Genomic DNA, 576,716 nt, shown 5'->3' on the forward strand with positions numbered 1-576,716 from the left:
CACCCCCCAACCCGTGGTCATACTATTATAATTACCAGGGGGTATAATAGTATTGTGATGTTGGCAGTGGTGTCAGCGACATACGACTTCCTGTATGTGGACATGGGGAAAAATGGCCAGATGTCAGATAGTAGAGTGATCGCACAGACGGAGTTCTACTGGCATCTCCAAAGTGGCAGTTTGGGCTTGTCACCTCCAAAGGAGAATGTGGAAGGACTCCCCTTTGTCTTCATCGCGGATGAAGCATTTGCGCTGGGGGACAATCTTATGCGCCTACTCCCGATGAGGACCCTCGCCCTGGACCACCCCGGACTAGAGTAGTAGTGGAGAACACTTTCGGTATAATGGCGGAATATAAACTGAACCATATAGTGTTTTCCTGCTGCATTCTGCACAATTTAAAAAAAAAGTACTCTCCGAACTATGTGGCCTCAGTTGGGCCTGACGCAGACTTATTACCAGAACATACCAACCTGACGGGCCTTGAAGCTGGCCGTCCTGGCTTGTCCCCCCAAAGCGTCTGCGAGGTCAGAAACAGATACACGGAGTACTTTGCGGTAGGTGGTCCATTGATATACCAGACAATGTCTGAGAGGCCTTTTTTTAATAAATTTCCCTTTCAAACTGCAATAATATTTGTTTTCATTTACTGCTTGGGTTTGTTTTAGATGTCTCCTAGCTTTTATTTTGTTTATTTTTTGGGCCTTTTTCTTCAACAGTGCAAACCAAATTTTTGTTGAGGTGACAGTCTCTTCTTGAGATAATATTATTATTATGTTGTGGGTCTGATACACACACACCTTGTTTTTGTTGTTAATGTACGTAGTGCATTACTGACAAAAATATTGATCATTTTCAGCACTATGGCAGAAATGTGCGGAGTCATGAAAATGGCGTGATTAGGGAAAATTATAAAGCACCGTGGGTGTTATTTACTGAAGGCAAATCCACTATGCTCTACAAGTGCACTGCAAAAGTGCACCTGAAACTGAACTTGGAATGCAAATTGGATTTGCCTTTAGTAAATAACACTCATTGCCACAGAAAACAACAACTTTACTACAAATACTGCTTTTGCGCATTGAAAAAGGAAGCCACACATTGTTGATAATTCAACTTTTTACTCAAAGCACATTCACATGTGCGTTTATAAAAGGGTTTTACAACAAACCAACATATTTGGTGTATATAACATTATTTTTGGTAACAATAATATAACTTGCCGTTTTTGAGGAAACAGGCATGTTTCAAAGCATAACATACAGAACAGAGGAACTTACAAAGTTCAACTTTGAAAAGTATAGACAATATCAGACATGAGTATGTCCAAACTGTGTTGATATTGCCTTTATCACATGGGCTGTCACCCCTGTAAAAGCCAAATTTGGAAGATGCACACAAATTGGGATTCAAGCTGAGCATTTTCCTTCTGATCCCATGCCTAATGTCAACATGTGCTATCTCCCATTATGGGGGATCAATGTACGTGTTTTGGGGTCCAACCTCTTCGTCTCAGCCACTTTAGTAGCAAAGATGGGAGATAGCACATGTTGACGCACTGTGTGCATCTACCAAATTTGGCTTTTGTCAAAATATAAAACTGTTTTTTAAAAGATAAAATGGATGCTAGCTAGTTTTGGGTGTTTCAGATTCTCCCTAAAACATCAATGATGTTCTTCATTTTTTGTTGAGCATCATTGATGTTTTTCTTAAGATTATCTAAATTGCGATTGCACCCCATTATCTCCCCGATGGTGATCTGGGCACTTTCACTGGTAGAATGCGATTCTTCTTCTACAACATCCACATCACCTAAAAATAAACAAAAAAAACCATGGCGTATTAAAAATATGCAGGCATACATCGATTACTTTACCTGAAGCTGTGGTCTCAGACATTCATCTGTTGTGGTGCCAATTTTCCCAATTCCAACAACCTCTCCTTTCTCCTCCTCTACTTCTGGTTTTTGGATTTCCCCTTCTTTGGGAGGTGTGGGGTCCCTGGTGTCCTCAGACGTCCCGAGTCTTCTCTCCCCTATGAGAATGTAAACAAGTAATACTTTTAGCACACAGATATTTGATGGCAGAAATAGGAATATGAAACATTGCTTGGAAGTGTCTAGGGCTAAAACAACTAATCGATTAATCGACAACCAATCGATTATGAAATTAATCGATTACTATTTTCATAATCGATTAATCAGCCAGTAACATAATGGGGTTGAAAAAAAAAACTAAAATTAGTCTTTTATAGTACAAAAAGAGCAAATAATCGCAACTGTACATATTACTTTCACTGTTCTACAGTAAAAAAATTAACCCCTTACAGTAGTGATTATATGCTTTTTTTTCTAAAGGGCTCATTTTAGTTTTTTTTTTAACCCCATTATGTTACTAAACGTCTTAGGCCTGGTTCACATCTATGAGTTTATTGGTGCTTTTTGCAGAAATGCTAGTTCATTTACATGGTTTCCTATGGGACACGTTCACATCTGAAAGGGTCTGAAAGGGTCAGGGACTTTTAACGCTAATATTATATACTTCAATATACTTCAATGGAGAAGCTGCAGAAAAGCATGTAAAAAATGCAAATTGCAGTCAAATCACGTGCGCAAAAATCAAAACTCACAGCAAAAAGCACTGCAAAAACAGATCTGAACGAAAACCACATAAACTGTCTGAAAATTCCTTTGACTAAGAAGTTTTCCATTATTTCCAAATTTTCCTGTCACTGTGGTTGAAAATGAAAGTCAATTTGACCAACCTTTTTTTTTTTTTAAGGTTATTAACCAATTAATTGATTAATCGAAACAATAATCGGCCAACTAATCGATTATGAAAATAATCATTAGTTGCAGCCCTAGAAGTGTCGTACAATTGTCTTTTTTGGCAGAGTTCAAAGCTGAAAACATTAATTTTGAGACTTTCTAAATAATGTGGAATACTTACCTATTTTGTGCAAGTTTGACAGATGGAGACACCCCTATAGTATCCACGTGTGGGACACCCTAATAAAAAGGGTGTTCTGGTGTCCCACACTAGTACTCCTGAGTCCAGATTTGTCCTCTCCTTTACACTGAATCAAGTTTGCATTTCATTCTATTACAAACTTCTCTAGACAACAAATTCCTTTTGACTAGAAATAGGCATGAACAAATGTAGTTAACTGCAATTTTCAAAAACATTGTATTTGAAGTGGCCGAACAATGTTTACTACAAACGATTGAACCCATGAACATGAAAGTGGCCATTTTAAACTGTACAACATTAAATAAAAGCACATGGAGCAGTATGCAAGCAATAATAATAATATGAACACACGACGACTACTTACTTTTTTGAAGAACTCGCTTGATCCTTCTGTACTGATCGTGCTCCCTCAGTTTCAGGTCTGACCAGCATTTCCTCAGTTGATCCTTGGATCGTCGTACCCCAAAATTCTTCTGAAGACTCTTCACAACTTTAGTCATGATCTTGGCCTTTCTGATATTTGGGTTTGGGTAAGGTCCATACTTCCCATCATAGTCTTTCCTCTTCAATATGTCCACCATCTCCAACATCTCCACAAAATACATATTTAAGGCTTTCTCCTCTGGGGACGTGATGTTTCTGGCTCCGGGCTTTCCTCGTCCTCCTCCTCATTAGTGGAATAATTAGTTCACACCTGCTGTGTTTCTGCCATGTGCTCTCCCCACTGCGCTGAAAGAGAAGGAGCGGGGAATAGACTAGAAAGAACGTCAGGGGTAGGCGGAGTTTCACGCATGCGCACTGTATATAAAACGTAATACGCATGCGTCGTACGTACGATCTGTGAGCAGAGGAAGGAGGAAGTGAAGCGCCGATCGTTTGAACGAAGGTAGAATTTTAACTTGGTACATCACTAGCCTATACTGCTTCTAGATTGAGGCTTATATTGGGACAAGATTAGGAGAGTTTAGCCTGACATTAGAGTTTGTCTTATGTTGTGTCTTGCAGAGAATATGGATGGCTTCGACGAGCATAGTTTCCTCCCCTTATTCATAGACAAGTACAGGGAGCTGCCCTTTCTACGGCAAACAAAACACCCACATTACAGCAACAAATTAAAGAGGCAGGCAGCAATGGAGAAACTGCTGGAGTTGGTAAAGCCGGTGGTCCCCAGGGCAGACATCACCTATTTCAAAGCGAAAATTGGTGGCCTGAGGAGTACATATCTGAGAGAGGTCAAGGAGTCCATGAAATCTGGAGCTGCAGCAGATGACGTTTATGTCCCCAGGCTGTGGTACTATGAGAGACTGCATTTTCTGTCAGACCAGACTTAGGTCAGGGAATCCCTCTCCACTCTTCCTTCCATGCTTCTTTCTATGCTTCGTTCCACCCCTGCTGAGGCTTCCGATGCCCGACCTGGGCCTTCCAGACAGGATGAAGTGGAGGAGCCCAGCTTGAGCCAGGTATAGTATTGTTCTACGTATTTTTGGAGTAAAAATGAATGATGTTAACTTGATTTTTGCTCACTAATTGCTGATTTTATAAAGTGTTTCACATATCAATAGACAGTAGTGGCCAAAATATTTGGGACAAGAATGAAAAATGCTGGGCTCAGAATGATAGTCTTTTCTATTTGTTAACATTCAATTTGCAACAGTCAAGAGCTGAAAATTGTGTGTGTTTGATGAACCAAAAACTAAAAGTATGTCCCTTTTCCATACACAGGAAGACCTCAGCTAGGAGGAAAGCGTGGAATGTGGCAGCCAGGAGGTGGCTGTGGAATGTGGCAACCAGGAGGAGGCAGGGGTTAGTGGCAGCCAAGATGTGGTCAGGCCTAGGAGCCTGACTGAATCGCAGGTCCTTCCCCTCCGCCTTCTAACCAAAAGGGCCAGAAAGGGGGGGAATGTGGAGGAGTCAGTACTCAGGCTGATTCGGGAGGCTTCTGTGGCACTCAAAGCCACCCCTACTCATCATTTGCTGCCTTGGCTGTCTGTAAACTGCACAAAATGGAGGAGGGACAACGCCACATGTGGGAGGAAATCATTTTCCAAACACTAAATAAGGGGGTAAGGGGCCAAATGACACCAAAAACACACATTTGTGATTTTGACCATATTCCTCCTCCTCCTTCTGCCACACCTCCAACACCACAGCCACAGCCTGGAAGCAAGCGTGGAAGGAAGACCAGAGAGTGATGACCTGTGTTCAGTCTGGTCTGACAGAAGATGCAGGCTCTTGTATGACCACAGCCTGGGGATATAGATGTCATCTGCTGTTGTTCCTGATCTCTTGGACTTCTGGACCAGACTGTACTCCCTTAGATTTGGACTCCTCAGGCCACCAATTTTTGCCTTTTTTTTAATTCAAAAAAACGTTTATTGAGCATAATAAAAAGGAAAATATACTAAAGTGCAAGGTGCAACATGCACCAAATACAATGATATAACAGCTGACAACATTGGGTTGTGGATAGTGCATAGACAATACTTCACTGTGCTTGATGAAACAAGGAGCCCAGGAAATGGGAACCACAGGTGATCAGTGAATATACTCTGTATAGGACTGCCTCGAGGGTGCAAGCAGAGACCTGCCCGTCGTGGCCGGCGACCCCCAAGTCGCCTGCGAGAGCTAGGGGATGGTGCCACTCAGGCTCTAATGAGATGGTGACAGGGTAGTCCCGGGTCATTCCTAGTCCGTGCAGGTGTTAGAATCCTCCACCCACCTGTCCCAGATTTTGTTAAACTTATTCGGGCAGCCTCTGTGTTTGTAAAACACCTTTTTGTAGGGAAGGGTAGTGTTGACCGCCGCCCTCCATTGCTGAATGGTGGGGGGTGTCGAGCTGATCCATGTGTGGGCGATTTGCATCCTGGCGAGGAACAATGATTTCTGTAGGAAGATGGTTAGTTTCCTCGCCTCTTCTGATGTAGGGAGGATGCCAAGTAAACATTGGCGGGGACACAGTGACAGGGGGGAGCCCATTTGGTCATGGAGGAATTTGGCAACCTGTAGCCAATAGTCTTGGAGTTTGGGGCATGACCATAGCAGATGGTAAAACGTGGCCTGGGGGTCACCGCACTTGGAGCATGACGGGTTATAGTTAGGTCTGAATCTGGACAGGCGAGTGGGGGAAGGTAGGATCTGTGGAGCATATAAAGGTGAGTGAGCCTATCCGACAATTTAGGGCAAGCCGTCCTGGATGCAGCCAATGCGATTTCCCAATCCCCGTCCTCCACCGCCCCAACATCCGCCTCCCATCTGGACTTGAGCCGGTATGCCCGCGAGGTGACCGCTGGCGTTAGCAAGAGGTTGTAGAAGAAGGAGATCATCTCCAATTTTTGCCTTTAAATAATTGATGTGTGCCCTGGGGGCCAAAGGCTTCACAAATTTCACCAGTTTCTCCAGCGTTGCCTTCCTCTTTATTTGCTTATGACACCTAATAAAGGTTTTTTTTGTTTAAAGAAATACTTGCCTATGTGTTTTACTTCAAAAAGGGCAGTTTATTGGTGAGTAGGCAGGTACATTTAAAAAATACAAAGTCAAATTAACAAGGGGCACCAACACCAATCAACCTCCTTGAGATTAAAAAATAAAACAAAAAAAAATTTCAAAGATCATAATGGTGTTCTGGTAAGCTGACACACAAAACACACCAAAATAATTATGAAGATTACCAAAATAAAAAAAAAGGAGATCTTGATTAAAAAAGCAACCACAAAATAAAAATTAAAATTAAAAGATAAAAATCCAAAATGATTCGGGAGATCTGACAAATAAAAATATTCTATTCATGAAATCAGGAAAAAGAATAAAGAAATAAGTTTTGGAGAAGTCTGTGTGAATATGAGCAGCAAAACAACTTCATTCTTCTAGCATTATAAAGAAAAAGAGAATGTGCTGCATTAAACAATTTTTAACATTGCAGCGTGAGGAATGTGCTATATCCATTACAAACGCTAGTTTTACTTGTCTGAGCGCTTCTATCTCATAATTTATTCTGAGCACGCATGGCACTTTGTCCATCGGACTAGGCTACGTACAATTGGAATTGACGTGATCGGATCATGTTGTCGGAAAATTTGAGAGCCAGCTCTCAAACTTTGTGTTTCGGAAATTCTGACGGAAAAAGTCCGATGGAGCCCACACACGGTCAGATTTGCCGACAACATGATCTGATTGCACATTTTCAATCAGAAATTCCATCCATCTTCACTTTGCAAAGAGGACCCAATAATGACCAAGAAAAAAAAATGCATTTTTGCTTGCACATGATTGGATGATGGCAGTCAGCAGAGTTTCTGCTCATTTTACTAAGCTATGGAGCAACTGCACTTTCCCTTTAGTAAGTCAACCACATAGTATCATTAAAAGACTGATCTATAGGGAGGCGCATGCACGGCGCGATGCTGGGAGGAAGTGTGTGATCACCGCTCCGTGAGACCCGGAGAAAGCAGGCCAGATCCCCAGGGCTACACTGCACCATCATCGGCAAAAATACTCAACACCCCTGTGGGAAACATTTGTGCATGCCAGAGGGGAAAAACCAGTGCTCTAGCCGTCCGCAACATAACCTGACAAACTTTCTCCTGAATAGCAGTGACAGACAGCGCAGAATGTCTCAAAATGGCGCCGGCCTCGGATCTCATGCGGAACCAGGGAAAGCCACAATGAACCTCAGCTCCTCTCATGATAACAGTGAGTACTTGTCTCCCTTGTCTAAAGCGGACTTGGATGTCAGCCTGACAAATTTATTTGATAAGTTGGTTGAGAATATAGAGAGTGAGGTTCGCAAATCTACCATTGCCCTTTCTCAGGAGATAGCATGCATTCGCAATCGCACTGATGTGCTGGAAACTAAGCATGACGAACTCTCATTAGCACATAATGATCTGCGGAAAGATTATGAGACTTTAGCTGACAGTTTTGCATTTATGCAGGCTCAAGTTGAAGATCTTGACAACAGAAACCGCCGTCATAATATCAGAGTACGCGGCGTTCCTGAGACGGTTATAGATCTTATGTCCGCCATTACAAAAATCTTTCACAACCTCTTGCTAGACAAACCCCTGTCAGCATTTACTTACGATAGAATTCATAGTGCACTACGCCCTAAGCCAACACCGGATAAACCTCCCAGAGACATTATTATGTGTATGAAAGTGTATGAAAGACTTTATTATTATGTGTATGAGCCGATCCCAAGGCTGCAGCTAATAGGAGGAATAAATCCAATGCGATGTCCACACTGTCCTAGAAATCCACAAGAGGAAGGAGTGCTGACAGGAGCGCTGTGTCCATACAGGTCCCCTGGGCTGGTGACACAGGTGAGGTGACAGTGGTGGAGCGGTGAGGAGCTCGAGCTCATACACTGGACTGAGTTGCACTATGGTGGCTCTTCTATCTTTTACATGGGGGATGAGCGTTGCCTAGACCATCTTGCTACTACCTGAAATGCTATAGCGGGGACACCTTTTTCAACCTCATATAGAATCCTGGACTGGGAAAGGAGTTATGAGCTTTTGCAGATCTCCCTAAAAAGAGATCTCTTTATCTGGTAAGCGGCAGTGTGAATAGAGGTGGAGGACTCTTTTCTATCAGAAATTGGCGCTGCTTCTTGGGTGTTTTTGTGTGGTGTCACCATTAAACAGACTATTAAGGATCCAATTATACCCAGTGGAACTTTGATTCCAAACGGTCTTTTCAGGACTATACTATTTACTTATTGGTTTAATTTTTTTTCAGGTTATGTCATTTCACTGATTGGTCTGAATGTTTTTTATCTATGCTTAATGTTTCACTAGTCTCATTGGCATTTTTTGAGGCAACTTGTACCTGTAGTTTTTCAGCGCAGCTAATAATTATTTGTATTGTTGATCTGGTGTGGGTATCTCACATAATATAGTTGCAGCTGCTATTTTTGTTTTTGGCTTGTTCACGTTAATTGAAGTTTTGGTCAGAGCAGTATTACACTTCTTTACAATTATATAATTGCACACCCTTATAATTAATTCTATAACCTTCAATTGCCTGCAAGGTCCGTCGTCGCTGGTTTGTCCCCCTTTCTGTGTGTGTGGCTAACAGCGATCCCCACAACTTTGCGGGTGCTGCACCTGGCCGTGTATACAGGACTAGGACACGTTAGTCCTAATGCTAAACATATATTTTCAAATGACAGGCCTATTCTTGTCTTGTCTTGACAATGCTGTACATTTTTTGTTGGTATTTTTTTTTTAGGCCCTTTTGGCTAATAATGCACCTATCCCGAAATATGGAAGCCAATATTATTCTATACAGCTATGCAAGTTTCTCAGTGGTTATGTATCTTTATATTTCTACATAATGTTCATATTTTATGATATTCTATTCTTTTTGTCATTACATGTGATGCCATATGTCATACCCCAGGTGTTGGACGAGGAAAAAACAGAATCCCTTATTGTAGGGGTATGGCTTTGTTGTAATTTTTTCCTCCACGGACCTCTGTCGTATGGATATTGTAGCCCTCAACGTAATGTTATGTTTCAATGGGTCTTAAAATAATTTCACACAATGTGCAGGGCTTCAATTCCCCACACAAAAGGAAAAAAATCTTTCAGCATTACAATAGAATTGGTGCCGACATCATATTATTGCAAGAAACACACTTTTCCTCCTCCAACCACCCAAATTACTTTAATAGGACCTACAACCAATTCTACTACACCACTTTTGACAACAAATCCCATGGTGTCGCAGTCTTTATTCGTAACTCTATTGTTATAGACATTCAGAATATTTACAAAGACACAGATAGTTGCTTTATTATCATTAAATGCACTATCAACAAACGTGATGTCACTATGGCTTCGGTCTATGCTCCTAATGAGTCACAGTCAACTTTTTTTTTAAATTTTTTTAAACCCTAGACCGATACAGCTCTCCAACATAATCTTGGGAGGTGTTTTCAACTTAGCCGCACACCTATATTTTCTGCACCCCCATCCCTGTGGCTAACTCTTCTAAGGCCACAATAGACCCTTGCCCCTGGTCCAATCACGTGATCACTACTTTTGAAATCTCACATATAGGCCTTACTCCCTCCCCGTTCAACTGGCGTTTAAATGACTCATTACTTACAGAGCCCTCTATTTTTCAATCTATATCTACATACATTGAAAATTACTTTATAGAAAATACAAGGGAGGATACCCCCCCAACGACACTTTGGGTTGCTCATAAAGCGGTTCTCAGAGGCCAATTAATTAAGTTTGACTGCAAAGAAAAATAAAAAAAAGACTTGTGGACATCAGAAGTCTCACTAGGGACCTAAATTACCTTTACAATAAAATTCAACATAACCCTTCCCAAACAAATTCAAGATAAGCGCCAAGCCTTAGACCATATTCTATCTGCAAACACAGAAAAATCCCTTCGATTTTCAAAAGCTAAATTTCTACTTCACTGCAACTCCCCCTCAACTATGTTTGCCAAGAAACTTAATCAAGAACACAAACCTCCCCACACTTACAAAATTAGAAATCACGCCGGTAATCTGGTCACCCACCCACAAGAAGTTTTGAATATTTTTTCTACCTTCTATAAAGACCTCCTCTCTGGACCTCAAAAACTTGGCTAGACGAAACACAACTACCCTCTTTTAATTCTCAACAAACTGAGGCCCTTAATGATCCCTGCACAGATTTTGAAATACTCAATATTATTAAATCTCTCAAGACTTCTACTGCCCCGGGACCAGATGGTTTCTTCTCAGCATACTATAAAAAATATGCCTCCCTTCTAGCCCTCTACTTAACAAAACTTTTTTAATTTCATCATTAAAGGCAACCAATTCCCTGAGGAAATGCTTTTAGCCAATTTATCTTTTCATCCCAAAGCCAGGTAAAGATCACTCCCTACCGCAGAGCTTACACCCAATTTCAGTCCTTAACAATGACCTAAAAAATTTTGGGAGACTACTCGCTGACAGACTGGCATCAGTCATTATGAATCTAATACATATTGACCAAACAGGTATTAATCCTGGCCGTCAGATAGTAGACAACATTAGATTAGTCACCAACATTTTCCAGGATGCTAACCTTCACTCTCGTAAATTATGCCTCCTGAGTTTAGATATTCACAAGGCATTCGATAGTGTTAATTGGTCCTACCTCAACCACCTTCAATCAAAATAAGGCATCACAGGTAATTTTCTGCATGGCTTTAATGCTTTATATCACTTACCTCAGACCAGAATCATGATCCCTGGACATAATTCTGAATTCTTTCCTCTTTGCAGAGGCACAAGACAGGGCTGCCCCTTATTCCCCCCTACTATTTGCACTAGCAATTGAACCTTTGGCCCAGAGGATTAGGAACAATATAGATATTAAGGGTTATACCAAGGGGGAAGGGGAGTTCAAAATTAGCTTATACGCTGATGATGCACTCATATTCCTCACTGAACCTCACACCTCCATCCCCTCTCTTCTCAAAGAAATGAACTTCCTCCACGACATATCTGGCCTAAAAAATAATCGAAACAAATGTTCTGCCTTACCGATCAACTACTCCCAACATACATGTGAGCATCTCTCTAAAAATTTCCCATTTATTTGGTGTCCTCAATCGTTCAAATACCTAGGTATTATGGTGACATTGAAAAAAAGAATAGGTTGGGACTTTATATGAGACCACGACATCAGTACATTGGTCTCCATCCCTGATAATATAAAACAAAATGGGAAATAAGGACATGAGGGGCAATTGGGACTTTATATGAAACAAAACACTACGGCATTACGGTTTTCTTGTCTATGCACTTGGGTTCACTATCTCTTTTCTTTTTACCTTTCACTGGGTCTGTTGGTTGTCACACTTATGGCTATTCATTGTTTACCCCTGACTATTTTGGTGGAGTATCCTTTTTATTTTTATTTTTTCCTAATTCCTGCTTAGTCTTAGCAGGTCCCTAAAGCTTTGGTTTTTTATATTTTTTTATTTTCTCTATTCCTTTCTTCATGGTTTCACCTCTTTTTCTTTATACTTTGGGAGTGTTTTTTACACTTCCATCTTACTCACCATTCGCTCACTATTACAATTACTATCACCCTAGCTACCCTTCCGGACTCCGTGTCTACACTAATTTCTACAGAGCTATTCTTCAATCACCAATCCTATACGTGGTTCCTGTTCTGCTCCGCCGTGTTGCCGTTTGGTCACCTCCTCAGCTCCTGGGGTGACGTTTATCCTCCCCATGGTTGTTTCCCAACCAATGAACAGAAATTGTTTATGCCTCAATACCATCATATTACCTATCTAAGGGTAAGAGTGCTTGGACAAAGGTTTATGTTCCTCCTCTTCCCGGTGTAATAATTATCATTAATTACTAACCTATATTATGTTACATTTTAGGCACTTCCAATAAACAGCTCCTGATGAGTGGACCACCTTCCACGAAACGCGTCGAGCCTATACGCAAGCCTATTTACTTGCTGCCATGCCACAGCACTATTATATTTATCATGGCGTCTATTATTGGAGTCATTAACCCCATTTTGGTTTTATTTATCTATTTAATTGTTGGGGCAGTGTGTATTAATATTAATGATTAGGTGCTACATTATTTATTATGCTACTATTAATGTGATATAACTATATTATGTCCTACTGTATTATATATGTATGAATTATAATGTTTGTATCATCAAATGCACTATGCTCCCATGGGGTACTGAAAAATAAATGTTTATCCTTCTTTTACCCTATGTCAATGACTCATTATGCCGTAGTGTGTTGTTTCATATAAAGTCCCAATTGCCCCTCATGTCCTTTTTTCCCATTTTGTTTTCATATTATGGTGACATTGTCCCATAATCTTCTATACAAAACCAATTATCTCCCTCTTTTTACCCATATCTCTTCCCTTCTTAAAACTTAGCCAAATTTTCATATATCTTTCCTTGGTAGGATATGCGCCATTAAAATGACGATTCTTCCTAAACTTTTATGCTACTTCCGTGCTCTCCCTGTGAATGTCTAAAAATCTAGGCTTGCTTCTCTTCAGAGAGAAATTAATACATTTATTTGGGCTGAGAGGAAACCCAGATGTAGTTATGCCCATATGCACAGACCTCAACCCTTAGGTGGGCTGGGCTTTCCTAGCATCTGGCTCTATTTCCTCTCTGCAAGATTGACGCAACTTTTTCAATGGTTCTCACTGACACAGTCTACTCCTTGGAAAAAATTTGAACCCTATTTACTTGCTCCATTACATTTACAGGGTATACTTTGGACCAAATCGGCCTTCTTATAATAAACTTATTAAGCTTAATATTATGGTTGCCCATTTTTATCAACTATGGCTCAAGATTAATAGTCCATACAAATTATCCTCGGAATCCTCTCCTCTTGCTTCTTTTCTGGGAGACCCCAGATTCACACTGGCATATAATTTTCACTGGATCCGTAGGGGTCTAACCACCCTTGGTTCATTGCTTACTGATGGTGATTTTACCCCATTCCTGAATTTGCAGGCGAGATGGGATATTCCCTCCTCGGAGTTACAACACTATCAACAAATAATAGCCTTCTTCGCAAAACATTTTTCACTCCCTACACATCCTCAAAGTTTTAACCATCTTGAATACATATGGCAAAGGGCAATCGAAAGAATAGAAAGCTCTTCTAAACAAAAGATTGTACGCACCCCCCAGATTTGCCTTCTATATGCAAATATACCTAATATTCCCTCACCCTGTGTGAAACTCTTTCATTCATTATGCAGCTCTATCCAATGGATGATTGCTTATAACTGGAAGTCTAACAACCTACCATGGCCTCAGGTATTAGCCAGAATGGAGACAATTAGACTTTCAGAGAGGATCTTTCACACTTTACATGACTCAGTTCATATTTATGAAAAAAATGGTCTTATTGGAACCTACCTTAATATGTACCCTGCTTCTGCAGACTACTCTTTATTTATCTCTTTGGTCTAGCACTTACTATCATGAATGTCTACTTGTACTCATTATTGGAACATAATGCACATGAGAAACTTAATCCACCATACTGCTTTAATCACTTTACAGTGGTGTGAAAAAGTGTTTGCCCCCTTCCTCATTTCCTGTTCCTTTGCATGTTTGTCACACTTAAGTGTTTCGGAACATCAAACCAATTTAAACAATAGTCAAGGACAACACAAGTAAACACAAAATGCAATTGGTAAATGAAGGTGTTTATTATTAAAGGTGAAAAAAAATCCAAACCATCATGGCCCTGTGTGAAAAAGTGATTGCCCCCTAAACCTAATAACTGGTTGGGCCACCCTTAGCAGCAACAACTGCAACCAAGCGTTTGCGATAACGTGCAATGAGGCTTTTACAGCGTCCTGGAGGAATTTTGGCCCACTCATCTTTGCAGAATTGTCCTAATTTAGTTACATTAGAGGGTTTTCGAGCATGAACGGCCTTTTTAAGGTCATACCACAACATCTCAATAGGATTCAGGTCAGGACTTTGGCTAGGCCACTCCAAAGTCTTCATTTTGTTTTTCTTCAGCCATTCGGTGGCGGACTTGCTGGTGTGTTTAGGATCATTGTCCTGCTGCAGAACCCAAGTTCGTTTCAGCTTGAGTACACGAACAGATGGTCGGACATTCTCCTTCAGGATCTCTTGGTAGACAGCAGAATTCATAGTTCCTTTTATCACGGCAAGTCTTCCAGGTCCTGAAGCAGCAAAACAGCCCCAGACCATCACACTACCACCACCATATTTTACTGTTGGTATAATGTTCTTTTTATGAAATGCAGTGTTCCTTCTACGCCAGATATACTTGGACACACACCTTCCAAAGAGTTCCACTTTTGTCTCATCGGTCCACAGAATGTTGTCCCAAAAGTCTTGGGGATCATCAAGATGTGTTGTGGAGAAATTGAGACAAGCTTTGATGTTCTTTTTGCTCAGCAGTGGTTTTCTCCTTGGAACTCTGCCATGCAGGCCATTTTTGCCCAGTCTTTTCCTGATGGTGGAGGCATGAACGCTGACCTTAACTGAGGCAAGTGAGGCCTGCAGTTCCTTGGACGTTGTTGTGGGGTCTTTTGTGACCTCTTGGATGAGTCGTCGCTGCGCTCTTGGGGTAATTTTGGGCGGCCGGCCACTCCTGGGAAGGTTCACCACTGTTCCATGTCTTCGCCATTTGTGGATAATGGCTCTCACTGTGGTTCGCTGGATTCCCAAAGCTTTGGAAATGGCTTTATAACCCTTTCCAGACTGATAGATCTCAATTACTTTCTTTCTCAATTGTTCCTGAATTTCTTTGGGTCTCGGCATGATGTGTAGCTTTTAAGGATCTTCTGGTGGACCTTACTGTGTCAAGCAGCTCCTATTTAATTGATGCCTTGATTGTGAACAGGTGTGGCAATAATCAGGCCTGGGTGTGGCTAGAGAAATTGAACTCAGGTGTGGACAACCACAGTTATAGTATGTTTTAACAAGGGGGGCAATCACTTTTTCACACAGGGCCATGATGGTTTGGATTTTTTTTCACCTTTAATAATAAACACCTTCATTTACAAATTGCATTTTGTGTTTACTTGTGTTGTCCTTGACTATTGTTTAAATTGGTTTGATGTTCCGAAACACTTAAGTGTGACAAACATGCAAAGGAACAGGAAATGAGGAAGGGGGCAAACACTTTTTCACACCACTGTATTTGTTTTGTAATATCACATTTCACTCAGATACTAATGTTTTGATACTAATTTTATTTTTTCTTTGGCTGTACTTGTCTGTATACAATTGAGCTTCCAAATAAAACTTTTGTGAACAAAAAAAGACTGATCTATAAAAACATGGTGCCCTCTAGTGTCCATTTAGTAAATGTCATGAATCGGAGAGTTCAGATAAACTAAGGATTTGTAGCTTTTTACATAACAGACACAAACCTACCAAACAGTAATGTCAAATCCATGGTATAGCAACAAAATAAGCAGACATGTCGGCTAATGTGGAAGCAAAATTTAAATATACACCAGAGCAATTCTCATGAGCATTGTGAATGCTCTACAAAGACACTGCCTTCAGTCATTTGTGTTTTGTGTGTGTGTGTTAGGCCCCTTTTACATGGGGCAGAATCCATTTTGCTCAGTAGGGGATCTGTTGATCTGTCCACTAATCCCCTGCTGAGCGGAGTGGCTGGGTGACGGGTCCGTGTCCACTCTGCTTATGAGACATTGCCCTCTCTACTCTATGGGCAGTAGGATGGAAATGGATCGGCTGACGGTTTACACCTAACTGCCCACTGATCTGATCAGACGGAGAGGAACTAATCCCTTTCTGTTTGTTTTTGTCGGATCGGATTGGTAGCTGGGTATAAATGGACACAAGCCCCTTTACATCCAACTGCCCATAGAGGAGAATGGAGGGTTCGATCGCGTCCGCTTGAAATTCAGAAAAGGAGACCTAATTGGGCCGATCGTGTGAAAGGGGCCCTATCCTATGGAACTTTTAATAAATGTCATGCTGGATTACAATGCAACTTATATGTTAGAGAAAACCTACAAAGCTATTAGTGACTACCCACACCAGTGCATTGCAGTAACACTGGTAACACATGCAGTGGCGGCTTGTGCTCAGCATTATGGGGGGGCTGCACCTCAAAATCCAGCGAATCAGACGGGAAGGCTGCAATCTGTGGCCTTACCTTTCGGTGCTGAGGTGGATCTGGAGGTAGGGCTCCTCAAAGCGGCTGTTGCTGCTTCTCCGCCCACTGTTCCTTGCTCCAGCTTGCCGAGGAAAGAGCTGGGCCATTGCTTCTCCTCCTGGCCAAACAGGAAGTGGGCCCGGAGACCTGTTTGGCTGGGAGTCCTAAGACCCCCTGGGCAATCAGGTCTTTCTAAGAAATTAGCGAACATTAATTTGCTAATGTCCCACAACTGAGTGGGCTCAGGTGCAGTGCTCAGTGATCAGTGCCTCAGGCTCTAATCATGTGCTTCCAAAAAACAAACAAAAAAAAACAAACATTGAAATCCATGCTTCGGGCGCCCGACATAGAGTTTAGGGGCCGGGCGCATGGACTGGGGGGGCGGCCCCTGCACCCCTAATGGGGTGGCCGCCATTGAACACATGGTAATGCACTACTGTGTGTTGCAGTGGTTACACTGACCAGATTTGCTGAAGATCTAATTTTCAGTCCACTGGGATGTACTGGCAGACCATTCACATGAATACGCCTTTCCCTGGCTGACAGCTGAAAGAGCAGGGCAGGGAAGCTGGTTGTTAGGACGCTGGCGAGTGTTGGCTGCCTAACAACCAACATCCCTGAGCTGAAACTGTTACATTAACAGTGGAAGGAATACCACTATTAAATGTTTCACTTCCCACTGCAGCCGGAGGTCCAGTCTGCAGTAAAATAAGGTGTAAAAATTAAATACCGAAAAAAAAACGTACACATGCAGTATTATTATGTTTTTTAGTAAATTTCCATACTTCAGGAGTTATTTTAATGCAAAAAAACATGTTGTATTTATCTCCTAGGCCTCATGCACACAAGTATATGAATTTAGGATGCATTCACACTGATGCAATGCGGGTTTCCCACACTGCAGGTGCAGCTCATTGTACTCACCAGTTACCTGCACTTTGCCATTGACTTTTATAGCATTGGGTGGGTTTGTGTGTGTTTCCTGAAAGTGCGCCAAAATTTCTGCTATGAAAGCACACTTATGCGCCAGAACTTGGCGGAAATAATGTCTTTAATGTTGCCTATATACAGTGGGGATCGAAAGTTTGGGCACCCCAGGTAAAAATGTGTATTAATGTGCATAACGAAGCCAAGGAAAGATGGAAAAATCTCCAAATGGCATCAAATTACAGATTAGACCTTCTTATAATATGTCAAAAAAAGTTAGATTTTATTTCCATCATTTACACTTTCAAAATTACAGAAAACAAAAAAATGGCATCTGCAAAAGTTTGGGCACCTTGCAGAATTTATAGCATGCACTGCCCCCTTTTCAAAGCTGAGACCTGCCAGTGTCATGGATTGTTCTCAATCATCATCTGGGAAGATCAGGTGATGTCAATCTCAAAGGTTTTAAATGGCCAGACTCATCTGACCTTGCCCCAACAATCAGCACCATGGGTTCTTCTAAGCAGTTGTCTAGAAAACTGAAACTGAAAATAGCTGACGCTCACAAAGCTGGAGAAGGCTATAAGAAGATAGCAAAGTGTTTTCAGATGTCAATATACTTTGTTCGGAATGTAATTAAGAAATGGCAGTCATCAGGAACAGTGGAAGGTAAAGCAAGATCTGGAAGACCAAGAAAAATATCAGACAGAACAGCTCGCAGGATTGTGAGAAAAGCAATTCAAACCCCACGTTTGACTGCACGATCCCTCCAGAAAGATCTGGCAGACACTGAAGTTGTGGTACACTATTCCACTATAAAGAGATACTTGTACAAATATGGTCTTCATGGAAGAGTCATCAGAAGAAAACCTCTTCTATGTCCTCACCACAAAAATCAGTGTTTGAACTTTGCAAATGAACATATAGACAAGCCTGAGGCATTTTGGAAACAAGTTCTTTGGACCGATGAGGTTAAAATAGAACTTTTTGGCCAGAATGAGCAAAGGTACGTTTGGAGTAGAAAGGGCACAGAATTTAATGAAAAGAACCTCTGTCCAACTGTTAAGTATGGGGGTGGATCAATCATGCTTTGGGGTTGTATTGCAGCCAGTGGCACAGGGAACATTTCACGAGTAGAAGGAAAAATGTATTTCAATAAAATTTCAGAAAATTTTGGATGGTAACATGATGCCATCTGTGAAAAAGCTGAAGTTAAAGAGAGGATGGCTTCTACAAATGGATAATGATCCTAAACACACCTCAAAATCCACGGGGATTACATCAAGAGGCGTAAACTGAAGGTTTTGCCATGGCCTTCACAATCTCCTGACCTCAACATTATTGAAAATCTATGGATAGACCTTAAAAGAGCAGTGCGTGACAGACAGCCCAGAAATCTCAAAGAACTGGAACACTTTTGTAAGGAAGCATGGGCAAAGATACCTCAAACAAGAATTGAAAGACTCTTGGCTGGCAACAAAAAGCATTTACAAGCTGTGATACTTGCCAAAGGGGGCAGTACAAGATATTAACTCTGCAGGGTGCCCAAACTTTTAAAAAACAGCATTTCTGCTTGTACATAATTGGATGATAAAATCAGCAGGGCTTCCCCTCATGTAAGATCTTCCCCTCAGATCTACAGCGACTGCACTTCCAAGTGCACTTGTAGTGCAAAGTGGATTTGCCTTATGCACATTAGATAACCTAGAGCTGCTTTCAGAGTAGGGTTGCCACCTGTTCAGGATTCACCCGGACAGTTCGGGTTTGGAATCATGCATTCGGGTTTCAGACCTCCTGAAACCCGGACACATTATTCAGACCAGACTATGGGGTTGTAGACGGACTAGGTCCGATGGTCTTTCCGATGGACTTTCGCCACACACAATCACACCAAAGTCTGACGTATTCTAACGTGATGACGTACGACCAGACTAGAACAAGGAAGTTCATAGCCAGTAGCCAATAGCTGTCCTAGCGTCGGTTTTTGTCTGTCGGGCTAGCATACACATGAGTGGATTTCTCAATAGGAACTGGGTCCGGCGGAGTTCCAGCGAAAAAATTTGAAACATGTTCTATTTCTGAAATGTCCATCAGATTTTTGGACAGAAAAAGGTCCGATGAAGCCCACACATGATCCAATTGTCTGCCAGATTCGTTCCGCCGGACCTTTGCTGACGAAAAGTCCAGTCGTGTGTACGCGGCATAACACTCTCTTTCACACTGCCCAAAGCCAGCACTAACAATTACCCCTCCCCCCACACAAATAGTGATCTGCTCCTCTTCCTCCTGCCCCTACCGCTCTGTGTCTACCCACACTCCAGCAGCCTCAGCTACATTTGGATGCTGACTGCCAAGGGGTGAGTGAGCTCACCATCCTTCCCTGTCTGTGACTGAAGTCTCCCCCCATCTCTCTGCTGCCTCTGAGTGAGTACACTAAGGTAAATCAGGGTTCACAGAGTTCCCCTTTACATCAGAGTCCTCTCCGTGCATCAGAGTTCCCAATGTTCCCCCTTAGATCAGGGGTCCCAGAGCATCCCTTATGTTAGAGTCCCCAGAATTCTCCCTTACATCAGAGTCCGCAGAGTCCCCCCTTACAGTATAAGGGAACTCTGCAAGTTCAGAAGTAAAAGGGGAACTCTGTGGACTCTGATGTAAAGGGGGACTCTTGTGATTAACTTCATTTGATTAGAAATGTTATTTAAAGCAGAGTTCCACTCTAAAGTGGAACTTCCACTCATTGGATTCCTCCCCCCTCTGGTGCCACAATTGGCACCTTTCAAGGGGGTGCAGATACCTGTATACTATTGCACCTCTAAAGTGTTGGGGTGTGACTTGAAGAAAAGGTGGCAACCCTATTTCAGAGGCTTAAAAATGGCAGGAGCCTGTAACAGCGGCATTTTTTCTGCTGGTCTGCATGAGGCCTTAGTGTATTGAGAACACGCACATCCCCCCCAGGCTGAAAGTGTAGCTCTCTGTCTTGCACCATGTTTCCAATTAGCTTATGCCTCCAAGTTAAGGATAGAAGTGCACTGGTTACTTTACTCCCTGCTCCAGACTGTGCCTTTATCTTCTGAAAAACAGGATATTTATTCTGGGCTCTATCTAGTGGTCAAATTTTATTATAACAGAGAGAACGCCACAAAGAATTTCTTGCTGGAGGCAGAACATCTATAAAGCCAGATTTACCAAAACAATATATGAGGTCAAACCTTAGGCATTTCAATTTGTATGCAATCAGGCATACCCTTGCACTACATGGTTTTGGTAAATCTAAAGGCAAAAATCTGCAGAAAATCTGATAGTGTGTATGGGGCAAGACTGGAAGCACCTGTTTATTTTATTTTCTATCTTCAACCTGTTTTTTCTTTTCCGTTTTTTTTTCTTCTTTCTTTATCTTCCTCATTTCTTCTATGACAAAAGTCCTCATTTTTACAGTTTTTTTTAATTCTCTCGTTTATTCCATCTTTCTTGTTTCGAATACCATTTTTTTAATTCTCTCTTTTTTCTCTACCTTTCTTTTTTTCTATCAGTTTTTGTACATTTTAAACTTACATTTTCTTGAAATGTGCTTTTTTTGGTCAAACCGCACTTTTAAACTTTTTTCCAAACTGCTTTTTTAACTACATCTTCCACACTTAAAATGGTGTTTTTCTGAACAATTTTTTTTTAGTTTTTTCCCATATTTCTTCTTTTTCATACTTTTTTTTCATTCTTTTTCTTCTCTAAAGTTTTTGTTTTTCTAGGTTTTTTTATTTATTTATTTTTTTTGCATTTACAGTCTTTTTCTATTTATCACCTTTTTAGCAGTATTTTTGTAAAATAATTTTTTTAACGGTATTTCTTCCAAATGATGCTTTTTTGAAGCTGTATTTTTTCCGGACTCTGCTTTTTTTGTATAGCGAGATTTACAAACCATGCTTTTTTTTTATTTATTTATATTTTTTTATTGTTTCTTTGAACTGGGCTCAGTTTTTTTTCCCAAATGTTATTTCTGAACTGTTTTTTTTTAATCAGTTCAATACAGGGAACTTTTACCCCCTTCCCGCCCAGGTCAATTTTGAGTTTTCAGCGCTGTCAAACTTTGAATGACAATTGCGCGGTCATGCAACATTGTACCCAAACTCATTTTTTATCATTTTGTTTACACAAATAGGTGTGTTTTGGTAGTATTTAATCACCGTTGGGTTTTAAAATTTTTGCTAAATAAGCGAAAAAAGACTGAAAATTTTGAACAAAAAATGCGTTTTTCTTTGCTTCTGTTATAAAATTTTGCAAATAAATAATTGTTCTTCATAAATTTAGGTCAAAGTGTATTCTGTCACATTTCTTTGATAAAAAATAACCCAAATCAGTGTATATTATTTAGTCTGTGTGAAAGTTATATTATGGTATATATCTGAAAATTTATCAATCCTGATGTATTGACGGCCTATCTAATTTCTTGAGGCCTAAAAATGCCAGGACAGTACAAATATCCTCCAAATTACCCCTTTTTGAAAAGTAGGCAGTCAAAGGTATTTAGTAAGAGGCATGGCGAGTTTTTTGAAGTTGTAATTTTTGTCAGAATTTTTAGGAAAATTAAGAAAAAAAAAATAAAAAAATATATATATATATATATATATATATATATATATAATTTTTTTTTTAAAACTGACAGTTTTATTGATTTTCAACAATTTCCGAAAAGAAAATACAAGAAGGCATGTGTTATTATAGAAAAACATAGTTCCGGCATGGTGTCTTCTACTTACAATATAACCAGCGGTAAGACTTGGTTAAGACATGTAGGCCAAATAGCCAAAGACAGCATATTTCAAAATCAAATAAACTGAGTATGGCTCAGAACTTCTGTGTAACAGCCAAGTCTAAACTGCAAAAATATGTGTAAGCCAGTATCAAGAAATCAAGAAAGTAAGAGAGAGGAAAGAAAAAGAAATAGAAAAGAGTAGAGAAAAAAAGTAGTAAAGGATGACCACCTGCCACAGGACCTCTCCAAAGCCTGGAGTTGCCAACAACAAGCAGCCTCCCCAAGACAAAGATTCATCAGGATATAATAGGGGCCTCCAACAAATCCCACTGCTCCCAGACCCGGTTATGTGTATCAAGGGTGTTTTTTAAAGGGGCTGTCAAAAAATCCATCCGTTTCACATCTCTGATCCTGGAGCAGGGCTCGAGTCCTGCAGGAATGCTTGGGAACAACGTTCCTGCACTTATTACACAGCACTAATGCCGTTCCCATTAGCAACCACTGGTGCATCAGCCATCGTTCGATCCTGTATTCGGTCGACAGCCAGCGGAGCCTGGGGCTGAGGGCGGGTCTGGCAGAGACTGTGCGAGTGTGGCGCACCTATTGGTCGGGAGGCGAGTGATGACTCGATGATCTCATTGGCATTGCACATTCCTGCCATGGTGTCACACCGTGCCAGGAGCTGAGTGGGCGTTACAGAGGAGCTGAAGCAGTATGTGTGTGAGTAGGAGCACTGGGAGAGGGTTCTGTCTGAACAACCTGTAAGTGCTGCTTATCAGTCCCACCTGGCAGTGCCATCTCAGTGCTGCCTATCAGTGCCACCTCAGTGCTGTCTATCAGTGCCCATTAGTGCCACATTTCAGTGCCACCTATCAGTGCCACATCAATGTTGCCTATCAATGCCACCTGTCAGTGTCCATCAATGCCACCTGTCAATGTCCATCAGTGCCATCTCAGTGTTTCCTATCAGTGCTGCCTGTCAGTGCCCATCATTGACACCTCAGGGCCACCTGTCAGTGCCCATAATTGCCACATCAGTGCTGCCTGCCAGTGCCCATCAGTGGCAACTCAGTGCTACCCATCAGTGCCACCTGTCAGTGCCACATCATGCAGGCAAGTGTAGACAAGCCTATTGTGGCTTGCTTGGTCTGCGGCTTTTATTTATATGCCTCTCAATGTAAACTTAATTGTTTGATTAAATAATTTAACAAAACATAGCACTGTGAACCATCACTCGATACTCTCTCACCACTTGGGAAGATGTGTTCGTCTGCGTGATTCCCGGGAGGAGATCGAATCAGTAGACTAGTGCAGCAAGCCGTGTAGTCAAATAACTTATTTGCAAAATAAGTATATAAAATATGTGCTCCTTTTTTTAACAAATAAAGTGAGACATTATAAAGTGCTAGTTTACGAGGACACCTCCAAAATTCACATGTATATGTATACACATACACACGCTTTTTTTTTTTTTTTTTTGAGGTGGGGGGTTATTGGGTGAGTTCCCACACTTTTTTTTTTCAGGACTTGACCCCTGTCCTGGTGTGCAGGTCAAACGAGGAGGGGGGTTCCATCGTTTTCCATTTCAGGGCGACCAAGCATCTTGCAGCAGTTAACACCTGAGCCAGGAGTTTTTTTGACAATTTGGAGAAAGAGGGAGGTGGGAGGCACAAGAGGAAAGTTTTAAGTTTGAATGGCACCCAGAAACCAAGGATGGAATGGAGTAAAGAATGTACCACCCGCCAGTAGCGGACATTTATAGGGCAGGGCCAAAAATATGGTATAGCATCCCCGCATCTCTACTACAGCGCCATCATCGACGGTCAGCAGGGGGGTATATGGAGTGGAGCAGGTTAGGGGTTTGGTACCAGTAGAAAAGTATCTTGTATTGTTTTTTTTTGTACAATGTACAAATAGAGGTCTTAGATGCCTGAGACCAAATACGCTGCCAGAGGGTCTTCAGGGGTATGTCTTCACCTAAGGCCTGCTCCCACTTACGCATATAGGCTTACTGAGGTCCATGATCAGAAGCTGATAGGTGTGTAAAATAACACGTTTAGGGGATAAGTCCTCTAAGCAGATTTTCTCAAACTCGGTTAAAGGGGAAAATTGGAGGTTCATAGCCAAAGATTGCCGAAAAGTGTAGATTTAGTAGATTTGTAATAAGCGTCCCTCAGATCCCTCAGATCCTGGAAGGACCGCAAGGTTCTGGTTCTGGTATCCTTCAAATGACTGTAGTGAAATAAGTTACTTTCCACCCAATAGTGGGACATCTGTGAGGTAAAACGGTATGGGACATTAGGTGTAAACAGAAATGAGGTAGCCAGGGAGGCAGTAGAGGTAAGCAGATATAACGATTTAGCGAGCCGCAAGAACGACATAGTAGTTGCAACGCATCAAGCGGTGCTTCCGTACTCCAAAGCATGGAATTTGGGAGGGTGGGGGTCAGCTTCTCAATTTATGTAAATCGATTGTATGCATGGAGGGTACACCAAGAATCTAAAGAGCGCAGCTGCACGGCTAAATAATACTTGGATACATTAGGGAACGCAAGACCGCCTTGGCTGAGGGGAGTAAAGAGGATTGATCTAGTGATACAATGTCTCTTATAGTTCCAAAATAATTTAATCAAATCGCTCTGAAGGGACCTAAAGTGTGAAGCTGGGATGGGGATGGGCAATGTATCAAAGAGATAAAGAAGTTTAGGTAGAATCGCCATCCAAATGGTCGCCAAGCGACCAAAGAGAAATAGCTTTTCAGATTTCCATTTGGCCAGGGAGGCCCTAATGGAAGTATACAGTGGGGGGAAGTTAGCCTTAGAGAGAGTTTTAAAGCTGGGTGTTAGAGGAACACCTAGGTATTTTAGTGTGGAAGTCTTCCATGAGTAGTTAAATGATTGGGAGAGGGAAGATAATGTCTGATAGGGTATATTGAGTGGGGGGGCTTCCATCTTGGAGTTATTAATTTTGTAACCCGAGAGCATGCTATAGCGATCTAACTCCAAGTGTAGGTTTAGGAGGGAGACACATGGTTGCGTAAGTGTAAGCAGAACATCATCTGCAAAAAGGGAAACTTTAAAGTTCCTAGTTCGGACTAGAATGCCATGGATATTTGAGTTCTGTCTAACATGGGCTGCTAGAAGCTCAATGCATATGACATATGGGGGGGGGGGGGGGCAGTGGGCACCCCTGTCGAGTCCCATTGGTAATGGGAAAAGTGGGAGAGGAGGCAAACGGAGTCCTGACTAGAGCTGAGGGGGATGAATATATTTGAGTAATGGCTGACAAGAAGGGTCCTTTTATACCGACATGGTGAAGAGTTGCAAACAGAAAAGGCCAACCTAGCCTATCAAAGGCCTTTTCCGTGTCCACACTAAGAAGTAGTGCCTTAGACCGATTCCTGTTTGCTATGAGATCCACAACTCTCCCAGTGTTGTCCCCCACCTGACGTAGGGGGATAAATCATACTTGATCTTTATGGCTCAGTGATGGCATTAGGTTGTTTAGTCTAAAAGATTTTTAGTTCTCTATTAAGGAACGCAATCGGCCTGTAGTTAGAGCACAGTGTATAGTCCTTTCCCAGTTTGGGGATCAACATAAGAAAGGAGGTCTGCATGTCTCTGGGGATAGGGGCGTCGGCAAAAAAGGAATTAAACAGAGGGGTGATGCGAGGGAGAAGGAGTGGAAAAAAAGTTTTGTAGTAGAGGTATGGTAGGCCATCGGGACCAAGAGCCTTGTTAGTCGTAAGAGATTTAATCGTGGCTGCTACTTCCTCCTCAGAGATAGAGGAATTAAGGCTAATCAGGGCAGAAGGGGAAACAATAGGGAGATCACAGTCTGCTAAGTAAGATTGAATGGCCTGGAACAGATCAGGGGATGGAGGGTTATGTGGCACGCTCAGGTCATTATATAAAGTCGAATAATGGGAAGAGTTGTGTGATTTTAGAGGGATGAAAGTGAAAGTACCAGTCGTGTCTTTGAAGGAGGTGGGCGAAGCAGCAGCCACCCGCTTACAGAGTTGTTTTACAAGGAGCATGTGGTTTGTTGCCCTTGTCATAATAAGTTTGTCGCTGGCATAGAAGGGCTTTCTCTGTCTTGCCTAGTTCAATGTCCCGCTGCCCTGCCCCAGCGCTTACCAGTTCCCTAAGAATGGTCAAGGAAGGGGAGGATAGCATCAGCATCTCCAGCTCTGTCGAAGTTTGTCCAGCAGTAGCTGACGGGCCATGTTGGCATTTCATTTTAGGGCAGTGGAAAGTGATATGCACTGGCCACGGAAGACCGCTTTATGGCCTTCCCATAGGTGAGCAGATGAAACAACAGAAGAACCGTTTTCTACAAAGTACAGCTTCAGAGTTTGTTCCAACCCCGTTTTGGAGAGATCATGCTTAAGCAAGAACTCATTTAAACACCAATGACAGGCTCTAAAGGATCCCAGCGAGAGTGCTAGAGAAAGTTTGATCGGGTCGCGGACAGACCATGATATTGCCTGGCTATCCAAGCCAGTGCAAGCTAACAGGGTAGGGGCATTAACGAAAAATAGTCTAGATGCGAGCGGGACTTGTGGGGGTGGGAGTAAAAAGATAATTGTTTAGCCAACGGTATGTGGTGCACCAGGTGTCAAATAGGGTGTATCTGCTAGTTAGCTGGCGGAAGTGAATGGATTGTCTATCTACAGCTAAGGAGGGCTTCCCACGTCCTATGGAGTGCTTATCTAGGCAAGGGGAAAAGGTTAAATTAAAGTCTCCTCCAATGACCATATATTGGTGGGGAGCTGCAAACAAGCACTTATACACCTTGGATAGAAAAGAGGTTTGGTGTACATTCGGGGCATAAATGTTTCATAGAGTTAAGTTATATCTTTTCCAGGAACCCCACAGAATAAGGTAGTGCCCTAGAGGGTCTGCGTGTAGGGATTGCAAATGAAAAGGGGTTAGAGGCAAGGTATATTTTAGGGGAGTTTTTAAGAGCAAACGCCATAGTGGCAGACTTGGCAAGGTGTGTCTCCCGGACCGTTTGAACTTGCGTAAAGTCAAGCTACGTTTAACATTAGAGTTAAGGCCTTTCACATTGAGCGAGAATATGTCAATCATGGTGGATACAGAAAGAACAGGAATAACAGCTTACCCAGCAAATTAGGCAATGGACAGATGATCGGGGGGCTTGTAGGATTATTCCCCAGGAAGGTCCAGCATTGGTGGGTCAAGACCAGGCAGATGGAACCCGAACTCCAGAGGTGGGGGGCATCCAATAGATTAGCGAGTAGAGAAGAGAGAGAGTAGAAAAGTGACAAAAGGGAAAAGAAGAGAAAGTAGGAAAGAAACAAAACATATAGCACAAAAGCAAATACGTATGTAATAGAGGAAGTTTGGGACTTTAAAATGAAGCACTTGGATCATGGAGGTAGGTTTTAACCATATTAAAAAAAAAAAAAAAAATTTTTATTGATTGTTCAGTAACAGATCATAAAAAATAATAAAGATCAACTTCATAAAGTATATAGGCGTAAGTACAGTAGAAGCATGATATATAGTATTCGCATATAGCAGCACATAGTAGTAATAAATAAAATAATTGGGTAGTATGGCATGGTAGTGCCTATGACAGCAAAACCGACATCAGCAAGTACATCCACATAATAGATATGCATCCACTAGATGTAAAACAAAAATAAATTTAGTATATAGTTAAAAAAGTAAATTCATAATAAAATAAATATAGTTCCGTATAAAGTATAGCTGGGACATCATTTCAAAAGCTTGACGCGTTTCGTGGGTGTCTCCCCACTCGTCAGGAGCTGGTGCGACCAAAAAATTCCTATGGAATAGAATAAAAAATAATATAATATACTAACCATATAAATAAAAATAAATTAATGGGGATTTAATGCGTGTAAATGGTTAGCCAGGGCAGACTCACCAATCCGGATGGAAAGTGCAGTGTGCGGCAGTGGGCGTAGGGTGGGCCATGGGCAAGATCCCTCCCCGGGAACTGAGGCGGCATAGACATGGATGCGATATCAGGCAAAACCAAAAAGATACAGCAGTGTTGAAGAGTATCAGATATGGAGTGTGTGGCAATTGTTGAAAACAACATATCTAAAAACAAAATGTTAATAGTATGTATGATTAATGAAAATAATGTGATGCGAAAGTAATTTAAAATTGATAGTGACCCTCAAAGGGTACAGAGAGAGTGCTGGCCATAAGGCAAGTATATACTATGTAGTAAGTATATGCAGATGAATGTAAACAGTGAATGGTGTGCAAAATTAAAAATAATGTAATAGTGTGAAAGAAAGTATGAGTGTGCAGGTTAACAAAAAGTGAAGAAAATTGATGAAGGGGTGTACATAGACCATGATAGACAAGGAGAGTGACAGAATTACCAGTCAGCAAAAAAAAAAAAAAAAAAAAGGTGTGAGTAGTAGGAGAAAAAAGATTTTTCACCTAAACATCGCTCCTAAAACACCAGCAGACAAGATATTAGGATGAGAGATCCGTCCAGCTGGCGTCCTGCCAATAAGGTCTGCAGACACCGGTCAGGGCGGCTCTGATAATAAAGGCCCCTTTAACTATCAACAGCTGATGCTGATTGCACAACCAGCATGGAGAAAAAAAAAAATATATATATATATAAGGTAAACTTTAATAATAGTAATGGTAATATTTATAAAAGCTAGTATAGTAGCTTAAGACAAAAAGTAGTAACCATGAGCATAGGCAGGGTCAAGTACAATCAGAACAGAGATGAAGTGTGAGTAGAAGGAGAAAAGAGATTTTTCACCTAAACATCGCTCCTAAAAAACAACACCAGCAGACAAGACGGCCAGTGTGTGCAGACTCCATGCAGAGACCCGCCGCACACATAGCTATCTCCGAGTGGGGTTTAAATATGCCGCCAACGCCACATGCGTGAAACATAGGGGGAGGAACCACACCCAACCTGGATAAAAAAAACAGCGACAGGCGCGCCAGATCCCCCCAATAGAGACACGGAGACGGAAATCACTAAACGTCGGCGTGATGACGTCAAAGGTGACGCCACCTGCACGACGTAGGACGTGTGGCGCCGATGCGCAAAGTAGAGTCCACCCGAACCTCCCAATCAGATGTGAAGGGGGAGGAGGGGAGGACCAACTGGCGCATCGCAGTTCCCGCAAGGAAGAAAAGACCCCAGCAACACCCAAATACCCAACCGCCCCACACATAACAATAACCGCAATCGGCCAGCGAGTGTGCACTGGACCCTATTAATTAAATATCCAAGTGGGACGTTTATACGGTGTCGGTAATGCTGTCAATGTACAACATAAACATGAATAGAATAAATGTATGTAGGTACATAAAAAATCTAAAGACATCAGCAATATATAAATGGACCTCACGCCGGGAAGATAGGGGGACACTATCAATCCCGTATATCCAGGTACTTCCATCCCGATATATATGCAAAAAAGGAGGGGAATTTTGGGACTTTAACCACTTCAGATCCGCGCTATTGCCAAATGACGGCATTAGCGCGGACCTACATTTCCAGGACTACGTCTATTGACGTCGTCCTGGTTACGAGCGGCCTGCGCGCCCCCTGAGGGGCGCGCGCGGCGCGCTCTGTGATCGGCGAGTCCGTGAGACTCGCCTGATCACCGATCCGTGTAAGGGGTCGATCCCGACCCCTTATCACGTGATCAGCTGTCAGCCAATGACAGCTGATCATGTGATAGAACGGAGCCGGTAATCGGCTATTATTCCTCCTCGCGCTGACAGCGCGAGGAGAGAAAAAAAAAGCCGATCACCGGCGGCCGTGATCGGGACATCAGTCCCGATCACGGCCATCAATACAAGGGACCACCTGCCACCTGCCTGTGCCCACCTGCCTCCCGCAGTGCCATCCTGAAGTAAAATAAAAGAAAAAGTAAGTGCCCCCCGTCAGTGCCCCCTGTCAGTGCCCATAGTGCCCACAGTGCCACCCACAGTGCCACCCACAGTGCCACCCACAGTGCCACCCCACAGTGCCACCCACAGTGCCACCCAATCTGCCTCAAAGGTGCTGCACCCCAGTGCCGCCCATCAGTGCCCAGCAGTGCCGCCCATCAGTGCCCAGCAGTGCCGCCCATCAGTGCCCAGCAGTGCCACCTATCAGAGCCACCTATCAGTGCCACCTATCAGTGCCCATCAGTCCCATCTATCTGTGGTACCTATCAGTGCCCATCCGTGCCACCCATCCGTGCCACTTATCCGTGCCACCCATCCGTGCCATCTTATCTGTGCCCATCTTTGCCCATCAGTGCCGCCTTATCTGTGCCCATCGGTGCCGCCTTATCTGTGCCTATTAGTGCCGCCTTAACTATGCCTATCAGTGCCCACCAGTGCAGCCCATCAGTGCCCACCAATGCAGCCCATCAGTGCCCACCAATGCAGCCCATCAGTGCCCACCAATGCAGCCTATCAGTGCCGCCTAATCAGCGCACTTCAATGAAGGAGAAAAATGACCCGTTTGCAAAATTTTATAACAAACTATTAAAACATGATTTTTTTTTTTTTTTTTTTTGCATCTTTTTTTGTTTGTTTAGCAAAAAATAAAACTCCGAGCTGTAACTAAATACCACCAAAAGAAAGCTCTATTTGTGGGAAAAAAATGATAAAAATTTCATTTGGGTACAGTGTTGTATGCCCGCGCAATTGTCACTCAAAGTGCATCAGCGCTGAAAGCTGAAAATTGGTCTGGGACTGAGGGGGGTTTAAGTGCCCAGTAAGCAAGTGGTTAAATGAAGCACAAGTATGTGCCTCCATCCCGGTAATCGGTACGTAATAGAGGAAGTTTGGGACTTTAAAATGAAGCACTTGGATCATGGAGGTAGGTTTTAACCATATTAAAAAAAAAAAAAAAATTTTATTGATTGTTCAGTAACAGATCATAAAAAATAATAAAGATCAAATAACAAAAAGTGAAGAAAATTGATGAAGGGGTGTACATAGACCATGATAGACAAGGAGAGTGACAGAATTACCAGTCAGCAAAAAAAAAAAAAAAGAGGTGTGAGTAGTAGGAGGAAAAAAAAATGGTTATATGGTTATTTATATGGTTAGTATATTATATTATTTTTTATTATATTCCATAGGAATTTTTTGGTCGCACCAGCTCCTGATGAGTGGGGAGACACCCACGAAACGCGTCGAGCTTTTGAAATGATGTCCCAGCTATACTTTATACGGAACTATATTTATTTTATTATGAATTTACTTTTTTAACTATATACTAAATTTATTTTTGTTTTACATCTAGTGGATGCATATCTATTATGTGGATGTACTTGCTGATGTCGGTTTTGCTGTCATAGGCACTACCATGCCATACTACCCAATTATTTTATTTATTACTACTATGTGCTGCTATATGCGAATACTATATATCATGCTTCTACTGTACTTACGCCTATATACTTTATGAATTTGATCTTTATTATTTTTTATGATCTGTTACTGAACAATCAATAAAAAATTATTATTTTTTTTAATATGGTTAAAACCTACCTCCATGATCCAAGTGCTTCATTTTAAAGTCCCAAACTTCCTCTATTACGTACCGATTACCGGGATGGAGGCACATACTTGTGCTTCATTTAAAGTCCCAAAATTCCCCTCCTTTTTTACAAAAGCAAATACAATCAACATCTTACAGTATAACCCACCTAAAGAGGGTGACGAGTTGGCAATCTCCGAAAGATCCCTTCTGACAGGATTGAAAAATAAACTCCAGTCAGAAAAAGGCAAAAAAAATAAAAATAAATTAGATAAGGAACTATTAGGAAAACCCCTTGGGGAAGGAAGCAGCAAGACCAAGGTGGAATAATCCGCTCCTAGGCCTGCCTGTAATTGTAGCTAGAAATGAACCTGCAATTTTCAAGTAACTATAACTGTAACTTGATGCACTCACATCTCAGGGGTAAATGGGGGGAGAAATCCAGAATCTACAATATTTGACGTGAATGTATCCCGTGCCCAGCACCCCACAAAAGGGTACCGGGGGGAGGGGGGACCCCAACAAGAATAAGGTAACATCCCGGTTAACAATGGGAAGGGGGGGGAAGTGGGGGATGGATGTCATCAGTGACAGAGTCCCAGAGGGTAAAAGTAGTCAGTCTTACTATAAAAGCATATCTGAGAGTAGGGACTTCCATTAAAGGAAATCGAGCACTCTGGATAGAGTATAACCAGACCCTGTCTAGGAAGGCTAAAGGAGGTGGGGAGGGGAACCAGTCTCCGAGCTATCAAACAGGAATGACCACAGGAAGGGAGAAATTCAGCCTTCGTGAGATGGCGTCAATGAGACAGAAGAACGTGGCCAAGAGCTCTTCCTCCCGGTGACCTGGATCCAAGGCTCTGGACGTGGTGGAGGGGTCGGATGGGGGTCCCAGCCAGAGTAGGTGGTACAGGAATGTCCAAGTCTCTGCAGAAGGACTGAAAATCTTCCGAGTTTCGTAGTGCGGTGGATCTACCATCTTTCTTTGCTGTCAGGCTGAAAGGGAAACCCCAGTGATAATGGTAATCATGATCCCTCAGCAACGTAAGGAGTGGTTGCAGGGAACATCGTTGCTGAATAGTGACCCTTGATAAAACTGAGAAGAGCTGTATGGGAGCTCCATCAAAATCAATAGTGCGCATGTGATGCGCCTTTCTCATTATTTTCTCTTTGCGGGTGTAGTTGTGAACCCTGCATATCACATCCCAGGGTCTAGGCACCGGCCCCTGGGGGCAGAGGGCACGATGAGTCACAGGTTGACTTTCTGGTCTTCTGGGTGGCCTAGTATATTGTTGAAGATAGCTTGTAGGGTAGATAGTTATTCTTCGTCCTGGGTCACCTCTGGGAGACCTCGGACCCTGATGTTACGCCTGCCCCTATTGTCCAGGTCTTTGAGGTGACGTTGAAAATCACGAAGAGTAGAGACTTGTGAGGCAAGTCGGATGTGAATTGCGAGAGTTCGTGCTTGGTATCATAGATGTCTTCCTCCAAGGATGTAACTTTAGTAGAAAGTTGGTGAAGGTCAGTTCGCAGCATGTTAATCTCAGACCTGCAGTTCTCACGCACCTCTTGAATGAGCATATTGAAATCCTGTTTTGTAGGAATGCAGCGAACGTAGTCACACCAAGAGGTATAGGCCTCAGGGTCAGTAACAGAGTTTGTTGCAGTATGCGCATATTTCTTTTTTTTAACATACTGTCACCAATGCAGTACAGCGTTATTATATAACAGGTGTGGTGTTAATCAGGGACACTGACTGGTGACAGTACAAAAAAAAAAAGAATATTTTTTTTCCATTTTTTTTTTTATTTCAAATTTTTTCATTTGAATTTATTACATTTTTTTCCTTTTTTTTTTGATTTTTTTTTTAAATAATCTGGGACCATAGCCATGTAATGTTACTATAGTAACATTGTACTACTCTTTTACACATTTTGTTTGCTGATTAGCTGTGATTGGCCAGAGCTAATCACATGGTACAGATGGGCTGTGGTGTGCCCTGTCTGTGCCATGTGATCACACTGACCAATCACAGCTAGCAACACAGTTGTATCCAATTGATGGCATGAGAGGAAGCCATCATTTGTATACAACTGTTACGTGACCTACTGTGATTAGTCATGGCAGTCACAAGGTACCAGCAGTAAGCTGGTATTCTGATCGGTCATCGGCTGTGTCCCATGGAAATGGCCGATGAGAGATCGCACCGGTGGGCAGCCTCGCGGTAGCGCGATTGGTGCATCCTGATAAGATGTCATATGACTTTCAGTCAGGATAACAAAACCACCGCCCCGCGTCAATCTGCTATTGGCTGGGTGGGAACTGGTTAACCACATTTTTTCGAAATTGTGCTTATTTTGAACCACATTTTTTCCGAAAGTGTGCTTTTCTTTAAATATCGTGATTTTTGCAACCATGCTTTTCTTTGAACTGCATTTTTTCATCATAAGTTTTTTTCTGAACTGTGCTTTTTTTAAGCATGTTTTTTCTGTACTACACTTTTTTTATTTTTATTTTTTTAAGTTAGGGAACAAGTAAAGGATCATCAGTCCCTGCCTAGTGCTGCCATCTTGGTAGAGGTGGTTAGGGTTAGGGAGAGAAAAAAGTCTCGAAGGCCACAGATCCTCTGCTAAACATCAGGGCAGGCCCCAATAACCTGCACCCTGAATCTCTCTGAGGGGAAAAAAAACAAGTCACACATGCAGTGCAAGCAGTGGTGTAGCGTGGGGGGTGCGGGGGGTGCCGTGGCCCCGGGCGTGACATTTAGGGGGGCGAAATTTCGTGGCAGTAGTGTCACAGTGCTGCGTCCTCCTAATTTTAATTTCCTGTGTCCCCCGCATTCCGACCTCCATGTTCAGTGTCCGGGACCCTGTGATTGGGCGTATGGGGGTCATGTGCGGTGTGGTGTGGGGCTGGCCTGTCCGTGATCGTAGTTGCTCCTGAAGTCTCGCCTCCGCACATGACCCCCATGCGCCCAATCACAGTGTGCTGGGATACACTGAACATGGCGGCCAGAGCGTGGGGGACACAGGAAACAAGCACTGGAAAGTGTAAGCCACCTGGGCCACTGTCTTCTCCTCCTCCGACTATAGGCAGGACAGTATAGTGGTCAGTATTGTGCTCAGTATATTGTAGTGGTCAGTGTAGTATAGTGGACAGTATAGTGTAGTGTTCAGTATAGTGTAGTGGACAGTATAGTCAGGGCCGTCTTTAATATTGATTGGACCCTGGGCAAACATTTTCTTGGGCCCCCCCCCCCAATATAATTTTGCTCTTCACCTGCTCTGAGACATACGATAAATAGCAGCTAGACTTAAAATTAGTTTACTGTATCAGATCAGGCAGCAAGTTTGATTGGTTGCCAGAGGTTACAGCGTATCATTTCTAAATTCCTAAAGGGCTATCCAGAAATAACCTTTAGGAAATCTCGGTCAATTAAATATACTTTGGTCAAGAGCCAGTATATTCCTCCAATTTTTACAACTTGTAAATCACAACGCGGATCTAGGCCATGTCATAAATGCAATTTTTGTAGGTATATCCTTGCGTCGGATTCAATTCTACTGCCAAACGACTTTACAAACCAAAATTTTTAGTTACTTGTACATCTGTGGGAATTGTATACATTATGACCTGTGAATGTGGCGCCTACTATGTGGGTAAAACCAAGAGGCCTTTCTTTCACCGCATCAGGGACCATGTTTCCCTGGTGCGAGGAAAGAAAATGGAAACTCCAATCAGTCGCCACATGGGATTATTTCATAACTTTGACGATAGCAAAATGCATTTTTTTGCGCTAGAATACGTTACGCCTGGAGATAGAGGAGGCAATTATAATCAAATTCTACTGCAGCGTGAGGCTCGCTGGATCTTTGACCTTAAAGCGGAGGTCCACCCTAAAGTGGACCTTCCGCTCATCGGAACCCTCCCCCCCTCCGGTGCCACAATCGGCACCTTTCAGGGGGGAGGGGGGTGCAGTTACCTGGATAATCCAGGTAACTGCACCCACTTCCGGGATAGCTCTCTGCGGAAAGGGGCGTAACGTACGCCCCTTTCCGCAAGTGCCCGCCCCTTCCCGCAAGTGCCCCGCTGCCTGCTGGGAAACACACAGATCCCAGAGGCAGCGGGGAGCGTCCTTATTGCGCAGCACGATTCGCGCATGCGCAGTAGGGAATCGGGAAATGAAGCCGAAAAGGTTCCATTTCCTGATTCCCATACCCAAGATGGCGGCGGCAGGACCCGACAGGCGACCTAGAGATCGGCTTCGGGTGCCGACATCGCGGGCGCGCTGGACAGGTAAATGTCACTATTTTAAAAGTCAGCAGCTGCAGTATTTGTAGCTGCTGGCTTTTAAAAAAAAAAAAAAAACGCGGAGTCCCGGTGGACTTCCGCTTTAAGGCCACTGATACACCTGGCCTAAATGAGGCTTTTAGCTTCAAACCTTTTCTTTGAGATTTAATCCCCTTTTTTTTTTTGTTGTTGCTGCCCTTTGTAAATCTTTCCTAACTCGCCAGAATTCCAGTAACTATATTCAATACTTGCATTCAATATTGAAATTTTGTAACCCTTTTTTTTCAACCTTTCAATTTTAAAAAAAACTTTTATATTGAGTAGTTATGTCGCCTTTAATTTAAATGGGATCTGTGCGGGCGCCCTGGGGACACCAGTGTTTTGTTGGCTCTGCTAATCAATCAGAGCCTTTACCCGTGTGTCCCCTAATTTTTGGGCATCTGGCTCCCATTGGTACCTCGGTTTTTGGGTTCCCTTCTCACGATGGCTTTATCTTGTTGACCTCAACGAACCTTTTTTGGTTTTCTTTTGCTTGAATGTATCTGATTTAACAGGCCAACCTTTTTCCACATTAATCCATAACATGCACAGCAACATCATGATTTATATATTTGCGGACACTTTTTTGCATGGCTTGTTTGCCGTTTTGCAGAATGTATTCACTTACTGTCAGACGAATTGGTTAGACATGAACCTAATGTTAGAGATTCTTTAATATGGCCGCGACGGTATTTCTGCGTGACTCATGTTTTGTGCATTACCCTTACTCATTGACAATTATGTCCTGCCAGTTATAGATTACTGCTTGGGACTTTCCAAAATGGCCGTTATGGCTTCCTTACACAATTCGCGTCATGCGCAGTATGGCCGCGACTGTGTTTTTGCTTGGCTCGCGTCTTGCGTATTATCTTTACCCACTGTCAAACGAGCCCTATAGATTACGGCTTGGGACTTTCCAAAATGGCCGCTATGGTGCCCTTACGCAATCCGCATCATGCGCAACGCGATGATGCGGTCTGCGCATGCGCACAGACCGACCTGACTCAGAGGGAAGACTGGGTAGCCCTTCCCCTTTCTCCGCCCGCAGCTCTGACGTCACCGCCGAGCTGGAGAGGTTTAAAGTCTCCCATCCCAATCAGTTGCCTCTTGGCAATTGATGGGATTACGGCTTACTGACTGGTTGCTAGAGGTTCCAACACACATTACGGCTCACTGAATAGTTGCTAGATGTTACAGCACATGATTTCTGCTTGTTGATTGGTTGCTAGAGATTACTGTACAGTAATAATGCTCACTGATTGGTTGCTATAGTGTAGTGGTCAGTGTAGTATAGTGGACAGTATAGTGTAGTGTTCAGTATAGTGTAGTGGACAGTATAGTCAGGGCCGTCTTTAATATTGATTGGACCCTGGGCAAACATTTTCTTGGGCCCCCCCCCCCCCAATATAATTTTGCTCTTCACCTGCTCTGAGACATACGATAAATAGCAGCTAGACTTAAAATGAGTTTACTGTATCAGATCAGGCAGCAAGTTTGATTGGTTGCCAGAAATTACAGCGTATCATTACGGCTTACTGACTGGTTGCTAGAGGTTCCAACACACATTACGGCTCACTGAATAGTTGCTAGATGTTACAGCACATGATTTCTGCTTGTTGATTGGTTGCTAGAGATTACTGTACAGTAATAATGCTCATTGATTGGTTGCTATAGTGTAGTGGTCAGTGTAGTATAGTGGATAGTATAGTGTAGTGTTCAGTATGGTGTAGTGGACAGTATAGTCAGGGCCGTCTTTAATATTGATTGGACCCTGGGCAAACATTTTCATGTTTCAAACATTAGATGTTACAGCACATGATTTCTGTTTGTTGATTGGTTGCTAGAGATTACTGTACAGTAATAATGCTCACTGATTGGTTGCTAGAGGTTACAGCACATCATCTCACCACTGCAGGGGGCATGCTATACATATCACCTTGCGGCTTCACTGCCCATTTCCTACTGTGCATGAGCGAGTCGCGCAGCGCTTTGTGAATGGGGCGCGCTGTGTTCTGGGACACACAGTTCCCAGAACACAGCCTGACCCATTACTCAGAAGACGCCGCACGGAAGAGAGAAGACAGAAGATCTCCGCGGAGGAGGAAGAGGCAGATTAGGATGATGTGCCTAGCAACAGGTATTTCTGGTAAGTTAAAAAAAAAAAAAAATTCATTTTGTTTTAATGATTTTTTTTTAACGTATTTTTTTTTCAGGATGGCCCTCCACTTTAACCAATCTTGTTTTTTTTTTGTACAATTCTCCTTTAAGGAGGCGTGGCAAGGGGTGTGTCCTATGCCTGTATACTTTTCTGATATGTGTCTCTCATTCCCATCTCAAAAAGTTGGGAGGTATGCAAAAGGTGGACTATGACTTTAAGAAATAAAGCCTGACCTGAGCACATGGAAGGAAAACGCGGCTATATAATATCAGCATATCATACAAGGCTTGTATGTTCTGTCTAAATTCGTAAATAGTAATCCACCATGGAGTAGTAGTAGTCTCCATGGAAACTACTCCACGATACTGACTCAGCTCTGAGTCTCCTATATCAGATAGCGGCGCGCCCTCTGGTGCCCCGTCCCCGTGCTGCACAGCGATATTTCATGTCCTCGCGACTTCCGGTCACGGGAAGCCTACTTGCTGGGCGCAAGTGAACCTTGACATCTCGTTTCCTATCAGGAAGTTCACAGAAACACTGTTGTAGTTCACTATAGGTATTCAGCCACTGGCATTCACGAAGTATAAGACTACGTTTCCCAGAAGCCCTGTCGGTGTTTCGCGCATGGGCAGTGTGGAAGTCGGCGCTGTCAGCGAGAGAAAACTGCTTGGAAAGGGTTTCCTCAGCCGTGTGTGAAAGATAAGTCGTGTTTCTACTGACTGTGGCGTCGGCTAGAGTCGGAAGCCATGTCTCGGCAAGCTAACAGAGGAACGGAGAGCAAGAAGATGGTGAGCGGGCTGGGTATGCTGTTCTTATACTGACTGGGCCCATACAGTTCCTAACACTGCCTGTTCTTACATTGACTGGGCCCATATATAGAGTTCCCAGCACTGCCTGTTCCTATACTGACTGGGCCCATACGTAGAGTTCCCAGCACTGCCCGTTCTTACACTGACTGGGCCCATATGTAGAGTTCCCAGCACTGCCTGGTCTTACACTGACTGGGCCCATACGTAGAGTTCCCAGCACTGCCTGGTCTTACACTGACTGGGCCCATACGTAGAGTTCCCAGCACTGCCTGGTCTTACACTGACTGGGCCCATACGTAGAGTTCCCAGCACTGCCTGGTCTTACACTGACTGGGCCCATACGTAGAGTTCCCAGCACTTCCTGGTCTTACACTGACTGGGCCCATACGTAGAGTTCCCAGCACTGCCCGTTCTTACACTGACTGGGCCCATACGTAGAGTTCCCAGCACTGCCCGTTCTTACACTGACTGGGCCCATACGTAGAGTTCCCAGCACTGCCCGTTCTTACACTGACTGGGCCCATACGTAGAGTTCCCAGCACTGCCCGTTCTTACACTGACTGGGCCCATACGTAGAGTTCCCAGCACTGCCCGTTCTTACACTGACTGGGCCCATACGTAGAGTTCCCAGCACTGCCCGTTCTTACACTGACTGGGCCCATACGTAGAGTTCCCAGCACTGCCCGTTCTTACACTGACTGGGCCCATACGTAGAGTTCCCAGCACTGCCCGTTCTTACACTGACTGGGCCCATACGTAGAGTTCCCAGCACTGCCTGGTCTTACACTGACTGGGCCCATACGTAGAGTTCCCAGCACTTCCTGGTCTTACACTGACTGGGCCCATACGTAGAGTTCCCAGCACTGCCTGGTCTTACACTGACTGGGCCCATACGTAGAGTTCCCAGCACTGCCCGTTCTTACACTGACTGGGCCCATACGTAGAGTTCCCAGCACTGCCCGTTCTTACACTGACTGGGCCCATACGTAGAGTTCCCAGCACTGCCCGTTCTTACACTGACTGGGCCCATACGTAGAGTTCCCAGCACTGCCCGTTCTTACACTGACTGGGCCCATACGTAGAGTTCCCAGCACTGCCCGTTCTTACACTGACTGGGCCCATACGTAGAGTTCCCAGCACTGCCCGTTCTTACACTGACTGGGCCCATACGTAGAGTTCCCAGCACTGCCCGTTCTTACACTGACTGGGCCCATACGTAGAGTTCCCAGCACTGCCCGTTCTTACACTGACTGGGCCCATACGTAGAGTTCCCAGCACTGCCCGTTCTTACACTGACTGGGCCCATACGTAGAGTTCCCAGCACTGCCCGTTCTTACACTGACTGGGCCCATACGTAGAGTTCCCAGCACTGCCCGTTCTTACACTGACTGGGCCCATACGTAGAGTTCCCAGCACTTCCTGGTCTTACACTGACTGGGCCCATACGTAGAGTTCCCAGCACTGCCCGTTCTTACACTGACTGGGCCCATACGTAGAGTTCCCAGCACTGCCTGGTCTTACACTGACTGGGCCCATACGTAGAGTTCCCAGCGCTTCCTCTTTTTTCACTGACTGGGTCCATACGTAGAGTTCCCAGTGCTTCCTCTTCTTACACTGATTGGGCCCGTACGTAGAGTTCCCAGCGCTTCCTGTTCTTACACTGACTGGGCCCATACGTAGAGTTCCCAGTGCTTCCTGTTCTTACACTGACTGGGCCCATACGTAGAGTTCCCAGTGCTTCCTGTTCTTACACTGACTGGGCCCATACGTAGAGTTCCCAGCGCTTCCTGTTCTTACACTGACTGGGCCCATACGTAGAGTTCCCAGTGCTTCCTGTTCTTACACTGACTGGGCCCATACGTAGGACTCATAATATAGCACAGTCTGTTCCTGGGGCTCTTAGCAAACTGGCTATTCAGGAATAGGACTGTCATTACCTTTCAGTTCTCTTTGGGTTGTCAGTAGATTTGGTACATCTGTTCTTTCCTTTTAATTATAAGAATGTGTTTGAAAATGCTTGTGTGTATTAGAGAGAGGGGCAGAGACATTAAGGGTCCCCACTCAGGCTGACCAGGTCTGATGAGTTGGATGTCGCTGACTAGTGAGAGTGCAGGCTGTGGAAAGGTCCGTTCAGACCTAAAGCAAACTGCAGAAATAGGAAGAGATATCCCGACCGCCACACACCTCACCTGATCTGAGTGGATAGCGGGTAAAAGCAGCCGCAGCTTGATTCATCCAGACCACAACTCCAGCATGTTTTGCCCTACCCCTGGGGCTTAATCATGGAAAACTATCCATGCGGTGGCCAGGCTATCGCTTCCTGTTTCTGCAGAAACACTAGGGGGATGGACATTTAGAAGGGACATAGGGCTTGGTGGGGTCCAAGTCATCTGGGCATCAGATGTATGACTGGCTTTGTAACAACGTATACAGATCAGCATCAAGGGCTAATTTATGTTCTCAAGAGTTATCTGTGGTGGATCACTTTTCAGAAGGTACGTGACAGGAGCTGTGGAGGGGTTTTGTCACCCACACCACCATGCCACAACCTCATGTATTGGAACCACTTTGCATTTAAAGTGATATTAAAGTGTTCATTTTTTTTTTATTTTTTTTTATTATTTCTGTTTAAAAATAACAAACATGTTATACTTGCTCTGTGCAGTGGGTTTGCACAAGCCAGCCCAGATCCTCCACTTCTCTGGTACCCCGCTGGCGATCCTTCCTGCTGAGTGCCCCCACAGAAAGCAGCTTGCTATGGGGGGCATTGGAGCCAAGCTGCTGCTCTGTGTCTATTCAGACACAGAGCTGTCCCCTCTCTCATTGACTTTGACAGCAGTGGGAGCCAATGGGGACACCTGCTGTGTCTCAGCTAATCATGATGGAGAGCCCCAGGCAGCCGAGGCTCTCGTGCAACATCGCTTTATCGAGCCGGGGCTCAGGTAAGTATTGAGGGGGGCTGATGCACATAGAAGGCTTTTTATCTTAATGCATAGAATGTATTAAGAGAAAACTCTGTCTTTAACCACTTCCATACAGGGCATTTTCAGCTTTCAGCGCTGTTGGACTTTGAATGACAATTGCACGGTCATGCCACGTTGTACCCAAATTAAATTTTGATCATTTTTTCCCCCCACAATTAGAGCTTTCTTTTGGTGGTATTTGATCACCTCTGCATTTTTTATTTTTTTGTGCTATGAACAAAAAAAAAAGCGCCAATTTTGAAAAAAAAAAACCACTATATTATTTTTTGCTATACTAAATATCCAATTTAAAAAAAAATCTTTTTTTTTTTTACCCCCAGTTTAGGCCGATATGTATTATTCTACATATTTTTGGTAAAATAAATGCCAGTAAGCGTATATTGATTGGTTTGCAAAAGTTATAGCCTCTACAAAATGGGGATAGATTTGTCACTTTTATTATTTATTTATTTTTTTACTACTAATGGCAGTGATCTGCAATTTTAATCATGACTGTGACATTGTGGCAGACAGATCTGACACTTGACACTATTTTGTGACCATTCACATTTATAAAGCGATCGGTGCTAAAAAAAAATGCACCGATTACTGTACAAATGTGAAGGGCAGGGAAGGGGTTAACACTAGGTGCCGCTGCAGGGGTTAAATGTGTGTCCTAGGGAGTGAATCTAACTATGGGATGAGGGGAGGAGACTGATTGGTGTTCCTCTGTACAAGGAACATCCGATCGGTTCTCCTCTCCCCTGACAATACGCGGATCTGTGTTTTTACACACGTAGAACCACGCCCCAGCTCTGTTACCGGGCAATCGTGGGTGCCCGGCGGACATCGTGACCGCCAGGCATGCGCATCGGGTCCCCAGCGATGCGGCGCGCGCTCTCCACAATGCCGGGAAGCAGATATTGTCATATGACACCCACCCGGAGGGAGGAACAGTTCCTGCCGCCGTCATTTTACAATATGGCGGTAAGGAACTGGTGAAGAACCACTTTAAATGGGTTACATTCGCTAAAGTAATATCTGCTGAACACCACAGGTTTTAAAGTGGCTCTCCATTCCAAAGTGGAAGCTCTGCTCCACCCTGCTGCCACAATTGACACATTTGGGGAGGGGGCTAGCTGATACCTTGTCTTGACAGGTACCTGCTCCCGCTTCCAGCTCAGTGTAGCCCCCCCCCATCCGCATTTCCTCGCTTCCCCCACAGCGGGCCCATTCACTTTTTTACTTTTACTTTTTTTTTTTTTCCGGTGGAGCTTGGAGCTTTTATTTAGTTGTTCTACAGCCAAAAAGGTTATTTACCTTAATGTATTCGATGCATTAAAGTGGTTGTGTACTTGTCTCACTAAGTGTAATTTCTCTCTATTGGCATGAGTCTCTTCTGACAAGTTTTCCTGACACTAATGCTGGCCATACACTATATGAAAAATCGGCCAAAATTCGTTCATTTAGACAGTTCGTTCGCTTTTCGGGCAATTAATGGGCACAAGATGAATAAATGTTTTTGAGCCAAAAAAACAAAGGACAAGTTTGGAAATTTTCTGGTGAACAAATGATAAATTGAAAAGTTAATGTGTTTTCCCGTGCTGTTTGCACTAGGTATATGTAAAAAAAAAAAAAAAAAATTGAATAATTTATCGGTCATTTCATGATAGCACTATCCTTTGCTCTCATGGCCGAATGTTAATTTTTTCAAAAATGTGTTTGGCCACCATAAGAGAAAACTGGTGACGGGGAGGGACCACCTGCTGATTAACAGCCCCAGCTCTGTTCTTGTGTGAAAGGGGGGGGGGGGGGTTATTCCTTCCCTCCAGTCAGCTCTCAGAGCTCCTCTCACTGAGCTCTATATAGCATAATTTCAGCTATCTGCACCTTTTTTTCCTGACAGCTCAGACAAGAGATATATAGATATCTCCAACTTGGCCAATTGGAGGAAGCTTTCTATTCATTCATACCTAATAATAATTCTGCCCTGAGGGACCTTATTCCTAATTTTCCCAAGTAATCTTCCAGGACAATTTGAGAGAGAAAGATGCTCCTACAGCCAGAACAGGAATATATTCCACAATACACCTTGACACAAGTGGTATATATTGCAACGCTGGATTTGAGGGACACGTAACTCCATATTCCAAACAGAGAATCTTTCAGGAAGTGCCTCAGATACGCAGTAAATGGTCCAAAGGGGACTGTCCATTTCCAGTTCATTGTGTTTGCCTTCGATTTGGCATCTGCACACCACATCATCACAAAGGTTTTAGCAGAGGCACTAGTTTCTAAAAGCAAAATGGATTGAGATGATCCCTTAGCCCTTGAACACATGGTCGGAGAATCTGTCGGAATGAGTCTTATCGGACCGTGTCGTCAGATAATCTGACTGTGTGTGGTATGCATCAGACTGATTCTGTCCGAATCTCCGTCGGACCCAATTTTTCAACATCTTTGAAATATTTCCCGACCAACTGGGCCGGACGGACCTAATCCGATCATGTGTAGAGCATTTTCATCGGACCAAGTGTCACGCATGCTCAGATCAAATTCCTACATCAAAGCTATTGGCTACTAGCCTGAATGTAGTCCCATCGTAACGAAATTACGTCATCACGTTCTGAAAGATCGGATTTTTCGCCAACTTGGCCCGACCGTGTGTATGCAACAGTTTCGGACACAATCCGTCGGACTAAATCCGACGGGCAAAATCCGACGGATTTGGTTGGCAAAATCTCCGACCGTGTGTACGTGGGCTTAGAAGATCTGCTACTCTTCGTATGCTCATGCTAAGACTGGACCTAAAAGTAACAATTGCATATCTAGAAAGCCTAGGATGGCTAATCTGTTTGAAAAAATTGCAGGCTTGTCCCGCACAAGGGTTGATCTTTTTAGGCTATGTTATCGATTCAGTGGAGACCAAAATTTTCCTTGCAAAAGACAAAGTGCGCACAACCTGATAAGTGGCCACCTTGTCCATCTAGGATGTCATGAGATTCTTGGGTCTAATGATGGCTGCCTATTCCAGTAGTACAGTGGGCACAGCTGCATAAAGGAGCACTCCAGAATTGCGTCCTTTCAATTTGGGATGGTCCTAAAGGTGCTGTTATTTAATGCAACTAAGGGCTTATTCACAAGTGCAGCAGGCACTGCTGCTCCACTGAAAAATGATCCGACTGTGTTTAACAGGTGATGAGGAGGCAATATGTTGCCTCCTCGCAACCTGATTTAAACCCAAAATTGCTGTGCTATGTACGTGATTGCGACATGGCAATACAGCAATAAAAAGTTTTAAATCAGGTGTGATGAGGCTACACTGACTGGTGATCTTTGGTTTCTCCTATGTTCTTGAGGTAGATCTCCACCTCTTTAAGGTTGCCTACCCCTGTTCTAGAAGAACCCTTTGGACATTTAGAAGTTTGTTATTTAACCACTTCGTGCCCAGGCCAATTCTGACATTTCTCTCCTACATGTAAAATTCCTAATTCTTTTGCTAGAAAATTACATAGAACCCCCAAACATATATGTTTTTTTAGCAAAGACCCTAGAGAATACAATGGCGCTCATTGCAACTTATTATCTCGCATGGTATTTGCGCAGCAATTTTTCGAACACTTTTTTTTTTCAGAAAAAAAACTGTTTCATGCTTAAAAAAAAAACAAAGAAAAACAGTAAAGTTAGCCCAATTATTTTGCATAATGTGAAAGAGAATATGCCGAGTAAATAGATACCTAACATGTCACGCTTCAAAATTGCACGCGCTCGTGGAATGGCGCCAAACTTTGGTCCCCATAGGCGACGCTTTACATTTTTTTTACTGATTACATGTTTTGGGTTACAGAGGAGGTCTAGAGCTAGAATTTATTGCTCTCGCTCTAACGTCAGCGGCGATACCTCACAGGTGTGGTTTGAACACCGTCTTCATATGTGGGCGGGACTTGCGTATGCGTACGCTTCTGTGTACGAGCTCACGGGGACAGGGGCGCGTTACATTTTTTTTTTTTGTTTGACACTTAAAAAATAAAAATAAATTGACTTTTATTCCTATTACAAGGAATGTAAACATAGGAATATGGCACGATCAGACATATTTACAGTGAGATATGGGGTCAATAAGACCCCATATCTCACCTCCTAGGCTGAGAAGAACTAAAAAAATAAACGATCCTGGCTTCCTAGCCAGATTGGCGCCGTTAATTTGAATACAGAGGCCGGGCGTGACGTCATAACATCGCGCCCGGCCTCCGAACGATCATAGAGACTCCGGGGACGATCTGGTCTGCTGGAAATCTCTATGGTAACTTGCTGGGGCCGGCGGATCCTGTGACCGACTCACCGATGGAAACGGTGAGTCGGTAGAAGCACCAGAGGGCGGCGGGAGGGGGGGACATCCCCTCCCACCGCCCGTAAGAACGATCAAGCGGCGGAACAGCCGCTATGATCATTCTTATGGTGCAGAGAATCGCCGGCTGAAAACGGCAATATCTGAATTATGTCTGTGGCCTCAGGCATCATTTAGATATAACCACTGAAAGCCCATGACGTCAATAGATGTAGTATAGGCGCCAAGTGGTTAAGAATGTTGACAGTAAAAACAGTGCTTCTGGTTTCTCTGGCCTTGGCTAGGAGGATCAGTGAAATACAAGCTTTTTTGATTTCAGAGCCTTATGCCCTGTACACACGGTCGGAAATTCCGACGGAAAAGTTCCAATCGCATTATGTTGTCGGAAAATCCGATCATGTGTGGGCTCTATCGGACTTTTTCCATCGTAAGTTCCAACAGAAAAAGTTTGAGAGCTGGATCTAAAATTTTCCGGCAACAAAATCCGATCAGACTTTTTCCAATCCTGTGTAGAGAATTCTGGCGGACAAAGTGCCACGCATGCTCAGAATAAATTATGAGACGAAAGCTATTGGCTACGTAACAAACGTCAACTCGTTCCGAACGATTGGATTTTCTGACAACTTTGTCTGACCGTGTGTATGCAACATAAGTTTTGGAAAAAATCCAATGGATTTTGTGGTCGGAGTGTCCGACCATGTGTACAAGGCATAACTGTACTATCCTGCCAGAGAAAGTAGTCTTGTCATTGGATCCTGGTTTTCTTACAGAAGTTTCCTGAGATTTTTACAGATGGCAAAAAGTCAAAATTCCCTCCTTTTGAGTGGACCTCCTTTGGGTGGAATAAAAACAGAATTCAAAAATATAGATGTTACAAAATACGTACCAAGGATTGGAGAACAACTCCCAGCATGTTTCTTCTGGATCAAAAAAGGGGAAGCAAGCCTCTTAAAAATACCATTGCAAGATTGCGTAATAGAAGAAGCACATCAAACTTGTTCTCTAAGGCCGCGTACACACGCGCGGACTGTTCGCCCAACCTTGTTCGGCAAACAGTTTGTCAAACAGTCCGCTCAAAATTTGCATGAGCGGACTTGCCCACACACGAGCGGACTGTTTGACGAACAAGGTTGGGCAAACAGTTCGCTCAACTTTTGAAATGAACGGACTCGCCCACGTAAGGAGGAGGCAAATCCGCCCATTTCGAGCGCGTGTACAGGTAGGCGGGGCCCGCGAAGGAGACGTCGCGGGCTCCGCCGCCTGGAATGGGCTTAAAGGGGAACCCCAACGCCGAAAAAAATCGGCGGGGGGGTTCCCCCCAAGTCCACACCAGACCCTTGTCCGAGCACGCTACCCGGCCGGCCAGGAAAGGGGGGCGAGCGAGCGCGCCCCCCCCTCCTGAGCCGTACCAGGCCGCGTGCCCTCAACATGGGGGGTGCCTTGGGGAAGGGGGGGGCCGCGCGGCCCCCCCACCCCAAAGCACCTTGTCCCCATGTTGATGAGGACAAGGGCCTCTTCCCGACAACCCTGGCCGTTGGTTGTCGGGGTCTGCGGGCGGGGGGCTTATCGGAATCCGGGAGCCCCCTTTAAGAAGGGGGCCCCCGGATACCGGCCCCCCACCCTATGTGAATGAGTATGGGGTACAATGTACCCCTACCCATTCACCTGTGAAATAAAGTACAAATAAAAACACAACACAGGGGGAAAAAATATTTTATTGCACAGCCGGGGGTCTTCCGTCTTCGGGGGTCTTCTCGCCGGACTCCTCCGCTATGTGTGTGTAGCTCTTTTGCTAGCGGAGGAGTCCGGCTTTCTTCCTCCCCGCCGCCGGCCTCTTCTCCCGACTTCGGGGGTCTTGTCCCCCTCTTCGGTTCTTCTGCCGGGCCACCGCGCCTGGTCCGGTGGCCCGGTCTTCTGTCGCCGTCTTCCGTTCTTCTGTCGCCGCCTTCGGTTCTTCTGCCGGGCCACCGCGCCTTCTTGTAGCTCTTTTACAGGCGGTGGCCCGGTCTTCTGTCGCCGTCGCCGCCTTCCGTTCGTGTTCTTCTTCTTGTTCTTCTTGTTCTTCTCCAGGCGATGTTGACACGTCGCTCCCTCCGGCCGGAATGCCAGAGCCGCCCTGCGCTGTGACTTATATAGTGACAATGGGGCGGGGTCACATGGTATATGTCACATGGGTTGATGTCACATGGTGACCCCGCCCCCTTACGATGTCATAGTCCCCATGTGACATCAACCCATGTGACCAACCCATGTGACATATACCATGTGACCCCGCCCCATTGTCACTATATAAGTGACCGCACAGCGCGTCCCCGGCATTCCGGCCGGAGAGCTCGTCGAGTCAACATCTCCAGGAGAAGAAGAAGAACAAGAAGAAGAACAAGAACGGAAGGCGGCGACGGCGACAGAAGACCGGGCCACCGCCTGTAAAAGAGCTACAAGAAGGCGCGGTGGCCCGGCAGAAGAACCGAAGGCGGCGACAGAAGAACGGAAGACGGCGACAGAAGACCGGGCCACCGGACCAGGCGCGGTGGCCCGGCAGAAGAACCGAAGAGGGGGACAAGACCCCCGAAGTCGGGAGAAGAGGCCGGCGGCGGGGAGGAAGAAAGCCGGACTCCTCCGCTGGCAAAAGAGCTACACACACATAGCGGAGGAGTCCGGCGAGAAGACCCCCGAAGACGGAAGACCCCCGGCTGTGCAATAAAATATTTTTTCCCCCTGTGTTGTGTTTTTATTTGTACTTTATTTCACAGGTGAATGGGTAGGGGTACATTGTACCCCATACTCATTCACATAGGGTGGGGGGCCGGTATCCGGGGGCCCCCTTCTTAAAGGGGGCTCCCGGATTCCGATAAGCCCCCCGCCCGCAGACCCCGACAACCAACGGCCAGGGTTGTCGGGAAGAGGCCCTTGTCCTCATCAACATGGGGACAAGGTGCTTTGGGGTGGGGGGGCCGCGCGGCCCCCCCCTTCCCCAAGGCACCCCCCATGTTGAGGGCACGCGGCCTGGTACGGCTCAGGAGGGGGGGCGCGCTCGCTCGCCCCCCTTTCCTGGCCGGCCGGGTAGTGTGCTCGGACAAGGGTCTGGTGTGGACTTGGGGGGAACCCCCACGCCGATTTTTTTCGGCGTTGGGGTTCCCCTTTAAGCCCATTCCAGGCGGCGGAGCCCGCGACGTCTCCTTCGCGGGCCCCGCCTACCTGTACACGCGCTCGAAATGGGCGGACTTTCCGAGCGGGAACAGTCCGCTCATTTCGAAAGTACAGCGGACAGGCCCACACACGGGCGGACTGTTCGCTCAAACACAGTTTCAGCGGACAGTTTTTCGGAATTTCCGAAAGACTTTGTCCGTCCAACTGTCCGCTGAAACTGTCCGCTGAAAGCCCACACACGAGCGGACTGTCCGCCCAAACACTGTTCAGCGGACAAGGTTGGGCGAACAGTCCGCCCGTGTGTACGCGGCCTAACCCCAACAAGTATCTGAGCACATTCCACAAGGTTGATGGCCATATCTTGGGCGGAATAGTCAGGCGCATCTCTGAGCCAGGTCTGCAAAGCTTCTACTTGAGGTTTTCAAACATTCATTCATTACTACCGCCTGGACCTCCTCTCCAACAACAACAACCAAGTTCCAGGTATTTCTAGCATCTCGTAAGCAGTCCTGGAAAATGGCTTGGGAAAGTTGAGGTGTTTGGTGTTGTGTTTTTTATTTTATATTTTTATTTTTATTTATTTTTTGTTTTGTTTTACCTGTTACCTTTTATCTCCACAAATCTTCCAGAATAGCACCTATACCTTCCTTTTGGTCCTGATTTATATTATTTTTGCAGGTATATTTGCTACCCTCTCTGAGTAGTGGAAAGGGTTTTTGCCCTGCAGTAATTATCTATAAACGGGGATTCTGTCCAGGTCTTTTATAATTATGTGAATCATTTCTGTGTAGGTGGAATGAGCCTCTCTTATAAGCTCTCCTGGAAATAATTAACTGGTAAATAACTCTATTTTTAAGGACTGCTTACTGACTGGAATAGTATTAGCTAATTTGTGAAAGGCAAACATGGCACCAATATTAAGAAAGGGGTTGAGACCTATCTCTTGAAATTGGACTGGTCAGCCTGACATCAGTAGTATGTAAACTATTGGAGGGAATGATAAGAGACCATATCCATTAATTTGCTCATGAGAATAATATCATTAGTAGTAACATAAATTTATGAAGAAACAGTCTTGCCAAAGCAAACCCCTTTTAGATGGTGAGCTGTGGTTTGGATAGAGGAAGGCCTTTGGATGTAGTGTATCTAGATTTTGCCAAGGCCTTTGATGCATCACCCCAAGAATCCTTAATTTACAAAATTTGGCATTGGTGAGGTCATACAGTATGTACCTGTTTATAACACTGGTTGCAGGAGCATGTCTAGAGGGTGATGATGATTGGTATATTTTCTGAATGGTCTAGAGTTGTGTGCAGTGGTCCTCAGGGCTCTGTTCTACTACCAGTTTTGCTCAACTTTTGTATAAACTAGACCTGGGCAAAATTGTTGTCCCAGAGCCAAATCTGGTCTTTAGCTGTCCCTATCAGGCCCTCAAAGTCTCCACTGTTAGCATGCTGCTTTCCTCAATGGGCGAGTTTGATCAGCTGTGCCACTTGGACTCTGCAGCCCAGGTTTAAAATGCCACAACATGTGAACAGCCCCATCCATCTTTTATACAATTTGGGTGGGCAGCCGCAGGAGAGTAAAACCACAGCTCAGCCACTGGTTTTTACCACGCCCGATTAGCCATCTGAAAGATCTCCTGAGCAGTTGTAGCTATTGTTCTTAGCGCCAGGTGTTTTTCTGTATGTTTGCGTATTAACAGACCTTCCCAGATCCAAAATTAATAGTGAGAAGAATTGAAGTGGCGATCCAAAAAAAAATTTAAGTCAGCAGCTACAAATACTGCAGCTGCTGACTTTTAATAATCGGACACTTGCATGTCCCAGGGCCAGCGATGCGGTGAACGAAGCCCCGCTCGTCTCCCCCCTCCTCTCTGTGACAATGCGCCAGCATTGTCACTGTGGGAACGCACGCACTGCGCATGCGTGAGCCGCGCTGTGACTAACCGGGCAATCATCTGGGACCTGTGATGTATCCCAAGTGATTGCAGCGAGGGAGGGTGGAGAGGTGAACTTGCTTGCAGTGCCCTGGAGAAAGTGGGAGCTGAAACCCTCTAAAAAGAGGGTTTCTGCGTGCCCCCCTCCCCCCCACAAAAAAAATAAAATAAAACAGACATGCCAATTGTGGCATGTGAGGGGGGTCACCTTCCCTTAAAGTGGAAGTTCTATTTTTGGGTGGAACTCCGCTTTTAAGCTTGATCCTCCACAACAGTCCCAGTTTCTCTTGTGGCCCCTTAGGTAAATTAATTGCCCACCCCTGTTATAAATGATACAGAGTTTGAAATAGATAAATCTGTTTGCTGACGAGAGATAAGTACTGTCAATCATAGTTTATTCAATATTGGTCCCCTTGCTAGATGCATGGTTGGAAAGTGGTGGGGGACTCACGGTTGACCCCACTATCCAAGCAACGAGACTAGCTAGAAATCTGGGACAAAGTGTTACGTGTCCTTTTGTTGCACTTTGTGTAGTGAGACAAATACTTTTTATTTCTTGGAAGTTTCTCTTTAGGAGTCTTGTTTATGAGAGTTGGGCTGCTTTTGCGCTTGGTATGTTTAGGCAATAATGCATTCTGTTGTGCTTTTTAACCTCGCATTGCTGTTTACAAGTGCTGCACATTCTTCTGGCAGTTGGTCTCTGATACTAGACCTGTATCTCCTAACAATTTTTCTTTTCCCTTCTCTCCATCTCCCTACTGCATTCACTCTGTAGTATTGGTATTTGCCATTCATTTCACCTGCTGCATCTCTGCATCTCATGGTATGTTTCTAAAAACACTTTCATTTAGTATTTTAGCATATTTGTGATTGTGATGCAGCTCCTTACCATTAAAATACATTTTCAAGCTTCCTGCAGCCATTCTAATGGCCTAAGTGTTTTAGGATATTGATGATGGTACTGTAAATTGTAAAGATTCTCTGAGAAACGCTGTGGAAAGCATGGCCAATACAACCTACAGCACTGGAATGTGTCATTGTTCCACCTGTCGTTTTTGCTTTTTACAATAAACCTGCGCTTTTGCAAAGGTATATTAAACTGTTTATAGAAGTGTAGTTGTGGCTAAGGATTGGCGTGCTTTAGGCAAATTTCGCCATAGTCATAAATTACACTTCTCTACGTTTTTAATGGAATACAGCCTATTAGAATGGTCAGGATTTAAACAATTTCACCTTTCCTTTCAAGAAGTGTTAAGGCCAGAATTTGGCCTATAGTTCAACCCCAGATATACATTTTTGTTTTCGAGTGGAGAGGGTCAGAACCTCAATCAGCTTCTAAATATTGTCTGTGCCCTGTTGATGAGATTTCCACTTAACGTACCGTATATACTCGAGTATAAGCCGAGATTTTCAGCCTCTTTTTTGAGGCTGAAAGTGCCCCCCTCGGCTTATACTCGAGTCACCGCTGTCTGACTGCCCGAACAGCGTGTCGAGCAGACAGACAGCGGCCATTCTACCTTTCAAAAGCCGCGCCTCCGCCTCCGCCTGTGATAGGCGGAACACTCAATTTCCCAGCAGTCAGTGTTCCGCCTATCACGGACATCGGCTCATCCTCGGATGAGCCGATGTCCGTGATAGGCGGAACACTGACTGCTGGGAAATTGAGTGTTCCGCCTATCACAGGCGGAGGCGGACGCGCGGCTTTTGAACAGGGGAATGGCCGCCAGGGCGCCGACGAAGAGCAGCGATCCTGGCATGGGACGACACGGAGGCTCGGGACGGGACGACACGGAGGCTCGGGACGGGACGACACGGAGGCTCGGGACGGGACGACACGGAGGCTCGGGACGGGACGACACGGAGGCTCGGGACGGGACGACACGGAGGCTCGGGACGGGACGACACGGAGGCTCGGGACGGGACGACACGGAGGCTCGGGACGGGACGACACGGAGGCTCGGGACGGGACGACACGGAGGCTCGGGACGGGACGACACGGAGGCTCGGGACGGGACGACACGGAGGCTCGGGACGGGACGACACGGAGGCTCGGGACGGGACGACACGGAGGCTCGGGACGGGACGACACGGAGGCTCGGGACGGGACGACACGGAGGCTCGGGACGGGACCGGACGGAGGCTCGGGGCACAGGTAGGCTGGACACACAAGGCTGCACGGACACACACACACACACACACACACACACACACACACACACACACACACACAGGGATGGATGGATGGATGGATGGACACACACACACACACACACACACACAGGGATGGATGGATGGATGGATGGACACACACACACACACACACAGGGATGGATGGATGGATGGACACACACACACACACACACACACACAGGGATGGATGGATGGATGGACACACACACACACACACACACACACAGGGATGGATGGATGGATGGACACACACACACACACACACACACACAGGGATGGATGGATGGATGGACACACACACACACACACACACACAGGGATGGATGGATGGATGGACACACACACACACACACAGGGATGGATGGATGGACACACACACACACACACACAGGGATGGATGGATGGATGGATGGACACACACACACAGGGATGGATGGATGGATGGATGGACGCACACACACACAGGGATGGATGGATGGATGGACACACACACAGGGATGGATGGATGGACACACACACAGGGATGGATGGATGGACACACACACAGGGATGGATGGATGGACACACACAGGGATGGACGGACACAGAGGGATGGACGGACACACACAGGGATGGACAGGCATATCTCACCCTCGGCTTATACACGAGTCAATAGGTTTCCCAGTTTTTTGGGGGTAAATTGGGGGCCTCGGCTTATACTCGGGTCGGCCTATACTCGAGTATATACGGTACTTCCTTTTTTGTTGACGTCCATCACCTGTGCAGGAAGTGAGGGCAGATCTCCCCAGTGGAGACACCAGCAGTAATAAAAAACCTGACAGGTTCTAACCCTTTCCCACCCTACCGTAAACATTGTTTTCGTTGCTCTCTGTAACTCCTAAATGTTTACCCACTCCCTGTACTGTCTGAAATACTTATGAGAATTTTTTTCAAATCTGACAGAAAATTAGACTGGAGTAAAAAAATGTCAGCAGCTCCAACCATTTTTTTTTACTGGCGTTAAATGAATGGGTGAATTTTGCTTTGTGAACTTTTTTTTTTTTTGTCCTCAACAATTAATACAATTTTTCAGGTTAAACTTTCTTGCGCTGCTGTTTATAGTGATTTCCTCTCCTCTTTTACATGCATGTAAATTTTTCTTTTTTTTTTTTCTTTTTCTTTCCCCTGTTTGTTGCAACTATTACATGCTTATATTGTGCACGTTGGGTATTTTATTGTTTAAAACCAAGTGGTAATGAAGAGCAAAGTTTCTGGCTATTGTACACACATTAGCTTAAATTTTTGGGACTTTATTAGAGAGATGTGAACAGGGTTATTTTGGTGTGATTGCTATGGAGAAGGTAGGTTTTGTGCATCTGAATGGCTGCATAGAATTAATTTCTTGGTGCTAATTATCAGTCTTGTTCCTTCTAGAACTCCGAGCTCTTCAATCTAACTTATGGATCCCTTGTTGCACAGCTGTGTAAGGACTACGAAAATGATGAAGATGTCAATAAGCAACTGGAGAAAATGTAAGTGTTGCAGTATGATTTCTTGTGATGTTTTGTACTTTCAATTTCAAGTGAAGCTCCAAACAAATTGCTAAATACATTGTTAAAAAAAAGTGATGCCTACTTTGTTTTTGTGGAAGCTGAAAATCACTGCAATAGGAAGAGTTATTACAATGATGGCTATAGTATGACTATCTTCTGCATATTAACCACTGTGTGTTTGCTTTGCAGGGTGGCCATTCAGGGAAGGTATTGCATTCTTCGCAAAGGATGCAAAGCATTCTCTGGTTGGATGGAGTGGAGATTGTGATGTCACAGCCTCCTCTCTCCACACTGCCCAATTAAAAATGCATTGCATTGAGAACATTGCAAGGTGTTCTCAGATTTACACTTGTTCGGCATGGCTGTCAGCCTGTAGTTACTATGTAATAGGGCAAGTACATGGGGGCACATGGGACACCTTAGGATAGCAGTGTGGTGTGTCTCTGTGCCTTTAAGAAGAAAAGCCTTATCTGCTCTTACTTTATTCATTGAAGTAAAAGCGGAGGTCCACCCTAAAGTGGAGCTTCTGCTCATTGGAACCCTCAACCCCCCCCCCCCCCCCCTTCGGCACCACAATTGGCACCTTTCAGGGGGGAGGGGGGTGCAGGTACCTGTACAGTACAGGTATCTGCACCCACTTCCGGCGTAGATTCTGCAAAAGGTACGCCCCTTTCCGCAGAATCTACGCCCCTTTCCGAAGGTCCCCCATGCCTGCTGGGAAACGCACGGATCCCAGAGACAGCGGGGACCATCCTTATTGCGCAGCGCGACTTGCGCATGTGCAGTAGGGAACCGGGAAATGAAGCCGCAAGGCTCCACTTCCTGATTGCCATACCCAAGATGGCGGCGGCAGCACCCGAGAGACGATCGAGAGACGGCTTCAGGTGCCGACATCGCGGGCGCGCTGGGCGGGTAAGTGTCATTATTTTAAAAGTCAGCAGCTGCAGTATTTGTAGCTGCTGGCTTTAAAAAAAAAAAAAAAAAAACGGTGGACTCCCGCTTAAAGTTTTTTCATTCAACATGGAGGCCCTTATAGACTCAAGTTAGTACCACACTTTACAGAGGGGCCTTGGCAAGGCTGTGCAGCTTCCACATGTATTTGCAAATGCTGCACCTTGCTCTAAAAGCCAGTTATACATTGTTGTCATGTGTTTTTTTTTTTTTTTGTTTTTTTTTTTAGCTGTGTAAACTTTAGTCCCATCTCCAGCCAGAGCCTACAGGAAAATTACTAGTGTCCCCTCCCTCAATTGACAACATCTAGATTTTAGCTCAAGTTTTAGGTTTTTCAGTTCAATTGCACTTTAACCACTTCCCGACCAGCGCACGACGATGTACGTCGACAGCATGGCACGGGCAGGCATATTGGCGTACATGTACGTCCAATATTCGTTGCCGCCGTGCCATCGGGAGCGCGCCGCCGGCGGCGCGCTCCCGCGCTGGTCGGGACCCCCGTGAGTCCGGTCGCGGGACCCGCGGACTCGATCGCCGCGGGCATCCCCACGATCGTCTCACGGAGCGGCCGAATGGAGGAAATGCTGTATAAACAACATTTTCCCATTCTGCCTAGCAACTAGTGACGCTGATCTCTGCTCCATTTGATTGGAGCAGAGATCAGTGTACACTAAATGAAAGCCCAACCCCCCCACAGTTAGTAACACACCCCTAGGAACACTTAACCCCTACACTGCCACCCACAGGTTAACCCATTCACTGCCAGTGTCATTTACACAGGAATCACTGCATTTATATAGCAGTGATTACTGTATAAATGACAATGGTCCCAAAAATGTGTCAAAAATGTCCGATGGGTCCCCGACAATGTCGCAGTCACAATAAAAATCGCAGATCGCCGCCATTACTAGTAAAAAAAAAATAATAAAAAATTATTAATAAAAATGCTATAAAACTATCCCTATTTTGTAAACGCTATAACTTTTGCGCAAACCAATCAATAATCGCTTATTGCGATTTTTTTTTTTTTTTTTTTTTTTTTACCAAAAATATGTAGAAGAATACGTATCGGCCTAAATTGAGGGAAAAAAATGTTTTTTTATATATTTTTGGGGGATATTTATTATAACAAAAAGTAAAAAATAATGCGTTTTTTTCAAAATTGTCGCTCTATTTTTGTTTATAGCGCAAAAAATAAAAACCGCAGGGGTGATCAAATACCACCAAAAGAAAGCTCTATTTGTGGGAAAAAAAGGACGTCAATTTTGTTTGGGAGCCACGTCGCACGACCGCGCAATTGTCAGTTAAAGCGACGCAGTGCCGAATCGCAAAAAGTGGTCTGGTCTTTGACCAGCAAATTGGTCCGGTCTGAAAGTGGTTAAAGTATCTGACAAGTGTATGTTTGTATATGTATGTGTATTGCACAGTGCGGCCCTAATCCTCTTATGGGGCTATGCATTGGCACTCCTCTTGGTGTGCAGCCATAGGAAACTGTTTTGTGGCACACCTACAATGCGTTGAAAAAGTATTCAGCATCTCTGGGAAGACTTGCAGTGAGCCGGTACAGGAGCCGAAGCGATAATCCACTGCCCTCTCTTATCTTATCTTCTTCTATCTTTCCTTCCCAACCCCCCCCCCTTTCCTTGATTCATAGACTGCACGGTTATGTGATATCAGTTCTAAAAGATACTGTTTATTAGGGGTGCAACGGATCAAAAAACTCTTGGATCGTTCCTCGGATCAGAGTCACGGATCGGATCATTTTCGGATCAGCAAATAATAATTGAATTTGAAAAAACCTGTGAAAATTAACACCACCATATAGTCCCCACTGTAATATCCACAATCTCCCCCCACTGTAGTATTGGCTGAGCATGGCTGGGTATGGCAGAGTATTGGCTGGGTATGGAGGGGTGGCTGCTTCCATCCGATCTCTCCCCTCCACTGTACAGATTGGTACAGAGAGGGGAGAGAGGAACCGGCATCATGACGCCGGTTTGTTTACAAGTGATCGCTCCATTGTGACATTGTAAATGGCCTGGGTGTAGAAAGATGGCTGCCGCATCGGGAGCTAGGCTGAAGCCGCTGCCTTTCCTAAGGCCGAGACCGTGGAGCACTCTGCGGATCGCGGCATGTTCCGATCCAAGCGGGATGACCTGTTCGGATCACGGATCGGTGACGATCCGTTATACCCCTACTGTTTATTATGTTGTGCTCTATTGGCATTGTTGCTAAAGGAGTTGGATTATATTTCGTATTGCTTACGCAAAAAATGGTTTACCCCTTAACCCCCCCCCCAATTCTGCTGCGTACAGACTGCACATTGCTTGGTTCTTGCATTTGCTTTTATTGACTCCTTTACATCTGTTTAACTTTTTTGAAACAACCAATAAAAACTGTTAATTGGGGATATTCATACTCCTTGAAATTTTCCACATTTTGTCATGTTCCAACCAAAAATAGAAATGTATTTTATTGGGATTTTATGTTGTAGATCAACACAAAGTGGCACATAATTGTGATGTGGAAGGAAAACAATAAATGGTTTTCAATTATTATTATATTTTTTTTTTTTAACACATATCTGAAAAGTGTGGTATGTATTTGTATTCAGCCCCCTTTATTCTGATGCCCCTAATTAAAATCTAATGGAAACTATTGCCTTCAGAAGTCACCTAATTAATAGTCCGCCTGTGTGTAATTTAATCCCAGTATAAATGCAGCTGTTCTGTGAAGCCCTCAGAGGTTTGTTATGGAAACTTGGGGAACTAACGGCATCATGAAAACCAAGGAACACACCAGACAGGTCAGGGATAACGTTGTGGAGAAGGTCAAAGCAGGTTTAGGTTATGAAAAAACATCCCAAACTTTGAACATCTCGCCTAGTACTGTTCAATTCATCATTTGAAAATGGAGAGTATGGCACAACTGCAAACCTTCCAGGACATGGCTGTCCACGTAAACTGCCAGGCAAGGAGATCATTAATCGAAGAAGCAGCCAAGAGGCCCATGGGAACTCTGGAGGAACTGCAGAGATCCACAGCTCGGATGAGACAATCTGTCCACAGGACAACTATTAGTTGTGCACTCCACAAATCTGGCCTTTATTGAAGAGTCATAAGTATTCTCGTTTGCAGTTTGTGAGAAGCCATGTGGGGGACACAGCAAATATGTGGAAAAAGATGGTCAGATGAGACCAAAATTTAACTTTTTGGCCTAAATGCAAAATGCTGTTTGTGGTGGTAAACTAACACTGCACATCACCGTGAACACGCCATCATGACCGTGAAACATAGTGGTGGCAGCATAATGTTTTGGGGTTTCTTTTCTTCAGCAGGGACAGGGAAGCTTGTCAGAGTTGATGGGAAGATGGATGGAGCCAAATACAGGGCAATCTTAGAAGAAAACTTGTTAGTGTCTGCAAAAGACTTGAGACTGGGGGGGAGGGTCACCTTCCAGCAGGACAACCACCATAAATCTACAGCTAGAGCTAAAAGGGAATGGTTTTGATCAAAGCATAGTCATGTGTTAAAATGGCCCAGTCAAAGTCCAGACCTAAATCCAATTGAGAATCTGTGGCAAGACTTAAATTGCTGTTCAGAAGCACTCCATCCAATCTGACAAAGCTTGAGCTATTTAGCAAAGAAAAATGGACAAAAATGTCACTCTCTAGATGTGCAAAGCTGACATTCCCAAAAGGACTTGCAAAAAAAAATTTATAATTTTTCTTGCACTTCACAATTATGTGCCACTTTGTGTTGGTATATCACATAAAATCCCAATAAAATATGTTTGTTTTTAATTGTAACATGACAAAATGTGGAAGATTTTCAAGGGGTATGAATACTTTTTCAAAGCACTGTATAGGCTCATTCCCAAGCCACTCTGCTTCTATAGACACCGATATCGAGGCTTGGCCCTGTTGCCCACTTCCTCCTCTCAGGAATTGACTGAATATCCCCACCAAAAAAAAATTTCTTCATCAGTTTAGACTGATACAGTGCCTTGCGAAAGTATTTGGCCCCCTTGAACTTTTCAACCTTTTGCCACATTTCAGGCTTCAAACATAAAGATATAAAATTTGTATTTTTTGTGAAGAATCACCAACAAGTGGGACACAATTGTGAAGTGGAACGAAATCTATTGGATTTTTGAAACTTTTTTAACTAATAAAAAAATGAAAAGTGGGGTGTGCAAAATTATTCGGCCCCCTTGCGTTTAATACTTTGTAGAGCCACCTTTTGCTACGATTACAGCTGAAAGTCGCTTGGGGTATGTCTCTATCAGTTTTGCACATCGAGAGACTGAAATTCTTGCCCATTCTTCCTTGCAAAACAGCTCGAGCTCAGTGAGGTTGGATGGAGAGCGTTTGTGAACAGCAGTTTTCAGCTCTTTCCACAGATTCTCGATTGGATTCAGGTCTAGACTTTGACTTGGCCATTCTAACACCTGGATACGTTTATTTGTGAACCATTCCTTTGTAGATTTTGCTGTATGTTTGGGATCATTGTCTTGTTGGAAGATAAATCTCCGTCCCAGTTTCAGGTCTTTTGCAGACTCCAACAGGTTTTCATCCAGAATGGTCCTGTATTTGGCTGCATCCATCTTCCCCTCAATTTTAACCATCTTCCCTGTCCCTGCTGAAGAAAAGCAGGCCCAAACCATGATGCTGCCACCACCATGTTTGACAGTGGGGATGGTGTGTTGAGGGTGATGAGCTGTGTTGCTTTTACGCCAAACATATCGTTTTGCATTGTGGGCAAAAAGTTTGATTTTGGTTTCATGTGACCAGAGCACCTTCTTCCACATGTTTGGTGTGTCTCCCAGGTGGCTTGTGGCAAACTTTAGACAAGACTTTTTATGGATATCTTTGAGAAATGGCTTTCTTCTTGCCACTCTTCCATAAAGGCCAGATTTGTGCAGTGTACGACTGATTGTTGTCCTATGGACAGACTCTCCCACCTCAGTTGTAGTTCTCTGCAGTTCATCCAGAGTGATCATGGGCCTCTTGGCTGCATCTCTAATCAGTCTTCTCCTTGTCTGAGCTGAAAGTTTAGAGGGACAGCCAGGTCTTGGTATATTTGCAGTGGTCTGATACTCCTTCCATTTCAAAATGATCGCTTGCACAGTGCTCCTTGGGATGTTTAAAGTTTGGGAAATCTTTTTGTATCCAAATCCGACTTTAAACTTCTCCACAACAGTATTATAGACCTGCCTGGTGTGTTCCTTGGTCTTCATGATGCTCTCTGCACTTTCAACAGAACCCTGAGACTATCGCAGAGCAGGTGCATTTATACAGAGACTTGATTACACACAGGTGGATTCTATTTATCACCATCAGTCATTTAGGACAACATTGGATCATTCAGAGATCCTCGCTGAACTTCTGGAGTGAGTTTCCTGCACTGAAAGTAAAGGGGCCGAATAATTTTGCACGCACCACTTTTCAGTTTTTTATTTGCTAAAAAAGTTTAAAATCTCCAATAGATTTCGTTCCACTTCACAATTGTGTCCCACTTGTTGGTGATTCTTCACAAAAAAATTTAAATTTTATATCTTTGTTTGAAGCCTGAAATGTGGCAAAAGGTTGAAAAGTTCAAGGGGGCCGAATAGTTTCGCAAGGCACTGTGTGTGTATATATGTGTGTATACCGTATATACTCGAGTATAGGCCGACCCGAATATAAGCCGAGGCCCCCAATTTACCCCCAAAAAAACTGGCAAACTTATTGACTCGTGTATAAGCCGAGGGTGAGACATGCCTGTCCATCCCTGTGTGTGTGTCCGTCCATCCCTGTGTGTCCGTCCATCCCTGTGTGTCCGTCCATCCCTGTGTGTCCGTCCATCCCTGTGTGTCCGTCCATCCCTGTGTGTCCGTCCATCCCTGTGTGTCCGTCCATCCCTGTGTGTCCGTCCATCCATCCCTGTGTGTCCGTCCATCCATCCCTGTGTGTCCGTCCATCCATCCCTGTGTGTGTGTGTGTCTCCATCCATCCATCCATCCATCCCTGTGTGTGTGTGTCTCCATCCATCCATCCATCCATCCCTGTGTGTGTGTGTATCCATCCCTGTGTGTGTGTGTGTCTCCATCCATCCATCCATCCATCCGTGTGTGTGTGTGTGTGTGTGTGTGTGTGTGTGTGTGTGTGTGTGTGTGTCCAGCCTACCTGTGTCCCGAGCCTTTGTCCCGTGTCGTGCCTTGCCTTCGTCCCGTCCCGTCCTGTCCTGTCCCGTGCCGTGCCGTGCCTTGCCTTGCCTCCGTCCCGTGCCCTCTTCGTCGGCGGCCATTGTAAAATTCAAAAGCCGCGCCTCCTCCTTCGCCTGTGATAGGCGGAACACTGAATTTCCCAGCAGCCTGTGTTCCGCCTATCACGGACGTCGTATCATCCTCGTCCGTAGTACGAGGATGAGAAGATGCCCGTGATAGGCGGAACACAGGCTGCTGGGAAATTCAGTGTTCCGCCTATCACAGGCGAAGGCGGAGCCGGAGGCGCGGCTTTTGAATCAGAATGGCCGCTGTCTGTCTGCTCGACACGCTGATCGAGCGGGCAGACAGCGATGACTCGAGTATAAGCCGAGGGGGGCACTTTCAGCCTCAAAAAAGAGGCTGAAAATCTCGGCTTATACTCGAGTATATACGGTATATGGAGAAAAAAAAAATATATATATATATATATATATATATATTACTAGTAATGGCGGTGGTCTATGATTATTTATTTTTTTAGGACCATTGACATTTATACAGCGATCAGAGCTAAAAAAAATAGCCACTGATTTACTGTATAAATGTCACTAGCAGGGAAGGGGTTAACACTGGGGGTCGATCAAGGGGTTAAATGTGTTCCCTCACTGTGTGTTCTAACTGTGGGGGGGGGGGGGGGGGGTGGGAACGAAAAGAGGAGAAGAAAGACAGACATGCTTGCATCCTGGCTTTAATCTCTTTACGCCTATTGTTTTGAGAATACGATTCTGCCTCCTTCCATGCTGGAGGCCTATGTAGTTCTCCTTCCTGAGCCTGGTAAGGACCCCACTCATTACTCCTCCTAAAGACCCATATCGCCCCTCAACACTTATATCAAAATCCTTACAAAGGTTTTGGCCTCTCAGTTGTCCACAATTATCACCGCCCTTGTTGATAATGACCAAACTGGCTTCATGCCAGGGAAATATACTGACCCCAATCTCTGCCACTTATTTACAGACCTGCAATTTTCGCATGAAGCAGTTAGGACTATGGCAGTGGTATCATTGGATATGGCCAAGGTGTTCAATTTGGTGGATTGGGGCTACATGAGTGGTGTTGCCACAAATGGTTCTCACTATTGTACAGAAAACCTAGGATGGCTCCTAAAGAGGGTCCTCTATTTCCCCCTTCACTATTGGCAGGGGAACTAGGCAAGGGTGCCCCATTTTGTTCTCTGTTTTATGGGTAATTTGGGGAAAATTGATCATTCTACCACTGGACCCTGATACTAGTGCTGCGGCAGAAAGTACTTTACAGCTACAGTGGGTCTCCCAATTTACATATTTCAGGGTCCGCATTTCCGCTAGGGTTGTAGATTAATTTGCTTTAAATTTGCAGCCACTGTTAGACTTCTTTTGAATTGGAAGGTCGAGGTGTGGAGTGATCTCCCCTTGTTGATTGTTGAGGGGGGGGCATCGATCTCCTTTTTTTAAAATGAGGTCCTTACAGTTTTTTTTTTCTATTTTCTCTGCAATTCAAAAGTTTGGGTTCTGTGCTTTTCTTTGTCGGGTTCACAGCCTTTTTGGTTCCTTCATCTGGAAACCATTTCCCCACCAATTGGCCTTAGCACCAAAGCTGGTAAAATTTGCTCACACAATAAAGAACCATTAGGGAGGCTTGGCAATCAGGACCGGTGATGGCTTTTACATATAAGTTTGGCTGCTTGTAGATCTACTGATAATTTTGGAGATGTATTTTAACCACTTCAGCCCTGGAAGGATTTACCCCCTTCCAGCCCCTTTTTTTGCAATACGGCTCGGCGTCACTTTAAGTGACAATTGCGCGTTCGTGCGACGTTGTACCCTTACAAAATTGAGGTCCTTTTTTGCACCACAAAGAGCTTTCTTTTAGTGGTATTTGATATTTTTTGCGCTATAAACAAAGTTTTTTTTGGGGGGGGGAAAAAAAGCATTATTTTTTTTTTTTTTTTTATTTATTTTTTTTGCTTGACTAAATATCCCCCCAAAAAATATTTCTTCTTCAGTATAGGCTGATATGTATTCTTCTACATTTTATTTATTTTTTGGTAAAAAAAAGTCAAAGCGTGATTGGTCTGCGCAAAAGTTATTGCGTCTACAAAATAGGGGATAGATTTATGGCTTTATTTTAGTAATGGCGGGGATCTGCCCTACCCCCCCCCCCCCCAACCCCTCCTCATCCTGACTGCAACATTTCGGCAGACAGATCGGACACTTTTGGGACCATTGGCATTTATACAGCGATCAGTGCTATAAGAATGAAAGTGCATTTATGCAAAAAATTTAAATGTCACTGGCAGGGAATGGGTTAAACACGAGGGCGATCAAGGGGTTACCTGTGTTCCCTCTGCGTGTTCTAACTGTAGGGGGGAGGGGTGGGCTCACTAGAACATGACAGAGATCCACTGCTGATCACTGTGAGCAGTAGATGCCTGTCATGTTGCTAGGCAGAACAGGGAAATGCCTTGTTTACATGGGCATCTCCCCATTCTGCCTCTCTGTCACGATCACGGGCCACCGGCGGACATGGAGTCCGTGGGACCAGCAGGCACGATCCTGCAGAGCGCCTGCTAGCCACCGTTGATATAGCGACATACGGGTTGTTTTGCGCACCCATGCCACTTTGCCGACGTATATCACGTGAGTCGGGAGGCAAGTGGTTAACTGAAAGTGACCTCCTACTTGTGTATTTCATCATCGTCATCTGCTACGTTTTTTACTTGCACAGATTTTTTGGCAGGTTTACTTTATATTGTGGTTTTTCTGAGTACTCTATTATTTTACTTGTTCGAGTATAGCTCTTTTTATAGAGTTTTTTTTTACTAGACTGCTCACTTATTTAGTGTGCTGTTTTTTTTTATTTTATTTTTTTATATCTTTTCCTCCAAAGTGTTTTGTTGGAAATGATCTGACATCTTACTCGACCAGTGAGACCAGTGCTATAATTGGTTATGCTGGATATTGTGCATTTGAGAACATATATTTGTCCCTGTATTGTCTGTGAAAAGAGTTCATCATGTACAAATTCTTAAATGAACAGGCTCTGTTGTGTTTAAGAAGACTGGTCCAGTCTGGCATTTTCTTTGTGGAATTACATCAGGTGCAGGACCATGTGAAACTTTGTTACTCTTATGCTGAAGTAGATGTCTTAAAATATCCAGGAAAGCGAAAAAAAAAGAAATGCAAAAAAAGCAAACCTAATCACAGAAGCCTAAAAGGAAGGACTTGAAATTCCCCCAGAAGCAATTACAACAGGTCAAGACATTCTAAATGATGCCTCTCTGTGCAGTCTTGCCAAACTGCGATTATGTGCACATGCTAAAACAACTTTCAAACAAATAGCTGCTGTCAAGTTTTCCAATGGGAAATGTGAAGATAGACAAGTATTTGGTATAAGTATTTTTCTGGACAGTTACTAGATCCCAGACATTCCCAGTTCTTGGTAGACAAAGGCATCGCTGATTTTAAAGCATCGCGTTGTACTCTTAATGTCATTTAAAAAAAATAAAAAATAAAATGACAACTTTGAGAAATTGTGAAAATCCATTTGTTTGTTTGAGTGTGCAGCTAGTCTACTCAACCATCCTTCCTTTTCCCTTTTTTTTAATTTTTTTTTCAGCACCCCAGAGGAGCCTGCATCTAGCAATTTTACCAAAGCAGCAAAGGTTATTCTGTTGGAGGTTTCAGCAGCGGTGTGGGAGGAGGCTTAATGCCGCGTACACAGGAGCGGAATGTCCGACAGAAAAAGTCAGACTGGAGCTTTTCATCGTATATTCTGATTGTGTGTATGCCCCATCGGACTTTTTACGTTGAAACTTCTAACGGACCTAGAAATAGAACATGTTCTAAATATTTCCGACGGAACCAATTCCTATCGGGAAAACCGCTCGTCTGCATGCTGTTCTGACGGACCAAAGAAACGACGCATGCTCTGAAGCAAGTACGTGTCGGAAGCTACTGGCTATTGAACTTCCTTTTTCTAGTCCCGTCATACATGTTGTACGTCGCCGCCTTCTTGACGGTGGGACTTTGGTGTGTACGCAAGACAGTTTCCACGGAATTCCGTCGGGAAAACCTTCAGCGCTTATTCCGACGGTAAAACTGGTCGTGTGTACATGGCATTAGAGGAGCAATCCCTGGGTGGGGCTTACAGGGGTTTGAGTGTGGAGTGGAGAGTGTCACAAGCTTTGGACATCACCTGTTATGGTTCATGTGGGTTGTGTATTGTGATTTGCACTTCTTTACTGACATTTATATCCAGCAGTGCATTGCTTGTTGTCTCTTCCTACTATTCTGTGTTTTTTCTTTCAGGGGATACAACATAGGTGTACGGCTGATTGAAGATTTTCTAGCCCGTTCAAATGTTGGAAGATGCCATGACTTTCGAGAAACAGCAGATGTCATAGCCAAGGTAGTTTTATTTTCTGACGAAAATTAGAAAAACATAAAAGCTCCTGATATTTTAGTTTCTTAAAGGGACGCTAAACCCACATCATAAAAAACGATCAAATGCTGTATTTCATGCTGTTCATACTCAGTTACTATGAGATTTTATTTTTATTTTATTTTTGGTATTCTTTTTTTTTTTTTTTTTTGCAGGTGTCTGCTATTGCTCTTTATCTCCATTCTGTTCATGTCCCCAATTGAGATAGGGATTTTGCAGCTGTGGTGGCAACACAGTGGTAAATGACAGCCCACTAACCAGATAAACACAATATGGGTGGGATATTACATGTAGATTGATGGAGGATTCTGCTCCCTGTTATTTTAAGACACAGGCTGGAGGGGTGTGACCCAGCCTGTGATGAGCAGAAATCTGCCCACACCATGTTATTGCCAAAAAATAAAAAGATTTGATCGCAAATATACATTTGTATACCTGTTTTTAAAAGTTTATTGATATTAATTACCAGCAACAGAGGACTAGAAGCTCCTCCTGCTTATGTTTCCCTGCAGACTGGCTGGGAAAGATCTGGGTAATGTGACAGCTGAATATCGATTTGGGGAAAAAATGTACTTAGATATTCTTTCGGGTTTTTGGCAGCTAGCTGCTTCCATAACTATGTTCCTCCTCAAACTTAGGACGTATGTCGGTGTGCGGCTGTCTGTAAGTGGTTAAACAGTGTGTATACAGCAAACGGGCTATTCGTCACACCCATTTAATGTTAAAAGAAAGCAGATCGTTTAGATTACTGGTCAACTCTTTCTGGTTTAGTTTTACGCATGTAAAATGCATACATAGTTTCAAAAATATTTTAAAAAGACAAAGTAAACAGACAATACTGTGAGATGTACAGTATTTAAAGTGGTTGTAAACGCTTACAAACCACTTTGACCTACAGGTAAGCCTAGATTAAGGTTTACCTGTAGGTCCAAGAAATATCTCCTAAATCTACATGGTTTAGGACAGATTTACAAAAAGACAGGCATCGCTGTCTACGGCGCATGCGCCATAGACAGTGGCGCACTGGGCATGCCGCTGCTAATGGTGATATGCCATTAGTGGCGGCTCCCATGCGCATGTGCGGGAGTGACATCGCTGCTCCGGTGCTGTGAGTGGCCGGAGCAGCGATACCCAGAAGAAGGTTGACAGCGGTGACTTCGCTGGCTCTTTTGGCAGGTAAGTGACACATAATGGGCTACTATGCGATGCATAGTAGCCCATTATGCTTTACCTTTGCAGGGAGACCAAAGAGGAAGTAAACCCATAAGGGTTTACTTCTTTAACCACTTCAGGACCGCCGTATTGCCAATGTACGTCAGCACAATGGCACAGGCAGGCAGAATCACGTACATCTACGTGATTGCCTTCCAGCGGGTGGGGGGTCCGATCGGACCCCCTCCCGCTGGTTACGGCGGTCCGATTCGGTCCAGGAGCGCTCCGTGATGAGGGGATGGCCGTTGGTTTTCGGCCACCCCCTCTGGATCGCTCCTGGCCAATGAGAAGCTTCCTCCCCTGTGTATTGTTTACACAGGAAGGAGGAAGTGATGTCATTCTCCTCGGGGCGGTCTTTTTGACCGGACTACGAGGAGAAGAGTAAAAGTAAGTGTGCACCAACACTACACTGACATGTAGGTACACACAGGCACACAAACCCTCCCTCCCCCCCCAGTCACAGTGTCACTGATTGCATTGATCATTTCTTTACTGATCAATGCATTCAGTGTCAGTTGTGACAGTAAAAACTGTCAGGACAGTTAGTGTTAGGTCCAGGGTAGCCCCCTATCACCCCCCAATAAAGATTTCACCCCCTTTTGCCAGTGTCACTAAGCGATCATTTTTCTGATCGCTGCATGTGTCGCTAGGTAGCTAGTTATTTTTTTAGGTTCACCGCCAGGTTTTTATATCGCAAGGTACCCCGATATACTACCCAATAATGGGTTTAACCCCCTGATTGCCGCTAGTTAACCCTTTCACCCCCTTTTGCCAGTGTCACTAAGCGATCGTTTTTCTGATCGCTGCATTAGTGTCGCTACAGTCGCTAGGTAGCTAGTTATTTTTTTAGGTTCACCGCCAGGTTTTTATAGCGCTAGGTACCCCGATATACTACCCAATAATGGTTTTAACCCCCTGATTTCCGCTAGTTAACCCTTTCACCCCCTTTTGCCAGTGTCACTAAGCGATAATTTTTCTGAACGCTGCATCAGTGTCGCTAGTGTCGCTAGGTAGCTAGTTATTTTTTTAGGTTCACCGCCAGGTTTTTATAGCGCTAGGTACCCCGATATACTACCCAATAATGGTTTTAACCCCCTGATTTCCGCTAGTTAACCCTTTCACCCCCTTTTGCCAGTGTCACTAAGCGATAATTTTTCTGAACGCTGCATCAGTGTCGCTAGTGTCGCTAGGTAGCTAGTTATTTTTTTAGGTTCACCACCAGGTTTTTATAGCGCTAGGTACCCCGATATACTACCCAATAATGGTTTTAACCCCCTGATTGCTGCTAGTTAACCCTTTCACCCCCTTTCACCAGCGATCACAGTATAAGTGTCACTGGTGACGCTGGTTAGCCAGTTAGTTATTTAGGTTCCCCGTCAGGTTTTTATATAGCGCCAGGGACCCCCATATACTACCTAATAAAAATGTGAACCCCCTGATTGCTCCTAGTTAACCCTTTCACCACTGATCACCGTATAAGTGTTACGGGTGACTCTGGTTAGTTTGTTTTTTATAGCATCAGGGCACCCACCATTTATTACCCAATAAAGGTTTAACCCCCTGATCACCCGGCGGGTGATATCAATTAGGTTTTAGGGTCAGGGTCTGCGTCGCCCCAGGCAGCGCTAGGTTAGTGCCAGTACCGCTAACACCCACACGCAAAGCATACACCTCCCGTAGTGGTATAGAATCTGAACAGATCAATATCTGATCTGATCAGATCTATACTAGCGTCCCCAGCAGTTTAGGGTTCCAAAAAAACGCATTGTTAGCGGGATCAGCCCAAATACCTGCTGGCACCTGCGTTTTGCCCCTCTGCCCAGCCCACCCAAGTGCAGTATCGATCGATCACTGTCACTTACAAAACACTAAACACATAACTGCAGCGATCGCAGAGTCAGGCCTGATCCCTGCCATCGCTAACAGGTTTTTTGGTAGCATTTTATATTCAAATCCGGAAGGCAGTGCTTGGTTTTCGGGGTCCCGTACGTGGCTAGGCTCCCAAAAAGTCCCCCACATGTGGTATCCCCGTACTCGGGAGAAGCAGCAGAATTTATTTTGGGGTGTAATTTGACTTCTGCCCATAGCATGTGTGAGCAATATATCATTTAGTGACAACTTTGTGCAAAAAAAAAAAAAGTTTGTAATATTCCCGCAACTTTTGGCAAAATATAAAATATTCCATGGACTCAACATGCCTCTCAGTAAATAGCTTGGGGTGTCTACTTTCCAAAATGGGGTCATTTGGGGGGGTTTTGTGCTATTTTGGCATTTTATGGACTTCGAAACTGTGATAGGTAGTGAGGAGTTAAATCAAAAATTTGCACCCTTAGAAATCCTGACGGTGGTGATTGGTTTTCGGGGTGCCGTGCGCGACTAGACTCCCAAAAAGTCCCACACATGTGGTATCCCCGTACTCAGGAGAAGCGGCAGAATGTATTTTGGGGTGTCATTTCACATATGCCCATAGCATGTGTGAGCAATATATCATTTAGTGACAACTTGGTGCAAAAAAAAAAAGTTTGTAATATTCCCGCAACTTGTGGCAAAATATAAAATATTCCATGGACTCAACATTCCTCTCAGTAAATAGCTTGGGGTGTCTACTTTCCAAAATGGGGTCATTTGGGGGGGTTTTGTGCTATTTTGGCATTTTATGGACTTCGAAACTGTGATAGGTAGTGAGGAGTTAAATCAAAAATTTGCACCCTTAGAAATCCTGACGGTGGTGATTGGTTTTCGGGGTGCCGTGCGCGACTAGACTCCCAAAAAGTCCCACACATGTGGTATCCCCGTACTCAGGAGAAGCGGCAGAATGTATTTTGGGGTGTCATTTCACATATGCCCATAGCATGTGTGAGCAATATATCATTTAGTGACAACTTGGTGCAAAAAAAAAAAGTTTGTAATATTCCCGCAACTTGTGGCAAAATATAAAATATTCCATGGACTCAACATTCCTCTCAGTAAATAGCTTGGGGTGTCTACTTTCCAAAATGGGGTCATTTTGGGGGGTTTTGTGCTATTTTGGCATTTTATGGCCTTCGAAACTGTGATAGGTAGTGAGGAGTTAAATCAAAAATTTGCACCCTTAGAAATCTTGAAGGTGGTGATTGGTTTTCGGGGTGCCGTGCGTGACTAGACTCCCAAAAAGTCCCACACATGTGGTATCCCCATACTCGGGAGAAGTAGCGGAATATATTTTGGGGTGCAATTCCACATATAACCATGGCATGTGTGAGCAATATATCATTTAGTGACAACTTTTTGTAAAAAAAAAATTTTTTTTTTTTTTTTTTTGTCATTATTCAATCCCTTAGGACAAAAAAAATAAATATTCAATGGGCTCAACATACCCATCAGCAATTTCCTTGGGGTGTCTACTTTCCAAAATGGGGTCATTTGGGGGGGATTTGTACTGCCCTGCCATTTTAGCACCTCAAGAAATGAGATCGGCAGTCATAAATTAAAAGCTGTGTAAATTCCAGAAAATGTACTCTAGTTTGTAGACGCTATAACTTTTGCGCAAACCAAAAAATATACGCTTATTGACATTTTTTTTACTAAAGACATGTGGCTGAATAAATTTTGCCCTCAATGTATGACTAAAATTTAGTTTATTCGATTTTTCTTATAACAAAAAGAAGAAAATATCTTTTTTTTTCGAAATTTTCGCTCTTTTTCCATTTATATCGCAAAAAAAAAAAATCGCAGAGGCAATCAAATACCATCAAAAGAAAGCTCTATTTGTGGGAAGAAAAGGACGCAAATTTCGTTTGGGTGCAATATTGCATGACCGCGCAATTACCAGTTAAAGCAGCGCAGTGCGAAATTGCAAAAAGACCTCTGGTCCTTAAGGTATTTATTGGTCCGGAGCTGAAGTGGTTAACCAGTTGCCGACCGCCGCACGCCGATGTACGTCGGTACAATGGCACGGGCAGGCATAAGGACATACATGTACGTCCCTTGCCTCCCGCGGGTGGTGGGCCCGATCGGGCCCCCGCCCGGTGCCTGCGGCGGTCGGTATTCGTTCGGGAGCGATCCCGGACGAGGGGACGGCCATTCATTCATGGCCACCCCCTCGCGATCGCTCCCGACGAATAGAAATCCCCGGTGACATCACTTCCTCTCCTGTAATGTAAACACAGGAGAGGAAGTGATGTATTCTCTCCTCCGTGTCGGTATTTTTCGTTCCGACACGGAGGAGAGCGGATCAGTAAGTTGCACCAACACTCTACACACACAGAACATGCCAGGCACACTCACACCCCCTCTTTACCCCCCGATCACCCCCCCAATTACCCCTGCCCCCCCAGTCACAGTGACACCAATGTCATTTTTTTTTTTTTTTTTTTTTTTTTTTGCATTGGTGTCATTTGTGACTGTAATAACTGTTAGGGCAGTTAGAGTTAGCCCCCTTTAGTTCTAATGTACCCCCCTAACCCCCCCAATAAAGGTTTAACCCCGTGATCACCCCCCGTCGCCAGTGTCACTAAGGCTGGGTTCACATTGCAGCGGTTTATGAGAACGAATGTGATTCGCACCGCACTGCAGTGCAAATCACATCCGATCTCTGTGCGATTCGAGTTCAGCCATTCGCCGCACCCGCCGCAAATTCGCACGGGACCCTTTTTTTGGCCCGCAGCAGAATCGGATCGCATGGGTGTTCACACCATGCGATCCGAGTTTGCAGATCGCACTGCGATATGCGAACTGATCTGGGGGTGTCAGTAACATTTCACTGACACTCCCAGCAGTTCGCATAGGGCAGTGTGAACTGCCGCCGGGAGGCATGCGATGCGGGAACCCGCCGCGGATTCGCGCCGTTTCCGCATCGCTCCAGTGTGAACCCAGCCTAATAAGCGATCATTTTTCTGATCGCCGTATTAGTGTCACAGGTGACGCTAGTTAGGCAGGTAGGTATTTAGGTTCGCCGCAGCTTTTTATAGCGCCAGGGACCCCCATATACTACCGCATAAAGCCCCCTGATTGCCCCCTAGTTAACCCTTTCACCTGTGATCACCATATAACTGTTACAGGTGACGCTGGTTGGTTAGTTATTTTTTTATAGTTTCAGGGCACCCGCCATTTATTACCTAATAAAGGTTTAACCCCCTGATCACCCGGCGGGTGTCATTTGTGACTAATAACTGTTAGGGCACTTAGGGTTAGCCCCCTTTAGTTCTAAGGTACCCCCCTAACCCCCCCAATAAAGGTTTAACCCCGTGATCACCCCCCGTCGCCAGTGTCACTAAGGCTGGGTTCACATTGCAGCGGTTTATGAGAACGGATGTGATTCGCACCGCACTGCAGTGCAAATCACATCCGATCTCTGTGCGATTCGAGTTCAGCCATTCGCCGCACCCGCCGCAAATTCGCACGGGACCCTTTTTTTGGCCCGCAGCAGAATCGGATCGCATGGGTGTTCACACCATGCGATCCGAGTTTGCAGATCGCACTGCGATATGCGAACTGATCTGGGGGTGTCAGTAACATTTCACTGACACTCCCAGCAGTTCGCATAGGGCAGTGTGAACTGCCGCCGGGAGGCATGCGATGCGGGAACCCGCCGCGCATTCGTGGCGTTCCCGCATCGCTCCAGTGTGAACCCAGCCTAATAAGCGATCGTTTTTCTGATCGCTGTATTAGTGTCACAGGTGACGCTAGTTAGGCAGGTAGGTATTTAGGTTCGCTGCAGCTTTTTATAGCGCCAGGGACCCCCATATACTACCGCATAAAGCCCCCTAATTGCCCCCTAGTTAACCCTTTCACCAGTGATCACCATATAACTGTTACAGGTGACGCTGGTTGGTTAGTTATTTTTTTATAGTTTCAGGGCACCCGCCATTTATTACCTAGTCTCACTAGTGTACCCCTAAATTTAGGGGTGTCTACTTTCCAAAATGGGGTCATTTGGGGGGGGTTTGTGCCATCTTGGCATTTTATGGCCTTCAAAACTGTAACGCCCTTAGAAAGCCTGAAGGCGGTGCTTGGTTTTCGGGGCCCCGTACGCGGCTAGGCTCCCAAAAAGTCCCACATATGTGGTATCCCCGTACTCAGGAGAAGCAGCAGAATTTATTTTGGGGTGTCATTTCACATATGCCCATGGCATGTGTGAGCAATATATCATTTAGTGACAACTTTGTGAAAAAAAAAAAAAAAAAAAAAAAAAAAAGTTTGTAATTTTCCCGCAACTTGTGGCAAAATATAAAATATTCCATGAACTCAACATGCCTCTCAGCAAATAGCTTGGGGTGTCTACTTTCTAAAATGGGGTCATTTGTGGGGGTTTTGTGCCATCTTGGCATTTTATGGCCTTCAAAACTGTAATAGGTAGTGAGAAGTGAACTCAAAAATTTACGCCCTTAGAAAGCCTGAAGGCGGTGCTTGGTTTTCGGGGCCCCGTACGCGGCTAGGCTCCCAAAAAGTCCCACATATGTGGTATCCCCGTACTCAGGAGAAGCAGCAGAATTTATTTTGGGGTGTCATTTCACATACGCCCATAGCATGTGTGAGCAATATATCATTTAGTGACAACTTTGTGTAAAAAAAAAAAAAAAAAAATTTTTTTTTGTCATTATTCAATCGCTTGAGGCAAAAAAATAAAATATTCAATGGGCTCAACATGCCTCTTATCAATTTCCTTAGGGGGTCTACTTTCCAAAATGGGGTCATTTGGGGGGGTTTTGTACTGCCCTGCCATTTTAGCACCTCAAGAAATGAGATAGGCAGTCGTAAACTAAAAGCTGCGTAAATTCCAGAAAACGTACCTTAGTTTGTAGATGTGACAACTTTTGCGCAAACCAATAAATATACAATTATTGACTTTTTTTTTTACCAAAGACATGTGGCTGAATACATTTTGGCCTAAATGTATGACTAAAATTGAGTTTATTGGATTTTTCTAATAACAAAAAGTAGAAAATATCATTTTTTTTCAAAATTTGCGGTCTTTTTACGTTTATATCGCAAAAAATAAAAATCGCAGAGGCAATCAAATACCATCAAAAGAAAGCTCTATTTGTGGGAAGAAAAGGACGCAAATTTTGTTTGGGTACAACATTGCATGACCGCGCAATTACCAGTTAAAGCAGCGCAGTGCCAAATTGTAAAAAGACCTCTGGTCATTTACCAGCAAAATGGTCCGGTCTGAAAGTGGTTAAACAAGTGCACGGCTTTAATTGGGTAAAAACATGCAAATTCTGTTGTACACAGTGTTCATTTTGGCAGCAAATTTCGATTTAGTTTTAGTCTTAGTCTTGGGTCTCAAATGGCATTTTAGTTTTAGTCCCATTTTAGTCTTCTGCAATTGTTTTTTAGATTTAGTCGACTAAAATCTCCAGTACATTTTAGTCGAGTAATAGGTGTAATTAAATTGTAATGCATTAGTTAACATTTCTCTAAAATTTCCATACTCGTATACTGCTGGAGTGAAAAATCTAATGTTATTTATTATGGTATTGATGTATGAACATGCACTACAGATCAATGTTAATTTGAAGTCAAATTTCAATTTAGTTTTTGTCTTTTGACAAAAATGCCATTTTAGTTTGTAATTTTAGTCATCTCAGTTTTTTTTTTTAATTTTAGCTGTATTTTAGTCGACTAAAATGTTTTTGACTTTTTAGTCAACAAAATTAACACTGGTTGTCTTCTTTGATAACACATACTGCATGTGCCAACCAGCATATTATAGCATACATGCTTGCATTACAAGAAAAACAGAAATGGAAGGTGTGCACACCTAGTGCATTACCAGAGATAATTTAATAAGACATTTTTGTATAAAAATGGGTACTCACAAAATGAACCTGACAAAAGGCCATAAACACAGTGCAGTCCCCCTTCCTCAGAGCTAGATCAAATACCACCAAAAGAAAGCTCTATTTGTGGGGAAAAAAAGGACGTCAATTTTGTTTGAGTACAGCATCGCATGACCACGCAATTATCAGTTAAAGTGACGCAATGCCGTATCACAAAAAATGGCCTTGTCATTGAGCAGCCAAATCTTCCAGGGCTGAAGTGGTTAAACATAAGTTGACAGATTCTGTTGTACATATGTCTGCAGAGCTCTCTGAAAATGTATAAACTTTGAAGCGGTAGAAAACCGCAAAAATAAAAAAAAATCTTCTCTCTGCAAGTAAATGTCCATAATGTGCTAATATTCATCTTCACCCGGTCTTCCTTTTGGGTTCACAGGTAGCCGCCGTTTGGCGGAGCTGTGATGAAAAACCACTCCCACGCATGCGTGTGGGAGTCACGGCCACGGCATGGCTCTCTATGGACAGTGCGCATACGCCATTGACATCAGTGCTGCTAAAGTAAATATCTTCTAAACGGTGCACATTTAGGAGCTATTTACTGTACCTACAGGTAAGCCTTATTATAGGTTTACCTGTAGGTACAACTTCAAAGCCTTTACTACCACTTTAAAAAAAAATAAAAAATCTAAATTGGTGTTTTTGTTAAATATGTGGTCGGATAATTGAAGAATCAAAAATCTATAATATACCAACCTTCAACTAGGCATTTTGGGTGTAGGTAGGGGTCTCTGTACCCCAGTGTGTGTGTGTGTGTGTGTGTGTATGTATGTTATTGTTCTAAATGTCTCACAACAAACTTGTCCTGCAGCATCCCAGGTCCACATTTTCTACAGAAAAAAAGTAAAACTGAGAAATCGGGTTCCCTGTGTAGCAATATGGTTGGCTCTAATGTATCAATAGTGCCTGGTCTTTTTTTTTATTTCACTTCAGAGAATGAACACTATGAATGTAGTTTCCCACAAAAGATCATATATGTCCAAGGCTGTTTTGCAGCAGCCATGTTTGTGACTGTGGAGCAAGATCATCAAGACTTCCTAAGTGCCATGCTGGTGAACTTCCCTGTCCCTCTTGCTTTGCTGGCATAGTGCAACCAGTGTTGGCATTTTATTCCAGCTGCACTATTTGCTATAATTTCTGCAAGCCTTGGGCACTATTTTTTACTGAATTCAATCTATATTGAGCAAGGGATGTGCATAGTTTACCTAGAATGGCATGCATGATTTTTCCTGTAAAAGTTGAGCTAGGATTCACTCCAACCCATCTCCTAATGTGACCTAAACAAGTGTTTGTCAACCTTTTTATGGTTAAGTACCCCTGTCTCAAGAAAGTAATTTCTTTTGTTTGGGTATCATGGTTTCTGTATGTGTGTAATGTCAGTATGTGATTTGTTTGTGTGGCTGTGATGGTTTTTGTTCATCTGCGATATCGTTGTATGTGTGCATCACGCACGCGTGCCACTGATATGGAGGTATTGATGGACTGCACTGATATGCAGTACTGATAGGGGGCTATCTTCATACATGGCAGGCAGGACATTCTAGGTGCACTGGAGAGGGGCGGAACATGGCGCCGCCTATTGACGCTGGTCAGTCCCCCTGGCCAGGGAAACATCTTCCGGGCAGCTCGCCGATATCGTGGACTCCAGTATGTTGACAGGCAGCTGCCGCCGGCCTGTCACCCCACTACACACATGGGGTGGACCGTTTCCCCTGTTGGTAAAGTACCGTGCAACACGGCCACCGGGGACAGTATATGTGTGGGAGGTGGGACTCGGGGAAACAGAGCAGTGAGAGCACTTCGCGTACCTCCTGCCTGTGGTGCATGTACCCCCAGTGGTACGCGTACCACGGGTTGAGATACCCTGACCTAGAGCTACACGATGCTGGCCAAAATGAGAATCACTTATATGTATATATGTGTGTGTATATATATATATATATAATGTGTATGTATGTTTGGGGGTTCCAAGTAATTTTCTAGCAAAAAAAAGATTTTAACTTGAAACCAACAAATGTCAGAAAAGGGTTTAGTGTTTTAAGTGGTTAAACTTCCCTCATTTACACACCAAAGTGTATTCCTTTTGATCTAAAGGACAAATTGTTACAATGTTTATGCTTAAGTTCCACTGCTAAAGAATGTTGTGATTTTTGGCAGACTGATTTGATTGCTGATTGGTTTCATTGCAGGGTTGCTCCAGATTTTACTCTCTAGTTTTAGTAAATCAACCCCAAAGTGACTATTAAAACAGGCGAAAGTGTAAGGAACTGAAATACCTGTGTAGCAGTATGAATTAACATAAGTAAGATTAGTTTCTAACCAGAACATTTTTAATCTTGCCAAAGTTCTTCCAAACTTTATTTTTTCAGTGTGTATTGCAGTAATTGGTTTGCTTAGCAAAGCAGCATGGTTGTTAACATTGTTCATTCTGTTATAATCTTTGTTTTTAGGTTTGAAATGCACACATTTTTAGAAACCTAGGTAGGGCTTCTCTATTTATTTATCTATTATTTCTCTGTGTTGGTACAGGTGGCATTTAAAATGTACCTGGGTATCACACCCACAATTACAAACTGGAGCCCAGCGGGTGATGAGTTCTCCCTCATTTTGGAAAACAATCCTCTAGTAGACTTTGTTGAACTGCCAGATAACCATTCTACACTTATATACTCCAACATGCTGTGTGGAGTCCTACGAGGAGCTCTAGAAATGGTAAGTTAAATTATTGATTCTATATGTATGTCAAGAATCCAGTTATAGATATTGACAATCCCTTCAACCACTTTTAATCCTGAATGTTTTCACAGTAGGCCTGGTTTCAGAGGAGCCACATAAGCCTTCAAAATAAAAGGCACAGGGCTGGGGGGGTTCCCATTCACTGTACGTAGAAGTAAAAGGCTGAAAATCTGCAGCTGCTGCCGCAGCCATTAGTTTGGTTTCCTCCCATTGCTGCTGTGCCATACCAGCTACCATTCAGACTGGTTAACAGTCATATTTTCCAGGTCACCCCACACAGTCTACAGCCACCTTCTAAGGATCAGCCTGCTGTCCAGAAAATTGCACAACTGTAAACACCTAGGACTTCACATAAAACTATCCTGGCACAGGAGAGTGAAACGAATTATACACTATGTCTTGTTCGCTATTGTCGCCTTTATGTATTGCATTGATTTTTATTGTGTATTTTTGTAAGTGTTTTTTTTTTTTTTTTTTTTTTTTTTTTACAAATATGTAAAAAGCGTGGCATACATTTTGTATTTAGCCCCCTTCCCTCTGATACCCCTAACTAAAATCTAGTGGAACCAATTGCCTTCAGAAGTCAAATAATTAGTAAGTAGTCTACCTGTGTGTAATTTAGTCTTACTATAAATACAGCTGTTCTTTGAAGCTATCATAGGTTTGTTAGAGAACCTTCGTGAACAAACAGTGCCATGAAGGCCAATGAACGCATCAGACAATTCAGGGATAAAGTTGTGGAGAAGTTTAAAGCAGGGTTGGGTTATTTATATAAAAAAAATATATACTCAGCTTTGAACATCTCACAGAGCACTATTCAATCCATCATCCAAAAATGGAAAAAGTGTGGCCCAGCTGCAAAACTAAGACATGGCTGTCCACCTAAACTGACGAGCCGGACATGCATAGCATTATTTAGAGCAGGGATATGCAATTAGCGGACCTCCAGCTGTTGCAGAACTACAATTCCCATGAGGCATAGCAAGACTCTGAGAGCCACAAGCATGACACGCAGAGGCATGATGGGACTTGTAGTTTTGCAACAGCTGGTGGTCCGCTAATTGCATATTCCTGATTTAGAGCATTATTCAAGCAGCCAAGAGGCCCGTGGTAACTCTGGAGGAGTGCAGAGATCCACAGCTCAGGTGGGAGAATCTGTCCACAGAACAACTATTAGTCATGCACTTCACAAATCTTGCCTTTTATGCAAGAGTGGCAAGAAGAAAGCCATTGTTGAAAGACAGCCATAAGAAGTCCCGTTTTCAGTTTGTGAGAAGCAATGTGGGTGACGCAGCAAACATGTGCAAGAAGGGGCTCTGGTCAGATGAGACCAAAATTTTACCTTTTGGCCTAAATGCAAAACGTTATGGTGAAAAACTAACTACACATCCTGAAAACACTATCCACACTGTGAACTATGGTGGTGGCAGCATCATGTTCTGGGGATGCTTTTTTTCAGCAGGGGCAGGGAAGCTGGTCAGAGTTGATGGGGAGATGGATGGAGCCAAATACATGGCAATCTTAAGAGAACCTGTTGGTCTGCAAAAGACTTGAGACTGGGGTGGTCACATTCCAGCAGGACAACGACCCTAAACATACAGCCAGAGCGATTGCACAAAACTGGCTATAGCGTCATGCCATCAGCATTCACACGTTTTGTGGCTGAGGCTTCCCTGGCTATTGCCAGGTTGTTCACTGACACCGCAGAGGGAGAAAACCAAGTCTCTGAAATACAGAGCCTCTGAGGTTTTGGTGTCTGAGGAACTTTAAAGTAAAAAATAAAAATTGATAACAGCCTGTAAGCACATTTACTCAGTATGCTTATCCGGTTGGGTCCCTTTAACATAGTAGCCGGGCAACTAACAATTTAGAAATTAGGTCAGCAATTGTGGACCCATATTTCTTTCAGTACCGATTTTCTAAAATATGTTGTGCACACATGAGGGTTGTGTGTGTGTTTTTTTTTTTTTTTTTTGCTGACTGTGTGTGGTTGGGACAATATCTCAGCATTTATTATATATTCAACATTTTATTTTCCTCTTCACCCCCCCCCCCCCCACCCCACCTTAACTTTATCTTTCTCACTTTTACCTTCTGTCTGCTTTTCTCACAAAACTTTCAGTTTCCAGTGAAAATATATGTACAAATTCGCTTTCAGGTACAGATGGCAGTTGATGTAAAATTCGTGCAAGACACACTAAAGGGTGACAGTGTTACAGAAATCCGAATGAAGTTTATCCGAAGGATTGAAGACAACTTACCTGCGGGAGAGGAATGACAGCAGGAACTATCTCTCAGTTGGCGTTGTTGCTCTCTGAGGGAAAGCATCATTTATAGCCAACTTTCTGATGTTTCCTCCTTTTAGTTTGAGTTTGACACACAAGTCTTAGATCAACGTACAGGATTCAGGACAAATTGGGGGGGGGGGCCTTTTTCTCCTCCTCCTTTTTTTTTTTTTTTTATTATTATATCTCCTTGTGACATTTTGTCTCTTTCTTTATTCATGAAAACATAAGAAACACCTAGAAGTATGTGTGATTCTGCAGCATGCTCTGTGTAGCATATCTATTGTCTATGGCTAAGACCCCATACACACTATTAGATATTCTGCAGATTTCTGTCTTCAGATTTACCAAAACCATGTGCAAAGGCCTGTCTGATTGCATACAAATGGAAACTCTAAGGCCAGGTTCACACTATAACCCCCTGCACAGAAGCACTATGCGGCCCTGTTCCCTATTTCAGGGAGGAATCAGGGCCGATTCTATGCCTGAATTTGGCCCTGAAACAGAGCCAAAGACGTGCAGTGCGCTCTGCAGCCACATCAGAGATATGTGAACTGGCTCCATAGGGAGCCAGTCACATTCTCCTGCTATGCGAATTGGATGCAGGGAAACCCCCTGCATCTAATTTGCATAGGTATGAACGGGGCCTTAAGGTTTGACCTCCATATTATATGGTTTTGGTAAATCGGAAGACAAAACTCTGCAGAAAATCTAATAGTGTGTATGGGGTCTAAGAGTGACCATGCACTGCCTAATTCTGCACAGCCTTACTGGCCATGTGGATGGGGTGAGGATGGCCTCGAATTCCCATGCAAGTAAAAGCAGTGTTTTTTTTTTTTTTGTTTTTTTTTTTAACCTGTTTTCCAGTTGTGGCACTATTTAAAAATATAAGCCTAAGATTTGAAAATTTGATTTAAAAAAGTTACTCCTCACTGGGAAACCTTAGCCTGGGATGCCTTGCTGAACTTAACCCACCCCATCGGAGGCTACCCTATAAATGAGACCCAACTTCCCTATTACAGACTTGCCCCTGTTCATTAAAGGCCCCTATCGCTTTAGAGCCCTCCCCATCCTCAGAACCCCCCAATCTTACAGTCCCCTCTTCACATCAGAGCCCTACCTTTCAGCAGTGGGCTGGGAGGTGGAGGAAGCAAAATTCTGCCTGCCAGTAATTGCTGGGGCTGACCCTGCATCCCACCTGCATCTGTCATGCTTTGCCTAGGTGCCAATGAGCTGGATACCATCCCCAAAGCAATAAATTATGCCATGCATCCTGGCCCTAGAGCGTTATTTGTTATGGTTCTGACCGTCTGTACAATTGCAAATTGGATTCCCTGGTTGAGAAACACTGTAATTCCACCAGTTCCAGATCTCAGTTATACAGTGCAATTCTACATTTTTCTCATTGAGAAAAGAAAGGAAGTATTTAATTGCATGTGTGCTGCTTCTGCTCATCACATCACCGGGGGTCCAGGAAGAGGGAGATGTTTCAGCTTTAACCTGTGTGTTTTTTTTTTTTTTTTTTGTAAGATGTCTAACTTTTCAGACAGGGGAAAACATTCTAAATGAGATTACTTCATTTGAGGAGCCATTTTTATTTTTGTGAACTACAGTGAACTAGCTTGACTCCCACACACCTCAGTTTGTCACAGTGAAAAATCAAAAGCGTAAAGCAGGATCAGCAGTGTCACAATGTTTCTATTCAGCTATTATAAACCTCCAATGCAAGAATGAGCCAGTGGTCTCTGTCAAGTCAATTTTAACAAAATGGCATTCCATTATTGTAGTGACAACATGACAAATGCTTTAGTTGCCTTTTTTTTTTTTTCATTTTTAAATATTTAGTGATTATAAAGCAATTTATTATTAACCTAAAAGCCCCAGCTAGTGTCAGGTTGGGATATGATGTGGTTTTACAAAATGGGAGCAGATGAGAAAGATATTGATCTAGTTCTGTTACTGATTTATATACTGAAAGCATTGTTCCGGTGTTAATCTTCTATTGTTTCCTTGGTTTGTGTTTTACATAATTATTTGTCTAGTATATTTGGAATAAATACATTTTAAAACTGTTTGTTCTCATTGTATCTCCAACTGTTTTGTGTGTGGGGGTTGTTGTTGTTGTTGTTATTATTATTATTATTTTTTTTACAGTGCCATTGTTGCTTAACATGTATATTTTTACAGCTTTACATTTATAATCAAAGTTTGGGATCTGAAAATGTTGTATCCACTTTGTGACTACTACAGAAAAATACAATAATATAATCCAAATTAAACTTGTGGCAAAATATAACATATTCCATGGACTCAACATGCCTCTCGGCAAATAGCTTGGGGTGTCTACTTTCCAAAATGGGGTAATTTTGGGGGTTTTGTGCTATCTTGAAAAATCCCAGAGATGATAAAATACCACCAAAAGAAAGCGCTATTTGTGGGGAAAAAAAGAGGACGCAAATTTTCATTTGGGTACAGCATTGCAGGACTGCACAATTACCAGTGCTCTGGTCATTAAGGGGGCAAATCCTTTCAGTCCTTATGTGGTTAAACTAGAACTATAGGCAGAATGTGTGTGTGTGTGTGTGTGTGTGTGTGTGTGTGTGTGTGTGTGTGTGTGTGTGTGTGTTTTTATTTTTTCCTCATTTTAGATAGAGTAGGGAGGATATAACCCCTGTCAGAATTTATTTCACCATCCATAACCCATTGTGAAGATATACCTTTTTACAGTACTTCCTATCCCATAGCCAAACAGTGAGAGGAAATCCCTGCAAAATAAGAGAATCCATTGGGGCCCCCTAAGGACACCAGAACTAGTGTCCCTATTGGAATATTTCCCCTCTATTACTTTCTGGGAAGAACCCAAAACTTGACTTTTTTTTACTTTCAATAATAATGGTAAACAGGACAAATGGAGCGGCTGAACATTCCTAATGGGTGCTCTAATCGCTCTCCACTCAATTCAAAACTGAAAAAAAATTTTTTGCCTTCAGTTATAATTTAACTTTTATTTTTTTTTATTTTTTGTGTCTCTGTGGCAGCAGAATTTGTCCTGCCACTTTCTGCTTTTCTTTTATCTCCTCTTAATCTGTTCTCTTGGCACAGTCTGTATGAGTGTGCAGGACGCCATATAGAAATACGGCATCGTTCATTTTTTATTTTTTTTTGCTTTCTGTGAGATTAACTGAAAGTGCAAATGAGATTTAATGTAGAAAATTTTTAAATAATGCATTTGGGTGGCAAAAATATGAATGCAATCTATACACTAGGGGGAGAAACTGTGGGGGAGTCTAGGATGGAAAAGGACCTGGGGGTCCTAGTAGATGATAGGCTCAGCAATGAAATGCAATGCCAAGCTGCTGCAAACAGAATATTGGCATGCATTAAAAAGGGGATTAACTCTAGGGATGAAGCGATAATTCTGTCACTCTACAAGACTCTGGTCCAGCCGCACCTAGAGTATACTGTCCAGTTCTGGGCACCAGTCCTCAGGAAGGATGTACTGGAAATGGAGCAAGTACAAAGAAGGGCAACAAAGCTAATAAAGGGTCTGGATGATATTGGTTATGAAGAAAGCAAGTACACTCTAGGTTTGCTTGCGAGCACTGAACTTATTCTCTCTCTGTAGAAGAGATGCTTGAGAGGGGATATGATTTCAATTTACAAATACCATACTGATGACCCCACAATGGGGATAAAACTTTTTTGCGGAAGGGAGTTTAACAAGACTCGTGGCCACTCATAAACTATGTAGAGGGTTCTTTACTGTAAGGGCGGCCAAAATTTGGAAGAATTCCCTTCCACAGGTGGTGGTCTCAGTGGTGGGGTGGGCATCGATAGTTTCAAAAAATTATTAGATAAGCACAAAGAGGCTAAAAATTCAATCAATATAGCGCCAAATGAATAGTCCATAATGTCAAAACTATATCAATAAATTTAATATATAATAACGTAATCACAAGATTTACATAATATGTAAAATATATATTCTACATATTATAAATAAATATATTGTCAGATGCATATATTAAATATATACTGGAAATAATTTGAATACATTTGTTAGTCTATGAGGTCCTCTACATGGGTAGAAGGTAAGTATAAGAAAACATATAGCTTCAATAATGCTTAGTAAAAGTATGCAGGCAGAGGACATCCCCCAAATAGGTAAACCCCGGACCAGGGGAAACCAGCAGCCATGATTACCGGAACACCACAATGCATCATCTCTTGGGAATGTGCAAACACACTTGTGGACATCCATATTGATAGGAAAATATGTAATGATTAGGGGAAATATGAAGAAAAATGTATATAATATGTGTAACTGGTGAAAGAAAGTATGACTATCATAGATTCCCCCCCCCCCCCCCCCCAGAAAGGATAGGTGTGAATAGTGACTATATAATTTTTGTAAAGTCAATTGGAATTCCGAGGTATGTATGTGCAATGAGAATGTATATTAATGTAGAACCAAAACGGTGTAATTAACAATAGGATATGTGAGAGGGGTGTAATTACCTGAAATTTACGGTGTGTTGCGCAAATTGAACATTCTCAGCCAGCGGATTGCATGGACTGAACCGGCAAAGAACCGCCACTGAAATACCCCACGTCCAAGGTGTGTTCACGCCTACATCATGTGGGAATGCTAAAGCAGCGTGCGAAGATGGGGGGACTTCCCCTCTGCAATACACCAATCAAGGCAGGTGCCCGCCCGACGCTGCAGCATAGGATGGCACAAACGCTGTCTCCCACAACACTGTGTCAAATGTCGCTGCTTGAGTGGTGTGTTACCATATCGCCAAGGTCACAACCCGCCCCCATCATTTACAGGGATGGGCGGGGGGAAGTGAGCTAGGCACATCACAAAAGGAGACCAAGGTAGCCAGTCCCACCACCACATGTTGGAATAACTAAGAGGTTGGTAGAGGGATATTCCAAAAAATGCAATAAATCTGTGAGCTAAAAAATTTTTTTAATAAAAATAAAGAAGAATTATTAAAATTGAATTGGTTATTATAAAATAATGTTGGCCAGTGATGAACTGACTAATTTAGGGGTAAAGAATATTATTGTACATAAGGATTTTTGGGATTGGTCAGGTCACTAAAGTAGGTGTCTTCCACCCATATAGTCAAAATTTAAGGGAATTGTGACCTGTCCCAATGTAAAAAATAAAAAATAGAAATTGGAATGGGACTTTGAGTGAAGCATGTCAGAGGGTAATTAACTAGTTCTTTAGCCTAAATGATAAATTAATTTAATATAACCCCAAATGAATGGTCCATAATATCAAAACTATATCAATAAATTAATATAATAGCGTAATCACAAGATTTACATAATATTCATATAAAATATTTAATAAAGTTAATCACTGGACATGATGGTACAATCGGTAAAGAAATCAAACAGTAAACATAATTGTTACAATTAATACAGGAAAGTGTACATAAGAAAATACAACAGCCAATTGATGGTTTGTTGAGAGGTTAGGGCATCCATTAGATGTTAACTCAAGGCGTTTCATGGTTTTAAACCAATCATCGGAGTCAGAATGCATATATAAATATATACTGGAAAGAATTAGAATAAATTTGTTAGTCTATGAGGTCCTCTACATGGGTAGAAGGTAAGTATAAGGAAACGTATAGCTTCAATAATACTAAAAACTCACTATTAGATAAGCAGCTGAACAACCAAAACATACAGGGATATACAAAGTAATACTGACATAATTGTGCACATAGGTTGGACTTTTTTCCAACCTCACCTACTATGGAACTATATGTAATGTTACCTTTTTTTCTATAAAATACTAATCCTAATTATGTATTTTTTTTCCTGTTTTTTTTTTTCCTGTTTCCCCTAAAATAAGACCTAGTGTGATTGTCGGTGATAGCTGCAATAAAAGCCCTACCCCCCAAATAAGCCCTAGTTAAAGTCCTTGTAGGTCTTCTTTTCAGGGTAGGGCTTATTTGGGTGGTAGGGCATATATTGCAGCCAACACCGACAATCACGCTAGGTCTTATTTTAGGGGAAACAGGGTAATTTGAATTGCCTGTGTTCTCTACATGTGTGCACTAATGAGTCGCCTTATGAGATGAAACTGGCTGCCGGTAATTTTATCTAAAGTTCTTTGCAGGCTGGTTCACATCTATGCAATACATTTTTGGTGCTTTGTTTTAGGTGAGTTTTACATGCATTTTAGCGGCATTACCATTGAACTCTTTAGAATGTGCATTTTTTTTAATCAGAAACGCAGCATGCAGGTGTAACGCACTGCACGTAAAACACATAGGTGTGAATCGGACCTTATTGGAAAGACAGTGGGCCGCTAAAATGAGCAATGGGATGAGGATTTGGGGAAATCATGACTGATGACAATGCAGGCTGGGCACACCAAAAACTGTTAGGCAACACATGGCAGCCATGTTGTTCAGTATTCCAAAGTCAGCCATTTTGTTACACTAGAAGACTCATAACAGCAGTGATTCCCTTTACATAACTTGAGCAACAAGAAGTTTAACAGACATCCCTCTGCTAATAGTTGCTCACCTGATAGAACAGCCAAATACACAGTTCTGGCTAGCTGCTCTTATCAAAGCATCCAAACTTCAGTGTATTTCATAACACCTGAGCTTGTAATGGATGTGATCATGAGTGTTATAAGTGAAATGCCTATTTCTGGTACTCTTATAGGTATAAGTGCTTATCTTTCATTATCAGTTATCAACCTTAAACATACACATTTAATCACAATTAAGATGTCTGCCAGCTTCTCCCTATATGTGAAACTGCAAGAGTTAAAAGAAAGAGAGCAACGTCAAAGAGAAGAATTGCGCCTGTTCTCGGCCACCCTCGTCAGTACACCCAAGGAGAAACTGGGGCTGGGAACAAGACTCTACTTTAGCTACCGAAGCTTGCTTTTCCCTTTTTTTAGACATAACCCAGCTAAAAAGCTTATACTCTGTCACAATAATGAATATGTATAATTTGTGGTTTGTACACGCTGTCTTTTATCTAGTTTTTGATTTGATAGTGAGATATCTGGCTCACATGTATATTAGCCGGGGTCCAGGAAATAAAAAAGCAGAAGTATCTGAATACTGATCTACGTGTGTGCCAGTGTTTGACTTCAAGTGTGCACACTTTATATTAAGGATTAATTTGGCCAGGGGGACAGAAACAAGATACCGGGCTTTTCTAGTCCGGGTCCAAAACAAGCTGATAATAGTACAATCAGAATAAGAACATATTTACCTGTTAGCAGAACTTTAAACCCCCAAAACTTACTTTCCTAGGAGGTATCATAAGAGGATTAGACCCATCACCTCTCCTAGGTGAAATAGCCATCCGCTACCCATCATATTTTTGTATTCATTCAAAAGGTAGTTTCATGCAGGACAATAATTTACATGTTGCCAGACTGTAAACCAGTAGGTATTTCAAGATATTAATATCTATATACAACTGTATCTGTGGAAGGGCAGCTGCATGGTCCATTGGCCACCTCTCAGATCCCTTGATTGGTCAAATAATTTCTGTCACCAGCCTCCTTGACCAGAAAAGAGGGGCTGCATCTGCATTCTGGAGCTCTCCTTTTACCAACAAAACAAGAAACATCAGCCACTGATCCATCTTATGCTCATTGATTGGACTGGGCTGAATGTACAGAACCAGGACAATGCTAAGTATTTTCACCCTTAATTCCCTTTTTTCAAAAGTATTGCTTTTTTTTTAATCTGAATTATATGTGAGGGATCAAAACACAATAGGCTAAGTAGGTGAAGTAAAATTAGAAAAAATAGGATTTTTATAACAGCTTACCTGTAAAATCCTTTTCTTTTGAAGTACATGACGGGACACAGAGCCATAGTAATTACTATGTGGGTTATAGTCCACCTTCAGGTGATGGACACTGGCACACCCTAAACAGGAAGTTTCCTCCCTATATAGCCCCTCCCATACCAGGAGCATCTCTGTTTTGTAGCAGAGCAATACACTACACGTGTATGCTAGAAAGGGACGGGCCCTTTGTGTCCCGTGATGTACTTCAAAAAGAAAGGATTTTTACTGGTAAGCTGTTATAAAAATCCTATTTTCTTTAATCGTACATCACGGGACACAGAGCCATAGTAATTACTATGTGGGATGTCCCAGAGCAATGGCAACTGAAGGGAGGGAGACACAAGAAAAGTAGGGCACCATGAGATCAGAGGATGTATACTATGCCCAAAGGCTAAATCCACCTGATAGAATCTGGTAAATGTATGTATTGAAGACCAAATTGCAGCCTTGCAGATTTGAGCCATGGAGGATTGGTGATGAACTGCCCAAGAAGCACTAACAGCCCTAGAGAAGAGACTTTTGATTTGAGAGGGTACAAACTACCTCTTTAAATCATAAGCTAGAATGATTACTTGTTGAATCCATTTACAATAGTAGATTTCCATGCTGCCTGTCCTCTTTTAGGACCTTCAGGCAATACGAACAAAACATCAGTTTTCCGAATCTGAGTAGTCGTCTTTAAGTAGACTGTTTTCACCACATCAAGAGAATGTAGTGATTTTTCTTCCATAGAACAGGGTTCTGGAAAAAATTAAGATAGAATATCCTGGTTTAGATAAACACCTGATACTACCTTTGGTAAAAAGTTAGGATGAGGACGCAATACTACCTTATTGTGAACAATAATAATGTGGCTCTTTACAAGTAAAATCAGCCAATTCTGATGCCCTTCTTGCAGCAGATATGGTTACCAGAAAAAATAGTTTCCTTGTCAAAAAAAGGACCAAGGGAATATGTTGTATCGGTCCAAAAAAAAAGGCTGTTTTGTAATGCCGCCAAAAACTAAATTCAAGTCCCAAGGGTTCAGGGGTGGCCTAACCCGGGATTAAGCCATGTTACCCCCTGAATTAAGTTACGAACCAAAGAAAGAGAAGCAAGTGGTTGTTGAAATAATACCGATAAGGTCGAAACCTGTCCTTAGAAAGCACTCAAGGCCAGCTTTATTTCTCACCCCTATCTGCATGAAGTCAAGGATTCTACCTTTGACCTATTTCCTGGGTTGCAACCCCTGGTTTCACCCCAGGAGACATATGCTTCCCAGACTCCATAATATATAATTATGGAGACCGGCTCCCTTGCATTAATCAAGATAGGTTCAGTGGTTTCTAACAGCCAATGTTTCTGTGGGTCTCAATAGCCAAACCGTTAAATTTAGCATTTGTAAAGTAGGATGGAATACTGGACCTTGCAAAAGAAGGTCTGGCCGTGGTGGTAGGGTCTATGGGTCCCCTACTGTCATCTTTACGCTCCCTGCATACCAACATTTCCTGGGCCCTGCTGGAGGCCACAGGAATAACCGATTTCCCTTCCTGCTTGATCCTGCGAAGAAGTCATGGACACAGGCAGAATAGGAGGGAATGCATAAATCAGTGAGAACCGATTCTACGGGAATAGCAAGGCATCTGTTCCGCATGCTAGCGGATCCTTTGTTTTTGACACAAAGTTGTTGATTTCTTTGTTGAACCTGGACATAAACAGATCTATATCTGAGATCCCCATCTTTGACATATTGATGAAGGAACCCTTTTCCCTGGGATCTGGGATCCCCCATCTTTGCCGACTCAAGTAGTCCGCCTGCCAATTTTCTATTCCTAGAATGAAGACCGCCACTAGGCAAAGTACATTGTTTTCTGCCCAAGATAGGATATGATTCACCCTTCTCTGGCCTGCACAACTTCTTGTGCCCCCTTGGTGATTAATATAGGGCATTTCTGTGGCATAGTCGGACCGTATCGTACCGTAAACTGAACGTTCAGGCCCTCAGAACCAAGTGCTCTGCCTGAATTTCTAGAATGATAATGGGCAAGGTAATTTCTGATCTGGGCCACTTCCGTGGTAACTGAAGGAAGGATTTTCCCCTTTGCAGATTTTTGGATATTAACCATAAACTGAGGCTCCGGCATACCCAGCCTAATGTACCTGCTATTTCCAGGTGGTCTATCCGGGTGCTAACCAGGCCCGACCCCGCTTAGCCTCCAAGATCAGATGAGATCGGGCGCTTTCAGGGTGATGTGGCCATAGGCTTTGGAGTCAGACACATTAAGCAATTACTGTCAGCGTGGGCTGAGACACTCAATCTGCCAGAGATCAAAGTGTTTTTTTTTAATAGGAATTCCAACTTTTTATCCGTTGGATCCCTAAGCATTTGAGCATTGTCTGCCAGACAAGTCAAACTTATATTCACAGAGGATATAACAGCGTTTTTTTGTTTTTTTTTAAAAACCTGGCTGAAGAAAAAAGATCTTTTTAGTAAAATAAACAGTTGCAAACATTTCATGGCCCCGATGCTCACTCTGACAAGCCCCACTATTAGGTTGTTTTTATGTGTCAATAATTTTTTCGTTTTGTGTTTTTGCACATCAGTTTTTTTTTTTTCACTGAGTTATATTTTTATACATCTCTATTTTTTCACGTATTAATTATCATTTGTAGTTTATAGGGTAGTGGGGCAGCACCGCATATTTCTTTTAACATTTCCTTACTAGTGTAGAGATCACTTTTTATGCTGGCAGCTTCCCTTATTTGATTATTCTATTAGGGCCATTAGTTAGGTGGAGCGCATTAGTACCTTTGTTTTATTCTATTACACTCTGACCAGCCACCCTCTGGCTGGCCAGAGCGAGACTCTTTTAGCACTTTTTGGGGGTGTTTCAACCCCCTCTTCTGACCTTAGCCTGATGCACAAAGCAGAGGTACTACCAGAAGAAATTGCATCCACTGCTTGAGCAATAGTCCAGCCACTGCCACTGCTATTTATGCTCAGCCTGATGCAAATAGTAAATGTGTCAAATAGGAAATGCCTGTGTCACAAAAACCTCTTTCATGCTCCTCTTTGCTCTTATGTCTATCTGACAATTTTGCAACCATTACAAATGGAGTTTTTTTTAAAAAAACACACTCCCGCATTGGAGGACACCAACGCCGTTCTAAGCCACGCCCCCACCTCACATCGCGCCCCCTTCTCTCTCTTTCAAAAAAAGAGTTTTCCCACGCAAACATGGGACTCCTATCTGACGGGATTGGCTTGTGAGTGAGGGAGGGATGGTGTGGAGGAGACCTGGAAGCTGAGTAGGGCCAGTGAAAGAAAATGGCATTGCCGATCATTTCAGTTCTCCCTTATACTCAACCTCATGAAGAGGGGAAGAGTTCAGCCCAGGTGAGGGTGTCTGGAGAAAGCAAAACCCCCCAAACTTACCGGAGGTCTGCCTGCTAGCCGGAGGAAAAAAGTATGCTGCTTCTGTGACACAGTGTGATCTCTGAGGGAAACATGAGAAAGTACATGCTCCATACAGCCCCCAGTGGTTATACTTAGGCATGACAACATTTACTTTAAAGGAGACATTTCATAAGAAAATTTAAAAATTCCTTAAAAAACTCCACTTACCTTTCCCGCCGCAGCATTTTCTGTGGTAAAACCAACAGACCCAATCTTCACCCTTCAGGGTGGGTTCCGTTAACAAACCTTCAGGAACTGGGGACCCTTGGGGAACCCACAATCCTGGACCTGTGTGCCCAGCACAGCACATCTTCACTCGTGACAAACACCTTAGACACTGGCGAAAAAATTTAGATGCTCCCAGTATGAGAGGGGTTATATAGGGAGTCAACTTCCTGTTTAGGGTGTGCAAGTGTCCAGCACCTGAAGGTGGACTATAACCCACATAGTAATTACTATGGCTCCGTGTCCCATGATGTATGATTAAAGAAATATATACATAAAACTATTTTTCAGAAATAAAAAAATTATAATTGGCATGTGCTTATGTATTTATGAACCCCATAAAAAGCTCTGGTGCAACCAATTACCTTCACAAGCCACATAATTAGTGAAATGATGTCTACCTGTGTGCAATGTAAGTTTCACATGATCTGTCATTACATATACACACCTTTTTGAAAGGCCCCAGTGGCTGCAACACCTAAGCAAGGGGAACCATTAACCAAACATTGCCATTAAGACCAAGGAACTCTCCAAACAAGTAAGGGACAATGTTGTTGAGAAGTACAAGTCAGGGTTAGGTTATAAAAAATATCCAAATCTTTGATGATCCCTAGGAGCACCATCACATCTATCATAACCAAATGGAAAGAACATGGCACAACAGCAAACCTGCCAAGAGACGGCTGCACACCAAAACTTACGGACCAGGCAAGGAGAACATTAATCAGAGAGGCAGTACAGAGACCTAAGATAACCCTGGAGGAGTGGCAGAGTTCCACAGCAGAGACTGGAGTATCTGTACATAGGACGGCAATAAGCCATACACTCTATAGAGTTGGGCTTTATGGCAGAGTGGCCAGAAGAAACCATTACTTTCAGCAAAAAATAAAATGGCACGTTTTAAGTTTGCGAAAAGACGACGTGGGAGACTCCCAAAATGTATGGAGGAAGGTGTTCTGGTCTGATGAGATTAAAATTGAACTTTTTGGCTATGTCTGGCGCAAACCCAACACATCACACCACCCTGCTTTATTAATCGTGACTAATTATGTCATATGCCTTTGCTGCGGGAGCTCCAGGAGAAAAATCCAGGTGATTTCCAAAATTATCTCTGGATGACGAACCCCTGCTTTCACCAACTCTTGTCATTGCTGACCCCCTATATTAAGAAGGAAGACACACGCATGAGACTTTTATTTTTTTTATTTTTTTTTATTATTTTTTTTTACATGAAAATTTTCTTTTTATTAAAGATAATGGTAAACAAAACAGATATAATACCTTACAGTAATGCAATAATCAAGCAAATAGTGTTTTCATTACAGAAAAGTAAATGTTACATCATCTTCGGTCTGAGTACAAGCAGAGTGTTTAAATGATTTTTACAAATCTACATTTGGCCCTATGTGTATGCCCATCATCTATACAACGAAAATCTATAACATGTAGGGTAAACTTGGTAAGGCAAAGATCAGTAGTGTGGGCTCTTAGAGTGACCCCACCCTCACTTGTACAATCCTTGTTCGGGGGGATGCCAACCGCAGGTCCATCTCACAATAGGCCCCGCTATCTGCACCCCTCCCTTGGTCAGTGCCCTACGTAGATGGTTAGGGGATGGGGAGTTCGGAAAGTAAAGTTGGGAGAGGGGGAAAGGAAAGGTGGGAAAGGTACAATCAGGAACGTTTGGGGGAGGTTTGAAGGGAATCAGCCCCCACCCTCCCCGTCTACTGTGTACTAAGCTCCTATCACCTTGTCAGTGACAATTCAGTGTGTAATTAGTGAAGCTGTTAGGCTTTAGTGTCTTCTATCATCGCCTGTTACGAGCCAGTAGCTGCTGGAACTCTTGAGATTTACGGAATTTGTGCCAATTTTCCCAAATTGCCGTGTATATGGTGATTTTATCCTGAGAGGAGAATATCAGCTCCTCTATCCCTGCAATATGGTCAATACGCGAAGTCCATTCAGTCAATGTAGGGATCGTCGTGGACCTCCAATGTACAGGCAGGCAAAGCCTGGCCGCATTAATCATATGCATTGCAATTGATTTGAAGTATTTCTTTTTGGTTATTTTGGAATGATGAAGGAGATATTGTGCTGGAGTAAATTCCAAGGGGAGCAACGAGACTGAAGACGTTACTTCATGAACTTTTTGCCAGTATGATTGAATCTGAGGGCAGCTCCACCAGATGTGTAGGAAAGTGCCTTGTTCTTGGCCACATCTCCAACATCGGTCAGTAACTGAGGGTATGAATTTATGGAGAACCTCTGGCGTTTTGTACCACCGCGTCTTAATTTTGTACCCATTTTCTTGAGTGTGGACATTCAGCGAGCCTTTGTGAATATATAATTGGATTTGTTCCCAGTTTGTGTGTGAGATTTCAGTATTTAATTGCTTCCCCCAAAAGTCATGTTTAGCTTTTAGGATGCTCTGTGCTTCATGGAACATGGAAGCATAAAGCACCGAAATAACTTGTCTCTGGGGGGATGACTCCAGACAAAGTGATTCAAATGTCGTAGGGTTTTTTGTGAATTTTCCCTTGGCTCCTGAGCTGGCCAAATAATGTTTAAGTTGTAGATAGGGCCATAGGGGGAAAGACTTAGTTGGTGATTGGGCTGCCAGTTCTCTTTGGCTAAGGAGTCTACCTCTCGAGAAGAAGTGCCTGGCTTGCATCTCTTCGTGTGGCCATTCCCGAGATAGAAAGCCCTTAGCTAGCCCTGGGGTAAAGGCTGGGTTTCCTCTGATAGGGGTGAGAGCACAATCTATGTCTGAGACTGCATGTATTTTGCATACTCGACCAACCGCCTCTAAGGTCGCATTAACTAGTGGGTGAGTACGTGCACCTATCGTTCTATGTCTTTTGGCTACCTATGGAGTCGTTCTGAGGTCAGAGTCCACCATTAGGTTCTCCAAGCGCACCCAGCCCTTACATTTGATGTGTACTCTCCAGTCTACAATTCGGGCTAACTGCGTAGCCCAGTGATATCTCTGCAAGTCTGGCAGCCCGATACCACCCTTGGATTTCGGTAGCACCAATTTCGCCCACTTGATTCTAGCCCCTTTAGTTCCCCATAGAAAGGTTCTACAGAGCTTTTAATATGTTGCAAAAAAGGAGGGTGGTAAGCCGATTGGTATGGTCTGCATTTTGTATAAAATACACGGGAGCACTGTCATCTTTAAGATCGCCGCCCGCCCAAACCAGGAGATGCTGGGCACATCCCATTTATTCAAGTCTAGGCTCAACTTTCTCAACTCTGTCTGGAAGTTTATGTTGTATAGATCCGCCAACTTACTTGGCAGTTGAATGCCCAAATAAGTAATAGCGTCTGTTTTCCAAGTAAAGGGGAAATTCCTCTGGCAGTGCGTAACTACGTCAGAGGGTAAGGTAACATTTAGAGCGAAAGATTTAGAAAAGTTGATTTTCAAATTCGAAATAAGTCGGAATTGTGTCAGTATGTTCATCAGGTTCGGTAGGGTCGTTAGGGGAGAAGAGAGGAAGAGAAGGACGTCGTCTGCGAACGCTGCAGCTTTAAATTCTCGGTTATGAACCTCAATACCTTTTATATCAGGGTTTGCGCGAATGCATCTCAAAAGGGGTTCTAGTGTAAGTATGTAAAGTATGGGGGATAGGGGGCAGCCCTGTCTGGTGCCATTCTGGATGGGGAAGGCCTCCGACAGGTGGCCAATGACGCGGACCCTGGCGCTTGGATTAGTGTACAGGGACATAATATATGCCCGCATACGCGAACCCAAGCCCAATCTCGCCAGGACCGCGTCCATATAATCCCAGGCCACTCGGTCAAAGGCCTTCTCCGCATCCATAGAAAGGAAAAATCCTGAGCTGCGTGTAGAAGTCAACCAGTGGTGTAGGTTTAGAGCCTTAATGGTATTGTCCCTGGCCTCTCTGCCAGGGACAAAGCCCACCTGGTCCAATCCCACCCACGCCGCACGTGATAAGAAAGCCTATTCGCTAACATTTTGGAGAAGATTTTTACATCCACATTTAAAAGCGAGATCGGTCGGTAATTAGCTATGTTGGTCAGGTCTGCAGCTAATAGGCTATGTGGGGGGTTCACAGTGTTTGTCAGGGCATTAAAGGCCTTCAGAAAATGCGGTCCAAGAAGGTCCGGGAAGCATTTATAATATTGTGAGGAGTAGCCGTCTGGCCCCGGACTCTTGCCCGGTTTTGTGGACTTTAGAGCTGCCAACCATTCCTCTGAAGACAAAGGGGCCTCCAGGGCTTGCTGGTCTTCAGGTGATAAGGCTGTAGGGCTGTGCTGTTGGAGAAAATCTCCAATCAGACTCGCCCTCTCCCCCACCGGGCCTAAAGTTGGTTCCGTCTTCTGTATGTCATAGAGACCCTTGTAATACTCGTGAAACTGACGTGCTACCTCTTCGTTTTTCGTATGAATCTCCCCTTTCTTGTCTACAATATGATGAACAGTATGGGAAAGGGTGCGTTTCTGTATGCATCTTGCTAGGAGCCTACCTGGTTTGTTGCTATTTTCATAAAAGAACTTCTGCGATCTCAACAGCTGTTTCCGCGCCCTTTTGTACAGTTCCTCTCGCAGGAGCACCCGAGTTGCGGCCAGTTCAGTCGCCACTCTAGCTGCCCCTGAACGTTTATGTTGCGCTTCCAATTTAGAGATTTTGGCAGTCAACTCCAAAATCAGGGATTGATGTTCCCTTTTTTTTTTTTGCAGCGAGGGCCAACAAGTGCCCGCGTACCACACATTTGTGTGCTTCCCATTGTACCATAGGGGAAACGTCTGGTGTGTCATTATGTTGAAAAAAGTCGCTAATGGCTTGTTTAATTGTGGTCACGTCCCCTACGTCCGTAAGGAGTGATGAGTCCAATCTCCAAATTTTTGAGAACGTATCCCTCTGGGGGAACCGGAGGGTCATGGTGACCGGATGGTGATCTGGGATCACCATGGGTTCTATCGTTGCTTTGTGTAGGTAACTCAAGTCTCTCTGGGCCACGAACAGTTAATCTAACCGCGAGTATTGGTTATGAGGGGACGAGTAGAATGTGAAATATTTCCCCGTTGGATTCAGGGTACGCCAAGAGTCATGGAGCGCTAGAGAAGCTAGCTGTAACTTTGCTTGTTGCAAAGTTGAGAATGGTATAGACGAAGTGCCCGTGGAAGTGTCTAAAAGTGGATTTAGAGCCATGTTAAAGTCACCTCCCAAAATCACAAGGCCTGACATGAACGAGGTCAGTTTCAGTAGGGTTTCCTTTAGAAAGTGTATTTGTTTTGAGTTCGGACAATAGATGTTTGCCAAGGTCAGCGGTTTACCTTTCCAGGTACCTTTCAAAAAGAGGAATCTGCCCTCCGAGTCCACCATTTGATCAGTGATAATAAATGTAAACGTCTTTGCCAGTAAAATAGCTACCCCTTTAGTCTTTGAATCAGCACAAGTTGCATGGTACACCGTTGGAAAACGATGATTGGAAAGCCGGGGAATGGACCCCGTTTTGAAGTGTGATTCTTGAATAAATACAATGTGGGCTTTCTGTCTCTGACTTCGGTTAGCAAACTGCTACGCTTTTCTGGAACATTAAGTCCTTTTGTATTTAGAGAGTAGACCTTGAGGGACAGAGGAGCTGAGGACTGCATCTTAAAGGGTGTTCTAATTCCCCACTACAAGGTAGAAGTCGCTCCAACTAGTGGTAGACGGAGAGGGCCTGCGGCAGTAAGGGGGAGGGTGGGAATGGGAGAGAAAGGGACAAGGGTAGGAAGAGGGAAAAGGGGAGGGAGGAACAGGTGGGTAGGGAAGGAAATGCGGGCTTGAGCAGAGATTCGGGCCAGGGCCCGTGGACCCCAATCCGAAACCCTCGGTGACCACGTACTCCAATAGGTTTAGAGACGGCACACTCTTCTCGCCCCAAAAGCACACCTACTCAAAATAGAGAGGTGATAACCGGAGACAGCCTCAGCCTGCTAGGCTATCTAGGCAGGGTAGCCATGTGGGACAATGTTGTTGTAAGTCCCAACCGGGTCTTTCCAGAGGGGGAACCAGCCTACTCTGGCGTGGGGAAGAAACCTAACACCAAAACCAACACAATCGTCTGTCCTCCAATCCCTCCATATACCATGGTGAGCTTGTGAGGGGAAATCCTCCGCGGCGGCCCGCAAAGAGCATTTGGAGCCAGCCATCACGGCCCACCCCTGATTAGGGGTGTGGGTCCCAACAGCGTGCCCCCACATAATACCAGTGCCGCTGAGGGAGAGCCAAGAGCACAAGGTTCCTGACTGCCCATCACACATCTTGTGGAGGATCCCTCTGTGGCCGGTGTCCCAGAGTTCCGGTGTCCTGAGGCCCCATCCAGGGGGGGAGCCCCAGGAGACCGGAACACGCAAACCTAGTCCACCCGTAGCCGGGTGTTCGGCAGAGGCATATATATAAGGCATAGGCAGAAACATTGTCGTAAGCAATACAAATGATAACTAAACCTGAACATATAATCCAGTAACTTGTTCAACCTGTATCCAGAACTTCAGAGCTCCTCAGTGATGACTTTTATCTTCAATCTTAGCTTCATCGGCACCCTAATCCTCAACTTGGGATCAATCTATTAACCGGGGTTGATGCTGTAGACCCCCTCTCCTGGGAACCTAGGGCCTACTCTGAGCAAGGGATGAGGTACCACTCCCTGATGTAACCTAGCGTCTAACTCGACCCCCATACCGTTCAGGATATTAGGGCGCTACTGATGCTGAGAACTATAACACAAAAGAAAATTCTACAACTATCTCGCCTCTTTACCTGTCAAATTACCTCCATATCTACCCCTCACCTAGTCGACATGGACCTCTGTTCCCCGGTGCCTCAGCTAGTTGTCTGAGGGGCACCTACCCCCCTTAGCCAGCGCCCCTTAGTGATGGTTTCGTCTCCGGTACCCTCAAGAGACGGAGATAGTGGGGGACAAAACAGCAAAAAAAAAAGGGAGATAGCAACTTCCACAGTGGAGTTCGATGTCAGTCAATTCTTGTCCCAAAAAAAAAAAAAAAAAAAAGGGGTCGGTGGCTATATAGTCCGGGAACAACTACTTTATGAGTTCCAAGCCCAACACACCAGGGGGGGGGGGGGGCAACTCCATGTCAAGTAGTCCGGGCTATGAAAGATTCAAGCACAAACAGCAGCCGGGTTAACTCCTTAAGGGGGATTGCATTCCCCCTACTCTTCAGATACGGCTCTGCATCGGACCAAATGATGGATGACCGCTCCTAAGGCAGAGGAATGATGAAAACGCCTGGGAGCCTGTGAAGTGGACGCACGCTCCATAACCGTAGCGATGCAGCACCAGAACATAGAAGTCTCCTTCCTCGCAGCTGGCTAATCCCGGCTGCATCAGGTAGTCCAGCAAAGCGTCCTCCCCCCTCTCCCACCCAAAGCGGAGTGAAGGCTTGGCCATATAGTGTAACCCCGGGGTGCTTTCATAAGCCTTAAGTAGTTTAAGGTCGTGTTCAAAAGCTAGGTGTCCTTCAGTTAGGGTCGCAAGGCTAGGTATACTCCCGGGACTCAGGGGTAGCAGGGGGCAAAGGGGTAGGATTGTAACATTAGAGAACAAGGGCCCAGTCAAATCAGTCAGGGAGACAGCTTACCAAGCCAGGTATGGTGTTATAGCTGACCAGTTCTGCGGCGTACTGAAGACGGTGAGGCACGTGGGCTCTCTTCTGTCTCCATGTCTCCACGTCTTCTTGGCGGGGTAATTGAAGAGGATCTTCTTTGTCGTTGTCTGCTTCTTTGGGTCCGAGGTGTGACTTCCTGCCGCGAAGAGATCCAGGGTTCCGGTTGCAGAAAAGCGCCATACCAGTCTGGCACCTCTACATACGGTATGTTAAGAATATCACAGAATTGGCGAAGGTCCCCTGGTGTCCTCAGCATTGCCGTGCGATTCCCAACTGTAGCTTGCAGGCAAAATGGAAATTTCCAACGGTAGGGGATGCGATGTTCTCTGAGAACTTGGAGAAGCGGCCGAAGGTCTCTTCTGTATTGGAGGGTAATGGTGGACAAATCTTGATATATCTGGATACGTGCTCCCTCATGTTCCAGGTTAGTGTGGGTACGTGCAAGTCGCAAAATTTCTTCCTTCTGTGCAAAATTAACCAAGCAACATACAGCATCTCTTGGTGGGTCAGTGTCCCTGCCTCTTGGTCTAAGCGCTCTGTGGCACCTCTCCATCTCCACCGGGGCGTCTGGTGGTCTGCCCAAAAATGTATTGAAGATCGCCCATACTGCAGCTTGTAGGTGGGGGCTATCCATTGTTTCTGGGATCCATCTGATGCGGAGGTTGCGCCTGCGGCCCCTGTTGTCAAGGTCCTCCATATGTCTATGCATATCAATAAGGTGCTGTGCCTGTACAGTAGATACCTGCTGCAATTGCTGAATGGCCGCCCCATGTGTTACTGTGGATGTCTCTACTTGGTCTAGCCTGCCAGCAACTGCTCTAATCTCTGATTTTAGGTCAGAGACCGCTGCACTCAATGAGCATTTAATGTCAGCTGCCACTTGTTGTAAGTCAGCCAGGCATAAGATGGGTGAGGTATGTGGAGCGCCCCTACCTGACTGGTGGCTGTCTGTGCGATCCATGTCCGCCGGGAGGTGTCCACTCTGGGCCGCGGCTCGCGGCGCGGCCTGGGATGCGGCCTGTGATTCGGCTTGCTGTGATCGAAACATCGCCGGTATATTCATGCCGAGCGGCGTAGCCGGATCCTGCTGTGACCGGGAGGTAGAGCGGCTTCTCCCAGCCATCCGTGGCGCTTTTGCGGAGGATTCCCAGCTTATGAAAGGGCTGATAGGAAGAACGGAGGACGGAGCTCTTCTCCTAAGCGGCCATCTCGCTCCGGTGCCAGCGAGACTTTTATTTTATTTTTTGGTTGAATAATAATGATTTGATTTGTTATATTTTCTAGATTTTTGGATGCATAGAATGTACTTTTTGGTTAAGTTCTATTGGCAGATGTCTAATTTTTCTTTTTTTTCTATAACGCACAATAAAAAAATTGTGTAGAATAGTACTTGGCTATGTGTTTTACTACAAATGACAGTTTGGGAGTAGGCAGTTTCATTTAAAAAAATACAATGTAAAATTGACAAGGGACACCAACATAGTTGTATCTTTCATCTTAAAAAATGGTGTTGTGGTAAGCCCAAAAAACAAAAAGAAGCATAATAAAATTATTCCTGATATTATTCCTGAAAAAAAAAGCCTTATAAAATGAGTTTGCCATAACTCCATCAGTATCACCAGCAAAGCAGCTTCATTATTATCCCATTAAAGAAGAAGAGAATGTGTGCTGCATTTTGAGTTTCATAATTTGCCACGTCACAAATAGGGATGAGCCGAACACCCCCCTGTTCGGTTCGCACCAGAACCTGCGAACAGACCTAAACTTCGTGTGAACTTTAGAACCCTATTAAAGTCTATGGTACTCGAACGTTCACAATCTAAAGTGCTCATTTTAAAGGGTAATATGCAGGTTACTGTGCTAAAAAGTGTTTGGGGACCCGGGTCCTGCCCCAGGGGACATGGATCAATGCAAAAAAAAGTTTTAAAAACGGCCGTTTTTTCAGGAGCAGTGATTTTAATAATGATTCAAGTGAAACAATAAAAGTGTAATATTCCTTTAAATTTCGTAGCTGGGAGGTATCTATAGTATGCCTGTGAAGGGGCGCATGTTTCTGGTGCTTAGAACTGTCCCTGCACAAAGTGTCATTTGTGCAGGAAAAAAAGTCTTTTAAAATCACTTGCGGCTATTGTCGGGTCCCGTAATACAGAGAACACTCAATGAGTGTTCTCTGCATTAGCCGACAATTCATTCATTCATTGATAAAAAAAAAAAAAAATAAAAATAAAAAGCGTGGGGGTTCCCCTAAATTCAATTACCAGGCCCTGCAGGTCTGACATGGATATTAAGGGGAACCCCGTGTCAAATTTTTAAAAAAAATTGACGTGGGGGTCCCCCTAAATATCCATAACCAGACCCTTCAGGTCTGATATGGATATTAAGGGGAACCCCGCATCAAATTTAAAAAAAATTGACGTGGGGGTCCCCCTAAAAATCCATATCAGACCCTTTATCCGAGCACGCAACCTGGCAGGCCGCAGGAAAAGAGGGGGGGACGAGAGAGCGGCCCCCCCTCCCTCCTGAACCGTACCAGGCCACATACCCTCAACATTGGGAGGATGCTTTGGGGGTCTGTGACCCCTCAAAGCACCTTGCCCCCATGTTGATGAGGACAAGGGCCTCATCCTCACAACCCTGGCCGTTGGTTGTGAGGGTCTGCGGGCGGGGGGCTTATCAGAATCTGGAAGCCCCCTTTAACAAGGGGACCCCCAGATCCCGGCCCCCCCCTGTTTGAAATGGTAAGGGGGTACAAAAGTACCCCTACCATTTCACAAAGAAAGTGTCAAAATGGTTAAATAAGACAAACACACTTTTGAAAAATTCCTTTATTAAAAATAAAAAAAATAAAAAAAAGATTCCAGCGGTGCTAATCCACTCTTGCTATCCAGCGACGGGTCTCCGGGGTCCAGCGATGGATGATCATATCCAGCGACGGGGGATCTCTCAGTCCAGCACTGTCCATACATCCTTCTTCTGTCTCCACTCCGGAGACACTGCAGAGATCCCAGCGCTGACGTTTCTTATATTAGGAGGGCGGGGCCACCCGTCACCTAACCCCGCCCCTCTGACGCTGGAGAGGGAAGCCAGGGGTTCCCCAGTGACGTGTGGGTGACCCCGCCCCCTCTGATGTAACGCAGGTTTCCTTTACATCAGAGGGGGCAGGGTCACCCACACGTCACTGGGGAACCCCTGGCTTCCCTCTCCAGCGTCAGAGGGGCGGGGTCAGGTGACGGGTGGCCCCGCCCTCCTAATATAAGAAACGTCAACGTGGGATCTCTGCAGTGTCTCCGGAGTGGAGACAGAAGAAGGATGTATGGACAGCGCTGGACTGAGAGATCCCCCGTCGCTGGATATGATCATCCATCGCTGGACCCCGGAGACCCGTCGCTGGATAGCAAGAGTGGATTAGCACCGCTGGAATCTTTTTTTTATTTTTTTATTTTTAATAAAGGAATTTTTCAAAAGTGTGTTTGTCTTATTTAACCATTTTGACACTTTCTTTGTGAAATGGTAGGGGTACCCCCTTACCATTTCAAACAGGGGGGGGGCGGGATCTGGGGGTCCCCTTGTTAAAGGGGGCTTCCAGATTCTGATAAGCCCCCCGCCCGCAGACCCTCACAACCAACGGCCAGGGTTGTGAGGATGAGGCCCTTGTCCTCATCAACATGGGGACAAGGTGCTTTGAGGGGTCACAGACCCCCAAAGCATCCTCCCAATGTTGAGGGTATGTGGCCTGGTACGGTTCAGGAGGGAGGGGGGCCGCTCTCTCGTCCCCCCTCTTTTCCTGCGGCCTGCCAGGTTGCGTGCTCGGATAAAGGGTCTGATATGGATTTTTAGGGGGACCCCCACGTCAATTTTTTTTTAAATTTGATGCGGAGTTCCCCTTAATATCCATATCAGACCTGAAGGGTCTGGTTATGGATATTTAGGGGGACCCCCACGTCAATTTTTTTTTTAATTTGACACGGGGTTCCCCTTAATATCCATGTCAGACCTGAAGGGCCTGGTAATTGAATTTAGGGGAACCCCCACGCTTTTTTTTTTTTTTTTTTTATCAATGAATGAATGAATTGTCGGCTAATGCAGAGAACACTCATTGAGTGTTCTCTGTATTACGGGACCCGACAATAGCCGCAAGTGATTTTAAAAGACTTTTTTTCCTGCACAAATGACACTTCGTGCAGGGACAGTTCTAAGCACCAGAAACATGCGCCCCTTCACAGGCATACTATAGATACCCCCCAGCTATGAAATTTAAAGGAATATTACACTTTTATTGTTTTACTTTAATCATTATTAAAATCACTGCTCCTGAAAAAACTGCAGTTTTTAAAACTTTTTTTTGCATTGATCCATGTCCCCTGGGGCAGGACCCGGGTCCCCAAACACTTTTTAGGACAGTAACCTGCATATTACCCATTAAAATTAGCACTTTAGATTTCTCCCATAGACTTGTATAGGGTGTTCCGGCTTTTCGAATTTGCTGCGAACAGCCCAAATTGTTCACTGTTCGCTGAACAGACGAACAGGCAATGTTCGAATAGAACATGAGTTCGACTCGAACTCGAAGCTCATCCCTAGTCACAAATATTAATTCTCCATTACGAGCGCTAGTTTACAAGACCAACCGCTTCTTGCTCGTCCTTGCTTCCAAGCATGCGTGTTTGTACTTTGGACTTTTGTCTGATGAACTTGTGTACACATGCTCGGAAAATCCGACAACAGACATTTGTCCGCAGAAAATTTTAAAGCCTGCCATCCATTTGTCCACGGAAAATCCGACAATTGTCTGATGGAACTAAAAAAATATACTAAAGCGCAAATATGGACCACTAGTGGGAAGTGCCTAAATAAGTCAGTCAATCAGTGACTTTGTTTTTGTGAAATACAGCATTGCGCAATGATATATGTTTACCAATACACAAAGCCGCGCTTAGGGTACTGATCGCGGTGGCTGCCTCCCCAAAAAAGAAGCTCCCCTAGAGGAGCTCCAAATGTAACTAAAAAACGTGAAAAGTGGGTTCGGCGGCGCTACCTATGACGTGAGCATATAAATTAGTTTTCACCCAGCATACCATATATGTATACCCTAGGGGTTAAAGTGCAAAAAAACACCTATATATTCTCTCAGATGGGAGTGACAAAGGTATAAGGTGGCCCCACTAAACAACTCTGTGCCATCCAACTCTCCCCTGTTAGAAGTAGCAGTAGTGATAATTTATAAATATAAATCTTATATTAATTCTCCATGGCTGTGTGAACCTTTATAAGAAAATTAAACACCAAATGTCCAATACCCTGAAAATCAAAAAAGAGTGTACAGGAATATATGTGATATAATACGTATCAATCCATAAAAAAACAAAATGATTTTCTGTGCTTACTAAACAACGGCAGTGGGCCAAAGCTTATGGTCATTGTGACAGATGCGGTGTCAGACTCCGGCCACCTTTACCACTCTGTGACAAACAGCTGGTCAAACTCACATCGACTGCACTGTCACTGATACACGATGACACTTTCAGCCTCACCCTGCACGAAGATTTTCTAGCTTGCAGGACCATAATCTAAGTGCCAGCTGACTAAAGCCTTGTACACACAATCGTGTTTTCCACAGACAAAACCTCAGACTTTTGTCTGAAGGCATGTTCCTGGATTTTGTCTTGCATACAAACGGCAAGGAATTGTCAGCCAACAAACACAAACGTAGTGACAAACTATGTGATTTTCAGCTCTTTAGCACCACCATTTGAGCTCCTTCTGCTAATTTCGTGTTAGTAGAAGTTTTGTGTGTGTTGATTCGCGCTATTCATTTCATGCTTTTCATTTCATGCTTTTCAATTCATTTCTGAATGGTTCGTCAACCAGACATGTTGCAGAAGTGGAGGAGATAACTTGTTATTTATTATTGGCATTGGAGTTATTGCTTTGACCCAAGTCCAGTCCAGGAACAGGAGGAGGTGTGTTTGTGCCTATAATTGCACTGCATGTTCAATTGCACATGTTTTTGCACATTTTTTTCCACCTGAAAACCTCCTTTCCTCACCTAGAACTGCTCTCCTTCCTTTGCCCAGCCCATCCTAGCAAGAAAATGGCCTGAGCTTGATAAACATGCAAAAATACTTGCACAAAGCTTGTAAAATGCCTACGAAATACTTCAAAATCACTAGGAATATGCCCTGGTTACAGTTTGATCAGGTGTGAATACACGCTTATAAATTTTAATACAGATACATTTTTCCACAATGCTCACAGCCACATATGTGAACGAGGGCTTGTTTTAAAGTGATATTACTGCTATTTTAGAATATTAAATACTTAGTGGTTCTAAAGACATAAGGTCTCTTTATCTTAAAGTGGTTGTTAACCCACTTCTTTGAAATCATCTTATCTGCTCTGTACCTTAATTAGATGTGTCCCTGTGCCTGTGTTCTGTAAAAAAAAACTGTAATGTCTCTGATCAAACAATCAGGAACAAACTTCATGAGAGTGGCCTGAGGGCCCGACGTTCTTTAGTGGGCCCTGTGCTCACTGCCTGGCACCGTTGAGCTTGATTGGCATTTGACATTGAACACCAGAATTGACAGGTCCGCCACTGGTGCCCTGCGCTTTTCACAGAGCAGGTTCACCCGGAGCACATGCGACAGACGTGAAAGGGTCTGGAGAAGCCCTGGAGAATGTTATGCTGCCTGTAATATCGTTCAGCATGACCAGTTTGGTGGTGGGTCAGTGATGGTCTGGGGAGGCATATCAATGGAGGGACACATGGACTTCTACAGGCTGGAAATGGCACCCTGACTGCCATTAAGCATTGGGATGAAATCCTTGGACCCATTGTCAGACCCTATGCTGATGCAATGGGCAGGGCCGGTGCTACCACCAGGCAGTGTACTGCTGCCTAGTGTGCCTTGCCACTGGTGTTTCTACTCTCTTCTCTCTGCAGCAAGCGAATAAGTCTCAGCATCAGCAGGCAGCCACCAGTCCATTTGCACATTATGTCAGAGGCGCAGCCGCAGCAGAGAACTGTGTCCCGACCCCAAAGGAATGGAAGCAAGCAAACATTCACTGATGGGCACTGGCAGGCTGCATTGGTGGCTGCTGTAGGCTGCATTTGATGGGCGCTGGTATGCTGCATTTGATGGGCGCTGATGACACTGCATTTGATGGGCTGCATTTGATGGGTGATTCATTAAAAAGATGGGGTATATAGGGGCATGGCAAAGGGAGTGGAGTCAGAGGTGGAGCCAGGGGAGGACAGAAAAATTTGGTTTTGCCTAGGGTGTCAAAAATCCTTGTACCAGCCCTGGCATTGGGTCCTGGGTTCCTTGCCAGCCTCATGTGGCGAGAGAATGCAGCCAGTTCCTGGTGGATGAAGGAATTGATACCATTGAATGGCCCCCATGCTCTCCTGGCCTAAATCCAATAGAAAACCTCTGGGACATTATGTTTCAGTCCATCCGCCGGCGCCAGGTTGCACCTCAGTCTGTTCAGGAGCTCAGTGATGCCCTGGTCCAGATCTGGGAGGAAATACCCCAGGACACCATCCCTTGTCTCATTAGGAGCATGCCCCGACATTGAGTATAATTTTGAGTTGCTGCAATGAAATTTCAGCAAAATGGACTAGCCTGCTGCATCATTTTCTTCACTTTGATTTTTAGGGTATCTTTGAATTCAGCCCTCTGTAGGTTGATCATTTTAATTTCCATCAAATGACATGGCATACTTTCATTCCCAACACATTACCCAGTCCAAATCTGTATAGATAACCAGCATAATATTTTTCCCCATTGAGATCTGATTTGTTTTCACAGTGTTCTTTTTTTTTTGAGCAGTGTATATAAAAATCCGAATTAATTTATATAAAATGTAAAAGAAAAAAGGATAAAAAGCTAAAAATTATTCAACTTATTAGGAAAATTGGAATCGGCTTTAAAAGACAGAGGGGAAAATGTCCTGCATCTAGTGAAGTAAAATCAAATCAGAGTGCTTGGCAAACATACTCATTGACATCCTATTCACAGCCCCACCATAGAGGATGACAAAGAATAAACTAAAGTAGGTTAAAAAAAAAGAAAGACAAAAACAGGGTAAGAAAAGGAGTGTTCATCCAAATCAAAAAGTTTAACTATTCTCAGAAGGGAGGAAATGGAAGGAGGGAAGGTAAGGGAAAGGGGGTGAAGGAAAAGGCGGGGGGGGGTGGGTTGGGGAAGGTTGAGGTTGATAGATAATGGAAAATGAAGATGAAATGGGGAGATAGGAACAAGAAGGAGGAAAAATGGGGGGGGGGGGAGTGTTGGAAAAAAAATATATTTTATATCGCTATATAGATTAAAACAAAATTGCTCCACTCCACAATCATGGATTTTGATAAAGAACATAAAGATATGGAACTGAGATTTTTGAATTGGGGCTACAACACACATCTGCTGAAATAAGCACGGTTGTAAGCTAAGGATTTTATTTACTATTTACTATTTATTAAGGCAAAATCCACTTTGCACTAAAAGTGCATTGCAAGTACACTTGGAAGTGCAGTTGTTGTAGATCTGAGGGGGACATACAAGGAAAATAGAAAACAGCATTTTTGCTTGTACATGATTGGATGATAAAATCAGCAGAGCTTCCCCTCATTTGAGATCTTCCTCTCAGATCTAAAGTGACTGCACTTCCAAGTGCGCTTGTAGTGGCAAAGTGGATTTGCCTTTAGTAAATCATCCCCCTTACGTGAAATTGTCCTAGACCATAAGATGGGAGAGTTTATCATAGTCAACCCTGAAATTGTGTCTTTTCCACGCGTTATGGTCAACAATTTTACAGAATTAAGTGTATCTTATCTAGATACCGTATTTATCAGTGTATAACGTGCACAGGTGTATAACACTCACCTTCATTTTAAGAGGGAAGTTTCAGGAAAAAATACGTACATTTTAAATAAAGAACGTTGAAGCAAATAAGGGTCAGTGCCCATCAATGCAGCCTTATCAGTGCCCATCTGCAGCCGCACCAGTGCCCATCAATGCAGTCTGATCAGTGTCCATCTGCAGCCTCACCATTGCCCACCAATGTAGCCTGATCAGTGCCCATTTGCAGCGTCACCATTGCCCATCTGCAGCTTGATCAGTGCCCATCTGCAGCCTGATCAGTGCCCATCTGCAGCCTCACCATTGCCCATCTGCAGCCTCACCATTACCCATCTGCAGCCTGATCAGTGCCCATCTGCAGCCTCACCATTGCCCATCAATGCAGCTTGATCAGTGCCCATCTGCAGCCTCACCATTGCCCATCAATGCAGCTTGATCAGTGCCCATCTGCAGCCTAATCAGTGTCCATTTGCAGCCTCACAATTGCCCATCTGCAGCCTGATCAGTGCCCATTTGCAGCCTCACCATTGCCCATCAATGCAGCTTGATTAATGATCACCTGCAGCCTCACTATTGCCCATCTGCAGCCTGATCAGTGACCATCTGCAGCCTTACCATTGCCCATCTGCAGCCTAATCAGTTCCCATCTACAGCCTCACCATTGTCCATCTACAGCCTCATGTCAGATTACTGCTGCATCAGAGTCAGAAACCATGAATCAGACTGAGACAGAAGTACTGTTAAATTACACTTGTTTAATAATAATAAAAAAAAGGTAAACAGAGTAAATGTAGTCAAAACATAGCCAGAGTTCAGGAACCCAAACAGATAGTCAGACAAGCCAAAACGTCAGGTAGCCAGAGATGAGCATAGTAGAACAGCAAGCAGGATCTGGAGCCAGAAGAGAAGAGAAACACAGGTACCCCTAGGTTAGAACTGTGAACATTTTAATGAGATACAGGTGCATTTTCCACTTACATGGAGGTTAAGGAAGTAAGGCACCAGTCCATCCACACTGCCATGGCCTTCACTGCAGAGCGGCTTTCCGAACAGCTGATTTTTCTGCCTGTGGGGGAGAAATCCTAGCCAGCAGGATCTCTGGGACCACAGCAATGAAACCGAGGCTTGGATCAGGCCAATGGTGAGGGCTGGAACGTGGTGCCGGAAGTCATAACGTCACTGGTGGGTTGCAACAGCATTTCGGAGCATTCCCACTGGTAGATAGGACTCAGGGCACACTCCTTTGTCAAGCTCGTGAGACTTTGGCTGGTAACAGCCTTATATATGCCTTGTAACACTGCCATCTAGTGGAAAGGATGTGACATGAATTATTAACAGCAAATTAGGTAAATTTGGAAGATATCTGAAAGACTATACTAACGACAAGGTCTTCACGTGGATGATCAAGCCATTGTACCTCAAAATACCCCCCCCCCCCCACCATCACTATTCAAACTATACATATCAAAAACCTCCAGTACCTCTCACCATCCATCCACTTCTCCCTCCTCAGATCTCTCACACACCCACTAATCACAACCAGACCCTTAGTTCCAACCCCTCTAGAGATTCTAATCAGATTAACAAAAAACAACCTAATTCCAACAATAACAAAAAAGCTCATCATGACAAAAGGATATCATCAGACACCAATGTTCCTCAGAGCAAATTGTTTAAAGATTTACAAAAATTCTACAATCGGTATCATCCGGTTAATACTCCACACACATCTACTCATCAATCTCTGCAACCCATGGGCCACTCCTCTTCTGCCATGGAGATAACACCGACCCCTGGTCCCGTGGATGTATCCATCATAGAGCCCAAGGACATATTCACCACAGAGCCCGGTAACCTCACCATACCCCCCATCTCAACTATCAGCCATTTATCATTTAGTTCACAGCCACCTTCAGATATCGGTCCAAATGCCCTGATATTTGGTTCTTCTTTTTTAGTCATGAACCCCTCTCCAGTCGCCCCCCAAAAAAGAGAATTTGACATAGAGGCTGCAGAGGGGGACGAGGTAAACATAGATGCCAATCAACCAAAGAACCGCAAACTGTAAAGATCTTTAATCTACCCAGTCATGTTCTCTCCCAGGAAGAGATATCATTGTTGAACCAGGGACTGAACTTTGCATCGACCAACAAGCCTGACCCATATCCACTGTTCAAAGATTTAAACAAATACATTAGAAACCTTACTCTCAAAAGGTTCTTTCAGATTAAAAGCACCAAACGAACTGAGACTGATTATATTTCCCAGGACGATATGGACTCAATTGAATTGAATTCAATTTTGAGGCTGATATCTTAGAAACACTTGAAGACGTATATCAAGATGATTCCCACACCAACCTAGGCATATATACTCAACATCTCCATACTTCGCCCCAAGTTGCACATTCCACACTAAAGCCAAAATCTGTTTTTTATCCACATCAATCAAAAGGGCCACACTTCACTACCTTTTATAAAATGGCCTTCTCAGATATGAAAAACTATGTTCACAACCAACTCTCTGTCCTTCTGACTTAGGCCTCCTTACCCCTTTGGAGAATAAAGCATTAAAATCCTTTGCCAATAATGACAACCTAATCATAAAAACTGCAGACAAAGGTGGAGGGATTGTCATTCAAGATAGGGCTGACGATATTAAAGAGGCCCATCACTTACTTGCGGATGGATCCACATACCAAATACTTAGCAAAGATCCACTACCCAAGTACAAATTGGATATCAATCTTCTAATTGTGGGGCGTGGCTACCGCGAAACTGAATGGACATGTGACCTCTCAGCTCCGCACCAGCTAAAGGAACCAACCGCTTTAAGGACGGCACCGCTTCCCAAAAACACTCCTGAGGCAAGCCTAAAGGTACCGCCGAACCCACAAGATGACCCGCAAAAGGAAAGACATGGCACACTTGAAGAAACTACAAGATTTTTTCCCACCGAAAGACCGCAATCCTTTCCAAGATGGCGCCAGCACTGGGAAGAGCACTCCTTCCTCCACAGGCAGCTTATGGTCTGCAGTATCAAGCCCAGGCTCACAAGCAGGCCCCGCTCATAACACCCCGGATGCATCTACTCCTCTCTCCTGCAGCCCTGCAAAATCAAAGCCCCAGATGGCAGATGACACCCAGCAGACAAGCACAAGCCAGGAATGCATGGAGGACACGAGGGAACTAGTGGACCAGTTCACCGCATTCCCTACAACGGGTAAGCCTGTATCAGACTCTACCCTCAAGAACATGCTTGTCTCCCTCTGTAGCTCCATGCACACAGACATGCTACAGTGTGTCACGAACTTTAAATCAGAAGTGGGTGCACTAGGAGGGAGGGTGAACCACATAGGGGATAAAATGGTGGACTTTGCATCATCCCACAACACCTTAATAGATGCCCATAATGTCCACTCTGAGGAGCTTGCATGGCTCAGGTCAAAGGTCGCTCACCTTGAAGATACCGTAGGTCAAGGAGAAATAACGTAAAGATCGGGGGTCCCAGAAACTGTTCTCCCCACACAACTTCAGCAGTATGCTCATGACCTTATTAAGACCCTCCTGCCCTCCATTTCTGATTCTGAAATACAAGTTGATCCACAGATTGCCAAAGCCATCACATATCCCTGATAATATCCCACGTGACGTCCTGATGCGGGTGCATTTCTACCAAATTAAGGAGCAACTTATGTCCGCATTTTGCAAAAACCAGCAACCCCCAGAAACATTTGCACATATTTAACTGTTTGCGGATCTTTCTCAATTTACAATGTAGAAACGTAAATCCCTGCTGCCGGTGACAGCCCTGCACAAACATACTATCCCATACCAGTGGGGATACCCTGTTAAACTAATGGTCGCACATGAAGGCAACACTACTGTAGTCTCAAAAGTGGAAGAAGGGCTTGAATTGCTTCGGTCCTTAGATATACTGCCTGATCAACCGCCTGTAGGCCTCTCCCTCCCTGTAAAGCTAAACACTCAATATGAATGGCAAGCGGTGTCGAGAAAGAAAAGCAACAAGCAGCATAACCCAAAAGCACCCAAGTATAAAAATTTAATTTACCACCATACATTATGGTTCCTGACAAATTCTGGAGTACTCAGTTGTGCATTCTCCCCCTCCAAGTTATGGGCAGCTGCTCTACCCTCAGGTTCAAGTTTAAATACACTTTTTTACTGAAATATCAGTTTTTTTACGCTTTGAATTTATTTCTCTTCCCCACTTCAACCTTATCCACCCTCTATCGGTCTGACCTCCATGTGAACTACCTTGCCTCCACTGTACTGGAAATAAACTACCTTAGTCGAATTACCTACCATTGAAACTACACAGCAAAACGGCTCTCAACACCAAAGCTAAGGTACTGTCAGCGCTTACACCCACCCTACACACATGGCTCTTAAAATAGTCCCCCTTAATGTGAATGGCCTCAACCATCCGGTCAAAAGGACATCGGTCTGGAGAGAAGAGCTTAAACTCCAGGCCCTTGAAACAGAAGGGAGTCCTCATTGCTATCAAAGACCCACATTTACCCAGCAGGTAGATACCTCATACTTGTGGGAAAACTCAACAACAAGCCTTTCACCATTGCTAATCTATATGCACCAAATTCCCATCAAATCCGCTTTCTGAAAAAACTTTATTGCAAAATCACCACTATCAAAAAAGGCTCACTGGGGATCTTTGGGATTCATAATATCACAGCAGACTACACAATGGATACCACATCCAAAGCCAAATGACCTCCCCTTTCACTCCAACCTTTGCTGCACTCAGAAGACATCTATACCCTTGTACACATGGTAGGACATTCCGACGGAAAATGTCAGATCGGACCGTGTTGTCGGATAATCCGACTGTGTGTGGGCTCCATCGGACTGTTTCCGTCGGAATATCAGATGGACAAAGTTTTAGAGCTGGGCTATAAAACTTTCCGACAACATGATCCGATCAGACTTTGTCCGATTGTGTGCAGAGAATTCCGATCGGACTAAGTGCCACGCATGCTCAGATCAAATTCCTAGACCAAAGCTATTGGCTACTAGCCTGAATGTAGTCCCGTCGTAACGAAATAACGTCATCACGTTCTGAACTATTGGATTTTCCGACAACTTTGTCAAATGGTGTGTATGCAACACAAGTTTCGGACAAAATCCATCGGACAAAATCCGACGGATTTTGTTGTCGGAATGTCTGACCATGTGTACAAGGGCTAAGATACATGGAAATGCCAGCATGCAAACGAAAAAGACTACACCTATCATTCTGCTAGACATAATTCTTACTCCAGTATAGATGTGATACTGGTGGACAAAGTACTTTTACAGGTAGTGTCCTCCTCCATCATACATGAATCTTCTAACTGAATATGCCACTCAAACCAAAATCATAGATAAAGGGATTTTTACTGCACATCGTATTTTTATCATATCACAAAGATCCACAAAAGTCTCATTGATCCCCCAGGTAGACCCATCATAGCTGCCATGGACAGCCTAACATCGGGTTTGTCAAAATACATAGATCACTATCTTCAGCCCCTGGCCCAGGGCCTGCAGTCCTATATAAGAGATGGTACCCACTTATTAGAGCAATTAAAGTCATATAAATGGGATAATGGCTACAGCTGGATGTCTCTGGATGTAAGTTCCCTATATACATCCATCCCCCATGTATCTGTGGCCAGTGGGAATAAAAAAAAATCTGGTGTCAGTGGAGGTAAACGGTGCCCAATCTTTTGTATTAGGGGAGGAATTTCACCCCGTTGTTGGTGTCAGTGGAAGAAATGGTGTCTCGTTGTTGTCAGTGGCAGGAATTATGTCCCATTTTTGGAGTCAGAGGGCAGAATAGTGTCTCATATTAGTGGAATGAATAGTGCCTCAAGGGCCGGATAAAGGCAAGCAAAGGGCCGCATCTGGCCCCAGGGCCACAGTTTGGAGACCCCTGATGTAGTGTATTGCCTCAGCTGCCTCTGTCATCAACTTTATGTAGGTCGTACTATCCGCCCTCTCGGACAGAGATTTGGCGAGCACCAGAGAAAGGTTGAGAAAGGCAAAGATAAACACAGTGTTCCTCGCAACTTCTCCCAATATCATAAGAAAACTACTGAAGGCCTAAAAGTATGGATCGTGGAACAGATGCCTAAGAACCTCTCAGAGGCTGAGTGCTTCCATAGGCTCTGTGAATGTGAAACATGTTGGATTTATTCTCTCGTTACTCTTTCTCCTGGGGCACTAAACAAGGAACTAGAGGCATCTACTATATTATAACATTTTCCCATTATAATTACCCTTTTTTCCCTCTTTTTTCCTAGGTATCTTTTCCTTATCATGATGGTTTTCATATAAAATACTTTTCTGTTCTGGGGTGGTGGGACATTCGTCCCAATAGTAAGTAAGCATAGTGTTACTGTTAATGTCTAAACATCTAATTCCCCCCCCACCCCTTTTTTCTTCCCTACCCAAAAAACTTCCCCCCTCATTTTTTTCCCTTCCCATTTAACCCCCCAACAAAAAACCTCCCCCTCCCTCCTTTTACTCCCAATAGCCACTTTAAGGTGCAACTACCTCAACACGTTACCCCATCACAAAAACCATTACGTTAGATACCACTATTAGTGCATATAAATTCTATTATCGCATACATTTATAATAAAAATCATTGCTTTGCAAAAGGTATCTAGGTACTACTGTCCTTTGTGTGATATACACACAGAGTGTAAACACTTTGTTTTAATTCATTTACAATTTATTTACATGCCTATATAGTAGTCATAATTTTTTATGTATCTTTCCATATACATTCTCCCCCCCCCACCGATGCATACTATTAATTTCCTAATAATTAATCCATTTAATCCAAATAAATAAATGCAATAGTGTTTTTTAGATTGATTTTATGCTCAAATCAAATGTTATTGGGGGCGTAGCCTGACCATGGAGGAGTGAAGACGTGTGTCTCCTCAGCTCTGTCTCACCGCCGCATGATAGCAGCATAAGGAGGGTGAATCCGTCCCCATCCTCGCACAGCGATGTCCCACAAGAGCCGGGCGTCGTCCCAGCACCCGCGGGTGGACAGCTCGAGGCAAGCACAGCTGGATAACTTCTTCCCGGGGCAGGAGGAGAAGGGCCGGGAGGCCTCCAAAATGGCGCCGGCCGGCAAGGCCCTGGAGGCTGGCAAAGCCGCGCCAGCCGCGGCCGCGAAGTCGCACCGGCGGGACGCATCGCCAATACCTTCCTGCAGTCGGTGAGTGATTCGGCCCCCCCGACCTCCCAGGGTCCCCCAGGTTGCTGGCAGAAGCCCCTGACAAACTGGACCCCCTGGCTGACGCAGATATCAGGCGCCATATTCTGTCCCACCCTACCAAGGCTGACCTGGAGCGCTTTGCTGATAGAGTGGAGAAGGCGTTTAAAGAGGACATTGCACAGCTTAAGGCAGACACAGTACACCTGGGGGGCAGGATGGAGTCCCTGGAGCAGAGGTTTGAAGAGACCCTCCCTGTTATAAACCTGCTACAGGATAAATATGATGCGCAAGGCCATCAGATTGAGGCCCTGCTTTGTCAGTTGGACGACACCGAGAACCGGGGCCTCCCCGAGGCCACAGGAGCTAAGAACATTATTCCCACCCTGGAAGGCATCTTTAAGGAGATCCTAGGCCTACCTGCCACAGCCACTGTAGAAATTGGCCGTGCACATAGGGCCTTGAAACCCCCCTCTCAAGATGTGAATAATCCAAGAGACATTATCTGTAAGCTACATAAATATACGCTTAAGGAATCGCATAATGCAGAAAATGAGAGGGAAACCCTATTTTGACTTTGATGGTGCACATCTGGCTTTTTACCAGGACATTTCAAGGCGCACTCTTATGCAACGCAGGGCCTTGCGCCCCCTCCTGCTGGCTATTCAGGAGGCTGGACTGTCATACCAGTGGGGGTTTCCCTTTGCCCTCCAGGTTACCAGGGAGGGTAAGACCGTGACTCTCCGCACTAAAGATGATCTCCCACACTTTTTAGCTTCCTTGGAGCTGGAACAGGTTGATTTTTCGGACTGGAGGAACCCCTCGGACTTTGCGGCTTTTAGATTGCTGACACCGCAACCGTGGCTGCCCGCTAGAAGTCAAAATCGCAGACGGCGCCATAGGAGACAATCCATGGATCCTTCCACGGACTCTGTTGACCTGGGTCCCTGAGGGTGCTGACTCTTTCTCCCAAGGACACGCTCCTGAGATCTGCAGAACTCTGGGTTGACTTGACTTACCTGGAATTCTCCACGGCAGCTTGTGCTGGTTCGAGTTTTTGGTTCACATTTGTAGCTATTTTTATTTTTTTTCTCTTTTTTGGCATTGTTTTTTTTGCCATGGGGAACCTGCTACACGTTAGTCATTGCCACCTCACTTATTTTCCCCCTCCTTTATCGCACCAGGTTAGATGCGGTAGACGGAGATGGGGGCCCCTTTCCTTCTTCACTATGGGATTCCACGTACCCCCAGTAGGATGCCCGTTTTTCTTTTTTTTCTTTTTACGGGCTTAGACCCTTGTTGGGATATAGAGTTGTGGCCTGGGCCCCACCCCCCTCCTGAGTGGGGTGGGGACCTTGACATAACTTTTAGTTTTTTTCTACCTCTAGCCAGCCCCGGCCGCTATGTTTTACCAGATGTGCCTTATTTATGTCTCACGCATATGTTTTTTCTCCCCCTTTTTCTTTCTCTCTTTTCCCTGGTCTGCTTTCTTTTTTCTGACTCTTCTTTCTTTAGTTCAACTCTGCCACTTTGTCGTCTGCACCGGGCGCACCACCAGTTTTCGAGCATGAATTTTTTGGATGGCTGCATTGCAGGTAAGCACTTACAATGTTAGGGGCCTATGCTCCCCTCATAAGCGTAGTAAGCTCTGGGGGGAATTGAAGCGGTTGAAGACGCAGGTGATTTTCCTTCAGGAGACTCACTTTACGCATCAGTCGTCCCCTAGACTACCTACCCATCTTTTTAACCAGTGGTTCCTGAGCAACTCCCCCCTAGCTAAATCGAGAGGTACAGCCATTGGCATACACAAGTCCTGCCCCTTCCAACCCTCTGATCACAGGGTAGACCCCCAGGGCAGGTATGTTTTTTTGAAGGGCACTATAGCTGGACAACTATACACATTCGCGACGCTTTATGCCCCTAACGCCGACCAACTCACTTTTATTGACCGTACATTAAACCGTCTAGCAGATTTTAGGGAAGGCTTTTTAATTGTAGGAGGCGACTTTAACGTAAGCCACGACCCCCAGCTGGGCACATCCCATGCGAGACCCTCACATTCCTACAAATTCCTTAAACACTACCGCAAGACTATGCAGTCTCATCTCCTGTTGGACGGTTGGCGGACGCTACACCCCCCTGATAGGGACTACAGTTATTATTCTAAGGTGCATGATGTATACACACGCATTGATCACATCTACGTTGACCGCAATATTCTGGAACTGCTTCAGTCCGCGTCTATCGACGTCATTTCGATTTCAGATCATGCCCCAGTGACGGTTGCCTTTGCCCTGCCCATGGGCCTGCAGAGGACCTGGACATGGCGGCTCAATGATAATTTACTAGATGATGGGGTCGCGGTGAAGGAGGTCACAGACACACTAACTAACTACTTCCGGGAAAATCCGTCAGCTGAATTGGGTGAAGGAGTTATATGGGAAGCACATAAGGCGGTGGTTAGAGGGGCCTTAATTTCTCAGGGGTCTAGGCTGAAAAAAGAACGACGGGCCGATTTTACGCGAGTATATACTGCCCTTCAGAAAGCTGAACTCGATCATAAAACTAGTGGGAGTCCAGAGGCCTTGTCGGCTTTGACTTTTTGAATTATTTCTGCGGATATTAGACCGCCAAGCCCGCAAACAATTTTGCTTTTTGGCCCATAAATATTATGAACACGGGAATAAATGCGGAAGGATGCTGGCCCGCGCCCTCCGTAAACGCCACGCTCAGACCTATATTCACAAATTGCACAATTCTGCGGGGGTTCCGGTAGTCCAATCCTCTAAAATAGCGGCCGGGTTCCGAGAGTATTACACAACACTATATAATCTAGACTCTAGACTCTACAATCTCCCCCGCAACCCGAGCGGATAGACTCAAGGCGACCCGAGACTACTTGGCGGCGGCTGACCTACCGAAACTTACTGAAGAACAATCCGCAGCCTTGGAGCTCCCAATTACTGCGGAGGAGCTTAGGGCCACGGTGGAGTCCTTGCCTAATGGAAAAAGTCCTGGTCCGGATGGATTCACTGAGGCTTACTATAAAGCTTTCCTGCCCCAGCTTCAGGCTCCCATGTGCGCCTATTTTAATGCAATAGCTAGGGGTGGTGCCATCCCCCCAGAAGCCCTTCTAGCTCACATTACAGTGATACCGAAGGAAGGCAAGGACCCCACCGTCCCCCAGAGCTACCGCCCTATTTCCCTTCTTAATTTGGACATAAAGATTCTGCCGAAAATTTTAGCAAATAGAATGAAGCACCTTATTTCTAACCTTGTCCACCCTGACCAGACGGGCTTTGTAGCCGGGAGAAAAGCCAGGGATAACTCCCTTCGGGTGGTCCATCTTATTCACTGGGCCCGCTCCCGCCCAGTCCCGCAACCGTATATTGTTTTGTCCACAGACGCCGAAAAGGCCTTTGACCGCATAGACTGGTCCTACCTGACAGAGGTGCTTCACTCCATACAACTAGGCCCGCGGATGTTGACTACGATCGCGGCCCTATATTCCACGCCTTGTGCTCAGGTCAAGGTGAATGGGACTTTGTCGGCCCGGTTCCCCATTAGAAACGGCACGAGGCAGGGGTGTCCTCTTTCACCCCTCTTGTTTGCCCTGGTGCTGGAGCCTTTTCTCCGCACGGTGAAGGCTAGTCCTGATATTAAGGACCTCCAAGTTGGTAATACGGAACACAAACTCTCGGCCTATGCTGATGATGTGCTGTTTCACCTTACGGACCCCCTGCTCTTTCTGCCAAACCTGACGTGGCTCTGCTGGAGTTGGCAGACCCTACCCTTAAAGCTCTCAGATTGGCTGGAGCCCGTGGGGGGACTGGATCTCCCCTTGGGGGCTCTTAGCAGGGAAATACTGCCTATGAAACTTAACACTCAGGAATGGTGTGCCCGGTGTGGACAAAGCAGACATTTGGAACTTATACTCAGGTAATTTGACCTACTCTACCTGTCCTCTACCTGTCCTTTTCTTCCTACCTCCCTTCCCTTCTTCCTACCTCTCCTAATATACCCCCCCTATCCCGCTGCATACGCAGTTGTTCTTTCTTTCTACCCTATGCTGTCCTTCTTTTCTCTCCTCCTCTCCCTCTTTTCTTACGTCTCAACCTCTCCCTGGCCTGAATGTCGTGGAGCCTGATATACCGGAGCTGGTAAATGGTGGGCTGTGATCCCTTCTTTAACCCCGGGGCTTCCGGGCGAGAATTTCCGAGGTTGGCACGTGGAGACGTTCCGGCCGACCCTCTGTGGTGACGCTGGATTCCCGGGATACGCTGTTGGGCCCCCCCCTCTACCCTAGTGACGGGATGGCGTCCACACTTCAGATAATTTTTATACCAGAGTAGTCCCAACGCCTACTAGGCTGTTTTCACCCTTGCAACTCTAAAGCCGCGTACACACGGGCGGACTGTATGGCCAACTTAGTCCATCAGACAATCCGACGGACAGTCCATCCTACTTTCGAATGAACGGACTTGACCACACACGATGAACAAACAGTCCGTTGAAAGCTTGCGCGATGACGTGTACAGCACGTACGACGGGACTAGAAATAGGACGTCCAATACACAGCAATGCAACCTTCCGCCGTGTAAATCCTTTCTGAGCATGCGCCATACTTAGTCCGTCCAACTAGCCTACTTACGAGCGGATTGTCCGCTGAAACCAAAGTCTGACGGACAATATTACGGAAATTCCGAAATACTTAGTCCGCCAGACTGCACGCTGAAAAAGTCTGCTGAAGCCCACACACGAGCGGACTGTCCGCTGAAATGTGTTTCGGCGGACTAAGTTGGACAGACAGTCCGCCCGTGTGTACGTGGCTTAAGGTTTCACCAGCCTACCCACTATATGTATGCCCACGACATTCTTCCATTCTCTACGACTTAGTGACCTCTCTCTTTATGTATGTCTATTTGTTCAACTTACATGCTGTTAAACTGACCCTAGAGCGGCTTTTCTGAGGCCGATAGGTATTGCACTTAAATGTGATGTTGAGCTTGTCTTGTATTTCATGTTTCTGTTTCTGTTATATTGCAATAAATACTGATTATACAAATCTAATATTTTTTATTGCCTATTCTTATTTGGAATTACCTCAGGAACTGAAGTTGATATGTAATGTCATGTTAGTTCTGTTGAACCATAGGCAGTTAAAAGTCTGTTGATATCTATATTATTTTTAGCTCTGGGTATTTCATGTTTGAAAATATGTCACATCCTTTCCACTAGATGGCAGTGTTCCAAGGCATATATAAGTAGGGATGGCCAAACTGTTCCCCCGGCGGTCGGTTTGCGGCGAATTTTGCGTGTTCGCGATTCGCCAAACCGGCGGACTATTGCCACTGTTTGCCCAGCAGACTGTTCCCATCAATTGCCACCACTGTGCCCATCAATTGCTCCTACTGTGCCCCATCAAACGCATCCACTGTGCCATATGAAATGCTGCCAGTGTGCCCCCCGGCCTGCTGTCTGCTCTTTTCTGTCTCGGTAGGATAGCTCTTCGATCTCTTCTTTCATTCTCTCTTCTCATCCTCTACTATGATTGGACGCTTGTCATCCAATCATAGCACCTGCCGTTTCGGCCAATCAGGTGACGGGTAACAGATCCAAACACCTGATTGGCGGAGAGGTGGTTTAGTGTTAGGAAAGCGAATATTCATTCGCTTTTCTAATACAGCTGAGTGACATGCAAGCGCCCAGCATGGCACTAGCAGGTCACCTTTTTTGACGCCTATTAAAGCCTATGGCTGTAATCAGATGCTTTAAAACCACCCCGCTGTAATTCAGGTGCCCAAAAAGGGGCTGGGTGCCTGAATAGGGGATGGCAGCAGTGGCCATAGATAGATTCATGCAATGCATGAATCTATCTATTGGTGCTAGAGGGGGTGGCAGGAGAGAGGGGGCGGCGCCCATGCCCCCTTAATGCACGGGCTGCCACTGATATATATACATGCACACAGGTATATACACACACATAGATATATCAAGAAAACCTCAAGTTCTTTAAAGGAAGGACCTGAACGAGTTGACCTCATTTAGGCCAGGTGGAATGGTGGCATCTTGATCCAGAGGGTCTCGCATTGCAAGAGCACCTTGTCATGGTCACCCCCCCTGGGGTCAGGGAGCACCACCTCCAGGGCCAAGAAATGACAGCTAGGGGATTGAGCCTGTGGTAAAGGCCTATATGTCGGCCGCCGGTGGTGAATTTACCATTCAGCGCGTAATAGATCTCCAATTCTTTGTCTTAATTTTCGTACTGTATGCACCCACGGAACATACATGAGTCAACAATGGACTGTACTTAATACTCCTCATGGTTCTCAACCTGTACAGGGTGAGAAAAATAGCTATAGCCACTATAACAGTAATAGTGGTAGAGGGTATGTAGAAAATTGTACCATCATCCAGAAAATTTGTGATATAGGGAGCTTGGTCCCCAACCAAGCTCCCTTAAAGAACAGGGGCCGTTGGACTATTTATGCAAAAATTATATACAACAAATAATGTAAAATAAAGATTTGTGTGTAGAGCAATAAAATATAACAAAGCAAACAATTTTTGGACAGGTATTGAAACAAATACCATTTTATGCCAAGGCAACCTTTAGTGACCCAAATTGGAGGTTTATGGGTGTATGGGACCTCAGGCTAAGAGATGAAGTAAGACAAAGGCATAAACATATATACAAGGAAATTGAAAACCTGACAAAAAAAAGCAGAAACAAAAACAAAAAACAAAAAACAGGACCAGGCATAGGCAGGGCTAACCAAATCAGACATATTCCCATGAGGAAATTGTATATATATCACTGGCGGCTGGTGCTCAAAATTTTTGGAGGGGCGCAAACAAATGGAAAAATTCTGAAAAAAAAAACATGAATTTCAGCCTCACCTTACCATCAATCGCAGCCAATGTGCCATCAATCGCAGCCACTGTGCCCATCTAATGCCGCTACTTTGCCATCAAAAGCAGCCACTGTGCCCATCAAATGCAGCCATTGTGCCATCAAACTCAGCCACTGTGCCCATCAGTTGCTGCCACTGCGCCATCAAACGCAACCACTGTGCCATCAAATGCAGCCACTGTGCCCTTCAAGTGCCGCCACTGTGCCTATCAAATGCAGCCACTGTGCGCATCAATTACCGCCACTGTGCCATCAAACGCAGCCACTGTGCCCCATAAAATGCAGTCACTGTGCCCCATAAAATGCAGCCACTGTGTCCATTAATTGCCAATACTGTGCCATCAAATGCAGCCACTGTGCCCATCAATTACCACCACTGTGCCCATCAATCGCTCCCACTGTGCCCATCAATTACCGCCACTATGCCCATCAAATGCAGCCACTGTGCCCCATAAAATGCAGCCACTGTTCCCATCAATTGCCGCCACTGTGCCCATCAATTTCTCCTATTGTGCCCCATCAAATGCAGCCACTGTGCCATATCAAATGCTGCCAGTGTGCCCCCCCACCAGCCTGCCATCTGCACTTATCTGTCTCGGTGGGACAGCTCCTCGATCTCTTCTTCCATCCTCTCTTCCCGTCCTCTGCTATGATTGGATGCCTGGCATCCAATCACAGCACCTGCCGTTTCAGCCAAGCAGGTGATGAGTAACAGATCCGAGCACCTGATTGGCGGAAAGGCGGTTTAGTATTAGGAAATCGAATATTCATTCACTTTTCTAATACAGCTGAGTCACCTGCGAGCGCCCAGCATGGCACTAGCAGGTCACCTTTTTTGATGCCTATTAGAGCCTATGGCTCTAATCAGGTGCTTTAAAACCACCCCGCCACTGTAATTCAGGTGCCCTGTGCCCAAAAAGGGCCTGGACGAGTTGACCTCATTTAGGCCGGGTGGAATGGTGGCATTAAGCCTCTTGATCCAGAGGGTCTCGCATTGCAAGAGCACCTTGTCACGGTAACCCCCCTGGGGTCAGGGGGCACCACCTCCAGGGCCAAGAAATGACAGCTAGGGGATTGAGCCTGTGGTAAAGGCCTATATGTTGGCCAACGGTGGTAAATTTACCATTCAGTGCATAATAGAGATGATCATCAATTCTTTGTCTTAATTTCCTAATGGCCTTCCCTACTTAGAAGGCTTTGCAATCGCAGAGCATTAGATAAACAATTCTAGTTATGCCACAATGAGCTGAGGCCTGGGGAGTAAAAAGTTCCCCATTGGGAAGTCTATAGGTAGTACCAGTGAGGATCCAAGGGAAACAAGGACATTGCCCATATTGGGAGGTGCCCCTTAACCAAGAAGGGCAGCCAGTATCGGATCGATAATGACTACTGGCTAGGCGATCTTTTAAAGAATTGACTCTTCAAAACACTAGTTCCGGAGTGCTGCGTAGGTGTTTAGAATGTAGTGGTCTGTTAAGAGATTCCAGTGTTTGGAAAGGATGTTATGAAGCTGACCATGATGTGCTGAAAATTTGGTAATGATCTTAACAGTGTTGGTACATCTAGTGCATGGAGAGGCATATAGCAAGGGTGTTCTAGTAAGTACAAGTGCTTTGTTAAAGGCCTTCCTCAGATTGGTCCAGGAATAGCCTCTAAGGAGCAACCATTCACATAGGGAAGCAGCCTGAGTGTAGAAGTCCTCATCTCGTGTACAATTCCTGCACAGTAGCAAGTACTGCGCATAGTGGATACTACGTACGAGAGGCTTCGGGTGAGCACTGGAAGCATGAAGCAGGGTATTCCCTGCTGTGGCCTTCCGATAAGGATCTGTACCCAAAGTTCCATTAGAATTATTGATGATCAACAGATCCAAAAAAGGATCTGTGTATCATCAAGATTGAATGTAAAATGTAGGTTCATAGAGTTGACATTGAGTGTCCGATAGAACTCATTTAACTGGGCTGTAGAGCCAGTCCACACTACAAATAGATCATATATGAACCTATAGCACGGTCTGCAAGAAGGAAGCAAATCGATCATTGGAAAAAACACTTCTTTCCCAGGTTCCAAGATATAAATTGGTGCAAGACGGGGCACAGGACGTGCCCATGGCCACTCCTTGGGCGTGTAAGAAGTGTTGATCCTCGAAGATAAAGAAATTCCATGTAAGACTGAAGAATAGTAAATGTAAGATACATTCGTTCAAGGGCCAAGACGTACGTCCCCTGCTGGGGTCCTCAGTGGCACTCACATTATAAAAAAGCATCAGGTCACGTAGTGTACAGAATTCCTCCATGGTAAAGTGCCTTGTGCGGTCAGTGAGTTTGCGTTCAAGATTGACGTTTTGACGGTCTTTATCAAAGATGAACTTAAATGTTAAGTTACATGCAAAAAGATATAAATCTTTAATAGTTTCAGTAATGTGTAAAGAATCGAGGGTGCAAAAGCCCAACCCCAATTGCTCATCGGTTGATAAGGACCTGAAAGTGAGGTTAATTATGTTTAATTGGGGTGTGTCATGGAGGTGCTGGGTAGTGGCGTAGGGGGAGGTTTGCGATCAAATGTGTCTATCTTGCTTTGTTTAGGTCAAAAAATCTAAAAAATCATTGTCTATTAGTGCCTTTTTTGGATTAACCAAAACTGACCCTAAAACTTTAGGGATTAAATTGTGAAGTGTAGAGGGGGTTGTCCCACCAGCAGTCTGATTAGCTGGTGGTGAGGGGTCTCCTGGTGTATGTGCTGATTGGTGTTTACAAGAAGTCTTTTTAAGCTTCTTAGGTGCTGCTGGAGAAGTACCGCCACTATAGCGAGATTGTTTCCGTGTCCAACTGCCCATGTTCTTTTAGGTAGCTTGGTTGGGGACCAAGCCCCAATCCCTATATCTGTACAGGGTGAGGACGAGGCACCAAGGTGGTAAAGCGGTTGTAGACCAAAGGTTTTAATAAGGAGAAATGAAATACATTTGATATATGCATATTAGAAGGAAGGTCTAATGCGTGAGCCACTGAGTTAATCCTGCGAAGAATACGGAAAGGCCCAATAAACCAAGGTGCGAACTTCAGAGAGAGAACACGAAGTCGAAGGTTGCGAGATAACAGCCAGACCCTGTCCCCAATCTGGTAGGAAGGTGCCGGTGTCTGCGGTCAGCATGGAGCCTGTACCTATCATTAGCATGTCGCAAAGCCTCCTGGACTTGTGCCCACGTGGAACGAAGACCGTGGAGATGCGGTCTTAAAACGAGTCAGGCAACATGGAAGGTTGGAAACCATAGTTTGCCATAAATGGGGACAATCGGGAAGCAGAATTCAAGGCACTATTGTGAGCAAACTCTGCCCACGGTAAGAGGTCTGACAGTTTTTATGGTGGTCAGAAATATAGCAAGTTAGGAATTACTCCAAGGACTGATTGGCTCGTTCTGTGGCCCCAGTAGACTGCAGGTGATAAGCAGAGGAGAAAGCAAGCTGAATTCCCAACTAAAGTGACAAAAAATTAATAATGAAAGTGCTAAATTAAGTGCTACTGTGTTACACCCTCTGCCTGTTGTGATTCAAATGAAGTAAATGAAATTCAGATGAAGTAAAGTGTAAAGATGTAACCAAAGTAAATTACGTGCTAAAAGTGTGTTACACCCTCTGTATTATTCAAAGTGTCAGAGGTGTAACAAAGTAGCACTTAAATTAGCACTTTCATTATTTTTTTTTTAGCACTTTAATCAGGATCCTGATACATGATTCTGCTGCAGGTGCAGGTCCCCACCACCTGGTCTCTATTAATTTAATACAAATTTTACCACATGGTCGTCATTCATTCAATATATTAAATCAGAGGATTAGCGCCACATCTACACCCTCCAGTTTAATTTCTTTGCTCCATCTGGTAGTAATGTGTAAAGGCAGCAATTTCTCTTTTGATCATCAAATATTTTCTATTTTATACATTTTCTGCATCATATACTCCGTGGCCCAGTATCACACTATTTTTCTCTGAATTCCCAACTGTGCACAAAAGGCTTGCCAGAACCTGGGACACAAACTGACTACCCCTGTCCGAGACAATCAATTTGGGTAGCCCATGTAAGCGAAAGATCTACCGAGCAAAAATGGAAGGCAGTTCCTTAGAAGTGGGCAACTTCTTAAGTGGAATACAATGGGTCATTTTCAAGAACCGGTTAACCACCATAAGTATAACTATGTTTCCCCGGGAGTTGGGTAACTCCACAATGAAATCCATAGACAGGTGGGTCCAGGGCTTCTCTCCATTGGGTATGGGTTGTAGGAGGCCCACTGGAAGGTGTCGTGGAGTCTTACTCTGAGCACACATGGAACAGGCAGCTACGAAGGTGGTCACATCAGCACCATACACTAGGCCACCAGAATTGTTGAGAAATGGCACAAAAGAGTTGATTCTTCCCAGGGTGGCCAGCAGCCTTGGGAGAATGGTAAGTCTGGAGCATGGCAGTATGGAGACTGGGACAAAACAGCGGTCACAAGGTTTCTCAGGAGGAGCATGGACCTGAGCAGCAAGAATTTTGTCACCCAAAGGAGAAGTGAGACTGGTGCGAACCGTAGTCAGAATACGATCAGGAGGAACCACAGTAATCGGAACCAACTCCAACTTGGAAGTGGAGGAAAATTGTCGTGACAAGGCGTCAGCCCTTACATTCTTAACCACATCAATACTGGGCACATTCAACCCCTTCCTTCCCAGACCAATTTTAAGCTTTCAGCACTCTCGCACTTTTAATAAGAATTGCGCATTCATGCTAGACTGAACCCAAATTAATTTATCATCATTTTGTTCACAGAAATACAGCTTTCTTTTGGTGGTATTTATTCACAACTCCGTTTTTTCTTTTTTGTGATATAAGCGAAAAAATAGCAGAAATTTGGGAAAGAAAACAATATTTTCTTTATTCGATTTTAAAAGAAATCCAATAAAACAAAATGTTGTTATAAATTTAAGCCAAAATCTATTCTGCTACATGTTTTTGGTAAAAAAAATCCCGGTAAGTGTATAATAATTGTACACAAATGGTCATGTACAGATGTGCGCAGGTGATCACGGACATATGTGTGCAACTTTGAGAAAGTGCATCTGCAACATACTCCTCCATGGCCTTATCCTCCAAGACTGACAATGGTAAACCTGGTGTATGGCACCAGGTTGAAGGTCAATTGCGCAATCATATGACCAGTGTGGAGGCAAACTAGCGACTTGACCTTTGTCAAAGACATCGCAAAAATCACGGTACTCCGGCAGGGAGGAGAGCGAAGAGGTGCACAAGACCTTGGCTACCTTCTGGAACATGTCTTACAGTATTGTGGTGACAAGTAGAGAACCTCAGCACGGACCCATTCAAAAGAGGGGTTGTGCCTATGTAAACAATGATAACCAATAACCAGCGAAAACTTAGGTGAGAAAATAACTTAGAATTAGATTATCTCATGGTGAAAAGCCCCTACGGCCATGCACAATGGAACAGTCTCATGAGTCACATGGGCAGGCTGTAGAAGTCTCCCGTCAAGAGCCTCAATGGTAAGTGAAGTGTCACGAAGCTGCAGTGGAATCGAGTGTTTCGATACATCAATGAACAGGCCTGCAGCCCCAGAGTCGATTACAGCCTGTATCTCGACAGACGACTCAGCCCAAGAAAGGGTAACCAAAACCTGGGGCTTATCCTTCTGGATAACAGGAGATGAAACAACGCCACCTAAGGTCTGTCCATGACAGGACCTCAAGCTTCGGGCGTTCCCTGGACGGGTAGGACAAAACTTCAAAAAGTGACCTGCCTGGCCACAATAAAGGCACAATCTCTCATCCACAGAGAGAGAAGCCCAAGTGCATGGGTTCATCTTTACAGACCGACTCGGTACCAGGAGGCATGGGAGGTGAGGGAGGCAAGGGTGGGACTGCAAAGTTCGGAGACAAATGTACTAATGAACAATGTAAAAATTAGTCTGTAGTCAATGAGGATGGCAAATGTGATCAACTTCTGTAGCTCAGTGGGTATATTTCTGGATGCTATCTCATCCTTGATGGTATCCTAGAGACCATGAGAAAAAGCAGCCACTGGGGCCTCATTTTTCCAGACAACCTTTACTGCCAGAGTACATAATTCAATGGCATAATCGGCAACAGTTCTCGAACTCTGATGGACATGAGGCATTTGGCAGCAGAAGCAGAGCATGAGGGAACGTCAACTACCCTTTTAAAAGAAGCCACAAACTCAAGGTAACTCAAGACAACAACAATGCGTCTCCCATAGAGGGTTTGCCCAGGACAAAACTCTCTCAGAAAGCAAAGATATCGTGAAATCTACTTTGCTTCTGTCCGTTGGGAAATGCCTGGGGCAGTATCTCAAATTATATCTCAACCTGGTTGAGAAACCCTCTGCATTGGACTGGATTGCCCCCAAATGGCTGGGGAAGCTAAGAGAAACCAGACATACCTCTTCTAGAGGTAATACTCAAGGTGGGTGCCTGCACAAAGACTGGAGCAGCAGCAGGGATGGCCTGCAACACAGATTGTACCGGAGCAGTCACAGTGGGAGATTCCAAGTGAGTTGTGAGACTCAGGAGCATTTGTAATGCCATGGCAAACTAATTCATGCAGTGATCCTGCTCATCCAATCTGGAAAAAATATTACAAACAAGTGAATTGACTGTATCTTCTGAATTCATGGCCTTCATCTACTGTCAGAAACCATGAATCAGAATGAGACAGAAGTACAGTTAAATCACACTTGCTTAATAATAATAATAATAATAATAAAAAAAGGTAAACAGAGAAAACATAGTCAAATTATAGCCAGAGTTCAGGAACTGGAACAGATAATCAGACTTGCCAAAACGTCAGGGAGCCAGAGATGAGCATAGTAGAACAGCAAGCAGGATCTGGAGCCAGAAGGAATGTTAGCCAAGCAAGTCTTTAACAGGAACACAGCAGAGCGTCTCTAAAGATGTGATCAAGGCGAAGGCAGAGATGCTCTGGGCTGGATGGCTTAAGTAGGCAGGACTGACGAGAAGGATATCATCAACAGGTGAGTCACTGTGGAGAGATAGGAGCTGGCAATTAGCCAACAGCTGAGTGGCCAGCTTTGAGAAGAAAGGTCAGAGCCCAGCCCTGACATTCGGAGGCGACGGGATGAGCGCCTTCAGATTACATAGAGCGACGATCTCCTGCTTACTTGGCGGCCTCTTTAATATAAAGTTCGGTCTCCTGGACTGGCTCTTATGATAGACAGAACACTGGTCCAATGCTGGTCCAGGAGAAGGGACTATGTATTACAGCTGACACAGAGTAAACAGGAGGTTCCTGCTCTATGTAATCTGATGGCACTCGTCCCGCCCCCCTTCCCATCTGAGGCAACCCAAATGCAAGTATCGGCATATACACACACTATTTGCACCCGATTTTCAGCTAGAAAAATTGTGTGTTATACGCAGATAAAGTACTTATCTGTGTTGTATGGAGACCTTGATTATAAGGTAGTTCTAGCACGAGTAGTAAAATACAAAGCAAAATACAATATGTGGCCAGGAATGCACAGACACTAGGTAACATCATCTCCCTCAGTCTATTAACTTCAAACAAACCTGGCCTAATATGGCTACATACAACTAGTTTATTTAAATGCAATGCCATCTTTCTGTTCTAGTTGTCAACACACAGGTGATCCACACATAGGTCATCCTCTAATTGAAATTCTTATGAAATAAGACAACTCATGAACTGCCACACAAAATATATAGTGTATGTGATTGCTTGTACTGAGTCTCACATTCAATATGTGGGCAGAACCATGAGGAGGATGTATGACAGGTTGCTTGACCATATTTCCAATGTAAGGACCAATAAAGGCACTACCATAGCTAGACATTTTAGGTCACAACACATCTTGGACCTGTACACATTCAGAATTCAAATTATAGAAAGGATAGATTGACCTATTAGAGGAGGAAACCAAACCAAACCAAGAAACTCCCAAATCCCAACGGTCCCTCAAACCCCAGTCTCATTAAATACCATTCATTTTAGAACTATAAGAATTTTGGAAAAAAGGCTAACTTTTTGTCCCACGTCCCAAATGAATACATTTGAAACAATTATGGATATCCACCTTTTTATATGCAATCTGTTGGTAAAAAGTTTGTTTATCAAAAAACGGACAGGTAGTGATCAAACCTAGACACAACAAGAACTTGAGGCAATCGATCAACTCACAGCCCTTTTAGAAGAAAATGACTCTGATGACTCAGCAGAACCTATCAATCTTGAAACAATTCTTGCTGAGGTTGATGGTGCGATTTCCTCTTCTTTCCCTTAGTCAAATTGTTATCCAGCCCCTAGCTCCAACTATAGTGCTGCAACGTTTCTCAAAGCTGTCTCCAAAGACATTAAAGAGATTAAGGTTGCAGCCCACTCGGCTGACAACCTGACTAAAGTTGAATCACAGGTCCTTAAAAACCTAATGTCGAACTCAGAGATCACAATTAAACCGGCTGACAAAGGCAGCAATATTGTCATCCAAGACAATATGGATTATATCCAAATGTGCACAGACATCCTGGCTAACCGGGATTGGTATTTACCAATCTCTAGGTCTCTAATTACGAGCTTCACAGACCAACTATACAATTTGAAAGACGGGGCCTACTACTCTGGCATTTTAGATAAAAACACATGGGAATATGTCAGGACTAAACATCCTAAAGTGGCTACTTCCTACACCCGCCCTAAAGTACACAAAAATCCAACCAAACCCCCGGGAACACTGATAGTCTCTGGAAGCCTTACTGACAATCTCAGTAAGTTTGTCAACAACCAGCTTAAGCCTCTAGTAGATGAGCTCCCTTCATACATTAAGGATACGATTCACTTTCTCCAAATACTGGACGGCCTCCGCGTCGATGACCATACCATTTTGGTCGCCATCGACGTTGGGGCCCTCTATAGTTCAATACCCCATGCAAAGGGTCTCCTCGCTTTGAGGGATATAATTTAACAACAGAGTCACTTTGAGCCCTCAAGGATTCAGTTCTTCTTGTTGGCTTTGGATTTTATTCTTAGTCATAATTTTTTTCCTTTCTCGATTCCCACTACCTCCAGGTACAGGGCGTAGCTATGGGCACGTCGTGTGCCCCATCCTACACCAATCTGTACCTGGGAGAGTGGGAATGCTATATATTTATGGATGACACTGCTTCGATGTATACTGACCATGATAAAGGTACATCGATTACATCTTCGTCATCTGGGACGACTCAGAGACTCTTTTGGACCAATTTTTGACCTATATCAATTCTAATAATGAATTTAATCTTAAGTTCACTATTAATCAAAGTAGAGAATCCATCACCTTTTTAGACCTTAGTATAAGTAAACATCCAAATGGGCACCTACTCAGCAACCTATACCAAAAACCAGCCACAGGCAATACCATTTTGGAAGCTTACAGATAACCTCTGCTTAATTCCATTCCAAATGGCCAGTACATACACGCAAGACGTAATTGTTCAACTGTCACTCTTATTGAAATAGAAGCAGCAAGTCTTAGAACCAGACTACGAGACCGAGGTTACTCAAACTCGGTGCTGAAAAGGGCCTATGATAAGGCTAAAAACAAAAATCGATCGGGTTTACTCTCTCAACATAAAAAAGTTGAGATTGACAATCCAATTCGAGTCATCACTCGATTCACTTACCAACACCAGCAAATCAGGCAGATCTTACAAAAGCATTGGCATCTGATTCATACCTATACTCATAATAGGGGCGCTAGACCAAATACCAAACAATAAAAAATGTGAGACTAGTGATCATACAATATCTAAAATGATACATAACATATCACAAAAAACTGCAATATACCAAAAAAATTTGCAAACAAAATAAGGTGAAAAACAATAATAAGTGAAGTCCCAATTAGGTGCTAACACCAAAAAAAGGAAATACAGATAAATAAATAAGTATAAATCCAAAAGTCCAAAGCAGTGGTTTTTTTTCAGTGAAAACCTTCTTCTGAATCCATAAACAGAACAACTGCTGGGATCTTCTATAACGTAATAAAACAATGTCCCTTCACCAAGAATTTATGGACATAAAAAAGACACCCCACTTGTGAAGAAATAGATGTCTTCTTACCAGATGCTGTTGACTACTTTCATTAAAAAGATAGTCAAATAGGCTTATGCAGGGTAAAATCCCTGCTCACATGGAATCAGGTGGACCTCCTATGGACAGAAGCTTCTCCTCATAGACTCAGATGGGTCATAAAAAAAGCCAAACAAAAATCCATAGCGTAATACCGTTTAATAAAACATAAATTGTAAAACATAAGGCCAAATGGCTGCTTACATACGTTGGTGCCCAACCTGGCACTGGGGCTGCTTGCTTAAAACAAAAGTTTTCGTAATGGATACGTAGTTCCTCGTGGTATAAGGCGTGCGTTCCACCGAAGGGCAGCCGATGACCAAGGACGACCGGAACTAGACGTAAACGAACGTGACTGGATACCACCTCGACGTACGTTTAGTTTGACACGTCATCAGGAAGCGTACCCAGTCACAAAAATCAACGTTCTTTATAGTGTCTCGATCAATCCAACAGACCAATCGAGAAACACTTAATTTAATGCGCAGCCTCAGTCCCACTTAAGGCTAACAGCAATAGTAATTCAAATAAAAACGAAAACAACAAATAAACATTTGTAACATATCATCCCGAACAAACGAAGGGATGAATTAGAATAAAAGAAAATTAAAAAAGGTGTAATTTTAAAAAAGGGAACACTACTACTAATCCAATCGGTTTCATCATTGAAAAAACAGAGGGGATATGTTGCTTGTGATTTACAAACCAACCACTAGATGTCAGTCTGTAATATAGAAATAAATACCCTTTCATCAATGAAAAATAAAAAGAGGGATAGTTTTTATCTGATTACTAATTGTAGGTTTCTTCAAAAAACCATATGTGAAATTCTTAAATATATCACTGCCATTATCCAAAAAGGAAAACTGGCAATCTCTCTGGTTAACAGATGTGGGGAAAAAAAACAACCAAAACCCCCATCACAGGCCAGAGAAAACGCCAAATAAATTCCAAAGTGGAAAAATGGCAGAAAAATAGCTGAATCATGAAATACGGGAAACTTTTTAGTCATTAGACAAAAAACAATTCAGATCAAGCTCTATGTTCATTCCTAGAGGTTGCATAGTTTTTAAATTGTATATCCACTTCGTTTCGTTCTTTGATATTTCCCTTTTCATATGGGTTCCTCTCCAATGTTTAGAGATCTTATCGATCCCATAAAATTTACAGAGTGCAGGGTCGCTATCGTGATGTGTTTTGAAATGTCTTGACACGCTATGGTTGGGAAATCCTTTCTTAATATTTGTAAGATGTTCATTAATCCGAATTCTTAGCTGTCTAGTAGTTCGACCTACATACTGCATGGAACAGGGGCATTCCAGCACATAGGTAACATGGTCTGAATTACATGTGATTAATGGTTTAATTTTATACTCCAGCTTGGTGACTTGGGATTGAAACTGAATAATCTTCCTTGATGAACCGGGTCCTCTAGTAGTCTTACAAGCTTTGCATCTCATGCAATAGTGGAAGCCAGATCCATCAAGGAAGGTTACAAGTTTTTTTGGGGGGTCGGGGACATTACGGGCTAGTTGGTTTCTCAAACTCGGTGCCCTTCTATAGATAAATTTGGGATTCCGCGGAATAATGGAAGCCAAATCATTATCTTGTTGCAAAATGGGCCAATATTTTTTAAAGATAGTTTCTACTTGTTTGTACTGCCTATTAAACCCTGTCACAAAGGCTATAGTTCCTTGATGTTCTGGTTTAGCCTTTGATACCAATAAAGTTTGTCTGTCCATCTGTGACACCTGTGTTACAACTTTCTCTAAAGTTTTTTGTGAGTAGCCCTTTTCCAAGAACCTACTAGTTAAAACCTTAGCTTGTGACTGGAATTCAGACTCTTCCTCGCAGTTACGTTTTAATCGCATATATTGTCCTTTTGGAACGGCTCCTATCCACTGTGGATGATGGCAACTATGTGTGGGCACATACCCATTTCTGTCTGTAACCTTAAAGTAGGTTTTAGTAACAAACTTGTTATGCTTTTTCATAATAGTAAGGTCCAGGAAATTCACTTCCACCTTACTGAATTCAGCTGCAAATTTCAAGCAATATTGGTTAGCATTCATATTGCTCAAAAAGTCTTTGAAACTCTCTAGCGTACCTTTCCAAAAAAGAATTACATCATCTATATATCTTTTATAGAAAGTAAGAGACTTGTGCATGTTTTTATAAATGGTTTCTGATTCCCATTTGTTAAGAACAATATTGGCTACGCTGGGAGCATAACGTGCTCCCATGGCCACTCCTGATAGTTGGTTGTAATACTCATTATTGGCCCAAAAGAAGTTATTGCTCATAGCGAGATCCAGGCCTCTAATTAAATAGTTTATCTGAACCTTTTTTAATTTAGATTCTTTTGTTAGTGCCCACTTTATTGCCGTGAGTGCATCTTTATGTTGGATATTGGTGTAAAGTGATTCAATATCTACCGTGATCATGATAGTGTCTTCTGATGCAATCAAATCTTGTAAAAGTATTAACAGATCTCTACTGTCTTTCAAATATGAAGGACTTTTTGTCACTAGTGGCTTGAAAAAACCATCCAGATATTCTCCCAACCTCGCAAGCAAAGATTCCATCCCGCTTATTATAGGTCGGCCTGGTGGTCTTTCACTATTTTTGTGTATTTTTGGCAAAATATACATAACTGGAATTTTAGGAGCATGTGGTACAAGATAATCGGCTTCCTTTTGATTTAAAATATCTTTATGTAGGCCGTCTGTTACCCACTCTATAAGTAATGTTTTTATTTAGGCCTTATGTTTTACAATTTATGTTTTATTAAACGGTATTACGCTATGGATTTTTGTTTGGCTTTTTTATGACCCATCTGAGTCTATGAGGAGAAGCTTCTGTCCATAGGAGGTCCACCTGATTCCATGTGAGCAGGGATTTTACCCTGCATAAGCCTATTTGACTATCTTTTTAATGAAAGTAGTCAACAGCATCTGGTAAGAGGACATCTATTTCTTCACAAGTGGGGTGTCTTTTTTATGTCCATAAATTCTTGGTGAAGGGACATTGTTTTATTACGTTATAGAAGATCCCAGCAGTTGTTCTGTTTATGGATTCAGAAGAAGGTTTTCACTGAAAAAAAAACACTGCTTTGGACTTTTGGATTTATACTTATTTATTTATCTGTATTTCCTTTTTTTGGTGTTAGCACCTAATTGGGACTTCACTTATTATTGTTTTTCACCTTATTTTGTTTGCAAATTTTTTTGGTATATTGCAGTTTTTTGTGATATGTTATGTATCATTTTAGATATTGTATGATCACTAGTCTCACATTTTTTATTGTTTGGTATTTGGTCTAGCGCCCCTATTATGAGTATATTTATAGCACTACAAGTTTTTTTCTTGTTTTTCTAGGGAGCAGCTATTAGTGTTTCATTTAGCACATATTTGATTCACTGATTATTTGATTGTTTTAATTTTTCATACATTTTTTTATTATTAATTTTAGTGGCGCGGGGTTTAATAGTTGCTGTGTTGTCAGCCACTCCTTTTCACATCTGATTCATACCGATGCAGCTTTGGCACCCCTCATAAGGGAGAGTCCCCTGATTACATTCAGACAGCCTTCCTCACTTCTCACCAATCCATTTACAGCAGACCACAAATGCATGGCCACATGCTATATGTCATGTCTGCATAACATAGTGTTTCATAAATGTATTTCAATACTGTCTAATTACTACAATTATCTTATTAATTTAGTGCTTCTAGTCCATTATTAGATGGAACCATGATGTTCCACTAGTTAGAGTCCTCGTAGCCAAGCAGATCTCATGCCCCTTCTTTAACCGGGTGTGCTAATGTGTCTTGGAGAGAGATGTCCTTGCCTCTCATATGTGATTTGATCAGTTCATTCCTTTCAGACATGCTCTGTCTGAAATGTTTACAATGTAAGTTATCTATGTTCTAACTGACAATACCTGTCATGCTAACTGTTTGCAGAGTAATAATGAAATTGTAATAATACTGATGTTTGTTACTTTATACTAATTTTGTATACTCTCTTTGTAGAGACTCTATACCCATGTGAATTTATAACAAAACCTCTGAAGAAGGACTTTCAGTCTGTAACGTGTAAGGTGTTATATGCTGTATTGACCGCCACTAGTCCACTCTGCTATAGGACAGTGACTAGTTCATACAACTGCATTATTCTGGGTAAAGGTATATTACTTGCACCCCATATTGCTTTGTTCTTATATTAATTCTTTGTGATCACTTTTTATTTTTTGTACAACCCATATTTTTTTTAATAAACCCAAACGATTTGTTTGATCTACACTATCCGGAGCTTCCCTTTTTTCTTTTCCATGTTATCCTTATGAGCCTTTTTCTGATACTTGAATGCATCTGGCCCTCTGGATATTACCACTTTCAAAGTGAGTACAATATCGTTTGGTACACTTTGGCCTACTTACCTCCAACCGGGACAGAGTACATCCAAAGGAGGATCCCACATCACAGCCCAGCCCATTGGAGACCAGGACACATCCTTCCAGGATTACAAGCTCAGCTGACCCTCTGCCGTAGGGTATGAGGGTCCTACAGCTCTGGTAAGAGTATCCACCTTATATCTTTAAAGTCTTGCTGAGAGTGCGACAGACAAATAGATTGTTGCTGTTGGTGTCCAGGCTGCCCTTGCTGATGTGGGAAGACTTATCTTGGAAGGAGATTTATGTCTAAATTGATGAACTGTATATGCTGATGAACTGACAATAGTTTGCTTCCAGAGGATTTATGTTATGTGATCCCATTGCTATTTTATCATTTAGGCATTGTTTCTGTCGCATTGCATCAACCACTGCACTTTGTTTTTGATGCTGTTTATATTTTTCTCCTTTTTCTCTTCATGAGTTGGGAGTTTTGTTGTTTGTTACCTGATACGCAGGTTGTCTTTATTTACTAGGAAACCTTCTCTAATGTTCCCCAGTATTATCACTTTTATAGCGCTACATTGTTTGTTTCCAAAGGTATATTGTTCTTATGATCAATGTACATGTTTTACATGCATACTTTTATCAATGTTTAATAAACAAAACAATTTTTCTCTTTATACTCCTTGCTTTGGCCTATCTATTAAAGACCGTAAGGGGTTCCTTCCACTGTGCCGTTGGCACCAGGTGCTTTTTTGCTATTAGAAGAGGTGATTGCTTCTCTCTTCTGTGTAAAAGAAACGTTTATTGGCTCTTCAAACTGGATACACGCAATCCCGAAGGATTGAATTATGAATGGCATATCACTTATTATTATGAATAACTTTGCCAGGTTTCCTTATTATTATTCTTTCCTTTCCATCCTTTTCTCTCCCTTTCCCCCACCTTTTTTCTTCCATTTGTTCCTATCTCACCATTTCACCTTCACTATCTCCTTCCCCTCCACTCCTTTTTCCCTCCCCCTTCCCAGTAATGTGTGCAAGAGCAGCTCCCTCCCTCCTCATTGATTCAGAAACAGCAGCAGGTACTATTGGCTCCTGCTGCTGTCAATCACAGCCAGCGAGGGGGGAGTGGGGGGCAGGGGTGAGCCCCATTCTGAGTGTCAATGGAAACATGAGTGTTCCCATAGCAAGCAGCTTACTATGGGGTATTCAACAGGGGAGAGGAGCCAGGAGCACTGGTGGGGGGCACGAGAAGAGAGGAGGGTGTGCTGTGCAAAGGAGCAAAGAATTATACATTTTGTTACAGATAGAGAATATTTCAATCATGTATATGTGGATGGGAGAAAATTCCCACCAAATATGAAGGCAGGTTACCACCATCTTTGTACCTCCAGCATGGGTCCAGTATATTAGGAAAGAATTGGTGCAAGGAAAATAGTCTTTCCTGACAGACTCCATGGCAGCCTATGTGTGGGTTAATCCCGCCCCCTCATACCTCATAGGACCCTTCTCCCATAAATCTTTGCTTTGAGCCAGAGGCCGTGTTCCTTTTTTGTCCTCCTCCTAGGACCAAGATGAAGTCTTACCTTTTCATTAAGTTTTCTATAATCCAGGCCTGGCGGTGTGCACAGCGATATGTTGGTGGTTAGCAGTGATCCTCGCTATTAGCAGGTGGACATGGGCAATATGATGCGATACCATGAAGAGCTTACTAACCTGGCCACTGGCAGGCAAGCGGTAATATGGCCAAACATCCCAGCTACTAGTGGGAGGCCTTGTAAACGGGTCAAGCGAGTAGCTCCCCAGTCCCAGGTTCTGGTCCAGATCATGCCGTGGTGGTGGTAATGTACAAAGATATTCGTTTTATATGGCAGCCGTATCTGTGTGTTTTGTGTGTCTCCTTATTTTCTATCAAGCTCCAGTGAGTGGCCATGGCGACTGGAGCGCAGCTGCGTTCCAGCTCGCCATTTCAGGAATTCGCAGGACCTGTCCGCATCCGCAAGCCGCAAACGAAGATTCTGTGCTTGGTTTGTGCAGGCATAGTTTCACCAAAATGGCAACGGCGGTAGTGTAAGCGATTGGTCGGCACCAGGTGGCAACGTTTTTCTGGCGCAGGCGCGCTGTGGGGAGGTGACATCGTTAATGGCGGCAGATTTAAATAGTTGTCAAAGCAGCTATTCCTTGGGATGACTTGCAGGCTTATATGGCGGTTTCCCCAGGCACTGGTCTCTGGTTTACAAGGTAAATTGCTTGCCGCATGCTCCCTAGGTACTGGCTGCTGGCTACGTTTGTTATGTGCTCTCTCATGTCTGTTGTCACTCCTGTTTCTCATAAAGCTTTAATGGTTCATTTTAGTTTCAAACTGCCTTGCCATGGCTCTGTCACTGCCCTCCTGTGGCCAACCCTTGCACTGCAGGTAGAATTTAGTTATTTTCTGCCTGTTATGCTTGGGCTCACTCATTTAGGAGCTCTTAACCCTTTCTTTTTCACTCAGCCCTTCTAGGTCTGCACACCAAAGCATGGCAAAGACCGTTCTAGGTCTCAAAGTCGTCACTCCTCTTCAAGCTCCAGACGTCATAGATCTCCCTTTAGATCTAGGCACCACAGAGAGGAATCTAAAACCACCTCTGGGTGACACTCTCACCATCACTTCAGCCGCTCTATGAGGAAAGCCTGCTGGGTATGAGGGACCCAGGTTCCTGAAGGCAAATCGCCCTGTGAGCGATGCTTTTCTAAAGCCACAAGAGAAAAAGAGAGAGGGTGGAGACCATCAAGTGGAAGCACTGGTCAGAAAGGTTGTCTGTGAGCCCCTGAGTAAAGCGGATTCTGGTCATACCCATAATCTTTCTGGCGACACTATGTCAGCCCCTATTAGGGATGATTTAGAGGTTCCAGGCCCTTCACAGCCAAGCCATCCCTCAGTTGAAGCCTCAGACCGTGAGGTGGAGGTAGATGACCTTGGTGCAGGTTTGGAATTTGCCCTAGTACCACAGCTGGTCAAAGCTGCCAAAGAAGCTTTGAGATGGGAAGAGCCAGTGGAGGCACCCTCCAAACAGATGAAATATTTTAAACACCTCAAAAAAGACGCCCCAATTTCCCCTTTTTGTGTGTACTCGGCACAATAATTACTGATGAATGGGGTGGTGTTGAAAGGAAGAATTGCCTGTTAACGAAGGTATCAAAAATGCATCCATTTAAAAGCAAAGATTTAAAACACCTGGAGTCGGCTCCTCTCATTGATGCAGCCCTATTGAGCTTGGTGAAGCACGTCACACTTCCATTGGAGGATACTGTTTCCTTTAGCGATAGCCTGGAGAGGAAAATTGATACCGACCTCAAGCAGATCTACATTACAGCGGGTATGACCTGCAAACCAGCTCTAGCTCTCGCAGCTCTTTCTAAAGCGTTGGAAGTCTGGACGGATGACGTAGATGCTTCTCTGAAGAGCATCTTGGAAGAAGTGGCCAGGAGCTCACCTATTCATGAGCTAAGGTTGGCGGCAGCTTTTCTGGGTGAGGCTTCCCTAGACATAATTCGTCTGGTGGCTTGGATCATGCTGTCATCTATCATGGCTAGGTGTGCATTGTGGCCAGAAGAGAACACAGCTCAGGCAAGGTTCAGATAGAGCAAGGGACGCTTGCTGCTATAGGCCTGGCCGTGAGTTCAGGAAGACCTGAAAAAAAAAAATAACAGCCTTCTGGCCAGACATTTTCAAAGGGGCATCTTCCGGTGGACAAGTAGCCCCTAAGTCTTTATGATATTGGGCCTGCCCAGACAGAGCGAGTCGGCATGTTTGCCTCTCTCGGAAGAGATAAAGCTCATTCTCCTGTCCTATGCAGACTCCCTTGTGGCTCAAGGCGCTGCAATTCCAGTTCCAGCCGAGTAAAGGTTTTAAGGGGTCTACTCGCCCATCTTCATGGTGTAGAAAAAAAAAAAAAACAGCTCCTGGAGGCCAGTTATAGATGTAACCCACTTGAATTCTTTTATCAAGAAGGAGATGTTCAAGATGGAGACACTACTCACCATCAGTCAAGCAATCCAACCAGGAAATTAGCTTGTGTCTATAGACCTGAAGGATGCCTACTTCCATATTCCGATAGCATCAGAATTCCAGAAATACTTTTGCTTTACTATCAATAAAATGCATCTGCAATTCACCTGTGTCCCCTTCGGGCTTACGACATCGCCTTGGGTGTTTTCAAAAATTGGCTGTCGTGGCTCTGATCAGGACCAGAGGTATCCGTCAGTATCACTATCTAGACGGCCTGCTGTTATCTTGGGACAGGGAGCAGTTGCTGATCCCATGTCATCTCCACTCTACTCAAGTTCAGTTGGCTTCTGAATTTGGAAAAGGGCCCTCTGGATTCTACGCAGTCCCTGGTATTCCTCGGGGCACACTTCAACACTATCAAGAGCCCCATCTCGTTACCCCTGGAAAAATTCCAGTAACCTGGGACAGAGTTTGGCTTGCAATGCCATCCTCTCATCTCTGAGCCTTTCCATGCCTAAAGATTGTCGGCACCATGGTGGCAACAACACCCATGGTAAAGTGGGCTCAGTGGAAAATGTGGCCCTTTCAGAAGGGCTTCCTCCAGCAGTGGAACCCAGGGCTTCGGGATCACGCTATCTGAATAACATCTTCCGTGCGGGAGAGCCTTCCTTGGTGGCTACAACAGAGGAACCTTCCTCAATTGTCACCCCATCGCACCTTTGTCTTGGGTTACCATCACTATAGATGCCAGCAACAGGGGCTGGGGAACTCTCTGCCTGACAGAAGTAGCCCAAGGCTTATGGAATTTTCCCTCTCACAGCATAGTCTCCAATATTCTGTAACTCCGGGCAACGTTCTGTGCTCTGCAGGCCTTTTAACTTAACAGCAGGAGCCTCAGTCCTCCTAAGACTAGACAACACGACAGCAGTTGCATACATCAAGAGACGGGGTACTCACAGTCTTTCCCCGTCAAAGGGAATAGAGCCCATCATGATTTGGGCCCAGAAAAACCTGGCCGACCTGAGAGCTATCTATCTCCCTGGAGTCCAGAATGTTTAGGCAGATTTTCTGTCAAGAGTTTCTCTGGACAACGAGTGGATTTTCCCCTCCGAAGTCTTCAGGTGGGTCCGGGATTCCTGTTGCTGGGAGTCAATCCGGAAGTAGACTTGTTTGTCTCCCTGAGAATTTCAGACTAGAGAGATACTACACGAGGTCTCGGTGTCCCCAGGCTTTCAGATAGATGCTCTGACAGACCATTGGCGGTTCCACAGGGCCTATGCCTTTCCCCCAGTTCCTGTCATTCTCTGGTTTCTGTTGAGGCTCAGGATGGAAGAAGTGGACATAGTCCCATACTTTGCAGACAGGTCATGGTTTACACTGTTGATGCAACTCCGACCCAGTTCCTCTACCCTCCAGACCAGATCTCCTATCACAAGGGGAAATTCTACATCTATGCCCGGACCATCTACATCTGATCTGGTTCTTCAGAGTGGAATGTTGGAGGCCCTAGGCTGTCCAAGTAGGGCCATCTCCACATTATTAAATGCCAGAAGAGCAGGCACCAACAGGGTCTACCAGAGGATTTGGAAAAAGTATACAGACTACATCTCTTCTACTGCAGGTTCTTGCAATAACCCAAAGATACATGATATCCTGGGCTTCCTACAATCAGGCTTGGATCTCTCATTGTCAGTCAGCTTGCTACAAGTCCAAGTCTCTGCAATTTCTGCCTTTTATAGGTGTTTCCTGGGTTAGACACCCTCTTACTCAGTAGTTTTTAAGAGGAGCAATAAGACTCTAACCTCAGAAAAAGCCAAGATTCTCTAATTGGGATCTTGTCCTGTTTTTTTTTCTCAGGTAGAGAGTTGGAACATGAAGATCAATCCTCTATCAAATGAATCTCTCTAAAAGTTGCTTTCTTGGTGGCTAACATCGGCCAAGAGGATCTCTGAAATCAGCTCTCTGGGATTTATTTTCTTTCCTTTTCCTGATCGGGTAGTTTTAATTCCTATGTTGGGTTCAAACCCAAAAGTGGCATCTGTGTTTCATGACAATTAGGAGATTGCTCTTCCAACATTCAGATATACCAAGGATTCCAGTGTTCATCCCTTAGATGCTGGAAGAGCTCTGAGTCAGTATCTTGAGACTACAGCTTCTTTCCATCAGACTGACCACCTGTTTGTTCTTTTCATGGGAAGAATAAGGGAATACGTGCCTCTTCCAGAGCTATTGCAGCATGGATTGTTCAGGCCATTCAGTGGGCTTACAACGCCAAGGGCTTGGTGCCTTCAGAAGCAGTGACTGCTCACTTAACTAGAAGTGTGTCTTCTTCATGGGCGGCATCACGTCACGTGGCTCCAGAATTTATTTGCAAGGCGGCCTTGTGGTCTTCAATTAATACTTTCATGGCACACTACTGCAAAGAGCCAGCCTTGTTATCTTCTCTTAAGTTTGGTTTACGTATCTTATCTGTTGAAAGTGCCAATTAAACCTTTTTCTTTTGTCCAGCACTCTGCCCACCCGGGGGTGTATGGCTAGTTATTTCCCACACGTAGGCTGCCATGGAGTCTGTCAGGAAAACTGAAAATTTATATCAAATACTTACCGTAATTTTCCTTTCCTGATGGACTCCATGGCAGCAGGAGTTCCCTCCCAGTGGCTGGAGTAGGCTAAATTATGGAACACGGCCTCTGGCCCACAGCAAAGATTTATGGGAGAAGAGTCCTATGAGGTATGAGGGGGCGGGATTAACCCACACATAGGCTGCCATGGAGTCCATCAGGAAAGGAAAATTATGGTAAGTATTTGATATAAATTTTCAGTTTTTTTAAATGGCCAACATACATCATTGGTTTAAATTGCATACTGTATGTTACATCAATTTGTAAGTGAGGTGTATATTTCCCTTCACAGTGAAACCTATAACCTCTGTGTAGGATAACACAGTTTGGTGTATTTATTAGAGACCATGAAACTACTCCATTGTTTTAAGCGCTTTAAGCAAAATAAGTTAATCAGGTGCTTCTAAAATGTAACTCAATCACCACATAACAATGTCTATATGTCTATTGTTTGACATGTTCTACAAAAAGATACACTGCAGTAACATAGTTGAAGAAAAATCAAGTTTGAGAAATGAAAGTATTGGAAGCTTGGAATGGGTTATTGTACAGGCAACCAGAAATATAACATAGACCAGTTTGTACAGACAGCTATAATTTGTGATTAAATACTTCTTGCCATCAGGGAGCATTGAGTGAGGAAGTTAGACTATGCTAAACATTTGTGAGAATAATTTTCTTTTTGTCTCCAAAATTCTTGGAACTGTTCTAGTACTTTATGAGACTTTACCCCACAATATAATCACACTTTCCTGGCAGCCTTCCCCATATTAATTTACACGTGCTGTAATTAGGTCAGGCCTCGTATTCTCATTGTGGAAGCAGCCAAACCTCTTCCTGAAATATACTGGATACATGGCCAAATTATTAGTATTCCTACAGGATATATTAAAAGATCATTTGTCCTCTGGAGAAATGGGCAACCAACAATGTGCATATGTGAGCCTTGTACCAAAAGGTTCTTTATAGAAAGTGTAATTAGATAACAGTGTTTTCCTTAACACTGTTTTAAAAGTACTCCATATGGAACAAAGCCAACATGAAAACATAGAACGCACAGTATTCAAATTAATTCAATCAGTTTCTGAGCGGGAGCATGCAGCTAAAGTAACAGGGAGCTTTGGCAGTTACATAAACAACTTGTACAGAGCTGCTCCTATTGTAACTGTTTGCATTAGGATCAGTCAGTATGGTACTAAAAATGTGACCCTAAGTCTCAATATTAAAGTTTTCTTGGACTCCCAAGTCTCATAAAGTCTCATAAAGTAATAGTGTGGTTCCAATACTTTTGGAAACAAAATGAAAATTATGCACATCCCTGGCCTTATCAGAAACTGAAGGCCCTCTTTAAAATAAGAGGGGGTCCAGATTTCTGTTCCTCACCCCTAAAAGAGAGAACATAGGATTACTCACAAAAAAAAACTGATTTTAATAAATAAAACTCACGACACATGAAAAAAATTTTTGTTTGAAAAAAAAAGTCCCATGATGTAAATCCAATGTACATAACATCTTTCTGCGATGTAGATACATAGTCAAACAATGAACAAAGCCTAGCAACATAAACACGATGACTCGTGTACAACAGTCCTCTCCAGCTACACTTACGTAGGGAGTGTCAGTTTCTCTGGTGCTGCTGGTCAATCATATTTGGTCAATGATGTCCCCCGAGATTCCCTGGCCATGTTTACAAAAATAAGTGTATTGCTAACCCCGAAGGAGCTGCTGGAAATTGCCCAGGTTTTTTTCCCAGCAGATTGCCCTGCAGCCAGGCACACAATCACAGTTACTCTTTGCTTCAAAAAACAGTCAAGGGGTGTTGCATTTGTTGTTTTTATTTTTGGAGTAATTGGAATAGATTTGAGGGAATTGAGTGAGTTACTCCAAAAATTAGAACTATGTACAGGTTGAAGACAGTAAACTCCTTTCTGAAAAGCTGAAGCAGAAGTCCTTGGAAAACTGTAGACTTGGCTTGTAGTAGAAGCCATTAAAAGCAGGCTTCTTTCTTTAGAGCAACCAGAGCAGAGTCCCCTCACAAAGAACTAGGTACACTAAGCTCTTTAGGACAGCAGCTGATGTCCCCTTTAAACAAACACACAGCTGACTATCTAGCACAAGAGGGGTGGCAGCAGCCCAAAAGTCTCTAAGACATCTCACAGCAGTCTGTACTCACAAAATTTCCAGGGACAGTTGGTTGCCTCCATCCAACATCCATGTTACACCTTTCTCCTGAGATACCAGACTAGATCTTCAGAATTTAGCCCCACAGTCAGCTCTCTGTAGCTTCAGCATCCAGGTCCTTTCAGTTTCTTTTTCAACTGAGTTGTACAGTTTATAGGTCTATTGAACAGGAATTTCATCTTTCAGCATGAAAAATACCCAAAGCATACATCCAAATGAACAAAGGAATGGCTTCACCAGAAAATTAAAGTTTTGGAATGTCCCAGCCAGAGCCTAGACCTGAATCCAATTGAAAATCTGTGGGGTAAGCTGAAGAGGGCTGTGCACAGGAGATGCTCTCGCAATCTGACAGATTTTGAATGTTTTTGAAAAGAAGAGTGGGCAAATATTGCCAAGTCGAGATGTGCCATGCTGATAGACTTATACCCAAAAAAACTGAGTGCTGTAATAAAATCAAAAGGTGCTTCAACAAAGTATTAATTTAAGGGTGTGCACACTTATGCAACCATATTATTTTAGTTTTTTAGCTTTACTTCCCTCCACCTAACAGATTTCAGTTTGTTGTTCAACTGAGTTGTACAGTATATAGGTCACATTAAAGGTGGAAAAAGTTCTGAAATTATTTATCTTTGTCTCATTTTTTACATCACATAAACCTGAGCTGTATAAATGTCAATGGGCCCAAAAATGTGTCAAAACTGTCTGATCTGTCCGTCGCAATGTTTAGTACTGCTAAAAATCACTGATCACCCCATTACTAGTAAAAAAAAAAAAAAAAAAAGACATAAATCTTTCTCATATTTTGTAGATGCTATAACTTTTGCACAAACCAATCAATATACGCTTATTGTGATTTTTTTTAACCAAAAATATGCAGAAGAATACATATCAGCCTAAACTGATGAAGAAATTTATTTTTCTTTTTTTTTAAATTGGGGGTATTTATTTATTTATTAATTATGGAGAGAAGGCGACACCAAGAAGATGTTTGCCTAGTCCATATATCCAACAAAAAAAAGGGAGACTCCGACCAACCTTTTTAGGTGTATTGTTGCGGAGATGGGAGGGAGGGGGAGTTTGGAGGGGGAGTCCCCCCCTCTTTTTTTTTGTGTTTGTTGTTTTCCCTCACTCCCTCTCTGTCCTACAGCGAGGGGTCCTCTGGGTCAGTCCACGCTGGCCTATGAACTTCTGGAATAGTAGTAAATGGTAGCGATTAACGTGATAACGTACAATGTCAGGGGCTTGAATACAAAGGAAAAAAGGTATAAAATTAATAAAGAACTCCAATTTTTGGGAGCGAATGTAGTATGTCTTCAGGAGATGTATATCACCAACGCGTCAGGGATTAAATTGGCATCATTCCAATTTCCACTCAGGTTTTATGTGGACACGCCATCAGCGCACTCAAGAGGAGTGGCTATTGGCTTTAATAGGACACCTAGGTTTGAAGTAGAGGAGTGCTTGGCTGACCCAGAGGGAAGGTACTTGTTTATAAAAGGTAAACTGTTTGATATGAAATGTACGATAGTAAATGTATATGCACCAAATAGGAATCCGGATAAATTCTTAAAGAAAGTCTTAAAAAGACTGGAGGACTTTAGGGCTGGTAAATTGATCATTGCAGGGGACTTGAACTGGACCTTTGACTCAAAGCTTGATACTTCGGGGGGAGGAACCTGAGTGTCTGAGTAGAGACAAAGAGCAGTCAAGAAAGCACTGGCCAACTGGTAGTTACAAGACTCATGGAGGATTAGCCACCTAAAAGAGCGGGATTATACCCATTTCTCTGCTGTTCACAATTCCTTCTCCAGATTGGATTACATATTAATAAAGCACCAACTAGTGACAAATCTTAAAAAGGCAGAAATTAAATCCATCACCCTGTCAGACCATGCCTCAGTTGAAATACAGTTAGAGGTACAGGGAGACATGGGGGTAGTGAGAACCTGGAAGTTAAATGATTCACTCATTCAGGATCAGGAAGTGATTAGTAAGATCGAGCAGGAGTTGATGACTTTTTTTGAGTTAAATGATACAGTAGAAATTCTCAGAGCTACTCTCTGGGAAACACATAAAGCAGTCATAAGAGGGATCCTGATTGGGATTGGAGCAGGGAAAAAGAAGGAAAGGGAGAAACTGAAAGCCCAGCTATATAGGGAGATCCATGAACTAGAGCAAAAAACTAGACCTAAGGGGCTTCAGGAAAGACAAGAGCTAACAGTAAAAAAAAGAGAACAAGAGAGGAAGTCAGCATTTCATAATATAAACAAGGATAGATACCAGTGGGGAAACAGATCAGGTAAATGGATGGTGAGAAGAGTGAAGGAATATAAAAGCAGGACCCACATCCCAATGATTAGGGATAGAAGGGGAGAGATGTGGATCACCTCTCCAGAAATCGTGGAAAACTTCCACGTTTACTATAGTGCTCTGTACAATATAAGGCCAAGAGGAGGAGACAAGGTAAAAAGGAAAGAAGCAATAGGGGAGTATTTACAGAGCCTGGGCTTCCCAAAGGGGAAGAAGGAAGAGATGGAGGCACTGGAGGCCCCCATATCGAGGAAGTTGAGAGAGCAATTAAAAGTACAGCCCTAGGGGGAAGTCTGGGCCCCAATGGATACTCCATTTTGTATTATAAAAAATTTCAGAGGTATTTAGCCCCCAAGCTGTGTGAATATTTCAACGCAGTGGGAGTAGGGGAGAACTTCCGTGAAGAGGCTCTCCTTGCTCATATTACTTTAATATTGAAAGCGGGTAAGGATCCAGCAGCCCAGGAGAGTTACTGACCAATTTCATTATTAAACACGGATATAAAGATCTTTGCAAAAATAATAGCAGATACCTGTAGATTGATAGTATTTCTCCCAAAATGGTTACACACAGATCAGGTAGGGTTTGTTCAGGGACGGGAGGGGAGAGATCCGGGAGGCTACCAGGAGGGGGACCCCTACAGTACTTATGTTGGTAGATGCCGAAAAGGCTTTCGACAGAGTCAATTGTGAGTTTATATATGAGACGTTGAAATATCTGGGATTGGGTGAGAGGATGATGGGATGGATCAAGTCTCTTTATACCCACCCGACGGCCTGAATTAGAGTGAATGGCTCCCTGTCTCGCCCCTTGAATTGTTCAACTGGACGAGGCAGGGATGTCCACTCTCACCACTCTTGTTTGTATTCACTCTGGAGCCCCTCCTGGTGGCAACCCGGAGGAACCAAGATATTCAAGGTATTTGGGTTGGAGAGAGAGAATATAAGGTATCCGCATTAGCGGATGACTTATTAATATATATATATATATATATATATATATATATATATATATATATATATATATACAATCCTAGAACAAGATTTATTTTTATGATTAGGTAAGTAAAACCTTGGACAGAAGGGTGGCGGTGGACGTGGTATACTTGGATTTTGCAAAAGCGTTCGATACAGTTCCGCACACACGGCTCATGTGTAAGGTAAAGTCTACATGTTTGGAAATATCAGTTTGTAAATGGATAGAAAATTGGCTAAAAGACAGAATTCAGAGAGTAGTGGTTAATGATTGTTACTCTGAATGGTCTAAGGTTATCAGTGGTGTACCCCAAGGTTCAGTGCTGGGACCCTTACTTTTTAACATCTTTATAAATGATATTGGGTCTGGGATCAAAAGTAACATTTCTGTCTTTGCAGATGACACCAAGATATGCAGTGGAATAACGTCCTTACAGGATGTTTCCAATTTACAAGCCGACCTCAATACACTGTCTACTTGGGCGACTATGTGGCAGATGAGGTTTAATGTTGATAAATGTAAAGTTATGCACTTGGGGGCTAAGAATATGCATGCATCATACATGCTAGGGGGAGTACAACTGGGAGAATCCATAGTGTAGAAGGATCTGGGGGTTTTGGTAGACCATAAGCTCAATAACAACATGCAATGCCAAGCTGCTGTTTCCAAAGCGAGCAAAGTCCTTTCTTGTATTAAGAGAGGTATGGACTCCAGAGAGAGAGAGATATCATTTTGCCCCTGTTCAAATCATTAGTAAGACCTCACCTGGAATATGCAGTTCAGTTTTGGGCACCAGTTCTCAAAAAGGATATCCGGGAACTGGAGAAAGTGCAGAGAAGGGCAACCAAACTGATAAGAGGCATGGAGGAGCTCAGCTATGAGGAGAGATTAGAGGAACTCAATTTATTCACTCTTGAGAAGAGGAGAATAAGGGGGGATATGATCAACATGTTCAAATATATTAGGGGTCCATATAGTGAACTTGGTGCTGAGTTGTTCTCTGTACGGTCAACCCAGAGGACACGGGGGCACTCGTTATGTCTAGAGGAAAAGAGATTTCATCTTCAAGTATGGAAAGGTTTCTTCACAGTTAGAGCTGTGAAAATGTGGAATAGACTCCCGCCAGAGGTGGTTCTGGCCAGCTCAGTAGATTGCTTTAAGAAAGGCCTGGATACTTTCCTGATGGTACATAATATAACTAGGTACTAACATAGGTAAAGTTGATCCAGGGAAAATCCGATCGCCTCTTGGGGGATCAGGAAGGAATTTTTTCCCCTGCTGTAGCAAATTGGAGCATGCTCTGCTGGGGTTTTTTTTTCGCCTTCCTCTGGATCAATTGTGGGCATAAAATTGGGTATTTGGATTGTACGATTATTTTTTTATTTTATTTATTTGTTTTTAAGGTTGACCTGGATGGACTTGTGTCTTTTTTCAACTTGACTAACTATGTAACTATGTAACAACTATCCCGCCATACCTTAAAGAATTAGAGCAGTATGAACGACTATCTAATTTTAAAATAATTATGTCTAAGTCAGAGATTTTGAACCTGAATTTGCCGGAAGCATAACAGAGAGCAATCTCTGCCCACCTCCCCTTCAAGTGGTGTAAAGGAGAATTGAGCTATTTGGGCATAAAATTCACAGCAAAAATGTCCAATTTATATGAAGCCAATTATATCCCACTTCTTAATAAGATTAAAGATCATATGAATAACATGCAGTATAAAGCACTTACATGGATGGGCAAGATAAATGCAATCAAAATGTTCATATTGTCAATGGCAATTTATACATTCCAAATGGTACCAGTCCCCCTACCCCAGAGCTATTTTAGGAAGTTAAAATCTATGGTAGTGAAGTTTATTTGGGCACGTAAAAGCCCCTGCATTGCTTATAGCATTCTGGTGAAGGATAAAGATAGAGGAGGAGTGGCATTGCCAGAATTAAAAAAATATTATGAAGCAATAGTGATCTCTAGATTAACTGATTGGCTCCATAATAAGAAAGAAAAGATTTGGGTAGAGTTAGAAATTATGCTAAGTAGGACATTTATAGAGAAGAATAATATGGATACCACCCCAGTTTCAAGAGTTAGGAGTAAGCACGAGCACTTTAACAATGAACACATTAAAAATTTGCGATAAAATTAATAAGAGACATAAATGGAATTATAATTCCCCACTAATGTCACTTTTAGATACAAATTATTTTCCACCAGGGAAGGAGGAGCGTTTATATTTTAGTAAATGGGCAAATAGGGAGCAAATAACACTACAGGAAGTGATGAAATGGAATAGTATATGCACTTATAGGGAAATCATACAAGAATGGGGGCACAAACCACTAGATAGTTGGAGACATATTCAAATTGTACACTATGCACAAGGGTTGCCACAGCCCCTACGAGGAACGACACATCTCAGACCATTAGAGAAACTGCTGAAGTCATCGCAATGTCTAGAGAGAAGGATATCAAAAATATATAAAATATTAAGGCGGGAGGCAGATTATGAGTATCCTGCCTACCTTGAAAAATGGGAACGGGAGATAGACCCATTAAGAAATGACGAGCACAGGAATAAAATTATTAGAATGGCCCACTCACTGTCAAAAGATGTCCAAACGATCTAAATGTCCTATAAGCTACTAGCAAGGTGGTACATGACCCCTCAAAGGGTGCAGAGGATCAGAAAAGAGGTCTTGTCTACCTGCTGGAGGGGCTGCATGACACCGGGGTATTTTAAACATCTGTGGTGGGAATGCCCTAAAATAATACCCTATTGGGAAAAAATAATAGAAATTATATTTTTGATAACAGAGAAAGGATTGAAAAACATCTATGGGTATGCTCGTTTCACGATACAGAGAAGGGGGTCATGCAATACAAATGTACAATAATCCCATACTTGTTAAACGCAGCTAAAGCTTTGATTTCACACCATTGGAAAACCCAGCAGGTCCCCGACAATAATAGAGTGGGTTAGGAGGGTTGAACGGATAAGAGTCATAGAAGAGTCGATACATACGATGGAAGAAACAAGGGGAAAATATCAAAAGATATGGCAACAATGGCTTGCATTTTTGAAAAGGGAGGACTATTTTTCAATGCTAGAGGGTAACGCGGACAGAGAGGGAGGGGAGTGAGATATGGGGTGGGGTAGACTTGTTTTTTTGGGGGGGATAAGGGGGGGGAGGGGGAGGAGGATAGGAAAGGTATGTCTAATGTAATGTTAAACATAACTGTTTAAGATGTATGTTTTAAAAGAAAGACATTTATACAATTGTATTTAAATATTAAAATAAAGAATATATATAAAAAAAAACTTCCCTGCCAGTGACATTTATACAGTAATCAGTGCATATTTATAGCACTGATCACTGTATAAATGTCAATGGGCCCAAAAATGTGTCAAAACTGTCTGATCTGTCCGTCACAATGTCGCAGTACTGCTAAAAATCACTGATCACCACCATTACTAGTAAAAAAAAAAATTACATAAATCTTTCCCATAGTTTGTAGATGCTACTTTTGCACAAACCAATCAATATACGCTTATTGTGATTTTTTTACCAAAAATATGCAGAAGAATACATAACGGCCTAAACTGATGAAGAAATGTATTTATTTATTTTTAAATTTGGGGGTATTTATTTATTTATAGCAAAAAGTAAAAAAAAAACTTTTTTCAAAATTATCACTCTTTTTTTGTTTATAGCACAAAAAATAAAATTGTCAGTTAAATCGACGGAGTGCCAAATTGTAAAAAGTGCTCTTCCTGGGCTGAAGTGGTTAATGCCGCTTTAACTGCGTTGTCAATGAAGTAATCTGGGAAGATCAGGAGTTTGAAAGCATATTTCACCCTCCACTTGTGCCGCCCAAAGTAACTCATCTCAGAAGTTTAGAAGGCACAGAATTCAGGGCTGCATTGCAGTGGCGTAGCATGGGTTGTCAGTGCCCGGGGCAAGGCAAGTAATTTGCGCCCCCTAACTTGCGGACTTTTAGCACTCCCCGAGTCCTGTCCCTTCCCTTCCTACAATAGTACTAAACAACCTTATTCCTATACTGACCACTACACTACACGGACCACTATACTGTCCACTGCACTATACTGTCCACTTTACTGACCACTATACTGTCCACTACATGACACTGACCACTGTACTGTCCACTACATTACACTGACCACTATACTGTCCACTACACTATACTGTCCACTACACTATACTGTCCACTACACTACATTGACCACTACACTGACCACCACACTATACTGTCCACTATACTGACCACTACACTACACTGACCACTATACTGTCCACTATACTGTCCACTACACTACACTGACCACTATAATGTCCACTACACTACACTGACCACTATACTGTCCACTACACTATCCTACCTACAGTATTCCTATACTGACCACTACACTGCATGACTAGCTGCTGTTCTACTCTCTCTCTCTGGCTGCTCCCTTTCCCCAGACTGTGTCCAATGCCCCCCCCCCCCCCTACACTACATTGACCACTACACTGACCACCACACTATACTGTCCACTATACTGACCACTACACTACACTGACCACTATACTGTCCACTATACTGTCCACTACACTATACTGTCCACTATACTGACCACTACACTACACTGACCACTATAATGTCCACTACACTACACTGACCACTATACTGTCCACTACACTATCCTACCTACAGTATTCCTATACTGACCACTACACTGCATGACTAGCTGCTGTTCTACTCTCTCTCTCTGGCTGCTCCCTTTCCCCAGACTGTGTCCAATGCCCCCCCCCCCCCCCGGGCCAGCATTATTTATTTATTTTCTTTCAAAATATTTTATTGCAGTTTTGAAATATAACAAACAAGGCATACATATGTAGAAAGATAATACAGCAATATAGAATCTCAGAGACATACAATTCAGATGCATAGTCAATGTAATACCGAGGTGTATAGATTCGGTTATTGAGCAGACCTTGAACAGATAATATTCCGAAAAAGGAAAAGAAACAGTAACTGAGCAATATAAGCGGGGTAATGTATTACATGGGGCCCACTACTTTCTGTCTTGTTGCTTGGATGACGAGGGTATAAAAGTAGTGGGTGTAAGAGTTGTGGATAGGAGTACCCCAAGCAACATTAACGACTGAAACCCATTACGGGCCAGGGTGTGAAAAATGCAAACCTATAAACATGCACCAAGTCTCTGGTAATGGCATTCACCCCATGCGGGAGCTAACTGTGGATGGGAGAAACACACTCGGTGGAACAACCGAGGAGTTTGTGAGGAGACTTGATGGGAAATAGTATAACTGAACAAGCTATTTTTGTTGTGAAAGATAGATTTAAAGGACAACAAAAGTTAGAGCCTAACCTATTATAGAACGTGGAGGGGGGGGGGGGGGTAAGGAGGAATGAGTGGGGAGGAAGGTGGAGGATTTTTAACCAAGGCTAAAGTACCAAGATTATGTAAGTATCCCATTGTCTAGTTAGAGTGACGAAGAGGGTGGTAAGTGAGCGTCGGTATAAGTAGGGGAGAGCTTGAAATGTATCCAACATGCCCAGGTGTGAGTGAATCGGGAGTGTGTGTCATGGGCCTGATGTATAAGTCTTTCCATTTCTTCAGTATGGTTGATTTGTCGATACCAGTCAATCAAGGTAGGAACTTTGGCGGTTTTCCAATGTCTGGGGATGCATAGCGTGGCGGCATTTATCATATGTAGGGCAAGAGACTTCTTATAGCTGCGCTGTGGGATCTGCGTGTGGTGAAGGAGATATTGGGCTGGAGAGTAGTTTGGAGTATATGTTGTGATCTTCACTATATTGTCGTGGACTGCTTTCCAGAACGGCTGAAGTACTGGACAGTCCCACCAAACATGTAAAAAGGAGCCAACAGCAGAGTCGCATCTCCAACAAGTCGGAGGAACGTCTGGAAATAGTCTGTGTATTTTTTCAGGAGTACGATACCATCTAGAGTAGATCTTATGTCGGTTCTCTTGTGCCGATACGTTTAAAGTACCCTTATGCGTGTGTTCATACGTTCGCAGACAGTCTTCAGTGGTCATGGAAGTTAACAGTTCAGTACTCCATAGCAGTTTGATACTATCCTGTGCCTTGGTGTCTGAGTGAAGCATAGTAGTGATGGTTGAGATCAAATGCTGTTGGGGTTCGGAGCTGTTACATAAGTTTTCAAAGGGGGTTAGCTCCCTATTCCAGAGTGCTAATGGTTGTGAAGTAAGGAAGTGCCTGATTTGGAGATATTTAAAAAATGGTAAATGGAGTTCTGGGAATTTAGAAACCATATGGGGAAATGATAAAAACGCCCCATGTTCAATGAACTGGTGTGTTCTATAAGTCGATGTCCGGTGATGTGGTCTCCGTTCTGAGATACCGGGGGGAAAATCCGGGTTAGAGGATAAAGGTGTCATAGGCCCTATTAGCCCGTCAATGCAGAGAGTGGAACTTGTACGGTGTAGAGCTTGTATAGTTGGGCCTATAAAGGGGTGAGTCCGGATTGTCGTGGGGATTGTTGATTTAGCTATCCATGGGAGATTTATCAGAGGAATTGGAATCATGTCTTGTTCTAGTTGTATCCATGCTTTATTGCGATGATGTACATGCCAGTCAACTATTCTAGTAAGCATACTGGCGTGATAATAGTTGTGTATATCAGGTAAGCCCAAGCCACCAACATTTTTGGGAAGAATCAGTTTGGCCCAGCTTAGCCTCGGGGCACGATATCCCCAGATAAATTGTCTGCACATATGCTTGTAAGTACGGAAAAATAGTTTGGGAAGAAGTATAGGGACCGTTTGTAGGAGGTAGAGTAGCCGAGGAAGGATATTCATTTTGAGGATTGCTATCCTTCCAAACCATGAGAAAGGGCCTTTGTGCCAGGTAAGAAGGTCTTCCTGAATTTTAAGCAGCGTTGGACCAAAATTCATTTCATATAATTTGGATAAATCAGAGGGGATGTTTATACCTAAACATGTTAAAGCACGACGTTCCCAACTGAAGGGAAAGTTACGTTTGCAGTGGGCCAAATCAGGATCCGATAAAGTGATATTTAACACTTTCGATTTTTCGAAATTTATTTTTAAGTTAGAGATGGCTTGGAAGGATTTCAGGTCTTTCAGTAAATTTGGAATCGTGATTATCGGGTCCGCAAGAAAAAGCAGTATATCGTCCGCATACGCAGCAATTTTATACGATTTACCTTTGATGTCTATCCCCCTTATGTCAGGGTTGTCTCTCAACATACGGAGAAGGGGTTCAAGGGTCAGTACATAAATGAGTGGGGAGAGAGGGCACCCCTGACGGGTACCATTGGTGACGGAGAAGGCATTCGACAGACGTCCATTAACTCTTATTCTAGCCGTGGGAGTAGAGTATAGGAACCCAATCATGGACAGCAGTCGTGGAGGGAGTCCAAGATTCTGGAGCACAAGAAGCATATAGTCCCAGGCTACTCTGTCGAATGCCTTCTCCGCATCCAACGAAAGAAAAAAGCCTTTAGTTTTTGTGGTGGTCAACCAGTGGTGTATGTTCAGAGCTTTTGTAGTGTTATCCCTGGCTTCTCCAACAGGGATAAAACCCACTTGGTCAGTGGAAATGATATCAGAAAGCAGGGGTGAAATCCTATTAGCTAAAATCTTAGCATACAATTTGATGTCTACATTAAGCAATGAGATCGGGCGGTAATTGGGGATCAGTGTTGCATCCTTGCCTGGTTTGGGGATAAGCGTGATGTGTGCTTCGAGTAAATCTGTGTTTGGTCTTGTGGACGGTGAGAGGCCATTGAACGATGCAAGAAAGTGGGGAAGCAGAACCTCGGATAAAGATTTATAATAAGCTGCAGACAGGCCATCTGGGCCTGGGCTTTTGCCCGCTTTCAATTGTTTGAGGGCAAGGGTGGCTTCAGGCAAGGAAAGGGGGGCTGTTGTACTAATGGGGTCCAGAGAGGGAGGCGCGTACTTAGAGAGAAAGTCAGTGACAAGGTCTGTTCTAGATTGTGTTATATCTGTATGTTGTTGGTGCGGTAGATTATATAGTGAGTGAAAGTAGGTCACAAAATTCTGTGCTATAATGTCAGAATCGACAATTGAGTCTCCAGTTGGGGTAACGATCTTATGAATAGTATAGAACGCTTTCCGTCTCTGAAGGGCTCTGGCTAACAACTTACCGGCTTTATTGCCAGATTCGTAAAACAATTTGTGGGTCAGAGCAAATTTACGCTTTAAGGTTTTTTGCAGTTCTTCTAATAGCTCTTCTCTAACGGACGTGAGTTCGGCTAGATGTGATTCAGCCAGGGTGCGTTTGTGAGCCCTTTCCAGCGAGTGAATGCGTCTGTATAGTTTATCTATATGTGCTTTCTTCAGTTTGCGTCTCTGCGCTGCCATAGATATAAATAAACCCCGGACAACACATTTATGCGCCGCCCAAATTGTTGCACGGGACATATCGTCCGTCACATTTTCTGTAAAATAGTTAGAAAGACATTCCGTGAGTGAGGTAATATTGGCTGTGTCCAGTAGTAAAGAGTCGTCAAGTCTCCATATGGCAGACCGTGGGGGACCTTGTGACAGTAAAAGGGAGATTGTTATTGGGTTGTGGTCAGAGAGGAGTAAGGGTTCAATCGTGGCCTTTTCCAAACTTGCAATGTCTGCTTGCGAAAGAAAAAAATGATCTATCCGGGAATATTTGTTATGAGGGGGCGAGTAGAAAGTGAAGTCTTTAACCGTCGGGTGAAGCGTGCGCCAGGTATCATGCAGGGACAGCAATTGGAGTTGTGATTTTATATCTCTTAATGCCCGGAAAGTGATACAAGATGAACCATTGGAAGTGTCAAGGGAGGGATTTAGGGGAACATTAAAATCTCCGCCTACAATAAGGAGTCCCACCTGAAAAGTCGTAAGCAGGGAGAGAATTTCTCTGAAAAAGGATACTTGGTGAGAGTTCGGGGCATATATGTTGGCTATAGTCACCTGTCTGTTGTAGATGCTGCCTTTGAGGAAAAGATAACGTCCTTTTTTATCTCGGAGCACGTCAGACACGATTAAAGGGCAGGATTTCGAAATAAGTATAGACACCCCTTTTGATTTTGCTTCATCATTGGTCGTGTGGTATACCGAGGGGTAATAGGTGATTTGGAGTTTGGGGATCGCGTCAGTACGAAAGTGGGTCTCTTGGATAAGGGCAATATGTGCTTTTGCCTTGTGCAGTGTATATAACAATTGGGATCGTTTTTCGGGGGTGTTTAGGCCTTTAATGTTTAATGAGTAGCAGATAGTAGGGGAAGCATTCTGCGTTAGATCCCTAGGGGCAGTTGTAGGGGGATCTGGGACCTCCATATTGCGAGGGTATCGGGTGAGATTGGATGGTGTGAAAAGGATAGGTATGGGAGGAAAAAAAAGAGGAGTTCAACAACAAAACAAAAAAAAAAGGGGGAGGAAAAAATCAAAAGACCACTTTTTCAGGTGGTAAAATATAGATGACGGTGTAAGGAGGATCAGGGGACCCCACACCGGTGGGATGTGCGACCCCTCACCCACCCCACAGCGGGGTTAACCAGGACAAAGCCCAATGAGGGACTAGCAGAAAAATTGCGGATTATCAGTTATATAGTATATAGTATATAATATGTAACACACAGTAAGGCGGTGGTACGGCCCCCAGGACTAAGGAGACGGGCAGAGTTTTCATGAGGTATAATGGTTAACATGGAGAAGTGATATGCAAACAGCGGCTATCACACAGGCGCATCCATACAAATAGCAAAGATATAACAGGTAAGCCGGGTAATCGGAAAGGTAGACATGCAGGTTACTATCTGGATACTGGGTAATGTATAGAGGGACTGTGGGAAGGGTGGAAGTTAGCCTAATCTATCTCGGCAGAGGAAGATAAGCATAACAGATAATCATGGAGGTGTACAGCCAGGGCCTATGCAATATGCAATTCTAAAGTGTGGCAGTAGGGGCGTACAATCATAAAGAGAAGCAAGTGTTACCATAGCAGGTATGGCTTAGAGGACATTCTGATGTATAGGAGACAAAAACTGAGGTATAACAAACATAGAGGATATGAAATAAGAATTAGTCACACGGGGACACCTAAAGAGGGGAACAAAAGCAAAAAGCAATAAATGTATTAACCATTGCTAACATACTGAACCAGTATAAAGCTGCGGGCTATAGACACTAGGCAGAAACAGAGTAAGCAGGAGAGTGGCGCGCTTTCCCCCTAAGGTGTAGAAAGCTTCCGTGGTGGCCACATGTCTGTACCTGCGTACGAACATAGTTATAGCAAACTAACCTTATGAGATATTGATCTGCATTAAAGTTTAAGAAGTTAGCCATATGTCTCTATATCTGAGGATATAACACACCTGGTAGGCGTAACGTACGGTATTGCAGTCTGTATTAGCTTGTCCCGCCATGACAAAAAACCTAGCAAGGAAGTAGACTGGGTTTGCGGGTCTCTGACATTCAGCCAAACAGAATATATCCGTACCAGGATTATCTTCAGATCAACGGGATGAAAGTCAAACCAATTATCGTAGGTCAGGGGCTTCTTGCTGAACGGGGACCCGCTCAGATAAGCTGCGGAAGCCTGGCAAATCTAATGGAGAGTACAACCTCTTAAAGCCTCCGTGTATTCCAGTTGTTGTAGCGTGAAGGAACCCTTTCAGATGGGGAGTTGTCATAGAAGACAAATAGGGCAGGTACCTGAAGTCACTCGTCTTGTCAATCCACAGGTGTCCATCAAAGTTCCAGGTTTCTTGTTAGGAGAATTAATATAGGCAAGATTTTCAGCCACCAAAGAGGAGCGAGCAAGGAGGGATAGATAGTAAGCTGAAGGGATAAAGCCCGGGAAGGAAGAAAGGCGAGAATATCCAGTAGTATATGTGCTGCAGTTTATATATCCAGAAGAACAAAGATAATAGTAGGAACGACAGCCGTCTAATTCCGATTTCCGCATGTAGTTAGGGAGATATACAACTGTTATTTCAGTAGTCCCTCCGTGCTCTACGTGAGCGGGGAGAGGATACCGGGCTGTAATCCCTGGTAATGGTACCAGAGTGGCGGAGCCCCCTGGGTCTGGAGGAGGATCTTCTCCTCCGATACGGGGTAGCTTGAGTGTCCATCAGGTCATCAGGGGGATGTAGAGACTTGGGTATCAGTGGGCGAAAGTTAGCATACCAGTTCGGGACCGCGGTCGGAGGCAGGTCCAATATATCACAAAAGTTGGGCAGGTCTTCTGGTACCTTGAGATGCGCCGTGCGTCCTTGATGAGAGGCGGTAAGACAGAACGGAAATTTCCATTTGTATAAGATACCTCTAGTCTTCAACACATCCAGGAGTGGCTTCAAATCTCTGCGGTGTTGCAAGGTGATACCAGAGAGGTCTTGGAATATCTGTATATGGGTGGATTCATAGGAGATGTGCTGTTTAAGTCTAGCAGCCTTCAGTATGTCTTCCTTAAGTCGGTAGTCGGTTAAGCAACATACTACATCCCTTGGGGGATCAGTGTCCCTGCCTTTGGGTCGGAGCGCACGATGAATCTGATCCATGCCAATGGCAGTGTGGGAGGGCCTGTCCAACACGGAGTTGAAGATGGCTGAGATCGCGGGAGCTATATGCTCACCTTCAATGGCTTCAGGGAGGCCTCTGACTCGGAGGTTATGGCGCCTCCCCCTGTTGTCCAAGTCTTCTATGTGCCTTTGCATGTCCCTGAGCTGCAAGGTATGGCTGTCGATCTTCCTAGTGGAACGACGAATGCTCAGTTCATGCGATTCTGTCACCTTCTCTACAGTATGCATTCGGTCGGATAGCATTTTAAGATCAAGGCGTAGTTCAGCAATGGCCGCTGATAAGGTATCCTTAATGTCTGAGGCAATCGTGTGGAGATCATTCATACTAATAGCTGAGGAAGAGGTTCCCGAGTGTAGGCCGTCCGGAGAACTGGCATTAGCCGGTGTCACGTCTGGGGAAGTCTCCGAGAGCACGATGTCAGTGCAGGAGTGAGAGCGCGTGTTTGAGGCCTGTGAGGGACCATGGCGGGACGGCGCCATGTTTCCCCTCTGTGACCGAAACATCTCCGGGATATTATGCCCCTGTCCGGTTGCGTTTTCTCTCGGGGAGCGGGACCGGGAAGTCGAAGATGTTCGAGAGGCCGTTCCCATGATAAATGCTTATGTAGCAGCTGGTATACCTCAATTCGGCAGTAGTTTTCGTCCTGAGGTGCCGGAGCTCACCTATTACACGTCCGCCATCGAGCTCAGCCAAGCCACGCCCCCGGGGCCAGCATTATGACTCACTTTCTCTTCTTTGTTCTCCATTGGTCCGGAGAGGAGGAGGAGGAGGAGGAGACAGCGGCGGCTCACACTCACAATTTCTTGTATCCCTCGTGCTCCGCCATGTTCAGACTCCGGCACCCTGTGATTGGGCGTATGGGGTCATGTGCGGTGGTTGGGCTGGCCTGTTAACGTTGCTCCTGGAGTCCCGCCTCTGCACATGACCCCGTTCGCCCAATCACAGGGTGCCAGAGACTGAACATGTGTAGAAGCGGGACTCCAGGATCTACCGCGATTGTGGATAGGTCAGCCCCACCGCCGCACATGACTCCATACGCTCAGAGCGTGGGGACACAGGAAAGTAAATTTAGGAGGCAGCAGCCAGAATTTCGCCCCCTAAATGTTGTGCCCGGGGCCACGGCCCCCTCCGCACCCCCCACACTACACCACTGCTGCATTGGAGCCCCTGGGGGCAGCGCTCCGTTTAGGCATAATGTGGTGAGCCCTTTGCACTATGAAATATGGTGATTATTGGGCCTTCGGAAAAAGTTTGGGCAGTAGGTTTTCCATGAACACAGTGAGTATTTTTACTTTACATTCACTCCTGTGGTCTAAGCATTTTGCAGGTTGTTCTTGTGGCTAATATTCTTGGAATCCTCAGCTCAGAACTCCAGTGCTCTAATTTTGGTTTGTAAGGTGAGAATAGATATGCTCTGTAGCTAAGGTCTCTGTTTATTAAACAAAGAAGTTTTCTCTCAGTTCAATTCTCGATAGTTGTCAGAGGAAAATTATCTCCGCTGCACCTGTTTATAAAGCCGAGAACCTCTGTTCTCAGAGGGAAAACAAAGGAGAGAAGTTACTCCTCTGAAAATGGATGAGATCTGTGTAGAAAAGGGTGGGCTGCCTATAATCTTATACGATATTGTGAGATTACAGTGCAGCCCAGTTTAACCACTTCAATACAGGACACTTTTACCCCCTTCCTACCCAGGCCAATTTTCAGGTTTCAGGGCTGTCACACTTTGAATAACAATAGCGCAGACATGCAACAGTGTACCGGACTAAATTTTTCAAATTTTGTTAACACAAATAGAGCTTTCTTTTGGTGGTATTTAATCCCCACTTGTTTTTTTGTTTTTTATTGTTAAATAAATAAAAAAACTAAGCAAAAAAAAAAACATTAAAAAAATAAAAGTGCTTCTTCTTTGCTTCTGTAATAAAAATTTGCAAATAAATAATTGTTCTTCATAATTTAGGCCAGAATGTATTCTGCCACATTTCTTTGATGAAAATAACCCAAATCAGTGTATATTATTATTATTATTGTACAGGTTTTATATAGCGCCAACAGTGTGTGCAGCACTTAACAAAATAAAGGCAGACATTACAGTTACATTACAATTTGGTATAAGAGGAATCAGAGGGCCTTGCTCATTAGAGCTTACAATCTAAAAAGAAAGGGTCAATTGATACAAAAGGTAATAGCTGTGGGGGATGAGCTGATGGAGGAAGTAAAACAGTGTTAGAAGCAGGATAGGCTTCTTTAAAGAGAAGTGTTTTCAGGGATCGTCTAAAGATGGATAGATTAGGGACAGTTGGACAGATTGTGGTAAGGAATTCCAATGGTATTTTTGGAGGGCAGATTTATATTGGCTGAAATCTTGCTGTGGCTTAGTCTTACGCCACAGACGCTCAAGATGTTTTTGGGGCTTCTGGTATTGTCTGTCTGCCAGGGTTGTAGCGGTCGGGGCCTGATTCTGTGTGTAGTGAGGGGGGCGAAGGTATCCAGGGTGGATGACAGTGAACTGTTGTAGACAGAAGTGGCCAAGTTGGGGCAGGACACGGATGAGATTTTGTCGTAGAGACAATCTGTAGCAGAAAAAAGAAGAGAAGGGTTAAGATGGAGAAGGTTTCTACAGGTAATAGTTTGGTAGTTTGAAGGCAAGGCAGAGGTAGACAAGGTGAGAGTGAAACTAATAAGGTGTTAATCAGAGAGAGGAAAAAGAATATTGGATAGGTTGTGCGGAGTGCATAGGTAGGAGAATTTGAGGTCAAGGCAGTTGCCAACAGAGTGAGTAGAAGCGTGTGTCCATTGTTTTAGATCAAAAGAGGAGGTAAGGCTCAGCAGCTTAGAGGTAGCGGGAGTGTTAAGATTAACAAGGATGTTGAAGTCACCAGTCATGATTATTGGAATTTCCAGAGAGAATAAGTAGGATAACCAGCAGAGAAGTCGTCAAGAAAGTTTGATACCGGTCCAGGGGGCCGATAGATCACAGAAATTCTCAATGAAACTGGAGAAAATAGACGAATACAGTGAGCTTCAAATGAGGAGAGGGACAGAAAGGGGGGTGGATGAAGAACCTGGATTTCAACACCACCTCCTTTCCATCCACTAGGCGGGAGAGTGAGTCCACAGGAGGCCACTATAGGAGAGAGCAGCAGGAGAAGGATAGTCAGATTCTTGAATCCAGGTCTCAGTAATTGCAAGTAGGTTCAGGGAGTTTGTGATAAATAGGTCATGGACGGTGGTGAGTTTGTTACAAACAGAGCGGGCATTCCAAAGGGCACAGGAGAAGGGAAGTCTGGTTCTAGGCTGAAGAGGAATATAAATGAGATTGTGTGGATTGCAGATGCTATCAGAGGATGGGGGGTGCTGGGTGTGTTGGCTGAAGGTAAATGATGGCGTCCAGGATTTGGGGAAATATCTCCAGAAGTTAGGAGACGCAGAAGGATGAGAGGTGATAGGGGAGTGGGACTTATGTGGGGGGACATGTCTCAGTGTCCTGCAGGTTATATTGGTATATGGTTTCAGAATTAGCAGGAGCTGATATGTGCAGTAATAAGGTGAAGGTGATATATAAGCTGTGGGGTGGAGAAGATGGATGAAGTAGACAGAATTTAAGGAGAAAGGATGCAACTGTGAGAAGGAAAAGTATGGCGTGCATGCTACAGAGTGGTGAGATTAAGAGGAAGCCTGGATGAGAGATGAAAAAGTTTGATGGAGAATCAGATCACCTGTAGTCTGTTTAGTGTTCTGCAGAAGTCTGCTGTGGATTTTCGCTTTATGCATTCGCTGAGCTGAAGTGTAATGCCGCATACACACGTAATTCTGGCCAGAAAAAGACCGATGAGAGCTTTGCATCGGAAAATGCGACCGTGTGTACGCTCGGAATTTAGCTGTCCGAATTCCCTCCAGCCAAAAATTTATAGCATGTTCTCAATTTTCCAGACGGAAAAACTTTCTATCGGTAATTCGGATCGTGTGTATGCAATTCCGACACACCAAAAATCACGAATGCTCAGAATCCAGTACGAGACGGAACCGCTCGGTCTGCTAAAACTAGCACTTGTAATAGAGATAGCAGATTCTTCACACTGCAAATTTTTAAATTGTTCAATGCCATGCATTCTCTTCTTTAGATAATGCTAGAAGAATGAAGTTGTTTTGCTGCTCATATTCACACAGAGTTATCATTAACTTATTTTTTTATTATTTCTAGGTATCTCCTGAATAAGCTTTATTTTCATTTAAGCCAGATCTACACAATATATATGTTTTTTTTTTTGCAAAGTCCTTTTTTTTCATTAATATCATTTTTTGGATTATTGTATTATTTTCTCGTGCTCTCCTTTTTATTGTTTTATGTCACGTTTCCACAACACCATTATTATGTTGTATTTGTAAACCTGTTTGTTGTTGGTATCCCTTGTTAATTTTGACATTGTATTTTTGAAATGTACCTGCCTACTCACCCAAAAAATGTTATATTTGCTATTTTAAGAAAAACACATAGGCAAGTATTTTCTGAAAAAAGGCAACGCTGGAGAAAGTGCTTGAATTTGTGAAGCCTTTGGCCCCCAAGGCACACATGAACTTTGTGGCTCAAAAACTTGGTAGCTTGAGAAGTCCATATAGAAAGGAGGTCAATCTGGTCCAGGAATCACAGAGAACAGGAAAAGGAACAGCAGCAGATAACATATGTACTCAGGCTGTGGTACTACAACAGGCTGCGTGTTCTGTCAGACCAGACTGAAGGCAGCCAATCACAGTCACTTTGTCTTCCGTACAGCCTTCCCTGCAGCATTTCCTGGAGGCTGTGGCTCTGGAGGTGTACTTGTGGCAGGAGGATGAGGATGGGGGAGCGCACACAGGTGGTCGTCGTCAGTTAGTTCACCACTCAACCCCTTGTGGATGGTTGTAAAAATAATTTTTTTACATTTGCGCCATTGGCCCTCCTCCATTTGCTGTAAATTGGAGGCTATGTAGATGCCATAGGCCTCTACAGCATTGAGGGGGGATTTCAGGGCGTCATTAGCCTCCTTGATGAGGGCCAGTGCTGCCTCCTCTGTTTTAGGCCCCTTCCTGGGCCTTTTGTATGGAAGGCAGAGGGGAGGCACCTGAGATTGGGTGTTACTGGGCCCTGCCACCTCCTTGCTGACACCTTCCCCCTCCTCCTCCTGTGTGCCACTTGCCGGAGCCTCGTCCTGACTGAGGTCTTCCTATGTATGAAAAAGGGACATATTTTTAGTTTTTTGTTCATCAAACACACACAATTTTCAGCTCATGACTGTTGCAAATTTAATGTTACTAAATAGAAAAGACTATCATTCTGAGCCCATCATTTTTCATTCTTGCCCCAATCATTTTTGGCCACTACTGTCTATTGATATGTGAGACACTTTTTCTTAAATCATGAATTTCTTATCAATAATAACATCTGGTTAACAACCATCATTTTCACATCAAAAATATGTATAACAATCCTATACCTGGCTCCAACTGGGCTCCTCAATCTCTTCCTGGATGGAAGGCCCAGGTTGGTCCACGGAAGCCTCAGCCCGGGTTGAGGGAAGGCTGGATGGAAGGCTGGAGGGAAGGGGTGCCGGAAGAGTTGAAAGCGATTTCCTGCCCTCAATCTGGTCATCAAGAAAATGCATCCTGTTATAGTACCACGGACTGGATACATACACCTGATCTGCTGCTGCTCCTGACCTCAGGGATTGCTGGACCTTCTGATACTCCTTCCTATAGGTGCTTCTCAAGCTACCAATTTTCCTTTCCAGAGACCTCATGTCTGCATTGGGGGCCTGGGTCTTTACAAATTCAAGCAGCTTCTCCAGCGTTGACTTCCTAGCTGCTTTATTGTGATATAACGGGTTTTTCACCTCCCATAAATTGCGCTTATCACAATATTTATCTAGGAATTCGCCCAGGAATTCTTGGTCTTTAAATGGATACATTTTCTCTGCAAGACCAAACAAAAGACAAAAACACTCATCTTAATCTTAAAAGCCAATATAGGCATCAGTCTAGATTCAGTATAGTCTGCTCATGTCACCAAAGTTAAAATCTTACCTTCGTTATAACATTTGTCACTTCCATTCCTCCTTCCTCTGCACACAGAACATAGTTACGACACACACGTGTTTAAGCTTTATATACACTGCGCATGCGTGAAACTCCGCCCGCACCGCCCGCCCCTAACGTTCTTTCTAGAATATTCCCCACCCCGTCTCTTTCGTCGCAGTGGGAGAGGAACATTGCAGAGACACACCAGGTGCATAATAATAGCAGTAAGGGGGAGGAGGAAAGCCCGGAGCCAGGAACGTCCTTGTCCCGGAGGAGATTTAAGGCCACAAATATGTCCTTTGCAGAGATGTTGGAGATGGTCCACATCTTGAGGAGAAACGACTATGATGGGAATTATGGTCCATACCCAAACCCAAATCTGAGAAAGGACAAGATCATGACTAAAGTTGTGAAGAGTCTGTACAGGAATTTTGGGGTACGACGATCCAAGGATCAATTGAGGAAACGCTGTTAGGACCTCAAATTAAGGGAGCAGGATCAGTATAGAAAGATCAAGAAAGTTCTTGGAAAAAGTAAGTATTTGTCGTGTGTTCCTATTATTATTAATATTGCATGCTGTGCCATGTGTGTGTTTTTTTTTTATGGTGTTATACATTTAAAAATGGCTACTTTGATGTTCATACACAAAGTACTCGGTCGTAGTAAACATCGCTCGTTTCCCAAATAAATACAATGTTTTTCCAGATACCTGATTAAATACATTTGTTCATGCTAATTTTGAATTTAATAAAAGAGATTTAGGACATTGTTGTCCAGATGTGTTTGAACCTAGAAGGAATAGCAAATTAGATTCAGTGTAATGTATGGAGAGGACACTCAGCAGCTGTTTACACATCTGGACTTAGTGTGGGAGACAAGAACAAACTTTTTAGGGTTTCAAACACAGGTACTCCATTGGATACTTGGGGGTCCAAAAAAGGTACGTATTCCAGCTTTAGTAAGGGAATAAATCATGCCTTCAGCTTGGAATTCTGCCCAAACAGACAATTACCCCACTTCCAAGCAATGTTTATCATTCATATTTGTTGCCTCAAATATCTGTGTGCTAAGTATACCTTTTGTTTCATTCTCATAGGGGAGCAAAGAATCTGGAAATATGAGGTCACCAGGGACCCCTCACCTCCTGAACAAGGGGAACAGAGGTCACAACCAGAGGATGTAGAGGAAGGAGAGGTGGTCGAGATTGAGACCACAACAGGTGAGTGTCTGACACCCCAGCTTCAAGTAATAAGAGATGTATGCTTGTATATTTATAATACATGGTGTGTTTTTTTGATTTTTAGGTGATGTACAGGTTGTGGAAGAACAATCAGATCATTTCACCAGTGCCAGTGCCCAAAGGCTAATCCAGGACATCATGTGGTATAGTCAGGATTTAGAGATTATCAAACAAAAAACTATGGATATTGAAATAAAACTTAAGAACATGATTGAAAAAAAATTGGCACCATTTTGTGTTTTTTGCAAACATTTTGACATTTTAAAAAAGCCTAATTTTGAAGATGAACACAGTATGTCAACATGTGCTATCTGCCATCAGGGGATATCAATGTACGCGTTTTGTGCCTGCAACCCCTTCCTCAAAACTTAAGTAGGTGAGAGGAAGGGGTTGCACCCCCAAAACACATCCATTTATCCCCCATGATGGGAGATATCACATGTTGACATTAGGCATGGGATCAGAATGCAAATCCCCAGTTTGACTCCCAATTTGTGTGCATCTTCAAAATTAGGCTTTTACAGGGGTGACTTCACCCCATCTGTTGAAGGCAAGATCCACACATTTTGGACAATATAATCTTGCCTTTTGTGATCTTGATCTTGTGTGATCTTGCATTTTAAGTTTTTCAATTTTGAACTTTGTAAGTTTTGAAACATGGCTGTTTATGTAGCCCTAAAAAAAAAATGTAGATAACTCAAAATTATATACTTTTTTACAAAAAAATGCTTTACAATGCACATGTGAATGTGTACGGAGTAAAAGGATTTTTACTCAACAATGTGTGGATTCTTCCTTCAATGATCAATACCATTTTTTGTGTTTAAATTGGTGTTTACAGTGTCACTTGGCACTACAAGTGCACTAGGAGACAGAAAAAAGAAATACAAGCAGGAAATCAAAATCCAGATTTTTGCAGATTAAATGCAAAATTTATTCAACATGTGCTGGCAAAGCAATGGCCCCCTTCCCCGATAAATATTGCAAATAATTTTGTCCCACTTCACAGGCGCTTTGGGGGGCAAGCCAGGACGGGCCGCTTCCAGGGATGTCATTGTTTGCTGAAGTCCGGCGTCAGGCCCAACTGTGACCACATAATTTGGGTTGTTTCTTTTTAAAAAGTTATGCAGGATGCAACAAGATAAGACAATGGTATTAAGTTTGTATTCCGCCATATTAATGGCCTTTTGAAACAGGCGGAAGCGGCTGGCCAGAATCCCAAACGCGTTCTCCACAACTCTTCTGGCTCTGGCCAGCCGATAATTAATAACCCTCTTCTCAGGGGTGAGGATCCTCTGGGGGAATGGCCTCATGACATGGTTTCCTAGACCGAAAGCCTCATCTGCTATGAAGACAAATGGCAGTCCTTCGACATTCTCCTCCGAGGGTGGCAATCCCAAGTCATCACTCTCGAGACGTCGGTAAAACTCAATCCGGGTAAATACTCCTCCATCCGGCCATTCCTCCCCATGTCCACATACAGAAACTCATATGTCGCCAACAGCACCACCATCAACGCGATACTATGAAACCCCTTATAATTAAAATAGTATGACCCCGAATGGGGTGGTGGGACGATGTGGATGTGCTTCCCATCGATTGTCCCTCCGCAGTTAAGAAAATCCCACCGCTGGGCAAACTGGGAGGCCACAGTCTGCCACTCCTGTGGTGTTGAAGGAAACTGTGGAGTCAGAAAAGAAAAATCAAATTAGTAATTTTGCACAAACATTACAAGCAGATTATACACAAACATTGTTGGCCAACATGAGTATAACATTTCTTGTAAAGAGTATTTAAAGGCTAAAATATAAGGTCCACTTATCAGATTCATCACCCCCTCGGATGGCCCCTTATAAATATTTTAGGAGGGGGGGTATGTTTTGGACAGGTAACCACCCTCTCCACTATGTAATGGAGTAATAAAGTAATGTGTGTTACTTTGGCCAGCCCCTCCTTAATTACACTATTGGCAGCCCACCGGACAGGTAATAAGAAGTGGCATCAAAACAAATTAATACATGGAAGCACATTTGTAGATTCTGCAATTACCTATCAAGATAATAATATGAGAAGAAAAATTTAAACAGTAGCATTTGAAAGTATTGAGGCAGGCCCTTGCACTACATGCTTTGAGAAATTCATCCATAAATCTGACCATAAAAGTGGTAGGTATAGTGTGTATTGGGTTTGGCAAAGTCAGCAGAGGATTGGTATCAGCTGACTTAGCGGTTGTAGGGAGGGGGGTTCCAAATGATTTTGGGCCGCCCAAAATGCCTCTGGCACTCTGCATGTATTTAAGGACAATGATAACATTTGTACACATTTTAGGGGGTCTTTAGGGTAAAGCGTTGCAATGGAGCTGACAAAATACATTGTTAAGTGACTAGACTAGCAGTATATGGGCCCCGGATAGCATGCTGGGGGGGGGGGGGGGGCAGTGAAGGCAAATATGTATGAAGGGCAAAAAAGGAGCATACAAAAATCCAACATGCATGAGGACAAAGAGGAAATTCCCAGCTTATTACAATTATGTTAATTATAGAATGATGAAAGAAATACAATACATTAGCAAACAGTAAATAAATATAATGTGATGTTAAAGGAGAAAATTTGCCCTCATATATTCCTTCTGCAGGACCTGGATGATGGCAGAACAGGTCTCTGGGATAATGATACCCAGAGCTTGGGGGGAGATGCCTGTCGAGAACTTGAGGTCCTGAAGGCTTATCCCAGTCGCCAAGTACCGCAACGTGGTGATGAGCCTCTGCTCCGGAGTGATGGCTTGCCGCATGCAGGTATCCTGCCTGCTGATATAAGGGGTCAGCAAAGCCAACAAATGGTGAAAAACGGGGTCCGTCATCCTGAGATAATTCCTGAAATCATCAGGATTATTCTCACGGATCTCACGCAGCAAAGGCATATGAGAGAATTGGTCACGCTGGACCATGAACTCCTCCTTGCCCTGTTCATGGACTGGGCTTGTGTCAAAGTAAGAACCCCAACACCAAGCCCCCGCACAGCACGAATTCTACGACGTATGTACACGCAACATGGCTTCAAAACGGTCGGCTGGTCAGAATGGACAACAGAAAGCACTGATAAACAGCAAGGCCTGAAAGAACGAAATGCAAATCAGCAACGAGCTGATTGAAAATCAAAGGTACTATACCAAAATATAGGCCGCAATGACAAACAAATGCGAACTGGCTACACGCACTGATAGGCAGATACGCACCGACAAGCACAAACTGTAGAGCAGGAACGATCTGAAGTACAAATCTGAAAAGCACAAATCGTCTCTAACCAAACTTCCACACAATAAACACGAGATCATTAGAAGGAGCCCAAAGGGTGCCGCACGTGGTGCTGAACTTCCCTTTCCCAGTTCGTACGTGGTGGACGTCACCGCGTTCTTGGCGGTCGGAATTTGGTGTGACCATGTGTAGGCTAGACAGCTTGAGCAGAATTCCGTCGGAATTCCGTCGGGAAAACCATCAGAGCTTCTTCGGACGAGAATTCCAATCGTGTGTACGTGGCATCATACTTATTTAGTCTGTAAAAAAGTTATAGAGTTCACAAACTATGGTATATATCTTAAAATTCTTTGGAAAACAGCGCTGTCCAGAAAATAATCAATTAATCAAAACAAGGCCTAAGCCAGTGAGGCAGGCTCTAAACGTGATAATATGAATAATAACAATATAAATATAAATTCTTGCTGCAGCTCAATGTGAGATACCCACACTAAACACAAACCAAAAAATATAAAGCTGCGCTAAAACGTATAAACTACAATAATAATATTGTGACATATTAAATTCTAGTATCAAATACTAGACCGTGTATACTATCAAAAATTGTGCAAAAAATCATCAAACTTAAAACACATAAAAAGTCCAAGGGGAAGAGAAGCACAAAGGCTTGAATTCAGTCCATTGAAGTGACTCTTTACAAACACCCTTCAGATGTATAGCAGGTGCGCCCAGAAAGAAAGTTTTATCCACCACCTAATTCAGTGAGGCTTACCAGCTGCCAAGATCTCTTTTTAGGGAGATCATACAAGCATGAAACAAAGCGATCGTTCCTGGTCTCTCCAATGGGTTCTGCTGGCGTCTCCAACTCCTATGACTCCTTCTTAAAGCGTCTCACATTCCACCGTAATTGTTAGGTAAAAGAAGAAAGAAAGGCTCCCATAATATATAATTCCGTATAAAATTTTAATCCGAACGTAATAAAAAACAAAACAAACTCACAGATTTCCAGTTGAGTACAAGCGTAAGTAAAATCACGAGCCGGCCGGCTCTCTCCTATTAACACTGCCTTCCTGGTCAACGGGGAATGGCGGTGACGTCAGCACGCCGCTCACCCTACGTCGTTTCGTCAAAAATGACTTCTTCCTGGGGTACGGGCGGCGCGCTGATCCACCACATTAAATACTCACTGGCAAAGAACGTAACCGCCCACTTCCGAGCTCCTGGCTACAGCTCCTAATCAGCCATTTCAAAAAAGGGCAAAAATGATCGTTCGCCCTAATCTTTAAATAATAAAAAATATAAAACCACTCTAGGGAATCAGAAACGAACAGTTTCCCAAATGAGTTCATATCAACTAGTTCAACTATGTCCCCTAGTTACCCGCCAGGAGAGCACGATCGGACCGAGGCATCCCCCATATCCGATCGCACAATTCCGATATATGCAACCAAAAATTGGGAGGACCCATACTCACTCCCTGACCCTGCTCTTCCCTGTGGGCAAGAGACACGTGACTAACAAATCATCAGACCGTTTCATGAATGTAAAAGTTCGTAAAAATATATAGAAATCAGGAGAAAAGGAACATTCTCATATACAAAGCATTATTCCAATTTAGCCTTATATGCAAAGGGCTATTGGAAAAATGATATGCTAAAATATGCCAAATATATCAAAACACCCCCAAGGGAGCTTAGTTGACCCAGTCACACAAAGGGGATCACTATCCCATGCATTAACATGGGTCACCAACCAGCTAGGGTAAATTTAAAAAAGGATAGTAAAATGTTGATACTATCTCATACCAGCTCATATCATACCCTTGATCTATACTTAACCCTTAAAGAATATCGGGGGTTCAATGCAGTCCCCATATACCAATAGAAGAGATTATTCAGGCACTCCCCATCACCCACCCCAAAAGGTAAAACACCTTCCCTGGGTGGCCTAAAAAACTGTTAAGAGTGGCCAAAAACACTACCAGGCCCTACTGGTCAATACTAAAACGGGATATGCCCATCACATCTCCTCACGGGGGATGATGTCGGTTAGATGGATATCATCCCGCGGGGCCAAAAATTAATTAATATAATTCAAAATAAGCGCCCATAGTGATTTATCAAAAAGAACCTAAAGAATCGAAAAAATCGAAAAATCCTCTTCTCTAATCATATCAAGACCAGAAATAAGGACCCAACCCAGGAATTCGGAAATGGTTCACATTAGAGGGATCTAGCCATTGTCTATAAAGGCATTCACGTCAACATCCACATTAAGACCATGGGGTGTATAACACCGTGTTTTATGTATCCACGTCATTTCTAGTCTAGACAAATCGCGCACCAGGGAACTACCCCTCCAGTGCGCACTAAACTTGTCGATGCCTAGAAACAAGGTGTTTGCTGGATTACGGCCATGATATAAGTCATAGTGTTTGGATACTGAGTGGAATTTATACCCATTTTTGATGTTTGTGACGTGCTCTCCTAAGCGAACTTGCATAGCTTGCTTGGTTCTCCCTATGTATTGAAGCCCGCAAGGGCATTGCAAAAGGTATAGGACACCCTTAGAGCTACACGTTATAAAAGGTTTGATTTTATGCTCCCTCTGAGTACTAGTAGAGACAAAAGTTTCAGTTTTTCTCTTTTTGCTTTTGTTCAATGTACAGATCTGACACCGTCGACATTGATGGTATCCTGTTATATGTTGAAAAAAGGAAACATTCTTAATAGGAGGATCTATTACATTAGGAGCTATCCTATGTCTCAGGGAGGGGACCCCTCTAAAGATAATCTCTGGTTTGGCTGGAAGAAAGGTACGGATGAGTCTATCATTAGACAACAGATGCCAATGTTTACGCAACATCTTTTTGACTAGATAATGTTGGGTAGAAAAAGTTGTAACAAAAGGGACAACAAGCTTCTCCCTTTCTTTACCCGAACTAGCCCTCAGCAGAGCGGCTCTATCGCCCTTAGCAATCTGTTCAATAATTGTATTCATGGATTCAACGTCATACCCCTTTTCCTCCAGTCTCCCTTTTAAAATATTAGCCTGCGACCTAAAGTCGCCAACATCAGAGCAATTCCTCCTCATTCTTATAAACTGACCTTTAGGGATTGATCTTAACCATGAACTATGGTGGCAACTCTCTGTGGGTATAAAAGAGTTCCTATCAGTTTTCTTAAAATAGGATATCGTTTTAAAGCCCCCTTCAGACTTACTAATGGTCAGATCCAAAAAGTGGACGCTCTCTAGACTAGCCTCCACTGAAAATCTGATACCCCTATCGTTGTTATTGATATTGAGAAAAAAGTCATCCAATTGGGGTCTAGTCCCCTCCCACAGGAGGAGGACGTCATCTATATACCTCGCCCAAAACGTCAAGTGCGGGCTTCGGTCCTTATAGATGACGTCCTCCTCCCACTTAGCCATAAAAAGATTCGCTAAGCTAGGGGCGTACTTTGCCCCCATTGCTACTCCCCGAATCTGTTTGAAGTACTTTTGCTCGAACCAAAAATAGTTATGGCTTGCCGCAAACTCAAGTAAATCAATAATGTACTGTTGTTGCTGTGCTGACAAGGTGGACATAGTGTTCAGATAGTATGTCGCAGCCGCGACTCCTAATTCATGTGGAATGATCGTATAAAGCGAGGTGACATCAGCTGTCACCAATAAAGTGTGTTCACTAGATCTCAACCCAGAAAGTAAATTAATCACATGTCTCGTATCCTTCAAATAAGAAGGCATTTTCTGGACTAAGGGCTGAAGAAAGAAATCAATGTATTTCCCCACCCGGGACGTGACAGAATCTATGCCACTCACTATGGGGAAATAAGATTCTTATGGATTTTCGGCAAGTAATATAACACCGGAGTCCGTGGTGCCTTAGGAACAAGGAATACTCTCTCCTTCTCATTCAATATCTTAAGTTGGAATCCCTTATCAACCAGAGACTGCAAGGTCTTTTTATATTGAATAACGGGATTACCTGGCAATATGATATACGTATCGCCGTCATCAACTATATTATGCATTTCTTTAATGTAATCTAGCCGGTCCAAGACTACTATGCCACCCCCCTTATCCGCAGGGCGGATGACCAGATTTTTATTATTACAAAGGGAGTCTAGACCTTCTTCCGTACTTCTATCCATCTTATGGTTGACGATCTTAACCTGTTCTAAATCCTTTAATAATACATCCTTAAAAACTTTTAATGAGGGTGCCATCGCGAACGATCATTTTTGCCCTTTTTTGAAATGGCTGATTAGGAGCTGTAGCCAGGAGCTCGGAAGTGGGCGGTTACGTTCTTTGCCAGTGAGTATTTAAGGTGGTGGATCAGCGCGCCGCCCGTACCCCAGGAAGAAGTCATTTTGACGAAACAACGTAGGGTGAGCGGCGTGCTGACGTCACCGCCATTCCCCGTTGACCAGGAAGGGCGGGCAGTGTTAATAGGAGAGAGCCGGCCGGCTCGTGATTTTACTTACGCTTGTACTCAACTGGAAATCTGTGAGTTTGTTTTGTTTTTTATTACGTTCGGATTAAAATTTTATACGGAATTATGCTATGGGAGCCTTTCTTTCTTCTTTTACCTAACAATTACGGTGGAATGTGAGACGCTTTAAGAAGGAGTCATAGGAGTTGGAGACGCCAGCAGAACCCATTGGAGAGACCAGGAACGATCGCTTTGTTTCATGCTTGTATGATCTCCCTAAAAAGAGATCTTGGCAGCTGGTAAGCCTCACTGAATTAGGTGGTGGATAAAACTTTCTTTCTGGGCGCACCTGCTATACATCTGAAGGGTGTTTGTAAAGAGTCACTTCAATGGACTGAATTCAAGCCTTTGTGCTTCTCTTCCCCTTGGACTTTTTATGTGTTTTAAGTTTGATGATTTTTTGCACAATTTTTGATAGTATACACGGTCTAGTATTTGATACTAGAATTTAATATGTCACAATATTATTATTGTAGTTTATAAGTTTTAGCGCAGCTTTATATTTTTTGATATATCTTAAAATTGCTTAATCCTGATGTACTGAGGGCCTATCTCTTTTCTTGGGGCCCAAAAATGTCAGAACAGTACAGATAGCCCCCAAATTACCCCTTTTTGGAAAGTAGACAGCCCAAGGTATTTAGTAAGAAGCATGGCAGTTTTTCTGAAGTTGTAATTTTTTTTGTCAGACATTTTTGAAAAATGAAGACATTAAAATGTTTTTAATTTATTTATTTATTTTTCCATACTGTCACCAGTGCAGTACAGCATCATCATATAACGGGTGTGGCGGTGATCAGGAACACTGACTGATGACAGTACAAAAATGTTTTTTCCACATTTTTTACATTATATTTTTTCTTTTTTTTTTACGATTTTTTTTAACACACTTTGGCCAGAGCAATATGATGTTACCATAGTAACATTGTACTACTCTGGCAAAGTGATTTCTTTTTTTTTACACATTATTTTTGCATATAGCAGTGCATTATATTGCTATATGCAAGGGAGATTATGGTGTGGGGTTGTTTTTCCAGGAATTGGGCTTGGCCCCTTGTTTCCAGTGAAGGGAACTCTTAAGGCATCAACATACCAAGACATTTTGGACAATTCTTGCTCCCAACTTTGCGGGAACAGTTTGGGGATGGCCCCTTCCTGTTCCAACATGACTGCACACCAGTGCACAAAGCAAGGTCCATAAAGACATGGATGAGTGAGTTTGGGGTGGAGGTACTTGACTGGCATGCACAGAGTCCTAACCTCAACCCGATAGAACACCTTTGGGATAAATTAGAGCAGAGATTGAGAGCCAGGCCTTCTCGTCCAACATCAGTGCCTGACCTAACAAATGCGCGTCTGGAGGAATGGTCAAACATTCCCATAGACACACTCCTAAACCATGTGGACAGCCTTCCCAGAAGAGTTGAAGCTGTTATAGCTGCAAAGGGTGGGCCAACTCAATATTGAACCCTATGGACTAAGCCATTAAAGTTCATGTGCGTATAAAGGCAGGTCTATATATACACTTTTGACAATATAGTGTATATACAAATGCGTGTCTAGAGGAATGGTCAAACATTCCCATAGACACCCTCCTAAACCTTGTGGACAGCCTTCCCAGGAGAGTTGAAGCTGTTATAGCTGCAAAGGGTGGGCCAACTCAATATTGAATCCTATGGACTAAGGCTGGATTCACACCTATGCATTTTTAGTGCTTTCTGCATTTTGCTGATTTGCACTACAGAACGTGTTCTATAGGAAACCATGATAAATGGACTGTAGTGCAAATCTGCAAAATGCAAAAAGCACTATAAATGCATAGGTGTGAATCCAGCCTAAGCCAATAAAGCTCATGTGCGTATAAAGGCAGGTGTATATGTACACTTTTGACAATATAGTGTGTGTGTATATATATATATATATTTATGGTTCAGAGCCCTCTGACCGATACAGATAAGGATGACAAACAAGGTTAACATAAACTCGCTTACTTGAAATGGACCTGAAAGTGTGCCCTGGTCTAACGTACGGTATACCAAAATAAGGGGGCAAAAACATTCAGGTAGGGGTTGTGCTTTATTATTTCAAGTTTGTTACTGGGTGAGCTTGACAAAGGCCTGGGCCATCTCCACTTGTGGATTGGGTATGTAACGGGCAAAACAGGTGGACTTCCATCTGCCCAACTTCTTGATGACATGGTCCGGGACCCCTTGGCGGGAGGCTGTTGAGGCTGTTCCGATACGGAATGAATGTCCGGAGTAGTGAGTAGGATTGAGCTGAAGGATACTCAGGAGTATCCTGACATGTTCCATAAACCGGGCAGCGTTCAGAGGTTTAGTATGAAATGGCAGAAGCGGGCTAGTTTCTGGTTGATCGGCCAGAAGGGTCAACAAGCGGGTGAGAGTGGCGACCGGGCACCAGCGGTTGTTGGTCTTATAGAAATGTATGTCCGTACCCGAGCCAAGCTGCTGCGTTTTGGAGACTGCTAAGTGTAAGATGAAATGGTCTTCGTAACGGACCAGGTGGCGTTTGCACAGCATGCGTGCTGTGGGGCTGTTACAAGTAAACTCGCTTGGCCGTAAGAAGCCGTAGAAGGCCAGATGTATGGCTGCTTGTAAGATGACACTAGGGCGGAGACCGAAAGGTGATGTGGCCAGGATATCCGACATGTTTCTAAAAATATCTCCTGTGATAGGCAGCCGTCTGGTGCTGGCCACTGGCTGGCGCTTCTGGACGCCGCGCATGATAGCCCGAACGGTAAGAAAATAAGGAAGGTTCGGTAGGGTCCTGGAGGAACGTGAAATGTTGTACACCGGCCAGGTATAGCCGGATCGTATTATAGGATAATGCCATCTCCGAGTGGCAGTAGGAAATGAAGGCCAGGACTTGCTTGACACGGGACGTCTCTGTGCTGTGACGTGTCATAAAGTGGTTAAAGGCCCTCCAGGCCGTTTGGTAGGCCTTGAGGGTATTATGTGAGAGGGAGAGATCGATGAGCTGGGTTGCCGCTAGGAGGTGTGGGGCTAGTCCAGGGTCAGCTGAGACCAGTCCGGGATAGCTGCTGATGTTGGTCCAGCTCCGGGCACCTGATCGAAAAATGAGACAAAGTTAAAGCGGGAGAGGGCATCCGCTGCCTGATTGAATTTACCGGGGATAAAGGAACAGTGGATGTTGAACTGAAATAATAACGAGAGCTGAACCAGCCGACGTAGGAAGGACATCATCGCTAGAGACCTGGACCTGCCTTTATTAATGACCTCTGCAGTGGCTAAATTATCTGTTGAAAAGGTCACAGTTTGACCCGACCAACTGCGGCCCCATGTGTGTGCTGCAGCTACAATGGGGTATAATTCAAACAGGGAGGATGTTTCGGCGAAGCCAGGTATCGCCAGTATCTGGGGAGGCCAGGGAGCTGCGAGCCAGAGGTGGCCAAAAATTGCCGCAAAGCCTGTGGAGGCCGACGCTTCGGTCACCACCTGGGGTGAAAGGGAAGACACGGAGGGAATGAACAGGGACACGCCATTCCAAGACGATAGGAATTCCTCCCACATAGCGAGGTCCGCTATCGCCACGGGATCAAGGCTGAGGACTTGCTCCGGGTCCTGTGTGAGGGACAGTAAGACCAATAGGCGTGACACAAAGGCGCGACCCTGAGGGATGATGCGCATGGCGAAATTCAACATGCCGAGTAGGGACTGTAGCTGTTTCTTGGTGCAAGTTCTGGCGCGGGTGAAGTCCCTCAGGATCGTCCTGATGTGGGCCAGTTTATCCGGGGGGTGGCTGGCCTGCATGGTGTTGGTGTCTAGGTTAACCCCGAGAAAGGTGATGGACTGCGTTGGACCATCCACCTTGTGCTCGGCAATGGGGACGTTGAGGTTTCTGAAGACCACCCTTAACTTATCCAGATCTCCTGGCGGTGAGCCGGGTGGCTCGATCAGCAGGAAGTCATCCAGATAGTGTATGACACCCCGACACCGGGCTACATGCAGCAAGATCCACGTGAGTGACTGCGCGAAAGTGTCAAAGAGCCAGGGGCTGCTTTTGGACCCGAATGTCAGTTTGGTGGCAAAATAGTACAGCTCCCTACACTTGATACCATGCCAGCACCAGAGAGATGGATGGATGGGAAGGAGCTTGAAAGCATCCGAGATGTCAGCCTTGGAGAGCCAGGTGCCCGTGCCTGTTTCGAGAATGGCCTGGATGGCCGTGTCTACGGATGTATACTTAAGAGAGAACTCCTCGGAGGGGATAAGGGAATTAAGACTGGGGACAGAAGAGGAATGAGGCGCTGACAAATCGTACACCAATCTGAGTTTATTTGAGAACTTGCCCTTGACAAGCCCAATAGGGCTGACTCTCCAGGTGTTGAATGGGGGCTGTGTGAAAGGGCCTATGATAAAGTTCTGGTCTAACTCTGTCTGTAGGAATTGGTCAATGGCTCGTTCATCCATGGCTGCTGACCGCAGGTTCCGGCATTCGTGCGTGAGGTGAGGGAGAGAGATAAGTCCAGTGTGAAAGCCTTGAGTGAAGCCCTGAACAAGGTAGACGGATAGTGAGGGAGTGGGATGAGCTGCAAGGTAGATGCTGAGCCATGAGACGTTGACCCGGCTCAGTCAAGATTTCTTAATCTGTTTGACCTCGCACATAAGCCTGGGATGAGCCCTATGACACTGCGTGCATATGTGGAGCAGCCTGCATTGACTAAAATTGCATGACCCGCTATTGTAGTTGTTGCAGATTGCTGCACCTCCCATGGTCTTGACTGGGCGCCCAAATTTATCTGTCTGCGGCAGGCGTGCCGGCGCCTGTGGGCCCTGAGCAGTACCTGAGGCAGAAGGATTCTCTGAGGGCCGGGCTGTCACTGAGTTAGCGCACCAGGTCGCGGTATGGGTAGCCGACCGGCAAATCGCACAGAGGGGAGACCGTAGACCCGCGAAGTGGCGGCAAAATAGCTCGGTATCCATGACGCTCCAGTCAGTAGGCGTCTGGAATTGGCAGAGCCAGGCGGCCGCTTTAGCGGAGAAGGAGCGGTGGTAGTCATAAAACGAAAAACCGCCGTATTTGTAACCTAGATCTACTATTGCATGGAGGTAGCGATCCAGCTCCTCCCTCCTGTTGGGGGAGGCTGAGCAGATGGTATCCCTCAACATGCCGAAGGCCAACGTAAACTCGGTGACTGAAAGCTTTCTGTCCAGCCTGGGGTCTTTGGCCTTGAGGACCACTGACACGTCCCCCCACGTATAAGCCTTGTTCTCCGCAAGCTCGTGGATGGAGATGAGTAGAGAAGCCAGATTGACATCCTTGCCCTCTAGGATGTCCTTCCTGATGCTAGCCGATACCAGATGAGAAGGGTACACAACTGACGTACACCCGGTGATACCTGCGAGTGGGCTAGTCACTGCCTGGGCTGCTGGTACTGGAGGAGAAACGGGCGGGCGGGTCTCGAGGAGGGCCACCCGATTCTGGACCTCTGACATTGAGGTCGCCAGGGAAGATACCAGGGTATGTAGCTGCGACATTGAGGAGGCGATAGAGCCCAGGGAGGCCTGCTGGGTACTAGCTTCTGCCACAGCTGGGGGAGGAAAGAGGAGCCTGAAAAGCTCGGCCTTTCTGGCTGTTGCCGGAAAGGGTACACCTCTGCGCCTCAGCTCAGCTGTCAGTCTGGGAATGGTCCATGCTCTGGGGGACCGCTGGCTGCCACTCTCTGAGACTAGAGATGGAGATAATGGGGCTGTGAGATCCTCACTGCCGGCCCGGGACATGGTGACGTAATCCAGGCCTAGGCGAGTCTACTTGTCCTCGGGTTTGGGTTTTCTTCTAAGCGGAACCTACACAAGGGTGACATGGATTACAAGACTCGTTGGTGACTCCTGAAGAAATACATACTTGATGAGAAGGACGCTTCTGCTCATGTGCGTTTCCTTCACATATGTTTTTATTTTTTATTTTTATTTTTTCTTACCTAAGGAGGCACCGTCCGACCAGATGCAGGGTGGACCTACTGAAAACTCGACTGACCTGAGAACATGAAGGTGAAGTTTGTTTGAGAGTTCAATACCTAAACAGAGATGGCTAGCTAAATAGTGACTTCATGGAGGTGAGATTTAGAAATGAAAAATGAAATGAAATAAATGAAATGAGACAAACAATCAAATGAAATGTTGCCTTTTGAATGAAACGCCTACCATGACAGAGATGTGATTTGGTCGCTTCGCAGATGCAACTGACAGCGAACCGAACTCTGGAGCATGTATTGAAATTTGAGGCAACCTTAGTGAAATGAGGCCGATGAGCAAGGCCCCCCGGCCGGAATCAAAACATTGAAAAACAACTGGATTCAAACCGGGAAGCGGTACGTGACAGTGAAATGAGTGAATCTGCCATGCCACAGGTCCGGATCATCATGCCGCAATCTTGCAACCGAGCACGAAACGGGTTCTGGAGCATGTACTGAAATGAGGCCTGTCCTAGGGCACGCCGGGATGAATTTGGTACACAGGTGTGACTATTCGTACCGGAGCGTGATAGGTGAGATGAAATGATACCCATGACAAAGACAAAAATCAGAGGGTGAGCCCATGAAATGGAAAATGAATCCTGTCTTTGGAGCATGTACTGAAATGAGGCGTAAACAGCTGGGCACACCGGAACAAATCGGTGCATTAAATAAATGCAACAGGATTCGAATCGGAGCGTGATAAGTGACAGAAATGACCTGCCATGACAGAGACAAGAATCAACGACTGGACTGATGGTTGTAACAAAGAATCCGTCTCTGGAGCATGTACTGAAATGAAGCGTAAACAGCTGGGCACACCGGAACAAATCGGTGCATCAATGAATGCGACAGGATTCGAATCGGAGCGTAATAAGTGACAGAAATGATATGCCATGACAAAGACTGGAATCAGGGACTGTGCCTGAACCTGCGAGTGACTCCGTCTCTGGAGCATGTATCAAAATGAGGCTGAAACCTGGGGCACTTCGGAGCGAATCGGTGCATCGGGGATGCGACAGGATTCGAACCGGAGCGCGGTAAGTGACAGAAATTAACGAATGATTCGAAATGATATGAAATGATTTGAAATGATTCGGAAATGACGTGAAATTATATGAAATGATTCGAAATGACATGAAACTGATTGAACTGATTCGAAATGATATGAAATGATCGAAATGATTCAAACGAAAAGATTGAAATGATTCAAATTATATGAAACAATACGAAATGATTTGAAATGACCCGACAAGGTTTGAGACGTCTCGTAACGATATGAGACGATTCGAAATAAATTTGATCCGGACTGCTTGATTTTGACATGATGAGCAGTCGGTTGTGTTTTCGAAATGATTCGAACTATTTAAACACTTTGAAATGATTGGGGAGTCGTTTCGACTAGAAATGTAAGCCTACGATATGAAGTGCCTGATGTGGCATGACCGACATGTCACGAATAGGTGATAACGACTTCTCTTCGAAAGGAGAAGGAGTAGTGACATGAGGTAACAAGTAAGGGTGACATGATTTAAAACATTCGTGAAATGTAAAGTGAGAGGTTCGTGAGTTCAGGATATCGTGTTTAAGTGACATAGAAAACATGAAATGAAAAATGGGTGCCGAAGCCCTACCTGCGACAGCCTGCCCAGATGTGTTGTATGACAACGGCAATTCCTTTGAGTATGCGACACTCAGGCGGGAAAACACACAAACGCTTTAGAAAGACGAGACAATTGACAACACGGACACGATCGGGACTAACAAACACGGGAACTCACGAACACAACTCACTGCGAATGGTCTCGAACAGTCGGCCCTTGATCTCTGACGTATCAGATATCGCGCACCGGAACCGAAAAGGAAGACAGGCGAACGGGCTGGTTATATACCCCACCGGGCTCCTCCCATAATTCCAGGCCACCATACTGGCCTTTTTATATATATATATATATATATATATATATATATATATATATATATATATATATATTATATATATATATATATATATAAATTTTTAACCCACTGGTTCTGATATATAGGAAGAAAGAAGTCTTCTTCCTTTGCTTTTCTCCCAGATTCTCCATCTCTGAGCTGGAGAATCGGGGATGAGTAATGGCCAGTGACATCTTCAGATCTCACTTTTATAAACTGGCCATTTGTGGCAGAACGGTTGTGATGAGAAGCAGAGAACATGTTCTCTGCTCCTCATCTTAGCTGCATAAACCTATGCACACCTGAGGACCATGGATCTTCTCTCTTTTAAAAACGGACACCTAAATCTTCTACATGGTCAAGTCTCTGCTCCACTGTAACACTGGGGAACCTAATTTTATCTAAGTTATAGTGGACTAGTCCAATATGCAGCTGGAATGATACAATCTTGGTGGTTAGAGCTGCTTGGCATGTGGCAATTGCTGCCACCACGTCTGCAAGCCCCAGAGAGGGGTTTGCCTTTGCATCCGTATGCTTCCTCTGAGAGGTCATGTTGCAAATTTGTCTGTTCATTGCTCCTGCCTGCATTTCCACTTCTTCCAGGTCTTCCTAACAGGATGAGGCTTCCACATATATCTGCGGAAGCTTGGATGCACCCAAACCCTTGGTGGCATTATTAAAGTTAAAGCCCAACTCCAGGCTCTGCCCCCTGGTCCTAGTTGCCCTCCCCCAGTAGGTCCCCCACAGTGCATACGTTAAGCTTTTCTGTTTCAATACATACCTTTCCCATGCGTCTTTAGGTTGTTCACATGACTTATAGGTCCTCTTTCCTTTGGCCTCTTCTCTGGTAGTGGGCAGTCTTCTATGATTCAAGGTGCTAAACTGATGTAGTGGGTTGCCACAATTGTGAAGCTGTATGTATCATTACATTGTAAGTGCAGGGCGCCATAGTAATATCCACTTAGCGCCAGGTCCTTTGGCTGCCCTGCAGTCAAAGCATGTTCTTGGTTTTGTTCTTGGCAAAGTTTCAAACTTGTAGGGAAACATAAATAATTGGAAAAAAGGAGGCAGTGCCTGGAAGGAAAAAGGGTTAAAGTAACAACCAAAGAAAATATTTGTTTTAATCGCATGCCGACCAACACACAATGATGTACGTCGGCACAATGGCTCTGCTGGGCAAATGGGCATACAGGTATGTCCCCTTTAAATCGAGGCATTGTGGGCATGTGTATGCCCGCAGATCCCGCAAACTTGATGTCCACCAGGGGCCCGTGATCGTGTCATGGAGCTGCTGAAAGGGGAGATTTCCCTGTTCTGCCTAGTGACATGACAGAGATCTACTGCTCCCTGTCATCGCGAGCAGTGATCGCTGTCATGTCAGTGGTAGCCCATCCCCCCACAGTTAGAATAACTCCCTAGGACACACTTAACCCCTTGATTGCCCCCTAGTGTTTAACCCCTTCCCTGCCAGTGTCATTTACACGGTAATCAGTGCATTTTTATAGCACTGATCGCTGTATAGAGGACAATGGTCCCAAAATAGATGTGTCCGCTATAATGTCGCAGTCACAATACAAATTGCAGATTGCCACCATTACTAATGAAAAAAAAAGAATAATAAAAAGGGCATAAATCTATCCCTTATTTTGTAGACGCTATAACTTTTGCGCAAACCAATCAATATATGCTTATTGCGATTTTTGTTACCAAAAATATGTAGAAGAATACATATCAGCCTAAACTGAGGGAAAAAAATGTGTTTTTTATATATTTTTTGGGGATATTTATAATAGCAAAAAGTAAAAAATATTTTCCTGACAGACTCCATGGCAGCCTACGTGTGGGTTTAGTCCCGCCTCCATTACCCTATAGGACGGCACTCCCATAAATCTTTGCTCCCTGCCACAGGCCGTGTTCTTTTTTTGTCCTCCTCCATAGGACTTAACATGTGTCTTTTTACCCTGAAGACTTACTTTTTTCTGCGTTACGGACCGGCCGTGCGACTTGGAAGTCGCAAATTTCCAATAAGCTCTAGCTACTAGCGGAGTATGGAAAAGGGGCATATGGAAGAGGCGCTGAAGAGGTATATGCCTAGTCACTGACAGGTGAAACCGCGTTTAAAGTCGTGAGCCTTGCTACTAGCAGGTGACTGTTCGCCCCCAACGTCCCCCCCCTCCTCCTCTCAGAAGTCCGGCGTATGTGGGGACCTACCTCGGCTGGTGTCCGCCTTCTGGAGTGGTGAGCCGTTTTCTTTCCATGGCAGCCTGTATTTGTTTGTTGTTTGCTTCTTTTTTTGTGCAGTGTCCCTTCGTTTTTCATTCCCCCATACAGCGCTGTGCGATGTATCTGGCTTGTCTGGGCGGCTGGTTTCCATGCGTTCCAGCCGCCCAGTTACTTCCTCGTTTTGCCGCTCGGTCGTTCTGCGCATGCGCGAGACCGGAGCGAGGACGAGGCTTGGTTCGCGCATGCGCGATGCGGGCTTCGCGCATGCGCACTAGCGTTTTAGTGACGAAAATCGTGACGTCACTATGGCAGCGAATTTAAAAACGGAAAACAGCTGGTAGTATTCCTGGGATGTTTGTGAAGCCTGCAGCATCATTCCTGAGCTCTGATTCTTCAGTTTTAAGGTATGTGTCTTTATGGGGTCAGTTTCTTTTCTGCCTCCTTAGCTGTTTTCTGTGTTTAAATTAGGCTATTTTTTTCTCCAGCCCTGATGGATCCTGGGGATGCCTCACCGCCTGCTAGTGGCCAGCCCTCTCGGAGAAGGTACTTCTTTTGGGGTTACCTGCCGGGGGGGGGGGGAAGCAGTGGAACATTAGGGAATGTTCCACTAACACTGCTGGTTTGTTCTACAGCCCTTCTAGGTCTACTCAACGACGAAGTTCTCACAGAGGAAGTGACTCGTCTAAGTCCCACCGCCGGCATTCCTCTTCCAGGTCCAGACGACATGATTCTCCTGCGAGAACCAGTCTCCGTAGCCGGGAATCTTCCCGCCCTTCATCAGCTCACCCAAGTCACGTAGCTGAAGGTGTATGCTGGGGGTGCAAGACGCAGGTTCCTGCTGACAAGTCCCTTTGTGATGCCTGTTATATCAAAGCGACGGGTGAAAGGAGTGACTCTGACCAACAGCTAAGGTCTATGGTGGAAAGATTGGTTAAGGACAGTCTTAAGAAATTTGAAGCCCCCCAGTTGTCTCCCATAGAGTCTCCAAGGTCTCCGGGGAGGGATGCTCAGGCCCAGGACACTTGGGATTCCTCGTTGCCTAGCCATCCATCTGCTGTCCTTTCAGAGAGTGAATCTGATGAGGAAGAGTCTGGTTCAGGTTTTGACTTTGCCCTGCTCCCTCCCTTGGTCAAAGCCATTAAGGAAACGCTGAACTGGGAAGAGCTGGTAGTGGCTCCGGCAAAACAAAGAAAATTTTTCAAACAATTGAAGAAAGAGCGTATTAGCTTCCCCTTCCTCTCAGAACGGGAGAAGTGATTTCAGATGAGTGGAGTAAAGTAGAGAAGAAGAATTCTCTTCTATCTAAGATTCAGAGACTTTATCCTTTCAAGGAAGAAGAAGTTAAGAACTTGGAGTCTCCTCCTCTAGTGGACGCAGCAGTAATGCGATTGGGCAGACATGTGACCCTTCCCCTGGAAGACACAGTCTCTTTTAAGGACGCTTTGGATAGGAGAATTGATTCTGACCTAAAGCGGATCTACCTTACGGCTGGGATGGCCTGCAAGCCGGCTTTGGCCATAGCGGCTCTGTCTAGAGCAATGGAGGTTTGGTCCAATAATGTTGATGATTCACTCAGGAATGTTTCTGAAGATCTGGCCAGGAGTTCTCCCATTCAGGAATTGAGACTGGCTTCAGCTTTCCTGGGAGAGGCCTCGATCGACATTATCCGTCTGGTGGCTCGAGTTATGCTCTCCTCTGTAACTGCCAAGCGTGCTCTTTGGCTCCGTCCTTGGTTAGCCGATCCCGCTTCTAAGCAGGTTTGGTGCCGTATTCCTTTTGATGGTTCTTCCCTTTTCGGCAATAAGCTGGATAGTGCCATAACTCGAGCCACTGGAGGTAAGTCGGGGTTTCTTCCCCAGGATAGACGCCTGCAGGGTCAAAGAAGATCATTCCCTAGGAAGCAGGTTCAAGATCGTGCTAGGGAGGCGCGCACTTACAGGCCTGGACAAGAATTTTCTAGATCTTGGAGGTCCAGACAGACATCTCTCAAGAAGTCTGCGAAAGGCAGTTCAATAGGGGAGAAGGAGCCGACTAAGTCCTTTTGAGATCAAGCCCGTCCAGGCGGTCCGGGTAGGAGCACGTTTGTTCCACTTTCGACACGTTTGGGCGGCCTTGATCCAGGATTTTTGGACCGTCAAGACGGTTTCCTCCGGACACACGTGGACGTTCAGCAGTGTACCCAAACTCAAGTGTGTCCCCACATCCATTCCAAAGTCGGAAGAAAAAAGACAAATTCTTCTAGCTTACATAAAATCTTTGTTGGATCAAGGCGCCGCTATTCCTGTTCCAGATGTCCAGCGCGGCAGGGGAATGTATTCACCTCTTTTTCTGGTCCAGAAGAAGAATGGTTCTTGGAGACCTGTAATAGACCTGACGCATCTAAATCGCTACATAAAAAAGGAAAAGTTCAAAATGGAAACGCTGTCCACGATTCAACAATCAGTTCAGCCAGGGGACTGGCTTGTCTCAATAGACCTCAAGGACGCCTATTTTCACGTCCCAGTGGCCACAGAGTTCCAACAGTTTCTCCGTTTTTCCATTGGCCAGTTCCATTTACAGTTTACTTGCCTTCCTTTCGGTCTGTCAACCTCCCCTCGCACTTTCTCGAAAGTCCTTCTGGCAGTCGTAGCCTTGTTGAGTCAGAAAGATCCGGATTCATCATTATCTAGACGACCTGCTTCTTCTCGCTCAGGACAAGGATTGTCTCTTGAGCCACAGGGATCAAGTCATTGCAACCCTCAAAGAATTCGGTTGGCTCCTGAATTTAGAGAAGAGCCAGTTGGTTCCTACACAGTCTCTCGTGTTCCTCGGCGCCCTGTTCGACACAGCAAGAGGTACCATCTCTCTGCCCGAGGAGAAAATTGCAGTAATACGAGACAGGATCCATCTAGCTCTCTCCTCATCTTGTCTCAGTGCTCTTCATTGCCTAAAGATCATAGGCACCATGGTGTCTACTATACCCATGGTGAAGTGGGCACAATGGAGGATGCGCCCCTTTCAGGTGGGGTTTCTCCGTCAATGGTCGGGAAAAAAGGCCCAGTCTATCGAAGTTACTCAGACCATGAGAGGTTCCCTCCTTTGGTGGCTTCGTCGGGAGAATCTACTGGATTGTCACTCTCTTCTGCCAATCAAATGGATCTCAGTAACATCAGATGCCAGCAACAAAGGCTGGGGGGCACATTGTCTTTCGGAAGTGGCCCAGGGCGTTTGGGACTTTCCCTCTCGGGGAATAGTGTCGAATGTGTTGGAACTACGAGCAGCCTTCCTAGCGCTGTTGGCGTTTCCACATCTGATAGTGGGTGCATCCGTAGTCCTCAGGCTGGACAATACGACTGCGGTCGCATACGTGAGGAAGCAAGGGGGCACCAGAAGTCGGTCTTTGCTGAAGGAAGTGGATCCAATAATGCGTTGGGCTCAGAGGAACCTGTCCAACCTAACAGCAGCCTATGTACCCGGAGTCCTCAATGTCCAGGCGGACTTTCTATCACGAGTCCACTTGGACAACAACGAATGGACCCTTCACGAAGAGGTGTTTCAGTGGGTTCTATCCCTGGGGATGTCTCCAGAAGTGGACCTTTTCGCCTCTCGTTTCAACAAGAAGCTAACAAGGTTCTATTCATGGTTCAAGGATCCGCAGGCCTACGGGATAGATGCCCTAACAGAGCAGTGGCGATTCCACAAGGCATATGCCTTTCCCCCAACGCCAATCATTTTCCAATTCCTGAAGAGACTCAGATGGGAAGGAGTAGAAGTATTGGCAATAATCCCGTACTGGCCCAACAGGCCCTGGTTTCCTCTCCTATCCCTCCTCAGCTTTCGGGACCCGGTTCCTCTTCCGTCCAGACGGGACCTTCTCTCCCAAGGATCGGTTCTCCATCCATGTCCGGCTCAACTCCGGTTGAAGGTCTGGTTCTTGAGAGGGGAAGGCTGGAAGCTCTAGGGTGTCCTAAGGAAGCCATTCCCACTCTCCTAAGTGCTAGGAGAAGAAGCACTAATAAGGTGTATGAACGAATCTGGGCCAAGTTTGTTTGTTATGTGTCCTCCAGAACCAGTTCCTATGTTTCACCCACAGTTCAAGATGTGTTGGGGTTCCTGCAATCAGGCTTGGACTTATCTTTATCAGTTAGCTCCCTTCGGGTTCAAGTTTCAGCCATTTCTGCTTTTACAGGGGTTCAGTGGGCCAGCCACGCCCTCATCCAGCAGTTTTTCAAGGGTGCAGTAAGATTGAGACCCCAAAGGAAACCCAGATTCCCCAAATGGGATCTTCCTCTAGTCCTGGACTTCTTTTCTCTGCTCAGTATGGATCTCTCCATCCGAGAACTTACCTTGAAAACCGCCTTCCTGGTGGCGGTCACCTCAGCGAAACGAGTTTCGGAGATTCAAGCTCTGGGAGCTAAGGAGCCTTTTCTAACCTTTTTTCCGGATAGAGTGGTCCTAGTTCCAATGTTAGGGTCAAACCCTAAGGTCACTTCAGTCTTTCACAATAATCAGGAAATCTCTCTACCCTTATTCAAATCCTCGGATTCCTCAAAAATTCTTCCTCTTGACGTTGGACGCTCTTTAAAGCTCTACTTGGAAGCTACAGCTCCGTTCCGGCAGTCGGATTTCCTGTTCGTTCTGTTCTGTGGAAAGAACAAGGGCACTAGAGCATCAGTCAGGGCAATTGCAGCATGGATAGTTCAAGCAATCCAGTGGGCATACAGAGAAAAGGGCTTGGCTCCTCCTCAGGCGGTGACGGCACATTCAACCAGAAGTCTTTCTACCTTGTGGGCGGCTTCTCGCCATGTGGCTCCTGACGTGATATGCAGGGCAGCCTCGTGGTCTTCCATTCACACCTTTATGTCTCATTACTGTGTTGAGCTGGCGGCTTTATCCTCAGTTGATTTTGGTGTTAAAGTTTTGTCAGTTGACGGTGTCAAATAAATCTTTGTTAAGCAGCATTTTTGCCCACCCGGGTGTGTCTTGGCGAGTTATTTCCCACACGTAGGCTGCCATGGAGTCTGTCAGGAAAACGGAAAATTTATGTCAAATACTTACCGTAATTTTCCTTTCCTGATGGACTCCATGGCAGCAGGAGTTCCCTCCCAAATGGCTGGAGTAGGATAGTTACCGAACACGGCCTGTGGCAGGGAGCAAAGATTTATGGGAGTGTCGTCCTATAGGGTAATGGAGGCGGGACTAAACCCACACGTAGGCTGCCATGGAGTCCATCAGGAAAGGAAAATTACGGTAAGTATTTGACATAAATTTTCCGTTGTCTGGTCAAAAAAGCCAGGTGGTTCGAGACAACTGTGGTCACTCAGCCTGTACATAGCAATGAGAGACTGGCAGGATTTGTAGCTGTTTGCTGCTCTTTGCATGTCTCCACACAACTAGCAGCTGCCTGTGGCCAGAGATAGATGACCAGCCCTGGATGCAGATAAATTGCGTCTAAGTTCGGATCCTCAGGAATCTGCTGTCCGGACAAAAAAAACGGTGTGAATAAGGACCTTAGAGGTGATTTCCCTCTCTCTAGGGAGTTTTCTTTTCGCTTCCAGCTGTGTCTCTAAAACAGGAAGTGAATGGAAACCTCCCAGTGTGGACAGAATGAAACAACTGGAAGAGGTTCTAATTCTTCCCCACTCAGTTTAAGTATAAAAAAGAGTTTTACCTTGTGTTATACTTTAACCACTTAAGGTCCAAGCCTATTTTTTACACTTGGTGTTTACACGTAAATTTATTTTATTTTTTTTGCTAGAAAATTACTTAGAACCCTACAAACATTATATATATTGTGGCAGCACGCAGGTAAAATCACCTGGTTGTATTCAGGATGGGAAATATGTGTGTCCTAGATTCAGGCTTTATGCAGACTTTTACAATTAGAGGGGAAGAGTTAATGAGCCCAGCTGTAGTAAGTGGGCTCATTAAGACCTCTACAAAAAACCCCAGCATGCATAGGGAGATGCTCCATCCTGGAACCAGTTTTGTGTGTATAGACTGGGGAGTCTGAGATCTGTTCTGTGCGGTGAGTTAACGCCTGTGTGGCAAACCCCTACAATAGAGACAGGGACTGGGGCAGCACAAGGCTGCACCCAGTTGTTAGACAGGGAGTCTACGTGTGTAGTTAGAGGTCAAGCTGACCAGGATTTATTTTCTTGTTTTATTTTGTTTGGCTGTTATATGTATCACTGCATGTAGCCTAAATAAACCGGACCTTTTGTTTTTTGCACCTACACCGCTGTCTGCTGTGCCTGACTTTGTGTTGTGAACCCATCCAGGGGGTCACACACACCCGCTACCGAGCGAACCCCCTCACAGTTGGTGGAGAATTTTGGCAGTTTTTTTTTTTTTGTTAAGGCCAGCATGGAGGAGATACTGAGACAGCTGGCTCTAGCAAATGCAAACCAGCAGCAAGCAAATGCAAATCAGCAGCAAGCAAATGCAAATCAGCAGCAAACAAATGCAGCTTTACAAAAGAGCCTTGCAGCTCAACAACAAGCCCAGCAGCAGGCAAATGCAAATCAGCAGCAGACAAATGCAACTTTGCAGCAGAGTTTGGAAGCTCAGCAACAAGCCCAGCAGCGATCTGAAGCCCGCTTCATAGACCTGTTGCAGAAGCAAGAGCAGAATTTTCAACAGCAAATAGAGACATTGATACAGCAACGTCCGCAGACCAATGAAGCAAGTGGGTACAATAATACCGCAACCTTTGGTGTGAGCCGTTTACTGACAAAAATGACTGGAGAGGATGATCCGGAGGTGTTTTTGACCACATTTGAAAGGACTGCTGAAAGGGAAAAGTGGCCTAAGGAGCAATGGGCTGGACTGGTGGCCCCTCTGTTAACTGGGGAATCGCAGAAAGCTTATTATGACCTAGAGCCTGACCAAGCAAAAGACTATGTGGTGCTAAAAGCAGAAATATTGGCACGGCTGGGTGTCACCCTGGCAGTCCGGGCTCAGCGTGTGCATAACTGGACTTTTCAGGTTGGAAAACCTCCCAGGTCTCAAATGTATGATCTCATTCACCTGAGCAGGAAGTGGCTGCAGCCAGAGATTTTGACCGCACCAAACATTGTGGAACGTGTGGTTATGGATCGTTTCCTGAGAGCTCTTCCTACTGCCATCCAAAAATGGGTAAGCCATGGAGACCCAGAAAATGCAGATAAACTTGTGGATCTGGTTGAGAGGTACTTGGCTACAGAGAACTTGACCACCTCTTCCAGGGACTCACGGACTTTCCCCCCTAAGACCAGATCATCCCCAGTGGCGGGTAAGATGACTCCAAGGGGTGAGGGTGGAGAGAGTGAGAGGGTGGGAGTTCTACCTAAGGTCTGGCGGGAGCAGCCCAGGAAGCCCATACTGCAAGAGGCAGCGAAAAAGATTATTTGCTACCGCTGCCGGCAAGAGGGACATATTGCAGCCAATTGCCCAGTTGTGGATGAGCCTATGCAATGTGACTTTATAAGGGAGAGACGTCAGTCGCTGTTTGTGACAGTTGCATGCACTGCCATTCGGGGACCTGAGAAACATTTATGTAAAATGTGTATTAATGGTAGACATGTTGATGTGTTGCTAGATTCAGGTAGCCTGGTAACATTGATAAAATCTGAATTAGTTACTACAGAGGTCTCTGGGAAGAACAGGGTGGCTGTTATTTGTGTGCATGGGGACACCCGAGAGTATCCTGTAACTTCAGTGTTTTTTGAGACCCCCAAAGGTAACCTCTCTCATCAGGTGGGGTTAGTGTCTCAGTTACCACATGATGCTATTGTGGGAAGGGATTTTCCAAAATTCTGGGAACTCTGGGATTGTCCTGAGGCCCCCATTGGTGCCCCTATAAACCAGGAAGATGACCAGAATTCCTCTGGGAGTGGTGAGGACTCGAGAAACTGGGGAGGAGCCAACATCCTCAGATGAAAACATGCCGTCTGTGGAGTTTTCAGATCTTGAGGTTCACAGGGAAAATTTTGCCACAGAACAGTTAAAAGACCCCACCCTAATAAAGGCACGGGAAAATGTGGTGAAAATAGATGGCGAGTTAGTGAACCCAGATAAGACTTGCCCTTATCCTTACTTCACTATGGAAAGGGACCTGCTATATCGAGTGGCTCAAAGGGCAGAAGAAACCATTGAGCAACTTGTAGTGCCCAAACCTTACAGGAAGTTGGTGTTAGAATTGGCTCATGGACACATTCTGGGAGGTCATCTGGGGACAGAGAAAACCAGAGAGAGGGTATTGCAGAGATTCTATTGGCCTGGGGTCATGAAGGAAATAGAAAATTATTGTTCCTCCTGCCCTGTGTGTCAGAAGTCGGCACCTATGCCACATTTCCGTAACCCACTGGTACCTCTTCCTATCATTGAGGTCCCCTTTGAGAGGATCGCAATGGATTTGGTAGGTCCGATAATGAAGTCTGCTAGGGGGCATCAGTACATTTTGGTTATATTGGACTATGCCACCCGTTATCCGGAAGCAATTCCTCTCCGAAATACCTCGGCCAAAACCATAGCCAAAGAGCTATCCCTTGTTTTTAGCCGCGTGGGTATTTGTAAGGAACTGCTTACGGACCAAGGTACACCCTTTATGTCCCGGGTTATGAAAGAATTATGCAAGTTGTACAAAGTGAAGCAATTGCGTACATCTGTGTATCACCCCCAAACAGATGGGTTGGTTGAAAGATTCAACAAAACCCTAAAACAAATGTTAAAGAAGGTGGTGGATAGAGATGGAAAGAATTGGGATTGTCTAATACCCTATCTGATGTTTGCCATTAGGGAGGTACCCCAATCCTCTACGGGTTTCTCACCCTTCGAGTTGCTCTATGGGAGACACCCAAGAGGGCTGCTGGATATCGCCAAGGAAACTTGGGAAAATGAGAGTTCTCCTCACAGGAGTGTGATTGAGCATGTCGCCCTGATGCAAGATAGAATTGCACAGGTAATGCCAATTGTAAAGGAACATTTAACCCAAGCGCAGTTAGCACAGCAGAGAGTGTACAACCGTGGGGCCAAGACACGTACTTTTTCCCCGGGGGATAGGGTCTTGGTGCTAGTCCCTACAGTTGAAAGCAAATTTCTGGCCAAATGGCAAGGTCCATATGAAGTAATTGAAAAAATTAGTGAGGTGAACTACAGGGTTAGACAGCCAGGAAGGCGAAAGCCGGAACAGATCTTTCACGTCAATCTGCTGAAAGCCTGGAGGGATAGGGAATCCCTAGTCGCAGAGACTTTGTCACAAGTACAGCCTGATTGCTTAGTTCCTGAGGTTGGAATAGCAGACACCTTATCGAAACCCCAACAACAGGAGGTTAAAGAGTTTGTACTTCGTAACAAAGAGATTTTCTCTGAGCTTCCGGGACAAACATCTGGCGTAGAGCATGACATTATCACCCCGCCAGGAGAAAGGGTAAAACTAAAACCTTATAGAATACCAGAGGCCCAACGGGAGGCAATACGTGGGGAGGTTCAAAGGATGCTGGAATTGGGTGTGATAGAGGAGTCCCAGAGTGACTGGTCCAGTCCTATTGTACTAGTGCCCAAACCTGATGGGAGCTGGCGGTTTTGTAACGATTTTAGACAATTAAATAAAGTTACAAAATTTGACACCTACCCCATGCCACGTATAGATGAGTTGGTTGACCGGCTGGGAACAGCCCGATATATGACAACTCTTGATCTCACCAAAGGGTATTGGCAAATTCCCCTGGCCGAGTCGGCCAAGGAGAAAACTGCGTTTGTAACCCCAGATGGGGCATTCCAATATAAGAGAATGCCGTTTGGGTTACAGAATGCACCGGCAACATTCCAGCGGAAAATGGATAAGATTCTGAGGCCCCATCATAAATATGCTGCAGCTTACCTGGATGATGTGATTATCCATAGCACAGACTGGGTCTCACATTTGCCAAAAGTACAAGCAGTCCTAGACTCTATCCGGGAAGCTGGGTTTACGGCCAATCCAAAGAAGTGTACCATTGGACAGGAGGAGGCCAAATATCTTGGGTACACTATTGGGAGGGGGGTGATAAAACCCCAAGTCAATAAAGTCGAGGCCATACAGAGTTGGCCACGTCCCAATAGCAAGAAACAGGTACGAGCCTTTCTGGGAATCGCTGGCTATTATCGACGATTCATTCCCCATTTTGCTTCTCAGGCTGTGCCCCTCACCAACCTGACAAAAGGGAAAGAGTCGGTTATGGTTAAATGGTCCCCAGAGGCTGAGGAAGCATTTCAGTCCTTAAAAACAGCCTTATGTAGCCAGCCAGTGTTGTACTCACCAGACTTCTCTAAGGACTTCGTGGTACAAACTGATGCATCAGACGTTGGGTTAGGAGCAGTGTTATCCCAGGTCTGGAACGGGGAAGAGCACCCAGTCATTTACCTCAGCAGGAAGTTAAAGTCCGATGAGGTAAATTACTCCACGATTGAGAAGGAATGTTTAGCAGTGAAGTGGGCTCTAGATTCCCTTCGGTACTATCTTCTAGGTAGGCACTTTGACCTGGTGACTGATCACGCTCCTTTAAAGTGGATGGCTCAAAACAAGGAGACCAATAGAAGGGTAAATAGGTGGTTCCTGGCCCTACAGGAATTTAACTTTACAGTTAAGCATCGCCCTGGTGTTAAAATGGGGAATGTGGATGCTTTGTCTCGGATACATGCGTGTCTGGCTGCTTGTGTTACAACCCCAAGGTTGAAACAAGAGGGGGGGGGTATGTGGCAGCACGCAGGTAAAATCACCTGGTTGTATTCAGGATGGGAAATATGTGTGTCCTAGATTCAGGCTTTATGCAGACTTTTACAATTAGAGGGGAAGAGTTAATGAGCCCAGCTGTAGTAAGTGGGCTCATTAAGACCTCTACAAAAAACCCCAGCATGCATAGGGAGATGCTCCATCCTGGAACCAGTTTTGTGTGCATAGACTGGGGAGTCTGAGATCTGTTCTGTGCGGTGAGTTAACGCCTGTGTGGCAAACCCCTACAATAGAGACAGGGACTGGGGCAGCACAAGGCTGCACCCAGTTGTTAGACAGGGAGTCTACGTGTGTAGTTAGAGGTCAAGCTGACCAGGATTTATTTTCTTGTTTTATTTTGTTTGGCTGTTATATGTATCACTGCATGTAGCCTAAATAAACCGGACCTTTTGTTTTTTGCACCTACACCGCTGTCTGCTGTGCCTGACTTTGTGTTGTGAACCCATCCAGGGGGTCACACACACCCGCTACCGAGCGAACCCCCTCACAATATTTTTTTCCAGACACCCTAGACAATAAAATGGTGGTTGTTGCAATACTTTATGTCACACTGTATTTGCGCAGTGGTCTTACAAACGCAATTTTGGGGGAAAAAATACACTTTTTTAAATAAAAAAATAAGAAATCAGTAAAGTTGGCCCAATTTTTTTCTATGTTGTGAAAGATAATGTTACACCAAGCAAATTGATACCCAAGATGTCCTGCTTCAAAATTGCACCCGCTCATGGAATGGCGACAAATTTTGACCATTCAAAATCTCCATAGGCGATACTTAAAAATTTCTACAGATTACCAGTTTTCAGTTACAGAGGAGGTAACAATTGCGGTGATATCGCACATGTGTGGTGTATGGAACACCGTTTACATATTTACTTACCAATACGTTTACTTCTGCACTTGAGCACGGAGGGACAGGCCGCTTTTTATTTTTTTTCTTATTTATTTTACTTATTTTTTTATTGTTTATTTATAACATTTTTCAAAAATTATACATTGCAATACAAGGATATAGCATTTCAACATTTTATAATACAGAGTATTGTATATATAAACTTGTGGAAGTGAACGTGGATACAGGTATGTTCACATCCAAGTGTCTTCTAACAATGGGTCATTCAAACATAGTTATCATACCGTATCATATGGTAAACAAAAAAGAAAGGAATGTATAGTTCTAAATCATAACAATACAAAGAAGAAAGGGAAGCAAAGTACAACATAATCAGGATATGGCACCAGGCAGTTCAGGGGGCTTGAAGGTTATCAGATTCAAGGGGGTAAACAGAGTCGTCCCATGTTTTCCATATTTTATAAAAGAAGGGTAGTGTGTCCTTGATTTTAACAGTCAAGTGTTCCATCCTACGTATATCCGCCATTATAGAAAGAAAGTGATGGAATGTGGGGGGAGAGCCAATGTCTAGGAATAGATCGCTTCGTGGCCAAAAGGATAAAGGACATCAGGTTCCTTGACGCTTTAGATATTCCCATTAGAGGGAGACCTAGAAGGAGATGTATGGGGTTCAAAGGTATGGGTATAGATAACAACGTTTGTAGAAGATCCCTGAATCTTAGTCCAAAAAGGGTCAATGAGAGGGCATTCCCAAAATATATGAAAATGAGAACCTATGGACTCGTTGCATCTCCAGCAAACATTAGAGGTGGCTGAGTTGCGGGCATGCAACAAGTCTGGGGTCCTGTACCAGAAGATCAAGATCTTAAAGAGAAAGTAAACCCTCCTGCAAAAAATAAAATAAAAACACACCCTGCAAGATAAAGGCATAATGAGCTAGTATGCATAGCATACTAGCTCATTATGAATTACTTACCCGAGAACGAATCCCCCGCAGCCATCCTCATCTCCCCCTCAGGTCACTGACATGTCACCCGAGGCTTGCTTCCGGGTATGACGTTAGAGGGAGACCTAGAAGGAGATGTATGGGGTTCAAACCGTGCAGGTTTAGGAGCTTTCCAGTGCAGCTACAGGCAAGCCTAATTATAGGCTTGTCTGTGGTTTAAAGTGGTTGTAAAGGGTTTACAACCACTTTAATGGCAGTTTCCCTCTGTACTACACAACATGAAATTTGTTACATACAGTAGATTCCCAAATTTTCCCCCAATCTAATATAGAGATTGGTCGTTGCAGTATGTGAGACCATTTTATCATGTAATTATGTGTGAGTTCCATTAAAGGTGGGGTTTCATGCAAAATATTGTATATAGAAGAGATCTGTTTGGTTTCATAGGGACCGTTGGCATACAATCGGTAGGTTTCTCTAATGAGAGTGAGGTGGAGTTAGAGTGGAAAAAATGTATGTAGAAGTGCAGAAGGGAAGCAGGGAGTTTATATTTTGCTTTCAAGTCTGAAAAGGACATAAGTTTACGTGTGACTGGTCGCAATTGAAAAATTCCTGCCTATGTCCAAGGGAGCATCCTCATATAGGACAGTCCATCAGGTATGTCCGGGGGGGAAAAGTACATTAAAAAATGGAGAGCATTTGGAGGATAGGGAGAACTGCTCCACACATCTCTTCCAAATAGTTAGGGTAAATAGCATCGATGCCAAGCAGAGGGATCTCAGTTGAGGCATAGATTTTGTTGAGGAAGGCCATAGCATATAGCATGGATGTATCGCAACCGTAATCCCCATTTCAATCTTGGCCCACCTATGTGGAGCTTTCCTAGAAGTCCAGGAAGATAATACCCAAAGGTGAGAAGCATAATAATATTTGATAATATCTGGTGCCGCCAGTCCTCTTCTGTTTTTTTAAAGCGTAAACTACTGATTGTGAAATCCCATGAGATGTGTTTTTCCACAGTTTCAATTGCGACATTGGACCTGGGATTTGAAGTGTTTCAAATAGGTACAGTAATTTAGGAAGTATCGACATCTTAAGAACGTTAATTCTGCCGAAGAGAGAAATAGGAAGATGAGTCCAGAGATTTAAGAGATGGGTTATTTCTGTAAACATAGGAGCAAAGTTGGCCTGATAGAGGGAAGAATACGAGGAAGTGAGATGAACGCCCAAGTACTTCAATGAAGAAGGGCACCAACGGTATTTGAAGTTATGTTGGAGATAGTTAAGCAGAGCTGATGGAATGTTAATGGGTAGGGCCTCCATTTTTGACTGATTAATTGTAAACCCCGCTAGAGATCCAAAGGTGGATAGAGTATCATGTAAAGAAGGTAGAGATGTGAGGGAGTGGATGAGCGTCAACAAAATATCACAGCGAAAAGTGATAGCTTATAGTCTTGTTGTTGCAGCAAGATCCCCCGGATATCTGGATGGGACCTAATGGCCGATGCCAGAGGTTCGAGACTCAGAATGAACTGCAGGGGGGACAAATGTCACCCCGCCTGGTGCCATTGCTTAGGGGGAATCGCTGCAACAAGTTTGAGGACAACTGAACCTGAGATGAGGGTTTAGAATATAGACCCTGTAAGGCTTGTATAAAAGGGCCAGAGAATCCATATCTGGAAAGAACCGTGAACATGAATGGCCAACTTTGGCGGTCAAAAGCTTTCTGTGTGTCCAAGCTTAGGATGATGGCAGGTTGTTTGCTTTTAGTCAAAAAGTCTATCAGGTCTATAGTCCTTCTTGTATTGTCACCCGCATGTCTTGTTGGGATGAAACCTACTTGGTCTTTGAGAATTAACGTCGTTAGTAATGGAGAAAGTCTGTTGGCCAGTATTTTAGTAAAGATCTTATAATCCAAATTTAATAATGCGATAGGGCAGTAATTCTCTGGTAGTGACGGGTCTTTTCCCCGGTTTAGGATCAACAGTGATATGGGCATGTAAAAAACTGAGAATGTGGGATAGAACCCTTGAGCAACGAGAAATATAAAGTCTGCAGATAGGGGATTAGAATTGGAAAGATTTTGTAATAAACATAAGGGAGCCCATCCGGGCCTGGGGATTTGTGAGCCGCTATCTCCTCTACAGTGACAGGGGCGTTGAGAATTGAATTTTGTGCAGTGGACAGTGTGGGTAGATCTAAGGAAGGCATAAAATCGTCAAATTTCGTCTGTGAAAATTGGGGTATCCAATCTGAGTTTAAGCAATTATAAAGTTTCCTGTGAAAATCACCAAATACCTGGGACATAACCTTAGGACAGTGTGTAGGAGTACCATCTGGTTTCATCAAATGGTCAGGTATTGAAAGGAAGGGATGTGGTTTCAATCTATTAACAAGCATTCTATGTGGTTTGTAGAACTTCTTAGAACTTTTGCCTGGCCCATAACATTGATTTGGCTATTCTATTCATGTCCAATGATTTGATGCGGTTCCAAATTGAGGTAACTATTCTCAGTCGTTACATCATGGGGGATTCAAGTAGGTGCCATGACCGGACACGACTGGACTTTTTGACGGACTAGGCCTGACAGAATGAATCCGTCGGATGTTACGATCGTGTATGGGCTCCAGCGGACTTTTTTCCCCAAAAAACATGTTTTAAATCTTTCCAACTGACTTGAGTCCGGTAGAAAAATCAGTTAGTCTGTATGCTAGTCCAACGGACAAAAACCAACGCTAGGGCAGCTATTGGTTACTGGCTATGAACTTCCTTATTCTAGTCCGGTCATACGTCATTACATTCTAATCCAACAGACTTTGGTGTGCTTGTGTGTGGCCAAGTCCGTTCGTTCGGAAAGTCCATCGGAACACTCCAATCGTGTGTACGTGGCATAAGACTTTCATGATAAGACCAATCTGTCCTATGTTTGGGGCATAAATATTAGCCAGAATGAGTTCAGCTCAGGAGCACAAAATGAACAGGGGTCCCGATAGGAAGAGAGGACACGTATAGGGCAAGAACATTTAATGAGAATTGCCACACCGGCCTTCCCAGAGGGATCAGAAGCTATATAGGCTGTGGGAAAGTGTTTAGAAGCAAATTTAAAGGATCCACCCGGTCTGAAGTGGGTCTCCTGAACCATAATCACCTCCGCATTGGAGGACCTGAATGCCTTCAAAGCTTGCCATGTTTTCCTGATGGAATTCAGGCCCTTTACATTACAGGAGTTTATTTTAAGAGCCATACTGAATCAAATGTGTATATAACCAAAATAGGGTAAAAAAATAGACCCAGAAAATGAGAATGAGATACCAAAAAACAACAAAAAGAAAACATAATTGAAAAAAAAAATTGAAAATATTTTTGCGAACCCTGAAGATAAAAAAAACTTCAGGGAACCCAGGCAATAGCCTGGGGTTTTTGTGACGGGCATGGCAGACTGCAAGATCTGAAGGTGGGTTCCTGTATCTTCAAAGAAAGTAGTCAACACCGTTTAGTGAAGGGCAGTCAATATAGCAGAAAGGAAGTAATCAACTGTAAGATTAGCAAGGTTGATAATTGTTTCAAAACAGGATTTAAAAGAGTAACACTGTTGAAAAAAGAGTGACCCAGTTCCATAGAGCCACTTGCACAACCAGATGAAACATCATGAGACATCATCCGGCCATGGCAAAGGAGAGGGAGAACATTGAAGAGGGGGCCATTTAAGGTAGGAAATCTGGTGGGGTTAGCTCATTAAGGCATAGAGAGAGAGAGTTTTCTGCGATCTCCGTTGAACGGGGTTCAGATCTTGGCTGGTTTCGTGAGAGGCTTGGGGTTTTGGGCAGGAAGCTGAAGATCCTCCTCAGAGATGGGTGGAAGACCTAGGTTGCGGATAAAGCCTTCACTTTCAGAAAGGTTTCTTAGCGAAAGTTGGACGCTATCCTTAGAAACAGACAGACGAAAGGGGAACCTCCATAATAAGGCACTTGATGGTTCTGTAATTGGGTGGTAACAGGGCGGAAGCTGCGTCTTTTCGCCAAAGTGATAGGGGAGACATCACTGAAAATTTTAATGTTGGCTTGTTTAAAATCAATGCAAGATTTATTGTGAGTTGCTACGGGGGGCTTCTTTACTTTCATAATAATGAAAACGGACAATAATGTCTCTGGGGTTAGAGCCAGGAGGAGGTTTATGAGCCAGAGATCTGTGAGCCCGGTCAAGGCTCCAATCAATGTCTGAAATGTGGGGGGCTAGAGTGACAAATAGGCCCAGGAGATATGGGCGCAGCTCCTTGTCACTGACAGATTTGGGTACCCCTCGGATTCTTAGGTTCTGGTGTCTTTCCCAGTTCTCTAAATCTTCCTGTTGTAACTGGAGTTGGCAGACTGTGTGCCTCATAGCAGCATTATCTTCGTCCAGGACATGTAGATATTGGGTCAACTTATCAAATTTGTTATTCAAACTCTGCTCTCACATTTCCTTCATCTTACATGCCATGCATGTGTTCCCCAATTCTAGAGTCTTTGCAGGGGGGATCCAGGCCCAGGGGGATTAGGAAGACTCTAATAATTAAAAAGGAACGGAAAGGGGTAAATGGGACTGTTGCGGTGCTGATATTAGTAAGGAACATAGAATTTATTTAAAAGGGATATTTAATTGAATATGCTAAAAATGGCCCAAGAAAGGTCAATGAATACAAAATTAGAAAACAACAGATATTAATTTTCATACAAACAATGTACAACGTCCATCAATTAATTTAAATAACCAAATTCTTGGCGGTTCAGATGTTAAATTCCCGACATGTTTCGCCTACTATTAGGCTTCTTCTGGGGAGCCAATGGTTGATGGAAGGAGAAATATTTTATTTGTAAAAACAAGTAAGAGAATTTGCTGTAGAAAAAATATATAACAAAAATTAATGGAGCTGGTCATGTTGAGGAAACACTTCCTAAATCCCCACCAAAGCCCTCCTGTCTCAAAAAGTTCAACCAATGATAAATGTAAAAACAATACCTGTCAATCTTAACCACTTTCAGACCGGACCATTTTGCTGGTAAATGACCAGAGGTCTTTTTACACTTTGGCACTGCGCTGCTTTAACTGGTAATTGCGCGGTCATGCAATGTTGTACCCAAACAAAATTTGCGTCCTTTTCTTCCCACAAATAGAGCTTTCTTTTGATGGTATTTGATTGCCTCTGCGATTTTTATTTTTTGCGATATAAACGTAAAAAGACCGCAAATTTTGAAAAAAAATGATATTTTCTACTTTTTGTTATTAGAAAAATCCAATAAACTCAATTTTAGTCATACATTTAGGCCAAAATGTATTCAGCCACATGTCTTTGGTAAAAAAAAAGTCAATAATTGTATATTTATTGGTTTGCGCAAAAGTTGTCACATCTACAAACTAAGGTACGTTTTCTGGAATTTACGCAGCTTTTAGTTTACGACTGCCTATCTCATTTCTTGAGGTGCTAAAATGGCAGGGCAGTACAAAACCCCCCCAAATGACCCCATTTTGGAAAGTAGACCCCCTAAGGAAATTGATAAGAGGCATGTTGAGCCCATTGAATATTTTATTTTTTTGCCTCAAGCGATTGAATAATGACAAAAAAAAATTTTTTTTTTTTTTTACACAAAGTTGTCACTAAATGATATATTGCTCACACATGCTATGGGCATATGTGAAATGACACCCCAAAATAAATTCTTCTGCTTCTCCTGAGTACGGGGATACCACATATGTGGGACTTTTTGGGAGCCTAGCCGCGTACGGGGCCCCGAAAACCAAGCACCGCCTTCAGGCTTTCTAAGGGCGTAAATTTTTGAGTTCACTTCTCACTACCTATTACAGTTTTGAAGGCCATAAAATGCCAAGATGGCACAAAACCCCCACAAATGACCCCATTTTAGAAAGTAGACACCCCAAGCTATTTGCTGAGAGGCATGTTGAGTTCATGGAATATTTTATATTTTGCCACAAATTGCGGGAAAATTACAAACTTTTTTTTTTTTTTTTTTTCACAAAGTTGTCACTAAATGATATATTGCTCACGCATGCCATGGGCATATGTGAAATGACACCCCAAAATAAATTCTGCTGCTTCTCCTGAGTACGGGGATACCACATATGTGGGACTTTTTGGGAGCCTAGCCGCGTACGGGGCCCCGAAATCCAAGCACCGCCTTCAGGCTTTCTAAGGGCGTTACAGTTTTGAAGGCCATAAAATGCCAAGATGGCACAAACCCCCCCCAAATGACCCCATTTTGGAAAGTAGACACCCCTAAATTTAGGGGTACACTAGTGAGACTAGGTAATAAATGGCGGGTGCCCTGAAACTATAAAAAAATAACTAACCAACCAGCGTCACCTGTAACAGTTATATGGTGATCACTGGTGAAAGAGTTAACTAGGGGGCAATCAGGGGGCTTTATGCGGTAGTATATGGGGGTCCCTGGCGCTATAAAAAGCTGCGGCGAACCTAAATACCTACCTGCCTAACTAGCGTCACCTGTGACACTAATACAGCGATCAGAAAAACGATCGCTTATTAGGCTGGGTTCACACTGGAGCGATGCGGGAACGCCACAAATGCGCAGCGGGTTCCCGCATCGCATGCCTCCCGGCGGCAGTTCACACTGCCCTATGCGGACTGCTGGGAGTGTCAGTGAAATGTTACTGACACCCCCAGATCAGTTCGCATATCGCAGTGCGATCTGCAAACTCGGATCGCATGGTGTGAACACCCATGCGATCCGATTCTGCTGCGGGCCAAAAAAAGGGTCCCGTGCGAATTTGCGGCGGGTGCGGCGGGTGTGGCGGGTGCGGCGAATGGCTGAACTCGAATCGCACAGAGATCGGATGTGATTTGCACTGCAGTGCGGTGCGAATCACATTCGTTCTCATAAACCGCTGCAATGTGAACCCAGCCTTAGTGACACTGGCGACGGGGGGTGATCACGGGGTTAAACCTTTATTGGGGGGGTTAGGGGGGTACATTAGAACTAAAGGGGGCTAACCCTAACTGCCCTAACAGTTATTACAGTCACAAATGACACCAATGCAAAAAAAAAAAAAATGACATTGGTGTCACTGTGACTGGGGGGCAGGGGTAATTGGGGGGGTGATCGGGGGGGGGTGTGAGTGTGCCTGGCATGTTCTACTGTGTGTGTAGAGTGTTGGTGCAACTCACCGATCCGCTCTCCTCCGTGTCGGAACGAAAAATACCGACACGGAGGAGAGAATACATCACTTCCTCTCCTGTGTTTACATTACAGGAGAGGAAGTGATGTCACGGGGGATTCCTATTCATCGGGAGCGATCGCGAGGGGGTGGCCATGAATGAATCGTTCCCGGACGAAAACCGACCGCCGCAGGCACCGGGCGGGGGCCCGATCGGGCCCCCGACCCGCGGGAGGCAAGGGACGTACATGTACGCCCATATGCCTGCCCGTGCCATGCTGTCGACGTACATCGTCGTGCGGCGGTCGGCAACTGGTTAAACAAATTCGCCTATGCCCTGAAATGAAGACCCCACTCAGAGTTGGAAGCGAGCCAGTCCCCAAAAATCGCCAAAACGAAAGGTGACTGCAGGAGATAAATTGAGCAAACATAGAGGTCCAATATGTTGCAAAGTTCACAAGGAGCCTAAAGAGGCTTCCAAAGAATTTATTGTTTTAAGAAAAAAGATCCATATACGGCAAAAGGTCATACCTGTATTGGTTGGATATGAGGTGTGTCACATAAAGATAGCTGTAGGTTAGCAAAAAGGGAGTCCTTAAAGATTTTTGAAACTGGTGTGATAACCTGAATTATAATAAATAAGAAAAAGAAAAAAGGGGAGAGGGGTTCTTTAAGTTTTTTATCCAAATAAAACTAATGGGTAATATCAAAATAATAAATGGAGTATGCCTAAAGATAAGCAAAATAAAAAAATTTTCTTTTGCTTGGCAAAATGCTCAAAAAGGTTTAACAAAAGTCATTAGTAATTGCTTACCATAAAACAGAAGGAGGCAACAGACTCAGCTGTTGCTATATTAAACTAGCTATCAGCAAGGAGACATTATGTAGCAGGATGCTGCAGAGTCAAGCCAGTCACGCTATTGGTAGAGCGGTTTAGGAAGATTGGTCTAGGATATGAGAAGAGAACAAAGCCAGAGCTAGTGATCAAAAGTTAAAAAAGTGGAATAAAGGAAATTGGAAGAGCTACATGGTATGTGTGGACATGCCATGTGCTTTTCTACAAACTAACCTTCGCGGCGGGATCGTCACAAACACGCTCTGCAGGGCCGATACACCTGCATTGTGAGTGTGCACCTTTTATCTCCCTCAACATCCGGCGTCACAGCAGCGGCGCCGGATGTGAGCGGACTATAGATGCGGAACTGCGCATGCGCGCCGAGCAAGTGAGCCTACAGCCCCCATAATGCTCTGCGGCGGCGTCTCCGTAGCCCAGGAAACCTAAACACCGTAACAGGCAATAACGGGGATCGTAAGAGAGACAACAAGAGGATCCAAACGAACCCTCCAAAAAAAGATGTCAATCGAAGGACACAGCAAGGTGCATGCGCTGGCATAGCAGCCCGCATGTTAACAGGTCCAACTTCCACATAGCTGGACCTGTGTGTCCATACAGACACCCAAACAGAGACAGAGAGAACAGGCTCGCCCCTCCAGAAAGGGGGGTCTCCACCACAAGGGCGGACTTGGAAGCAGCGAAAGAAAAGCCAATATGTAACAAAACCATTATGGACTAATTTTTAAAATCATAGCCCTGTAGGTGGCCGTTCACAGCATGTTATATTATTTCTAGTATATAAATTAATTCCCGAGACAGGTGGGCTAAAGGAAAAGGGAAGGATAGTGCCTGTCGGCCGACTCCACAAAAATGCATAGACTTGTAATAAGAACAATATTATAAAGTAAACAAGTGATTATTAATTTAAGGACATTCATAGAAATCATAACGGTATTACAGAGATCGACTGCATTGTTCCTATTAAAATAATGGTTATTTAAATTAATTGATGGACGTTGTACATTGTTTGTATGAAAATTAATATCTGTTGTTTTCTAATTTTGTATTCATTGACCTTTCTTGGGCCATTTTTAGCATATTCAATAAAATATCCCTTTTAAATAAATTCTATGTTCCTTACTAATATCAGCACCGCAACAGTCCCATTTACCCCTTTCCGTTCCTTTTTAATTGCTAAAACCGGGATGAGGTGCGCTGATTATTCCTTGCCTGATTTAGTCCTTTCCATCCTTCCCGAAGACTCTAATAATCCTGCTGCCGGGTGGAGCAAGATGGCCGCTGCACGTGGCTATGGGGACAGGGCATCGACCTCCACTTGTGCTGCTACCACTGTAATCCCCAACCAGGGTCCTGCTTTATATGGTTAGCGTGTCCCTATTGTGCGGTGCAGCGTGGATTGGGCCCAGGGGAGAGGAGGAAGCTGCTGACATATGCCGGGGTGTAGCAAGATGGCCGTTCACTTGTATCTTTAGTGTCCTCTCCGAAGGGCTCAGGAGCGGGTTTTGCGGAGTCTACCAGTCGCAGATGCTGTGCTGAACAGCCCTGGTCCGTTTGTGAGGAGGAGAGTAGGCTGGGAGAGTCCGGAGTGCCTGAATGCGGCGATGGTGTTTCAGTCAGGTGTAGCAAGATGGCTGCTCCCTGTGAGTAGGCCGGAGCCACGGATTGTCCTCCAGATGGCTGGAGCAGAGACGTGCTCAGCACCAGCGGTACCTGGGGATCCCCTGACAGGCCGAGGGACACAGGGCACTGAGCAGAGAGTGCACGACGGCTCAGCTCAGCATTAGACCACGCCCCTCTTTACTTTTTATTTTTACACTGTCCCTTTAAAAAAAATTGTATCACTATAGAAAAAAAAACATGACAGGACCTCTATAATGTGAGATCTTGGGCCAAACTGACCTCAGATCTCACATTTACTTTAAAAGCAATAAAAAAAAAATCTTTTTAAAAAGAAAAAAAAAATTGTCCCTTTAAAGCCACTGGGCAGAAGTGATGTTTGACGTCGCTCCCGTCATCCATGACATAGATTTGGTTGGGGGTTGGGATGAGCTTGGTGCATGAATTGTGACCCCGCATGCTTGGCCAATCACAGCGCTGGCAGCGAGGAGAACCATGATTGGCCACAGGCAGGATGCCTGTGGCCAATTGTAGCTCAGGCTGTGTAGTACTGTACTGTGTAGTACTGTGTAGGCGGTCTTGTGTAGTGTTCCGGCATCTGCAGGAGTTAGTGGGTGTTGTCTGTGTGCCTTCACCGCAGAATACACCTGTATCTACCCTTTATTTCTGTTCTCTAATTGAGCCATCTGCCATCTGCAGGAGTTAGTGGGTGACTGGGTGTTGTCTGTGTGCCTTCACCGCAGAATATACGTGTATCTACCCTTTATTGCTGTTCTCTAATTGAGCCATCTGCCATCTGCAGGAGTTAGAGGGCGGATAAAGGAGAAAAAAGAGAGAGAGGGGCGCCTCTGGGTGCAGATTTTTCAAAAGGTTTTATTTTCAGTGTAAAAAACATAAAATTTTGCACTCACATTTAGTAGGCAAAAAGTAAGCATTAAACACAGAGGGTCATCATCTGGTGTATCTGATTATGGGACGTCAGCCAGTGATCCGGTCCACATCTGTCATCTCGTTGTTCCTGTTCCTCTCACATGAGGTCCACTACAGGTGTTTTTTATGAAGCAGCCGGCTTATGGTGGACACGAGATGTGCGGTCTTCAGAACGAGGCTTGGGAGGCAGAAATGACCAGGGCGCGGGGCTGTGACGTCAGAGGGTATGCGACGCGTTTCTTGAGCGTGCGGGTCGAGATTGTCGGACGACCGCGCTCTTTCATCAGGCAGAATCAGAATAAAGTGAAGGGGACTAGGGATTTAAATAGGGGCAGGCTAAGGACAGTAGGCGTGGCTGGAGGTGGACTAGGAACAGGTGAAGGGGCGTGGCTACGGCCGAGTATGGGGAAGGAAATGATGGGTAATGAGGGGGGGAGGGAGATGGGAGAGAGGGAGAGCAGCAGCAGCTTGGTATAAGGAGGAAGAAAAAGTCTATGGGGAAATCTTATGTATAAAACGGTAAAAATGTCTATGGAATAAAATTCTATGGGAAAAAAGTCAAAAATAGGTGGGAAATTGAGTAAAAAGAAGGGGATGGAAAAATGATAAAAGATATATATAAAAAAAGGATAAAAAAGCTTAAAAAAGCTTAGAGGGAGGGGAGTAAAAAAGGAAAAATAAAAGGAGGTAAGGAGCATAACTTGAAGTGTGTGGATATAATTGTATTGGGGTTTGGACATGCAGGACATATGTGTGTAAGGGGATAAAACTGTATACCGTATATACTCGAGTATAGGCCGACCCGAATATAAGCCGAGGCCCCCAATTTACCCCCAAAAAAACTGGCAAACTTATTGACTCGTGTATAAGCCGAGGGTGAGACATGCCTGTCCATCCCTGTGTGTGTGTCCGTCCATCCCTGTGTGTCCGTCCATCCCTGTGTGTCCGTCCATCCCTGTGTGTCCGTCCATCCATCCCTGTGTGTGTGTGTCCATCCATCCATCCATCCCTGTGTGTGTGTGTCTCCATCCATCCATCCATCCATCCCTGTGTGTGTGTGTCTCCATCCATCCATCCATCCCTGTGTGTGTGTGTATCCATCCATCCCTGTGTGTGTGTGTGTCTCCATCCATCCATCCATCCGTGTGTGTGTGTCTCCATCCGTGTGTGTGTGTGTGTGTGTGTGTGTCCAGCCTACCTGCACCTACACCCGCAGCAGATCGCAAAACGCAGTGCGGAAATGAATAGGGTTTGCAGTGTTAGCTGCATGGCAATATAGTGTGAACCAGGGCTGAGGACCCATTCACTTTGGCAGGGAAAAGGGAATAGTTGAGTCGCAGATTTATTCCCGCTGGCCACCCACACAGAGAAGACCATCCAGCAGCCACTTTGCGTCATAGCCACGACAAAAATCCCATCATGTTTAGTGGGCAGTACAGGTGTGTGTGTGTGTGTGTGTGTGTGTGTGTGTGTGTGTGTGTGTGTGTGTGTGTGTCCAGCCTACCTGTGTCCCGAGCCTTTGTCCCGAGCGTCCGTCCCGTGTCGTGCCTTGCCTTCGTCCCGTCCCGTCCCGTCCCGTCCCGTGCCGTGCCTTGCCTTGCCTCCGTCCCGTGCCCTCTTCGTCGGCGGCCATTGTAAAATTCAAAAGCCGCGCCTCCTCCTTCGCCTGTGATAGGCGGAACACTGAATTTCCCAGCAGCCTGTGTTCCGCCTATCACGGACGTCGTATCATCCTCGTCCGTAGTACGAGGATGAGACGATGCCCGTGATAGGCGGAACACAGGCTGCTGGGAAATTCAGTGTTCCGCCTATCACAGGCGAAGGCGGAGCCGGAGGCGCGGCTTTTGAATCATAGAATGGCCGCTGTCTGTCTGCTCGACACGCTGATCGAGCGGGCAGACAGCGATGACTCGAGTATAAGCCGAGGGGGGCACTTTCAGCCTCAAAAAAGAGGCTGAAAATCTCGGCTTATACTCGAGTATATACGGTATGTGTAAATACACATATATAAATACATAAATACACATATAGGTACGTACGCTTACCTGTGTTTAAAATGAAAAAAACGGGATGTATAAAATGAAAATGAGAATAAAAACAGAAGTAAAATCAAAAAACGTACACCCACACACATATGCCTACATGGACACATGTGTGTATGTGTGTACGCACACACGTGAGTGTGGGGCGCGGGGAGGGGAAAAGGAGTACGGGGGAGTAGATTACGGGGGAGGGGGGGAGGAAAAAGGAAAGAAAAGGGGGGGGGGGGAGGGGAAGGCCTGGGGGGGGGGAAGGATGAGCCTGGGGGGGGGATGGGGGAGGGGACTGAAGGGTGGGCGGGGGGGAGGGATAAGAGGTATTACACTAATACAAAATGATAAGAATTATTTTCTACATATGCATGGGTACATATACAAGCCAATGTCAATACATGATTTTTTGCAAGGAGAAAAGAGAATATAACCACTTGAGAAATGCAGTAATGGTAAAAACGTATGCATAATAATATATTTGCCATAAATATCGGTAGCTAAAATGAGCAGATAGATTGAGAGGATATCTATATAGGTGAGGGGATGTTTTTTGTAAAGTCATGTTGTGTGATAAGGACGGCACCATAAACGAGGGGTGTCTGGTATGGGGCAGTTCGAGCTCTGCGACAGATGATAACAGGTGGGTTATAAGGTAGTGGTACATCAGAGGATGGTGGCAATTTCGATACACTCGTTGATTCCCCCTGGGGAGAGTGCGTCGAGGGTATAGATCCAGAAGGTTTCGCGAGAGCATAATTTTTTAAACCTTTCCGCTGGTGGGAGATGTTTGGGGATCTGCTCGATAACCCAGACCTTGAGGCCTGATGTGGACCCCTTATGAGAGAGGGCGAAGTGTCTAGGCACGCTATGGGGGTCTGTGCCTCCTTCTATTAGTCTGCGATGCTCACCGAAACGTTGTCTGAGTGTCCTAATGGTTCTCCCTACATATATGAGACCACAGGGACAACTCAGACCATATATTTTACGAAATCGGATGAGCAGTTATAAAATTCTTTTAGTTCATAGGTTTTGCCCTTGGTGGTGAATTCTTTTTGTCCGTGATGGACAAATTTACATGTTTTACAAAGTGCTTTGTGGCATTGATACATCCCAGTTAGGGGTATCAGTTGGAGGGTTTTGGGAAAAATGGATTGGGTTTTTAATTTACTGGGTGCGATTTTGTTTCTCAAGTTTGGGGCCCTACGGTAAGTGACAGATGGTCGGGCTGGGAGTTCAGTTGGAGGGTGGGGGTCCTGCTGTAGGATACTCCAGTGTTTTTTAAAAATTCTTTCCATAGTTTTGTGTTCATTATGAAAGGTGGTGATGAATCTACTAGAGAAATTTTGTGGGGAGCGGTCTGTTTTTGTCGCATTTTTTTCTGAGAGGCACTGTTTGAAAGCGTTTTCTATAAGAGGTGCAGGGTAGTTTTTTTCTTTAAATTTAGTTTTCAGGGTGTTACTGGATTCGATATAGTCAATTTGTTTGGTGCAGTTTTGCCTTAGGCGCCAAAATTGTCCCTTTGGGATATTTTTGATCCATTTTGGGTAGTGACAGCTATTAAAGTGAAGGTAGGAGTTGCCCGCGGTTGGTTTAGTATAATTTTTTGAGATAATAGCATGACCTTCGTGTCCCAGTTCTAGGTCTAAAAATGCTATGGTCTCGGAGTTGGTATTAGACGTAAAGGATAGGCCATAGGGGTTATTGTTGCAATGTTGAACAAAGGGGGGGATTGAGTCAGCTAATAATGTCATCTATGTATCTACCGAAAAAGATTATGTTTATGTTTTTATTTTTATTTTTGTTTTTATTCTTATTGTTTCCCGGAGTAACAATTTGTGTTGTGTTGATTTTGTGGGGTTCCAGTCTGAGTTCTGGAGGCCCTGGAGATCTGTTATAAAACTGATTGAGGGATTTTATTATTTCGTCCATTCTCACTCTGTTCTTATTTTCATCTTTATTCGGAATTGTAGAACTCATATGATAACGATGAGTGATAGGACCAAAGGGGTCAATGCTGAAAGTTTCTATCGAGTGGTCTATGCGGACATGATCAAATTATGTACCACCACTTCAAAATCCCCAAAAAATCAAAAATATAAAAACAATCTAACCCGCTCCGAAATCTTAGCTCTAGACAAGTTAATACATAAAGAAGACATAGTAATCAAGCCTGCTGACAAAGGGGGCGGAATAGTCCTCCTAGACAGATCCAACTATGTGACGGAGTCCCTCCGCCTCCTTGCAGATGATTCTACTTACAAAAAACGGACTTATGACCCAACCAATACATTTGCAAAAGAAGCCGAGGCTTTAACCAAATCTGCCCTCCAAGAAGGGATCCTCACAAAAACAGAAGCCGCCTTCTTACAAAAAAATTTCTACCAAATCCCCTACTTCTACCATCTACCCAAAGTACATAAAAATCTCCACCACCCTCCCGGCCGACCAATTGTGGCTGCTATGGATAGCGTCACCACAGGCTTCAGTTTATACATTGATCAATTCCTACAGCCCTTGGTGACACAACTGCAATCCTATATTCGCGATGGTCGTCACCTCCTAGAACTCCTGGCCCCTTACAGATGGGAAACGTCATATACCTGGCTTTCCCTGGATGTCAGCTCACTGTATACCTCTATCCCACATGACTTTGGCCTAAAAGCCATTGAAGACTCCTTGATCAATAAGCCCCTAATGAATATGAGGCAAGCTGACTTTGTGCTAAAGGCCGTTAATTTTTGTTTGACACATAACTATTTTACCTTCAACGGGGACTTCTACCAACAGATCCAAGGTACAGCTATGGGCGCTAATTTTGCGCCCTCATATGCGAACCTTGCGATGGGCTTCTGGGAGTCCCACTACATCTACAAAAATAATCCTTTTTCAGAAAACATAATCTTTTTCGGTAGATACATAGATGACATTATTCTCATCTGGGATGGAGCAGCTGACTCAATCCCCCCCTTTGTTCAACATTGCAACAATAACCCCTATGGCCTATCCTTTACGTCTAATACCAACTCCGAGACCATAGCATTTTTAGACCTAGAACTGGGACACGAAGGTCATGCTATTATCTCAAAAAATTATACTAAACCAACCGCGGGCAACTCCTACCTTCACTTTAATAGCTGTCACTACCCAAAATGGATCAAAAATATCCCAAAGGGACAATTTTGGCGCCTAAGGCAAAACTGCACCAAACAAATTGACTATATCGAATCCAGTAACACCCTGAAAACTAAATTTAAAGAAAAAAACTATCCTGCACCTCTTATAGAAAACGCTTTCAAACAGTGCCTCTCAGAAAAAAATGCGACAAAAACAGACCGCTCCCCACAAAATTTCTCTAGTAGATTCATCACCACCTTTCATAATGAACATAAAACTATGGAAAGAATTAAAAAAAAACACTGGAGTATCCTACAGAAGGACCCCCACCTGAAAACTGAACTCCCAGCCCGACCATCTGTCACTTACCGTAGGGCCCCAAACTTGAGAAACAAAATCGCACCCAGTAAATTAAAAACCCAATCCATTTTTCCCAAAACCCTCCAACTGATACCCCTAACTGGGATGTATCAATGCCACAAAGCACTTTGTAAAACATGTAAATTTGTCCATCACGGACAAAAAGAATTCACCACCAAGGGCAAAACCTATGAACTAAAAGAATTTTATAACTGCTCATCCGATTTCATAATATATGGTCTGAGTTGTCCCTGTGGTCTCATATATGTAGGGAGAACCATTAGGACACTCAGACAACGTTTCGGTGAGCATCGCAGACTAATAGAAGGAGGCACAGACCCCCATAGCATGCCTAGACACTTCACCCTCTCTCATAAGGGGTCCACATCAGGCCTCAAGGTCTGGGTTATCGAGCAGATCCCCAACCATCTCCCTCCAGCGGAAAGGTTTAAAAAATTATGTTCTCGCGAAACCTTCTGGATCTATACCCTCGACGCACTCTCCCCAGGGGGAATCAACGAGTGTATCGAAATTGCCACCATCCTCTGATGTACCACTACCTTATAACCCACCTGTTATCATCTGTCGCAGAGCTCGAACTGCCCCATACCAGACACCCCTCGTCTATGGTGCCGTCCTTATCACACAACATGACTTTACAAAAAACATCCCCTCACCTATATAGATATCCTCTCAATCTATCCGCTCATTTTAGCTACCGATATTTATGGCAAATATATTATTATGCATAAGTTTTTACCATTACTGTATTTCTCAAGTGGTTATATTCTCTTTTCTCCTTGCAAAGAATCATGTATTGACATTGGCTTGTATATGTACCCATGCATATGTAGAAAATAATTCTTATCATTTTGTATTAGTGTAATACCTCTTATCCCTCCCCCCCCCCGCCCACCCTTCAGTCCCCTCCCCCATCCCCCCCCAGGCCTTCCCCTTCCCCCCCCCTTTTCTTTCCTTTTTCCTCCCCCCCCTCGTAATCTACTCCCCCGTACTCCTTTTCCCCTCCCCGCGCCCCACACTCACGTATGTGCGTACACACATACACACATGTGTCCATGTAGGCATATGTGTGTGGGTGTATGTTTTTTGATTTTACTTCTGTTTTTATTCTCATTTTCATTTTATACATCCCGTTTTTTTCATTTTAAACACAGGTAAGCGTACGTACCTATATGTGTATTTATGTATTTATATATGTGTATTTACACATATACAATTTTATCCCCTTACACACATATGTCCTGCATGTCCAAACCCCAATACAATTATATCCACACACTTCATGTTATGCTCCTTGCCTCCTTTTATTTTTCCTTTTTTACTCCCCTCCCTCTAAGCTTTTTTAAGCTTTTTTATCCTTTTTTTATATATATATCTTTTATCATTTTTCCATCCCCTTCTTTTTACTAATTTTCCCACCTATTTTTGACTTTTTTCCCATAGAATTTTATTCCATAGACATTTTTACCGTTTTATACATAAGATTTCCCCATAGACTTTTTCTTCCTCCTTATACCAAGCTGCTGCTGCTCTCCCTCTCTCCCATCTCCCTCCCCCCCTCGTTACCCATCATTTCCTTCCCCATACTCGGCCGTAGCCACGCCCCTTCACCTGTTCCTAGTCCACCTCCAGCCACGCCTACTGTCCTTAGCCTGCCCCTATTTAAATCCCTAGTCCCCTTCACTTTATTCTGATTCTGCCTGATGAAAGAGCGCGGTCGTCCGACAATCTCGACCCGCACGCTCAAGAAACGCGTTGCATACCCTCTGACGTCACAGCCCCGCGCCCTGGTCATCTCTGCCTCCCAAGCCTCGTTTTGAAGACCGCACATCTCGTGTCCACCATAAGCCGGCTGCTTCATAAAAAACACCTATAGTGGACCTCATGTGAGAGGAACAGGAACAACGAGATGACAGATGTGGACCGGATCACTGGCTGACGTCCCATAATCAGATACACCAGATGACCCTCTGTGTTTAATGCTTATTTTTTGCCTACTAAATGTGAGTGCAAAATTTTATGTTTTTTACACTGAAAATAAAACCTTTTGAAAAATCTGCACCCAGAGGCACCCCTCTCTCTCTTTTTTCTCCTTTATCTGCAGCAATCCAGGAGCTTGAGTTTCAGCTCTTTTAAGGTGGCAGCCCTGCATGCGGATCCATCCCCCCTCTCCATCCCTCTCCCCCCCCCTCTCCTCAGGAACTAAAGAACATTTAATTTTCCTTTTTTGGACTTGACAAAGTAGTGCATTCCCTGCACTCACTATCATATGTAATTTTATAGACTTTTTTTAAGTGGGAACCTAATATCTTTGATTTGCGCCAAATACTTGTCTTAGGAGTTAGAGGGTGACTGGGCATTTTCTGTGTGCCTTCACCGCAGAATACACCTGTATCTGCTCTTTATTGCTGTTCTGTAATTGAGCCATCTGCCATCTGCAGGAGTTTGTTGGGTGACTGGGTGTTGACTGTGTGCCTTCAACGCAGAATACACCTGTATCTACCCTTTATTGCTGTTCTCTAATTGAGCCTTCTGCAGGAGTTAGTGGGTGACTGGGTGTTGTCTGTGTGCCTTCCCCTGCAGAATACACCTGTATCTACCCTTTATTGCTGTTCTCTAATTGAGCCATCTGCCATCTGCAGGAGTTAGTTGGTGTTGTGTGCCTCCAGCCCAGTATACACCTGTAGCTACCTACATTGCTCTTCTCTAATTGAGCCATTTGCCATCTGCAGGAGTTAGTTGGTGTTGTGTGCCACCAGCGCAGTATAAACCCGTATTGCTCTTCTCTAATTCAGCCATTTGCCATCTACAGGAGTTAGTTGGTGTTGTGTGCCTCCAGCACAGCACAATATACACCTGTATCTACCCTTTATTGCTGGTGTTCTCTAATACAGCCATCTGCAGGAGTTAGTGGGTGTTGTCTGTGTGCCTTCAACGCAGAATACGCCTGTATCTACCCTTTATTGCTCTTCTCTAATTGAGCAATTTGCCATCTGCAGGAGTTAGTTGGTGTTGTGTGCCACCAGCGCAGTATACACCTGTAGCTACCTATATTGCTCTTCTCTAATTGAGCCATCTGCAGGAGTTAATTGGTGTTGTGTGCCTCCAGCACAGCACAGTATACACCGGTATCTACCCTTTATTGCTGGTGTTCTCTAATACAGCCATCTGCAGGAGTTAGTGGGTGTTGTGTGCCTCCAGCACAGTATACACCTGTATTTACACTTTATTTCTGGTGTTCTATAATAAAGGAATCTGCAGCAGTTAATGGGTGTTATGTGCCTCCAGCACAGCACAATATACACCTATATCTACCCTTTATTGCTTGTGTTCTATAATAAAGGAATCTGCAGCAGTTAATGGGTGTTATGTGCCTCCAGCACAGCACAATATACACCTATATCTACCCTTTGTTGCTGGTGTTCTATAATAAAGGCATCTGCAGGAGTTAGTGGGTGTTTTGTGCCTCCAGCACAATATACACTACCCAATTGCTGATTTTCCCATCTCCCTACAGGCCATTACCATGTCTGGAAGGCCAACAAGGAGTGGCAGACAGGCACGAGAAAATAAAAGAGGGCAAGCAGGCTCTTTGTCTAGAGACAACAGTGCTGGTCGTGGACGCGGTGCATCGTCATCAGCACGTGGCCATGGGACACGCTTGACCTTATTTTGGGCAGCTGGACGTGTTGGGCCGCATCATGCCGAAGACTTGGTTGACCAAGCCCTCTTCATCCTCCTCATCCTCTCTCACCCATGCTCAGGGTACTAACAAAGCAGCTGCCAACACATCCTCTTCCCTCGTCTCAATGTCATCATCAGTGACTCCTTCCCTAGACCCACCACGTCCTCCTGAGGAGTACCCCGAACTGTTTGAGCACAGTGTTGGGTACATGCTCCAGGTGGATGCCCAGTGTTTTGTAGGCTCTGATGATGATACTCAGCTAGAGGAAGGCAGTAGCGTGAGCACAGAGAGAGGGGATGCCCAAGAGGGACAGAAATCTCGCAGTCATGTTCCACAAGCTGCAGCATACTGCCAGGTTTGCTCCAGTGATGAAGAGGTAGTGGATGATGAGGGCACTGACTCCACGTGGGTGCCTGGTAGGAGAGAGGAGGAGGCACATCTCCAACGAGGCAGGATGCCCTCCGGGGGCCAGCTTAGGGGCAGCACACCGACTGAATCACACCTCAGAGCTCCGCCTGTGCAGGGCGCTGCCTCTGCGCGTTATTCTAAAAGTTCTTTGGTGTGGGCCTTTTTTGAGACGAGTGCATCAGATTGCACCGCTGCTATTTGCAACATATGTCTCAAGCGTATCTCGCGTGGCCAAAATATCAGCCGCTTGGGCACCACATGCTTGACCAGACATATGTTGACCTGCCATGCAGCTCATTGGCAAGCTTACCTCAAAGACCCACACCAAAGAACAAAGCGGACCTCTCCTTGCTCCTCATCAGCTGGGATCTCCAACTCCACTAGACCTTCAGTCCTCTCTGAAACCTGCACTGAGAGGAATGAAGGTGTAGAATTAGGTGTGTCACAGCCAAGTGCTTGCGGGCACTCTGCTAGCAGTACACCCATGTCCGATTGTAGCAGGAAAATTTCCCTGCCCCAGCTGCTGGACCGTAGAAAGAAGTTCACTCCCAGCCATCCACATGCCCAGCGGTTGAATGCTAGCTTGGCTAAATTTCTAGCACTTCAACTGCTGCCTTTTCAGTTGGTAGACTCGGCCCCCTTCCATGAGTTTGTACAATGTGTGGTTCCTCAGTGGCAGGTCCCCAAACACCACATTTTCTCATAGAAGGCGATTCCGGCTCCCTACCGGCATGTGGAAGGCAATGTCCTTGCCTCGCTGGACAGGGCAGTCAGCAGTAAGGTGCATATTACCGCTGACTCATGGTCCAGCAGGTATGGACATGGATGTAACCTGTCTTTCACGACCCATTGGGTCACTCTTCTGGCAGCTGGGAAGGATGCAGGAGGATGAGTGTTGGAGGTTGTTCCGCCACCACGCCTCCAAAATGCTACTACTGGTTGTGACACACCTCTCTCCTCCACCCCCTCCTCTAATTCTTCCTCCATGGCCTCTTCCAGTGCTCAGTCCTCGGAACCAGCGGTGCTCCGTAGGCATTCAAGGGGCTATGCAAGTACGCAGGAAAAACAATGCCATGCCGTGCTTGCGCTGGTTTGTTTGGGGGACAGGAGCCACACTGGGGCAGATATTTTGTCAGCTCTGCAGGGGCAGGCCGAGAGGGGGTTAACACCACGCCAGCTTAAGCCAGGATTGGTGGTTTGCAACAATGGCACCAACCTCCTCTCCACCCTCTGACAGGGACAACTGACCCATGTGCCGTGTGTGGCTCATGTCCTTAACCTGGTGGTGAAGTGGTTCTTGGGCAGGTACCCGGGCTAACAGGATGTCCTGAAGCAGGCCAGGAAAGTCTGTGTGCATTTCTGCCAATCATTTAATGCCTGTGCTCGGCTGGCTGAGCTCCAAAAGGAGTTGAACCTGCCTAAGATCCGCCTTATATGTGACATGCCCACCAGGTGGAACTCAACGTTGGCCATGCTGCAGCGGCTGCACACGCAGCAGAGGGCCATCAATGAGTACCTGTGCGACTACGGCACCAGGACAGGGTTTAGGAGAGCTTGTTTTTTTCTCACCACGCCAGTGGGGCATGATTAGGGATGCATGCACTGTCCTGTCACCGTTTGAGGAGGCCACAAGGATGGTGAGCAGTGACAGTGCATGCATCAGTGACACTGTACCTCTTGTCCACCTGTTGGAGCATACGCTGCGTGGAATAATGAACAGGGCACTTGAGGCAGAACAGAGGCAGGAAGAGGAGGACTTCCTTGCCTCTCAAGGCCCCCTTTATCCAGATAGTGTTCCTGCTGTCCCACCCATCACACAGGAAGAGGACGAGGAGGAGGAGGAGGATGATTGTGTCAGCATGGAAGTGGAGCCTGGCACGCAGCATCAGCAGCAGCAGTCTTGTAGGGATGATTTACAGTCCCATGAAACCCGCAGACTTGTACATGGCTGGGAGGAGGTAGCTGCGGATCATGTTGTCCTTAGTGACCCAGAGACCTAGGACCGAATGCCTCAGCTAACCTACTCTGCATGGCCACCCTGACCCTGCAAAGCCTGTGGAAGGATCCTCATATTCTTCGGATCAAGGAGAGGGACCATTAATGGCTGGCCACTCTCCTTGATCCACGGTACAAGGGTAACGTTGCCGACCTTATCTTGCTGTCGCAGAGGGAGCAGAGGATGAAACATCTGCGGGAGGACTTGCAGAAAGGTCTGTGCAACGCGTTCTCAGAGACTGGGAGGTTACAGACTCCTGGTCCTGGATAACGTGTTGCTGAGACTTCGGTCAGAAGGAGCGGCGGAGAAGGTGGCTGTCTGACCGATGCTTTCAGACAATTTTTTAGTCCGCAGCCCCAAGGTATGATCGATTCCAGCAACCATCGCCAGCGTCTGATTTACATGGTGCAGGAATACCTAGGGGCAAGGTCAGACTTGGACACCTTTCCCACCGAAAATCCTCTGGCTTACTGGGTCTTGAGGATGGATCACTGGCCAGAGCTTGCACAGTATGCAATTAAGCTAGCGTTCCAGCGTTCTTTCAGAACGCACCTTCAGTGCTGCTGGTGGCTTTGTAACCGATCACAGGGTGAGCCTGTTCACCAACTCGGTTGATCGACTGACCTTCATAAAGATGAATCAGTCTTGGATCACCACCAGCTACCAAGCACCTGAAGCTTATGTAATCGAAATTTTTTTTGTTAAATATCACATCCCTTCAAGACTGTCTATGCTGATGCTGAGTGACCTCTTCCTCCTCCGCTGATATCTTGGAAGAACATTTTTGGTTCTGGTTGATGCCACCAGCCCAATTTTTCAGCCCCTGTTTAACAGGGGCGTGTAATTACAATTTTTGATGCAATGCTTTGCAGCAGGGCTCATTCCTGCACTACAAATAGAGTATATGGGAGAGGTTGCAGTGTTGTGGCACCAGCATCAGTGCCCAAGGCCCAATTTTTCAGCTCCTGTTTAACAGGGGCATGCAATTACAATTTTTGATGCAATGCTTTGCAGCAGGGCTCATTCCTGCAATCCAACTAGAGTATATGGTAGAGGTTGCAGTGTATAGGCCCAATTTTTCAGCCCCTGTTTAACAGGGGCATGTAATACAATTTTTGATGCAATGTTTTGCAGCAGGGCTCATTTTTGCACTCCAACTAGAGTATCTGGGAGAGGTTGCAGTGTTGTGGCACCAGCAAGCAGAGCCTAAGGCCCAATTTTTCAGCCCCTGTTTAACAGGGGCATTTAATTACAATTCTTGATATAATATTTCACAGCAGGGCCCATTCCTGTGCCCACCAAGAGTAACTGTGAGGACTTACAGTGTTGTTGCACCAGTACCACCACCACAACCACCAAAGGCCCAATTTTTCTACCATTGTTCAACAATGGCATGTAATTTAAATTCTTGATATAATTGTACACAGCAGGGCGCTCCAGCAAGAGTCACTTTGAGGGCTTACAGTGTTGTGGCAACACCAACACCTTAGGCCCCCATTTCTGCAGAGCATATAGGGCAGGCCCCTACTTTCAAACATCCAACTTACAAACGTCTCCTACTTGCAAACGGAAGGAGACAACAGGAAGTGAGAGGAAAAAAGATGGACGGCAAATCAAATTATACAGGGGTGATAATCCTTCCCTATGTTTTCCTAAAAGCTTAAAAATAGATTTTTTTGACTGGAGCTACACTTTAAAAATGTACCAGTTCAAAATTACAAACAGATTCTACTTAACACAACAAACATACACAGTCCCTGTCTTGTTTGCACCGCCTGTATACTCCTGTTCTGAGTATATAGGGCCTGGGGGCCCAAAGCCTTTCTTTTTTTTTATATGGGTATGGGGTTCCCCTTAATATCCGTACAAGACTCAAAGGGGCTGGTAATGGGCAGGGGGCTACCTATGCCATTTTTCTCAATGATTTTCATCCGTATTGCCGGAACCAGATATTACATTAAAACCGCAAGCAGTTTTAAATGACTTTTTTTCCGTTAAATGTCATTTTGTGCAGGGACTGTTCTAAACACAGGAAACATGTGCCACTTCACAGGCATACTATAGACACCCCCCAGGCACGATATTTAAAGGAATATTTCACTTTTTTTTTCATTTTAATCGTCATTAAAATCAGTGCTCCCGAAAAAACTGCAGTTTTTAAAAACATTTTAGGCATTGACCCATGTTCCCTGGGGCAGGAGCCAGGTCCCCAAACCCTTTTTAGGACAATATCTTGCATATTAGCCATTAAAATTAGCACTTTTTATTTTGAATGCTCGAGTCCCATAGACTTCAATGGGGTTCTAAAGTTTGCACTAATTTTCGGTCCGTTCGAAAGTTCAGGTGCGAACCGAACCGGAGGTTGTTCGGCTCATCCCTAGTGGGGGGGCTATCATTCCCTCACTCGACTTCCTGCCCATCAGGGAAAAGCATTGGATAATCTCCACCGCTATCGACGGCTCCAGTAAGTGGCAGAGATGAACGGGATGAGGCGGGGGGGGGGGGGTGGCACTTCTCCTGACGCTGATAAAAGTGATCTTGCGGCGAATCTGCCGTGGAAACCTCTTTTATCCTAAAGTAGACCACCCGCCATTGAAAAAAAATACCGGGGTTAAGGCAGCTATCTGCTGCCATAACAATAGTACTTATCGTCAAAGTAAAAATGTATAATCGACGGTGGGCGGTCCGCAATGAAAACTATTTATGTCAAAATCAAAACTATTTATATCATTGCAAGAAATATGTGCATGTAAAATAATAAAGCTATATTAAGGCATGATTCAAGTTTTTTTGTTGCTGTGTCTGTTATTTGGAGCTCTTGCATATCAAATAATATCATTTTTACATTTACTGACAAATTGTAGGAAATTTTCAAGAAAATAAAAATGCTAGTTACCTGTATATGACCCACTATATGTTTTAATGAATCTGCCAGATGGGCTACCAGATGGTGACAGATATTCTGAGACTTTATATGCTTTACATACATTTGTCATTTGATCCACAACCTTCGACATCCTAATTTAAAGCCATAAGCCGCAGACTCCAGCACCTCTCCAAGTCATGTATTGCAGGCAGCTGGAAAGCTATGTAAACTCTGTCAGACTTGTAATAGATCTGTCTAATTGTAAAACTATCTCAAAATTACATTACACTTCTCTAAAGTGGTTCCAAGTGGTAGATCAAACAGACACCAAAGAAAATAACCACAAAACACTTGATTTTTTTGACTTTAGTTTATATGCCTATAGATTTTTTTTCTTAATAGAAAAATGAAAATGAGCTACATTGTCAGAACTGCAGCCAACTATGAAGTATAATATTTTTGTAATTTGAGGAAGTTGAAATAACTTTTTACTCTGGATCCACATCAGAATGGATTAATTGCATGTATGCAAATTTTTTTTTAGTGTTCTGTTGTTAAATTGATCTCAGGAAAAGTTCTACAACACTTTAAAGTGATCGCAATGATAGTTCAAAGCTGATTAAATATTTTGAAATGGAGAAACATTAAATTTGCTGATCTTTCAGGGTACATTCTAGTACCTCTTCAGCTATACAAATATGAAAGTTTGACAGCTACAGAAACAACATAATGATTGAATTTTTTACCTGTTTAGCAGAGGAAGAATACATTTGTATTCCTCTTCTCACATTACAAATGCATTTAATTGCCCCCATTTTATCTAATCAAGCTGTGAAAATGTGTTGATGTACGTAAAAGACTAACTTTCAATATTGCTCTGATGACCTCTTTTGGCTTTAATGGCATAGTTTATATAATGATGCTTCTTTGAAGTATAAATATATATACCTTAGGAATACTGAAACTCAAAAATAAAAATTTGATACATTGAAGCGTATCAGTAGATGTGGTGGCTGCCCTACTTTTGTTTTTTCAAGCTAAGAATATTTATTTAAGTACAAAAAATACCTGTTGATCATTTCAGAAATGTATTGTCCTTGTAACTTTCTGTGCACTTGTGGTGCTTCCCATGATGACTAGGTCAGGAACTATTGCTAGCTATTGTTTTTTCCACCTATAGCAGCTGCCATTCTCTTAAGAGAAGCAAGCCTACCACTAATCAGTCGCTCCACAGTCTTAGAACACAATGCTATAATTCCTGGCCGCAGAACACAAGGATGGAGGGAAGATATAATGGAGAACGTCCATGAGACTGTTCAAGGTCAGGGCTGGCTACCGGCAAGCACGATCCAGTAAACATTTCTGAAGTCAGGGATGGAGGAAACCATGCAAAATCCAGAAGACAAGACTGAGGTCTGTGTGGGCAGTGGATCAGTATAATCCTGTAAAGGATCCAAGGTCAAGACAGGCAGAAATCCAATGAGAGTAGTGATTAATCCGAGCAGGAGCAGCAACATGGAATCCAAGGCCAAGATAGGTCAGGGACCGGCAGGCGTACAGATCTAGAGCCAGGAAGCAGCAACTTGCCAAAAGCCCAGAGCTCTGGACGTGATCAAATAGTGTACCAGAACCACCCAACCAATCAGGAGGGAGGAAGAAGGGTGGACCAGGCTTCCAGCAGCAGAGTAAGCACATCTCGCTCTCCTAAGGGCGCGTACACACGGGCGGACTGTTCGCCCAACTTTGTCCGCTGAACAGTGTTTCAGCGGACAGTCCGCTCTTGTGTGGGCTTCAGCGGACAGTTTCAGCGGACAGTCTGACGAACAAAGTTTTTCGGAAATCCCGTAAAACTGTCCGCTGAAACTTGGTTTGAGCGGACAGTCCGCTCGTGTGTAGGCTTGTTCGTCAAACTAAGTCTCGCACATGCTCAGAAAGAATTTACACGCCGAAGGTTGCATTGCAGTGTATAGGACGTCGTTTTTCTAGTCCCGTCGTACGTGCCGTTCACGTCATCGTGCACGGTTTCAGCGGACTGTTCGTTCATCGTGTGTAGTCAAGTCCGCTCATGCAAATTTTGAGCGGACTGTTTGTCAAACTGTTTGACGAACAAAGTTGGGCGAACAGTCCGCCCGTGTGTACGCGGCCTAACAGTACTAAACTGATTTATCAGCTTTCCAACATAGCAGAGACAAGGGAGTGTTTGTGATCCTTCTAAGCTTTAGCCCATCAATAATCTGAGTCTGTGATTCTTGCCACACTTAGTATGGTTCATCTTGCCTAACGACCAATTTGTCTAGTTACTACAATAGGTAACCACTCTATATTAAGAGCACTCACTCCAACAAACAAAAAACAGATTCAGGACAACTCAAATATTGTATGAGTTCTTGCCCTCCTTTTTGCCCTTCTCTACTAGACATATTTATAGTGCCTTGAAAAAGTATTCATACCCTTTCATATTTTCCACATTTTGTCATGTTACAACTAAAAACGTAAATGTATTTTATTGGGATTTTATGTGACAGACCAATCCAAAGTGGCACATAATTGTTTGTGAAGTGGAAGGAGAATGATAAATGGTTTTAATTTTTTTTTTTACAAATAAATATCTGAAAAGTGTGGTCTGCTTTTGTATTCAGCTCCCTTTACTCGGTTACCCCTAACTAAAATCTCATGGAACCAATTGCCTTCAGAAGTCTGCTTTTTGTAATTTAATCTCAGTATAAATAAAACTGTGCTGTGAAGCCCTCGGAGGTTTGTTAAAGAACCTTAGGCTGGCCATACATTATACAATTTTCTTATTCAATTTTCCTTTAGATTTACCAAAACCATTTAATATGAGGTCAAACCAAGACTTTTCAATGTGTATGCACTTAGGCATGCCCTTGCACTACAGAGTTGAAGATAAATCTACAGAAAATTGAACAAGAAAATTGTATAGAGTACGGCCAGCCTTAGTGAACAAAAAGCATCATGAAGGCCAAGGAACACAAAGGACAGTTCAGGGATAAAATTGTAAAGGAGTTTAAAGCAGGGTTAAGTTATGAAAAATATCCCAAGTTTTGAACATCTCACAGAGCGCTGTTCAATCCATCTTCCGAAAATGGAAAGAGTATTGCACAATTGCAAACCTACCAAGACATGGCCATCTACCTAAACTGACAGGCAATTAATCAGAGAAGCAGCCAAGAGGCCCATGGTATCTCTGGAGGAGCTGCAGAGATCCACAGCTCAGGTGGGAGAATTTGTCCATAGGACAACTATTAGTCATGCACTCCACACATCTGGCCTTTATGGAAGAGTGGCATGAAGAAAGCCATTGTTGAGAGAAAGCCATAAGAAGTCCCATTTGCAGTTTGCGAGAAGCCATGTGGGGATGTTTTTTTTCATCAGGGACAAGGAAGCTGGTCAGAGTTGATGGGTATATGGATAGAGCTAAATACAGGGCAATTTTAGAAGAAAACCTGTTAAGAGTCTGCAAAAGACTTGAGACTGGGGTGGAGGTTCACCCCAGCAGGACAACAACCCTAAACAGCCAGAGCTACAATGAAATGGTTTAGATCAAAGCATATACATGTATTAGAATGACCCAGTCAAAGTCCAGACCTAAATCCAATTGAGAATCTATGGCAAGACTTGAAAATTGCTGTTCCTAGATGCTCTCCATCCAATCTGACAGCGCTTTAGCTATTTTGCAAAGAAGAATGGGCAAAAATGTCACTCTCTAGAGATGCGCAAATCTGGTAGAGACATACCGAAAGGTGGTTCTATTATATATATAGTATTGACTTGGGGGGGCTGAATAAAAATGCACGCCACACTTTTCAAATATTTATTTGTAAACAATGTGAAAATAATTTATAATTTTCCTTCCACTTCACAATTATGCTCTGCACTGGGGGTTATTTAAGAAAGGCAAATCCACTTTTCCCTAGAAGTGCACTTGGAAGTGCAGTCGCTGTAAATCTGAGGGGAAGATCTGAAATGAGGGGAAGCTCTGCTGATTTTATCATCCAATCATGTCCAAGCTAAAATGCTGTTTTTTATTTTCCTTGCATGTCCCCCTTAGATCTACAGCGACTGAACTTCCAAGTGCACTTTCACTTGTAGTGCAAAGTGGATTTTCCTTTCGTAAATAACCCCCTCTGTGTTAATTTATTACCTAAAATCCCAATACAAAAATCTCAATAAAATACATTTATGTTTTTGGTTGTAACGGGACAAAATGTGGAAAATTTCAAGGGGTATGAATACTTTTTCAAGGCACTGTATGCCCTCTATGTTCTGTGTTTAGGTGTTTTCCACCCAAACCCTCCCTTTGCATTTTACATTTTAAAATGCAAAACTTGAATAAAGCATCAGAGTATGACAGCATTGCCCCTCTGTAAATACTGTGTAGTGTGTAGATATTGTCACTCTAGAGCAGGAGGGGTGTTCTTTAAATGCAAAATGCATGGCACACAGCCATGCTGTCCTTCTTTTATTCCTAGGGAAACTGGGATGGAACAGAGCAGTTCTGATTGGTCTGAGGTAAGGAGTGAGATATCACCGCTCCAGGTAGGTCAAGCGACAGTAGAAAACCTTCTGATCCAGCTTGGAAGCCCAGGTGTCGGCAATGCACATAGCAATCAAAAACAGGAAGAACATCTACACAGCCATACTCAAAAAACTTTTTTTGCCTTTTAAACAAAAATACAAGCCACAGCAGGAACAGACAGGAAGCTGTGGCTTATATTTTTGTTCACAAGAATTTTTTAATAAAAGGCAAAAAAACTTTTTTTGAGTGCGGCTGTCCAGATCTTCTTCCTGTTTTTGATTGCTATATGCATTTCCGGCACCTTTGATGGCCAGAAGTAAGGGCAGGAAAGCTGGAGGGAAAGTGTGCAGGAACCTGGCATTGCACACGTGAGCTACTGATCGCAGGGAAAAATAATAAATGCACATTTTTTTTCTGCAAAAATATATTCATTATTATTTTTCACAGAGAGGAAAGCAAAGGGCCACATTTGGCTTGAGAGCGACATTTTGGAGACCACTGCAGATAAAGACACATTTATTTTAGCATGAAATGTGGTGTTGAAGATTCTGTTAAAGAGGAAGTAAACCCCTTCAAACCACTTTGACCTACAGGTAAGCCTAGATTAAGGCTTAACTGTAGGTCCAAGCAATATCTCCTAAACCTATATGGTTTAGGAGATATTTGCCCGAAAATGGGCACCGCTGTCTACGGCGCATGCGCCGTAGATAGCGGCGCGCAGGCGCACTAAATGCGGCAAGTCCAAGAATGGATTTGCCTAATTTGTCGACTCCCGTGCGCATGCGCGGGAGTGATGTCATCGCGGCTTCGCCGAATGGCAGCGGCGGAGCTGCGAGACGCGACTCCCGTGCACATGCGCGGGAGTGACGTCATCGCGGCTTCGCCGCTGTCATTGGTCGGAGCTGCGAGACGCCACCAGCAAGATGGATGCGGCGGACTACAGGGATCAGCGGCGACTTCGCTGGCTCCTGTGTCAGGTAAGTGACACATAATGAGCTACTATGCGATGCATAGTAGTCCATTATGCTTTACCTTTGCAGGGAAAAAAAGAGGAAGTAAACCCATCAGGGTTTACTTCCTCTTTAAGTGTAACCATTTTAGTTTATTAGCAGAGGCATGAATGCCCATTGTACATAATTTACAGCAATTTGTATTCCTGTCTGAGCTTGTTAACTGTAGATTAAAAAAAAAGTAATATTTCATAAATCCTGATTAGATAAAATTACATTAACAACAAGTGTTTACACAAATTTATGGAAAGACATTGAACAGTTAAAGACCACTAATCACTTTGTTATCATGTATAGAAGATTAGCTAGTTACATCTTTTAAGTGGAATTGACACAATATTAATATTTTGTTTAGTCTTCTTTAAATCATGGGATTATGCTAGGAGAAACTAAGTGGGCTGTCCTAATCCTTGTTAAGTACTTTTAATTTTTATTACTTTATTTAACTTTTGCAGTTATTGTCTATTTTGTGACATTTTCTTTTCTGTAAATATTTTTCTTGCACAGTTTTCCCTTTCGTTTCTTTAAAGAACTTTTTAAAATTCTGACAAGGAAGGAAAGCTGCACACCGATGATGTCTCTCTCCCTGGAGACCACCTCTCTCTGACATGTTTCACCCATACTGGCTTAATCAGGGTGATACATATTAGAGAGGAGTTGTCTCCATGCAGAGACAATTTACTATATTTGTATAATAATAAGCTTCACTGAACTAACTGATGTCTTCGGTGTGCATCTTTCCTTCCTTGTCAGAGTATTTTACAGTGCATGAATGGGCTCCAAAGGCCGCAAGTGAGCACATTTGCAGCAGCAGAAGCCTGGAGGGGTGACTTTTTCATGTCTTGCTAATGTTTTAAAATTGTTAAGCCTTATCTCTAAATGCTCTAAATAAAAATAAAAATCCTTGTGCCTTTGAAGAGCTCTTCAATATAAAAAAAACAGGTTGTGTAACCCCTGCAACACCATTAATGCTACCTATGTCCACAACCCTTAAATCTAAATATGTGTCAAAAATAAAATAAACCTCACTACCTTGTGACATCATGGGCCCATTATACCCAAGTCGGACCAAAATAGTGCAGGAACCTTTTCAAAAGTCGGACTGACACAAGTTGGACCAGTTAAGACGGCTCACATAGAGAAACATTGATTTTTACATGTCATACGACTTGTGCTCTCAAAGTTGGAGTGCTTGTTGCACCAGTGTGAACCAGGCTTAAAGGTGCAGTTTTGCCTTGTATTAGAATGTCTACCTTAGACTAAGTGTGTCAATGACAGATGCAAGCCATCAATGGTGATTAGCAAGTGCTGTATGAAGATCCATTACCAGAGTCATCAAGATGCCCATATACAGGGCAGCCATCAGAAATTTTACACAGCTTTAGGCCTGGGCCCCCCAGGGCTTGACCCCCAACATTCTCCAGGGTCCGCCCACTGGTCGTCCCACCAAATGCACCCACAGGCCACCCCACGAGTCCTTCGGTGCACCCACTTTTATTTTAACACTCTTACACCTTTGGAGATGGGAGGGGTGGATGGTTCTGGGCATGGGTGGCGATGCGTTGTGGAGACTGGAGGGATGGATGGTGCTGGGCATGGGTGGGTATGCACTGTGGAGACTGGAGGGATGGATGGTGCTGGGTGTGGGTGGTGATGCATTGTGGAGACTAGAGGGATGGATGGTGCTGGGCGTGGGTGGGGATGCATTGTGGAGACTGGAGGGATGGAGTAGATGCTGGGTGGGGATGAAGAAGATTGAGTTGCATTGTGAAAATGGATGAGGATGACTCTGTGTGGGGATGAGAATTACATAGTGAAGAGGTTCTCCAAAATGGAACTCTCATCTGCACCCAGAGTCATCCATTTTCACAATGCAACTCAATTATACCAGCTTGTCAGCCTCAGGGTGTCCCATCCAAGAAGGAGATAAAGTCCAAATAAAATCTACAGGCAGCACGGGGGCACAGGGAAACAGGGGGCACAGTCAGCAGCACACATTACATTTTTGCAACTTACCCTCCATGCTGCACTCTCGGATCTATCTGCATGCACCTGCTATTGCTGTGTCCACATGCACTGCTGACGAGCTGGCCACTCTTCCTGCCCCTGTCCCAGCCAATCACATTACACACCAACCCAGCAGCAGCCAGCAGGCTCTGCCTCAGCAGAGAATGGATGAGGAGCAAGTGCTGGCCACGATCACCTGCTGCTGGGGATGTTGCCAGTCTGAAAGACGACGTCAGCTGGTGCTTGATTAGTGGGCTTATTATATTTAATTACTGTGTGCAGAATACTTACAAAATGCTCCGCATAGCCACAGCCAGTTGGGGGGAGGGGCGGGTGAAAGTGAAAGTAGGTGGTTGAGGCTTGTCTTGTTTATGTTTCTCTGCAGCGGCACGCAAATTAGCAGAGGAGCTGGTACAAGATGAATTTTATGTTCTGCTGTAGGGGGAAGCGGACCCTGGCCAACCGGGCCCCTAGGGACACTCAGGCCCCTTACATGAGTACTGCCTGTACCCCCCCGATGGCAGCCCTGCCCATACACATCAACATCACGGACGGATTTTGTCATTTTGTAATGTCTTTTATTTCCTTCAAATTTCTGAAGTGAAACACATTGCTGATTAGGTGTTTTTCCTGAAAGTAGCACTATAATTATACACTGAATCATGCAAGCACTTGTATAATGCAGACCCCCATAAACTGAGAAAACCTATGGAGCACTCACGATTTGCTATGAGCTAACTAACAGCTGCCCATGTTTCTCACGCACACCTCATTCCTACAAAGAAAACTGCAGACAGGACAGAGTTCAGATATTTTATTAGGAAACTGTCTCTATGTTATCCAGTCAGCAAAAACATAGGCAGTCAGCTCTGGCTGGACAGGAAAACCCCCCAGTAGAAATCCTGTTTCAGCCACCCACAGGCAGGGGCCCAGATAGTGTGCAGAACAGGGCAAATTCTCAATAGAACACCATTTATAACCATGTGTCAGATGACAGCTTCTAGAGTTTTGCCGAATTGCTCCTTAGATTGCTTTTAAAACCATTAATTTAAATGGTTTTCTTAGAATGATTCAATTCATAATTGTCTTAATATTTTTGGTGGAAAGTGAACAAGTATCACTTTTTGTTGGGAACAGCTTCAAGTAATATATTTGTCTTTTTGATTAATGATGGTTGATTATTACTTGGCAAGCTTAGCTCCTACATAGGTTACTACAGTGCAGCTGTGATGACAGTCTTATCATTATAAAACAGATGGGCATGCAATGGAAATGTTACAAGACTAACTTGTTCAATTATTATTTGCTATTCCTGTAAACTTAAAATATGTTCAATAATCAAACAATATGTTTGGACACATGAGCAACATAATTTTTTTAGGAATCATTCTAGTGATCTTTGTTTAATGTGAAAAGTAAAGTGCTATCAAACTGAACATTTCTAGCTGAAAAAATACATGCAGCCCTTTCGGTGCTATGAATATGCAGCTGTGGACCTTTCCTCCATATATAAGAATACTGATCTTGTAGTATAGGTCAGCCACAATAATCATCAGCAAAATAAGTTCATTCCTCTTTATACTTTATTATAAGACAGGAGCACTGTAATAACACAATCTGTAACTCGTCCATAGTTTGCTATAACCATAGCTGAGTTTATTTGTAGTTAGGGCCTAGCCATACTTGTGAAGATTGCTCTTGTTCAACCCCACTGGCGGAATGAGAGAAACCAACTGTTTAAGTTAATAACTAACCAAACTTTTCTATGAAAACATGGCTTTTGGGTTATTAGAATCAAAACACTGCTAGTTACCGTATGGACAAGCAAGGCAGATAGTCTAGCTATCTTATCCCACAACTGGGAATGTATTTAAAATATTTGGAAGATTAAAAAGTAACTCCACTTTTGTTGAGAAAAAATAATTTCCCTCTGGGTGAGCTATATACATTACAAGGATTCTAACAAACTTTGTTGCAGATTTGTTATTCTGAAGAAATCCCTGTGTGTTTGTCTATGTCAATGTGGTAAGTGAATCTAATGGGAGTGGTTTCATAATTAGCAATCAGCTGCTGCAACTACAGGGCTCTAGTGAGGAAAATTGCAGTGTTTGCATCCCTTTAGATGTGATTTCCTATTTGGAGTATCCCACCAAAAATAAAATTTTTGTTGCAGGGGATGCCTGATGTGACTTGTATTTTAGTGTAGCTTTCTGGGAAAATCAGGGAGCCAATCACACAAGTAGGAAAGTATGTTTCTGGGGGATGTTCTGTATACATTCTGTGTACATTACACATCCAGGAAGCCAAATTTCATTGCATTGTGCAGAAAATTACAGAGCTGCAGATTGAAAAGGAAATGTCATTTTTAATAGCATTCAATTACAATATGACTTGTGTCACATTATACTACGTTATTTTTCTTTTATTTGCTATTTTTTCAACCCACGGAAGTGGAGTTAACCTTTAAGTACCGCATACTTAGGTCATACTATGGACATTAAAATATTTACATATTTTTACAAGCAGTAAATTAGTTTTAAATCAAGCCATCGCTGACCACACTAGCTGCTTGTACAGTGAAGTAATTCATTCTCAAAATCATCAAAGATCACAGCAAAGCCTTAGGAACTTGATTCTCAGCCATGTGACTGTAATTTTAAAATCTCACAGAAAATAACTTTTTTTGAAAATAAGTTTTCTCATCCTGGTGTGTTAGATGTGTGAATTGAGCCCCAGAACATAAAGTAGGTGATCAGTCCATTTCAAACAGCTTAAAGTACTAGTTGTTTATGTACTATACAAGGCTGGCAGGCTGTCACGATTCTGTTTTCCATAAAAGAAGGGAGCTAAGATTTTGTAAACCTTAAAGATTTTTATTTATCATCAATGCCTATAACTACAGGGGTGAGTGAGGGGTTGTTTTTAAGTTTAAGGTGCTTTTACTGCTGGTTAAGAATATGTAAATACTTTTGTATGCATAGTCTGTGCACCAGTTCACTTTAAAGTGTAAGTCCAGACAAAACCTAACTAACACTAAACCTGCTCTCTGCCACATTCTAAACCTAATCTATCAAACCCTCTAAAGCAAAAATCGCTATATTTACCTATTCTGCAGCTGATCCGGTCCAGTTTCCAGCAGTGAAAGCTGCGTGCAGGAGAGAACTGACAAAGGGCTGAGAAATGGCTGGGAAGTGATGTCACCCTTAGACTTACTATGGGGCTTCCGTTGTTGGCTGTCTCTCCTGCACCCACCTCCACACTGAAGCCGCAACTGACAGCTGATGCTGGGACTAAGTATAGCGATTTTTGCTTTACAGGGTTAGGTAGATTAGGTTTAGAATGTGTCAGAGATCAGGTTTAGCATTAGTTAGGTTTCGCCTAAACTTCCACTTTAAGATTTTTTACCAGCATAAATGTTTTTCCTCCATTAGCCACACTTGAGACAGATTTGTAAATAAATATGTAAGAATGTCTAGGCATTGTCTATGGATGTCTTTGGAGGCTATTAGTAGAATAGTTTAGCCAAGTTTAACTTGATACAGAGTCTCCAAGAAACAACTTGAGACTGTGGCCTGGCTAAATGAAGCTTTGGCTCTCAAGCACTGATTGCCATCGCCACAATCCTCTCCAGAATCAGAAATAATGATGATGGTTTGTAACCAAATTGTTCTACATTAGTTTAGGGGAAAATGTATTCTTCCCTTGAATCAGCCTGAGATGCTCGTTGCGGCACTGCGTCTGCACACTATATGGAGACACATTATATGAACGCCACCAGGGCTGGGGCATTAAAGGCATTTACAGACTTGTGCCCATGGCATATTCAAAGCCTGTACCTGTAGTTGCATGGTTAATATTAGATGCAAAGTAACAGATTTCATTACACCAATACAATTCAAGCACAATCAATACAAATTCAATGAGATTAGCAGGACCAAACAGAAATTATATCTTTAAAACCACTGTCAAGAATGAGATTATTTTGCACTATATGAATATATAACATTGGTAAGTAGGGTATAGCACCATTTCAAACAATTGAGTAAAAAAAAAGAATACAATAAACAGTATTTTATTAAAAAAAGGCACTGCATGGTGAAAAGAAACATTAAACGGTCCCTCCCCACCCACGCAAAAATAAAATAACATAAGCATCATACAATGGAATTACTAAACAAATTAAATGAGACATACATCTGCTAAAACCTTTTGTGCCAATAACTGGGAATGTATTGTATAACATCCTTGATTCTATCATGGTGCAAAAACATAATAGTGTTCACATAAAGTTAGTCAAGTAGGCTCCAAATCTCTTACACAATTTGTAATTAATAGTTTCCATGTTTTGGTTGCCATGAAAGCCATGTTTTTTTGTGAATGACTGTGTAAAAAACAAAACAAAAAAAACTATGTGCCATATTATGTAAATCATAAAGTAACTTTATAGACTACACCAGGTACCTCAGGAAACAACAAATAGAAAAACTTTGTGAAAGGTGGTCAACCTCTATTAAAAAAATTGTCAAAAAAGCAGATACAGTACATGAAACTATTGATTGTAACAGCAAATGTGATTTTTAGATTAAATTACTGAATGTTTAGTATAAATTGATAATCTTTTAGCTTTTTCAGCATGAAAATGTCTCCCTAGCTACTGGTGGGCAGTGGTATCCTGCTTAGAACTCTTATTAATCAGCTAGTTTACTAAGCTCTGCTGTGCAACTGCAAAGCCATCAACTTTCAGAAATGCTGTTTTCTGCGAGTGGCCAAAGAAAGCCAGATAGCTTTAAAAAGTGGTAGCTTTGGAGTTACTTGAAGTACCACTAAAGTCATAACCTTTTTTTCATTTTGGATAGAGTGAGGGATGGTTATAACCCCTCTGAGATTTTTTTTATGACATCAATGTCCAATTGGGCAGAGTTCCCTTCACTTTCTGTCCTATAGCTAAAACGGGAATCGAGAGAAACTCTTTCCAAAGTGAGGGAATTCCTGATGGTCACCAGGGTCACCGGAACTAGTGTCCCCATTGGAAGATTTCCCTACTGACAAATCAAAGTTCAGGATTTTATACCATTTTCCCCTTTAGTGAATATGATAAACATGACAAATATAGAGGGTTAATCTACCTAACTGGAACAGAGGCAACAATAAAAATCTGACAGGTTTCCTAATCCCTCTATACCCCGTCCAAAGCTAAAAAAAAAACTGCTTTAGTTATACTTTAACATTACCATAAAACTACTGATATGCAAGAGTTCCAAGTACAATGTTCCTTCTTATCTGCAGCAGGAAGCTTAATAATTTAAACAAATAGATAATTAGGTGGGCATAATCCTAGAGTTTTTGCTCCAACATAAAATATTCTAGACATACTGATTCCCAATATGTTTATTTTTGTCTTAAAAATCCAAATTTAGTACATCAAAAATGTTTTTGATAATTTCTTATAGGAATAGAACTGCTCAATCCAGTAAAGAAGGCATGTGTTTAAAAGAATAAAATAATTCAATCAACTTAAGTGGATGTTACCTTATCATTTTTGCAGTACATTTTATGCCCACGTTTTACTGTTCAAATACCTGGGCTTAAAAGACCTTCATGTATACTGAGTTTCTTTAAAGTAAAAAAATTAATACAACTTGGTTGCATTTTGTTGAATATAATAAGATAGATGAGCAAAACTTTGTTGATTTATTCTATAAGTGAATTCAACCCTGCACTATACAACTAATGCATTTTTATGCCCATGGGAAAAAATGGAAACATGCAGAATGCATGTGTCAAATATTTCAGTGTGTTTATCCCCAACAGCAGAAATGTCAAGGCCTTTATATAAGGGAAAATACATTTTCAGAATGAAAAATGCAAGAAAACACATGATTAAAAACTCTTACTGCACAAAAAAAACTGAATTACAATTGGAGTGCAGAGATGTAAACCGCCTCTATTGATCTGAATAATTTTCCCTGTGTGTTTGCGGGTTCCATATTATATTCCACTACTGGAAGATGACACACGTGTGATAAGGCCTACATAATATTTGTATCTAAACAGGTTTTCCAAATTAAGATCTCCTTGATCAGTTTGTATTCACTATCTTGCAACGTATTTCAATTACATTTTTCTATTAGCATTCTTGTCTTGTGTCTTTCAGAAAATCCTTGTAGTAGACAAGACACTTTGGGGTTGATTTACTAAAAGCTTCACTCTGCAAGAGCAGTTGCTCCAATGCTTAGTAAATGAGCAAAAGCTCTGCTCACTTCCATCATCCAATCACGTGCAAGCAAAAATGCTGTTTTTTTATTTTCCTTGCATGCGATTGGCTACCCTTTACAAAGTGAAGCTTTATCTCATTTACTATGCTCTGGAGTAACTGCACTTTGCAAAGTGCACAGTCTATGTGCCTTTAGTAAATCAACCCCTATGCCCCACCAATGTTTCACATTTTCATTGCTTTTAAATTCAACACAAACTGTTCACTGGGCGAAATTCTACAAAACAAATTCTACAGAAACAAATTATTAACTCTTCACCATCAACTATAATAAAATACAAAAACTGACTAATTAAAATAGTCAAACACATAAATGCCAATGTAACACTGAATGTAACTCAATGGGTCTTTTAATAGTAATACGACTTTTCAAAAACTTGTTCATGTTGGACTTTTCAAAAACTGATTGTTTAGTTCTTTACTGCATAGTGCCTTGAGAATCAAAAAATAATGAATGCTGGTGCTTGTCATCCATATACTGTTTAAATGCCATTATTTCAAGTCATTTCATTTCTTAGCAATTAGATAGCATAAGGCTGGCCATAGATGGTTCGAATCTCTGCCTTTCAGCAGGCATCGGCTGAGATTCTAGCTATGTATGGGCAGGCTTAATGTATTAAATTTATTGATTAACTTGGGTACAACCAGCCTGCTGGATCTTACATGCGATTATCACTAGTGGCTGCTATAATTGCTAGCAATAATCACTGTCTTCTACCGGAGGGGATGGCTTCCCTTGCCCCGCTGGGAGAATACAATGATTTAGCAGGAGGGATTCCCCTGTCTACACCGTGTTGATGGGGTAATCAAGCTAATTTCTTTCCTGCAACCTGTGATTGCAGGAAATAAATTTGCACTGTGTATGGTCTGCTTAAGGCCTGAAGATGAATTAACAGGACTGTGTTTTAGTTGAGGGTCCACTGCTTTATGCACAGATGTTTGAGCAAGTCCACCTCCCTGAAGATAGGACTGCATCTAAACAAAATAAATGATTTAAAGCTCAACCCTGGGCCAAATGTTTCACAGTAGAACTCCCATTTTATCTTTATTTTATTTGCTTAGTACTTAGTTCACAAAGCAAAAAATTACCAGATAACCTAGTAAAATGTTATCTCTTAATCTTTATATTGTATAGAACTAAACAAACCTAAACCCAAACTATTTCTGACTTTCTTTCATACCTTTTATAATGCCATCAAACACAACATTACAAAACATATGTAATATAAAGAGAAAAAAAATATAAAGAGTGTACATTTCCTAATATGCAGAATACGGAAAATTTGAAACCGTGGTCAACTTGGCAGAACCATCCTCATTGCGCTAAGTGTAAGTGCAGTGTTCTTAAACTACAATACTAATCAACACATGTTGCAGATGCAGATAAATTACAAAGAAAAAACACAATTCTTAGGGAACATCTGGAAATTCCATTATGTTTTAAGCTGAAGAACATCAAATTGCATAGTATGGCCATTTGTGCCACAAGCTTGCAGGTCTCTTCTGTTTTAGGTCACTATGTAAGAATTTGACCTTAATGCAACTTTGCTAGAAGAGGAACTTAGAAAGGTCTTGTTTCAATTTGACCCCTCAAACAAGTATTCATGTCTTCTCTGTGCTTTTTTTCCCAGTGGATATATATGTATGTATAGATAAGTTTTCATTTGTTTTGCATGTAATTTTTTAAAAGATAGTTTATAACTAAGGGTGGAAATGTATGTCCATTATGTAGGACAGAGGAGGAAGCCAGAGAAAGAAGAATGAATGTATTCTGTTGCGTATAATCCATTGGCTTGATCTGACGGCATTTGAACCCAAACTTGGTCATTTTCTTTAAGTTCTAGTACTGCACTTCCAGAGGCTTGGTCCATATAACCTTTCTTATATTCATCATAAGTGTAGGTAGCAGGCACATTGTTCTTATACAAAGCAACCCAGATGTTGGTGCCTTTTATGTGTACATGGTAAGAGAAATAATAGATTCCAGGCACAGTACAAGTAAACATTCCAGTAAGAGGATTATAACCATTGTGACCATTGTACAAAGTCCTTTCAAATTTTATGGGCATGCCAGATGGAGGAAAGGGTGTAGTCAGGATGGCAGTGAATGCAGGGGCTATTTTAGCAGACAGTTCTCCAGTGCCGTACTGAGGCTTTTCAGGTTTGTCGTTCCCAACAGAACCTCCTTCCAGACCACCTTCAGGCAAGTGTAGACCAGCAATGGTTCCATCACCATATATTCCTGGTGGACCAGGTGGCCCAGGTGGACCTGGTAGCCCAGGCTGCCCATTCAAACCAGGGGGACCTGCAACTCCAGTTGGGCCCATGGGGCCAATAGGACCTGGTTCACCAGTTATGCTATTACCAGGTAGTCCAGGTAGTCCAGGCTCCCCCTTCAGACCTGGTAGTCCTTGTGGGCCTAGAGGGCCCAATGACCCCTGCAATCCAGGAATGCCTGCTGGACCTCTAGGACCTGGTTGACCTGGAATCCCTCCTTCTCCTTTAGACCCTGGACTACCTACCTGACCTGGCAAACCTGGAAGTCCCATTAACCCACCATCTCCCTTTGGTCCAGTTGGCCCTTGATGTCCCTGAGGTCCTGGAAGACCCCTTTCACCAGGTATCCCAGGTTTACCCACAAATCCACTGGGACCCTGGTTTCCTGGAAGTCCTGGCGAACCTGGAGGACCAGTAGGTCCTACGTCACCTTTCAAGCCAGGCAAACCATTTTTTCCAGGTAACCCCATTAATCCAGGTAGTCCCGGTGGCCCAATAATTCCCTGTGGCCCTGGTTCACCTCCTTCACCATCAACACCTGGCTCTCCTTTATCTCCTGTTGCACCTGGCATCCCAGAAGGTCCACGATCCCCTTTCAAACCAGGTAGACCAGGCTTTCCATATCCTGGTGATCCTGGTAAACCTGGCAAACCTCGAATGCCTGGTTCCCCCTTAGGACCCACTGGTCCTTGTAATCCTGGTAATCCATCTAAGCCTGGTTTACCAATGCCATCAACTCCAGGTTTTCCTGGTGGGCCCTGAGGTCCTTGCAGTCCTCCTACACCAGGTGCCCCAGGTGGACCTACATCTCCTCTGTCTCCAGGAGCCCCGGGTAATCCAACTAGGCCTGGTTTTCCATTTCCTTGTGGACCAGGTGGCCCCATGGGTCCCAATGGACCTGCAGGCCCTCGAATTCCAGGAATTCCTGGCTTTCCAATCCCAGATTCTCCTTTACCACCTTTCTCTCCACGATGTCCTGGTTCACCCTTTGGCCCTGGTTCACCCCTAATGCCTGGTTGCCCAGGAGAACCTTGTACACCTGGTTTTCCATTAGCAGAGATTCCTGAAGGACCAGGAATACCAGGAGAACCAGGTAACCCTCTAGGTCCTAGTTCACCCCTCATTCCAGGCTCCCCTTTTAAACCAGGTAATCCCTTCGGTCCACTTTTGCCAGGCATTCCAGGTAAACCAGGTTTTCCAATGCTGGAAAAACCAGGAGGACCAGCAGGGCCTGGTTGTCCTTGTAAGCCAGGTTTTCCAACTCCTGGTTTTCCTGGGGGTCCTGGTGGTCCTTGTGGTCCCCTTGGGCCAGGTTTTCCTTCTGGGCCAGGTTCTCCTTTAAGATCCATTGGAAGCATTGGGGGTGTATCTGTAAAGATAAAATAGAACAAATTATAAATGATTTGTAATTAAGTAAATGTTTGATTACAAAGGTGTAAATCTATAAACTTATAAGGTGCTGCAAACTATACTGATCATCAGATCTAATTATGTATTAGACTTTGCTGCAGATATGGCTTTGCATATTTTATTATACTTGGTCATTGTATACTTGATACTAAACTCTAGACACCACATAACAACAGATCAAATATAATTTTTGCCAGCATATATGGAATACTTAGCAGTGTGCATGAATGATTTTGCTTGGCTGAAATTAAATCTACAAAATAAATATTTGCCATTTTTATAAAAAAATCACTTAAAAACAACGTGAAATTATGGTGGTTGAAGATAATTTTAGGTATTTTAAAGTCTTTAATTGCTTGATGTTGCTTTTTAGTTTTTGGGTTTTTTTTCTGTGTTTTTAGACAACTTATATAGGCACGGGGCGTGGTCATCGGGTGATGTCACACGGTGACCCCGCCCCTTATGACGTCAAGTCCCGGGGCATGCTGGGACTGTCGGCTTTAAGTCATGTTGTAAGTGGCCCCAAATCATGTTGCCTCCAAAAGTCGCGCTGGAAGTCGTGTTGCCCCTGTGTGAACCGGCTCTCAGTTTAAAATATAAATGAAAAGCAAAACCTTTTTGTATAGATATAAAAAAATATATAAGCTTCTTATTGCGATAGCCAGCAATAGGTGTGAACAGGTGGTGTCTTTTTGTATCACTGTTGTTTTTTTTTGGTCAGGCATCTCACTGACACCTGTGTTGCCATTGTGCTGGGTGTTCAGTGTGCTCCTGTACTTTTAAGAAGGGGTGGCTCCCTTTCAGTCCACCTGCTCTCACCTATCCATGAGAATGCATGTGCCTCCACTGTGGGGACACTTAAAAGTTAGTGTTAGGTACCACAGATACTGGGGTGCCTTGGCGGGGCTCTGTGGCTTATGCTTTCATTTGCAAATGTGTGCAGACTAAACCCCTGTTTCTAAAGCATACTGTTAGACAAGTTATTTGGTTGTCTGTGGGCTGGTGGTAAGTAAATCCTTGGGTTTGTTTGTATCAATTATAAGCACCCCCCCCCCCCTTTTTTTTCTCTAAATGATCACATTCCCTCTGTTCTCAGCTGCATAATCTGGGGTTAGGAGAAGCAGCAGCACCATGAGCTTCCCAGTGAATGGCTGTGCAGTGGGGGGGGGGGGGTGTCAGGACAAGTCTGATCTTCGGAGGAAAGTACACCAAGTTCCCAACATAGCTAGAGAACTGGCCACAGTGTGCTCCCCTACTTGGTGTGGTCAGTTTTTAACAGGAAACAAAGGGACTGACAGGAACACCAGATATTTCCCATAAAGGAAGCAATACAAAGAGAACATGATACTTTATCATACATGGTACAGCAGGCACATATCAGGAATATCAAGTGTTAGGGTAACAAAAGCTGTAAGCTTACTTTCTTATGGCGACTAATTTTAAATTACTTGTGCTGTTTTTCAAAGTTTGCCTTGAGGTGTCATAAGGTGGAATTCGAGAGCACATTCAAAAGTAAATCTGCTATTTTTCTTAGCAAAATCAATTCTAATATATTTAACATTCATGCCTATTGAGCTCTAAAGGTTGTGCAAACTTTGATTTAATGTTGTGGCTTTAAATCTGTAATAGCACAATTTAATTGGCACCAAATATTACTTTTTTATACAGTATTTGACACATAATGAAGCTGGCATACAAAAGCTTGTCAAGGTTTGACATTTTAGATAGCTACATTATTTCTTATTTGCTGATGTCGTCACATAGTGCAAACATCTCTAATGTAAACCATATACTAATCAAACTCAGAGCAAGTCACGTAAATGGCTTATAGGCTCCTAGGATCTAATGTTATCTGATTAATAATAAAAAGGCACTAGAATTTAACAGAAAATGCACAGAAAATTGTCATCTCATTAAAGTCAAGTCAACCACTTTTCTTAACCACTTGCTGACTGGCTCACGCCGATATATGTCAGCAAAGTGGCTCGGGTGCGCAAAACAACATACCCGTACGGTGCTGCGTCATCCACTGCTAGCGGGCGTGCGAATGGCCATCCGCACGCCCGCAAGCTCAATCTCCACCGGTGGCCCGCGATCGTGGCATGGAGAGGCAGAACGGGGAGATGTAAATCAAGGCATTTCCCTGTTCTGCCTTGCAACATGACAGGGATCTACTGCTCCCAGTGATCGGGAGCAGTTATCTCTGTCATGTTCTAGTAAGCACATTCCCCCTACAGTTAGAACATGCTGAGGGAACACAGTTAACCCCTTGATTACCCCCTAGTTTTTAACCTCTTCCCTGCCAGTGACATTTACACAGTAATCAGTGAATTGTTTTAGCAATGATCGCTGTATGCCAATGATACCAAAATAGTGTCAAAAGTGTCTGATCTGTCACAGTCACGATAAAAATCGCTGCCAGATCAACGGCGTAGAAGAATACATATTGGCCTAAACTGTGGAAGAAATTAGTTTTTTTATATATATTTTTTGGGGATATTTCTTATAGCAAAAAGTAAAAAATATTGCTTTTTTTAAAATTTTTGCTCTTTTTTTGTTTGTAGCAAAAAAAAAAAAAAACGCAGAGGTGATCAAATACCACCAAAAGAAAGCTCTATTTGTGGGAAAAAAAGGACATCAATTTTGTTTGGTTACAAAGCCACACGACTGCGCAATTGTCAGTTAAACTGTTGCTGTGCCATATCGCAAAAAAGGGCTTGGTCAGGAAGGGGATAAATCCTTCCGGGGCTAAAGTGGTTAATGTCCAATCAAACCATAGTGCGTGGTTAGATGGTTTTAGACAATTTATATATGCAAACCATATTTTCTGGCACACCCTGTTTTAAACACAATGCTTTAGAGCACATCACAGAATTTTAACTGGAATAAGGTCAAAACTCTCACATGGTCATTCTAAAGCCTCATACACACGATAGGACTTTGTACAAACTTTCCCATGGATTTTTGTACAAAGGGCGTCGGCCCTGAACTTGTATTGCATACGCACAGCAGGACTTTTTCAGCCAACTTTCACCAAATCACGTGGTTTTTCTGCTCTTTACCGCCACCTTTGGTCAACTTCTGTATTGATCATGTCTGATCTTTTGCATTGGTTTTGAGCATGCCTGTTTGTACTTTGTACAAAAGTCCTATGGTTTTCTGTACACACGATCAGACTTTGCTCCATCGGACTTTTGTTGCCAGAAAGTTTGTCCATTCGCACAGCCAACAAAAGTCAGATGAAAACCAAAAAAGTTTGTCCAATGGATCGTACACACGGTCGGATGTTGCTCCAAAACAGCTAATTTGCATGTTTGTTGTCAAAAAGTCTGATCGTGTGTATGGGCTTTATCACTTTCAGGATTGTATAGAGTGCCCTTGCATTGGTCTTTGTGGGGCACCCACTACTAGGGAGAATTGCAACAGTGCTGAATTTCTTACTTTTGCAAATAATATGTCCCCCCAACTGCCTTTTGATTGGATCATGTTGCACCAGAAAATAAACAGTTTGGTTTTGTTTTTATTTGGTCATATTGAACATTGGTTGAGAAGCACAAGTAAACCAAATTGTATTATTTTGTTTTTATATATGGCAGGATAGGTCAAACAGCTGAATTGAACCTGACTTATTAACCACTTCAGCCTCGGACCAATAAATACCTTAAGGACCAGAGGTGTTTTTGCAATTTCGCACTGCGCTGCTTTAACTGGTAATTGCGCGGTCATGCAATATTGCACCCAAACGAAATTTGCGTCCTTTTCTTCCCACAAATAGAGCTTTCTTTTGATGGTATTTGATTGCCTCTGCGATTTTTATTTTTTGCGATATAAATGGAAAAAGAGCGAAAATTTTGAAAAAAAATGATATTTTCTTCTTTTTGTTATAAGAAAAATCGAATAAACTAAATTTTAGTCATACATTGAGGGCAAAATTTATTCAGCCACATGTCTTTAGTAAAAAAAATGTCAATAAGCGTATATTTTTTGGTTTGCGCAAAAGTTATAGCGTCTACAAACTAGAGTACATTTTCTGGAATTTACACAGCTTTTAATTTATGACTGCCTATCTCATTTCTTGAGGTGCTAAAATGGCAGGGCAGTACAAACCCCCCCCAAATGACCCCATTTTGGAAAGTAGACACCCCCAGGAAACTGCTGATGGGTATGTTGAGCCCATTGAATATTTATTTTTTTTGTCCTAAGGGATTGAATAATGACAAAAAAAAAAAAAAAAAGTACAAAAAGTTGTCACTAAATGATATATTGCTCACACATGCCATGGTTATATGTGGAATTGCACCCCAAAATATATTCCGCTACTTCTCCCGAGTACGGGGATACCACATGTGTGGGACTTTTTGGGAGTATAGTCGCGCACGGCATCCCGAAAACCAATCACCACCTTCAGGATTTCTAAGGGTGCAAATTTTTGATTTTACCCCTCACTACCTATCACAGTTTCGAAGGCCATAAAAAGCCAAAATAGCACAAAACCCCCCAAAATGACCCCATTTTGGAAAGTAGACACCCCAAGCTATTTACTGAGAGGCATGTTGAGTCCATGGAATATTTTATATTTTGCCACAAGTTGCGGGAATATTACAAACTTTTTTTTTTTTGCACAAAGTTGTCACTAAATGATATATTGCTCACACATGCTATGGGCATATGTGAAATGACACCCCAAAATACATTCTGCTGCTTCTCCTGAGTACAGGGATACCACATGTGTGGGACTTTTTGGGAGCCTAGCCGCGTACGGGACCCCGAAATCCAAGCACCGCCTTCAGGATTTCTAAGGGCATAATTTTTTTATTTTACTCCTCACTACCTATCACTACCTATCACAGTTTTGACGGCCATAAAATGCCAAGATGGCACAAAACCCCCCCAAATGACCCCATTTTGGAAAGTAGACACCCCAAGGAAACTGCTGATGGGTATGTTGAGCCCATTGAATATTTATTTTTTTTGTCCTAAGGGACTGAATAATGACTAAAAAAAAAAAAAAAAAAAAAAAGTACAAAAAGTTGTCACTAAATGATATATTGCTCACACATGCCATGGTTATATGTGGAATTGCACCCCAAAATATATTCCGCTACTTCTCCCGAGTACGGGGATACCACATGTGTGGGACTTTTTGGGAGTATAGTCGCGCACGGCATCCCGAAAACCAATCACCACCTTCAGGATTTCTAAGGGTGCAAATTTTTGATTTTACCCCTCACTACCTATCACAGTTTCGAAGGCCATAAAAAGCCAAAATAGCACAAAACCCCCCAAAATGACCCCATTTTGGAAAGTAGACACCCCAAGCTATTTACTGAGAGGCATGTTGAGTCCATGGAATATTTTATATTTTGCCACAAGTTGCGGGAATATTACAAACTTTTTTTTTTTTGCACAAAGTTGTCACTAAATGATATATTGCTCACACATGCTATGGGCATATGTGAAATGACACCCCAAAATACATTCTGCTGCTTCTCCTGAGTACAGGGATACCACATGTGTGGGACTTTTTGGGAGCCTAGCCGCGTACGGGACCCCGAAATCCAAGCACCGCCTTCAGGATTTCTAAGGGCATAATTTTTTTATTTTACTCCTCACTACCTATCACTACCTATCACAGTTTTGACGGCCATAAAATGCCAAGATGGCACAAAACCCCCCCAAATGACCCCATTTTGGAAAGTAGACACCCCAAGGAAACTGCTGATGGGTATGTTGAGCCCATTGAATATTTATTTTTTTTGTCCTAAGGGATTGAATAATGACTAAAAAAAAAAAAAAAATGTACAAAAAGTTGTCACTAAATGATATATTGCTCACACATGCCATGGTTATATGTGGAATTGCACCCCAAAATATATTCCGCTACTTCTCCCGAGTACGGGGATACCACATGTGTGGGACTTTTTGGGAGTATAGTCGCGCACGGCATCCCGAAAACCAATCACCACCTTCAGGATTTCTAAGGGTGCAAATTTTTGATTTTACCCCTCACTACCTATCACAGTTTCGAAGGCCATAAAAAGCCAAAATAGCACAAAACCCCCCAAAATGACCCCATTTTGGAAAGTAGACACCCCAAGCTATTTACTGAGAGGCATGTTGAGTCCATGGAATATTTTATATTTTGCCACAAGTTGCGGGAATATTACAAACTTTTTTTTTTTTGCACAAAGTTGTCACTAAATGATATATTGCTCACACATGCTATGGGCATATGTGAAATGACACCCCAAAATACATTCTGCTGCTTCTCCTGAGTACAGGGATACCACATGTGTGGGACTTTTTGGGAGCCTAGCCGCGTACGGGACCCCGAAATCCAAGCACCGCCTTCAGGATTTCTAAGGGCATAATTTTTTTATTTTACTCCTCACTACCTATCACTACCTATCACAGTTTTGACGGCCATAAAATGCCAAGATGGCACAAAACCCCCCCAAATGACCCCATTTTGGAAAGTAGACACCCCAAGGAAACTGCTGATGGGTATGTTGAGCCCATTGAATATTTATTTTTTTTGTCCTAAGGGACTGAATAATGACTAAAAAAAAAAAAAAAAAAAAAAAGTACAAAAAGTTGTCACTAAATGATATATTGCTCACACATGCCATGGTTATATGTGGAATTGCACCCCAAAATATATTCCGCTACTTCTCCCGAGTACGGGGATACCACATGTGTGGGACTTTTTGGGAGTATAGTCGCGCACGGCATCCCGAAAACCAATCACCACCTTCAGGATTTCTAAGGGTGCAAATTTTTGATTTTACCCCTCACTACCTATCACAGTTTCGAAGGCCATAAAAAGCCAAAATAGCACAAAACCCCCCAAAATGACCCCATTTTGGAAAGTAGACACCCCAAGCTATTTACTGAGAGGCATGTTGAGTCCATGGAATATTTTATATTTTGCCACAAGTTGCGGGAATATTACAAACTTTTTTTTTTTTGCACAAAGTTGTCACTAAATGATATATTGCTCACACATGCTATGGGCATATGTGAAATGACACCCCAAAATACATTCTGCTGCTTCTCCTGAGTACAGGGATACCACATGTGTGGGACTTTTTGGGAGCCTAGCCGCGTACGGGACCCCGAAATCCAAGCACCGCCTTCAGGATTTCTAAGGGCATAATTTTTTTATTTTACTCCTCACTACCTATCACTACCTATCACAGTTTTGACGGCCATAAAATGCCAAGATGGCACAAAACCCCCCCAAATGACCCCATTTTGAAAAGTAGACACCCCAAGGAAACTGCTGATGGGTATGTTGAGCCCATTGAATATTTATTTTTTTTGTCCTAAGGGATTGAATAATGACTAAAAAAAAAAAAAAAAAAAAAATGTACAAAAAGTTGTCACTAAATGATATATTGCTCACACATGCCATGGTTATATGTGGAATTGCACCCCAAAATATATTCCGCTACTTCTCCCGAGTACGGGGATACCACATGTGTGGGACTTTTTGGGAGTATAGTCGCGCACGGCATCCCGAAAACCAATCACCACCTTCAGGATTTCTAAGGGTGCAAATTTTTGATTTTACCCCTCACTACCTATCACAGTTTCGAAGGCCATAAAAAGCCAAAATAGCACAAAACCCCCCAAAATGACCCCATTTTGGAAAGTAGACACCCCAAGCTATTTACTGAGAGGCATGTTGAGTCCATGGAATATTTTATATTTTGCCACAAGTTGCGGGAATATTACAAACTTTTTTTTTTTTGCACAAAGTTGTCACTAAATGATATATTGCTCACACATGCTATGGGCATATGTGAAATGACACCCCAAAATACATTCTGCTGCTTCTCCTGAGTACAGGGATACCACATGTGTGGGACTTTTTGGGAGCCTAGCCGCGTACGGGACCCCGAAATCCAAGCACCGCCTTCAGGATTTCTAAGGGCATAATTTTTTTATTTTACTCCTCACTACCTATCACTACCTATCACAGTTTTGACGGCCATAAAATGCCAAGATGGCACAAAACCCCCCCAAATGACCCCATTTTGGAAAGTAGACACCCCAAGGAAACTGCTGATGGGTATGTTGAGCCCATTGAATATTTATTTTTTTTGTCCTAAGGGACTGAATAATGACTAAAAAAAAAAAAAAAAAAAAAAAGTACAAAAAGTTGTCACTAAATGATATATTGCTCACACATGCCATGGTTATATGTGGAATTGCACCCCAAAATATATTCCGCTACTTCTCCCGAGTACGGGGATACCACATGTGTGGGACTTTTTGGGAGTATAGTCGCGCACGGCATCCCGAAAACCAATCACCACCTTCAGGATTTCTAAGGGTGCAAATTTTTGATTTTACCCCTCACTACCTATCACAGTTTCGAAGGCCATAAAAAGCCAAAATAGCACAAAACCCCCCAAAATGACCCCATTTTGGAAAGTAGACACCCCAAGCTATTTACTGAGAGGCATGTTGAGTCCATGGAATATTTTATATTTTGCCACAAGTTGCGGGAATATTACAAACTTTTTTTTTTTTGCACAAAGTTGTCACTAAATGATATATTGCTCACACATGCTATGGGCATATGTGAAATGACACCCCAAAATACATTCTGCTGCTTCTCCTGAGTACAGGGATACCACATGTGTGGGACTTTTTGGGAGCCTAGCCGCGTACGGGACCCCGAAATCCAAGCACCGCCTTCAGGATTTCTAAGGGCATAATTTTTTTATTTTACTCCTCACTACCTATCACTACCTATCACAGTTTTGACGGCCATAAAATGCCAAGATGGCACAAAACCCCCCCAAATGACCCCATTTTGGAAAGTAGACACCCCAAGGAAACTGCTGATGGGTATGTTGAGCCCATTGAATATTTATTTTTTTTGTCCTAAGGGATTGAATAATGACTAAAAAAAAAAAAAAAAAAAAAAAATGTACAAAAAGTTGTCACTAAATGATATATTGCTCACACATGCCATGGTTATATGTGGAATTGCACCCCAAAATATATTCCGCTACTTCTCCCGAGTACGGGGATACCACATGTGTGGGACTTTTTGGGAGTATAGTCGCGCACGGCATCCCGAAAACCAATCACCACCTTCAGGATTTCTAAGGGTGCAAATTTTTGATTTTACCCCTCACTACCTATCACAGTTTCGAAGGCCATAAAAAGCCAAAATAGCACAAAACCCCCCAAAATGACCCCATTTTGGAAAGTAGACACCCCAAGCTATTTACTGAGAGGCATGTTGAGTCCATGGAATATTTTATATTTTGCCACAAGTTGCGGGAATATTACAAACTTTTTTTTTTTTGCACAAAGTTGTCACTAAATGATATATTGCTCACACATGCTATGGTTATATGTGGAATTGCACCCCAAAATATATTCGGCTACTTCTCCCGAGTATGGGGATACCACATGTGTGGGACTTTTTGGGAGTCTAGTCGCGTACGGCACCCCGAAAACCAATCACCACCTTCAGGATTTCTAAGGGTGCAAAGGCCATAAAATGCCAAAATAGCACAAAATCCCCCCAAATTACCCCATTTTGGAAAGTAGACACCCCAAGCTATTTACTGAGAGTCATGTTGTCTGAACGAAAAAAAAGAGATTGATCGGTGGGTATGCCCACCATTAGATACCTCCCTTCATCCACCCACTTCTAATGATGGACATACATGCACCATTTATATATGCCGAAGCATGGGGGCATCCTCCCGCAAAAAAGTTATGCCGCGTACATACGTTCAAACTTTTCCATGGGCAAGCCCCCTGTCGGAATTTTGACCGTATGTACGCGGCATTAGGAGCAAAATCACTCCTCCACCCCTTATGCCCCCATGCTTCGGCATATATGCTCTTTTTTAACTGTGGTGGTGAAATCACCGCCTACAGCACTGGAGTCACGGCTTTATGTATCGTGGGAGCAAACGCTGTTGCTGTCAAGATAAATAAATCCGCGCTGCAGCTGAATGGCGTACCTGCTAAGCAAATTATGGTTAACGTTAAAACAAAGTAACATCCCAGTAAAACCTTACCATACCATACCTGCAAAGCAATTGCCAAAAAAAACAGTAAAAAATAAAACATTTTTTAACACAACCTGTGCCTAAAATATATATATGCCGAAGCATGGGGGCATCCTCCCGCAAAAAAGTTATGCCGCGTACATACGTTCAAACTTTTCCATGGGCAAGCCCCCTGTCGGAATTTTGACCGTATGTACGCGGCATTAGGAGCAAAATCACTCCTCCACCCCTTATGCCCCCATGCTTCGGCATATATGCTCTTTTTTAACTGTGGTGGTGAAATCACCGCCTACAGCACTGGAGTCACGGCTTTATGTATCGTGGGAGCAAACGCTGTTGCTGTCAAGATAAATAAATCCGCGCTGCAGCTGAATGGCGTACCTGCTAAGCAAATTATGGTTAACGTTAAAACAAAGTAACATCCCAGTAAAACCTTACCATACCATACCTGCAAAGCAATTGCCAAAAAAAACAGTAAAAAATAAAACATTTTTTAACACAACCTGTGCCTAAAATATATATATGCCGAAGCATGGGGGCATCCTCCCGCAAAAAAGTTATGCTGCGTACATACGTTCAAACTTTTCCACGGGCAAGCCCTCCGTCGGAATTTTGACCGTATGTACGCGGCATTAGGAGCAAAATCGCTCCTCCACCCCTTATGCCCCCATGCTTCGGCATATATGCTCTTTTTTAACTGTGGTGGTGAAATCACCTCCTACAGCACTGGAGTCGCGGCTTTATGTATCGTGGGAGCAAACGCTGTTGCTGTCAAGATAAATAAATCCACGCTGCAGCTGAATGGCGTACCTGAAAACATGAAAAATGGTTAACAATAACACAGTAAACAGTAAAGTATAAAAAATTTGAGAGAAGAGAGAGAGAGAGAGAGAGAGAGAGAGAGAACAATAAAACGACAACTATTTTTGGTTTTTATATTTTATATTTTTTTTGGTTTTTTTATTTTACTTTTTTTTTTTTTTTTTTTTTTTTATACACTTTTTTTTGAACTGTAAACTGTAACTGTAACGGTTCGGGTCTCTCAAAATGCGATGGCATCTTGGGAGACCCTGTGTTAGTGTGCCTAGCCTGTGAAATGCTGTACCCTACGCTAATACTTCACTCGTTCATGGTAGCGTTCAAAACACTCACCCTGACAAAGACCAGGCTGGCCAGGACAGCGTGGACAATAAGAACGGGTGTCACGCCTATATCCGCGCTTGCTACAGACACGACATCTTTTTTGGGGGGCTCGTTGGGTAGGGGTACTCGGGAGGACATAAGAATAATGCCTCTCATACAGCCGGCTTACTGCATTTGGTTGGGAATGGTGAGGTACAGAACCGTCTGGAAACAGAAGCTCTGTGACAACCTCTCTTTGGAAGAAAAGAAAGGTTAATGTTCCGCCTGAAGCTTTGTATAGCACAAAAGCATTCAGCAAAGCCAATTGAAATAAGTAAGCAGACACTTTTTTGTACCAGCGTCTGGTCTTACGGGAAGTTAGATACGGCGCTAACATCTGGTCATTGAGGTCCACCCCTCCCATATTTTTGTTATATTCGTGGACACAGAGGGGTTTCTCCACAATACCAGTCGCCGTAGAAATTTGGACCGTCGTGTCTGCATGAAGGGAGGTAAGAACGAAAACATTCTTATTATGCCTCCACTTCATAGCGAGCAAATTATTACACCGATAGCAGGCTCTCTCCCCCAGCCTAAGACGGGAATCTACAAGCCGCTGGGGAAAGCCCCGGCGATTAGGTCGCACGGTGCCACATGCTCCAATCTGATTATCAAATAAATGACTAAACAGTGGCACGCTGGTGTAATAGTTGTCCACGTACAAGTGGTACCCCTTTCCGAATAAGGGTGACACCAATTTCCACACTATCTTGCCAGCGCTTCCTATGTAATCAGGGCAGTTCTCCGGCTCTACGTAACTATCTTTACCCTCATAAACCATAAAGCTCCATGCATAGCCTGTGGCCCTGTCACAGCACTTATAGAGCTTGACCCCGTACCTGGTACGCTTGTTGGGAATGTACTGTTTGAATGACAAGCGACCAGTAAACTTAACCAGGGACTCATCAACGCAGACAACTTTTTGGGGAATAAACAAGTCTGCAAAACGTTGGTTGAAGTGGTTTATGAGGGGCCGAATTTTGTAGAGCCGATCGTATTCAGGGTCTCCACGTGGACGACAAAGTTCATTGTCACTGAAGTGCAAGAACCGCAAGATCTGCTCGTATCGTGCCCTGGGCATGGAGTTAGAGAACAGGGGCATGTGGTCAGCCGGATGCGTGGACCAATAAGCCCGCATCCGCATAAATTTGTGTGTGCCCATGTTGAGGGAAAGGCCCAAAAACGTCTTAAATTCGGAAACCGTAACTGGTTTCCAATCTCTGGCAAGAGACGGCAACTGGGGATTAGCGGCGATGCGTTGACCAGCATATAAATTGGTTTGGTCCACAATAGATCTATAGAGATCTTCCGTGAGATACAGAGAATAAAAATCGAGTGGCGTAAAATCATCTGTATCCACCTGAATACCGGGTTGGGCAGTGAATGGGGGAAGTACGGGTTCTGCAGAAGTGGTGGGCACCCAATTGGGATAGGCGAATTCTGCAGGAAGGGCACTATGGGTACGACGGGCCTGTCTTTGTCTTCTTCTTCTTGGTGGCAGCGGGACACTACTTGTGCTTGCCACCTCGCCAGCTTGAACTGCACTTATGGGACTCGCCACGTCACCATGTGATACTGCAGTGCTGGATGTACGCCCAGGGTGTACTAGGCCGCTGGTGCTTGCCAGTTCACCAAAAGGATGAGCGGCGCTAGTACTGGCTCTATACTCCATACGAGGGACTTCCGGTTCCTGCACCTCAACAACATCAGAAAATCGGGGTCGGGTACGCCTGACAATAGCAGGGACCTCTTCTTCGTCGTCAGAGCTATCTGACATGGAGGCGCTGTCCTCTACAGGTTCGTATTCTGAGCCTGATTCTGACAGATCAGTGTCTTCCTCTTCACTATCTGTCATGCTCAGAAACGTGTAGGCCTCTTCACTAGTGTACCTTCGCTTTGCCATTTTGGGCTCTAAATTTAGGGGTACAGTAGTGAGACTCACAGGTAAAAAAGCACCTAGCCTGTCAGCGACTGTATAAAACGCTACCAAAAAAAACTGTTAGCGATCGCAGGGATCAGGCCTGACTCTGCGAACGCTGCAGTTATGTGTGTTGTGTTTTGTAAGTGACAGTGATCGATCAATACTGCACTTGGGTGGGCTGGGCTGGGCTGGGCTGGGCAGAGGGGCAAAACGCAGGTGCTAGCAGGTATCTGGGCTGATCCTGCTAACAATACGTTTTTTTAGAACCCTAAATTGCTGGGCACGCTAGTATAGATCTGATCAGATCAGATATTGATCTGTTCGGATACTATACCACTAAGGGAGGTGTATGCTTTGCGCGTGGGTGTTAGCGGTGCTGGCACTAACCTAGCACTGCCTGGGGCGACGCAGACCCTTTCTGACCCTAAAACCAAATTTATATCACCCGCCGGGTGATCAGGGGGTTAAACCTTTATTAGGTAATAAATGGCGGGTGCCCTGATGCTATAAAAAGCGAACTACCAAACCAGCGTCACCCGTAACACTTATACGGTGATCACTGGTGAAAGGGTTAACTAAGGGCAATCAGGGGTTAAAACCTTTATTGGGTATTTATATGGGGGTACCTGAAGCTTTATAAAAAGCTGACGGGGAACCTAAATAACTAAATAACTAACTGGCTAACCAGCGTCACCAGTGACACTTATGCAGCGATCGCTGGTGAAAGGGTTAACTCTAGGGGCAATCAAAGGGTTAAAACCTTTATTAGGTTATATATCGGGGTACCTAACGGTATAAAAACCTGGCGTTGAACCTAAAAAAAAACTAGCTTCCTAGCGGGACCAGTGACACTATTGCAGCGATCAGAAAAACGATCGCTTAGTGACACTGGTAAAAGAGGGTGAAAGGGTTAACTGGGAGGGCAATCAAGGGGTTAAACCTTTATTAGGGGGGGGTAGGGGGCTACCCTGGACCTAAAGGGGCCTAACACTAGCTGCCCTGACACTTTTTACAGTCACAACTGACACTAAATGTAGTGATCAATAAATAAATGAACACTGCATTAGTGACACTGTGACTGGGGGGGGGGGCGGGGGGCCGATCGGGGGGGTGATCGGGGGGTGACTGGGGTGAAATGTGTGCCTGTGTGTACCTATGTGTCAGTGGACTGTTGGTGCACTTACTTGCGTCTTCACTCCTCGCTGTCCGGTTCAAAAAGACCGCTACGAGGAGTGTGACATCACTTCCTCCTCCTGTGTTTACATTTTCACAGGGGAGGAAGTTCGTCACTGGCCAGGAGCGATCGAGAGGGGATGGGCGGAAACCAACGGCCATCCCCTCATCGCCGATCGCTCCGGCACCGAAAGGGACCGCCGTATCTAGCGGGAGGGGGTCCGATCGGACCCCCCACCCGCTAGAAGGCAATCACGTACATTTACGTGATTATGCCTGCCCGTGCCATTGTGTTGACGTACATTGGCAATACGGCGGTCCTGAAGTGGTTAAGAATACGTAACTCCAATTATCCTCTTTTTAATATATCATTATCCTAGAGGCTCATATATTGTTATATTCAGATATAAGTATATAAAGGAAAATTTATTATCAAATACTTACCAAAATTTTCCTTTCCTGATGGACTCCATGGCAGCCTACGTGTGGGTTAACCCCACCTCCTCTCCAATGCTATAGGACCCCATACCCATAAATCTGAACTCACCACTTGCGACTGTGTTCTGTAACTAGCTGACTCTTTGACCGAATGGGTGGGAACTTCGTCTGCCATTGAGTCCATCAGAAAAGGAAAATTACGGTAAGTATTTGAGAATCTATTTTCCGTTTACCTGACAGACTCCATGGCAGCCTATGTGTGGGAAATAACTAGCCAGACCACACAGGGTGGGTATGCTAAAAAAAATATTTAATTTGCCACATCAACTGACAGGATTCTCAAACCAAAGCTCACAGAAGATAGAGAAGCAGGCTCTATGCAGTAATGTGACATAAAAGTATTAATGGAGGCCCAAGAGGCCACTTTGCAGATGACATCTGGAGTCACATGCCGGGCTGCTGCCCACAAAGGTACCATACCCCTGGTGGAAAGAATGTGCAGTCACCGCCTCTGGAGGAGCCAAGCCCTTAGCTCTATAAGCCTGTTGAATGGAGTGCACGATCCAGGCCGCAATTGTTCTGGTTGAGGCTTGCGTCCCTTTGTTACTGCCAGAATATAGAACGAACAGGTATTCAGAGCGTCTAAAGGAGGAAGTAGTTTGAAGGTATTCCTTCAGCATTTCGCAAATATCCAGAGGATGAGCCTCAATAGACCCTGGAGACCTGAATGTAGGCAAGTTGATTTATTGGTTCTCATGGAACACTGAAGTGACTTTCAGATTTGAGCCAAGCTTCGGGATGAGGACCACTCAATCTGGGAAAAAGGTCAGGAATGGTTCTTCATAATCCAAGGAACCAATCTCCAAGACCCACTTGTTTGAAGTGATAGTGACCTTTTGCAGAAAGGTCTCTGATAAAAAGCAGGGTAGACCCAGTGACAATGAGTCAAGAACAAGTGGAAGATCTGATTTGGGGAATCTTGGCCTCCTTTGGGGCCTGAGTCTTGATGCCCCACGAAAGAACTGCCAAATTAGTGGGTGAATAGCCCATGATGTTCCAGAGAAGGCCGATAAAGCTGAGACTTGGACTTTAAGAGAGTTTATGGACAGAGACAGATCTAGGCAGGATTGAAGAAAACTGAGGATATCTTGGATATCTGGATCCCTAAATGATTTGCCCATAGAGGATGAAAATTCAACAAATTTGGCCCATATTCTTTTGTATACTTTATTTGTGCTTGCACTTCTTGAGCTCATGAGAGTAGAAATCACTCTTGAAGCGCGCACAAGAGATTCCAGCCGCTCCCTCTCAAGAACCAGACCATCAGTTTCAGTAATGCTGGTCACAGGTGCAGGACTGCCCCTTGAGAGAGAAGGTCCGGCCTGAGAGGGAGAGGCACCGGGTCCCGAAAACTGAGCTGGGTCAGGAGGGGAAACTATGGCCTGTTTGGCCAGTAAGGCACAATTAGTGCCACCTCGACCATTTCTGTCTGGAGCCTCCGTAGGAACTTGCACATTAGGCTTAGTGAACATGTGGGGAACATTAAGAGGGGTTTCCCGAAACACAGTTTATCTAAGCATTATGCATTAAAACATTATTGCAACCCAGAGGGCACTTCCTTTTTGGGTATCGATAAATTTTTTGGGGCATTGGAGGGGAGATAATATAGTCAGAGGGGTCTCTCAATTAGAGACCAAGTGGATTTATAAGGCCCAGACTTACCATCCCCATGGAATGAACATTGAATGGGATCTGAATGCTTTCATAAATAACAGTTAGAGTTCATTGGATTCCCATTTATTTTTTGACCATGTTATACCACATATTACTATTTGGTATCCATCTTTTTGGCTATTATGTATATGTGTAGTATGCAGCTAACATTAGATGATATGTGAATGTATCCTTAATTACGTGTAAGGCATTATGTCTAGACTATGGTACAATACACAAATCCTTTCTGCCATTTTTTTTTTGGTTATTTTATCTATCTATCTATCTATCTATCTATCTATCTATCTATCTATCTATCTATCTATCTATGTGTGTGTGTAATATATATATATATATATATATATATATATATATATATATATATATATATATATATATATATATATATATATGTGTATATATATATATATATATATATATATATATATATTAAACATTCTCTTTTTCTTCATTGGAATATGAAAATTTTGTTTTTATGTTTTTTATTTTTTTAAATTGTGAATCTGTATATTTCTGCTTATATTTCTTTGTCTTTTTGGATATATATAGATGCTTTTTTGTTGTTTAACCACAAGGTGCCACTATCCCTTTTAGACAGTTTTTTGTCCATACATATCTATTTATATTGAATTATATTATGATTAAACGTCACTGTCGTCCTTTTCCCCTTAACTAATTTCAGTCACCTATTGATAATGGGCAGCCAATTGTATTGATTTTATATTCATTCTTGGTTTTCTAAAAATTTTTCCCAAGGAACCTATTATATCTTAATTTCCATACTGGAGCTTCCTGTGATGGGTGGTCTCTGGTTGCTGTTGGAGTTTACTTCCGGCGGCGTATGGAACGCATAACACTTCCGCCCGTCAGGCTTGTCCGTCCTATATAAACAAGTATCGTCGCATGTCATAACCACGCCCCTGAAGACGCATGTTGATGACAATACGTTGGGTGGCATCACAGGACGTGTGACATAGGCATGGATGGATGGAGGAGCAGAGGCAACTTTGTTGGTTAGAAGCACTGGTTGTGCCTGTTGAATTTTTAACCAAATGCAAGTTTATTTAAATTTACTTTCTGCATAATAAATACTGCTTTTTTGGATGTCTGCTAAATGAGCATTCTTTTTCTACTTCTTGCATTGGTATGTTTATCGAGCCACTGCCTGACCCTTGGAATCTACCTGGCCTTAGAGCTTGCTGAGAAGAAAGGTTTCTTTTAGCCTGTTGGGAGAAGGATCGCTCTGGATTGCATTTGCAGTGAATTGCTATTTAAGCTGGAAGGATCGTTCTCTTGCCTTCACCAGATTGCATTATATGTGTATAACCCATACATTGACTGTAAGGGTCAGTTATATTGGGTGAAGGTGATGGGATCTATATTATTTCTTCTATATCTCCACGGTGGATTTAGATTTTTTCTTTTTCTTGGTTGACTTTGTTCTGGTTGTTTTTTCAGCTTTCTATTTATAGAGATGAACTTTGAACAATGAACATTATGTCTTTATATTATACTATGTTCTGAGCGCTACACCCTTTACCCATACTATGTTTATTGTATCCAGCAATTAGTGTTAGCAGTTTTTTTTACAGCTTATCATTAAGCGCATCAAATCTTTTGTTGTCATCTATTCCGAAGGCCTGACTGCAACAGACTCAAGTGTAGTACTTCTCGACCTTGAAGTTGCAGGGGGACACAGGTTCCACTTGAACGTTTGCACATGAAGAGACTACTCTTTGTCCAACTGTGTGCAGGACAGGAAGTCCGCCTGGACGTTCTGGGCCCAAGACATAATGGGTTCGACCTCTTGGAGAAGGGTGGAGCTCTGAGTGCTCCCACTGTTGTGTTGTCCATCTTTAGAACTGCTGACTCCCCTTTCAGGAGATGTGAGAAGGCTTAAAGGGCACACCAAGGTGCCCAAAGTTCCAGAACATTTGAGCCCACATTGTGAAGACGAGCATCCCACTTGCCTTGTGCAAATTCTGACCTGCAGAGGGCTCCCCATCCAGCTTTGCTGGCATCGGTTGTAACCGTGACCCATGAGATGGGGGCGATGGAGTGGCAGGTGAGCAAATTTTTGCACTGAAGCCACCTGAAGAGGCTGTTCCTTATCACTGAAGTTATACAAATGAACTTATTCATGTCCCTCGAATTCCATTGCCGAAGGAACCCTGTTTGAAAAGGGCGTAACCTCCACAGAGACCACTTAACAATGGGGGTTGTGGAGACCATCGTGCCGATAATTCTTTGTATTGTTTCGCCCTTAGGTGTGAGGAGTTCAAAGCCCAAGAGATTCTCTCCCGGATAACTGGAATTTTCTCCACGGGAAGAGAAATGGTGCCTTTCACTGTGTCGAACTGGGCACCCAAGTAGATCAGGCGCTGGGCCGGTACTAGATGGCTTTTCTCCAAGTTTAGGAGCCACCCGAAATCGATCAGTGTGGAGATAACCTGCTTCTTGTGGATCAACAATTACTCCTTGTCCTGGGACAACAGCAGAAGGTCGTCAAGGTAATGGTACGAGCATATCCCTCTTGTTCTGATGAGGGCCACCATGGCCAGTAAAACCTTTGAGAATACTTGGGATGAAGTTGTCAGCCCAAAAGGAAGGCAGGTAAACTGCAGATGTTCTCGCTCAACATGGAATCAAAGGTATTTGTGGAATTCCTCTGCCACAGGCAGAAGTATGCATCTTTTAGGTCAATTGAGATCAGCCAATCGCCTGGCTGCACGGCTTGTTGGACAGAGTCTCCATTTTCAACCTTTTGTACTTTATGAATTTGTTGAGGTAAGTTAGATCCATCACTGGGTGCCATGAACCATTTTTCTTTTGAACTGAATATAGAGGGGAGTACCCCCCCGGAACTCTTCGTCCTTTGGGCTGGCCCCCGCTGCTCCCTGCATTTTCAATCCACATAGGAGAGTAGCACCTGATTCTTCTCTTCTCTGATTCAATCTCTCTGATTGTGGAAGCAGGGGTGAAATAAATCTGGGGGGAAGAGAACTGGTGAAGGACCATGTGTGGCCTGAGGATACCGTCTTGATGGCCCAGTAATCCGAGATTGAGGCCATCCAGACATGCCGGAAAAGAAGCAAACAAGCCCCTACCTGACCTAGGGGTGGGCCAATTCTCAAAATGACTTAGCTGGTTCACGTCCACTGGATGCCTGACTTTTAGCGGACTTCCGAAAGGGAGCTTGTCCTCTGTTCCAATTCCTTCTGAAGTCCTGTCCAGGCCTATAAGAGCGTGCTTCCCTTGAACGCTTGGTACTGTGTCTTCTGGCCTGGTCTATAGCGCTATCCAGCCTGTTACCAAATAGTGAGGAGCCTTCAAAATGGATCCTACACCAGGCTTTTTTAGACACTGGATCCACGACCCAAGGCCGTAACCACATGGCTCACTTAGCCATGACTGAAGACAACATAGTCCGGGCCAGCAGGCGGATAAAGTCGATAGAAGCCTCCCCCAGGAACGCTGCTGCCAGCTTGAGCTCCTGAACTGCCGAGCCTGTGGCTAACTCTTCTGAAACCCCTCTGAGTACGAAGTCTACATTCTCTGTCCAGGATTCCATAGCCTTGGACATAGCTGCTAGAGCCAGGCTGCCATAACGGCTAACCCATAGATTCTTTTGAGGTCTTGGTCTATCCTTCTCTCAAGACCGTCTTTAAAGGACACGCATTCTCCAGAGGAAGAGTGACGTGTTGTGCTAGTCGCATTAGTGCTGCATCCCCGAGGGGAGCGTTTTCCATATATATATATATATGGGGGAGGCTGCTGCTCACTGCCTGTGGGAATCCCCACTAGGCAGAGGCTGACAGCTTTTTAAAAAACCCTAGCTCAGATGACATCATCCGCTCACGCCTGCGCATTGTGGAATTAAGGCATGGCGCCTATGCGACCACCGGGTGCTCTGCACATGTGCGAGCCAAGCCTCTATGCCACGGAGGCCTCGCACATATGTGGAACGTATCAGCAGTTGCAACCCAGAAGTGCTATGTTGACACCATGAGGAGTTTCAAACAAGCAAACGGGGGTGCCCATACAAGGAGAAAGATGCTTGCAAACATAGATACAACACAGAGGAACGTAAACTGCTGCCATGGCAAACACATCAGACCTTGCCGGCCAAGCTTGAAGCACGTCCATCCTGGGCATACAAGGCAGCCTCCCTCCATCACTGGAGCATCTTGTGCCTGGAAAGAAACAGCCACTCGCCCGCCCATGGTTGGGCTCTGGGCAGGCACCGCACAACAGGTATGTCGTGATCCAGAGGAAATATCCGAGTGGACTCTAGGTAGGAACAGATGAAATGTAGGTCCAATTGATGAGGACAAAAAAGGAATGCGGTCACTAGCGATGAGTTCAAATGTATGGGTATGGGATCCTATAGCATTGAAGAGGGGTGGGGTTAATCCACACAAAGGCTGCCATGAGGTCTGTCAGGAAAATTATATTTGTACAGTTTACCAATTTTTTTTTTAACTGATGTCACATACAGTACATATTTGCAGCTATTGCTTAATCTGCTTTATTTATAGAACCCTATAGAAGAAATTCACCTGTCGTCTGACCCAATATCTAACTTGACCTATGCCCTAAAAAAAACACAGCTTGCAGGAAAGATATAGAATAACTTCTGCAGTGCTATTCTGTTCTGCCGGTGGGGAGCCTTCCTTGCCAGCAGAACACAATGATCTCATGCAAGATATCTGACAGGCTGGTTGTACTTAAATCGACTTCAGTACAACCAGCCTGCCCATAGATAGATAAAATCTCGGCTGATTCCTGCTGAACCAAGATTCGATCCCTCTAGGGCCTGCTTTCCTGTTTTGCAGTCTCAAAGCTGCAAACATTTGGGAGAAAATGGAAAAATCAAGTGTGCTAAGTTGTTTGTAAGAAGAAGTGTTATTAAACCCAGGAGCCTGCAGTCCTGAAGCACAAAGGCTCATTGTACAAATTGTATCATTTTCACATGATTTTTAATCTCTTTTGAATACTGTAATCATACCATGCACTTTTTTCAATAAATATTATTTTTGTTACTTCTTTATTGTTTCTTTACCTCAAAAGTCTGACCTTCGGTTGCTTTTTATAGTACCCCTTTTTTCTTAACTCGATACATTCCTTTTAAATAAATACATTTTACATTAGCATGTGCTAATGAGTGCACACCTCTGATATCCATTGTATATAAACAATACCAGTATGAAGAATTTCCCCCCAGTGTTATGTGATCATTTATGATGATAAATGAATCCATGCTAAATTATATTTTTCTTTTTCTGACAATTTTAATCCTTTGAAAACGGAAGGCACTAATGCCTACCATACTATATATAGATTGCAAGCACTAAGGATGAAGGCCTAGTCTTCAAAGAATGCCAAGACTGCATATACTGCTGTACATCTAAATTAGCCATAAAACTAAATGTAAGAGCTATGCATACTTTAAATCCCCATAAAAGGAAAGCAACGTTTCTCCGCTCTAAATTCCCATTTGTTTTCCAAATAAACACCACTGCACACATCCACATATGTGATGAATTTGAATTTAATTGCTAAATATAATTTGATTTTGAATGGGCTGCTGTTTCACATTCCCATACCGTACTTATGAAAGACGCAGACATACAGTCATACTTCACCCTGGAAGCATTTGGACAGGCAGCTCACGATGGGAATGTAACATAATATAAACGTGGTCATTTGAGTAATTCACAATGTTGTTTTTCTCATTTTTCAGATTCCACTCCCTTACATTATTTGCAGATTGGGGCATTTACCAGATACCAGAAAAAAGTGGAATTTCCACTTTTTTTGAATAAAGAAAAAAAATAAATCAAAGTGTTGCTTTTAGTCATATTTTTAAAATTACATTTGTTTATTGTAGTAGGCACTTTGGTGAGTTTATCTTCAATAAATATCAAGTATCGCACTTAGAAAGAAAAGTTTGAGAAAATACGCGTGCGCGTGTTTGTGTGCGTGTGCCCGCGTGTGTTAAAAAGGAGATTGTCCACTAAGCTTAATAAATAGGGGATAAGATGTGGTTTTTTCTCTGCCAGGGGGCTGGTCGCTATTTCTTTAGTGGATCAGTCCCAATATTTGCATATGGATTGACACACCAATACTCTGCATCTGCTTTGCTGGGTTGTGAAAATAGACAATATGCAGCGAAGTATCTTCTGTTCATTTTTAAGCGTCTCTTTACATGCAGAAGTTCTATTCTTAAATTCCCTTGCAGGTGACCGGATGTTTGTATTCGCTTCGCTTCTCTTCACAAGCTAGCAGTTTAGTAAATTAGGACCTTTGCTGCAGGACATAGTTCAATATATCATAGTTCAATATAGCATAACAAAGATGCCATCTGCTTTCCATCACTCCAATATAGGCAATTCACAGTTCTAGAGAATGCAACATAAATAAAAACAAATCTGGAAATCCTATAGATTCACAGAATTCACATAGACAAACTAAATGAGATTGGTTTAAATTAAATAAATGACATATTAACCACTTGCCACCCATGCTATAGCCGAAAGACGGTTACAGCGTGGGCTTCCCTGGGCGTGAGTCCGTGAGACTTAGCTGATCATAGATCGGGTAAAGGGCCATCACAGCATGCCCTTTACCACGTGATCCGCTGTCAGCCAATGGCAGCTGATCACGGAAATAAACAAATGGTGGTTATCATTTTTTTCTTCACGCTGTCAGCGTGAAGAAAAAAAAGACACAGCTTCTGTTAGAGGGATTAGAGGGACATCAGTCCCCTTAGGACCCGCATGTGCTGCTAATCATTGCCATCTATCAGCACCCACCAGTGCCCACCAGTGGCACCTATCAGTGCCCATCAGTACTGCCAATCAGTGCCTCATTATCAGTGCCACCTACCAGTCCCGATCAGTGCTGCCTAATAGTGCCCATCAGTGCCACCTATCATTGCCTATCAGTGCTGCCTATCAGTGCCACCTCTCTGTGCCACCTATCAGTGCCCATCAGTGCCACCCATCGGTGCAGCCTCATCAGTGCCCATCAGTGCAACCTATCTGTGCCCATCAGTGCCACCTATTAACGCCTATAAATGCCGCCTCATCAGTGCTAATCAGTGCAGCCTATCAGTACCCAAGTTATATGAATTGAGTATTGTATTGCAAATAGTAAATAGCGCTGTTACTGTTTGATTTTTGAATCAGATAGGGTGAAGGTGATTAAATACTACCAAAAGAAATCTCTATTTGTGTGAAAAAAAATTAAAAAATGTCATATGGGTACAGTGGTACATGACAACGCAATTTTCATTCAAAGTGTGACAGCGCTGAAAATTGGCCTGGGCAAGAAATGGGTATAAGTGCAAAGTAAGCAAGTGGTTAAATTAAAAAAAAAGGGAGATATAACACATACATCAAAAATCTGTTTCTGTGGGACCTCTATTTTGTCAGTTTAACTTCCTGGCAGATTTGCCCTTGGATATTACAACACATATGGGTTTATTTACTAGAGGCAAATCCACTGTGCGCTATAAGTGCAATCGCTGTAGATCTGAAGGGGACATGCAAGGAAAACAAAAAAAAACATTTTTGCTTGTACATGATTGGATTATAGAAATCAGCAGTGCTCCTCTTCATTTCAGATCTTCCCTTCAGATCTACAGCGACTGCACAGCGGATTTGCCTTTAGAACATCAATCCCATAACCTTACATCTCATGTCAGCTATATACTGTCTTATTCTAATTACAAATATCCTTGGCAGATGACTTGAAGTTGTACCATGCAGAGTCAGTGACATGGGGAGGCAATTCCCACACTTACATATCCTTCAGATTTTTCCTATTATTTCTTCCATGGAAAGGTGTATTCACACTAGGGATACTTTTATTCCTGCAGTGTTGTGTCCAGAAGAAAAAAATTATGTAATGGGAAAACATTGCTACTGCTGTTCATGGCGGTGCCCTTCTATCAGTAGACTGCAGGACTAGCATGCAATAATTATAGGACATTATTGTTACATGAAAATGTATATCATTGATATAAATAAAAAATGTTGTTGTTACGGTTGCATATAATATACCGTTTACATCTTAGAAAAAGCTAAAATAATAACATATTATAATAATGTCAGCTGACGAGGTGGATATTTTTTACTATTACTAGGACTATAAGACAACTATTGGAGAATGTCAGGGCGTGGCCGGGTTGTGAGCCAGAGAGGACGTGTGCCTGAAAAACTCCATGCTAATCCTGCAGATTCGCCCTGTTAAACCGCAAATTTTCCACTGGTAGAACACCCCTCGGCTTCTCCACACACCCTGGATCCCTCTGCGGCAGAGATTATGTCCGCAAAAGGCAGCTGGATGGCAAAAAACGCTGACAGGACACAGGGACCGGGTAAGGGGTGGGCCGCAAACTCTCCAGGAGCCATCTTAGGCTCTGCTTCCAGATCACAGCATGGAGGGAGGAAGGAACAGAGTCCAACAAGATCTCCTATGGCCATGGCATCTCCTGCAGTGGAGATTGAGGCTCCCCTATCCCCTGCATTGGTAGAGGCAACCCCAGAGGCAATCACAAAGCCCATCCTGGCAGCAATAGAGGGATTTAAATCCATGCTCATGGTACAGGTAGAACATCTGGCATCTGAATGCACCCTCATCCGCCATGACTTAGATAAAATCAGAGGGAAACTCACCAAAGCTGAGGGTTGGATAAGCAATGTGGAGGACCAGCAGGGAACCCACTCCTCGCAGATCACTGAATTACAGTCCCTGGTGACCTCGCTAGTCCATAAAGTGGATGACACTGAGAACAGACAGAGGCGTAATAATATACGCGTGGTGGGACTGCCAGAAGGTCAGGAGGGCTCCCGTCTGGCAATCTTTGCTGAATCCCTGTTTAAAAATTTGCTGAACCTGCCCGATATGTTGTAGAAAGGGCCCATAGGGTTCCTACGGGCTGCTGCCCAGAAGGGGCCCCACTGCGGCCATTCCTAGTCCGTTTCCTTAATTACCATGATAGGTATATAATTTTATCCGAGGCCCGGAAGCATCCCGAATTACCTTATGAAAATACTAAAGTAATGTTCTTTCCGGATTTCTTGGCTGAGGTTCAGAAGCGATGCAGATAGTTTAATGAGGTTTTTTGCACAATTGTTATTTTTCCTTTAATTTGGTTCTGAACTTTTCTGTGGTTACGCTTTCAAGGATTCTTTTTGGTTGAGTTTTGGGAAAAAGCTGTGTGTACTCTTTGTTTTGGTTTGTTACACAGCAGCAGGGAGTTACAGGGGTTTTGGAACAGTTTTTTTCAACAGGTGCAGCTTTTCACACTAGACCACACTAATGCACTGGTGCACACATGGCTCGCATAGACTTTGTTATTTTTTTATCATAATGTTGGTACACTATGCAATGTATATTAAGTTGAAATGTGATTATGGCAGGATCAGTGGTTAATCTGGTCTCTTGGAACATCCAAAGCTTGACAAATTTCGTTGAGCCTTGACGTTCCAATACCTGAAGACAATCCCACCCCACGTGGTGTTTTTACAAGAGACACATTTGGATGGGATCAGGGTGCTGTCCTTGTGAAGAGCCTGGAGACAGTGGGCATTGCACTCAACGTACTCCACCTATGCCAGGGGAGTATCAATCCTGATTAGCAAGGCAGTACCCTGTACCATACATCATGTCATCTCAGATCCTGGTGGCCGTTTCCTAATTCTTATAGTAGATATTAGCATATACAAGATGGTTTTGGTAAACGTCTATATACCTCCTCCTTTTCAGGTCCAGGTCCTATATGACCTTCATGGTAAACTGGCCCCTTACATGCATCTCCCCCTTATTATAGTAGGGGATTTCAATGCCATACTGTCTGCCGTATTGGACTCATCTAATGTATCTAGAGTAGCATCTGCCGACCTTTCTGCCTGGGCGGCTACGGCCTCTGACAGAATTGTGGCAATGGAAAAACCCCACCACCAGGAGCTTCTCGCACCTATCAAAAACAAATAGGTCTTCCTCGAGGATTGATATGGTGTTTGCCAATACACCAATGTTACAATTAGTGGGAGGAGCTAATTATTTCAGACCATACACCCCTATCTGTAAATGTTGGCATCCCCTTAGCACTCGGGGGGGGGGGGTTGTGAAGGTTTAACCCTGGCTGGTTGGAGGTAGAAGAGGTGTCTTCCCAGGTGGCGTCACATTTTGCTGGCTACTGGAAGGACAACCTTGGCTTGGCTGACCTTCCTACTGTATAGGATGCGTTCAAAGCTTGCATGCGAGGACACTACATTTCGGCCATTAAGCAGGCACGTAGGACTCACAATAGAAAGGAACAAGAATTGCAAGACAAGGAAAGGACTTGCTCATGGAAGTGATTGGTCTGATATGATATATGAAGAATTATTAGAGGCACGCCACACACCTGGCACTACACTTCACTGAACTAACACATAGATCTAGGGCAAAAAGTGCTGAGTAAATTTTTGAACAGGGGGACAAAAACGGAAAATAGCTAGCTATACTAGTGGCAGAACAAAGAATACAGATGAATATGACATGTATTAAAAATTATCAAGGGGACATTCTCACAAACCCAACTGATGTTGGGGACACGTTTGTGGAGTACTACAAAGCGTTGTATGTTCCTATTCCGGTCTATGATGATCAAAATTTAGAAGCAATTTTATCGTCTTTGAATATTCTGGTTCTGTCAGAGTCAGATAGGGATATTCTAGAGGCTGACACAACGGAAAAAGAAATCAAAATGGCTATTAGAGCTTTCCCTCCTCACAAATCACCCGGCCCAGATGGCTTCTGCATAGAATGGTACAGGCTACATCTGGAGAACTTGGTTCCCAGACTGAGGGCTCTGTTTCATTACTATCTAAAACATAGATGCCTCCCGGACTCCCTGTTAGAGGCCCAGGTGACTTGATCCTCATACAGACCCATAGCACTCTTAAATCAGGACCTCAAAATTCTGACAAAGATACTAGCCACAAGAATCTTACAAGTTATTACTACCTTAGTGGACAGACCAGATGGGTTTCATACCTCAAAAGTCTACGGACACTAACCTTCGTAGACTGTTTGCTCACTTGCAGAGTGACCATTCTAACCCTGGGACTAGGGTGGTGGTGTCCCTCGACATGGCCAAAGCCTTTGATTCCGTGGAACTATATGTTAGCGGTACTACGCCATATGGGGTTTGGGGAAGTTTTCATGACCTGGATCTCACTACTATATAGTAAACCCCAAGCGGCCATTAAGTTGGGCACCACGGGTTCCCCCCCAGTTTCCAGTGGGTAGAGGCACGCGCCAGGGGAGCCCGCTCTCACCATCCCTATTTGCTCTAGCGATAGAACCCCTCGCTATAGCTTTGAGGAAGTCACCTGATGTGAGAGCACTAGAGGTGGGAAGTATCTTCCTATGGTCTACTGCACACCCTAGAATTAGCCTCCGTACCCTGCAGGAACCCTTGGGTCATGGTGGACTAGCGCTACCAGACCTGTTCAAATACTTTATAGTGGGACAAATGGTGATTGCAAGACGTTGGCTGACAAGGGACAATGGGGATTCAGCAACAGAGACAGCCCTTATGAGATCATATGAGCGTCTGTTTTACCTAGTAAGGCCTCTCTGTCTTTGACTGGCTCGATGCGTGTCACTATACGTGCATGGGACAGGGCACAGATGTTGATGAAATCTACAGATGGGCGTTAATCACAGGACACCCCCCTCTGGTTCAACCCTAGATTACGCTACTTTGGTGCAATCCCTGACCCAATAATATGTGCCAGGGTTGGCATTAAACAACTGAAGCATATAGTGGGGGGGGAAAAAATTACTGACGTTTGATCAACTTAAGGATAAATACAATCTTCCAGTTCAGCTCAGATATGCTTGAGCTGGGTGCCTCCCCATTAGAGAAGATGCTGGGTAATGAAGTTTTTCAAAAAGCATTATCAGAAGTTTACAAATAATTATTTGTGGAAAGGCCAAAAATGCTCAACAAATGCAAGGATATGGAGTGCACTGGCAAAAGATTTTGGGGGGGAAGATTGGGACTATATGTGGGATCACCTGTTCCTGGACTCTGGTGTCTGCTAGAGATAAGCTCACTCAATTTAAAATACTACACAGGGTTTATAATACCCCAGCGAGGATAGCTGGTATATATGGTACTGGTGTGGCAGAGTGCTGGTGCTGCACGACTAACCATGCTGATTTTGATCACATATTCTGGCAGTGCCAGCTGATACGGGAGTTTTGGATGGGGGTAACATGCACTATACAAAAATTGCTTTCGGTGCCAATTCCTTTAACAGTCTCGGTTTGTTTGCTGGGCCTGGTGGAGGAGTTGGTGCCACGAAGGGCGAAAAAAAACATGATTTCTCTCTCCCTTTTTTCTGCATGAAAAGCTATTTTATTGTGTTGGAAAAAACCTGAACCACCCACAGTGTCCTACTGGAAAGACATAATTAATAAAGTGCTACCCTTTTACAAAGCAACATACTTATGTAGGGATTGTCCAAAAAAATTTGTGAACGTATGGCAGTGCTGGCTTGACGCCAAGGACACACTGATCTGACCTGCCATGGTGGGGCTTTAACAAAATCGCTCTTGGATAAATTGACCATGTAATGTTGACCAAATAATTATCTATGTGATGATTGGGTGCACTACAGACTCCTTGGGTAAAATAATTGCATTATTGGAAAAGTTACAAGCATAGAATGTGATTCTCTAATTGTTGAAATGCTGCACAAGGGATGGGGGGGGGGGGGGAGTTGGAGGAGGGAATTTTGGTACATGTTGTACTGTATGTGTTGTTAAAAATGTTAATAAAAAAAAAAAAAAAAAACTATTGGAGAATGTCCTTCATTTATTGGGGAGCTCACAAGATGGGAGACAGGGGCCTTCTATCCACACCCCTACCCCTTTTTTATGTTCCAGGATTGATAGCTAATTTCCAGCACAGCACGGTGACAGGATCTCTATTGGCCACTGACAATAGCAGGTTTTTGCATATGTGTCATCCTTCCCAAACCACTGTACAGAAACCATTTGCTGTTTGTAGCGATGGGTGACCACAACCTTATTAAGCAGGCAGAAAGCATTGTCAGTAATTTTTGGTTAAGGCAGTGCCTTAAAGATGATGTTCTCCTTGTTGAAAGGTTCCAAGATTGTCAACCAGGGGCCAGGGCAGTCCTCATCTTGCTACAAAAATCTAAAAAATATGTATACTGATCAACCATAACATTTTGACCACCCACTATAACTTGTCAAGCCATGAACTCCAAAAGACCTCTGAAGGTATGCTGTAGTATCTGTCACCAAGCCATCTGTATCAGATCCTTTAAGTCCTGTAAGTTTGGGCCTCCATAGATCAGACTTATTTTCCCAGTGCATTCGACAGATGCTCAATTGGATTGAGATCTGGAGAATTTTGGAGACAACACCTCAAACTCATTGTTGTGTTCCACAAACCATTCTTGAGGAAATCAGAGCAGACCAGGCGCCATTGCTCTGTGGTCCAGTTCTAATGCTCATGTGCCTATTGTAGATGCTTTTGGATGTGGACACGGGTAAGCATGAGCACCCTGACTGGTTTGTGGCTATGCAGCGCCATATGCAACAAACTACAATACACTTTGTATGCTGAAACCTTTCTATCAAAACCAGCATTAACTTTTTCAGCAATATGTGCTTCAGTAGCTTTAATTGGATCGGACTACATGGGCCAACTTTCGCTCCTCATATGCATCAATGAGCCTTGGCCGCCCAAGACCCTGTTGCCAATTTGAGAGGTTTCCTTCCTTGGACCACTTTTGGTATGTCCTTACCACTGCCGACTGGGAACATCCCACAAGAGCTGCAGTTTTGGAGTTGCAATGAGCCAATTGTCTAGCCATTGCAATTTGGCCTTGGTCAAAGTCACTCAAATTCTTATACTTTACCATTTTCTCTGTTTTTAACACATCAACTTCAGGGACATGTTCACTTACCTAATAAATCCCACCCACTTGCAGATGCCATTGCAACAAGATGTTATTCACTTTACCTTATGGCCATTTTGGTGGCAAAATTAAAATTTTAGGCAAAAACTGTCAATTGCCAATCTTGCATGGAGCGCTGCGAATGTTGGCTTTCATCTAAATATAATGTCACCACTGTGTCACAGACTCACACAAAGCCTAATGCTAATTCTTTGGCACCTGTTAATACAAGCAAAAATACTCCTTTTGTGCTGGACCCCATTCAGTATCATGATGTTCTTCAGCCTCAAACAATAGATGTTGCTATAAAGGGCATGAGTAAACATTTTCGAAATACCTGACCTAGTGTCAGTACCCAAAGAGCAAGACGGTGGAAATCCTTTCCAATGAAATTCCATTAATGTCCCCTGGTCTCAGCCTTTAAGGGCTGTACCTGGGTCATTAATTATATTGAATGTCCCCCCTCCCCCCTTCTATAGTTAGGGAAAATATCTGCAAGGAATTAGCTGAGGCAGAGTTTCGATTCCCTTTTAGTTCCCATTCTTTTTGAAATTTTAGGCTTTTTCATTTTTTTGGTTTGTTACGTAAAAAAGAACCCAGCATCACAGATGGGAAATTCGTTCCCACTGAGGGCAGACTGGCTGACCAGGACTTGGTAGTAGCAGCTGAAGCTAGACAGCGGCATAGCTTGAATATAGTGGAGAGAAAAAGCACTTCATGGATTCACGAGTGCCTGCTTATTCAGGAAGATGAGAGCCCTTAGAAGGTTAGGTGAACAGGATCCAAGGGGCCTTCTGAGGTGTTAGGTTTTGCTGAAGACAACTCCCAGGTTGCAGCCCTCTTGATCACCCAAGCCATCAGCTACCAGGGCCAGAGTACAAGTGTTCAGTAAACAGTCTCTTGCAGCACATAGATGTGGAGAAGTTCACCCTTGGACACAGGAATCAAACAAAAGTGCACATGATCACCGGGGCATGAAGCAGGCTGGAGTGCACAGGGTTCACAGGAGTTGGATGCAGGCTAAAGTGCACAGGGATCACAGGAGCCGGATGCAGGCTAACGTGCACAGGGTCACAGAAGCAGCATGCCTTTCTTTGATAAAGCCCTTTTTTTCTGAGGTGCTTTGGCAGGTGGACCTTAATTGCAAAAGCAGATAACAAAATATATAACATCTGCATATCACTTATTGGCCATACACCCTCAAAGTTTTAATTACCTTGGTTTTCAATTTTAGTAATTTCAGTAATTTATTTTGACAGTATATATGCATATGTGTTTTCTTTATACTTTTCACTTCTATTTTCATGCTTTTTTTTTTTTTCTTTGTCCGTTCTCAAATTTATTTAGTGGTTTTATTTATTATCTGGATTGTTTTTAGACTGAACTGTTTTTTCTGGCTTCCAATACTTATGTACAATATTTGACAGTCCATTAGTGGATGAAAAAAAAAAGTTTGATCTTCTCAGCATAAATATTGGCTCTTCAGCCTTTGAGTGCTTATGTGAATGTTCAAAATGTACTTTTTTTAATGTCTTATATTCTATTTTTATCTGATTGAAAAGTGTATCTTCAAGTTGTTTCGCCCCGGTTAAGTCTCTGCCTTTGCAAACAGTTAAATCAATGGGTTTAGTTTTCGGAGTGCTTATTCGTGTTTCTTTTACCCGTGCCATTAAAGACAATTTGGAAGTACAGCATGAATTCTTGATGATTTTTAATGGTTGTTCTGTCTGGAATGTGACCACATGTAAAGAATAGCGCTGTCCTTCTGTCAGTTCTCCTCCCAGAGTGGGTGCCCGGCCCTCAATAAACACGTCTCACTCCATGAAATAACCACAAGAGCAAAATCAGGAGATACACACCACATAGATCAACCACATCCACTGATAAGCTAACAGAGGCTTCAGCTACAGTGCCCACATCTTCGCTGCCCCACCCCCACCGGGCCTAGTTGTAGAGGTCCTCTATGTGGTGGATTCAGTTTTCCTTTGTACTGTCATTTTGTTTAAATAGACCCAATCTTTCTGGGATACAATTTTCTTCCTATTCCTTCTGTACTGAGGCTGCTACTGAAGCCAGTTACCTTGGTTTCTCCTCTGATAAAGTTAAAGTAGTTGTAAAGTCAGAAGGTTTTTTATGTTAACGCATTCTATGCATTAACATAAAAAAGCCTTCTGTGTGCACCAGCCCCCCTCAGCTCCCCTAATACTTACCAGAGTCCCATCTCTGTCCACGAGTGTTGCGGATGTCCAGGACTCTCCCTGATTGGCTGAGACACACACACACACACATATATATATATATATATATATATATATATATATATATATATATATATCTATATCTATATCTATATCTATATCTATATCTATATCTATATCTATATCTATATCTATATCTATATCTATCTATCTATCTATCTATCTATCTATATATCTATCTATATATATATATATTTACACACACACACACACACACACACACACACACACACACACTATATTACCAAAAGTATTGGGATGCCTGCCTTTACACGCACATGAACTTTAATGGCATCCCAGTTCAGTCGTAATCCATAGGGTTCAATATTGCGTTGGCCCACCCTTTGCACCTATAATAGCTTCAGTGGTATAACAGTTGAGCAGCACAGTGGTGTAGTAGTTAGCACTCTCACCTAGCAGCAAAAGGGTCGCTGGTTTGAATCCCAACAACAACACCACCTGCCTAGAGTTTGCATGTTCTCCCTGTGCCTGCATGGGTGTGTGTATATACAGGATCTCACAAAAGTGAGTACACCTCTCACATTTTTGTAAATATTTTATTATATCTTTTCATGTGACAACACTGAAGAAATAACACTTTTCTACAATGTAAAGTAGTGAGTGTACAGCTTGTATAACAGTATATATTTTCTGTCCACTCAAAATAACTCAACACACAGCCATTAATATCTAAATTGCTGGCAACAAAAGTGAGTACACCCTTAAGTGAAAATGTCCAAATTGGGCCCAATTGGCCATTTTCCCTCCCCGATGTCATGTGACTCATTAGTGTTACAAGGTCTCAGGAGTGAATGGGGAGCAGGTATGTTAAATTTGGTGCTACCGCTCTCGCTCTCTCATACTGGTCACTGGAAGTTCAACATGGCACCTCATGGCAAAGAACTCTCTGTGGATCTGAAAAAAAGCTCTACATAAAGATGTCCTAGGCTATAAGAAGATTGCCAAGGCCCTGAAACTGAGCTGCAGCATTGTGGCCAAGACCATACAGTGGTTTAACAGGACAGGTTCCACTCAGAACAGGCTCCCAATGGTCGACCAAAGAAGTTGAGTGCACGTGCTCAGCATCATATCCAGAGGTTGTCTTTGGGAAATAGATGTACGAGTACTGCCAGCATTGCTGCAGAGGTTGAAGGGGTGGGGGGCCAGTCTGTCAGTGCTCAGATCATACACCGCACACTGCATAAAATTGGTTTGCATGGCTGTCGTCCCAGAAGGAAGCCTCTTCTAAAGATGATGCAGAGGAAAGCCTGCAATCGTTTGCTGAAGACAAGCAGTCTAAGGACATAAATAGCTGGAACCATATTGTGTGGTCTGATGAGACCAAGATAAATGTATTTGGTTCTGATGGTGTCAAGCGTGTGTGGTGGCATCCAGGTGAGGAGTACAAAGACAAGTGCGTCTTGCCTACATTCAAGCATGACGGTGGGAGTGTCATGGCCTGGGGCTGCATGAGTGCTCCCGACACTGGGGAGCTACACTTCACTGAGGGAACCATGAATGCCAACATGTACTGTGACATACTGAAGCAGAGCATGATCCCCTCCCTTTGGAGACTGGGCCACAGGGCAGTATTCCAACATGATAACAACCCCAAACACACCTCCAAGATGACTACTGCCTTGCTAAATAAGCTGAGGGTAAAGGTGCAAGCATGTCTCCAGACCTAAACCTTATTGAGCATCTGTGGGGCATCCTCAAACGGAAAGTGGGGTAGAAAAAAAGTCTCTAACATCCACCAGCTCCTTTATGTCATCATGAAAGAGTGGAAGAGGACTCCAGTGGCAACCTGTGAAGCTCTGGTGAACTCCATGCCCAAGAGCGTTAAGGCAGTGCTGGAAAATAATGGTAGCCACACAAAATATTGGATGTTTGGGCCAAATTTGGACATTTTCACTTAGGGATGTACTCACTTTTGTTGCCAGTGGTTTAGACATTAATGGCTATATGTTGAGTTATTTTTAGGGGACAGCAAATTTACACTGTTATACAAGCTGTACACTCACTACTTTACATTGTAGCAAAGTGTAATTTCTTCAGTGTTGTCACATGAAAAGATATAATAAAATATTTACAAAAATGTGAGGGGTGTACTCACTTTTGTGAGATACTGTATATATACAGAAAGGAAAATAATTTAGACTTTAGATTTAGGCTGCTATCAATATGAATACTATCACGGCGATAACGGCAGCAAAAATACTACTGTGATAAAATCCGAGATATCCTGAGATATAATCCGAAAAAAGTATTTGGCACTCAATTGGGCAGAGGAAAGTAGTAATAGTATTTTTACTACTAATACTACTAATAATAATAATAGTAGTAAAGTTTAATCTCTTTGATGTCTTTGTGTTATTTTCTTATACACCGTTTCATGTGGAGTTGGTGTATCAAGAGAGAATCAACACTAGCATTCGGTAACCATATTTAGCAGAAAGAATAGATCAGTACACTCATTATCAGCTTATTGTGACAACATATCTGCATATATTCTGGGCTCTGCACAAAAATTTTATTTTTGCAAAATAGATCACTTTTTAGTTGATATTGAAGTAGGATTACTGCATCAAAACTGAACCTACTGTAACTAGAAGCTACATCACAATCATCACATGCAAACATCTGGGTGCCCTGCAGATGGCACCAAACTAAAGTACTGCGCAGCGCTGATTTGACATATTTAGACTGTTTTGAACCGAACGCAGGCAAACTCATGATGTCAAAAAGTCATTAGAGTGTTTTAAAAAAATTGGTTGTATATTTTCTCATAGAAAAGTTGGGTTCAAAACTGCTCTGATCTGCACTTGAATAATAAATGTTTGAATCGGAGTGCTTGTCACTTTGATGAATAAGGCTTAAATGGCATTTGAGCTTCCAGGTGAAACTTCTGCATGCTTGCATTGCTCTGACAGAAGTGCTACACCAACCTGTTGACAAAGGAGTACACACTATTTGTAATTAGAAAAAAGTTTAAATAAAGGTAAAATTAAGCTTATAGCAAACAAAAAAAGCACATAAAGTCACCACAACCAATCAAAAATCACATTTATACTTTTATTTATAAAACTGATGAAAGGTTGTTATAAGTTACTGCACCTTGCCCTTCAACACTGCTCTTATTGTCAGCTATCAGCCCATCATAGAGAAATCTTGCTACTTTTTGTTCATTCTTGTCATACTATAGATACAAGTATTACCCAACTAAATTAGTATTACTGAGATCAGCATCTAAGACCGAGTTAACCTTACCTAAATATTGCCCTTTCCCCGCTCTGAAGGGCGGACCCAAAGGCCCTTTAATCATTGGATTCATGTATTTCATTTGAGGGTATGCTCCTCCAGCTGGTCCACCTCCAGACACAGATCCCACAGCAGCCACCAAAAGGAATAAAGTGCTACGTCCCAGGGACATCTTGAAATAAATCTGCAAAGGGAGATGGAGTAAAACATTGATATTAATATCTGCTTCAATGATGCCTCAAGCTTTAGACCGCAATAAACGTCCCAGTATTTGGTAAAATTGCCCACCCTAGGTATTCACTAATTTTCAAGACCATGTGGTCAAGGTTTTATACATTATAATGTATGTTTTAAAACATTTGTGGTCATGGATAAGGTGCATTCGGCACAAGAGCTTGTGCATTGTTCAAGGCTACTGGATGGTGGCATTGTAAAGGTTGCATGGTTTTGGTCAATGGCTATGTAAGAGCTTTGAGGGCATGGACCTCTCTTTATTGGTGAATTGGGGGGTGACACTGAAGTCCACTTTTTTTATTGATAGGAAGGCCCATTTTACCACTTTAGACTCACGGAAATTTTACTTTTTAGGACTGGCATAATTTAACCTTAAAGTGTTTGTTAACCCAAAAAAAAAAAAATCCTGTTCCCTTAAAGCATGTTACACAGCACAGTGCTTCCTGTAACACCTGTAAATAACAAACATGTCATACTTACCTTCGCTGTGCAGTTGGTTTTGCACAGAGTGGCCTGATCCTCCTCTTCTGAAGTCCCTCCATGGCACTCCTGGCTACTCCTCTTCTCAAGTGCCCCGTCAGAGAAACGTTCTCCATCATGGACACCCGTGCGGGCATGCAACCGTGTCCTGATGCTGTGTCTGTAGACACAGACAGCAGGACTCAGCTCCGCCCCCTTGGCGTCTGCGTCATTGGATTTGATTGACAGCAGCAAGAGCCAAGAGCCAATGGCTGCGTTGTTATCAATCTATCCAATCAGGACATGAGATACCGGCCATAGCTGGTGTGTTCATTGCCCAATTTTGGGGCTCAGGTAAGTATAAGGGGGGCTCGGGGGTGCTTCTGCAGCACAGGAGGTTTTTCACCTTAATGCATAGAATGCATTAAGGTGAAAAATGGTCAGGGTTTACAACCCCTTTAATGGCATTGGCTGTATGTTTGGGGTCATTGGCCTGCTGCAGAATAAATTTAGGGCCAGTCACACACCTCCCTGATGGTTTGGTATGATGGATAAGTATCTGCTTGTATTTCTCAGAATTGAGGACACCATTGATCCTGACAAAATCTCCAACTCCATTTGCAGAAAAGCAGCCCTAAACTTGCAAGGAACTTCCACTATGCTTTACTGTTGCCTGCAGACACTCAATATTGTACAGCTATCCAGCCCTTCATGAACAAACTGCCTCTTGCCAAATATTTCACATTTCGACTCATAAGTCCAGAGCACCTGCTGCCATTTTTCCACACCCCAGTTCCTATGCTTTCATGTCCTGGACCTGAACAGTGGATATCTGTGGTTAACAAAATCAATGAGATGAAATGCCTCACAGCATCCATACACAGAAAAGAAGAAAAATTCAGGAAAACGTGAAGGGCCTCCCCTAATTAGCCGATAATCACATGACTGTTGGCAGGTGTTTGTTTTTGGCCTTTGTGCCAATGCTTGACTCTCGAGCTCTCAGCTGCAAAACAAATTTGTAACTCCTCCCTCTCTCCCCTCCCCCCTTTTCTTAAAACATTCCCATTTTCCTATTTGCCCTCCCCCCCCCACTAGCTCCTATGGTAGCATATATCCATCTTTTTGGTATTAAAATGAAAAACCTACACCATGTTTCAGCAATGCTTAAGTGCAGAGGCTCTGGCACCTTCCCTGGGTGTGTACATTTTAGAAGTTCAATTAGTCTGGCGTTTCATAGTTGTTAGGCAGAGTACGGTCACCCCAGGGGAGGCTACTGGCTTACAACAACTACACCTTTGTGCCCCAGGGATTATGGTGCGGAATCTTTTCTTTTCGGTTATATGTGCACACTGATATTTGTTTCACATTATTCATTGCGTAAGAAGCTGTGCTGGATGGTGTAATGAAATACTTATGAGTGAAAAACTGTGCCAGTGTAAGATGTAATGCTGGTTTGAAGCCAAAAGATAGTCACACCAAATATTGATTCGATTTAAAGTTTTATGCTGTTCGCTCACTTTGCATTTTGTAAATTGCTAACAATATTAAATTAAAATACATATATTTGAAAGATTCTTTACTTTACAGCATTTCTTCACACCTGCCTAAGGCCAGTTTCAGATATGTGCCATGGTTCCCAGCATGGGGTCCAGTGTGTTTTTCTGTTCACTGGTTCAGGTGTGATTCAGGTCCAAATTTTGGCCTGAATTGGCACCCGAATCGAACTCAAAAACACACAGGACCCTTTTTTAATTTGTTCCGTGGATTTGCTGTCATGCAAATTAGATGCAGTGCAAACCACCTGCAATTAGCACATATGTGAACTAAAACAAGGCAAGTGTATTTATATAATAAATATCTATATACTGTATAAATATCTGTTTATTTACATAGGCAAACAAGAGACCAGTAATAACATTGCCAGGTAGAGCACGTTTGAAATGGTTTCCTCCTGGGTTGCATTATTTTGGTATTGCGTGTGCACACAATATGATGAGTGGACTATAAAGCCTTGCAGACCTCTGTTCTAACATTTGATAATTACATTTTTCGTCTATACTTACAGTAGATATCTATTTACTCAACCCCCACAACGCTTGAAATGACCCATTCAAGAAGACGTCATAGCTTTGATGCATATAGTAATAGATGTAACAAAATGTCTTTCTTTTAGAATTCATAAAACTTTTTAGCTAAGACCACTAAATCCTACTTGCTTAAGTTTGAGTAAAAAAAAAAAGTGAACTAAGCCATGGATGTAGGTAAAATGGTTTTGCAGTATAGCTGGGTGGAGGTGTATGTGTGTTTTTAACTTTTTAAAGCACATATGTAGTGACTGAAATATTACATCTGGGAAAAGTCTGTGTAATGTGTCAGGATCCAATAATGTTGGCAACCTTTTCAAATACCAGCAATAGGAGGAGTCCCAATATGTATCCACTTTTACTAATAGCACAGTGAAAAAATAATATTATAAATGTTACATTTGGGAATAATTTAAGCATATAAACTCATATCAGAGACTAGGTTTATAGCTGGGATTCATAGGATCAATTTTAATCCTTTCCTGGTCATCTGTCTCTTCAAATATATTAGCTATCTAATCTGTTTCTTTTTAAATTCTTTTTCACCTAGAAGATACACTACCTTGAACCTGCTATAGTACATTTGTAGCACCCTCTACTAGGTGCTAGTTTTTTTTTTTAGAGCAGGTAAATTTAGGCAGACTGATCGGTCAGGGAGCAAAAGAGAGATTTTGTGTTTCAGCTAAGCTAAAACACAATCCATCTTTTCCTCCAGTGTATCCACTCCCCCCCAGAGTTAGAAAGCACCTCCCATGCACACACCTACTAACCCTTTAATCGGCCCTGGTGTTAACCCCCTGCTAGTGTCATTTATACGGGGACAGTGCATTTTGTTTAGCACTGATCACAGTACTGGTGTCACTGGTCCCCAAAAAGTGTCCGTGTCCAATTTGTCCACCGCAATGTCGCAATCCCACTAAAAATCGCAGATCACTGCCATTACTAGTAAAAATAAAAATAAAAATGCCATAAAAATCAATATATGCTTATTGGGACTTTTTTTTTTTACCAAAAATATGTAGCAGAATACATATTGGCTTAAATTTTTGCATTTTTTTTATTGGGAATGTTTTATAGCAAAAGGCAAAATATATTGTTTTTTTATAGAAACTGCTTTATGGCCTACAGCTGTGAAGCCTTAGACCAGTGATTCTCAACTAGGGTTCCTCCAAAGGTTGCTAGGGGTTCCTTCAGCATTGGGCAATTTCTGCCTCTCATATAAGTTCCCACTCACACCATTGATCTTTTTAGCTATCTGTAAGTAGGTTATGCTTCCCAATGACCACAAGTGTGAAGACCATTCTTCCCACTGACCATCACACTAATGTATCATGAGTTGTAGATTTCAAATTTTTAGCAGGGGTTCCCCGAGACCGGAGAACTATTTCAAGGGTTCCTCTGTGTTGAAAAGGTTGAGAAAGACTGCCTCATTGTCCACAATTACCTCTGGAGAGAGACTAGGGAGAAGACTGACCTCTCATTGTTGTTGCTTATCATTCTTTGGTGTATCCCTTGCCTTAACACCTTTCCTGTTAAAGTTTCAAACATTTTCAAAAGACATCCCTTATACTGAGGTATTGGAGCTGGAGTGCATGGACTGGTGCTTGTGGTGGTGTGGAGTGGCTTTTAGGAGATACCATCACTCTGCTATTAATAAGAAAGTGACAGTGTCTCTTTACGTAATGTGATATTCGTGATATCTGTGGGGTTTCACTTAAGTGTAGTGCTTTCCAATCAGTCCAGCCAGGAAATACTGTTGTAGGGCTTGTTGGTTCACTTTTACTAAAAAGGAAGTAAACGTTCCAACAAATTTTTTGCCCTTGCGGGGGGTTTCTACCATTATTTCAAAATTACATCAAGCCTTCTTGCTTCCTCTTGCAGGCCTAAGCCTTTGGTCTGGTTCCTCAGACCATCTCCTAGCACCACTGTGCTCACAACTCTGCACCTCTCTCTCTAGCAGCTCTCTTAGTGCTCATGCACACGGACGTTTTAAAAAACTGGCTGCAAAGCTAGCTCCGACGCCTGGAAAAATCGTCGTTAAAAACTCGATTTTTACCACGTTTTGCATTGGCGTTTTTGCACGTCTTTTAGCGTTAGCGTTAAGTAGCGTTTTTAAAGAAACACATCTCTTGGCTTTAGCACTCAGAAAACAAAGAAAATATGTTGCGCGTTTATGCGCGTTTTTGCGCGTTTGTGTGTGTTTTTGCGCGTTTTCCCGCGATTCGCGTTTTTACAGCTCTAGCTCCACGCCATGGAACTCACTGGTCCTGGGTTTTTTTTACAGCTTAAAAACGCCTATGCCATTTGCAGCTCAAAAACGCCTAGGTGGGCATGAAGCCATAGACTAACATGGACAGCCGTTTTTAAGCTGCAAAAAAAGCTCAAAAAAGCAGCTGTAAAAACGTCCGTGTGCATGAGGCCTTACTCCTCTGGCCAATGGACCTCCTGTCTCCTACTTGGAGCCTTGAATTACTGTCAGTTTATTGGGACTGTGCATGCCTGCACACAGCCTGCCGATCTCTGGTAAGACCTGGACAACGGGTTAGAGGCTTTGTCTCTCCCAATACTCTTTGAAGACTCCGGTCTCCAGAACCCAATCTGGCATTTACAAAACCCAGAGAAAACACACATAATAATCACTCAGGAGCCTCTCAATTAGAATCCTTGAAAACCCTGCATGTCAGGGCCCACCTTTATTATACATTAGAATACACGTATTAAGATACAGAATAAATGTATTTTTAACAGGTTCCTGACCGGCTGCCGCAGTTATACACCGTAACTGTACGTCGGCCCTTTAAGACGCTGTAGAAGGCACTCGCACCAGATGTGAGTGCCCGGCAGGCGCAATAAAAGTCGGGCACCCGCGATCGCTCATTGCAGAGCAAGAACCGGGATTTTGTGCGTAAACACATAAATCCCAGTCCTCTAAAAGGAGAGGAGACAGGTCCTGTTTTCATACTAAGTATGAACACGATCTGTCTCCTCCCCTAGTCAGTCCCATTCCCCCTACAGTTAGAACCCACTTAGGGAACACAGTTAACCCCTTGATCGCCCCTTAGTGTTAACCACTCCCCTGCCAGTGACATTTATACAGTAATCAGTGCATTTTTATAGCATGATTGCTGTATAATTGTCAATGGTTTCAAAAATGTGTCAAAAGTGTCCAATTTGTCTGCCGCAATATCTAAGTCCTGATAAAAATTGCAGATCACCTCCATTACTAGTAAAAAATAATAATAATAATAAAAATGCCATAAATCTATCCCCTATTTTTTAGACGCTATAACTTTTGTGCAAACCAATCAATATACGTTTATTGCAGATTTTTTTACCAAAAATATGTAGAAGAATACATATCGGCTTAAATTGAGGAAAACATTTTTTTTTTTTTTTTAAATAGGGGATATTTATTATAGCAAAACGTAAAAGATATTCGGGGTTATTTACTAAAGGCAAATCCACTTTGCACTACAAGTGCACTGCAAGTGCACTTGGAAGTGCATTTGCTGTAGATCTGAGGGGGACATGCAAGGAAAATATAAAACAGCATTTTAGCTTACACATGATTGGATGATAAAATCAGCAGAACTTCCTCTCATTTCAGAACTTACTCTCAGTACTACAGCAATCTACAGCGACTGCACTTACAAGTGATCTTTCAAGTGTACTTGCAGTGCCCTTGTAGTGCAAAGTGGATCTGCCTTTAGTAAATAAACCCCATTGTGTTTTTTTTTTTTCAAAATTGTCACTCTTTTTTTGTTTATAGTGCAAAAAAAACAAAAACGCAGAGTTGATCAAAAATCACCAAAACAAATCTTTATTTGTGGGGAAAAAAGTATGTCAATTCTGTTTGGGAACATCGGCACGCGACCGCTCAATTGTCAGTTAAAGCAACGTAGTGTTTTTTCGCTAAAAAAATGGCCTGGTCATTGAGCAGCCAAATCTTCTGGGGCTGAAGTGGTTAAATATTGCATTGAAGGCTATATCACTAGTCAGATAACCCTCTGAGCTCTCAAAATAAATGGTGTTAAGTCAATTTTCTTTGTGCTCCTGTCCCCTCAACTTAACCAAGTATGAACACTTTCCAGATTCTACTAACTAAAATATTTGTGTTAAAACTGTAATGTTTCACACATCTGCCAAGCCTCTGACATTACAAAAAGCCACCAATGCTGAAGAAAAGCCAAACAATAGACTGGGTCACAGAATGACCTTTACCCATCCCAGTAAAGGAGAAAAAGTTGGCATGGGCTAGTGCCCCTGGCAGTCAAGCTGTTAACTACAGAATTAATTTAGATCATTTAGTTTTATTTGTAATAAACGTCTATAGTGAGAGAACATAAACAGAAACCTCATTTTCTTTCATGTCAAAGGCCCTCAGCGGTAAAATGATTTTACATCAATATTTCTCTGAAACTGGAGCCTTACGGGGAATTTGACGAGAAGAAAGGAAGAGAAGAAAGGAGGGAGTATGGTGGGCAGAATTAGAAAAATCTGAAAAAGAAAAATATTTTTCTACTGTCTAAGAGAGTCTGGGTCTTTAAATGTTAGCAACTTGTTTAATAAGCAAATGACAGCTGACAAGACAATTCAAGTTAAACATTTGTCAAACACGATCACATGCATAAATATACACATATGTACATGAGGAGGGGGCTTACTCATTGGTTTGCAAGGAGTTACTCAAACGCTTTTTTTACCAATCCATTTAACCTCCTTCCTGCCAGATGAGCGCACTGGTTTCTGGAATTCTATAGAAATGTTTTTATATTTATCATACAGGGTGGCAATATGTGCATTTAATATCATGTTTTGTGAGGAAAGTGGAACCATTTTGCTTCTCGCTGGAATTTAGTTATGCTTTAACCTATTGCCGACATTGTACTGCATATGTGCGGCACCAGGAAGTGTAGGCCTTAAATAAAATAAAGGAAAAACAATTGCAAAAGTTATCTGGAGATTAGAGTATGAAAACTGTTTTTTTTATAGTACAGATGGCAATTGGACAGTAAAAAGTCACCATTGTTGCCTGTGGTCTCTCTGGTCCAAAATATTGACTTACCATGCCTTGTTCTGCACTGTGTTGCTATATAGAGGGTGCCATCTTGGTAGAGGCAGGGCTTTGTTTCCTTATGTCAGAGCCTCCAGCAAGAACAACAGTGAGCAGCAGCGTAATGATATCACCAAATTTTACTGCAACTACATGATATTTATTATTGATTTGTGTTTCATAAAATGGAAAGAATGTGTATTATTATGATCATACTCAATTTTTTAATGGCTATTACTTCTTCTGCCAGTGGCAGCCAGAAGATGTGAAGTACGGTCTCTCACAAGCTGCTACCAAGGCCACAACATTTATTCTGTTTTATCCACAAAACAGTAATGTTTTTATGTGCCCACAGTTTAGTTTGTGTTAGAATTTAGGTTGGGGGTGAATTTCAAATTTGGAACTTGCATTCGAAAGCTAAAAAAAAAACGTGATAAATCAGTGTATATATATATATATATATATATCCATAAATAGAAATTGAACAAGGCATTGTGATATGTGACAATGAGCTCTTGTTGAGACTTGTTGAGACTGTGGACTGTGGTTTATGAAGCTGTTCACGTGTACTTTCTGTGAAGTGGATAGGCAGTACACAGGTAAGGTTTAGTTTATTCATAAGATAATTATAGCAAGTACGGACCCCAAAATATAATCATGTGTTTGACCCTAAAGCCTTGAAATTTTTTAACTCAACAAGTTCTATGTAGATATGTTGGAATGTAATGGCTTTTAAAATCTTTGAATTGTACAGCATGGGAGGTGTTGGCAATTTTAATGTGATATCATGGCTAAACATATATATCTAGTCCACTTAGGAGGTGTCCTAGGGCAGTGCAGTACAGGTTTGCCCCACTCTCCATCAGATCTATCTGCAAAAACCAAAAGGAAATCTTCCATCCCTGACTTCTCACGTGGCTGATCTAAAGGTATCCAGTGGGATCTTTAGATTGCTTGGGAAGATTCAGGTTTGGCATTTGGACTCAATGTTTACATAAGTATAGTTATCTTAAATGTTTAAATAAGTAATAGTATTATACCCTTTACTTTCCATTGTATGATTTTGTGGTCATTCTGAAAACATCATAAAATAGTAACATTTCTTATTTGTTATTCACAATGTTGAGAGAAAGCAGGAGAGAAAAAACATAAATCCAATGACTGGTATGACACTAGTGTGGACAAAGTGATTACTGAAAGTAGGATTTATCTGCTAAAGTGGCCTGAAATTCTGACTAGGAATCAGTTTTGAAGCTAATATTGCTTTGTTCTGCAGTTGCATTTACAATTCTTTACCCTCTTTGTGTGCCAAACCGTAGCTGCATTATAGGCCCTTCCTGTTATGAAACGCCATTCCACAGTCTTCATCTGCATTTCCTTCCTCCCCAGCTGCTCTGTTGGCACTTCAAAGCTCTGAAATGTCCTTAAAAGGTAGCAATATGCAATTTGTTTCATTTTTCATTTTTTTTTTAATAAAAAGGGTAACTTCAAATGTTTACACATCAAAGCAAGGATTGAAAAAAGCTGACCAGGTGTGGTGCTGGGAGGAAGGCAGAGGACATTGAATTTCAACTAAGGGTGTAGCCAGCAGCACAAGGGACACTTCACTGAACATACAGTGCATCCGGAAATGATTCACAGCGCTTCACTTTTTCAACATTTTGTTATGTTACAGCCTTATTCCAAAATGGATTAAATTCATTATTTCCCTAAAAATTCTACAAACATAACCCCATAAAAACAAGATGAACTAAAAAAACGAAAAAAAAAAATCACATGTACATTAGTATTGGTTGAAGCACCTTTTGCACCAATTATAGCCTCAAGTCTTTTTGAGTATAATGTTACAAGCTTGGTACATCTATTTTTGGGTAGTTTCTCCCATTCTTCTTTGCAGGACCTCTCAAGCTCCATCAGGTTGGATGGGGAGTGTCAGTGCACAGCCATTTTCAGATCTCTCCGGAGATGTTCAATGGGGTACAAGTCTGGGCTCTGGCTGGGCTACTCAAGGACATTCACAAAGTTGTCTCATAGCCACTCCTTTGTTATCTTGGCTGTGTGCTTTGGGTCATTGTCCTGTTGGAAGATGAACCTTCTCCCGAGTCTGAGGTCCAGAGTGCTCTGGAGCAGGTTTTCATCAAGAATGTCTCTGTACATTGCTGCATTCATCTTTCCCTCAATCCTGACTAGTCTCCCATTTCCTGCTGCTGAAAAACATCCCCACAGCATGATGCTCCCACCCTCATGCTTCACTTTAGGGATGGTATTGGCCAGGTGACGAGCGGTGCCTGGTTTCCTCCAGACATGGCTCTTGCCATTCAGGCCAAAGTTTCATTGGACCAGAGAATTTTGTTTCTTATGATTTAAGAGTCCTTCATGTGCCTTTTGGCAAACTCCAGGCGAGCTGCCATGTGCCTTTTACTGAGAAGTGCCTTCCGTCTGGCCACTCTACCATACAGGCCTTATTGGTGGAGTGCTGCAGAGATGGCTGTTGGTTTCTTGGTCACCTCCCTGACCAAGGCCATTTTCTCCCAATTGCTGAGTTTGGCCAGGCGGCCCACTCTAGGAAGAGTTCTGGTAGTTACAAACTTCTTCCATTCACAGATGATGGAGGCTATTGTGCTCATTGGGACATTCAATGCTGCAGAAATGTTTCTGTACCCTTCCCCAGATCTGTGCCTCAATACAATCCTTTCTCAGAGGTCTACAGACAATTCCTTGGACTTCATGGCTTGCATGACATGCACTGTTCACTGTGGGACCTTATATAGACAGATGTGTGCTTTTCCTAATCATATCCAATCAACTGAATTTATCACAGATGGACTCCAATCAAGTTGAAGAATGATCAGTGGAAAAAGGATGCACCTAAGCTCAATTTTAAGTGTCATGGCAAAGGCTGTGAATACTTATGTACATGTGATTTTTTTATTTTTTATTTTAAGTTTGCAAAGATTTCAAACAGACTTCTTTTTACATTATCATTATGGGGTATTGTTTGTAGAATTTTGAGGAAAATAATGAATGTAATCCATTTTGGAATAACGCTGTAACATAACAAAATGTGGAAAAAGTGAAGCGCTGTGAAGAGCTATGAATACTTTCCGGATGTACTGTAATTACTGTCCCTAGTGATAATAAAAAAAAAAAAAACATTTTTAACAAACTTAAACTATAAAGCAATGGTCCTCAAATCCTTCAAACCTCCCTGGCGGTACGATTATTTCGGATTTTAGGTGCTAAAAGTGGTACCATTATTTTGCATGAAAATTTGGCGTTTTATATTGTAGTCCTGTAATTCTTAGGAATAACTCTCTTAAATCTGTCCAAACCAGAGTCTAGCAGACATCCCGGGTATAATAAAGTTTGAAAAATTAAAAATTATAATATAATAAATATTTATAAATAATTGTACCAAATAATAATATAACAATAATAAAAATTATTCAATAATGTAATCAAATCAAAAACACTGAAATTTGCTCAGTTGGAGAATTGTCACTGTCATTACTTTTCAGTATTTGATGACGGATCTCCCCACAAATCGCTATCACTCAATTCTGCGAGTGATTACAATTTATTATCGCTGTTTTCTAGCTGGTCTAAAATCATTTTTGATGTAAAGGGACAGTTTTGGTTGCTGTGGACAATCTCCAGTTTCCAGGCATAAAGAACAGTTTTTATTATATAAAACTGCATGCAGGACACTGGGCAGACCACTAGGGACAAAGGGGATGTGAAATATTTACATACAGCAATGTAATCTGTAAGATTACATTATACTGTATGTATACTGTGTGTTTCACTTTTTGAATTTGGCGCCGATCTCCGTCCCCGTGCGTCGCAACGCTCGCAGGAAACGGAGACCGGCTCCGTGATAGAGCGAGCGAGACACGGCTCGCTCGTACAGCGGGGAGACAACGCTGGATCCAAGGGAGAAGGTAAGTAAACATCCTCCTGGATCCAGCGATGCAGTCCCGAGTCTGGCTCGGGGTTACCGCTAATGGTACAAAAATTCCACCCCGAGCCAGACTCGGGAAGACCGTCAGGGGGGTTAAGACATCAGACCACTTCCAACCTTATTACTGAGGTGGCGGACCACCTATGCCTACATCCACATTTTTCTTTACAAAAACAATAAAGATAATCACCTAAATAAAGTTACTTTTAGCTGAAGTGCATTTTCTCAACACCTCATTTCCACCTAATTGTGGTGTCTCGCTATACATCCGTTCATTATTATCAGGATATATTTGTGTTTTTCTCAGTTCTACATACTATTTGTGTTTTGATCCCTTATATTATCCTTTTATTTTATGCCTGTTTAGATCACTCTGTTTAAACTTATGGTAAACACTAATCAAAACTGCTCTCCAACATTTGAAGCCTTTAGAAACAAATGGCTACCTTGGATAAAGTTTATGGACTCTTCCATACAGGCCTGATGCAGTGGAGTGCTGCAGAGATGGTTGTTCTTCTGGAAGATTCTCCTCTCTCCACAGAGAAGTGCTGGAGCTCTGTAAGAGTGACCATTGGGTTCCTGGTCACCTTACTGACCAAGGCCCTTTTCACCCAATTGCTCAGTTTGGCCAGGCGGCCTATTCTAGGAAGAGTCCTGGTAGCTACAAACTTCTTCCATTCATGGATGATGGAGGCCATTGTGATCATTGGTACATTCAATGCTGCAGAAGTCTTTCTGTACCCTTCCCCAGATCTGTGCCTCGATACAATCCTTTCTCAGAGGTCTACGGGCAATTCCTTCATGGCTTGGTTTGTGCTCTGACTCTACTGTTAACTGTGGGACCTTATATAGACAGGTGTGTGCCTGTCCAAATCATGCCCAATCAACTGAATTTACCACAGGTGGACTCCAATCAAGTTGAAGAATGATCAGTGGAAACAGGATGCACCTGAGCTCAAGTTTGAGTGTCATGTCAAAGGCTGTGAATATGTGATTTTTTTCGTTTTTGTATTTTAAATTTGCAAAGATTTCAAACAAACTTCTTTCACGTTGTTATGGGGTATTGATTAAAAAAAGAAAAACATTTTTAACAAACTTAGGCTATAACGTAGTGGTTCTCAAATATTATAAGACATCAGACCACTTCCAACCTTATTACTGAGGTGGCGGACCATCTACATTTTTCTTTATAAAAACAATAAAGATAATCACCTAAAGAAAGTTACTTTCAGCTGGAGTGCATTTTCTGAACACTTCATTGCCACCTAATTGTGGTGTCTCGCTATACATCTGTTCAGTATTATCAGAATATATTTGCATTTTGCTTAGTTCTACATACTATTTGTGTTTTGATCCCTTATATTATCCTTTTATTTTATGCCTGTTTAAACCACTCTGTTTAAACTAATGGTAAACATAAATCAAAACCGCTCTCAAACATTTGAAGCCTTCAGAAACAAATGGTTACCTTGGATAATGTTTATGGACACTGATGAGTTCTGGACCCTAGCATGAGCCCCCTCTCCTCTCTCTCATTCCTCATTATCACTACAAAACCATGTCCTCAAGCATATCCCTTTCTCCAAATGACTGACTAACTTTGCAATACAGTTCTTGGGCCAACCTCTTCCTTGTGTAATTAAAACTTGATTGACAACTTACCTGAACAGACCCTAGGATAGGAATGCCTTCTAGTCCCACTTTTCACTTCCATAATTTCTATTTTTCTTATTTATCTCTTTTATACCTGTTGATATTTTTGTGTATATGTTCTTCCTGTATTTTCTTGCTAATTTTACATTTGTTTCAACTATGTGACTTATTTATTGTCTTGTTGCAATTTATAATTTTATTCTATAAGATTAACTGATTAAAATAAGAAGAAGATCCCCAACTGTCCCTTTTGTCCAACGGCCTTTGTCTTCTCCATCCCACAAACTATTTTTGCAAGTCTTGAATATGGTATCTAGAACTTATTGCTGTGGGCACACTGGGTTTCTATAAGTAAATAATACAGCTCAACTGAGTTTTGTCTTACACACACAATTTTTTTTAAGTCTGGAGATGTGCATTATCTGCAACTTCATAGGGCTTTAAATGGCAGCTGCTTATTGGAGCTCCGCTTGTCTGCCTCCTCCACCCCTCCGTTGCCACATTTGGTACCTTTTGGGGGGGGGGGGGGGGTCAACCAGTACCTGGTTTTAACAGGTACCCAGCCTACTGAGCCAGAAGTTCGGGCCCCCTTTCCCTACCGCCTTGTGGGGCACTTCACCCATGAGCAGTAGGAAACTGGCTATGAAGCCGTAAGGCTTCACTGCCAGTTTCCCTTAGTCAGGAGGACAGCGCCAGCACCCAATAGCTGATTGAAGAATCAGCTCGGATGAGGAGACTGCTAGTTGCCCTGATAGGCAAGCACCCCAATATTAAAAGTCAGCAGCTACAGTGTTTGTAGCGGCTGACTTTAAATTTTTTAGGGGGGTCTGGAGCTCCTCTTTAACAAGCATATACAGTATATGAAGAATCTTGATAAACTTTGATTTTCAGTGTCAGTTCAGAATGGAACACAGTATGGGAAACCCAGCAGTCTGTGCGTGTTTCCCAAACCATGTTCAAAATGCACTGTGTCTACAATCTGCAGCAGGTGTAAGTATAAAGGTAATGGTATAAGAATAGCGGTGCGCTATACAAAGAGATATGTAGATTCACAATAGTGGTGTACCTTAACAAAGTAAAAAACACGCGTCGGGAATACCGCTACCGGAAGTGACGCTGGTCGAGCTCGCTGCTCGTTTTTACACTACTTGCCTTTTATCCTATGTTTGTGCGTACCTGGTTTTACGTTTTATTTCCAAAATAAATGTTGCACTAAAAATTACTACACTATGGGGCATCCTTCCTTTATGTTTTGATTTACCATATATGATACCCGGCACGAGTCCACCTATGGCGAATACCCTAAAGTGACTCTTAAAGAGGCCACGTACCATATAGAGAGCAAGAGAGGGACGCCAGGCAAGAGTTACTGTAACAGGATCCATAAAGGAAAAAGGACTCCAGGGACACCCAGACACATCCAGTATATGCTGTAACCTTACAGCAGTAAGGTAAGGGGACACCCATAAAAAGACCATCTAGGATCACACGGGAAAGTAATGCCACCCCACTGAACTTCGTTGGATCACCCAAATTATCACCTGTTATTCTGATAAGGCCAGCACTTTACCTAAATCTAGAGTTTACACAGATTTTATGCGACTCCTATTCGTATCTAGAGTCTACTCAGATTTTATGCGATTCTGAGATATAATCGCTACACGGTTTCTCAGCACCTTATGCGATTTTGCATAATCACCGCCTTATTGCACTTATTGCACCTTTATATGGACATTTGAAATTGATATTTATCCGTCTGCTTAGACGTACTGCTTGTATAGATTGTTATTTTTACTTGGACTCGACCCATAGCATTATTGCACTTTTTTCTACTTTTTAAATATTTTTATATTCCTTCACTCGATATTACTGTTTCATTTTGCGCGTATATTTATCACCATAATTCATCACATATCTTTTTATTACTTTTATTACTCATTTGTTTTGTTGTTTATGTTGTTTTTTACTTTATTGACATAAGAGACCATATGATAATTATCACAATACATTTTAATTTGTTATATATAGATGTGTTAGTAGCTGATATCTACTTACCTTCACACACACTTTGACTATACATTCCATTTTTTTGGCCACTATTGCTGGCCTCACTGTAACTTAATTTTTTTACTTTGTTAAGGTACACCACTATTGTGAATCTACATATCTCTTTGTATAGCGCACCACTATTCTCATACCATTTTCTTTCCTGGGTTCAGACATTTCCCCTCAGTGAGTGCAGCAGTACCCCAGCCCAATAATATAATATCCTTTCCCATTTTGGTGCAGGAATATATTTTTTCTAAGTATAAAGGTAATGACACCCCAAACGCAGTGTGTTTGCCTGTACCGGATCGCATGGTACCAAAGTACCATGTGATCCAGGTGCAGTGAATATACTACTTTTGGTGTGATGCAGTGGAATTTCAGACCATTCAAATGAATGAAAAGGGACTGCACTCAAATTGCACAGGAATCTCACAGGATCACAAGCACGTTCTTGTGTGATTCCTGATGTGAACCAGCCCTAGAGTAAAGATGTTTCTTTATTGGGTATTGACATTATTTGTTGGTTTAATGGTTAATGTGCATTGCAAATTTTTGATAAATTAGATTTTTTACATCCTCCGATTAGGTTTTTATTGGAGATTAGTGTTGGGTTTTACATATGAGCATAGCGCTGACTTTGACCAATCATAGTGATCACATGTAAGCAAAACAGTCATGAACGGATTCCATTCATGACTACTTGCTCACTATTGTGATGATGTGATTGGCCCACAGCTATCACATGGTACCTGGACCAATTACAGCACCCTGTACCATGTAAATGGCTGTAGTCAATTACAGATCACAATAGTAAGCAAGCTGTCATGAATGGCTTATTTTTTCCAAAGAATAGCCCAAGAATAGCAAAAAAAAAAAAAACCCAGTGGTACTGAGTTCCTTGGGGTAATATGGAGGCTTGGTAGTTATACTATATGTACATTTTAAATGCGTGTAATGCATTCACAAGTGTGAGGCTTTTGGGGGTTAATTAAATTCATTGACCATAACAATAATTTATTCTGGTCATTGAACTAAATTAACAGTGAAGCACTAAACGTGCCTGGCACTTAGCCAGGCGTATTTAGGCCATCAAGCGTTTTTTGTTTTGCCAAAACTCTGCTGCTCCTGCATGCACTGGCTGTGTTTTTTTTTTGCCTCTCTAAACGCCTTTGTCTGCATGGACACATAGGCTAACATGCCGGGGCGTTTAGAGGCAGGAAAAGAAAAACGTCAACCGCCCCAAAGAGCAGAAGAAAAACTGTTCAGTATGCATGAGGCATTATTATTATACGGGCATTAATTCCAAACTGCATAAAACTGTTTTAGGTTACTTGACCATCACCATCAGTGTATGGAAGCCATGGCTTCTATGGAGTAGGGCTTATCGACCAACACCACAGTACAACCAGGTTATGGTTCAGTGGGCTAAAAGCCCCTCATATTTTGGCTTTTTGGTTCCTTTTAGCCCACCTTAGAATGACCTGTCTGGTTGTATAATTGCTTTAGTAGTAAACAATTTATTTTATTACCTGTTGCAGTAATGACAAAGAGGCAATATATAACTGCCTAAAAGTGTTATGCACGTTATGCATGCAAACAAAATCAACTTTCCAAGACCACAAGCTCTTGTGGTAGCTCAAATACTTTCAGTATGTTTTACTTTGACCACTGCCTTACAGTCTTCTGATATATGTGTCCAATCTGTAAAACTTAATATCCTATACATCTCAGTGAAATTGTATCCCCTCATCTCCCTGCCTCATTTTCATCACAGCAACCACATATTCTCTATAGAGGGGATCTGGAGTGTTATACAATAGGTTATGAAACGGGTAAATATATAAATTTAAATATATATAAGCAACCTAAGAAATTGTGTTGCAAAAAGATTTTTATGGTTTAATTTAATTTTAATTTTTTTTAAGTGAAAAAAACTTCAAACCTATTTTTTAAATGATTTTTCATCATTTTTTTGTATTAATATAAAATCTTTGTTTAACAAATAAACCTTTATTGTAGTGCGCACCCATTACAACAGAATCACATAGCATTATGGGTTTGGATTGGAATATTTTGAGGTGGTACCTGCGATTAGAGTATACAGAGGGAATGGAATCCACATAAAATGTAATTAAAGGCAATGGGTGACAGGACCAAAAAGAACTAGACTCACCTATGGTCCTCAGAGAACATCTCTGCCTGGGTGTCTGGATAGCAGCAACTGGGAATGCTACCAGTAATTTTATTTGGATGTACTATGCTATTCTAATATTCATCTCCCATGCTCTTCCTGGGGAAGTTGTCCATTCATCTAATAAACATGTAGAAGGGTATATATCACCCTATCAGGAATACCCAAGTTAATATTGAGACAAGGAACAGGATGATCATCTCTTGGAGGAAGTATTGAGTTACTTGGGTTATTATGGAGACTTGGTAGTTATACTATATGTACATTTTATAGTAATGAGGAGAATTTTTATGAATGGCACATGTCAATGTATTTTAAATCTATTTAATTATGAAGAAGTATTTTAAAATATATTCTCTGACCATGTGAAGTCCATATGAAAACTTAGGGAAGTACTGAATTAGTTGGGGTGATATGGAGGCTTGGTAGTAATACTATATGTAAATTTTATAGTAATGAGGAAAATATTTTATGAATGCCATATGTTAACGTATTTTAAATCTATTTAATTGTGAAGAAATATTTTAAATGATATTGTCTGACCATGTAAAGTGCCTATGAAAACCCCAGCCTTCCATTTATTTTGGTATGTCTGTGTATAAATCAGGATGTGGGTTCTAAATGTATTTGTAGTGTATTACACCTATACAAATTTAAATATTGCTGCTCGGTTACTTTACCTATTTAAACGTAGTTATTTTATGTTTTGGAATCTACTGTATGTTACCTTTAGGTCCGGATCACACTGAGGCAGCACGACTTGCAGCGTGACTGCCTCAGGCGACCTGGACATGACCGCTGCATCGACTGTATATATAGTCAATGCATAGAAGTCAATGCAAGTCGCCTCAAGTCGCCCCCAAAGTCGTACAGGAACCTTTTTGTAAGTCGGAGTGACTTGTGTCGCTCCGATTAGAACGGTTCCATTGTACAGAATGGGACACAACTTGTCAGGTGGCTAAGTCACCTGACAAGTCGCCCCAGTGTGAACCGACCCTTACGAAAGGAGCCCTATGTGTCCCCAAAATGTTTATGTTTGCCCATGCCTGCTAATGATGATTCAGCATCATTTATGCATGAGTTATATGTATTTAGTACTTATCCCATAACTCCCAACTGTCCCTGATTTCGAGGGGCTGTTCCTGATTTGGAACAAAGTCCCTCTGGCCCTCTTTCCTTCTCATTTGTCCTTCATTTTGGTCGGATCTATATATTTGTATATAAAATGCACTTTTTTCTTTCAAAAAGAGTATCCCAGTATTAAACCTTCCATCCAATTATTAAAATTGCTCCCATCACAAAAAGTTGGAAGGTATGCTTATCCTGCCAAACGGTGCTCTCTGGAAACTTTAAGCACATGTCACAATAAAGTTACAGAGCCATGCTATCAAGATTCAACCTCAACAGCTTCACCCTGTTAGCAGGCCCAAGCACATTTCTTGCCCCCCTGTGTATGCACTTATATTTATATCATAAACAATAATGTGACTGTATTTTTAAAATGTTAATAGCCTGTCTTAGACAGAATTATCAACACACACAAAAAGATTTCTTACTGTACAATAGGTGGCAGGTTAGCTACGCAGTAAAGCCTTTCAGGGGCCACATGCCGACATCATCCCTTGCAAAGGTGACTGGGACATGCTGTCTGCATAGTTGGAATTTCTACATTCAGTAAGCTCAGCCTGGAATCTACAATGACTGGGTGCCTTGGGTCAAGCTAAGTATTAAGCAGCAGAGCATGTCCTTGATGACCTTACAGAAAGGCAATCCTTACTAAGTCATAGCACATGCGATTAGAAAGAGCATGCAAGTCATTTGACCACCCGGGGATCTAAATAATGCCTAAATGCTGCCTGCACACCTCCTTAGTAAACAAATTAAACTCTTTTGTTACTAGGAATTTCTCTGCTTAAACTATATAGCAAAAATTTGATACAGACAGCGATAGAAAGAGTACAGTTCACTATAAATAGTAAAGTACTGTAGGGTATAGATGAATATAAATAGATCAGAATCAACATGGTTAGAATAATTCAAATTTATTCATAACATTTAAAGTTTAAAAACTAAACTCCAGGCAGATATAAAATACACATAAAGTAAATATAGTTAAGTATTTATATAAAAAAATTATTTTTAAATTAAAGTACCCGGTATTGTAAATACCTGAATTTGACTTAGGAACTTGTAATCCATTTTACAGGATCACTCAGGATAGGGGACAGTATTGGAGGCTAATATAGTGTCCTGCATGCACATGAGCCAAAGAGATCTTTAGCTGTTCCTAATGTCTAATGATAGGTTTGGGGTAGGGAGAAGACCTAGTTTTGTAGCTTAACAGAAGCAGAGAAAAGTCAGGTCACCAGTCTTGCTATATTGTATGATTGGATTGAGTACATCTTAATTGTGGATGGACAGAAATTAAAATTCTCTGCATGTGCATCATTTTAATATATACTTAACTTTTCATCTGGATTTTAATTTTAAATCTACTTTTTATACAAAAAATATAGCATATATATAATTGCTACAGGACCAATCCTGTAAATGACATCTATATAAAATCAACTGAGCAACTGAAATTACATTTAGTAGTTTCTAAAAAGGAGAAGGAAATTAAAATGTTTCTTCCATGTAACCATAGTAACTAGGGGTGTTCTACAGTTTCCTCATTATTGGCAATTAGAACACACTAACATATGGGGTGTTCGTGGCAAATTCGCCTGCCACAGAGCGCCCCATAATGCACTGCGACTTTGCAGTGCGTTGGCAGGTGCTGCTTAATGTGCTGTGAGAGCCATGATTGGCCAAAGACAGGATACTTTGGTGATTCATGGCTCAGTCCACGCCGCACACTATATAAGGCTGCTGCTTACACGGCGGCCATATATAGTGAGTGAATAGAGGTTAGGCAGGTAGTGTAGTGTGCAGTCAGTTTAGTGTATATATAATACAGTTCAGAGTATATAGTGCAGTCAGTGAAGTATATATAATACAGTTCAGAGTATATAGTGCAGTCCATGTAGTATATATAAAACAGTTTAGAGTATATTGTGCAGTCTGTGTAGTATATATAATACAGTTCAGAGTATATAGTGCAGTCTGTGTAGTAAAAGGGCATCTTCCCGACAACCCTGGCCGTTGGTTGTCGGGGTCTGCGGGCGGGGTGCTTATCAGAATACGGGAGCCCCCTTTAATAAGGGGGCCCCCAGATTCCGGCCCCTTACCCTATGTGAATGAGTATGGGGTATGATGCACCCCTGCCCATTCACTTGGGGAAAAAAAGTGTACATAAAAAAAAAACACAGCACAGGCTTTTAAAATACTTTATTAGACAGCTCCGGGGTTCTTCTTCTTTCTTCGGGGGTCTTGTCGCTATCTTCTGCTCTTTTGCTAGCTCTTTTACTAGCGCAGCTTTCTCCTTCGTCATCGCCGACATCCGGGGGTCTTCTTGTCTCGCTCTTCGGTTCTTCTTGCCGGGCCTCCGCTTTCTTCTTCCAGCTCTTTAACTAGCGTTAGCCCGGTCTTGTCGCCGCCACCACCTTCTTCTTCTTTTCTTCTCCTCTTCTTCTCTTCTTCCTTCCGATGTTCCGATCGTGTGTACGCGGCATTACATACACAAAGCATAAGGGCATTTCGGAACAGAAACTGACTAAAGTTTGTCTCCTCAGTTTAGAATCCAGAAGAAAAAAAATATATATCAAGGAGGTGAAAATGAGTGACGGGTAACACTAAATATGTTATGGATTATCTCCACATAAAACAGAGACATGATCTCAATAGGGAGATGTTAAATTTTACTTTAGCTTTTAATCTTTCTGCCGGTATGTTCTTGTGTTACTGCCGGGTATTTCCGAATATCCATACCAGACATTTCACTCAGAGCTACGTTTGAGGTTTGGGACTTTTAATCTCATGCCTTGCTGAATTCTAGAAATGTTCAGGCTTGGTTGCTTTATACATTATACAAAGTCACTTGCTGGATCAGTGGCTACCAAGGAGCTCCATAGTACTAAGTTTTCCTTGCTTCCTTGTAGCAGTCCTACAACGACTAAGGCACATTTTTTGCCTGGCAAATCACAGCTGGACTGTTTCCAATAGAGGGGTTAATATAGAGCCAGGAAAGGTAACCACTGGATGAAAAAAACATCTGCGAAAGCAGAGCCGCAGACAAACCACACGGAGGTCTCAATAGCCACAAAAATGCAACAGGGCCCCGTGCTTGGCTCTGTAGCTACTTAAGCAGCCTAGCAGACATTTAATGACCTGGATGATCATTCAGACAAAAGATGTGCATGTAACAGGGCTTTTCATTTTGTTGCCACAACATTCTGACGTATCTAGACACTGCACATCTGCACATCACTATTTTAAGGACATTCCTACTACTGATTAATCATTTTTTTAAAGAAGCAATCAGCATTCTATTTAAAATACAGATATTCCAAAAGTAAACCGCTGGTTACAAGGGCAATACACACGCAACTAGAAGCTAAAGTATTGATCTGTATATATCACGCAAAAAAAAGGTGCAAATGCCCCCCCCCCTCCAAAATCCCCCCTCCTGACACAAATTCTCCCTTCTGACGCAAACCCCCACCTTGCTAGCCACAAAACCCCCTTCCTAAATCCTCCCTTCTAGCACGACCCCCACCTCCTCAAATTCTCCCTCTTTGCCCTTTGACTATAGTTTTTTTTTCAACCAGGGTGCCTCAAAGAGTCCCCAGGTGTGCCATGGCAAAATGACACAAAGCCCTTGATACAGTCCGACCATGAAAAGGTTACTGTGTTAAGATCTGTGTACAGAGAGGAGGGAGAGCATACACCCTTCCTCCTCTGGGCTCTCTCCTCCTCAATGCTGTGATCTGTAATTTGCTGGCAAAAGTTAAAGCTGTGTGGGCTGCTCGACCTTCCCTTAGCAACCGATGACATCATCGGTTGGTAGGACTCGGGTGGGCGGCTTAAACAGCTTTCACTTTTGCTAGCAAAATACAGATAACAGTATAGAGGAGGAGAGAGCCCAGAGGAGGAACAGGATAAGCTCTTCCTCCTCTCTGTACACAGAACTTAACACAGCAACCCTTTCATGGTCAGACTGTACCTTGCTTTGTGTCATTGTGCCATGGCACCACTGGGGACTCTTTGTGGAACCCCGGTTAAAAAACCCTGCTCTGAAGATTAGAGAAGAATAAACAACCCCAAACATACAGTCAATGTCATTAAGAACTACCCTAAGCATAAAGAATTCTTGGAAGTGATGGTTTGGCCCCCACAGAGCCCTGATCTCAACATCATTGAGTCTGTCTGAGATTACATGAAGAGACAGAAGACGTTGAGGCAGCCTACATCCACAGAAGATGTGTGGTTAGTTCTCCAACCAACCTACCTAGTGCCTTCAAAAAACGTGTGTACAAGCATTGTGTGTATCTAGAAGAATTTTATATATATATATATATATATATATATATATATATATATATATATATATATATATATATATATATCTAAGCAAAATTATAAACGCAACACTTTTGTGTTTGCCCCTATTTATCATGAGCTGAACTGAAAGATCTACGACTTTTTATATGTACCTATGTTCTATGTACGCTCAAATATTGTTCACAAATCTGTCTGAATCTGTGTCAGTGAACACTTCTGTTTTGCTGAGATAATCCATCCACCTGGAATATCAAAATGCTGATTAGACAGCATGATTATTGCACAGGTGTGCCTTAGGGGGGCAACAACAAAAGGCAACTATAAAATGTGCAGGTTTATCACACAGCATAATGCCACAGATGTTGCAAGTTTTGAGGGAGCGTGCAATTGGCATGCTGACTGTAGGAATTTCCACCAGAGCTGTTGCCCTTGAATTGAATGTTAATTTCTCTACCATAAGCCGCCTTCAAAGACATTACAGAGAATTTTGCAGTACATCCAACCGGCCTCTGAACAGCAGACCACATGTAACCATACCAGCCAAGGACCTCCAAATCCAGCACCTTCACCTGCTGCAACAATTGGTTTGTATAACAAAAGAATTTCTGCACAAACTGTTCAAAACCATCTCAGGGAAGCTCATCTGTATGTTTGATGTCCTTATCATGGGCTCGACCGACTTGAGTGGGCAAATATTTGCATTTGATGGTGTCTGGAACTTTGGAGAGGTGTTCTTTTTATGGATGAATCCTTGGTTTTCACTGTACAGGGCAGATGGCAGCATGTATGGCATTGTGTGGGTGAGCGGTTTGCTGATGTCAACGTTTTGACATCAGCAAATGACAGATTGAAAGGCCCATGGTCGTGGTGGGGTATGCTATGGACAATGAACACAGGTGCATTTTTTTATGGCATTTTGAATGCACAGAGATACCGTGAGGATATCCTGAGGCCCATTGTTGTGCCATTCATCCACGACCATCACCTCATGTTGCAGCATGATAATGCATGGCCCCATATTGCAAGGATTTGTACATAATTCCTGGAAGCTGAAAACATCCCAGTTCTTGCATGGCCAGCATACTCACTGGACATGTCACCCATTGAGCATGTTTGGGATGCTCTGGATCGGCGCATGCGACAGTTCCTGCCAATATCTAGCAACTTCACACAGCCATTGAAGAGGAATGGCCAACATTCCACAGGCCACAATCAACAACCTGATCAACTCTGTGTGAAGGAGATGTGCTGCACTGTGTGAGGCAGCCTAAGGCCGCGTACACACGGGCGGATTGTCTGCCCAACTTAGTCCGCTGAACCGCGTTTCAGCGGACAATCCGCTCGTGTGTGGGCTTCAGCGGACTTTTTCAGCGGACAGTCTGACGGACTAAGTCTTTCGGAATTTCCGTAATTTTGTCCGTCCAAACTTGGTTTTGTCCGTCCAAACTTGGTTTCAGCGGACAGTCCGCTCGTGTGTAGGCAAGTTGGACGGACTAAGTATGGCGCATGCTCAGAAAGGATTTACACGGCCGAAGGTTGCATTGCAGTGTATTGGACGTCGTATTTCTAGTCCCGTCGTACGTGCTGTATACGTCATCGCGCAAGCTTTCAGCGGACTGTCTGTTCATCGTGTGTGGTCAAGTCCGTTCATTCAAAAGTTGAACGGACTGTCTGTCGGATTGTCTGACGAACTTAGTTGGGCAGACAATCCGCCCGTGTGTACGCAGCCTAAGGCACACCTGTGCCATAATCAAGCTGTCTAATCAGCATCTTGATATTCCACACCTGTGAGGTGGATGGACTATCTCAGCAAAACAGAAGTGTTCACTAACACAGATTCAGACAGATTTGTGAGGTGGATGGATTATTTCGGCAAAGGAGAAGTGCTCACTAACACAGATTAAAACAGATTTGTGAACAATATTTAAGAGAAATAGGCCTTTTGTGTACATAGAAAAAATCATAGACCTTTCAGGTCAGCTTGTGATAAATAGGGGCAAACACAAAAGTAGATATCTATCTATATATCTATCGATCGATAGATAGATAGATAGATAGATAGATAGATAGATAGATAGATAGATAGATAGATAGATAGATAGATAGATACACTTAGGAAGCCTAAGATTGACAGCTCTCTTCATCAGTAATGATTAATGTAGGTAATAATATGCATATTTAAAAATAAAACATTACTGAAAAACATGCATAGTGAGTAAGAAGTTGGTAAATAACTTCCTTGGAAACTATAACATAACAGAAGAAAATAAATTATAAATAATAATACAATAAATGTTATTATTTACTGGTGTCCATGTGCATAAATGCTTATGGTGAATGTAGTGATTAGGGTACAAACATACTGATGATTAGGGTGCTTTTATACTGAATAGACAATTTGTGGCTGAGTTTGGGAGTGGTTAACATGTAGGGATAATTCATCTCTCTCTAATTCATACTGATTAACTTGCAGTGATCAGAACTGGATATGGCGCATTCAATTCAAGTCTCTTATGAAAAGAAGTGTTCATCTGCAAATGGAATTTCAGATAAAAACAAATTAACTGGCATATGATCCCATTTTTGTGAAAAATAATGTGTATGTGTAACAATGATTGGGCAGGCTGGTATCACAGTATAGACCACTATATGTACAGCAGGCTGTACACCATTAGAGGTGACACTTAATCATTTTTTTTCATGCGTACATGGAAGTATAAGGTTAATGACAAATGTTGGGGAAAATATTTTATGTCGGTTTTATGCTATCAGTCTACTCAGAAACAGAAAGTGAATCTGTGAGGACAGAAACATCAGAACTGCAACTGCTGACTTACAAAGTGCAAATTCCCTTGAAAGGTGAACAGCCTATCTGCCTTTAGAAATCAACCCCACTGACTTGCAACAAATAAAATGCATCAAGAGAGTTTAGGCCATTCAGACTTAACTGCTTTATCAACATGAGCAATTCACTTGGTAGTACGCCATGATCAGGAAACAGCCATGGAACCTTCACCTTTTAAATATAAGTCAACAGTGGCAGCTTCTATGTTTATATCCTCACAGGTTTCCTTAATTAACCTCTATTTTTTATATACTGGTTATACATCTCTGGATAGCTGGCAACCATACTAATGTCTCATTATTCTCAATTCTTCTGCAGCCAGATGTCTGTGAATGTGTTTTACCATTTCTGCATTTAATCCCTGCTGAACTTGCTTTACTGATGTCTACAAGCAGTTTAAATTAGCGTTAACATCATAACTAGAGGGATTTAGTATACTGTATATTATTATTATTATACAGGATTTATATAGCGCCAACAGTTTGCGCAGCGCTTTACAACATGAGGGCAGACGCTACACTTACAATACAAAATCAATACAGGAGGGATCAGAGGGCCCTGCTCGTTAGAGCTTACAATCTAGAACAGGGGTCCTCAAACTTTTTAAACAGGGGGCCAGTTTACTGTCCCTCAGACCGTTAGAAGGCCGTACTATAGTTAAAAAAAATATTAATATTAATAATTATGAACAAATTTCTATGCACACTGCACATATCTTATTTTGAAGTGAAAAAACAAAATGGGAACAAATACAATATTTAAAATGAAGGGCAAGTATAGTTAAATCAACAAACTTACAAGTATTTCAATGGGAACTATGGGCCTGCTTTTGGCTAATGAGATGGTCAAGGTCGCAGCCCAATCAGTGCCCACTAACCATCATTGCAAGTCCCCCTCACCATCATTGCAAGCCCCCCTCACCATCATTGCAAGCCCCCCTCACCATCATTTCAAGCTCCCCCACCATCATTTCAAGCCCCCCCTCACCATCATCGCAAGCCCCCCCTCACCATCATTTCAAGCTCCCCCTCACCATCATTGCAAGCCCCCCACACAGCCTTACTGTGCCAAACAATGTCTCACCAGTCAGTGTGTGTGCACATCGGGCATCTCCTACTGCTGTGTCATGGCTCAATGTGAAAAGCTCGGGAGCGCTGTGATAAAAGTCCTGCCCTCCTCCTAGACCAGCTCGTGTGATAGACAGAACACTGCCTCTATCACATGAGCTGGTCTAGGAGGAGGGCGGGACTTTTATCACAGCACGCCTGAACTTTTAACAGTGAGCTCCGTGACACAGAAGTCTCCCGCTGTGATACAACCCCGCCCGCCCCGAAGCCTTGCCTGTCGAGAATCCAGCCCTTGGTGGGGTGGGCAGGATAAATGTCCTCGGCGGGCCATAGTTTGAGGACCCCTGATCTAGAAGAACGCAAAATATTAATAATAATAATAATAAAACATCATATAATAGTTAAAATACATTTTATAGCACATAATACGTTTACAAAAAAGAATCTAGGGCTCCAACTTGGTATAACAATCGTAACTGGTCCCAATAGTTATAAGCTGCGCTTTTCACAATGAGACTTTATCATTTGGGCGACACAGTGGTGTAGTGGTTAGCACTCTCACCTAGCAGTAAGAAGGGTTGCTGGTTCGAATCCCAACCACGACACTACCTGCCTGGAGTTTGCATGTTCTCCCTGTGCCTGTGTGGGTTTCCTCCCAGGTACTCCGATTTCCTTCCACAGTCCAAAGACATGCAGGTAGGTTAACTGGCTTCTGTCCAAAATTGGCCCTAGTATATGAATGTGGCTCCTTGAGGGTAGGGACCGATGTGAGTGTGCAATGTACAGGGACAATTGTAGACACTCACTCTGGATGGATTGGTGTCTTTATTCAACCTTACTAACTATGAAACTATTTTATTTGGCGTCAAATAAACTATTTATCAGTCTACTACTTTCTTTGGAGTTTTAGCATTTCCACTTCAACTGCAATTTATATTTCCTAATTGCTTCAAATAGAATGGTTATACATCAAAGCTGAAAACTGCATTCTTGAATCTGTATCACCTCAAATCACTATTACAGTCCTCTAGATATGTCCAAAATAGTTACAAATAACACGTTTGCCACAAGCCAATAATTGTCAACGCTGCTCAATGAAAATTCAGAATAGGATAGATTGTCTATAATTTACCCTAATCCCATGCGAGACCATTAAAAAGTGGAGGCACACACCTGCTTTTAATGCTAATACCTTTTGACAATTATGAAACATTTGAACTTTTTTTTTTTTTTTTATGGTTTATCCAGTAAAATGTAGCACCAGTGTCCAATCAGCTTGTAAATTGTGCCTATAGCCTTTTGAAAAAAAAATAAAAATGAAAAAGCACTCTCCAGTTGCTGTTTTCCTTTTCACACGTTCTCTTCAATTTAACACAATTTACTTTTCTGTAATCATTGAGCTAAATGATGGATGGCTGCTGCTGGTAGATTGACTCACTGACCAGTAATATATGCATTTCTCTGGGTCTCTAATGGAAGGTTCTCTAAACGAGCTCCATGATGGTGTCATGACAAAGACTGCAGAAAGACTGTAGAGCGGATAGAAAAGGGTTTCCCCCGTTTCCCTGGGTAACTTGGGAATCGGGGAGAAGGAGCTTCTCCAATTTTAGAGAGCACAACTCGGTAATTGCTGCGCCGGGGTGTGTGTTTTTTTTTTTTTTTTTTTTCTCTCGTTCCCTCTCTCCCCTCTTTCTTTTTCCCCTTTTTCTTTCGTGTTCTTTGAGTCCCCTGATAATTTGTTATGGCAGCGATTTTCTCCTCACCAGTGACATTGAAATTATGTACCTACAATATTAAAGGTCTTAATAATAAATCAAAAAGAGGTCAGATTCTATATAGTCTATATAAAGCTAAGGTAGATATTATACTTTTTCAAGAGACCCATTTTCGAAGTGATAATATTCCAGTGTGTTCTCGTAAACACTACTCGCAATGGTTCCATAGCACTATGTCGAGCTCAAAATCAAGAGGGGTCTCTATTGCTTTGCATAAGCACCTACCAGTTCAGAATTTGGAATATAGAGCTGATTTAGATGGAAGATATCTGTTTCTTAAAATTAGATTGTGGGATAAAATCTTCACAATTGCAAACTTTTATATTCCAAATTATGATCAAACTAAGACAATTGTGAGTTATCTTGGCCTCTTAGCAGACTTTGCAGAAGGTACGGTTATTGTGGGAGGAGATTTTAACCTAGCTTTGGACCCTTCACTAGACACGTCAGCTCAACGATCAAATATCTCACATGCTCGTCTGAGGGCACTTAAAAACAAACTATACGAACATAGGTTGATGGATCTCTGGCGGACCCTTAACCCTAAAGATCGTAACTACACATATTTTTCTTTAGCACATAAAACATATAGCAGAATAGATTTTTTTTTAACTGGTCCTAAGATATTGGAATGGAACCCGTCTATAGATATCGGTTCATTCATTTGGTCCGACCATTCACCAGTATTTTTAACAATAGCACCCCCCCAGATTCAGGGTACTAATTGGTCGTGGCGTTTGAATGATACACTTATGCAAGATCAAAACTGTTATAAAGCAATTGCAGAGGCGATTGATAATTTTATCTCCGACCATGAACAGGATGAAACTGCTTTACCCTTGAAATGGGAGGCCTTAAAGGCAGTAATACGAGGGGTATTTATTCAACATGGTTCTCGTCTTAAAAAAGAAAAATCTAAAATTATCGAAAATACGTTATTAAAACTTCATTCTTTGGAAACTCGACATAAAGCCCATCATTCTCCAGATATATCAGCCGATATTTTCTCCACAAGGATATCTTTGCTACAACTATTCAAATCATCTCAGAGCTCAAACCGACAAAGACGGGTAGTGGGAAGATATAGATTTGAGAATAAGTGTGGGAAAATGTTGGCTGATATGTTACACCCACGTCAATCACAGACTTTTATACCAAGTATAAAAAAATCATCAGGAGAACTGACATCGGATCCACGTGAGCTCCAACAAACCTTTAGGGAATATTTCTCAGGCCTCTATAATCTAACTCCATCATCATTATTGGAGGATAAGGGAGCTGGAGACGATATTATTGGGGAATATGTGCGGGAAAACGCTATTCCGACAATAGATAGTGTTACTAGGGAATCTTTGGATTCTCCATTTTCGCTCGAGGAACTATTAGAAGTAATTGCTAATACTCCAACAAATAAGAGCCCAGGTCCCGACGGGTTTACATCAAAATTCTATAAGACGTTTAAAGAGCATATAGCCCCGTTTATGCTTCAAGTGTTTAATTCTATTTCTTCTATGAACCAATTTCCAATACAGACCCTGGAATCTCATATTACTTTGATCCCCAAACCAGAAAAGGATTTAACACTTTGCTCTAGTTATCGACCTATATCATTGATTGGGATAGATTTAAAGATATATGCTAAACTGATTGCACTCCGTCTTCAACCACTCCTCCCAAGCTTAATACATACGGACCAGGTAGGATTCGTTCGGAATAGAGAAGCACGCGATAACACGATCAAAACTTTTTTGTTGATGAACTATGCACAAAGGGCTAAAATTCCAGTATGCCTTCTTTCAGTTGATGCAGAAAAGGCATTTGATCGGGTGGGATGGCCCTTTCTTAAACACTCTTTAATGCAAATAGGATTGGGGTCGAATATATTGCATAAGATCATGGCACTTTATACTAAACCGGCAGCCAGAATAAAAATTAATGGTTCATTGACAACAAGTTTTAATATACAAAATGGTACCCGCCAGGGATGCCCGTTAACCCCTTTACTTTATGTTATAGTAATGGAATATTTAGCGACGGCTATTAGACGGAACCCCTCTATTTCTGGTGTACAGATAAAACAGAGGGAAATAAAAATGGCTTTGTTTGCTGATGATTTACTACTTTATATCACTAATCCACACATTGCAATTCCCTCTGTGTTAGCTGAATTCCAGCGGTTTGGAAAATTGAGCAATTTTAAAGTCAATGTATCAAAATCAGAAATTCTCAACGTGTCGCTCGTACCCGAACAGGTTGCAAGGTTGAGAGCCAATTTTATGTTTAGGATTTGCTCTGTAGCTGTAAAATATTTAGGTGTTAAAATCACCCCGGACTCAAAGTATTTATATTCAATGAACTATGTTCCTCTTCTGCAACGTACCCTACAAGATCTAAAAAAATATGATGTTAAGCAATATTCATGGTTTGGGAGGATTAATATACTGAAAATGGATATAATACCGCGGTTCCTGTATTTTTTTCAAACTATCCCAATTAGTGTTCCTCGATCATTTTTCTCCACTCTGCAATCGGCTTTTACAAAATTTATTTGGGGACATAAAAAACCAAGATTACAAAAGAAATTATTATCATTACCTAAAACGAAAGGAGGTGCGGGTGCACCTGATCTATATTATTATTATGTTTCGGCTGTTTTGACTAGACTGGTGGACTGGTTTTACTGCTCGGAAACCAAACAATGGGTAAAAATAGAACAAGGGTTAAATCAACTGGATTTAAAGGTGTTACCATGGTTAGATCTGTCTGATAGCAATTTAAATCAAGAGTTGAAAGAGTCTATGCCCTCCCTCACATCCCATGTGCTGAATATATGGGGAAAAACAGTTATAAAATTGGAACTTTCCTCCTATGAAGGACCTATGACACCTTTATTTGGCAACCCTTTTTTTCCACCGGCATTAAATAGGACAAGTTTTCTTATATGGAATAGGGAATCCCATTATAGATTGAGCAATATTCTAAGCCAGGGGACAATTCCGTCTTTATTAAATCTATTCTCTACACAGCGACCATCACCTATGCAAATGTTGGAGTTTTGGCAGTTGCGATCATTTTGGTGTACAATTCATTCAAATAAGTCTCTGGGTAGAGATCTAACAGAACTTGAAACTCTTTTGACACAAGATCAGAAACCAAAGCATGTTATATCAATACTGTATAAGATGTTTATTATTAAAAATCACCCGGAGCCCCCAGAATATATAAATAAATGGGTTAATGAGATCAACGCTCAGATTGCGGTTGGGGAATGGGAGAAGGCATTTAGTTTCACTCACTGTTTATCACCGTCGATTAAAGCACAAGAGACGAATTATAAATTGCTCTCAAGATGGTATTGGAGCCCAGTGACACTCCATCGTATATACCCAGAAAAATCAGATATATGTTGGCGGTGCCATAGAGACAAGGGTACATTGCTCCACATCTGGTGGGAATGCCCCCTAATTTTCAGATTTTGGGAAAAGCTTATGCAATTATATACAACAATCACTGGGGAGGTAATTCCAAATACACCACAAGTCACCCTTCTTTCTATGTTACCAAGAACATATAAAAACGTTAAAAAGAATCTTCTGGGATACTGGTTGACTGCGGCAAGAACTGTGATACCGCGGCATTGGCGATCATCCCAATCCCCTACGATAAACGAATGGGCTTTAGAAATGGATAACATAGAGAGAATGGAGATACTCTTAGCTCAAGAATTAGATACATATGAAAGGTGTCTCTTGGTCTGGACTCCCTGGAGTCAGCATAGGAAATTGGTAAAGGACTGAGGAATTAGGAGGGAAGAGGGGGGAGGGAGGGACTTGCAGAGGAGAGAGGAGTGAGAAGTGGAGGAGGGGGAGAAATCAGATATATATTCTTCCCCTTTTCCTCTCTTTTTTTTTTTTTTTTCTTTGGAGGGAGGGAGGGAGGGAGGGAAGAGGAAATAAAATAATAAATGTGATTATTATATATGTAAGTAATATATATTCATATGTATGAGATTGTTTAACTATGTGTAATGCTTTATAATAATTGAAAATAAAAACAGAATTGAAAAAAAAAAAAGAAAAGGGTTGACAGCTTTAGGTAGGACTTATAACATCTGGGAAAATCATAGCTGAGAGAAAACTACAATGTGAAGCAGCATGATACCAAGGCAGGATTGTCCATAGCCATATATACTCTGGCCAGGGTATCTAAAGAACCAATGGTGAGCCACAGCTATTGCTAATGTACACAAGTGATTGTTTGATACGTAGTCTACTGAAAATCATAGGAGACTGGAATTAAGGCAGCAAGGTTGTCCAGGTGCAGAGAAGGGGAGGGGATGGGGGAAGTTGTATTGTCCTCAATAAAAATGACAGCAGCCTGCAGAAAGTCTTGTGAACTGGGGAGTTATTGCTTTCAGTAAATCAGTTTACCCCTGCTACCTTGCAAAGATAATTTAAGACTAAGGAATTAATAAAAAAACACAGAAGGGGGGAACCTCTGAGCTGGGGCTGTAATACAGCTGTAATACTAGGCAAAATGTTTGTCTTAATTTACCGCTTCAGCCCCCGGAAGATTCTACCCTCTTCCTGACCAGAGCACTTTTTGCAATTCGATCTGTCACTTCTCCACTCAGAGAACCAGAAATTGTGTGTTTAAACACACAGTTCCGGGTTCTCCGTGACTCAGTGGCGATCGAGATCACTGGGTACTCGCATTTGCTGGGGGGGCAAGCAGGGGGCGCGAGTGTGCGATCCCTAGTGACCACAGGGCAAAGTGACGTTACTTAACGTTGTTTTGCCGAGCCATTCTGTCACAGTACAACTGCGACGGCTGGTCAGCATGTGGTTAATGCAATAATTCTCAGGCAGACAGAATGGTAGAATACTAATGTATTAACATACAGTATGTAATATTTTTTTACTAAAGTATGAGTGCATACAAACTACACTCACATTTACAGGGTAAACACAGTACAATACAGAGGAATACAAATATGCATACACACCAAAAAAATTATAAGGAAGAAAAGTATGTGTTTTATAAGAAACTAGAAAAGCTATATAACAATATCTGTAAAAAAGATATTAATAACTTATATAGAGGAATACAGTGCAACAAGAAGAGATAATGGGAAGAGAGAATTACTGGAAGCATATGAGAAAAAAAAGGACATTTTATATTAAGAAATAAGAAAAGAAAAGAGGGTTCAACAGAATGTTTGCAGAAGTAGAAATGGTGACCTCATGGGTGGAGAAAGCCAAATACCATATTAAGGATAAATGGAATTCCTTTTATTTTAAAGACTGCTGAATGGAAATCAAATAAAATGGAGGGATGGGGGGATGGGGGGATGGGGGGGGGGGGGGTGAAAATGGTGAAAGGTTGAAAAAAAGGAGGTGTGATTAGACATAAGAGATTAAGATACAAATTTGGGAAGAGGCAAAATACGAATCTGAAGAGAAACAATGTATCTGATAAGAATACAACTGCAGAAATACTGGTGGTAAATGAAGGGTAAAAACTGTCTATAAGGATCTTGTCAGTTGATAATTAGAGAAAGAATAGATTTCCTATACATAAAATGTGGCAATATACTATTTAGAAATTACAATAATAAGCTCATGTTAAGGATAATCGGACTTTTGCATGCTTTTTCTTTGAAGTTCATTGAGGGACAAGTGTTCCAGAGACAATGGGTTATGACCATTCCAATCATGTCTCAGTTTTGTAACAAAGCAGAGCCGAGAGTTAAGCCGCGTACACACGGGCGGACTGTATGGCCTACTTAGTCCGTCATACAATCCGACGGACAGTCCGTCCTACTTTCGAATGAACGGACTTGACCTCACACGGATGCACAAACAGTCCGTCGAAAGCTTGCGCGATGACGTGTACAGCACGTACGACGAGACTAGAAATAGGAAGTCCAATACACAGCAATGCAACCTTTTGCCGTGTAAATCCTTTCTGAGCATGCGCCATTCTTAGTCCGTCGAACTAGCCTACTGACGAGTGGATTGTCCGCTGAAACCAAAGTATGATGGACAGTATTTCGAAAAATCTGAAATACTTAGTACGCCAGACTGCACGCTGAAAAAGTCAGCTGAAGCCCACACACGAGCGGACTGTCCGCTGAAATGTGTTTCGACGGACTAAGTAGGCCATACAGTCTGCCCGTGTGTACGCGGCCTAAAGCTTCCAAAACAAGGATTTTAAGGTGAATACAAGAATGCAAATTTTGGTTTCTTTTTCATTAAAGTTTTTCTAAAGACTCATTTTTTTTATATGCTTGCTCTGGGGACAAGAGGGAGGGGCCTGGAACACCAGCGGGGGACCCGAGAAGATCGTAAGATAAGATAAGTATGACATCTTTGTTATTGTTTTTTTTTTTTTATTGCTTTTAATATCACTTTAAGGAACACATGATTCAGCGACCTTTGGAATGTCTATAAGCAGTCCCTGTGAATGTCTGGGTCTTGCAATGTCTCATGGGAATTGTAGTTTCACCACAGTTGGAGGGCCAAAGTTGCCGACCCCTGCCCTAGACTGCTTCCTCACAGCACTTGACCCAATTATTTATTATCCATAGGGCTCATTATACTCCCCATAAGCTGCATTCCTGGAGGAAGGCAATTTACTAAACTGTCCAAGATGTCCAACAGCCACGGTCACCCTTTTACACATGCTATGGCGCTGCCCCAAATTGCACCGCTATTGGAGTACATATTTACTACTTTAAATACTTTATGCTCAACACATGTAACATCAGATCCAAAGATAGCTTTACTAGGGGTTGTACCGGAGGATGTTCTTCTATCTGATATACATGTAATGTGGATGCAGTCTATGAATATAGCCTGTAAACTCATACTGCAGAAATGGATATCGTCTGCCCAACCAACATGTACTCAATGGACAGAGGCTGTTAATCTCAATTTACGAAGGGAGGAATTGATGTATAAGCACAGAAAATGCCCAATAAGTTTGGTCCCAATGGCTAGACTCCAGCTTGTCTACACATTCTACCCTGTCAGCGAGAGATGACCTGGGAAGCTAGAGGAACTAATTGCCAATGGTTTGAGGTAGCTGATTATATATTGTGTTCTAGTATGATATCAATATTATGTATACCCTATTGTCTTGAATATTTGTTGGTTATTTGTTGGTAAGAAATGTAAGGCTCGTTGCTGCATACTCATCGCTGTATTGGAAGGTCTTATATACAGTGCCTTGCGAAAGTATTCGGCCCCCTTGAACTTTTCAACCTTTTGCCACATTTCAGGCTTCAAACATAAAGATATAAACTTTTTATTTTTTGTGAAGAATCACCAACAAGTGGGACACAATTGTGAAGTGGAACAAAATCTATTAGATTTTTGAAACTTTTTTAACTAATAAAAAAATGAAAAGTGGGGCGTGCAAAATTATTCGGCCCCCTTGCGTTAATACTTTGTAGAGCCACCTTTTGCTGCGATTACAGCTGAAAGTCGCTTGGGGTATGTCTCTATCAGTTTTGCACATCGAGAGACTGAAATTCTTGCCCATTTTTCCTTGCAAAACAGCTTGAGTTCAGTGAGGTTGGATGGAGAGCGTTTGTGAACAGCAGTTTTCAGCTCTTTCCACAGATTCTCGATTGGATTCAGGTCTGGACTTTGACTTGGCCATTCTAACACCTGGATACGTTTATTTGTGAACCATTCCTTTGTAGATTTTGCTGTATGTTTGGGATCATTGTCTTGTTGGAAGATAAATCTCCGTCCCAGTTTCAGGTCTTTTGCAGACTCCAACAGGTTTTCATCCAGAATGGTCCTGTATTTGGCTGCATCCATCTTCCCCTCAATTTTAACCATCTTCCCTGTCCCTGCTGAAGAAAAGCAGGCCCAAACCATGATGCTGCCACCACCACGTTTGACAGTGGGGATGGTGTGTTGAGGGTGATGAGCTGTGTTGCTTTTACGCCAAACATATCGTTTTGCATTGTGGGCAAAAAGTTCGATTTTGGTTTCATCTGACCAGAGCACCTTCTTCCACATGTTTGGTGTGTCTCCCAGGTGGCTTGTGGCAAACTTTAGACGAGACTTTTTATGGATATCTTTGAGAAATGGCTTTCTTCTTGCCACTCTTCCATAAAGGCCAGATTTGTGCAGTGTACGACTGATTGTTGTCCTATGGACAGACTCTCCCACCTCAGCTGTAGTTCTCTGCAGTTCATCCAGAGTGATCATGGGCCTCTTGGCTGCATCTCTGATCAGTCTTCTCCTTGTCTGAGCTGAAAGTTTAGAGGGACGGCCAGGTCTTGGTAGATTTGCAGTGGTCTGATACTCCTTCCATTCCAAAATGATTGCTTGCACAGTGCTCCTTGGGATGTTTAAAGCTTGGGAAATCTTTTTGTATCCAAATCCGGCTTTAAACTTCTCCACAACAGTATTACGGACCTGCCTGGTGTGTTCCTTGGTCTTCATGATGCTCTCTGCGCTTTCAACAGAACCCTGAGACTATCACTGTGCAGGTGCATTTATACAGAGACTTGATTACACACAGGTGGATTCTATTTATCACCATCAGTCATTTAGGACAACATTGGATCATTCAGAGATCCTCACTGAACTTCTGGAGTGAGTTTGCTGCACTGAAAGTAAAGGGGCCGAATAATTTTACACGCACCACTTTTCAGTTTTTTATTTGCTAAAAAAGTTTAAAATATCCAATAGATTTCGTTCCACTTCACAATTGTGTCCCACTTGTTGGTGATTCTTCACAAAAAATTAAAATTGTATATCTTTATGTTTGAAGCCTGAAATGTGGCAAAAGGTTTAAAAGTTCAAGGGGGGCCGAATACTTTCGCAAGGCACTGTAAAGGTTATGACATGATGTTCAAGTCACATGATCTACTTGAACCTAATATTTTCCTTTTACTTTGTATTTCTTGTGTTTCCACGTGTTTTGTGGAAGTGCTTTCTTTGTCTAGGTTTTGTTGTAAACTGAAAAATATGTTTAATAAGAATTACCAAATAAAAAAAAAAGAGAGACCCTAGACTATACAGCAAGGATTTATGAGACTTCACCACATCTGAACTGACTTCACCATTCCACAACTGAAGGTTCAGAGGCCACTAAAGCTGCAGGCAGATCAAATAATGATTCTCCTGGAGAAGGCACTTGGGTCCTCTGCTGTCAGAATCAGCAATTAAAATTGCAACTAGATTAACTGTGGTGAAATCCTCCTGGGTTAAAACTTTTATTGAAAGCCTGTGGCGTGCAAAACACACTCAAAAACTTCACCCGATGCATAAAAAATTTGCACACACATAAAGAGTGACACAAAAAAGTGCAGAGGGGTACACAAGCCCTCTAAAATCAGAGGGCCTTGTCCTGAATCCCCCGGGGCATTAGGCTCCTGACAGGGACAAGGACACTTAAAACTTGGTCTTCCTGGCCGAAACCAGTCACACCCTGTTCTTTGGAAGGTCTGCCAAGACAGACCCACCCAAATACTAGGTGAGGCTCCCCCAAAGGGAGACCCCAACCCTAAGGAAGAGGGCGAACTAAGCCAGAAGGCCATGTCCACCCCCTCCCCAGACTTTCAGGACAGGCCCTGGGACCTGTGACCCTACTCATCACAGCAAACGTGCAAAGTGACAAAACAAGATGTGACAAGCACACACTGAAAATAAATAAAAAGTGGGGAAGGGATAGTGGAGAGATGAGTGAAAAGGTGGTCATTGTGTGAGACAATAACAAGGCCCTCCGGCCAGGAATAAAAAATTCCTCTGGTCCCAGCCAAAAGGCCCGGCCCAAGAGGCAGGTGCTAAAAAAGCGTGTTATGGTGCAGTGACCTTGGTGCCCAAAATCAAAGTGACCCTCACTCACAGTGATTCTTAGGCACCCCTGGACTGCCACTCCAGGGGCACATACTCCATAGGCTTTCAAGACCGCCCTGGCCCACGGTCCGGACCACAGCAGTCCCCACCCTAGACAGGAAGGCATGAAGTTCAGGAAGCTTGGTGAGAGCCCTTTACCATCAGGCTCCACTGTTGCTCCCATCACTCCTTCCTAATTACATTCGGGAAGTACTAACCGCTCCCCCCCCCCCACGTAGGGAGCAGCCGGTATTCCCTCCCGAAAACTGTCCAGGGCTAGAACCACCCCAATCCAGGCCAGGTACTCGACCCTCTGGGTCAGACCAGTGGCAGCACCCATCCTCACCAGGAGCATCCTTTCAGACGGCTCAGACACAACCATCGGCCCCCAGTTTTCTGTCGGGCAGCATGACGTGGCCCCTACCGAAACCGTCATTCCGGATGCTAATTGCGCCATCGGAGAGTGCTGACCAAACCCTCTCTATTAGGGATGGAACAGCGCCTCCTTTGGTAACTGATAAGAACAGATACTACACTTGATCTTAGCCAAAAGGCAGAGAAGCTAGAGCATAAAGATACACATCCTTAATGCATCTTTGTAACGTTTCATTACCTTGTTACGCATGTCTTTTGGCTGTTCGTTTCTGCTCCCCATGGCCTAGTATCTAGTCTGCTTAGTGCATCCATGTGAGAGCTAATAAACTCATTGACTATTTATAGACAGACACTAATTGTTATTAAAAAAGCCACAATTGTGGGAAATTATCCTTTAATTGCCATTTTAATCTGTGTGTGCCACTTTCTGTGTCTGTGCCAAGGCCAAACATTCCAGGGTATATAAACTTTTGATCAGGGCCTTTTGTTGGTGATTTCTATTATCAATATGATTTATATTAAAAGGAGCCAAAAAACTATGTGATAATAAATGGCTTCATGTGATCACTATCCTTGAATAAAATACTTTTTTTGGCATGATTAGTCATATTTTCAATATAAATGTCAAAATTTCACAATTTCTGCCAGGGTATGCAAACATTGGAGCACAACTGTACATGTAGGATACCTGGTCCACCTTAAGAACTTCTCCTTCCTCCCCCAGCCTCAGTGCTTTTGTGCAGGTGATTACAATAGGCCAAAATAAGTTAAAAATCACGTATTTATCCTAGTTGCATTTAAAATATACTATAATGAACTGGAAAAGCAGATGCTTTAAGTACCCAGCCTAGAAATAATCAGGGCATTTTTTTAGCGGGAATTCGGTGGAATGCCGTTCCAGAACCCCCAATACTGAATTTAAGAAAAGGCAAGGGGTTCTGGAGGGTCTTTTGATGCTGACTGCTGGGGTATCTATAGTTGCTAGAGGGGGCTCTGTTGTTGCTGGAGGTGGGTCTTATGTTGCTGGAGAGTCCATCATTGCTGTGAGGGATCTACTTTTGAGGGAGGGGTCTATTGTTGCTAGCTGCCGGAGGGTCTATTCATGCTAGTTGTTAAAAGTCTTTTATTGCTGGAGTGGATCAATTGTTGCCAGCTGTTGAGAGTCTATTTTTGCTGAGATGGATCTATTGATGCTGGGAGTCTATTGTTGATATTGTTGCTGGGGGGTCCATTGTTGCTAGGTAGGTCTATTATTGCTAGCTACTCAGGATCAATTTTACTGTTTTTCTGGTTATCTTTAACAAATGCCATACAAATTACTTAGCACCACAAAATTATACTTGGTTCTGTATTCTCTAGGTACTGGGAAATGGGTTGAGGGTGGAAAAAAGGGATGGTGCTCGGAGGTGGGCAGAGGGCAGAAACAAGGGGTGACTTGAAAGTAGGCAGTTCTTGCACCTATTCTCTGAGAAAAACAGCCTTGGCTATTATAATAGTTTAAAAAGTCAGACGTTTAATAACAACATGTAAAACGATATTAACCACTTCCCACACGGCCAATGCATATATACGGCCGGGTGGGAGCCGTCTACTCCTGATAGGACGTTCGGGAACGTCATTCAGGAGTAGCGGGATCGCGCGCGCGCGTGCCCGCGCAGCGGCGCGATCCCGATGTGCTCGTGTCACCCGGACACGGCACATCTCAGATCGGCAGGAGGGCTCTGTGATTGGCCCTCCTGATCACATGACGGCCGTGTCCAATCACGGCCGTCATGTGATGTAAACAAACAGCCGGTTGCTAGGCAATCGGCTCTCCTCTCCTCACACGGAAGTCACCGCTGAGGAGAGGAGAGCAGAACGCTGCAGCCGGCTGATGATCAGTGAGTATGGGGTGCTTTTTACAGCTTTTTACTCACTGATCATCAGTGTAGTGTAAACACACAACACACCACAAAGTACAAACACAGTCCCCACATATGTCCCCAAAACACACATGTCCCCAAAACATACATGTCCCCAAATAATAAAAACACAGGTCCCTAATAATAAAACATGTCCCCCACATATGTCCCACTAAAATCACATGTCCCAATGATTATCTGCACACATATGTACGTGATCACCTGCACACATATGTACATGATCATTTGCGTACATATGTCCGTGATCACACAAACCAATTATTATACACTTAACGGAATTTTTTTTACCAAAAACATGTAGCAGAATACATTTTGGCTTAAATTTATGACAAAATTTGATTTTATTGGATTTCTTTTCAAATAGAAAAAAGAAAATATTGTTTTTTTTCCAAATTTCCGCTTTTTTTGCGCTTATATCGCAAAAAAAAAAAAAACGGAGTCGTGAATAAATAACACCAAAATAAAGCTCTATTTGTGCGAACAAAATGATAACAATTTCATTTGGGTACAGTGTAGCATGACCGCGCAATTGTCACTGAAAGCGCTAGAGCGCTGAAAGCTGAAAATTGGGCTGGGAAGGAAGGGGGTGAAAGTGCCCTGTATTGTAGTGGTTAAAAGTGGTTATAGGATGTAATTTCCCAAGATGCAGCTTCCTCCACTCTGGAACCAGGAATCATGTATCATAGCTGAGCATTGCAACCAAGAACTAGATGACACTAGCTTAGGTGCAAACTGAAACTGTCTTTATTGTAAATTCACACCGAATATACACCACAATCAGATAAGAGCTTAATCACATTATCCTAAACAATGCAAACTTTAAACAGTAATATTATCAGTACATCTAATGAACAGCTAATGCCGCGTACACACGATCAGACTATCCGGCGGACTTAGTCTGGCGGACAAACCGGCGTAAAGTCCTCCGGACTGTCCGAACGAGCGGACCTGCCCACACGCGGGACTTTTCCGGCGGACCATCTGCCGTACTTTTGAAATGAACGGACTTGCCCCCACACGGAGGAACGTCCGTTCATTTTGAGGGTGGCTCCAGGTAGCCGGGACTAGTGAAGGAAGTGAATGTCGCCGCCTTTGGCGGCGAGATTGACGTGTCGCTGGCCCTGTCACCTGGTATGGACTTAAAGGGGAAGCCCTACGCAGAAAAAACGGCGTGAGGGTCCCCCCTAGGTCCATATCAGACCCTTATCCAAGCACGCAACCCGGCCGGTCAGAAAAGGGGGTGGGGACGAGCGAGCCCCCCCTCCTGAGCTGTATCAGGCCGCGTGCCCTCAACATGGGGGGTGCTTTGAGGAAGGGGGGCCGCGCGGCCCCCCCACCCCAAAGCACCTTGTCTCAGTGTTGATGAGGACAAGGGCCTCTTCCCGACAACCCTGGCCGTTGGTTTTCGGGGTCTGCGGGCGGGGGGCTTATCAGAATCCGGGAGCCCCCTTTAATAAGGGGGCCCCGGATCCCGGCCCCCCACCCTATGTGAATGAGTATGGGGTACAATGTACCCCTACCCATTCACCTGTAAAAAAAAGTAAAAAAAAAACACAACACACAAGGGTTAAAATAGTTTATTGCACAGCTCCGGGGGTCTTCCGTCTTCGGGGGTCTTCTCGCCGGACTCCTCCGCTATCTTCTTCTAGCTCCTTTACTAGCGGAGGAGCCCGGCTTTCTTCCTCACCTCCGCCCTCTTCTTCCGACTTCGGGGATCTTGTCCCCCTCTTCGGTTCTTCTTGCTGCTGTCGTCGCCGCCTTCTGTTCTTCTCTTCTTCTCTTCAGATGTTGCCTCGTCGCATCCTCCGCTCACGATGGCACGGACCCGACGCGCGGCGACTTATATAGGGACATCACTGGATGATGTCCCTGCCCATTATAGTTTCACAGTCCCAGAGGATGCTGGGACTGTGACATCATAATAGGCGGGGACATCATCCGGCGATGTCCCTATATAAGTCACCGCGCGTCGGGTCCATGCCATTGTGAGCGGAGGATGCGACGAGGCAACATCTGAAGAGAAGAACAGAAGAACAGAAGAGAAGAACAGAAGGCGGGGACAGCGGCGGCAAGAAGAACCGAAGAACCGCGCCCCCCCCTCCCCCAAGGCACCCCCCATGTTGAGGGCACGCGGCCTGGTACGGCTCAGGAGGGGGGGCGGTCGCTCGTCCTCACCCCCTTTCCTGGCCGGCAGGGTAGCATGCTCGGATAAGGGTCTAATGTGGACCTAGGGGGGGACCGCCACGCCGATTTTTCGGTGTAGGGGTTCCCCTTTAAGTCCATACCAGGGAGGCGTCGCTGGCCCCGGCTACCTGGAGACGCGCTCAAAATGAGCGGACTTTTCTCTGGGCGGGAAAAGTCCATTTAATTTCAAAAGTACGGCGGACTGGCACACACGCAGCCAGATTGTCCGCCGAAATGCGAGTCCGGCAAAAAGATTGGAGTGCAAAACTACTTTCTAAGTCCGCCGTACTTTTGGGTAAAAAAAGTCCGCCGGAGCCTACACACGGGGGGGCTTTTCCACTGGATTGTTTTTTTTTTACGATTTTTTTTAACAAAAATATGTAGAAGAATACGTATTGGCCTAAACTGAGGAAAAAAAATGTTTTTTAATATATTTTTTGGGGATATTTATTATAGCAAAAAGTAAAACATATTGCATTTTTTTCAAAATTGACGCTCTATTTTTGTTTATAGCGCAAAAAATAAAAACCGCAGAGGTGATCAAATACCACCAAAAGAAAGCTCTATTTGTGGGAAAAAAAGGACGCCAATTTTGTTTGGGAGCCACGTCGCATGACCATGCAATTGTCAGTTAAAGCAACGCAGTGCCGAATTGCAAAAAGGGGCTTGGTCCTTTGGCTGCAAATTGGTTCGGGGCTTAAGTGGTTAAGTATAAGGTGCTCAGGGGGTTTTTCACCTTAATGCATAGAATGCATTACGGTGAAAAATGGTGAGGGTTTACAACCCCTTTAATGAATGAGATGAAGCTCTGTTGTGTTCCATCATCCAATCACATGCAAGCAAAACTACTGTGTTTTTTTTATTTTCCTTGTATATAATTGAGCTTTCTTTGCAAAGTGAATTTTCACCACGTTCACTAAAGGCCCGTACACACGGTCGGACTTTTTGACAACAAACATGCAAATTAGCTGTTTTGGAGCAACATCCGACTGTGTGTACGCTCCATCGGACAAACTTTTTCCGTTTTCATCGGACTTTTGTTGGCTGTGCGAACGGACAAACTTTCTGGCAACAAAAGTCCGATGGAGCAAAGTCCGACCGTGTGTATGCAAAAGCATCGGACTTTTGTACAAGGTACAAACACGCATGCTCAGCACCAATGCAAACGATCGAACTACAATACAGAAGTTGACCAAAGGTGGCGCTGGAGTCATTGAACGTCCTCTTTTGAAGCGGCGTCAGTACGTTGTGACGTCATTACGTTCGTGTTTGTTGTCAAAAAGTCCGACCGTGTGTATGCAATACAAACTTGTGGACCACGCCCTTTGTACAAAAGTCCACGGAAAAGTTTGTACAAAGTCTGATCGTGTGTATGGGGCTTTACTTCCATTGCAAAGTAAACAGCCTATTTGCCTTTAGTAAATCAACCACTATGTGTTATTGGGAACTATGTACTTACTCACACAGAGGATGATTTTCTTGTCATGGGTGTTGAGATCACAGGGACACTTTCAGGGATACGTTATTAATAAGTAAGAACGTTGAAGCATGTCAGGAGTAATATAGTTATTGGTGAACCATGTTGTCTAAGGCCACATGCACCCTGGGCGTTTAGCCCTGGTGCACGAGACTCCAGTGTTTAGGTGTGGTTGGAAGGTATTGGTGCGGTGCATCATCCAGCCCTGCTGTCAGCAGCCTGACATAAGCCAACTGATGGTCTGATTGTCCAGTGCACCCAGCAGAGCTTATGTTTAGTGCAGTATGCACCCTTGGAAAAATGCATGGATACCTCTTGCTGCATACTGCCCTAAACGTATGTGCCGGTAGGTGCGCCTTTCAGCAATGTCCTGCTGCAGCAGCTGTCAACCCCTAATTAAGTTTTACAGGCTGCCGGTAGCAGAGCTGGATGAAGCACCTGTACCCTCCACTTGCATCTATATGTCAGAGACTCATAGACTGGCACTAAACGCCTAGTGTGCATGAAGCCTAATGGGTGCAGTTTTTATACAGACGGAGTAGAACAGTTTACTGGAAAGTCTGCGATGTCAGACACTGTGCCCCAGTGAATTCTGTTCACCTGTGTGTAGGCTGTGCCAGAATTCCTTCTCTGTGTTCCACATGCATATTTAGACTCTCTTGCAAGACTTAGAATACTTTCCATTGTTTACAGTGGAACAGATCCTGCAGCACTTCAGAAATGTGAAAGTTTTGCCGGGCTGCTTTAATGTCTCACTGTGGAGAACAATGATTCAGAGATTACATAGAAGGAAGGTGAGCAGCCAAAATACTCCCTCAGCTCTACTGTTCTTTCAAACCTCAGACCAAGTAATCCATATTCTGGAACATATGGCCAAAATAGGGTTAAATTGTACAGGCCATTTGGCTTTCTTTCCCTAATGGAAATGGAAATATGCTTGATCTTATCCAATAAAGTAGTGCACATTTTTTACCTAATAAAGCATTACAAATGCAAACTCATATGTTTTATCTTGTCATACTAAAAATATTCAATTTTAAAAACCTCATTTGTTTGTATAATAGTGCCTGTTAAAGGTATTCATGCATGTTGTTCAATACTTTTGAGATTTTGAATGGCTCAGAGGAAGTTCAGGGTGAAAAGCTTTTGGCCTGATGGCTATAAATTAGCAACTCCTGAGCTTAGTAGAAACACATTATTACATCAGGCCTAGGATTGGTCCTTTCTAGTTTACAACCAGAAGAATTTCAGGATAGACCTAACTAACTAGACCTAACTAATCTTAAAAATGCTCCCTCCCCCATCCTAACACTGTTGTTGAGGAAAAAAACAACAAACAAAAATTCGAAGATTAACTACCAGCCAGCCGGCTCAAACCAAATTGACCTGTCTAACCGTTTGATTTAAAACAAGGGGTTTAGTTTTCACACATTTGCAAATAAACGCATAAGCTGCAGCGGTCACATCATGGCACCCCAGTGTTGCAGCACATATATAATAATGGATAGATTAAGGGCTGGTATGCCTGGAGGGAGCCCACCCCTCCCTAAAGGTAAAGGGATGCACTGGATACCCAGCAAAAACACAATGGCAGTGAAGGTATCCACTGCGTCCTCTCACCAATTAAATTACGTATTTATTTGCAAATGTGTGCAAACTAAGCCCCTTGGTTTTCATGCGAACTGTTGGACAGGGTCAATTCAGTTTGTTGCAGGCTCGCTGGTAAGTGAGTTGTTGTTTTTTGACACGCATCACCCTTCCATGTGCTCATTGCTGTAAAGGCCATTTATAGGATGGGGTGGTTGTCATTTGTTTGTACTGTTGGTTCTTGTAGGCAGACTTTCTCAACCTTTTCAACACAGGGGTAACCTTGAAAAAAACCTTTCGGTCTCAGGGAACCCCTGTTAAAAATGGCTATATCTACAACTCATGATACATTGGTTTAATAGTCAGTGGAAGATTGCTCATTACATCTATGGTCTTGGGGAAGAATTTCCCCCCTACAGATAGCTAAAAAGATCATTGGTGTCATTGGGAACTTATCTGAGAGGGAAAAATTGGTCATTGCTCAAGGAACCCCTAGCAACCATTGGAGGAACCCTTGTTGAGAAACCCTGTTGTAGAGGGTACTATGATTTCCAGACATAATGAAGATACAGAGGTAAATACTGCTGTAAACCACACATGTGAAAGCACCATTCTATAGTGAGATAATGTCTAGTCCCCCAACGGTCAGCCAATGGTGCAACACTATCACCACCCCACCACGGACGTCTGGCGGTCCGGCAATTACCCAATCTAGCTGGCAGGCTGTGGTGTCCTCCAGCACGGTGGCAGGGTGCTGGCAGCCGCTCCGGTGTCCTCTCTTCCAGCTCCTTCCTTTGCTGTCTCCTCTCTCTTCCGCTTAAGCACCAGGCTTTCAATAGGATTGCTTCATGCTTTGGATGATCAGAAAACAAGTCTTACAACCTGCCTCCTGACTGGTAGGGAGGAACTTTAATGTGAAAATAGAAAAAATTTATTTGTTATCCTCACACAACTGGGTGGGCTCGGGGCCTGGTTGTGCTCCCCCCCCCTCCAGGCCCACCCTTTTTTGAAGCCTATTATAGCCTCTGGCTCTAATAACGTGCTTCATAAAAAAAAAAAACACCCACCCCATTGGAATCCATAGTCCGGTGCCCTGATATGTAGATCAGGGGCCGAATGCATGGATAGTTTAACCCCATATAGTTCTGTGTGCGTTACTGCCAGTTTAACGCCATATAGTTTTGTGGATGGTCAATGGATGGTCCGTCACTGATGCTAGATGTCCTCCAGACAGAAAATTTGGTGGACTCTGTTTGAATTGCTACATCTTCTAAGGGACAATGTGGGAAGTTCACAGTGTACAGTGAAACAAGAGTAAGCAATTTCTATACAAGAAAGAAGCCTGAACAGCTGGGTGAGACTGAAAGTAAGGCTGGAGTTCAGCTTTAGGCAGCTTTATGCAGTGTCTCTGCAGCGTAAATAAGCCAGCTGCTAAGAGAGTAAGAACTGGTTAAAGAGCACCAACCCTCTGTCACTACTCAGTATCATCTATTTCCATCATGCTCCTGTTCCAAGGCTAGCAGAAAATCTTGTTTATTCCTTGCTAATAGGCGCCTCCTGTTTCAGATTTGCTGTGTGTTTAGATATATGTCTTTTCGCCTGCCAAGATTCTTAGGCAGATATATCCTTAAAAATGTAGACCATTTTCTCAACCAAATTCAAAGAAAACAAACGACAGGCCAAGGTCTGATATGAAATAGTTTGAAAATGAGAAAAAGCTGCCTAGGAACTCGGTTTACATTCAAATACGTTTCTGTGGGACAGTGCGGTCTGCTGGGCACTGGGAAGACTTGAGACATAACAAGGGAGAGGCTGCCCTGCTCCTAGGTGTGTAAAGTTACAAGGGGGGAAGCAACATTCAGCATGTTCCGCTCTATCATTACAATAAAAGCACATAACTTGGGTCAGAGAGAAAAGAGGAAACAAAATAAAATATTAGGCTAGCCTTTAGCACTTGATACACATCTTGTTTACAGAAAGATGGCCTGTACACATGTGTGTGTTGGCAATAGGATTTCAGTTGCAGATCTGAGATTCTAAATCATAATAGCCAAAAATTAAATTTCCTGCTTTTCCAAAATATTTGGTAGGCAGTGTACAATATCACTCAGCAACCACATAGGCTATTTACTTATTACTGTAGCACCCTCCTTTATAGGTGCTAGAATGTAGTTAGGTTATATAGTGTGGTCTCCTGCTTAACAGGAGATTACTAGGTAAAACATATCAGCTTGTCTGCTTAACCCCTTCTGGACCACCCCAGATATACTGCGGCAGGGCGGCCCTCCTGCGTGAATTCACGTACCTGTACATGATTTGGTGCACTGGGTCTGGGGCGTGTGCGCGTGCCGCCGGCGACCCTCTTCCACTGTGATTGGATACAGTGGGAGCCAATTAGCGGGTCCAGTGGATCCAATGTTCCGCAATTGTTCTCAGGAGAGGCAGAACAATGATATGCCTTTGTAAACAAGGCAGATCACCGTTCTGTGAGGGGGGAAGATGGAGATCTTTCGTTTCTGCTAAGCAGGAATACAGATCTCTGTCTTCCCCCAGTCAAAGCACCTCCACCACACAGTTAGAAAGCACTCCCTATGAGCAAATGTAACCCTTTGATTGCCCCTGATGTTAACCCCTTCCCTGCCAGTGTCATTAGTACAGTGACTGTACATTTTTTTAGCATTGATCGCTGTATTGGTGTCACTGGTCCTCAAAAAGTGTCACTTAGTGTCAGATTTGTCCTCCTCAATGTTGCAGTGCTGCTAAAAATCGCTGATCCCCGCCATTATAAAAACAATAAAAAAAATAAAAGTTCCATAAAGATTTCCCATAGTTTGTAGATGCTATAACTTTTGCACAAACCAATCAATGAATGCTTATTGGGATTTTTTTTACCAAAACTATGACGCAGAATACTGTACATATTGACCTAAATTGATGAATAAATTTGATTTTTTACATTTTTCAAAATTATCTGTCTTTTTTTGTTTATAACACAAAAAATAAAAAGATGAGGTGAGAAAATACCAACAAAAGTAAATTCTATTTGTGGGGGAAAAAGGACATCAATTTTATTTAGGTACAGAGTCGCACGACCACACAGTTCTCAGTTAAAATAACGCAGTGCATTTTCCAAAAAGTGGCCCGGTCATGAAGGGGGGGGGGGGGGGGCAAACCTTCTGGGCCTGAAGAGGTTAAAGAGGAACTGCAGTGTGACCACATAATTTGTAATGAAAACAGCTTTGCCATTCTGAAGCTTCCCTCCAACCACTTTGCATATTACTTTAGATAAACTGTGATTTTATACTTGCCAAATATGCTGCAGAAATCTTCCTCCACTAAGTCTGGGTGCAGTCGTTTCAATTGTGCTGCCTGTTCACTTCCTGGATTTACACAGACACACAGAGGCACACCTCCAGTTCTGCAGCGTTCATTGGCCCTCTTATGACTCATCCCTTCCTAGCAAACTCTCACGAGAGTGAGAGAGAGAGAGCTGTTCATGATGTCATAAGCCTAGGCTAATGACCAGACAGAAACAGGAAATGGGCTGTATAAGGTATTTACTGGTAGAAAAAAAATGTTTTACTATCCAGAGTTAAAACAACAATTGCAGAAGATTTAATAGATGGGGAGTTGAAAAAATGACTGAAGGTCCGCTTTAACAGGAAGGTTACAATTGCTTAGTGATTCACATTGCTGCTGCTGCTGCTGTGATTGGCTATTCTGTATCCAGGCAACTTTGGAAGGTTCTGGGTGAACAGGAGTGGCCCATGCAGAGCAGCAGCATGAATATGAATGCCCTCCCATCCAATTACAGGGAGTGGTGCTCCTTAGTATGATGAGTGTTGGTATTTATATTAAGTGAACACATGGGATCTGGGTCTTCCTCCAGAAAGGAGAGGTCCAGTTGGGGAGGGGGCCTGTTGCCTCCTCTCAGCACAGGCTGCCATTTGGCCACAGGTGAGCAACCTGAATGGTGAATGCTGAAACTCAGGGTTCTCCTAAGGGCTGACTGACGGAGGATGTCCATGGAACCTGTCTGGTATCCTGGAGGAAGGTGACCTACAACCAGAGCCTTGTAACTACAGACACCCTAAAGGTCATCTGGAGACCCCACCCCCTTGTGATCTCACTGCCCCATCATGCTCTGGATGGTGGCGTCACAAGGGGGTGGGGTCTCCAGATGACCTTTAGGGTGTCTGTAGTTACAAGGTGACATTACCGGATGGCCACGACCCATGGGTATATAAGTAATGGCACACGCCGGAGCTAACATTTACAGCAGGAGCTAATGACAGTTTGAAAAACCGGAGGAAGAGCCGACAGAGAAAGAAGACGGCGGAGAGAAGAAGAACCAGAGGGACGGAGGAAGAACAGGAGGAAGAACCAGAGGAAGAAGACATCAGGGCAGCAAGAAGAACTGAAGCATGAAGACCTCACCGGAGGGAGAAGAAATCGGAAGGAGAAGAGACGATGGAGCTGCTTTAATAAAGGACTTTGTCAAAAACCTGTATGCTGATTTTACTTCTTTTTGACACTTTTTTGGGTGAATGGGTAGGGGTACACTGTACCCCATACTCATTCACATAGAGTGAGGGGCCGGGATCTGGGGGACCCCTTGTTAAAGGTGGCTTTCAGATTTCAAGTCCCACGACCACAGACCCCCACAACCACTGGCCAGGATTGTGGGGAAGAGTCTCTTGTCCCCATCAGTAAGGGGACAAGGTGCATGTTGAGGGTATGTGGCCAGCTATAGTCCACAAAGGGGCTCACTCACCCCCCCATCCTGACCTGTCGGACTGTGTGCTTGGATAAGTGTCTGGTATGGATTTTGGAGGGGACCCCATGCCATTTTTTTTCCCTTAGTGTGGGGTTCCCCTTAAATTCCATATCAGACCAAAGGGCCTGGTATGGAATTGGGGGGAACCCTACGCCATTTTTTAAAATAATTTTGGCGTGGGGTTCCCCTTCAAGATTCTCAGAGCACAAGTCGCATGTCAAAGTCAGATCAGTTAAGATGATGATCTGACTTCAATGATAATCAATGGACTGAAGTAGGACCAAAGTAGTGCAGGAACCTTTTTCCAAGTCAGACCAACTTGTGTCTCACCAATTAAGATGGCTCTCATAGGGAACCATTGATTTATACATGTCATGCGATATGTGCTCCGAAAGTCGGAGCGTACATCATACCAGTGTGAACCTGGCCTAACTTGCAGTGGCACTCTAGGCTGAGACAAAGATCTCCCTACCAGTTGCAATGAAGGGAGCAGGTGTCTATGCCCCATTCAGGGGTGCAGGAGCATTAACAGGGAATGGATGAAACACCACTCACCGACCCAGTGCATTAATATGTGGATGAATGTGGCCTGCTGCTCCAGTCATGCCCTCTGACATGGTTTGCCCCACACATTGGGCTTGTTCACAGCCTCTTTGTTTAAGGCCCGATGTGCGGGGCAAAGACGTTTATCGTTGCTTGGTCTGGTCTGAAGTTACTTGAGGACAACTAAAAGGGGTGCATTTCACATATGGCTTATCACAAGAACAGGACTTATCAAGGGAACAAAGTGAGATAGAGAAGATGCAGTACACACATCTAACAGGCAGTATTACTTTTGCCAATGACTACAGTATTAGTGTTAAGTGCATAAGAAACCAGTCAGTTGAGAAGCGGTGTGACTTGGTAAAGGTGGCGGAAGGCCCTGGTTGCAAAGGAGCTTGGTGTTTAGACTCCTTCCACAGCAACTGTAACCCCAATACTGGGTCCAGCATCATGGCATGGGGCGTCCTAGGAACCCAGCCTGGAAGTCACGGAAGATGGAGTGAGGCGTTGGGAGTTAATAAGAACGGAATACTGTATGTACCAGAGTTTAGCTCCCTAGTATTTAAGCAATATATATATACGAATCAATGTCACTTTGAATGAGGTGATGGGTTAATGGGCTGCAGGAGTCTGGTACAATCTCAGTGATACTAGCACAATATTGCTGCACAATACCGAGAGAAGTGTTAGGCCTGATTCACATATATGCATTTTTTGTGCTTTTTGCATTTTGCAGATTTTCACTACAGTCCATTTAACATGGTTTACTATGGAACATGTTATGTAGTGCAAAGCTGCAAAATCCAAAAAAGAGCACTAAAAATGCATAGGTGTGAATCAGGCCTTAGGAAGTGTATTGTGGCACTGTTATCCATAGTAACAGAGTATTAGGCTGCATTCACACCTGTGCAGTTTTAGTGCTTTTTGCATTTTTCAGATTTGCACTACAGTCCATTTAACATGGTTTCCTATGGAAAACATTGTGTAGTGCAAATCTGCAAAATGCAAAAAGCACTAAAACTGCATAGGTGTGAATCCAGCCTTAAAGAACTGTGCTACAGATTACGAGTTAATTGTGTGCTTATGAAGCCTCGCTTTTAAGTTATAATGTTGCCCTAAGGCAAACCTTACGTTAAACTAAAGTCTCAGCACATCTTGGGGCACAAGCGGGCGCTCTCTCCAGTTCCCCCACATGGGTGCAGTAAGCCACACCCACAAGCATAATAATTTGAGATCAGTGACTTAGAGAGTATTGAAGCCAAAAAGAGCCAGCAACCAGTTTTCATTAGGATAAGGTCAGTATTGGTAGCTTTTATATTTCTCTTAGCATTGGTTTCTTTTAATATGGCTTTTTCACAGAGTGAGGCATGCTTTATTCTTGCACATTTAGTGCATGTGAAACATGACAGTGCGAATATTTAGAAAGTGAACCGTCTCCCTGGAAAGGGGATTTCAAGAGAAATCAAAAATCACTGTTCCAAGTATTTCAAAAATGTAAAAATCTAAAATGAAACCTGTACTGCAGTGGTTCTCAAACTTTCTAGTGCAGTTATCCCTTGATAACATTTCAATTGTGGGTACCCCTAAGCCCTTGTACACACGGTCGGACATTCCGACGGAAAATGTCCAATCGGACCGTGTTGTCGGATAATCCGACCGTGTGTGGGCTCCATCTGACTTTTTCCGTTGGAATGTCCGACCAACAAAGTTTGAGTGCGGGATATAACATTTTCAGACAACATGATCTGATCGGACTTTTTCCGATCATTTGTAGAGAATTCTGATCAGACAAAGTGCTGCGCATGCTCAGATCATATTACGAGACCAATGCTATTGGCTACTAGCCTAAACAAATGTCATCACGTTCCGAACGATCATATTTTCCGATAAACTTTTTCCGACCACATGTATGCAACACCAGTTTCAGACACAATTTGTTGGAAAAAATCAGACGGATTTTGTTGTCGGATTGTCCGACCGTATGTAAAGTGGCTTACAGTAAAATTATTTTCGTTGGTCCTTCTTTGCTGTAATTTTGCAACTGTTATGAATATAAATATCTTATATGCAGGATGTATTTTCATTCTTACAAATGTAACATCTTAAAGCGTAGTGATTAATCACAAAAACAATCTGTAATATATAGTGCTCAATATTTAAAAAACAATCTGTAATATGTAGTGCTCAATATTTATTTTGATGGCACAGTGGTGGCATTTGATGGCACAGTGGCAGCGTTTGATGGCACAGTGGAGACAATTGATGGGCACAGTGGCTACGTTTGATGGCACAGTGAGGCTGCATTGATGTGTTTTTTTTCCAGATTTTTTCAGTTTGTTTGCCCCCCGCCTAAAAAAAAAATTTTGAGCACCAGCAGCCACTGATTTATATATAAAAGTCCTGGTTGGTTCCTCAAAAGTGGTTATTTCGGCATGGAATAACCACTTTTGAGGAACTAACTGGGACTTTATATATAAATTATATGTATTGTTCCATAATATAAACATTTTTGTCATGTCAGACTTATTTATTAAGAATCTATGTATTGATTGCGCCAGTGACACACAGTACAAAAATTATTTTAGTAATGTCTCTGACTTACCAAAGTCACTTAGGTGTTCCGTCAGCTTCAGCAACCCGTCTGTGCTAACCGGAAGTGATGTTTCATCGCCGCCATCTTGGTACACTGGTCCGCAGCAAGCAGACTTCGGTGGGTGTAAAAAGATGTCCGCTTGCCGACTTCTAACTGTAGCCTTACTGCACATGACAGTACCAAGATGGCAGCAACGGAATGTCACTCTCCTCTCACAGACTCCAGCGTAGCACAGTAACTTCAGGTCCATCTTGGCCAGCATTCGTGACCCCCTGGCGAATTGGCAATCAACCCTCAGGTTGTGAACCTCTGCTGTACTGGTAGAAACATGGATGTTGCAAATGCTGGCTTCCTGAAAAGGTAGCTCCCTGTCTCTTGCTGCAGTACTTTATGGGTCACATACCTGGAATGGGCATGTAGCTAGTGAGGTCAGAACTTTTGTACTTGGCCATAACTTGGGAAACTAGCATTAAGGATTTCCTTTAAAAAAGAATTCCAGAATTCCAGTTACATTGTTTCATCTTGGCTAATGGTACTATGTATACACCATACCAGGCCGATGCCACTGGAAGCTGGAAATCACTGAAGTAGACACCACTACTCCGGTGAATCTCCACTTGCTTCTGGATCACGTACTGTGGGGCTGGCCTTCTGCATTCTGAACATAGGAGTTCAGTCACTTGACATGGGTGCCATTCAGAGAATGCTTTGCATCTTCTGAATGAATGCAAGGTGTTCTCTGATTGGACAAGGTGGAGAGGCAGTACAATGATGTCATACTGGACCAATGTAACTATGGAGAAAATATCCATACCTGAAATTCACCTTTACTTTGAAAGTGATACCAATGCTCTTGAAACATGTGCTTTAAGTTTTCTAAAAACTGCTTTTAAAGGTTTTTATTCCACTGACCTCATTTCCTTTCCAAAATACCCATTCAGCACTGCATGCTAATTACCTAAATCACAAGATGAATTACTAGTCACATCTCTCTAATCTGCCTCTAATCTACTTCAAAGCAGCTCTTGTGTTTAGATCCTGTAAGAACTCACTGCAGAATATAAAGGACGATCATGCATTTTTCTGGGTCGATTATAAGTGTAGAGTCTACCAACCTGTAATTTTCCTATAAACAGCCCTTACAAACTCAGAAATATGTATGACGTGCAGGGTTATCCCACATCTATCTCTCTGCATGACAGTCCTCCTATTTTGCAGATTGTTCTTTCTTCCTCTTTGCAGTAGGATAGACTCTGCCTGGTTGGATCAGTTAAGGTTGGATCACATGTCATAAGAGCTGTCTGACCATGCCAAAAATCCACTAATTAAAACATTGAATTGAATCGCTGGGTTGGTTTTACCTGGCCGAACCTTATTGTTTTCCCTGAAGCATGAGGAATGTTTAAAAAGGGCTCTCCCCTCTAGAAATGTGCAATTTGTTTCATTCTAAATTGAAATTTGGACAAATTTCCATTATTCAGAAATTTGGATGCATCCGAATTACAATAGTAACGAATTTAAACTAATTAGAAATAACAAACCTAAATTCGGACAATATTCGATGCAAATTCGAATCAAATTAGAATACAAATGTGAATTTAAGTTAAATTAGAAATCAATTTTTTTTTAAAGTATACAATAAAATAGAATATAAAATAATGAAGCAATAGAATAAAAATAAAAGCATAGTAAATATTCTATTCTATTGTTTTCTATTCTATTCTATTCTATTCTAATCTTTTAATTTCTGTTCTATTGTTGTAATATTCTATTCTAATCTTTTCTATTTCGAAATTTGAATTTCAGAAGATGGTTATACATTATAATTCTTTTTTTATTTTATTCTAGTCTATTGTTTTTCTATTCTATTCTTCTCTATTCTATTGTATTATCTTACTTTCTACTCTATTATTTTCTATTTAATTCTAATATTTTCCATTTGAATTCTAATTGTATTTTTTTCTATTGGAAATTCGGATTTCTAATTCAATTTTTTTTCTAAATTTTCAAATGTTGTAAAATTTTTTCAAATGCGGTCTAATTTTTTGAAAACGAAACTAAACTAAATGAGTTGCAAAAAGGAATGAAACTAATGTAATGAATTTAACTAAATAAATTTATTTAAATAACGTATCAAAATGAAACAATTTTTTTCTACAGCTAGTGGTAGCCTTTGAGGTGCTTTATCCTGGTGGTGTTATTTTTCTATATTGCATGATTTTTGGATGCACTTCCCCTTAATTGGGTGTGACACTAAGCGGGCCTTTCCACTACCAGGTTTTATTCTTGGTTGGGGTTTTTGTAAATGCGTGTGGATATGCCTGCAAATGCAGCCACCATTCAATGTATCTTGGTAGCCCATACCATCTACTGATCTTTATAGGGTATGTAAAGTAGCAAATATTGCGCCAAGGGGGTCCATTGAGGTGTTATCAATAAGAAAAAAATATGTGCAAACAAATAATCTACACTGTTAATATTTGTCCATTTTTGACATTTGTAAACATACAGTATATCAAACAGAAAATACATTATTATACTGTATTTTTTATACAAAAAATATATGTATATATTTAAAAGAGATAAGTAAATATTTTTTTTTTATATCTGCTATATCAGATATTCTGATCTACACCCATTATTTGTTTGTCCCTATAAATCATTCATTTTTTTCAGGGTTTTTATAAGGTACATTTTTTTTATGGGAAATTATGAAAACCCAATCATCCCTGTTGAGTTCCCTCGTACCTTTAAAGGTCTTCAAGTAAAAATAATTTAGTGTTTTGAGACTTTTTTTGGTCAGTTAAGCAACACCATCAGCATCTTAGACAAAGAACAGAAGTGAGAAATGACAATAAGGAATTTTAAAGCTTGTTTTGCTAGCAAATACAAATTAGCAACACCAGCAACACCAACAACTTGGATCAAGAAGGGAGATCAGGGAGACCAACAGCAATGGAAAAGATGATTCATTGTAATGAAACAATATCTTAATCATGAAAAAGTGCATAAAAGCAGGAAAAAAAATATTACCTGTAAATCCAAGAAAAAAAATCCACTATCATGGTGCACCTCAGAAGAGCCTTATAGAGTCCAAAACATTCTCAAAGACTGTTATGTGGCTGTAGAGACAGTGGTCACAATGCAGGGCCAGCTCCACCCTTATTTGACCTTATTTTGGTAAGCTGTCATTCTCAAGCCAAATATAATTTGAAACTTTTGCATCTATACTCAATCAATTCATCAAAACTCCCTTACGGCAACAGTGGACTTATGTTTGTTTCAGAACTGCTTCTCAATACATACAAGTCTTAAGGAATGCAAAACTGTCTGGAACAGGTCACATTCAGTTTAACTGCATTTGCAGTGAATTCTGAATGATCTTAGAAGATTCTCAAACTGATGTCAAAAGCATGCTGTATTTGCCCAATAAAGGTCATCAACACAAGCCTTTACACAGTAGAATCGGTAGGTATAACCAATATAAATTCCGTTAATGGCAGACTCATAGCTTTAAGGGGCTCCACAAATTTACATAACTAATTACATCCTTATATCATGAATTGCATCTTATTTACAACTGTCATCATTGCTCATCATCTAGGGTTATTAGGGTGCCTACAAATGTTAGAGAACACCCACCTCAACCAACAATATACAGTTAAATTAACCTCTCAGCGCCAAAGGGTAAAACAAATATTAATGCCTAAGCACAATTTTGAAACTCTGACAAGTGTTAGTAAAACTTTACATATCATCACAACTTCTTTGTGCATCCAGGTGGAATATAATTAGTTTTTCTTTCCAGGGCAAATCAGGCTTTCATTTGGTGGTATTGGATATCCCCTGATTTTTTTGAGTATCAAAGAAATACTGGCCCAAAATAGTAAAATTTTTTTTTAAATTAGCTGTATATTTCGTGTTACTACCATAACCTTCCACCAAAGAACATCACACAATTAATTCTCCTGCTCCTGTTGATCACAGCAATACCACATATGTGTATGTTATTAGTTTTTTGTACCTATAGTACAGCCCAGTAACAATAGTGCGCATTTTGCTTTTTTTTGTCCTACTTAAAATGCGCTGACACTGATACTAATTTAAAAAAAAGAAAAAAAAATCCTGCCCAAAATATACTGACCCTGAACTTTGACCTTGACCTTTGACCCAAACACTAACTGTGACACTGACCTAGATCAAACCTTGAGCTAGATATTTTTTCTTTATTTTTCATCTCTTTTTTTTATATTACTTATTTATTTTACACACACTTTGTTTCCCTCTGATTCAATGTATCTTTCCTCTCTACTCACAGACAGAGAAATACAGGGGAGGGCTTCACAGTGACTGAACATTGTGGTAACCAATCAGAGGTTACCACAGCGATCAGGTGACCTGGAATTGGGGGTTCCAGGTCCCGATCATTAGTACGGGACTCAGGGCTCTCGGTAAAAGACTCTGGTCTCTGTGCTGGGAGCTCACTGTGTGGTAGATACGCATATATGAGGCCCTACGGCAAAAAGCCCAATCCAGTGAGGCCACATAGATGTGTTTTGTCGGTGTGAAGAGGTTAAGGAGAATTCATATGTTTATAGGTACCACTACAATGCTGAAGGACTCTCCAGGGTCAAGCTTGCTTGTTGATGAGACAGGTCATTGCCTGCAGCATTGCCCCCTCCTTTATCCACAAACTGGTCAAGGGCAAACTTGTATGGGTGTAGGAAGATTTTTCCATAGGAAGATCAGTCATATATCTAACATTTACATAAGGCTTCTCAGTAGCATTTATAACATATATCAGAGAGGCTGAGTCAGGTGCCAGTCCAGGCATGTGGGTGGATTCTGACTTCATTGTTGCGATCTTGCCCAAGCTTTGACCAGCTCTGTGACGTTAGCCTGCTGTCTGCTGAAAACGGGTCACAGGAGTGCAGAACAAATTGCACTCCTGTGATCAATAGGAGAAGGACAGCCAAATGAGCTTTGGCTGTATGTCTCTTTTAATTAAAAACATTTCAATGTCCATCATGAAATCAACGACTTCAGTAATCCCTTTAATCTTCTTATATTTTGCCTTCCCTTCCCTTCCCTAACCTTTCTGTTTTCAATACATACCTTATCTTAGACATAATAATGTAATCACTGTGGGTACCCGTGCTTCTCTATGCAATGCAGAAAGGTAATGGCTGGTGAAAGCGACCAACAGGGTGCTGTAGCTAGCTTCCTGATAACATCACAGCACCCTGCCTCAGTACTCCTGTCAAGAGCCCTTGGCCCTGATACAAGCAGGGGAGGTGGCATTTGGGAGGTAAGTTCTATTCTGACATGTTTCATGTTAGGCACAGCATTTTCTCAAAGACATGAGGAGACACTGTACCTAGTGGGAAACGTGTCAGAATAGAACTTATTCCGGGTGGCTATTTTAATAAAGGAAAAATATTATTTTGCATCTCAGTGTGCAGCATTACTGTTGTTGGTACAATTAACCTTTCTGGAAATTCATGTTTTGGAAACAACCCCACTTGACTTCTTTCCATTGCTGCATGTAATAAATTAACAAAAATAGATCATTGCCAAGTGCTATGGTACTTGTTTACACAGGCTTATAGGTTCTGATGTAAAAGCCAACAGAAGAAACCATTGTGTGCAGCAGGAGGAGCAGGTATTAAAACATCTATAAATGTGAAATGCACACAGTGGCCCAGGACCCCTGAAGCAGTGGACACAAGCTGCCAGAAAGGTAAGTACAAAGCCTGTTCTTTTACAGGGCTGGGGTGTTTTGGTAACAGGATCACTTTAAAAAACAATTCCAACCACCAAATACAATAATTTATTGACCTTCTTTTTCTATGAAGGAAACACTGCCACTATGCTGATATCAGAAGCATGTGAGTTATCTATGAATTACTACTTCCAGGAGACTCCTATGAAACTAGATCAAAAGGGTGAATATTTATTTTTGTCTTTTTCAATGGCAAAATAAAATGTATGTCTGAAGCGCACTTTTACAGATGTATTCTTAGTTTTACCTGGTGTTGTCGCTGTGTATTATTATATAGTGCTCTTCTGGTTCAACCAAAATGACATGCAGATCTAGTAAAAAAAAACAAAAAAAACAAACACAATGAGATTCACAATAGCACACTATTGGATAATGTATATTCATAGTACCTAGCATAGGGCACTCAAAGTTCCTTGGGTCAACTCCTCAGAGAGTATTCTACAACACTCTGAACCACATTCTAACTTTTATCAATTCCGCTTATCAAATGTGGCCAATCTGCTAACCCCTGAGTGGTCACAAGTGCTCCATAAGCTGGCTGCACCTGCCACAGGAGGACTCACATCACTGTATACCCTTTACACTGGACACCACACGTCCCTCACAGACCAGCTTTGTATATTCAGTGACTAGCTGCAGACCACCAACAGAACTTCCTCTTTTTCAGCAATGCTGTATCTACAAGCCTACTCCTGGCCTACTACACCTTTCTGTACCAAGCCACGCATGGTCAAGTAGTAAGTATAAGTGACCTGCGGGTGCAATCTGCTGTGGTCAAAGCACTGAGTAACAAGATGGAAAGAAGCTGTATGGACTCAAAATAAGCAGCATATGGCAGAAAGTAGTATGAACAGCATGGGACTAAAGGTGGCATGGGCAGGAAGAGATGTGGACAGAGTGCATGGAAGATGTTGTAGAAAAAATTAAAATAAGATGGAGAGGCCACTGCGGATGGAAGATAGAGCAAGCCACGTGTGCTGAAGATGGAATGGATGGCAGCTCCAGCAGACAGAAAAAGTAGTTGACAAAGTTGGTAGAAGATGAAACAGGTGGTGGAAGACAGAGCAGAGTGGGCGCAGGATAAGTCGAAAGAGGCATATGAGGTATGAGTGTGAAAAAGTTAGAAACTGCTGCTTTGAGTAGTGTGCAATAATACTGTAAACCAAAAATATATTTGGTGACATATTATATATTTATTGTTAGTACATAAAAGTAGACAGATATGCATAAACAGTGAAAATCATTGAAGGTACCAATGTTGTCAAAAAGACAGAAAAGAGCTCTAGCTTTCACCTTTATAGGCCACTGGTGAGATCTGAGGTCACTCTCTTTCCAACTTTGTTACATTTGTCAAGGTTTACCATGGTACCTACTGCGAGCATAGGTTCCCAGTGCTTGTTTCATTAGCATATAGTACATATTTTTCTAATAACTTTTGAAAAACTTTGTCTTATAATTACAAATGTACAGGGCTAGATACAGTGGGGTGAGTTAAAAAACCTATTAAGTTTATAATTGCTGTAATATGCAATCAGATTCCTAATGTTATCTCTCAAGTGTAGAGCTGGGCATTAAAAATGCGAAGAACGATCCCAATTGATTGCTCATTCCTTTAGATTTTATAGTCAACCCCTTTTTCGGTGAGAAAAAAAAAATTATTCTAGGTATAGTATTGTATAAGCATTAGTCAGATTGTATACCTTATTCAGTAGGCTAACTCCTAACTGTAGTAACTTAGAGCAACTCTTCACAATTCACTTTTATCAAGTCAGTCTCATTCAAGTTGGGTTTAATTGGTTGCTTAGGAATACTGCAACTAGGAATTTTCACTTTAGAAAAGGAATTCTTTATTGAACAAAGGTGTGTATGCAATAACAATAACATGAATAAGTTAAAATAAATGTTGTCTGCACATTCTATACCATTTGGATTTCACAGTTGAATGCATTGTGTTTTCATATGCCATAACACTCCTTTTTGCTAATCGGTTTTGGGAATGACCTCAAAGACAAAGCAAAAAAATACGGAAATGCGTTCAAAGTCCCTGATGTGTCCGGGAGAGACCACAACATAAAACTAAGTAGGACTGGAAAATTCTGGAATTTCAATCAGCATGTTAACAGGAAAAAAAATCTAGGTCTTTGCTTCTCACCCCCTCCTCGGCTCGTGGAAAGACGCTTCACTTGCCAAAACCTATACCGTGTACTTCTGAAATGTGTTTTTTTTTTAAGGGGAAAAAAATTCCTTCCAGAGGAAAAAAATATTTTTTTTTTCTTGCTAAGAACAGAGACATGGGAATGAGACAGATTTCAGAAATGCTTTTGTAAATAACTTCTTATAGAGCTGTTTAACAGGAAGGAAAAAAAAAAAAGATTCAAACTTTAACAAAAAAACCTTGTTGACATTACATAGTATCAGTAAGATTTCAGAGAACAATGAGGAAATGTAGGTTGTGTAATGTGCTGCTAGGTTGTTGCTGGACTTATTCTCTCACAAGGTAAAAATGTAATACATTCTTTACTTGTTGGTTGCATGAATTTTAAAGGGCCACTTAACCTACAACATCAGTTCCCTCACAGAGAAGTTATTCATACGCGGCAAAGTCATAAAAGAAATAATTGGGCCATTAAAACCTTGGCCCAAACTGCACATACTTTATTAGCCCCCACTTCCTTTAGGGTCCACAAAATGGGATACACCCATTAAAAATGGGACATTTGGGAGGTATTACTATTAAAGACACATTCACATAGAAGTTTCCAAATCCTGACAGACTGATGACAGTATTTCACACTGTACATTTGATGTTTCAAATGTGATGTGATGTCAGTATATGTTATAATTAATTTTATGGTATAAACAAAGATTGACCAAATGATTAATGATTTGAAAGAATCTGGTAATTTTACAAATCTCATCTTTTTCATCAAAAATTAGTGAGTGAATATATGAATATCTGATCACGTACTTAATTCTGCTTTTGTGAGATTCACTGAAGTTTATAGAGCTGTTTCATCTTCAAATCAGTTCTTTCATCACACAAAATTCTTTAAACATGAAGGGTGGCTGACCTTAATATACTACACTGGAGATAAATATATCTCAATAAAACTACAACCTTATTTTAGCTATGGTAAGCAGCTTATTTTTTCCCAAAGACATTGGTTTAAATTATTTATTTAGAATGATGTTACTTTATGATAAATGAGTTTGTGTTTTAGATTAAAACACAAATTCAAGCTAATTACTTTTTTCTGTCAGGTATGTATTTCTCTATGTGACCCCACTGGGTAGATCATTCCTCACATCTTGGCCTTTAATATACAAAATAATATAATAATATACCAAATGTGACAATTATGTGGACATGGAGGCACAGACAAAAGTAATGATGTTGTAGGAATTCTAAACCTTCCCCACTCTATTTAAAATATTTTTTAGTTTTTGTGTGTTCCCATTTAGTACAGAATGCCAAAAGGGAGATCTGATGGGAAGAACCATTTGTTATAAATTTTCTGGTTGCCATTTTTGTTTTAGTTTGATGGATTTGGCGTGTGGACACACTGGAGCCTTCAGTTGCCATTGTGCGGTGATGGGCTTCTGATATGTCCCTGTGCCTTTACAGAGGAATGGGCCCAAACAAGTTATGTAAAGTGAAATGAAACCCGGAGCTAGGCTTTAAGACCCCATTCACACCTGAGCGTTTTGTAGCTTGACGCCTGAAGCTACAAAACGCTGGAGGGGAAAAAATCCATTATTCTCAATGGAGATGGTTCACATCTCCACTCCAAGTCGCCTGAGGCCCTACGCCTGAAGCTCAAACAAGTTCCGGACCCTTTTTTGTCGCGCGAATCGGGCTGATTTGGGCATTTTTCTTCTTTTAACATTGGTGACCTTTTGCCCTGCACAAATTCACGACAAATCGCGGTAAAAAACGCCGCAAATCGCGGTAAAAAACGCCGCAAATCGCAGTAAAAACGCAGCAAAAAACACTTAAAAACGCTACGTTTAGGTGTGAATGCAGCCTTAAAGTAAACTTTTTTAAAAGTATTTTCGAATAACATGCTCCAAGTCATCAATGAGAATTGTCATTCTTAAATTTACTAGTGTATGGTCAGCTTTAAGGTCCACACTACACAGGGGGGCTTGATGAGGCAGTGTAGCTACCACATATTTATAGGAACAGAGTGTGAATTTATAATGGTAGATCAACTATACCGGTGTTGCCAAAGGGCTCTAAATGCCACTTTTCTTGTATTTAAAAACTAAAAATTAAAATAAAAAAAGGTAACTAGATTGAGAGGATAAAAGCATGAAGTACTTTATTTTTAACACACAGTTCAATCTAAAGCCTTTGTTTTTAACACAAATTGTTACAGGGTGTAATTTCTTTTTTTTATGGTTGGCTAGCTGATAAGTGTGCTAGGCAACTTTTGTATTGTTTGTTCGGATATAAACAATTTTATTTTTTTTGGATGCAAATTCATGGCTCATACACCTAGATCAGGGTTGTTCGATGTTTAGGTTAAACATGTTTAGGTTAAACAAACCAAATTGAAGATACAGCTTTATTTGCCTACCACTTGACATTTTGATCATCACTATATGGCAGTGCTACACAGTAACCACAATCCAGTTTAAAAACCATGGTTAAAAGATCCAGGGAAGAATGAGCTTAGTGCAGAAAAATGCATATTACAAGTGAGTGAGGTCAAGTCAAGAACTGGCCAAATTACATCCCCATTCTACTGGAAATATTGCATCTCTAAGTGAATGTTTAAAGTAAAACTCCACTGTTTATGAATTCCCTGGCAATATAATACCAACATTTAATGAAAAACAGCTTTGAAAAAAACGATGTTACTTGCCACCAAGGCATCCATTGAATCAAATCTATACTTAGATGCAGAAATAGAGGTGCTACTCGATTCTTCAGCATCCAACCTTTCCAGGTGTGTTGGAATCATGTGTCCCTGCAGCTCTGAAGGAACACACTACTGATGTATTATCTGTAGATGTTGGGGATCAACAGCATGCATTGGGATGAGACAGGCATCCAATACACTAATCAGATACTGAAGATTTGAGCAGTGCCTCTGACAGGTAGAAATTAAGGTTTTATTTAAGTGACCCTATTCAAGTAGTAATTCTTCCTGTAATAGTAGAGATTTATTTTTGCAGCAGCAAAAAAAACATAAAATTGAAATATGTTATCATACATTACTTACTCCTATCATGAAAACTTTTTATGCTAGACAATCTCAGCTCTTTTGTGGTTCAAGAATGTGTGAGGAGTTGCATGATGGCTAGATCACTTTAAAAAATTAGGACCACCACTGACAGGGTCCTTGTTATAGTGCCCCCCGGCAGAAGACGTGGGCTCACCCAAGGCACAGAAACGAAGTAGCGGTTGGTCTTCACCAGAGCTCCTAATGGTGGAGATAGGCAGGGAACTCAAGTTGTCTCTGTTACTTTTCTGAAAACTAACACCAGGTCATGGCCCTCTGGTTTGCCAAACCAAGAGGGTGGCTAGAACTGAGAGGTGAAGGTGTGGAGACTGTTCATGGGGCTGCAGATTGGAGAGTATCAGATCCAGGCAGGGGTCCAGACAATTTGATAGACTTACTCTTAAAGCCAAAAAAGAATCAGGACAAGGGGCACTAATTACCTTTAGAGTATAATTTACCACAGCTATTATGAATCAAAAGTTATTTATGAATCAATTTTAATCATCCACCTGTCCTCCATTCATAGAAAATGAAGTAGTACCGGCTTCTATGGATGGAGCTGCTGGAAGGCAAAGATGGGCATAATCAGGCAGTATAAAGGTGAATAATGTCCCTTGTGCTTATTCTTTTTTTTGTTTAAACATAGGCTTTCCTGGTTAGAGGACATGCCCAGCATCAATACTGGGAACTCTGAAAGTACTGGAGGTAGTGGAGAACCTAGACATTTTGGAAGGCTGAGCATGGATTCCATGAGTATGGTGACTAGTGGAGGTCCTTGTGGAAGCCTTGTTCCAAATAAGCCAACCCTTTATTGATACCCCTTGCACTCTAATATTTCTTAAACTCTAAGACATCATTATGAACTTAGGACATATACATTTTTGTCCCTGTTACTTCTTTGTCCAGTACAGTGCCTTGAAAAAGTATTCACACCCCTTGACATTTTCCACATTTTGTCATATTACAACCAAAAACTTGAATGTATTTTATTGGGATTTTATGTGATAGACCAACACAAAGTGGCACATAATTGCAAAGTGTAAGGAAAATTATAAATGTTTTTCAATATTTATTACAAATAAATATGGGAAAAGTGTGGTGAGCATTTGTATTCAACTCCCCTGAGTCAAAACTTTGTAGAACCACCTTTTGTTGCTTTTAGAAAAAGTTATATTTTGGTCTCATCTGAACAAAGCACCTTCTTCCACATGTTTGGTGTGTCCCCCACATGGCTTCTCGTAAATGGCAAATGGGACTTACTATGGATTTTTTTCAACAATGGCTTTGTTCTTGCCACTGTTCCATAAAGGCCAGATTTGTGGAATGCATGACTAATAGTTGTCCGGTGGAAAGATTCTCCCACCTGAGCTGTGGACCTCTGCAGCACCTCTAGAGTTACCATAGGCATCTTTTCTGCTTCTCTAATTAATGCTCTCTTTGCTCAGCCTGTCAGTTTAGGTGGATGGTCATGTCTTGGTAGGTTTGCAGTTGTGCCATACTCTTACCATTGTCAGATAATGGGATTAAAAGTGTTCCGTGAGATGTTCAAAGCTTGGGATATGTGTTTATAAGCTAACCCTGCTTTAAACTTCTCCACAACTTTATCCCTGACCTGTCTGGTGTGTTCCTTGGCCTTCATCATGCTGTTTGTCCACTAAGTTTCTCTAACAAACCTCTCAAATCTTCACAGAATAGCTGTATTTATACAGTGATTAAATTACACACAGGTGGACTCTATTCACTAATTAGGTGACTTTTGAAGGCAATTGGTTCCACTATATTTTAGCTAGGGGTATCAGAGTAAAAGGGCTGAATACAAATGCATGCCACACTTTTCATATATTTATTTGTAAAAAAAAATTGAAACCCATTTGTAATTTTTCTTTTACTTCACAATTATGTGCTACTTCATGTTGGTCTATCAAATAAAATCCCATAAAATGTATATTTACATTTTGGTTGTAACATGACAAAATGTGGAAAATTTCAAGGGGTACGAATACTTTTTCAAGACACTGTATATGCGTGTTAATTAGCTGGGTTCTGGAATGGCTCCTCAGGAACACATGTGTTTAAGACTGTGCCTTTGTATTTGTCTATAAACACCTGCCGAATAAACCAATAGACATATTGAAAGGATTTAGTATTAAAACAGAAAGTGATTTCAGAAAATTTGACGGTTGGTACAACAACTCTACTAGGAAGTGCCTTGTCTAAAGGAATGGTTTAAGGCAAAATAGACCAGAACAAAGAAAAAAATTGTGGTTCATCTTTACAAATCCAAAGGTCATTTTTTCCCAAGAAGTTTGTGTCAGGTTTCTAATGAGAGTAGCATATAAACCATAAGTACTGTATGCTGCAAAAATGACAAAAAGTAACAGCAATGGCTCTATTTTGAAATAAAACCTCACTTAGGTGTTCAGGAGACTCTCAAACACAGACCAACACTCCTGAAAATCCTCTAACTTTAGTTAAACCCCAACCAACACTTCATTCAAATTCTCCAAGTTTAGATAAGCTCAGAGCTTTTGCTTACTTATCTCGTTTTTGCAACCCACATCTAATTATTGGTAACCTGCAATATGTTACATTTTTGGTTTTGGGTTTAATACCATTTTATTAATCTATCATCCTAAAATCAACTTTGAAAATATCTACTATGCAACACACTTGGGCCAATGATGCACATGGCAAAACCATAAGTGGTATCTTTTCCCGTAATCATTGCTCGCCACGGTGTGCTTATTAATGCTTGACTTGTTAAAAGTGTAAGGATTACATATGAGAGTAAGCCCTTGTACACACGGTCGGACATTCCGACCACAAAATCTGTCTGATTTTTTTCGACGGATTTTGTCCGAAACTGGTGTTGCATACACATGGTCGGACAAAATTGTCGGAAAATCCGATCATTCAGAATGTGATGACGTTCGTTCAATATGATGGAACTATGTTCGGGCTAGTAGCCAATAGCTTTGGTCTCGTAATTTGATCTGAGCATGCATGGCACTTTATCCGATCAGAATTCTCTACAAACGATCGGACAAAGTCCGATCGGATCATGTTGTCGGAAAATTTTATATCCAGCTCTCAAACTTTGTTTATTTTAGGAACACACCAAATTTAAAGTGTATTTCCACTTTTGTAGTCAAATTAGAGAAAACCCCTTATATGTATATATGCTCCCATTCACTTGTCATACCTAAAATAAAAAAAAATACATATATACTGTCAGATAACTTCCACACATCCCGGTAATGCATGCCCTCCCATGCATGCCATCTGTGATGAGCCTGGCGGTTGCCACTGGGTTGATAGGAGGGAGATCAGCGCATTTGCTGGTCTCCGTTTCTTGTTACTGACCTGGAAACAATGTGCAAAACCTTACTTCCAGGTCCTCATGTCACTTTCCCCAGACAGACTGCACAGCCACAGTCTATGATTGGATGGAGCAGCATTATAAGCCTATCCAGCTTTTCTACACTGCACAGGGAGCGTGCTCATATTAGGGGGAGCACAGATACAACCGTCTTCACTATTTAGCCATAGACCAGATCCTGGTTGTGCTATCTGACAGGGTTGTCTAGATTAAAAAACATTGTTTTCAGATAGGACACTACTGCCATATATATTTCATCTGGGAATACAACTGTTTGCCTTTTCTTCCTCTTTAAAATAAACAATAAGAAGTACTCGCTGAGCTGTCCAGTGCTGATCTTGTGTTATCACATGACAGGAGCAGCATGATAATATTTTTTCAATTTTAATTTAAAAGAAAACAGCGTGACTATAGTTTCCAAATATATAGACCTCATACCAAACATAGTTGATGATATCTCTATGACAGAATGGCAAAAACGCCATGATGGCTGCTGGATAGGTTAATGCCTAAGCCCTTCAGCATCTAGCTGGTGCTTTCAAATCAGGGATTCAAATAGATTGTGGCTCTTATAAAAAGATCAGCTGACTTAAATGAAATGTTATCTCTTTTTCTGCCCTGTTGCATGGAAGGGGAAAACTGAAAGTGTAAGTGTTAATATCATATAGGTTAGTAACAGTTATAGCTGGACTCAGTCCTGCACAGTTGTACAGACTCCTCTGCAGTCTATTCCTGATTCACTGCACACTTACTACATTCTGTATTAGAACTACAACACATCAAATAGAGCCCATCTTATTTCTGGGCTGAATGATGTCCAAAGTCATCAAACCCTATCCTCCCCAGCCTTCACATCCCTGGCCTGCCCCTTTCATTCATTGGATTTCTGATCTTTCAATCATGGAGCCACAAAATCACATGCAAGCATTACCTAGGGTAATGCCAACTCCCACTCCTCCAGATTGAAACCCACCCATCAAGCCATTTTGGTATTGGAATAACTCTTCTCAGGAGCCAGGCTACTGCTTACATCAGGACTGAGGCCTCTTGGGAGAAGTACTGAGGGACTTCGCTGTGATGATTTCAGGGAGCTTGGTACAGCATCCTTACAGCTTCACCCAGCAGCCATGATCTGCCTGCATGGCACAGGGAAGCACAGAGGCCCCAGTGATAATGTCACTTGGTCTATAATAATTTGTGTAATCAAAATGGAAACATTGTATTTAAAAAATGTCATTAGTATGAGGGAGGAACCAGGGATGGCAAAATATTCACAAATTAAACCTCAGCTAAAAAAGGGTGCATGGAGTAAAATTATAAGAGCAACGAATAGTAACTTATAACAACGAATAGGAAGTTTCTTTACTGAAGTTAGACCAATATATTAAAGACTCTGATTGGGGGCTATGGATTGTGTACTTTGCTGCTTACACTGTTTTGTTGAATTGACTTGTGCAAAGTAATTTTTACTGGTTGTAAAGCATTATGTTTTTTCACATTAAAGGGGTTGTATGGGTTTTTTTTTTTTAAATAACAAACATGTTATACTTACCTCCCCTGTGCAGTTTGTTTTTCACAGAGTGGCCCTGATCCTCCTTTTTGGGGTCCCTCAGTGGCTGTCTCGGCTCTTCCCCGCAATAGCTAACCCCTCTCTGGGAAGCTCTATCCCAAGGGGCTTAGCTTTCGGGTGCGCTCCCTGTCAAACACGCTGCGTTCATAGACACAGAGTGTATGACTCAGTCACGCCCCCCGGCGGCCGCATCATTGGATGTGATTAACAGCAGCACGAGCCAATGGCTGTGCTGTTATCAATCTATTCTATCTATCCAATCAACGGCCATGACTCAGTGGAGAAGAAGACGTCGGGTGATGCGCATAGCAGTTGAACGGGCTCAGGTAAGTAAACGGGGGGGCTGGGGGGGCCTTCATTGCCAGGTATTTTTTCACCTTAATGCATAGGATGCATTAAGGTGAAAAAACACAAACCTTTACAACCCCTTTAATGCTTTCTAGGCAAAAAAAACTTCTGTGCTGCAGCTCCCCCCCCCCCTTCTATTTTTACCTGACCCTCAATCTGATCCAGCAATGTGCACGTGAGCAAAAGCTCCCACCGCTGTCTCCCTCCTCATTGAGAAGATTGACAGTGGTGGAAGTCATTGGTTCCCGCTGCTGTCAATCAAATGCTGTGACACTGGAGCAGGGGGCAGAGCCGAGTACCACTGTCTGTGTCAATGGACGCAGCAGCAGGGACCTGGAGCACCAGGGGGGGACCCCAGAAGAAGAGGATCGGGGCTGCTCTGTGCAAAAGCATTACAGGTAAGTATAGACATTATTTGTTATTCTATTAAAAAAAAACCTGAAGGTTTAATATCACTTTTAAAGCATGGGTTCCATTACTTTTTGTGTGCTGTAAATTACACATTTCTCAACAAGAGGTAAATCCCAGACTTCCAAGGGATTCCATTTTTTAGTAAAGTACAAATAATCTTTTGAGCATGTCTTGGATTTTTTGAATTTGGGGCAAAAAGAAAATTGCCTTGGATATTGTCAGTGGTTTATGTCTGCAGTAGTTGGAAAGCATTGATTTGATTTCCCTGTGTTTCACTAAGGATATCTTGGAATTTTATATGATTAAGTGGAGACTGTCCTTTTTAAAATAAGTGATCACTTGCTTTTCTGTGTCACTCAGGGGTTAAGATATTGACTGTAGTAGAACATCAACTATTGGGCTCCATTACCGGCCAGTCTATAATAATATGGCCCTATTTTTCAGGCTTTCAACCAGCTGTGGAAGGGGATAAAACTATACAATTATTAGTTAAATGATAAGAGTTGGAAAGATTGAGTCAGTGGCTACTGTAAGAGTACTAGGCAGAAGATCTGTCTATAGATGTTAAATTTCATCTTGTCATTTGCCCATACTCCCTGTGCTTGTGTGCATTTCCTTCAGGTACTTTGGTTCCCTCCAATACTCCAAAGACATGTTGGTAGGTGAATTTGCCCTAGTGTGACATTCTGCTGAGTGCACCCAAAACAGCTACTATACCATCTGCAGATAAAAGCAGATAAAGCAGATAAAATGCTTTAAGTCCCCAGGCAGAAGCGCTATAGAAATATAAATGAATATTGCTTAAAGTTCACCCCCAAATCAATCTTCCCTCCATCCTTCCTCTACTCCACCATATTCAAAAAATCCAATGCACGCTCAGATGTGCCACAGGTCCCTGGGACCTGCCTGAGACCTGCTTCGAATGTGTGAGGGTTTTCTGCACATGCACACAAATGCCACTAGTTGGTACATGTGGATTGTAGTGACCTACAGCATCTATGGGCATGTGAAAAATTGTCCTGCATGTGGGTAGACATACCAAGACCAGTCACAAATCTGTGTGTGTACTGAATTTTGTGATGTGCACGTGCCTTTGGTATCACACTGCCTCCTGGGATAAAAATAAACTTTTTTCTCCGTTTTTGTAAGAAGGAGGGGAAGTGGCTTAGCTAGCACATCTGGCACCCGAGGCTGGTCATTTTTTGCACTCGCTAAGAAAAATGGTATGTGGCAATATAGCAGTGCCGCAGCAAAACTTTGTGGTGAGATTGCATCAACAGTGGGAGGGGCTTAAATGGCCATATGCTTTATTGACTGTGGCACAAGCGAGTATGTAACAAACAGTACAAACCTCAGTACACTAATTTTAATAAAATAAAACTGTTCTATTGCATATCCTTTACTACACACAACTAACCTTAAAGTGATATTAAAGTCTTTGTTTATTTTTAAATAACAAACATGTTATATTTACCAGCTCTGTGTAATGGTTTTGCACAGAGCAACCTGGATCCTCCTCTTCTCGGCCCCTCACCGATGCCCCTGGCACCTACCTCCTGTAGGGTGCCCCCACAGCAAACAGCTTGCTATGCAAGCATCCAAACAGGCGCACTCCTGAGTCGTAGCTCTGTGTGTCCCTTCACACAGAGCTGTGGCTTGCCCCTGCCCACTCTGTCTCCTGATTGGCTTACTGGATGGGATTGACAGCAGCGGGAGCCGATGGTTTCCGCTGCTGCCAAAAGCCAATCAGGAGTGCGAGTCCCCAGAGAGCCAAGGCTCTCGTGGACATCTCTGGATCAAGAGGGGGCTCAGGTAAATATTAGGTAGGGCTGGGGGGCTGCTGCACAAAGAATGCATAAAGGTAAAAAACCTTGTGTCTTTACAACCAGTTTAACAAAGAATGTGCTGTTCTTAGAATGCAGTAGTCAGGAGTAAGTACACAATCATCACACTGGGCATGGATGCATATGATCCACGTGAATGAGGCCTAATTGTCATGTGGGCCAGATATAAGGAAAAAGGAGATGTCGGGTAATTAAAAGTGAAGTATATAAGAAATCATACTTACCTAGGTGTATGTTACATCTGTCTCCTGCCAGCTCTAAGGCTGAGAACACTGCCAATCACTCAGTTCTCAGTGCTCCCTGTGACATCAGCCGATAGCCTACTGTCAGGGGAAAATGGGTAACAGGCATGCAAAACAATCTGCACTGCTGTGATTCAAAAGAGAAGTACAGCCAAACAAGCAATAAATCTTTTACATGACACCCTCCAGGGCCAAGGCATGCTCTTCCTCTGTCCAGGCTTTAGACCCAGGCTCTTTCTCCCTGAGACTGGCAGGTCCTTCAGGCACCCTCTTTCCTAGTTCAGAGGGCCTCCACAATACCCCTCTCATAGTCCAAGGCCTCCAGACACCCGCTGTCCTAGTCCAGGGCCTCCAGATGCCCCCTCTCCTAATCTGGGACCTCCAGGCCAGTATCTCCCTTGTATCAACCCCCCCCCCCCCCTTCCAGGGCCTTTACCACACCAACCACCATTTTCTAGTCAAGGGTCTCTTCTGCACCCCCTAACTCCCCTCTTAGTCAAAGGCCTCCTCTACATTCCCCCCAAGTTCAGAGCCTCCTCTGCATCCCTTAGTCCAAGGCCTCTTCTGCACTCCTCTGCTAGTCCAGGGCCTCCTCGGCACCACCCAGTCCAGGGCCTCCTGTGCACTCCCCTCCTAGTCCAGGGCCTTCTCTCCTAATCCAGGGTCTTTGCCACGCCAAGCCTTTTCTAGTCCAGAGCTTCCTTTGCACCCCTCCCCTACCGCAGTGCCTCATCTTCACCCCCTAGTTCAGGCCTTTATCTGCACCACCTCCCCATCCCAGGGCCTCCTCTGCACCCCCCCAAGTCCAGGATCTCCTCCGCACCCCCCATAGCCCAAGGTTCCCACTGTACCCCCAGTCCAGGGCCTCCTCTTCCCACCCCCCAGTCTAGGGCCTTCTCCACAGCCCCCCCAGGGCCTCCACTGCATCCCCTCAGTCCAGGGCCTCCTCTGCACCTCCCCAATCCAGGGCCTTCTCTGTACCCCCTTCATTCCCCAATCCTTTTCTATACCAACCCCAACTTCCTAGTCCAGGGCCTTCTGCACACAAATCCCTCTCCTTGTCCTATTAAATACCTTCCAATTCCAGGAAGGCTCTCCCATGTTAAAGCGTAGCTCTGGAATGCCTTATTATAGCATTGGTTTATGGGAGGAGCTGAGTGATTCAGCACTAGTGCGCCTGTGCAGTCTCCTTCCTTTTTGGTTCTCTGGTATTTGGCAAACTATGGAGCGGACGCTGACTGTTCATTACACTTGATCGGGTAGCAGTGACACCCTTGGAGCAGCGCTTCCTAGTGCGGGTGAGGGTGGCACCTCTGTTAGCATCCCCCTAAATGCATCACACGGGGCATGTGCCCCCCCTGTCCCCCCCCAGGCCCTGGGAAGGGGGAGAGAACCAAAAAGGTTGTTGAAATGGGTTAAATTATGCCTAAAGTGCATGTTGATTTTGCCATTATATTTGCTAAACACACTAGTAAAAATCAAAAAATAAATATATAAACATACTGGAGAACATTCTGATTGGCATCAAAAATAAAGCAGTTATTCATTTTAAGAGATGTCAGCACTGGGATTGCCATTTAAAATTTAGAGATGTATGAAGACTGGCAATAATGACTTGCTTCTGAAAATGCTTGTTGTCTGACTATAGTGGCCCTGTGACTTTACTATGCCATTTCTAATCTGCATACTTCTTCCAGGTCAGTGACTAAAGGTATTGAAGTCAGTGGGTAAGACTGAAATCCTGGAAATGAACAGCAACGTCAGCCTCTCATGACAGGTTTCCTTTAAACTAGTTGTAAGAAAAAAAACAGAGTACTCTATAATGTTTTTTCTATGGGACTTTGATATATGTAGCTGTACCCTGACTGTGTAGTTACAGGCTTTCAGTATTTTCACTCATTTTAGATTTGCTTAATTTAATGCTTTTGTAGTCTTGTGTTGTTGTAGTCTAACGTCTAGTCTGCTGTCATTTGACTCTTTCTTCTTGCCCTTCCAAATGTCACTGTTGCAGAACTCTTCTGTTTTTGTTTAGTTCTACTTGGCATTAAACCTCCTCCAAAATGCATTGTAGCAATCATTGTTCAATGTTCCTCAAATTGATATGTAGATAATAAAAATATGAATTTAAAAATGATTAATAATAATAGGAAACAAATATACATTTCTATATGTAATCTATTTCACTTTATGTTCTAATAGGTTAACTCACGAGCTTTACTTTTAGACTTGCTTCTTTTCTTGCTCTCCACTAGAGGGAGCAAAATGAGAGAAAGCTTGAAGACCTTTATCCTGCTTTATAATTTCGCCAAGATAAGACTTTCAGTTTGTTATACTGCTATGCATATAGTATATAACATTGTAAAACAATATTTAATTTTTTAACAAGGCACAAGAACCTCTAATAAAATTGTTATTGGTATTACATGAATCTTACTCTCATATTCTACACCTAAATATGTTTTAGTGCTAATTTTACAATTTTGTATGAGAGGAGATGAGATGAGAGAGAGAAAGAGAGACAAAGTGAGAGAGAGAAAGAGAGAGAGAGTTATGGCCCGTACAAGCGATCCGAATATCGGAAGAAAAATACTGCTTTCGATGCGATTGTACAATAATCGGATCGTTAATACAGAGCTTTCGAGAGCCGATCGCGACAGTTCATCTGATGTTATTTTACCGGACATGCACGAAAATTTTTCTTGTATGATACCAGATCGTACGATTTTCGTTTAATCAGTACAGTTGTTGTCTGAAAATACAATACAAATACACTACAACACATGACATCACTTCTGATTTTTTATTCTGTCGTATGAGAATTTTCGTAACTTTAGTAAACTCTTCAGGTTTGATACACGATTAGCATGCAAAAAAAAAAAAAAAAACGGATGATCTGTCGTCCGATTTTCGGATCATCATCAAACACTTTAAATTTGTATGCAATCAGGCAGGTCCTTGCACTACATAGTTGAAGGTAAATCTAATGGAAATCGAATAAGAAAATCCTATAAGGTATGGCCAGCTTTAGGCTACGGCAATATGGAGAAGGTGACATTGGGGTTGATTTACTCAAGCTGGACAGTGCAACATTAGGTGCAGCTGTGCATGGTAGTCAATCAGCTTCTAAATTCAGCTTGTTCACTTAAGCTTTGATAAAAACAAAAAAACAAAAAAACAAAAAAAAAAAAACTGGAACCTGATTGGTTTCTGGGCGGAGCTGCACTAGATTCTGTACTCTAGTAAATCTACCACATTGCATTTTATCCTTGTCTTCCTCTATTCTACTGAATTACTGATGTTATGCTGCACCATTCTCCTCTGGTCAGCAGGGGGAGAGCTAAAGCCAAGCAAGCACAGAGACTTCAATGCAGAAAGCTAAGAATCCTGGGAGTAGTTTGAGACAGCAGCCATATAATGGCTACACAATAATGGTTACACTACAGATCCCAATATGCACTATGTAGTAGGAGGAGTAGTAGCCTGGAAAAGTGGTTCATCTTAGCACCGAGAGAGTTAGAGGGACAGTACCTCAGTCTGAATATTCACCTGCTAGCTGGAGGCCATACCAACGGAGATCTGAGCCTGAGACCATGAGTGAGATCACAGGGGGGCAGCGCAGCACTGCCCACACTGCAGCACCTGCCCAGCTGTCCACTCACCCTCCAATTCACCAGAGGCTTTAGAAGAGAGACCGAGGGGATCCCCCTTCTACAGCCAGAGGTCATCACAGCATCCTTGGGACTGGTGAGAGGGCTATTTGCCAATTGTTGATACTGCTAGCAGGAACTGAGCCGCTGAGAGGACACCAAGAGTACCCAATCCATAATTCACCAAAGTTCATGCAGGCTTAAAACAAATGGCACCACATCTAAAAGTGTGATTTCTGCAAAATTCTGATTGTTTTTTTTGCCACCAAGCACCAACAAAGAAGTAAAAGCAGTACATTTTTATTGATACAATAATTAAGAAACAATACATATGGCATAGGCTTAAACCACAGTCAATAGCAGTTTGCAATCGTTGTTTGTAGGAAATGTTTGGGTCCCACGTGTTTCAATTCCAAAGAGTCTTTTTCAAGGGGCAAACAACATGATGTGTTATCAGATAAGCAGTTGTAAAATCAAAAATGATGCACAAATCATCACTAGTGGATCCAGGTCCATTAACAAAATTTTATAATGTATGTTTGAGGTTTTAATAACAATCGTAGATCCTGCAAATAGGTTAAAGTGCAACACAAGTGCTTATAAATCAGAGCATACCAAAGATGCCCACAGCCCTCCAAGCACTTGATGGTGTTGCACTTTAACCTATCTGTGGGGTCTACTATAGTTATTAAACCTCAAAAATACATTATAAAATGTTGCTGACAGACCTGGATTCACCAGTGATGATTGGTGCATCTTTTTTGGTTTTCCAACTGCTTTTCTGCTAACACATTATGTTGTTTATTCCCCGAAGAAGACTCTTTGAAGTTGAAACACGCTGGCACCCAATGTTTTATACAGAGTTTGTAAACTGCTATGAACGGTGGTCTAATTTTAAGCCATATGTGGTATTTTTTAATTATTGTAGCAATAAAAATGTACTTATTTTACTTTGTTTGCGTTTGGTGCCAAACAAATACCATTCAGATTTTGCAGCATTTATGTACCCAATCGATACTGCACTTCTCACTGCACTTATTCCAAACCTAGACTGCACCTATACCAACCCTATATTGCATTATAACAAACATTTACCACATCTGAACCACATCTACCTTGCAACTGTGCCAAGACTATACAGTACCTATACTGCATGCAGGTTAGCTGGGTCTGTCGTTAAGTGTAAAGATGCTCCTAAGGGCCCCAACAATAGTCGGCAGAAAAACATCTCAAAAGACTGCCCCTCCTGTAATAATTATTCTGCAAGCCCCCTTTGTTCCCCTGCCCCTTCCAATACCTTCCTTTTTTTTTGGACAGTGCATACCCAGTCCAGTTGGTCTAGGGCTAGCATTGCCACCATAAATGCGCTCTGGCAATATAGTTCCAGCACTTGGTAGATTACATTTTACTATTGCTCACTGCTGCACTAGGTTTATGCTAATCTGGATGTAAAATGCCATCTTATCCAATAACTTTGTATGCTAAATTGTGTTATTACCATTGTTAATCCATTTTATGCTTGCTTAGTTGAATATATATATATATATATATACACACACAGTATCTCACAAAAGTGAGTACACCCTTCAAATTTTTGAAAATATTTTATTATATCTTTTCATGTGTCAACACTGAATAAATGTCCCTTTCTACAATGTAAAGTAGTGAGTGTTGATAGGCTATATTACTGCGCTAACTGAATTAGTGAACATATATATAATGAGTAGAAACACAGGTGAGAAAGTCCCAAAGGTTAAAGAATCCTGTGGTAAACATATATAGAGTCCACCATGAAAATGTGTTGCTCAGAAGTGGGGTACAAAGGCCTCAGCAGGGATGTAGAAAATCAGGGATAGTGTGTCCTTCGCCTGAGATAAGGGCTATACACTCTTACTGGAAATAGTGGACTTGAATGTCAGCGACAACGAGCCAATTGAGGATAGCCTGATCAGCAGATTTCCAAACGATCCTGGAAATCCAAAGAGCTTTAAGAATGAATCCAGGGAATCGTGCAGGTAACCATGAGGCTGGAACTCAGATGTTAAGCAGCCAGACTGGAAAGCCAAAAACTGATTAAAAGATAACATTGTTGAGTCATCAAAAAGTTCACATTCTTCACTTCTCTCAAAAGGGGTAGCGGCTAGTTCCTACTAAGTAAAAGGACCCTGTTGAGGTCATCAGCTGTCAGATGTCCTGCTGACATCACCAGGGTCCTTCTACTGGGTAGGAACTAGCAGCTACCACTTTTGAGAGAAGTGAAGAATGTAAACTTTTTGATGACTCGACAATGTGATTTTGTAATCAGTTTTTGGCTTTCAAGTCTGGCTGCTTAACATCTGAGTTCCAGCCTCACAGTTTTACTTGCACAATTCCTTGGATTCGTTCTTGGAACTACTTGATATATTGTTCAATGTTTATTGTTTTGTATTTTTAGAGCTACATTTTTCATTGATCTAAAGTAGTGAGTGTACAGCTTGTATAACAGTTTACATTTTCTGTCCCCTCAAAATAACTCAACACACAGCCATTAATGTCTAAACCGCTGGCAACAAAAGTGAGTATACCACTAAGTGAAAATGTCCAAATTTGGCCCATTAGTAATTTTCCCTCCCCAGTGTCATGTGACTCATTAGTGTTACAAGGCCTCAGGTATAAATGGGGAGCAGGTGTGTTCAATTTGGTGTTATCGCTCTCACTCTCTCTGGAAGTTCAACATGACACCTCATGGCAAAGAACTCTCTGAAGATCTGAAAAAAAGATTTGTTGCTCTACATAAAGATGGCCTAGGCTATAAGAAGATTGCCAAGACCCTGAAACTGAGCTGCAGCATGGTGGCAAAGACCAAACAGCTGTTTAACAGGACAGGTTCCACTCAGAACAGGCCTCGCCATGGTCGACCACAGAAGTTGAGTGCATGTGCTCAGCGTCATATCCAGAGTTTGTCTTTGGGAAATAGATGTATGAGTGCTGCCAGCATTGCTGCAGAGGTTGAAGGGGTGGGGGGTCAGCCTGTCAGTGCTCAGACCATATACTGCATCAAATTGGTCTGCATGGCTGTCATCAAAGAAAGGAAGCCTCTTCCAAAGATGATGCACAAAAAAGCTTGCAAACAGTTTGCTGAAGACAAGCAGACTAAGGACATGGATTACTGGAACCATGTCCTGTGGTCTGAAGGGACAAAGATAAACTTATTTGATTCAGAAGGTGTCAAGCGTTTGTGTCAGAAACCAGATGAGGAGTACAAAGACAAGTGTGTCTTGCCTACAGTCAAGCATGGTGGTGGGAGTGTCATGGTTTGGGGCTGCATGAGCAGAGAATGACCCCCTTCTATCAGAGACTGGGCCGCAGGACAGTATTCCAACATGATAACGACCCCAAACACACCTCCAAGGCGACCACTGCCTTGCTAAAGAAGCTGAGGGTAAAGGTGATGGACTAGCCAAGCATGTCTCCAGACCTAAACCCTATTGAGCATCTGTGAGGCATCCTCAAATAGAAGGTGAAGAAGCGAAAGGTCTCTGTCATCATGGAGGAGTGGAAGAGTACTCCAAAGGCAACCTGTGAAGCTCTGGTGAACTCCATGCCCAAGAGGGTTAAGGCAGTGTTGGAAAAAATGGCGGCCACACAAAATATTGACATTTTGGGCCCAATTTGGACATTTTTACTTGTACTTTTACTTGTACTTGAGAGTTGTACTCACTTTGTTGTCAGTAGTTTAGAAATTAAGGGCTGTGTGTTTTTACAAATGTGAGTATTTAATCCCATTACCACGTTTTACTTACTGATTTAGATGTTGGATGCCAATATTTGAGCAAAAAAGTCAAATTCTGTGGAATTTCCCTTGCATGCATACAGAAAGTGGGGTGTAAATGACATAAGCTACAATATCCTATTTGGTCTGCAGAAGTCCTGTCGAGGTAATGTTGATGTGCCACTTTTTCACATTTAGGTTTGCATAACATGTCAATGCTTTGTTTCTTTATTTGCTTTCAGTAAATGTAACCAGCCTTACAAAAGTGACGAGACAATTTAGTAGGTCTACAATAGTGGACAGGAAAACCTTTTAGAGCAGGGATTACCTTCAGCAAAAATGTTCTCCTCTTAGAACACATGTAATAGGCACCTGCTGCTTAATTCCATCTATTTCCCCACCATTCTCTGTCTGTAAAAGTTGCATAACCACACTGAAAGTTTCTGACTTCCTTTTCAAAATGCTAGTTGCCTGGTTGTATTTGGTTTCTACAAGCTCTATCCAATTGGCCCTGAACAAGCATGTATATCATAAATGTCACAGTAAAGTCATAACATCTGATCTGCATACCTGTTCTGGGTCCATGATTAGTGAACCAGAATTTATTGCAGCCAATGGATCTACATGCCAACCAGGGAATTAACATTTTCAGAAAGAGGGGTCAACAATGATAGTCTACATAAGTCTCTCAGTAGAGGTGAGAGTAGAAGAGAAGTGTTATACCAAATTAGGCTAAGGTCACTTAGCCCAAGAGCCAGTCTAAAGAACTCCTGTGCATGGTTAAGTATTCTAACCATTGATGGACCCCTGTTATAGTTGTACTTCTACCATGTTATATAAGAATCAGAGCCAACAGACTTTGGGTTTGTGTTGATTGCATCATCAATTTGACACCAATTTTAGACGCCTTCGGCAGAATTCATTGACAGCTGCAGTTAACATGAAGTTGACCTCTGTCCTCCTAGATTGTATAGAATTGCAAATCCCACTTTATGTGAACAAAAGCCCAATGGCACAGGTTCTTACACAGCTGAATTTCCAAGTAGAATGCTTCTCTCTACATTTTCAACATATTTTTGCAAAATATTGTAGTATGGTATACATACTGTATATATTCTTTACTTTATAATAAAAATGTATAAAAGAGAATTCAGATAACATTGCATTTCTTAAGGGAATATGTCTATAATAACATACTATATAAAACATGCAACTGATCCTTTTCAACCCAGCAGATTATAAAACATGTATAAGTCTCCCCCTTCATATAACCACTTCCATAGTAACCCTACTGTCAACAGGACCAAACTGTTCAACTGAAACAGAGAATTCACTTGGCAGGTCAGGGATTACTTGAAACCTTTATGGCCATCAACCCATTTAGTGTGAAAGTATTGGTTTTACTACAACAACCACTTGGGACCTACAATGTTTAACTATGTCCATGATGTTTGGTTTAAACTCTTGTCCAGTTTTAAAAGGTGAAGTATGTCTTTCATTCAGTGCCTGCAATCTGATCACACCTCTTTTACTATCAGCTGCCAGGCAGAAAATAAGTGTTAACTATACTGCAGTCTTTTGGGGTATTTTAGAAATATCCTTTCACCCTTCCTTCTAAGAACCTAGGAGCCTGTGGTTTGGATAAAATGGAACATTTTTAGGAGCAATAAAGGAAAACAGTACAAAGAGCTTCCAAAAAAGTGCAGTTGTTTTTAGCAGTAATAGCTAAGCGTTCTTGAAGGCGTTTTTATGTGTGATGACACTGATTTATTTTTGAAAGGCAAGAAAAAAAAAAGTGTCAATGCAACAGAAATGTCACCTTTGTGCCATGATGTTTCTAGTTCTACTGCTATTTTAGGATAAATAAAGTATATGCTCATAAACTAAAAATGGGTATATACAAAAAGTACATTAACTGTAATGATAACCAGATGTGCTGCTAACATGACAGCTTGGGGCAGGTATAGCACTCATTGGGTCTTCTTTGTAACAGTCTCAAACTGGGACTGGAACTGCAGTCCATAAGCAGAACATGAGAAATGGTTGCTGTGAACAACAAAAATATCTTTTATCTGTGCAGCCTTACAGACATGTTTTATATTTTTAAGCATATCTACTTCAGTTACAGGGCAATTGCAGATATGTTACACAAATCCTTTGAACACGAAGAAGCTGGTTGAATTCTAAAAGCCCAGCACCAGCATATTAGCACCCCCCCCCCCCCCCATCTCTCTGCCCCTTCTAACTAACTGCTGATATGGAAGCAAAAACTATTCAGATGCCTATTTAACTCACCTTAAGCAATGGCCACATGATAATCCTTCTCTCTTCTTTTGTTTACTTCCAGGGATCCTTCCTTGGGTGTCCACATCACTCACTCCATGATTGAGGGGGACACCTCCTTTTGGTGGGGGCAGCATTTCTAGTGGCCAGGTCCTCTCTCATAGGCTCCAGAGGCAGAAGAACTCATGGGGGGTGGTGAAAGGACCAGCAAACAAGAAGATAAGGAGCAGTGAAAACTGTCTGGTCAGGGTAGAAAATTAGCTTGGTTCAAAGAGGAAGCTGATCCATAACATAGTGGGGTGGCTTAGGTAGTGGTGTTTGGAATCAAGACTGAAGAGTAAAGCAATTTATGCACAATGCATTATTTACATTTCATCTTTGCCTGGAGTTGGGCTTTCAAGCAACCACGTTAGGTTACAAAAAAAAAAATTTGGATCAAAGTCAAAGATCATTCTCTTTAGTATTAATCCTGGGAGTGTCCGGTGCCCATGTCCACTGCTACTCGCCATGTTCTCATCCTACAAACCCTACTCACTACACAACTCAGTAGTGACTTACAGGTCAAATGACAGACCCACAGAGCAAGGTGGGGGACACATGCATCTCACACTCCTAGAAGTGTTAAATGCTCAAGAGTCTTACTGAGGATGCAGACCTGGAACGGTGGGAAGGGGGAACACAGAGGTTACCAGAAAGGCAAGTATAGAATTTATTTTATTGCAGGGGTCTTTGATCAGGATTTTTTTTTCCCCTGGCAGGGTACTTTAAAGTTCCAGATTTTACTACTGTGTTTTTATAACAGCCATAAAAAGGGACAAGGGGTCCAGATACAACTTTATTCCATTAAAGGTTAGGAGTATAGATCAAGGAATATCCAGCGTGTGTCGGGGGTCTACGTGCCCCCTTCATCAGGGCTTGACTGGCAACCAAGTTAACAAACTAGTAGTGAACTGGACCTACAATGGTATTTATTTCAGTGTGAATTGGAAGCACAGTCGTAATCAGCAAACAAGGGTTGCTGCCAAACAAGCTGCTGATTAGGCCTGTGCTTTCAACTCACACTGGAATAAATACCATTGTAGACACAGTTCACTACTGTTTTGTTCACTTGGTTGCCAGTCAAGCCCTGATGATCTGTCCCCCGAACCTTTAATGGAATAAAGTTGTATCTGGACCTCTTAGCAGTAGTGTGAAGCTTACATTTCAACCCTTCTTACATTACACTACAAGCTTAGGAGACTGTGGAGATCCCCTGGAGTGTAGAAGTGCCTGCCAAAGAACCAGAACATACACCAACATTAATACCTTAGGATAACGATTACAGTAAAATAAACCTACAGGTCCAGTGCTATTTTTCCATTTACTTAACTATCAAAAAGGACAAATGCATGAAATATACAAAATTATTTAAATAAAAATGGTCTTTTTGCAACCATAGCAACAGTACTCACAATATGCAGAATGCCTCGGTAATCCCATGCTTTTTTCAGAATGTGCATAAAGCATGAGGTCAAGTTATAAGCATTCTCTGCAATTGGACTCATCTCTTGCAAGACGCCTTCATGCAAAAGGGGATGGGGGAGCTGTAGCTTTTCTTATTATAACACTGCTTAATTAGGTGGGTATAGTAAAGGCAGACCTGCCCATATAGAAGTCTGTATTCACAGGTGCTGGCAAGGCCTCCATCGGTATCTCCAGAAAAATAAAGACAAGGATTGGCAATACTGCTTGCTAAAATCCTTGCAGTTTATAAAGATCGCCTGGAAGGGTGAACTATGTTTTTATTTTCCAAAAAACTGAGGTTTCAATTTAAATGTTTATTGGTACTCCAGTACCAGTTTAGGTACATTTTAACAGCAAGAGATCCTTTACATGCCTTGAGAAGTTCACCCCGGCAGTGCCTCTGTCAGTGGAATGATGGTCAGCTGTTAGGAAGATGTTATATAGCACATCATGGGATAGTGCTTTTCTGTATATTTACATTTGCTGGGATGATTATAATGTAAATTGCCAGGATGTTTTCTTTGCAATTTACTTGACATTTTATGTCTGTTGATTGAACTAATGTACTTTAATCTACATCTGTAAGTATATTATAATGACACATTTTTTGGTGGCTCTTATGAGTTTGATTTTTTTGCAGTTTAAAAAATAAAATAAAACAAACACTTAGCAAAGCACAGACTCCACTTGGTACCCATGACAGTTATTATAAACTTTTGCTGGCCTTCATTCATGAAACTACCATGTTTTCCAGCTCACATTCTCAATACAAAGAGCTGCTCCCTGCTATCACAGAAAACATGAATTAGATATCACACAATGTTTAAAGTAGAACTATAGGCAAAACTGTTTTTTTTTTCATTTTGGATAGAGTAAAGAAGGGTTATAACTGCTGCCAGTTTATTTTTGCCACCTGTGGCCCAATCATGAGATTTCCCTTCACTTCCTGAAGGGAAGTGAAAGAAAATCCCTCCAAAGTGAGGGTTGTCAGCAAACTCACAAAAACGAGTGCCCCGACTGGAAGATTTTCCCTCTCTTCCTATTCTAGTGACAACCCAACATTTTTTCTTTTACTTTTATTGTCAGTGATAATGGTAAACAGCACAAGTAAAAGTCTTGGAGTGACTGGTATCAACACTACCAAAAAAAAAAAAAAAGTTTTAGTTATGCTCTAAATGTCCATCTCCCCTCCAACATTGCCCCCCAGCACCTATCCTTTTGGCCAAAAACAAAAAGTTAGCCACTGCCTCCACCTATAACTGGCCTTTGCAGCAAGGAGCATTGGAGGGCAACATACAGTATCTCACAAAAGTACACCTCTCATATTTTTGTAAATATTTTATTATATCTTTTTATGTGACAACACTGAGAGCCGGTTCACACAGAGGCAGCATGACTTCCAGCACGACTGCCTCAGGCGACCTGCACGCGACTTCAGAGGCAGCTTGCAAAATTACTTCTGTATAGAAGTCAATGCAAGTCGTCTGAAGTAGTCCCAAAAGTAGTACAGGAACCTTTTTCTAAGTCGGAGCGTCTTGAGTCGCTCCTAATAGAACAGTTCCATAGTACAGAACGGGATGCGACTTGTCAGGCGGCTAAGTCTCCAGACAAGTTGCCCCTGTGTGAACCGGCTCTTAAGAATTGACACTTTGCTACAATGTAAAGTAGTGAGTGTATAGCTTGTATAACAGTATAAATTAGCTGTCCCCTCAAATAACTCAACACATTGCCATTAATATCTAAACCGCTGGCAACAAAAGTGAGTACACCCCTAAGTGAAAATGTCCAAATTGGGCCCAAAGTGTCAATATTTTGTGTGGACACCATTATTTTCCATCACTGCCCTAACTCTCTTGGGCATGGAGTTCACCAGAGCTTCACAGGTTGCCAATGGAGTCCTCTTCCTCTCCTCCATAATTACATCACAGAGCTGGTGGATGTTAGAGACCTTGCGCTCCTCCACTTTCCATTTGAGGATGTCCCACTGATGCCCAATAGGGTTTAGGTCTAGAGACATGCTTAGCCCTAGCTTCTTTAGCAAGGCAGTGGTCGTCTTGTAGGCGTATTTGGGGTCGTTATCATGTTGGAATACTGCCTTGCGGGCCAGTCTCCAAAGGGAGGGGATCATGTTTTGTTTCAGTATGTCAAATAAAGGAACTGTAGCTCCCCGGGGCACTCATGCAGCCCCAAACCATGACATTCCCACCACCATTCTTGACTGTAGGCAAGACACTCTTGTCTCCATACTCCCCACCTGGTTGCCGCCACACATCACCATATGACACTAAATGAACCAAATAAGTTTATCTTGGTGTCATTAAACCACAGGACATGGTTCCAGTAATCCATGTCCTTAGTCTGCTTGTCTTCAGCAAACTGTTTGCGGGCTTTCTTGTGCTTGCAGACCAATTTGATGCAGTGTGTGGTGTATGGCAGTGGTCATCAAACCTAACAGTCCAGATTTTATGTATTATCTTGGGGAGATGCAGACTAGAATACTACAATCACTGAGCAGCAAATTATATCACCTGTGATTTATTTCAGTTATTTTGCAAACATGGCCTGTTAGTGGGCCCTGAGGACAGGGTTGATGACCACTGGCTTATGGTCTGAGCCCTGACAGACTCACCTCCACCCCTTCAACCTCTGCAGAAATGCTGGCAGCACTCATATGTCTATTTCTCAAAGACAACCTCTGGATATGATGCTGAGCACATGCACTCAACTTCTTTGGTCGACCATGCCGAGGCCTGTTTCCGAGTAGAACCTTTCTTGTTAAACTGGTGTATGGTCTCGGCCACCATGCTGCATCTTCTTAAAGCCTAGGCCATCTTTATGTAGAGCAATAATTCTTTTTTCAGACTCTCTCATACTGGTCACTGGAAGTTCAACATGGCACCTCATGGCAAAGGTGCCATGTTGAATTACCATTGATCAGTATGAAAGTGTGAGAGTGATAACATCAAATTTAACACACCTGCTCCCCATTCACACCTGAGACCTTGTAACACTAACGAGTCACATGACACAGAGGAGGGAAAATGGCTAATTGGCCCCAATTTGGACATTTTCACTTAGGGGTGTACTCACTTTTATACCACGTGATTGGTCGAAACATGCCGATTATGATAGCATGGCAGTGACGCCCCTACGTCATAGATGATGTACCTCATCATGTTAGCACAAGAGCATCGCACACTCTGTGGACAACAGGAGCCATTGTGTAAGGAACCAGGATGGTTTATCCAGACGGCGTCATATCACTACAGTAATACAGCAAGTGGACCTGCAGAGTTCTCCAAAGGGGAATCAAGCCCCATGGAAAACTGGCTTTGAGCAGTGTGAGACCCTTTACCAGGCAGCTATATACGGGGACACCTGGGATGTCAACAAGCCATAGAGACTCCTGCCTTCCAGTCAGGTGAGCGGACCAGTGGTCCATTGACTGATTCTCAGCTACACAGTGTCTCTAGCCCTGTCCTGTGGTCATTTCCTACCATTGTCATACACGCTGATTTCTTTCACTGAGTCACCCTTGATTATATAGCTCAGTTTGAGCCTGCAGTGTTGAGTAATTGACTGTCCTTGGCTAACCTAGCCACCACACTAGGTGACTAACACTAGCTGATCCATTTTCACCAGCCAGTTCACCACGCCATCATTGGCTCTCTGGTTAATTACTCAGTGTTTAGGTCCTCCATGCAACACTTCACTATCCCTCAGTCGAGGGTTGCTGGCAATCAGTGGGTCTGTGTACACATGTCCTGATGGTACATGTCACCAGGACCTATGTGTCTACTCGACTGCCACCCTTTGCCTTCCATTGTTGTTATGCTATTTAATTCAATTAGTGTGCATATACAGTGGTGTGAAAAAGTGTTTGCCCCCTTCCTCATTTCCTGTTCCTTTGCATGTTTGTCACACTTAAGTGTTTCGGAACATCAAACCAATTTAAACAATAGTCAAGGACAACACAAGTAAACACAAAATGCAATTTGTAAATGAAGGTGTTTATTATTAAAGGTGAAAAAAAATCCAAACCATCATGGCCCTGTGTGAAAAAGTGATTGCCCCCCTTGTTAAAACATACTATAACTGTGGTTGTCCACACCTGAGTTCAATTTCTCTAGCCACACCCAGGCCTGATTATTGCCACACCTGTTCACAATCAAGGCATCACTTAAATAGGAGCTGCTTGACACAGTAAGGTCCACCAGAAGATCCTTAAAAGCTACACATCATGCCGAGACCCAAAGAAATTCAGGAACAATTGAGAAAGAAAGTAATTGAGATCTATCAGTCTGGAAAGGGTTATAAAGCCATTTCCAAAGTTTTGGGAATCCAGCGAACCACAGTGAGAGCCATTATCCACAAATGGCGAAGACATGGAACAGTGGTGAACCTTCCCAGGAGTGGCCGGCTGCCCAAAATTACCCCAAGAGCGCAGCGACGACTCATCCAAGAGGTCACAAAAGACCCCACAACAACGTCCAAGGAACTGCAGGCCTCACTTGCCTCAGTTAAGGTCAGCGTTCATGCCTCCACCATCAGGAAAAGACTGGGCAAAAATGGCCTGCATGGCAGAGTTCCAAGGAGAAAACCACTGCTGACCAAAAAAACATCAAAGCTCGTCTCAATTTCTCCACAACACATCTTGATGATCCCCAAGACTTTTGGGACAACATTCTGTGGACCGATGAGACAAAAGTGGAACTCTTTGGAAGGTGTGTGTCCAAGTATATCTGGCGTAGAAGGAACACTGCATTTCATAAAAAGAACATTATACCAACAGTAAAATATGGTGGTGGTAGTGTGATGGTCTGGGGCTGTTTTGCTGCTTCAGGACCTGGAAGACTTGCTGTGATAAAAGGAACTATGAATTCTGCTGTCTACCAAGAGATCCTGAAGGAGAATGCCCGACCATCTGTTCGTGTACTCAAGCTGAAACGAACTTGGGTTATGCAGCAGGACAATGATCCTAAACACACCAGCAAGTCCACCACCGAATGGCTGAAGAAAAACAAAATGAAGACTTTGGAGTGGCCTAGCCAAAGTCCTGACCTGAATCCTATTGATATGTTGTGGTATGACCTTAAAAAGGCCGTTCATGCTCGAAAACCCTCTAATGTAACTGAATTAGGACAATTCTGCAAAGATGAGTGGGCCAAAATTCCTCCAGGACGCTGTAAAAGCCTCATTGCACGTTATCGCAAACGCTTGGTTGCAGTTGTTGCTGCTAAGGGTGGCCCAACCAGTTATTAGGTTTAGGGGGCAATCACTTTTTCACACAGGGCCATGATGGTTTGGATTTTTTTTCACCTTTAATAATAAACACCTTCATTTACAAATTGCATTTTGTGTTTACTTGTGTTGTCCTTGACTATTGTTTAAATTGGTTTGATGTTCCGAAACACTTAAGTGTGACAAACATGCAAAGGAACAGGAAATGAGGAAGGGGGCAAACACTTTTTCACACCACTGTACAACTGTGCTTGCAGTCTGATGTGATGTCATGTTCTTAATCTAGACAACATGGTTTCATTTTAATATCTGTATCTAGGTGCTGGTGGTGGGTACCCAGTTTTTTTAACAATTTTTTGTATAATAAAATCTATTTTCCCTATCTTAAGCTGCTTGGTCCGCCTGTGACTTCCTTTTTAGGGGGCTCTACACCCCCTGACTTCTCTTTGTGTACTCACTTTTGTTGCCAGTGTTTTCGACATTAATGGCTGTGTGTTGAGTTATTTTGAGGGGACAGCAAATTTACACTGTTATACAAGCTGTACACTCACTACTTTACATTGTAGCAAAGCATAATTTCTTTAGCGTTGTCACATGAAAAGATATAATAAAATATTTACAAAAATACGAGTGGTGTACTCATTTTGTGAGATACTGTATGCCAAAAAAAGGGCTAAGGAAAAAATCCAAGGAAATTTCCAAGCTCTAATTCCTGGGCCTGTAGCTTATGCATGTATTTGCAAATGTGTGCAGACTAAATCCATGTTTTTAATGCACGTTAGACAGGTAAATTTGGTTGGTCGCAGGCTGGTCGGTAAATAGAGCTTGGAATTTTCCTTGGCCTTTTTTTGACCTATCCTCTTGCTGACCCAAATCATGCCCTCCTGCCTAAATCTGAGTTACCTGATCCCCCCCCCCCCTCATTGTAACTGTGTTCCCTCCTCTACAAATCTCCATTTGTATTCAACGTACAGACCTCAGATTAGGGCAGCTGCAGCACAGCAATGTCTCTCCCCTCCAGCTCCTTCACCTGCCTGTTGTCAGAGGGCATCAGAGCCAAGGAGGAGGCATCTGTGCACTCTGCAGTAAGTTGTACAAGCAGCTGGTAGGGAGAGATGCTGGCTTCCATAGAGGAGGTGGCCATGGCATGTGAGATCCCAGACACCGTACAAGACATGCAAGACAGTTACTGGAGCTAAGTGCCAGGCTTCAGTATTCAGCCAGGATTTAAATCAAATCTTGGGACAGTTCTGGTGAAACCGAGACAGTTGGGTGGTATGGAAAAACCCAAAACTGTGTTGTCACCAGAACAGAAATCTTCCAGTGGGGACTCTTGCTGTGATGATCCTGCTGACAACCAGGGATTTTCATTCACTTCATATTTTGGCTGTGGGACAGGACGGAAAGGAAATCACCCCAATAGAACACAAATGGCGAAAAACGGGAGTTATAATTCTATTTTATGGATAATGCAACAGGAAGACTGAAATCTCTGTAGTAAAGTTTCCACAAGGCCATGGATTAAGCCCTTGTGGCCCCAATGATTATCATAGAGTGGGGAGAATTAAAAGGGAGCCCCAATGGGAAGCAATGCCTATGGCCAGGAGAGGCAAAACCCAGCTCTGCAGAAGAAGATATTTTGATGTGGGTATTCATAATATGCATTAATAATGAATTTTCAAAAACAAGCATTTTTGAGTAGTGAAAATACTAAAAGCTCCCCATTTATACTGCAAAACCATTGTACATAATTATTCTGAAATATTTTAACATTCTATTCTTACTCAACATACTCAACTTCTAAACATGAATGCAAATAAGAATCTTATCAAACATGCTGAACAGATGCACAGAATCACTGCTATTGTAAAAATGGATGTTGTACTACAGCTGTCTTTACAGCAAAAATAAGAGATGATAAATTACTAGATATAAACAAGTACCTGTATGCAAAATGCTAATGTTATTACATAACACAAAGACACTCAAAAGAGCCAACTTCCCTAAACTACGAACCGTGCTAGAAGGCATAAATTGGGATAAAATCTTAGGAACAAAGAACACGGAAGCGAGATGGGTTTGCTTTAAGAATAAACTAAGGGCATTAAATAAGCTTATTATACTTAAATAAGGGCATTAGCCAATGCATCCCATTGGGTAATAAATTTAAAAGCACAAACAAAAGTCCTGGATGGCTTAACTCTAAAATGCATATAAAAGCAAAGGAGAAGGTTGAGGGATCATCATCAGCATTCAGACTTTATAAAGAATGCAACAAGAAATGTAAGGGTGCAATAAGGACGGCTAAGATAGAACATGAAAGACATATAGCGGAGGAGAGCAAAAAAAATCCCAATAAATTCTTTAAGTATGTAAACAGTAAAAAAGGGAGGACAGACCATACTGGCCCCATAAAGAATGAGGAAGGACATCTGGTTACAAAGGATGGTGAGATGGTGATGGTATTGAATATATTCTTCTCCTCAGTCTTCCTGAGGGAATCTGGGAGCTTCAGTAACCAAAACTGCAGTGTTTATCCTCATGACACATCACAGGAAGCATATCCATGGTTTACAGAGGACAGAATTAAAATTAGAGAAACTTAACATTAAAAAATCACTGGGACCAGATGGCTTGCACCAGAGGGTACTTGGGGAACTCAGTCAAGTAATTGCCAGACCATTGTTCCTATTTTCTACTGACAGTCTACTGACTGGAATGGTACCAGCTGATTTGAGAAAAGCCAATGTAGAACCAATATTTAAAAAGGGCCCAAAATACATCCCTGGGAATTACAGACCAGTTAGCCTAACATCAATAGTATGTCAACTCTTGGAGGGGATGATAAGGGACTATATACAAGATTTTAGTAATGAGAACGGTATCATTAGCCGTAATCAGCATGGATTCATGAAGAACCGTTCTTGCCAACCCATGGCAAATTCTTGGAGGAGATGATAAGGGATTATATACAAGATTTTAGTAATGAGAGCGGTATCAAACTGGCTACAAGGGGGAGTTCAGAGGGTGGTGATACATGGGAAGTACTCAGAATGGTCAGGGGTGGGTAGTGGGGTCCCACAGGGTTCTGTGTTGGGACCAATCCTATTTATTTAATTTGTTCATAAACGACCTGGAGGATGGGGTAAACAGTTCAATCTCTGTATTTGCGGAAGATACTAAGCTAAGTAGGGCAATAACTTCTCTGCAGGATGTGGAAACCTTGCAAAACGATCTGAACAAATTAATGGGATGGGCAACTACATGGCAAATGAGGTTCAGTGTAGAAAAATATAAAATAATGCATTTGGGTGGCAAAAATATGAATGCAATCTATACACTGGGGGAAGAACCTCTGGGGGAATCTAGGATGCAAAAGGACCTGGGGGTCCCTGTAGATGATAGGCTCAGCAATGGCATGCAATGTCAAGCTGCTGCTAACAAATCAAACAGAATATTGGCATGCATTAAAAAGGGGATAAACTCCAGAGATAAAACGATTATTCTCCCGCTCTACAAGACTCTGATCCAGCCACACCGAGAGTATGCTGTCCAGTTCTGGGTACCAGTCCTCAGGAAGGATGTACTGGAAATGGAGTGAGTACAGAGAAGGGCAAAAAATCTAGTAAAGGGTCTGGAGGATATTAGTTATGAGGAAAGGTTGCGAGCACTGAACTTATTCTCTCTGGAGAAGAGACGCTTGAGAGGGGATATGATTTCAAAATACAAATACTATACTGGTGACCCCACAATAGGGATAAAACCTTTTTGCATAAGGGAGTTTAACAAGACTCGTTGCCACTCATTTAAATGAGAAGAAAAGAGGTTCTTGAACCACGTAGAGGGTTCTTTACTGTAAGAGCAGCAAGGATGTGGTCTCAGCGGGGGGGCATCGATAGTTTCAAGAAACTATTAGATAAGCACCTGAACTACCGCAACATACAGGGATTTACAATGTAATACTGACATATAATCACACACACAGGTTTGACGTGTGACTTTTTTTCAACCTCACCTACTATATAACAATGTATATATGAAAGCTCACCATAATGCACAGATGATTCAGATCTTTGCTGTACCGTATATGGTGGTGACATTTTTTCTCTCCTGTCTTCATTCTGAATATCACAGCAGCGCTGTGTGTGCATACTGTACCTGTACAATAATCTGTGTTGTAGTAATGCGTTGTAAGATGTGCTTTTTACTGCCTGTTACTACAATACATACAGTGTATGTAAAAGGTCTACACACACCTGTTAAAATGTCAGGTTTCTGTGATGTAAAAAAATTAAGCAAAGATAAATCATTTCAGAAATGTTTCCACCTTTAATGTGACCTATAAACAGTACAACTCAGTTGAACAACAAACTGAAATCTTTTAGGTGGAGAGAAGTAATATTAAAAACCTAAAATAATATGGCTGCATAAGTGTGCACACCCATAAACGAATACTTTGTTAAAGTACCTTTTGATTTTATTACAGCACTCAGTCTTGATGGCACATCTTGACTTGGCAATATTTTCCCACTCTTCTTTGCAAAAACACTCCAAATCTGTCAGACTGCGAGGTCATCTCCTGTGCACAGCCCTCTTTAGATCACCCCACATATTTTCAATCGGATTCAGGTCTGTGCTCTGGCTGGACCATTCCAAAACTTTACTCATCTTCTAGTGAAGCCATTTCTTTGTTGATTTGGATGTATGCTTTTGGTCGGTGTCATGCTGAAAGATGAAGTCATGTTCAGCTTTCTAGCAGAAGCCTGCAGCCTGATCAGCCTTCTAGCAGAAGCCTGAAGGTTTTGTGCCAATTTTGACTGATATTTGGAACTGTTTATAATTCCCTCTACCTTGACTAAGGCCCGTGTTCCAGCTGAAAAAAAAAACAGCCCCAATGCATGATGCTGCCACCACCATGCTTCACTGTGGGTATGCTGCTCTTTTGGTGATGTGCAATATTGTTTTTGCACCAAACAAGTTCAAGCTTGGTTTCATCAGACCATAACACATTTTCCCACATGCTTTTAGGAGACTTTTTCTTCATAAGAAAAGGCTTCCCGCCTTAACACTCTACCCCATAGTCCAGACATATGAAGAATACGGGAGATTGCTGTCACATGTACCAGTAATTGCCAGATATTCCTGCAGCTTCTTTAGGTTGGGATCACACCGCAGCAAACTCCGGTTCACGGCAGGGGTTCGCTGTGTCTCCATTCACCGTTTCAGGTCCGATTTCAGCCTACATTTTTGGCTGAATTTGGACCTGAAACAGAAGACGCACAGGGCTCCTGTGCAATTCACAGTGGAGTCACTGCGGAGATCCATAGAGAGCCAGTCACAACCTCCTGCTCACAATCTCCTGTTGTGAATTGGATGCAGAGAAACCCACATCCAATTCGCACAGTTGCAAACCCTGCCTTAATGTTGCTATAGACCTCTTGGCAGCCTCCCTGACCAGTTTTCTTCTTTTTCATCAATTTTGGAGGGACGTTCAGTTCTTGGTAATGTCACTGTTGTGCCATATTTTCTCCACTTGATGACTTTCTTCATGTGTTCCATGGTATATCTAATGGTTGCCGAATGGATGTTTACATCATGTTTGGTAAATATCTACTTGAAAATGGCCACTGGCTGACTTCCGGAGCCATGGGAAAATGGCCGCCGGTTTACTATCTACATTAAATGGCTGCTAAATGACAAGTAAAATGCTGTGAATTATGATCTGTTTACTTTTTTTTTTGTTGGCCAAATATCTACAAGCCTTTTTCTGGCCTCTGAGCCACTAGAAAATGGCCGCAGACATCTATCCAGCCTTTGAGCCACTAGAAAATGGCCGTCAAATGGATGTTTACATCATGTTTGGTAAAGATCTACTTGAAAATGGCAGCTGGCTGACTTTCAGAGCCATGGAAAAATGGCTGCTAAATGACAATAAAAACACACATAAAAAGACACTTCCCAATGCCTCTAGTTAATTCCTGATGAAGTCATGTGACAGTGATGAACACGTGCGGGAACACGAGGCACTGGAGGTGACTTTGGCAAGCTCGCAGCTCGTTTGTTATATGCCTGTTTGATACTTCTAATTGTGAGTACCTTGATTTTACTTTTACTGTTTTGTCAATAAACATTTGGAAATACTACACTATTGTGCATCCATCTTTACATCTTTACATCCACCTATGCCCCATTGCGAGGTTCATTGGATGCAGACACACCAGGGACAATAGGGGGACTCTGATTCCAGACTAGAGACACACATCAGTGGAGCGGGATACTCCATACTGGGAGGCTGCCAAGAAACACATTGAGATATACCCACCACATGCTGTTACCTTACAGCAGTAAAGTAAGGGTACATCTATACATTACTCTGCACAGGAACCAGGAAGTCACCTATCATCAGCACTTTATGCAAGAGGATTGTCACCAGCACCAGCACTTTGTCATTTTATGCTGACACTGCTAATATACAGCCACTTATCAAACTTGCACCTTATATGGACATTACTTATCTTTTTTGCTTTCACCTATAAGAACATTTGCAGCATATACCTATATGGAGGAAACTTTTTTGTATGCTTTTATATGCCTTTTCGGATTTTACCTATGCCGTTTTTTCACTTCATGTGCACACCATATGGATATATTTCCTATCACTGTTCTACGAAGAATCTTTTGAGTGTTTGATATACTTTTATTGTCTTATTGATACACTTTTATTGTTTTATCCGAAGAAATCGCAAGGCATGCGACACATTTTTATACTGCCTAGGACTGGATATATATTGACCTTTGAACATAACCTTAATCCCACACAGAGCGGTTGTACACATCCCGTGGTTGTGTTTATTGCCAGTACCATCGTCAAATGAGACCCATTCAAGGGAATGAGGCTGTGCCTCGACCCAGTTAAGACTGGTTCCCTTAAAAGTTTTTGTTATGAAAGAACTATAGTGATAGCATTATTGGGTGACTTGTAGCTCATGCAGAGATTTGGATTAAGAAATCATATAAAGTTGTACAGTTCATAATGCGAACACATGCCAAGTGCATACTACATATAGTAAGTCAATGAATACATAATTAATACAGATACTACAAATTATACCCAGGATACAGAACAAGGGAATTAAAGCTTAGCAGTGCCCATAAAATAATACAGTAGATACTAAGAATAATTTCCAGCAAGCAGAAAGCAGTGGCACGGTCCACTATCCCAACATATCAAAGAACAGATTTTAGGGACTAAACCAGCATGAAAACCAATGATAATTATACCATATAGTGTCTATACAGATAAAATAGTAGCAGCAGCATACAAAGCAATGGAAATGGTGTTGTGCAGCATAAAGGATACACCCAGGATAAGAACATATATGGAAAATAACACAATTGAAATATTGCATTATCTTCATGCAGTTCAGTAAGGGAAGAACAGTTCCCTAAACTGCAATAAAAATAACAGGCAGAGATCAGGGAGTTGGTGTGGAGCTCTGTGTGATTTACCCTTTCACTGCAAAGAGCCCTTTCTGACATGCAAACTTTTTTCCGACAGACAAGAAAACTGGCAAACAGGCCAGAAAACCATGTCTTGTCAGTAGCAGAAGCAGAGAGGTAGTAACCTATACAGCCACATCCATTTGACAGACGCCATCATTAGGTTATTGCATCTATTAGTCTAAAACCTTTTACAAAACTATCTGCTGAAATTAATAAAGAAGTGAATGGACAGAAATCATTTGACAGGTAAACAGTTACCTTATATGTATTTATTTTATGTATTTATTGTAAATGTTTGCCAATTCAGGTTTAAAATTGTCCTCCAACTTTCCAAACAAAGGTACATTATGGTTCTTCAGACTTTAGAAAATAAACTGTTGCCAGTCAAAGTAAAAAAATGCCTCGCCATCAATGGGATTAAATAGTGCCTCAGGCTTGGTGGTCAGTAGGAGTAAGAAAATCAGATAGTTCCTGTGGTCAGTAGGAGGAGATATAGTGTCCCATCATTGATATTAGTGGAAGGAATAGTGCCACTTGTTAATATCAGTGATGTCAGTGAAAAGAATAGTGCCCCAGCACTCGTGTCAGTAAAAAAACATAGTGCCCAATTGTTGGTGTCAGTGGGAGAAATTGTGTCTGATGGTTAGTGTCAATGAGAGGAAAAGTACCCCATTATAGGTGTCAGTGGGAGGACCAGTGTCCAATCGCTGGTTTCAGTGAGAGAAAAAGTATCCCATTGTTGATGTCAGTGGAGGAAAAGTGCCCCATCATTGATTTCAGTGGAAAGTATATGGCCTGGAGCTGAGTGAAACTAGGAGGGGGGCCAGCATGACTGGGGCCTGCAGAAGATGCAGAGTATTAATGGGGAAATTTGGTATTATGCAGGCTGCTTAGCAGATTGAAGAGTTCAAGGCAGAGGGTGTTTCCTGTAGTGGGTAGAGAGGATGGTAGGGTTGGAAAAGTACAACAGCAAAGTTGCTTATAAACTGACTATATACTGCATATGCATTATGCCTGTCTAAGCAGCAGGTGGTGCTGTAATATTATAGTGTATAATTATGTTATCTAAGCTATAACAGGATGTTTGTCTATCCTCTGTCTTTGTGCTTGGATGCTACTTGTTCCTGTGTTCATGTGTCTCCATTCTGTAAAGACATGCATTGATATTTCTCCAAGAAAGCCTTATTACTGTATACAACAAGCTTCCAGCATGATTTCAATACTCTGCTAACAGGGGGATTATGTCACAGCTCAGTCAGAGCTCATCACAGCATTAGACAGTTTTCTCCCACCCTCCCTCCCTTGTTTGTTTTGGTTTGGGGGAGCCTCCTACTTTCTCAAGGTACTGGGGAATTTGTAGTGGCTTTTCAGGTTTTATGTTGTTAGCCTGCCATTCAATATCTTGGCCCTTTTATTTTCTTGTCATAGCAGCAGCCAGGGGTCTATTGGGTATTTGAAGGTGGTGCTGGTTAAATATCTGTGGTAAATTGTGGGATGGGCCCATCTGAGGTATGGGTGTCCCTTCCTAACGGTGGAAAATCTGTGGGTTGGGCCCATCTGAAGTATGGGTGCCCCTTCCTAACTGTGGAAAATTGTGGGTTCGGCCCATCTGAGTTATGGGTGTTCCTTCCTAACTGTGGAAAATTGTGGATTGGGCCCATCTGAGGTATGGGTGTCCCTTCCCAACAATATAGTGGTGACATCAGGGTATTAATTAGGTTGTATCTGGTGATACATAAGTGGTTAATTGAGCCTGAGCCGGTTTAGTTGCGGCTGGGGGCCTTTGATTGGGTGTCAGATACAACCGCTTACTCATGAGTATATAGGCTCTCTGAGACCTTAGACCTTATTTTCCTGTCATAGCAGCAGGCAGGGGGTCTATTGGGTCTTTGAAGCCAGTGCTGGTTACATAATTGTGGAAAATTGTGAGTTGGGCCCATCTGAGGTATGGGTGTCCCTTCCTAACAGTACGGTGGTAACATTGGGGTATTAATAAGGTAGGATCTTGTAGTACGTAAGTGGTTAATTGTCCCTAAATCGGTTGAAGTTGCGACTGGGGGCCTTTGATTGGGTGGCAGATACAATGGGTTAATCGTGAGTATATAAGCCTTCAAAGACCTTAGACTGTGCATAAGCTGATGTTGGTTTATTTGTTATACATTGACTGTATTATATGCATTAAGCTTGTTTTCTTGCGCATGTTGTATTTAATGGTTTGTAATAAAAGGCTGCTATGGCCATTCAACTCCAAATAAAATGTGTCATCTGGTCATTTTGGAAGGGGGAATTGGTCAAGTATTTAATGTTTTATAGATAATCAGAGCCTCTGCATTCTACAGGTCCCTCAGACAAGAATAGTGCCTTATATTACTGGAAGGAACAGTGTTCCAGGGTAGCATCTTCCCTGCAAGCCACAGTTTGGAGACCACTGGCAAAGAGTGAAGAACAGCTAGAACTACTGGTTCCGTGTTATTTCTAAGAGACTAAAAAGAAAATGAGAGCAAGGATCCTAAAAGTTAAGGGCAATTTCAATTCTGATAAGTGTCACCAAAGGTTGACAGATTCCTCCTCTTGTTTCAGTCACAATTACACAATTTTAGATTACCCCTGCCTGTTCTGTTGATCATGGTCATCAAGGCAGAAACGGAAAATGAATCTCCTCAATGAGGACAGGGATGCCAATATAAACCTGACAGATGTTGTAACTTTTCCAAACTCTATCCAAAACTAGAAAGAAGAAATTTGGCTAGGATTCTACCAACGGCCACTATTTTACAGTGATCAGTGCCATTGCCTCAAAAGCTGCACAGATGTAGACGTAGTAGAATTAAAACTCTTTAAGACCTATTCATGTTTTCATTCTTATATGTAATATTTCAGATGCAGCTTGGAAAATCGGATCAAAAACAGGGATACCGACATGGTTGTAAGGGCCAAAGAATGAATGGTTTGTACTCAGCTTGATTCTGGAGGGTTAAATTCAGCAGTCAGTAAAAGTCGATCAATTATCGGAACGTTTTTTTCCTGTTTGGCTAGACCCACGACTGGCGTTTTCTGGTTTGAATTAAAAGAAAACAGCAGCAAAATGAGGCTTTATTGTAACTCTGAAAGAACCAGCTGGGAAAATGCCAAAGTAAGCAACTGGTTACTTCTGTAAAAACGAAGGGAAAACACAACAAGAAAAAAGTTATACTTGTTATAAAGCTTTCATTTTTTTGTACAACAAAAAAATGAACTCTTTCTTTGTTTAAAAAAAAAAAAAAAGAAAATAGGACAAGGTGTGGTGTCCCATCAGTAGAGCAGAAAGAGACAAGAATTTAAAATTCCTGAGTTTCTCATTTAATTTGGGTTTAGAATTGGCTATGTTTTCATTATAAACATCTTTGGAATAAAATAATAGGCTCATTTTACTTGAACATTTTAGGGTGAAATAAGGGGCTTTCAAGCCAAAAACAATGGACAGAAAAAGTTCTAGTGTATGAATGTGACGGACCTATCTGCTAATTATGCTCCATGCAGTAAATATACATTTCATATAATAATGTGTTTATTTATTTTTTAAGTTTTCTGGTATACTTACCTTATTCTCTATATTTGCCTAAAGTTCACTAGAAGCTTACTTTTTTCAATGCCACATGCTAGGGGGCTCACGCAAAAGTAAGCACATCAGATCTCACTTTAGATACAGACCAGTACTTGCTTTGTGACTGTCCCTCTGAACAGAGAGTTGACAGTGACATTCAGCATGGAACCACATGAGCTGACTGTGGACATTTTTGCTTTAATTGAATCTTTCCAGATAGCAAGCAATTGAGCTGCAACTTTAAGAATGATTTGCTAAGCTATTGTTAGACTTACCTGGCTTTACAAGTTTGTTGCACAATTGTAGCAAGTCCGCATTGCATGACTCCAAATCAACTTCCTTTGCAAACATTCTGCAAATCTGCTGCAAGTTCTGGTTCAGTTATGTTGTGCAATAGTCATCCCACCACAGGGGGTCACTGTGACTTGCAGAGCTCTTGCTGTAGACTCATCACTGCAACTTTGCTCTTGCTAGAGACTTGGCACGCAAATTTGCTACAAATTGGAAAAGTGTCAACTAGAACTTACGCTTCACATAGTGTGAATGAGCACTTAAAATGTGACCCCGGTTGGCTCATTCCTATGCTACTTATCTGTCAAATATGAAAGAAATGTATAAATTAATCCACTTGGGATGAATAGCCTCCAGAGCTGCTAACGCTGTATTAATGAATATGTGCAAAAGTGTAGAACTAATATAAAAATAAAATAAATAAATAGTGCAAAACGTTAGGGCACCCTTAATCTTGTGATAATCTATAGTGCAAACATTTACAAATGAGATATAAGAACATACAGGGGGTTATTTACAAAAGGCAAATCCACTTTGCACTGCAAGTGCACTTGGTAGTGCAGTCGCTCTAAATCTGAGGGGTAGATCTGAAATGAGTGGAAGCTCTACTGATTTTATCATCCAATCATATGCAAGATAAAATGCTGTTTTTTATTTTCCTTGCATGTCCCCCATGGATCTATAGTGACTTTACTTACAATTTCAGTGCACTTGCAGTGCAAAGTGGATTTTCCTTTAGTAAATAACCCCCACAGTATCTCACAAGATTTAGTACACCCCTCACATTTTTGTAAATATTTTATTAGATCTTTTCATGTGACAAGACCGAAGAAATGGCACTTTACTATAATGTAAAATAGTAAGTGTACAGCTTGTATAACAGCGCAAATTTGCTGTCCCCTCAAAATAACTCTACAAACAGACATTAATGTCTAAACCACTGGCAACAAAAGTGAGTAGACCCCTAAGTGAAAATGTCCAAATTTGGTCCAAACATTCAATATTTTGTGTGGCCACCATTATTTTCCAGCACTGTCTTAACGCTCTTGGGCATGGAGTTAACCAGAGCTTCACAGGTTGCCACTGGAGTCCTCTTCCACTCCTCCATGATGACATCACGGAGCTGATGGATGCTAGAGACATTGCGCTCCTCCACCTTGCATTTGAAGATGCCCCACAGATGCTCAATAGGATTTAGGTCTGGAGAAATGCTTGGCCAGTCCATCCCCTTTACACTCAGGTTCTTTAGCAAAATAGTGGTCGTCTTGGAGGTGTGTTTGTGGTCGTTATGTTGGAACACTGCCCTGCGGCCCAGTCTCTGAGGGGAGTGAACATGCTCTGCTTCAGTATGTCACAGTACATGTTGGCATTCATGGTTCCCTCAATGAACTATAGCTCCTCAGTGCCGGTAGCACTCATGCAGCCCCAGACCATGACACTCCCACCACCATGCTTGACTGTAATCAAGACACACTTGTCTTTGTACTCCTCATCTGGTATCTGCCACACACGATTGACACCATCTGAACCAAATAAGTTTATCTTGGTCTCATCAGACCACAGGACGTGGTTCCAGTAATCAATGTCCTTAGTCTGCTTGTCTTCAACAAACTGTTTGCAGGCTTTCTTGTGCATCATCTTTAGAAGAGGCTTCCTTCTGGGACGACAGTCATGCAGATCAATTTGATGCAGTGTGCGGCATATGGTCTGAGCACTGGGAGGCTGACCCCCCAACCCCTTCAACCACTGCAGCAATGCTGGCAGCACTCATACGTCTATTTCCCAAAGACAACCTCTGGATATGACTCTGAGCATATGCACGCAACTTCTTTGGTCGACCATGGCGAGGCCTGTTCTGAGTGGAACTTGTCCTGTTAAACTGCTGTATGGTCTCAGCCACCATGCTGCAGCTCAGTTTCAGTGTCTTGGCAATCTTTTTATAGCCTAGGCCTTCTTTATGTAGAGCAACAATTCTTTTTTTTCAGATCCTCAGCGAGTTCTTCGCCATGAGGCGCCACGTTGAACTTCCAGTGACCAGTATGAGAAAGTGAGAGCGATAACACCAAATTGAACACACCTGCTCCCCATTCACACATGAGACCTTGTAACACTAACAAATCACATGATATCGGGGAGGGAACATTACTAATTGGGCCCAATTTGGGCATTTTCACTTATGGGTGTACTCACTTTTGTTGCCAGCGGTTTAGACTGGCTGCTGTGTGTTGAGTTATTTTGAGGGGACAACACATTTACACTGTTATACAAGCTGGACACACACTACTTTACATTGTAGCAAAGTGTAATTTCTTCAGTGTTGTCACATGAAAAGATATAATGAAATATTTACAATAATGTGAGGGGTGTACTCACCTTTGTGAGATACTGTATATCCAATAGTTCCAGTATTATACCCACAATATACACATACCCAGGGCTGGTGCAAGGATTTTTGACACCCTAGGCGAAACCTCATTTTGCCGCCCCCTTGGCTCCACCCCTGACCCCACCCCCTTTGCCCTGCCCATGTATACCCCACCTTTTTAATGAAGCGCCCATCAATGCAGCCTACCAATGAATGTTTGCTTGCATTCATTCAGGAGTTGGGACACAGACACAGTCCTCTGCCAACGCTGCGCCTCTGACACTTTGTGCAAACGGAGCAGTGGCGGCCTGGTGATGCTGAGGCTAAGTTGCTTGCTGCAGAGAGAAAAGAGTAGAACACCAGTGACCAGGTGCCCCTAGGCAACAGTGCGCCCTAGGGGGCTGTTTAGTTTGCCTAGTGGTAGCACCGGCCCTGTTCCCGCTACATAACTATAAATCTCCATGGTTGAGCACTCAACTGCTACCCTCTTCAGCTGCAGAGGCAGCAGCAGATAGTCAATATTTTGTTTATTTAAGCCCCCATACACATGATCAGAGCAAAAAATATTGCTTTTGAATCGATCGTATGATAATCTGATTGTACACAGCGTTCCAGAGCCAATCATGATAGTTCATCTGATATATACGATCGGACATGCTTGAAAAATTTCTTCGTACGATACCAGATTGTATGATTTCTGCACTTTTCCCACACCACATGAAAATACAGAAATTTATGGGATCCATTGATTTTTTTTTTTTTAATGGCATCCCCACACATGCAGCAAACACACCCACCAAAACAGACCGCACTGCAATATAATGCAGATTGGTGTGAAGCGATTTCAAAAATCACATTTGCACCTTTATTGCATGTTTCATGCAAACACGGCTGCCCATTGATATTAATAGGCTTCCTTAAGTGCCGGTTCACACTAGTGCGATGCGAGAACCCTGCGAATCAACTGCGGGTTCCCACATCGCACTCGACACGCACAGCAGTTCACACCGCCGTATGCCAACTGCTGGGGAGTGTCATTATATGTTAACGACACCCCCATTTCAGCTTGTGTATCGCACTGCGAACTGACAGTTCGGACATGAATCGGATCGCATATGTGTGAACACACATGCGATCCGATTCTGGTCCGAACAGAAAAAAGTGTCCTGTGCGTGTTTGGACCAAATGCGGTGCGATATCAGCCATACTATCTGTATGGCTGACATCGCACCCACACAGACATCGCATGTAATGTGAACAGCCGTGCGCTGCGAATTACATGTGATGTCTGGCATCGCACAAGTGTGAACCGGCACTAAAACACGATAGGTGGGAACACACACACTCTAAAACACCTCGGGGGGAGCAAGTCCTCAATAAAGTGAAAAGGGAATGTGACCTCCATCACTACACATGGGGTGACCCCATTATTACATATCAGTACACATGGAGTGACCCTACATTTATACATAGCGGTGACCCCCACATTAATATACAGGGGTAACCCTCGTCACGACACAATAGTTGACCCCCATTATTACATATGGGTGACCCCACATTATTACACGGGGGTGACCCCTTAATTACTGCAGAGTTGCCCCCATTATTACAGATAACCCCACATTAATACACAAGGTAGTAATACTCCATCACTACACAGGAGGAACCCCATTATTACATATTACCACACAGGGTGACTCCCCCCCCCATTATTACACATCGGTGACCAAAAGTAGACAAAGTTGCATAGAAGTGATAGTGGGAGGACTGAACCATATACAGCCTGGTGGGGGGGGGGGGGTGGTGATGGGTAGTCAGTCAGCTGCGGATGACAACCAGCGGGAGGACTCTGTGTCTCTCTGGCTCTCAGGAGATCACACATGGGGCTCTTATCAGTGGATTCCCACAGAGCTCCAGCTGGCACCAGACTGAATAGGATCCCGGGAAGGAGAGGTGAAGTGTGCTCAGTCCCCCGCCCTCCCCCTCCTCCTACAGTGATTAGTGTTAGTGGGATATCTGTTCTCCGGATGAAGTGAGAACATCAGCAAAGAGCATCCCCGGCATCCCTTTAGATGGTCACAGGCAGCACCAGAGTTCTCCACCCGCAGCCACTGCGCCTCTGAGACTGTACGGAGGGCCTCGGGAGCGGCTACCTGCTGTGTGGAGACGGACATAGTTGCTGGCTGCAGACAGAGGGGGAAGAGGGTCACCAGTGGCGGGGCGCCCTAGGCGGAAGTGCGCCCTAGGCGGCTGCCTAGTCCGCCTAGTGGTAGCACCGGCCCTGCACATACCGTATTTATCGGCGTATAACACGGACTTTTCTCCCCTTAAAATCAGGGTAAAATCGCGGGTGCGTGTTATACGCCGATCCTCCGCGAATTCTGAGCAATTTTGAGCCTCTGGGTGGCTTTTAGCCACCTTCGGCTCTTCTTGCGACTTTCGGTTGCCTTCGGCTCTTCTCGCGGCTTTCTGCCGCATTCAGCCATTCTCGGCAGCTTTCGGACATTCTCGCAAAACCTCAGAGAGCTGCCGCAAGCCGCCAAGAATGGCCAAACGCGGCAGAAAGCCACGAGAAGAGCCGAAGGCGGCCGCAAGCCGCGTGAAGAGCCGAAGAACTACCAGGCGCCGCCGAGATATACAGGACATCTCGGCGGCGCCATTTTTAAAAATAAAATCTGCAATTGTGGTTGAACTGGATGGACTTGTGTCTTTTTTCAACCTAACTATGTAACTATGTAATTAACACAAGGGGACAATGATGCACAAGGCTGCAATGATGGACAGGCTGCATGACAAGGCTGCAATGATGGACAGGCTGCATGACAAGGCTGCAATGATGGACAGGCTGCATGACAATGCTGCAATGATGGACAGGCTGCATGACAAGGCTGCAATGATGGTCAGGCTGCATGACAAGGCTGCAATTATGGACAGGCTGCAGGACAAGGCTGCAAATGACACTGACAAGGCTTCAGATGGACACTGATAAGGCTGCATTGATGGGCATTTAAATGTAAGTTTTTTTTCCTTAAATTTCCCTCCTAAAAGTTTTTTTCCTTAAAATTCCCTCCTAAACTTGGGGTGTGTGTTATACGCCGGCGCGTGTTATACGCCGATAAATACAGTAAATAATGTGAACAACATGTGTGCCCCAACAATCCAGATGATAGCGAGGATAATATTACAGTCCAAATAAATATAAGCACTCAGATCTTAAAGGATCAATTCACCTTTGTTAAAATACAATTTTTTTATGATAATTCTTTTTTGTTAAAAATGATAATAAATCTTTTTGCATGTAAAAAAAATAAAATTAGCATTTTTTGTTTTTTTTTACTAGAAGCCTGCAAAGCATTGGACCCTGAATCAGCAGATCACGAGTGCAATGCAGGGCTCCAGCAGACTGTCAGTATAAGGCCACGTACACACGGGCGGATTGTCTGCTGAAACACGGTTCAGCAGACTAAGTTGGGCAGACAATTCGCCCGTGTGTACGCGGCCTAAGCTGTCTGCTTGTGCCTCATATGAACAGGTAGTTGCACAATGACAGCAACAAACAATGAAATACCTAGAGCACACATGAGCCCCGCAAAAGATATTGGTAGTTGTAGTTCTACCATCCCCAGAACTCTGTAAATGAATGACGCGGCTCGGTGAGTGGAGCCCTGCATGGCCTCATTTTTTATTTTTATTGCGACAGCGAGTTTGGGGAGAAGGTTCATGGTTCTCTGTCACTAGAGGCTGTGGGTCAGGGAGAAGCTGCAGCAGTTGGAACATGTTACACCCTAAACACAGGTAGAATACAAAGGTGAACTTATCCTTTAAAAGAAGAATCTAGCAAAGGGGGTCATCAAATGTCACAAGAAAAGAAGAGAGGAATCTTTCAGTTGATATTCAAGCAAAACCTCAATCAGGAAAATAGCATCTAGGGCTGTACACCCACATTAGAAAACTCTGCAGCTTACCAAAACTCATTGATCCTCAGGCTATAAGTGGTCAACTGCGCTTGAAAGATTAAAAGTCACCCACCTGTGTGCAGCCAAACAATCTGCCCAGCTATTCAAATGAGACACCCTATGTTCTCAACGAACAGCATGCCAAGTATAGGAAATAAAACACAAGAAGAAACACAAATAAAGTAAAGGCAATTTTATAAAAAACTATTAGAAACAATCACATATTACTGTGAATAAAAGAGCGCTCTATATACCAAAATAGAAATCCTGCTTCATACACTCAATAATACTGGCCCATTATCCAAGACAGCGTTCATGCATCCTAGGCTACACCTTACGCATTTTGTCATAAGTGATGTCATTAGGGGCAAACATTTGCTCTTGTGTTTTATGTTCATATAATTGGCATGCTGTACCTGAACAGTGGAGGAGTTCTCCTTTGGAGAGCTGGGCTGATTGTTTGTGTGGACCCAGGTAGATGCCTCTCTTAATCTTTCAAATACAGTTGACTACTCATAGACTGAGGTTCAATAAGCTTTGTCAGCTGCAGAGTTTTCTAATGTAGATGTACAGCACTGGATGCTATTTTTCCTGGTTGAGGTTGTACTCTTCTTACATTTCGCGTGAATACCAGCCTTAATTTTGCATTTGAGCAGATGTCACTCGGAGCAGCTCCCAGCTGTCACGTGGTGGATTTATCCCTTCAAGCTGAGCTTACATCACAGCGAGCACACATGCATTAAGGTTTGTTTTTGTAGTGCATTGATGCGCATTTTTGATTTGTTGTGCAATGTGTTTTGATGTATTTTTGATGTGTCATGCTGTGCTGTGTTGTCCTGCGCTGTGTCATTTTCTTAAAGGCGTATTTTCCTGTGACATTACTACTTTCATGGTTGATGACTGTCTGACTGAGTTTTGGAGTCCTTGGGATGCTGGCTGAGATAGATAGATAGATAGATAGATAGATAGATAGATAGATAGATAGATAGATAGATAGATAGATAGATAGATAGATAGATAGAATGGACAGACAGATGAGAGAGATGAGAGACTGATGTCAGGGAAGAGGAGATGTGTATTAGGATGGAGATGTCATGGGGGGGGGGGAGCTGGAATCAGAGCTGGGGGAATAAATCACTGATTGCAGGGAGAGGAGTAGTGAGCTGGAGTTGTCAGTGGTGGAGAAAAGCAGATGAGATGGACTAAGAGGAAAGCTTGGAAGGTAGGAAGGAGAAAGGAAGGAAGGAGAAAGTGTTTAGGTGCAAGGGAAGCAGAGAAATCACCTACCTCACTCCGCTCGTGCTTTCCACGGAGCTGTGACATCTCTTCCGGTTTATCACTGGCACAGGGAAAACAGGAAGTGATGTCGTAACTCAGATGGAAAGCACCGCCCATGTCCTAGGGCAGTTCCAATGTCAATCAAAGCACCTGGCCATATTGATACACACTACGGGCGCCGGGCGGAAGTTGTCTGGCGCGATGGAATGTGCTGCAAGGCGGGACAAAAGTCTGCAAATGAAGCGCCCCGTCTAGACGTGGTGCATCCCATAGTGCACTGTGTTCGACGCCCAAACACAGTGCACTTAAGGACCTTTTTTTCTATTTTTTTTTAAAGGGCCATTTAAAAAAAATATATATTTTTTATTTTTTACTGCCTGGGGAAGGGGGCGCAGTGGTGGCCCCTATGGACAGGCCACCACTGAGTTTTATGTATATGTTTTTCTAATTTTACTTCACCAACTTAGATTATTGTGTTCTGGGTTGTCCCTAGAACACTAATAGCGGGCAAATATTCCATAGGGGACACTAGTTCTAGTGACCCTGGTGACAACTAGGGATTACCTCACTCTTGAGGCATTCCCTCTCAATTCCTGTTTTATTTATGAAACAGGAAGTGAAGGGAAATCTCCACAGTGGGACACAGATGACAAAAAAACTTGACAGGGGTTATAACCCATCCTTACTCTATCCAAAATAAAAAGCAAAGTTAGACTTTCAGTTCGACTTTAATATTTGTGCGTGTGTGTGTGTATATATATATACACAATCTATTGTCAAATGTATTGGGGTGCCTGCCTTTACACGCACATTAACTTTAATGGCATTCCAGTCTAGGGTTCAATGGTGAGTTGGCCCATGCTTTGTAGCTATAACAGTCTCCGCTCTAATTCATCCCAAAGGTGTTCTATTGTGTTGAGGTCAGGACTCTGTGCAGGCCAGTCAAGTTCCTCCACCCCAAACTCATTCATCCATATCTTTATGGACCTTGCTTTGTGCATGGTCAAAATCATTTAACGGAAGGGGATTAGGGTGTGTTTTTTTTTTCAGGGGTTGGCTTGGCCCCTTAGTTCCAATGGAAGGAATTCTTAAGGCGTCAGCATACCCAGACAATTTCATGCTCCCAACTGTGTGGGAACAGTTTGGGGGTGGCCCCTTCCTGTTCCAACATGACTGTGCACCAGTGCACAAAGCAAGGTCCATAAGGACATGGATTAGGGAGTTTGGGGTGGAGGAACTTGACTGACCTGCACAGAGTCCCAACCTCAACCCGATAGAACACCTTTGGGATGAATTCAAGTGGAGACTGCAAGCCAGGCCTTCTCATCCAACATCAGTGCCTGACCTCACAAATGAGCTTCTGGAAGAATGGTAAAACATTCCTAAACCTTGTGGACAACCTTCCCAGAAGAGTTGAAGCTGTTATAGCTGGAAAGGGTGGGCCAACTGAATATTGAACCCTACGGACTAAGACTGGAATGCCCCCTAAAGTTTGTGTGCGTGTAAAGGCAGGAGCCCCAATACTTTTGACAATTTACTATGACCTATTAGGGCTAATTTTGCTAAATTATGTTTTCAGTAGCAGTTTAGCTGGATTGCCCTGAGTTCTCCTTGGCCACAGGTGTCACTGTCACGGCTGGCAAGTATGAGAATGCAGTTTAGCTGGGCGTATTGAGTGGCACTTTTTTAGGACCAGCCCAGTGGGAGTGTCATCCTTCTGTGCATTCTGGAAGGTGGTATTTAAGGTACCGCGATCATGTGCTTCTGGGTTCCGTTCCAGAAGATATTTCTGTCTGTTTGGTCTTGGTCCTCCTGACCAGCCCCCATGGTCCTCCTGGCCTGGGGTGCGGATTCATGTAATTTCCGAGTCTCGTGGCTGGATGGCCCGAGGCGAAGTAACTGCAGGGACAGGCCTGAGTGGATATCGAGGCCTGATGATTCAAAGGTGGTCCGGTGCTGCCTCGTCTAAGCAGAGGCCCAGCAACTGGAGGAGCATCCAGGGGGGGACTCTTCAGGAGAAGGCCATGCAAAAGGCTGGTTTCTCTAAAGGAGCCTGGAGGCTCAGTTGAAGGACACTATACAGATCTACACTCATATGGTATCACCGGACCGGCTGAGAGATACTGGTACCATATGATAGCTTTCTAAATGTGTCTATGTTCCTCAGTTACGCTCAAGTCTGTGGCAGAGATTTTTTCTCAAATATTCTACATCCAAGTCTGTGGCAGAGACTTTGCTTTACTTAACACCCTAGCGGCTGCTAGGCCTAGTGAGAGGAGGGCTGCTCTCACCCCCTTCTAAATGCTATTCTAACTACCTTGTAAAAGGATAGATATCTATTCTCAAAGCACATTGGTCCTGTCTCGTGATCACCTGCTTCAGAGAAGAGGAGGGACAACTGACAACAGATGCCCCATATTAAGCCTATGGGTGACGTTACCACACAAACATTGCAGCCATTGTATTAGCTGCATTTTCCTTCTATGAGGTTGTTAGAATAGAAGTTAGAAGGGGGGTGGGAGCAGGTTTAAGCTGAGGTTTAAGCTTAGTTTGGAATAGTCCAAACTTCTTTTTTAAGGAACAATTAACGAAATATTCATGCTTACAAATTCTGGCCTGGTACAGCAGAACTGTTATACCTAATCATGTTTGTTTGCAAGGAGGCCTTTGCTCTAGGGGAACATTTAATGAGGTAATACAAACAAAGAGCAACCCTAATCATGTCTTCATTAATAGGCGTTGCTGTGTATGAAGAATGGTGAAATGCGCACTTAGCATTTTGGCTTGCAAATTGAAAGGCCGCGTACACACGGGCAGACTGTTCGCCCAACTTTGTCCGTCCAACAGTTTCGGCAAACAGTCCGCTCAAAATTAGCATGGACGGACATGGCCACACACGACGAACGAACAGTTTGCTGAAACCGTGCGCGATGACGTGAACGGCACGTACGGCGGGACGAAAAATACGACGTCCTATACACTGCATTATAACTTTCGGCGTGAAAATCCTTTCTGAGCATGCGCGCAACTTTGTTTGACGAACAAGCCTACACACGAGCGGACTGTTCGCTGAAACAAGGTTTCAGCGGACAGTTTTTCAGAAATTCCGTAAAACCTTGTTCGTCAAACTGTCCGCTGAAACTGTCCGCTGAAAGCCCACACACGAGCGGACTGTCCGCCCAAACACTGTTCAGCGGACAAAGTTGGGCGAACAGTCCGCGCGTGTGTACGCGGCCAAAGTGTTACACACTTGTGAAAGCTGCTTGCATTCTTTAGTTTTGTTAGGGATACAGATGGGTACAGTTTTGAAGATACCTTCAACAACCTGGTGCTAATCTGGTTGAAATACAGTTAGAAGACCAAAGGGTGCCCTAACGGTCTGAAATAAAATTGCTTTTGTTCACCAGCAGGCCAATTTCCCTGGCAGAAAAAAACAGCTGCAATATGGCAGTTTTATCTAAAAAAAAAACATGAAAATATGATCTAGTTACTACTGGTATGTTACTGTCTGAGAACATTTTTGTAGAGGAGGAATTGTTAGCTTTATACCCTGGAACATGTCCATTTTTTTAGCTACTCGGTTTGGAGTGTTGGGATAGGTTTGGGTCTTGAGTATTGAGCTTGTGGTAAACACAATAAAGCACTCATCTCCCAACTACAGTGCCTCTGTAAACAGTTTGATTACTAAACAAACTAGTTTAATTTTAGTTTGATTACTAAACTATTACTAAACTATTGCAATCTGGTAATAGTATGAGGATCTGCAGCAAGACCTACAGGAAAGGGAACTTGGCTATTGCAGGATATTATTGCTCTTTAAAAGCTAAAACAGTACAATTGCAAAATATGCTTATTTGGTTATAGGGACAAGCAGCAATGTAATCATGTACATCAACTTTACAGTAGGGTGACCAGACATCCCCGGTTTCCGGGGACAGTCCCCAGATTGTGGACATTGTCCCTGGAGCCAGTCTGTAGCCGGATTTGTCCCCGGATTGCAGTGGTATGGAGGGGGGGGCATCTGTTACTCTCGCCCTGGGTGAAACCTGGTGCTGGGGAGAGCCCTGCTCTGATAGATTATCATGGAGGTCATGGAGAGGTGAGCAAAGTCAGAGTAGGAATCAGGTAGGTTAGTGTAGAGGATAGAGTAGGAATCAGGTAGGTTAGTGTAGTGATCAGTGTAGGAATCAGGTAGGTCAATGTAGGGATAAGGTAGGCCAGTGTAGTCATAAGGTAGGTCAGTGTAGTGGTCAGGTAGGTCAGTGTAGTGGTCGCGGTAGGAAAGCAGGTAGATTAGTTCAGTGGGCAGGTAGGTCAGTGTAGGAATTAAGTTGGTCAGTACTACTGTACTAGTGGAAGGGACTCAGGGAGTGCTAAAAGTCTGGCGGGGGTGCACATTTCTTACCTTGTCCCGGGCGCTGACAACCCATGCTACACTTCTGACTGCATATATAATTTGAAGAAAATATGCGTATAAATAAAATAGTTTACCATTTGCCAATAAAAAAAAACAAAAAAATGATGTCCCTGGATTTCTTTTTAAAAATGTGGTCACCTTACTTTACAGGTAACTAGCTAATAAGATGTAATGTAATACAAGTAGTGTGATGTTGCTGAAAAAGAACTGAGATTTTCAGGCCTTTTAAGATGAAAATGAAGGAAAATGAATTTGATTTTACTGCCATGTTAATGCTATATTGTTTTGGTTTGATTCTGGCAAGGCTCATTCCTTCGTTTCATTATCTACTCTTGTTGTGAGTACCCAACATTTAAATTTCTGAACAGTAGTGAAGTGTTACAAACATACGTTTTAGACAGTAAACAATATGATGCCATAGAAGCCATATAAACATTTGCAATGATTTATCAAAGTGTCTGAAATGAAAACCTGTATCTGCTTTGCAAATACATATTGTTGGTCATAGTCCAACTGTAGGTGGAAGCCCTTTTCTGGTTCTTACTGGGTAATTTTTTGTAATGAATCAATTAGCAGATCTGGAACTGCCTGTTAATCTTTGGCACTTTGAAGCTTATGAGGCTAGAAAGTATAAACCTGATGATACTAGTTGTGTTTATTACACCAGATTTGTTTTGCCTGGCTCCCTCTGTTCTTGGCTCTGGATATATCCAAGCATAGAGTTTTATATAAGTCAGAATACTAAAACTAAAGAGTCATCCAATAAGAGCAGACACATTTCACCATGTGAGAATTTCCAGGTAAACAGACATCAAGTAGGTAGGTGGCAGACAAGCGGAGCTTCCCCTTTTGGGTGGAGCTCCGCTTTAACTACATGAATAATCATTCTGTACAGCAAATAAATACTACATACATAAAGTAACAAAGATGTCCTGTACACATATTATATATCTGCTAGAATGATGCTCAGGACAGTTGTAACAAGTATAGACAAGGCCTCAGATACCCCCAACATTGTAACCCCTCTACATCTTATATACATACACACACACACACACACACACACACACACACACACACACACCAGGTTTCCCCCTACCATTGTTATCCTGTTACCACCTCCACACCCCTGGATTGTGGAGGTGGTAGAGATCCCTCTAAACCTCAGATATCCCCCTAGCACTGTAACCCCTCTACACCCCAGATATCCCCTAGCACTGTGACCCCTCTACACCCCAGATAGCCCCTTAGTACTCAGACCCCTCTACACCCCAGATAACCCCTTGGTACTCAGACCCCTCTACACCCCAGATATCCCCCCAGCACTGTGACCCCTCTACACGCCAAATATCTCCCAGCACTGTGACCCCTCTACACCCCAAATATCCCCCCAGCACTGAGACCCCTCTACATCCCAGATTCCCCCCTAGCACTCAGACCCCTCAACACCCCAGATAACCCCCCAGCACTGTGACCCTTATTCACCCCAGTTATCCCCCCCAGCACTCTGGCCACTCTACACCCTAGATATCCCCCAGCACTCTGACCCCTCTACACCCTAGATATGCCGCCAACACTCTGACACCTCTATGCCCCAGATATCCCCCCAGCACTCAGACTCCTCTACATCCCAGATTTCCCCCCAGAACTCTGACCCCTCTACACCCCAGATATCCCCCCCAGCACTCAGACCTCTCTACACCCCAGATATCCCCCCCCCCAGCACTCTGTTAGTAAATGGAGTGCTTATAAGGCAGGCATACAATCCAGTGTAGTCCAGTCCTAGCACTTCCAGTCACTTATGACTGTGATATTAGGAGCTAGCTTAAAAAATTAAAAAATGATGTGGCACGTGCTCTTAAAGGAAGAAAACGTAAGGGGCAAGTCTTTGTTGCCCTTAACAACTTCCACCCTGTCTTTTCAAAAACAGTATGATCAACAATAGTGATGGCCGAACGGTTCGCCCGGCGGTCGTTTCGCGGCGAATTTCCGACTTTCGCCGTCCGCGGGTTCGAACGCCTTTTTCCGTCGTTCGCCCCGGCGGACTTACGTGTTTAATGTATACAAGAACTTTAACCTTTCGTGACACGTTTATCATGTGTTACAGGACAACCAATTGAGACATGACAGCTCATGGACACTTGGACATTCCCCCTAACCTATAAATACACCCGATCCGGTGGCCATTTTACATTCTTTCTTCTGTCACTGTAGGGAAAGGATCCTGTGTGGAGTAGGGACAGAGAAAACGCTAGCTATTTGGTACACAAAAGTTCTTTTCAGGACTGGTATAGGTGTTAGGTCAGCAGCCTGAGTTTCTTTTGTCAGTTTAGATAAAGGGACAGAGCGCTGTATGCTGCTATTTTAGGGACAGCTCAGCCAGATTAGTCTTTCTTCATCATCATCATCATCATCATCATTAGCTGTTACTATCAGGTCCACAAAAGAGCTGTTCCAGCTAATCGTTCCAGCCTACTCTTTTTTGCCAATTTGTATAGGGACAGGCAGGAAGCAGTGTGTCAGGCAGTGAGGATAATTTTAAAGACTTGCTGTTACTATTAGTTCCACAAAGGTTCTTTTCAGGACTGGTATCAGTGGTACGGTAATAGGCTTGTACACGTATAATATTCTTTCTTCCAAATATAGAAAGAATATTATACTTGACTGCTGCCCTTCTGCTGCAGTCTGCTAATCATTCACAACTCACTTGTTCCACAAAGCTCTTTATCAGGACTGGTAACTTGGTCTGTCTAGGGTGCTACGGTACATAGGCTTGGGTGCGGTACAGTCTGCTGTTCTGTAAGGACCGCTATCGGTCCACAATACATAGGGTTGCCGTGCACTACTGCTGACCGCTGCCCTATACTGCAGCAGTCCTTCATTGGTATAGGGACTGACGTACAGTCTGCTAATCACTAACACACAACCTGCTTGGTCCACAAAAGTTCTTATAAGGACTGGTAACTTGGTATAGGGTGCTACGGTACATAGGCCTGAGTGCGTTACAGTCTGCTGTTCTGTAAGGACCGCTATCGGTCCACAATACATAGGGTTGCCGTGCACTACTGCTGACCGCTGCCCTATACTGCAGCAGTCCTTCAGCGGTATAGGGACTGACGCACAGTCTGCTAAACACTAACACACAACCTGCTTGGTCCACAAAAGTTTTTATAAGGACTGGTAACTTGGTATAGGGTGCTACGGTACATAGGCCTGAGTGCAGTACAGTCTGCTGTTCTGTAAGGACCGCTATCGGTCCACAATACATAGGGTTGCCGTGCACTACTGCTGACCGCTGCCCTATACTGCAGCAGTCCTTCATTGGTATAGGGACTGACGTACAGTCTGCTAATCACTAACACACAACCTGCTTGGTCCACAAAAGTTCTTATAAGGACTGGTAACTTGGTATAGGGTGCTACGGTACATAGGCCTGAGTGCGTTACAGTCTGCTGTTCTGTAAGGACCGCTATCGGTCCACAATACATAGGGTTGACGTGCACCACTGCTGACCGCTGCCCTATACTGCAGCAGTCCTTCAGCGGTATAGGGACTGACGTACAGTCTGCTAAACACTAATACACAACCTGCTTGGTCCACAAAAGTTCTTATAAGGACTGGTAACTTGGTATAGGGTGCTACGGTACATAGGCTTGAGTGCGGTACAGTCTGCTGTTCTGTAAGGACCGCTATCGGTCCACAATAGATAGGGTTGACGTGCACCACTGCTGACCGCTGCCCTATACTGCAGCAGTCCTTCAGCGGTATAGGGACTGACGCACAGTCTGCTAAACACTAACACACAACCTGCTTGGTCCACAAAAGTTTTTATAAGGACTGGTAACTTGGTATAGGGTGCTACGGTACATAGGCCTGAGTGCGTTACAGTCTGCTGTTCTGTAAGGACCGCTATCGGTCCACAATACATAGGGTTGCCGTGCACTACTGCTGACCGCTGCCCTATACTGCAGCAGTCCTTCATTGGTATAGGGACTGACGTACAGTCTGCTAATCACTAACACACAACCTGCTTGGTCCACAAAAGTTCTTATAAGGACTGGTAACTTGGTATAGGGTGCTACGGTACATAGGCCTGAGTGCGTTACAGTCTGCTGTTCTGTAAGGACCGCTATCGGTCCACAATACATAGGGTTGCCGTGCACTACTGCTGACCGCTGCCCTATACTGCAGCAGTCCTTCAGCGGTATAGGGACTGACGCACAGTCTGCTAAACACTAACACACAACCTGCTTGGTCCACAAAAGTTCTTATAAGGACTGGTAACTTGGTATAGGGTGCTACGGTACATAGGCCTGAGTGCAGTACAGTCTGCTGTTCTGTAAGGACCGCTATCGGTCCACAATACATAGGGTTGCCGTGCACTACTGCTGACCGCTGCCCTATACTGCAGCAGTCCTTCATTGGTATAGGGACTGACGTACAGTCTGCTAATCACTAACACACAACCTGCTTGTTCCACAAAAGTTCTTATAAGGACTGGTAACTTGGTATAGGGTGCTACGGTACATAGGCTTGAGTGCGGTACAGTCTGCTGTTCTGTAAGGACCGCTATCGGTCCACAATAGATAGGGTTGACGTGCACCACTGCTGACCGCTGCCCTATACTGCAGCAGTCCTTCAGCGGTATAGGGACTGACGTACAGTCTGCTAAACACTAATACACAACCTGCTTGGTCCACAAAAGTTCTTATAAGGACTGGTAACTTGGTATAGGGTGCTACGGTACATAGGCTTGAGTGCGGTACAGTCTGCTGTTCTGTAAGGACCGCTATCGGTCCACAATAGATAGGGTTGACGTGCACCACTGCTGACCGCTGCCCTATACTGCAGCAGTCCTTCAGCGGTATAGGGACTGACGTACAGTCTGCTAAACACTAATACACAACCTGCTTGGTCCACAAAAGTTCTTATAAGGACTGGTAACTTGGTATAGGGTGCTACGGTACATAGGCTTGAGTGCGGTACAGTCTGCTGTTCTGTAAGGACCGCTATAGGTCCACAATAGATAGGGTTGACGTGCACCACTGCTGACCGCTCACCTATACTGCAGCAGTCCTTCAGCGGTATAGGGACTAAGAGTTTTGTCACAGGGTCATTTAAAAAATGACATGCAGAGGAAGAGGCAGGCCCTTCCGCAGGGGTGGTAGGGGTAGGGCAGGAGCAACAGGCTTGAGCCAAAGTGGGAAGTTGCAGAAGGTGCGTTCAATTACTTTAAAGGATGCACCAGACTTGGTTGAGTGGCTCGCTCAGCCTTACTCTTCTGCACCCTCCTCATCCTCTCGATCTGCACCCTCTTCTTCACTCTCTGCTATGTGCACCCCCAAAGACACTACCACCAACAACACGACCACCACCACCACCACCACATACCTTCCGCTTGAGTCACTGGAATTATTTTCCGATCCATATCAAGAGGACATTTCTGATGCGCAGCCACTCTTGGTATTGGATCAGGAAGAGGAGGTAGCAACAAGCGCTACTCAGCAGTCTGACGCCAGTACCCAGATCAGCCCAAGGAGGAGGTTGGTCCCCGGTGTTGCTGCCTACTCTACTTATAGCGGTGGGGAAGGTGACGTTGATGATGACGTGTCTAGTGATGTCACGTGGGTGCCCACAAGAGAGGAAGAGGAGGGGAGTTCAGAGGGAGATATGGACCAGCAGATAGGGAGGAGAAGCAGCAATGACTTACATTGCACAGCAGGGACAAAGCAGACTGCAAATGTATCAGGAGCGAGTCATCGACCATGTACGGTCACATCTGGCGCTCCCAGGACACCGGCACATGGCTCCGCAGTGTGGGCTTTTTTTAACGTGTCCGCTGCTGACAATAGCGTTGCCATCTGCAATCTTTGCAGTCAACGCGTTAGTCGCGGTAAGCCCAATACTCACCTAGGGACGACCGCCTTAAGAAGGCACATGAGCAGCCATCACCGAGCCCAGTGGGAGCAACGGAACACACAAAGCCACACTGCAGGCTCTCACCGTCCAGCCTCGTCTTCTACTTCTCCTTCTCCTCTCTCCTCACAATTGTCCTCCACTCCACCTTCCATCACGCCAAGCTCACATTTTTCTGCAAAAAGGCAGGCTTCCGTGGGCCTAATGTTTGAGCGTAAAAAAATGATGACGCCGGATAACCCTCTTGCCCAACGGTTGGCGGCTGGCTTGTCAGAACTCATAGCCCGCCAACTACTGCCATATAAACTGGTGGACTCGGAGGCCTTTCGCAAATTTGTGGCCATTGGAACACCACAATGGAAGGTCCCAGGAAGGAAGTATTTCTCAGAGAAGGGCATCCCAGAGCTATATGGCCATGTTCAGCGGCAAGTGAATGTATCTCTGGCACACAGTGTCGGTGCCAAGATACATCTGACCACAGACACGTGGTCTAGCAAACACGGGCAGGGAAGGTATATCAGTTTTACTGCCCACTGGGTGAACCTTCTGACGGCCGTCAAGCATGTAACCCGTGGCACCCGTGTAGATTTGGTTTTACCGCCACGGATTGCATGCAGGCCTGACTCTTCTTCTCCTCCTCCTACTCCATCCTCCTCCCTCTCCTCCTCAGCTGCCTCCTCCTTTTCCGCTGCTAGCGTCTCTTCCACTGCACCGCCCAAGCTCCCCAGAACCTATTCCACATGCCAGGTGAGACGTTGCCATGCCGTGCTGCGTCTGTTGTGCCTGGAAGCAAAGAGCCACACTGGCCCGGCACTCCTTTCAGCTTTGCGTTCACAGGCAGATGAGTGGCTAACACCGCTCAATTTGACAGTTGGTAAAGTGGTGTGTGACAACGGTGCCAATCTGCTTAGCGCATTGAAACAGGGCAAAATCACGCACGTGCCGTGCATGGCACACGTCTTAAACTTGGTCGTGCAGCGATTCCTTGTCAAATACCCTGGGGTCCAGGACATCTTGCGGCAGGCAAGGAAAATCTCGGCCCATTTCAGAAGATCTTACACGGCCATGGCTCGCCTTGCTGACATTCAGCGGCGACACCATCTGCCGGTCAGACGTCTTATTTGCGATTGCCCGACGCGATGGAACTCAACCTTCTATATGCTTGATAGGCTGCTCCAGCAGAAACGTGCAGTTAACGTCTACCTGTATGAACTCTGCGAAAGAAACGGTTCTGGGGAGCTGGGTTTTTTTTCACCGCGCCAGTGGCTGCTCATGCGCGACACATGCAGACTTCTGCGGCCATTTGAGGAGATCACCAAACTGGTCAGTCGCAGCCATGGCGCCATCAGTGACATGGTACCTTATGCCTTCTTTCTGGAGCGTGCATTGCGTCGTGTCATTGATCAGGCTGTGGAGGAGCAGGAGCGGGAAGATGAGGAAGTCGCAATGCTGGATGAATTCCCAGGGGGGGCTACTCTATCTGAGACAAGTCAACAACAGGAGTCTGATGAGGAGTCAGAGGAGGATGGTGCCGGGGCGGATGAGCAGGAGCAAGAAGAGCATGCTTTAAACCTTTCTGGGATCCCTGTTGTGCGAGGATGGGGAGAGGAGAATGAAGAGGACGACATTATCCTGGATGATGAGCAGGAGCCAGGCCACCACACCGCTTCCACTTTAGTGCAAATGGGGGCCTTCATGCTCCAGTGTTTTAATAGGGACCCCCGTATAAAAAGCATGAGGGTCAAGGACCAGTACTGGGTGGCAACGTACTTAGACCCCCGGTACAAACACAAAATGGCGGAAATGTTACCGCCGTCGCAGAGGGCTGTCAGAATGCAGCACTTCCAGGCCTTGCTTCGAGAAATGCTGCATTCTGCTTTTGCGTGCGCTGGCAGAGGAGCAATTCCCACTCCCAGAGAAGGATTTGCGGGTACCAATCCAACAGCGCCTGCAAGAAGAGGCCGGTTTGAAGATGTGTTGGTGACTTCGGATATGAGGTCATTCTTTCAGCCGACCCATCGACAGGTGTCATCCGGATCCAGCATCAGGGAACGCCTAGACCGTCAGGTGTCCGACTACATTGGGTTAACGGCCGATGTGGACGCTCTGAGGAGTGATGAACCCCTAGACTACTGGGTGGGCAGGCTTGACCTCTGGCCAGAGCTTGCCCAATTTGCAATCGAACTGTTGGCTTGCCCCTCATCCAGTGTCCTGTCCGAAAGGACGTTCAGCGCAGCAGGGGGGATTGTGACCGATAAGCGTACTCGCCTAGCTCACCACAGTGTTAACTACCTCACATTTCTAAAAATGAATGAGGCATGGATCTCGGAGGAATTCAACACATGTGATCAGTAGACCATGTATATGTCTATAAACAATTTTTGGAATCAAGCACACAGACCTTCTTAATTCATTTGGCTCACTTCCCTGACCCAAAAAAGCACACCGTACTATATGCCCCTACCCTCCTCTTTGAAGAGGTTGAGCGGTGTCATATTTCTACTGGGGCTGCTTATTATGAGGGGTTCCCACCATCCCTGTGCTGTGCTGACTTCCTCCTGGGTGTTCTTATTATGAGGGGCTCCCACCATCCCTGTGCTGTGCTGACTTCCTCCTGGGGGTTCTTATTATGAGGGGATCACACCATCCCTGTGCTGTGCTGACTTCCTCCTGGGGCTGCTTACGGTGCTGCTGTCAGCGCTGTATGTCACGGAGCTGCTGTCAGCGCTGTATGTCACGGAGCTGCTGTCAGCGCTGTATGTCACGGAGCTGCTGTCAGCGCTGTATGTCACGGAGCTGCTGTCAGCGCTGTATGTCACGGAGCTGCTGTCAGCGCTGTATGTCACGGAGCTGCTGTCAGCGCTGTATGTCACGGAGCTGCTGTCAGCGCTGTATGTCACGGAGCTGCTGTCAGCGCTGTATGTCACGGAGCTGCTGTCAGCGCTGTATGTCACGGAGCTGCTGTCAGCGCTGTATGTCACGGAGCTGCTGTCAGCGCTGTATGTCACGGAGCTGCTGTCAGCGCTGTATGTCACGGAGCTGCTGTCAGCGCTGTATGTCACGGAGGTGCTGTCAGCGCTGTATGTCACGGAGCTGCTGTCAGCGCTGTATGTCACGGTGCTGCTGTCAGCGCTGTATGTCACGGAGCTGCTGTCAGCGCTGTATGTCACGGAGCTGCTGTCAGTGCTGTATGTCACGGAGCTGCTGTCAGCGCTGTATGTCACGGAGCTGCTGTCAGCGCTGTATGTCACGGAGCTGCTGTCAGCGCTGTATGTCACGGTGCTGCTGTCAGCGCTGTATGTCACGGAGCTGCTGTCAGCGCTGTATGTCACGGAGCTGCTGTCAGCGCTGTATGTCACGGAGCTGCTGTCAGCGCTGTATGTCACGGAGCTGCTGTCAGCGCTGTATGTCACGGAGCTGCTGTCAGCGCTGTATGTCACGGTGCTGATGTCAGCGCTGTATGTCACGGAGCTGCTGTCAGCGCTGTATGTCACGGAGCTGCTGTCAGCGCTGTATGTCACGGAGCTGCTGTCAGCGCTGTATGTCACGGAGCTGCTGTCAGCGCTGTATGTCACGGAGCTGCTGTCAGCGCTGTATGTCACGGAGCTGCTGTCAGCGCTGTATGTCACGGAGCTGCTGTCAGCGCTGTATGTCACGGAGCTGCTGTCAGCGCTGTATGTCACGGAGCTGCTGTCAGCGCTGTATGTCACGGAGCTGCTGTCAGCGCTGTATGTCACGGAGCTGCTGTCAGCGCTGTATGTCACGGAGCTGCTGTCAGCGCTGTATGTCACGGTGCTGCTGTCAGCGCTGTATGTCACGGAGCTGCTGTCAGCGCTGTATGTCACGGAGCTGCTGTCAGTGCTGTATGTCACGGAGCTGCTGTCAGCGCTGTATGTCACGGAGCTGCTGTCAGCGCTGTATGTCACGGAGCTGCTGTCAGCGCTGTATGTCACGGTGCTGCTGTCAGCGCTGTATGTCACGGAGCTGCTGTCAGCGCTGTATGTCACGGAGCTGCTGTCAGCGCTGTATGTCACGGAGCTGCTGTCAGCGCTGTATGTCACGGAGCTGCTGTCAGCGCTGTATGTCACGGAGCTGCTGTCAGCGCTGTATGTCACGGTGCTGATGTCAGCGCTGTATGTCACGGAGCTGCTGTCAGCGCTGTATGTCACGGAGCTGCTGTCAGCGCTGTATGTCACGGAGCTGCTGTCAGCGCTGTATGTCACGGAGCTGCTGTCAGCGCTGTATGTCACGGAGCTGCTGTCAGCGCTGTATGTCACGGAGCTGCTGTCAGCGCTGTATGTCACGGAGCTGCTGTCAGCGCTGTATGTCACGGTGCTGCTGTCAGCGCTGTATGTCACGGAGCTGCTGTCAGCGCTGTATGTCACGGAGCTGCTGTCAGCGCTGTATGTCACGGAGCTGCTGTCAGCGCTGTATGTCACGGAGCTGCTGTCAGCGCTGTATGTCACGGAGCTGCTGTCAGCGCTGTATGTCACGGAGCTGCTGTCAGCGCTGTATGTCACGGAGCTGCTGTCAGCGCTGTATGTCACGGTGCTGCTGTCAGCGCTGTATGTCACGGAGCTGCTGTCAGCGCTGTATGTCACGGAGCTGCTGTCAGTGCTGTATGTCACGGAGCTGCTGTCAGCGCTGTATGTCACGGAGCTGCTGTCAGCGCTGTATGTCACGGAGCTGCTGTCAGCGCTGTATGTCACGGTGCTGCTGTCAGCGCTGTATGTCACGGAGCTGCTGTCAGCGCTGTATGTCACGGAGCTGCTGTCAGCGCTGTATGTCACGGAGCTGCTGTCAGCGCTGTATGTCACGGAGCTGCTGTCAGCGCTGTATGTCACGGAGCTGCTGTCAGCGCTGTATGTCACGGTGCTGCTGTCAGCGCTGTATGTCACGGAGCTGCTGTCAGCGCTGTATGTCACGGAGCTGCTGTCAGTGCTGTATGTCACGGAGCTGCTGTCAGCGCTGTATGTCACGGAGCTGCTGTCAGCGCTGTATGTCACGGAGCTGCTGTCAGCGCTGTATGTCACGGTGCTGCTGTCAGCGCTGTATGTCACGGAGCTGCTGTCAGCGCTGTATGTCACGGAGCTGCTGTCAGCGCTGTATGTCACGGAGCTGCTGTCAGCGCTGTATGTCACGGAGCTGCTGTCAGCGCTGTATGTCACGGAGCTGCTGTCAGCGCTGTATGTCACGGTGCTGATGTCAGTGCTCTGTATTACGGTGCTGCTGTCAGTGCTCTGTATCTCCTGCACCCTCTTGTTTGCCTACCCTGGTCCCTGACCTTCCCTCTCCTCCATTGCCTTCATTAGCTCCATAGTCCTGAATTGTCAGAACAATTTCCCAAATAAAAAAAAAATGCTTGTAGTTATCGATCCCAAATTCACCTCATACATGTATTATGCTATTGTCCAGGTGGTGGGACTACGTGCTACCCCCTAATAATTACCCCGTGGCCGCAAATTCGACCTAAAGGTTTGCGAAATTCGCCTCCCATTGAAGTCAATGGAGCCCGCGGCGAACGGTCGTTTTCGCGAACGTTTGTGTCCGTTCGCGTTTCGCGTTCGCGAAACGTCCCGTCGGAAGTTCGTCCATCACTAATCAACAAGTTAAAAATGATGATAATAAAATGATGCTGAAGACATACTATGAAGCTTTAAATTGTAACTAAAGGCAAAACCTTTTTTTTTTTTTGGATAGCGTGCAGAGAGATTAGAACCAATGTTAGTTGGAGATTTACCCTCTCTATTTGTCCTGTTTACTGTTATCAACAAAAATAAACAAAAATCTCAAACTTCAGGTTTCAGAACACTAACAGTGGGAATATCTTCCAATGGGGACACCAGTTCCTTATTCTATCAAAATGGAAAAAAAAAAATGTTTTGCCTTTAGTTACACTTTAAAGCAAACCTGCACTCTTCCCATAACATTCAAGACAAACACTGTACAGCAGACATCATAATAAGTCTTCTTCAATTATCACAACACCCTATGACTATCATCATGATATGCCATTGGAGTCTCAAAGAGAACCATGTACGTCTAATGCCACGTACACACGACCGGACTTTTCGACGGACTAGGTCCGACTGTCTTCCCGACGGACTTTCGGCAGAGGTCTGAAGGACTTTCTGAACGAACGGGCTTGGCCACACACCACTGGACTAAGTCCGTTCAAAAGTCTGTTCGTTTTTAACGTGATGACGTAAACGGGACTAAACAAGGAAGTTCAATAGCCAGTATCCAATAGCTTCCCTTGCGTCGTATTTGGTCCGTCGGACTAGCACACAGACGAGCGGTTTTCCCGATTTTTAGTCCGTTGGACTTGAGACATGTTTTATTTCTAGGTCCGTCTGACTTTTGGGAAAAAAAAGTCAGCTGGAGCCCACACACGATCAAATTGTCTGACGGATTCCAGTCCGCCGGACCAAGTCTGCCAGAAAGTCAGATCGTGTGTACATGGTTTAAGTATGGGACACACTATATACACTCCACCCAGCCTCCCACAACAATTGCTCTAAATCAGTGGTTCTCAAACTCAGTCCTCAAGTATCCCCAACAGGCCATGTTTGTAGATTTTTCTTTAATGTGCACAGGTGCTTTAGCCAATGGCTTCATATTTTGGACTGCTAATTTATAGGTCTCATGTATATTGCTGCCTGTAAACGAAGGTTCAGAGGCAGTTGGATGTTTTTTCCAGCTGCCCCTGAACTCATCCAATGCTATCTTATGTGTACATGTACACAGATTAGTTTACTGTCGCTTTTAGGCAGTTGCGTTTAGAGGCTGTTCTTTAGATGCTGAAAAATGGTTTCAGATGCGAGAGACTACAGGCGTCTAGGCGCGTTTTAGTTTAAAAGAGTTTTTAAAGGTGGCCTAGTTTTTTAAACATTTTCAAAACTGAAAAATGATGAAAAACAACTAAAAAACATTTTTAAACACTTGTAATTGCTTGCAAGCTTGATAGACCATATACACCTAATGATCCAATGATCCAACCAATACACCACTAGCATTGCTGTAAGCTGAAGTAGAATGGGAATTTGACCCATATGTTCAAATTTTGAGATTTGAACCAGATGACCCCCACCATTGATCTTGATCCCCTCCCAATTGATCAAATATAATTGCATACAATTTAATATTTGGTTGTGTTACCCTCATGTTAAGTTTTCTAGGTAGCTTCAACAATGATTCACAGGACTGTCTCTTCCCCTCACCCCAACCTGTATCTCTGACGTGTTATCTTGGACATACATGTTTGAAAAGCATCCTGCAAATATGCGTTGCGCCATCAATGGATGAGTCCAGTAGCGACGAACTCTGGTCCTCTCACGCAATTTCCAACTTCTTAAAGTAAAAGCAATGTCAGGAGCATTTCCTCATATATGCTCATTATGGGATCCATAGTCAAAGCACAAAAATTAAGAGAGGTGTCTACAAGTACACTGGTCCATCAGCTGCTGCTACTCACTCTGGTCTCACAGAATGGCTGGAATAGTTAATAAATACTGTTTTTTGTGCTTTGTAAATATTTGGGAGGGTCTCCTGATGTTATCTTTTAAAAACGCATCTAGGCACAAACGCAGCTAAACGCAGCTAAAAGGGCATTTTTCAATATCGGTTTCCAGCTGTCAAGAAAAACATTCAGAAGAGTTTGCCTGAGTGTCCCATGTACATTAGGCCTAAGAAAAAAATCGCAAAACATGGCCTGTTGGGGGGTACTTGAGGACAGAGGTTAAGAACCACTGCTCTAAATGATCAATCCTTCATAAAAACAAACAAAATGTGTGAAAATACAATGTTATTATACAGTGTGTAGCTGCTGGAGGAGCACAGTGCAGTGCTTTTCTCTTCTCCTCCTTTACCCCTCCCCCTCTGAACTGCCCCACTGTAAAGAGCGACAGAGCAGGCTGAACTGCTCTCTTTGCATCCCTTGTTCTCCCCCCTGCCCTGGGCCACTTCTGCAGAGGAGAGAGGTGCAGCTGTCCGCTATGTGTCATAGCAAGCTGTGCGAATTCTCCTGCTTGCTCCCGATCCCCCTGCTGTACACACTGGATAGTAGAAGCGGAGTGGATGAATTTAGATGGATCTTAATAAAATCGGTTCTCCTACATCCAAGCACCACAAATGAGCATGGGAGTCAGGAGATTGTATTTTGGTTTATGTACTACAGACTGAGCCCCTAGGAACACAGCTGTCTTGTACCTTGTAATACTGGTTGCAGGCCTTATTGTGACTGTTCTTAGGCATGTGGTACCATTGTGCCTCAACATTAACAGGATGAAAATTCAGGACTAAAGTCTGCTTAGTTTAGAGGTGGCCCTCAGGAGACATTCCACAGGGCTTAGCTGTTCTTTTAGAGTGTACTCTAACATAGTTACTATTATTTCCCTTACCATCAGTTTCTGCCTATTGGCTTGCTTACTGTTTCATATACAGAAATATTGGCCTTGGCCACTACCTGTACTATAGTGTCATTAGAATATTAGAGGGTTGAGTGGTGGAGTGAAGCGAATGGCGGTGTTTAACACGTTATATGTACCATTTATTGCTGAATTTGCTCATTCACGTGTTGATTCCAGTTTAGTGGAACAGAACCCGATTCTACCAATGTGATAGGTGCATTTAGCATGTTGACGACCAGTGCACTTGTCTTGAGTAGGGAACAATCATTTAAGAACTGCGTCAAGTCCTCAGGAGGGAAATAACCTTAGAGGAAAATAAAACTGGTGAAAAATAGTTGATATTTGCGTTTCTGTACACTGGATCTGTGTACAGTGTTATTTCTGATGGCGTCAATATGGGATGTCCCTTGCTGTGTTTTGACTAGGACTGACAGAAGATGCCCAGTGTTCTCCCCTTTATCAAAGTATATCTACTGCTTTAAAAATCACTTATTTTCAGCAGAGGAGATATATTTGTATAGGGTTTGTGCTTCTAACCAACTACTTTCTGTGGCCACGTTAGGACTGGAAGCATAAGCCTCTTCTGCTTTTTGAGCTTCTCGTAATACCTGCATTTCCCATGCCCTCGTGTTACTTATTTGTGGAAGATATTTGTTTTATAATAAGGCCTCATAAATAGGCTTTGAAAACATCCCATACAATGCTAGCTGGGGTCGAGCCTTGGTTGTACTCTATAAACGTCTGCAGGTATTCTGGTACCTTCTCTGGAAATAAGGAGAGCTAGAAGGGGTTCTCCTTCCAGAGTTTAGTTTTGCTAGGCCCTGGGATACTCACTTTCACGCATGGGGGAGTGATCGGAGACATTACATGGGAGATGACTAATGGAAATGCATTGGAATTACCCAGGGATAGATCAATAAATGAAAGACCCTGCATTGCAGAATAGCAAGAATTTTTTTTTTTCAGTTAAGATTTCGTTCCCTCAACACATCTCTCAGGCACAGTTCTGATAGCATCCATGGAAAAGAGGAAGGACCACCAGTAGATGGATTTTGGTTGCGTAGCATGAAAATTGGTCTAGATTTAAATCAAGGTAGTATTGGGATGCCAGAGGGGAAGAGCTTCAAATTGGGCAAGATGTTTCAATACTTTTGCAGAGAAGGGTGGAGGGATATATATGTTTGTGACAATACAAAGCATACCAGCAAGTTTACATAACAAAAAAATATATCTACCATGGTCATCAATGTGAGTAAAGAAGTAAACCAAGTTGTATTAGAAATTAAAATACTCCTCTCAATAAAGTTGAGTATGTGGAGTGAAACTGTGCTTGATATTGCCAATGAGATAAAAGAGACAGGGAATCTGGCATCAAGTGGGGCTCTTGAAGGCATATTATAGTAGGATTGTGGCTCTTCAATGTGTTAAACACCGCCATTTGCTTCAATCCACCACTCAACCTTCTAATATTCCATGACACTATAGTATAGGTAGTAACCAAGGCAAATATTTCTGTATATAACAGTAGGCAAGCCACTAGGCAGAAACTGAGGGAGGTAGATATGTTGGGCAATGAGGGTCTAACTCACTACATAAAAGTGTCCAGGGTCCACCACCGGGCTATATCTGCAGAAGCATATAGTAGGCAATGTCCATTAGTACAGTGGTATGCAAGATTAATGTTAGCCATTCCAGTAGCTCAACTGAGGCAATGAAATTGGTCAAGCCAAATTAGTCAGTGACCATGTAAACAACAGAAATTAAAAACAAAACTAGGAAAAAGGAAAAATGTCCACTTTTGGATGGGTTCATGGAGGGGTTATGACACCCTAGTCACTTGCAGCAACTAGGAGAATGGTCCTGCCTTGTAGGATGGACATATGCCATCTACATGCAGAACCTGGAAGTATTAACCAGTTCCCGACCAGCGCACGCCGATGTACATCGACAGAATGGCACGGGCAGGCATATTGGCGTACAGGTACGTCCAATCTTCAATGCTGCCCTGCCATCGGGAGCGCGCGCCGCCGTCGCGCTCCCGCGCTGGTAGGGACCCCCATGAGTCCGGTCGCGGGACCCGCGGACTCGATCGCTGCGGGTATACCTGCGATTGTCTCACGGGATGGCTGAATGGAGGAAATGCCATGTAAACAGCATTTCTCCATTCTGCCTAGCAACTAGTGACGCTGATCTCTGCTCCATGTGATTGGAGCAGAGATCAGTGTTCACTAAATGAAAGCCCAACCCCCCCACAGTTAGTAACACACCCCTAGGAACCCCTACACTGCCACCCACTGGTTAACCCCTTCACTGCCAGTGTCATTTACACAGGAATCACTGCATTTATATAGCAGTGATTACTGTATAAATGACAATGGTCCCAAAAATGTGTCAAAAATGTCCGATGGGTCCCCCACAATGTCGCAGTCACAATAAAAATCACTGTTCACCGCCATTACTAGTAAAAAAAAATTAATAAAAAATTATTAATAAAAATGCTATAAAACTATCCCTATTTTGTAAATGCTATAACTTTTGCGCAAACCAATCAATAATCGCTTATTGCGATTTTTTTTACCAAAAATATGTAGAAGAATACGTATCGGCCTAAACTGAGGGAAAAAAGTTGTTTTATATATTTTTGGGGGATATTTATTATAACAAAAAGTAAAAATGAATGCGTTTTTTTCAAAATTGTCGCTCTATTTTTGTTTATAGCGCAAAAAATAAAAACCGCAGGGGTGATCAAATACCACCAAAAGAAAGCTCTATTTGTGGGAAAAAAAGGACGTAAATTTTGTTTGGGAACCACCTCGCACGACCGCGCAATTGTCAGTTAAAGCGACGCAGTGCCGAATTGCAAAAAGTGGTCTGGTCTTTGACCAGCAAAATGGTCCGGTCTGTAAGTGGTTAAACAAGATGCAGCAGGACCAGTAATGATGCGCAGCTGACTCTCATGCTGCAATGGTTTCTTGAGCGTGCGTGGCAGCGGTATTGTTGTCAAAGAAACTAGTTGTTTGCTACCACTTAAAGGCAAGCAAGGTAAAGCATGGTGCAATAAGGCATCGGAGCCTCAAACATGCTTTTTAAATTCAGTGATGTTTTTTAATTTGTCTGCATTGGAGCTCTGCTGAGCAATCTGGATACAAGGACACTTTGATGTTATACACAATGAAGGCATCACCCATAGTTCTGGCTTTGGCCAGAATATTATCCCTGTCTTTAGAGTTCAATAGTGTAAAGAGAAAGGGCCAGGGGTAGTCGTCTGGTTGCAGAGGTCTGCTAGGGATCTTATGGGCGCAGTCCACCACCAACAGAGGAGAGAAAGAGTCTCTGCCAAAAACATTCACAAGCCAATTTTTAATAAAGGCCACTGTATTTTTCCCTTCAGCCCTCTCAGGTATCCCCACTGCTCTCACAGTGTTTCTCCTTAGTCTGTTCTTCATGTCTTCCAAGCAGGCCACTAGTGTGCGTATGTATCTGCTATTTCTCTGCAATGGTGCCCAGTCATCCTCTTCATTGCTCACCCTGTGTCAGGAAAAGTTCCACCCGCTGGTAATATCTGTAATTTGGCGTGCAGTACTGAGGTCCACCAGTAGGTGTCTCCTGGCAGTTTGGAACTGTCAGGAGAGCTTTTCCCTGCTGATGTTATGTCATCTTTGGGCCGCGGTACTGGTGTCCACCAGCGGATGGATCCTGGAACAGTGGAGCAGACAGAAACTCCTGCAATCAGGTGTCACTTGAGGCCAGTTACAGGCATATAAAGCACTTAAATGTTTGCCTTGGTTTCGTCCTTGCGTCCTAACCTACTAGCTTGTGATCTGATCCTGATTCTGAACCTGTTCCTGTGCCCTGAACCTGTGACCCGTGTATCTGATCCTGTCTCCCTGTTCTGATCCCTATCCTGTCCCACCTGTTACCTTGCATCCCTGCCCTGCAGTCTCATACGTCCATCCTCTTCCTGTCCTGTGTTCCTTACCCCATCTGCTGATCTCCCTGTGTATGACCTAGGCCTGGCTTATGTTTATGTTTCTGGAACATCCCCTGTCCATCTGCTGATGTGCTGTGTATGACCCTGGCCTGGCTATTGTTTATGACGTGGCCTGGCTATTGTTTATGATTCTGGTATTTCCCATTTATTGTATTTATCTGTCTGTTATAATTTGTGGGTCTCTGTCTGTTGGTTGGTTATTGCACTGTGTCATATTGGAGGTAGCGGTACTTATATTATTCACTTACTTTAATAAATCATTTATATTTTCACTTACATGTGTTTGGTGTTCCTCTGTAGCTACCAACGCAATTCTGATCACACCTGGTACATGACACCCTGCTCGCCAAGAGTTAATTCAATTTTCAGTCCTTCGATCTCAGTAGTATGGTTGTATTGCAAGAGGTAACCGCTGTGAGGATATATCTGTGGGTTCAAGATCAGCAAGGTTCAGTGCTGTCTGGGCAATAGCTGCTGTATACTCACTAATTTCCATTCGGATGATCCGGTCAAGTATGTACCCCATAAATCACGTTGGTTCCTCTGCAGTCTCTGTGCCTGAAACTTCTGATATGTCCTTTGGCAGTTTGCTGGAGGCGTCTCTGGCTGAGGTTTTGGCAAAGAGCTTTTGAGTGGCTTTTCTGGCTGAGCATGGCAGGAGTCTGCCACTTGAGTGACTATTTCTGCTGTCGATTAGGCGTCCTTGCTCCTCTTAGACATAACTGATCCAGGCAAGAGTGGTATCAGCAGGAAGCATGGCAGGAGTACTTTTCGGCAAGGTAAGTTGTGCGCGGTTCCACACCATCAGGACAATATCGGCAGGATAATTAAACCGAGTCTCTGTAGAGAGAGCCCTCTGTGCGCCCTGTTAAATTAAAGTGTTACTAAACCCAGGATCCTCCATTTACTATATCTGGTCTCCTACAGTATGCAGAACATGGAAATGCTATTATTTTAGTATATATAAACCGCAAAAAAATACCTATTCTCATTATAGGTATATAGCAGTCTTGTGGCGCTCTATCAGCATCTGGCCAAGCACTAGTTAAAGCTTGTAGGAGAAGTTTTCATTCTCCTTTGACTGTCCTATGAGGCTGCAGGACCTCTGACCCTCTGTCTGTACAGTGCTTATTGGCCCTATGCCGATCACATACACCCTCCCAAAAAAAAAACTCTCTATCAATACACATGAAACTGAGCATGTGCAGAGTGCCCTCAAGGCTCTGTACTATCAGGATATGTATTGGTGTAAGAAGTTGTGTGTGTGTGTGTGTGGGGGGGGGGGGTGGATCAGAGAAGACAGTATCAAACTGCTTCTTTACACAATGTCTAGAATTAACCCTTAGGTTCTACAGCGAGTATAACAAGCATGCTTTACTGCATTGCAGACTGATTTTACTGTTGTGGGTTTAGTAACACTTTAACTGCCAAGTCACACTCCCTATGGAACCATATTCTAAGTTACTTTGGCATAACTATTGCAATGTCTAGCAGACTGTGTCCAAATCTACCTTTTGTGTGCTCAATTATGCTCAAACCACTCTTTATTCTAACCTATACCAGCATATTGAGTTCATTTATCTCTAAATAGTCTTGTGTATATTTTCTGGTAGTAATTCATAGCCATATACAGAAAATAGTGTGCCTCTTGTGATATACTCAACGTAATTATCATATTAGCTATACGTATACACAATAAACACAATAACCATTAAAAGTGAATTACTATTGGTAGGTCCAAACGTAGTCAGTACATATAACAACAAAACAAAAAAACAAAACAAAAAAAACAACTATGGAAAAAAGTTTTTGTGAAAAATTGAAGTAGTTCTTCTCACAGAAATTCCACCAAGAAATAAGCCATGTGAGGAAACTGGGAAGTACACCTTAGGCCGCGTACACACGCGGGGACTGTTCGCTCAACTTTGTTCGTCAAACAGTTTCAGCGGACAGTCCGCTCAAAATTAGCATGGACGGACTTGGCCACACACGACGAACGAACAGTCCGCTGAAACCGTGCGCGATGACGTGAACGGCACGTACGACGGGACTAGAAAACGACGTCCTATACACTGCAATGCAACCTTCGGCGTGTAAATTCTTTCTGAGCATGCGCGAGACTTAGTTTGACGAACAAGCCTACACACGGGCGGACTGTCCGCTCAAACCAAGTTTCAGCGGACAGTTTTACGGAATTTCCGAAAAACGTTGTTCGTCAGACTGTCCGCTGAAACTGTCCGCTGAAGCCCACACACGAGCGGACTGTCCGCCGAAACACTGTTCAGCGGACAAAGTTGAGCGAACAGTCCCCGCGTGTGTACGCGGCCTTACACTCGTGTCCACCACAACCATCAAGCCTTTTACCAGATGGATATGATCCCCAATTACAGAAATTAACTTTGCATAGGGAGCTTCAAATCCTCTGCCGGAGTCTCCAAATCAGGTAAGTATGGTTAGCGGGATCCCAATATAAAAGAATGACTTAATAATCGCCACAACTCCAAAGTGAGCACAGATAGCCATTATACAGGGAAAAGGAATAAACAATATCGCTAGTACATGTTTATTAATAAAACCACAAAAGGTACTCATATTGCTCAGGCCAACACAAGGCAATCAGATTATAAACGGCCTCGCTAATAGTTGGCATCGGCGGGCGTGATGACGTCACAAGTTTGTGGCCCCATCCAACACGTTTCTTGTCACAGCGCATCGCCAGGGGTAACCGGAGCAAGGTCTTGTTCTGCTTACCCCTGACAACGTGCTGTGAATGGGTAATGCTGTTAAATACTGTGATGCTGCATGTAGGAACACTTTTTTTATTTTTCGTAATGTAATTGTAATTCATAGCAAAGTTAAAGATATCTAAACTCATGTCCTTATATGTGCTTACAGTGACATTCATTCAACATTCAAACAGGTGTCTCAGAGGGGCTGAGGTTGGTAGCACTACAAGTAGATACATTAGTAATAAAATCTAAAATCTTGAGTTCAAACAGTGTTTTAATAATAACAAGAACAGTGGGTAATCATTGACCCTACGTTCACACCTATGCATTTTTTGTGCATTTTGCAGTTTGCAGAAATTCACTACAGTTCATTTAACATGGTTTTCTATGGTACATGTTCACATGTATGCATTTTTCAGCCAGTATGTTTTTGGCAAGGGTCAGGGACCTTTAATTCCACAGCAGATTGCATTTTGTGTGTAATAGACTTCAATGGAGCAGCACCAAAAGCATTTAAAGCGTTTTTTTTTTTATGGGTTTTGCGCTTTTTTTTTACTTTAACAATCTGTGTATAGCTAGCTGCTAAGGAGGGGGCCAGGAAGCTGGCTGCCGCATCCTTAACAACTGATGAGTCATCAGGTGAAAGTAAAAAAAAGAATTGCTGGCAAATATAATCAGGAGAAGAAAATATGCCCCCCCCCCCACCAAATCCATACCAGGCCCTTGGGGTCTGGTATGGATTTGGAGGGGAGCCCCACGCCAAAATTTTAAATGGCGTGGTGTCCCCCAAAATCCATACCAGATCCTTATCCAAGCATGCAATCCGACAGCTCAGGAAAGGGAGGGGACGAGTGAGCCACATGCCCTTAACATAGGGGACCAGGGCTTCTTCCCCACAACCCTGGGCTGTAGTTGTATAGGTCTGTGGGCGGGGGGGGCTTATCGGAATCTGGAAACCCCTTCAACAAGAGGGCCCTTAGATCCCGCCCCCCTAAGTGAATGAGTAGGGGGTACCCCTACCCATGTTTGTTAAAGAGGGGGAAAAAAAGCAAAATTTATAAAAACTGCATGCAAAACGCATCAAAAACGTGCGTATAAAAACCCAAACCAAACCACACCAACCTCAACCGCATAGACTGAAGGTGTAAAGTAGTACTACAAAAGCAATAGCTGTGTAATAAGTGTATTAAATAATAACTTAATTCTTTATTGTTTCATCTCTGCAGGTTTACAATAAAAATAAATGTCACTGGGTAACAAAACAGTGGAAATACTCACCCTGGCCTTCTTGGCCTTTTAGTAGACCCATAACACATTCAATTTGTTTGCCTTTAATACAGCATTTCTTTTTGAACATGACCACCATACACATGGATATCGTTTTCAGACACATTGTTAACACACAACTATGGGGGTTATTTACTAAAGGAAAATCCACTTTGCACTGAAAGTGCACTTAGAAGTAAAGTCGCTGTAGATCTGAGGGGGACATGCAAGGAAAATAAAAAACAGCATTTTAGCTTGCACATGATTGGATGATAAAATCAGCAGAGCTTCCCCTCATTTCCGATCTACCCCTTAGATTTAGAGTAACTGCACTTCCAAGTGCACTTTCAGTGCAAAGTGGATTTGCCTTTCGTAAATAACCAGCCTATATGTGTTATGGATAGTACCAAGTGCATTTGGCATCCTGAGATGCAGACTTCAATATAGTTAACTTTTTCTGCTCCCATACTTCCTGAACCCACTTGCTTTATATGATACAGTACCTAATACACGGTAAGCCCATTTACATTCCGACTGCATTCCCTGCGTAAGCACCGTGGATTTTCCGGGCTTTATAAAAATATGAAAAGAATGTTTTTAATGAAATTAAGTCTTCTGAGCCAGGCTGTTTCATAAAAGACTAATTTGAAGGTGAACACAGCCCAGACAAATCAACACAAAGTCATTTTTCCCTTCGGGACATTTCACAAAAGAATGTAACAGGAAGGAGAGGGAGTGTCCTTGAGGTGGGCAGCTAGTCAAAGTGGGAGACAAGAATACCCAATAAACCTGGCACTGGCTATTGCTTTTACTATGTAGCTTAGATCATATCGTCATTAGCTGAATTATCACACAGGAAAGACTTATTGATGCCAATGAGTGTGGACCGATAAACTTATTAGTGAGTTTCCTTTCCCACTGCTTGCTGTCTTTGCCAGACAAGGCAAATGTCATGCTTAGGTGACTTTTAAACTCAGGAAGCATGTATTACATGCTGCTGGAACACTTACATTTGTAGGAAATGGAGGTTAACCCTTGCACTTGTATTTGTGGATGACCAAAAAAAAATCACTAAATCAGGAGTCAGGAATATGAACCTACAGTAGACTTGAAAGTTGGAAATGGGCAGGAAATAAATTGGAATAAATGGCAGCAAATCAATTAACACTAAGTCCTTGTGTAACAGAACAGGTGTAGAAGCTAATTCAGTTTATTAAATGGTAACTAAACCCAAGTTAAAAAAAAAATATTATATTGCAGTTTTGATGTGGTGGCTGCATTCATTTCCTTTTTTGAGTATTTTCAGCAAATGCAGAAAATACCTGTTGATCTTGCCAGAAAAGCAGTGTGCTTGTCACTTCATGGGAGCTGTACTGTGACAGATCCAACTGGGACAGGGGCTTTTGGAGAGGACTAGGGGCAAGCCCCCTAGACACTGATTATGGCCCATGGAGAGAGCAGATCATTCTCTAATGATGGACAACAACTTCATGGACACTGAGAGCGTGGGTTTGATTACTTTTCTGAATAAGGACAATAAAGCTTCCTTTCTGGAGTGGATGGGAAGAGGTCATATTAATCTTGTACAGGCTAACGGGCAGAGGGAATATGGTGGCCCTCCTGCAGATTGGGTCGGAGAGGCTCCTTCACTTGGGACAGAAATATTTATCAACCATAATCCTCAAGGGATCTATGAAGGTAAATTATTTCCACTGTATCAGACTGCCGGGACATTGTATGTCCTCTTATCACTTTTCTAGTGGACAGAATACACAAATGTGTGTCTCTCCTATTGTGTGCTTTATAGGTTGCAGTCCTATTGTTAATAGTGTTCATTAAGTCACCTATTGTTTCTGTCAGTCTGCTCATCTCTTGAACAGGTAAATAATATTGTGACCACTGTCCCTTGTTATTGAACCATTGTGGGATGTTTATACTTATCATAATGTGTAATGCACTCTGTTCTGATCTTGGTGCCAAACATTATGACCGGGAGTGGGATCTCTGTTTAATCACAGCATTGTCTGGGTGGCTAGTTAATTAACGTAATGTTTATACCGCAGTATACGTATGTTGACTGTTGTTTTGCTATGTTAATTATATTTCTGTTTACAGTTTGTATTGTTAGGATAATATGATCAGGAGGGGAATGTCCTCCTGTGGGGTATAAAGTATGTGTTCAATAAAGAGTCATTCCTTTGGAGTTTACCTGACATCTTGTCTGCGTACAATGTTTGGGGTAAAAAGGGCTGTTATTAGCTCTCGGTCTGCTCAGAACTGTTTGGAGGACAGGAGGCATTGTTTGGCGGAAGGAAGCACCTAATCGGGCTGCCAATCAGTTCTGTCACATGTACCAAAGAATATCTTCCTTCCTAGCTATCTTATGTACGCTACCAATTACCATGCCCCCTAGGTACAGGAAATGAGTTATTTGCAGAATTACTGGGAGAAAATAAAGTAAAGGAAGATTGAAAAGAGAAAATAAATACAGTCATCACACCAAGGACTGGTAAACTGCAATAGATTACAATTATGTTTTTTTGGATTTACATACACGTTAATTACTGCTGAACTTTTTCATAGTCCGCTACCAGGGTGCCTCCCACAGCTGGCCACAGTAATGGATTTTCTAGTATGTAGTGCCAGTCAAGGCTTGCAATATGGCTATTCTGGCAAAACTAAAGGTCAAAGAGTGGTGTTACTAAACCCAGGACCCTGCATTTACTATATCTGGTCTCCCACAGAGCACACAGAACATGGAAATGCAATTGTTTTAGTAAATATAAACTGCTAAATACCTTTTCTCATTAGCAGTATATAGCAGTCTTCTGACTTCTATCAGTTCCTGGTTAAAGTTTGTAGTAGGAGTTTTTATACTGCACTGAGCTGTCCTATCAGGATCCCTGACCCTCTGTCTGGACAGTGCTGATTGGCCCTGTGCTGATCACATGCACTCTCCCAAGAAAAAAAAAAATACTCTCTAGCAATACACCCCAAACTGAGCATGTGCAGCCTGACTCCAGTAATTCTGTCTTATTTGGACCTGTTCTGGAGTCAGTGGAAGAAGAGGAGGATCTGTGCCTACAGGATCAAAAACTCTTTTTACACAATGCCGAAGATTAACCCCTTAGGTTCCACAGTGAGTATAACAAGCATGCTTTACTGCATATACAGACTGATTCTACTGTTGTGGGTTTAGTAACACCATTGTGACCTTTTGTGGAACACTCATGAAAACCATGCTTTACAGCAAACTAACAGCAGTTTATACATATCTGACACTTGACTCCGCAATAGTATAAAATTGCAGTTAAAAAAAAATGTTGGTCCTCCAAGAACTGTAAGGATTTGCTGGTGTGCTTAAAACACCCCAGGGCTGCTTTATTCCACGCTGTATAGCACCGAGCCTCTAATGCCGCATACACACGACTGGAATTTTTGACAGCAAAGGTCTGACAGAACGAGTCCATTGGACAATTCGATTGTTTGTGGGCTCCATCGGACCTTTACTTGCCAAAAATCCGGCAGACTTTAGAAATAGAACATGTTTTAAATTTTCCCGCCGGAACTCCGCCGGACCGAGAAATACGTTCGTGTGTATGCTAGTCTGACGGACAAAAAACGATGCTAAGGCAGCTATTGGCTACTGGCTATGAACTTCCTTATTCTAGTTTGGTCGTACGTCATCACGTTCGAATCCGTCGGACTTTGGTGTGATTGTGTGTGTCCAAGTTAGTTCATTCATAAAGTCCGCCGGAACTCCGCTGAAAGTCCGTCGGGAAGACTGTTGGACCTAGTCCGTCAAAAAGTCAGTTCGTGTCTACACGGCATAAGGCCTACTTGCAATAACCTGCAGTAGAACTAAGTCTGTTCCTTGTCACGTAAACTGCAATTTTTTTTTAGCCTGCATATGAAGAAGCATTTTCTTGAATTATAGAAACAGTTACAACTCATCCTACAAGGACTATATCAATTGTACAGTAGGTGGTACTATAATAAGCATTGCTATCACCTGTTAGTGATTTCTATTTCTCTTTCTACAGCAAAACTATACTGTTCTAGTTTACCCACACTTTCTCTGTATTTGCTGGTTTTATCCAACAAGTGATAAAAGCTCTGTTTGCCATGAAGTGCCCAAGTACAGTTCTCCTACAATGTCTCACTGACTTATGGTGTTAGAATAAAAAAAACAGATACTGTGATAGGTCAAGACACAGCACAGTTCAAGGAACCGACAAATTCCAAGCAACAAATATTAAGTAAAAAATGCCATTGCTTTTGCATTCTCCAGGGAGTGACAGACACTGATCAGTGGTGGCCAGGCTTTATATATATATATATATATATATATATATATATATATATATATATATATATATATAAATATGAATTTTCTTATCAAGCTCATAAAGGCTTTCAAGCCCTCACTGACACCTGTCATTATAGCCAGTACAGAGCAATTCATCCTCACTATTCACATGAAATGCAGTGAATAGATAAATAAAGCAAGGCCTCAGCACTTTTGTTCTCCCATCTTTATGTGCACCACCTCTTTATTTACATTAATACTATATGAGGTATGATCTGTATTGCATAATTACATTGGTCCAGCTTGGTATGCAAGGCACTTCATACCGGAGGGGCTGCGGGGAAGCTGACAGTCACTGTAGTAGCGGGCACTACTAGAGTCGTAGCTGCGATCTTCCAAGTCCTGTGCCAAGTAGCTTACCCTGTGAACACTGACCACATGGGTTCGTTCACTCACCACTACTGCCATTCACAGAACGTCTTGTATTTTACTTCCAATAATTTTTTGTTACATTTTCAACATAAGAGCAGTAGTTAACATGTAGTCATAATAACAATGTACCATAGACAATAGCAGAGAAGTGGGTTGAGATCATACATTCTAAAATTAGAGAGATTGTATTGTAGAATGCCTTGTAGTTTGTTCATTGGACAAGGCTGAGATTGCGACATCACCACCCCTCCTCTTCAAATCATCCAATCAGGGAACACCTCGTATTCATTAAAAAATACAAGGCTTTCTGTGAATGGTGGCAGTGCCAAGCAACCCCCTTTTGTCATTGTGCAGAAGGCATGCTGCTTTACATAGAACCTAGAGGATCGCATTTATCACTTCAATAGCGCTGACTATTACAGTGATAGTCAGGTTCCCCAGAGGCCCCATATGTATGAGATATGCACACTTACAATCATCAAAGCTGGATGAATGTAAGCATGCCATAAACATTATACCTGGAGTTGAGCTTTAAAGATTGGAAGACTGCCAGGCTGCCAGGGTGGTAAATCACTGTTCAGAAAGGTTCACTGAACTATATAGTATAAATTGAAAGTAAGGCCCGTTTCATAACATTGGCTTTGTAGCAGCAATTTGTAGCAGTGACAGAATTACTGACCTTAGCTGCTTTTGTTCCTGATAAAACAATTGATTGCAGGCAACAAGGGCTCATGCACACAGAGCTTAAACTGGTGTTGCCACAAAAAAATAAAAAGTTGCTTAAAATTCTTAAAAAAAATAAAAATAATTGGAAAAAGAAAAAATTGTTTACTCACCTATAAATACCTGTTGCTAGGGGGTCCCTCGTAGTCTGCCTTCTTCCTTGCCCGGGCTGGTGACATCACTTCCCCTCGCGCCGCACATTCACCTGGGACCTGTCACGTGTCCCAGGTGACTGTACGGCGTATCACAGCAGCCTGCGCCGCTCGCGCATGCGCAGTGGGTTCACAGCCGGGTGCCCACAGTACGCATGATGGCGCCGTGAGCGGAGCGGGGAACGAGGGGGGGCTTCGTTCCCCCGCATCGCTGGACCCTGGGACAGGTAAGTGTCCGATTATTAAAAGTCAGCAGCTGCAGTATTTGTAGCTGCTGACTTAATTTTTTTTTTTTTTTAGGGGGTACCCCACTTTAAAATGCTGCTTTTGCAAGCGTTGACCATGGATTATTTTTATTTTTTTATTTTTACAGCCTGTAAAAGCACCTCTATGTAAGGCTATGTGTCCATTCACACATAGGCATTTACAGACATATTAGAAGTGGATCGTTCACAGGTTAAAAAAAAAAACATTACATTTATGAAAGGCAAATCCACTTTGCACTGCAAGTGCACTTGGAAGTGCAGTATCTAAGGGGTAGATCTGAAATGAGTGGAAGCTCTGCTGATTTTATCATACAATCATGTGCAAGCTAAAATGCTGTTTTTTATTTTCCTTGCATATCCCCCTCGGATCTACAGAGACTTTACTTCCAAGTGTACTTTCAGTGCAAAGTGGATTTTCCTTTAGTAAATAACCCTCAATGTGTCTAAAGGCTAGAAGCGTTTAGCACTTGAATGTTATTGCATTCCAATAACCAGAATAAATGAATATTCTGGCCAACAGAATGCATTAACGCTCAAGTGCTAGATGTGCTTAAAACGCATGTGGAATATACTGCTTTTAAAGTGCTTTTTAACCACTTTCAGACCGGACCATTTTGCTGGTAAATGACCAGAGGTCTTTTTACAATTTGGCACTGCGCTGCTTTAACTGGTAATTGCGCGGTCATGCAATGTTGTACCCAAACAAAATTTGCGTCCTTTTCTTCCCACAAATAGAGCTTTCTTTTGATGGTATTTGATTGCCTCTGCGATTTAAATTTTTTGCGATATAAACGTAAAAAGACCGCAAATTTTGAAAAAAAATGATATTTTCTACTTATTGTTATTAGAAAAATCCAATAAACTCAATTTTAGTCATACATTTAGGCCAAAATGTATTTAGCCACATGTCTTTGGTAAAAAAAAAGTCAATAATTGTATATTTATTGGTTTGCGCAAAAGTTGTCACATCTACAAACTAAGGTACGTTTTCTGGAATTTACGCAGCTTTTAGTTTACGACTGCCTATCTCATTTCTTGAGGTGCTAAAATGGCAGGGCAGTACAAAACCCCCCCAAATGACCCCATTTTGGAAAGTAGACCCCCTAAGGAAATTGATAAGTGGCATGTTGAGCCCATTGAATATTTTATTTTTTTGCCTCAAGCGATTGAATAATGACAAAAAAAATATATATTTTTTTTTTACACAAAGTTGTCACTAAATGATATATTGCTCACACATGCTATGGGCATATGTGAAATGACACCCCAAAATAAATTCTGCTGCTTCTCCTGAGTACGGGGATACCCCATATGTGGGACTTTTTGGGAGCCTAGCCGCGTACGGGGCCCCGAAAACCAAGCACCGCCTTCAGGCTTTCTAAGGGCGTAAATTTTTGATTTCACTTCTCACTACCTATTACAGTTTTGAAGGCCATAAAATGCCAAGATGGCACAAACCCCCCCCAAATGACCCCATTTTGGAAAGTAGACACCCCTAAATTTAGGGGTACACTAGTGAGACTAGGTAATAAATGGCGGGTGCCCTGAAACTATAAAAAAATAACTAACCAACCAGCGTCACCTGTAACAGTTATATGGTGATCACTGGTGAAAGGGTTAACTAGGGGGCAATCAGGGGGCTTTATGCGGTAGTATATGGGGGTCCCTGGCGCTATAAAAAGCTGCGGCGAACCTAAATACCTACCTGCCTAACTAGCGTCACCTGTGACACTAATACAGCGATCAGAAAAACGATCGCTTATTAGGCTGGGTTCACACTGGAGCGATGCGGGAACGCCACGAATCCGTGGCGGGTTCCCGCATCACATGCCTCCCGGCGGCAGTTCACACTGCCCTATGCCCTAACAGTTATTACAGTCACAAATGACACCCGCCGGGTGATCAGGGGGTTAAACCATTATTAGGTAATAAATGCCGGGTGCCCTGAAACTATAAAAAAATAACAAACCAACCAGCGTCACCTGTAACAGTTATATGGTGATCACTGGTGAAAGGGTTAACTAGGGGGCAATCAGGGGGCTTTATGCGGTAGTATATGGAGGTCCCTGGCGCTATAAAAAGCTGCGGCGAACCTAAATACCTACCTGCCTAACTAGCGTCACCTGTGACACTAATACAGCGATCAGAAAAACGATCGCTTATTAGGCTGGGTTCACACTGGAGTGATGCGGGAACGCCACGAATCCGCGGCGGGTTCCCGCATCGCATGCCTCCCGGCGGCAGTTCACACTGCCCTATGCGAACTGCTGGGAGTGTCAGTGAAATGTTAATGACACCCCCAGATCAGTTCGCAGTGCGATCTGCAAACTCGGATCGCATGGTGTGAACACCCATGCGATCCGATTCTGCTGCGGGCCAAAAAAAATGTCCCGTGCGAATTTGCGGCGGGTGCGGCGGGTGCGATGCGAATTCAGCCATACTATCTGTATGGCTGAACTCGAATCGCACAGAGATCGGATGTGATTTGCACTGCAGTGCGGTGCGAATCACATTCGTTCTCATAAACCGCTGCAATGTGAACCCAGCCTTAGTGACACTGGCGACGGGGGGTGATCACAGGGTTAAACCTTTATTGGGGGGGTTAGGGGGGTACATTAGAACTAAAGGGGGCTAACCCTAACTGCCCTAACAGTTATTACAGTCACAAATGACACCAATGCAAAAAAATAAAATAAAAAAATGACATTGGTGTCACTGTGACTGGGGGGCAGGGGTAGTTGGGGGGGTGATCGGGGGGGGTGTGAGTGTGCCTGGCATGTTCTACTGTGTAGTGTCGTGTTGGTGCAACTCACCGATCCTCTCTCCTCGGTGTCGGAACGAAAAATACCGACACGGAGGAGAGATTACATCACTTCCTCTCCTGTGTTTACATTACAGGAGAGGAAGTGATGTGACGAAGGATTTCTATTCGTCGGGAGCGATCGCGAGGGGGTGGCCATGAATGAATGGCTGCCCCCTCATCCCGGATCGCTCCCGAACGAATACCGACCGCCGCAGGCACCGGGTGGGGGCCTGATCGGGCCCCCGACCCGCGGGAAGGCAAGGACGTACATGTAAGCCCTTATGCCTGCCCGTGCCATTCTGTCGACGTACATCGTCGTGCGGTGGTCGGGAAGTGGTTAAGCAGCAAAACTAGGAGTTTGGCATTCAGAGGGGATTTAAAAGACACCCTATGTGTACAAGACCTAGATGATCTATGATGCAGAAATCCCAAGTGATTTGTAGCTTACTTGCTGAGCGATTGACTTTTTGTAGCATTCAGTACTAGCAAAAGAATCCCCAGCTTCTGTAACTTCTAATGTTATCCAAAGAAGCTGCTGATGATCATGGCACACTAGAGATTTGTAGCTGCCTAGATCAGCATTGTAGTCAGCCACAGCAGCAACTCTGTAGCCAGTTCCAATCACTGGAGAAAATAAACAGTTGTAGCTGCTACAAATCGATGCTACAAGTTTCTAGTGTGAGATGAGGTTGTAAAGCTCCAAAAAAAAAAAAAAAACAACTCTCCAAGACAAAGGCATAATGCATCGCATACTAGCTCATCATAAAATACTTAGCTTAGAATGATGCCCTGCAGGGCCGCCCGCACTCCGCTCCCACGGCTGTCATCTTTCACCGGAGTTACTTCCTGGTTTGCGAGCTCCGGTGCTGTCGTTTGCCAAAGCCACGATGATGTCACTCCCGAGCGTGCGCAAGGGAGCTGCTGGTCACGGCATGGGCCTTGAAAAAACAGCACCAGCGGGCAGTTTATTCAGTGAGCATGCGCCGAAGATGTCGGCAGCAGAATATATAGTGAATATCTCCTAAACTGTGCAAGTTTAGGAGATATTTACAGTACCTACAGGTAAGCTTAGTTACAGGCTTACCTGTAGGTACAATTGGTGTAACAGCGTTTACAACCACTTTAAGCTGTTCATGAGAGAGGGAGAAACAAATCCTAATGCGCAAACACAGTTTACAAATTTGACATGTTTTAGTAAAACTGTATATATCATTGCAACTATCCAGGACAGGACAAATTATGGCTTCATATGGTGGTAAATGTTAATAGATATCTACTGATTTTTTAAAATTATTATTATTATCAGTAAAACTGGCCCAAAATAGTAAAAAAAAATTGACTTTCTTTTCAAACTGTAGCTGTATATTTCTTGCTATTACTAGATACCAGTGATACTGCAGTGATACTACATACAGTCCCTTGAAAAAGTATTCACACCCCTTGACATTTTCCACATTTTGTCATGTTACAACCAAAAATGTAAATATATTTTATTGGGATTTTATGTGATAGATCAACACAAAGTGGCACATAATTGTGAAGCGGAAGGAAAATAATAAATGGTTTTCAAATTTTTTACAAATAAATCTGTGAAAAGTGTGGTGTGCATTTGTATTCAGCCCCCTAAATGAATACTTTGTAAAACCCCCTTTCGTTGCAATTACAGCTGTAAGTATTTTTGGGGATGTCTCTACCAGCTTTGTACATCTAGAGCTTTGTCAGATTGGATGGAGCGCATCTGGGAACAGCAATTTTCAAGTCTTGCCACAGATTCTCAATTGGATTTAGGTCTGGACTTTGACTGAGCCAGTCTAACACATGACTATTCTTTGATCTAATCCTTCTCATTGTAGCTCTGGCTGTATGTTTAGGGTCGTTGTTCTGTTGGAAGGTGAACCTCTGCCCCAGTCTCAAGTCTTTTGCAGACTGTAACAGGCTTTATTCTAGGATTGCCCTGTATTTGGCTCCATCCAGCTTCCCATCAACTCTGACCAGCTTTCCTGTCCCTGATAAAGAAAAGCATCCCCACAACATGATGCTGCCACCACCATTTGGAAAAAAAATTTGGAAAATTTCAAGGGGAATGAATACTTTTTCAAGGCACAGAAACAATAATGCACATTTTGCTTTTTTATACCTAAACTACACTGCCACTGACAATAACTGACACTGATACTAATTAAAAATGCTTTCTTAATCCTACCTCAAATACAATGACCCTGATCTTTGACCCAATCTTTGACTCTGACCATGACATTTGACCCTAAAGACTCATACACATGATTAGAAAGTCTAAAATTTTGCACAAACATGAAAATTTTACCAAATACAAGATCGTACAATTTTCGTTTAATCATTACAGTTTTCATCTGAAAATACAATACAAATACATTACATCACTTCCCAATTTTTATTCTGTCGTACGAGAATTTTCGTACTTTCGTACTCTAGTAACCTATTCATTTCAAAATGGACACTTTGTCCCTAACCTAGATCGAACCCTGATCTAGGTATATTTTCTTCATTTTTTACACACACTTCCTTGTTTACACTTTTCTCCTCTAGAAAGGATAAGATAAAAATATATATTTTTCTCCTTTGAAGAGGAGAAACAAACGCAGGAGTTGGGTATACTATGACTGATCACAGGTGGGGTGTACAGTGACTAAAACACCACTAGGCCACAAACATGCACTGCACACACAATTGCAGCGCAGTTGGGCCATGGCTCCATTCACTTGAGAGGGTATCATTTTTGCCATAGCCGCAACATGTGTATAGCCCCATCTGGCTACCTTTTCAGCTTAAGAGGAGCAGTATTTTTACTGTCCCCTAGCAACAAGTGTAAACTCAGCCTTTGTGAATTCCTCTGGTATCTTTTTCTCATCACCTGAGTAGAAGAATGTAAACAAAAAATAAATCTTTGTAAAAAAAAAAAATAGCTAGATCAGTGCTTGATCTAGGTTAGTGACAAGGTAGAGTCAAAGAGTTTTAGGTAGTGCGAAAAATAAAAGCAAAATGCACTTTATTGTATTGCCACAAACTACAGGAGTAGAATGTATCTGTTTTTTTTTTTTTTTAATTGGTGGGTTATAGCAATAGCAAAAAAAAAAAAAAAATAAATAAGATTGCGCTATGGACAAATTCTACCTATTCCCTACAAAGGGTAGGAGGATGAAATAAATAAATAAATAAAATGAAAATAAATACAAAACCAAATGAACTCCAAGGTTAAAGCTGCCTGTGCTTGAAACCTGTCCCTAAGAATAGGGGTAGGCTGGCAAACTGAAGTGGGAATTAAGCTTTGGCGCTAAAACCTTTTTTACGTGCACTGTGAGTGCCAAAATTGTATATGTGTGTGAAGTGATCTGTAGTCTCTACTAATGATCAAAATAATTATTGTGAAATAATGTGGAAATCTGCCAAAATCCACTATATACGTGATATCTACCAAAATACGTGTTGAAAGAAAAAAATTAAAATATATAAAAAGAAAAAAGAAAAAAAGAAAAAAAGGAAACAAAATATGTGTCTGTCAACCTACAGCTCAAAATACACATATGTTGCAAGAAAATAGTGGATAATTCGCATTGAAAACAATTAAAAATAATAATACATGCGTGCTAAGTGATCATACGCAAACAAAACCAATGTCTATACTCTATACTCGATATTTAAATCCTTAAACGGTGACAATCACACAACGTTTGTGAAAGTGCCAAGAAAAATTAAATAAAATAAATAAAAAATAAAAAATAAAAAATAAATAAAAATAAAAATCTTTCAATGTCCAACAGAAATATGTTCAAAATCGCATCATTTAGTTGCTGGAAAATGCATGGAATTTCTGTCAGGTGAGGGGAGGTGGAGCAAGGTGACTAATGCAGAAGGGTTAAGTGCATTCCTCTCCGGTGCGCCACTCTGTGTTAAGAAAGGTATGTATATGCGCTCACCAGATCAAGGACCCACAAGGGGTTAACCGAGCAATCACAGTATGAGCCACTGTGCAGCTTTCCTTGGGCTCTGCTCCTGCTGTGCTGGGGGAATGCTTTTACACCTTTCCTTCCATAAATGGTCCGTTTAGTAATTAAACATAGGAGGAAACAGAAATACAACCATAGTGCAATACTGTTGTTCAATCTTTTATTAGTTTAAAAGTTAGGTTACTCACAATGTCCACTAAAACAAATCGCCTTAAAAATGACTGCAACGCCGGCGCAGTCATTTTTAAGGCGATTTGTTTTAGTGGACATTGTGAGTAACCTAACTTTTAAACTAATAAAAGATTGAACAACAGTATTGCACTATGGTTGTATTTCTGTTTCCTCCTATGTTTAATTACTAAACGGACCATTTATGGAAGGAAAGGTGTAAAAGCATTCCCCCAGCACAGCAGGAGCAGAGCCCAAGGAAAGCTGCACAGTGGCTCATACTGTGATTGCTCGGTTAACCCCTTGTGGGTCCTTGATCTGGTGAGCGCATATACATACCTTTCTTAACACAGAGTGGCGCACCGGAGAGGAATGCACTTAACCCTTCTGCATTAGTCACCTTGCTCCACCTCCCCTCACCTGACAGAAATTCCATGCATTTTCCAGCAACTAAATGATGCGATTTTGAACATATTTCTGTTGGACATTGAAAGATTTTTATTTTTATTTATTTTTTATTTTTTATTTTTTATTTATTTTATTTAATTTTTCTTGGCACTTTCACAAACGTTGTGTGATTGTCACCGTTTAAGGATTTAAATATCGAGTATAGAGTATAGACATTGGTTTTGTTTGCGTATGATCACTTAGCACGCATGTATTATTATTTTTAATTGTTTTCAATGCGAATTATCCACTATTTTCTTGCAACATATGTGTATTTTGAGCTGTAGGTTGACAGACACATATTTTGTTTCCTTTTTTTCTTTTTTTCTTTTTTCTTTTTATATATTTTAATTTTTTTCTTTCAACACGTATTTTGGTAGATATCACGTATATAGTGGATTTTGGCAGATTTCCACATTATTTCACAATAATTATTTTGATCATTAGTAGAGACTACAGATCACTTCACACACATATACAATTTTGGCACTCACAGTGCACGTAAAAAAGGTTTTAGCGCCAAAGCTTAATTCCCACTTCAAAAAAAAAAATACAACTACAGTTTAAAAAAAAAAAATGTTTAACTATCTTTGGACAGTTTTCCTTAAATAAAAAAAAAAAATCAGAACCAAAAAGCTCCAGGCCCTGACGGGCTAGCTTATTGTTATTACAAGACATTCCTACCGGTCCTAAGTCCTCACATGATTTCACTCTATATTTCTCTACTTCAAGGTTCAATTCCACACTCCCAATTCCTTCATGCCCATATCTCGGTCCTTCCAAAACCTGGTAAGGACCCCTCCCTGCCAGACAACTACAGGCCCATAGTGTTATTAAACTCAGACTATAAGATATTTATGAAGATCTTGGCAAACAGGTTGACTCATATAATTCCTACACTTATCCATAGAGACCAGGTGGGTTTTGTACAAACCCGACATGCAGGAGACAATACAAGGCGCACAATAGACCTTATTGATCTATTATACAAAACTTCTCGCCCAGCTCTAATTCTAAGTCTTGACCCTCAAAAGGCCTTTGACCGGCTCAGCTGGCCATATATGTTTGCCACTCTTTCTAAATATGACTTTACCGGTCCTTTCGTGGCAGCCCTTGAGGCCCTCTACTCCCGCCCCTCTTCCCAGGTTAAATTGACATCTCATTTATCATCCTCCTTCCCCCTGAGCAATGGCATCAGACAAGGATGCCCCCTATCGCCCCTTCTTTTTATTCTCTGCCTAGAACCCCTGGCGGAGGCCATCCACATGAACCCAGACATTGGAGGAGTGTGTTTACGCCACAGAGAATATAAAATGTCCCTGTTCGCAGACGACATCCTCCTGACATTGACTAAACCCCACATCTCACTTCCAAATCTCCTATCCCTGCTGAAAGACTTTAGCTCAATATCTGATTATAAAATTAACACGAGTAAAACAGAAGTTTTGCCCATACACATTCACTCTTGTGATCTTATCGTACTACATAACAACTACTCCTCTCACTTGTGCACAGACTCCATTAAGTACCTGGGCATTAACATAACTCCTTCTTATTCAACCTTATACCTAGCTAACTACCCCCCACTCTTTCGCGACATCGATATACTTTTGAAGCAATGAGATTTGCTTCCCCTCTTGCTTCTGGGCGGAATCAATGTCCTGAAGTTGTCTGTAATGCCTAGACTCCTTTACCTTTTTGACACTCTCCCGATTCCCATCCCAATGTCGCAACTGAAGGCTGTTCAGAGGACTTTTCTTAATATTATGGTGGTGCTGGCTCCGAGATGGCGTTATTACGCTACACACCTCAAACCAATTATTACCTGGTCGTCCAGGAAAGCCCCTACTGTGTGGGCAGAAATTGAGATGAGCATCACTAGACCTGCACATATTTGTGCCATGCTTTGGTCAGACCTTAAAACCTTCATGGGTCCACTTTGCAGCATATGTCTAGCCCCGATGCTGTTCTCCTTGGATATCTGGAGGAAGTGCTTGAGGTTATTCTCTCTTGCCTCCCAATGCCCTCCTTTGATAAACATACTGTTTAACCCAGATATCCCAGACAGCCTGGCATATGATAGAATGCTTCCTTGGTCCCAGGCTGGTATATTTCAATTTCACAACATAGTAAACCCCCTTACCAGGAGACTTCTATTGTTCGCGGAGTTACAGAAACAGCACCAGATTCCCAAACAGCTCTCCCACTCCTATTTGCAAATCAGACATTATTTTGCCTCTAAATCCCCCATCCTCCCTTGACAAGCCAACCCCATTTGAACTTCTATGTGCTCAAGGCCCATATCAGGCCCATTTAATCTCTGACATATACAGAATACTCCACGACTCAGTGCCCATTACTGACTCTTCCCATTCTTAAATGCAGAAGTGGACTCAAGTGCTAAAACATACCGCACTACTCCCGCAGTGGCAGAAAATATGGGCAGCCGTCTCTAAGTCGTCATGGAACAGAAAGAAACGGCCTATAAGATATTACTCTTTTGGTATAAAACGCCCCAAAATTATGCACAAATATGACCCCAAGACCCCTAAAATGTGTTGGAGATGCCAGGGAGACACAGGCTCCCATTTCCACATTTTCTGAGACTGCCCCCTGATCCGCCCATTCTGGCTTACAATACAGTCCTTCACCCAGGACTTGTTTGAGATTTTCCTTCCATTAGACCCTCTGCATTTTTTATTAGGGCTACCAATCCCTGGGCTCTCCAAACATGCTCAGAAACTCGCCACCTTTATTCTAATAGCAGCTAAAAGAGTCAACCCTGTACGGTGGCTCTCCCGAACTCCACCCGCTCTCTCCCAAGTTTTCCAGAATCTAGAATACATTGGCCGTATGGAACGGCTTACGGCAATAGTGCATGACACTATGCCTCAGTTCTCTAAGATTTGGGATCTGTGGAGTCACTCTAAACTTAATACTGGTTCTTACTCTGTGCCCCCTTAGGAAGAGTTCAATGCTTAAATTAACTGTCCTATCAGTTCCATGACCTCCTGCAGGAGAGAAATTCCCTTACCCCCTGCCTCCTGGTATATAAACATATGGTTATAGCGATCTGTGATCTGTACCATAAATGGCTGTTATTTTGATGGCATACTAATTGTGCTGGATCTTCCTTATCCCTTCCCCCCTCTTCCCTCCCTCCCCTTCTCTCTCTCTTTCCCTTTCCTTACATTCCTCCCTCCATTTTGATTTGTTATGTATGATATTAATATTGTTTCCCTGCACACTTATATAAGTGTAAGATACTGTAATCTTGTTATCTTTATACTTTCAATAAAAAATCAGGAGATATTCATTACCATTTACCAACAAATGAAGGACCAACATTTTCAGAATAAAACAAGGTGTAATTTACCAACTAATTGCAATGATATGTACAGTTTTACTAACACATGTCAAAGTTGCAAAACTAAGTTCAGGCATCTCTGTTAAAAATATTAAATGATATATTAATTTCCACATAGCATTTCAATTATTTGTAGCCTACCTCTATTAATCCAAATGATCTTGAAGTTTGCACACTTACTACGTGAAGATCCCCACACATTTGCTTCTGTGACACGTAATTATTGTGCCAATGCGGCTAGCACTGCTGTGTCGCATATTTCACAGAGCCTGCCTTCTGAACTACAGAGGTGCTGAAAGGAGGAGTTTCAGGAGTCGGAGTCAGTACAGGAATCGCAGCTTGCAAGCAGCACGGTGCCATGGGATATGTAGTCCTTAGAAACTGAAAGTAAACTGCAGAGGAGAAGCTGCAGAGCATGCAGAGAACCCAGAAAGTTGTGTAAAGCGATAGCCAACTGACAGGCAGAACTTACAACATGACAGGAGATTTTTCAAGTAAGCTTATATTGGATTGTCAAACATAATTATTGTTTGTATTGTTATTACAATACATTTTTTATATTAATTATTATTTTTTACATATTCCTTTTTTATGCAATAGTTAACTATTGATTTTCTATATTGCTCATACACTATTGATTGCACTGAATGCACTCTAATAATCTTTTCACCTGTTATATGCATTGCGTTATATATTGCAAGTATATTTTTAGTGCTGCACTTCTTTTTTACATATTGTTATTACAATGCTGATGCTATTAAATGAAACCGTATGCTATGATCATAGAATGCTTGTAAAAACAATAAATACTACCCAAACCAATTGCTGATGCATACGCCCATGAGCAATATGTCACGTTTTTCACAGAACTTGCCCCACCTTATCTTGTAGATACATGTAGCATCACTGCTAAAGAAATAAGCCAAGGAATCCAAGTATATGTCAATACAGATTGCCACAGTCTGGCTGTGCCAGTAAAAATTGTCCCCTAGATGGAAGGTAGACTTTTATCTGCAAAGTACATGGCAGCTAAAGGACTCATGATAAAATTGCAAGGTAACAAGCGCAGTATTCTGAAACCATATAATCATCTACTGCACGTTCATCATATGAACACAATGAAGGGACAAGTAAGTCTCTGCACACGGACAAAACAACTGCTTTCACATGTGTCACAGACACCTAAAAGGTACACGTGAACTTCAGAATCAAAACCTGATAAAGGTTAAATCTATAGCCACAAAAGCAACATTTCTGGACTGAGCATTTAAAACAGCCATGCACGTGGTCCCACAAAATGGACCTTATAGAATATCCAAAATACATATTCACCTACCTAAATGGAAAGTAGTGCTGACATTTTTCTTTTCAATATATTTTTAAGAGAGCAGTATTTTGCAGTTACGGTACATTCTTCAAAAGAAAAGGGTAAACAGAATATAACAGAGCAATACTTTGCAGTTACATTCAACAAACTAGCCTGTTTTAAGAAACGTATCATTACAGAAAGTTTAGGTAGAAGGTATATCTGATATTTTAGTGCTGACATTTTTATACATTGCAGGATTATGTGACCACTACAATGTTTTATCAAAAGCTATTCATATACATTGCAGGACTATGTGACGTTAAAGGTTTTATCAAAAGCCACCGATATTGTGAAATGACAAATGAGGTGAAGGACACAACAGAGAGATTTAATGGGGAACTACACCAGCTTTGTTTCAACTTTATTTTTATTTTTAGGTGGAACTGTGGGTAAAATCCAAAAAAGTTATAGACTGTGCCTTAAAAAAAGTATTCATACCCCTTGAAATTGTCCACATTTTGTCATGTTACAACCAAAAACTTAAATGAATTTTATTGGGATTTTATGTGACAGACCAACACAAAGTGGCACATAATTGTGAAGTGGAAGGACAATTATAAATGGTTTTCAAATTTTTACAAATACATATCTGAAAAGTGTGGGTTCATTTGTATTCAGCCCCCTTTACTCTGATACCCCTAACTAAAATCTAGTGGAACCAACTGACTTCTTAATCATGAAGGCCAAGGAACACACCAGACAGGTCAGGGATTGGGTTGGGGAGAAGTTTAAAGCAGGGTTAGGTTATAAAAATAATCCCAAGCTTTGAACATCTCACAGAGCACTCACCATCATCTGAAAAAAGGAAAGAGTATGGCACAACTAGAAACCTACCAAGGTACCTACCAAGGTACCAATGGTTGTCCGCCTAAACTGACAGGCCGAGCAAGGAGAGCATTAGTAAGAGAAGCAGCCAAGAGGCCCATCATGGTAACTCTGGAAGAGCTGCAGAGATACACAGCTCAGGTGGGAGAATCTGTCCACAACTATTAGAATCCGACAACTATTAGTCGTGCACTCCACAAATCTGGCCTTTATGGAAGAGTGGCAAGAATAAAGCCATTGTTGAAAGAAAGCCATAAGAAGTCCCATTTGCAGTTTGCAAGAAGCCATGTCGGGGACACAGCAAACATGTGGAAGAAGGTGTCTGGGTCAGATGAGACCAAAATTTAACTTTTTGGTCTAAAAGCAAAATGCTATGTGTGGCAGAAAACTAACACTGCACATCACCCTAAACACACCATCCCCACTGTGAAACATAGGGGTGGCAGCATCATGTTGCAGGGATGCTTCTCATCAGCAGAGACAGGGAAGCTGATCAGAGTTGATGGAAAGATGGATAGAGCCAAATACAGAGCAAGCTAAGAAGAAAACCTGTTAGAGTCTGCAAAAGACTTGAGACTGGGGTGAAGGTTCACCTTCCAGCAGGACAATGACCCTAAACATACAGCCAGAGCTACAATGGAATGGTTTAGATCAAAGCATATTCATGTGTTAGAATGGCCCAGGCAAAATCCAGACCTAAATCCAACTGAGAATCTGTATCAAGACCTGAAAATTGCTGTACACAGACGCCCTATGTCCAATCTGACAGAGATTGAGCTATTTTGCAAAGAAGAATGGGAAAACATTTCACTCTCCAGATGTGCAAAGCTGGTAGAGATATATAAAAAAAGACTTACAGCTGTAATTGCAGTGAAAGGTGGTTCTACAAAGTATTGACTCAGGGGGCAACACCATTTATCATTTTCCTTCCACGTCACAATTATGTGCAAATTTGTGTTGGTCTATTACATAAAATCCCAATAAAATATATTTAGGTTTTTGGTTGTAACATGACAAAACGTGGAAAATTTCAAGGGATATGAATACTTTTTCAAGGTACTGTATGTTGCAGTCTTTTACTGCCACTAACACAGCAAGTTTTGTTTTCTGAGTCCTTATAGAACATATTTTTAAACCAGTTGAAACTCCTAGTGGAGCCCCTATTTTTCCACTTCCTTTAATGATGTTCATTCTGTAGTAAAATTGCACAGTAGCGTTTTCACCCTGGTTGGCCACTTTAAAGAGACCCTATTAGGTATCTAATCAAATCAAAATGTCACTCCAAAGCATCAGCAGAAGTAGTAACCTTACCTCTTCAGTAGCCCATATTTACTACCTTCCCTATGTTCCAGTATTGTAGCCTTTGCCAGTCTAAGGCTGGGTTCACACCTATGCGAATTGGATGTGGATTTCACTGCATCCAATTCGCATAGCAGGAGACTGTGACTGGTTCTCTATGGAGTGGGTTCACATATCTCCGGGGCAGCTGCACTGCACAGAAACACTGTGTATCTTTGGCTCTGTTTCAGTTCTAAATTCAGGCACAAATTCTGCCCTGATTCGTCCCTGAACCTGAGAATGGGGATGCACAGTTTTCCTGTGTGATCCGCAGCCAGTTCCAGTGTGAACCAAGCCTAGGTCATGTCTTTTTAGGATATTTATTGAAGAACTTGGATGGGGTGTAGGGTGATATGGCATACTCCAAATTGACTGAATATTTGCAGGGGGGCACTCAGTTTTGCTAAGCCTCCCTGAACCGTCTCTATTTTGGAATAAATAAAGATGACAGTCCTTTTCAAAAGCCTTCTTCCACCCAAAGAAAGCAGCACACAGTCACTAGGATTCTGAGCTCAGGTCAGTACTTAAAATAAGGAATGGACCGCCGTTCAGCTTGCACCAGAACTTTTGAACACTGCAAAAGTTCGGACCCCGAATAACGAATCCCATTAAAGTCAATAGGACCCAAACGTCAGAAATCAAAAGTGCCCATTTTGAAGGATTATATGCAAGTAATTGGGCATACACTGGTTATATAGGTCTGGGTCTTGCCCTGGGGGGCATGTATCAATAGAAAAAAAAGTTTGTAAAAAAATATAATTTTTGAAATAATTGCATTTATAAAGCCAACAAAAAAAATCAAATTTTCCCTGCAAGCTGCCTTTATTTTTCTCAGCAACATCTGGGGAGCCAGTGTGTATTATGAGGCCACAATGTAGTACACTGGGAAAAAGATTAGAGACTTTTTAGATACATTCTGGCGTCACTTTGACTTTGGATCAAAGTAACGGGTGCTTAAAAATTGGTCTTTGGGTGTCAATGCGCCTTCCCACCGTAACCCTATAGAGGTACTCTTGATGAAAGCAAGAATTGGCCTTGCTGTAAAAAATTGCAATGATATGCACCTGTCAAACAGATGCAGAAAAATTACTCTTTGAGTGTCAGGGGCACCTTCCCACCGTAACCCTATAGAAGTACTCTTGATGAAAGCAAGAATTGGCCTTGCTGTATAAAAATAGCAATGATATGCACCTGTCAACAGGTGCAGAAAAATTGGTCTTTGGGTGTCGGTGGCGCCTTCCCACCATAACCCTATAGAGGTACTCTTGATGAAAGCAAGAATTGACCTTGCTGTAAAAAATTGCAATGATATGCCCCTGTCAAACAGGTGCTGAAAGTTGGTCTTTGGGTGTTAATTGGCACCTATACCTATACCAAAAACATTCTTCCAGATCAAATGATTGAACACCCTCAAATCTAAGCAGCCTCAAAGTCCTGCAGAGATTCCACATCCAAAAAAGACTTAATCAGTGACATCAGCATCAGGGGCTTAATAGCTGTTAATCCAGGACTGATTCCTTTCTATAAAAGTCAAACGGTCCACAGAATCTGTGCGTTCTATGATCAGTAACGAAACCTCCTGCAGCACTGAATGCCCCTTCTCAAAGCACACTGGATGCAAGGCAGCCCAACAACTAAAAATCATACTGGGCAAGTTCTGGTCAGTGGTTTATTCTCATGACCCAGTAAGTCAGAGGATCTTCAGCTGGAAAGCTCTCCCTCTCTGTTTTGGCCCCGAGGTAATCGTCCAGCATGTGATGCAGACACTGCCGATGGGATATGGAAGCTGACAGCTCTGGGTTGCGAGGACTAAAAAATTCTGGACGCCTTCTCCAACGCTCCTCTCTTGACCAACAGAAGACTCAAAATGACACTGTAACCTACTGGAGTCAGGAAAAACGTTCAATAAAATCCTCTTTAACGTGTCCTCAAGATATTTTATCTTCTGCACTCTCTTTGGGGATGGTTCTGAGACCTTCCTCTTATAACAGTGGTCAAGGAGGGTTGCCTACCAGTATCCATCGTTCTCCTTTATGCCATGTATTCTTGGGTCCTTTCACAGGCTTTGAAGCATGAGGTTGCCCATGCACCTCAAATTTGCAGAGGCATGAGAAGCAGACTCATCGGGGTCACTCAGGATGACAGCATCTGGAACTTCCTCCTCCCAGCCACGTACTACTCCCAAGGGTCCTGGGGTTTGTAAAGCCATTGCTTACAGATTGAAGCATGTCTTCCTCTTTTTCGAAGCCTATGAAAGTGCCAGAATCCTCCTCCCCTCTCTCCTCCTCTGTGTTCTGTGACATAGAAATGATGGTGTCTGGATAAAGTGGGCCTTGAGAGGAAAGGAAGTCCTCCTAATCGTGCCCTGTCCATAATGCCACACAGAGTCTGCTCCAGCAGGAACACAACAGGGATTGTGTCACTGATGCATGCACTGTCACTGCTCACCATCCTTGTGGCCTCCTCAAATGGTGACAATACAGTGCATGCATCCTCAATGATCAGCCATTGGCATGGGGGAAAAAAGCCGAGGTGGCCTGAGCCTGTCATTGTGCGTATTCACACAGGTACTTGTTGACGGCCCTCTGCTGCATGTATAGACGCTGCAGCATTGCCAAAGTCAAATTCCACCTGGTGGGCATGTCACAAATCAGGCGGTGTATGGGCAGGTGGAATTCCAGCCAGTCAAGCACTGGCTTTGTATGACCGCCTGAAATAGCTACAGACTTTTCTGGCCAGCTTTAGCACATCTTGCAATCCTGAGTCCATATTTATTTTACCACCAAATTGAGGACATGTGCCAGGCATGGCACATGTGTCAACTTTCCCCAAGGGCAGACAGGAGGTTTGTGCCATTATCGCACACCACCATTCCTGGCTCCAGCTGGCATGGTGTGAACCACCTCTGGGCCTGTCCCTGCAGAGCTGCAAGAATATCTGCTCTGGTGTGGTTCCTGTCCCCTAAACACACCAGCTAAAGCACTGCATGGCACCTTTTATCATGATTCACGGCATAGTCCTTTGAATGCTTAAGGGGTACCTGATGTTCATAGGACCATTCTGCAGAGGAAGACATGGAGGTGGAGGAGGAGGGGGTAGAGCTCACACACCTGGAATCATCACCACCAGCTGCATGGAGATGTGGGTGCACAAACAAGTTGCAGCACGAAGCCCTGTCCTGCATCCTTTTGAGTGGCAAGCAGTGTTACCCAGTGTGCTGTGAATGAAATATACTGTCCTTGCTAATGCTTGCTAGACCACGTGTCAGCAGTAATGTGGATTTTACAGCTGACTGCCTTGCCCAACGATGCCAGAACATTCCCTTCCACGTGATGGTATAGAGATGGAATGGCCTTACATGTAAAATAGTAGCGATTGGGAACCTGCCATTTGTGGTACAAAACATTGTGAAAATTCACGGAAGGGGGCAGAATCTGAAAGGCAGAAGTTGGAGAGCCAACAGCTTTGACAAGCTTGCATTTAGACACTGGGCAAGCGGGTGGCAGGGACTGTATTTTTTTTTCTGCTGCACCAGATGGGGCAGAGAAATTTGCCAGCTACAGTCTACAGCTGGCAGTATGCTGCTGGCAGATGTGCTGCTAGGACCTGGGACACCCTGTGCTATACCATCATTCCTGTCAGTGGAGGCTGCTGATAGGTAATGTCTCAGTATAGCAGGGGTAGACTGAAGTGGGTAAAGAGGAGGAGGGACAGATTTGTGCCCCTTTTGTGTGGCTTTTAGGTGGTTGGACTTTAAATGCCTTGTTAAGCATGTGGTACCCAAATGGCTGGTGCTTTTGCCACATTTGATGTTTCTGAGACACAGTTTGCAGATAGCAACAGTGCGATCTGCTGCAGATGTGCTGAAAAACGCCCAGACAGCTTTGGGGAGTGGGCCTGAGATAACAGCTGCAGAATGTGATGGAATAGGGTGGCTGCTCTCTACTCTTTCTTAATGTTGGCCTCCTCGGGGCTGTGCCGCCTCCCCTTAAGTTTTCTCCTCTGCTCTATCTGGCACCCAAGTCGTATCAGTGACCTCATCATCATCATCATCACCATCTCCTATGTCTCTGCTTGTGTGACAGAGGAGGATGAGAAAGGTTTAGTAACCCAGTCCACTGTCTCCCCTGCATACTGTGGCTGGATAGAATGGGAAAACTCACTAAACAGAGAAAATGATGCCCTGCCTGAGGACTGACCACCACATCCACCTTTGCCTGTGGACACATCTGTTGCTGGCCCCCTTACAGTGGCAAGGGAACATCTGCCTCTCCTTGTTGTCCTCCCAGATATTGTTGGGAGGGAGGGGCAGTGCTTATAAGTAAATGTAAAGAAGAAGTGTAAATCTGTATGTAGACACACTTTAATCAATGTAAAGTGGTGTTTGGTGCATTTTAATTTGTTTACTCACACTACACAGGTACACTCCACGTAAATACTATAATATACTGCAATACAATGCGCCAAACGTACAGCAACACACAAAATTATATGGTATTAAACTGGCAGTAACACACAATACACAGTAATGCACACAGAAGTAAATGGCGTTAAATTTGCAGTAATGCACAAAACTATATGACGTTAAACTGGCAATAATGCATAAAAAACTATATGGAGTTAAACTGGCAGTAACGCACAAAATGATATGGCGTTAAACTGGAAGTAACGCACAAAAAACTATATGGCGTTAAACTGGCAGTAATGCACAAAAACACTATATGGCGTTAAACTGCCATTAATGCACACAGAACTATATGGTGTTAGACTGGCAGTAACGCACAGAAAACTATATGGCATTAAACTGGCAGTAACATACAAAAAACAATATGGCATTAAACTGGCAGTAACGCACACAGAACTATATGGCGTTAAGCTGGCCGTAACGCACACAAAACTATATGGCATTAAACTGGCAGTAACGCACACAGAATTAAATGGAGTTAAACTGGCAGTAATGCAATCAAATAGACGGTGTTCAACCGTCACTACACTGATGCTATCTGAACTGTCCCTATTCTAACTATACGCTAATTTCAAGATTACTGACAAGGTGGGGGTTATTTACTAAAGGGACATCCACTTTGCACTGCAAGTGCACTTGAAAGTGCACTGAAAGTGCACTTGGAAATAAAGTCGCTGTAGATCCGAGGAGGACATGCAAGGAAAATAAAAAACAGCACTTTAGCTTGCACATGATTGGATGATAAAATCAGCAGAGCTTCCACTCATTTCAGATCTATCCCTTAGATTTAGAGCGAAGTGGATTTGCCTTTTGTAAATAACCAGCGGTCTCACTACACTACACTGAAACTACCTGAGCTGTCCCTACTCTAGCTGCGCAATATGCAAAGCTGAATGATGGTCTTCTTCACTATACTCACACTATCCCTAGACTGACACTAAACTAATATTCTCCACTGACAGCTGAAGCAAAATAGCACAGTATAGCACACTAACTACTAGCACTGAACAGAGCCCTGTTCTATCTCTCTCCATGCCAAAATCATACTGAAAATGGCTGCCATTGAAAGAATACTTCTATACTGTGGGGAGGGAATGAGCCATGACTGGATAAAGTCATCGTGACTGTGTCCAATCGTGACTCGGACAGTGCTCTATACCCTGATTGGCTGAAGCTTTCACTGCTTCAGCCAATCAGGGCTTGCAATGCACTGTGCATCGCTGCAATGCATTGTGTTGGTTCAGGGGGTGCTTATAATGCCACAGGACAGCCAGACCCTTTCCAACTTCCATGGGGCACTCTTCAGTGAGCTCTCCAGACCAGGTCCTTAGGGAACATCCTTTGATTAGCTCCAGAAAAGGATCTTTAGAAGTAGGTACCCCAGCTATGCCAAACCTGGGACCTCTAAGAATATGCAGCAAACTCTAAGCCCTTGTACACACGGCCGGACATTCTGACAACCAAATCGGTTGGATTTTGTCCGACGGATTTTGTCCGATAGATTTTGTCCGATGGATTTTGTCCGAAACTGTTGCATACACACGGTCGGACAAAGTTGTCGGAAAATCCAATTGTACATAACGTGCTGACATTATTTCGTTACGACGGGACTACGTTCAGGCTAGTAGCCAATAGCTTTGGTCTAGGAATTTGATCTGAGCATGTGTGGCACTTTGTCCATCGGCGTAGGCTACACATGATCGGAGTATGTCCGATTGGAGCATTTTGTCGGAAAATGTTACCAGCAAGTTGGAAAAGTTGGTCCGTCCGATATTCAGACGGAAACAGTCCGATGGAGACCACACACAGTCTTAATATCCGACAAAACGGTCCGATAGGACACATTCCATCGGAATCTCTGACCGTGTGTACAAGGGCTAACAGTCTGCCCAGAGGGGCAGAGCCCCCAGGTTGGGGACTCCTCCAGTAGGTGAAGAAGTTGACTGTTCCAAACCTCAGACTATTTACATGCTCTTCAGTCACCTACTGGACAAACCTCCCAAGGGATTGGCTGAAGTTCAATAAATATTCAGACTGCTTATTAGACTTTCTAGTCCACTTTGTTCTAGAAATAATCAAACTTACAGACTGTGAAAGACAGAATATCCTAAAGCAATCAACAACTGCTCCATTGATTACAGAGGACATAAAGTACTACATTTGCCCAACATCCTAGCTCTTCTTACACTAGCTGATCTCCACTAGATGTTTATTGCACCTACAACTAAGTACACACTATTAACTCAGTAAAAAATAACTCTTATTCAGCCGGTCAACTTACACAATACAAAGGACTGGAATTTACATTTTGTCTTAGAGAATGGCAGTAGTACCTGCACTAAAGGTTCTTAATTTGTTTTTCATTTCAACATGCTGTGGATTAGAATTTGCTACTTCGCTTTCTGAAGTTTCTAAGTTGGAGGAATGTAGTTTAGGGTGTTAATATGTATTAATTTGTGCTTCTTTATCAACTAATATAGAGAATATCCACGGATTACCCTGCCAAATGTAATTTAGATTTGCCAAGCAATCACATTAATCTTAGCTAAATGTGAATGTGGAATCCAAGAAATGTAAGGGTATTTGAACTACAGACTTGTTATTTAACTGCCTCCAGCACACTGTTGCCTTTAATTTGGTCTACAAAAAATTATTGCTGGTCGGCAAATGTTAATGGCTGAGCAGGAATTCCATTACGTTTGATATATTACAATAACAATCAGCAAAGGTTATGCAGCATTTATTTAACAGTGTATCCTGCAAGGATGGTGTGTGTATATGACAATTTAGTCATTTTGTAGACTTGTATATAAGAAAAATAGGAGACTGTTGAGGGCATCATATTACATGTGGGGCTCTCCTTGGTTAGGCTTACTACTGTGTATGGAACGACTTACAGAAAGCACCATATGCGACTACAAGGAAGAGGAGGAGGATTCTATCAATGCCTATGCATATATACATACATTCTATGAAACAATGTGAGCAAGTTCTTTTTACTTCTTTAAAAGGTGCAAAGAAATGTTCTTTAATGGCATTTAACTTAAAAAGTCAGCAAGAAAATTTTCATTGGCCCTAAAATAAGATGGGGAACCTTGTACTATTAAATGTAGAAGCAGAGATGATAGTTTCACAAATATATTCATGATTCATTGTTTGGCGATATGGGTAAATGTTCACAATTTAGAATCTAAACAGACAGCTTAGGCCTGCAGACCTGAATTATCACCTAGCTGTCAATGATACCCTGAAGGCAAGGCTAGTTCTGTAAATAAAGTTAATCTACTGTCACCTCACAAACCACCTGTCAGAACTTGTTATGGAAAAATAAATATAAATACATTTTATATACTGTATATATATATATACTGTATATATATATATATATATATATATATATATATATATATATATATATATATATATATATATATATATATATATATATATATATATATATAGTGCACAATTATTAAGCAAGTATTTTGACCAAATTATAATTGTTATGCACATTGTCCAACTCCAAGCTAAATAAACGTAAATGCTTATTGGTTGTAAGCATATCAGGTGATGTGTGCTTTGTGTAATGAGGGAGGGTGTGGCCTAAGAAGATCAAAACCCTATAGCAAGGTGTGCATAATTATTAGGCAGCTTCTTTTCCTCTGGCAAAAGGGGCCAAAAAAGATATTTACCTTTTTTGTAAAAAGTCTTTCAGAGGGATGCAGCACTCTTGAAATTGCTAAGATATTGGGTGTAATCACAGAACCATCAAATGTTTTGCTGAAACTAGACAACAGGATCACAAGAAACGTGTTGGGAAAAAAAGACGCAAATTAACTGCCATCGTTTTTGGAAGAATCATATGTGAAGCCTCCAGTAACCCATTATCCTCTAGTGCTGTCATATTCCAGAACTGCAACCTACCTGGAGTGCCCAGAAGTACAAGGTGTTTAGTGCTCAGACACATGGCCAAGGTAAGGAAGGCTGAAACCCGACCTCCACTGAACATGACACATAAGTTAAAACATCAAGACTCGGCCAAGAAATATCTGAAGAAAGATTTTTCAAAGGTTTTATGGACTGATGAGATCTTGATGGACCAGATCAATGGGCAGTATGTGATAAAATCAGTCCAATTTGTTATAGTAAAATATTAATTTGTGCTATAACATGTGTTCTCACTGGAAAACTGAAGATAGGCATTTCTAGTCTCGAAGTGCCACCTGGTGGCCAAGGGCGCTAATGCAGAGGTAAATATACAATTGAACAGTAACCTGATCCACCAGTCAGAGAGAAGCTTACATCTTTTGGGTCAGGTTTATTAAGACTTTTAAGAGTGTATTGTCCTCACTGATTATATAATAAGTCAGGGTGGACAGGGAGGGGAGGACAGTGCATTATCTGAAAAGGGGGATCAGACTTCACCATCAAGACGGGAGACATGCTCATCATCTACTGAGAGACATTAGGGGGGGGACACTTTAAATCCCACTAGTTCATTTGATAGAGGCATCATCTGAGGGACAAAATTTAGATCTGATCACACACACTTTATCATCACATCAAAAATCATTGGGACTGCCTCATCTATAACACACTTTATCATCTAGAGACAATTCTACCTATTAGTCAGCAGCCATCTTAGGAGAGTCTGGCCAATAACCATTTTACAGTAAAGCTTTCACCTATTTATGGAAGGGTAACTCTTGCTTCCATATTTATTATTCGTCTTTCTGCATGCAAGTATTTTATGTTAGCTGTTTTGCTACCTCATTAGATATCCTACCACCCCAAAATATGGTCATTTTGATTTACCGTATTGGAATAACATTAGACAGACTTCACCCAGAAATCGAACTGCAGCGGGTTCACGGGTCAAGTTAGACAAATGCAGATTACTATCTGCCAAAGTTTATAAAACAATTTAGGATATCTTCAGTAAGAGAAATTAAATATGTGATTTAAGCCAACAGATATATCAAGGTTTTAGCAATTCAATACAAAAATAATCTAGTATCTGTGTCAACATTTTAATAAAAATGTTAGTGGCATTTGTAAAGTGACTTATTGTAAATACATATTAATGTATTTTCATAGTCTGCTGCCTATACTTACACTGGTCTTGTTGTTTTATTCAAATAATTTGATGCATAGGCAAAAGAATTAAGGAATAGTTCATTAGTCATTTAAATTATTTTTATAAATTATTTTGGTATTGGAGACACTGTGGTTTATTGATCAATTAAATAATTGGTTTAGCTGACTAATCATTCAGACATTCCCTGACATAAAAAAGAATGCCCACAGACTGTGTGACTACCACTCATCAAGGAAGGAGAGGCCTTTATGCAGTAAGGCTCCAACTGGCCACAATCATTTGTTACATTTGTTACTTCCTTAGATCAGAGGGAATATGTTTAATCTATCTTAAGATCCAAAATATTAGTCATAGGGAGATCAGATAGTACAAACTGTAAGCTACATTCTGATACAAAATGGTATGTCCTGGTCCTATAGAACAGCCTAGGGACTGACTAAGCAGTTTTAAGAGCTGTTTATGACAACCATGTGTTTAAACTCATTGTGATCTGGATGATGAGCCTTTGTTGGAAATCCTAATTTTGACCAATTTGGACCGGCTGATCCATGTAACCTGTGGCCACTTCAGGTGTCACATCCAAAAGTGATTGTCTAAGGCTTGAAATCCGTCTCCCAAGTCAAACTTAAGCTTTTATACAAGTTGCATTTAAAATACATTCAAAGTGATATTAAAGGCTATGTTTTTTTTCTTAAAATAAAAAATGATGTTATACTTCTCTGCTCTATTCAATGATATTGAACAGAGGGGTCGCTTATCTCCTTTTTGGAGGTCCCCCACTGGCACTCTCCACTCCTTCTTCTTCTAAGTACCCGCTCAGCAAAGAGAACAAGATAATAGCCGCACACCACCGCTGGATTTGATCAAAGTGAAAATCTTTTATTTCTCCATAGTCAAACAGCACAAAGGACTAGAAAGCTATTGACACGTTTCACACAATTGAATGTTTATTCATAAGAAGCACTTAATTGTGTGAAACGTGTTAACAGCTCACTAGTCCTTTGTGCTGTTTGTCTGACTATGAAGAAATAAAAGACTTTTACTTTGATCAAGTCCAGTGGCAGTGTGCGGCCATTATCTCTTTCTCTTTGCTGAGAGGGTACTTAGAAGAAGGAGTGGAGAGTGCCAGTGGGGGACCTCCAAAAAGGAAATAAGCGACCCCTCTGTGCAATATCAGAAGTTTAACAATTTTTTTTATTAAAACATAACCTTTAGGATCACTTTAAATGCAACTAGTAAAGAAGTGGTGGAGCGATGAGAGGTGTCAGGAAAGTGTTTAGGGGGGGAACAGTTAGTGGAATTTTTTTTTACCTTAATGCAAGGAATGCATTAAAGTAATAAATGTTTAGAGGTTAAAAAAAACTTTAATTATATTTTAGCCTTTCCTGTTTAGCGAGAAAAAACTTTTACCCAAATTCCTTAAACTGGCTGCACTATATGATCAATCCTTTTAGCAGGCAAACAGCTACCACCAATATGTATTTTAGCTCTGTATTTATATTCTTGCCTAGACATCAGCTTTTAAACTGTTAATACTGTTTTTATGTGTGATGAATGTTAAACAAAATTAGTACAGTAATTGTACAGTTTATAATTTTTTTGTATTTTGCATATTTCAACAGCACTAACATCTTCCACAGTGAACTGGAGACTACACAAAACTACTCACATCAGTCTTTGCCTGTAAAGTGCTCTAATCTTCATGCCAGAGCCATATAAAGAACAGACATATGTACTCTTAAGGGACAATCTAATCAGCAGTCAGTTAGCATTACCTACTAGTCTGTCTTAGGTATTGATGGGAATCGGAAGAATACAATTGGAACCTACAGATACTCATAGAGAACAGCTCCATATGACTCAATTTAACTAGCATCCTTTGTGGCAAGTGAACATGATACCCTAGCATTAAAAAGCAAGAGTGCTAACCATGTAGATAGATACTGTGAACAATATAACGTTTTTCTTGACTATTGTCCTCATATACAATTCATGATTTAAGGAATATGATATGAATTTACACTATATTTCATATAATCAAGTTTAATCATTTTAGTACAGCTGGTAATGCACCAATTTAGCCATCAAGTTCAACCCATTCTTCCAAATTGTAATAATCCTGAAAACACCAAAACAAAATCCCAGTAACACATGGTTGTGACTCTTTGTTTATTCATTCATTAGTTTAGGTAAGGTACAAAGAAAACCAAAGACCAGGCCCCTAGAGCCCATAACCCCCTACCACCTAACACTTGCTCAGCTGTAGCAGTCCAATGAAGAAAGATAGAAAATGAAGAGGGAGCTGTGTCTGTCAATGGACTCCAAGAAATAGGTTTTACAGTAAGTACAAAAATCCCAATTTCTTCATTGTCCATGTCCGCAGCTTTATGCATAATAAGAAACTAAGGGGAAAAGCACTCTAAATAGTTGGGAGGGCCCACCAAAAAAGATATAGGTGAACCTGACCAACAAGAAAGAAATCAATACAAGGGCAATAAACATCTACTTGCAGAACTTTTCAATAGAAACCATCTTTAGTGGCAAATACACCAAACTTGTAAAACTTTGAGAACATTTAAACAGAAGACTAGTTTGAAGTCTCACAGATTGGAGATCACCAGAAGCCTGATTGTGAAAAGCCTAATAATTACACACAGCTCTAACTCCAATGAAGTAAACTTTACCAGAAAAAGAAGTGCATGAGACAGAACACAGCATGCATTTAGCACTGTGTCGCACATAAAATCTGAGGTGGTGGACAGGTCAAATGTATGGACTCCATTTTTATATGGCTTTCAATTCTCTTTTGACAGATCATATACTGGTGTCAGACATGTTGTTTGCATGCAAATAAATGTATATATTTTTAAGAAAGAAGCTACTTAATCCCCCACTCAAGGGATTAAAGAACCCAAGCAGTGTTCCACAGCATGGAAGGAAGCTGTGTCTCAGAAAAAAGTGCTTCAGAGAATGTCACTGTAATTCCCTAGAACAACAGAGCATGCAAAGGATTTGTCCATTATGCGCAGCGCAATCATATGTGCATCTGCCAGTCCTTGCTGCAGGAGACATGGCAAGAAGTTCACAACGGTAGTTCAGGCATAAACACTGCCCTGCTGCCAAGTAAAAGAGAGAAACACAGCCCAAGTAAGTAATAAAGAGTAGGGTTTTCCCCGGTCTCCAAAAATGTCAAACAATGTCCAACAAGTTTAGACTGTAAATAAAAAGGCCCTTTTCTCCAGCAGTGCCCCCTAGCTTCACCCGCAAGTACAATGATGGGAATAATTGCTAGCACAACAATAGTCAGCCATACACACTAATAAAATGGAGTCTTCGGGAACAGGGTCAGATAAACGGTCAGAACTCTGGTCTGACTTAAATATTGAAGTCTTGTGCTAACTGTAATAGTCTCAAGACTGTTGCAGAGAGAACACTAGTTTACTAAATGAACTGGGAAATTCTGTGCTCAGTGGCTAGCTGGACATACTTCCAGAGTTTTCAATATTAAGTGTGAATTTACTGGTAGCTGTTAATATTAGAATATTTTCCAATTCAAGCAAAAAATATAGCCTATAGAGGGCTGGTCTTCAGTTTTTCAGTCAATGCTCACGAATCTGATCTGTACCACTTCTGTAAAGGACCTTTATATGCAACACACATTTACAACTATAAGCAGCCATTGCTTACAGCTGGGTTCAAAGCACGTGATCCCTCCTTTGCAGTTGTGGTGCCTAGTGTAACCGTTGCCCACTTCTACTTGGTGGGGTAGTATTACTTGTTTTTAATATTTTTAAGCTGATGCATATTTCAAGAGGACATATTTGCAAAAACCTTCGTAACAGCTTTGTCATATGTAGAAAAACCTCTACATAAGGTGTCCAGATTTTAAAAATTAAATCCGGGACATTTTTTTTATTGGCAAATGCTAAACTATTTTATAAGCATATTTTCCTCAGTATATGTGGTATGTGTTTGTGGAATGATTGTAAGATATATACGTTATTGCTCATATTTCGTCCATGAGATAGAACCCATACCAAGTATATGTGGTATGTGTTTGTGGAATGATTTTAAGATATATACGTTATTTCTCATATTTCGTCCATGAGATAGAACCCCCACATTCCCTAGTGCAGACCCCTCAGTAGTAGAATCCCCCTTTCCCCAGTGCAGACTCTTCAGTAGTAGAACAACGCCTTTCCCAGTGCAGACCCCTCAGTAGTAAAATCCCCCCTTCCCCAGTGCAGAACCCTCAGTATTAGAACCCCTTGCCCTTCCCCAGTACAGACCCCTAAGTAGTAGAACCCCCCTTCCCTAGTGCAGAGCCCTCAGTAGTAGAACCCCCCTTCCCCAGTGCAGACCCCTCAGTAGTAGAACCTCCCCTTTACCCAGTGCTGACCCCTTAGTAGTAGAACCCCCCTTCCCCAGTGCAGATCCCTCAGTAGTAGAACCCCACCTTTCCCAGTGCAGACCCCTCAGTAGTATAACCCCCCTTCCCCAGTGCAGACTTCTCAGTAGTAGAACTCCCCTTCCTCAGTACAGACCTCTCAGTAGTAGAATCCCCCCTCCCCAGTACAGACCTCTCAGTAGTAGAACCTTACATTTCCCCAGGGAAGACCCCTCAGTAGTAGAATCTCTCCCTTCCCCAGGGCAGACCCCTCAGTAGTAGAACCCCTCTTCCCCAGTACAGACCCCTCAGTAGTAGAACCCCCTTTCTCCTGTGCAGACCCCTCAGTAGTAGAACACCCCCCTTCCCCAGTGCAGACCCCTCAGTAGTAGAAATTCCCCCCTTCCCCAGTACAGACCTCTCAGTAGTAGAACCCCCCCTTACCCAGTACAGACCCCACAGTAGAAGAACCCCCCTTCCCCAGTACAGACCCCTCAGTAGTAGAACCCCCCTTCCCCGGTGCAGACCCCTCAGTAGTAGAACACCCCCCTTCCCCAGTGCAGACCCCTCAGTAGTAGAACTTCCCCCCTTCCTCAGTTCAGACCTCTCAGTAAAAGAACCCTCCCTTCCCCAGTACAGACCCTTCAGTAGTAGAACCCCCCCTTCACCAGTACAGACCCCTCAGTAGTAGAATCTCCCCCTTCCCAAGGGCAGACCCTTCAGTAGTAGAACCCCCCTTCCCCAGAACAGACCCCTCAGTAGTAGAACCTCCCCCTTCCCCAGTGTAGACCTCTCAGTAGTAGAACCTCCCCCTTCCCCAGTGTAGACCTCTCAGTAGTAGAACCTCCTCCTTTCTCAGTACAGACCCCTCAATAGTAGAACCCCCCTCCCCAGTACAGACCCCTCAGTAGTAGAACCTCCCCCTTCTCCAGGGTAGACCCCTCAGTAGTAGAACCCCCCTTTCCCAGTGCAGACCCCTCAGTAGTAGAACCCTCCCAATACAGATGTAGTGCAAATGAACTTGTATGTCCCCATCTACAGCACTGTGGTGAGTACAGACTTACTGATCCAATTTCATCATGCAGGCAGAAGATGGTGCAGAATAGAAGTGGGTGGGACAGAGGAGACTTTCTAGCAGGAGTAAAGCCTACCCCCCCCCCCCATTATCATCCAAGGACATCCTCCTAGCCCAGCAGTACGGCACAACCTGGACAGTGTGTGCTTAGCTATGAGGACAAGGTTGTGGGATCTACCTTGGCCAGTATACCAGCAAATCTGAAAAGATTGACAGAAGGGATGGACTCAGCAGCTTTTCAGAATCTAAGCATAAGGCGGGAGATGGGAGGAACAGAGTACTGCCAGAACCATTCACCCGGGTGCGGCATGCCCCCTCCATCACCATAGCAATGCCACTGAATCCAGAGACAAAACTGGGGACAGTCTTGCTCTGGGGACAGTGTCTTCAGTCTAGGGACTGTCCCCGGAAATTGGGGGTGTCTGGTCATCCTAATTTAGTACTGTCGGGCTGATTTACAGTATATAATCTTATTTTTGTGATTTCCCCTATGCTCAGGTGATCGTTTGCTTCCTCATGTTGCTGGGTCGTGTCCCTGGGAATAGTGTGAGAGGTAACCATGCCCTGGGTTATAAATATTGATCCTGGCCAATCACTAGAAGGTTTATGGTCAGTGTTGCATGTTGGGGGGAGAGTATAAACTTTTTGGGAACCTCTTTTGCTTCTGGGGCTCTGCCCTGGGGGGGGAGATATATCTGAGCCTCCCAGGCCTGCTGAATGGGCAAGACTACTGCTGAGAAAAAGTTCTATAGGCCTGAAGTTTGATGCTGTCAGAAGGAAGGTGATTCCAGGAGCATGGCTGCCTATTAGGGGCATCATCTAAAGGAAACATCACTGTTATGAGACCCCTGGTGGGCTGGGCACAAGACTACCAGTAGACACTGTAAGAAGTCTGAACTTCCAACCCTACAAGTATTGCCAGTCTCGGCCTAAAGACACAACAAACCAGTCCATGAGGGGGGCTAAAAAAAAAATCCTCCATTTGTGCTTGTTGTGATGGAACCTTTTTGAAGCTGCTGGGTATCCCATACACCCTAATTCTCTTCCTCAGAGCTGTTCAAATAAATGTATTACCCAGCAAAGATTAGGGAGTGAGGTTCCATTAGTTCAATGTTATTTTTATTCAAGTTTTCAGGTTTTGATACAAAAGCAAGGTAGTATAATCAGAAATAACAAACAACAATGTACTTTGATGAATACCTATAATGCCACCAAAAAAGGCTATATGGACGCAATTCGAACATCATATGGTGGAGGGAATGTAAAGCCAACATCGCAGTACATAAAATAAGCAAGTGGCAAACCTATAATAAAACTAAGATATGGTGAAAAGGAAGGGAAAGGGGAGAAAAATGAGAGAAAGGGAAGGGAACAGACGTTCTGAGAAAACAGACATTCTGAGAAATTCTCGAAGATCTACAAGATGATAAGGACAGAAAAAATCATTGAGAGATTAGGGCTCGGAAGGCAGCAGAGTCACTGTAGGCCTGCCAACATGTTCATGTACAGACCATCTTCAGCTCCAAACATCTCCATTGTCATTTTGTTGTTCAGTATTTAAGGCCATGCCAACAGACTAGGAGGATAGGTGGTTTTCCAGTAATGTGAGATAGCATCCTGGGCTGCCAACAAACAGTACCTAAGAAGGGATACAGAAGAGTAACTTCCGGGGATGCCTGTATGTCTGAAAACATTGATGTTATATGAGGTGAAGATTTTTTTTTTTGCCAAAATGGTGAGATTAGACAGCAGTCCCACAAGATGTGTAAGGGGGAACCCTCATCTTAATTGCATCTCCAATAATAATTAGAATCATAGGGTTACATTCAATGTAAGTCCACCAGGATCTGGTACATAGGGACAGAATCTTATAGGTGGAGGTCCATTCATTGATTGCTGCTGGATAGTTGGTGAGGGCAGTGGGGCAACTGAGTAATGCTACGTACACAGGACCGGACTTTCCGGCAGACTAGGTCCGATGGTCTTCCCGACGGACTTTCGGCGGAGTTCCGACGGACCTTCTGAACGAACGGAATTGCCCACACACGAATGGACTAAGTCAGATCGAAAGTCCATTCATTTTGAACATAATGAGGTAAGACGGGACTAAAAAACGAAGTTCAATAGCCAGTAGCCAATAGCTTCCCGTATTTGGTCCTTTGGGCCAGTATACAGACGAACGGTTTTCCCGATAGGAATTGAGTCCGTTGGACAGATTTGAAACATGTTCTATTTCTAGGTCTGCCAGATTTTTTATGTGAAAAATGATCGGATTAGCCCACACACGATTGGATTGTCCAACGGACTGATTCCATCAGACCTAGTCTGCTGGAAAGTCCGGTCGTGTGTACGTGGCAGAACTGTTACCTCTAGATATGCTAGGAGGGACCAAAATAAACCATTAGCTCCTTCACCTAATTAAGATTGCAAAAAAGAAAATGAACACAATGTCGGTTTATGATTGACTTACATATCTTTACTGTATGTGCATAATGCTTAACACGTGGCCACTGCCTATTAACCTTGCATATATGGTTTATTTTCTTGTACCCAAAAGTGTTGGCAGTGACAAATGATGCTCTCATCTTTCGGGATCAAAATGTATGAATGTAATATATGTCACAGCACTGGGAAGACTTTTACTACTATATTATACACATAACAAGATGACAATTGCCCAATCCTGCTAAACAATGTAGTTCTATGAACTACCTCTACCCTGGGTAAACACCTCTGACTTACTTTTTCAAGAAAAAAGCTGACCATCTAGTATGAATTCCTAAGGACATTGTGCATTCACAGTAATTGTGTAACAGTCTTATGTCTCTCTCAGACAAATATAGTAACTGCTGGTGTGTGCTGAAGATCATGGAGACATTATGAACTCCACAAGTTATTGAGCTGTGATGTTTCTTTACATCAGGTCCCATCATCCGTATTTACTGTAAAATATTCACTTGGATAGTGTTAACCTCAGGACTTTGTATAAAATCCTGGTCCTTCTGAAAAAGAACATCACATAGGAAAGAATGCATTCAGTTTTTTTATTCCCTGCCCAGCCTTTACTACATATTTCCTATAGCTCCTACACACCACAAAGGAAACAGCAGCCTTTTTATGCACCAAGGTACCTGCAGGCTATACAAGCTAAAAGCTGTCCAATGTATGCAAGATGCTATTAATTATGATTACATTTCCTTGTCCAGCCTTAGTTAATTGTCATACTGACGCAGATTACGTCGCTCACTTTCTTTCCACCATGAAGAACAATTATTCTTTTTTCCTTTTATACTGTACATTACATGCTGAGCTAGGGATATTTCTCGGTTTGAATACACAGTTTCCTCTGTATAACTTCACAGTCTCCATGTCACTGCCAGACTCCTGGTGAACACCTCCTCCAATGTCCTTGCCAAAGCGGCCCGAGACTCCTTCCAGAGCACGTGGCAACCAGAATAGGAGCAGGACACTGGGACAAACAACCCAACCTTTTATATCATCACATCACATTTCCATTCAGTCTGCCCAAACATTAGGCTTTTCTTTCTTTTCTTCATCCTTTCCTTTCTTCTGTATTTAAACTCTTGCTAATTAGTTTCGGACCATTAAAATAACACTTTTTTTTTCATTCCTTTAAAGTGTTAATGTTTTACCATTTTCGCTGTAAGAAATCACGTTGCAAGCAGTCAGCATGGGAAACACAAAATAGGCACTGTATTGAGATTAGGGTAAAAGGTGGTATAAGCTGCTTTATGAGGATCAGCTGGGCTAACTGTAACTATAGTTCCCTTTTCCTGTCTGAGCTGTCAGCACAGTTGCCGTCGATATGACTGTAAATAAATAAAAGTAACAGGGCCATATTAACTTCTCCTTACTGCCGTAAAGTATATATATATATATATATATATATATATATATATATATATATATATATATATATATATATATATATATATATATATACATATATATGTGTGTGTGTGTGTGTGTGTGTGTACTGTAGCAGCATCCATGGGTGTCTGGGTTTGTGTGCTGAGAGCATGCTCGTTGTGCACTCCCAGCACCCTGACCGGTCCCTGTTTGTTATTGGAAGCCAAAGGGATGGGCTTCTGTTCATGTGATTGCTCTGATAACCAATCGCAGTAATCATGTGATTGGGACACTTCCTACCTCCCACCATTAAGACCCACTAAAAGGGATAAATGTTGTATAAATTCAGTCTTGTACCTAATGGATATCTAAATGCAAGATTTTGAAGGGTTAGAACCCCAATTAACTTTTTAATACTTTCTGTGTCCCCATTAGGAAGATTCAATTTTCTATTTGCTTTGCTGTATACTGTCGCTGAGAAAGAAAGTAAGGAAAAATCCAAACTTTTGAGTTTCCGCCAGAACAGAAATAAAGGGGAAGTTTTCAATATTGGGACGCTGGTTCATGCAGGAACTGTCTAGGGGAGGACTTACCTCACTTTGAACAGATTTATTCTCACTTCCTGCTGTGTTTGAATTACAGAAAGAAAAGGAAAATCTCTCCAAAGGGACACAAGTGACAAACCAACAGGGGTTTTAAGCATTCCTTACTCTATACAAAATAAAAATAAAACATTTTAGCATTAGAAATACATTAATAAATCATAACAGTGGCATAGCACCCAACTGTCTCTGATTTTGAGGGACTGTCCCTGATTTCAAATAATGTCCCTCTGTCCCTCTTCCCCCCTCATTTTTCCCTCATTTTGGTTTGTTCTATATCGTTTTTATCTTTCAAGAAGTGTTTCCCAGTGCTAAACCTTTCATCCAAATTCTAAATTGCTGCAGTTGTACATTTTAAAAGCCAATATAAAGAAATAGTAGTGGTAAAAAAAAAGCCCTTGTAGAATTAATTAACCTTTTTTTTGGTTAATTCTCCTTTAAGGGGTGTGGCAGGAGGCCTTTCCTATGCCTAGATAAGTTTCCTAGTAGGTGTCCCTCATTCCCATCTCAAAATGTTGGGAGATATGCAGTGGAAGTGTTTGGAGCATTCTAAGCCATAAACCACAAAAGTTACATAGCAGTGCCCTACATTATTTACAATGTACAGCAAACACTGCAAACTATGATGTAGTCCTGCTGCCACTATATAGTGTAATTGGGTATGCTATTATTTGGTGCCATCGGGGGTACTATTTAAAAAAAAGTGTACTTCAAAATAGGAAGAAAGCACGTGCCACAGGGAAGTTGATATATACCATGGGGGTCTGACACCAACACAAGATTTTCTCCCATTTATATTAAGCAGGACCATACTTCAAAATCCAAGGTTAAAACTCACAAACTCAAACGAACATAAGGCTGTGGCACATATTATTGACATGCTCATATTTGTATAATAAAAATCTTTTTAAAATTATATTTGAACTGTAAATGCAAAAAAATGCATTAAGGCTTAATTTACACAAGACAATTTACAACCTCTCCGGAACGATTTAACTTGACAGATAGTAACCAACGTTTAAAAACGTCCGTTTTGCAGTGTTTACATGCAACATTCATTTGCATTTAGAAGTGTTTTTTTTCTTTAAAATAGTCAAAAATTTATAACGCCTGTAAGCAAAGCATGGCTAAAAGCGAGTTACCGCGTATTCATGCGCTTGGTGTTTCAAATGCGTCTGAACATCCGTCTTGAATGCATTTTTTTGCTTTCCAAAAAATGCTTCTAAACTCAACTGCCTAGAAACAACTATAAATGACCCTGTGTATATGTACTGATAAGATAACATAGAAGAGGGTTCAGGGGCAGCTGAAAAAAACGCCCAACTGCTCCTAAATGTCCATTTACCAGCAGAAGTGTACATGAAGCCAAATACATATAAAGGGGCTGCTGTATCAAAAGTGAGCTATAAAAAAATATTTTTATCTATAAACAAGGATTCTGATTTATTGTGATGAACAACAAAAAATTGCCAGACTCTGGGAAGCATTTTTGTCAAAGGGTATTTAACATATGTTTTGAGTATAATTGTTTCTTGTTTGGTATGGCTTAGAATGCTGTTTGGTCCTGACAAGGGCTGGGGAATGCTGTAGTTTAACAATGTACTCGAAGTTGCAAGTCTTGAAATATTTTATAAAAAGGTAAGTCATACTGTAAAAGCAACTGACAAGCCATTAACTTAAGGTTCATCTAAAGTACAAATTCGAAGTGGAGGTGGAGGGTAAAATCTTCAACTCATCCAAATGGTCACAACAATAATTGCATTGATCAGAAAGTTAGTAGAAAGCAGTTTCACCATACATAGAGTATGTAGCTTGAAGACACCTATTTGTATATTGCAGAAGTATATCTGACGATTATATGAGGAAATAGAGGGGGTTGAAATCTGTTAGAAATTTACTGTTGGGAAGATTCCCCTTTGCTTTCTGTCCTGGAGACACAACAGAAACTGAGAGATGATCTCTACAAAGTGAGGCAAATTTCAATTTTAAATAGATGTACCCTTTAGGGAATTTCCATAACTCTTGTTCTGGTGAAAACTGTGCCATTTTGGCTTTCCCTACTTTTTTTTAGCTCTAGACTAAGGATGAGCTCAGGCATGTTTGTAACTCGCACGTGCAGAGCCCGCCAGGAAGTCGGCACTGCTCAGAGCTAATCGCAGGCAGTGAGACATTTCTCGATCTCTGCAGCTGCGGATCGGGAAAATGTCTCATTGCCTGTGATTAGCGCTGTGCAGTGTCGACTTCCTGGCAGGCTCTGCACGTGCGGGATGCGAACACGCCTGAGCTCATCCTTACTCTAGACAATGATCACCAGAGAAAATTGAGATGTAGAGTCTCCCTAGTGGGGGCAGAGCAATAAAAACATGACAGAGCTTTTTCCCCACTCCATTCAAAACTAAAAGTAAGCTTTGCCTATACATACACCTTATAGAATATAAGGGAAGTTTTTTTCATTTTGGATGAAGTAGGGAACATTATAGCATTTTTATCTTTTTTTTGGCCAATTGTGTGTTTTTGGAAAGATTAACCTTCATATCTTGTCCCATAGGTAAAACCTGAATTAAGAGGGAATCTCAATGACATAAGGAAAATCCCCTCTTGGACAGTTGTCACCGGAACAAGCATCCCCACTAGAAAATGTACCCTACCTTCCAGTGCAAATTTAAAACTTTGGATATTATCTTACTTTGAGTCCTAGTCACAAGAACACAAAAAGGACATAGAAAGAAAGAAAAAAACAATGTGACAGGTGTTCTAGTCTTTTCTCATTCTATCCAAAGCTAATAAAAAGATTGTCCTTTAGATACACTTTATCTAACTCCTACTTTCCTCATACCATACTAATAAAAAAAAAAAACTACAGCAAATGCAATATACTGTGTGAAATTGCGTCTACATTTTTAAAACAATTTGTTAGAAATCTATAAATGGTATATATGGCTAGACACTTAGGAGGAATTCAATAAAGCAATCCTCTCACTTTTCTAGCAGTATTTCCGCATAAAACAAAAGTCCTGCGTCAAATTCACCAAAGCATTATGACAGTTTAGTTCAGATTACCCATATGTGCAACAGATTCAGGTGGTTCTTATTTGTGCCACTTTTAGAATGTACCACTATGTCTGTGACAAATTCTAATTCTAGCATACAAAGAGACCCCAGTGCTGAGTGTGGGGTATTTTGTGCCGGGAAGTTGTTATGAATATGACAGATTATCTCACAGCGCTGTCTGGTTGCTATGAAGCCAGCAACCGCCAGCGTTATAGCAGCCAATGACTTATCTTTAGGCCTATTATGCTGCTAACTGGGAGTTCCCTCAGCCAACAGCTAAAAATAAATATAGGGCAGGGATTCTGGCTGATGTCATTAACCAAGCATTGCAATGACCATATTTAGAAAATTATGTCAGTCAACATCTTGCCCTTTGCCCTTTACTTTCATCTGTAGGGAGGGGAATCTCTTGGTTGACATGGGGCCACGAATCAGTCAGCCGTTGCTAGGACTCGGTTGCCTGCCTCATCAGCAGTGTCCTAGCTAGCAAATGACTGAACATGCACTGAGGATGGTGTGTCCACAGTATGGACACTATGGGTCCCTCTATATGCCAGATCCATTTACTTATTTTTGACAGGTACCTTTATTGTCTTCTGCACAAAGACTTGTTGTGGAGGAGAAGTGATGGAATCCAAAGAGTGTCTACAACACTGATTTCTAATTAGTAAACCTGAACTAAAATTGTGAAGGTATCCAAGCTGGACAAGAATACGCACAAGTCAAGTACTGCTTGGCCATCTCTATTATACAATAAACATGCTTCCTGTCTCCAAATATTCATGTAAACAGGGATCCCCAAACTACGGCCCTCCAGCTGTTGCGGAACTACACGTTTTATGAGGCATTGTAAAACTCTGACATTTGCAGACATGACTAGGCATGATGGGAATTATAGTTCCTGTACAACTGGAGGGCCATAGTTTGGAGACCCCTGAACTGTAAGGACAAAGACCTTTCAGTTTTTAATAAGTTAAAAACAGGGTTTATTGTGTTTTGGACACCAGGATATAATCTCTTATGGCTAAAAACTGACATATCTACTTTCTAGTACAGATAATTGGACATACTATTAGGATTCCACATGGGAGGAACCTCTAGAGGTAGAGGGAAATCAATAGAGAGAAGGTAAGGTCCAGAAGCATGAATGGCCCATTAGATTGAAAGAGCGTGATGGATTTGTTTTGGGAAAACAGCATGATAATAGTGATTAGACACAATGGTCTCCTACCTTCTGACTGCAATGTTTGAGCCCAGGAACTTGAAATGGAACCAATATCAGACTTCAGATTACCTCTGACCCAGACATATGTCTCTTATAAAGCCACCAATATGCAGTCCCAGTAACCGATTTTTGTTAAATAGAAGAACATAGAACACAGGTTATATTCTCCAGCGCTATAAAGATTCACTACTTATAAAATGTTTATGTCCCAAAACATAGTCCTCAGGCTCACCTTACAATCCTGTGTACATTTTAGACCATACTCATTGTACATTTAGACACATAATGTGCTTGATCTCAACATGCTCCTGCTTCACAAACCTAGTAGCATATAGAATAGCCCTCACACATTCTCATAATTCATCACAGTAGCAAGATCTCTCAGGTGGGCCCATCTACTTTGGCCATTATTAAGAGGTTTTACGCATCCTGTTTTCTGTTTCGTTAAAGAAATTATAGGCTGAGTATTCCATGCTGTAGTAAAAATAATGAGAGTCTATGGTGGGATAGATAAAGCCAGATACCCCAACAGACATATCTCATCATTGTGTCAGCATCATCAAATAACATATATACTATATCGTCAAAAGTATTAGGACACCTGTCTTTACACACACATGAAATTTAATGTCATCCCAGCCTTAGTCCAAAGGGTTCATTATTGAGTTGGTCCACCCTTTGCAACTATAACAGCTTCAACTCTTCTAGGAAGGCTGTCCACAAGGTTTAGGAGTGTGTCTATGGGAATGTTTGACCATTCTTCCAGAAGTGCATTTGTGAGGTCAGGCACTGATGTTGGTCAAGGCTCTGTGCAGGCCAGTCATGTTCCTCCATCCCAGACTCGCTCATCCATGTCTTTATGGACCTCGCTTTGTGCACTGGTCCAAATCATATGGTGGAGGGGTGATTATGGTGTGGGGTTGTTTTTCAGGGGTTGGACTTAGCCCCTTAGTTCCAGCAAAGGGAACTCTTAAGGTGCAGGCATACCAAGACGTTTTGAACAATTTCATGCTCCCAACTTTGTGGGAACAGTTTGGGGATGGTCCCTTTCTGTTCCAATATGACTGTGCACCACTGCACAAAGCAAGGTCCTTAACCGCTTCCCGCCCGCCCTATAGTCGAATGACGGCCTTAGGGCGGGCGGCTTCCCTCGCCTGGCCGTCCCTGGACGGCCTGGTGTTTACTTCCGCAATGCGCGCCGCCGCGGGCGCGCATCGCGGAAGTTCTGTGTTTGCCGTGTCCCCCGGGGACAGGCAAACACAGATCGCTGTAAACGGCCAATCACAGCGGCCGTTTACAGCGTGATCGGCGTGTCCAATGGGAGATGATCTCATATGTAAACATATGAGATCATCTCTCAGCGCCGCTCTCCCTCCTCACACAGACAGCGTGTGAGAGGGGAGAGAAGAACGGCTGCAGCAGCCGTCAGTGAAAAAAAGAAAAAAAAAAAAAAAAGTAAAAAAAAAGTTTAAAAAAAAGTGCCATCCTCCCCCAGAGCCATCCTCCCCCAGTGCCACCCCCACCCCCAGTGTCATGCCCCCCCCAGTGCCATCCTGCCCCAGTGCCATCCTGCCCCAGTGCCATCCGCCCCACTGCCATCCGCCCCAGTGCCAACCGCCCCAGTGCCATCCTGCCCCAGTGCCATCCTGCCCCAGTGCCATCCGCCCCAGTGCCATCCGCCCCAGTGCAATCCACCCCACCCCAGTGCCACCTGCCCGCAGTGCTATCTGTCCCCAGTGCCACCTGTTGTCAGTGCCATTTGTCCCCAGTGCCATCTGTCATCAGTGCCACGTATAAGTGCCATCTGTCATCAGTGCCACGTGTTTAGTGCCACATAGTGCCATCTGTCATCAGTGCCACGTATTAGTGCCATCTGTCATCAGTGCCACGTATCAGTGCCATTTGTCATCAGTGCCACCTGTCAGTGTCACGTGCCATCTGTTGTCAGTGTCACGTGTCATCAATGCCACTTATCAGTGCCATCTGTCATCAGTGTCACGCGTCATTGGTGCCACGTATTAGTGCCATCTGTCACCGGTGGCACGTATTAGTGCCACGTATTAGTGCCACATGTCATCAGTGCCACGTATTAGTGCCACGTGTCATCAGTGCCACATATTAGTGCCACGTGTCATCAGTGCCATGTATTAGTGCCACGTGTCATCAGTGCCACGTATTAGTGCCACGTGTCATCAGTGCCACATATTAGTGTCATCTGTCATCAGTGCCACGTGTCATCAGTGCCACGTATAAGTGTCATCATTGCCACGTATCAGTGCCATCTGTCATCAGTGTCACGTGTCATTGTCCTGGTATTTCAAAAGTGTAATAGGTAGTCAACAAGTTAGATGTGTAATTTATGCTTCTAGAACACGTGATGGCGCTCCCTGCATGTTGAGCCTCTCTATGTGGCCAGGCTGCGAAAAAGTCCCACACATGTGGTATTGTAATACTCAGGAGGAGTAGCAGAATTTTTTGGGGGGTGTCATTTGTGGTATACACATGCCACGTGAGAGAAATAACCTATTACAATGAAAATTTTGTGGAGAAAAATAAAGAAAATGAAAAATCTTCATTTTGCAAAGAATTGTGGGAAAAAAATGACAACATCAAAAAGCTCCCCATGCCTCTTACTAAATACCTTGGAATGTCTACTTTCCAAAAAGGGGTCATTTGGGGGGTATTTGTACTTTCCTGACTTGTTCGGGTCACAAGAAGCGAGATAGTCCACCAGTACATCAGATGTGATCAATTTTGTATGATTCGCACTACACCTTGTAGACTCTCTAACTTTCACAAAGACCAAATAATATCCACTAATTTGGGTTATTTTTACCAAAGATATGTAGCAGTATAAATTGTGGCCAAAATTTATGAAGAAAAATTAATAATTTGCATAATTCTGTCACAGAAACAAAGAAATATGCGTTTTTTTTCAAAATTTTCGGTCTTTTTTCATTTATAGCGCAAAAAATAAAAACCCCAGAGGTGATCAAATACCACCAAAAGAAAGCTCTATTTGTGGGAAAAAAAGGACACAAAATTCATTTGGGTACAGTGTTGCATGACTGAGTAATTGTCATTCAAAGTGTGAGAGCACCGAAAGCTGAAAATTGGTCTGGGCAGGAAGGTGTTTAAGTGCCCAGTAAGCAAGTGGTTAAAGACATGGATGGGTGAGTTTGGGGTGGAGGAACTTGACTGGCCTGCACAGAGTGCTGACCTCAACCTGATAGAACACCTTTGGGATGAATTAGAGTGGAGACTGCGAGCCAGGCCTTATCCTCCAACATCAGTGCCTGACCTCACAAATGCGCTTCTGGAAGAATGGTCAAACATTCCCATAGACACACTTCTAAACCTTGTGAACGGCCTTCCCAGAAGAGTTGAAGCTGTTATAGCTGTACAAGGTGGGTCAACTCAACATTGAACCCTCCGGACTCAGACTGGGATGCCATTAAAGTTCATGTGCGTGTAAATGTAGGCGGCTCAATACTTTTGACAATATCGTGTACATCAGTTTTGGGTAGAATGGCGTTTTAAAGGCAACACAAAAAAAAAAGTACCATGTGCAGTTTTGCCTAGCATCCATATTTTAGTTTTTAATAGCAGTTGGAACAAGTGAGGTTGATGGCTAATTGTTTTTTATGGGTTGGTGCACTATAACTTATTAAACAAGGTTTTGATGCATTTGATCTGTTGCTAAATAGACAGCCCTCAGTATACCTACTCATAATAGCACAAACATCGTGAAAAAACAAAGGTATCAGGATATCGTCCTTGAAAGATCTGTTAAGCTGACCACACATAATAGAATATCATTGTACAACCTCTATAAAAGCCTACTTGATTGAATCTGAAAATTTAGTGGAGTCCTCACACATTGCTGGAGATTTACTGATTGTACAATCAGATTGTAACATAAGTGTCCAGCTTTACACAGACTGAAGACATGCCATCCAATTCTTTCCTAATTCAGTGCCAAAAACACCTAGCTTTCATTAGCCTTGGCACTTCTAAAGACTTTATTTCTGTGGCAGGCAACTAGGTACAATAAGAACCTTTTCCAGTTTATTAAATGTTAGTGCAGAGGGCACCGTAATTAACAGTGCGTCCAAACAAAGAGCAACCAATCAGGTGTCATCTGTCATCAGTTGATCAATCAGGTGTTATTTGTTATCAGTTTACCAATCAGGTGTCGCTGTCTTAAATTTATCAGTCAGGTGTCATCTGTTTATCAATCAGGTGTCATCTGTTCACAGTTAATCAATCAGGTGTCATCTGTCATCAGTTTATCAATCAGGTGTCATCTGTCCTTAGTTTATCAATCAGGTGTCATCTGTCCTTAGTTTATCAATTAGGTGTCATCTGTTCACAGTTAATCAATCAGGTGTCATCTGTCATCAGTTTATCAATCAGGTGTCACCTGTCCTTAGTTTATCAATTAGGTGTCATCTGTTCACAGTTAATCAATCAGGTGTCATCTGTCATCAGTTTATCAATCAGGTGTCATCTGTTTTCAGTTTATCAATCAAGTGTCATCTGTTTTCAGTTTATCAATCAAGTGTCATCTGTTTACTAATCAGATGTCATCTGTCATCAATTTAGCATGATGAGATCAAAGAGAGATGATTGCAGACTGGTTGCTATAGGTTATGGCAAAGTGCACTTTCCACTTTTAAATAAACCAGATTTCTCTCGGATTCTGAAGATCCTCCACTGACCCCCTCCCTACTGTATACAGGTAACTGGCAGAATAACAAAAAAAAAAAAAGTATAATAAAAATCCATGCACCTGTTCTGCATTCAGCCGGGTGGATTCATCCAGACTACTGTGGTCTCAAGATAATATCAAACACACAAGTTTCCAGACAAAACATTAACTGCAGTTACAAATATGTAACCATTTTGTACTCTTTTTATAACTTGCCCCTGAAGCATATTTAAATACGCTGTTCTTTTTTTATTATGTCGTGTCTTTTGCTCTGTGGCGGATGTGTTTCTCGCTTGCAATAAGAAACGTTAGCGGCGTCACTAGTTTTATTTAATAAGACAAAAATCAGTAACCTATAGCAACCTGTCTGTAACTTGTAAGGCGACAGTACCCTGAAAGTGGTTGCTATTGGTTACCACACTTCTTTATTGCTCCCTAGCTGTCCCATTGACAGAAACATTATCTGGTTAAACCTTGCACTAATACTAGGTAAAATGACAAGAAAATATAATTAGAGCTTACCGTTGCAATTCCAGCAATCAGTGTGGCATCAGGTTGCTTGTGCTTCTGGTGCCAACAGACAGATGTGATTTTCTCCTCCAGGAACAGCTGGATGTCTGGTCAGCTGCTAGTGGCACCTTGCAGCCTTACAGCAGTCAGCTGAGCCCAGCTCAGCAAAGGAGAGAGTTTTATAACATGTGAATATTCAGGATGAGTACATTCTCTTTAAGACCAAGGGGCGGGAGTGTGTAAGAAGAGAGAAGGGGCAGAGACCAGGAGGTTTGGACTGGATTCCAGCCCCCAGATTACTTTTCAGTTTCACAGACCCAAAAGTTTATTTTTTTCCTCTTCTTGTTATTTCTTTTCAAGAAAAACAAAATCCTGAAAGAGGGGTGTGACAAGAAGGAAGGGTGTATGGTCAGAGGGGTGGATGATATTGAAGAAGGGTGGTTTGGGGTGGGATGAAATGACCTTGCCCAAGGTGTAATGTCAGAAAGCAGGATAAATTTAGATCTGGCTTTACATTAGAAAGAAAGCAGTATGACTCAGTCTGCAGTTCTTGTTAGGAGAGGGTTAAAGTAAACCTTTAACAATAAATGTCTCTTTCGGTATATATATATATATATATATATATATATATATATATATATATATATATATATATATATACAGTATATACAGTATCTCACAAAAGTGAGTACACCCCTCACATTTTTGTAAATATTTTATTATAGCTTTTCATGTGACAACACTGAAGAGTCAATTCACACAGGGAGAAATTTGGATCCAACTTCAAGTCACCCCTAGTCTCCTAAAGTCGCGCTACATGAAAAAATCAATGTAAGTGAATAGATCGGTCTTAATGCACACTACTGCAGTCGCTCCGACTTCAGAAAAGGTTCCTGTACTACTTCAATCCGACTTCTAGGTGACTTCCACCCATAGAATCCAATGGAAGCTGCCGCCAAGTCGTATCTCCATCTATATTGAAGCAACTTTACAGGAAAAGTCGCCTCTCTAATAATGAAAACCGGCATGGGTTCCCCTCCAGGGGGCAAACCAGGCCTTTAGGTCTGGTATAGATTTTAAGGGGAACCCCCCCTACGCGTGGTCACGGGGTGATGTCACCCGTGACCCCGGGCCCTTATGACGTCACAGTCCCAGCATACCTGTGACAACATAAGGGGTGGGGTCACCGGGTGACATCACCCAGTGACCACGCCCCATGCCTATATAAGTAGTTGTGCACCGCTCACACGGCATTACAGCTGGAGAGAGCAGTGCGTCAACATTGCAGGAAGAGAAGAGGGAAGAAGATGACACAGAAGACCGGGCCAACGCTAGCAAAAGAGTTGGACGAAGATAGCGGAGGAGCCCGGCAGAAGAACCAGAGAGCGGGAGAAGAGGCCAGAGAGTGGGAGAAGAGGCCGAAGAGAGCGGAGAAGTCGGAAGAGACCCCCGAAGTCGGAAGAAGACCCCCGGAGCTGCCTAATAAATTACTTTAAAAACCTGTCTGGTGTATTTTTTTATTGACACCTGTTTTCCCTCAGGTGAATGGGTAGGGGTACGATGTACCCCATATTCATCCACATAGGGTGGGGGGCCGGGATCTGGGGTTCCCCTTATTAAAGGGGGCTCCCAGATTCTGATAAGACCCCTGCCCGCAGACCCCGACAACCAACAGCCAGGGTTGGCAGGAAGAGGCCCTTGTCCTCATCAACATGGGGAAAAGGTGCTTAGGGGTGGGGGGACCACAGGGTGCCCCCCTTCCCCAAAGCACCCACCCCCCATGTTGAGGGCATGCGGCCTGGTACGTTTATGGAAGGGGGGGCACTCACTTGTCCCCACCTCCTTTTCTGACCAGCCAGGCTTGGATAAGGGTCTGGTATGGATTTTGGGGGGACCTCCACGCCATTTTTTCAGCGTAAGGGGTTCCCCTTAAAATTCATACCAGACCTAAGGGCCTAGTATGCTCTTGGAAGGGAACCCATGCCGTTTTTTTATTAAAAATTTGGCGTGGAGTTCCCCCTCGAGAGCTGATTTTTCTGTGATTGGACACAGCCAAAGTCGGCTGGCCTGGAGAGGGGGCGACTTTAAGTTGTGTTGTAAGTCGCCCAAAGTCACGTTGAAGTCACCCCAAGTTGTACTGTGATTCATACTCATCAAGTCGTGTCCAAGTTGCCTCCCAAGGTCGCGCTGCAAGTGGTATTGCCCCTGTGTGAATGGACTCAAGAAATTACAATTTGCTACAATGTAAAGTAGTGAGGGTACAGCTTGTATAACAGTGTACATTTGCTGTCCCCTCAAAATAACTCAACACACAGCCATTATTGTCTAAACCGTTGACAACAAAAGTGAGCACACCCCTAAGTGAAAATGTCCAAATTGGGCCAAATTAGCCATTTTCCCTCCCCGGTGTCATGTGACTCCTTAGTGTTACAAGGTCTAAGGTGTGAATGGGGAGCAGGTGTTTTAAATTTGGTGTTATCGCTCTCACTCTCTCGTACTGGTCACTGGAAGTTCAACATGGCACCTCATGGCAAAGGACTCTCTGAGGATCTGAAAAAAAAGAATTGTTGCTCTACATAAAGATGACCTAGGCTATAAGAAGATTGCCATGACCCTGAAACTGAGCTGCAGCATGGTGGCCAAGACCATACAGCGGTTCCAATCAGAACAGGCCCCACCATGGTCGACCAAAGAAGTTAAGTGCACATGTTCAGCCTCATATCCAGAGGTTGTCTTTGTATGAGTGCTGCCAGCATTGCTGCAGATGTTGAAGGGATGGGGAGTTAGCCTATCTTTAGCCTGATAGTGTGCTCAGACCATACACCATACACTGCATCAAATTGGTCTGCATGGCTGTCCCATCCCAGAAGGAAGCCTTTTCTAAAGATGGTGCACAAAAGGGGCAGCTTCTCTGGGCCCTGTCATTGTTTTGGGGCCCAAAGCAGCTGCCTCATACTTGCCAATAGGGATGAGCCGAACACCCCCCGGTTCGGTTCGCACCAGAACTTTCGAACGGACCCCAAATTCGAACGAACTTTAGAACCCCATTGAAGTCTATGGAACTCGAACGTTCGAAAATTAAAAGTGCTAATTTTAACGGCTAATATGCAAGATACTGTCCTAAAAAGGGTTTGGGGACCTGGCTCCTGCCCCAGGGGACATAGGTCAATGCCTAAAATGTTTTTAAAAATGGCCGTTTTGGCGGGAGCACTGATTTTAATGACGATTAAAGTGAAAAAAAAGTGAAATATTCCTTTAAATATGGTGCCTGGGGGGTGTCTGTAGTATGCCTGTGAAGTGCCACGTGTTTCCCGTGTTTAGAACAGTCCCTGCACAAAATGACATTAAACAGAAATAACATCATTGAAAACTGCTTGCGGTTTTAATGTTATATCTGGTTCCTGCAATATGGTTGAAAATCATTGAGAAAAATGGCATGGGTAGCCCTCCCTGCCCATTACCAGCCCCTTTGTGTCTTGTACATATTAAGCGTGTGGCCCCCAGGCCCTATATACTCAGAACAGCAGTATACAGACGGTGCAAACAAGACAGGGACTGTGTAGGTTTGTTGTGTTAAGTTGAATCTGTTTGTAATTTTCAACTGGTACATTTTAAAGTAGCTCCAGTCAAAAAAACTATTTTTAAGCTTTTTGGAAAACATAGGGAAGGGTTATCACCCCTGTATAATTTGTTTTGTCGTCCTTCTTTTTTCATCTCACTTGCTGTTGTCTCCTTCCGTTTGCAAGTAGGAGATGTTTGTAAGTTGGATGTTTGAAAGTAGGGGCCTGCCCTATATGCTCTGCAGAAATGGCGGAACAAGGTGTTGGTTTTGCTACAACATTGTAAGCCCTCAAAGTGACTCTTGGTGGGCGCTGGAGCGCCCTGCTGTGAACGATTATATCAAGAATTGCAATTACCTGCCATTGTTGAACAGTGGTAGAAAAATTGACCTTTGGTGGTTGTGGTGCTGGTGCCACAACACTATAAGTCCTCACAGTTACTCTGGGTGGGCACAGGAACGGGCCCTCCTGTGAAATATTATATCAAGAATTGTAATTACATGTCCCTGTTAAACAGGGGCAGAAAAATTGGGCCTTAGGCACTGGTGCCACGACACTGCAACCTCTCCCATATACTCTAGTTTTATTGCAGGAATTAGCCCTGCTGCAAAGCATTGCATCAAAAATTGTAATGAAACGCCCCTGTTAAACAGGGGCAGAAAAATTGGGCTTTAGGCACTGGTGCTGGTGCCACCACACTGCAACCTCTCTCATATGCTCTAGTTTTATTGCAGGAATTAGCCCTGCTGCAAAGCATTGCATCAAAAATTGTACTTAAATGCCCCTGTTAAACAGTGGCAGAAAAATTGGGCCTTAGGCACTGGTGCTGGTGCCACCACACTGCAACCTCTCCCATATACTCTAGTTTTATTGCAGGAATTAGCCCTGCTGCAAAGCATTGCATCAAAAATTGCTCCTTCTGACCGATGCCTCAGCAACACGTTGTCTAGGACCAGGAGTTTTTAACCTCCCAGTCTCTGGGAACGCGTTGCACAGACCTTTCTGCAAGGCCTCCCGGAGATGTCTCATCCTCTGCTCCCTCTGCGATGGCAAGATAAGGTCGGCAACCTTACCCTTGTACTGTGGATCAAGGAGAGTGGCCAGCCAGTAATGGTCCCTCTCCTTGATCCGAAGAATACGAGGATCCTTCCGCAGGCTTTGCAGGATCAGGGAGGCCATGCAGCGTAGGTTAGCTGAGGCATTCGGTCCGGAGTCCTCTGGGTCACTAAGGGCAACATGATCCGCAGCTACCTCCTCCATGCCACGTACAAGTCCACGTGTTTCTTGGGACTGTAAATCATCCCTACAAGACTGCTGCTGCTGATGCTGAGTGCCAGCCTCCACTTCCATGCTGACACAATCATCCTCCTCCTCCTCTTCCTCCTCCTCATCCTCTTCCTGTGTGATGGGTGGCACAGCAGGAACACTGTCTGGATAAAGGGGGCCTTGAGAGGCAAGGAAGTCCTCCTCTTCCTGCCTCTGTTCTGCCTCAAGTGCCCTGTCCATTATTCCACGCAGCGTATGCTCCAAGAGGTGGACAAGAGGTACAGTGTCACTGATGCATGCACTGTCACTGCTCACCATCCTTGTGGCCTCCTCAAACGGTGACAGGACAGTGCATGCATCCCTGATCATGCCCCACTGGCGTGGTGAGAAAAAAACCGAGCTCCCCTGACCCTGTCCTGGTGCCGTAGTCGCACAGGTACTCATTGATGGCCCTCTGCTGCGTGTGCAGCCGCTGCAGCATGGCCAACGTTGAGTTCCACCTGGTGGGCATGTCACATATAAGGCGGTTCTTGGGCAGGTTCAACTCCTTTTGGAGCTCAGCCAGCCGAGCACAGGCATTAAATGATCGGCGGAAATGCACACAGACTTTCCTGGCCTGCTTCAGGACATCCTGTAAGCCGGGGTACCTGCCCAAGAACCGCTGCACCACCAGGTTAAGGACGTGAGCTACACAGGGCACATGGGTCAGTTGTCCCTGTCGGAGGGCGGAGAGGAGGTTGGTGCCATTGTCACAAACCACCATTCCTGGCTTAAGCTGGCGTGGCGTCAACCACCTCTCGGCCTGCCCCTGCAGAGCTGACAAAACATCCGCCCCAGTGTGGCTCCTGTCCCCCAAACAAACCAGCGCAAGCACGGCATGGCATCGTTTTGCCTGCGTACTTGCGTAGCCCCTGGAACGCCTACGGAGCACCGCTGGTTCTGAGGACAGAGCACTGGAAGAGGCCATGGAGGAAGAAGAAGAGGAGGGGGTGGAGGAGAGAGGTGTGTCACAACCAATAGTAGCATTTTGGAGGCGTGGTGGCGGAACAACCTCCAACACTACTGCACCTTGTCCTGCATCCTTCCCAGCTGCCAGAAGAGTGACCCAATGGGCCGTGAAAGACAGGTAACGTCCCTGTCCATGCCTGCTGGACCATGAGTCAGCGGTAATATGCACCTTACCGCTGACCGCCCTGTCCAGCGAGGCAAGGACATTGCCTTCCACATGCCGGTAGAGAGCCGGAATCGCCTTCCGTGAGAAAAAGTGGCTTTTGGGGACCTGCCACTGAGGAACCGCACATTGTACAAACTCACGGAAGGGGGCCGAGTCTACCAACTGAAAAGGCAGCAGTTGAAGTGCTAGCAATTTAGCCAAGCTAGCATTCAACCGCTGGGCATGTGGATGGCTGGGAGTGAACTTCTTTCGCCAGTCCAGCAGCTGGGGCAGGGACATTTGCCTGCTATAATCGGACATGGGTGTACCGCTAGCAGAGTGCCCGGAAGCACTTGGCTGTGACACACCTAATTCTACACCTTCCTTCCTCTCAGAGCAGGTTTCAGAAAGGACTGAAGGTCTAGTGGGGTTGGAGATGCCAGCTGATGAGGAGCAAGGAGAGATCCGCTTTGTTCTTTGGTGTGGGTCTTTGAGGTACGCTTGCCAACGAGCTGCATGGCAGGTCAACATATGTCTGGTCAAGCATGTGGTGCCCAAGCGGCTGATGTTTTGGCCACGCAAGATACGCTTGAGACATATGTTGCAAATAGCAGCGGTGGGATCTGATGCACTCGTCTCAAAAAAGGCCCACACCAAAGAACTTTTAGAATAACGTGCAGAGGCAGCGCCCTGCACAGGCGGAGCTCTGCGGTGTGATTCAGTCGGTGTGCTGCCCCTAAGCTGGCCCCCGGAGGGCATCCTGCCTCGTTGGACATGTGCCACCTCCTCCTCTCTCCTACCAGGCACCCACGTGGAGTCAGTGCCCTCATCATCCCCTCCCTCTTCATCGCTGTAGCAAACCTGGCAGTATACTGCAGCTTGTGGAACATGACTGCCAGATTGCTGTCCTTCTTGAGCATCCCCTCTCTCTGCGCTCACGCTACTGCCTTCCTCTAGCTGAGTGTCATCATCAGAGCCTACAAAACACTGGGCATCCTCCTGGAGCATGTACTCAACACTGTGCTCAAAGAGTTCAGGAGACTCCTCAGGAGGACGTGGTGGGTCTAGGGAAGGAGTCACTGATGATGACATTGAGAGGAGGGAAGACGATGCGTTGGCTGCTGCTTTGCTAGTACCCTGAGACTGGGTGAGAGAGGATGAGGAGGATGAAGAGGGCTTGGTCATCCACTCTACCAAGTCGTTGGCATGTTGCGGTTCAACATGTCCAGCTGCCGAAAAGAAGGACAAGAGTGTCCCATGGCCACGTGCTGATGACAATGCACCGCGTCCACGACCAGCACTGTTGTCTCTAGACACAGAGCCTGCTTGCCCTCTTTTATCGGCTCGCGCCTGTCTGCCTCTCCTTGCTGGCCTTCCAGACATGGTAATGGCCTGAAGGGAGTTGGGTAAAACAGCAGTTGGGTAGTGTATATTGTGCTGGAGGCACACAACACCCACTAACTCCTGCAGATGCCTTTATTATAGAACACCAGAGATAAAGGGGTATACTGTAATGGAGTCACACAACACCCACTAAGCCCTGCAGATGGCTCTATTAGAGAACAGTAATAAACGGTAGATACAGGTGTATATTGTGCTGGAGTCACACAACACCCACTAACTCCTTCAGATGCCTTTATTATAGAACACCAGAGATAAAGGGGTATACTGTAATTGAGTCACACAACACCCACTAAGCCCTGCAGATGGCTCTATTAGAGAACAGCAATAAAGGGTAGATACAGGTGTATATTGTGCTGGAGGCACAAAAAACCCTCTAACTCCTGCAGATGCCTTTATTATAGAACACCAGAGATAAATGGGTATATAAAGATGTATACTGTGCTGTGCTGGAGGCACACACAACTTCCAATAACTCCTGCAGATGGCAAGTGGGCTCAAATAGAGAAGAGCTATGTAGGTGGATATAGCGGTGTGTACTGGGTACAGAGCACGCAGACAGCACGCACAAGCTCCTAACACTACTGACTGCACACTCTATTATAAAAGATAGATCACTAGCTATATAGGTGAGGTGAATATAGCGGTGTATACTGCGGTCAGGGCAAGCAGACAACAACCACTACAGAAGAGCAAGATCGAAAATCGGCCGATAACGATCGGTGTGTACTGTGTTGAAGGTACACAGAACACCCACTAACTGCTTCAGACGCCAACAAACTACACAAGGCCGCTGCGCTGGTGGCCTTATATAGTGTGGGGCGTGTACTACACAGCCTGAGCTATGATTGGCCACAGGCATCCTGCCTGTGGCCAATCATGGCTCTCCTCGCTGCTGGCGCTGTGATTGGCCAAGCATGCGGGGTCACAGTGCATGCTTGGCCAATCATGAGCCAGTAATGCACTGCGATGACGCAGTGTATTGTGAGCGCCACACGAATTTGGCGCGAACGGCCCATAACGTTCGGAATTCGCCGAACGGGCGAACAGCCGATGTTCGAGTCGAACGTATGTTCGACTCGAACACGAAGCTCATCCCTACTTGCCAACTATCCCAGTTTAAATTCCCTTGTCCCTTGAAGTTTTAGTCCCGTGCTGTGTCCCGATATCTCAGTGTCAAGTTCTGTTACTAATGCTGCCCAGCTCTGCCCTATTGTTGTGTACAGGTGACACACCTGCAGACCCGTGTTTACATGTAAATAACCGACACTGATATGTAAATAGCAGACCATAAATATGTTAAAAGTGTTGGACCGTCTGCATTGATATGTAAATAGAGGCAGCATTCATATGTATATCATGCCTCCCTGAGTACAGTCTTGCAACCAATCAGTGAGCAGTACTAAAGTGCAGTAACCACTAGCAACCAATCAGTGAGCAGTACTGATGTACAGTAATTTCTAGCAGCCAATTAACAAGCAGAAGTCACGTGCTGTGACCTCTAGCAGCCAATGAGCGATAATGATATGCTGTAACCTCTAGCAACCAATCGTAATCACTGCCTGATCTGATTTAGTAAACTGATTTTGAGTCTAGCTGCTAATTAGTGTATGTCTCAGAGCAGGTGGAATTGCATGGAGGGGGAGAAAATGTCTGCCCAGGGTCCAATCAATAGTAAAGATGGCCCTGATGTCAACATGTACTGTGACATACTGAAGCAGGGCATGATCCCCTCCCTTCAGAGATTGGGCTGCAGGGCAGTATTCCAACATGATAGTCCTCAAATATACCTACAAGATGACCACTGCCTTGCTAAAGAAGCTGAGGGTAAAGGTGATGGACTGGCCAAGCATGTCTCCAGACCTAAACCCTATTGAGCAGCTGTGGGGCATCTTCAGATGAAGGTGGAGGAGCAAAATGTTTCTAACATCCACCAGCTCCATGATATCATCATGTGGAGGGGAAGAGGACTCCAGTGGCAACCTGTAAAGCTCTGGTGGACTCCATGCCCAAGAAGGCTAAAAGAGAAGTATGGGATTTTTTAAAACCCATAATCATACCTACCTAGGTGTCTCCCGCCACCTCTTCACTGAGAACCGAGCCACCAAACACCGCCGATAGCTCAGTTCTCTCACCCCCCCCCCCCCCCCCCGAGTGGAGAGCTGCTGCCTGTCAATAAGCATCTTTCCTACTCTGCTCCTCCACGTTGACTGGAGCGCTGAGCTTTGGAGGGGGCGGAGCGGCCGTCTCAGTCTCTCAGTAGTTCGCTGAGACGCCTTTCAGTCCAGGCACCTGGCAGATCCAGACTTACAGAGTTGGGAGGACACGGTGCCTGGACTGATCTTGGTGACGGGACTTCAGACCGTTCTCTGCTAAAAACAGGTCACAGGACCAATACTAATTGCACTCCTGTGACCCATAGGAGAAGCCCAGCTGAATGAGCTCAGGCTGGACTTCTTCTTTAAGGTAGTGCTGCAAAATAACGGTGGCCACACAAAATATTGACACTTTTTACTATGAACATTTACACTTAGGTGTGTACTCATTTTTGTTGGCAGCGGTTTAGACATTAATGGCTGTGTGTCGAGTTATTTTGAGGGCACAGCAAATTCACACTGTTATACAAGCTGCACACTCACTACTTCACATTGTAGCAAAGTGTCATTTCTTCAGTCACATGTAAAGATAGAATAAAATATTTACAAAAATGTGAGAGGTGTACTCACTTTTGTGAGATACTGTATATATATATATATATATATATATATATATATATATATATATATATATATATATATAGTGCCTTGCGAAAGTATTCGGCCCCCTTGAACTTTTCAACCTTTTGCCACATTTCAGGCTTAAGATATAAAAATTTTATTTTTTGTGAAGAATCAGGGGACACAATTGTGAAGTGGAATGAAATCTATTGGATTTTTGAAACTTTTTTAACTAATAAAAAAAATGAAAAGTAGGACGTGCAAAATTATTCGGCCCCCTTGCGTTAATACTTTGTAGAGCCACCTATTGCTGCGATTACAGCTGCAAGTCGCTTAGGGTATGTCTCTATCAGTTTTGCACATCGAGAGACTGAAATTCTTGCCCATTCTTCCTTGCAAAACAGCTCGAGCTCAGTGAGGTTGGATGGAAAGCATTTGTGAACAGCAGTTTTCAGCTCTTTCCACAGATTCTCAATTGGATTCAAGTCTGGACTTTGACTTGGCCATTCTAACACCTGGATACGTTTATTTGTGAACCATTCCTTTGTAGATTTTGCTGTATGTTTGGGATCATTGTCTTGTTGGAAGATAAATCTCCGTCCCAGTTTCAGGTCTTTTGCAGACTCCAACAGGTTTTCATCCAGAATGGTCCTGTATTTGGCTGCATCCATCTTCCCCTCAATTTTAACCATCTTCCCTGTCCCTGCTGAAGAAAAGCAGGCCCAAACCATGATGCTGCCACCACCATGTTTGACAGTGGGGATGGTGTGTTGAGGGTGATGAGCTGTGTTGCTTTTACGCCAAACATATCGTTTTGCATTGTGGGCAAAAAGTTCGATTTTGGTTTCATCTGACCAGAGCACCTTCTTCCACATGTTTGGTGTGTCTCCCAGGTGGCTTGTGGCAAACTTTAGACGAGACTTTTTATGGATATCTTTGAGAAATGGCTTTCTTCTTGCCACTCTTCCATAAAGGCCAGATTTGTGCAGTGTACGACTGATTGTTGTCCTATGGACAGACTCTCCCACCTCAGCTGTAGTTCTCTGCAGTTCATCCAAAGTGATCATGGGCCTCTTGGCTGCATCTCTGATCAGTCTTCTCCTTGTCTGAGCTGAAAGTTTAGAGGGACGGCCAGGTCTTGGTAGATTTTCAGTGGTCTGATAATCCTTCCATTTCAAAATGATCGCTTGCACATTGCTCCTTGGGATGTTTAAAGCTTGGGAAATCTTTTTGTATCCAAATCCGGCTTTAAACTTCTCCACAACAGTATTACGGACCTGCCTGGTGTGTTCCTTGGTCTTCATGATGCTCTCTGCGCTTTCAACAGAACCCTGAGACTATCACAGAGCAGGTGCATTTATACAGAGACTTGATTACACACAGGTGGATTCTATTTATCACCATCAGTCATTTAGGACAACATTGGATCATTCAGAGATCCTCGCTGAACTTCTGGAGTGAGTTTGCTGCACTGAAAGTAAAGGGGCCGAATAATTTTGCACGCACCACTTTTCAGTTTTTTATTTGCTAAAAAGTTTAAATTATCCAATAGATTTCGTTCCACTTCACAATTGTGTCCCACTTGTTGGTGATTCTTCACAAAAAAATAAAATGTTATATCTTTATGTTTGAAGCCTGAAATGTGGCAAAAGGTTGAAAAGTTCAAGGGGGCCGAATACTTTCGCAAGGCACTGTGTATATATATATATATATATATATATATATATATATATATATATATATATAGTACAGACAAAAAGTTTTGACACACCTACTCATTCAAAGAGTTTTCTTTATTTTCATGACTATGAAAATTGTAGATTCACACTGAAGGCATCAAAACTATGAATTAACACATGTGGAATTATATACTTAACAAAAATTGTGAAACAACTGAAAATATGTCTTATATTCTAGGTTCTTCAAAGTAGCTACCTTTTGCTTTTATTACTGCTCTGCACACTCTTGGCATTCTGTTGATGAGCTTCAAGAGGTAGTCACCTGAAATGGTTTTCACTTCACAGGTGTGCCCTGTCAGGTTTAATAAGTGGGATTTCAAGCCTTATAAATGGGGTTGGGCCCATCAGTTGTGTTGTGCAGGAGGTGGATACAGTACACAGCTGATAGTCCTACTGAATAGACTGTTAGAATTTGTATTATGGCAAGAAAAAAGCCGCTAAGTAAAGAAAAACGAGTGGCCATCATTACTTTAAGAAATGAAGGTCAGTCAGTCCGAACAATTGGGAAAACTTTGAAAGTGTCCCCAAGTGCAGTGGCAAAAACCATCAAGCACTACAAAGAAACTGGCTCACATGAGGACCGCCCCAGGAAAGGAAGACCAAGAGTCACCTCTGCTGCGGACGATAAGTTCATCCGAGTCACCAGCCTCAGAAATCGCAGGTTAACAGCAGCTCAGATTAGAGAACAGGTCAATGCCACACAGAGTTCTAGCAGCAGACACATCTCTAGAACAACTGTTAAGAGGAGACTGTGTGAATCAGGCCTTCATGGTAAAATAGCTGCTAGGAAACCACTGCTGAGGACAGGCAACAAGCAGAAGAGACTTGTTTGGGCTAAAGAACACAAGGAATGGACATTAGACCAGTGAAAATCTGTGCTTTGGTCTGATGAGTCCAAGCTTGAGATCTTTGGTTCCAACCACCGTGTCTTTGTGCGATGCAGAAGAGGTGAACGGATGGACTCTACATGCCTGGTTCCCACCGTGAAGCATGGAGGAGGAGGTGTGATGGTGTGGGGGTGCTTTGCTGGTGACACTGTTGGGGATTTATTCAAAATTGAAGGCATACTGAACCAGCATGGCTACCACAGCATCTTGCAGCGGCATGCTATTCTATCCGGTTTGCGTTTAGTTGGACCATCATTTATTTTTCAACAGGACAATGACCCCAAGCACACCTCCAGGCTGTGTAAGGGCTATTTGACCAAGAAGGAGAGTGATGGGGTGCTGCGCCAGATGACCTGGCCTCCACAGTCACTGGACCTGAACCCAATCGAGATGGTTTGTGGTGAGCTGGACCGCAGAGTGAAGGCAAAAGGGCCAACAAGTGCTAAGCATCTCTGGGAACTCCTTCAAGACTGTTGGAAAGCCATTTCAGGTGACTACCTCTTGAAGCTCATCAACAGAATGGCAAAAGTGTGCGGAGCAGTAATCAAAGCAAAAGGTGGCTACTTTGAAGAACCTAGAATATAAGACATATTTTCAGTTGTTTCACACCTTTTTGTTCAGTATATAATTTCACATGTGTTAATTCATAGTTTTGATGCCTTCAGTGTGAATCTACAATTTTCATAGTCATGAAAATAAAGAAAACTCTTTGAATGAGAAGGTGTGTCCAAACTTTTGGTCTGTACTGTATATATATATTAGGGCTGTTGAAATGAAATATTAATTCCAGGACTGATCGATAAATTCTTTTGATCAATCAAAATTCTTTTGATCGGTACTCACCTCTCCGCCGGCTTCCGGGTCTTCAGGGAGTTCTGTCAGAGATCCAAGTGCCTCCATCTGCTAACGAAGGGAAGGGGGGAGGAGTCCGGTGAAGTCAAAGTTCTGATTGTACGTAACGCGTACGGGGGAGGAGCTATGCATAACGTCACCCGCTGCTGCCCTATGGAACTAACATGATTGTCGGCTTTACATGCTGTGTTTTTATCATCTTTATGTGAGTAGTTTGCGTTTGAACACAAAAATTATACTTAACCACCTCGCGCCTGCCCTATAGCCGAATGACGGCCGTAGAGCAGGCGCGTTCGTCCGGGCGGTCGTCCCTGGACGTCCTGATGTTTACTTCCGCAATGCACGCCGCCGCGGGCGCGCATCGCGGAAGTTCTGTGTTCGCCGTGTCCCCCGGGGACAGGCAAACACAGATCGCTCTAAACGGCCAATCACAGCGGCTGTTTACAGCGTGATCGGCGTGTCCAATGGAAGATGATCTCATATGTAAACATATGAGATCATCTCTCAGCGCCGCTCTCCCTCCTCGCACAGACAGTGTGAGAGGGGAGAGATGAACGGCTGCAGCGGCAGCCGTTCTGCCTCTAGTAAAAAAAATAAAAAAAAAGTAAAAAAATTAAATAAAAAGTGCCATTCGCCCCCAGCAGTGCCATCTGCCCCCAGCAGTGCCATCCGCCCCAGTGCCATCTGCCCCAGTGCCATCCGCCCCAGTGCCATCCACCCCAGTGCCATCCACCCCAGTGCTACCTGCCCCCAGTGCCATCCACCCCAGTGCTACCTGCCCCCAGTGCTACCTGCCCCCAGTGCTACCTGCCCCCAGTGCCACCTGTTGTCAGTGCCACCTGTCGTCAGTGCCATCTGTCATCAGTGCCACGTATAAGTGGCATCTGTCATCAGTGCCACGTGTCATCAGTGCCACATAGTGCCATCTGTCATCAGTGCCACGTATTAGTGCCATCTGTCATCAGTGCCACGTATCAGTGCCATTTGTCATCAGTGCCACCTGTCAGTGTCACGTGCCATCTGTTGTCAGTGTCACGTGTCATCAATGCCACTTATCAGTGCCATCTGTCATCAGTGTCACGCGTCATCGGTGCCATGTATTAGTGCCATCTGTCATCGGTGTCACGTATTAGTGCCACGTATTAGTGCCATCTGTCATCAGTGCCACGTATTAGTGCCACGTGTCTTCAGTGCCACATATTAGTGCCACGTGTCATCAGTGCCACGTATAAGTGCCACGTGTCATCAGTGCCACATATTAGTGCCATCTGTCATCAGTGCCACATATTAGTGCCATCTGTCATCAGTGCCACCTGTCATCAGTGCCACGTATAAGTGTCATCATTGCCACGTATCAGTGCCATCTGTCATCAGTGTCACGTGTCATTGTCCTGGTGCTTCAAAAGTGTAATAAATAGTCAACAAGTTAGATGTGTAATTTATGTTCCTAGAACACATGATGGCGCTACCTGCATGTTGGGCCTCTCTATGTGGCTGTGAAAAAGTCCCACACATGTGGTATTGAAATACTCAGGAGGAGTAGCAGAATTTTTTGGGGGGTGTCATTTGTGGTATACACATGCCACGTGAGAGAAATAACCTATTACAATGACAATTTTGTGGAGAAAAAAAATGAAAAATCTTAATTTTGCAAAGAATTGTGGGAAAAAAATGACAACATCAAAAAGCTCCCCATGCCTCTTACTAAATAGCTTGGAATGTCTACTTTCCAAAAAGGGGTCATTTGGGGGGTATTTGTACTTTCCTGACTTGTTCGGGTCACAAGAAGCGAGATAGGCCACCAGTACATCAGATGTGATCAATTTTGTGCGATTCGCACCACACCTTGTAGACTCTCTAACTTTCACAAAGACCAAATAATATCCACTAATTTGGGTTATTTTTACCAAAGATATGTAGCAGAGTTTTTGTCATATCTTCAAAAGATACTGTTTACCCTGTCAGAAATCTTGTGAGCTGGTACTTTCCTGTGCTTTCTGTCTGTGCTGTATTCTCACCAGTTATATTGTGCCCTGCAGTGACTGCCTCTCATTAGGGCCACACGGCCGCCGCCCCCCTAATCCATGCGTCCAGCCCCTAATCTACATGCAGGGTGCCAGACACATGGATTTAAATTTTTTTATTTTTTTTAAAGCACATGATTAAAGGCCGAGGCTCTAATTGGCTTAAAAAAAAGGGTTGGGTCAGGTGTCCTACACCCTAAGCCAACCCTGTTGTGGGACATTAGCAAATTAATTTTCGCTAATGCCTTTCTGTTTCTCCTCCTGGTTAATCAGGAAGCGGGTCCTGAGACCCCATTGGCTGGGATTCCTAACACCCCATTGGCCGGGAATCCGATGACCTGATTGGCCGGTAGGAGAAGTGACAGCCAAGAGACGAAGGGCGGAAGCCCCTGTCGCAGCTGTGACCTGCATGGGGTAAGTGCAGGGCTGACGGGGGCCTGGTGGGCCAGAGGGCGAGCTAGCTAGCGACCAAAGGAGGGGTGGGTATGGTCTGCGGTGACGGGTGTGGTGGCGGGGGCGAGGGTTAGTGTGGGCTGGTGGGTGGGCTGGAACAATGGGGGTGGGGGGAATGTCTGTCTGCCACCCCCCGACCGATGGAGCACCAGCTGCCACTGGTGAGCTGCTTTCCCTAAGAACACCTTCCCCTATTTTATGGCAAAGAGGAGAGGGGTGTTCTGTAGTAATGTACTGTAATGACAACACCATCCATAGATACAGAAGTGTTGTCAACCTAGGACAGGAAATACACCGATCAGCCATAACATGATGACCACTGACAGGTAAAGGGTATATGACGTTACAACAGCAGCAAGTGAACATGTTGTCCATGAAGTTAATGTGGTGAAAGCAGAAAAAATGGGCATAGCAGTTTGTTGTGTATGGGGCTTCTAAAATGGTCACATAACCATCAGAACTGCACTACGGAGCAATTGAAGAAGGTGGCCTGGTCTGATGGTCTGATGGAACACGTTTTCTTTTATGTGGATGACCGGGTGCGTGTGCATCACATACCTGGTGAAGAGATGGCACCAGGATGCGGTATAAGAAGGCAAGTTAGCAGAGGCAATGGGAAATCTTGGGTCCTGCCATTCATGTGGATGTTACTTTGGTGTCCATGCCTCAATGGGTCAGGGCAGTTTTCGCAAAAGGGGGCTATACTCAATATTGGGTGGGTGGTCATAATGTTATGACTGATCAGTGTATGTTCCTGGTCACCACTATGGATGAGCTCTGGTGTGTTCACACACTCCACGTGCAGAGCCCACCAGGAAGTCGGCACAGCGCTAATCACAGGCAGTGAGACATTTCCCGATCTCTGCAGCCGGTGCATCGGGGCAATGTCTCACTGCCTGTCAGATTAGCGCAGCGCTGCGCAGACTTCCTGGCAGGCTCTGCACGTGGAGTGTGCGAACACGCCGGAGCTCATCCTTAGTCACCACCAGGTGAGAACAATAAAAGAGCCCTAAAAAGAAAACAAATATAACAATCACATCTAACACTGCAATGTATTACATATTTGTCCTTGGGTTTAGATATGCTTTAAGGAAAACTATTTAGGCTAATAAATTTCTTTTAAAGAGAAAGTTTACGTCATCCACACAACTTGGAATGCTTTGAGTGGCACAGTAGAAGCATATGTGATAAACAGCGCTGATACACTTTTTACATCTGGTTACATACAAGAATGTCTGAAAGTAAAGTGTTTCTCTTGCCTAGATTAATTAGTTAATCCCTTTCTCTTCAACTGTTTTTTAACCACTTCAATACAGGGCACTTATACATCTTCCTGCTCAGGACAATTTTGAGCTTTCATTGCTGTTGCATTCTGAGTGACAATTGCGTGGTCATGTTACACTGTACCCAAACTAAATTTTTATCATTTTGTTCCCACAAATAGAGCTTTCTTTTGATGGTATTTGATCACCTCTGCGGTTTTTATTTTTGCTAAACAAATAAAAAAATACCGTAAATTTTGAAAAAAATAAAAGTTTTGGTTTTGTTTCTGTTGTCAAATTTTGTAAATAAGTATATTTTCTCTTTCACTGATGGGCACTGATAAGGCGGCACCGATGAGGTGGCACCAATGAGCGGGCACTGAGGGCACCAATGATGGACACTGGTAGGCAGCACTGATGGGTGGCACTGATATACAGTACTGATGGGCATTGATAGGCGGCACTGGTGGGCACTCATGGGTGGCACCGGTGGGCACTGATGGGCACTGATAGTTGACACTGATGGGCACTGAAAGGATGAAAAGATGGGCACTTATGGGTGGCACTGATAAGCGGCACTGCTGGGCAGTTATAGGCGGGACTGCTGGGCACTAATGGGCATTGATACGTGACACTGATGGACACGGATACACAGCACTGATATGAGGCACTGATGGGCATCCCTGGTGGCACTGGCAGTGGTAGGCATTGTCAGTGGGCACTGATTGGCAGCTTCCAGGACATTGATTGGCAGCTGCCTGGGCACAGATGTGCATTTCCCTGGGGATCTATGGGGGGCATACCCGGTGGTCCAGTGTGGTGGCATCCCTGGTAGTCCTGGCCAGCATTATGGTGGTCCAGGGCTGGATCCAAGGGGGGGCTGTGCTGATAAACAATCAGCACAGACCCCCCTGTCAGGAGAGTGGCCGATCGGCTCTCCTCTACTCGCTTCTGTCAGACGCGAGTGAGGAAAAGCCAATCACGACTCTTCCTATTTACATCGTCCAATCACGGCTGATCACATGGAAAAGAGTCTCCCTCAGAGACTCTATACCTAGATCGGTGTTGCGGAGTATCAGACTAACACCCCACAACAACGATCGCCGGGGGTGCGCACTGGCTTAATACCCTGAGGAGGTCATATGATGCCCAGTCAGGATACTGAAACCACTTTGCCGCCGTCATTCTGCTATATGGCTGGCGGCAAGTGGTTAAGGCAAGGTGGGTCTGATGGACTTCCCAGTCAGGTGAACATTGTGATTGGCTGTCACAGTGGTCACATGATAGGGTACCCATTCTGCCGGTTCCTGATCATAACTAGAGACAGGGAGCTATCAGTGACTATGATTATTTACTCTCTCACCAGCAGCAGCATTTGTGTGTCCAAACTGCTATTCGGGGGCAATATTCCCCCCTTCCTAAAAAAAGATGTGGGGGGAGGGAATGTAGTGTAGCCAAGTTCCGGGCCTCTCCAGGCCTAATGGTGACAGCTGGATTTAGGGACAGCTGACATCCTTCTAGGTAGAGTGGGTTACGAGGCATGGTGAGTGCATTGCAAGGTAGATTAATGGGCGCCAGACACTTTTGAATGCAAAGAGATTTATTGTCTCATAAACAGAACTGTGGGAGAGAGGGTTAAAGCCAGGACACCCTTTAGCAATTGCAGTGTTAATGGGCAGACACCGAGATCTCTACAGGTAGACAGCCATGCAGGGAAAGGCATCCAGCGAGACACCACATCAACAGTCTTGTAACAATTTCTAACACAAGTTGTAACAAACTCCTTTACTTCCTCTACAACCTCCTCTTGTAGATCTTCAATCAACTAGACTTGCTGATCCACTGCCACTGGATCCCCTGAACTCTTCCAATATTCTCACACAGTATCTTCCTCAAGCATCACCCCCACGTCCCTGCTGAGTCCCTATCTTGGCACTCACAGATACTCCACAAGTGTCACCCCGCTGGTCTGCCTGGTCCCTGGCTTGACACACAATACTGCTCTACAGGTGTCATCTCCCCTCAGGGCCGCTGATAGGCCAGTACGACTGGCCCTATTGTACTTGGCCCGGCCAACAGGGGGGGCCCGGGCAAGCTGAGCAGATAAATAATATAATAAAAAAAAAAAATCCTCCATCCATCGCCGATCCAGCTCAACTACCAACCAAATAGCCCCCACCACCCCCCGGTTATTTTTACGTTTTTTTTTCTGCAGATAGCTATCTGCAGACTAGGTGGCGGCAGGGGAGGGACTATTTTCTCTATTTCGGGTGCGGAAGAATACCTCTTCTGCACCCGCTCTTCATGCTGGCTGTGGCTCAAGTCCCAGCCAGTGCGTGCGTCCTCCATCGTGCCGTCCCCCTTGGCGCTGTGGAGTGATTCCTCCGCCTCCTCTTGCGAGAAGTGCCAGTGAGACGAGCGGCGGTGGCAGACTGGCAGAACAAAAAAAATAAGTAGCTGACATGATCGCATCTGAATGGAATCATTTGTGGACAGTTGGACACTCCAGCCTAGGCAGCAGCGCAGCAGGATCAGGAAATAAGTGCCTCATGGAGCCCAGCTAAAAATGACACAGGTGTGTGCTTGCTTGGGGGGGGAATTCAAGATCTACTACTGATGCAGCAGCGTATATACATTATGGTATTAGCAGCATGGGTGGCACTGTCTGCAGCAGAATATGGCATTGGTGGCATGGGTGGCACTGTCTGCAGGTAGCACATGCGTTATGGCCCATAAGACATGTGCTGCCTGCAGACAGTGCCACCCATGCTGCCAATGCCATATTGTGCTGCAGACAGTGCCACCCATGACGCTAATGTCATAACGCATGTGATGCCTGCAGAGACAGTGCCATCTATGCTGCCAATGGCATTATGCCATTGGCGGCATGGGTGGCACTGTCTGCAGCACAATATGTAATTGGCGGCATGGGTGCACTGTCAGCAAGTAGCACATGCGTTATGCCATTAGTGTCACGGCTGGCACTGTTTGCAGCACGTTACAGCATTGGCGGCACTGTCTGCCGGTAGCACATGCTTTATGGCTCATAACGCATGTGCTGCCTGCAGAGACAGTGCCACCTGTGCCGCCAATGGCGTAATGTGCTACAGACAGTGTTACCCATGCCGCCAATGCCGTAATGTGCTACAGACAGTGCCGCCAATGCCGTAATGTGCTGCAGACAGTGACAGTCATGCCTATCACTTGTAGACAAACCTGCACTTTGTTTCAAGGTGGGGTCTGGGGAGGGGCTGGGAAAGGGCGGGGCTAAAGGAGGGACCATGGGCGGGGTCAGGGGTGGAGCTGAAGGGGGCCCCGCCAGGTAGGCTGTACGGGGCCCCATGATTTCTATCAGCGGCCCTGCCTCCACTGGCTGGGTCCCTGGCTTGACACCTGCTGAATTTCCCAATTCTTCACCGTCCCCAGTTGGTGAGAATACTGCTCTGGTACTTGCTTCAGCTACTCACAGTGGTCCCCGGTAACAAGGTGGTTGGTCCTTTAGTGGCAACAGCTTCCCCTCTACCTCCGACCAAGACAGGTCCTCCGGCCGGCAGAACCTTTACTTCTGGTTGGACTAGAAGCCACAGTCCCAACCCTTGGCTGCTCCACTGCCTCTGAACAGGCCCCCCCAGACAGCCCAGCAGCCAGATGCCCCAGCCCACCAGCCCGGGGCAGCACAACACACGGCCACCCAACCAGCCGTCCAGGTGGCACAGAACCCCAATCACTTGACTCCACCCAAATTAATAGGCTAGCCCAGAAGGCCAAGGGACTCAAAAAAATCCGTCCTTGCAATGCCCTTGCCTTATCTAATGCCACCAGGTACCACCTAGCGACAGAAGAAAGAAGTGCAGCAAGGCAACTATCACTTGGCAAATAAATTTAAGAGCAACCCTGGCTTAACATCAGGGTGCTACAGCAGTCTCAGGGTTGAGGGGGAATTTGGCAGCAGGGGGGATTTGTCGGGCAAATGGCTGGTGTTAGGATTTAAATCATCCCGACACCATGCTTGATATGGTGTCAGGATGATCAAATTCGATTATTTCTTTTGTTACATTGTAATATATAAAAGAATATGCTAAAAAAATATACGCCAGCCCAAATAGCACACTACTCCGCGCTCTTGGATGCTTAAATGCAATATTTATGCGGTACTCCACTATTATAAGATACCCGCTTCTAAGCTGCTGCTTTTAAAAACACAAACATATAAAAATACACAAAACAGGTAACTTTAAATCAAAAAGTCCACTTTTCATGTATAGCAGCGCATGCACATTTTTCACAAAACATGCGTTTAAATAAAGTTCAGTTCAATGTCCAGAGAGCAGGGTGCTTGTTCTATCCGTTCATATTGTGAATGAGATACAGCTTCCACCATGTAGATCACCACTTGTGGGACGAAAAACAACCCCCTATGGGGATACACTCACCGAACACTTGAAACCAAAAAGCCTTTAAACTGCTAATACAGCATCCTCCTTTGGCCACTAGTTGTCTCCCTTATTGGAAATCGACTGTATCCTCCTGTCTGTAATCTCAGCTGTATCTCATTCACAATATGAACGGATAGAACAAGCACCCTGCTCTCTGGACACTGAACTGAACTTTATTTAAACGCATGTTTTGTGAAAAATGTGCATGCGCTGCTATACATGAAAAGTGAACTTTTTGATTTAACCACTTTCAGACCGGACCATTTTGCTGGTAAATGACCAGAGGTCTTTTTACACTTTGGCACTGCGCTGCTTTAACTGGTAATTGCGCGGTCATGCAATGTTGTACCCAAACAAAATTTGCGTCCTTTTCTTCCCACAAATAGAGCTTTCTTTTGATGGTATTTGATTGCCTCTGCGATTTTTATTTTTTGCGATATAAACGTAAAAAGACCGCAAATTTTGAAAAAAAATGATATTTTCTACTTTTTGTTATTAGAAAAATCCAATAAACTCAATTTTAGTCATACATTTAGGCCAAAATGTATTCAGCCACATGTCTTTGGTAAAAAAAAAGTCAATAATTGTATATTTATTGGTTTGCGCAAAAGTTGTCACATCTACAAACTAAGGTACGTTTTCTGCAATTTACGCAGCTTTTAGTTTACGACTGCCTATCTCATTTCTTGAGGTGCTAAAATGGCAGGGCAGTACAAAACCCCCCCAAATGACCCCATTTTGGAAAGTAGACCCCCTAAGGAAATTGATAAGAGGCATGTTGAGCCCATTGAATATTTTATTTTTTTGCCTCAAGCGATTGAATAATGACAAAAAAAAAATTTTTTTTTTTTTTTTACACAAAGTTGTCACTAAATGATATATTGCTCACACATGCTATGGGCGTATGTGAAATAACACCCCAAAATAAATTCTGCTGCTTCTCCTGAGTACGGGGATACCACATATGTGGGACTTTTTGGGAGCCTAGCCGCGTACGGGGCCCCGAAAACCAAGCACCGCCTTCAGGCTTTCTAAGGGCGTACATTTTTGAGTTCACTTCTCACTACCTATTACAGTTTTGAAGGCCATAAAATGCCAAGATGGCACAAAACCCCCACAAATGACCCCATTTTAGAAAGTAGACACCCCAAGCTATTTGCTGAGAGGCATGTTGAGTTCATGGAATATTTTATATTTTGCCACAAGTTGCGGGAAAATTACAAACTTTTTTTTTTTTTTTTTTTTTTCACAAAGTTGTCACTAAATGATATATTGCTCACACATGCCATGGGCATATGTGAAATGACACCCCAAAATAAATTCTGCTGCTTCTCCTGAGTACGGGGATACCACATATGTGGGACTTTTTGGGAGCCTAGCCGCGTACGGGGCCCCGAAAACCAAGCACCGCCTTCAGGCTTTCTAAGGGCGTAAATTTTTGAGTTCACTTCTCACTACCTATTACAGTTTTGAAGGCCATAAAATGCCAAGATGGCACAAAACCCCCACAAATGACCCCATTTTAGAAAGTAGACACCCCAAGCTATTTGCTGAGAGGCATGTTGAGTCCATGGAATATTTTATATTTTGCCACAAGTTGCGGGAAAATTACAAACTTTTTTTTTTTTTTTTTTTTTTTCACAAAGTTGTCACTAAATGATATATTGCTCACGCATGCCATGGGCATATGTGAAATGACACCCCAAAATAAATTCTGCTGCTTCTCCTGAGTACGGGGATACCACATATGTGGGACTTTTTGGGAGCCTAGCCGCGTACGGGGCCCCGAAAACCAAGCACCGCCTTCAGGCTTTCTAAGGGCGTTACAGTTTTGAAGGCCATAAAATGCCAAGATGGCACAAACCCCCCCCAAATGACCCCATTTTGGAAAGTAGACACCCCTAAATTTAGGGGTACACTAGTGAGACTAGGTAATAAATGGCGGGTGCCCTGAAACTATAAAAAAATAACTAACCAACCAGCGTCACCTGTAACAGTTATATGGTGATCACTGGTGAAAGGGTTAACTAGGGGGCAATCAGGGGGCTTTATGCGGTAGTATATGGGGGTCCCTGGCGCTATAAAAAGCTGCGGCGAACCTAAATACCTACCTGCCTAACTAGCGTCACCTGTGACACTAATACAGCGATCAGAAAAACGATCGCTTATTAGGCTGGGTTCACACTGGAGCGATGCGGGAACGCCACGAATGCGCGGCGGGTTCCCGCATCGCATGCCTCCCGGCGGCAGTTCACACTGCCCTATGCGAACTGCTGGGAGTGTCAGTGAAATGTTACTGACACCCCCAGATCAGTTCGCATATCGCAGTGCGATCTGCAAACTCGGATCGCATGGTGTGAACACCCATGCGATCCGATTCTGCTGCGGGCCAAAAAAAGGGTCCCGTGCGAATTTGCGGCGGGTGCGGCGGGTGTGGCGGGTGCGGCGGGTGCGGCGAATGGCTGAACTCGAATCGCACAGAGATCGGATGTGATTTGCACTGCAGTGCGGTGCGAATCACATCCGTTCTCATAAACCGCTGCAATGTGAACCCAGCCTTAGTGACACTGGCGACGGGGGGTGATCACGGGGTTAAACCTTTATTGGGGGGGTTAGGGGGGTACCTTAGAACTAAAGGGGGCTAACCCTAACTGCCCTAACAGTTATTAGTCACAAATGACACCCGCCGGGTGATCAGGGGGTTAAACCTTTATTAGGTAATAAATGGTGGGTGCCCTGAAACTATAAAAAATAACTAACCAACCAGCGTCACCTGTAACAGTTATATGGTGATCACTGGTGAAAGGGTTAACTAGGGGGCAATCAGGGGGCTTTATGCGGTAGTATATGGGGGTCCCTGGCGCTATAAAAAGCTGCGGCGAACCTAAATACCTACCTGCCTAACTAGCGTCACCTGTGACACTAATACGGCGATCAGAAAAATGATCGCTTATTAGGCTGGGTTCACACTGGAGCGATGCGGAAACGCCGCAAATCCGCGGCGGGTTCCCGCATCGCATGCCTCCCGGCGGCAGTTCACACTGCCCTATGCGAACTGCTGGGAGTGTCAGTGAAATGTTACTGACACCCCCAGATCAGTTCGCATATCGCAGTGCGATCTGCAAACTCGGATCGCATGGTGTGAACACCCATGCGATCCGATTCTGCTGCGGGCCAAAAAAAGGGTCCCGTGCGAATTTGCGGTGGGTGCGGCGGGTGTGGCGGGTGCGGCGGGTGCGGCGAATGGCTGAACTCGAATCGCACAGAGATCGGATGTGATTTGCACTGCAGTGCGGTGCGAATCACATTCGTTCTCATAAACCGCTGCAATGTGAACCCAGCCTTAGTGACACTGGCGACGGGGGGTGATCACGGGGTTAAACCTTTATTGGGGGGGTTAGGGGGGTACATTAGAACTAAAGGGGGCTAACTCTAACTGCCCTAACAGTTATTACAGTCACAAATGACACCAATGCAAAAAAAAAAAAAAAAAAAAAAAAATGACATTGGTGTCACTGTGACTGGGGGGCAGGGGTAATTGGGGGGGTGATCGGGGGGTAAAGGGGGGGTGTGAGTGTGCCTGGCATGTTCTACTGTGTGTGTAGAGTGTTGGTGCAACTCACCGATCCGCTCTCCTCCGTGTCGGAACGGAAAATACCGACACGGAGGAGAGAATACATCACTTCCTCTCCTGTGTTTACATTACAGGAGAGGAAGTGATGTCACGGGGGATTCCTATTCGTCGGGAGCGATCGCGAGGGGGTGGCCATGAACGAATGGCCGTCCCCTCGTCCGGGATCGCTCCCGCACGAATACCGACCGCCGCAGGCACCGGGCGGGGGCCCGATCGGGCCCCCGACCCGCGGGAGGCAAGGGACGTACATGTACGCCAATATGCCTGCCCGTGCCATGCTATCGACGTACATCGTCGTGCGGCGGTCGGCAACTGGTTAAAGTTACCTGTTTTGTGTATTTTTACATTGTAATATATAATGAAATAGTTCAGCTCACTATAATGCAGAATCAGTGGGAACTCTGAGCTTGTCATCTGCCACCAGGGGCAGCGTGTCACATGCCACTGTCGACTGCCACCAGATGCAGCATGTCACTTGCCACCCATAGCCTGTCACCAGATGCAATGTATCACTTTCCGCAGTCGCCTGCCGCCAGATGCAGCATGTCAACTGCCACTGTCCTCTGCTGCCAGATGCAGCGTGTCACTTGCCACCGTTGCCTGCCGCCAGATGCAGTGTGCCACTTGCCACCCACACCCTGCCACCAGATACAGTGTGCCACTTGCCACCCACAGCCTGCCACCAGATACAGTGTGCCACTTGTCACCCATAGCCTGCCACGAGATACAGTGTCACTTGTCACCTGCAGCCATGCCACTTGCCACCCGTAGCCTGCCACCAGATACAGTGTCACTTGCCACCCGCAGCTGCCACCGAATTCCCAAAGAGCTGATCTGCCTGGGTAGTGGATCTCTTAGGGTCCAGTCCAGATTCCTTCAAGGGTACTGGATTCCTTCAAGGCTGACTCTCCTGGGTCCCAGTCAGATCTCTTCAAGGCTGCCTTAAGCTGGGGTCTTGGATCCCAGGGGCTCCCAAGCGATCAGCGTGAGTACCCCCGTGGGGTGGGTGTCAGGTGGTTTCAAAAGTACGGCGCACACACACGGCCGTATTGTCCACCGGACTGCGAGTCCGGCGGACAGTTTTTGAGTCAAATCTACTTTATAAGTCCGCTGGACTTTTGGGTAAAAAAAAGTCCGCCGGAGCCCACACGCGGGCGGATTGTCCGGCGGACTCGAATCCGCCTGACTTTTCCGCCAGATAGTTTGATCGTGTGTACGCGGCATTACATGTGAAAGACTAAGTTCTCATTTAGCACTGTTTATTTTGTATCCACTTAAAAAAAATAATGTAGCTTTTAAAGACAGATGTCAACTTCTTGGCAAAGCCAACTGCCAAGTGTGAACTCGTGTGTGTGCTTGTTGACTCTGCAGTGATAAGAAACATAGGCATAATTATCAATGCACCCTGTAATAGGGAAGTATTTCAGTTGCTTGTCTTGTAGTTGTGCTTAGAATAACACTGGAAAGTATTAAATATGCTGCCCTTATGAAGACAAATCAAAACCAAACACGTGGAATAATTTTGTGGATACTGCTGTCATATTACATGTGTATGTATGAGACGTGTATCCTACTTTGCAAGCCTGTGCATTGTTTTGTACCATTGAATGACATCCAAATAATTTTTTTAGCAAATGACAACCCCCACATAGTTAGATAATTCTCTATTATCTACAATTGGGTAAAGTGTATGATTGATAGCAATGCATGCCTCTTGAAGTAGAACAGTGGCCTCCCATTAAACAAATATGTGCTGCAGCTCTTAATTATATGTACATCTGCACTTACAGTTTTTCACTTAAAATGGTTGTAAAGGAAATTTCTTTTGTCTACACTTACCTGCTCTGTGCAACAGAATTGCACAGAAGGCCCCCATTTCTCTTCTTCTCTGGTCCCCTGCAGGCGCTCCTGGCTCCTCCTCTCTTGTTGGTGCCCCGAATAGGAAAGGGATACTCATGGGGGCACTGATGCAGGCTCGCTCCTGAGCCCCGCTGTCTGTGTCAATGGACCCTCTTCACTGGAGTTGATTGTCGGGAGTGAAAGCCAATGGCTCCCTCTACTATTAATCTGCCCAATGAGGAGGAAGACAGTGGCGAGAGCCACTGCTCTCATGCATGACGCTGGATTGGATCAGGCTCAGGTAAGAATAAGGGAGGGCTCCTACAGTAGAGAAGGTTTTCTTACCTTAAATGCATAGAATGCATTAAAGTAAAAAACCTTGAGGCATTAGAATCACTTTAATTCCCCTACAACGTCCCACAAATACCCATTGAGTCTGCCAGTGAAGTCTACCTAATTCAACTTTCAGTGATGGCGTGGCAACAATGCTGCACTGCTTGTGAATTCAGAGCAGTGTTGCCACTCTCACTATGCCTGCTTGTACTACAGTGAAACATTTTGTAGGGGGTGTGGCTATCAGCATTGTCACTGCTGATTTATAGACCTGTTTTTTCTCAATCAGCACCTGGCCACACCTAGTCTTGCCCACTGCTTTCTGGAATGACAGCACTGCCTCTATTGCTGAAATCTTCCTTTGGTGAGCTGTAGTGTCTGGGAGAGTGAGTATGTAAGACACAAATGGGGATCTGGCTCAGTCAGAGATTGTAAAGTAAGTTTTTCTCTTTACTTAATGAGGCTTATGCATTACATAGTAACTGGATTTTGGTACATGAGCTTTTATTTGCACCTTAAATATTTTTAAAAAATACACATAAATCTTCACTTTGATTTACCCATATTCTACCCTTATGTGACTATATTTAGGCAACTCCCATATACAACCAAATCCCATGTTTATTGTGACCCAAAACCAGAATAAAACATCCACTAAAATGGGGACTACATGGAGGTATGCAACACAGCATTATTTTGTTTTACCAGATAAGCATACTTGTCTTGTGTGTAATTTTGTGCACACAGATTTGCCAGTAAATAGTTGAGGGCTATTATGTATGGTTTTTGGTTTTCAGTTAGTTTCCATTTGTAGACTCCAGGTCAGGTAATGTGCTGGCTTAACAATCAGGAAACCAATAGTCACACCTCTTAGTGGGTGTAAACAGTAAGGAGATGATCTGGGATTGCTGCACCGGTTAAGCATTTTGCTATGCCCGAAAACAAAAAAAGAACAAAAACTAGAAAAATGAAATAGTCATCAAATCCATGCATTAAGTTTATAATCAAAAAGTCCTTTGATTGATAGAACAACTACACAATCTTCCAATTAACTAATTAAAGTGCTTCTCTTTGTATATGTGCCCCAAGACCTAATGTAAGGGGGTCCAAACACCAGAAGACTTTGGGCCATCAGGACCCTCACAGCTTTTATGGTGTATTTCTTGATTGGTGGATACTCAGTGTGCACCTCCTTTTCTCCTACACCTGAGTCAGTGTGCGTTCCACCTGAGTCAGACGTGATGTCAGCAAGACTAATAACCACCACTATTGGGAAGCGCTATTGGGTGGTTATTCCAGGTCTTGTTGACGTCATGTCCACCTCGGGTGGAATGCATGCCAGAATTAATGCCTGGACTCTGTCCTGAATCATGAGCTGTTGTGTCTGGATGTATGCCTGCTTGAAAATGTTAATACAATAAACAACACATGTTATTTGGCTAGGTGGCCTTGCCTGACAGTCTAGAAGTGTCTGTGTTATCTGGTGTAGTCATAGTCCTACTTAATCTGGTGCAACTTCCTTAACTGGTCAATTTTGGCTGCCATATTACTTTGGGTAAGAGATCTCTTTTTGTGTTTTTTTCTCTTGGTCTAATATAAAACCTTTTCAGGCAGAAAACCACAGTATCTTTAAAAAAAAGGAAAGTAAAAACATGTAAATCATTTTGACTTTATACCCACATCCACTGAGAATGAGGCTTCTGTCCATGGATGAATATTTTTCCCACCACTATCCCAAACTCTGGCCTGTTTAAGAGGTGATAGACATGTGTTTTCTACCTCTGCAGCAGGATGCACAACCTGCTCATACTATGATTAGAAATAGCCAAATCTAACAATCAAGGGTATGGCAAATCGTGTGTGGAATTTGACAAACCAGAACTTAGCAGCAAATCAGAATGTAGTAAAAGTGGATGAATATGACCATTTGCAGGGCTAACAGGCAAACTACAGTCCAGAAGTTAAGCATTGTCATGGGAGGACATGTACCGATGTGCATATATATAGCACAGTTGTGTGAAAAAGTATGTGCCCCCTTTCTGATTTTTTTTTTTTTTTTTGCATATTTGTCACACTTAAATGACTCAGACCATCAAACTAATTTTATTATTACACAAAGATTACCAGAGTAAATACAAAATGCAGTTTTTAAATGATGGTTTCATTTATTAAGGCAAAAAAGCTGTCCAAACCTGCCTGGCTTTATGTGAAAAAGTAATTGCCCCCCAAACCTAATAACTGGTTCTGCCACCCATGGTGGCAACAATTGCAATCAAGCATTTGCTATAACTGGCAATGAGTCTTTCACATTGCTGTAGATCAATTTTGGCCCCCTCTTCTTTGAAGAATTGTTTTAATTCAGCCACATTGGAGGGTTTTCCAGCATGAACGGCCCAAGTAAAGTCATGATACAGCATCTCAATTGGATTTAAGCCTGGGGTTTGATTAGGCTACTCCAAAACCCAAATTTTGATTTGTTTGAACCATTTGGGGGTGGACTTGCTGTTGTTTTTTGGATCATTGTCCTGCTGCATAACCCAAGTGCACTTGAGCTTGAGGTCACGAACTGATGGCCAGACATTCTCCTTTGGGATTTTCTGGTATCTCAGAATTCATGGTTCCATCAATTATGGCAAGTCTTTCAAGTCCTGAAGATGTAAAGCAGCCCCAGACCATCACGCTACCACCACCATGTCTGACTGTTGGTATGATGTTCTTGTTATGAAATGCTGTATTCGTTTTATGCTAGATGTAACAGAACCCACACCTTCCAAAGTTAAATTTTTGTCTCATCAGTCCACAGAATATTTGCCTAAAAGTCTTGGGGATAATCAAGATGTTTTTTTGGTAAATGTGAGACAAGCCTTTGTGTTCTTTTTGGTCAGAAGTAGCTTTGACCTTGGAACTCTCCCATGGATGCCATTTTTGCCCAGTCTCTTTCTTATTGTTGAATCATGAGCACTGATCTTACCTGAGACAAGTGAGGCCTGCAGTTCTTTAGATGTTGTTCTGGAGTCTTTTATGACCTCCTGGATGAGTCGTCATCATTTTTATGTACTGTATGCTTTTTATCATATATATTTTGTGTGGTGAATTTGTATATAGTATATATGTTTTATCGTGATATACGATACACTATTTTATACAATTTTTAATAATTCATTTTTCATTTTTAATTCTCAATACAATTATCATTTAGGCACTGTCCTTTCATTTGCCACTTTTTGCCTTTACAAATTTATTTTTTTACCTAGTATCATCATCTATTATTATTTATTATATAATGTGTCATTATAATATGAGACCTGTTCCTAATCAAATTCTACTCTTTAAATAATGCTTTTCGCATTAATTACCATATAGCCAATTCCTCTTTGCTCATTAATTAATTATGGTATGTTGAATTTTTCATTTGTTTCTCTGTCCGCTGCTATAATTATGTATTGCTATTTCCACCAATCAGCCCCCTTTGTTACATATATTTGTTCTAATTCTGCCCCTTGTTTCATCATATAAATATTGCAATTGGACTGTACACTTTTATGCTTGAAAAAGGAGAGCGGCTATCCCAACATCCATAGAACGCTGGCTCAGAAATGCATCCCAGGTTAGTGACGTCACTGCCCAGCGCCCCACTGTTTGCCTTCCATGGTTTGTTCTGTACTCTCACCGTGTGTCCGCTTTCCACCATCGCAGACACCAGATGGGTAAATGAAGCTGCAGCATGGCTGGCTACAGGCTCTGACGCTACATTGCCCCCATTCCTTCTGAAATCTACCATCACATGAAGTGGACTGTTTTTCTGTTTTTTACCGAGCCACCACACACTCTCTGAGCTTTGAAATGCTGCATCTCGCCAGTACCTAGAGGACTTGCAGTTCAACACCATCTTCTGGACTGATATTTGATGTGATGCATCCTTCAAGCTTGAAGCGGACTCACTGCAACCTATAGTCCCACCTTGTCAGCCCAGAGATGTACCCGAACTCAACTTTACTTTCTTCCATGTGAGTGGATATTGTTTTTATAATAAATTGTTATTGATATATACTCAAAGGGGGCCCCTCTCTTTGTTTCTAGTCAGGAAGTGGTTACTGCTGCCCCAGCTGTAAGTTAGAGGTTTACTGTACTTTCTGGGGTATTCTTGGCAAGTTTTGCTGAGTATGACCCCTGGTTCGATGTGATATAAAAGTAACCGGCATGCATAGTCTACGGGTGATTAAACAAACTGGGGTATGAAGACATAGAGTTAATACAGTGAGTAGATACAAGTGGTTACCAAGGGTAACAAAGGTTTCTCTGGCAGCCTGTTGTTAAGTGTGAGATAGCCTTTTACAATGAGGGAGATGTTGTTGGCACTCCTGTTGTTGGTCTCCCATAGCAACTGGAGCAGATCTGCACAGCCAGGGCCTTCATCCTGTACACAGGTACAGAAAAGGAAGCGCTAAGAAAGTGCACTCATGGAGTCTGTGCTAGGTGCATGGCAGGACCCCATACTATTACTGGGAGTGAGGTAACGGTGATACGATGGACAGGTGGAAAGGAAAAGGGCTCTGTGTGTCCCTCCTAAATGCACAAGTGACTGTGTTAGTGCATATGACATCAAGGGAGTACATTCTTGTTTGATCACCTGTCTGGGTTGTGAGTGTGGCTCAAGTAAAGGTACCCCAGGTGTAGTGTGATGACCCTAAACAAAGTGTCTAGCGTAGTCCAGAAGAAGCCATCCTGGGGTAGGCCTTTCATGTGACCCTTGCTTGGCATCCAACAAGGAGGGAAACAAAGAGGACGTGATGACCAACCTTTCACCTTGACCTGCCCACAAGCATGTCAAAGACAAGAACTATAAGATCACCTCCAAGTAGCTTGATATTCTTGTGACTACAGCTGCAAATATTATTAAGAAGTTGAAGGTCCATGGGAATGTAGCTAACTGCCTTCAACATGGCTGCAAGAAAAAATTTACTGGCCAGGGATGATGATTTATGTCTAATTGCCTGATACTTCTATAAAAGCAATTTCAATCACTAAACTTGCTGAGTCATATTAACTTCTGGGCACTTTGATGGCATAGTTTAGGACAGGTAACTACAGATTCTGTACTAGTCTGAGGAAGGGACTATATATCCTACAAAATGTTGTAGCAGTAAATTTAGTCTTTTTTTCATAACTTGCTCATTTAGTAGAGTAAAAAAAAAAATGACCACCAGATTGAACAGAAGGATAGTGCATTTAGTAGACAAAGAACCAAGAAAAGCTTCTTAAGAGATACCGACTGAACTCCAAGGTTGAGGTACATCATTGTCTGATCACACCGTTCATCTCTTAAAATTTCAAGTCTATCAAGAATATCTGCAACACATTGTACTGCCCAATGTCAGAAAACTCTATAAGGACCCAAAACACACATCTTAAAACACCAAAGAATGACTACATGCAAAACATTGGACTACTCTAATACCGCATACACATGACCGGACTTTTCGACGGACTTGGTCCGGCAGACAATCCGACAGACTTTGCAGATGAGGTCTGCCAGACTTTCAAACAAATGGACTTGGCCACACAATCACTCCAAAAGTCCAACAGATTTGAACGTGATGATGTAGAATAATTAAGTTCATGGCCAGTAGCCAACAGCTGCCCTAGTGTCGGTTTTAGTCCGTCAGACTAGCACACAGATGAACGAATTGTCCGTTAAAAGCCGAGTACGGTGGACAAATTTGAAGCCAGTCTTATTTCTAGGTCTGCCAGACTTTTGGGAAGAAAAAATCTGCTGGAGCCCACACACGATCGGATTGTCAGACGGACTCTGGTCCGCCGGACCAAGTCCACCAGAAAGTCCAATCGTGTGTATGCAGCATAAGGTGTTTTTTTTATATGGGGCCTGATCTGAATCATATCAAACAACTATGAAATTACAATTTTGTACTCAAACATGTAGTTCAGAGAGTACATCCTCTAAATCTGAGACAGCTGGAGCAGGTTGCTCAAGAAAACTGAGTCAAGCTACCTGTTGTCAGGTGCAGAAGTTTCATTGAGAGCTACAAAAGCAAAGCCTGGTATTTAATAAATATGAAATAAACAGTGATGGATTACTTTTGTCAGTTTCAAGTTATTTCTGAGAACATTTTGGCTTATCAACAATAATTGTGTCCGTGTCTACAATAGACCCAATCAGTACGTGCCTACATTTTATTTAATCTGTGGTGATAGGGGGTTTGGCGAATGTGAGTGATTTAATGTAAGGTGGTCTAGTTGCACACTTATCCAAGAACAGTTTCCAGTAACAAGTAAATGAGCTTTGAGTACTCAAACCTTTAAAAAGGCCCTTATCAACATAAACTAAAAAATAAAACCCACCAAACTCCAATGCAACAAAAATCGGTTTCAGGGGAAAATAAAGATCCTAGCAACATAATAAATACATAAATAACAAACAATAATATTTCCAAAAAAACAAAACCTCCCAAAACCCTAAAATACCTTTCCCCTGAAACAAAAGCACAATGAGATAGCAAAACATAAAAAAAAACAAAAAAAAAACATATTTATAAGGCAGGGCAGCAACTAAAAATAACTGTTGACTGCAAATCATCCACAAAATATAATTAAAGACAACAAAGCCCACAATATTATCAACAAAAAGCTGGGTTAATTGCCAATACTATCGACTGTTGTCACCCCAAAACCTCAAATCACTTTTCGTAAAGCCGGCTCCCTTGGGGACTCATTGGTACAAAGTGAATACAAGGGTAACCAACGCCTAGATCCATGTAAAATTTGGGGAACATACCCATGTGGGTCTTGTTCCTGTTGTGAATATATAAAGCAACGGACAACTTTTAAGTTACCCAATGGTGAGAGTTTCCGATTAAAGCATTTTGCTAATTGTAAAACCAAAGGCGTTGTTTACCTGTTCCAATGTAAGTGTGGGGCTTTCTACATTGGAAAGACCAAACAAGAACTGGGTCAACGTATAAGTAAACATTTGTCCGCCATGAGGATTTGTAACCTCTATCTCCCTTTGGGGAGACATATTGCAGAGGTTCACGCACATAGGATGCCTGTTGTAAACTTCACTGTGATAGACCGGGTACATATACCAATTAGAGGGGGGGATTGGAACAAAACACTCTTGCAACGTGAAATGCGCTGGATTAAACTTTTGGAAGCTACAATCTATCCAGGGCTTAATGAAACAGAGAGTTTTAGGCCATTCCTAGAGGGTTATGTTTCAGGAAAAACTGAATAATAAGTTGGTTGGTGGACAATTGGGCTCCTCACCTAGATGTGATCTTTTTTTTTTCTTCCCTCCAAACTTATAAACATAATAATAAAATAATAAAAAAATAAATATATTTGTATTTTTGTATATAATTTTTTCTATGTGAACAATACTTGATGTCTCTAACACATGTTCATAAGTGCGATTTATAATAGGTTTGATGGGATCTGTGGTCACCGCGTTCCCCGCACAGGTAAGCCCACCTGTGTGGCTTCATTGGGAGGGGGTTGTTGTTGGGGTTATATTTTACCCCTTTTTCTGCTCCCCTCTTTTTTGCCACCTACGTGGGCATTGGCTTTACCCCCGACAGCCACTTTGTGTGGCGGTCGGGTGTTTACCCAATTTACTTCTGTGTCGGTGGTTTTAGTTCTTGCCTTAGTGACATATCGCAGGGGACAAATTCAATTGGTGTTCATCTGTGGATTTATAGTCACTTTTGTGGATTAATTTCCACATGCCCATCAATAAGAGTCGATTGGGATAAGCCCCTTGAAGTAGATTGCAACAGATTCAGCGATTCATTATTTATTATTTGTTTCCTCCCGTGTGTTTTGAAATCACTTGTGGTCATTGTATACAGTTATTGTTCAGTGGAGAGAGGATGTCACCTCCGGAAGCCTTAAAAAAAGTGTCACTTCCGGGAAATTACATAATTTCCAGTTCCGGGTGAAAATGACGTCACTTCCGGTTCCGGCGGAAGATGACGCACCGGAAGTGCGACAAATAGCGGCAAAAACGCCGCTATTTGACCAATAAGGGACTTTATACTTGGAGTAATCGCCAAGTGTGATCTCCAATAAAAAAAGATGCTGTTATAAATGAGGAGGAGCTCATTAAAGAACCTCCTATTAGAATTGAGTTGCTGGATAGATGGGAGGAGTCTCCATTTCCATTGGGGGAACTTTTGGCGCCAATCTACTCAATAAGGGCTATTTAAGGCAGGCGCCAGAAGCCCTAAGCAGGTGGGAATTTTTCTTATGTCCCTTGGATTCTCCAGATTCGGTGATATTGGTAAAAAGACTGGGAAACGTTGAACCTCGATATGGTGGTAAGCTACATTTTTAGGAACCTCCTTCTTATGACAAGTGTAACGATAGGGATTAGACTAAAATATTCCTTGGTTCTCTTTGTTTTAGGTTTCCTAAACAAGACTGAGGCTCATACAACATAACATTTTCCTATCTGATGGGCCATCGGACATTTATGTAAAGGAACCTTTTATTCCCATCCTTTGTTGAGTTTATTTTAACTCCAGGGTTTTGAATGCGGTGATTCTGTAACAGATCCTTACCATCCTTACCATCTTCACGTTTTTGGTTCAATCCTCTCTTCTCTTGGCTTGTTTTTCCGTCGGACGGTCGCCAAAATAAGAGAAAATGCCTATTTTGGCATAAAAAAATCAGCATGTGAGTATTCAAGTATTGGGTTTTAATGTATTATGTTATATGTATATATGTATTTTTTTGTAATATTGATTGCTTGTTGTGTGCTTACAGACAGTGGCTTCCCTGAAGAAGTAATTATTATTTTCAAAACGCGTAGGAAAAGAGCTGCCTGTTTTGCTGTATAGAGTCTACGCATGTAGTAATATTCTATGCCATATACATATGTTAGCACAACACTGTCATTTTATGGATTTTTGTGGTATTGTAATGTTGTTTGATAGTTGTAATAAAAATTGATATATTTTTTCATATACATTTTAGTATATTATCATTTTTTTTTATATTGCCTTAAAAATCTTAAATAAATTTGAGGTGTCATTCAATTGTATCTACTATTTTCGGGATGATGGCAATAACATGCCATAGCTCATGAGTCCAACCATTATTACTAATTGCCAAAAGGAGCCTAACATTTAGAATTATAGGCTAAGTTCACCTCTTGGAGCATGTTACACGTTACACCCATGTAGCAGGGAGCTGGCTATCTTACCTGCAGTATCTAAAGATACTCTGCAACATTGTTGCAATGAGACTGTTTCCCTCTAGAGCCAGCTAAAACTCTGTATCATCACATCCTGCCAACAGAGTGATTAATACAAAGAAGCAAAGAATACTGGGAAATGTAGTTCCAGGACTCAAGTTTCACATTAAGATTTAACTGTATGGAACTACAAAAGACCAACGTGCTCTGTGGGTAGGAAAGGAGAGACTTGATTTTGATTTCCTGAGGAGAATTCAGACAGCACGAGGCGGAGGAAGAGATCAAACCTGAGAAGAGATGCTGTCTCTCAGGTGATTTCACTGCATGATTTAGGTCTCCGCCGCCAGTCAGGACATCCCGTCTGACAGAGGGGGATCCGTGGTGCACATCCAGACACACCTGCACCGACGTTGAAGCATTCCAGTGTGAGGTGACCAGTCAGGACACCAGGAGAGCCTGCTGTTTCAAGGACATTTGTTTGGACCTTGACTGCAGGGTTGGATGAGAGGGCTTTTGCCCATTTGCAGGAAACAGGGACACTGCACCACAGAAGAAGTTAAATGGACACTGTATACAGACATCATTGCTGTAAGTCATCTTGCTAACACTTGTAGTGGCACAGGGCTAAAGGATAAGGTCATCCATTCCCACAGACACTGTATACAGACACAATTATCCTTTTACCTTGAAAAAGATCCTGCCTTCCTCACTTGATAATCTGGGCCAGTTGTGTTATTTGGCCCTGCTATTCAGAAGTTTAAGTGCACCAAAGAAAGTGGCTAGCTGAAGACACAAAGTCTTATGTTTTTTTCAAAAGGACTGAAGCTACTAGTGCCATACGGACCCGCACACACATTATCAGGGCTCTGTATATGCAGTGGGTGTGTGGAACAGTTTATCTAGGAAGTTAAGCCATTACATGCTGATTTGAATAAAGTTATTTAAGTTGGGCCTGTGGGGTCAGGGGACAGAAGAGGCCCAATACAAAGAGGGTCATTCCTCTGCTCTCCTCCTGCCTGGACTCATGGAGTCAACCTGAGTAAAGGTAACTAATCTGATACTGATTGCCATATTGTGATTTATTTGCCATGCAAGTGTGCCTCTGCTTTTCTGCTTTTGGGGTTATTCTTAGGTTTTGAATCCCCTGAAAGCAGCCTGAATATAGTATTGAGCTATATTACTTTTCTGCAATATTTCTGTGGAAAAGTAACAAACAGTAACAATATATATGTTCAAGGAATGCAATGGGAGAGCAATAACTGAGGTTATGAGTAATGTACCGTGTTAGCCTTGACCATCCAAATAAATGGTTCTAAGGAGAGTATGAATAGAAGTGGGGATAGCGGACACCCTTGTCTGGTGCCATTGGTTATGAGGACCTTGTCAGACAGAGTGACATTCATTTTTAAATTAGCCACTGGGTTTGGTTTTTGCATACAGCCAGCATGAAGTCCCATGCAACACGGTTGAAGGCCTTCTCCGCATCCATAGACAAGAGAAGCCCCTCGATTTTTACATATAAAATTTTAGTAATGAAACGGTGACTGGAGCATTCTGCAGGGTCTTTAGAATCACAGTAATGTTAGCAGAGAGAAAATCTGGGGTGACTTTCCTAGGCTCAGACAGAGAGTTCCAGGCCACCCTAAGCGGGTCCACTACAATGTGTGCAAAGGTCTTATAATAGATGGATATGTATCCATCAGGGCCTGGGCTCTTGCCTGACTTCAAATTTTTAATTGCACATTTAAATTCTGATGTTTCAATTGTACACTCTAAAAGTGATATGTCTGCGTCTGACAAGGTTGGCATTCCACTTTTATCTAAGCAGTCCCGGATAATTTGCGGTCTTTCACCCAGCATACCCTCCTGTCTATGTTGTTGTGGTAAATTGTACAACTTCTTATAGAAGTTGTGGAAATGTTTTGCAATGGCCTCTGTGGTCACATCTACTTTACCGTCCCTTTGTCGGATACCAGGTATAAAGTTGCTAGTGGCCTGTTCTCTAAGGGCCCTAACAAGCAGACCATCTGTCTTATTGCTCAAATCATAGTAAATTATCCTTTTAAAAAACAGAAATCTCTTTGATCTGTTATCGAAGATCTGTTGAAGAGCCTTCCTAGCATCTAGAAGTCTAGTGCCGTGTGAGCAGTAAGGGAATGTTTATGGAGTGTTTCCAATTGTTTCATATGTTCAATCAGTGCCTTGATGCTTTTGTCCCTTTCCCTTTTGCGATGTGATCTCATGCTTATAGTACATTTGTGCCCCTCCCAGGTCATGAGTGGGTCCACATCAGTGGAGTTCTTGTGCTGGGAGAATTCCGTAAGTGAAGTGGTAAGTTTTGGGAGAAGAACTGGGTCAGTTAGTAGGAAGGCGTTGAGTCTCCAGGTCTGGGATTTCGAAGGGGATGTAGCTAGGTCAAGAGTTAGTGAGGTTGGAGAGTGGTCAGAGAAAGATTGAATTCTTATATGTGCCGCAATAGGTCCCATTGTCAGATAAATATGTAGTCCAGGCAGGCATGTCTGTTAAGGGGAGACGAATAGTATGTGAAATTTCGTCCCTCTGGGTGAGGCTCCAAGTGTCAATTAGTTGTGAAGACTGAAGCAGGGTCTTAAGTTTTTTAAGGATTTTATATGTAATGCAAGTCTTCCCGTTGGATGTGTCAACTAATGGGTTTAGAGGCACATTAAAATCCCTGCCTAGAATTAGGCATCCAGATGTGAACCCTTGGAGTTCCTTCACTATCCGTTGGCACATGAGATCTAATAGGGAAGTATACATTGGCCAGCGTAATAGATGTGTTGATGTATGACCCCTTCAAAAATATAAATCTACCACTCGGGTCTATTAATTTTTCTTTGAGGATGAAAGGGGCTTCCTTGCTTACCAGGATAGAGACCCCCTTGGATCTGGAGTCATCATTGGTGGCATGGTAGGCTTCTCTTAAAAAGGTGTCAGTTTAGGTAGGTGATGCATTTTAAAATGAGTTTTCTGGAGAAACACAAAGTGTGGCCTACCTTTTTTGAGTTCCCTCAGTAGGGTGGAACGTCTCTCAGGAATATTCAAACCTCTGACATTGTGTGAAATCACTATGGGACTGTGTCCTAGAGCCAAGTATGCCATCTGGTGGACTCAGGAGGAAATGCCCAGGAGAAAAAATGCAAAACAAAACTGGTGATAGGAAGTCAAAATCCAGACAGATATACTGTTATGCGGATAATAATGAACACTATGCTAAAGGTCAGACAGATAGGTAGAAAGAAAAGTTTAGAAAGGGAAGTATAAGGGGCTGAAGATATCCCTTTTCAGATAGGGTAGACTGTCTCAAAAAGTAGTAGATTAGTGTGGTAAGGAAGTTCAGTACATTCCTTTAAGTAGCATTAGCCATAGTACAGTAGCATGGGAGAGTCAGTGGGAGGAAGCAAGTATATAAGTGGCAAGCATTGAGGTGGTATCTGGTTTCACAGCGTAAAAATGATCAGTACGGGTAAATGAGGGGGTAAAACAGGGGGCCTGGGTTATGGGCAAGACTGGGGTCATTCTTTCTCTTACTCTCTGCGATCCTCCATTGAGGGTTTGGGTGTTCCTACCTTAGATCCCCCAGTACGGAGTGATTTCTGCTTTTTGGACTGTCTTTTGTGCGGCATGGACAATGGGGATCTCGGGGGACTTCTTTCCAATGGGGCCACTTTGAAATCCCAGTACCAGTCTGGGAGGGCTACGTGACCCAGGCCCAGTGCTTCACAGAAATCCTGTAAGCCATCCGGTGCACATAAGATGTGTTGTTGACCATTCCAGGATACTGTCAGTGCAAATGGAAACCTCCAGGTGTATTTTAGTTCTCTTTCCCTCAGTTTCTCCAGCAGCCCCATAGCATTCTGCGATTTTTCAGAGTAATTTGTGAGAGATGCTGTAACAGCATTATATTCGCCCCATTGAATACAATCCACTTGCTTCTCCTTGCTTTACGCATTATCTCCTCTTTGAGGGTGAAGTTCTGCAGGCAACAAATTATATCCCTCGGGGGGCGGTGTCTGGGCCCAGCGGTCTGAGCACTCTGTGTGGCCTCACAAAATCAATCCCCATATCTTCCTTTCTTTCCAGCAAACTGCTAAAGACCCACTGCGGAGCAGGGATGATCTGGTCTGGTTCCACCGTTTCAGGGATTCTCTGCACACGTATGTTGTTCCTTCTGCCCCTGTTGTCCAGGTCCTCAATGTGCCTGTTCATCTCAATGAAATGATGGGTTTGTTTGACAGTTACCCTTTCCAGCCTGTGGATCGCTTTATCCCTGTGTCCCCCCCCCCCCCCCCGCCTCTGCTGCTGCCATTTTCTCAGTTAAAACTAGGAAGTTAGAGTTCAGGTCACTTATGGACAATGAGAACGTGGATTTAATGTCTGCAGCAAACACCGACATGTCAGTGTATTTGAGTGGGTGACTGGAACGGGATTTCCCCCTACCTGAGTCCTCAGGAGCCGATTAGGACTCATCACTACAGTCCTCCTCGTTGCGGGACGGTGCCATCTTGGAGTTCCCCACGCTGCTGTGGGCCTCTGGTTTCGTTTTAAACAGGCCTGTAATGTATCTGGCTGGATGGATTGTAGATCCTCATCTCGGGCGAGAGTGAGGAGCAAGCCACGCCCCCAACCTTCTTTCCTATGTTAATTGGTGGGAGGTTCCTCTACTAGATTTTTGTGAAAGTGTAAATTCTTTTCCTTACGCATGTATTTGAAAGCATGTGCCAGGTCGAGGACTGTTACTTCCTTTGGGGGAGGATGTAGCAGGGAGCTGGCTATCTTACCTGCAGTAAAAAAGGAACTCTGCAACATTGTTCCAATGAAACAGTTTTCCTCTAGTGCCAGCTAAGAATCTGTATCATCACATCCTGCCAACAGAGTGATTAACACCAGGAATCAAAGCATATAAGGAAAATGTAGTTTCAGGACTCAACTTTCACATTAAGATTTAACTGTATGGAACTACAAAAAAACAGCATGCTCTGTGGAGTTTAAGACCCCTTTCACACCACACCGCCCATAGCGTGGGCGGTAAAACGCCGCCATTTTTAGCGGCGTTTTACCGACGGATTTGCGGTGCATTTTGGCCGCTAGTGGGGGTAAAAGCACCCCGCTAGCGGCCAAAATGCACCGCAATAGCGCTATAGCGCCTTCAAAACGCCCTGGTGTCAAAGGGGTCTTAGTGCACCAACGAAAGTGGCTATCTGAAGACACAAAGGGGGTTATTTACTAACGGAAAATCCACTTTGCACTGCAAGTGCACTTGGAAGTAAGGTCACTGTAGATCCGAGGGGGACATGCAAGGAAAATAAAAAACAGCATTTTATCTTGCACATGATTGGATGATAAAATCAGCAGAGCTTCCACTCATTTCAGATCTACCCCTTAGATTTAGAGCCATTGCACTTTTAAGTGCACTTTCAAGTGCACTTGCAGTGCAAAGTGGATTTGCCTTTCGTAAATAACCCCCATAGTCTTATGTTTTCTTCAAAAGAACTGAAGCTTCTAGTGCCATACTGACTGCACACACATATTCAGGGCTCTGTATATGCAGTGGGTGTGTGGGACAGTTTATCTAGGAAGTTAAGCCATTACATGTTGATTTGAATAAAGTGATTAAAGCTGGGTCTGTGGTGTCAGGGGACAGAAGAGAGAGGCCTGACATAACAGGGTCATTCCTCCACTCTTCTCCTGCCTGGACTTATAGAGCCAACCTGAGTAAAGGTAACTAATCTGATGCGGACAGCATGTGGAGGGGAAGCAGTATTCCACACACCCAGAAATAAGAAATACTTGCAGTGGTTGGGAAGTAGCATCGCAGAAGTGCTTTAGGACATGGAATTCCAAAAAGGAAAACCATCTTATAGATCACTTACCTTTTTGATATGAAACCTGTTTTATGTTAGTATGTTCCCATTCTTTAAGATTTCCCTCCAAGTTCTATTGGAATGTTATGTATTGAAAAATTCTTATTTTGAAGATTTTACTAAGCATTAAGATTAAATGATGTATTTACTTTAGTATAATACAAAACCACCAGTTTCTCTAGAGCAACCATTCTTAACCAGGATTCTTTCAGAGGTTGTTGGGACCATTGATAAATGTTCCATGATCTGTGGCTGATTGACCTCCCATTTGATGGTGTCTGCATAGATCCAGGGTCAACACTGCTTGGCAGACATTAATGATCTTTTTATCTGTCTGCAAAGGTAGCAGTCAGACCACCACTGTAAAGGTGCATGATTCCCACTAGCCACCAATGTAAGGGGCATTTTTCCACCAATCAGGTTCCTCTGCGAGTAAAAAGGTTGAAAAGGGCTATTTTAAAGGATGTCAAATGGCCAAGAATCTTTATGCAGTATTACAATATCAGATGTGGGAAATCAGTGACTTCTGGTTCGAAATGATAGCTCTAGGTGCCAAATTTGGAATAACTGTATATGCAGTGTATATGTGTTTGTTTAATTCATGATAGCACTTTAAATACATGATGTATGGTAAGAGGTTTGCTACTCAAACTCATGAACTCATAGCCGTTTCTTCAATTCAAATAAAAACAAAAATGAGCCATATGTAGGTATACTAAAGTAAACAAAATACTTGTCATTCATTCCACGATTTGTGGAAAAACTAACATTGATTTGAAATGTACTGTATATAAATATATGAAATTTGGTTGATTTGCAAACCAAGCAATCTATGCTATAAACATAATGTTCCTGGAAAACAATTTTACCAAAAAATCAATATAATATGCTCCTAGAAGGCTTAGTGGGTGAAAACACTTTACCAAACACAGACATTTGAATAGCTTTAATCAATGAGAACAGCATTACATATGAAGGTCTTTTAAAAGCTCCACGGGTTAACCATTAAATGGTCTCCATTGTTCTTTAATTATCCACCTTAATTTGTAAGGGAATTTGGTATGATTTCCTCCACAGACAGGTCTTGGCAGCTGCAACGAGGAACTGTCTCTCTTTGTAACCAACTGAAACCTCTCTTGGGTACAACTTCACTAATCAAGTGAAATATGAGTCCAGCTCTACTGTTGAAACTCATGGCAGTTTTACAATAAAATGTCTAGGACATATCTGCACGTGCAGAAGAAATGTGGGAGCAAGTTGTCCATTTTTATTCAGAATAATTGTAGGTATTACACATGCATTGATATTCATTTCAATGGCAGGTAGCCATACAGGATTCCTAATGCAACCATATACAAAGCTATTTTTATAACTATAAATACTCTTCTATATGTAAAATGATCTATTATTATGTACTGGTGTGGCTCATCTCTGCACAAATTGTATGGCCACAGTAAAAAAAAGAGTTGTTACGAAAATGTTGAGAATAAATGTCAGAAAGCCATCTAAAGGCAAACACATAATCCCAATGGTAAGGCATGGTCCTTTTCTAGAGTTAGGGAGACTGGGCATGTTGCTATGATCTCACTGTTTTGACCCTATCAATTGTTGGCATGATCTACTCAGCTGGTTCCAAGAAAGTTTGGAAATTCCCCCCCCCAGTTGGCATCAATGTTTCATATCAAGATCAAGAAAGAGGAAGCAAAGTTCGCCAGATTTACTTTGAAAGGGCATCTTACCTCTCAATATTAAGCTGTGCCTTCTATGAATTAAAATAAAAGTATGGCCAAAGCTTTTTTTGGCCATTCTTGTGAGTCACAGGAGTGTACTTACTTCTGCTCTTCTGTGACTCAGAACCAGCTAACAGTGGGCTACAGCCCTCTGTCAGCTGATGTGGCACAGCTGCTCCAGACTCTGGAAAGATCTCAACAATTTTGTCAAGATCCATCCAGCTGCCTGATTTACAGCTGGCTCTGCCTCTGAGTGCATGGTTAAAAGCCAGAGTTAGCTGTATCCACCTACTCCCCTGCCCTGCGCAGAATGCTAGAAGAGAAGAGAGCAATGATGACAGTCACTGCTCTCTTCTCTGAGCAGACTGAGAACTGAGCAATCAGCAGTTGTGATCACTCAAAGCACAGAGGTGGGTTTGGGTTTTTTCAAACCCAAACTTGTCTTTTAACAGGGAAAAAGATATGACTTATACTGAGTCAGAAAATATACAGATTAAAGTCACATTTTCAATGCTTGTCTTTGAACATTTCAAAAAGCAAGTTCAGGATGCTCTATGAGATGCTAAGGTCATCATGTAGTATGAAGAGCACGAATCTTATTGTATGAAGCATTTGTGTATATGGTAGTTAAAAGATATTGAGATCTTGATTTAATTTTTGCATCTGGACCCAGAGGCTTATAGCTACGCCATTAGCTAGGCCATTAATACCAAACCTCTGCACCCCAGATGTTTTGGAACTACATTTCCCATAATGCTCATGCACTCTGCAGTTTACTTGAGCATCAATGGGAAATGTAGTTCCAAAACATCTGGGGGGCCAAGGTTTGCCATCACTGAGCTAGGCCAATGCAGTGCTGGACATTAATGTCATAAGAACAATACAAAAAATAAAAACTGTTTCTGCAGGAATTTAAAGTCCACCCCAAACGTGATTTGAAGACCTCTGATCACTGCCTAATCAATGGAGTAGCCAATGATTGGCAGCTGTACCAAATATTACCTTAAAGAGGAAGTAAACCCTGATGAGTTTACTTCCTCTTTCATTCCCTGCAAAGGTAAAGCATAATGGACTACTATGCGTCGCATAGTAGTCCATTATGTGTCACTTACCTGACACAGGAGCCAGCGAAGTCACCGCTGTCCCCTATAGTCCGGCGCATCCATGTTCTTGGTGGGTCTCGCCGCTCCGCCGCTGTCATTCGGCGAAGCCGCGATGACGTCACTCCCGCGCATGCGCACGGGAGCCGGCGCTCGCGGCATATCACCGTTGACTGCGGCGCACTCAGTGTGCCTGCACACCGCTGTCTATGGCGCATGCGCCGTAGACAACGGTGCCTGTCTTTTGGCAAATATCTCCTAAACCCTGTAGGTTTAGGAGGTATTTCTTGGACCTACAGGTAAGCCTTAATCTAGGCTTACCTGTAGGTCAAAGTGTGTTGTAATGGTTTAAAACCACTTTAAGGAGTCCCATTCAATGACTCAATTGCTTATATTTAACAACATCAGTTAACTTGTAAGACCTGGATGAAATTAGGCATCTGCTAAACTCACAGAAGCTTAATAATTTAATGAATTGCTGGTTGGACTATAGTAAATTAAAAAAATACTGTTTATTTTTATAGTAAAAGCTTGCTGCTTACTACCTTCTAGTACATGTTTGTACTATTTGTAGTTCAAGAATTTTAATGTTTGAACTGCTTTATATGGATAATAATGTTACACTTTCTATAATTTTTAACCTTGAGATTACTGAAAAAAAGGGAAAGGCCAATTAGGCAAAAGTGATGGCCACTTTGGGTGCTTCAACAGGGGAAGGAAGTGCAAGAGCTTGTCAAATATACTGCAGTAGTTTATAGCTCACCACAAGTACTAACAAACCACCAAATAAAACAGTTAGTGACCCATAGCCAGCTTTAAATACCCATGCTTTGTAGTGCTTCATTGTGGATTAAATAATTTGTAATTTAGATTACATTTAGAATTCTGCTTCCTAAGCGCAACTTGTTTGGGTGAAAGAAGCATGAAATTAGCACTGCAGTAATGTAATTAATTAGCTTACTGTAGACCAATACCTCAAAGGTTGCTCACTGGTAATTTGCCAGATAATATATAAAATGCCATTTTCTGTGAAAGTGACAGAGCCACTAAAATTCTTCCAGAGTCTGGTGGACAGCCTCTGAGAACTGTTCCTGAACAGCTCTGTAGTAATGTCAGATGAACATGTTATGTCATTAAACTATGCCATCAATGAGGCAGCTTTTCTGGCAACGTGCATCTCTCCTGGGTGTCTCTTTGGCAATCTGCAGCTCTCCTTGATATCTCTTGTAATACAAAGTTTTCATAGCATAACATACAGCTATAACTCTCAATGAAGCCTTTTTTAATAATATGGCAGTCTCTCTATGGAGATTATTCTCAGTACTCTTGGAAGTGTGCAACTCTCAAAAGGACTGATAACCTTTGGGTTTTCTTTATGTAATCTTCTTTTTAATAGGAGAAAGAATATACCTAAATACATTTGGAAAAATATTTCCATTCATGCATAATTCTGTTTTTAGCAAAAGGCAAATGGGTAGTTTGTACAATTGGATGGGCAGACACTCAATGCTGTAGATCAGGGCATCTCTATCATATTCTCTAGCATACCATCTATGTGCGCTATCAGTTGTTTTCAGGGTTAACACCGTTTGCCATTGGCCGGTTATGTGTGGATACAGTGTACTGTAAAAAAGCTTTAGGCAGGTGTGCAAAGATGCTGTAATCTTAGAATGCTTTCAGAACAGAAGAGAAATCCAAATCAAATCAATATTTGGTGTGACCACTCTTTGCTTTCAAAACAGCATTAATTCTTTTTGGTAAACTTGCACACAGTTTTTGAAGGAACTCAGCAGGTAGGTTGTTCCAAACATCTTGAAGAACTAACCATAGATCTTCTTTGGATAGGCTTTGTAGGCTGCCTAAAATCCTTTTGTCTCCTCAAGTAATCCCAGACAGACTCAATGATGTTGAGATCAGGGCTCTGTGAGGGCCAAACCATTACATACAGGATTCCGTGTTCTTCTTTACCCTCAGGATAGTTCTTAATTTCATTAGCTGTATGTTTGGGGTTGCTGTTTTGCTGCAGAATAAATTTGGGGCCTATCGCATGCCTCCCTGATGGTATAGCATGATGGATAAGTATATTGCAGACAGACTACTGCAGAACACTAAACAGACTACAAGTGACCTGATTCTCCATCAAACTTTTTCATCTCACATCCAAGCTTCTTCTCAATCTCATCAATCTGTATCATGCACTCCCTTATTTTCTGTCTCACAATTGCATCCTTTCTCCTTAAATTCTCTCTCCTTCACCCATCTTCTCCACTCCACAGCTTCTATATATCACCCTAACTTCTGTCTTCACCTGCTGCATGTATCAGCTCCTGCTAATACTAAACCCATATACCAATAAAACCTGAGGGACACTGGGACGAGTCCCTCCACATAAGTCACACTCCCATATCACCTCTCTTACCCTTCTGCTTCTCCTAACTTCTTAAGATAGGTCCCCAAATCCTGGACCGCCATAATTTACCTTCAGCCAAAATACCCAGCACCCCCCCCTCCCCCCCATCCTCTGATAGCAGCCCCAATCCCCACAATCTAATTTCTATTCCCTTTTCTGCCCAGAACCAGCCTCCCCTTCTCCTGTGCCCTTTGGAATGGCCACTCTGTTTGTAACAAACTCCCCACCGTCCATGACCTATTTATCACTAACTCCCTGAACTTACTTGAAAATACTGAGACCTCGATTCAAGAATCGGACTTTCCTTCTCCTGTTGCTCTCTCCTATGGTGGCCTCCTGTGGACTCACTCTCCCAGGCCTAGTTGACGGAAAGGAGGTAGTGTTCTATCCTCTCAAAGCACTTTTCAAGTTCTTCATCCACCCCCCTCTCTGTCCCTCTCCTCATTTGAAGCTCGCTGTATTCGTCTATTTTCTCTAGTTTCATTGAGAATTGCTGTGATCTATTGGCCCCCTGGACTGTTATCAAGCTTTCTTGGCGAATTCTCTGCCTGGATACCCTACTCTCTCTCTTCTGAAATCCCAACAATCATTCTTGGTGACTTTAACATCCCTGCTAATCTTAACACTCCCGCTACTTCTAAGTTGTTGAGTCTAACATCCTCTTTTGATCTAAAACCATGGACACATGCTTCTACTCACTCTGTTGGCAACTGTCTTGGCCTCATATTCTCCTACCTATTCACTCTGTACAACCTCTCCAATATTCCTTTTCCTCTCTCTGATCACCACCTTATTAGTTTCACTCTCTCCTTATCTTCCTCCTTCTTGCCTTCCAACTACCAAACTATTACCTGTAGAAACCTTCACCACCTCAATCCTTCCCTTCTTTTTTCTGTTACAGATTGTCTCTACGACAAAATCGCATCCTTGTCTTGCCCCAACTTGGCCACTTCTGTCTACAACAGTTCACTGTCGTCCACCCTGGATACCTTCGCCCCCCTCACTACACACATAATCAGGCCCCGACCGCTAAAACCCTGGCAGACAGACAATACTAGAAGCCTCAAAAAACAGACCCACACTCTTGAGCTTATGTGGTATAAGACTAAGTCACAGCAAGATTTCAGCATATATAAATCTGCCCCCCAAAAATACCATTCCTGCCTCCACACTGCCAAATGGACCTACTTTATCACTTTCATTAACACCCTCTCATGCAGTCCACGTCAACTCTTTTCTACCTTTACCACTCTACTTCATCCTCCATTACCTCCACCCACTAACTTACTCACTGCCCAGGAAATTGCTAATCACTTCAAAAATAAGATTGAGACAATTCGTCTTGAGAGCTCCACTCTACAGATATCTCCTTCACTTTATACTCCTTATCCTCCTGCACAATCAATACTTCCCTCTTTTAACACAGCTACTATAGAGGAAGTCACTAAACTTTTTCTAATGTCCACCTAACCTCCTACCCCCTGGACCCTGTTCCTTCTCAAATACTACGGTCACCATCTGGCTCTATCCTACACTCTTTAACTCATATCTTCAACTTCTCACTCTCTACTGGCATCTTCCCCAACCCTCTAAAACACATGTGCTAGTCACTCCCATACCAAAAAAGGCCTCACTAGATCCCACCCATCTTAACAACCAAAGACTTATCTCTTTACTCCCTTTTGCCTCCAAACTCCTTGAACGTTTATTCTACAACTGACTGATTGACCATCTCATTGAGAATAACCTACTTGATCCCTTTCAGTCTGGATTTCACCATCAACACTCCACAGAAACTGCCCTCCTAAAACTCACACGATTTACTACCAGCCAAAACCAATGATTATTGTTCCATACTTTAACTCTTGGACCTTTTCTCTGCCTTTGATACAGTTGACCACCCCCTCCTCCTTAATTTGCTTGGTCTCCATGACTGCGCTCTCTATTGGTTTGGATCTTACCTATCTCATTGCACCTTCAGTGTCACTTACAACTCCACTTCCTCCTCTCCAACCCCTCTTACCATTGGGGTCCCCCAAGGTTCTGTCCTTGGATCTCTACTATTCTCGATCTACACATCCTCCCTGGGTCAAGTGATAGCCTCATGTGGCATCCACTACCATTTATATGCTGATGACACCCAAATCTATCTCTCTGCCCCTCAGCAAACCCCATCAGTCTCCAGATGCATCACCGTCCGATTTACTAAAAGACATATTATTCTGGATCTCAAACCACTTCCTCAAACTGAATCTATCTAAAACTGAGCTCTTAATATTTCCTCCCCTTCCCCTGACTTCTCTGTCAAGATGAATGGCACAGCTATCAGTCTGTCCCCACATGCCAGGGTGCAAGGGGTAACATTAGACTCTAAATTTTCCTTTCAGGCCCACATCCAATCTCTGTCCAAATCATGCCGTCTTAGACTCCGCAACATTTCCAGAATACGCCCTTTTTAACTAATGACACCACCAAGCTTCTAATTCATTCCCTGGTTGTCCCACCTCAACTACTGCAACTTTCTCCTCATTGGATTACCTTTACATAGACTATCCCCCCTCAGTCCATAGTGAATGTCGCTGCAAGACTCATCCACCTTACCAACCATTCAATGTCCTCCATCCCTCCACTTGCTTCCACTCACCCAACGAATAAAATTCAAAGTACTAACAATAATTTACAAAACCATCCATAATTCTTACCCCAGCTACATCACTAACCTAGCCCCAAAATACCAACCAAGCCGCTCTCTTCAGTCCTTCCAAGACCTCCTGCTCTCTAGCTCCCTTGTCACCTCCCATGCTTGCCTCCAGGATTTCTCCAGAGCTTCTCCCATCCTTTGGAACACCCTACCCCAATCTGTCCGGCTGTCCCCTAATCTATCCATCTTTAGACGATCCCTGAAAATCCTTCTCTTTAAAGAAGCCTATCCTGCTTCTAACCAATAAACTGTTTTTCTTCCTCCAACAGCTCACCCCCCACAGCTATTACCTTTTGTATCAATTGACCCTCTCTTTTTGGACTGTAAGTTCTAATGATTCCTCTTCTACCAAATTGTAATGTAACTGTAATGTCTGCCTTTATTTTATTAAGAACTTCGCAAACTGTTGGCGCTATATAAATCCTGTATAATATTAATAATATAATAATATTGCATGTATTTCTCAGCACTGAGACACCATTGATCCTGACCAAATCTCCAACTCCATTTGCAGAAATGCAGCCCCAAACTTGCAGAACCTCCACAATTCTTCACTCTTATTCTGAAGCAGGACAGTGACCCCAAGCATGCAACCAATGTCATTAGGAATTATTTTCAGTGTAAAGAAGAACATGGAGTGCTGGAAATGATGGTTTGGCCCTCACAGAGCCCTAATCTCAACATCATCAAGTCTGCCTGGGATTACATGAATAGACAGAAGGGTTTGAGGCAGTCTACAACCAAAGAAGATCTGTGGTTAGTTCTCCAAGATGTTTGAAACAACCTTCATGCTGAGTTCCTTCAAAATACTGTGTGCGAGTGTGTTTAGAAGAATTGATACTGTTTTGAAGGTAAAGGGTGGTCATATCAAATATTGATTTGATTTGGTCTTCTCTTATTTTCATTTACTTTCCATTTTGTTAATTAATAAAAATTAACTATTAACGCTACTATTTCTGAAAGCATTCTTAATTTACAGCATTTTTTCACACCTGCCTAAAACGTCTACATGTCTGCTTTCTAGTGGAGTATGATATAGCATCCAACTATGATTACTTTATAAACAACCATGTATATCAAAACATGGTAAACATAAAATCTAGAAGAAAGTGTACCTCTAATACTGTAAAACCAAGAATTATTTTAGGTTTAGCTTAGAGTCTGTAGACAGGTGTATTAGCGCTTCCACCTTCTCAATTCTCAGCTCCGCCCGGTGCTCAGACTGTCAGGTTGCCAATGCCTCTGCATAGCATTAAGCACTGGAGGAAAAGTTTGCACTCGGGATAACATCAAATATAAAATATATAAAATATAACATTAAATAGCGGTCCTACATTATTTAAACAGCCTGAATAACCGCTGTAAAACAGCCAATGCACTGGCTTCATGATTAAGACCTAACAGCCAAAACGTGTTGGCTGTTTTACAGCAGTTATTCATATTATTTCAAAAAAGGAAGACTGCTATTTGATGGTGTCCCAAGTCCCAACTTTTTAGTGGAGAGTCTGCCTTGCCTTCTTTATTGTGTCCCCTGCAGTCCCTTGGAGGATCATAAACATCTGTATGGGTTACTACCAGGGCTGTCTTTAAGGCAGGGCAAAAGGGGCAGCTGCCCTGGGCCCTGTCATTGTTGTGAGGCCCAAAGCAGCTGCCGAATACTTGCCAACTATTCCAGTTTAAATTTCTTTGTCCTTTTAAGTTTTAGTCTCATGCTGTGTCCCGATATCTCAGTGTGAAGTGCTGCTACTAATGCTGCCCAGCTCTGCCCTATTGTTGTGTACAGATGACACACCTGCAGACCCTATGTTTACATGTAAATAACTGGCATTCATATGTAAATAGCAGCGGCATTACTAAGTAAATAGATATGTAAATAAAGGTGGCATTCATATGTGTATCATGCTCCCCACGCAGTGAGGAGGTGATGTGCTGTAACCTCTAGTAACTAATCAGTGAGCAGTATTACTGTACAGTAATCTCTAGCAACCAAGTAACAAGCAGAAATCATTTGCTGTAACCTCTAGCAACTAATCAGTGAGCCATAACGTGTGCTGTAACCTCTAGCAATCAGTCATTAAGCAGTAATGATACGCTGTAACCACTGGCAACCAATCGCAATTGCTGCCTGATCTGATACAGTAAATTGATTTTAAGTCTAGCTACTATTTATTGTATGCCTCAGAGCAGATAGAGAGTGAAATTGTATGGGGGGGGGGGCCAAGAAAATTTTTGCCCAGGGTCCAATCAATATTAAAGACGGCCCTGGTTAGTACACACGTCCAATATATATAATTTCCATATTCTGTAAAGAAGCAGAGTTCATTTGTTCACATCACAGTTAATGCCACCAGTCTACCGTGTTAACACTGATGTTCTTGTGAGGGCAAACCTACTTAGCTCACAAAATAGTGAAAATTATATAGGTAGATGGTAACAGGCATTTTAATGGGAAAACTTCATACACCCCGATTGTGTATATGTTTAATGCATAGGGTTTTTATAAATAACATTTTATATGAATAAAAGCAATGTTTTATGAGAATATATGTTTATGCATGTATTAAATGTATTAAATTACATATCAACACCTCAAAAAATCCCTTACAATCCCTGACGGGGGTGTCCCTCCTGATCGATCCCTTATATTGTTTGTTGGGTCTCCCTGTCCCAGGCCTACCTAAAAATACCAACCAGCTGGTCTCCTATATTTTATTAGCTGCTAAGAGGCTTGTCCCGTTGTGTTGACTGTCTGGTGCAACTCCCCCCTGGCCTAGATTTCTTCAATTGGTGTCCGAAATTCAGAGAATGGAGTATCTGATGGCCTCGGTGCACGATTTGGTTCCCCAGTTTGATAAAGTGTGGGAACCCTGGGATCGGTCGGAATATGGGCCCCCCTACCTATACATCCTTCTGATCGCAGCTGCTGGTCGTAGCACCTCCTTGCTGGCTACTACTCCCATCTTTCCCTACATAACCCTCCAGGTAACTCACCCCCTCTGGGGATTCACCATGATGACCATGTGAATGTTTGGTTGCTTTGTCTTTCTCTGGCCTCCGGCCTTCTGTTGAACGGAATTTTTTGTTTTGGTTTACATAAACTGTTTGTTATTCACTGTAAAAGATATGGATATGCAGTTCACCCTTGTGCCTGCATATGTGGACATTATTCTCTGTCTTCTGTAATCAATGTTAATGTTATAATCTATATTCATTTCTGCTTATTGAATTTTCCAATGCTCAATTATATTGTATTTGCTTTGAAAATTAATAAAAATTACAATTATAAAATCCCTTACATACCACCCATTTGCCTTTTATTAAACTTTCATCTGGGATATAGTGTCTCAGGACTTTAAAAAAAGTAGTCTATATTGATCCAATGAATAATTCTGATAGTAATTCATTAATTAATTGGACAAAGAAGATAGCTAAATATGTTTGGAGGGGTATTTTCCATTACACATTCTTTTAATACAGTTCCTTATTTGTCTTTTATCTTAAAAACATGTTTTTTTTTTCATCATGTATTTATTTTCTGTGCAAATTTACCTGTCTGGTTTTTTTTTTTCTTGTATCAGTTATATGTGTGCTGTAGATGTTTATATCCACCACACCAGACAAGGGAGTTATTTGTCTGCAGCCCGAAGTGTCAGTGTAACAAGGGAAGACTTCCCATGGTGAGCAAACATAAAAACATTTCCCTTTGTAAGCAGAAGTGTCTGAGAACCACCAGGACCCTTAGAAACGGAGGAAAAGATAAGGCATGAAACTGAGCAAATGATGTTTACTAAAGTGCTTGGCGTCATCTGCAAGCTGGCTAGATTTCAATCTAACATACTGTGTATTTGCTGTATCAACTCAGCTCTGTTTATGGAATAATACTTTTCTTTACAGAAACAATCTATCTATGCCATACCTGGAAGTAGTTGGCAGCCTGTTACCTTTAACCATTCCAGGGATAAATTCTGAAGAAACAAGAGAAATTACACAGATGTAAGTGATGACTCCCAACCGATGCAGAGCTTGGGTTTGTCCACATCAAAAGGCCACTTCTTGGTCAAACCCTTGTATGCGCTAAGTGTGGAGGCATGTCAATAACGATAAGTATTTGCTTGAGAAAGCTACTGGTGTGGCTGTAAGAGGATGTACCAAACACAATATTTGTGCATCTAATTAATCAAATCTTTATTGTCAGTAAACAATACGCTTACATTAATTTTAGTGCACACTGCTAGACTGCTTCGAGTAAATGGATACTAAGTATTTCAGACTTTTAAATTGCATGCATCCACAAAATGGCAACAAATTAATGAACCCAAAATTGTCAATAGGAGGTGCTTTAAAACATGTCTATGCTTATATGTGTGGGGCTTTTAAAATATTTTGGGGTTTTCTTAAGCTCAGTTTCAGTAACAGGAAAAACCTTCACTTCTTAGATTGTAAGCTCGCAGGAGCAGGGTCATTCTAACCGTCTTGTATTGAATTGTACTGCTGTATTAGCTCCCTTTATATTGTAAAGAGCTGCACAAACTGTTGGCGCTATATAAATCCTGTATAATAATAATAATTCCAGTAAAAGGAAGGTTGCAGTGGTGTTACGCACATTGACTTACCTGTACCTCTGCTTACCCGACAAATGGTGCTCTCCTATGCTCCAGCAGAGGCCTGTTCCTCACATTTACATTCAGTAAAAACATAGAACAGAGGATGCAACCAACCTAGCGTATTACCTTTGTGATAGCTTTATTGTAAAAAAAAAGACAGAGGTGTACCCACAAACAACATCGACAATAAGGCACGTCAAAGTTCATATGTACCTGAAGCAGTCTGGTCACTTAGACAAGTCCCAAAATGTGAGAAGACCATCCAAACAGCTATCTTGTTGTAGTCTTGTTGTGTTCTCACATTTAGTGCAGGGCTATGGGCCTTGTCTTAATGACAACAGAGGACCTAAGACCACTGAAGTTCAGGAGAGAAGAGGCTTTTGTGAATGGCCTAGCAGCATGGGAGATTAGAGTAGTAAAATTGTTTTTCCAAGTCCTCTAGACAGAAATTAGCCTTTAACCCTTGCAGTATGGGTGCAGCCCCACTGCAGAAGAGCATCTTTTCCTGGGGTTCAGTTTTGCTTCTACATAGAACTGATGGGGTAGACTTAAGTAAAGGGGCAGGAAGAAAGGGCCCTGTCACCTTTATTTAGGATGTTGGAGTTTGAGATGGTAGTGGGGCAAAAAGGAAAATGTGTACTAAAAATGTGCATCCTAAGTTGTGTGTGTAGAGCAGAGAGAGCAAGCTTTTTACCTCAGAGGACCCCCACAAGATGTTTGAGATCTCGTGCAACCCCCAAAATAATGTTCACATCTACAGCTATAATTATTTTTAGCAATAGCCTTAAATAACAGAATCAATATTTAAAAGTATCTGTTTATTATGAAGCTTGTGCTTGCTTTTCTGCTCAATTCTGTGTCAAACTTGAGATAAGAAGTGTACAGAGTGGCAGCAGAGCAAAGCATAGAGGGTTAGGAGGGCACACTACATGGGGGGCAGCAGGGCACATTAAATGGGAACAGGGCACATTATAGGGCACACAGTAGGGCACCTTGCATGGGATCACGTTGATCGTTCCATGAAACATCATACATCACAAATATTTATGCTCTAAGAAAGTGAAAAAAATGTATTATATACTGCACTACATTCTGGGATGAAATTTTTCAAGAAAACCCTTTTTGCTGCAATGCCAGCTTTGGTTCTGGGTTAACCTTTCAGCGTTCCTGCTTTGTTCTATGTATTTTGGTTGACGAAACACACACATATGTAACACTGCACAGGCATGTGGCAGGACAAGGGCATCCTTGTTCTTTGTTATAATTGCCTTTTGAATTTACCTTTCTTCAGGGAATAAAGTCTAACAAAAGCACAGCTATTTGTACATCACCCCTGAGCAAGTAAGCGGTGCCAGGTTAGCCTTGATGTAATGAAAAAATCTTTTAAGGGCTATGTATACAAGAGTGTGGAATTGGGAGGAAACCTTGGAACATTGCAGCACACTTTCCATCTGCACTTACCTTAATAATAATGAACTACTCACAGGGTAAGAGACATGCCACTATGTTCACAGAAATACACCCAGTTATTTCCTCCCTAGTTTACACTACAGATCCATTTACAGTTAGGTTATGTTGTGATTTAGCCTACTGTCACTCACAAACTCATTAAATGGCCACAAGATCGTTTTGTCCTACATCAACTGATTCATAAGCATAAACTGACTTTCCTTTTCTACAAGCTAAATGTATTAATTGCTGTATTAAGTTAGAATATTTTTTTTTTTGTTAAATTAGCACAAAGTATGATGATTACATCCAATAAGAAGTGTTCTTTGTGGTGGTGGCTGCTGAAATTTTCCAACCTCTGCTCCCCATAACCCTGCATCGACAATCTTTTGGTGTGGTGGGGGTTAATACAGCCACTGGACCTATAGGTATTCATCAAGAGTGGTGGCTATGCCCACCCTTTCCACCCCTTTGACCCATATATAGAAGCTGTACTATAGCTTGAATAAATGAAAAGCTCTCTAGGGATGGTAGAGGCAGACCTTTCATTCAACCACCCATCCTCCATTCATAGATCGGAGGGGGGCGGAAAGGGTGGTTCAAAGTCGTCACTCTTGACAAATGCCTATGATAGGTCCACTGGCTGTATTAATTACCGGTGCACTGATATGGGGGACAGAGAACAAAAAATGTCATTAAGACAGGAGCAACCAGCCCAAGGACACTTCTCATGCAATATATGTATTGCCCCTTATGCTGATTAAAAAAAAAAAAGGGAAAATTATGCCGTGTACACACGATCGGAAATTCAGCAAAAGACAGATGAAAGCTTTTGGTCGGAAAATGCGATTGTGTGTATGCTTCATCAGACTTTTGCTGGCCAAATTCCAGCCAGCAAAAGACTGAGAGCATGTTCTCAATTTTTTGGTCAGAAAAACTTCAGATCGGAAATTCCAATCGTCTGTAGCAATTCCACCGTACAAAATTCCTACGCATGCTTGGAAACAATTAGACGCATGCTCGGAAGCATTGAACTTAATTTTCTGGGCTTGTTGTAGCGTTGTTCGTCACCACGTTCTTGACGGTCAAAAGTTCAGCAAACTTTTGTGTGACCATGTGTACGCAAGCCAAGCTTGAGCGGAATTCCGTCGGAATAACCATCCAAGGTTTTTCTGACGGAAAATTTGCTCGTGTGTATACGGCATTAGACTGTAAATATGGCAAAATCAGAAAAAAGAAACACTGCCCTAATTTAAAACTTTTTGAAAGTGTTGAGACTTTTTGTATATTCAGTGCTACAGCTCATTTTAAATTTCCTTTACTGGCTTTATGTTAGTATTTATGTTAGGCATAGGGACCAATCAGGCATGCAACTCCAATGCTGAAAGATGCTACAGCTGCATTTCAGAATGGCACAGTGAAAAAATTCTCTGTTGAAAACTCATGTATAAAGCTATTCTGCCTGTATGCGACTTTAGCTCTAGGCACTAAGGAGTGTTTTGCAGCAAAGGACAAGCACCAGAGCTGGATTATCCTCAAGGCAACCTAGGCAGCAGCCTAGGGTCTGGCAGATGTCCATGCCTATGGTCAAGAGTAGAGTAGCAGGTTAAAGCTGTTGGCCTGCCTGTCACTTCCCAAGTGATAATGCATTTCTAGGCAACTGGGCAATGCCAGTACAAACAATACAAATGAGCTGGCTTTTCTTTTCTTATTGCAAACCTTATTGATGTCAATCATAGAGATGAGGAGGGCTGAGGCTGCTACCTAGGCTAGGGCCTTATTCTTCCTTACCTGTCTCTGTCACTCACCTCTTCTAGGCATATTTGTAAATGAACATTATGATATACAGCACTGCCTGTTGCCATTACATACAAGTTTACAGGTTCTTTAGGAGAATTTCCACTTCTCTACTCTGAACTTCAGTATACCTATTCTTTTCTCTAGAGACAAGTTTACATTTGTTCTTAAGGAGAATTTCCACTTCTCCTCTCTTTTAACCTCGGTATACCTATTCTTGTCTCTAGAGACAAGAAAGGGGCAACTTCCAATGGCCTAATCTTTTATTTTACAAAATATTTGATGGGGGGAATACACTCCTATTTAATAAACATCATTTTTTTCTACAGTTTTAAAAAAACCTATGTAGATCATCTGCAGGATTTGCATTAAGTGAGCTATTAGCTCTACAACTACGTTTATCATAGAGCTAATCCAGAGCAGAACAATAATTTGACCACTAGAGGGCATTATTTATTTAACAGGCTGCAAGCTAATAGTACCGTAATTTGTATTAAATTGTTACAGACTTGCATGTTGCAGCTATTGTTTATTGGCTCACTAGGCTTCATTTCCTGCAATTTTCAGGTACAGTTATTCACCTTTTAAAACAGTATTAATTGTTTACCTGTTTCTCTATATAGTTACATTCTATTGATCTACAGTGTTTGCTTTCAGGTCAATGCTGACAATTTTCTTCTTGACTAGGTAGAAATGTGTACAATTTTTATATAAAACTGCACAATACAGATTAATAAAATGTGTTTTATTCTATAAACTGTACTGGTTAGAAATATTTATAACATAGTTTCCATGCCTTTTTTGCTAAGCATCATACAAGTTAAAGACAAAATGAAATAATTGGTGCTGGGATAAAGATACTACAGTATATGAAAGAATTAAAAAAAAATAGTCAAATTATTATTTTAACTGTGTAAAAGAAAAAGAATAACATAATAATTGAGGGTTACATAAGTAAGTGAAAGGGTTAGCTGTGCATGGGTGATCGAATGGAGAATAAGTAAGGAAGGGTTGGTGCCACATCCTATACGAAGGCCAGCATTTCCTTTACAAGGTTCTACACTTAATTTCCTTCCATTCATAAGTTATATGCAATACAATATCCAAACAGTGAAAAAACTGGGCTGGGATAAAAGATTTTACAGCGATAAAGAAATTTAGGAGAGTATAAAGACAGAAAATGGGTCCAGGGATGAAGGATAATAGCGTAATTGTTAGGCACACCAGTGACTTACGGTATATGTCTAACATTTTATCACAGAGTGATCTTATTTTTGGGCAACACCACTATATCTGGAACATCGATCCCTTGTCATACCACATCTCTAACAGTAAGATAAAGTTGTTGGAAATATTTTATGCAAGGTGTAGGGGTATCTCACTTATCTGAGAAGTAAGTTTTCAAACTTTTTTTGAAGAGTGAAAATTTAGGTTCATTTCTAATTCTGGATCAAAGAAAAAACTAAGGTACACGGCAACTAATTAACTGGATTGTTTGTTTACAACCTAGAATGAGCACATTTCAGGATAAAAAAGTATATTATGGCAAGGTTATATAACCCACTAGCCAATAGGATAAGTGATACCTAGCACAAAACAGTGAGGATGATTCACAATGCAAAAACTGCACCTGTTAACTTAATTACTGTGTAAGTGCTGAAGTAATTACAGCATACGGAATAGCGCTTAGAGTTCTGGGATGATAAATTATGATGAGATTCAGTCAAGTAACATTCACCTACAGTATAAATAACATATTATTTAGGGTAGCTTCCTGGCTGTCTTTGGCTTCAGAATTTGCAAAGTTGACATGCAACAAGTGAAATCAGAGTGAAATCAGAATCCCTGAGCTGTAAACACCGTTTCCCAATCAAAACCTCCCTTGGACACCGCTGCACTGCAGACCCCCTCACTTCAGATCCGGCACTGCAACATTCGCTGTATGTCTGGGGCTCGGGAAACTTCTCCACCCTTCTTAACCTCCCCCAATCTGCCCCTTTTCTGGATCCTGGAAACTCCACAATTTCCTCCTGCTTTTGACAACCCATTGGCGTTTTGTTGGTGGTGAAGCAGGAGCTAAGTACAGTATCTCAAAAAAGTGAGCACACCCCTCACATTTTTGTAAATATTTTATTATATATTTTTATGTGACAACAGTGAAGAAATGACACTTTGCTACAATGTAAAGTAGTGAGTGTGCCGCTTGTATAACAGTGTAAATTTGCTGTCCCCTCAAAATAATTAGACACACAGCCATTAATATCTAAACCGCTGGCAATAAAAGTGAATACACCCTAAATGAAAATGTCCAAATTGGGCCCACTTAGTAATTTTCCCAACTCGGTATCATGTGACTCATTCGTTTTAAAGTGAATAATGAGCAGGTGTGTTTTTTTTTTAACAAGAAATGTTACAGTAGAACTCCGCCTCTAAATGGCTAGCTCTACCAATACCAAGTTAAGCACAGTTGTTTGCGTTACCCTAGTCAACTTTGTATCTCCGTAACAAACACACTGTTCTTTATACAATACTAACAATACTCTTTTGTAAACTGTAATTATCTTTCAATATCCGCAACTGATTATTTGTTACTGTTTATTGATTGTTACCAATAAAATTATTTGAAAAGAAAGATGATGCACAAGAAAGCCCGCAAACAGTTTGCCGAAGACAAGCAGACTAAGGACATGGATTACTGGAAGCATGTCCTGTGGTCTGATGGGACCAGGATAAACTTATTTGGTTCAGATGGTGTCAAGTGTGTGTGGTGGGAAACCAGGTGAGGAGTACAAAGACAAGTGTGTCTTGCCTACAGTCAAGCATGGTTATGGGAGTGTCATGTCTGGGGCTGCATTAGTGCTGCCAGCACTGAGAAGCTACAGTTCATTGAGGGAACCATGAATGCCAACATGTACTGTGACATACTGAAGCAGAGCATGATCCCTTCCCTTCAGAGACTGGGCCGCAGGACAGTATTCCAACATGATAACAATCCCAAACACACCTCCAAGACAACCACTGCCTTGCTAAAGAAGCTGAGGGTAAAGGAAATGGACTGGCCAAGCATGTCTCTGGACCTAAACCCTATTGGGCATCTGTGAGGCATCCTCAAATGGAAGGTGGAGGAGCGCAAGGTCTCTAACATCCACCAGCTCCATGATGTCATCAAAGAGGAGTGGAAGAGGACTCCAGTGGCAACCTGTGAAACACTGGTGAACTCCACGCCCAAGAGGGTTAAGGCAGTGCGGGAAAATAATGGTGGCCACACAAAATATTGACACTTTGGGTCCACTTTGGACATTTTTACTTAGGGGTGTACTCACTTTTGTAGCCAGCGGTTTAGACATTAACTTCCCTGGCGGTATTCCCAAGTGTGGCTCTGGGTTCATTTTTAGTACCAATAGTGGCAACCTCGAGCCACAATTGGGATTGGAACACAGTTTCCAGGTACAGGTACTTACCTTGTCCCCAGGATCCCACAATGTACTCCCATTGTGTCCCCTGGTCAGATCCTCCACCCGATGTATCACTGTTCCAGGTTTCGTTCCCTGCAAGCGTCGCGAAGCCTGAGGGGTGAATCGGCAGCAAATTCAAAAAGTACAAAACACAACACACACACAATACATTGTAATCTGTTAGGATTACATTACTGTATCAAATCATTTGAAATCAGTTTTGTCTCTAGTGCTTTGTCCAGTGCCCTGCGCGCAATTTTACAATTTTTTCTGCCATTATCTCTGCCTGGAAACTTGAAAACGTCCATGTCATCCAAAAAGCGTCCCTCTATGTCAAAAGCGGTCTATGATCAGCTTGAAAACAGCGATAGTGAATTAGCATCACTTTCAGAATTGAGAGCTAGTGATTTGTGTGGAAATTCGTCATCAGACAATGAAAGTAACGTCAGCGACGATTCTGCGACTGAGCTCAATGATGTGCGAAATTGGCGCTCTATTGACTGTGGTACGGATCACGCAGCGCCCCCAAGATTCCCATTTACTGGAGCATCTGGTATGAAGGTAGACATTGAAGGAGATAACCCCTTGGCATATTTACAACTATTTGTGACCAATGAGGTTATTGAAAAAATAGTTGAGACAACTGAGACAAACTGGTACCAAAAGCAACAACTAGCGACTATGCATCGAAAGTTTCCAAGAAGCAGAAAGTGGGACCAGTGACCAAAGATGACATTTGGAAATTTCTGGTCCTAATAATACTTCAGGGAGTAGTGGGGAAACCCCTGCAGAAGTGGTATTGGACAACTAACAAATTGCTTGCCACTCCATTCTTTGGCACGGTCATGTCAGAGTACAGATTTTCCCTGACCATGAAATATTTACACTTTGAAAACAACGAAGAATTTGATGAAACTACTCATTCTGCACTAAAATTCAAGAAAATTTTGGAAGTACCATGTATAAGCCGATTTTCTCAGCCCATTTTTTAGGCTGAACCCCCCCCCCCCCCCCAGCTTATACTTGAGTGAGCCGTACCTTTCATTACTAAAACAGCGTGTGTCTCCAGCTGTGTTATGCAGTCTGTTCGGCTATCCATTGTAACAAAGCCCCGCCTCCTCCTTGTCTGCGATAGAGGAACACTAATAAAGTGCTGGGAAACTGTATCAGAGTTCCGTCTATAACAGACGTGGAGGAGGGGCTTTGTTACAATGGATGGCCGAACAGACTGCATAACACATCAGGTGACACGCGCTGTTTTAGTAATCAAAGGTACGGCTGCATTAGACTGCAAATGGGCACAGTGAGACTACAGATGGGCACAATTAGGCTGCAAATGTTCACAGTGAGACTGCAAATGGGCACAATTAGACTGCACATGGTCACAGTGAGACTGCAAATGGACACAATTATACTGTAAATGGGCACAATTAGACTGCAAATGGCCACAGTGAGACTGCAAATGGGCACAATTTGACTGCAAATGGTCACAATGAGACTGCAAATGGGCACAATTATGCCGAATACAGAAGATCAGACATTCTGACAACAAAACCGTGAATTTTTTTCTGACGGATGTTGGCTTAAACTTGTCTTGCATACACACAGTCACACAAATGTCAGAAATTCCAAACGTCAAGAATGCAGTGACGTACAAGACATGCGTTGAGCCGAGAAAAATTAAGTTCAATAGCCAGTGCGGCTTTTCTGCTTTATTCCGAGCATACATGGAATTTTGTGCGTCGGAATTGCGTACACAGGTTTGGAATTTCCGACAACAAAGAATGTTGTCAGAAAATTTGAGAACCAGCTTTCAAACATTTGTTGTCGGAAATTCCGACAGCAAATGTCCGATGGAGCATACACACGGTCGGATTTTCCACCAACAAGCTCACAACGAACATTTGTTGTCAGAAATTCCAGCCGGCATTAGACTGCAAATGGGCACAATTAGACTGCAAATGTGCACAATTATGCCGCCTACACACGATCGGATTATCAGGCGGACTTGGTCCGGCAGACTCCGCCGGACAATCCGCCTGTCTGTTTGCTAGTTCGCCGGACTTTTGAAATGAACGGACTTGCCCACACACGAAGAAAAGTCCGTTCATGTTGAACGTGGCTCCAGGTAGACGGAACTAGCAAAGGAAGTCAATGTTGCCACCTCCATCGGCAAGATTGACACCTCGCTAGCGGCGGCGACAAGACCAGGCCAACACTAGTTAAAGAGCTAGAAGAAGAAAATGGAGGCCCGGCAAGAAGAACCAAAAAACGGGACAAGACCCACAAAGAGTGGGACAAGATCCCCAAAGTCGGAAGAAGACGGCGGCGACGACGAAGGAGAAAGCCGGGCTTCTCTGCTAGTAAAAGAGATAGCAAAAGAGCAGAAGATAGCAGAGGAGTCCGGCCAGAAGACCCCCAAAGACGGAAGAAGACCCCCGGAGCTGTCTAATAAAGTGTTTTAAAAACCTGTGTTGTGTTTTTTTTATGTACACTTTTTTCCCTAGGTGAATGGGTAGGGGTACATTGTACCCCATACTCATTCACATAGGGTGGGGGCCGGAATCTGGGGGCCCCCTTATTAAAGGGGGCTCCCGGATTCTGATAAGCCCCCCGCCCGCAGACCCCGACAACCAACGGCCAGGGTTGTCAGGAAGAGGCCTTTGTCCTCATCAACATGGAGACAAGGTGCTTTGGGGTGGGGGGCCACAAGCCCCCCTTCCCCAAAGCACCCCCCATGTTGAGGGCACACGGCCTGGTATGGCTCAGGAGGGGGGTGCTTGCTCGCCCCCATCCCCTTTCCTAACCAGCCGGGCTGCGTGTTCAGATAAGGGTCTGCTATGGACTTTGGGGGGACCCCCACGCCGTTTTTTTGGTGTAGGGGTTCCCCTTTAAATCCATACCAGATGACGGGGCTAGCGAGGTGTCAATCTCACCGATGGAGTGACTTCCTTAACTAGTTCCGTCTACCTGGAGCCACGTTCAAAATGAACGGACATTACTCCGTGTATGGGCAAGTCCATTCATTTCAAAAGTTCAGAGAACTTCTGCCATAGTCCAGTGGATTGTCCGCCAGAAAAGTCTGGGCGTTTGTGTGCAGGTCCGTTCATTTGGAAAGTCCGGCGGACCTCTGCTGCAAAGTCCGGCAGGTTTTCTGCCGGACTAAGTCCGTTGGATAGTCTGATCGTGTGTACGCAGCATTAGACTGCAAATGGGCACAGTGAGGTTGTAGATGGGCATTATTTACCCAGTAGCTGCTGCATTTTCCCACCCTAGGCTTATACTCCAGTCAATATGTTTTCCCAGTTTTTTGTGGTAAAATTAAGTGTATCAGCGTATATTCGGGTCGGCCTATACTCGAGTATACTCGAGTATATCTCAAATGATTCTAAAGAATTTCCTACGGAGTTATGTGCCAGAAAGAGATATCAGCATAGATGAAAGTCTAATGGCCTACAAGGGAAGGCTCAGCTGGGTACAATACATTGCATCAAAGAGAGCCTGATTTGGCGTAAAATACTTCATGCTATGCGAATCCTATACACTGGGAAGGGAATAAAATTCAATCCAAAATGCAGCAACTATGGAATGACGACATCTTCCGTTCTTTCACTCATTGAGCCATTGCTAAATCAGGGCTATTGCGGGAAACAACTGACAACTTTTGCACGTCTCCTGAAATGTATGAGTTTCTTCTGCAAAACAAAACAGATGCCTATGGAACCATTATGGCTAACCAGCGCGACATGCTGCCAATGTTTGGCAATACGAAGCTGAAGATTGGCAAAATGGTTGCCTGGCAGAAAGGCAAAAAGATGGCACTGCGATGGCGTGACAAGAAAGATGTGTGCCTAATGAGTACAGTTCATAATACCTCCACTGTTATGGTAAGCACGAAAGGTGGGACAGAAATCATGAAGCCCCAATTAGTGATAGACTACAATAACACCATGGGAGGTGTTGACAGAGCCGAGTAAGCAATTACATTGTACCCAGCAATGAGAAAACAGCAAAAGAAGTACTACAAGAAGATCTTCAGGCATCTTCTTGAGCAATGCTTGTGAAATGCATACATTCTGCTAAAAAAAAGGAGTGACAAGTCTGTGATTCATCCTGACTTCATTTGGAAAGTTGCCGAACGGGTCTTTGTGAACCACCAAACACCATCAATGGTTGTGAATAGAGTTGGACGTCATGCTATTAGCGTTGTCAACCCGGAATTGGTCGTCATTTCATGAAGTACATCCCATCAACCGAGAAAAAGTCAGCACCTACAAGGATGTGCGTGGTTTGTTGTTCAAAGCGAGATGACAGTGGAAAGAAAATCCAAAAGGAAACCAGGTTCCATTGTCCTGGTTGTGACGTAGGACTTTGTGCAGTCCCATGTTTAAAAATGTATCATACACGGGATGTTTACTAAACCAATGTGTAGTGTCTAGTATTACAGTGACTAGTAATATTGCACCTTTTATTGGAGAAATTTCAGTGTTTTTGATTTGATTACATTATTGAATACAATGTATTATTATTATATTATTATTTGTTATAATTATTTATAGCTATATATTATATTATAATTTATGATTTTGTGTTTCAAACTTTAACATACCCGGGATGTCTACTAGATTCTTGTTTGATTTAAGTGAGTTATTCCTAATGGCGCGTACACATGATTGGAATTTTGGTCGGAAAAAGCTCTGATGGTTTTCCCGACGGAATTCCGACGGGATTTCACTCAAGCTGTCTTGCATACACACAGTCACACCAAATTCCGACCATCAAGAATGCGGTGATGTACATGAAAAGATGTAATAAAATATTTACAAAAATGTAAGGGGTGTACTCACTTTTGTGAGATACTGTACATTTACGAATTCTTGGCATTCGGCAGTATTAAATCTTTTGAGTACTTATGAGAACACTGGAAACTTTCATCCAATGAGACTTTCTGATATGCCCAAATATGGGATCGCAGTCATAATCTTATTAAATGCCAGCTCAACTCCCTCAAACAATTAACTTAATTTGAAAACTGTTGCCACAAGAATCCTGTTCTGAAAGGCTTGGTGTCTGACCTATATGCTTCACTCACGGACGCTGTAGGCCCTTGTACACTCTCCTATGTGGGAAGCTGATCTAGGTACCATAGAACCTTGGACCAATCAGCTTGGAGTCAAATCTGGCTAGCCTTATCTAAGTGTTCCCAGAACATATTCTCCCAAGAGAACACCTACAAATTTCAATTGTGCTGGTACATGACACCTGGTATGGATTGCCAAATAAGTTCCCTCTGCACTTCCCTTGTGCTTCCGAGGATGTAAGGAGCCAGGCAACCTATTTCACATCTGGTGGATGTGTCCAAAAGCCTTATGTTTTTACAGTGGCCTTGGCTCACAATACCTGATCGTAGAAGTAGTACTCTGTCTATGAGTAAGGGCAAGGAGGTCTTTGTTCTTTAGGGCAGTGGTCATCAACCCTGTCCTCAGGACCCACTAACAGGCCAGGTTTTATGTATTACCTTAGGGAGATCCATACCAGAATACTGCAATCACTGAGCATCAAATTATATCACCTGTGATGTATTTCAGTTATCTTGCAAACCTGGCCTGTTAGTGGGCCCTGAGGACAGGGTTGATGACCACTGCTTTAGGGGATAGACCCATGATCACACATGACTGGGCTGAAAATTGCAGGGTTTAAGGTATATGTAAAACAATCTGTACTAAAAATAAAGGTGAAGTTCAAAGCTGAATAATGTTTGCATAGCTACATTGGCCCAGCTTAGACCAATGAAGGTTTGTATATGACATACCTGTTGATTCTTGTGGAAAGTGAAAATCATTGTAATAGTCACCATTATTACAATAAATGCAGCTATATTCCAGGTCCCATGGTAAGAGACAGTCCTGCTACTCAGGGGCCATTCAGCACGGGCACCATTCAAAGAATTCTTTGCATTTTGTTTAAATTAAGTGGATATGGTGATGTCACCACCCAGCCTGATTGGATGCATCAGAGAATGCCTTGCATTTATTGACAAAAATGTAAGGCATCTTGTGAATGGTGCCCGTGCCAATTGGGTGATCCTGTCAGGAAAGGTTCCCTCCGCTGGTAATATCGATCATTTGGCGTGCAGTACTGAGATCCACCAGCAGGTGTCTCCTGGCAGTTTGGAGCGGTCAGAAGAGCTTTTCCCTGCTGGAATTATGTAATCTTTGGTCCGCAGTACTGGCGTCCACCAGCGGAGGGATCCTGGCAGTGTGGAGCAGGTATTACCTTCTGCAGTCAGGCGTCACATGACTGATAGCAGCCACTGTATAAATACCCGGCAAGTGCACACACATCTTGCCTTGGTATTGTCCTTGTGCCCTGGCCTGATACCTGTTTACCTGTTTACCTGGATACCTGATACCTGATCCCGATCCTTGTTTCCTACATCCTGCCTCCTGAACCTGTTGCTACCTGATCCCTTTCTCCTTGTCCCCCAATCTGCTGACCTCCTATTTATGACCCTGGCCTGGCTTGACTACGATTCTGGTACTCCCTTTTGCTACATATGCTGGTTGTTTGTTTATCTTCACTGTCTGGTTGTTTGGTTTGTTCACTCGGTTTGTATTGGTGGTGTGTTCACATTTATATGCATTTACTCTAGTAAACTTACTTTCACCTATTTACGTCTGGTTCACTCTGTCGCAGTCACATAGTTCTGGTCACTTCTAGTTCATGACAGATCTCCTTTGTTCACAAAGCAGCAGGGAAGCCACTCAGCACAGAACCTGAAAAATACCAGTGATCACTGTATTAGCACTAGGGATGAGCTTGGCCAATCACAGCGCCGGCAGCGAGGAGAGCCATAGTTGGCCACAGGCAGGATGCCTGTGGCCAATTATAGCTCAGGGGGTTTAGTACACGCCCCACACTATATAAGGCCACTAATGTGGCGACCTTGTGTAGTGTGTTCCGGCGTACAGGGAGAGAAGGATAGGCAGGGTGTTGTGTGCCTCCTGCACAGTATACACCTGTATCTACCCTTTTTTGCTGGTGTTCTCTAATACAGGCATCTGCAGGAGTTAAAGTGGGTGTTGTGTGCCTCCTGCACAGTATACACCTGTATCTACCCTTCATTGCTGTTGTTCTCTAATACAGGCATCTGCAGGAGTTAAAGTGGGTGTTGTGTGCCTCCAGCACAGTATACACCTGTATCTACCCTTTATTGCTGGCGTTCTCTAATACAGGCAACTGCAGGAATTAAAGTGGGTGTTGTGTGCCTCCAGCACAGTATACACCTGTATCGACCCTTTATTGCTGGTGTTCTCTAATGCAGGCATCTGCAGGAGTTAAAGTGGGTATTGTGTGCCTCCAGCACAGTATACACCTGTAGCTACCCTTTATTGCTGGTGTTCTCTAATACAGGCATCTGCAGCATTTACAGTGGGTGTTGTGTGAATCCAGCACAATATACACCTGAAGCTACCCTTTATTACTGGTGTTCTGTAATACAGGCATCTGCAGGAGTTAAAGTGGGTGTTGTATGCCTCCTGCACAGTACACACTACCCAATTGCTGGTTTTCCCATCTCCCTGCCGGGCATTACTATGTCTGGAAGGCAAACAAGGAGAGGCAGACAGTCATGAGCCAATAAAAGAGGGCAAGCAGGCTCTGTGTCTAGAGACAACAGTGCTGGTCATGGACACGGTGCATCGTCATCAGTACGTGGCCATGGGACACGCTTGTCCTTATTTTCGGCAGCTGAACGCGTTGAGCCGCATCATGCCGAAGATGGATGACCAATCCCTCCTCATCCTCCTCATCCTCTCTCACCCAGGCTCAGGGTACTAGCAAAGCAGCTGCCAATGCGTCCTCTTCCCTCTTCTAAATGCCATCAGTCACTCCTTCCCTAGACCCACCATGTCCTCCTGAGGAGTCCCTGAACTGTTTGAGCACAGTGTTGGGTACATGCTCCAGGAGGATGCCCAGCGTTTTGAAGGCTCTGATGATGTTACCCAGCTAGAGGAAGGCAGTAGCGTGAGCGCATAGAGAGGAGATGCTCAAGAAGGACAGCAATCTGGCAGTCATGTTCCACCAGCTTCAGCATACTGCCAGGTTTGCTCCAGTGATGAAGAGGGAGGGGATGATGAGGTCACTGACTCCACATGGGTGCCTGATAGGAGAGAGGAGGAGGAGGCATATCTCCAACAAGGCAGGATGCCCTCCGGGGGCCAGCTTAGAGGCAGTGCACCGACTGAATCACACCGCAGAGCTCCGCCTGTGCAGGGCGCTGCCTCTGCGCGTTATTCCAAAAGTGATGTGGGCCTTTTTTTAGTGCATCAGATCGCACCACTGCTATTTGCAACATATGTCTCAAGCATATCTAGCGTGGCCAAAACATCAGCCGCTTGGGCACCATATGTTTGACAAGACATATGTTGACCTGCCATGCAGCTTGTTGGCAATCGTACCTTAAAGACCCACACCAAAGAACAAAGCGGACCTCTCCTTGCTCCTCATCAGCTGGGATCTCCAACCCCACTAGACCTTCAGTCCTCTCTGAAACCTGCACTGAGAAGAATGAAGGTGTAGAATTAGGTGTGTCACAGCCAATTACTTGCTAGCAGTCTGCTAGCAGTACACCCACGTCTGATTGTAGCAGGCAAATTTCCCTGCCCCAGCTATTGGACCATCAAAAGAAGTTCACTCCCAGCCATCCACATGCCCAGCGGTTGAATGCTAGCTTGGCTAAATTGCTAGCACTTCAACTGCTGCCTTTTCAGTTGGTAGACTCGGCCCCCTTCCATGAGTTTGTGCAATGTGCGGTTCCTCAGTGGCAGGTCCCCAAATGCCCTTTTTTCTCACGGAAGGCTATTCCAGCTATCTACTGGCATGTGGAAGGCAATGTTCATGCCTCGCTGGACAGGGCGGTCAGCGCTAAGGTATATATATTACCGCTGACTCATGGTCCAGCAGGCATGGACAGGGACCTTACCTATCCTTCACGGCCCATTGGGTCACTCTTCTGGCAGCTGGGAAGGATGCAGGACAAGGTGCAGTAATATTGGAGGTTGTTCCGCCACCACGCCTCCAAAATGCTACTACTGGTTGTGACACACCTCTCTTCTCCACCCCCTCCTCTGCTTCTTCTTCCTCCGTGGCCTCTTCCAGTGCTTTGTCCTCGGAACCAGCGGTGCTCCGTAGGCGTTTAAGGGGCTACGCAAATACGCAGGCAAAAAGATGCCATGCCGTGCTTGGGCAGGTACGCAGGCTTACAGGATGTCCTGAGGCAGGCCAGGAAAGTCTGTGTGCATTTCTACTGATCATTTAATGCCAGTGCTCGGCTGGCTGAGCTCCAAAAGGAGTTGAACCTGCCCAAGAACCACCTTATATGTGACATGCCCACCAGGTGGAACTCAACGTTGACCATGCTGCAACGGCTGCACACTCAGCAGAGGACCATCAATGAGTACCTGTGTGACTACGACACCAGGACAGGGTCAGGGGAGCTTGTTTTTTTTTCACCACGCCAGTGGGGCATGATCAGGGATGCATGCACTGTCCTGTCACCATTTGAGGAGGCCACGAGGATGGTGAGCAGTGACAGTGCCTGCATCAGTGACACTGTACCTCTTGTCCACCTGTTGGAGCACACGCTGCGTGGAATAATGGACAGGGCACTTGAGGCAGAACAGAGGCAGGAAGAGGAGGACTTCCTTGCCTCTCAAGGCCCTCTTTATCCAGACAGTGTTCCTGCTGTCCCACCCATCACACAGGAAGAGGACAAGGAGGAGGAGAAGGAGGAGGAGGAGGCTTGTGTCAGCATGGAGGTGGAACTTGGCACTCAGCAGCAGCAGCAGCAGCAGTCTTTTAGGGATGATTGACAGTCCCAAGAAACATGTGGACTTGTACGTGGCTTGGAGGAGGTAGCTGCGGATCATGCTGTCCTTAGTGACCCATAGGGATGAGCTTCGAGTTCGAGTCGAACTCGTGTTCTACTCGAACATTGCCTGTTCGCCTGTTCAGCGAACAGTGAACAATTTGGGCTGTTCGCAGCAAATTCGGAACACCCTATACATGTCTATGGGAGAAATCTAAAGTGCTCATTTTAAAGGGTAATATGCAAGTTACTGTCCTAAAAAGTGTTTGGGGACCTGGGTCCTGCCCCAGGGGACATGGATCAATGCAAAAAAAAGTTTTAAAAACAGCCATTTTTTCAGGAGCAGTGATTTTAATAATGATTAAAGTGAAACAATAAAAGTGTAATATTCCTTTAAATTTCGTAGCTGGGGGGTATCTATAGTATGCCTGTGAAGGGGCGCATGTTTCTGGTGCTTAGAACTGTCCCTGCACAAAGTGTCATTTGTGCAGGAAAAAAAGTCTTTTAAAATCACTTGCGGCTAAATTGTCGGCTCCCCGTAATACAGAGAACACTCAATGAGTGTTCTCTGTATTAGCCGACAATTCATTCATTCATTGATAAAAAAAAAAAAAAGCGTGGGGGTTCCCCTAAATTCAATTACCAGGCCCTTCAGGTCTGACATGGATATTAAGGGGAACCCCGTGTCAAATTAAAAAAAAAATTGACGTGGGGGTCCCCCTAAATATCCATACCAGACCCTTCAGGTCTGATATGGATATTAAGGGGAACCCCGCATCAAATTAAAAAAAAAAATTTGAAAATTGTTAAAGGGGGCTTCCAGATTCTGATAAGCCCCCCGCCTGCAGACCCTCACAACCATCGGCCAGGGTTGTGAGGATGAGGCCCTTGTCCTCATCAACTTGGGGACAAGGTGCTTTGAGGGGTCACAGACCCCCAAAGCATCCTCCCAATGTTGAGGGTATGTGGCCTGGTACGGTTCAGGAGGGAGGGGGGCCGCTCTCTCGCCCCCCCCTCTTTTCCTGCGGCCTGCCAGGTTGCGTGTTCGGATAAAGGGTCTGGTATGGATTTTTAGGGGGACCACCACGTCAATTTTTTTTTTTAATTTGATGCGGGGTTCCCCTTAATATCCATATCAGACCTGAAGGTCTGGTATGGATATTTAGGGGGACCCCCACGTCAATTTTTTGTTTAATTTGACACGGGGTTCCCCTTAATATCCATGTCAGACCTGAAGGGCCTGGTAATTGAATTTAGGGGAACCTCCACACTTTTTTTTTTTTTTTTTTATCAATGAATGAATGAATTGTCGGCTAATACAGAGAACACTCATTGAGTGTTCTCTGTATTACGGGGAGCCGACAATTTAGCTGCAAGTGATTTTAAAAGATTTTTTTCCTGCACAAATGACACTTTGTGCAGGGACAGTTCTAAGCACCAGAAACATGCGCCCCTTCACAGGCATACTATAGATACCCCCCAGCTACGAAATGTAAAGGAATATTACACTTTTATTGTTTCACTTTAATCATTATTAAAATCACTGCTCCTGAAAAAATGGCCGTTTTTAAAACTTTTTTTTGCATTGATCCATGTCCCCTGGGGCAGGACCCAGGTCCCCAAACACTTTTTAGGACAGTAACTTGCATATTAAACTTTAAAATGAGCACTTTAGATTGTGAACGTTCGAGTCCCATAGACTTTAATAGGGTTCTAAAGTTCACACGAAGTTTAGGTCTGTTCGCAGGTTCTGGTGCGAACCAAACAGGGGGGTGTTCGGCTCATCCCTAGTGACCCAGAGGGCTCTGGACCACATGCCTCAGCTAACCTACGATGCATGGTCTCCCTGATCCTGCAAAGCCTGCGGAAGGATCCTCGTATTCTTCGGATCAAGGAGAGGGACCATTACTGGCTGGCCACTCTCCTTGATCCATGGTACAAGGGTAAGGTTGGGGACCTTATCTTGCCATCACAGAGGGAGCAGAGGATGAGACATCTCCCGGACAACGTGTTGCCAAGGTTTCGGTCAGTCACAGAAAGAGCGGTGGAGAAGGTGGCCGTCTGACCAATGCATTCAGACAATTTTTTAGCCCGCAGCCCCAAGGTATGATTGGTTCCGGCAACCATCGCCAGCGTCCGATTCACATGGTGTAGGGATACCTAGGGGAAAGGTCAGACTTGGACACCTTTCCCACTGAAAATGCTCTGGCTTACTGGGTCTTGAGGATGGATCACTGGCCAGAGCTTGCACAGTATGCAAGTGAGCTACTGGTCTGTTCTGCATCCAGCGTTCTTTCAGAACGTACCTTCAGTGCTGCTGGAGGCTTTGTAACCAATCACAGGGTGCGCCTGTCCACCGACTCGGTTGATCGACTGACCTTCATAAAGATGACTCAGTCTTGGATCACCACCAGCTACCAAGCACCTGAAGCTGATGTAACCAAATCATTTTTTTTGTAATGTCACAACCCTTCAAGACTGCCTATGCTGATGCTGAGTGACTGTCCTGTTATGGTGACTGACTATCCTCTTACTCCTCAACGATCCTGCTGATAGCTTATAAGAAAATGTTTGGTTCTGGGTGACGCCACCAGCCCAATTTTTCAGCCCCTGTTTAACAGGGGCATGTAATTACAATTTTGGATGCAATGCTTTGCAGCAGGGCTTATATTGTTGTGGCACCAGCACCACCACCACAACCACCAAAGGTCCAATTTTTCTACCACTGTTCAACAGTGGCATGTAATTACAATTCTTGATATAATTGTTCACAGCAGGGCGCTCCAGTGCCCATCAAGTTTTACTTTGAGGGCTTACAATGTTGTGGCAACACCAACACCTTAGGCCCCCATTTCTGCAGAGCATAAAGGGCAGGCCCCTACTTTCAAACGGAAGGAGACAACAGGAAGTGAGATGAAAAAAGATGGACGGACAAAAAAAAATATACAGTGGTGATAACTGCCTGTCCACCGACTCGGTTGATCGACTGACCTTCATAAAGATGACTCAGTCTTGGATCACCACCAGCTACCAAGCACCTGAAGCTGATGTAACCAAATCATTTTTTTTGTAATGTCACAACCCTTCAAGACTGCCTATGCTGATGCTGAGTGACTGTCCTGTTATGGTGACTGACTATCCTCTTACTCCTCAACGATCCTGCTGATAGCTTATAAGAAAATGTTTGGTTCTGGGTGACGCCACCAGCCCAATTTTTCAGCCCCTGTTTAACAGGGGCATGTAATTACAATTTTGGATGCAATGCTTTGCAGCAGGGCTTATATTGTTGTGGCACCAGCACCACCACCACAACCACCAAAGGTCCAATTTTTCTACCACTGTTCAACAGTGGCATGTAATTACAATTCTTGATATAATTGTTCACAGCAGGGCGCTCCAGTGCCCATCAAGAGTCACTTTGAGGGCTTACAATGTTGTGGCAACACCAACACCTTAGGCCCCCATTTCTGCAGAGCATAAAGGGCAGGCCCCTACTTTCAAACGGAAGGAGACAACAGGAAGTGAGATGAAAAAAGATGGACGGACAAAAAAAAATATACAGTGGTGATAACCCTTCCCTATGTTTTCCAAAAAGCTTAAAAATTTATTTTTTGACTGGAGCTACACTTTAAAAATGTACCAGTTCAAAATTACAAACAGATTCTACTTAACACAACAAACCTACACAGTCCCTCTCTTGTTTGCACCACCTGTAGACTGCTGTTCTGAGTATATAGGGCCTGGGGGCCACACGCATTTCCTTTTTTTAATTTAGGTACGGGGTTCCCCTTAATATCCGTACAAGACCCAAAGGGGCTGGTAATGGGCAGGGGGGGCTACCCATTTTTTTCTCAATGATTTTCATCCGTATTGCCAGAACCAGACATGACATTAGAAACGCAAGCAGTTTTAAATTACTTTTTTTTCGTTAAATGTCATTTTGTGCAGGGATTGTTCTAAACACGGGAAACACGTGCCACTTCACAGGCATACTATAGACGCCCCCAGGCACAATATTTAAAGGAATATTTCACTCTTTTTTTTTTCACTTTAATCGTCATTAAAATCAGTGCTCCCAAAAAAGTCAGTTTTTAAAAAACTTTTTGCCATTGACCCATGTCCCCTGGGGTCATTAAAATTAGTACTTTTTATTTTGAACGTTCGAGTCCCATAGACTTCAATGGGATTCTAAAGTTCACACAAATTTTCGGGTCTGTTCAAAAGTTCTGGTGCGAACCGAACTGGGGGGTGTTTGGCTCATCCCTAATTAGCACTGACAACACTGTGATTGTCACCTTTTAAAGGGATGATACAAGTATTACATATGCATACTAATACTTGTTCAAGCTGGACCAATGTAACTATGCAAAAAAAAAGCCATACCTGAAATTCAGCTGCAAAAGAGAAGAAAAACAAGCATTAGAAGTAAAGGATAATACAAACTATGAGGCAGATACACATTAGAAAACATTTTATGGATTTATTGTCACAAGCTACGCCATGCTAAAATGAAACATTAAGATGACATTTTGACAAGTTAGTAATGAATTGCCATCTACAGTATGATAAGTAGTTTATACATATCTGGAGTACATGTGTTATTCTTGAGTAATGCAAGCTTCCAGAGCTTCAGCCTCTCCACCCGTCTTGGTCAGGTGAACTCCCAATCAGACTATTATGCTGGGTTATAAGAGGGATACTGTTACTGGATATACAAAAACATTGAGGGAACAAATGTCATTTGAATTTCTTAGTTGAGTTCAAGGAATATTGACAGGATATGAATATAAATGTTCCATGGAATACATTTATGTGTTCACTTTAGAAAATTATGTGTAGACCTTGAACAAGTTAAATATGTTCATTGTATGAAGCCTGTCAAATAAATAGCTATGTCTAATTTACTGTATGTACCCCAGCAATTCTCTTACGTATGCTCCAAGGGAGTCCTGGTACATAAACATCACAAATTGACATATCCACTTTAGATTTTACCAACCTTCATCAAGTCCTATAAAGCATTCATTATATCTATATATATATATATATATACAGTATCTCAAAAAAGTGAGTACACCCCTCACATTTTTGTAAATATTTTATTATATCTTTTCATGTGACAGCACTGAAGAAATTACACTTTGCTACAATGTAAAGTAGTGAGTGTACAGCTTGTAAAACAATGTAAATTTGCTGTCCCCTCAAAATAACTCAACACTACTACTACTACTTATCACATTACTTTCTAAACAGCTGTCACCAAAAGTGCAAATGTCCAAATTGGGCCCAATTAGCTAGTTTTCCTCCCCAATGTCATGTGGCTCATTAGTGTTACAAGGTCTCAGATGTGACTGGGGAGCAGGTATGTTAAATTTGGTGTTATCGCTCTCATTCTCTCATACTGGTCACTGGAAGTTCAACATGGCACCTCATGGCGAAGATCTCTCTAAGGATCTGAAAAAAAATGTTGCTCTACTTAAATATGGCCTAGGCTATTAGAAGATTGCCAAGACCCTAAAACTGAGCTGCAGCACGATGGCCAAGACCATACAGGGGTTTAACAGGACAGGTTCCACTCAGAACAGGCCTCGCCATGGTTGACCAAAGAAGTTGAGTGCACATGCTCAGCTTCATATCCAGAGGTTGTCTTTGGGAAATAGATGTGTGAGTGCTGCCAGCATTGCTGCAGAGTTTGAAGGGGCGGGGGGAACATCCTATCAGTGCTCAGACCATAATGCATCAAACTGGTCTGCATGGCTGTCATCCCTCTTCTAGGCTTCCTTCTGGGATGACAGCCATGCAGACCAGTTTGATTTGACAAGAAAGCCCACAAACATTTTGCTGAAGACAAGCCGACTAAGGACATGGATTACTGAAAAACTGTCCTGTGGTCTGATGAGCTCAAGATAAACTTATTTGGTTCAGAGGGTGGCAAGCGTGTGTGGCGGCAACCAGGTGAGGAGTACAAAGAAAAGTGTGTCTTGTCTACAGCCAAGCATGGTGGTGGGAGTGTCATGGTCTGGGGTTGCATGAGTGCTCCCGGAACTGGGGAGCTACAGTTCATTGAGGGAACCATGAAGCAAAGCACGATCCCCTCCCTTTGGAGACTGGGCAACAGAGCAGTATTCCAACATAATAATGACCGCAAACACACCTGCAAGAGGACCACTGTCTTCCTAAAGAAGCTGTGGGTAAAGGTGATGGACTGGCCAAGCATGTCTTCAGACCTAAACCCTACTGAGCATCTGTGGGGCATCCTCAAATGGAAGGTGGAGGAGCTAAAGGTCTGTAACATCCACCAGCTCCGTGATGTTGTCATGGAGGAGTGGAAAAGGACTCAAGTGGTAACCTGTGAAAGTTCTGGTGAACTACATGTCCAAGAGAGTTAAGGCAGTGCTGGAAAATAATGGTGGCCACACGGTATATTGACATTTTGGGCACAATTTGGAAATTTTCATTTAGGGGTGTACTCACTTTTGTTACCAGCAGTTTAGACATTAATGGCTATGTGTTGAGTTATTTTGAGGGGACAGCAAATGTACACTGTTATACAAGCTGTACACTCACTACTTTACATTGTAGAAAAGTGTAATTTCTTCAGTGTTGTCACATGAAAAGATATAAAATTTTGAAAAATGTGAGGGGTGTACTCACTTTTGTGAGATACCGTATATATATATATATATAACATTGTATATTATACTGTTTATCTGATATTCAGTGGAAAATATACAGAACTCTATCTTAGATCAGGAATTGTGATTGGCAGATCCTTTACAAATGCTGTAACATCACTGGACAGGCAAAGTACAGATCACAGACAATACATTTCATAGTTAGGTTCATCCTATGCTAGACATTTAGCTACAAACTTAAAGTAGACCTAAACTATGAGAACAGGTCTATTTTATTAACCATCCTACCCTTGCCATTTCACTGTCCATTTTGTCAAGGCCATTCAGTAGCATATTACTACCTTGCAGAGTTTTTATAATTCTGTTTGATTTGTGGCAAAAAACTTTTTTGCTCCCTGATTTACAATTTTAAACCCAAAAACAAAATGTAACATATTGCTCCATATCCAGATGTGGTGGCTGTATCTGTTCCCTTTTTTAAGCTTTTTTCTCTTTAATTTGCCTGGTGATCATACCAGTAACACACTTCCTGTGCTATGGCAACAAGGCTCACTCAGTGCACTGTATGTAATAAGTAAGGGTAATCTTGGGTTTGGCTGAACCCAGAGAGCAGCTGTCAGTGCTGGGCTGATGAGCTGCACGCAAGGCTAAACCCCACAGCTCCATGTACACGAAAGGGCAGGGATACTTATGACATAATTGACCTAGAATGAGCCAATAAACTGTGGATGTGGGATTCCCAGCATTACGAACACAAGGGGGGGGGGGGATTGTGACATCATCGGTCTAATATGGCAACATTGTCACAAGCACCTATGCTACTTTGTGTTTGTAAAGTTGAGGGGTGGGGAAATGCCAGTTAATTGGCCCAGTCAGTTACCTTCCAGGTTTGGCTGAACATGGATTTGGACCAAACCCAGAGCTGAACCAAAGTTCATTCCTATTAAGGAGAAGCAGTAATGTCACCCTAGGCGCTCTACACATATGGGTTACAAATATCTCCCTCTCTCCCCTTATCTTGATTACAGCTCACATTAAGACCGGTCATTCCCCCATCAACACAGACAGTGTTGACAGGGAAATCAGCAATTGTTTTCTCCCGGAAGGGGGGTGGGGGAAGCCATCCCCACTGGGAGAAGACAGTGATTATCACTAGCAGCTATAGCAGCCACTAGCAATAATTATTATTATATATATTATATTTTTGTTCTTCAGTTTAATTAAACCAACACAACTTATAAATGTGTAGGCTATTTACCATGCTAAACACATGCATTTTTCTGCCTCCACAGAACCTCCAGAAAATGGTAGTGGAGGGTGGGGAATTAAAGCTCCCAGCCCCTACATATGGGATAGTGGCAGACCAAAAAAAAAAACAGTTAAACCAGTTTTTGTGCTTACCTATGATTGGCCACATGATGTCATAAAAAAATAGCAACATTAGTAGTGCAGTCGGTGAGGATTTGAAGAAGGAAGCACATTTATGGCTGTACCATGGAGTATTTGTTGGGACGAGTGATGGAGTGGACTGGCTCAGATGACTGTGAAAATTGGCTGCTCTTCTGTCTTTCCCTTTCACCACCTTCCTCCGCATCGGTCACGCCTCCCAGTCCAGTTGCTTCAGCATCCCAGCTGCCTCCATTCATTATTGGCCCTCCTTTTGATGTCCTCCCACCTCTGCCACCAGATCTTCATGCTCCTGAGGCTGCCTCTTCCTCAGTTTGGGAATAGGGTTGCCACCTCACCCCTTTAAAACCGAATACATATTAATTACACAGGTTCTGTGGCTGATTAAGGTGGTAATTAAACTCACTTGGTGCCTTATCTGCATTAAATTAGTCTCAGGACCTATGTGATTCATGTGTGTTTGGATCTAAAGGGATGAGGTGGCAACCCTATTTTGGAACCTCCCATTGACCCCGTGATGCATGATAGTGCCTACGATGATAGCCGAAGAAATTGCGGATATTCTCTAGTCTCTGAAGCTGAAGCATGCGCAGATCGACCTGTGGCTTTGATGAAGAGGACTTTGAAGAGGCCTCACAGGTTGGAATCTCCATTCAGGACAAGAGATGCAGGACAGGAGAAGAAGAAAAATAACCCTAAAAGACAAGGTAAAAAACAAACATTTCAGCCAGTATTAGACAATAATGACTTTATACATTTCTCTACTACAGCTTTGTTGCCTGATGATCCCTCTGTTACTGAAAGGAATATGCATGAACTGCCTGGGAGTAATGTGGTTGCTATGGCTACCAGCAACACAGAAGTTCCTATGTCTCCCAGTGTTGCAGCGGTTGAACTGGTTCCACAAAACACAGTTAATCCTTAACGGTCCAATATGCAAGTATATAGAGGTGAGTCTTTTAATGCCTCAGTTTTGCAAGAGCTTGCTATGTCTATTTCTAATTGAATGTTATTACCGTCCTCTTCTGTATTACCTCAACCCTCTGATTCTTTAGGACGAGCTTCTGCGTGGAAGGAGAATATACCTGGTAATGTTAGTTCTTCTGTTGTACAAAATATTTCTTTGACAACCCCTGTAGTGTCAGTAAGGCCTTTCCCTTCTTTCTCTCTTGTACCTGAGGCATGTATGAAGGAAGTTCTTTCGTGCGAACTGTTGCCGTTTCCACCTCAATGTTGCAATTAAAGAGAAGATATGAAAGGGGGGAATATATAGATATACTTTCTTTATTGCCTTCTAATAAAGATAATATGATTGATAAAAAAAGACAAATAAAATTTGATAAATTTGAGGATGAAAGACGCAGGTCCGTTCCTCGTAGCTTCAATATCTGGCTACAAGCCTTTTGTATATATGCAAGTATTATGGGGGAGCGTTGTCCAGATATATGCAGTGTTCTCTTCCAGCACGTTGAGATAATTTTGGAGGCTTATAAAAATTTTCCAGTTCTTTCCTGTTTTTTTTTTATTACAAATCCTTGGGGAATGGGGAATGAAAGATGTCGGCCTATGGCTGAATCTGTTATTGCCACAGAAGCAATTTTCTAAGCCACCTACACCTGCTGCTGGAACTTATCATAAGGGATTATGTTTTAACTTTAATGAGGGTCATTGTAAATGGCTTAACAATTGCAGATACAAGCATGAATGTGCTCATTGTGCTGGGCCACACCCAGCTGTACTTTCCTTTAAGAAAATGAGTCAGAATGCCACTTCTACTTCTAAAGATCTTTTTCTTAAAAGCGGTAACACCGGTGAGCTTGGTAAACATGTTAACATGGCTTCATCTTTATCTTTATCCAGATCGCAAAAAAGTGAACATGCTAATTAACGGGTTTAGAAATGGTTTTCATTTACCTTCATTTTCTGGTATAAGCTGCGTAGTTTTTGATAATTTGTCTTCAGTTAGATTAGATCACAATATTGTTCAGATTAAGATTTCTAAAAGAGTTTAAAGAAGGCAGAATTGCCGGCCCCATTGATACTACTCCTTTTCAGAATTTTAGGGTTTTCTCCATTGGGGGCCATTACGAAGAAGGAACCTGGCTCCTTTCGACTTATCCATCATTTATCTTACTCTGATGGTTTTTCCTTGAATGATTAAATTGATTCTAGTATGTGTTCTGTCTCTTATTTCTCCTTTGAGGATGCATTACTTAAAATTCTGGATGCAGCAATTCTGCTCTTTTAACAAAAGCTGATATAAAATCTGCATTCCGTTTGTTGCCCATACATTCATTTGCATTCAGTTATTTGGGTTTTGTTTTTCAAGGTGAATACTTTTTGGACAAGTGTCTGCTGATGGGATGTTCTATTTCTTGTCATTATTTTGAGCTTTTTTCTACTTTTCTAGAATGGGGGGTTAGTTATCGTTTGGGTTCTTGTAATTGTTTACACTATTTGAATGATTTTCTTTTTACAGGCAGTGCTGATAAGGTGCTCCTGAGAGGTCTGTCTCCTCGACCACATGTTTGGACTTTTTAGGTGTACAAATTGACACTGTAGCTATGGAATTCTGTCTTCCTATGGATACAATTGTGAAAACAAGACTGTTGTTGGAATTTATTTTATCCAACGTGCAATTGCGAACGATTCAGACCTTATTAGGTTTGTTGGCATTTGCATCCAGAGTGGTGCCTATGGGTAGAGTATTCTCTAAAGGCCCATGTCGAGCCATTTTAGGAATTTCTTACCCTACTCATTTTGTTAGGGTCACTGCTGACATTGGTGAGGGTTTGTTCATTTAGCACAAGTTCTTGTTCTCTTTTAATAGCTACTCTTTATGGCAAGCCCCCTTTTGTGTTTCCTCAGCCCTTCTTCTTACATTCTTTTTAGGGACGCCTCTGGAGCTCGTGGATACGGGACATTTTGGCAGGAATGTTCGTCTATGAGTGCATGGTATTCTTCATGGATTAAGAAGGTTTTTACTACTAATATCATACTTCTGACGTTTCCTGTTCTTATAGCTCTTGAACGATGGGGTACACAGTTTAGGGATAGAAGACTTATTCTGCATTCTGATAATAAGGGTGTTGTCTTTGCAATGAATTTTTTGCCAGTTATTTCTATTCTTCAATATTGGGTATTTAATTGTTTAGATCGGAATATCTGGCTTAAGGTTAAATATATTCTGGATATTAGCAAATTCCGGCTTGCTATCCGGAATTTCTTAGCTTATTCCAAGTGGGCATGTTATGAAGCTGTGTGGAGGCTATGGTGTTCATTTTTATGACATCACGGGATGACGAGTAATTGCGTTACCAAAGATCTGGTACTATCATTTTTTAAATATTTAATGAGTCGTACGTAAGCTTATTCCCATATTTTGAAAACATTAGCAAGAGTGTCTTTTTTCCTACATCCACAAGGATACTCTCCCTGCATTAGTTGTTTTTGTTCAGTGAAACAAGCCTTGAAAGACTATTGCAAAGCACATGTAGTAGCTGATAAAAGACTACCAATTTCAGCAGATCTCTTGGTTAAGATATGCTCTGCAACTACGGTAGTCTGTTTTTCACCATTCGAAAAAGTTGTTATTTAACCACTTGCCAATCGCCGCACGAAAATTTACATCGAAAGAATGTCTGGTAACGACATTGGTCTCCGCAGAACTTTGAACATAATTTCTCTTAAATCAGATTTGAGGTGCCTTCATTATATCCTTCTGAATTGTGTCATGGTTTTCTCAGAGATCATTCCTCATTTATTTTGGCTTAGCCCCAAATGGAAACATTTTGAAAAAAATCGTAAAAGAATTAACAGAGCTCTACCTAAGTTTATGCCTGTGTTGAATGGTTTGTCTTATGCCTGTACACACAATCTGACTTTCCGCCAACAAAACCGTGGATTTTTGTTCGACGGTTGTTGGCTCAAACTTGTGTTGCATACACATGGTCACACAAATGTTGGCCAACAATTACGAACGTGGGCACGCGGTGACATACAAGATGTACGACAAGCCAAGAAAAAGGGAGTTCAATAGCCAGTGTGGCTCCTTCTGCATGATTCCAAGCATGCATGAACTTTTGTGCGACAGACTTGTGTACACACAATCAGACTTCCTGACAACAACGTTTTGTTGGTGGAAAATTTGAGAACCTGCTAGCAAACATTTGTTGGTGGAAAGTCCAAGAGTAAATGTTCGATGGAGCATACACATAGTAGGACTTTCCGACAACCATCTCACATCCAACATTTCCCGTCAGAAAATCCAACCGTGTGTACAAGGCATTACAGAGACGTGGATTTGGAAGGATGTATTCTTGCTTTTTAACGTCCTGACCAAATTAATTTGTCTGATATTGCACTGGACACCTTTAATATGAATTTACAGTCAAGTGTGGAATTGGTCATGGGACGGTTTGGGTGCCATGCTTATGGTACATTAGCACGGTGTATGGGACTTTAAGTTGTAGTTTTATTAGCTCTAGCTTTAATAGCTGAGCTAAAATGTGTTGTTGTTGGTATACTTTAATATTTGTATTAGATTATATGCTGTTATTATATAATATATTACATACCTGTAATAAAGGGCCATTGGAATCCACAGAAATATGAGTCCAGTGTTATATATTATATTTTTTAAGTTCAATTTATATAGAGTGTGTCCTGCCTAATATCACATGGTAGTGGAGGGTGGTGCATAAACATATGGGATAGTAGCAAACAAAAAAAAAAAACTGTTAAACCAGTTTTTGTCAGTTTGTGTACTTACCTGTGATTGGCCACATGATGTCATCAATGGTCCTTGCATGAGCAGTAGACTATAAAATAAGAAAAAATGCATCAATAGTAGTGCAGTCGGCCGAGATTGGAAGAATGAAGCACATCCAGTACTCCCTCCCATGTTGCGGCTCACATTATGAGATCTTGTCCCTTTGTTTAGAAAGAGGGCTTTAACCACTTACGGACCGACTGTTGTCGTTTTACGTCGCTACTTTGAAGAGGAATACCGGGGTTATGGTAGCATCTAGCTACCATAACCCCGGTATCCTCTTCTTCAGCGGGCGGTCCACTTCAAGATAAAAGTGGTCTCTGTGGTGGATTCACTGCAAGATCACTTTTAGTGGGACATAGGTGGGGGACAGGTGTTTTTATTATTTGGGGACGTGTTTTGAGGACATCGGTTTTGGGTACATGTGTGTGTTTACATTGTGTGGTGACACTAGGTTGGTGATCAGTGAGTAAAAAGCTGTATAAAACAGCTCATACTCACTGATCACCAGCCGGCTGCAGCAATCCCCTCTCCTCTCCTCACCGACAACTTCTGTGTGAGGAGAGGAGAGTCGATTGCCTAGCAACCACCTCTGTGTTTACATCACATGACAGCTGTGATTGGACACGGCCGACTTGTGATCAGGAGGGCCAATCACAGAGCCCTCCTGCCAATCAGAGATGGGAGAGGGATCGCACAGCGCTCATGTACATTGGCCGGGAGGGAAGTAGAAAATTTTTGTTTTAAACGCGTCCCATCCCGCCGAGCTCGCTTGCAGAAGCGATCGCATATGTGAGCAATGGTGTTCAAACAACAAAACAACACATGTAAGGTATCTCCACGATTGTTCGAGTGAGAGCAATAACTCTATCCATAGGCCTCCTCTGTAACTCAAAATATGCAACCTGTAGAATTTTTTAAACATCGCCTATGGAGCTTTTTAAGGGTAAAAGTTTTACATGTTGGGTGGGTATCAATTTACTCAGAATAACATTATCTTTCACACTATCAAAAAAAATGGGCTAACTTTACTGTTGTCTTATTTTTTTAATTAAAAAAAGTGAATTTTTTCCAAAAAAGTGCGCTTGTAAGACAGCTGCGCAAATACGGTGTGACAAATAGTATTGCAACGACCGCCATTTTATTCTCTATGGTGTTAGAAAAAATATATATCTAATGTTTGAGGGATTCTAAGTAATTTTCTAGCAAAATAATCTGTTTTTAACTAAACACCAAATCTCAGAAAGGGGCTCAGTCCTTAAGTGGTTAAGTTGTAAGTTCATTAGGTTAAGCTTTAATAGCTAAAATTTGTTATGTTGTTGTTGGCACACTTTAAAGTGATTGTAAACCTTCCTATTTTATTTTTTTAAATAACAAACAGGTTATACTTCCACTGTGCAGCTTGTTTTGCACACAGTGGCCCTAATCCTCCTCTTCTGGGGTCCCTCAGCAGGTCTCGCGACACCTCCTCACATCAGATAACGTCCTTGGAGAAGCGCTCTCCCAGGGGGTTAACGTGCGGGCGTGCTCCCGAGTCCAGCATTTGCATCTATAGACACAAATTTCGGACTTGGCCCCGCCACCCAGCGCCCGCATCATTGCATTTGATTGACAGCAGCGTGAGCTTATGGCTGCGCTGCTATCAATCTATCCAATCAAGAGCCGGGACCCCGTGCAGAGAGGGAGAGCGCGTCTCCGCGGAGGGGATGAAGGGGCTGAGGTAAGTAAAATGGGGGGGGGGGCTGGGGGGCCAGTCACTGCCAGAAGTTTTTTGCATTAAGGTGAAAAAACACACGAGTATTTAAAACCCCTTTAATATTGGTATTAGATTGTATGCTGTTAATATAATTTATTACATACCTATAATAAAGGGCCCTTGCCCTTGCCACGTGTGCCAGTGTTGGCAGGTATAGTTCTCTTAAGCATCTAGATAGTGGTCATGATCATGAACTGTAGCAGGCCATTTAGCCTCCAGCCAACATGCTACTTTTAGACTGCCCAGTGACAGCTGGGACCAAGAGGGTAGAATGTGGCAGTTAAAGCAATATTATTCCCAAAACCAAAGATGTAAAATATTGCAGCTTACCAGGTTTGGTGGCTGCATTTGTTTCCTTTTTTCTGCTTTTTCCCCTCTTTTTTCACGTATACCTCCTGTAATAGAGTGCCTCCACTCTAGATGAAGGAACACAGGGGGCATCTTTGGACAGCAGCATTGTCAGTCTGGGGGAAGCGGTGTGTTATTTGTACTAGCAGATTTAAATACCCTAAACACATTTAACCAATTCCCTACCGCTGTATAGTCATATAACGTCCGCAGGTACCCTCCATCCCTCCGGGTGGGCGTCATATGACGTCCTGGGATTCCCTGCATTGTAGAGAGCGCGTGCCTGCCGCATCACTTGGGACCCGATGCACGTGCCCAACGGCCACGATGTCGGTCGGGCACCCCCAATTGATCATCACAGAGCCACGTCCTGCCAGGTGAGAGGAGACTGATCCGTGTGTTCCCATTACAGAGGAACACCGATTGGTCTCCTCCCCTTGTGAGTCCCCTCCCCCTACAGTTAGAATCATTCCCTAGGACACACAGTTAACCCCTTGATCACCCCCTAGTGTTAACCCCTTCCCTGCCAGTCACATTTACACAGTAATCAATCCATTTTATAGCACTGATCGCTGTATAAATGTCACTGGTCCCAAAATAATGTCAAACGTGTCCGATATGTCCGCTGCAATATTGCAGTCACAATAAAAATCGCAGATCACTGCCATTACTAGTAAAAAATAAAAAATATATAAAAATTTTATAATCCTATCCCCTATTTTGTAGACGCTATAACTTTTGCGCAACCCAATCAGTATACTCTTATTTTGTTTGTTTTTTTACCAAAAATATGCAGAAGAATACACATTGGCCTAAACTGAGGAAAAAAATATTAAAAAAAAAAAAAAAATTAGATATTTATTATAGCAAAAAGTAATAAATATTGTGTTTTTTTCAAAATTGTCGCTATTTTTTTTGTTTATAGCGCAAAAAATAAAAACCGCAGAGGTGATCAAATAACACCAAAAGAAATCTCTATTTGTGGGGAAAAAAATTATCAAAACTAATTTGGGTACAATGTCTGATGACTGCACAGTTCTCATTCAAAATGGGAGAGCACTTAAAGTGGTTGTAAACCCTTACAAACCACTTTGACCTACAGGTAAGCCTAGATTAAGGCTTACCTGTAGGTCCAAGCAATATCTCCTAAACCTATATGGTTTAGGAGATATTTGCCCGAAAACGGGCACCGCTGTCTAGGGCGCATGCGCCGTAGACAGCGGCGCGCAGGCGCACTGAACGCGGCAGTTCCAAAAATGGAGCTGCCGCATTTGTCGACTCCCGTGCGCATGCGCGGGAGTGACGTCATCGCGGCTTCGCCGAATGACAGTGGCGGAGCTGCGAGACGCCACCAGCAAGATGGATGCGGCGGACTACAGGGGACAGCGCGACTTCGCTGGCTCCCGCGTCAGGTAAGTGACACATAATGGGCTACTATGCGATGCATAGTAGTCCATTATGCTTTACCTTTGCAGGGAAAAAAAGAGGAAGTAAACTCATCAGGGTTTACTTCCTCTTTAAAGGTTAAAATTGGCCTGGGCAGGAGGGGGGTGAAAATGCCCGGTATAAAAGTGGTTAAGCCAAATTCCAACTAGCCCTTTATAAGCAATTACAGCAAACCATGTTGTTTCTTTGGGATAAAGGTTTTACAAAAATAAATAAAATCTGATTATTGTAAGCACCACTGTCAGTGTTAAAAGATACATCTGCAAGAGAGCTTGTTCTTTTGAAAAACAACAGACTTACTGGCTTTATCGACAGATCTAAATAGAAGAGAGAAAACCTAAAAAACAAAACGAATACAGCCATCACATCCAAGAATTGGTAAGCTTTGGTACAATAAATGTTTGCTTTTGGGTTTAATACCGCTTTAATGTAAGCAAGATGGAAAGCTGTACCAGGGAATTGTAATAAAGTTATTAGTTTAAATCCTTCTATACATTAAAACAGGCAACCAGCCACTTTGGCATAGACAGTTAACATCTTTTTCTTTCCCATATTATATTAATCTTAAACAAAATAATTCAATTTCAAGTACACTGATTTTCTTTGAATGGTGGCTGCTTTGCTCAACCACTATGTATAGCCAGGAGGGATGTTTGCTATTATAGAGACAAAGTAACTTAATAAATGTGTGGGTGTTCCTCTGTGCTATTTACCCTACTACAGGAATCTACGTTTTTGTTTTAAAATAACATTTAAGCATGAACAAAGAAAAAGCACTGCTGAAGGAATGCACAAAGCTTCCAAATCACCCCTGGTTGGTTTTTCAGGATTCAAATTCAACAACTAAAATGTACCCTTATATTCCAGACAGATGCTACATTAAATCAGTAATAATGTAAGGCTGAATGATCCTGTAATATTAGGAAAAAGTAATATAGCAGAAGGGGTAGCTGTGGCAGCTAGGCAGCCCTTGGTGTGCTGACTGCTGAGCCGAGTGCAATAATAGGGCAAGACACAAGAGTTCTTGCATTGAGAATACTTGTTTCTTCCCCCTTACTTCACCAATGAAAGCTTCATTACTGTTTCTTTTCTAGAAAAAGCTTTTATATACTGTACCCCTTTTGAAATTTTGAAATGGCTTATATAGTAGGTGATGTTAGTGTAGTACCCTCTAGTGTGCTAGAAGAGTAGTACATATTGTGAGGACAGCTGTGTCTTGATCTGGGTTAAGAGTGGCTCAGGGTAGTGCTGGGTGACTCACAGGTAGCATCACAAGGACCTCCTCTTTTCTGCAAAGAGATGTAAGATGTGGAGAGGGGGTGGTGGAGCTGCCTGGGGTATTCTGAGGAGCCCTGACCATTCCCCAATCTGGATTGGCAGGGGGCAGGCCTCCTTAAATACACTGGGTCAACCCAGCTGGGGAGGGGTTGATCGGGTGGAAGATGGAGATGGAGTATTAGGCTGTCAGGGCCTTTGAGGGAGCTCCCCAGTCTGAAGGGGGGGGGGGGCCTAGGGCGGATGGCACACTCTTACAACCCACAGAGGTGTCCCCACCAAAAGGCACAGGAGGAGCAAGAGAGGACCACAGGAGAACTCTGCCGGGCAAGTCTCCAGGAGTGTCAGGGGTTCAGGCCGCGTCCCTGCGCGCATGCGCGGCGGAAAACGGCACTCCGGCGCATGTGCATTCATGGCCCGGCGCTCAGGTGCACGCACATGCGCACTGGCGCACGCCTGTGCGCATTAGCACACGTTTAGCGTCCCGCCGGGAGGCCTATAAAAGCTGCTCTGGCCCACACACCAATTGCTGGTTTGTCTTCAACTCCTGTTACCTGAGAACCTGTTGTGCATCTGTCTACCCGTTGTGACCCGGATTGTTCTTTGACACTGCTGCTTCTCTCCTGGATTTGACCCTTGGCTTGTTATAAGGACTCCGCTTCTCTCCAGTGTTCGACCCTCTGCCTGTGACCCGGACTTGCCTCTTGTCTCCTGCCCTGACCCACGGCCTGTGACCTGGACTTGCTTGTGTCTCCCTAAGACACCTTACCTGAGCCTGTACCTGGGACTATCAGTGTTTAACCCCCAGCCGGGTGTTCTGCCCTCTGCAGCTATCAACCAGTTGCTACACAAGGTGTCCATCTCTACCAGACCTTCACGCAAGGCTTCCCCTGCCACCTGGGTTGCCTGTGCCTCTTTGTGCCATTTGCTCCCTGTATCACCTTCAGGGGGCGAACTGCGCTTAGTCGCAAGGGTGAACCGCTCTCGGCATCTTGGCCTCGGTAAGTACTTCTCTAATAAGGAGTTCCACAAAGGCAGCCAACAGGGTTGGTGAGTGTTCACATAGTCGGGAGGACTGGGAGGCATGCCTGATTGGTGTTGTGCATTGGGATTCAAACATTTGATATGTATTATTTAAGTTTATTTTTTACATTTATCTGGAATGGTTAGAACCTCTGTCAAGTTTATATTGTTTCTATTTGTCCAGGTGACCATTGTCACTGGGACAGAAAGCAATGAGAGATCCAAAATTTCAGTTTCTTAAAGGGCACCTCCACTTTCGTGGGGAAAAAAATAGCAAATAAAGAAAAAATAATATAGTGTATACAATTGCGACACAAGTCATGTTGTAATTGAGTGTTATTTAAAATTTACTTTCCTTTTTAATCTGCAGCTATACTTTTCTGAAAATGCAATACAATATGGCTAACTGGAGGTGTTCTGTACGCAACATGTATACAGAACGCCCCCCAGAAACATAATTTTCTGCTTGTATGATTGGCGCAACAATTTTTACAGATGTCTGCCCTAAGATACAAACACAGGGATTTCTTCAGAATAATCTGAAAATCTGCAACAAAGTTTGTTAAAATCCTTATACTGTACATAGATCACCCAGAGGGGAATGTTTTTTTTTTCTCAACAAAAGATCACAAGGCAAGAAGAAATTTTCACATCTGTTTGTAGGCAGGTAGCTTACTGTATGTGTAGTTAGCACCTGGCTGCCTAGGTCAGGGGAAAATGTTTTTGCCACCATTTGAATAGATGTTCACAGGCTTTTAATGGGGGTCCAGCCACCCTCCCATTTTCAAAAAGGGAGAGGTACAGATCCTAAGGAGCACTAGGGAACACTTAGGAAAACACTTCCTGGGACCTACGGTCCACTCTGGAATGCCAATTCGCCAGAAGAAACCTGGTAAATGGACTTCTCTGTTAGAGCACAGCCAAATTTGGACCTTCCTCTAATGCTGTGTACACGCAAGCGGAATTTCTGACAGAAAAAGTCAGACGGGAGCTTTTCATCATATATTCCGATTGTGTGTATGCCCCATCGGACTTTTTACGCGAAAACTCTGACGGACCTAGAAAGACAACATGTTCTAAATTTTACCGATGGAACCAGTTCCTATCGGGAAATCCGCTCGTCTGTATGCTGTTCTGACGAGAGGTACGAGACGGAAGCTATTCCCGTCGTACGTGTTGTACATCACCGCGTTCTTGACGGTTGGACTTTGGTGTGATCATGTGTACGCAAGACAGTTTCAGCTGAATTTATTCTGGGAAAACCGATCATGTGTACACGGCATAAGAGACTTCACCTGTGCAAGTAACCTGGTGCAGCCAGGTTCAGTTAGGAATGGAATGTTGTTACAGGTTATATGTGTTGCCAAGTGCTCAGAGCCTGGTCTGAAGTTATTCAAAAGGGTGCACGTGAGGTCTAGGCATGCTATTAAAGAACTTGGGTCCTTACCCATAATGTGGGGTGAAAAAAAACACATTTAAAATGGACAAAAACATGCAGAAATACATGCATACATATGTTTTTTTAATGCACAAAACGGCCCAAAAACACATATATAAGAGGAAACTCTGGGTTTTGTGTGGACCAGGGATGTGCAGTGAGGTCAGTGGCTGGTGAGGCACTGGCTAGTATCAGAGCCAGATACACATTCAGGTTACATATGCTGCGATCATTAGAGCGAGAGCAACAATTTTACCACTAGACCTCCTCTGTGGTCCGTGATGCGCCGGGTCCTGTGGACCCAGCGGTCACGGATGCTCTCGAGTGCGTGCCTCAGGGGGAGCGCGAGACTGGAATTCTGGGAGGACTTCATAGGACGGCCTCTCTGAGTTAAGCAACCGCCCTGTAGCCGTCATTTGGCTACGGGCCGGTTGTTAAGTGGTTAAACACATGCCCCCCCTCTATGACACTGCAGTGAAAGATGTTCCCCCACTGCAGCATTTTTTTGGACAGCTTGGGTACTTTGCCATTGGTCCAAGACTCCAAGCTGTCCATTGAGCTCAGTGCCTCTGACAAGAAGGGAGGAGAGGCACTGTGAGCTCAACCTCTCAGTCTGCTGCAAACAGAGTGTGCCAGCTTGTATTTAAATTGGCCACTCTGTATGTAGCTTCTGACAGGCTGCGCAAGTAGCCCTGTATCTCCGGAACCATAGGTCGTAGGAGCCAAAAAAATTACCAGTGGTGGGGTAGGACTTAGTCTCTGTGACCTCAGGTCATCAAGCTACAACCCTCAAAGCTCGTATTTATTTTTTTTTTAATGTTCATGGCACTGCCTCACCTGCCTCCCCTGACTGCACATCCCTGGTGTGGACTCCACATGAGCAAAATGATTACCAAATCTCTGGATAGCTGGGAGCTCCCTCCAGCTCACCCACTGACTAGCTGCTAGAAGGCGTTTTACTACCTACAGTCATAGTTGGCAGCATTGTAAAAAAAATTATAGGGACACTTTTTTGGCTATAGGCGGAGTCGTATTATAATGAGGGGCGGGGCATGCATTTGTAGACGTGGCATAGAAACATAAAAATGTGGCACGCTGCTGGGAAAAATGGGCGTGGGTTTACAGGAAATAGTGGGTGTGGCTTAAATGGGTGTGCCTTAAAGGGTGTGTGGTTAGACTCTGAGATGAATAAGGGATGGAGGGAGAAAGAAAGGGGGAGAGAGGGCAGGAGAGAGAAGGGAGGAAAGAGGGATGGAAGGACAGCAGGCCCAGATCCTATACCACAATAGAAATGTGTATTCCAGAGTTTAACAAATCAGCAGATAAAGATACTCCAAACACCTGGTGTTAGCACTTCAATCATCCTGGCACCATGGTTGTTATAGTGTCAGGATGATTGAAGCATATTATTTCTATTACTACATTGTAATATAAAATTAAATTATTCAACTCACCATAATGCATAATCAGTGGGACCCCTGACCGTGTCGCCTGCCACCAGATGCCATCAGGTGCCCCCAGCAGAGTCTGTTCTTGCACCAGGTGCCTCCAGCAAAGTTCATCCTTGCATCAGGTGCCCCCAGCAGTCCGTCCTTACATCAGGTGACCCCAGCAGAGTCCCTCCTTACATCAGGAATTCCCAGCAGAGTCCCTCTTTACATCAGGTGTCCCCAGCGGAGTCCCTCCTTACATCAGGCGTCCCCAGCGGAGTCCCTCCTTACATCAGACATCCCCAGCGGATTCCCTCCTTACATAAGGCGTTCCCAGTGGAGTTCCTCCTTACATCAGATGTCCCCAGCGGAGTCCCTCCTTACATCAGGCATCCCCAGAGGAGTCCCTCCTTACATCAGGTGTCCCCAGTGGAGCCCCTCTTACATCAGGTGTCCCCAGAGGAGTCCCTCCTTACATCAGATGTCCCCCCAGTGGAGTCCCCCTTACATCAGGCATCCCCAGAGGAGTCCCTCCTTACATCAGATGTCCCCCATTGGAGCCCCCTTACATCAGGTGTCCCCCCGTTGATTTTCTCACCTAAGTAAAAATTCCCTTGCAATTTTCCTGTAGTAAATCAACCCCACAGAGTGCTTGGAGCAGTGTATTGGCAAGGTAGAGGACAAGGCAGATGAGAAAGTTGAGGCTGTGCTCTTTATTCCGACATCTGCCTCTGATCAATGAGAATGTGTATGGACAGAGGAGACAACAGTTTGAAGTAGAGAAGGAAAGAGGAAGGAGAGGCAGACTGGGTTTTAGTGAATGTCATTGCCCATGTATTGTAATGAGTGCCTTGTCTGTTTGTTGCTTGCATGTTGTAATTATATCTTGTTGCTCAGTGCTCACAACATGTAATGCTTGCTACATGTGTGCCCAGGGCTGGCCCAAGACATTGTGCTGCCTGGGTCCAAGAATGAAATGCTGCCCCCCTCACCCCCCACCTCCCCAAAAAAAAAAAAAAATCACGTCCACCCAAATCATGTGTCCCTGTGCAGATTGTAATGTGTGCAGACAGATTCTTCCCCATCATCAGACTCCTCGTGCTGACGGATCACCATCGGCACCCTGAGAAGCCCCTGCACGGCCGTGGTGAAAACACAACACACATGGGGGGTGGGGCTACGTCACAGGAGATGGCCAGAGGGGCAGGTGGAGGGCAGCGGGAAAGGGGGGGCAGCGTCACAGGACAGGGCAGAAGGATAGGTGGAGAGCAGTGCCATAGGAGGTGGGCAGAGGGACAGGTGGGGGCAGTGTCACAGGAGGTGGGCAGAGGGACTGGAGGGGGCACAGGGACAGGTGGGGGCAGCATCACACGAGATGGGCAGAGGGACAGGTGGGGGCAGTGTCACAGGAGGAGGACAGTAGGACAGGAGGGGGGCAGCATCACAGGACAGGGCAGAAGGATAGGTGGGGAGCAGCGCCATAGGAGGTGGGCAGAGGGACAGGTGGGGACAGTGTCACAGGAGGTGAGCAGAGGGACAGGAGTGGGCACAGGGACAGCTGAGGGCAATGTCACAGAAGGTGGGCAGAGGGACAGGTGGGGCAGTGCCACAGGAGGTGGGCAGAGGGACAGGAGGTGGTCATGCGTCACAGGAGGGGGGGCGCAGGGACAGGTGGGGGCAGCGTCAAAGGAGGGGGGCATGGGGGCAGTGTCACAGGAGGTGGGCAGAGGGACAGGTGGGGGCAGCATCACAGGAGGTGGGCAGAGGAACAGGTGGGGGTAGCATCACAGGAGGTAGGCAGAGGGACAGATGGGGAGCAGCGTCACCGGAGGTGGGCAGAGGGACAGGTAGGCATAGAGTCACAGGAGGTGGGCAGCGGGACAGGTTGGAAGCAGCGTAACAGGAGGTGGGCAGAGGTACAGGTGGGGGCATCGTCAAGAGGTGGGCAGAGGTACAGGTGGGAGGTGGTTCACATACTAGTTGTAAGGTTGTGTATGAGATACACTGTAATTACTACTCAGATTCGGACCCCTGCTGCTGCTGACTGTAATCCTCCTCCTGACTAGACATGTGCGATTATTTGACAGACATTTGTACGAATCTGAAATATGAATTTTTATGCATATGAATTCCGTACGAAATAAGAAATTTAATTTACGAATTTCGGATCCAAATTCATAACGAAAATTCATACTTAACGAAAAGTTAACAAACCTAAAAGTTAAAAACCAAGGAAGTCAGCACAGCACAGGGTTAGTGGGAACCCCTCATAATGATAAATTCATCATAACGAAAATTTGTAATTGTTACAAAAAGTTAATGAACCTAAAAGTTAAAACCCCAGAAAGTCACCACAGGGATGGTGGGAACCCTATGGGAATTTCTATGCTTACGAATTTTATACGAAATTTCGGATCCAAATTAACAGAAAAACGACTGGTGTTTTGTTCACCAATCAGAGGAAGTCAGCACAGCAGGGATAGTGGGAAGCCCTCGTAATGGACACAGCGGGTATACAGACCCAGGAACTCCGCACAGGGATGGTGGGAAACTGCCATTCCGCTCCTTGAAAGCGAGGTGTGTGAGGTTGCTAGTTCCTTTGCTCCTGTGCTTCCAGAGACCAGGAGCTACAGTTGCTTCTCTGCCCCAGGAGGGATGTTGGATCCTGAGGAGGACCCTGGCGGGGGCCCCCTAGCAAGGCCTGTGGAAGATTCTGGGCCTGGCCAAAGGAGTGATGAGTTCCTGTCTACCTTTAGACAGAGGATTGTTGGAAACCTGAAGCAGATTGAGAAAGAAGAGGAGAAATTGTTGATGTTGATGGCTGAATTTAGGAATAAAAAACAAGTTTGTGCCAAATTATAAAGCAAGAAGAGGCCGGCTCTGAGGCCTGAGTCGAAGGACTTGGAGCAAACTGTTAAGAAGCAGAAGGAGCTGGTGAGCTCTCTGGAGGAGAATAGTGACATATTTTAAGAAAAATATAGGAATGAGGAGCGATTTAATCGCATGAGGAGAGGAGCCGCTTCTTGCATGGAAAGTGACCTCATCAGTGAGGAGATGCAGATACCAACTGACTCAGCAGAGAGTGAGAAAGTGGGCCCGGAGGATGAGCCCAGCTCTTCAACGCCTCAGACATCTGCTGAGCCTTCAATGGCAGAGGCCTCTGCCCTCTTCCCTCACCAGCAATGTGGAACATCTGAGCAGGAGGTTGAAGGTTCTGGCATGCTGGATTTCATCAATAAACTGGAGTGCAGTCCGGATACAGATTCCCAGGATGGTGAGGAGAAGATGGACCTCGTTCCTAGTCCTGTGGAAGAAAGACCTGTGGACAGAGCAGGTGCAGGTACAGTGTGTGTGCAGGATGGTGTGAACTTTAATGACAATGTGCTGTGGGTTGTAGTACTACAGATAGTCAGCCCAGACCCATAGACAATATACAGCAAGCAATAACATCTGCTAATAACTATCAGCTTCAGTCTGCAGAGAGGTCCATGGACAACACAGAGACTTTGCCTGGACCAGGCACAGCGGCTGTTCCTGTGAATGGTGGAGGAGATGCTGGGAGCAGTAGTGCTACAACTCTCCTGGAGTCTACAGCAGCCGAGACTGTGATGGATCCCAGGATTGAAGCTGAGTGTTCAGAGCAGGGGTAGGGGGTGGGTCCTGCCTCTGTTAATCAGAAGATTAATTGATTCAGATTCCACCTGATTCAGAGTCTCTGCCAGCAGGTTTGAATGTGTCTATGGACAAGACTGCAAATGCTGGTGGTGGAAGAAAAACTTACGCTGGTGTTGCTGCCACAGGTTCTGGGAAGGGAGAGCAAGCAGGGAAGGAGCATGGTAATGTTGTATCTTCCTCCCTGTTTAAAAGGAGGAATGTTGTCCAGTTAAAATGGGAAGGCGATGGAATCCCCCCACATAGGAGAACAGTGGTGGATAAAATCCTGCATATGAGGTTTAGGCCTGCAGATATCTTCGCCCTGATCAGTCCGGCAGGTTCCTATGAGTATGATTTGTCCTTTATCCATCCAAAGTCTTTGAACATATTTTGGGAGAAGAATGAACACGTGTGTAGGGGCCTGCCGGACTGGAAAGGGCTCATTCCCAAGCTTATATCATGCCAGCCTCTCATTAAAATGGTGACAATTCTTGTCCGTAATGAATCCATACCACAAGGGGATTTAACTGTATGGTTGAGGAGGTATGGGGACATCCTGAGCCCTCCAAAAAAGATTTTGGACAATCAGGGAATATGGACAGGGGGGTGGTCTGTGCAGCTAAAATTAAAGGTCATTGACAATGTTGTCCAGCATCTGCCATTCTCAGCTTTCCTGGGGAGGGATGTGATAAAGGGCATCTTGCATCCTCCTGTCCAGTGATGAAGTGCTCTCTGTGTCAGGGTATAGGACATTTGGCAAAGGACTGTAATATTATAAGGTGTAATCTGTGCGATGCAGTGGGACATCCTTACAGTCAGTGTCCTGAGGCAATGCACAACAATCCTGAGCTCATGAGAGAGTTCTTCCATCTGGACATGGAGGATGCTCAGAACTCAGCAGCTGGAGTGCCTGTGAGTCCATCAGTGGCTGTGCCAATACCCAATGTGTCTGTGTCTCCCCAGTCTGTGGTGCCCCAGTCTGTGCCAATACCCAATGTGTCTCTGTCTCCCCAGTCTGTGCCAATACCCAATGTGTCTGTGTCTCCCCAATATGTAGGTAAGGTTTCAGTTGCCAAGAATGTGTCCAATCCTTCTGTGTCTATGTCTTTTAAAATCGCAGAGGCAGCAAGAGGTTTTGAGGCAAGTGCATCAAGTGTGGTGCCAGTCCCCCTCCCTCAGGGTCTCTGTTACGGGTCATGGGGTGCAGAGGAGTGGGGAGGATGGTGAAGAGGCTGGCCTGGTGGTAGATAAGGGAAGGGAGAGTGGGGGGGGGGGGGGGTGAAGGGGAGGATAGGTGTGGGGAGGCTGTTGACTCTGTTTTGTCCAAGGATGATATGGAGTGGTTGGGGGATAAAAGGAAGAGAGGCAAAAGGAAGGAAAACAAAAAAGAGATACAGTTACCTTAAGTCCTAAGGTTTTGTATTTAGAAAATAAGTTTGAGGTCCTGTCAGATGATGATGATGAGTGGGACTCGTTCAGTTCAGCATCCTCTATGCCTGAGTGCCAGGGTGCAATGAAGCGCAATGGTTCTCCAGGGAGAGGGAGTAGTCAGGCTAAGAAACGTCTGCCTCAACTACCCTAATGACAGTTCCCATTCCGTTTTTATAAAAGGTTCCATGCATGGTGACGGTGATGTTTCTAATGCCGCGTACACACGGGCAGACTGTATGGCGTACTTAGTCCGTCGAAACACATTTCAGCGGACAGTCCGCTCGTGTGTGGGCTTCAGCTGACTTTTTCAGCGTGCAGTCTGGCGTACTAAGTATTTCGGATTTTTCAAAATTCTGTCCGTCGTACTTTGGTTTCAGCGGACAATCCGCTCGTCAGTAGGCTAGTTCGACGGACTAAGAATGGCGCATGCCCAGAAAGGATTTACACGGCGGAAGGGTGCTTTGCTGTATATTGGACTTCCTATTTCTAGTCCCGTCGTACGTGCTGTACACGTCATCGCACAAGCTTTCGACGGACTGTTCGGGTATCCGTGTGTGGTCAAGTCCGTTCAGTCGAAAGTATGACGGACTGTCCGTCGGATTGTATGACGGACTAAGTACGCCATACAGTCCGCTCGTGTGTACACGGCATTAGTCTTGGTTTGCACCATTTATTATGTTCTTGTTTTGTATAGTCATATTCAATTATTTTGTAAATATGTTTTATTTATTTATTATGGTTTTATTGTATATAAGTTGTTTGTAAGATTTTCAATAAACAAAAATAACCCCCTCATAATGATAAATTTATCATAACGAACTTTCGTTATTTTAACAAAAAGTTTCCGAATCTAACGAAAATCCTACAAATTTTTTTCTGTACGGAACGAAGCAGAACGAAACTAAACCAATTTTTTTGAAGGCACCCATGTCTGCTCCTGAAAGGAACAAGTATCTACTCAGCAGTGGTGCAGTGGCAGCGGCCGACAGGCGCTCCCGCTATTGAAGCCGGGTTGTACTGTTCCAGGACCGGAAGAGCTGTTCCTCCCCCGCCCCTTTTCCCAGCAGTACAACATACAAGCATGACACTGCATGCTAGAGGGAGGGAGGCCTGGCTCCTCTGGCAGTCTGCCCGTGTTTCCGCCCCCTCTTAAAGTGCTGCCTGGGACCCATAGTCCCACCGGGACCCATGGTCATGTCTGTGCCCATAAGACTGCTCCCTTAAGACACCCTCCACCATCCCCTTCTGCAATCTCAGAATCATGGGGGTATTTACTAAAAGCAAGTAGGCTGCTCAATTGCAGGGTAAGTTCTACTTTGCAAGGACATTTTCACTTAGCTTAGTGAATAAGGTGATGCTCTGTTGACTTCCATCATCCAAATATGGGATTTTTTTTTTCCTTTCACGTGATTGGGTATTTTTTTGCTTTAAAATTTAACCACGTTCACTAAGTTCCGGGGAAAAGTCTCTTGCAAAGTGAACAGCGCTAGTAAATGAACCCCCAGAGTTCTAAACGTTCTCAGGTATGTAAAAGTATTAACTCACATAAACAAATATTGCATGCATAAAAGTGTGAAAGGGACCTTAAAGTAATGCTAAAGGCTTGTGTTTTTTTAAAACTAACAAACATGTCATATTTACCTGCTCTGTTTAATGGTTTTGCACAGAGCAGCCCCAATCCTCTTCTTTTTGGATCCTCTGCCAGCAGTCCTGGCTCTTCCCCCCTGCCAAGTGCTCCCTCTTGCTATGGGGCACTCAAGCAGGCTCGCTCCTGAACTACACTCCTCTGAATGGACATTGTTAATTTACACACACAGCTCATTTCGGCCTGCCCCTTGCTCTCTCCTCATTAGCTCACTTGCTGTGATTGACAGCAGCAGGAGCCAACGGCCCCTGCTGCTGTGTGTGCCAATGAAGAGGCAGTGACCCGGAAGAGCTGCTGCTCTTATGCACATTGCTGTATTGAGATGGAACTAAGGTAAGTATATAGGGGTACTGGGGGAGAAGTTGCACCAGAATGTTTTTTACCTTCATGCATATAATGCATGAGGGTAAAAAAACATTCTGCCTTTAGAACCATTTTACTCAGTCTCGTTCAAAACCACAATAACAAGATTGCCATATCTGGATAAAATGTATTTCATAATTGAAGAAGATTATTACTTCGGGTTCCGGCATCGCATGGAGTAGCTGCTTCTCCTCACAGCTCTCGCAGCTAGACTCCAAATTCAGCTTATAAAACCGGAGGATCTGCTTGAATAAGCCCGGCAGCCTCCCCCAACGTAACCCGGCCACAACATGACCGGTTCGTTTAAAATACTGGCCCGCGATCATACGCGGCCGCAACGGCGTGAACGGCACAGCCGCAAATCGAGTCCCCGGCTGCGGCCTACATGGACCCTCCCGTGGAAATGGAGGTAGGCAGCAGCACATCCCCCCACGCCTCACAACATGCCACCGGTCCGCTACAGATCTCTGCCCCACAGCAGGACATTGCCCCTTCACCAATCCTGGCTTCACAACAGGGCACCATCTCACAGCTCACACAGGACCACTCAGTGGAGAAGCTGTCAGTACAGGTATGCAGAAAATCCAGGCTCAACTAGGGGAACATACCTCCAGATTGAATGAGGCTGAGCACCGCATATCCAACATTGAGGAGGAACTCTACCAGGCACAATCCACAGAACAAGCCCAAGACAGGACAAACCGATATGTTCTGGAGAAATTAGACGATTTAGAAAATAGGTCCAGAAGCAGCAATCTGCGAATTGTGGGCGTCCCAGAATCATTGCAAACCTTTGCGCTAGGCGCATACCTAAAGCACTAGGCCTCTCAGGCCCCTGCACCGTAGAACGTGCCCACTGTATGGGAACATTTAACTCGGCCACAAATCACCCCGTCCAATTATCGCTAAATACCTGAATTATTCGAACAAAGCCTCCATCTTACAGTATTACAGGTAATCCAGATCTCTACAGATCGATGGCATGAAAATCCTGATATTCGCAGATTATTCAGTGGAAGTGTCCAAGAAAAGGAAGGCATTTCAACAAATTTGCACGGAACTACACCAGCGACAACTTAAACACACCCTAGCCTTTCCAGCTACCCTCCGGCTCAAGGCCCCAAATGGCGACCAGCTCTCCTTCCACGACCCGTCCGAGGCGGTGGACTTTCTGAGATTCCTGCGCATGGGCCCTCACCTCAGCCCCATGTCCAAAACTGCCCCCATCAACCAGGCTCTGGACCAGAGGAGCCCACGCAAGGATTCCCCGAAACTATTCAGAGCCTCACGACCGGTTCAATATACCTCCACACCCCATTGACAGAACTCTTCTAAAGGCATTGTAGCCTTTGTCAACCTTAATGTCCGATCGACCTAACGATCCAACCCGGGCGAAGATGTTTATCATCACACCCCTCTCCTGCATTGTTCTCTTCTCTGCATGACTCACCAAATACTGGTAGGCTGTACCTTTGTTCTGCTACATGCCATGTTTGATATGTTACTGTTCATATTTGTTCAATACGTGTTTTTTTTTGCAACGCAGTGTGCTCCTCTGGCCTCCCTGCGTAGACCGCATCACCCTCCCCATGCACTACCCGAGCTGCCAGCATAATTTACCCCCTCATACACGGGCCTAAAAGCTCCGGTCACAGGGTCTTGTAATAGGAACTGGACTACGTAGTGATTTCCATGCACGTATTACCCCCTCATACGCGGGCCTAAACGCTGCGGTCACAGGGTCTTGTAATGGGAGCTGGACTACGCAGTGATTTCCATGCGGAAAAAAAACAAAGTTTCTCAGTGTTAATGTATGGTCTCTAACCTTTACCCCCTACCTTCCTAACCCTCACCCTCCCCGCGCACCCCCACCTTATACTTCACTTGCACCAACAGACGCTAGCTTAGCACCCACATATGATGTAGCCTCCTATTTCTACCTACTTCTACCTGCAACGCACCTGCAGCTCTCTCAACCACCACATACTACACCAGTTCACACCCCTATCATGGCCCCACCAATATGAAAATAATCTCCTGGAATGTGAAGGGGCTCCGTTCCCCATCCAAGAGAATGAAAGTTCTCCGTCACCTCACAAGGCTTAAAGCCGACGTTACCTTACTCCAGGAAACCCACCTCCCCACTTCTGACTTTCAACGGATAAAAAAAACTCTGGGTGGGCACGGTGTTAGGCTCTGACTCCAATGGTCACAGAGCAGGAGTTCTAATACTCTTACATAAAAACCTCCCCTACACGGTCCTATCTGTTGACTCGGACTCCCAGGGATGCCTTTTGTCTGCAGACGTTCAAATAGGGACCAAAGAACTTATAATCTCAAACGTATACGCACCCAACAGCCCCACAAAACAGTTCTTTAGCACGCTGACAACCTGGCTCCTCCGTGACACACATCTCCCGCACATAATTGGCGGGGACTTCAACACCACCCTACACCCAATTGATGACAGTCCTCTCCCAAACGCCCAAGACCCCTCCTACTGTTCCGACAATTCTGGCCTCCACAATAGGTTCCCTCCATCTGCATGACGTTTGGCGCCTTCATCACCCAGCTGATCGAGAAGTCTCTTTCTACTCCAACCCCCATAATGTTTTGACTAGAATTGACTATATTTCCTGCTCAGACAACCTGGTCTCACTGATACCTGATGCTGACATACATGATATTGTTATATTGGACCATGCACCCATCTCAGCGACGTTAGATGCACCAGACTTACACCCAATTCCCAAAATATGGCGCTTCCCCTCCTACCTTCAAAACAATTCTGACTTCTGTACCTATATGGAAAACGCATGATCTGAGTACACATCGACAGACGTGCCACATATAGATAACCCAAATCTGTTCTGGGAAGCAGGCAAGGCATTTCTCAGAGGGCGCATCATCTTCTATGCGGCCTCTTTCAAAAAGAGCGCACTTCAAAACTACAAAACGGCCTGCTTCAGACTACAACATGCTCAACGAGCCCTATACACAGCTGACTCCCCTGACAACAGGAAGACATGGCAGGTAGCTAAACGGTCCTTTGATACTTGGGCTGAAACCCTAGAATTAACTAAGAAAGCACACATGGACGCCACCCTCGACAAACTCGGCAACAAAGCAGGTAAATTACTTTCCAGACTCTGTAAGAGACCCTACCATCCGACCTATATTACCTCCCTACGGGATTCATCCGGTACTATCACAACCTCACAAAAAGGAATAAACAAAGCTATGTTGCACTACTATTCTTCACTATAAGCGATTGACCCTATAGATAAATCAGCACTTTCTTTTCTTGTGAAAGTAACCCTCATACAAATTCCCCCCTCCCAATTAGATGCCTTAAATGCACCCATCTCCCTCTCTGAAATATCAACTGCCATTTGGAATCTGGCTCCCTCTAAAGCCCCAGGTCCAGACGGCTTCACGGGAGAATTTTACAAATCATTATAAAATCATTACAACCACTCCTAGCACCCACACTCAGGGACGTTTACCACCACATGTGGACAGGCGGCCCCTACCTGCCCACGGGTAATCAAGCCATCATTAAGTTATTAGCAAAAAAAGGTAAAGACCCACAAGAACCCGGCTCCCATAGACCCATCTCACTTTTGAATCTTGACGTCAAGATTCTTTCCAAAATTATAGCTACGGGACTAGCCCCCATCTTCCCTTTTCTGATATATCCAGCCCTATCGGGTTTTGTAAAGGGCAGAAACGCAACTATCAACATTAGAAAGGTGATGATGGCACTGTAACACGTGAGATGCAACCCAAGAGGCGACCACGCAATTATCACCCTTGACACGGATAATGTACGTTTCAAATGGCTTTCCCACACCTCCCTGGGCCCACAAATCAATCTTCACTGTCGCAAAATCCCATATCACCTACCTAGGAATAAAAATGGGTAAACTCCCCTCCTCCCTTCACCACCTCAACTATCCCCCCTTACTAACGAAAATCTCACAGGAACTGGATAACTGGATGGATCTTCCCCTTTCTCTCCTAGGAAGATGCCATCTGGTGAAAATGGTCAGTTTCGCCACCTACTATATCTTGAGGAGCTCTCATTCATGTACCACGGGCCCTCACCAACACCACAAGCGCAACAGCCCTCCTCTCCTCCCTTCTCCAATTGAAGGCCCTACGACAACATAAAAACTATGCTATGCGATGAGTCTCAAACTCCCACATGAGATTGTCTATCTCAAACCAACTCTTCCTTTCATTTCAATGTTTATATGAAGCTACCCGCAAAATAAATGGGGGGGTCCTGTATGCTGTAACAAGGAAGCGGGTCACCCAGTGTCCCCTTAGTTTATTTAGCGGCGGGAGGTGGTGGAGTCATTCGTTGGGAGCCCGCGTCGGATGCGTGGCTTTTTTTAAAAATTTGGGCCAGCATTCATCATGATTGACGTTGGATCTACATTGGATATACACCGGGGGGGCAATTATTTTTATTTCTATTTTTTTAATGAAGGACTTGTTAAAAACTGGCTCCTGTCTTATTTACAGTACTCTTTTTTTGGGGAATGAGTAGGGGTACTACACACCACAAAGTCATTAATATGGGGGGAGGCCGGGATCTGGGGGAATCTTGCAGATTCTGATAAGCCCCCCACACACAGACACCCGCAACCACTGGCAAGGGTTGTGGGAAAGAGGCCCTTGTCCCCCCTGCCTCAAAGCACTCTCCCCATTTTGAGGACATGTGGACTGCTATGGTTCAGGAGGGGGGCGCTTTTCGCTTGTACCCCTCCTTTCCTGTCCTGCCAGGGTTCTTGCTTGGATAAGGGTCTAGTATGGATTTTAGGGGGGACCCCACGCAGTTTAACCACTTAAGGACCGCCGTATTGCCAATGTACGTCATTACAATGGCACAGGCAGGCACAAGCACGTACATGTACGTGCCTGCCTTCCAGCGGGTGGGGGGTCCGATCGGACCCCCTCCCGCTGGATACGGCGGTCCGGTTCGCTGCAGAAGCGATCCGTGATGAGGGGATGGCCGTTGGTTTCTGGCCACCCCTTCTGGGTCGCTCCTGGCCAATGACGAACTTCCTCCCACTGTGTATTGTTTACACAGGAAGGAGGAAGTGATGTCATTCTCCTCGGGGCGGTCTTTTTGACCGGACTACGAGGAGAAGACTAAAAGTAAGTGTGCACCAACACTACACTGACATGTAGGTACACACAGGCACACAAACCCCCCCCCCGTTCCCCCCCCCGATCGCCCCCCGATCGCCCCCACCCCCCCCAGTCACAGTGTCACTGATTGCATTGATCATTTCTTTACTGATCAATGCATTCAGTGTCAGTTGTAACAGTTAAAACTGTCAGGGCAGTTAGTGTTAGGTCCAGGGTAGCCCCCTATCACCCCCCAATAAAGATTTAACCCCCTGATTGCCCCTAGAGTTAACCCTTTCACCCCCTTTTGCCAGTGTCACTAAGCGATCATTTTTCTGATCGCTGCATCAGTGTCGCTACTGTCGCTAGGTAGCTAGTTATTTTTTTAGGTTCACCGCCAGGTTTTTATATCGCTAGGTACCCCGATATACTACCCAATAATGGTTTTAACCCCCTGATTGCCCCTAGTTAACCCTTTCACCCCCTTTTGCCAGTGTCACTAAGCGATCATTTTTCTGATCGCTGCATCAGTGTCGCTACTGTCGCTAGGTAGCTAGTTATTTTTTTAGGTTCACCGCCAGGTTTTTATATCGCTAGGTACCCCGATATACTACCCAATAATGGTTTTAACCCCCTGATTGCCCCTAGTTAACCCTTTCACCCCCTTTTGCCAGTGTCACTAAGCGATCATTTTTCTGATCGCTGCATCAGTGTCGCTAGTGTCGCTAGGTAGCTAGTTTTTTTTTTAGGTTCACCGCCAGGTTTTTATAGTGCTAGGTACCCCGATATACTACCCAATAATGGTTTTAACCCCCTGATTGCCCCTAGTTAACCCTTTCACCCCCTTTTGCCAGTGTCACTAAGCGATCGTTTTTCTGATCGCTGCATTAGTGTCACTAGTGTCGTTAGGTAGCTAGTTATTTTTTTAGGTTCACCGCCAGGTTTTTATAGCGTTAGGTACCCCCATATACTACCCAATAATGGTTTTAACCCCCTGATTGCCCCTAGTTAACCTTTTCACCAGCGATCACAGTATAAGTGTCACTGGTGACGCTGGTTAGCCAGTTAGTTATTTAGGTTCCCCATCAGGTTTTTATATAGCGCCAGGGACCCCCATATACTACCTAATAAAAAGTTGAACCCCCTGATTGCCCCTAGTTAACCCTTTCACCACTGATCACCGTATAAGTGTTACGGGTGACTTTGGTTAGTTTGCTTTTTATAGCATCAGGGCACCCACCATTTATTACCCAATAAAGGTTTAACCCCCTGATCACCCGGCGGGTGATATCAATTAGGTTTTAGGGTCAGGGTCTGCGTCACCCCAGGCAGCGCTAGGTTAGTGCCAGTACCGCTAACACCCACACGCAAAGCATAAACCTCCTGTAGTGGTATAGAATCTGAACAGATCAATATCTGATCTGATCAGATCTATACTAGCGTCCCCAGCAGTTCAGGGTTCCAAAAAAACGCATTGTCAGCCCAGATACCTGCTGGCACCTGCGTTTTGCCCCTCTGCCCAGCCCACCTAAGTGCAGTATCGATCGATCACTGTCACTTACAAAACACTAAACACATAACTGCAGCGATCGCAGAGTCAGGCCTGATCCCTGCGATCGCTAACAGTTTTTTTGGTAGCATTTTATATTTAAATCCGGAAGGCAGTGCTTGGTTTTCGGGGTCCCATACATGGCTAGGCTCCCAAAAAGTCCCCCACATGTGGTATCCCCGTACTCGGGAGAAGCAGCAGAATTTATTTTGGGGTGTAATTTGACTTATGCCCATAGCATGTGTGAGCAATATATCATTTAGTGACAACTTTGTGCAAAAAAAAAAAGTTTGTAATATTCCCGCAACTTGTGGCAAAATATAAAATATTCCATGGACTCAACATGCCTCTCAGTAAATAGCTTGGGGTGTCTACTTTCCAAAATGGGGTCATTTTGGGGGGTTTTGTGCTATTTTGGCATTTTATGGCCTTCGAAACTGTGATAGGTAGTGAGGAGTGAAATCAAAAATTTGCACCCTTAGAAATCCTGAAGGTGGTGATTGGTTTTCGGGGTGCCGTGCGCGACTAGACTCCCAAAAAGTCCCACACATGTGGTATCCCCATACTCGGGAGAAGTAGCGGAATATATTTTGGGGTGCAATTCCACATATAACCATGGCATGTGTGAGCAATATATCATTTAGTGACAACTTTTTGTAAAAAAAAAATTTTTTTTTATTTTTTGTCATTATTCAATCCCTTGGGACAAAAAAAAAATATTCAATGGTCTCAACATGGCCCTCAGCAAATAGCTTGGGGTGTCTACTTTCCAAAATGGGGTCATTTGGGGGGGGGGTTTGTGCCATCTTGGCATAGGTAGTGAGGAGTAAAATAAAAAATGTATGCCCTTAGAAATCCTGAAGGCGGTGCTTGGATTTCGGGGTCCCGTACGCGGCTAGGCTCCCAAAAAGTCCCACACATGTGGTATCCCTGTACTCAGGAGAAGCAGCAGAATGTATTTTGGGGTGTCATTTCACATATGCCCATAGCATGTGTGAGCAATATATCATTTAGTGACAACTTTGTGCAAAAAAAAAAGTTTGTAATATTCCCGCAACTTGTGGCAAAATATAAAATATTCCATGGACTCAACATGCCTCTCAGTAAATAGCTTGGGGTGTCTACTTTCCAAAATGGGGTCATTTTGGGGGGTTTTGTGCTATTTTGGCATTTTATGGCCTTCGAAACTGTGATAGGTAGTGAGGAGTGAAATCAAAAATTTGCACCCTTAGAAATCCTGAAGGTGGTGATTGGTTTTCGGGGTGCCGTGCGCGACTAGACTCCCAAAAAGTCCCACACATGTGGTATCCCCATACTCAGGAGAAGTAGCGGAATATATTTTGGGGTGCAATTCCACATATAACCATGGCATGTGTGAGCAATATATCATTTAGTGACAACTTTTTGTAAAAAAAAATTTTTTTTTTATTTTTTGTCATTATTCAATCCCTTGGGACAAAAAAAAAATATTCAATGGTCTCAACATGGCCCTCAGCAAATAGCTTGGGGTGTCTACTTTCCAAAATGGGGTCATTTGGGGGGGGGGGTTTGTGCCATCTTGGCATAGGTAGTGAGGAGTAAAATAAAAAATGTATGCCCTTAGAAATCCTGAAGGCGGTGCTTGGATTTCGGGGTCCCGTACGCGGCTAGGCTCCCAAAAAGTCCCACACATGTGGTATCCCTGTACTCAGGAGAAGCAGCAGAATGTATTTTGGGGTGTCATTTCACATATGCCCATAGCATGTGTGAGCAATATATCATTTAGTGACAACTTTGTGCAAAAAAAAAAAGTTTGTAATATTCCCGCAACTTGTGGCAAAATATAAAATATTCCATGGACTCAACATGCCTCTCAGTAAATAGCTTGGGGTGTCTACTTTCCAAAATGGGGTCATTTTGGGGGGTTTTGTGCTATTTTGGCATTTTATGGCCTTCGAAACTGTGATAGGTAGTGAGGAGTGAAATCAAAAATTTGCACCCTTAGAAATCCTGAAGGTGGTGATTGGTTTTCGGGGTGCCGTGCGCGACTAGACTCCCAAAAAGTCCCACACATGTGGTATCCCCATACTCAGGAGAAGTAGCGGAATATATTTTGGGGTGCAATTCCACATATAACCATGGCATGTGTGAGCAATATATCATTTAGTGACAACTTTTTGTAAATTTTTTATTTTTTTTTGTCATTATTCAATCCCTTAGGACAAAAAAAATAAATATTCAATGGGCTCAACATACCCATCAGCAATTTCCTTGGGGTGTCTACTTTCCAAAATGGGGTCATTTGGGGGGGGGGGTTTGTACTGCCCTGCCATTTTAGCACCTCAAGAAATGAGATAGGCAGTCATAAATTAAAAGCTGTGTAAATTCCAGAAAATGCACTCTAGTTTGTAGACGCTATAACTTTTGCGCAAACCGAAAAATATACGCTTATTGACATTTTTTTTACTAAAGACATGTGGCTGAATACATTTTGCCCTCAATGTATGACTAAAATTTAGTTTATTCGATTTTTCTTATAACAAAAAGAAGAAAATATATTTTTTTTTCAAAATTTTCGCTCTTTTTCCATTTATATCGCAAAAAATAAAAATCGCAGAGGCAATCAAATACCATCAAAAGAAAGCTCTATTTGTGGGAAGAAAAGGATGCAAATTTCGTTTGGGTGCAATATTGCATGACCACGCAATTACCAGTTAAAGCAGCGCACTGTGAAATTGGAAAAATACCTCTGGTCCTTAAGGTGTTTATTGGTTCGGGGCTGTAGTGGTTAAAAGCAAAAAAAAGAATGCCAGCATTCATTTATACATTCTTTGCTGACAGCTGATGAATCATCAGTTGTTAAGGAGGCAGAGCCCGGCCCATTCCTCTAACATGTATATGTTAGACAAAAGCTTTAATGCAATAAAACATTATTGATAGATAGGGCACAATTCACTAAGCGATATTTTACCGCATCCGAGTATGCTTAAAATAACGCACAGCATTTCAAAATAAAACTGTGTAATTCACAAAGAAACTCTCCTTAAAATCTCACATTCGTTATATTTCCAAATCATGCCTCAAACACTGCATGAAACCATGTGGTAAGTTATCTCAAGCATTTCGTTTGTGTAAGTGTAATGCCCCATACACGGTCCGGTGGAAAATGTTCAATGAGTGCTTGTTGTCGGAAATTCTGACTGTGTGTGGGCTCCATCGGACATTTTTCATCGGAATTTCCGTCACACAAAATTTGAGATCTGGATCTCAGATTTTCTGACAACAAAATCCGTTCTCATAAATTCCAATCGTGTGTACACAATTCTAATGCACAAGTTCCACGCATGCTCGGAATCAAGCAGAAGAGCAGCACTGGCTATTGAACTTCATTTTTCTCGGGTCGTTGTACATGTTGCATGTCACTGCGTTCTTGATGTTTGGAATTTTCGACAAGATTTGTGTGACCATGTGTATGCAAGACAAGTTCGAGCCAACATCCATTGGAAAAAATCCATGGAATTTGTTGTCGGATTGTCCAAAGACTGTCAGATTGTGTGTACGTGGCATAAAAGTGTAAGGTAGCCAACAATTTAATCATGGCTGGTATGGCATAGCTGCTCTGGGTTGGGGGCTCAAGGTACCCTATGAGTTGGGTATACAGCTCCATGATTAGTACCTTGGATAAGCGCAAATTCTTCAGGTTATCATCATCTGTGAATTGATCCAGCAAGATCTTTGCATCCTTCTCTTCCTTATTATTTTAAATTCCAGAAGACTGGATTCAAAGGGCTCCATCCTCTGTGCTATGCCATCTGTCAGCCTCCAGAGACAACTCCTGAGTAGAATCTAGCTGACACCTGCTCCAGCTTGTACTTTCATGCCTTTTTAAACCAATCATATACCTCAAACCCAGGATCTGGCGATTATCATAGTTATCACAAGCCTGGACCAGTACTTAATTATTCCATGCATTTATTTAGTTATTTCCTTCTGTGAATTTATATTAATGCCCTTTTATGCAGTATTTAATAAGTGTTTTTAGTCTTTGCACTAAATACCGCATACGAGCAATAGCGAATTGACATTTTCATTATCGCATGCACTAAGTGGCCATGTAACTGTCATAACGCATGTGATAACCTTTAGTGAAATGTGCCTGTAGTTAGAGAGCTCTACATCACAACAAAAGAGGAACAACTGAGGAAAGAAAGAAGGATGGAGGGATAAGATTCCAAAAGAAGAACAGTTGGGAGCTATGCAATTCTAACACTAAGCACAAATCCTTCACTCCATATATCTTCAAACATTCGCAGCTTGAAGAACATGGCCCTTTTTTCAAGGCGCCCACCCTTTTCCTTCTGGTGCCTGGCAAGGAAAGTGGGGAGAATTCTGCACACCTCCTTAAATGAAAATAGTTTTTCTGGACTCATAATGCAACATTAAACCAGGCAGCATCGGAGATGAAAGGTCAAGCCACAATAGAAACAGGACTCAAATGTGCCTTCATATTTTCTTTCTTTATGTCTGTAGGCACAGTGTTTCCTGCTTTTCTTTTCTTGTTATTAAGGGGTAATACGATTTACTAACTAAATAAGCATTAAGCGTTAACGCAAACATTGCCGAAACCCTGCCTGTCTCTGCAGTAAAACACTAGGTTACACAGCACATGCTGCTTAGTTCATGGAATAAATAAGGAACGACCACTAGCCAACTCTGATGATCAATTTCATTTGTAAACATTTAACCGGGTAATTTGCCACTTTAAGGATGATGCAGCTATCAGTCATTTTGTTGTTTGTTTATATTATTGGAGCATGGATGTGTTGTTTACCCTGGAAGAGGCCAAATTCCAGCACGTCAGCAACTCCCTAATCTTTAATTAATTAATATATAATTTATGACTAGCATATTAAGTATGAAATATGAGGCAATGTGCCCAATCTTACTTCTTAAATTAATACAGTGGTTGCTGGTTTATAATTTATGTAGCACTATCCCCGAAGGAGCTGCTGGTTAGATTTGGGCTTACCGTTACCTTCTGTTCTCCTCGTTTCACGTCTAGGGGTGTCCCATGGTAAATGGCCCAGTAACTTGAGAGACTGACAACAGATCCACTTGAATGGATTTTATTTGCAAAACGTAGACAATGAACAGTCTCTTAAATTGGGATCAGAAGGTTGGAAAGGAAGTTCAGGTACTCTGATCAGACTTTCCGGCATCCTCTGGGACTGTGACATCATAAGGGGCGGGGACATCACCCGGTGTCCCCGCCCATTGTCCCCATATAAGTCGCCGCACACCGCATCCCTGTCATTGCGGGCAGAGAGCGCGTCGAGTCAACATCTCAAGGAAGAAGAAGAGAAGAGAAGGCGGCGATGGTGATGGCGACAGCGACAGAAGACCGGGCCACCGCTAGTAAAAGAGCTAAAGGAAGAAAGCGGAGGCTAGGCCAGAAAAACCGAAGAAGGGGACAAGAACCCCAAAGTCTGAAGAAGACCCCCGGAGCTGTACAATAAATTATTTTGAAACCTTGTGTTGTGTTTTATTTAAATTTTTTTCACCAGGTGAATGGGTAGGGGTACATTGTACCCCATACTCATTCACAAAGGGTGGGGGGCTAGTATCTGGGGACCCCCTTATTAAAGGGGGCTCCCGGATTCCGATAAGCCCCCGCCCACAAACCCTGACAACCAACGACCAGGGTTGTCGGGAAGAGGCCCTTGTCCTCATCAACATGGGGACAAGGTGCTTTGAGGTGGGGGGGCTGCACAGCCCCCCTTCCCCAAAGCACCCCCCTATGTTGAGGGCACGTGGCCTGGTATGGCTCAGGAGGGGGGCGCTCGCTCGTCCCCACCCTCTTTCTTGACCAGCCGGACTGCGTGCTCGAATAAGGGTCTGATATGGACTTTGGGGGGACCCCCACGCCATTTTTTCGGCGTAGGGCTTCCGCCTTAAAGTCCATACCAGGTGACGGGGCCAGCGACGTGTCAATCTCGCCGCCGAAGGGGACAACATTGACTTTCTTCGCTAGTCCCGGCTACGTGGAGCCGCGTTCAAAATGAACGGACTTTCCTCCGTGTGTAGGCAAGTCCGTTCATTTCAAAAGTAAGGCGGACTCCCGCCATAGTCTGGCAGACATAGTCTGGTGGACATAGTCCGCCGGAAAAGTCCGGTTGTGTGTGGGCAGGTCCGCTCGTTCTGACAGTCCGGCGGACTTTCCGGTGGTTTGTCCGCCGGATAGTCTGATCGTGTGTACGCGGCATTGGCACGTGTCAAAGTCAAAATGTTGAAGAACTTGCTTACTTTGACTGCATCCAGAGAATAGCCATTTGCAACTGGATGTTCACTCAAGTTGGACAGTCCTTCTCTCACAAGGCCTAGCAGCCAACAAGGTGCTTACTCAGGAACAAGTCTCTGTCACAGACATTGCTGTAGAACATACAAGATAATGTCTCTGCCACAGACATTGTTGTAGAACACGTAGGGAAACTAAACTTGAAGTACACTCGTAGGATACCTGGATCTCTCAGCCAGCTTGGCGACATCCACGAGACTGGATTCTCTTGGGTACTTCAGCCCTTCTAGGGTCTTACTAAGAAACCAACCCGTACATGGTCTTCTTCTGAAGAGTCCTCCCCTGGAATGCTTGATGTCACTGGGTCTCTCCCAAACTGGAGCAGGCACCCAACCACCTCAGAATCCTCCTTTAGTTTCCTTGTGTGGCGCTAGCCAGCCCCAAGACATCAAAATTGGGTGTATCCGCACCCCAGGCCATAACCTTCCTGGGGGCTGGTCAGGAGGACCAGGACCATGAAATCAGTACATCATTCTGGACCATAACCACGTGACGCCTACATCTTAAATACCCTCTCCCAGAAAGCACAGCAGGAGCGCCACTCCCAGTGGGCAGGCTCTGAGAGAGAGTAACTTCCTAACCAGACCATAGTTCCGTGCCTGCCAGAAGAGACAGTACCCCCTGTGGCCAGGCTGAACATCTCACAGTCCAGTCAGACTGATGCTGAAGTCTAAATTTAGACAATTGTACCCAAACCATACATTGGCCATACATTCAAATGTCGAAACAAATTTTCTTTTGAAATCTTATGTAAGAATTTTCGCTTGAATTTCACATCATTGGTGGGCTGAAACAACATCGAATTTGGAGAGCTAAAATAAGGCAATAAATTATTCATCCCAAAGGCATCAGCTTTGGGTAAACCTTGAGTTTTGGTAGATCAGTGTAAGATGGCAGTCATCCTTGTTATCTTTTGGAGGCCTGTAGCCAAGAGTGAGTACTGTAAATAGTTTTTAGATGTGACCAGGAGAGTGCTCTCTGCAAAGTGTTTGACAGTAGAACTAATTCAGAAACAACCAGTTTGTGTATGGATACTGGATATTATAGAGTAATGCTTACAGCAATCAGACAAAAATAAGGGTTTCCCCAGGGAATGGTGATATGTTTTTGACATTTGTGGGCACTCCTCACATAGAGATAAACAGTGGCGTCGCTAGGGGGTGGCTATTGGGGCTACATTCCTGAGTCTGGGGCCCATAGCCCCAAGTCTCTTGCATCAAACAGGAAGAACCCAGGAGGGAGAGAAAAGACACTGCCACCCTGAGCAGCATCCCCGGCACCACCCAGAGCCTGCACTCATCCAACCTCCTCTCCCAGCTCGCTGTGACTGCAACAGGAAGAAAACTGGCTAGCCGAGGATGGGTGGGAGGTAGGTGGATGACACATGCCTACCCACACAGACAGGGGCTGAGACAGTAGGGACTGC

The 576,716-nt window shown here is 43.4% G+C and overlaps 2 protein-coding genes and 1 pseudogene across 4 annotated transcripts; 1 reads left to right on the top strand and 2 right to left on the bottom strand.

Moving 5' to 3' along the window:
* Positions 1–38,839: 38,839 nt before the first annotated feature.
* On the top strand, positions 38,840–81,082 carry TRAPPC3 (trafficking protein particle complex subunit 3). The gene is made up of 5 exons (XM_077481710.1): positions 38,840–39,113; positions 55,138–55,235; positions 66,743–66,842; positions 78,437–78,619; positions 80,802–81,082. Exons 1-5 carry the CDS (start codon positions 39,072–39,074, stop codon positions 80,919–80,921), a joined length of 543 nt encoding a protein of 180 aa, XP_077337836.1. The 5' UTR covers positions 38,840–39,071; the 3' UTR covers positions 80,922–81,082.
* Positions 81,083–235,735: 154,653 nt separating this feature from the next.
* Positions 235,736–462,088, bottom strand: COL8A2 (collagen type VIII alpha 2 chain). 3 transcript variants are annotated; one of them, XM_077481711.1, is made up of 4 exons: positions 461,896–462,087; positions 337,805–337,868; positions 277,654–277,828; positions 235,736–241,599 (listed from the first exon to the last, which is right to left on the bottom strand). In XM_077481711.1, exons 3-4 carry the CDS (start codon positions 277,814–277,816, stop codon positions 239,678–239,680), a joined length of 2,085 nt encoding a protein of 694 aa, XP_077337837.1. In that variant the 5' UTR covers positions 277,817–277,828; positions 337,805–337,868; positions 461,896–462,087; the 3' UTR covers positions 235,736–239,677. The 3 variants fall into 3 exon arrangements, with proteins under 3 accessions (XP_077337837.1, XP_077337838.1, XP_077337839.1); XM_077481712.1 differs by lacking the exon at positions 461,896–462,087 and adding an exon at positions 456,669–456,767; XM_077481713.1 differs by lacking the exon at positions 337,805–337,868 and having other exon boundaries at positions 461,896–462,088.
* On the bottom strand, positions 316,776–316,883 carry LOC143986322 (U2 spliceosomal RNA; annotated as a pseudogene).
* Positions 462,089–576,716: the final 114,628 nt, after the last annotated feature.

Source organism: Lithobates pipiens, unplaced genomic scaffold, assembly GCF_037356315.1.
Source record: "Lithobates pipiens isolate NorthernLeopardFrog02 unplaced genomic scaffold, aLitPip1_a1.2 Scaffold_16, whole genome shotgun sequence".
NCBI lineage: Eukaryota > Metazoa > Chordata > Amphibia > Anura > Ranidae > Lithobates > Lithobates pipiens.

What these genes read in the sequence shown, in the direction of transcription:
- TRAPPC3 (XM_077481710.1), top strand. Translation starts at nt 39,072, where the DNA reads ATGTCTCGGCAAGCTAACAGAGGAACGGAGAGCAAGAAGATG. An exon ending in AATAAGCAACTGGAGAAAAT is followed by an intron (nt 55,236 to 66,742) that starts GTAAGTGTTGCA and finishes TTTTTCTTTCAG; the next exon opens with GGGATACAACATAGGTGTAC. An exon ending in TACGAGGAGCTCTAGAAATG is followed by an intron (nt 78,620 to 80,801) that starts GTAAGTTAAATT and finishes ATTCGCTTTCAG; the next exon opens with GTACAGATGGCAGTTGATGT.
- COL8A2 (XM_077481713.1), bottom strand. Translation starts at nt 277,816, where the DNA reads ATGTCCCTGGGACGTAGCACTTTATTCCTTTTGGTGGCTGCTGTGGGA. An exon ending in GGGGAAAGGGCAATATTTAG is followed by an intron (nt 241,600 to 277,653) that starts GTAAGGTTAACT and finishes TTATCTTTACAG; the next exon opens with ATACACCCCCAATGCTTCCA.